General features: G+C 45.0%; 6 protein-coding genes and 2 long non-coding RNA genes across 17 annotated transcripts; 5 read left to right on the forward strand and 3 right to left on the reverse strand.

Annotated features, from left to right (window-relative positions):
• Positions 1-16324: 16324 nt before the first annotated feature.
• On the reverse strand, positions 16325-29102 carry LOC140687703 (uncharacterized). Its single transcript, XR_012062164.1, has 3 exons — positions 28965-29102; positions 25194-25336; positions 16325-16543 (listed from the first exon to the last, which is right to left on the reverse strand). It is a non-coding gene; the product is annotated as an uncharacterized lncRNA (long non-coding RNA).
• Positions 28985-322404, forward strand: KIF6 (kinesin family member 6). 6 transcript variants are annotated; one of them, XM_015237481.3, is made up of 22 exons: positions 28985-29110; positions 32869-32978; positions 37231-37305; positions 93337-93484; positions 97991-98100; positions 115854-115983; positions 132805-133011; positions 140514-140657; positions 141584-141670; positions 147574-147677; positions 178799-178904; positions 179764-179905; positions 184202-184417; positions 248489-248597; positions 256532-256587; positions 286978-287028; positions 302994-303078; positions 304265-304400; positions 306720-306817; positions 316654-316743; positions 318310-318416; positions 321460-322404. In XM_015237481.3, exons 1-22 carry the CDS (start codon positions 29045-29047, stop codon positions 321468-321470), a joined length of 2388 nt encoding a protein of 795 aa, XP_015092967.2. In that variant the 5' UTR covers positions 28985-29044; the 3' UTR covers positions 321471-322404. The 6 variants fall into 6 exon arrangements, with proteins under 6 accessions (XP_015092967.2, XP_072801166.1, XP_072801168.1 ...); XM_072945068.1 differs by lacking the exon at positions 28985-29110 and adding an exon at positions 29591-29665; XM_072945065.1 differs by lacking the exons at positions 306720-306817; positions 316654-316743; positions 318310-318416; positions 321460-322404 and adding an exon at positions 305972-306078.
• Positions 322405-328916: 6512 nt separating this feature from the next.
• On the forward strand, positions 328917-335581 carry KCNK16 (potassium two pore domain channel subfamily K member 16). The gene is made up of 5 exons (XM_006202037.4): positions 328917-329160; positions 332353-332467; positions 333448-333614; positions 334443-334608; positions 334918-335581. The coding sequence occupies exons 1-5, from the start codon at positions 328948-328950 to the stop codon at positions 335139-335141; spliced, it is 885 nt and encodes a 294-aa protein (XP_006202099.1). The 5' UTR covers positions 328917-328947; the 3' UTR covers positions 335142-335581.
• A 1414-nt stretch (positions 335582-336995) lies between these two features.
• On the forward strand, positions 336996-350672 carry KCNK17 (potassium two pore domain channel subfamily K member 17). The gene is made up of 6 exons (XM_031688497.2): positions 336996-337268; positions 340276-340390; positions 345261-345421; positions 345940-346114; positions 349935-350245; positions 350477-350672. The coding sequence occupies exons 1-5, from the start codon at positions 336996-336998 to the stop codon at positions 350243-350245; spliced, it is 1035 nt and encodes a 344-aa protein (XP_031544357.1). The 3' UTR covers positions 350477-350672.
• A 43986-nt stretch (positions 350673-394658) lies between these two features.
• On the forward strand, positions 394659-430972 carry KCNK5 (potassium two pore domain channel subfamily K member 5). 2 transcript variants are annotated; one of them, XM_006202039.4, is made up of 5 exons: positions 394659-395168; positions 424581-424692; positions 425698-425864; positions 426150-426318; positions 428454-430972. In XM_006202039.4, exons 1-5 carry the CDS (start codon positions 394983-394985, stop codon positions 429320-429322), a joined length of 1503 nt encoding a protein of 500 aa, XP_006202101.1. In that variant the 5' UTR covers positions 394659-394982; the 3' UTR covers positions 429323-430972. The 2 variants fall into 2 exon arrangements, with proteins under 2 accessions (XP_006202101.1, XP_072801179.1); XM_072945078.1 differs by lacking the exon at positions 394659-395168 and adding an exon at positions 408977-409028.
• On the reverse strand, positions 426693-471832 carry LOC107033360 (uncharacterized). Of its 4 annotated transcripts, XR_012062167.1 has the most exons (10): positions 471700-471832; positions 449921-450038; positions 447022-447417; positions 444322-444425; positions 436817-436867; positions 432938-433053; positions 430964-431102; positions 429457-429580; positions 428516-428698; positions 426693-427867 (listed from the first exon to the last, which is right to left on the reverse strand). It is a non-coding gene; the product is annotated as an uncharacterized lncRNA (long non-coding RNA). The 4 variants fall into 4 exon arrangements; XR_012062166.1 differs by having other exon boundaries at positions 426693-428698; XR_012062168.1 differs by having other exon boundaries at positions 426693-428698; positions 471696-471832.
• A 14381-nt stretch (positions 471833-486213) lies between these two features.
• SAYSD1 (SAYSVFN motif domain containing 1) lies at positions 486214-492449 on the forward strand. Its single transcript, XM_006202040.4, has 2 exons — positions 486214-486508; positions 491720-492449. Exons 1-2 carry the CDS (start codon positions 486302-486304, stop codon positions 492062-492064), a joined length of 552 nt encoding a protein of 183 aa, XP_006202102.1. The 5' UTR covers positions 486214-486301; the 3' UTR covers positions 492065-492449.
• An 11339-nt stretch (positions 492450-503788) lies between these two features.
• On the reverse strand, positions 503789-535735 carry GLP1R (glucagon like peptide 1 receptor). Its single transcript, XM_072944691.1, has 14 exons — positions 535638-535735; positions 528272-528368; positions 527431-527538; positions 521925-522043; positions 521486-521592; positions 517934-518087; positions 517262-517421; positions 512890-512950; positions 512281-512350; positions 512074-512162; positions 511642-511780; positions 510652-510693; positions 508989-509195; positions 503789-505710 (listed from the first exon to the last, which is right to left on the reverse strand). Exons 1-13 carry the CDS (start codon positions 535713-535715, stop codon positions 509028-509030), a joined length of 1392 nt encoding a protein of 463 aa, XP_072800792.1. The 5' UTR covers positions 535716-535735; the 3' UTR covers positions 503789-505710; positions 508989-509027.
• Between the last annotated feature and the right edge of the window lie 16465 nt (positions 535736-552200).

Below are 552200 nucleotides of genomic sequence, written 5' to 3' on the forward strand. Positions count from 1 at the left end.
TGCCCTGCAGATGGCAAGGAAGCCTCTAGAGCTACAGAGCAGGGGCGTGGCTGGGTCCGGAGGGTTTAGGAAAGGTACTCTGGGACAGGGTGGAGGATGGATTCAGTGACAGGAAAGACTGTGTGGGGAAGCCGATGGCAAGTTGTTGTAATCCTCCACAGAGACCAGGGAGACCTGAGCTGAGGCAGTGGCTGGGGGTGGGGTCTGGGCACCAGAGTGCTCAGCAGACTGTGAATTCTGCTTGGGAGACTTGGTCATGCGGGGAAAAAAGCAGCAGCATTTTTGGAGAGGAGAATGTGGTAATCTCAGCTTGAGATATTAAACTTGAGGTGCCTAGAGATCCCTGGGGAGATATGTTCAGTGGTTGCGTTGCTTAGGAGAGCAGTCCAGTCTGAGCACAGAAATCCCAGCGGATGGAGGGGATTTTCATCCAGCTGAAGCCTGAAGCCCTGAAAAGGGATGTAAGAGCTCAGGGAGGTCCCCCCAAGCATGAGAAGAGAGCATCTTGAGAATGCAGCTTGCATGGGTTCTGCTCTTCCCCCAGCACTCAAAGTGTCAGATGCCAACATTGGGAACCAAATCAGCTCCCAGATCTTCACAGGGTCCTGGTACCCACTGTAGCTTCCTCTGAACCAAGCCTAGGGCCTGTCGTCTAGTGCCTTGGCTCCCTTTCAAAGCCTTGCTAGTTCTGGACGGGACGACTGTTACCAACCACTGACCAGGCCGCCCAACCCTCCCTCTGATCTCTGTCCACAGCGGGCAGAACTCCCTCCGCCGAGTTCACATTCCCAGATGCGCCTGAGGCTCCTACAGAAGAGACCAGACACGGGGGAGACTCTGCTTTGATCTTCCAACCACACGAGAGGCGCCATTGAGCTACTCCCGTACTCAGCCAGGTGTGTCTCACAGCATCTGAGGGGCTGGGCAGGAGAGGTGGCCTCCCTGGTTCTCCTGGCTTTGATCGTCACAAGGGCATTTTACAGCAAAGATGTTTAATACGGCAATTGATGTTTATATCTAACACAATCCCCCCTAATCTCCAATTTCTGTCTCTCCCTATCTTTTAACTCAAGGATGATGGGGTTAGTAAACTGGGTGTGGGAGGGCGTAGTGGGAGGTGGGGGACAGTAGGGTGTGGAAAACATGGTTAAGAACCCTGAAGATTAACCCCAAGTTGAACTTTTAGTTGGGAGAAGCCAGGAAAGGTTAAAACCTATACTGAGTCCCTGCAGACGAGGTAGATTTTCTCTGGCTGCCCCGTTGTCTGGTCCAAGAGGATGAGTTCTTCCCCTCCACAGAGGGGAGAGGCTGGCGAGCAGCTGTTTCAGAATCCACAGGTCTACGAGGTGGCTTTCTGTGAAACGCTCTCCCTCTACAGTAAGAGCATAGCAAGAGGGAAGACTTCAAAGTACAGCAAGAAATATTCAGGCCAGACAGAAGAAGGAACTTCCGGGCAGTGAGAACCACTGGGAGAAAATTACAGAAATAGTATTTATCTGATGTCATTTGGATGCAGTTTTATTGGAAAGCAAAAGAATGGATGAGGCATTCCTGCCCCAGGAGGGCACACCCGAGAAGAAAGTTAAATATCCCTAAATTCTGGGGGAGAATTGGTTGATGTGGAAACCTGGTGAAATGGCTGATGCCTGGGGTCTGGAGCCAGATGGACATAATATTTTATCCCAACTTCAACACTTGTTAACTGGGTGGCCCGGCCCAAGTGAAAATAACCACACAGAACCTTGGTTTTCTCATCTATAACAGGTATCATATTAAACGTGCAGGATTATTTTTACCTACCAGAGAAATATATGTAAAACAACCTACACATAGTGGGGATTCAATTTTTAAAACTTGGATTGGGTTTTCCACGGACTTCTGTTTTTCTTTGCATGTAATAAAGCACTTAGTTCTGGTTTCTATTAGAGTTGAAAAGCATTCAGATCTGACCAGGAGCAAGAGTCTTGAGGCAAAAAACAAACTCCATTGTCTGCTTGTTTATAATTGGTGACATCTTACCCATTACGTCTAGGACTGGCGGTGACTGGGGAGGGAGACAAGGGCCCTGTGAAGTGTCTAGTTGATGCTCTGGTTTAAGCTGCAGAGTTTTTATGACACCAGCATCCATGGCTTATGGTCATGGAAGCACGGTCCAGGTCCCTGTGAAAATGCCCAACACCCAAAGGCCCCCTGGGGAAAATGAGGGGAAGATCACTTCCAAGTAACATGAAAGCCAACCCTTTGTCTTTTCATCATGTCTCCAGTGCTAAACGTATTGCTTCTCTAAAGCACAGACTCAGCTCCCTCGCATGGACCAGAAGCTGATTTTTAAAATGCTCTAGATTGGGAGCCTCTCAAAAGCCAAGGCAATGATGCTGTGTTGCATTTGTGAACAAGGACAGCAGGACAGCATCTTGTGATTAAGCATGTTTAGCAAATGGAAGATACCCACCACCTGCAGGCCTTTCGCTGGCAGCAGGGATCCACTTACACCCTCTCTTCTGGACCATCAGGGGAACCCTGTGTGAGACAGCTGGCAGGACTGGGTGTCCTGCATGCTCATGGAAGATGGGAACAAGCCGTCTACACTGGGATCGGATCCTTCAGTCTTAGTCTCTGTGCAGTGACCTGCCTAGCTGACCTTGGTACCCAGGTCTCTGAGTAGCTGAGTTCTTGAGAATATTTGGAGGCACCAGATATCATGTCTTTCTGATTTTTGTTCTCATCCTATTCCAGAAGGACCCCAGAAATCCCAGAGATAAGAGCGGCAAAATTCTTAGATCAGAGACCCCACCCATAAAATCTCCATTTGGTATTAAAATTCCCCATATCAGTTAGCATATATGCTGGGCTATCTGAGACACATGGCTTATATACAATGATGAAGCCTATTACCCTTTTTATTTCATGAACACATCATGACCGGGGTTAATATCCAAAATACATAAACAGCTCATACAGCAGGGTGGGGAGGGGAGGAAACACTCTGAGATCTCTGTCTGATCACCCTCTGAGGCCCTGCCACTACCCTTCCATTGCCTGAACCCAAATGGCACGGAGAGGGCAAGGGAGCCCAGGTGATGGAGTTTGTACAATTTAGCCTCCCTGAGCACAGATGGGTGTGGATAAGGGTAGAGGATGGTTTCTAGGGGCAAAAATAGAGTAGCCAGCAGATGAGACTGTCAAGTGAGTCTCAACTGAATTCCCCTTAGGATCCAGACATTTCTAGGCAGGTCTGGAAGAATAAATAACAGTGCAGCCCAACAGGGCACTGTTTACATGAGAAACCTGACTCCTGAGAAAGAACACTTCCCAAGGGAAGGATAAATGGAGGTGGAGAAGTTGGTTTAAGGACAAGGGGCTCATAAACCAAAGGGATGCCTGATTCTAAGATCAGTGCATTATCTGTCACTCACATTAAACTCTGACCCATTCCACTGCGCTCATGCCCAAGTCTTGGGCCAAGAGGGTTCTGCTAAAAAGCCAACAAAGATAAAGAGTATCATTTGCATGAGACACTGGGAATGTGAGGGGCAGAGCATGGCAAGGGCAGCCAGGATTCGTGATGGCAGTTGTAGTTTCAAATATTAACTCTAGAGGTGCTTTTAGTGTCCACACCGGGGACCTTGGCTCAGACAGTCTGCAGCAGCTGAACTAGGGAAGCCATCAGGGGCAAAGCTGGCACTGCTACCTTTTGAGATGGCTAGAGTTGTCTGCATACTGAGCTGGAGCAGAAGGGAGGAGGACTGTGCATCCAAAGGGTCAAATCAATGGGACTTGTCAGGGCAACAAGGAACTGAAATTTCTGCAGGGAACATGAGGGCAGGGGAACTAGAGAAATACTCTTTGGTGCCTGTTATTGTTATTCCATTCCTACCTGCAGCCTGGGACACATGAAGTCACATACAAAGAGAACCGGGCTAAGTCTGTGTGTTCTTCAGGGTTCCAGCAGGAAACAGGCCATCACACTCAAACAGGGTTACTTCAGGCCAGCTTAGTGAAGGGGCTACTTCCAAAGGTCTGGGTGGGAAAGAGAATCCACAAAAGGTAGTGCAACAACCTGGGGCTGGCCACAGCAAGGAGCTATGACAATTCCCAGGCCGGAAAGGATGAAGGGAGAGAGTGGCTACCAGAACCCACAAGGAGCAGTGGACTTCGGCGTAGGAAAGTGGCTTCCAGGGAGGTTAGGCACCAGGAGTGGGAGGGGTAAATCTCCTGATGTCCCTTTCTTTGAGTCTCCAAATGCTGGTGTCCCCCTCCCCACTGGGTAAGTCTAAGGTCAGCCTCCCTGGACACAGAGAAGGGTGGAAGGGAGTAGGAAATGAATTTGGAGGGGCAAATCGAAGACATCCAGACTAGTCGTTGGACAAAAATATATTCTACCACCAGCTGCCTGTCTACCTAATATATTAAATAAACTCAAAGAGTTTGGTCTGTTATAGAGTTCACTCCACTGGTCTTGGAAAATGGGTCAGAAAGAACCCCATCCACTGTGATATAATTAGCTTTACTACCATGGAGTTTCTTTATGTTTTGGTGAACTTCTTAGCAAGACCCAATTTAGGTATCTGGTTATCTGAGTCCAAGGCAAGTGATGGTATTAAAAGGCAGTGTCAGGTTAATGCATTCAGGGTAAAGGGTCATGGGACTTCCTGAACTGCATTTGAATTTGTTACAGAAAGATCAGATCTGATGTTCCACGTGCCACAGGAGGTCCACGGGGCCAGAATCAGTGCAATGAAGTAAAAAGCCACTAAACGGTTCCCTAGTGACCCAAGTTAATCAGATTTCACCAAATGCTTAACCACGGGAAAGAGTTTACATATGGAAGACACTGCTTCTTGCACCTACATTTGATTTCTTTCTCCTCTGAAGCAATGTACTTCCCACAGGGTAACTTTCTAAAACTCGGGCCATTTAATTTGGGGAAACAAATTTTGTTTTACAAAGGAAAGACTTAACTTCACGTGTTTCCCTCCAGATCCTCTGACTTTCTGAGATTATGTATTTTGCTGTTGGGGAGCTTTTTCCTCCTCAGTTATACAATAAACTCTTTGTTGTTGAACACTGTATTAACCACAACCCTCTAGTAACCAGCACATCTGTAAATCTCCAGTACAATAATTGTTGTTCATAACCTTGACCCTGGGGCTCTGCGTGGTCTCAGATGCCTTCCAAGTCATCAAAGGGAATGCACTAAAATGATTCTGCATTCCCAGGGCTCACATCAACCAACCACAGAGGGAAGGAGTCCAGATCAGTGCTAGGTAGAAGAAGAAATTAAGTGGGGATTTCACATTTGCCACAGGTAATTCACTGAATGGATAATAAAAATCTACACTACATCTGTGAGAGCTTGCCCCACTCAATGTCTTTCTTCATGGTGAACATGGACTCAAGCAAAATACTTGGGCACAGCTTTGAAAGTACACAGCTAATAAAAGCAGATGTCAATGTACCCAATTAAATCGCTGCTGTTTGTGCTGAATTTATATTATCCATTGACAAATTAGAGGTAGATAAAAAGCTTTTAAAATTTGAAACTTTCATCTAGGAGTGGATGAAACATATCCATCTGCTGACCACACAGCAGCAAACTCTTAGGTCATCTCCGGTAACCGGGATGGGCAGTACCAAGTGTCACAGGGAATGCTTTCCTCCCTTTGAGAAAATCTCTTTATTAGTCACAAATACAGAAAAGAATAAAAGCATTAAAAAAAAAAAAGAAAGAAACAAAGAAGGAGGAATAGAAGAAAAAGATTGATGTTGGGAGGGGCAGTTGTATGACCAGACTGATCAGGAGTCCCAAATTCAAGCTCACTTCTTAAATGCATCACGGCAAGAGAAAGGCTGCAGAGTATGCTTCTGCAACATGAGGTGAATTTCATTCTGGAGGAAAACCAATGCATTAGACCCCATGTAAGTTTCTGTGTAAGTCAGGTGCCACCGCCATCGAAGACTGGATTTGACAGACAACGTAAAACTGGTTGATTGGCATGTGGGGGGAAATCGGTTGGATTAGGGAAGAACAAAATCAGATTCTACCATAGTTAGCATAAACGTCTCTTCACAACAAACCTAAACATATTTGATTTTACACAAGAACACCAAGAACAGGATGCTGTAATTTCCACAGATAGAGATAAGCCAGTCCCTAGAAAGATGTTTTTAAAAGGTTATGGTATAATCTTATATCTATAAAAAAATTTATAACCTTTCTGGATTCTTCATTTAACATTTCAGAAAGGCCAAGATAAGTGAGGAACTACATGTTTCCAATGATGGCCTTTTTTTGACATGTGATCTAAAGAGTGTATTTTCTATACAGGCACTGAACTTCCTACAATTTAACATCATGCCTGACTCTGATCTTACCAGAAGACAGCAGCCTATAGTGGAAACCTGCATATTCCAAATTCCATATTGTCCACCCAAATAATCTGCATCACCCCAACTGTCTACCGTGTGTTTCTCAGCAGGGATGCTGCTCCTGGCACTTGGGCTGGAATAATTCTCCCCAGGTGTGTGGGGGTGTTTGGATGTTTAGCATCCCTGGCCCCTACCCACTAAATGCCAGCAGCACTCCCACCACTAAAAGTCTTTAGGATGATCACATCTACAAGCACTCCCCAGGAGAGCTCTTCCTTCTCCTATGAGAACACGGGCTACTTCATGTGAAGGCTCCAAAGCAGTGACGGAGAGGCCAGCTACAACCAGGACAGGTCAGGCAACTGATTGTGCTTTTCTGGTCCCATCTTTTCTGGACCACTTATCTTTCTGCTCTTTAGGTCACGAGCTTGGAGTCATCAATGACACAAAGATGATGCAAAAAGGCCTTGGTTTTGCATAGATATTTAACTTAAAAAAGAAAATCCATGGTATCATGGGAAACCTGATTCGTGTTGGTTTAATTTGCTCCAGCTTTCTTTTCTCCTTTCCCCCAGGATTCCTCAGGATCAACTTCCCCTTGCACTATCTCTGAACTTCTACCTGAAGTTTGGTGCCCAACTGCCTAAGCTTTAACGAGCTTCGCACACTAGCTTTGCCTCCAGATAGGGCTCTCCCCTGAGGAGCCTGATCTCATGCTCTCCTCCAAAGCCATTGGCCTCAGCCCCACCTTTTCAGACTGTGGTGGAGATTCTCCAGAGAGAGCAGCCATCAGTTCTTTTCCTCCTTGCATGTGATGCCACTCCATCAAGATGAGGATCTGTCTCTTCCCTTTCTTTTTTTTTTAATTTTGTTTTTTATTGAAGTGTAGTTGACTTACAATGTTTTTTCAGATTATGGGATTACAAGAAATTGAATACAGACCCTGTGTCATATAGTAGGTCCTTGTTGTATTTTATGTATAGTAATGTGTATCTGTTAATCCCCAACCCCTAATTTTCCCTTCCCTGCCCCTTCCCCTTTGGTAACCATAGTTTGTTTTCTATGTCCATGTGTCTTTTCCCTTTCAATCTGGTCTGGCCTCATGTCTTGCTTTGATCAACAGAATGCAGCAAAAGCTATGGATGGTAACTTCTGAGACCTGGACTGCCAGGTCTGCCTGGGCTGCCAACTTCTGGGCTGCCGTGTAGAAAGCCAGATTACCCTGAGACCGCCATGCCGTAAGGAAGCCCAAGCTAACCACGTGGGAAGGCAATGTGAAGAAGCACCAAGTCACAGACCTGTGAGCACAGCCTTCCTGGACCTGCCAGCCCAGCCACCTGCTGAATTCTTCCAAGTCCCCCAGCTGACACCACATGGAGAAGAAAACTGCTCAGAGGAGTGCAGAATCATGAAAAATAATAAATCATTGTTTCCAGCCATGAGTTTTGAGATGATTTGCTATGCAGCAGTAAATGCCGAAAACACAAGATAATGGCTATGGTTAAAAATAACTCTCTCTGCCAGGTTGCATTTGGGCTGTGCTTTAAATCTCTTAATTTGGGCAGGACTCTCTGAAGCATCTTAAACAGCCTGCCAGCTCACACCAGGAAAGGAGGAGAGACGTTGCCTGTTGGCATTTCAGCTATGGCACGAACCCTCATTCACTGGCATTTTTTAAACTCTTTTTTGGTAGGATTCAACTTGCTTGCTGCATTTGGCCAAAGAAAGGAGGTTCCTCATATCATCCCAGGTATAACATCTTCTTTTGGTTCAAAGGACACAAGGATCAGCAGTAGTGAAGCTTCCTAGGAACTGGCGTTCCGCTCTCATGTTACTCCATCCCAGTTTTAGCTAGTAGATACAATTTCTCTTCAAGGGATGTCTTGGCAACCACATCCAAAATTTCATTCTCTTCCTCAGAAATCATTTTTCCCTGAAGTATAGACTCACGTTTCAATAAATCAATTGCATCATTTGTAAGATTTATTTCACCTTTGAACATGATTTGCTTATCTAGCAAATTTTTAGAATATCCTGGCGTTTTCCTTCTCAGTGCCAGAAAGCTTTTGTTACATCTCTATTTCTATGTTTTATTAACTTGCGGGAGTTTACCATCACATGTGAAAAACAGCGAAAAGGTTATGAAGTGCCTGTTACTATCTTTGCATAATCCTACCCTTCACTTCAAAAAGCTTTCAAGTACTTTCAAATCCATTTTCGGGGGCCAACTTTCTCTTTAAGCTTGGAAACCTGTAAGAAGTCAATTTTGATTTGCAATCTCTGTTACATAACCTTACCCCATAGCAAATCCCTTACAAACCAAGACAGATAGAACAATTCTAAATTAGGTACCATTTTGGCAACTACTTTAAGAAATGTTCTAATTTTTTTAAACAAAAATTTATACCAACTAGTTTATACATTCCTCTGAAATTTGGACACATCACAGTCCAAAGCATATTAGCCTGCTTATAAAGATTATTTTACCAATGACTGTCCCATTCCACAGTTCATTTAGAAAACTTTGAAAACGCTTTGAAAGATGAGTTTTTTGAGGCCATACGCGCTCAGCATCAAGGCAGAGGGCAAGAATTCAAAATCACGTTGATGAAACCAAAGCCAAAGTTTGGGCAAAGAATTGGGTTTGTTGAGCTGAGATGTATTTCTATCTGTATTTTAAAATGACCCTGGAACTGCCATAGGAGTTTACTCCAGCCTGTAGGAGTAAATGACAAGAAAATACAAGTGTAAGGAGTGAAAAGTCCCATGAACCACAGAGACATCCAGAGTGAAGATGGATTGTTTGACTTCTAAGCCTGGCAATCTGGGGAGCCTTTTGGGTCTTGCAACTCTACCCTCACTGGGCTACAGCTGGGCTCATCCAGGCTCTGTGGGTAGGTTATCTCAGTGAACTAAAACAGTACTGATGAACTAAGGTAGGATGCCCATTTCTTCAGCCCCTACCATGTGCCACAGAGTTTACGTACGTCATCTCAGTTAAGCCTCACAAGAGCCCAGACAGGTAGAAAACACTCAAAACTTAAGGAAACAAAAGCTCAGAGAGATTAAATAATTTGCTTGAGGTCATTCACTATTCTAATGAGATACCCAGGGATCTGAACTCTGATCCGATGACTCAGAGACTCTTTCCTGTACATATCAGAGCCTCTCTGAACCCCAGATCAAAGACTTTTAGCTTGTCTGCACCAACCACAGACCCTACTGCTAATCCTGCCAGGAAGCTGCCTAATGAATTCCTGGGGTGATGGAGATTAGGTAGGAAAATATGCCTGGGTAAGGAAAAATTCACCACAGTAGGTCTTGCTCACTTCTCTAGTCTCACCCTATCCCTCAAAAACACACTCTCTCCATACCAGACCCTAGCATCGCACCTGGCAGGAGCTTATGATTTTGGTGCATTCAGTCTGTCACTAATGAGAATGATGCTGGTGGTGATAATAATAACAACAGCAACAACAATCAAAAGAGTTAAAATTTAATGAGCAATTTACTACACGAGAGACACTGTCCTGCACATACTATAACCATTAGCTCTTTGGGTGCTCATAGCGACCTGTGTGGGAAGTACTATTCATGACTGCATTCCACAGATGAGAAAATTAAGGCACAGAGATGTTAAGGCACTTGTCCAAGATTACACAGCTAGCAAAGGTCAGAATTAAGAGTCAGACTAAATTAGGCTGGCTTGAGTATTTGTATTCTTAATCACTCTGCCACTATTTCTCAAACACCTGAAGAATTACTTGGGGGTTCTTGTTCAAAATACTCTTCCCAGTGCCCTTCTCTGAAAAGTCTAGTCTAGGAGGTTTGGGTGGTGACCCAGAGCCCTGTAATTTTGAAGAGCCCCATGAGATTCCTATGATGATAAACACTTCGAGTCCCCCTGCTGTCTCTCACTACTGAAGAAACTTCCCCAACGGCACATTTGAGCACTGACAGAAACATCATTTTTGCAAAGAAGGGTGAATTAATTTATACGTACAGGTAGAGTAACTCCCTATGGGGAAAAAATGTTTTGCTCTTTCTTCCTCCAACACATATAGCTCAAAGGAAGGTATTGGGGGAATGGAGTTGGTTAATGGCTGAATTTTCTCTGGTGTTCCTGCTCTCCTTACTCATACAAGCCTTCCTCAGCACATTATTATAGCTTTTCTAATACGGCAGATGGATTTTTCTTCTTCTGCCTCGGAAGTTTGAACAAGAGAGAGGAAGCTTGGATAAGGCAGAAGAAGCCCTTGTTCCTGCAATAGTTGTGATATTGGAAAGGCAAGACACCAGCTCACTGACAATTGAGGGGTCAGCAAGATGGTGGTCAGGGTCAGAGCAAGGATGACCTGTTGTGTCAGATGGATCCTTTGAGGAGCAGATCCCAAGTTAGAATTAGACGTGCGAGAGATTTCTTGGGAAAAACACCTGTAAGGATAAAAGGAAAAGAAACAGGAGAAGCCAAGGAGAGCCTTCAGATTGTGATGTAGATTTGACACCAGGGAAAGAAGAAAGGAGGGGTTGGGTCAGAAAAACTTCAGACTGCAGCAAAACCCTGAGAAAGCATTGGCAAGGCTGGTTCGAAGCTCCTAAGCAAGAGCTGTCAGGAGGGTTTTACACTGTGCTGGGCTCCAGTTCGGCCACTGGGATCAGTCACGGTTGAGGTGCAGACTGGAGCAAGAGTGGCCTGGAAGAGGTGCCGTGGCAGATCCCCAGCTGTGGTAGCAGGAGGCTGTCAGTTAGCTCTGCTTTCTGCAGCAGGTAAGATGTGAGGGGCCTCCCTCCATGGGTGTCACATATGCGTGGCTACAAAACTTGTGTTTAGTCCTGAAAGCAAAAGGTCTTTTAGAAAATGCAATGGGAAGATAAAGAGACTAGTCGGTAAGCGACTGCAAAAATGCAGCCAAGAATGGAAAAGAACTAAACTCAAGGAAGTGGCTATGGGAAGCAAGGCATGAGTCAGATTCAGAAGAAAGAAAAAGTTTAAAATGTTGGCTCTGCCAAAGACACCATGAAGAAAATGAAAAGGCAAGTCCAGACTCAGCAAAAATATTGGCAAAATATATATCTGGTAAAGGATTTGTATCTAGAAAATATAGAGAACATTTACAACTCCATAATAAGAGACAGACAATGCAATAAAAAAAAAGAGCAAAAGATATTAATAGACACCTCACCAAAGGAGGCAAATGGATGGCAAATTTCATGCAAAGATGCTCAACATCATTAGCCATTAAGGAAATACAAAATAAATGATAATGAAATGCCCTGCTACGCCTATTAGAATGGCTACTATTAAAAGACAGATAGACAATCCAAGTGTCAATGAGGATGTGGAAAAATGGAAACTAAATCCACTGATAGTGAGAATGTAAAATAAATCATGCAGTTTGTAAAACTATGGCAGTTTCTTAAAAATTTAAACATGCACGTACCATATAAACCAGCAATTCCAGTACTAGATATCCACCCAAGAGAAACAAAAACCTATATCCACACTAAGACTTGTATGAGAATGTTCTTAGTAATCATAATACTGGAAAAGCAACCAAATGTCCATCAATAAGCAAAATGGAATATACAATGGAATAGTATATACACCTATACAATGGAATAGTATATACATCTATACAATGGAATAGTATCAACTATGAAACACAACAAACTAAAATTGGTACGTGCAACAGCATGGATGAGTCTCAAGATCACTTTCCAAACATCACAGTAAGTGAAAGAAGCCAGCTACAAAAGCCTTCAAAGGATGTGATTCCATTCATACGATATTTCTAGAAAAGGTGAAACTGTAGAAACAGATAGGTGGTTGGTTGAGGCCAGAGTGGGAGTGCAAAGAGGCCCAGGGAACTTTCTGGTATAAAGGGAGTGTTTTAAAACTGCATTGTGAAGATGGTTGCACAACTATACCCATGTATTAAGACACACTGAAGAACATGTTTAAAGTGAGTGAATGTTATGAAATGTCAACTGAATCCCAAGAAACTGTTAAGAATAAAAAGAGCTAAGAAGGCAAACAAGATGGGATATGGCAACTGATTGTATCTCTGGAGGGTAAGGTTGGAGGAGAAGTCAAGGAAGATGCCAGGGTTTCTGACTAGGGTCCTGTAAGGAGGATAATGCTATAAAATAATATTGGGCATATGAGGAAGAGCAGATTTAGAGTTTAGCTTTGGACATATTCATTTTGCGCTGGCTGTTGAGCACACAAGTGAAAATTTCCAATAAAGAGGTGGAATGAATGGTCTAGAGATCATGAAAGGGATGGGAGTTGGAAAGTGATTTGAGAATCATCCACTTTTAGGAGGGAGCTGAAGTTCTGTAAGAGTGGCTGAAGTCATTCAAAGAGAATGTTCAAGTGAGGCCTCCTACTGCAGTAGAAATACATTTTCAACTAATTATGAACAGCCTAATGAAGATCAGCTTCCCTCGGGAGTATTTCATTATTTGTGTGCGGATAGGAGGGAATTTCCCTATATTTCGTATATTTTTTCTGGTAGCTCAAGAGCTTAGAAATTATGCTTCTAAATGTCAGACCCATTATGTGGAGGTAATTTAATCCAGCTTGTGTTGTCAAATACTTATCTTATGTCACATGACGGGAAGCTGAACCACAGCCAAATGAACAATATCTGAGGACCTACCAGATGCATAACAATGTGCTGAACACTCTTAGGATGGCAAGGGAATTTAAGTCTCAGAAGCCGATTTCAAGAAGTTTACAATCTGGCCCTGTAGATTCTGTACCTCTTCAGCAGATGGATTCTGGGGTGGACAGAGAATGGTGGAAAAGAACTAGAGAATCTGTTACCCCACGAGGAGAAGAAACAGTCTACAAGGATCTGTTGTGTTATTTGTCTCTATAATAATACTTGACTGGAAATAGGTTGGAGGACATTGCTCAGGCCAAAAGGGCTTCTGTTTTGTTTCAAAAAGTGAGTTCCTGTGGGTTTCTTTTTTAAGCTCACATTGGTCATTTTCTTTGACGTGAACTTTATCCTGATTTTCTAAGAGACATGGTAAGCATTATTTTCAGAAGCCATTAATATGTTGGGTAATTCCTTGCAACAATGGGTGTGTTCCAGACAATGAGAAATGAAGCAGCCCCCTTGGCCTTTTGTAAATAACCTCCCTACATGGGAATATTGATGCAGGAGCTCAAGCTGGGTCTAGAAAGTGATTTGAAAGAGAAGGGCAACTCTATAAACTCTGTGGCCAGAGGGAAGGAGCTTATTGGCTGGGTTGGCAAATGGATAATGAGGCCTTTGAAAGCCATTGAGGAGAAGAAAAAGCAGCAGCTGTTAAGAAGTCAGAACACATGGGGTGGATATAGCTCAGTGGTAGAGCACAAGCTTAGTGTGTGAGGTCCTGTGTTCAATCCCCAGTACCTCCGTTAAAAATAAATAAATAAACCTAATTTCTGCGCCCTCCCCAAAAAAGAAGTAGGAACACAGAGAGACAACATATTCTGATGGTACTGGGCTGTGGGTGGCATCCCCCTGCAGAGTGTTAAGGAGACTACTGTGTGGACAGCTGCAGTCATGCTCCAAATGACCCAATATGGCTAAGTGGGAGAGGCCTGGAGTGGGCCATTGGTTCCACCATCCAACAAGGGAAGGAACCCACATGATGGGTTAGGTCCATGTTGACTATGAATAAGCTTGAAATAAAATGTTATTCTTCAAGTCTGCTCCCTAAAGAATAGCAAGCTCCTCTTTCCTCCAATAGAGGGTCAGCCAAGAGCTCCAGGATGATCTAGAGAAATGAGGGTACCATCACATCAGCACCTGTACCTTACACTGCAGCAGGATCCAGACTCCATGTCCCACGAAGCTGGCTATGTCTCCAAAGACACACAGTCAGAACTGTCTGGCAATTAAATACCACTACAAAACAGCAAAACGTGCAAGCATCCTTTGGAAAGTCTTTTTCCTTTTGCATGCTAAATGAGTATTTCCAACATTCAAGTCTTTCAGTTCAAGAGTATTTTTTTAAATTACTAAAATTAGTTCAAGAGGAAGAATTTTATATAGTCATCCTCTGTAGTTTTTTTTAACCTACATGTAAATTTGGATTTACTTCTGATTTCACAAGCTCTATTAAATTATATTTACAGTATTCCCTTACCACCTACAAATCTTAAATAGATTCCTGCCACTGTAAAAGAAAAACTTCAGAACTTCAAAAAACAGGCAAGTGATTTCTGCATAACCTTGCCAATTGTCAGGATAAATAACAGGCACACAAAGAGATTCTTATGTAGTTATTATAGTCAATCAACACATCTTGTTCAGAATTGTCCTTGTTGTTGTTTTTAAAGGTATTGTTCTTAAAGGATACAAGGGGCCAAAAACTTGGCATGAAGAAGAGATCATGCATTCCTGAGGACCTGAGTGGGCATAAGAAGAGGTCCAGCAAGAGGTCCCAGTTTTTCCTGGTCCTCCCTCCCACTGTCTTAGCTGCACATCTACTGAGGTTCCCATAAAGCATTTGGCCCAACCCATAGATCCATCTTCCCTGGATAGGACTGTGCATTCTTCCACCTGTGTCTGGCTTTGATGCTTCTAAATTCTGTAGTTATGATCATTTTCTTTAAGAAAAATCTTGCTAGTAACTCACAAGTGTTTTTGCTCATGTTAAGAATTTGGATTTGATTTTAATACATATTGATTTCCTTCCTGAAGAGGATTGTATTGAGCCTGTTTGGTTTGAAATTTGTCCCACCTCATCTGCTGCATACTGGGATAGAGATGATCTAGGGATGTCATGGCCCCCTGAGACATGGGGGAGATTCACAGCCAGTTTCTTCTAACCATTCAGGCTTTATATTTGACCTTAAAACCAGAGTTTTAGGTAAAACCAGTGAACACAGAACACTCTTTGATATATCAGGCTTTTTGATATTCAAAAAGGAACAATATGTTATAATTTGTTGGTTTGTTTTAGGTGTTAGTTCCACTTCATAGACAGAATGGGTCCAACCTGGTTTCATTGACCACGTTTGTTGAAAGATCATATTTATTTCTCTTAAAATTAATCTTTTGCTGTTACTGATTTACAGTGGCACCCAGAACCCATTTTACTTTCTCTGAAGTGTTTGCCTGTGTCATAATTTACACCTAAGAACTAAATTGCCACCCCAGAGAAGCCCTTACTATCAAAGACTCTGTCTTCTTGATGCCAAGTGTTGTCCCACAGCCATACTCTGTTTGGTCCTTGGATGTAAAGATCAGTCATTAGATGTAAAATCAGATTTTTCTCGACTGTCCTACTGTCAGAGGCAGTTTATAACTTATTCAAGGCCAATTTATAAAGATTGTTAGTTTTAAAGTCATTTGCATTTATGTAAATTAACACATCTGTTAATTTGCCATTACTTTGGGTGAAGATGCATGTTTTTCTGTTAGCTGTATTTTTAACTTAAAAAAATATTGTTCACATTTTATAGACTGCCTAAATCACCACTCTTCTTTCCGTTGGCTTCAGTGTAACCCAGAAGTGAACTTTGGTATACTCCTTCTGAGGCATATTATATTTGACACTATATATTCCATTTCATATTGTTTTCTTACAAGGTAACTGTCCCTCCTTTGAGCCTGGGTGGGGATTTATGGCTGCTTCAGCCAACAGAGTACGGTAAAAAAGATGCTATGTGATTTCCAGACTAGGTCATAAAAGTTTCACCTTTATTCTAGTTCTCTCTTTCTATCTCTCTCTCCATCTCCAGTTCTCTTTTTTCCCTTTCTCTGTAAGTGCTAACTCTGGATGATGCCTAGGGTTGGATGAGGATGCTCGAACTAGACTCTGAGGAAAGTCTCCTCTGGAGAGTGGCTGAAACTCTGATTCAAGGAAGAAGGAATGACAGGATGAGAAGTAGAAAAAGTCAAGGCAGAGAAGGGGAGGAAAGCTTTGAGAAAAGGAACTGAGCCAACACATGTTTTACAAGGTTAAGTATGACTTTTATGTACTTGGTGATTATTTTAAAAAATTCAGGACTACATTAAAAATAAGAAGACTCTTTGATCATGTTGTAAAGATACAAATCTGAGGTTCAAGGTGGCCTAGGAACTTTCTGCTGGTAAGATGATGGCATCTTATTCTGAGATATGCTTGGAAGGAAATATCCATCTATGTCCTTAGATTTTGAAACAGCACACTGTAAAAAAAAATTTCAATTAAAATTATCTAGCTAAAAATCTAGGTGTAAGGAAATATACTCGTGAGGTCTGGCCAACCCCAGTAATGTAACTGCACAATGCACCTATATTCATCCAGCAAGTGATGTAAAAAAATGTGTTCACTTGGGGAGATTGGTAAAACAGAGGACAGCCTGTCACTTCCTGCTGATACTCACTGAGCATTGCAATGGACATTAACTGCTAATGATCAGAGCTTGTTAATATTCTTGCGTAAAGGCTGAATTTTAATGGTTCTTTCTATTGCCAAGAAATGTGGCTCCTACAGCTTGGACCCTGTGTCATCATTCATGGATAAGTTAGAACATAACTTGATAGAGGCTTCAGTTGTTGGGATCCAACACTCACAAGGATAACTAGGAAAGGACCCTTCACAATCTAATTATCCGCAAACTGATCCTACTGAAAGGATACTCAGAAAATCTACCCAGAGCAGATTCTTGAAGAATGGGCTAGTCTGGGGAAAAAACCCACAAGAAGATGGTAACCTCTCTGATTCATGGCTTCAATATTCACTTGATGGGTTGTTTGTCCTAGCAAACAGCAATTTGAACTGGGTTTCCTATGCTCTTGACTGTCTGTGGGAAACAGGGCTGAAGACAGGTAAGTCTATCAGTCAGCTGTCACTGGAACAATGCTAAGTAACAAAACTCAGTGGCTTATCAGCAACAATCATTTTATTTCTCTTACTGGTCTGTGAATTGGCCAGGGTAGCTCTGCTTCAGGCCGCAGGTTGGCTAGTTTATGCCCAGGCTGTAGATCAGGTTTGGGTCAGCTCTTAGTGTGTCATTTTGGGCCCAAACTGAAGGGAGGGAAGCTCACTGGGCCACGCTCCTGTTATGGTGATCACAGGGAGCAAGAGGGCAAGCTGACCATGTAGGCCTACTCAAAGCTTCTGTTCGCATCATTCCTGCTTTATCCCATTGGCCAAGCCAACGAAGTGGAGTTTGGAGGGAAGTGAACACCTCCCACCGTCCCATTGTCCTGTGGGGGTACAGCACCCAGCTACGAGGGGAGGATGTAGATGTATAATCCTATTGCAGGGAAGTGAAGAGTTGAAACAAATAGTCTCATTTTTTACAGTAAGTATTCTATTTTCTAGTAAAGGCTAGCCTAGGTAACTACTTTTCTTTTTTAGTTCAAAGATAATATTTTAAGCCCAAAAGTGTTATAAAAAGTAAACCCATAAACACCGAAGAACTGACAACAGAGAAAGTCATTAATACTAAATTAAAGAAATGTGAAACGCTCCCTGCTCTGGTGAAGGTCTAACAGTATAAAGGGGTGATGGGGATGCCTCCGGCCTCAAGCTCGGTGGGCTTACTTAGCAAAGCAGCCACACTGCCATTTTGACTAATTCTGTGCAAGGCAAGGGCACTTAAGCGTCTGACATTGCCAATAGTGCCAAGGGGGTGTGCTGGTGGCCAGCCAAAGGGCCATGAAAACATGAAAATGAAGTAGAAAAAAAAATCAAAGTTGGAATAAAATGTCTAAGTGTGTTTATGGAAAAACCTATCCATTTCTAAATGATGTAATGGAAAATCCATCTTTGGTCTACCCAAGTCAAGGCCATTTTATAAACTGAAGCATGTGACAGTTTGTGACAAACTCTAAAGCCACTAACCAAAATCTCCTGACTCTGGGAAAAGGGTAGCTGGAATTTCTGAACAAGGAAAATTATGGCTTAAAGCTCTAGGGAGAGGCAGTAACTCAGAAATATTTAAGAGTCTATAGATGTAAGCGTGTGTGTGTGTGTGTGTTTGTGGTGTATGTGTGTGTATAAAGGAAATGATATATACATACAGATAAATATACACACTTTATGCTGATTTTCACCAACCAATACTTGTCAAAACAAGGACTAGATATTTCATTTCAGTATCTGCACTATTTATTATTAACACTCATAGCTGTCAGCTTGTCTGATTAAAATTAAGCCTTTCTCTAGTTCAAATCTGTCCAGTCTCAAAGATTCTCACTAGAGTTATAACCTTGATATAAGAAAATGGAGTAGCTTAGGGCTTGCAGTGGTTGAACTGGAATCAAGATGTTCTAGGGTAAAGGTAAAATGTTTCCAAAGACATTCAGTTCAATTCAATTCAATGTGCCTCACACCTTAAACAAAAATGAATTTAAAATGTATCAGAATGCATCATAAACCTACATGTAAGACTACTGCTGTCAAACTATAAAACTTTTAGGAAAAAAATAGGGAAAAATCTTCATAACCATGAATTAGACAGAGTCCTTAGATTTAACACCAAAAGCACAAGCTATAAAAGAAAAAAGTGATAAATTAGAATTTATTAACCTTTTTAAAAAACTTTTGATGTATGAAAGACACTGTTCAGAGAATGAAAAGATAACCTACAGACTTGGAGAAAATATTCACAAATCATCTAAATATATGTATAGACTCCACAAAAAGCAAATAAACAACTCAATTAAAAAGTGGCCCAAAAGTTTGCACTTCATCAGATGTATAGATGCCAAATAAGCCCATAAAGAGAGGTCCGCCACATTTGTCACTAGGAGAACGAAAATTATAACCACATGAGATACCAGTACTTATTAAACGTCTAGAAAGTGTTTTAAGAGTGTTAATACCAAGTGTTCACAAGGATATAGAGAAGTTAGAATTTTCAAATATTGCTGGCTGGAATGCAAAAGGGTATAGTCACTTTGGAAAACAGTTTTTAGGGGCTATTATTACTTTAATCCTACACTAATGCTATGATCCAAGAACCTTACTACTAGGTATTAGCCCTTGAGAAATGAAGACTTATGTCCCACCATGGGTGAATGCATAAACGGCAATTCATCTAATCTATGGATGACCTCTTAGCCAATCAAAAGAACAGACTACGTATGCATCCAACAAAGTGGCTGAATCTCAACTGTGGTGAGTAAGTAGTGTCTGTTAGAAGTAAGAATGACAATGGGGTGTAGGGACACAGTAGGGGCATTCAGGATGCTAAGGGTGCATGAAGCTGGAGCTCTGCGTGTAGTCTTAGACTGAGATGATCAGGAGTGGCCTCTCAGAAAAAGTGATATTTCACCTGTGCTTGAACATCGAGCAAGGGCTGGGTAAAGAGTGGGAAAAGGGCAACAGGTTGTACAATTTAGGAAACACTCCTTTAATGTTTGGGGGAATAAAAATCATGGAAGAGGAGGAAGAGCGGTTTACTCAAGTGCCCAAGGCTGCCTTGGACAAACTTTCACACAAACTCTTTTTAATGTAAAACAAAAGAAGGTGAATAAACATTTAAATGGTCATTTGTAACTAGGACCTTTCTTTTAAAATTAAAAACAAGTTTATTCCTAGAGCCATTCAATGCTTCCCAGAGGTCCTGGACGAAACTCACTAACTGAACAATGGAGCGACTTGGCCTCTATCCCTATCACTGCTTCTGTTATCTTCCCCTGACACAAGTGTTCATGTGCTCTCTTTATCACCCTGGGAAATTTGTAACCACCTTTTGGTGCCTGAAGAAAGAGGGTTCAGAAATTCAAACAGTGATGCTGTATTTGTTTCTAACTCTTTCTCCTGTTCAGCATCTGCTCAGTTTATAGGTTATCTTTGTTCTCTGGGGGAGAGAGGAGGAGAAAGTGATTTTTGCCATGGAAATATAGACCTCAGATAAAAAATTTAAATTGTAAGGGGCTTTATTTTATTGATTCCTTGCAATGAGTTATGCATGCACTCCTTCGTTCATCAGGCATGTAGAAATCTCCGGAATGTGCCTAAAGCCTTATTAGTCACTGTGAATACAGAGACAGCAACAGGAAACAGTTGAAGTTTTAAATAATCCCTGGTATGAAGGAGGGGACAGATACATACAAGCAATGTTGACAGGACCATTACAAAGGGACATATAAGATGTAGCTGCACAGAAAAGGGTCACTAACTTTGCTGGGGGCGAGATGCGGGTGATGGTTTTACAGAGCAGGTGACATTTGAGCTAAGTCTTGAAAGATGGGTTGAGTATTCCTAATAATCAAGGTGGGAAACAGTGGTAGAAACAGAAGGAACAGCACAGGCACAGGCAGAGGCATGGCAGGCATGTGTGGGAACTGCAGGAAATCGGCGGCTGGAGTCAAGGGGCAGGGAAGTCAGGGCAGAGAACCTGATAAGGGCTGTGAAACTGATGTAAAGACATTTAGGACCAGGTTATCAAGGCTCTTTGGAGTTGATTCCATTTGTAACGGGGAAGGATTGGTGGTTTTCAAACAAGGAGTGACATGAACTGATTTGCACTGTATAAAGATAATCAGCAGCCCGTGTAGATGGTGAAATAAAAGGCGAAGAGAATTAGGGGCAAGAAAAGCAATTGGGAGATCTCTGTTAATTCTGGCAAAAAGACTAAGAGTCACATAAAGGCAGTAAGTAGCAAGCATGGAGTTGACTGGAAAGAGGCAAAAGATACTTAAAGAGGCAGGAGCTTCAGGACTTGGAAACTGTCTGGATATAGCTATCAAAGAGAAAGAAAAGAGCAAGGAGCAACTCTGAGGTCAAGTCTGGGCGGCAGGGTCTATCATGATGTTATTCCAGGATGCACAGACAAGAAAGTATCCCTCTGGAGGTGCAAAGTTTAAACAGGTTCCCTGGAGTGTGGGAGATGAAAGCCAGACAGTAGAGGTTGAGAAGCACAAAGGAGATGGGGAAGATGTAGGCAGATTCGATGGCTAAATAGCTAGCTAGATTCTGGGTGGGTAAGATGTTGTTGGACTTTGCAGTAATAATAATGCAATAGATAAAGGAACTCTGCTAGGTGAGCCATTTTCTTTGATGTCTTAAGTTATGCTATTTGTTGGTAAGCATTTCTTGAAGTCTGCAATATGCAAGGAAACACATTAAAGTAAACACTCGGAGGAGATAGGACAGGGTGGATAATTTACTTAGAAGAGAGGCATGCTGGAGCTATTTTTTAACTCAGCCCATCCCTGGCTTCATTGGGATGTTGGTGAAACATTCAGGTTGTTTATGAGGAGCCTGTGTATAAATACACAAACTGTCATATTTTCCACTCAAAACTAGATGCTTTACCAGCCTTTCCCCTGTGCCATGGCACTGTCATTTGGTTCCTGTGCTACACTCTGTAATCCGGCGAGAGCCTGGGCTGTAATTCCATATGGCTGGCCACCAGCTTCCAGCCATAAATGACTTTGATGTTGCTGTTGAGGGGGAGCCCCAGGAGAGCTGCAGGAAGAGGATCAGACAAAGCAGGAGGAAAGGGGCCTCTGCGTCTCAGCCAGAGAGGGATGAACCCGAGAGAGATCTCAGCATAACGTCGAAAACCTGCATCCACTGTCTGATAGGAAAGGGAGGTAGTGCAAGTTTACCAAACCTAGTGGTTCCCACAGTGATCCTGTAAACCCCAGTGCTGGTAAAGTTTTATGAATTCCCCTCTGCTGTGTATGCAAAGATGGTTATGTTAATGGAATTATGCTTTAAATTAGCTGAACAGAGTCTCAAAGGAGAATTCTTTGCTGAAGTTATATATTACAGATTTTGTGGTACCCGCGCTCTGCAGTTTAACAGCACGTTGTTATTATTCAGCATTTAATGAGTACCAGAAAATGCTCTACGTATTCTCCACTTGATTCAGAAACAATGGTATGAGTGGCTTTTTCATTCTGCCAGGTATAAGGGGATTCCTCTGATAACTGACCCTTCATAAGACTGATGAACCAGAGCTCAGCTGACAAGGGGATTTCTAAGGAAAGCCCTGCCACAGAAAATATGCTCTTTCTTCCTCAGCTTTCATTTCGTTTCCATGGAATCCTTGACGAAGGACACTCAGGAATTCTGAGGAATCATGCCTGATGTCCTATCCGTTATCCCCAAGCATATTCTAGAACTCTTATTACGATAAAAGCAGCTTTCAAGAGAGTAGAGGGGCAATTTATATCAGCTGACTTTTATTCTATTAATAATGCGATTTACTCATAAGCAGCAAGATACTTGTTCCATGTCTTGCCCCTTGAAGTAAGTTAACAGGAGAAGACCTCAATTAAATGCTTTCTTTCCTATTTGTGGTGGGGGTCCCACCACTCCTGTCTGAACATGCTTGCTTCTCTGATAATAAGTGGGGATGCTGTGGCAGTGAAAGATTTTTGAACAGTCACAAATCTGCCAAAGCCACCGAATAAAACAGGGGAAGGGGAAGTCCACTCCAATTAGGTAATTTAATGTACATATCCTATAATATCAAAATTACCAGCCCATAAAATTTTAACTGGTCCCTCCTCAGACTTACAAAGAAAATGAATGCCTTTTACAGTTGCAGTATCAACAGCTAAAGAGCTAGTTGAAAACTAGTACCGGATCACAGTTTCCGTTTTTCTCAAAAAACATACAAACAAAAAAACCTCACGAACTTGCTTAGAGACTAATTCATTTCAGGCACAGCTTAATTTCTTTCAGATTTGAGGCTCATAAGCCCTGGCTACTTTGTCTGGTGCAGTCATATGTTATTTTGGCAACTGCAGAGCTCAAGAATCTTTTAAATGATTTGAAGGCATCTTAGGTCCCACATTTAAGCAAGTGGATAAGGTGCAAATAATAATACTGAACATCAATCTAGTTGTGGGAAAGACACTATAACTTACAGGTTTAATCTCAAAACTTATTTAATACCCATGAGGGCCTGCTGTTTGAGATTTTGGGAAACCTGTCTGAAGGCACTGCGTCTGGGAGTTACTGAATCGGCTACACCAGGAACAGAAACAGAGGCTGTAAGCTGGGGGTTCACCGTCATGCTTTATTTAGGCAGCCTTGTGCTTTAGCTATTTTGAATGTGAAGGCTTTTAGTTGGGGGCATGCAGTCTTCAGATCACACGACCACTGCCTACTGTCATATACCTGTCTGCCTGACATGTTTACACCATCAGTCTAGCTCCAGGAGATGTTTGAGTTTGTAATCCCTGGTATGTCTCCTATACATTAAAATGTTGTAGTTTCTGCTCCTTAGGGGGTGCCTACAATCAAAGGAGTCCATTCCAAAGGTCTGAGCATTCTCTATTCACCAGACAGTAATGTTATTACATGTGTGTCCAGACGTCATCCCCTCAACTCAATGACTTATATAGCTGTTGTTATTATCCATGCCCATTTATTGGAGGAGACAATTGAGACTTAAAAACATAAATAATTTTCTCAATGTCACCCTTAATTAAGTATGATAGGAGCAGGATTTTAACCCACACTTCCTGTCTATCAGTGAATTTGGTCGGGTGACCTGGAGCTCAAGACAAGAAGTATAAATTCCCATAAACTGGACCCATAGCTGTCCCTTCTGACCTCACAACACTCCTCCACATCAAAGGTCATGACCATCTCTAAGCAACCTAGACTCCATGATTCAACACTTAAAATGATTTTTTTTTTTAACATGCTTGGCTTCCTGGCCTCTTTCATTGCATCCTCTTGGTATAATGGCAACTAGTCACCTGGGGCAAACATAACTTGTCTTCTCTCTTTCCTGTATCTTCATCCTCTCCTTCTGTATTTGCTGTACCTACTTAGATATAAACAAAAGCCCCCTCCTCAATCTGGGTTCCTCCAGCTTTACCTCTGTGTTTTGCTTCTTGGCAATCCTTCACTAGCAAGCTTCCAGAAAGATCACCTCTGGGCTGCCTCCACTTCCTAGCCTCCACTTTCTCCTTGGCCTCCTGTAATCTGACTTCCGACACCATCCTTCCACTGAAGCCTCTGTCTAGGTTACCAAGGACCTTCTAGTTGCTAAACTGCATGGACATTTTTCAGTGCACCCTCGTTAGTATCCAACCCTGTTAAACACTTTCTTCTTCTTAAGTGTTTTCTGCATGATACAACCTTCCCCTTTCTCCCTCAGATCACTCCAGCTGCTCCTCCAGTCTCCTTTGCATCCCCTCCTATTCCACCAACCATTAGTGTTAGGATTGCAGCCTCAGTCCTTACTAGCAACTTGATCGTTTTCTGGAAAAAAAAAATATGGACTCCCAAATCCGTATTCTCAGCCATAGCTTTCTACTAAATGTTATCCAATGACCGGCTGAAGTCCCACAGGCACTTAAAATTTCACACGTCTCCACTCCTTATGCTTCTCTTTCCCTGCTCTAATCTATTTTACCTGTACAGGTGAACACCTGCACCAAACACCCACTTGTTCAAATCTCTTTTTTTTTTTCAGTTTTATTGAGGTATAATTGAAAAATAAAATTGTAGATATTTAAAGTGTCAATGTAATGATTTAATACAGGTAGACACTGTGGAATATTTACCACAATCAAATTAATTAATACATCCGTCACCCCACATGGTTACTTTTTATCTAAATTTTGTGTGTATGTGTGTTGAGATCACTTAAGAGCTACTCTCTCAGCAAATTTCAAGCATACAGTAGAGTATTATTAACTATAGTCATTCTGCTGTACCTTAGGTCCTCAGAACTCATTCATCTCCTAACTGAAACTTTCACCATCATCTCCCACCCCCTTTCCCCTCCCAAGTCCCTGGTAATGACCATTCTACTTTGTGTTTGTATAAATTTGACTTTTTTTTTTTAGATTCCACATAAGTGATACTATATAGTATTTGTCCCTCTCTGTGTGGCTTATTTCACTTACCTTTATCTAGGTTATCACAAATTGCAGGATTTCCTTCTTTTTTATGGCTGAATAACTTTCCATTGTGTATATATATACACACCACATCTTCTTTATCTATTCGTTCATAGATGGGCATGGTTCTCCCACTTCTGGGTTTATATCTGAAGGAAATGAGAGCAGTACGTTGAAGAGATACCTGCACTCCCATGTTCACTGCAGCACGATACACAAGAGTCAACAGATGGACACTACCCAACTGCCCAGTCTTGAGTCACTTCTTCCTTACCACCCAGCATCGGGCGAAAAAGCCTTTAAAATCTATTTCGTAAATATCCAGTTCTCTCCTTTTCTCCATCCCTGCTACTGCCACACCTGTTCACTTCTCATCCTCTATTTTTTTGCTTTTCTTATAATAGTATAATTTACATACAGTATAATTTACCCTTTTAAGTGTATACATAGTTCTCTAAGTTTTGACAAATGTACATACTCATGTAACCACAACTAAAATCAAGATATGAAACCATTCCATCACTCCCCAGAAAAGCTCTCCCATGCCCATTTGTAGTCAATCTCTTTCCCAACCCCCTGCCCTTGGCAACCACTGATCTGGTCAGTGGTTCTCTCCCTATAGTTTTGCTTTTTCCAGAATGCCATAAAAACGGTGCTTTAAAGTATGTAACTTTGAATCTGACATCTTTCACTCAGCATAATAAATCTGAGATTCAACTATGTTGTTACAGGCATAACAGTCCATTCCTTTTCCTTGTGTGGATGTACCAGTTTGTTTATCCATTACCAGTTGAGGAACATTTGCTTTGTTTCCAACTCTTGGCAATTGTGAATAAAACTACAATCATTCCTGTTTCCCTTTCTGTATGAACATCAGTTTTCAATTCACTTGGGTAAACACCCAGGATTGAGATTGCTGGGTCACATGGTTAAAAAATATATATGCATATATATATATACACACACACATATATATATATATATATATATATACACACACACACACACACACAGATACATACATACACATACATATATAGGTAAATACAATTTTATATGTAAGAAAGTAGAAAACCGTTTTGCAAAATGACTGGTCCATCTTGTGTTCTCTCCTGTCATGTTTGAAAGTTCCACATGCTCTACAGCTATGCCAATTTTATTTTCTTATTTTCAGCCATACTAAAAGGTGTGTAATAGTATCTGATTGTGGTTTTAACTTGCATTCCATTAATGACCAACTATATTGAACATCTTTTCACACGTTTGCCATCCTTATAGTGGAAAGTCCCTCTTTAAATCTTTGACACTCCTCTTTTAGAAAAAATTGGTTTGTTTTCATACTTATTATTAAGTTTTAAGAGTTTTAAAGTATTCTGGATGCAAGTCCTTTATCAGGTATGTGTTTTGCAAAAATGTTCTTCCAGTTTGTGGTTTGTCATTTCATTCTCCAAGAGGTTTTTAAAGACCTTTTTATTTTGAGATAATTGTAGATTCACATGCAATTCATGGTCAGAAATAATGCAGAGAGATTATGCATCCCCTTATCCCAGTTTCTCCCACTGGTAGCATCTTCCAAAACAATATCACAATCAGGAATGGGCATTGATACAATCTGTCCATCTTACTCAATCATATTAAACTTTCACCAGTTTTATATGCACTCATGTGTGTGTGTGTGTTTTCTTCCATGAAGTTCCATTCCATGTGTAGATTTCTGTGACCAGCACCACAATCAAGATATAGAACAGTCCATCACAAGATCCTTTTATAGCCATAGCCAACTCACCCCCTCCCTGCCTCCCTAACCCCTGGCAACCACTAATCTATTCTCCATCTCTATAATTTTGTCATTTCAAGAATGTTATATAAATGGAATCATACAGCATCTAACTTCTCTGTCTGTCTTCTTCCACTCAGCATAATTCCCTGGAAATTAATCCAAGTTGTTACGTGTATCAGTGGTTTCTTCATTTTTATTGCTGAATAGTATTCCACAATTTGTTCAACCATTCAGCAGTTGAAGGATATCTGGGTTGTTTCCAGTTTGGAGCTAATATGAATAAAGCTGCAATGAACACTCATGTATAGGTTTTTGTGTGAACACAAGTTTTCATTTCTCTGGGATAAATGCCCATAAGCATAATTCCTGGATTTTATAGTAGCTGCATCTTTAGTTTTGTGAGAAAACAACAAACTCTTTTGTGGAGTGCTGTATCATTATTCAGGATATATTTTACATTATACACTATACATTCCCACCAGTAATGTATGAGTGATTCAGTTTCTCTGTATCCTTGTCAGCATTTGGTTTTGTGGCTATTTTTAATTTCAGCCATTCTGATAGGTGTGTAGTGATATCTCAAGGAGGTTTTAATGTGTATTGCCCTGCCGGATAAGGATGTGGGACATCCTGTCAAGTGCTAACACTGTCTTTTGAGGAGCCCATCTTTTCCTTTTATTATTTACTTATTTTCTAGCTTTACTGAAATATAATTGACATATAAGCTTAAGGTATACAATGTGATAACTTGATAGATACACATACTGTGAAATGATTATCATAATAAGGCTAGTTAACAACTCTAACACCTCACATAATTACTTTTTTTTCTGATGAGAACATTCAAGATTTACTCTCTTAGCAAATACATAATACTATATTGTTAAGTATAGTCACTATGCTGTATGTTAGGTCCCCAGAACTTCTAACTGGAAGTTTTTACCCTTTGGCCAATATCTCCTCATTTCCCCAACCCTCAAACCCCTGGAAACCACCATTCTACTCTCTATTTCTATGAGTTCAATACTTTTAGATTCCATATGTGTGACATGATACAGTATTTGTCTTTTTAAACGTATTTCACTAAGCATAATGCCTTCTAGTTCCAGCTATGTTATTGCAAATGGCAGGATTTCTTTCCTTATTGGCAGAATAATATTCATATATATATGTAACCACATTATAGATATAAAAGATAACATAAATATATAAAATAACATTCATACGTATCTCTCATTTTTTTAAATCCACTAGTGGACTCTTAGGTTGGTTCTCTATCTTGGCTAACATTGCAGTGAATATGGGAGTGCAAATATTTCTCTGATTTTCATTCTTTTGGAGCTATACCCAGGAGTAAGATTGATGGATCACATGTTTTACTTTTAATTTTTTAAGGAACCTCCACGCTCTTTTCCATAGTGACTATACTAACTTACATTCCCATCAACAGCCCACAAGGGAGCTCATCCTTTCATAACTTGACCGTTGCACGGGAAAGTGCTAGATGAGGTGCCCTTCCTCAGAATCCCCTGCTTACCCTGACATAACCTGTAGTTTCCTATTAAAAAATCTGTCGCCTTCGTCAGACCCTAATCTCTGAGAGGGCACAGGCAGTTTCTCTCAGCTCAGGAGCCCAAGCCAGTATACTGCTGTCACAGATGAAGTGCCATTTCGTCAATGAATGAATAATAAAAACCAGAATGTCTTCTGTGCTAAAAAGAAGTGTTGGCAGAGAGAGCGAATGGATGTAGAACAGGGCGAGGCACAGTTGGTTGTCACCCTATTAACCACTCTCTAGGCCAGCTCAGGAACGAAACCAGAGGCCCAGACCTTAGCCATGCGCATGCGCAGCCCCCGCCTCTCGGCCCCGCCCCTCAGTCCTTCCCTTCGGGCCGCCCCTCCCCGTCAGCAACCAATTAGGGAGAAGAGGCGGTCCTGGTTGGCGCAGCGCTCCTTGGGTAGTGTCTCTAGTTACTGTTGCTAAGGCTGCGGCTCACCTGAGGCAGCAGGAGTCAGAAGTTTTGGGAGCCAGGGCCTGAGAGAAGTCAAGCGAGGGTCTATAGAAGAGCCCGGGGAGATGGTGAAGCAGACGATCCAAATTTTCGCCAGGGTGAAGCCCACTGTCCGGAAGCAGCAACAAGGGGTACGGTCCGAGCAGCGCGGGCGCCGGCGCGGCGGGGCCTCCCAGGCAGGGGGAGGGGCGGCACGCGAGGGGCCTGGGCCCCTGTGAGGGGTTCGGGCGCCTGGTGCCGGATGCGGCCCGGAATCCAGCGCACTCTGTTCTAGGCTCCCAGGCAGCCTCGCAGATGACAGTCAGCGCGCTGCTGTCAGGGACGCGGACCCACTGACGCCCAATCCACTGCCCCCCAGCACAGCCATGCCGGCGCAGACCACGCTGCACCGAGCCACTTACGTGCTCCCCGGCACTCGTGTTCACGCGGGGGCAGACACGTGCACGTATGTTTGCGTGCACACGCACGTAGACTGCGCCTCAACACGCACGTAGACTGCGCCTCAACACGTACGTAGACTGCGCGTCAACACGCACGTAGACTCCAGCTCGACCGTGCACCCTTATTGCGCCTTTCTGGAAAACAGCCACGCAACTCTCCACACCCAGATACACTCAAACCTACATTTCACACGGGTAAAACGTGCAAGCAAGAGATGCGTGTCCACCACGTCTGAGGTGATACAGGTAACAGATACAGATACAGAAACACAAAGCATACATGGTGGCTCTGTACACAGTGGGCCCTTAGAACTTGTTGACTAACTATATTGTCATTCTGAACAGAAGCATGAACGTTGACATACACTCATTGCAGATATGGATAGATAATTTATACATCCTGACACAAAGAATACACATATTGTATATTCAGAAAACATTAGCTGAACATTTTCTAAGTGCTTCCTCTAGGGTGCTAGGCTCAGAAAGGTACAAAGGAGGTTAAGACATTACCCTTCCTCTGAGCTGAGACACTTTGAATGCTTCTCAAGTGTATTTGGACATTGAGGATATTAATCAAATTTAAGGATTTTATATTTTATATTTTTATTTTTATATTATTTATTTTATATTTTTATTCCAAAGCTCATGGCTCTTTAGACAAAACCTTTTTGCCTCACAAAATGAAGATATAGGCACGGGCAATCTGAGTCATGATCATGAGTCTCTGAAATGGGTATATTATTAATAATATTTTTTCTCTATCCCATATCTACACTGTGTATGTATATATGTAACATCCTGGCATCTCATAACTTAGCATTTGCCTCATATGATTTAGATATTTAAAACAGGGAGACTATAGTGTCTTGTCATCATCATTACTGTCAGGCTTTTCACCTGTGGAATACATTTAGGAAAAGCATGAAAAGACTCGAAAGAGAATATTGGCTTTTTAATTTTATTTTAAGGAATAAAGAATGTAGAAAGAAACCGTGGATATCATCCCATTTTCTGTCCTCTTACATTCACTTACAAGAAGGTTTTTAAAAATTCATCACAAATAAAAGTTACATTGTACGTAACATTTCTCCCCCCACCTCCCCTCAGATTCTTAGCTGAAAATACTGAACTTGTCTGCATTGACCTAATAGTCAGAAACAGATGCTTGGAAATGGTAATGTGAGAGGATGGGTAGAGGTGGGACTGGGAGTGGTGGTGGGTTGATGGAGAATGTTGGGTTTAATATTGAATTTCCTCTTTCCTTAAAATGCAATATTTGAATATTTATATGTGCCTCCTTTTGCATTTCTTTGGTGAGATTCTGTGGAGTGGCTTGTTTGATACTCCAGGAAGTATTTATAGGTGTCATACTGTATTTTAACAATGTCAGATTCTTACCAAGAGGCAACATGATGCCACATACACAAAAATATGAGAACACAGATGAATGAATTTTGAATTAGTGTATCACTGCTCTTCCTTAGAAATCCCACTCTTAGCACCTTGTCCTTTTGCCTTCCAAAGATTGTGTGGTTGTTTCTCTGACTAGAAATAACCCTTATAGCATTAAACCAAGGGTGGTTCAAAGGTATTTTTTTTTCCATCTTCATTTTGTAGTTCCATTACTTCATTAACCTTATTCCATAAGGCACTATAAATTAAATTATAATAGTTTATAGGTTTATAAATTGAAAGACAGAGAAGATAAGTCTGTGATAATTTTAACAATGGCAACACTTTTCATTTGTATAGTGCTTTGTGTATTTTAAAATATTTTCATCATCCTGGCATTTGACCTAATTGTCTTGTATTCTTTTAAAAAAAGACCTATTCAATATTTTTATGACTGACAGTAGAAAGCCAGTCTATTAGACTAAACAAGTTTTCTGATTTGAGACTTTTCTTAATTCCTCGAAGAATGGCTTAAAGAGAGGGGTGGAGGGTCACTGTTCCTACTCTAGTCCATAGTCCTTTTAGTCTTGTGAGTACTGAGTGTTACAGATTTTTTTAAAAATGTGTAGCACCCCTCACACCTGTATGTTTTATGTCTTACACACCTCTTTCACTCACCTGTCTAGCCATTAACCTTTTAAAAAAATAAAATAATGTAGTGCCCTATAGGATATAATTTTTAAATGTCTCTTGAGAAAACCTAGCCTGAAAGCTGTGGACCTGATGCCATTCCTTTCTACAAATAATTCGATTTTACAGCATGACTTTTCTACATAAATTCTTCACATTTTTAATGAGAGGGCTCAATAAAAATCTGCTTAGGAAAATTATTCAGACTTTCTGAAGATTTAGGTAGGCTTTTACTTATTTAAGAATATGACTTTTCCCTCGTAATCAAGCATCTAAATGGGTCTTAAACAGGAAGTATTGCCTGTTAGAAAGAATTTTATTTCTTGGTGAAAGACAAGAAGTCTTTTTTAAAAACCTCTAAATCTAATGACTAACATTTTTTATAGTGCATTACAAAATGCTTCCATTTCCATGACATCATTTCATCCCTGCAGCCATCTTGTAGTGGAGGCAATTCTGTTTTCTTCATTTTCTGTCTAAGGTCCTGAGATTCTGAAAGTTGTGGCTGGTCACACAGCTGGTAAGTTGAAATCAGTGTTGGACCCAGGGCTTTGGACACCGAACCTCACACTTTTCTTTATTCCACATGACCTCTTTATAGGCCTGACTCTTGCTTTTCCTGGCCAATAAATAAAGAAGTAGGTAACCAAAGCAAGAATCAGAGAGTATTACATTTGTAAAGGGGGTTGGTAAAGACCCTTCATTTCCATATCAGCTTAAGAAGGTTAAGTGATTTCTCCCAGGTCATTTTCTAATTAGTGGCTGAGCTGGGAGGAGACCTTGAAAATGACATCAAAGACATGAATTACATGTGTCTTTTGAAACCATATGTCTTTTATCAAATGCTTGACTATGTCTCATGGAAACTTCGGCTTCTTTGAACATAACTTGAATTAAGACATTCTTGTGAACTCTCTGAGAAGGCTCAGACCCTGTCCTTTCATCTCTGTGTCTAGCATTTTATAAATGCTCAGAAGTACTTACTGGTTGTAGTAAAATGTTAACTTCTGGTGCATAATTTCAAAGCAATACTTAGATAATATATTGTTTTCAGGGCTATTAGTTTCTCAACAGCAAAGACAGACACTCAGATGCTAAAATTTGAATATTAGATCATTCAAACAGTATCTGAGCTTTGATTAGGCATTGATTTAGGTTTTACCTCTTGTTCTGTTCCATGTATTTGTTTGAATGTGCATACAGTTTAAAGCAGAAAATTATCCAAATTATGCTATGTTACGACTTTTTATTTTAAAAGTACAGGGTTTTTTTTATATCACTACAATGCATGTCATAATAACATGGTCATAGTTCAAATTGTAATTTTAGCATTTTACATTCATTTGTTGTCTTCATGTTTGCAGATTTATTCCATAGATGAAGATGAAAAATTAACGCCTAGTTTGGAAATCATCTTACCTCGTGATTTGGCAGATGGATTTGTGAATAACAAGCGAGAAAGCTACAAATTTAAGTGAGCTTTTCTTTCTCCTTCTTCATTCTGTTTTGTTTTGTTTTTTTAACTAACTCTTATACTGCATTAATATCCACTGTGAAATCACTGGCACCATTTCTTGGGGAGAATGTAGTACCATTCTCTATCTCATCTAGTAGATAGAATGCAAATTGTCTCTTCTATGCTATGCCCAAAGTTAAAAAGGGCATATTTTTGTATCCAACATGATATCCCAAGGTCCTACCCTTACTTGACTACATCTGTTTGTCAAGTGTTGTCTTTTTCCTACTTGGCCCATGATGGTTTAGCACCTACAGGAAGTTCAGTGCATAATTAACCTTTATTAAAGATGGCAACTTAAGGAACAAACTGTGTGCCGTGCAGATGAGCCTTGTTAATAACATAAATGATATACTGACCTTATATGAACACTCTTACCTGTACTGTCCAGTGTGCCAGCCACTAGCCACATGTAGCTCGTAAGCACTTGGAAGGTAGCTGGTCTGAATTGAGACGCGTTGTAGATGTGAGATATATTAAAGACTTTTGAAGGCTTAGTATGGAAAAGAAAAGAATATAAAATATCTCAATAAGTTTTTCATGTTGATCACATATTAAAATGATTTTAATCATCCCAAATTTTGGATATATTGGGCTAAAATACATTGTTGAAATTAATTTTACCTGTTTAATTTTACTTTTTTTAAAAAATGTGGCTATTAGGAAGTTTTAAATTACACATGTACTGATATTTATGAATTGCATTATATTTCTCTCACAGAGTGCTGCACTACATGGTACCAAATAGCCACCCTCAGGTTATCATCAGTGCCTTTGGTACAGATACTCTTCTGGTAGCCAGGCCTTGAATTTGGGGATTATGGCTATTTCATACTATCTTTATTCTTCAGTATCAGATGACATAATTTCCTTTAATCTCCACTTTTGATTTCTGAAGAAGTTTGAGCTCAAGTTAAACCCATATTTAATCTCTGGCCCAAACTTAGGTAATGGGCTTGTGGGTCCTGCTGAAGGACTGCTGATTGCCCTCATGCATTCCTCTCTAGGCTGTTTTACATAGGCCTTATTTTGAGACTATTCCTGCCCCTGCTCTTTGGATAAAACCATCTTAGATTTTTGTGTGTTTGTGTTTCTCTCTCTTTCTCTCTCTTCCTCTCCACTTCTTATTTCTCCCCTCCCCACCTCATCCTCCTCATTATTATTGTTATCATTTTATCTCATAAAGATTCTCTTTGGTCTTCACAACTCTACCCTTTGTCTCTCATATATAGTCTCTCCTCCCCCTCCACCCCATCTTCTTTTGGGGTCTCCTTTTACATTAAGTACAAGTGGGATGGCTAGCACATGGTGATCCTCACGTTGTCTTTTGGCTTCTCATTGCCTTTCATTCAATCCTTTAAGGAGCAGCCTTATAATACATGCCTTGCTTTTCTGAAGCAGGCAGTCTCCCCCTGATATAACCACAATACATACCTAGGTAGCTATGACTTAATGATAGCTGGCCTTGTCCTGTCTCCATGAAGCCAGAATTTGCTAAGACATTTTATTCAGCATGATTCTGTTTGATTGCTAAGAAACAGTTGACCATGCCTCTCTCTATTGGCCCTTTCCAAAGTAGCCTGTGTATTATGTAGCTACAAACAGTGCATTTCAGCATATGTTTATTGTAGATGTGTTATTTGCTTATTGTAAATATCTTGAGATTTCTTTCTGAATCTCTGAATTAAAAATTTTGGTTTTAGTGTTTTAAATAAAGAAGTTAAGTAAACATTTAACTTATACATATGTTCAGAGAGAAATATTTGAGCATTTTAAAGGTCATTTTCTCCCAAGAAAATTCATGCAATTAGTAAATCTTTTTTGACCATCCTCTGTGTGCCGTTTTGATGGCTAGGAATACAGCAGGGAGTGCCACCATGCTCTAGCTCTTAGGCGCTGACATTTTAGTGGGAGCAGATGGGTGGGCAAGCAGACCAATAAGTACAGCACGTGTCGGAAAGTGTGGAGTACTGTGGAGAAAAATAAGTCAGGGATGGGGATTGAGGAGACCCGGGATGAGGGCAGCAAAGTGGAAGGATGGCTGCAGTATTTCAAGGCTGACCAGGGGAGGTGTACATTTGAATGCAAATCTCAAGGAAGCAAGGAAACCAGACCTGCAAATATCCAAGGGATGAGAAATCCAGGCCATGGACAGAGCAAGAGCACAGTTCCTGGGATGGGTGCCTGCCTGGTGCATTGAAGAAGCATGAGGAATCTGTGTGGCTGGAGGAGGGTAAGCAAGGGGGCTGGAAGGGAAGAAAGTTAGAGGGGCAGCAGTGTGGCCTGAGCACATGCAGCCTTCCCTAAAGTGCCAGGGAAGGTCATGGAGTGTTGGGAGCAGAAGAATGGGATAATCTCACTTCTGTTTCAGCAGAATCATTCTTGCTACCATGTGGAAAATAGACTGTCAGAGGGTAGGGGAGACCAGGCAAGAAATTATGGCAGCTTGGGCCAGAGCAGTAGCAAGTGGAAATGCTGAGAAATAGTTGAGTCCTGGGTGTGTTCTGAAGGTCAGATCTGACAGTGTTCGCTGATGGGTTTAATGTAGAGTGTATTGGAAAGAGAGGAGTCAAGGATACTCTAAGGGTTTTGGACTGAATTTTTAAAAGGATGGAGTTGTCGTTTACTGGGAAGAGGAAGACCAGGAGGAACAGGTTTGACATGGGAAGAGATCAGCATGCACCAAATTTGAAATGGAGTGTAGAAAAAGCCTACCTAACTTCCTAATAAAGGAAAGGACCTGCCAGCAGTCAGGAAACCTGAGCAGTCGTGTTATCTCAGCATTCATATCTGAAGCTATCAATCACCTAGAGGGTTTTGAGGAGTGTCCTGGGCACACACTCAGTAAATACTGCTGTCTAGAATATAATTTTACCTGCTAAATGTCATAGTGCCCGCAGTGCCTTATGGTGTCTCTTTGTATACAGTTTCATTATTTGTTTCTTCAAAAGCGGGGTTGATAAGCCACAGGAATCTTTTGAAATTAATATTGATTGAAGATGAATTCATTCCATTCTATGTTTCCAGTCCAGCTCCTGACACCCTTCTGAACTCCTCCATAGTGAAAACAAACCTGCATTTCATGTAGTCTCTACTTTAGTTAAACCTGTGCCCAGTTCACTTGTGTGAGCTGACACCGACACCAAAGGTTCCTAAGCCACTGTGAAAGCTGCTCAGGATGCCCTCAATATGTTTGTTTCAAAGGTTTTTCTTTAAAGTCCCCCTCTCCCAATTTTTTTATTTTGAAAACTTTTAAATATGCAGAAGAGGTGAAAGAATGATGCAATCAAGTCTCTTCTACCTTTGTGGGAAAGTCACAAGTTATTAACATTTTGCCTTATGTGCTTATGCTCTCCTCTCTCTCTCTTTCTCCCCCTTCTCCGTGCCCTCTCCCTCTCTTTTCCTTTTCCTCCTCCTGTCTGTCTTGCTCCCTGTCTCTTTCTTCATGATTTAATGGCAAGTTAACACACTGTAAAGAATAGGTCGTGAGTCTCCCCCCAGGTATTCCGCTGTGCTCGTGAGCCTTTACTAAGCCAAGTCAGAGCACCATTGCGAGAAGGGTGAAATTGACACCACTTCCCATCCCCAGGCCCCCAGCCTTGCCAATCTGATCGAGATTTCCTTTACAGGACAGGTCTATCTTAATTTACTGTTTAACTTTTGCCTCATGATCAACAGAATGAAACAAACTGCCCTGAGAATTAAGGAGCTGATACCAGGATGCAGTACCTAATTAATGGAAAATAAACTTCAGCTCAAAACTTTAAAACTAAGTTCAATAATCACATATTTCACAGCTGCATTCTTTTCTTACAGGTCAGACATCAGAAGTTCTTTGGCTGTGTACATCCTGTTCCTGGGTTTCCATTTCATGCTCTTATCTAGATTTGAATATGATGCCAATTGCAGACACTGTCCCTCTTGAGAGCTAAAAAACACACAGTTTATTATTTGGTTCAAAGCTGCTGCAGTTTTTCAGAGGGATTTATTGTGCAGATCTTGTCAAAGCAATACTGTTTACCCACCATTTGGATCCATGGGTACAACAGCACAGTGTATTTGGGGCTACAGGGCAAACATTGTGTTAGGTTAGGTAAGCCCAGTGATGTAAATATGGGGTAATTTGCAGAGCTTTTAGGAAAAAAAAAAGTATTAATCCAATAGTGTTTGAAGCCTTGGCTTTTAAATAATTACTGTTTCACATTTGCAGATTTCAAAGGATTTTTGATCAGGATGCAAAGCAAGAGGCCATTTTTGAAAACATTGCCAAACCAGTTGCTGAGAGGTAGGATTTCCTATATTTTGTTCAGTGGCTTAGTGGTTTTTCATCACGCCTTCAATTCTCAGATAATTGTGGTAATATGCTTCAGTATATCAATTATATACTCAGGCTTCAGGGCTTGTGAAGAAATAGCATTAATAGCTTCTATTCATATAGCTTGTTTGCTTTAGATCTGGAGTCTCAACCTCAAAACAAACCAGTGAGATAGACAGAATAGCTCTTATTACTCCCATTAAAAAAAAAAAAAGTTCTTTAGTAGTCTCCATTTAATTGGTTTATTTGTTGTTAATAAATTGGCAACACAATGAGGGGCCCAGGGTGTGCTCCCAGGCAGGCTTCTGTGCTGGTGGGCTCAAATAGGAGATGCTGCCTTGAGGCGGGGGCACGGCAGGGCACAGACACCAGTGCCCCAAGGGATGAAAGGAAAAGGCCCCCCCACTTTTGGGGGAACCCTGTGGAATGAACATAGTGGCCAATGAACAAATAGAACCAGAGGAGCTAAAGGAAAACAAGAGGAGGGAGGGACAGACAGATGGGCAGGTTTGGGGGAAGGTAGCATTTTCTGGTATCCCCCCACCCCTGCCCAGGGGCTAAGAAGCCTTTGCCTGGGTCCAAAGGCCAGGGCAAACTTGGCTCACAGCTTCGGGGAGGGTCACCATATCTCCCTCCCCACTCTAGGACTGACAGCCAAGAGACTGGGCAGGAGCTCAGTCAGAGCTGTTTTTAAAAATCCGCTTACCACTGGGTGGGCCGACAGTAAATCTCAGGATTGGAGAGATTAAATGGCACTGCTCAGGGTTGGTGGCTAGTGGTGGCAGAGTCCTAGGTGGTGGTCTAACTGTTAAGTCTAGTGCTGTTTCTTTGGTACAGTATTTCAAACATATGGTTAGATGGATGGAGGACTGGGTACAGTGGTACCTGGGAGGCCTGATACTGGTCAACCCAAATCCACCTCAGTATAACAACCCTATTTAAAATCTTGACCCGTATTAGCTCAGGTCCCTTTTCTTTCTGTATACCCAAATAGGTCTGGGCTGCTGCCTACTAGAACCAAACTCAAGTGAGAATAAATCATCCTGAATCAGTTGGAGGGCCATTTTATCAATATGTATTGGCAAAGATTCCTTGGGATAGACTCTCAGCCCTTAGATAAGCATACTCTCATTTTGTAGGGAGTCTGTATGGGAAATTACTACTAATAAAGTTGCTGTCCAATCCTGCAGTCACTTGGTTGGTTTTAATGACTTCATTATCTCCAGATATATATCTCTCTACGATTAAAATGAACAATACATCTGCTAAATAAACCCATTTTTCAAGTCCACTGATCAGTACACCCTCAACCATGACATTGCTGAAAATATATTGACACCTAAGCCATGCCCTTCTCTCTTTTTTTCCTCAGTTTTACTGAGATATAATTGGCACATGACATTGTATAAGTTTAAGGTATATGTGTTGATACATTTATAAATTGCAAAATGATCATCACCATAGTATTAGCTGTCACATCCATCTCATCACATAGTTCCCATTTGGTTTTTTTTTGTGGTAGAACATTTAAGATCTCTCTTAGCAACACTCAAGTATATGGCACATATTATTATAAGTATTATTAGGTGCAGCCACCATGCTGTCCATTATTCACCTGAACTTGATAATCAAGCCCTTCTCTTTGTATACTGTCTTCTAGCGCAGAGGGTAAAATATAATTGAGTACTTAAACTATTCTAGTTGTAGTCACAATCCAATAGCATCCCTTTAGACTAAATTCAGGTCTCCTAGATTGGGTGTCACACATTTCTAAAATTCTCCTCTTTTTAGTAATGTTTTGGTGATGTCATTTTTCAGTTAGCTCATCTCGTGTTTTATTTTGAGGCTTCCTAAAATCATCTGGGGAGGGAATGTCAGTATGCGTTTCATGGATGTCTGCTTTTCCCTCCCATTGCTGATGACCTCTCCCATCTTACTCCCTCTTCCTCCTTCAGCTCCCTCCGTGCCCTCTGTCTGCAATTTTCTTCCTTCAGAAATCTGCAGAGTTGCTTCCTCAGCTCTTTTGAATTGTTTGCTCATGTAGCCCCTTTTCAGTAAGGGCTTCCTTTATTAGTACCTGACTTGAAATTGCATTCCCTTTCTGATTTTATTTTATTTGTTTTAGCACTTGTCACCATCTGACATACTCTATAGTTAACCTACTAGTTGTTTTGTTTGTCTACCTTCTGCTATAGCAAAAGCTCCATGAAGGCTGGAGATTTATTTGTTTTGTTCACTGACTTGACAAAGTTACCCAACTCTATGATGAAAAGATTTTAGAAATGACAGGCAGGAGCATTATTATCCAGGCTGCTCAAGTTTGTCCCAGTGGATCATAACTTTCAAAGGGAAACATTCCCCATTGTCCTTTTCAGTACTTTACTTCTTGTAGATCATTTTTCCTGAAACTGCTTTTGCTAATTTTTTTTCTGTTAGCTTTTATCTGGTTTATCTTTCTTGATCTCTTAACTCAACAGCCCTGAGCCATTTAATTTTTAAATATGGGTCTGGTGGATAAAACATAGCTGGCTTTTGTCTTTGTAGCCAGATGCAGAGTCCCTGATACTTAGTTGGCTTCTTTAACCTGTTTATATTTATTACAATTACTACAACAGTGTTTGGAGCTCTTCCTCCTCTCAACTTACTTCTTTCCATTTATCCTACTCTCTGTTTGTTTGGTTTTTTTCCTTTTTTGCTGTTTGTTGGTTGATTGTGTTCTTTGTTGTTGTTTTTGCCATTTTCTGTTTTCTCTAGCAAGGTGTACATTCTGCTTCAACACCTCTATGTGGTTTAAATTCAGGTATTTAAACTTCTTTGTATTTTTTTTTCAGCATCTAAACCTCCTCCCTCTTCCTGCTTGTCTGTCTCTCTTCTCCCCAGGTGGGGACCTTAGCACACTTTTACTTAGCCTCTTCTACTCCCCCAGCACTTTTAAGTATTGAGATCAACTGATCATTTCATTCTGGATTGTTTGTAATCATTTTCATTATCGGCATTTACTTAAACTTATCTCTAAGTTATGTTTGTTTCTTCAGTCATCACTATTTCTTATCCACATATCTGTTTCCTGGATTCCTTTTTAGTTTTGCTGGTAATCATCTTCTAGTAATTTTTTTAGAGCGAGTTCAAGACATGGGAGCATTCTGAAGCTCTTTATATCCCTTCCCAGTTAAGTAGCAGTTTGCCTGGGTATTGAATTGCAGGTTAACAATCCCTTCCTCTCATCACTGTGAAGCTATTGCTCCGTAGTCTTCTTCTGAAACTGTTGGCTCAGTCTTTCAGGGTGGTAATTTGCTTTCCAGCCTTGTATATTCTCTACCACCTACCTGTTGAATTTTTAATTTTTACAGTTTTATTTTTCACTTGTAGTAAGTGAAAAAAGTCTTCTTGTTTACTGATATAATACCCTTTTTCTTCTGAACAAAATGATTATCTTTTTGGAAACACTGGCTTTTTTTCCTATATACTTTTTCTTCATGTGAATGTTCTTCTGTTGAGTTTGGTGCCTGGCTTTCCTGGTACAGAGTTCCCTCAGATAGTTGGTGATTCTCGGTGGTGGGCTCACCTCTGTCATTTGAGAATGCCATTTCTATTCACTGTGCCTCCCCTCATGTCTGTGGGGAAGGAATGGTGTGGGCTGTGCACAGGTTATGCCCTGAACTCATCTGCTGGGTGTGAGAAGGCTCTTTCCTCCTGGGGGTTGCTCATCACCAGGGGCTCTGGTCACTGTCTCTAAGCCAGGCTCCTACTCTGTAGGAAAGTGGATAGGCAGATGGAGGCAGACTCACATTTCTCTCTGATTCATCTGCAAAGGAGAGGGTTATTAAGCAAATTAACACTACCTTAAGAGCCAGAGGAATCACCATTTTCATTGCCTTTAAATATGTCATATAGTACATTAACACTTTGTGTAAACTTGAAGTGTGTGACTTTGAAATGGTAAAATATAAAATATCAATAAAGGCTCACTAATACACAGCATTTGAAGTAATATTTATCCCCATATGTTGAAAAAAATTTTTTAAGAATTATATAATTTGGCAGGCGTGGTGAATGGAAACTGTGCCGCTTTAGATATTAAACAGAAATGCCTGCTATTCCTGGTGAAGATTTGTCTCCAGGAACATATTCCCAACATAAATCCAGCTACTCAGCACACTCTTTAATGCTGTTCTATTGGGTTAACCCACTGTAGCTTAACTCTGTTTACTGAGTACAATTAAAGCTAAATAAAATTAATTGTATTTCTTCCCCAAATTCTGTAATTCAGGAATCTTACAAATTTAGGCTCACCTTTTCCTACTTAATTCAAATCAGTTTTATGACTCCATGACTGCAGAATTGTGTGACTGGTGATGCGAATCTATAAAGCTAAAAATTTGTATCATTGAAAATTAAATAGAAGAGTCTTATTTATCGTTTGGTACATCTCCACTAGGACCTCTTCTAAACTTTGATTTTTCTGAAATATAGCCTATGTTATTTAGTAACAGGTAAAAACTGCCCTCTATCATATTAATTTTGCTCGTTGATTTTGGAATAACTTTTTGTAAAGATAGAATTTAGTAGGTCCACAAATATGCGTGGTGTACAGTGTTGCCCCATATAAAAGACTTTGTATCTTTATTTGTTGTTTCACCTAGTGTTACACTTCTCAAGCTGGAGTGTATTGATCTTGGGAGTACATAGTACTCTGTCAGGGATACCTGAAGCCACATGCTAAACACAGCACATCATTCTGGAGTATGAATTTTGCTTAAAGATTAAGGGAGAAAATTTTGAAGTCTAGACATTTTGGCGGTTTTATCACATGCACTTGTAAATCTGCAGAACCCCTGTTCTCCAGCCAATCTTATGTTTTACCTAAAAGCTTGGGGTGTAGGAAATTTTATTTTAGGTACAGTGAGTAGTTTTGGGAAAAATCTGTAAATTTAGTGTTATAGGAGAACATGGTTTGAGCAAAATGAATACAGTGCACACTGCCAGGAGGACTGGTTGTGCCAGAGATATAGGTCGCCATAGCTGGCGCTACTGGACAGCTAAAGCATCTGCACTGCAACAAGGCCAACCAGGTTGGTTTTTGAAATGCTGCTGTGAACCATTGCTTTTTAACCTTCGATTTCACAAATGATGAACATTATCGAGGGCAGTCTTTCAGTTTATGCTAAGAAGAGGGTGAAGGGAAAAAGAAAGCTCCCAGGCCACCACCTTGGACTTGGAGAATGACATAGGCCAGTGTCTGTACACTGGTGCTCTGGCTGGATGGCACACCAGGGCTTGGTAGAAGGATTTTTTTTGTAAGAGGGGCAGTCCTATAGTCCCAGCGGGGCTGGGGCCAAGCTCAGCAGGGGTCTCACCTGTGTTCTAGGAAACAGACTTTGCTAGTGATGCCCAGTCTTGCTGCACAAGCAGAGAACAGATCCTGCACCTTCAAGATAAGAGAACCAGAATGCAAGAGAAGGTGGGCTGCAGAAGAGTATTTTTTAAAAAATCTTATTGGTCAGTTATTCACCTGCATACACTCATGCTTCTACCTTACCTGGCTCAAAAAATTTGACACCAAGTAGAATAATTCTGGCTTCAGCCCTGGGACTAACTCACTATATAACTCTGGGTCAGACCTGTCACTTCTGAATCAATTATTCCATGTGAAAAAGGGAGATGCTAATAATACCAAATTTACAAGTTGTTTTAAGGATGAGAATAAATAATACATATAAAGGCACTTTGTGAACTTCAATGCCCTGTTCAGTCTAAGGGTTGAAAAGTTAGAAATCTTTATTCTTTTCGCCACTTTAAATATATACACAGTGACTTCTGCTCCAGACCAAGATGAAGTAGACACGCTTTTCTCTATTGCTCTCACTCAGTACAGCTAAAAACTCTGAGTGTTATATATAAAAGAAACATAGAAGACTCTGAAAAGTGGAGACAAGAAGGTAGAAGCCAGGGGACCCCAGGACCTAAAGGAACGATGCAACAGTGAGTTCCCGGTGTTGTTTTGTTTGCCTCATGCATCCCAGACTGGATGCTGGAGAAACTAGCAGCCCAGAAACACCAACAGACTCAGACCAAAGTGCCAAAAAAAAATTCTTCTCTCTATAGCCAGAGGACCAGGAAGGGGGCAACCCAGTGAGACAGAAACTTTTAGGTACTGGTTACCCTACTCCGTCCAAATACCATGGAGAACCCATGGCCCCACCCTTACCCAGACAGCAAAGGCCTGGCTGTAAAAAGGCACCCCATTCCCCTGCTGCCAGGGTGGTATCTGAGGACATGGTAGGACTTTCATCCCTACTTGGAGGTAACAGTTTCCCCTTGCCCCTCCCCCAAGTTGTCAGTGGAAGTCTTATGGGATCTGGGAGTTCACCACTATCCAGCAGTAACAAGGCCTCCCCATCCTGCTGTGGTGTCAGTGAGCATCAGCAAGGTGCCCCGCCTGTTATCCAGGGAGGTGTCAGTTGAGGCATAGAAGACAGCCTGAAGTCTCACCTCCATTGGCTGGAATGAGGCCCCTCCGTAGGTGCCAAGAGAGGCAAGTGGGGAAACTAGACCCTTATTCCCACCTGGCAGTAGTGAGGTGACGCCAGTAGCGCGTGTCAGAAGAGAAGTTTTATGATCTAGAATCTCATAAATAATACCTAAACTATCCAGGATACAATTGAAAAGTAGGCATTAAATAAGAAATATCAAGAACTTTGAAAGTATTAACTTCCGTAAGGAGAAACAGTTGCTAACACACAAATAAGACAGGTCTCAGAATGATCTGACAAGGATTTTAAAGCAGCCATCATAAAAATGCTTCAGTGAGCAATTATGAACATGTTTGAAACAAATGAAAAGATATGAAATCCCAGCCAAAAAAATGAAGATATAAAGAAAAACTAAATGGAAATATTGGACTGAAAAGTACAATAACTGAAATTAAAATTTTAGTGGATGGTTCAACAGTAGCATGGAGAAGTCAGATGAAAGAATCAATAAATAATAAATATGAAAATATAACAACAGAAATTACCCAACATGAACAACAGAAAGAAAACAGACTGAAAAAAAAAATGAGCAGACTCTCAGGTACCTGTGAGAACTACAGCAAAAGATCTAACATTCATGTCATCAGAGTGCTGAAGGATGGGAGAAAAAGAGTATGGGTGAAAAGTATTCTCAGAAATAATGACTGGAAATCCCCCAAATTTGGCAGAAGGCATAAAACTAGAACTTTCTGAAGCTGAGAAAGCTCCAAACAGGATAAACTCAAAGAAATCCACTCTAAGACAAATATTAGTTAAATTCAGAAAATGAAAAACAGAAAATCTGAAAACAATGAAGAAGGAATGATACCTTACCTACAGGGAAAAAATAATTTGAATTATAATGTATTTTTTATCAGAAGTCGTGGAGCTGGGAAGAAAGTAGCAGAATATTCTCAAGTGCTAAAGGAAGAGGACTGTCAGCCCAGAAACCGACACCCAGTATAATTATCCTTCAGGAATAAAGGGGAAATAAAGGCATTTTCAGACAAAGGGAAACTAAGAGAATTAGTTGTCAGCATATCTACCCTAAAAGAAGGGATAAAGAAGTTCTTTCAAAAAAAAAAGATGGGGGTGGAATGAAGAAAGAATGAATCTTAGAATGTTAGAACAGAAGGAGCAAGAAAAAGAACAAAAATATGCATTAACAGAAAAAGAATATGAAAACAAATATATGTATATATATGCATGACTGGGACATTGTGCTGTATACCAGAAATTGACATATTGTGAGTGTACTTCAATAAAAAATTTTAAATGAATTAATAAAATATACTTTTCTTCTTTTGAGTTTGAAAAGTTATGTTTGGTGAAGCAAAAAAACAAAGCATGACATGACGATTAGAAACAGGGGAGGGTGAAGAGGTTTAAAGGCAAGTAAAGTTTCTACATTTCATTCAAACTGTAAACTGTCAGCATCAGTAGATCTCTGTGGTGATGGAATAGTTCTGTATCTTGATTGCAGAGATGGTTTCTTGAATCTGTTCATGTGATAAAATGCCATAGAACGCTACTGTACCAATATCAGTTTCCTGGTCTTGATCATACACTATAGTTAAGCAAGCTATAACCACTGGGGGAAACTGGATGAAGGATACACAGAACCACTCGGTATTTCCTTTGCAACTTCCTGTAAGTGTATAATTATTTCTAGGTATAATATTAATATTCCCAGATATGAAAATTTTAGTGTCACTTGTCTTGTGATATTCTTCTATTCAGTAAATTCGGTAATCTGAATAATTAGACTAGAACTTCTCCCCCAAGGGCCTCAACAAAGCTAATTTCATTAGAATTCATCAAAATATGCCTGCCAGTAAACATTTTCTTTCTCAAAGTTGTCTTTCAAGTAGAAAACACTGGTCACCACCAAACTGTACAAAAACCCATTGGCTCCCACAGATCTACTCAACTTTAGGTCACAGTTCCACCTCACTAGAGGCATTGTTTATAACAAGGTACCTGTTACTGGCTGCACTTCCTACTATACTGAATTTCCTTGTGACATTACATTTATGACTTCTGTGATTTTACTAGTATTGTTAAATTTAAAATCTTAACACCTTTTAAATTTAACTGAAACATATACGTTTAACTGAAAACATGGCTTTGTGTTTAAAAACAGGAACTTGTAACCATGGAGTTACATAAGATCATGACCTTGAGGTGCTCCACTGAGCTCTTAGTAAGAAAGTGGATAATAATGCCTCCACCCACACCTAATGAACTTGCCGAGGGCAGCAGTGCAGTCCATCAAACAAGCCTAGGTTGTACTAAGGATGCACTTTAAAAATAGGGATTTTATTATTGCAGGTAAACAAATGAGGCTAAATCTGGATACCCTTCTTAGGAGTGACCAGTCAAGAAATTGCATGAGACCATCATTTCTGCAATGATAACAAGTTAAAACTATTTGTAATTCATTTGGTAAAATACCTCTGAACAACTAGCCTGAGAGTTGTATGAAGCCATTTGATTGTGGGCACTGTGAGTTCTCTGGCAGAGCACATTCATGTTCTGAAACATGAAAATCACTGGGTCACTGAGAAAATAAAAAAAAACATTGCTTGAATTAAAGACAGTAAGAGAGACTGACCAGTAGATCAGAGATGCCCTCACACAGCGATGTGACTCCTTAGCTAGAAAATACTTGTCTGAGGCTGGCCCCCCGCCTCCCACAAGCACATTCCAAGGTCAGGATTTGAGTGAAAGTAGCCCAGGAAGCACCAGTTGGGATGTGGAGAAATGAGACAGGGAAGGAAAGGAAGCCACTTCCCGGCCCATTAAAGAGCAGGCTACTGCCGTGGGCGACTGGGACTCAGTCCCACTAGAATCCTCTAGGGGGCTGTGAGGAGCCTGCCTCAGAGTTGTCCCACCCAAGGGTCAGCTGAGCACCTATGTAGTTAACCACCCCTGTCCATCATTGGTTAGAGGGCTGCTTCCAGCCTCACCTGTACATGAACTAAACAAGCACCTTAGGTGGGACCAGTGTGGGGGCAGAGAGCCACAGGCCCTGGCAGTGAGAAGCCATCAGGGTGAATAGGTGCAGGGAGTCTTGAGTAGACAGGGATGGGAGCACCGCTCGCTTCTGCTACAGTACACCCACATTTCTGCCAGTTGTAGCCTGAAAACTTCTGGGCTTCTCTCTTCAGCAAGTTCCCAACAGAAGAGCAGATTAAAACAAAGTCCAAAAGGAAACTCAGAAATAGTGTTCTTTGTATCTCCATTTTATGTGAGATTGGGGTCTTAATACATGCAATACCAGAATGAAGACAAGTTATCTGAAAAAAAAAAAAAAGACAAGTTATCTGCACATTGAGTGTGGGTGAGAGAGCTCGCCGCATTTCTTCCCAATATTCTGACATTCACATACTCAGGATTGTTCTGGGCATTCATCCTTGAGCATATGAGAAAACTTCCCTCATTCATAAATAGTTAAAAACATTATTTTTCGTATCGCTATTCCTCAAACACATCAAATGTGTTCCCAACTCAGGGCCTCTGCACTTGCTGTTATTCCCTTTGCCTAGAACCCCCCTGTTCCCAGGTTTGCTCCTGGCCTGTCCAGTCCTGTCCTCCAGTTCTCTGCTCACATGTCCTCTCCATGAGACCTCCCCTGACCACCCTCACTCCTTTGTGCTCTGGTCTTCTTTATAGCATCATCACCAACTGACATACTGCACGCAGTATTTTCTTGTTAAATTTGTTAATTGCCTGCCTCCGTCCCACTCAGACGTAAACTTGGTGAAAGTAAAAGCTCTCTACCTGTTCACTGCTGTATCCCCAGCTTGGGGAACGCTGTTAGGTACATGCTGGCTGGTCCGTGAATATTTGTTGAGTGAGAGAACTAGGACACAGAAGGGTAGCCTTTGGGAGCTGTAGCCTTCCCTTTCTTGCTGAATGCATAGTGATGGGTTTTATTTCTTGTCAAAGGAGTTTTCCTTTTGGTTACTTCCTGAGATATTTTTTGGAACGAGGCCTTTTCTGTGAATCGAAGATAAAACAACAGATAGCTGATTTTTTGGTCTAGTCTAATGGTTCTCGTAGTGTGGCCCCTGGACCAGCAGCATGAGTATCATAGAGGAACCTGTTAACAAACGCAAATTCTCGGGGCTCACCCAGACCTACTGAATCATAGCAGTCTATGTCTTAACAAGCCATCTAAGTGATTCTGATGCACTAAACTAGAACTAAAGTTTGAGATTCTCTGATCTTGGCATAAAGCTTAATATAGATTGGGAGGGGTTGGTGGGGGAAGGTAGGGACAGAGGGTACTCGTATTTTTCTTTAATGATCTCTTTCCCAGAGGTCTGAGATGTACTCTGTACAACTTTACAATTCCAAAATTAGTGTTTGTTTGTTGATAAGTTACATCGCACTTATTTCTAAAATAAATTGAAGCACTTATCCTAATGCTAGGACAGGCTTTTGGGGTGTGAGACCTACATAGCAGCAAAGGGCCCCATGTTCAGAAGGGCACCCCTCTTGGTTTAATACTCTGTTGTTAACATTTATAGAAGATTAAAAACTAACAGAGACATCAGAAACTATTTGGACTAAGTTAGGTAATTAATTATAATTACTTTTTATAAATAATTATGATTAATTATGATTAGGTAGGTAATTAAAGAAGTAATTGTGGGAGATTGTATTACACATTGATTACAGCCGTGGGCTTTGGAGCCATACAAGCACAGTTCAGATCCCAACTTTAATATGTAAAAGCTGCATGGCTTTGGGCAAGTGACTTAATCTCTCTGTGTTTCAGTTTTAAATCTGTAAATGGGGAAAGTGATACTGTAATAGCTGCTTCATTTGCCATGATGATCAAATGAACTATATATGAAAATATATGCTCCAGTACATAATATGTGCTCACTATTAGCCATCATCCATTTTTGGCTCCTCACCAACGTTTTTATAGAAAAAGATTCTTCATTCCAATTCAGAATTTTACCAAGTTATGAATGTTTTTCTTTATGGATTTTTTCCCCTTGACTGTTTTTAGATTTGGTTTCTCCTGAGGCACAAGTTTGCAATTTTACCATAGATCTTTATTTCAGGATTTGAAGATGCATTTACAGGTGATCCAAAGGTATTTCTAGTTATTTGTATTCACCTTCACATCCTCCCAAAGAGTGATATACAAAGAAAGCAAATAGAATGCAAAGCCTTCTGGAAAATCTTTCCTACCCAAATGTGTAGTGATTGATTACAACTGGCAAGATTTTTACTATAGTTATTTGAATTTATAATTGACTGTGGCAAAAAGCACAACCATAGTTAAAATATGTTGTCTAAATTTGGGGGGAAAATATAGCAGTAAATCTATCTAATGCTTTGTCACTTGTAGATCTAAATATCTTCCTCATTTGAAAGTTGCTTTACTTGGAGCAGAGCTCTTTTAGCAAAATTTCTGTCATTCTCAATGAATTTGGCTTTCCTATTCTTGGCCATGTGCTTTTGGTCAGATTTTTTGTGTACTTCTTGCTAAATAACATGAACAAATTTACTTACTGTTATTTGATAACAGTGAGGATATATTATACTTTATATAGGGCTTTTCCAGCCTTATAGCACTTTCACAGGTTTTATCTCACTTAATTTTTACCGTAGCACTATGGTAGATAGGTGTTTTTTTCCCATTTTAGATGAGAAAACCAGGACTCTGGGCATTTAGTGGACTTCTGCAGTGTCACACAGTCATTAGGTTGTGGAGCTGAGACTAGAATAGATCTTCCTTTCATAGTCCTGTGATCCTTAAATTGATGTATCACACAGCTGCATTTATGTATTTCCTTCCATTTCGCAAAAATTGCCCTGATTAAATTCACCAGTGATGTTCCTGTCATTGAATCAGTGGACATCTTTCAGTCTTCATCCTGTTTGACCTTTCAGCAGCATTCGACAGTGTTAACTCTTTCCTCCTGGCAAATAGGAAAATTGAGATGTTTGTTTTGTCTTGGCCAGTGTTGGGGGGTGCGGTTGGATGCAGGCGGTTGAGAGACAACCTCCCTTTCACCTCCCACACCCGAGTTTTGCCTGTTGTGCTCCAGACATCCATCATCTCTGTATGGTTTTCTAACTACCACACCCTTTTCCCTTGCTCTGTCAAATTTTCATGTGCTTCAAATAACATCTTCCTGCCCATAAAAATATCTTCATTCAATGTAGCTGTTCTCAGAGGAAAACAAGTAGATTAGATAAATTAAATGTTATTCATCACTCATTCAGCTAACATTTATGGAGTGCTACCTATATATCAGGCAGGGCAAGTAAGTCCTAACTTCCTTAGAGAAATTTTTGTTAAACAGGGTAAGGTCCTTGTTTACCAAAATTAGGCCAAGACTGGTAGAATTCCAGGCACAATGATATACAGAAATGAAAGATACTAAGCTGTGCATCAGAAGACATTTTGAGCAAAGGCTTCCATGCCTGTCATCCTCACAGATTCTGATAAGGGAGAACTGTCCCAGCCACAGTTTCCAGGGGAAGTGGTTGTGACTCTGTGACTTTGTCCCCGGCAGCATGGTCAGAAGAAGGAATCTGAGTCAAAGGCAGCAACGTAAAGGCTGCCTGTGACTTAGGAGGTGGATCTGGAGCTGATACTGTTGCCCAAATAGAAATGATCTGGGGCCATTAGAGTGGTGCCCTTGGAAGTACGAACTGGGGAGATTTGGACAAAGCAGACTTCTGGCTGCAGGAGCAGAGGCTGGAAGACGATCAGGTAGAGTGTGGAGGGATTGCGGTAGATAGAGGGGAGGACAGTTATGAATCAGCAGAAGCTATGACCTAGACAGAGGTATACAAGGAGAAGGTCCTCAGAGATAGAGGCTTAATGGGCTGTTTCCTCATGCTCTCATATTCTTATAATGACCTTCCTTTTCTTGGTTTTTGGTTATTACAACCAAATCCATTTAATTAAATCAGGATCACATTTTAGAAGTTGACTTGATCTGCTTTGTTTATACCTAATGTTAGCCTGAATAAAGCTTTAAATATTACTGTTTCCCCCAGTTTTGTTGAGGTATGATTGGCAGAATAAAACATACATATATTTAGATTGTACACCATGATTTTTTTAATAATTACTTTTGAGTGTATTGAATGTCTAGAAGCAAAATGATAGTTGTGCAAATCAAGTTTAATGCTTGAATCAGTTATCAAGTCTAGTTCTCCAGCATGAAATGCAAAACCTGTATTCTTCACTAGTGACTGTGGGTGAAGCATATCTTGTCATTTCTGTGCCCCAAGCCTTTCAGTTACTCCCTATTTCATTCAGAGAAAAAGCCCAGCTCTTCATGATGGCCCGGAAGCAGCTCTGGCTTCTTGGACGTGGGCTGTGTCGTCTTGTAGGGCTCTGCACTGAAAAGGGTCCCATGATTGGTTTAATCTTCTGCTGTTGCCATCTTGAAATTCTTAATAATTTTATTTTTCAAGTTGCATTTTAAAAGTCAAGCCCAGTGGAACAAAGGAGCATATTCATGAAGAAAGGAGATCCCTGGCTTAGGCAGAGGAGGTGGCATCCACTAATAGCATTTGGCCAGTTGCACAGCTAGGAACAGTCCAGGGTGCTGTGGGGCCCCTGAGGGGGCAGGCACACTGGGATCTGGACCAATAAGGGGGAGCCACCGCCACAGCATCAGCGGAAGTAGCCACGAGAGATGGTAGGGACTTCCCAAGGGAGCAGCACCAGGACAGCCCTGCAAGGCTGGCTGTCCCTTGTGTCCTGAGAGTGGGTCCTGGCAGCATCTGACATTTAACTCTCCAGCCCGAGCACTGGAACAGGAACTGCTGGTGCCCAGGCTGCGAGCTTTATCAGTAAGTTATTAACGAATAAAAGCGGACATGTGGACATTGCAGTAAAGCATATCAGAGAGGTGTTAAAATTCTTCAGAAAGCTTAGAATTTTCAGTTTTGAAAATTGCTGCAACATTGTAAAGAAAATATCTGCAGGCTTCGAAATAGAAATTAAATTTAAAGATCATCACATTCAATAGAAAAGACTATTTTTATATGAAGCTTCAGATGAACTAATTAATGAAGAAGACAATTTTAAAATTAAATTTTTCCTTAGAATCCTATAGGTACAGTGATTGAATGCTTAAACAGATGTTTTGAACAATGTAGAAGTTATAAAGCCACTTTCAGCTTCTTGTTCAACCTCCACAAGTTGCAGGAGGTATCAGAGGAAACATTAAAATACATTGTATATATTTGCATTTAAAATTAAATTCAAATTTACATGAAACTGATTTATATGAAGGGTTAAGTCTTTTTAGAGAAATTGTTTTATAAGATTCATCAGCTTAGTATATTAAAATTTATATTTTGAAATAATTTATAGGACATTTATCTCAATGCTGTCACAGCCTGTGAAATACTCTTAACAACTCCAGTAACAGTTGCATCAGCAGAAAGATGAGAAAGCTCAAAATTAAAAATTATCAAAAATTATTTGTACATTACATCCCCATGACTTACTTGTTTTATAACTGGAAGTTTGTACCCTTTGACCACCTCTGCCCACCATGGTGACTGTAGTTAGTAATATTGTATTGTATATTTCAAAGATGATAGATCCTACACTGCTAAGAGAGTAGATCCTAAGTCACCATCACAAGAAGGAAAACTTCTGAAAGAAGAGTTATTTGTGATCTTGCATTTGCTAAGTTTTCAGTTATATTAATTGAAAATGAAATTGCTAAAAATATAAAATTCGATGATCTTGTAAATGAATACGTAGAAAAACAAGTCAGGAAAATTATGTGATCCATCAAGATATATTACTAAAGTTTTATTTTTTAGTTTTATAAAATATAATACCGACTTCTTTTCAGTTTGAAAGTTTATCATTACTCATGTAATACTATTATTCATGTAATTGTAAGTAATTACTATATTATAGGTGCCAAATGTTTTTAAAGGAAAAAGCTTTATATTTTAATATCTTTGATAGCACTTTTTCCTTTTCGAACAAGGGGCCCTGCATTTTTGTAATGTATTTGGCCTCACCAATATTGTAACTAGCTCGACCAAAAAATCCCAAGGTCTGCCCAGGATCTGCTTCCTCCTTGTAAACAAAAAGACCCTTAACTTATGACTTTTTATAATCTTCTCATATTCTCCCCTTTGCTCACTGTGCTTCAGGTTGCAGCACTCCAAAAATCTTCAGCCTTAGGGCATCTGGCTATTTCCTCTGCCTGGAATGCTCTTCCCCCAGATAGGCACATAGCTCACACTGTCACCTGTTTAAACCCTCTGCTCAATGGCATCTTCTTAATGAGGCATGCCCTAACCACCCTAGTGAAAACTGCAGCCCACTCCCTCCCCAACTACTACTGACCCCCCTACTTAGTCTACATTTTTTTTTCCATAGCACTTTCCACCATCTGACATATATAATTTACCCATGTACTATGGCTGTTGTACATTATCTGTCTCCTCTGCTTGAATGTCAGCTTCACAAGGAATGGGGTCTTTTTCTATTCTGTTCACCGATGATTCCCAAGCCCCTATAACAGTGCGGCCCATAGTAGCTACCCAGTGAATATTTGTAAAATGAATGAAGTCTGAAATTATTAGATAAACATGCAGTTGCTGTGAAAGCCAGAATTATTCATGTAACTGCAATGTATTTTTCTTTGTTGTGCAGTAGGCAAATTAGATTCTTGATTCCTCAAATTGTTTACAGCTAATGCTTTTGTATTTCCATCCATTTTAATTAATGAAAATTCCTATTATGGAGCATACACTGAATGCATGCTAATTAAATTGTGTTGTTCATATAATTGTAGTCATAAAAGACTTTCAGAACACTAAAAACTTTGTTATAAAAGCTTAAACAGTTGAAATAAAAAGAAAACCCCAGTGGCTGAATTCTTTATTTGCTTGTTAAGAATATTTCTTCTCTTATGAGACGCTGTTTTGCCTCAATGTAAATGATGAAAGTAGTACAGTACGTTTTCACTTAGGAGTGTCTGTATTTTCAATCTTAATTTAGGTGCATAGCCAACTATGTTAGCAATTAGGAACTATTCTTTTTCACAGATAAAAATCTGGGGTTTGGTTACTAAAGAAAAAGGGGAGAAAGACTTTTGGGAGGCAATGAGAAGTCTGTGCCTCATGCTGTCTCCTAAAACACACACCAAGCATTGATCATGGAGCTGGAAGACCATGTGACCCAAGTTAGGAAAGCCTTAAAACCTCTGGATTTGTGCTAATTTGGTGCCTTTAAGAGCTCCCTTCCTTCTCTTGCCTAAGGTGTCAGACATGCTTTAAAGAGGTTCCTGGCTAATCTCAGAGCCCCACCGTATACTGACTTTCCCTGGGCATTATGTGTGTGTTGATCCGGGGCCGGGCTGCTATACGTACCGTACCATATATGACTATTGCTTTCTCATCTGCTGTTCCCTCACCACCACCATTCTTCCTTACGTGAATTGAGTTTATAGACGAGAGTTTATGACCATTATCCTTTTGATGCTGAAAGACTACTTCATGTCTATCCTAACTAGCTGGTGCATTATTGTATCCCTTTTTAAAGTGAGTTTTATATATATATATATATATATATATACACACACACACACATATATATATATACATATATATATATAATATAGCACACTCTTCTCTCATAAAAAAAATATTGAGTACAACTCTTCTGTTTCATCTCACATATTGCAAATCCTTTAAGGAACAGTAAGAGTACGATAGGGTTGTATATTAAGTAGCTTCCAGTAAATGCATTAAAGTGTAGGTATGCTAAAAATATCTCCCCTTAGAGATTACTTGACAAAATAAGTAATGAACAGAGGTGGAGCAATATCTCAGTGATAAAACCATCATTCTTCTTTGTTAGACACATATTTTATGTGAACTGTAAACATGTTCAAATATGTTTAAGGCCTCACTGTGATGAGTCATATATCATAACTTCAGTATATTGAAAAAACTGTTTGGCTATTTATCTGATGTTCTTAACTTCTGTAAGATTAGAAGATGAAAAAGCGAGTATGGAACTTCCTCAATAAAATTCTTTTTGAGCATGATTCTAAGTGACCTGTCACAGTGACCTTAAACTAAACCAAAGTCCACCATGTCCCCATATGGCCATCATGTCATGAAGAGAGTGGCAACCAGTTACTTTGGGGAAACTAGGTGGTTTTTCTTTTTTAAATGAGCATAGAAAGACTCATTTTCTTTAGTTTCAAGTTTGAGGGGTTTTGTTTGTTTTTTACTAAATTTACCACTTAAGCCTTTGTCTCCAGTTCAGTTCACCTCTTTCAGACATACATCTCCTAATTCACTTTCAGTTAGGGTTGCCAGATTTAGCAAATGAAAATGCAGGATACTCAGTTAAATTTGAATTTCAGATAAATAATGAATAAACTTTTAGTATAAGTATGTCCTAAATGTTGCATGGGTCATCCTTATAGTAAAAAATTATTCAGGGTTTATCTGAAATTTAAATTTAACTGGGCACCCTGTGTTTTATCTGGCAACCCTACCTCCAGCCCTTGTTGCTGTGACATTGTATGTTTTCTTCATTGACATTCACATCTCCATCAGTGGATTTTTTCTGACTGCATTTTCCCCTGCCTTTGGCTGTTTCCATCTGGATGGTGTTGTCTTCTCTGTTTGTTGCTTTATCAGATTAACACAGTCACCCACCTGTCCCTCCTCCTCCTGATTCTCCTGTGGATGACATGGCAGTGTTTATGCTTGAACTTTGAGGTTATTCTGAGTCCTCCTCTACCCTTGTCCTCTGCATTTAGTTAATAATCAGTCCTGTCCATTCTTCCTTCATTGTCCGTTTCTCCCTCCCTTCCTTCTCCTCTTTCCCTCCCCCTGGCTGTCTGTCTCTTTCTTGTCTGCACCTGTCTGTCCACTCCCCACACTATCCTCAGTTCAGGTCCCTGCTCACAAGTGGTCCCTGTGCTTCTGCTTTTCCAGCTGGCCTCCTGCTCTAGCCTGTTGCCACCCAGGTCATTTTGCAGTCCTGGTTCATCATTCTGAACTGTTGCACCCATCTTGTTTCTTCCCAGCTGAAAACCTTCAGTAACTTACCGTTGTGTACAGAATGAAGTTTAAGCCCCTAATTTGAGGCCTCACATGCAAGACTTAGCAGAACTGGCCTCTAAGAGAACTGCCAAGATGTCTCTTGTTGCATCATTACCTTATACTAATGTTTATCACCCTTTTGGATTCACTTGCTCTTTCACAATGATATAATACTGAAAACCCCTTTAGAGATGTTTTAAATTATGTAATCATTTGGCATATAGAGTAAAAGAAAGAATTATCTAAGTTTATATTACTATATTAGTAAATGTTACATTATAAAGTTTATTTCTAATAAAAACTTAATAAATACAAAGAAATGTTTTGACTTTTCCCCATTTGCCAAGTGATGCACAGTTTCTTGTGCTTTGAATTAATTAGATAATAAAAATGTGATTTACTACCAAATTTAAGATGAGACCTTGCATTATGTTTGACTTTGTGACCAAATATATTTGGAAATGTACATTATTATTAAACTATGATACAGCAGCATTTCATGACCTGATGTTTAATTCTTACATTTTACACTTAAAAATTACCTTTTCGTACTCTCAAAATTTTCATATCTTTCACAGAATGTTCAAAGTGATAAGAGAGTAGGTTTCCAGTTGCAGTTTCCAAGCATTTTCTACAATGAGTATATTTCAGAACTAGATGGTCTTTATTCACAATAAATAAAAAGTCAGATTGTGTACAGTTCTCCACCTCCCCTCGTGACTCTCCATTTGTTCTGTTGAGAAGCCCAGGGCTCAGGAGAGTATGCCCCAGACGTCTTTACCACACTTCTCTTATGGGTTTGTCTTGGTTACAAAATACTACAGCAACTTCTTGTTGGGCAATCTGAGAAAGGCTACGGCTAGTTTCTGTGATACTTCTTTTCTCCTAGATCATAATAAATTGAATAAATAAGGAATTCTTGGTGCCTGGTCTATATCAATCAAAATGAAAATAGGGGTATATTAATCCTGAACTGCAGTCGAGCTGAGCTAATCTTTACAACTGCTACCAATTGGTATGATGTAATTAATTGCAGCTAGTGTATATTTGTGGAAGTGAAGATGCTTAAAAGCATCAGGTGGTTTCAGTACATGGAAGTACTTGAGCTGGATCTCTTCGTTTGCCCCTGCAGACTTCTCATCTTCCCCTTTCCTGGTCTCTGTCCTGGTGGTTGGGCCTTGTGGGCTCATCTACCTGCTTCCTGACCTCTGGCTTCTGGGTGGTTTCAGCCAATGGAAAGCCAGCAGAAAATCAGAGGGGAAGGGACAGTGAGGTCAAACACCCCCTCCACCCAGCTCTCTCCCTGCAGGGTCACCTTGGATTGGCTGTTTTCTTCAGGCTGAAGATCAGTTACTTCTCAAGGCAGCCTGCTCTCTAATTCTCCTTCTGGATTCCAGTAACCTTTCTTCCCCATTGTACTTTTAAGACCTAGGGGTAATATCAAATCCACTACTAGTAGCCCTGGGTTTCAGCAGTATTCTTTGGGGCTCCCCTGTATGTCCTACATTTTTGTAAAAAGGCTCTCAATGAATAGAGTGTGCTGTCTGTCTCCTGTTGGGATCCTCATTGATACCATGCTTCACATGCTAACTTAATCCCTTCAGTTATACTGTGAAGTCTGTATAAATAATGCCATCGTTCTAAGGGAAAGGAAAGTGAAGCACGTAACCTGCAAAGGCCACAGGGCTCTGATGTGGTAGAGCCAGAATTCAGGTGTGCCTCCAGGCTACATAGTCCTAACCATCATGCCGTGTCCGGGTATGATGATATGAGTGACGTAGGATTTCATTGTTATTTGGGGAATATTCACAATAACAAAATATATTAACATTAATTATGTGGATGACAGATAAGGTTGATCAACCAAATTATCACCAGTGCTTTCAGCTAACCTAGTACTTTCATCTGAATACTTCAAAAGAGTGATTTTTTCCCCATGTTCCCCAGGAAAGATTGAAAGAATGATATTCTTTGAAGTTAAGGAATAAGAAGTTCAGATTTTACTTATTATCCTGAGCCTTGTTTGAAAAAAAAATCTTTGCCAACAACTAAGTATTCTCTTTAAAATATGAACTCATCAAAGGCTCAAATTTAGCTTCTTTCTTTTCTTAAGAGCCTGACATTCAGAGTTGGTATTCATTTCTCACAGTGCCCTAGTTCTTACATAATTTCGGTCCTGTCAGTTCGTTCCCAGAACTGACGTAGTCATCACTTGTTGTCTTTGTGTTGGGGGATGTCTTCTTTTGCCCGGCCCCTCACGTCCACCACTCATTATTCATTGTTCATTGTCCTCCATGTTCTTCTGTGGTGGAACCTGTCACATTTTCCATCCTCTTGGCCTTGCATTGTGGGGCTGCTATTGAACGCAGCTGCAGTGTGTTGTTTCTGGACTCCAGGTACCCTTGGTTGCTACAGTGTGCCGCTTCTGGATGACTTATTTGGCAGTTACAATTTTTTCCAACACAGCAGCTTTCTAAAGCTTCATTTCTTCATGCTGAAATACTGAAAATAAAGAAACAGCCCTGTAACAATCCCTTTGGGATCCTTGGATCATTAAAACTTCATAGAGGGATAGCCTATAATTTTTTTGTGTGTGTGGTCTCAGGTCTACACAAACTTTAAAAATGCAGATTTTTAGGGGCTCAAAGAAGAAAAACATACATTTATGATTCAGGTGTTCTTGTTGTTAAAAATAGTACATTTGAATGAGTGGCTGTTTATAGTTTGGGTTTTGGGTGGTTATTCTGTAGTGAAGGTCCTGTTCTTGACAAATGTGCTTCCCAGTCATTTTTTCTAACGTGGGCGGTTGGGTCATGGGAGAAGGCCAGAGTTTCTTGGCAGTTCTCTCTCCTCGTTGCCTGGAACCCCGTACTATATTATCTTGGGCTTAAACGGCCAAACTAGGGAATCTGACCAGAAGATTCCAATCTGTGAGCACAAGCAATCATTTATTTTTTTCTCAAACTGCTTACCTTGGTGTTGTATTTATTAAGAATTAAGATTTATTCTGAAATAAACTGTAGCTTTAAGACTGTGAAAGAAAGCTGCTGCTGAGAAGGTTTCAGTTTTGCCACATGATTGGTGTAAATACTAGCAGCTTTTTGGTTCAATGTTTTTGCTTCGAGAGAGTATCTAAGTGCATTTTTGAAGATTTGCTCAAATAAATGAGGAGATTCTGGTTGCACCTACTTTGGGCAAACTGCCAAAAAAAAAAAAAAAACCAATGGGGTGGTATCTTTTCTTTAAAAAAAATTACCATTTTATGTGCATTTGAGATCTAGACAGACCTATTAAGCTAAACACCTTCTGAATACAATTTACTCTATTGTCCTGGCAAAGACTTAAGAGGAAGATGTCATGTGGAGCTATTTTGTTTATTTTCATCAAAAGGCCCTTTCATCTGCCATCCAAATAAGGGATATTTAGATTCAGTGATGTTTCAAACACCCCAGTCCTCATTATAAAAGAAAACAAAATTTAAAAAAAGTCATTAAATTCGGTTAAAACAAAAATAAACTTATGCAGCAGATTTTGCATCATATTCATTATAAACTTCAATATTTGTGAATTTTAGTAGCAACAAAGGACAAGTAAGTACTGAGGTTGCCCGACCAGAGGAGAATAGGAGTGGAAGTTTCTCTGGGGGTTTGGAAAGTTGAAGTTGCTGTAGCCATTCAGCCACTGTAACTACCATCATGTGGGGCTGGACCCATGGCCAGGAAACGCCATTAATTCTTCCACCTCTTTTCCCCATTATGTACCCAGGAAAGTCCTTTCTCTTGTTAAACCTAATCATCCACCTACTCCCCGCCCACACTTAGGCCACTGAATATTGCTAGAGTAAAACATTAATTGTGTTTCTTGGTCTTACTCTAAACTCATGCCCAACATGCTTCAAATAGAGATGCAGCATAGCCTTACAGTCCAAACACACTTTCCTGGTGTTTGCTTTCTCACTCTTGGGGATGACTATTTCCCAATTTAATTCTTCTCAAACTTCCTATATTCCTTTCCCTTTCCCTTACTCTAAGCTGCTTCGTACTTCACTGAATAAATAGACCAATCAGACAAGTCCTACCTCATTCTCCCGCCACCAAATCTGCCAGCCTGCTTCTGTACCTAATTCTGTGGACACTTCCTCTTTCGGTAGTTAGAGCGCCCCTGTCCTCCACTTGTTTTCCGAGGCCTTTTCTTGCTTTCTCACATATGTTGCACTACAGTTTTCTTCTTTCTGCAATGTCACTGACTTTTCATATCTGAGGGGTTGTTCTCATCAGTATGTTCTAGTATCTCCTATCATAAAATTAAACAATGCACTTCATTTACCCATATCTCTTTCAGCGATTTCCCATTTCTATACTCCCTTTTCCCAGCAAAACTACCTGAAAAGAATTGTCTGTCTTTCTGTCTACACTTCTGTTTCTCTTCATTTCTTGACCCTCTCCAATTGGGCTTCTGTCTTCTCTGCCCTCCTGAGACTGCTCTTGTTGAGGTCTTTAGTGACCTCCATGTTGTCCAAAGCAATGGCCACACATCCATTCTTGTGTTACTTGATCTTTAAGCAACATTTGACAGGGCTAACTTCTTCTTCTTTGAAATACTCTTTTACTGCTGGTTTTCCTAGCATCACACAGTGGTGACTCTAGAGGTGTCCCACTCAGATGTCCCTTCATGAAAATATGCTTCAGGGTTATAGCTGAATGACAGCCTTCAGCTGTCATACCCTTAGATCCAACATACTGGAAACAGAGCTCAGGCTTCCTTGGAGTGTTCCCGGCCAATAACTGAGCATGAAGAGGGTACCAGATGGGACAGTCTTGCACTACATGAGATTGTTCTAATAGTTACATTGGATCAGTAAGTCCCCATTGGCCAGGCTGCATCTTTCTTAGAACTGAACTGTGGTCTGAAACTCTATTCAATCTTTCCCCTCTCCTCCTCTTTGATAGATGTCAGCCCTGCAAAACTTCTGAAAGTCTCTTCACCTACTATTTCTGATGCCTCCTCCTTTATATACCTCTTGTATGTCTAATCCCAGCATGGTGTCCCTTTGTAGAGGATCCAGGTGGACTCATACACCATCCTATTCCTGTACTCCCTCGTTTTCTTTGTCTCCTCTTCTCCATGAGCCCTTAACCCTGGTGGCTTCATCCTTCGACAGACTTTGTGATCTCATTCAGTCCCATGGTTTTAACTATGATCTTTGTGTCATTGACTATCAAATCTCTATCTCTAGCTCTGATCTCTCCCAGAACTCGACTCTATATCTAATCATGTTCTTGACATCTCCACTTGGATGTATAATCGTCACCTAAAAGGTAACATATTTTCAGGAACTCTTGATCCTTATCCATAACTGCCCTTCTTCAATTGCCATCATTTCTGTAAATGTCTCCATTCTTTTTTTTTTTTAATATTTTTATTTATTTTGTTTGTTTGTAGGGTTTTGGGGAGGAGGTAATTAGGTTTATTTCTTTATTTAATGGAGGTGCTGGGGATTGAACCCAGGACCTCCTACATGCTAGGCACACACTCTACCACTGAGCTATACCCTCCCCACTGCTCCAGTCAGTCTTGATTGCTCTTTTCTTCATCTCTCATTAGCAGTTCCTATCGACTGAATTCTTAAGTATTTCCCAGATTGATCCATTTCTTCTCCAGTTTCACAATTGTCACCCTAATCAGTGTTGTAGCACCTTCCAATCCACTGGTCTCTTGCCCACTCATGGTCCATTCACCATTTAGTAGCCAAATGAGCCTTTAAAAAGGTAGGTTAGATCTAATCATTCCCCTGGTTACAGTACTACAAAGGCTCTTCGTTGAATTTGAAATAAAGCCCGATTGCCCCTGATGATGTTGACAAAACCCTAGGTAATTGGCCTCTCCTGATCTCTCATTCTCACCTCTTCCTTCCTCTTGCCACAATCACAGTGGCCTTCTTTCTGTTCCTAGAATAAGAAGAGGTTATTCTTGCCTTTGAGCCTTATCCCTGAGTGTTCTTCCTTCTTGTCACTCAGATCTCAGCTTAACTGTTACCTCCTCAGAGAGCCTCTCTCTGACCTCCCTATCTGAAGCAAGGTATCCTAGTTACATTCTAATGCATCACCCTATTTTCATTCTCTTCATAGCATTTACATTTTCCTATCTTTTTCTTTTTTATTTGTTGTCTGTCTCCCCTCAACTAGAATGTAAGCCTCATGAGAAGAGTGTCCTTTTCTGTCTTGGTTATTGCTGCATTCTCAGCACCTCCATGAATACCTAGTATGTAGTAAGCATTCCTCTATATCTGTGAAATGCTTCCATTGACAGAACTCATTATTTCTCCTCCATGAACATTTTTCCTTGAAAGAAAAAAACATTGATTTTCCTAACTCTGCACTTCTGAACTTGTAGCTCTTATTATGTTCACCATTCCCTAAGATGTACTTTTCCTTAAATTTATATATAATGCCAGTAGAGTTAAAAATCCCACTGTAGTGAATTCCATGGGGTGTGCTGTTGGCTTTGTGTCAGTAGAATTTGTCACAAAGCAAGAAATTACATTTCCAGTCTACAGAAACTAGGGGTGAAACAGCTGATTTTCCATTTCTCTATAGAATTTGGAAGGGAAAAACTCTTGACTCCAAAATGGGAGGTGAGTGAGTTCTAGCAAATCTCCTGCCTCTGTTGCCCAGGCTCCCTGCTACTCTACATGGAATGTTGGCTTTGGAGTTGTTTTTGTTGTTGTTGTTTTGCTGAATGGTTTGAGTACTGAAAGAAGGGGTAGCTGAGGAAGAGAGAAAAATGATGAAAAGACAATTACTATTTCGTGACAAGAAAAGATTCTAGGGTAATTTTTTAAAAAGTTGAGCTAAACAGTGTTCTCTCTTACTTTTTATAGCATAAAAAGGTACATCATCAGGTGGTTTTTACACATAAAATATGCATGAATAAGGGCCAGAAAATGAAATAAGACAAAACAGAACACAGTTCCTAGTATGAAGTATTTGGTGCTGACAGTTTGTTGTAAACAGAGCAATGAAGGGTTTTGTTTTTGTTTTTAATTGTATATTATTCTGAAATGTAGAAACAGCTTTGATAAAAAGATCTTTCTTTCATTGTAGTGGTAATTGTGTTCAAATCGGGTTGTCAAATTTTTGTTTTAATGGCTCAAATGTTATGAGCCGTATAAATATTATGTAATATAAAAATGTCCTCCTCACACCAGTCAGAATGGCCATCATTAAAAAGTCTACAAATAATAAGTGCTGGAGAGAGTGTGGAGAAAAGGGACCCCTCCTACACTGTTGGTGGGAGTGTAAATTGGTGCAGCTACTAAGGAGAACAGTATGGAGGTTCCTTAAAAAACTAACAATAGAGTTACCTTATGGTCCAGCAATCCCACTTCTGGGCATTTATCCAGAGTATACTTTAATTCAAAAAGATACATGCAACTCAGTGTTCACAGCAGCACTATTTACAATAGCCAAGACATAGAAGCAACCTAAATGTCCATTGACAGATGAATGGATAATGATGTGGTGTGTGTGTGTGTGTATGTATATATATATACATGTATATATATATACATACACACACACAATGGAATACTACTCAGCCATAAAAAGCATGATATAATGCCATTTGCAGCAACACAGATGGACCTAGAGATTATCATAATAAGTAAAGTAAGTGAGACAGAGAAAGGCAAATATCATATGAAGTCATTTACATGTGGAATCTAAAAAAATGATACAAATAAACTTACTCACAAAACACAGGTAGACAAACAGACATAAAAACAAACTTATGGTTACCAAAAGGAAAAGTGGGGAGAGGGGTAAATTAGGAGTTTGGGATTAGCAGAAAAAAAATGTCCTTAGTTACTTCTAAAATTCATTTATTAAGAACTTTTCTGCTTCTCTCCGGTAGAACTGTTTATACCCTTTTCCTTGTATCCATGACACTTGATACAGGGCCCTTATCATGTTGTAATTGTACTTACCTGTCTGTATCCTACACAGTGAACATATTAAAGACAAGGACTGTGTTTATTCATTTTTGCATTTCCCACCGATACTGCCCCTTGAACTCCCCCTTGAACTCCCTATCTTACCTGATAAAGTGATGCCTGGGGGAGAAGGGTTTTAAATACATCTTTATGGAATGGTAGTGTCTGTTTTTATAGTTATCTTAATCTATTACTTAAATCATCCCTACATCTTATCCTTCTCTTGTTAACAAAGCTGCTTGCTAAATGGCCAGTTATTTCTAGTCTTTGTCCAGCTGTCAAAGTAGGGTGTGGTTTTAGCCGGTCCCCAGCCTGTTACATTGTATTCTTCCTCTTCTAGTTCTTAGATTAAGATCTTCAGTGATAAGCCTATCTTGTCTTAAAAACACCTGAGCCATTTCCTTTCTACAGTTATATATATGCTTCAGTGGATTTTGTATTGATGTTGTCTTATTTTTCCCCAGTTATTTATCTTATTAGACTATAAGTTATTGGAAGGCCAATCTAAACCAGTCAGTGCATGCTCACTGAAAGTGCTGGGATAGGTACGGTGGTACTGGTACTGATGGATACTAAGGCACCATACCTGCTCCCGAGGAGCTGAGAGTTCGCTTGGGGAATTAAAACTAACTGTACTTGCTTTATTTGAAATGCCAGACTTGTATGATATACCATTAAGTTATTAATAGCTTTCACGTAAGAAAAGAGACACTGCCATGCGGTATCTGTGCACTGATTATAAGGCTGATCTCAAATTCAGAAACATGGCATTCTGGATAGCATTCCAGAGGGATGGAATGACATGTACAAAACTCTAAAGGAATTTAAGAAGCCAAAGGATCTATCTAGAAGCTCAGGACAGATGATCCTTCTGTTATTTTTCTTCTGTCCTTCTTGCCCTCTCCCCACAGTTGCCCGCCGTCCAGGTGATAAGGTAAGCATCAGTGAAGATAATACCTCCCTAATGCTTCCATTAAAATGATATAAGGTAGACAAATTAATTGGACTCTCTAAAAAGGGACACTGAGAGATCGTAAATTTGCAAATGTAAATTCATATGTCAGTACACACAGCACTGTTTTCCACACAAGTAGTTATTCTATAAACCAATTAAATGATGGCTCCCTTTTGTCCTTATCTGTTTTTATAACAGTAGAACTGTAATTATATTTACAGACTGATGTTTGGGCCAAGTCTGCCTATAAATATGTTAGTTATAAATTTAGCCCATTTTATGATTTCAACATGTGCTTTGTTATTTATTTTTCCTTCTAGAATGCTGCTCTCATTTGTTTGTTGAACATCAGTGTATAAGTTCTTTTTCTTTTCCCCATGGTGAATGTCTGGGAGGAAATACTGCTGCCTGGCAGAGGGTACTGGGGCCTTGTATGATTTATTTATTCTAATTTTATTCCATTGTTAAGACTCCATAATGTTACAGAAACTTAAGTAGTTTTAAGTTAATTCTTTTGAAATCTAGCCTTCTGCTCATCTTTCAGACTGAACAGAGCCCTGACACGTCTGAGGTTTAGGAAAACTTGGCTCCAGTTGATGGGGTGGGGGGTCTAATATAGGTCTTTGTTGCTGAGTGAAATTCAGTGGTTTTGGCTCATGGGAATTTTGCAAAATTGTTGGTTTGTTTGATTTGGTTCCTTTTGGACTACACCCATGAAGTTTTCTTTGGGTTTAGCTTGGTGATCCCCACCCCACACCAAACTCAAAGTGGAACCCAGTGGGAATGTTGAGGTTTATACCTCAAGCTATAACTCATCCTAGAGCTTTACCCAGTTTTGAAAAAAGAGAGGAAAAAAAAGCCTGGATTTTAATCTTTGAGTGAAATATTTATTGGAACTAGACTAAACAATCCCGAGGTTAGTTGGGATCTTAGAGGTCATTAGACCAGACTCTCCACCTGATACATGATTCCAAGGAACAATTTCAGATTGTTTCAAGTCTTTTAGTAGCTAATTAACTTCTATGCAGGACTCCATGTTTGTCTTTTGGTTCAAGCTTGTTGACTTTGTGGTCCAAGTTTACTGTTTCTGTAGAATTTTGTTTTCCTTTTCCATCTATCAAGAACCAATGTAGATATTGACAGGCACATGTAGAATAGATAAACAGGATTATACTGTATAGCACAGGAAAATATATACAAGATCTTGTAGTAGCTCACAGCGAAAAAAAATGTGACAGTGAATGTATGTATATTCATGTATAACTGAAAAATTGTGCTCTACACTGGAAATTGACACAACGTTGTAAAATGACTATAATGCAATAAAAAAGAATGTTTAAAAAAAAAAGAACCAATGGAGATGTATAAAAACTTTCAGATATGTATACTTCTACTTGTAGTTCTATTTATTTCTTGGGTACTTGGAGGTTATGTTTTCATTTAGAATTGCTTCATCTTCATGTGGGATATATAAAAATATAATTTCCATCTTTTAATTTTTTAATTTTTATTTATTTTTTATTGAAATATCATTGATTTATAAATTTTCCATCTTTTTTTCTTTTTTTTAAACATTTTTTATTGATTTATAATCATTTTACAGTGTTGTGTCAAATTCCAGTGTTCAGCACAATTTTTCAGTCATTCATGGACATATACACACTCATTGTCACATTTTTTTCTCTGTGATTTATCATAACATTTTGTGTGTATTTCCCTGTGCTATACAGTGTAATCTTGTTTATCTATTCTACTATTTTGAAATCCCAGTCTATCCCTTCCCACCCTCTACCCCCCTGGTAACCACAAGTCTGTATTCTCTGTCCATGAGTCTATTTCTGTCCTGTATTTATGCTTTGGTTTTTTTTGTTTTTGTTTTTTAGATTCCACATATGAGCGATCTCATATGGTATTTTTCTTTCTCTTTCTGGCTTACTTCACTTAGAATGACATTCTCCAGGAGCATCCATGTTGCTGCAAATGGCATTATGTTGTCGGTTTTTATGGCTGAGTAGTATTCCATTGTATAAATATACCACTTCTTCTTTATCCAGTCACCTGTTGATGGACATTTAGGCTGTTTCCATGTCTTGGCTATTGTAAATAGTGCTGCTATGAACATTGGAGTGCAGGTATCATCCTGAAGTAGATTTCCTTCTGGGTACAAACCCAGGAGTGGGATTCCTGGGTCATATGGTAAATCTATTCCTAGTCTTTTGAGGAATCTCCACACTGTTTTCCATAGTGGCTGCATTCCCACCAGCAATGTAGGAGGGTTCCCCTTTCTCCACAGCCTCTCCAGCATTTGTCATTTTTGGATTTTTGAATGACGGCCATTCTGACTGGTGTGAGGTGATACCTCATTGTAGTTTTGATTTGCATTTCTCTGATAATTAGTGATATTGAACATTTTTTCATGTGCTTTTTGATCATTTGTATGTCTTCCTTGGAGAATTGCTTGTTTAGGTCTTCTGCCCATTTTTGGATTGGGTTGTTTATTTTTTTCTCATTGAGTCGTATGAGCTGCTTATATATTTTGGAGATCAAGCCTTTGTCGGTTTCACTTGCAAAAATTTTCTCCCATTCCGTAGGTTTTCTTCTTGTTTTATTTCTGGTTTCCTTTGCTCTGCAGAAGCTTGTAAGTTTCATTAGGTCCCATTTGTTTATTCTTGTTTATTTTATGTCTTCTAGGAGAAAATTTTTGGAATGTATGTCAGATAATGTTTTGCCTGTGTTTTCCTCTAGGAGGTTTATTGTATCTTGTCTTATGTTTAAGTCTTTAATCCATTTTGAGTTGATTTTTGTATATGGTGTAAGGGTTTGTTCTAGCTTCATTGTTTTACATGCTGCTGTCCAGTTTTCCCAACACCATTTGCTGAAGAGACTGTCTTTATTCCATTGTATATTCTTGCCTCCTTTGTCAAAGATGAGTTGACCAAAAGTTTGTGGGTTCATTTCTGGGCTCTCTATTCTGTTCCATTGGTCTATATGTCTGTTTTGGTACCAATACCATGGTGTCTTGATGACTGTAGCTCTCTTTATAATTTTAAACTTTACATGTTCTTGTGTCTTAGTTGTGTCTCTTTAGAAATGATGTATGGATGACTTTTACTTTTTTACCCAAGTTTTAGTCAATTTAGTGATTACTGATATTTGCAATTGTTTCTGTCATATTTACATTTTATTTATACTTTCTTGTTGCTTTTTTTTTCCCCCTCTTTATTCCTACCTTCAGTTTTGTTGACCTATGTTTTCTTATTTATTTTCTTCACTTCTTATATCTGGAAATTTTATATTATCTTTCTCTTTTTCTTAGTAGTAGTCATTAAAAATTTAGAAGCATACTTGACTTCATAAAGTCTAAAATTAACATTTCTAACTTCTGATCTTTATGATTAACTTTAGTCATATTTCTCCAGTTTTATCTTATTGTTACTTGTTTTAATTCCACTTTGTTTTATATGACTCAATTAATCATCATTATTGTTATTTTGTAAAAGAAACCAGTAAATGTTTAGATTTTCCCAGTTTCCTTGCTCAGTGTTGTCTTTTTTCACTACTTCTTTCTGTTCTCAATCTCCTGGTTCCTGAAGTACATCCTTTGGTAGCTCATTCAGAGAGAGAGGTCTATTGTTGATTAATTCTGTGAGCATTTATTTAATTTAATTTACGTATTAGCTGAGTTTGGAATTCTTGGTTGAGAGTTATGTTTTCTCAATGCTTTGAAGATATCATTCCATGCCCTTTTAACTTTTGCTTTTGAGAAGTCTGCTTTAGTCTAAATGGCTTTTTGTAGGCAACGTCTTTCCTTGCATTGTTTTTAAGAGTCTTACTTTGTGTGTGTGTTCTGTGGTTTCATAATGATGTGTCTCCATGTGGGTTTATTTTTATATATCCTACTTAGGACACATGCTTCCTAAATCTGAGGATTCACGTCTGTCATCAATTCTGAAAAATTCTCAGCTATTCTTTCTTTGAATAGTTTCTCTCCTCCGTTCTCTTTAGTGTCCACTTCTGTAACTCATGTTAAACATTCATTTTCCTTTGTATTCAATGGTATTTCTTGCATTTAAAAAATATGTATTTTCTATCTTTGTATTGGTCTTTGTTGCATTTTGTGTAATTTCCTCCACTACTCTCTCTTAGTTCACAAAGTCTTTCCTCACCTTTGCTTAATCTGTTTAACACTTACATTGAATTTTTAAAATTTCAATGTTTATATCCTCATTTTTAGAAGTTCTGTCTGATCATTTTTCTTCTATCTGTCCTTGCTTTCATTATGTATTGCTATTTTATTATTTTATTACTTATTTTAAGTATTTTAACACATTGATTGCATAGTCTTTATATCTAAAGCTCTTGTAGGTCTGAACTTGCTGTTTGTTACACCTATTGACTATTTTCTATAGATTGTGCCCTTGCAAGTTTTGTTATTTTGGATTGTGAGCTCATCTTCAGTGGAGCTTGGTCTGTTGGCATTCTATTCTATAGCATTTAAGGGCACGTCAATATAACTAGATTTATTTTTGCTTCTGCCTGCTGCCCTAGGGCTGTCATCAGCTTAAAACCACTTTTTATCTTAATTTCAGCAATTGATATTTGCATACCACTTGAGTAGAGAAAATTTATACCTCAGTTATACATATGAGTAGGTCAATGGTTACAAATGCTGAAAGAAGACTTCTTTTCCCATCCATAGTTCAGGCAGAGACAGACAAATTTCCTTGCCATTTCCTATGCTGATAGGTGGGTATGAGTTTTTTTTCTTGTTCATTACTTTAGTGGTGTCCCCAGGTTTATAAGGAATCTTGTTTCAAAATACCCAGTTCATATTGGTCTAAACTGTGGTTACTGATACCAGCATTCTTTTCCGACCCCTATACTCTTAGGATTGCTCTAGTGTTTGCTCATGCACTTTTACTTTTTCATTTACTTCGTTTTTGGTCTGTAGATGTTTTCCTTACTTTTTTGAGGGAGGGCACAAATTTAGCTATGCACATTGGAAGGTATACATTATATTTTGTCCAGAATTTCAAAGTAGATTTTAGAAAGAGCAATTTCATGCTTTCTGATCAGCCATAGGGGGAGAATTGGAACTCTTAGTTGTTTCACATTTCCCAATTCTGTACTAACGCAGTTGGTTTGTTTGTTGTTATTACTGAGCTGCAGGACTTTCTATTGGTCTTTGTTATGTTTGTGTTGTTGTTGTCACTAAGTCTGCAGCCTCATTCTAGCTTCTTTAAAAATCCTGACTCAGTTATCTAGTACTCTAGTTTTACCTCCTAGATCCTAATCATTTGTATGTTTGAGGTATGTACCATCTTGTTTTCCATAAGTGTTTGATAAAAATGTTAAAGCAGAGAAGTTCCTGTGCACAGCCTAGGGATGTGCCCTAAGTATCTCTCTGTCAGTGGACATTGATCAGAACTCTTTGAAATTACTTACAAATGTGTCCAACTCTGTTATTCATTTCAGCTTATGTTTCTATATTTGGTTCACAAGGCATATTCTTAGTGCACTTGCTTGGCTCAGTCCGATTCATTTCTGCCAATATTTCTGAGCATACTCCATGCACCATGTGTGTACTGTATGCACCAAAGACTTGAAGAAGGATAAGCCATAGCTCCTTCATTCATGACACTCATAGCCTGGTGGAGGAGAAATTCAGGTGAGCAAACAGACTGGCCATGTGATAATCTCTTCCTGTATTTTGCTCAGGATCAACTTCTGACTGATCTAGAGCTTATGGCTTCCATCCCCTTTGCTTTTTTTTGCTGTAGACATATCAATTGAGTTTATACAATTGATCTGTGGGGAAAGTTTCACAAGGCTAATTTCCATGTCTCTTCTCTCTATAATCGTCTGTGAATAAATTCATTTTGGTACTTTACACTCCTACCTTTCAGAGTATTTTTACATCAACAAAGAATAGTAAAAATATTGGACACAAGTTACTTTCAAATATTCTTTTCTTTTTATTCTTTTTCTATTTTCCCCCTTAGTTACAAATTTTCTCAAAATTCTCTTTTCTTCAAACTTCCTCTTTCCCAGAAATGCAGTACAATATAGATTGTCTGACATCAGTTTGATCTTTTTTGGTCTGATCCCTCATGTTGACTTTTTCATTCAGGTTTTCCTACTTGGTCCAAGACTTCTGCTCATTTTTTGTTGTTGGTCTTTGAAAATTTGTTAGGCAAACTAATGATGCAACCACATTTTCAGTGAAAGAACTTAATTTAGTTAAGAAATAAATCCTTATCTGGACTAGAAATTTTGAATTTGATCTTTATTCTTTTCTCTCTGTAACCCCAATGAAAATTCATAAATCAAGAAGTCCTGACAATATTTCCCCTTCAAAGCACTTCATATCTGCTCCCAGTATTTTATTCCCATATTTAGTGCCCTAGCCCACACCCTTACCCTTCCCACCTGATAACTGGATAATTTCCTAAATGTTTTTCTTATCTCCTGACTTTAATCTTAGTGTTGTGTTTTCCATATTGTAATTCAAAACCTAGGAGGTTGTGAAATCAATTTACTTCTTTGTGACCAGAAGTTTTTAATGATATAAAGTAGAAGAGAGACAATATTAGAGTTCATGGCTATAATAAGGGTGTTTTTTCATGAAATTTTTGAGATATAGATATAGATATACACATATATCTTTATCTCAACTGTTAACTTGTCACCTGTAATAGACGATGATAATTGTATGGGTTTTGTCATTTGGAGAGGCATCTACCTAGCTTTCAAACCTTTTCCTATGTTTAGAGAACTATGTATGGTTTGAGTCTTGGTAGGAGGTAGGGCCTGCCTTGCATTAGAGAACCTTAATAAAGCAGTCTAGCTTTTCCAGGACCACTTGCAGCTACGGTGCTGCTGGCAGTGGCCATGACACTGGCATTTGGCTTTCTAGGCAGCAGAGGTTGGCAGCCTGAGCTGTGGCATACAATGCGGTAGCACTGGGGTCCTCATCAGAATGGTTGTGGGCATAGTTTGGGAGTTTCTAGTGTCTAGCCTCCTTTTGCTCCTGCTTGTTTTCTGAGTCTAGTACTCTAAATGTCCTGGAGATTGTAAGAGCTACTCCATTTCCATTCCATCAGCGTCTTTCCTACTTACTATAGACTGAATTGTGCCCCTACCCTCAATTCATGTTGAAGCTCTAGCTTAGCCCTCGATGTGACTGTATCTGGAGACGGGGTCTTTAGGAGGTAATTCAGGTTAAATGAGGTTATAAGAGTGGGGCTATACTCAGATAGCACTATGGCCTTATGAAAAGAGGAAGAGAGGAAGATCTTTTTCTCTTAGCTGTGTGTGGACACAGGAGAAGGAGAGAGCCAGGAAGGGAGCTCTCACCTGAAACCACACCCTGCTGGACCTTCATAACTTGGGCTTTCTAGCCTCCAGAACTGTGAGAAATAAATTGTGTTATTTAAGCCCCCCAGTCCGTGGTGTTTTGTCATGGCAGCTGAGCTGACAAATGCAGATTGTGGTACAGAGAAGTGGAGAGTGGCAACACCCTTTCACGAAAAGAGGGAGGCTAAGCCCTGCGGACTTCTCAGAGCATCACTGTGGAGTGGGGACTCTCTCCCCTGTTGGAGCAGAGACCTGGGGTAGCTTTTCCACTACTGGACCCTTTCTCAGTGATTTCTAGGAGAGTAGGTCATCTGCTTTTCACTCCCTCCTGCCTGAGCTACTCAGAAAGGCAGTTTTAAAGGAAGAGAAGCAAACAACATATAGTTTGCCATCACTGGCAACATTTCCACGTGACTAAGTGAGCTAGAGTCCAGGCCGAAGACCCAGGAGCCTCACCTACAGCACCTACCACCTCTGCCCTGGCCTGGCCGCTGGCTGTGACTGTGGGCCCCATCCTGCATCACCAAGTACCAGCACACCTCTAGACATGTCTGCTCTAGTCCCGGGGACTGTCCCTCTTAAACTTTTGTTTGAGGTACAAAGCCCGAGTACCTCACATGGCAGAGATCAGTCAGGCGACAGAAAAAAGCCTGAGTTTATTATGACAAAGTTTTGAAAGTAGCTGGCTATGAATGAACAGTAATGTTTTCAGAAGAAAATAAACTGAGAATGGACCTGTGTGAGATGTGGAAAATATTTTAAAGCAAAGGAAATGATTCACCACCTCAAAGACGTGGCACTTAGATGAATTATGCAGGTCAGTTTTTAACTTCTGTGGACAGCCTCTATGTCTTAGAGAAATCCATATGTGTGTGCTTTGCATAATGCTCACAGAGGACTATTTAATATTAGGATTCAGAAAGAAAGGAACTGATTTTAGCCATTTCCTCTAAGAATCAGGGTGGTGGGCAAGGGATAGTATGCCTTGTGGAATTGAGCTTTGTTTACATAGTGGATGCTTTGTAAAGTAATTAAAAAGTGACCTTTGAAGCATTTAGCTTGGTTTGTTTTGTTAGATTTTCTCATCTATTTTTTTTCCTCTCAGGTCTGTTTTTGCAACTTCTCATAACATCTAAGCGAATGCTTTAAGAGAATATATTTTATCCTTTATTTCATGACTCAGATGTACAGGTATTAAGTAAAAATAAATAAATAATTTTGAAAAGTAAATATTTAGGTTACAGTCTAGCCATTACCTGAGTAAGGATTTTATGGTATAGTCAAAGTCCTCAATATTTAATTTTAGGAATAAGTGTTTCAGTGATTGTTTTTATAATTTTAGATATTTTTTCCAGATAAATTCATTCTCAGATTCTTCTTTCATTTCTGAAAAGAGGCCAAAATAATATATATTCACAGAATAGTTTTACTACATTGAAATTAACATTAAATATTACTTAAAATGATAATGGAGGAGGGTTTGAATTACATTTCTGTATCTCATTTGAGAGACTTAAAGAATAATTCATTTAATTTAGAAGACCCAAATGAACAGAACAGAAGCAGTCAGGGAAATGAGGTGTCCTAGAGTTCTGGGTACAGAAGGCCTGAGCAATTAAATTTGATGAAAAGTAAAATGGCTGCAATGTGAGGTAATGAGCTTCTCATCATAGGAAGTATTCAAGCTGAGGGCAAATGATCTTATATCAAGGATCCTGGCATGTATTTCTGTCTCTGCATTTTGTGGGGAGGTGTTCAGTAGGGAGAGACTTCTGAGAGTTCTGTGGATTCTGAGACAAAAGTTCTAAGTAGTTTTCAGTTTGTCATAACTGTACATTTTTTTTTTTGGATGAGTCAACGTTTGAACTCATCCTATGATCACTCTTCTTTTGCAAACAGAACCAGTAAAAGAAATTGCTCTTAGTTATTTAAGATGCAGTTGAATACTTAGCTTTTCTAATTTTCTAAGCCTGAAATAAACCACTAGGGGACAAAGGATTTCTTCAGATTTTGAAAGGCTCGCAAGAAGGTCTGTCTAACTTGTTATGCTCACAACTTTAACTCAGGCTAGAGATTCCCTCTCGATCTCCTATGCTGGTAATTGAATCTTGCTCAGGGCTGGCTCATGTTCCTTCTTTCCGTATCTAATTCACTGCCAAGCATGTTTCACATACTTTGATGCAAAGTCAACTGTTGTGAAAAACACTGTGTATTCTGAGGCCAGAGAAACTTGATTTACTTAGAAATACCGTGAGAGGAGCTATAATGACAGCTCCTTCCACATGCAGCCATCTGACAGTAAAATGTTAAGGGGTAAAAAAGCTTAATAGTTTTCTGTCTCAGAATCAAGGCTGCCATCATGTGGGGAAATTAGAGGTAATTGTCATGCCATTGTCTAAGGCTGACTGATATTTCCAGAGATGGTGATTCTCAGGATACCAAATTTCCTATCTCTGTCTCAGGTTTCTGTCTTCCACCCTCAAAATGCCAAGCTTGAACTCTCTGAGCTGCTCCTCCTTATTCTGACAATCCTATGAAATCCTTTCATTCTCTGTCTCCTTCCCCTCCTGCTTTATTATTTTTCTTCATAGCATTTACCACCACATGAAATTATATTATTATGTACAGCATTTATTTTTCTGAAGTGGTATTAGTTCTGATCCTAATCATTTACCCTCAAGCATTAAGTCCCATGTGGACAGGGAACCCGTATGTCTCGGTCACCACTATACCCCCCAGCTTGTAGAGTAGTACCTAGCGCTCATTAGGTACTAGGAATACATCTTTCACCATTTTTATTGGCTCACATGTCGGCTCGAGTGTCTAGTAGTGTCTAGACATTGTATTGATTTATATAACCTGACTTGAAACTACACTTTCTCATCTGACATGATTTTTTACCACCCCTCAATCCTCTCTTTTGCTGTCATTATAAGATATTCTCCTCAGTCTACAGTTTTAAGAGAAGTCAAACCTCATAGCTTAAAAAAAAAAAAATGAAAAGCACTTGCGTCCTCAAACTTGTCTCTGTCTTTTTACTCTCTGCTCCTGGTGATTACTTCCCTTCCCAGCGCAGGTCCTGGAAGTGACAGTCTGCTCTGGCTGCCTTGGTCTCATTCCCTCCAGAATCCTCGGGAGCTTGATTTGTGCTATACTCATATTTCCATAAGTTCCTCTCTTCAACATATGTTTTTCCTGGAGCTTCTCATAGTCAAATCTAGAAGTGCCCACATTTTGCTCATTCTGACTTTATCCACGTGATCCAACACCACACAACCAGCCATGCTTCTGCTTTGCTTTCAGTAGCACGTGAGACATCTTCCTGAGGGAACCCTGAGGCTGGTTAGTTTTATTTCTGACTCTGCAGTGTACCACCAACTCCCTGCCTTCTTTCTTCCTATGATCCATCTACAATCACTGACCAAGGAACAAATCCTTATACTCCCAACTTGAATTCTTGTTATCTGCAGTGTCCCTTGGCAATCTTGTTTCAAAATTTAGATTTCTTTAAATCTACAAATATGCTAGAACACAGGTTTTTCCATTAGTGTTGGTGTGACTGGTCATGTGAATCGGATCTTCAGAACGATACGAAGTTGAAATTGAAGAAACTGCTCCAAATGGATTCCCAGTTCAAAGCCTGACATGCATGTATTCATTTGCCAAGTGGTTTTGACTGCCTGCTATATGCAGGCGTTGTTTTAGGCTCTGAGGACACCAAAGCAGAGAAAGTTCCCACTTTCTTGGAGCTTACTTTCAGTTTGAGAATTTTATTGTCCAAGGGGAATTTTTAAAAGGATTTCTTACATTTAATTGGGTTTTAAATTAAAATTTAATCTATTAAAGCTGTGCATTCAGAAACTTACTTCAATATACAAATTTTATGATTCTATTTTTAAATCTAATCATTTTTATATAAAAATAAGAACAGTCTCATTTACTATTTCATTAACACTTGGTTAATTCAAGTTTTAAGAGTTGAAAGTTCTCTAAACAGTTCTGATTTCAGTTTAGGTGATCCAGTTCCCTTAAACATAAACCTCATATATTTGTTTAATGTACCTGGTTTCTCAAGCATGTCAACTGTTTGTTAAGGCAGACTTACAAACCTAACAAGCAAATCATTCTAAGAACATACGCAATTTAAAGAATAATAATAATCAAACATATATACATAGTAAATCAACCTCTCTTAAACATTTCCCGTCTATTTCCAAAATTAAATCAAATGTTCTTACACCTTTTTATTTAATATCACAAGTCTGAAATCAATTATGTTTCAAATTGAAATGATAATCTTTTAAGTATTTCAAACTCTTTAAATAAATATACCTAGAATAGCCCTGTGATATGTAAATTACTCTTAAATGTATTCCATACAAGTATTAACAGTATGGGTTTAATTTACTTTGTTATCTCTATTCTTACTCATTTAAACTTTCCTAGGGTGGCAAAGTTACCAGCACAGTGAAGATAAGTTACTGTACTGTTTTTGACTGGCTGAGGTTACTAGGTTGAAAATAAAAATATCCTTCTGCTGAATTATTGCTTAGAGATTGGCCTGATTTGTGTTTTTCAAAGATGGTTCCTAGTAGCTGGGGTGAAGAATGAGGGATGTCAGCAGACATCTAACCATCTTGTAGTGACTTCTTGGTCTTTTTAACTATTCATCGGCTTCTTTGTGGGAAGGGGCTTTATTTAGTTCTCTTAGGTTACTGTTCATTACGTTTCCAAGACTTTGTTACCTCTTGCACCCTTCTATTCTTGCCCATATCACATGCCTTTAAAAAAAATCCTTTTCTGCCCTTGATTTTCATTTCCCTCCAGTTCTGCTAGTAGAGGTAAGGTGGGATGCTTCACATTCTAAGGGTGGAAGAAAATCAAGCCCCACCAAGAAAATAGGATGGGGATTGGACTTAGCAGAGAAAAAGGAAAGCGAAAGAAGGAAGATATTCTTGCTTGACACATAGGTATAGACAAAAATCTAAAGGTATAAATAGCATATGTTAACCTGGGTTATCTTTGTGGGACAAGGTTATGAGGACTTTGACTCTCTGCTCTACACTGTGTTTTTGACAAAAACGTATACCATTTCTATAATCACAGAAATTTTATAAAAGAAATGCAAATCAAGGTGATTACTGTGGCAATAGAATCAAAAAGGCTTTAAGAGGATGGTGGAAGCAAATCAGACTACCCATTTAAAATTATTATTATTATTAAATCTTCTATCAATAGATAATTGTAGAGTAAGAATAGCTTTTGTAATAGCAGACTTTGATGTGTCTTCAGACTGTGAGTGATAGTCCCTGTGTGCAGGTTCCTACATATATAAGCCTTTAGCATGATTGATTTCATAGAACAATATTTGCAGTGAAAGTAGAACCCATTTGAACTTTGCAGCTCTCACTGGGAGACCAGCAGTACAATAAACAAATATGTAAGCACCAGTTTTTGTATGAAACGCTACAAGGTGCTGTCATGGGATTTACAGGGAGTGAAAAGGAAGCTATCACTTGCCTTAGAAAGCTTGATGTAATTATGGAATCATTCATAATGGCCTTGTTGACCAAAATAACTGTGTTTTAACTTTCTGCTTATTTAGAAAGAAAATGGAAGCTTCTGGATCATATTAGTCTACTTAGACAATGTTATTATCTCACGCTAACAGTATTTTGAAGTTGCTGTAAAGTTCTTTCACGAGGGTCCCAGTGCTGAGCATGTTTAGACTGATGACATTCATATCACTGAATAGAATAAACTGAATATTGAGGCTCCTCAGCTCAACAAAATTTGGCTCTATAAAGTGTGTTTTAGATGGCCTGGGGAAAAAGTGCAAGATTCTGGCTGTTGAAGCAAAGCCTCATTGACAAAATTGTCATTTTATATATCTGAACTAAGCAACCTGCCCTTCACAGCCTCCAAAGAGACATTAGCAACACAACTAGGCCTCTTACACACTCATAGGTGGCTGCTCCCACAATATCCTGATCCAATTTGATGATTCCCCTAAGTGACTGAGTAAGACTCTGTGGTTAGGACTTCCCCTCTAGGCGTAGACTAGGTTGTACCTTCCATGTGTGCTGCGATAGCACATGGATTTTGTTTGTTTATATTATATTGTACCTAGATCAGTGCCGTGGAAGGAGGGAAATCATAAATGTTTGTTGGAATAAATGGATGAATGAAGGGATAAATAATAGACTATCAACACATTTTTGATGCAATTTTGATGAAACATTTATTCTACATACATGAATTTATGAGTAAATATGATATGGCTTGTTTTCAGCATAGCCAAATTGAAGCCATTGCTTTGAGGCTAAGTAAATCATACAAAGTACAACTTTTCTGACTCATATCATGGCGTAATGAGCTGATCAGCCATGACTTGATCAAGCATGAACATGGTGAAAAAGCCAGTTTGACTGTTGACTGACCGGTGCAGTGGTAGCATAGAGAACAGGTCTTTCCCTGTAATCTGCTGCTTTGCCGGCCTTAGACTTGTGGCCACATTTAAGGAAAGAAACCCAGATTAATGAGATGATATTCTGAATACTGAAACAAAATAGGACATATATTTTCTGTATGTAGCACTTTCTTGGCCCAGATATTCTTAAGTAACTGTTGGAAAATTGCTGTAAAATACTTAGAGAATTGGTCCCATTGTATGAGCCTTTATGGTACAGTGTAACCTCTGGTTGGGAGACCACATGTTAGAGTCACATAGGGGCCAGTTTTCCGGTTTAAATTTCAGCACAAAGGATTTACTGGAGGTATTGGGAAGATTTCATGACAGAGCTATTTAATACTAGAGAAAGTTATTAGGAGCAATTGTGGATTCTCTTGGCAGGCTTTAAATATAGTTCAGTTTCTCCTCTGTCCAGGAGAGTTTGTGTGGACCTACCTGAGAGCAGAAGGACAAACCAGACTGGTCATTCTAGCCCAAAGTTTTTGTAATTCCTTACAACCCAAGTGGGAGCTCTGGTCCTTAAATGACTTAGTTGTTATTTCTCCTATATTCAAATAAGAGCCACACACCGTTGCTGGACTGCTGACTGCCCGCTGTGTGAAGACCTTCATTATTGAGTTTTGTTTTCATTCACACTAAACATTTTCACTTGAGTGGAAATACATGTGCTAAGCCTCAGATCACAGGGAAATTATTTAATGTATAACTCTAAACTTAATATGCTAAGTTAAGTAGTAGTAGAACAAAATAAGTTTTTTTCACCTTCATTTGTGAAACAAATTATGCACTTCAGGAGAGGTGGGTGCTCATTTCCAAGCTGACAAAATTCTTTCTAAAATTTTTGCATTGAAAGAATTTAGGGAGAAAATAAAATAGTAAATAGAATTTAAAAGATGTTGTAAGATGGTTAGGTATAATTATTCTGCTCTTTCAGCCATTACAGAATTTTCAAGATACCTAATAAGATCATGTACTTCCCTTATTTTGGAAATAGGTATTTTCTATATTTTTGTTTTAATTTTTGAACTAAGAATATACTGAAAATATATAGCAATTTTTTAATGCAGTACAGAGATGTTTTTAATGCAATGTGAATATTTGACTTTGAACTACCTGAATATTTAAATGAAACAGGCTCTGTTTCAGCTTCCCTCTGCATGTATCCATTATGTGTATGGAAAATAGATCATACTAGTGTGTAGTTCTTTAAAAATAAAAATAGGCATGCTAACCAAGATGAGCATTTGGACTGTTTATGTGTGTGTTCTTTTTGTGTTCCAGCTCAACTTAACCTTTTAGTATCTGAACTTAGCACATGTTAAGACTGTCTTAACTCTACAGACTGCCGAATGCCTGTGTGGAAAGCAAATATTTGTATACCTAATCACTTATTTCCATTAAATTCCTTTATTATTTTACAGATGAAATTTTAAAAATATATTGGTTTTAAGACAAAATAACCTTAAAGACTTTAAGTTAATAGAGAATTTGTGATATTGCACAACTCTTGTAAGTGTCAGAGCAATAATCATGTAATTGTATCCACTCTATTTGTTAAAATACAGGACAAAGTTAATTCCACTCTCTCCCTGGAGATTTAGTTGTTTGGTCATGCTGACTATGCTAATCTTTTAAATAATGAACAGATTTCTACATGGCTCCAAGCTTCCTAAGAATAGATGCAATGATTGATTCATCAAACCCTCCTCCCTTCCCTTCTTCTCTCCAAATTTCTCTTCCTTTGGCCCACTGGTTTTGTTGAATGCCCGTAGACTCCTAGTTACTGTGATCTAGTTGATTCTGGATTGATTAAGACAGAATTTCTGTCCACAAGGAGAACACAGTCTTATGGGTCAAGTGGACAAAAAAAAAAAACCAGTCACTTATTAATTGAGTGGAAGTGTAATGAGTGGAGGAAGGACGCAGAAGAGGAGCCTCAGTGCTTTTGTACAATGGTGATGGGAAGTTGAGAGTGACTGTGGAGAAGCAATAGTCAGAAAGAACTGTGACGAGCAGGGAGTAATGGAACTGAGTCTAAGACTTGGAGATTTAGGTGTTATACAAGCCAGTACTTGTGAGGAAAGAAGGAATTTGGTTGAGACAGATGGTTGGAGGGTGAGATTTCTGGGTAGTGGGGCAACTTGACTTTTCACACAAACAACTGAAATTAAGTATGGATGACTATGTGGGAAACTTATGGGGAACTGGAGACAGGTCAAAAGACTAGAGAGGGGATAATGTGGAGGTAAGGGGAGGTGACACATGAAAAGTATTCTGGGTCATGAAAAGCCGCATATGGCCTACAGAGAAAAGTAGGTCTTATCCTAAAAGCAATCAGAAACTACCAAATACTTTAAATCGGAGTGGTGGCTCAGTTATATGTGTTATATAAAAATCATTCTGGTGGCAGTGTAGGGAGAAGATGGATTGGAGGGACCCAAGATCATTTAGGATGCTATTAGTGTAAGGCAGGGTTTTTAGAGGCAAAGGCAGACTAAGGTCCAGGCAAATAGCACAAATAAATGAAACAGGCCAAGTTCAGAAACTGGAGAACGTGGACTTAGGGCCTAAGTAAATACCAGGAACAGTCACTACTTGGCTTCAACCAGTTATTGCTATTTGGGAAAGAAAAGACACCCCACCACACACATATACACACCCTATTGCACATTCATTATTTGCTTTTGGCTCTCAGATGAGTGTCAAACATTTTTAAAAACATGAACAGGTCAACACTATGCTGACCAAACAAAATAAATCTTTGGGCCAGATACAGCCTAAGCCAATATATCACTGAAGTGTGTTCTTTTGAACAATGATCTTTGAAAAATGAGTTCAGTGGTCAAATAAATTAGAAGCAATTGGAACTTGACAAAACTGATTTTGAAATTCACAAGAAAAGGAAAATGTGTAAGAATGAGCCAAGACAATTTCGCAGAAGCACAAAGATGAGGAAACTTACCCTACTACATATCAAACCGTAGTATAAATCTATGATAATTAAAATAATGCAGCTCTAGAACAGGAATGGACAAAGAAATTAATTAGATTAGAATAGATATTTCAGAAACAGTCTCATGTGTATGTGAAAATTTATGATAAAGTTAGCATTTTAAATGAATTGAGGGACCATGGATCATTCAATAAATGGTTCTGGGGAAATTAGCTATCAACTGAGCAAAAACAATGTTATATTCTAACATGCCATTAGCAAAAAAAAAGTAAGATGAATTAAATAACAAATTGTGAAGCAATAAAACAATAAATAGAGGAAATGAAGAAAACATATTTATGATGTTGGATAACAGAAAGCCCTCTTAATGACATAAAATACAAGAAACAAATTTGACTTAATCAAACTAAAAAGAAATTTGGACAACAAAAGCCACCATAAATAGTATTAAAAGATAAGCTACTCTCTGGAAGAAAATATGCAACATAGAACAGGATTAATATCTATAACATGGAAATAACTCTTGCCAGTTAATGAGAAAGATGAACAATCCATTACAAATTTGTCAAAGGACATGAACAAGCAGTTCTCTGAAGAGGAAATATAATTAGTCAATAAACATGAAAATATGCTTAATATGAATATGAAATATGAAAATATGCTTAATATGAATGTGAAATATGAAAATATGCTTAATCACATTGCAGTCAGATAAATGAAAATTAGAAATATGAGATACTTCTTCCTCTCACTAAATTGGCAAAATAAAACTTTGGTAATATAAGAGTAATTGAGAGAATGAGAAAACAGGAACTCTTCCACTACAGATGTGAGTGTACATTGGTGTGGCCACTTTGCAGGACATCACTGTCAGTATCTGTCACAACTGAAAGTATACCTGCTCCATGATACAGAAATTTCAGTTCGAAGCATCTACTTGTAGAGAAATAGGCTGTTGTCCCTCTAGCATCATCTGCAATGGCAAGAAACTGGAAAGAATCCAACTGTTCATCAGTGAGGGCTGGTTAAATGAGGTGTCCATTTATGCTGTGACATGCTATACAGACTTAGAGCATGAAAGAATGCTGTGTATCTACTGATGATATAAGACGCATTACTGAGTGAACAAAATACATCACCCAAGGATTCAGTGAGTACTAAACCAGTTATTTAAAAAAGGAAATAGACATAAAACAGTTCTGTATGTGAAAAAGTCTGAAAGTATGCCTGCAAAAGGGGTAACAGGAATTAACTATGGTGAAAGTTTGAGGTTGGGAGAGGGCAGTTTTGTTCAAGGGGGACTTACTTTTAGATATAGTTTAAATTTTAATAAGCTTGTATTCATACATTTATGAATTGTGTAAACAAAAATAAAAGTATTTTCAGTGATGAGAGAAACTTGAACTTGCTTATTTTCTAAGGAGGAAGCAGTCAACAGAAAGGAAGGAATCAAAAATACAGGAGAGGGTTATTTGATGGAGAAAGGTCCCCGGAGAGGTAGGAGAGAATACAATCTAGAATTTAGTTAGAAGAGATAAGCCTTGAATGGGAGGAGGACCAATCCTCTGGGATCACTGAGGAGGAGGAATGGATGAGGCTAATGGAGATGAATTTATATATGTGGGGGTGGAGGCTGGGAGGGGAGAGAGGAGCTGAGGAATTTCCTGTATGATGACCTCTATGTTCATTCTGAAGTAACAGCATGTCCCCCCACCACCACCCTCATGTCCTGTCTTCCTCACTGTGGATATCAGTAAACGTGACGAACTGGCTTCTCCACCTGTTCACCTCAAGCACATTTAATGTTAATATCTCATTACTCTTGGGCTCTTGCCTCTTGTTATCTTTGTAAAGAGTAACTCGTTACCGCTGCATGTGCTCCCAGAAGTCCTCCCATCATATGCTGAGAGCAGCAAGCTCAGAATAATGGGCCAAATCAGTGAACAGTTCCTCTTGTTGGAAGGAACCTGGGGGATTGCTTTCAAATGGCTTGCTTTAATTCTCCTGTACCCCATTTTATACTCAAGAGTATTTGTCTCCTGTGTATCCAGAGGTCCCATTTCCAGCTTTCTCCCGAGGGAAGTCTATGAATCCACCCCCCTCCCACCGGCATTCTCTGGAATGTTTTGGGGTTTTTTTGCTTGCAGTCTCACAAAGCCCTCTGTTGTTCCCCTTTAAAGTAGGGGAGAAGTGGCTCTGCCCATCGTCTTCTTTAGACTTTGAGAGCCTACTAGCCACCTGTTCTTACCTTTTATGTAAAATATATTTAGCCACTCATTACAAGTTATAATCCCTTTGTGATCCTTGGGTTCCAGATAGGGAATTGAAAAGAGTTTTTAGATATCAGACATCCAATGAAATTGAGAAAAGTATCTGAGTCCTTTCTTCTTCTGCTCTTTAACTTCTGACTTTCCTAGAGGCTGTCCCTGGATAGCTGCCTTCAGGAGAAAAACTCTAATAAGATGAGCCATTCTTTTCTGTTTTCTATGCTATTAATGCCATTACTAACATGTTGATGTTAAAGGCATGTCTTTTGTTCCTCTCTCTCAATGGATGACACAGATTTTATGTTATTATTTTTCTGTCCTAACTTTAGCCATCCTAGTTAGTGTTAAGTGCTACAAAACAGTGTTTCACAGGATTTTACTGTATAATTAATGAAAATCAAGGTACTCAAGATGAAAGGATTATAGATCTGTACTATATTCATGCCTTTAAGATGCTCTCTACATGCAGTGAGCAAAGGTGTGGTTTTAAGATGAGTACAAATGAAAAGTATTAGAACGGATAATTTAATTGTATATAACTTAATCTGTCGTCTTAATCTTTTTATTATGATTAGCCCTCACATTTTTTTTAAAAAAATGAAGGCAGTAAACTTAATCTCTAAGACTTTTATGTTTTTTTTTCCGATGAACTTCTGAACAAAGCAACTTTGAGATGAATATTTAACTGGATAGGATTCTAATGAACACACTAGATTATTAAGTTTAAAAAAAAGATGATCAGATTCATTTTATAACTTAATTAGATAGTAGGAAGAGTATTTTATTTGGAATTAGATAGACCTTAATGTTGGTCTTACCACTTACTAAGCGTCACCTTGATCTAGTTAACTTCCCTAAAGCTCAGTTTTTTCATCTTAAAGGGAAGATAATAGAGAGAAGTCTCAGGAGAAATTCTCTAGAGAATGAAGGAGAAAGAGTGTGTTTGAGAGAAAAAATAATGAGTTCAGTCTTTATCAGACTAAATTTGAAGTGCTACAGAAAAGTTTAGATGTGTAAATTTGCATTGATTAGTTTAAGACTAGAGATTTTTCAGTGTATTAAGACCAGGTTATTAACAAAACTTGATAAAATGGTATTTCAACTATACCATTCATAAACTAATAGCAGGATATGTTTCTCACAACATTTTGTGAACACTGTTCTCTTCCCACAGTGGCTCCTAGGAGTGCCCCTCCTAGGGTGTCTTCTCCACCAACACTGGCCTCCCCTGCTGCTCTCATGTCCCTCTAATGACCACTACTCACCCTTGGACCCCCACCCACCTGTGTCAACTCTTTTATGGCCTACAGGATGAACAGTCAGCTCAAAAATAGTCTGGCCCATACTTTCTGCCTGGTGTTCTGTTCCTTTCCCCTCATTCCTTTATGAGTGATTCCAGTCAGGTCACAACTTTATATCTCATTAGATCCTGTGTATGCATGATGTAACTAAAACTATAGTGAAGAGTAACTAGAAACTTCTTGAGATATATTTTTAGTTACCTTTCTGTTCCCAAGGACAAATTTTCCAAGAATGTGAAAGATGTCTTCCATTTCACACAAAATTTAAATCAAGTTAGAAGATCTTATTTAGCAAATAATCTTGAGACTGAAAGTTTAGAGAAGAAGGCTTGTAATTCAAATATAAACTAGAGCTCCATGTGGTCCAGTCTGTGTATAGTGTCATTTTGAAGATACACTCAAGTCAGGTTGTTTTCAGGCTCTCAAGCAAATGCAAGGGGTAGGAGAGTGAATTTTTAATATGTTGCAGATATCTTTAACATCCTTTCTCCACTGCTGCTTTTCTCAGCAAGCATCCCCCACACCAGCAGTAACTGCCTGCTGCCCTCCCCCGCCACTCTGCAGTTCTCTTTTTCCCCCTCTCCACTCTCTTTCAGAAGTCTTCAGATGACTAATCCCTGCAAGGTAGGCCCTTTGTCCACCTCTCAGCCTACATTCCTGGATTTCTGTTTCTACAGCTGGAGCAACCAAAAGCTCCATTCAGTCTTGAGAGGAAAAGAATGGAATCCCCAGAAAAATACAGTTTTCTCACTTTGCCTTTCTAGGCAGAAATCCTTGTAGAGGAATTTTTATAAATTCTCCATCTCTCTACAGACACAGTTATAAAGAAGCCATTTGGGCTTTTTTTTTTTACACATAGATTAATGTGTAAATTGGAAGATTATATAGGCATAATATATGCACATGAGTATATATTTGAAGATACTTGTCTTGCTAATTATTTTGCACTGTAAGTTTTTTTTCCCTATAAATTCACATATCACATGGTGCCAAGCTTTTAATATCATATAATGAATGCTTTAAAAATGTGGTTGGTCAATTTACTGACAGAGAACTCAGTGTTACAAGTTTAGGGAAAAGTGTTTTCTTTTCTTTTCTTTTCTTTTCTTTTCTTTTCTTTTTTTTTTTTTTTTTTTTTTGGTATCCTTTCAAAATATACACAGAGTAACCAGTCCAGACTTTATGCAAGATTCTGCCCAAATAAATTTCTATAGACAAAGAATTTTTCCACATCATTGTATAAAACTTTTGTTGTTTCATTTGAGTTGCCTCCTTAGATGGTCATCTGAAAATGATTATATATTTAATGACTCTTAAGTGTTTATTCTCAAGGGTCACAGAAAAAATATCTGTCATAAATGCTACAGTAAATGCATTTTTCATAATATAAATAAGATAAAAGTAAGTGTAGCCTTCACTTTTAAACACAGTATACTGGACTTAAAACTAAAACATATTTCAGCACTGGATTGTGTTCAGAAGGGATCATTTTCTTCTGTTGAAGTTTCATGCATTTCTGTTACATTTCCAGGGTTAAACTGCTTATTACTAATACTGAGACAAAATGGTTTCTTCAGAAACTTGGGAAATAATAAACAACCTCGTTTAGAGAGCACTTTGGCCTGGATTTGATCCATGAACTTATGGATATGAAGCCACTTGGTGTGTTTAAGATCTCGAGGATCCTTTCAAGGGAAATTGTTTGGATTATGTACACTATGGTGTGTTTGCCTCTTGCAAAGTTTGGTTTGAAGTAGTTGGGACAAGACTGTGAACAAATCCCTGAGAATCGTAGAGCTGGAAAGGAACTCAAAAGGTCCTTCTCCTCAGCCCTTGTATCCAAGGAGAAGAATTTGCGAATCATTCAAGGCAGATGGTTGCTGATCCTGTTTTTGTGACACATCCAAGCGTGGGAGTCCTGATTGTGCCAAAGTGACTGTTTAAGAAGAAAGCACCCAACATTCTTGTTTTCCTATCACATTTTAAAACTTAGAAAATGTGAGCTACTATGGGAGAGGGACCCAGTCTGGTTCTTGAGTGGTTGACATGCGAGGCGGTTGCCTACGACATTTCAAAATCTGGAAGATTTTTTTGTGCTCACATCATTCTTATATTTAGTTGAGTTTAGTTTTTTTTTTTAAATCATAGTGTTACTCTCTTAACATTATCTGAGTTACTTTATACCAGCAGTTGCAAAATTCAAAATTCCTTAGAGGGCAGGCAGCTAATCTGAAGTAAACCAATGAAGGCAATATGGGAGTGGTGGTTTCTGTGCCTGAACTGGGGAGCAGAGGTCCCAGAGGCTAAGATCATTCAGATTGACTTAAAAAAAAAAAAAGATAGCACTGTACAAACAAAATGCTCTGTTGGCTGAACTTGGCCTGTGAGTTTATTTGTGGCCCTGATCCAGTGTGCCCAGTGGACCCACAGGCACTTATAAAAAGCTTTAAATGATTATCCCAAGAGTATCAATTACCACTTAATCTACATTTGCTGTTTTATTTTTCTGACAAAAACATATTTTGAATGTATAAGTTAATTATATTTAATCTAGATACTCTTGCCTTGGACATTCCTTTCCAAAAAATAACTAATGATTTGTTTAGGTCAGCTAAGGTTAGTCATGTAACCCACTTTATTCCTGTATCAGGATTTACAGCTGAATCAATACATCATACAAGTGAATCTTTAAATCATCTTAGAATGATCTTGCCAGAACATGCTTTTACAAGGGATGTTGTCTGAACCAGGGGAACTAAACTTGCATGTCTTTAACCAGGACTTCCGTGACATACCTCAAGGGGGCGTGATTCACAGTATCCACATGCATGACGGAGCCCTCACTGTGCAGCTGTGGGGGAGCAGTGGCATTCGTGTGGACCACACTGCAAATGGTACCCTGTTACCATGCAGTGATGCAGCCCTGCCCTCAGGTCTCAGCTGGTATACATTTGAGAAGTTACTGAGTTTAAGACCATAGGGAGTTTGGGGATTGTGGCAAACTGGAGAAGACACGTCCCACATAAAGGCATTCACATTTAGATAAGTTTAAACATTCCTAAAGGCAGAATTCGCTGCTACCTTGAGACCGCTTGTCTAAACTGTGGTGCAAAAGATGTTTTTCAGATCACTCAAGGAATCTGCATTAGTTAGGACTCTTTTGGTTGCATACAATAGAATTCCAACTCAAATAGAAGAGAGGATTTCCTGACTCACGTAACTGGGTTAGCTAAGGGAACTGAAGAGAGGGGGACGGTGCTACAAAAATCAGAGTTGTCACTGTTTGAACTAGGTACATGACCAGGCCAAGATTCCTTCTCCACCTGTCTTACCCGTGCTTAGCCCTGCTTCCCTGTGCAGGAGGGCAGAGGACACAGCCTCTGGCAGCTATGGTTCAAGGATCCCTGCAAAAAGAAAGCTTTTTTCCTTTCAAAATTCATATGGAACAGACTTCTGTTTACTCTTCTTGAGGCATGTCATCAGCCTCTTAGAAGAGTAGCTGTTGCAGACTGGGCAGGCATTGTGGGGACCGTGGTGGAGTGTGGTGGTATGATCGGTCAGGCCTGAGTCTTGTGCCCCACACACTTGCCAGTTCCTCATGAGCTTGAAGACGGGAGTGGAGTGTGGGGAGGGGGTAAGGGTGGGGCTACCACCAGAAGAAGAGGTAACTAAGAAAGTTTGCTGGGCAGAAAAATTTAGCTCTCTAAGTGTACTGCCTTCTCAAGTTTCCCCAAAGGGTAGATCCCCTCACTTTTTTTCTCCCTCCTTCTCCTTTATAACAAAGGGATGCCCAATGACCAAAATTTGCTAGAAATTTTGCAAGTTGTTTGCTCATTTGGCTTAACAGATGGGAAGATTATTTTTATTTATGGCAAAACTGTTGTGTTAATTATGAGTTGCTACTGTTTTTGGTTCAAATTCTTCTTAAAAATTCAAGCTGCTGAATTACGCATCAGAAATATTCTGGAAGTGAAACAATTGAGTCACTTACTCTAGTTTCTGTAAAAGACAGTGGGCTGCCCCGGAAAGCTGCTTGAGGCTACTTCGGAGGGACTTTATTCTAGGAAGAGGGCAGCAGTGGACAGAAATGAACTGTTCTGAGAATAAAAAAACAAATTAAAATTAGGGAATTTCAGCTACTTGGGCTCTTAGAATTGCGTGAAAGGCAAGATGAAGTACTATATAGGGGCCTTAATTTTGATAATTCTGGTCCAGATTAGTCTTATTGACATAAAGATTTTTAGCCAAATTAAACATAAATATGGTACAATTTCTATTTGGTTAATAAATTCTGTTCTTAGTACTCACTGGTTTATATGTGTTTTCTTGTAAACTAATTTGATTTGTTCTTATAAAAGATTTTTTTAAATTATGAATATATATTTTCCTGGGATTATTAATTTTTTTCAGGTCCAACTGCATGGTCTTTTAAGGTCCCACCTCACTTGCCCCTCTGCCCTCAAAAATGAAGGCAGCCCCACCCAGAGTCTGAGTCCACCCTGCTCCTGGATCAAACAGCTGTTTAAGCAGAGTTCAGATATCTATTTTTCAGAAATACCTTAGAAGGGATTCTTCTGTTGGACAAAAAGTAGTTAGAAAATCTCTAACGACACCGATTTTCCAACTCTGGTTATCTCCTCAAATTTGAGGGACTATAGTACCATTTATTTGGTTCAGGGAACTAAATTATCATCACAGTGATAATTTGTTGTTGGTTACTTTGATGTAGATGCCGTATAAGGAGATTCTTACAGCCTCCTCATCTAGTTCAACAAAATGAAGTCTCACTTTATGCAGACACTTCTAGACAGTCATCTTCTATTTGGGGTCTAGTTAAACAAATAAAGAGTAATGAAAGTGAAAAACTAAAGTGGTTTGTATTTTTCTAGTGTGTGTGTGGAATAATATTCCAGTTTATAATCCGCAAGAGGGAGAAGCTGTCTTTCTGTTTCATTCATGCAAATATTAAAATGTAAGAAATGACAATATCTTAGCTTTGTAATTTAAATTTCTAGGCAAAATGCATTTTTCAAAAGGAAGGAAAAGATTTCTGCAATGGAGCTTTCATCTGATCATCAAACTCTGGTTTATAGAGCGTTGATTTATTTACATAAATCAGGACTGTCTCTAGCTCAGATGAATTAGGCAGTAGCCTGCATTTTTTGTTAGTTTAGGAAGCTCAGTAATATTTCTTACCAGAAATGTGTATACCATTGTTCATTGCTGAAATTTATCATTTGCTTTTCGTTACTTTTATTAATTACTATTTTCTTTTTCTGTGTTTTAAAAATACTACTACCAAGGTGTTAAAACACATCTAGTTACTAACAACTTGGAATAGATTCTTCCTTACTATTTTATTGTTACAAGAGCCTCATTGAGATATTATTCATATACCCCAAATTTCACTTTAAAGTATACAATTTAGTAGTTTTTAGTACAAATCTGCAACCACCAATCACCATTATCTAATTTTATAACATTTTCATCATTCCCAAAAAGAAGCCCCATACCACACCCATTAGCCGTCACTCCCCAGATGCCTTACTCCCAGCTCTGGCAACCACTAATCTGCTTTCTATCTCTTTGGATTTGCTCATGTTAGATATTTTATATAAATGGAATCCTACAATATATGACCTTTTATAACTGGCTTTATCACTTAATGTAATCATATCCCATGGTACGAATATGACACATTTTGTTTATCCACTCATCAGTTTGGGTTATTTTCACTTCTTGGCCATGTGAATAATTCTACTATAAACATTTTTACAAATTTTTTTGTGGATGTGTTTTCCATTCTGCTGGGCTATACCTAGGAGTGGAATTGCTGGGTCATATGGTAACTTTATGTTTATATTTTGAGGAACTGCAAAACTTTTTCAGAACACCTGCACCCTTAACATTGCCACCAGAAATGTATCAGGAATCCAACTTCTCCACATCCTCACAACACTTGTAATTATCTTAATTTTCAGCTCCAGAATTTCTATTTGGTTCCTTTTTAAGTTATTTCTATCTTTTTATTCATAGTCTTTTTTATGTGAGATACTATTCTCATGTATTTTAAAATTCTTTAAACATGCTTTACTTTTGTTTTTTGAACGTATTTGCAGTAACTCACTTAAATTCTTTATCTAGATAGTAAGCCATACTACCGCTTGAGGATTGGGCTTCCTCAAGGATGGTTTCTATGTAACATTTTATATCTTGTCTATGGGAAATATGTTCCTATTTCTTTGTGTGTCTCAAAAAATTTTATTGTAAAACTGGGCATTTTAAGTGATGTAATATGACAGCTCCGGAAATCAGATTCCCACCCTCCCCAGGGTCTGTTATTGTTACTTGTTACTGTTGTTGTTGCTGCTGCTTATTTTGTTGTTGTTGTTTAGTGAATTTTCTGGACTAATTCTGTAAAAGAGAATTACCGTATGATCTGGCAATCCCACTTGTGGGTATACAGTCAGCCTTCAGTATCCCTGGGGCATTCATTCCAGGATCCCTCGCATTTACCAAAGTCTGTAAATGCTCAAGTCCCATAGTTGGTTTCCTGTATCTGTTGGTTTCAAATCTGTCGCTTCAGCCAACCTCATGTGGAAATTTTGATCCACAGTTGGTTGAATCTGCAGGTGTGAAACCTGTGAATACAGAGGGCCAACTTTATTTATTGAAAAAAAAAACTACATAAAAGTGGACCTGCACAGTTCTAACCCAAGTTGTTCAAGGGTCAACTGTATATCCAAAGGAAATGAAATCACTATCTGCACTCCCAAGGCAATTGCCAAGACATAGGAAAACTTAAGTGTTCATGTATGGATGAATGGCTAAGGATGTGGTGTATATATGTATGTATGTATATATATATATATATATATATATATATATATATATACCACATATATATATGCAATGGACTATTATTCAGCTATAAAAAAGAAGGAAATCCTGCCTTTTGTGACAACATGGATGGACCTTGAGAGCATTGTGCTAGGTGAAATAAGTCAGAGAAAGACAAATACTGTATATTCTCACTTATATGTGGAAACTGAAAAAACAAACCCATAGAAATAGAGAGTAGAATAGTGGCTACCTGGGGCTGGGGGGTAGGAAAAATGAGATGTTGGCCAGAGTATAAACTTACAGTTATAAGATGAATAAGTTCTGGGGAATCTAATATACAGCACAATGACTATAGTTAACAGTACTATATTACATACTTTTAAGTTGTTAAGAGAGTAAATCTTAAATGTTATCACCACAAAAAAGTTAATCATTGGAGGCAAGGGATGTGTTGATGGATGTGTTAACTAAACTTATTGTAGTAATCATTTCACAATGTATACATGCATCAAATCATCACATTGTATGTTACATGTAATATTATATTACATTATATGTCAATTATATCTCAGGAAAGCTGGGGAAAAAGAGACATTAGGCAGAAACTAAGCAGTATTTGTATAGAGTTTGTAATAATATTTCAATATTGGTTCATAATTATGACCAATGTACAATACTGGTGTAAGATATTAACAATAGGGGAAGCTAGGTGTAGGGTATATGTGAACTATACTCTCTGTACTATCTTTGCAACTTTTCTGTAAATATAAAAAGATCAACTACATTGCCCCTTGAGCAATGTGGGGTTTGGGGCACCAATCCTCCTTGAAGCTGAAAATCGAAGTATAACTTTATAGTCAGCCCCCCAATCTGAGGTTCTGCATCTGAGGCGTCAACCGAGGATCGTGTAGTACTGTAGTACATATTTAGTGGAAAAATATCCACTCATGAGTGGACCATACTGTTCAAATACTTATTGTTCAAGGGTCAATTGTAGTCTAAAATAAAAAATTTATTGAAATAAAAAAAGAAAATATTTAAGTTGAGTGAATCCCATTTGAGTTATAGGTCCTTTCTTAAAGAAAAGGATTGATGTGCTGAGACTCCTGGGTAAAAAAGGTAATTTCTAGCTACATAGCCACATATATAGATATTTCTATAAATGTCTTTTCAGTAGTGTTGAATCAGATTGCTATTGGAATACCTGCCATTTAATACAAATGAATTTAGCCATTTTGGTATTAAAAGTGTGCCATTTCTTTATGCAGTGTTCTGGCAGGTTACAATGGTACCATCTTTGCATATGGACAAACAAGCAGTGGTAAGACATTCACCATCACAGGTGGGGCAGAACGCTACAGTGACAGAGGCATTATCCCAAGGACGCTGTCATACATTTTTGAGCAATTACAAAAGGTATGAAATCTGAAGTTCATTTTATGTTTAATATATTCAGCATAAATTTACTGTGGGTGGAAAATTCATTGTGACATTTTATTATATTGTATCTAAATGGGGAAATACTGTGTAATAACTCTGGCCTTTACATTTAAGGAAAGTTTGGGATTTTACTGAAGCGGTGGAAATCAAGAAGATGCTTCTCATTAAAGGCATTTTACTTCAGCAAAGGCTCAAAGGGAGTTCCTTCTGATACACTCATGGAGGTTAAAGAACAGATAATACATTTCACCAACTAATATCTGATATTACCCATTAAAAACTTGAAGAATGTCCTTTTGCCAAAATGGACCTTTATTTTAGCTACTAAGGCACTGAGTAGGATAATGTGGTTGTACCTTTTTCACACTTTTAATAGAAGCCCAGAGAAATTTACCATAGTAAAAATCCTATTGTAATTAATTTATTATAAGGAGAAATTCTCTATGTATATTATATACCTCATTTATTGTGTGGTTTCAAATACCCATTACCTTATCAGTATTTAACACAACTAACAATATAGGGATCTTTATCCCCATTTTATAATTGGGAAAACTGAGTCCTGAGTTAAATACCTTTCTCCGGGTCCTTATAAGTTGCTGACCTGGAAGTCCATTCCAGGCTGTGTAATGCCAAACTGCTTTTTTTTACCACTACATACCCTGCCTCTGTATCTCAGACTGGCTTTATTTTGTTGGTTGTGTTTGAACAAATTCTACATGAGTCACTTTGCTTCTCTGGATTTCAGTTCTCCCCTCTGTGAAAGTAGTGATTGAACTGTGCTAGAGGATTTCCAACATTCCTACTAGTTTCAACAATTCTTTGGTTGTATTACTTTTGTGTAACGAATGTCCTAACTAGGTCAGTATAACAGTCTTTCCAAAATTTCTTGACTGTATGCTGCTTGCATTTTGAGCTGCAAAGATGAGAAGAAATTGCTGAGATCTGCATAACTCTAATTTCCACCCATAAAGTAGCAATTACCCATTAGTTCAGCTCATCTCTCACTAGCCCAAACATGCCAGCTCTGCATGCCAGAAAATTTGGAAGAGAAAGGGTTGAGTATAGTGTATATGTTGGATCCGAATCCTTTCTTTTCATTTACTCATTTATTTCTGACATCAACTGTTTTGTTTTGTTCCCTGATTTTGCAAATAAAATTTCTAATAGTTTTTGTTGCTGTGAGATCATTAAGTTGGTGCAGGGCGACCTGGTTCTGAGAAAGTGCACTGCTTATGTCATGCGGCTTTGGGCAGTTACTTAATGTCTCAGGCTTGTGGAGTTGCTGTGAGAGTTAAATATACTGTATATAAAGATATTGCCCAGTTCCTGGCAGATAGTAGATGCTTGAAACATGATAGTTACCATAGCCATTTATATATATATCATGCATATATATATGCATGTGGCCAAATGATTCCTGACCAGTTTCAAAGAACCCTTTGAAACTCAGAACAAATGAAGCAAATTCCCCTGATTAAGTTAAACAGAATAAACACATTCTTTTTAATAGAAAATATATTTGTCTCTTAAAATTTTGTCTGTGGTTATCAAAATACAGTTTTAAAAGTCTAAATGTCTCCCAAGGACCTACCATCTGTTGGGTTCATTGTTTTGTATCTGTTATTGACATTACTTTAAACCCCATCTCATTCTGAATGATTCTAAATAACTTCCTGGACTAGGAGAGCCCATTGGACCAATTTATAGCCAGGACAACTCCTTGTAAACACGATGGGGTGCAACACGTGCATTATAATCTAACTGAATTGTGGTGCAGCAAGTTAGAGGCAACTTGCCATTCTTCATAAAGTTTGTCCTCATTATATAGCTGAAAAATGCAGACAGGTACTCAGATGCCCCCAGCTGATTGCTTTAGAATGCTGTGTGGTGTGCTCCAGAATCCTTCAAGGAAACATTTGACTTATGCAAAGTATTTATTTCAAGATAAACTAAGAGCTAGTGCCTACTGGGTCCTAAAAATGCCTGTGAGTGTGACAGAAGCACATTTGCAAAGATTTTAAAGGAGGAAAATTGATTCCATTTATTTTAGAAATCACTGCTCATTATTTTTGAGTATTGCGAGATTCATACTTGTTTGGGGGCAGGAGAGAAGGCTGTCTGCAGGAAACATGTGTGTTACATTACAGTCTGGCAATCCTGAACAGTAAAAATGGAGTAATAAGGAAAGGTAGCTGCCACATAGCTCAGTGAATTTTAAGTGTGTGTTCCAATAAAAGCCCAGAAAATGCAGAAGCTGGAGGAGCCAAAGGCATTATCCCTATCATCTCAGGGCAATGGACTTGCCATTTGCCTGACTTTTTATTATTTCTTTTCGTTTCTAAAAAAAGAGAGTTTCTCCACAGCAGATGAACGTACAAGTTAGCTGTTCTTTTTGCTTTGCTTTTCCTTTCCTTTTACATTCACATTGTCTATGTGGTGACTTTTAGAAGTAATAACAAAAATAATAACAACAGCAATAAAAAACATGCAGCAGTAGTAGCAGCAATGATTCATTGGTGCCTATTAGCAGGCCACACATTTTTAGTAGGATTTAAAATACAGAACCTATTTCTCTGTGACAACAGTTCTGCAAGATAAGAGTTATTATCCCCAGTTTCACGATTGAACAACTGAGGATAAGGATGCAGGATCACTCGGTTATAAAGGCAGATCCAGTATTCAAATCCAGTTTTGTCTGATGCTGAGATGAACTCATAAATGTATGCTAAAATCTCAAACCATCATCTATGGGATATTTCAGATAAATCTTAGAAATATGTTGTTTTAAACAGGATCTCAAGATGTTGCTGAATGGTCCACTGTGAGCTTTAACTTGCCTGGAGAATCTTTCAGACACGCATAGTGTGTATGTTGCTCATGGAACACTTTTTTTCCACAAATATCTTAAGTAATATTTTAGGAAACACTGGATTAGACTAGAGACCACTCAGAGCCTGTCTGGTATTTGTAGTCCCTGATACCTGCACTAATCCAAGCTGCAACCCACCAAATTATGTTGATACGATGCTTTTACTAAAGGAGGATATTAACATAATTGATAGACGGATTGTCAGCGTGAGCTACCAAAGTCACCCACATCAACAGGATTTCCAGCATTTGATTGGGAGAAACTGATTAGTAGAGATTCAGTCCATGCTGTCACGTTCACAGAACACCAGAACATGGAATTTCAGCTGTAGCTTCAGTGTTTTACTATAGTCATGTGCTGGCTGAGGGCTGCCTTAATTTTTCATGTGTTATTTCATTTTTATGAAATGATAGTATCTTTATTTGGATAGTCTGAGCCATTTTAGGACCAGAGAATCTTATTAATTTTGATTAATTTAAGGAGAATTAATTAATCTTAATCTGAAGAACACATAGGGACCCACTATGCAACTTTCTCACTTTTAAAGGTGTAGAAACTAAGGCCTGACATGGTAGAGGCTCAGAGCTAGTAGGACTAGGAGTTCAGCCTTAGATTTGCAGGCTGCTGTTCTCTCCCCATCTCTGTGACTTGGTCCTCTCGTTTTTTGAATTAACACCTGTCAAATGGATTGTCTTGGATATGGGTGAGAATCCTTTCTGTGAATATCCATTATGACAATCTGCCTCCTTTCTCTTATGAGAAGCAGGACTATAATTTTGCAGAAATGGAAGCATTGATATTTTGGGAGAAACAAGAAGTGTTATTATTTGATATTTTGTATTGAAAACTGAGCTTAGCATTTTCTCAAGGCTGGAAAAAAAATCCGTTTCATTCCATGTCAGAGGGAGTAGATCCTTTTTGTCTTTTATCCTAATTACCCTGATGCCTGTATCATTGCATTTCAGCAGTGACCCACAGAAAATACCTCTCCCTAACCAATAGCTGAATACCCCTAATTTGCCACTTGGGCTAGGAAAGTTGCTAAGGTATAGGTAGTGAACTGTTAATGTCCACTCTTATTATTACCTGATTGATCTAAACTATTTCTGTTCCCTGGAATTCACTTTTCATATCTATTTATTGTCTGTTATCTATTTGTTATTGGATATTTGAATGTTAGAAAAATTAAAAAGGAATTATGATTAAAGATGGACACTTTTTGCCACTGAAGTTTTTAAACTGAAGTAACAATTCTATGTTCTTTTTTTTCTTTCGGTCTGGAAAGTAAAAAATGGTGTGTTATACAGTTCTGCAACTAAGTTTGCTCATTTTAAGTGTATATTGATTTTTTATGTATAACGTGGAACCAATAAAAAATAACAGACTAAAGTTGCTTGAAATCATGGGTGTTGCCCTTTTTAAAAAAAAAAAAGTTCATGCATATGGTAACTGGCAACTTGAAAGTGTCACGAACTGAAAATGTAAACCATACAAAGTGAGAGAGTAAAGGAGAGAAACTGTAAGGAAAGTAGTGATAAATGAGTTCATCTTTCTCTAAGCTGAATCGTTATTTATAGCCATTTAATAGTGTCTTTCTCTTTTCCAATCAGGACAGCAGCAAAATATATACAACGCACATTTCCTATTTGGAAATCTACAATGAATGTGGTTATGATCTATTGGATCCAAGACATGAAGCCTCCACTTTGGAAGATTTGCCGTGAGTAGCAGAACAACAAAGAATAGGGGAAAATTACTTTCAGATGTTCCCTTCAATTGTTTTCTTTGAAACTTTGTATGTTTCTGGTCTCAATCATAATTAGCAAATTCTGGATAACAGAATCCTTTTGTAATATAATGGATTTTTTTTCAGTTATGACAAATAGACAGTAGTGATGGGAATGAAAATGCTTGAAACTCATTTCTTGAGACAGTCTCTTTTGGAGCTGGTACAAGAGAATGCAGTGGATGTCCTTGGAGAGTGGGTGCTGAGAGGATTGATGGGGTATGACAGTACGACTTACTCTCGCCACACAAAACCCTTCTGCTCCTCTAATTGTGGCCTTTCTCTGAAGAAGGTATTCAAATTAGGGTTCAAGCAGCAATAAGAGAATCTGAAAGAGAGAAAAATAAAACTTTGTTTCCCCCAAATTCTTCTCTACTATTTTTAAGACTAACATTGACACACACTTGGTCAGATTGGCACTGATTGTTTCATGACTGAACTATAAATAGAGCCTTCAGAGCTTATCTAGTAATGGGTAACTTACTCTGCAAGCATTTATATAACATTTCTCTCTGTTTGTTTGAATGTTTGCCTAAATTAGACATATATTAACTGGTAACAATTCATATACTTTTGTCTAGTCATCTTCAGAATGTTGGTAAAGCCAATAAAATGTATTTTAATATTTTTTATTAAATATTCTAAAATAATTTTAAAATACAGGTTAATCCTCTACCAAAAAGATCAACAACCAGTAGCTTATTTTAATTTGCAAAGGAAACAAGAAGAGATAATAAAGAAAATATGTGATACTCTTTACATGACCTTTATATGCATTCTTCCTTTAATGTTGATTAAAATTTTTACATATCACCTCATGGTAACAATACTTACTAGAGGGAGCTAGGAAAGGGAATTATTGTTAGCACCCTTAATATTTGTGTAAGAATTAGAAGAAAGGAAAGACTACTGACTCCTTGGAAGAAATTGGTTTTAACGAAACTATTGCAATTAGTTTTACAAAATGGTAAAGCTTTCCTCATAGAAAGGATAGAAACAACAACGCTAAAGACAGAAAGGCCATGTGTTGAGGAGTCATGTGAAGTAAAAGCAGAAAGGCCACCTGAAGCCAGCTTTTGAGGGATTTGAATGACAGGCTTTTGGTGTGAGATTGATTTTTATTCTAATAGATTTCTTAACTAGTTTTCTAGCCTCCAGTCTAATCTATATACCACTAGGCTAACTCTTACTTAAAATTATTTTTAACAAGTCACATCTACACCAAAGAGCTTGAAACCTGCTTAGTAATAATCCAGAAATGAAGGGCTTGGCTATGATGAACATGGAGGAGATAAATCAGAGATTTCTAGTGTCCTGTTAGGAAAGAGCCTTTAAGCCACTTGAGAACAAGGACAGTGTCTTACTTCACTCTGTGTCTCTGCATTTCCTAGCATGCCTGGCATTTAGTAGTGGTTCTCAATGCTGGTCAGATAGTCTGTATAGATGGTGCTAGTTTTCTGTCTTAAATTGTTTCTCCCTCTTTAGTAGCTTTGTCCTCTTGTTGGAGAATTTCACTGACTCAAGTCAGAAGTGCCCTCAGTCACGAAACAGATGTTTTCAATGAGCTACCACACACATACACATACAAAAGTGGTCTGAGAGATTTTCTTCACATTTTGGACTATAATTACATGACAACAAATCTCATCAAAATAAAAATGAGAAGATTCTCATTAAGAAAGAAGATTCCCATATCCCAGTACTGTAGTCTGTTTACTTCAAAATATATTCAATACTTTAAAATTCCAAAACATCTCAAGAGCTGCATAGTCTTTTGGTGTGTGGATAATGGGATTTGACTTGTATAGAATCTGCTAGTTTTCTGGGGATTTTAGAGGATTTGCCTTTTGCTAAGATTATAAAGTAATTCTTTATAATGGAATGTGACTTTGGCTGTACCTGGATTGGATTAAGGGCACTGGTAATCTGGTTTCACACACTCTTGAGCTGGGACAGGCTCTAACTCTGAAATCCTGTCTGTCTGATTGGCTGGTTTCATTGTTGTGAGTGGGAATGTCCCCAAACTCTCTGAATACCATCCAAAAATAGTAGGCAAAATGTCTGTTGACCTTGGTTCTCTCCTGCAGTCATCCATTTGAGAGATAATGACAGTGTACACTTTTGATCCCTTCCACATCCTTGTACTTGGCTTAACCACGTAAAATCGAATGCGAGGTCATTTTGATATTGCTCAGTATTAGCTGTCAGTAATAGGTTGCTAACCACTGAGCAACCCAGCTTCCCCCAAATGGTTTGGTGGATGCTCTTCTCACATGTATTCTGCCTTTTCTGTTTCTCTTCCTTTTACATTCTAATGAGTTCCATCTCTCTGCTCTTGCAGAAGCATTTGCCTGTAGACTACCTATGGACTTTGTATATATGCTGTCAGGGTACCAGACTAAAGTCAATAGCTTTTTGCAAATATTACTATAGTCACTTATTTGGCAATGAGGTTTTAGATATAATATCAAAAGCATGATCTGTGAAAGAAAAAAACAGATAAGTTGAATTCATGAAAATTAAAAACTTGTACTTTCTGAAAGACACTGTCAATAGAATAAAAGGACAAGCCAGAAACTCAGAGAAAACATTTACCAAACACATATCTGATAAAAGACTTGTATCCAAAACCAAAGAACTCTTACAAGTTAACAATAAGAAAACAGAAAACTCAGTTAAGAAATGAGAAAAAGTTCTGGGCAGACATCTTGCCAAAGAAGACATATAGAAGGTAAGTGAGCATGTGAAAAGATGCTCAGCATCATCTGTCATTGGTGAATTGCTAGTTAAAACAACAAGATGCAACTACACACCTATTAAAATGGCTAAAAAAAAAACACACACAAAAACTGGCAACACCAAATGCTGACAAGAATGTAGAGTGAATTCTCATTCATTGCTGGTGGGAATGCAAAATGGTGCAGCCCCTTTGGAAGACAGTTTCCAATTTCTTACAGAACTAAGCATAGTCTTACCATAAGATCCAACAATCACATTCCTAGATATTTAACCAAATGACTGGAAAAAACCTACCCACAAATGGATATAGCAGCCTATTCATAATTGCCAAAAACTGGAAGCAACCAAGATATCCCTCACCAGGCAATGGAAAACAAACTGTGGTACATCCATGCAGTGGAATATTATTTGGCAATAAAAAGAAATGAGCTAATAAACCACAAAAGTATATAGAGAAACCTTAAATATGTATGCTAAGTACAAAAGCCAGTATGAAAAGACTACATATTCTTTGATTCCAACTGTGTGACATTCTGGAAGAGGCAGAACTATAGGTACAGTGGAAAAATCAGTGGTTGCCAGTGGTTGCGGAAGGGTAAGGTAGATGGATGAATAGGTGAAGCACAGAGAATTTTTCTGAACAGTGAAACTGTTGTGTGTGATACTGTAGTGGTGGGTACATATCTTTATGCATTTGTTAAAACCTATAGAATTTACAACACACAGGGTGAACCCTAATGTAAACTATGGACCTTTAGTTGATAAAACAACAATAACAAAAAGGAATGAACTGTTGATACACTTAGCAACTCGGATGAATCTCTAAGGAATTATGCTGAGGGAAAAAAACCAATCCCAAAAGTTTATATGCTATGTGATTTCATTCCTGTAGTGTTCATTAAGTGGCATAATTATAGAAGTAGATGGCAGATGAGTGGTTGACAGCAGTTGGGCAGGGAAACGAGGATGGTTATATGAGGGATGCTCATGGTGATGGACTCTTCTTTATCTTGACTGTGGCTGTTGATAGACAACTCTCAAAATGCATCAGACTAAACTCACAAACACACACACACACACACACACACACGTGAATGTAAGTAAAACCAGGACATCTGAATAAGATCAGTGGATTGTATCAATGCCAATTTCCTGGTTGTGATATTTTAATATTGTTTTACAAGCTGTTACCATTGGGAAAAACTGGGTAATGGGTACATGGGATCTCTCTGCATCATTTCTTACAGCTGCATGTAAATCTACACTTAACACAAAATTAGAATTTTAATATAAAAAGTAAGTGGCCATATTCTTATATTTAGACATACATGCATATACACACATATGTGTGTTAGAGCTATTCTGTAATTAGTAATTTAAATGAAAATAGAACTTCTACTTTTGAAAGCCCCTTATGTCATATGATGTAAAGGGAATATAATTAGAATCTAAGTATGTCTTATGAAGTAAAACAGTATAACTGCTGGTCTTAACCATAGGGAAAATAGTCACCTACTTTAGTGTAATTTTAGTATTCCTAAATAGGGATGCATAGTCCATTTAAGGTTCCAAAGACAGTCATGGTTATTACTGTTAAAAAAAAAAAGTCAGTAAACTAGTGTCCAGTATTGAAATCTTGGCAATGTTGTGTTTTTTAAATAATTTGTCATCAAAGGAAAAAGTTGACAGACGTTAAATTTAATTCACCACATTTCTAGTATCTAGTGAATATAAAACACTGCTAAGTGCCACAGGAGTTAAAAAAAAAGTGTCTGACTTTATGGCTTACAGTCTTGTCATGTGGGATCACTCATGTATTCAGCAAACATTTGTTGAGATCCAACTTGGTTCCACACACTATGCTGGGCACCAAGTGTACTGACAGTCTTTGCTTTCCTGGAACTCACAGCACAGTGGATAAAAATAGTACAAAACAGTACAACGTGGAATATGAAAATTGTAAGAGAGGTGCAAAGAAGACAAGGGCTTAAAGGAGAAAGAAATCACAGCAGGTCAAGTGATCAGAAAAAGACTCATAGAGAAGGTGGTGCATGAAACAGTCCTTGAGGGAAGGGGTGGGAAGTGGGAAGGTGGAATGGGGCATTCATGTAGAAACAGAGATAGGGAAGTTGCAACGCATAGAGCTTGTTCTGTGACAGTTAATAGACTTGTTCATCTGGAACCCAGCAAGGGAGCAAGTGAGAACATTCAAGACTGGAAAGGGTGTGGCAGGCCCTTGGAGATTTTTATTCAAGGACGTAGCATGACTGGAACTACATTTTAGGAAGAAAAATCAGTCATGTAGTAAGACTGGAATGAGATGGGTGGATGTCAGAGAGAGCCCTGAGCATCGTGGGAAGTTACTTAGGGCCATTTATGTGGCAGTGGGAGTAAGGAGGGGCTAAATTGGAAGATGTCAAAATCCAGTGGCTGGAAATTTAACTATATATAAGAATCACCTAGATGATTGTTTGAAATGCAGGTTCCTGGCCTCCACCTCCAGAAAGTTCAAATATGATTGAATAAGCATCCCAGGTGCTTCTAATCCCTTCACTCACCCACCTAGGGAAAGTACATTTTAGAGATAACAGGAAAATCTCTAAGGGAGTGGGAGTCATAATCTGTGTTTTATGGGTGACTAAACTAAGGTTCACATAGACTGTGATATTTCCCCAAGATTCCATGTCTGCCGAGAGATAGACCAGGATATCAACTTTGGTCAGACATGAGAGCTGAGGGTGATGGTGCTCTTGCCTGGGCGAGTCCTGTTGTACCCTGGTTTTCCATCTAAGCTCTGAGCAGACTGTGGGTTTCTGGGCTTCTTCAGGTCCCCGGAGCCTTTTGTGTGAGTCAGAGCTTTTGAATCCAGTGCAGCTCTGTCTGTTGTGTGTCAGAAACTCTGCAAAGTTCTTTAAACTCACCTGGTCCTGACATCAAAGGGCTCTAGTCTAGTAGAACAGACTCATAAACTGATCATTTCAATCTTAATTAGTAAGTGATAAGATACCCTGGGTTGTTCAGGGCACAGGGAAGGACACTGATTTCAACCAGGGATTCAGAGGAGACTGGAGAAAAACGCCACCACGTTATGGACTCCAGCCTTAGCTGGGCCCTCAGTCTGCTAAGCAAGATCTTCATGTGCCCAGAGCTTTTTCTCTCATGCCTCACAACTATGACATCAAATGTCATTCTCTGTAGTCAAGTACTACATGCCCTAATTCTCTCCGAAGCCAGTTGTACCCTTACCTCAGAGAATATGGAAGCTGTCAAATGTGAATTCCCTTAGCTTCCTGTCTCCCATCCTTTTTTCCCTGTCACCAACTTTCCTCTAGTCTCAGGAAGCTGTTCTTTTGAAAGCCAATCCTTCCACTTATGCTCTGGACACTCCTTGCATCTGTACCAAATGCACTGGGATTGGCCTACACATTTTACTTTTCAAATTTTTGAACTTAGTGCCTTTAGATGAAGCATGCTCTCTTTGGTTCTTACACCTACCTATTGCGTTACACTTTTCATTTGTGTTATTTTTCTGGCCCCATTTAGCATTCAAGGAGATTCTTATAAGCACAGATCTCAAAGTTAAAACTAACTCCAGCCTTTTCTTCAACCAAGTCAATTACTGACACAGCTGGGAGGCAACCTCTTGAAAAGCTGGGGGTGCTGTCCTGCAGGATGAACAAGTGATCAGTGACCAGTGATGGTCAGTCATACTCTTTATCTTTCGTGGGTTGAGCAGGGACTATGTTCCTAGAAGAATGGTACATTGCCAGTGACCGTGGTAGGGGGAATAGAGAGCCTTTCCAGCCTGAAAATGACATACTTCTACCCAAAGCCTGTCCCACTAGAGTAATAACAAGGAGGAAGCTGGTTTCCTCTATTCTGAATGTCCAGTTGAAAGAGATCATTCTCAGTCTTAGAAATGTCTTAGATAGAAGGTTGTCTTGGTCAGCTTGGCTACCAGGACAAAATACCATAGCCTAGGTGGCTTGAACAACAGACACTTACTCATCACGGTTTTGGAGTCTGAGAAGCCCAAGATCAGGGTGCTGGCAGGTTTGATTCCTGATGAGAGCTTTCTTCCTAGCTGCCTTCTCTCTGTGCTCTCTCTTGATAGGGAGAGAGAGAGAGAGAGAGTGAGTTCTGATCTTTCTTCTTCTTCTTGTAAGGACACTAATCCCATCAAGGGAGCCCCACCCTCATGACCTTATCTAAACCCAGTTGTCTCCCAAAGGTCCACAATCCAAATGCCATCACACTGGGGATTCAGGTTTCAACATACGAATTTGTGGTGGCGGGGGGATGCAAACATTCATTCCATTACAGAGGTGTTAGCTTTCACAATCAGTTGCTAATATGTGATGAGTAGAAGGATGGGAAGAAACAGCTGCAGTATTTTCACTTACATATTTGGAATGTAAAATTATATCTGTGATATTTAGAGGTTACAGTCACATGAGATTAATTAATGACACGAAAAGCATTGTCACTTCAGTCTATTCCATTTTCCTCATACTTTGTATATAAATAAATGCATGCAATTTCTTTTCCTGAGATTCAGAGGTGAAATGCACTTTAAAAATTATGTATTATTGTGGATTTGGATTTTTTTCGCTTATTGTCCAGCTAGTCTTTATAATTGCTGTATGAATTGTTTGATTTATACTGTATTTTTACTACATCATGTTTTTGAAATCTGTTCTGAATTTTTAGCATATAAAGTAAAACCATAAGATAACCTAAAAGAGTTTTGAATAACTTAGGCTTGCCAGGGCACTTTACTGTGTCCTTTGGAAGAATACAGAAGATTTGGAAACACCTCTGACTATTACAGAAAAAAAGCATTACACTCTTTTGAGACTGTCAACATCATCTATATCAAGCATTCACTATGTTACAAGAATTTCAGTGAGCTCTTTTTGGGCATTATAAAGAATTTAAACTGTATTCTTATCTTCATTTTACTTACCATTTAGTTGGGACATGTAACATGTATGTGAAACACCTCATGAGACTTCTGCAAAACACAACTCCTCAATTATCCAGTTAATAATATCAATATATGCACAAAAAGGCACACAAATCATTTAGGGCTGCAGTAGTCTCATGAATGGAGCCCACATCAACCAATACTTCCCTGTCACAGCTCACTCGATCCTGTCACACCACTGTCTTAGCTCCCATGAGCCTCCATGATTTCCTAATCTCACTGGCATATGCCAAGACCTGTTCTGACTGAGCCACAAGCTGGCAGTGCTGCCAAGGTAGGAGGAGTGCTGAGTCTTCCTGGAGACAGTATATATGGGGAAGAGCCTTTAGAATTGTTAGCAGATGGAGGAACCCCTAAATTAGGAAGCCCACCAGTGTGGGTTCTTGCCACCAGCTGTGAAAGAGTTCACACAGCAGAAGCAGAAGGACAAAATGAACAGCCGCTTTATTACTCAGAAGAGGAAAGTGAAGGAAAGTGCTTGAGCAGGGAAAAGGGAAGAAAAACACTTGAGCGAGAAAAAGGCGCTAGAGTGGGGAGCTGTCAGCCAAGATGGGCGGTAGGGACAGCTCCCACCGGGGTCAGGCCATGTGGACTCTTATGAGAGGCTTCCACCATCACGTCCTCCTTCCTGGTGTGATGGGGCCAATCAGTCCTTGTCTGAGTTTTTCAGTCCTTGTATGGGCTTTTATGGTTGTTGTCATGGCAATTGCCAGCTGTCCTGGCGATGGTAGGCATGTCATTTAGCATGTTACTATATTACAATGAGCATATAATGAGACTCGAGTCCACTGGAAGTCAAATCCTCCACCATTTTGGACTGAATAGGTCCTAACTAGTTCTTATTTCTTCTCTGCAGCTACCTCCTAAGACTTAGAGTAATTGGTTTCTGTTTGAGGGAGCAGCAAGTATATGATCCTGGGGGCAACAGCCTTGGTAAGAAAAAGGAAATCAGAATGCCTGCAACCTAGTGGACCCAGCATCCTCCCCCAAAAACCCATCTCCACAGATTCTGTTCAGCCAAGAACGTTCTGTAGGGAAATGAAGGAATAATCTCAGCTAATCATTGAGATAGGTGGTTGGAGTTGTCGCCATCCCCCAGTCCTTGTCCTAATCAATTGCCTAAGCCTGCTCTTCTACAACTCAGGGAGGCCTGGGAGACTTAAGCTTTTCTATAAATAAGAGGCAGGGGTTGGGGGCAGGGTTCACAGGGTCCCGCTCCCTTTCAGAATGAAATCTAAGTGAGTGAGGGGAAAGGGTTCCATTAGATGGCTACAGGGATCATCTGGACTGGGTGATAAGGGTCACAGGTAGCATATTAATCTCCCTGCTCTGAAACTTCCATAGCAGTTAACCTATGTATTGTTTAGTAAATTACACTGGACCTTGTGTTTTCAGATTGAGTTCTAGGATAGTGAAGACATTTTACAAAATGAGAGCTAGTTATTATGAACCAGAGTGCAGCCTGATGTTATTCAGGCTGGCTGACCACCTATTATCTTTCAGTACATATCTAACTCAATTCAAGAGGCAAGCCCTAGGAATAACCCCATTAGATGGACTAATGGCAAAATAGATCTTTTACGATAGCAAAAAATAAATAAAATACTCAGGAAACGTTCAGAGACTTTGTAAAATCAATAGTAAAGTTTTTAGTGAGAAATAAAAGAAGACTTGAAGATGAATGGCGAGCTATTAATCTAAGTTTGAAAGAAAAGTGTGAACACTTTAAAGAGGTTAGTTATTCCCATACTGATGTTGAAGTTCAATGAAATTTCTAAGCAAAACTGGAAAGACTTAAAAAAAAAAATCTAGTTCCAGAGTGTATCTGAAAGGAAAAACAACCAAGAAGAGTAAAGAAGTGTTTGGAAAATAGAGAAATGAGGGAGGCCTTGTGACACCATACACTGAAATTAGGTAAAAACTCTAATTATGAAGTCACATTATAGCAGTCCAGTTTATGGCAGCTTAACCAAATAGTCCCTCCCTCCACTCCGCCCTCCACCCCACCCTACACAAAAAGGACCCTGGAGATTGCAGCCCAGGGCTGCTAAGGGATGCTCCAGGATGCCATCAGGGCTTCCTTTTGTCATTTTACAGAGCCATTCTCAGCAGATGGCTTCAGTTTTCTGCAAAATGACTGCCTTACCTTCAGCATCACATCCACATTCCTGGAAGAAAAAAGAAGGAAAAAGGTATGTGCTGGCTGAAGCTGCCCATTTAACAGTCTTCCCAGAAGCTCTGTCCATTGACTTTCACTTATCACTGATCAGAAGTGTGTCACATGGCCAGCTGTAGTTGCCCTAAGGGAGGCAGGGAAAGTCTAGTATTTTAAAATAATTCCCTGAAGAAAAGCAGAGCCTAATAGGGAGAAGAGGACATCAGATCCCATATAGGCAACATGCACTATGAGCCACAATTAGGTATTTAGGGGAAAAAAAAATCCATGTAGATCGCCCATTTCCTTCCCTTCACCTGTATCAGAATATAACAAAAGAAAGATAGTATCATTAATAGTAAAAGATATAATAATATGCATACATTCATAATTTTACCACAAATCTGCAAAATATGCATAAGAAAATTAATTTAAGGAAATATATCAACATATTATCATTGCCTTTGTGATGAGACTTTTTTTTAATTCTTTCTACTTTAAAATGTTTCAAATGTCTTCATAAGAAGTGTATATTACTTCTGTAGTTGGAAAAATAATAAAATTTATGTTAAAATGAAAATAAATAAAAATAAATAAACTTGGAACTTGAAAAATGCAATAGCATAAACTTAGAGGTGTATAAAGCTATTTACTTGGCAGAGGAGATGCTGTGTTTTTCCAAAATTACAAACCCATTGCATCTAGATCTATTTATTCCTATAATTTCCCCAAATGTGGAAAACTTGAGCACATAATTTGTGATACTGAAACTATAAAATCTGAACGAGAGAGCAAGTATTAGTAAAAATGGGAGGAAAATTATTTTCTTTGGAAAAAAAATGCTGTAGCACTAAAGAAGATAAATTTTATTGTTTGGGTCTATTTGGAATTAAGCCAAACAAGACATTTCATTAAATGATGGGTTATTTGTGAGCTTGAAGCACCAGAAGAAGCATGATGGCTGAATGTAGTTGGAAATTAGCAAAGGGTGTGAGTATAAGAGGGACAAAAGCAAGCACAGTTTTTTTAATGTTAAATATTTACTCCTGGAAAATGATGCAAATGGTGTTTGCCTGAAGGCAATAGGTAAGTCTATGATTTGGGAGCCGTTTGTCTGTTGGTGGCTGCAAAATGATGTTGTTTGGGGTGAGAGAGATTTGGTTAATTTAGTATAATAGAGGAAGGTGATCTTATCAAGTTATAAGCAATCTAAAAGTGTATCATATTTGTATATAATTTTGAGAAAAACAAAATAGAAATAAAAGAATGTTTCATATATATATTAAGTCTTAGTGAAATAATTAAATGATTGTAACCAGTAAATTAATCAATGTAACCATCTGTGAGAAAAGGTTCTCCTACCCATTAATTGTGCCTAATTCTATCTTTGCACATCATGGATAATTCTCATTTTGGTTTTGCATTTCCGTAGCAAAACAGCTTCCAGTTCTCTTTCTTGAGTCCTTTTGGTGATGTGTGTTTCCACAGCACATGAAAGCATAAGCACAGTAAGCAGCAGAAGCTTCTTGAAACTATGGAGATGTTGCCACGGTGACACCGGGCATTCTTGAGTCTTGTAGGGAATAAATCATATACAGGTTGCCAGCACCTCTGAAATGGCAGACTTGTGGTTAGTAGAATTACCTTAGGGTGTTGATTAAACTCTTTGGGAAATCAAATGGATCAGACATCAAGTCTAATAATATTATCATTTAGCAACATAGGTAAATTAGAAATAATATTGATAATATTTAGGAGAGGATATTTACCAATTGAAATGAAAGAAGTTAATGTGGATAACAAAATGAGAATTCATCACAACAATCACTGAGAATATTTTATAGCTTTGAGGATTAAGAGGCACAAACTACTATATACAAAATAAATAATCTACAAGCGTATATTGTACAGCACAGGGAATAGAGCCAATATTTCACAATAACTTTAAATTCATTATAAAAAATAATGAATCGCTATGTTGTACACCTGAAACTAATATACTATTGTAAATCAACTATACTTCAATTTTAAAGAAAAGAATAGTTTGCAACTTTGAGTTTGGACCTGTTTTTTTTTTTCCCTGATAAAGTAGTTTTAGGTTCACAACAAAATTGAGAGGAAGGTACAGAAATTTTCCATATGTCCCCTAACCTACACATGCACGCTTTTCCCGTTATCAGCACCACTCACCAAAATGATATATTTGTTACCAAGAATGAACCTACACTGACACATCAAAATCACCCTAAGTCCAGAGTTTACCAGAGATTTCACTCTTGGTATTGTACATTCTATAGGTTTGGACAAATGCATGATGACATATATCCATCAGGATAATATATAGAGTGTTTTCATTGCCTTAAGAATACTCTATACTCTGCCTTGTCATCACCACCCTCTACCACCACCCCCAGCAATCATTGATCTTTTTTTGTCTCCATGGTTTTGCCTTTTCCAGAATGTCATATAGTTGGAATCATATAGTATGTAGCTCTTTTCACACTGGCTTCTTTCCCTTAGTAATATGCATCTAAGGTTCTTCCATGTTTTTTCACAGCTCAACAGTTCATTTCTATTTTGTACTGAATAATATTCCATTGTCTGTATGTACTAAAGTTTATTTATCCATTTACCTACTGAAGGACATCTTGGTTGCTTCCCAGTTTTGGCAATTATGAATAAGGCTGCTCTAAATATTGTGAAGAGGTTTTTGTGTGAATGTAAATTTTCAGCTTCTTCGAATAAATACCAACGACCGTGATTGCTGGATTGTATGGTAGGAGTATGTTTAGTTTTATGAGAAACTACCAAATGGTCTTCCAAAGTGGCGGTACCATTTCTGCATTCCCACTAGCAGTGAATGAGAGTTCTTTTGCTCCACATCCTCCCCAGCTTTTGATATTGTCAATGTTCTGGCTTTTGGCCATTCTAATAGGTGTGTAATAGTATCTTATTATTGTTTTAACTTGCATTTCCCTTATTTGCCATCTGTATATCTTCTTTGGTGAGGTGTCTACTAAGATTTTTGGTCCATTTTTAAAAATTGGGTTGTTTGTTTTCCTATTGTTGAACTTTAGGAGTTCTTTGTATATCTTGGATAGCAATCGTTTATCAGATGTATCTTTTGCAAATGTTTTCTCCCAGTCTGTGGCTAATCTTCTAATTCTTTAGACATTATCTTTTGCAGAACAGAAGTTTTAATTTTAATGAAGTTCAGCTTGTCAGTTATTTCCTTCATGGATCATGTCTTAGGTGTTGTATCCAAAAAGGCATCACCACACCCAAGGCCTTCTAGGTTTTCTCCTACGTTATCTCCTAGGAATTTTATAGTTTTGCATTTTACACTTAGGTCTGTGATCCACTTTGAGTTAATTTTTATGAATCGTGGAAGATCAGTGTCTAAATTCATTTTTTTTTTTTGCATGTGGATGTTCAAATGAATAGTGGGGCTGTGTTTACAACATGTGAGGTATATTCAGTTATTTAGAAGAGCCTGACTGATACCCTCCCATTTTCATGAGGCCTGCTTGCTATGTTCCAGGTCAAGATAACTAGACAGGGCTACTTCTAGTCTATATGGCACCCTCATGTGTTTATTAAAAGGCACCCCTGCCATCTTTTGGAAAATTGTTATACTATGCTGGTTTGTTAGAAGACACTTAACTGCTCTCTGACAGACATATGTTATAATAAATCTACAAACTCATGGTGTGAATTGTACCATCTTGAACATGATTCCGTTGTGCAGTGCATGGCCTGCATCATCGCATGGGACATTTGCAGATAGGAAAAAATAATAGAAATCACCATAACAGTATTTGTCTATGACATGAAAACGAGAAACCAGATTCATTATAGTAACTCCTGGCAGGTTCCTGTTCAGCAAGTTGGTGGTACTGGAATGTTGTGGAGGTGGGGGTGTATGGTGGGGAGGGTTCTTTCATTGATGGCTTCCATTATTGAGAACAAGAACTTGGCTATTGCTCTTTATATGTCTTCCAGTCGGTTAGAAAGAGCCTAAAAATTCCAACTACTTAGCCAAATGGAAAAGATTCTCTGTTTACAGAGAAAACACAAAGCTTGCTTCTTCCCCATCATTAAGCAGGCTGAGTATACTTAGCAGAACTTTTCCACTTAGGGGTCCAAGTTAAGGCTATCAGTGACTTTTTGCTTGAAATCTAAACATTTTGTAGAGAAAACTATTCACAGGCCCTTTTTTCAAAAAGAATCAAATAAATAGTTTGGGGGGTTTCCATCTTGGAATTAGGATTTTTTTTAAGAAACTCTAATAAAGCCCTCTTTCAAGCCTATGAAAATTATAGTCAGAATCCAGTGGTGGACTAAGGATTCAGGAAATAGCTATTGATTTGTGAGAGAGCTTGAGGGGGTGGGGAAGGAGGGAGGGAGGGCCAGGGAAGGAAGCAACTCGATGAGAAACTTTTGCAAATGGTTCATATTTCCTCCTACTTTGAAAAGCATTCCACCAGCAGCAGTTTAAAACCTTCTCACTCTCAGATTAGCCCACCTAGGCAAGAGGTAGTACCCAGCTCAGGCAGAGCTTCTCTGAACAAAGGCACGAGAGTGGATGTGGCTGACAGATTGGTTGCAAGGTTGAGCGCAAAAGGGATTTTCAGTGAAGGCAGGCAGGGCAATAAGGGAAAGTCCAAAGCCTTATGCCCAAGGGACTGGGCAGAAACCAGGAAAGAATATGAAGAGAACTGGCAAGAAGGACCCTGATTGGAGAGAGAAAGTTATCCCGCAGAAGATTCCAGAAAGATGCCAGGGGGGGAGTCTTTTACAGGGTGCCCACAGATGAGCCAAACTAAACTGGACAGAAACCTGCCTTTTTATTTACTTTTCAAAACCTCCATGGGCAAGAAATCAGAAAATAGTGAGGGAAACAGTATCAGAAAAGAGTCAGAGAAATACATGATTATGGATTGCAAAAGACAGCTTAAAGTTCTATGCAGGAGAAACCGGGAGCGTGCACCAATTGTATTTTGATCACAGTGACAAAACCAGAGAAGCACCTGGAAGTCAATATAGAAGTGTAATAGTTCTGAAGTAGCCACATTGCAGATCAAAGGCTCTGAATGATTCTAGAAGGGAAAAAGTAGCTTAGCCAAATGCCGCTGATGACATCTCACATTTTCTACCTATTCTTTTCAGAATAATCCTCAATCAGTGACTTATTTAGGTTATTTAGAAAATGAACACTTTTAGAATTCCATGCTTGCTTGTTTTCTGCATTTTTAATTTTAGTGAAGCAATGATGAGATTATTATGACATATCACTTAGATTTTTTGCCTCAGCAATGATATAAACCCGGTGGATGTGTAGGTGGACCCACAATCCCCAGCTGAGTTTTAATTATTGTGGTTGACGGGTAGCTTAGTTTACCCATTAGCTGCATAGTCAGGGAGGTAGAGAAGAAACTTCCCGTGGAAAGACAAGCTTTTTAAAATTCACAGGAACCTGGCCTATTAGTAGATATGGCTCAAAGTGACTTCAGCTCCAACCAATAAGATGAGTAACTCTCTCCTTCAGGCTTGGGGTGGAGCTGGGTGGAAAAGTAAAGATAAAGAAACCAGAAACCTCCTCCCCACATGTCTCCCTTGCATAGTTATTAAAGATGAAGGCAATGGCTTTCAACCTTGGGTGTCCCCTAGAATCACCTGGAGCCTTTACAAATTCTGATACTCAGTCCACACCCCAGAGCAATCAAATCAGAATCTCTTAGGTGGGCACCGGGCAACTCCTAAGTGTTTTGTTCTGTTTAAGTTCCATAGGCTGTTGCTGTGCGCAGCCAACGTGAGAACAGTCGGTTAAAGAAAACAGTGCGGGTGCCTGGCATACTTCTGGTGCCCAACGAATGTGAACATCCTCCTCTTTGAATTGTTTCCTGCCCTCCTCCAACCTCTCCCTTTTCTAAACTTGCACAAGATGGCTTTGTATCTGACTTGGTCTTACATCATGTATCACAGGTGACTTGGCCTCAGAGTTGGAGAATTGTTTTCATCCTCATGTTGAAAAAGACAGAACTCTCTTCTTTTCTCACTTTAAATGTACTGTCTCATCACTTATTTTGTGCTCTTATCTTCCTTCCAATATTACTTAACTTCTTTCACTTTTAAGACCTAGAATCTGTGGATTTAAGAAGAATTCTAACTTCTGTGTCCCTAGGGATTGAACTTAGCCAAACCTCCTTGAGTACTTCAGAAGGATCAGGGTAGAAATAAAGCTTAAGGATGAAAGGAGGTTCCTAAAAATAGAGCATAATTCATCTATTTCACTTAAAAATTCCTTCATGGTTTCCAAGCATTTTTTAACTCTTAAGCATTTTTAATAACCTCACTTATGAGTCTTGTTGAAAAATAAATAAAATACACTTGTTTTCATTAAGGGAAGAGATCTTTTTCCATCTTAGTTCATATTGTTGAAGGAGACAAAAAGGAGTCCAAATCTTGGCAACAGGGGACATTATTAGTGACATATTGGTCACAGATGTGCTGGGAGAGCTGCATTTTCTTCCTGCAACTTATATTTTAAGTGCCCACAAATTACATATGAGAGTCAAGATAACCTCTTTACAAAAGAGAAGGCTGAAAAATTACGGTCTTTGCAAAATCTTCTTTTTCAAGGGATTCTAAGTGTCTTTTGTCAATAGGCAAGTGACACCTGCCCACTTGCTAGTGATCCTTTTAAGGGAGAAGTAGTGCTAGATGATGCCAGCTTTTACTTAGTATCATCAGTTCCAAATGTTCTCAGCAAGTGCAGATACCTGGAGATACTCTGGCAATATTTGGGGATTATGAATTTCCTTTCCTTAGCAATTTTTAAGAAAATCAAGAAGGCAAAACTCTAGGCAGAAAGGAACACTCCTTAATAACTTTATTGCTCGAATCTTAGGCCTTTGAAGCAAGACTATGAAGAGTTTAGCCAAATTGTGTTCAGTTGTAGAAAGTCCTAACAGGACTCTAAGGAGAGTATTGACAAGCCAACTCTGGAAACAGGGTTAGGATTCACCTGGGAGGAAGTGGTGTTGGCACCAGAATGCCCATTAAGGCAGTTGTAATAGGTGAACACTACTCCAGACCTAAAGCTTTTACTGTAAGGATGCAATGGAAGGAAAAGTTATGTTGTAAAAGAAAAAAGATAAAGAAATACATCTGATGGGCATAAAAGTAATAATGACAAACTAAAACTTTATCATAAGACTTCTTGAGAATTTTTAATTCACTTTGATAAGAAAACTAGACAAGGGACTAATTCCTGGAGATGCCAGATACCTCAGTTTTCATCACGTTTAAATTGATGAGCTAACCAGTATGAAATGTCATGCAAATTGAAAGTAAGATGAAATTGAGCAAAAGGGAAAAATTAGAAGGAGAAAAATTAGTGCATTACCTATGTAAGAAACTGAATTATGACATAGAAAAACAATGATATGGCCAAATTTCCTGACGTATAGGGAGAATATCTATTTGCATTTTTAATTCGATAAGAATATGCATTTTAAGATGATTTGGTGATCTGATGATTACAAAGACAGATGGCTTCAAATCAGGAGCTTATAATATACTTTTCAGCCCCAAAGCTATTTGATAGTACTGTCAAGGGAATACTCCTGTCAAGGAAATGTCAGTGTTTGATGTTAATCCAGTACTGTCTGGTGTCTTGTGTATTATTTGATTTTATAAATTCAAAACGTCACACATTCAGCTTTTTAAAAAGAAACCTGTAAGAAAGACTTGAAGTTCTTTTCATTCTTAAAGTGCCTTGTGTTTTTCTCCCCATTTCTCAAGGAAAGTGACAGTGTTGGAAGACCCTGATCAGAATATTCACCTGAAAAACCTGTCTCTTCACCAGGCCACCACAGAGGAAGAAGCTCTGAATCTGCTTTTCTTAGGAGACACCAACAGGATGATTGCAGAGGTAAAAAGCTTTTCTGTGAAAGCTGTTTTTGCATATTATAAGATAAACTAGAGTTTTAGGGGTGCCAATGACCTTAAAAATATTCTTGTCCAAATCTCACGTTGAGATAAGAAAACCTAGATCCGGAGAATCGAGGAGACTCCCAAGAAATGAGCAGCAACTGAAATCTAGACTGTTTAAATTTTATATTTTTCAATTTTATACAAGTTGGTTTGCAGCTAACCAGTGACAACTGGTCAAATATCTTAATTGTAGGAAATTTTGCACAATTTTTGAAATGTGAAAGTACCTAGTTCATTCTTCCTCATCTCCAGTCATTCATATATTGCATATGTTTACCTATCCATATATTTTCCTGTATTTAGTGAATTAATATTTATAAAGAATTTAGAATAAAGCATGGAACGTAGGAAGTGCTCTATGTATTTACAGCTATTATTGGCAGGTCTGGGAACAGCGCTATGGTGTGTGGTATATCTCAGCACAATATTTGTGATATACTTATACGAAAAACTATTTGTTGTTAATCTTACATTCATACCTAACTGGACACCTATATTTTACCTGGGAACCATAGGCAAGAACTAGGATTGACCCAGCTTGGTCATGGGCCCTAACCTCAACCAGTTACTGATTGGAGATGGAGGGTCACAAAGGTCTCATCCAGCGACACTGCAGTGAAAGTAATTAAGTGGTTGTGTGTGTGTGTGTTGAGGGGGACAGTTTCCAAATAAACAGCTTACTATTATCACAGGCACTTTCCTTTTTAAACCAGAGCTCTCCGAGTTCTGTGTTCTGTCTTTTCTCTGATAACAAACATTAGGTGAGGCTAGTAAGCTGGGAGAATAATTAGTCTGAGAAAGTCTCCATCAGGTGATTTTTTTTCTGCCCCATTTCTACCCCCTGGAATGCACCACCTTAGATACAAGATAGATAAATAGAAACCAAAGTCAGACAGTGACAGCATGGTGCTGACATCTGTCATTGTGTTGGGCCCTTGGTTTTGCTGTTGTTTTACTAGCTCTGCATCAGTACTTTTCAATAAACTAACTTAAATAGATTGAGCTTATGTCCCACATATAATATGGCTGTAATGACCCTCAAATTATTATTTTCATTTAAAGAAAGCAGTACATAGTTTTTAATTTCAGAATATCTTGTTTTGCTTTATAATGCTTTTGCATTGGTGTGTTGCTTCAACATTTTGCCCAGGTGATCATCTGTGATGCTCTTATTTGTCACAATAATTGAAGATTAAGGAATAAAGGCAGATTAAGAATTAGGGAGTACAATAATGAAAGATTTAACACGCCCCACTAAAAATCCTCCTCCTCCATACACAGTTGAATAAACAGCAGACCAAGAGGTACAGAATACAGATGAGCCCTGCCTACTGATGGAATGTGAAAGAGAAAAAGGTCGAGCCATAAATGATACTGGAATCAGGTGGGGAAACCTGCCCCTGCCTCAGTGCTAACCTCCTTCCCAAGGTGACTCATCCCCAGAGAAAGCTAAGCCTCATCCTCACAATTACATTCCCTCATCCTGAATGGTTGTGGAGGGCTCCTGGCCCTAGTTCACCATGACCTCTATTAGCTGAAAAGCTTGACCATTGCTGTCTCAAAGTTATGCCTTAACCTTAGCTGAATCCTTTCAGACTATCATTTTGTAAAGTTTTGAGGACTTTAAACTTCCTCTCTCCAAACTTACCTGTCATGTTCTACCACCTTACAAAATTCCAGCAGTCTTTTCCTATTATTTACTGATGAGTGTCTAACAATAGTGTCACAAATAGCTGAAACCTGAAGAAGTCCAATTCTAATAATGCTGGTTGTGAATTACTTTAAAAATGCATTCATTTTTTCCTACATGAAGCCTGATTTCTTTTAAACCACATCTAATAGGTTTTGGATGTTTCTGTGCCTGCTTTTATTTTTTCTTTGGTAATAATAGCTACCATGTCATCTCAAGAACCTGCTCAACAGATTTGGCAGTGTTGAAGACACTTTGTATATGCATATTTTATTTCTGATTCTTATTTATAGATGGTAACTAAGGCTCAAAGAGGTTGACTGCTTGCCCAGGGTCACACAGCTATCAGGTGGCAAAGCCAGGTTTCAGCTCTAAGTCTGACAGTTTCCAAAGCTTGTGTTCTTTCCTTACACCACATTTCACAAGTACAATAATCAAACTGACATAAGTCATATTTTTCAAGTGAGGATACATTCCTGAATTATTTAAAAAGTATAGCAAATATAGCAAGTATGTAGCACTTCGGTTTATCTCTTGAATTCACTGAAAGCAAATACATAAAGATATAAATGAAGAATAACTGTCTATCCCTAGAAATCCTTTATTATTTAGAGTCTCCATAAAAGGCATGTTTGGGATTACAACGGAGCTGTCAGAATGTAATTTGTCAGCACGGAATGAGCTTACCAGGATAAAAAGAACACACTAATCATTTTTTTTAAAAAAAGATGAGGTTCCCAGTTTCCCATTTGCACAGAGAAATCCAGGAGTTGCCATGGTAACCAGAAAACATTTGCAAAACAAAGTATGAATATGTGGGACCCAAAGTGGAGTGCTCTTCCCTTTCATGTTCTCTACCCATAGCCAGCATCTTAAGGAAAAGTTATTAAGAGTAGCTTCATCTTATTTTTAGAACTCACTCTTAAATAATTTCTGTAATCCTACTGATGTTTTGGATAAAACCTGATTATGTCCTTGAAGTAAGTTTTTTCAAAAGTTGATTTGCTGTGCCAAAGAGAATAAATATAAAAGCTGAACTGTGTGTTATCCAATGTTGAAGTAGCAAGTCTGACTTGGTACCTTTTTTGTCTTATCATTGAAACGTTGCTCTCAATTAATCAAATCTAATTGAACAAGACTTCCTGCATTTGATTGTCAGGCTCTGCACAGTCCCCTTGCTGCAACCATTTGCTCAGCACTGCCCATGCTCTAGAGCACTCTGTCCCCAAGTATGGCCCAAAGAGGACTTGTTTTAGAATACCCTGTGGGAGTCAAAAGGCACAGTTTCTTGGATCTCATATCTGATGGATGGATTCAGAGTCTCTGCAGTGGAGCCCAGGAAGATACATGTTAACACTTTAAATGTACTCAGGCTAAATCTGAGGGCACTTTGGGTTTTACCATTAAGAAGCTGGTTGAAACCCACTCCATATTCTGCACACCCATCAACACCACAGGATTTGAAAGTTCTGCCAATTTGGTAGGCAAAAAACCTTTGTTTTGACATGCATTTTTGATTACCAAATTCATTTATATCTTTATTTGCCATTTGCATTTCTATTTTTGTTCATGTGTTCTATTTGTTATTCTCTTGGAGTATTAGGGTAGGTCTGGTTGATTTGTTGATTCCACAAGGGCTTGGACTTGGTCTTGTTCACATCCGCCGCACCTAGAAACAAAGCCTCATATATAGTAGGAGCCAGTAAATGATTGTTGGATGAATGAATGAACATTAAAGATAATAACTTTTTGCCTTTGCCAAATATTTAGCAAATATTTTTCCTCATTTTCTACATTTTCTTTTAGTTCTCTTTTTTTTGAATAGTCAGTTTTCTTATTTTATGGTTTCTGCTTTGGACTCTGAGTTTAGAAATGCAGCAGCTCACTGATGAATAATTCTACTTATTAGAAAATGTTTTGTTGTTTTGAATTGAAATTTGATGCCCAGTCAGATCCACCCCATTGTTCCCATTTTGGCCTGCGACATGGAAAGAGACAGTCATCAGCAGGTTGGAGTGGATTTTATCGGAGGTTTCTGGAGCATGTGGATTTTACCTGAATTTTGTCAAAAGCTATCCTGAATTAACAAAGTCAGGTCCTCCCACTAGGAGCAGCCTCCACTGATAAAAGTCCCATTTAAATATTCATTTTAGGGAGTTATAATGTTGCTCAAAGTGAATCATTAGACTAACGTGGACTTCTTTTACAAGCTAGCTTGGAGAAGAGAATATGTGGGGTCCATCCTGCCAAAACTTCACAGTAGTGTCTGTTGTGGGTTAAATTGTCTTGCCCTGCCAATTCATATGTTGAAGTTCTAACCCCCAGTACCTCAGAATGTGATCTTATTGAGAGATAGGTTCTTTACAGAGGTAATCATGTTAAAATGAGGTCATTAGGGCAGGACCTAATCTAATATGACTGGTGACCCTATAAAATGGGGAAATTTGGAGACAGACACATATAGAGGGATTATGCTATATGAACATGAAAACAATCATCTGTCAGCCAAGGAGAGAGACCTGGAACGAATTCTTCCCTCAAAACCCTCAAAAGAATAACCAGCCCTGCCAGCACCTCCATATGGGACATCAAGCCCTCAGAACCATGAGACAATATATTTCTATTGTTTAAGACACTGAGTTTGTTGTACTTTGTTACATCGACCCTAGAAAACGCATATAGTGTCCAAATAACCTTGGCTATAATTTCGTATGTGATTGGTACCTGGTGTTGCTCTTGACCTTGGTGAATTCAGGAGGAATAATATGCTATACGTAGTATAACATTTCGGAAAGCCCTACAATTCTCAGCTAGCTACTATTTAAAGACAAGACTGTCATCCTGTTCAACTCTATTCTCTCAGCACCTGGCAACTACATAGTTGGTCAGTCGTTAATAGTTTTGTTGAACTGATGTGGAGAAAACCTGGCGATTTCAGGAGAAAAGACCTGTAGTCTCAGGCCCAGAATCGAGGGTGGTTTCATTGTACACTGTGCCTCTTGGTGAGCACAGAGTATACCACAGATGACTCTGACATTTTTAAGTTTAATTTGTATGCTTCAGGGCTTTTGGAGGCGGTTACTTTCTAAATAACCAGCCTACCAACAATGTCTATGGGATTTAGAAATCATTTTTCCAGGAGCTAGTAGAAGTCTCTCTGCCTAATTCTTTGCTTGAAATAAAAAAACATACTACATTTACCTAAGTTGTGCTAATGTGTTTTGTAAGCTCTCAGACTTTGCACATTATCAAACTTTTGGAGTTTTGTAACCTGATGGAAGTGCAGAGACAGTTAGGAGACAGGCTGTGAGTGGAGTTAATAGGTTTGTGCAGTTACTGGACCAGCTGTCATTGGACACATTGTCTGATAACATGAGGACAGCACAGGAAGGGAAGAGCAGCTTTACTGTGTGCTTGTGTTTGTTAACAGCTCTCTAAGCCTCGATCTCCTTGTGTGGGGTGTGTATGTGAAACAAGAGGATTTGGGATGCAGTTAGTGTTCCAGCATCATATTCCACTAGACCACAGAGAAACACTGAATAACACATCCTCACAGATTTTTGTTTGAAAGTTATGTTTGTTGTATATAGTTAGCAAATATATTCCAAGATTTGTGAGCCTAGGAAGAGCAAAATACTTAACATGCAAAATACATTTGGCCCTGCTCTTATTACAATAAGAATTGCATTCTTTTATTATTAGATCCCAATAGAACCTAGAAGCCTTAGCAAAAGATGTGTTGACAATCCTGACTTCTTCTCTTATATACTGTATATATATTACAAGCTATAGAAAGAAGGAAACTTGAATTCTGAGCACTTAATGTATCTCAGGCATTTCTCTTTCTTATATTTTATATATGAGAAATATACAGTGTTTTCTAACTAGCAATTATGTCTTATAACATAGTTTTCATTCTGCTCTCATCTAACCTGATTAGTGGTATTGCATGAACAATGAGTTTTGAGTCTAAAATGTTTAATAAAATAAATGAAGTGGTACAGTGTAGCCATTATTAGAATATTAAAATGTATTTACTCCATATACATAATTAGAGAAACCATCTTTTTGGCTGTAAAAATTTAGCTCCAGAGTTTCTTCTGGTCTTTTAAGATTCTGATTTCTGATTAAATAGCAGAAAAAAGTAATTTTTATTCTGCTCCCTATTATTGAAATTCACCACCACCGAAAACAAAAAATGAAAAATAGAGGGAGAAAAGCCATCTTCAGTGAAATAAGGAAATAGCCATAACCTCAAACCATGAGGAAATCTGCCAAATACTATGAAATTTGAATTATGGTGAGGGAGGGTGCTGAGAGCCAACACATATATCCTTCAACCTCAGGCAGGATATGGTTTCCCCTTAAAGAAAGGGTCATGATTCTTAAATGCAAATCCAATGATCTTTTAGTTAGAGTGATGAGATCTAAGAACATAAGCAAGTATGGTAGGGGAATATTATTTAGATATTCATTCTATACTATAAAGGTGAATCCAAAGCCGTTTTTATGGTCAGTGGTCTAAGCTCATTGCCAAGAAAGATGGCCCTTGTTGAGTGGGATTCAGGGACTTTGCAACTTAAAGGATTTTGCCATTCCAGACCTTTTCATGCAAAAAGCTAAGGAAATTGTGTGCTCTTAAGGGTAAGAACAAAACATGTGTAGAGTATATGTACTCAGGACACAAACTAAATTTGAGTATTCCCTTACCCATCCCCCAGACTACTCTCTAAGAAAAAAAGATGGACATGCTCGAAGTAAAATTATCAGAAGGAAAAGCACAAAAGACCTTTCCATATATATGAAATAGGAATATGGGACTAAGGAACATACATTTGAAGGCTGCTTACATCAGGGAGCAGGGCCGTATACTGCATAATCTTAAATACGTTACCTAAATGCAATCTTTGTTTTTAAAAATAGCTAAAAAGTATAGAAGGGTACAAAGAAAAGATGGCAAGATGAGAATAAAATAAAAGCACACTTGAAAAACTCAGAAAAGAAAGAGAAAAAAGGAAGTCATTATAGAGATGAAAGTGCCATTAGAAGCAAAAAAGAAGGAAGAAAAGATGGAGAAGAAGGAAGACAAGGAAAAAGAAGATGCTGAGGAAATGTGGCTGAAAAATAACCAGCAATATAAAAATAATAAGAGAAAATAATACCTAGAAAGATAGACAAAGGAGAAACCAATTGTGAATAATTAGAAATCCTGAGGGGGAAAAAAAAAGTGAAGGCAACAGGAAAAAGCATGGAGCAATAGAGAGAGAAAGAGAGTGTTTCCTGGAATTTGGAATTACTTGAATCTGCAAATGAAAAAGACATGCTGTGTCCAAGAAAAAAAATGGAAAGAGCTCAACTCCAAGATAAAATCTGTTGAAGTTACTAATTTCCAAAGCTAAATAAGGAGCCTTAAGGAAATCCAGTCAGAAAAATGCAAGCCAACTATGAGTGAAAATTTTAAAAGGTTGTTCTTGGACTTTTCCACAGCAACATTCAGTGCCAGAAGACAGTGGAACAAGTTCTGAAGCAAGGATATTGTGTCCCAATAATTTTATACCCAGCCAAATTGTCAAGTTGTCCTTAAAAAAACAAAAACATCTGACACATATTTTTAATCATGTGTGAATTCAGAAAGAAGCTGAACCCAGGGATCCTTTTAAAAAATTCCTTGACAATGAAGACTAAACAACTAAGAGATAAGCAAAATAGAGAACTTGGGAACCCAGAGGCACTACAAATGGACTAGTGAGAAATGTTGAATTTATTTAAATGGACCCATAAAACTAAGCAACTATGTAAAGTAAATATTATATACCTTAAAAATTTTAAATTCATAATAGATGTAACAAAAATTGGGAGTTAGAAAGTAGAGGAGAAAGTGGTGTTACAAGTGAGCTAATTTCCTTATATTTCGAAGTCGGAAATGAATAGAAGTGGGGAGGGTATAGCTCAGTGGTAGTGTGCATGCCTAGCATGCACAATGTCCTGGGTTTAATCCCCAGTACCTCTATTAAAAAACAAACAAACAAACAAACAAATAAGCCTTCATAGCCATAGAGAGAACTGTGGAATCTTCAAAACGTGGAGAAAATATCATAGGACTATAAAATGGAGTAAAGTAATATACACAATATTAGACATCTGTGCTTCTAGAAGTCTTCCTCCAGCATCTCTACCATGAGTGACATTGTCCTCGAGTCTGTGTCTGCTACAGATCTTGATGTCTGAACCCAAACATTGCACTAAGAGCTCTCACAATCAACTTGACAGGATATTCTTTCACAAGAATGAAATTATTCACATGTGTATCTGAGCTCTTCTTGGTGTGTAATTACCACCTGTTCCTAGTTGTCTATACACAGGATAGTGTAGGGTATTTTCAGCTTACTTGTAATCTCACACTATATAGTATGTATAAAAAAAGATTTTTCTCTAAAGACAGTTTAAATGAACTGTTGTAAATTCTTGAGAAGATGATTAGACTTTTTCCCATAATAGTATTTTTTTCCAGTTATGTGTATGGTCATACTAGGAAATTGTTAAGCCAGACTGAATTTTAAAGGGAGGAGAAGAGATTCTTTTAAAAAGTTAAACTCAATTTAAAAGATTAAAAAATGGATATGCTGGACAACAAGGATGCTGTTGAGGACCAAATTTAGCTATGATTCTTCTTGCAGTCAAGTAACAAAAAAGGTGGGAGAACATTTAGGATTATATATTTTCCATTGTTCAGAGAGCAAACCTTTACCCTGGTGTTCATATGATCATGCCCAGTTCAAGGATATTAAACAGGGATGATAACTGAACATAACTCTGATTGAAGATACAGTTAAAATTCTTTCTCAGTTTACCATATGTGCTGATTTTAGCATTGTTGGATTTTTATATAAATGTGTTTGATTTTGATTTGCCAAATTTTGGAGAAATGACCCATAGGGGAAGCAATCTTCTAAAGCCTGACATCTAACAGAAGAGGCATCACTAATTCTGACATTCAATTTTCCTAAAATTACGAAGACAGCTAATAGATCTTTGAAGACATGAAAGTCAAAAATCCATCAAATTGATTCCAGACTTGTTAGAAGGGATATATGATAAAACATGTTAGGGTATTCTTATCAGAAAGGTAAATGACAATTCCCAAGACATTCCTATCGTATGTTTCAGATTGCTCCAAAACTTACTTCTAAATTTTAAACAAAATTGGTGTGTCTAGTCTATTTTTCTCTTTTCCGAAGCTACTTTGATAATCAGCTGGACCTAGAAGTCCTGCAACTAGGAAAAATGATTTTGATTAATTTCTAAAAGCCAGGTATCTTATCAAAAGAACAGAAAGGAAATGAGCAGTTTAGGATCATTAATTCCAACAGAAGTTTATCTAATTGGGGATATTTTGCTGCTGAGCAGTATGTTCTCAGACAACTTCAGAAAAGGTCAAGGCAGGTGTTTACAGGGTCACGTGTGAAGCCAGTAGGTTTGGTCAGGCCTGACTCTTCCAGGCTGAGTTAGAGTACGTGACGTGTATGGTGGGCCTCCTGACCCAGCACATTTACTGTGGGAGGAATCAGATGAGGAATTATTTAACCAGTCAGGGGAGGGTTAGATAATCCTTGGTCAAGGGTGGGTTTTAACCTGAAAAGCTCTGCTATCAGTCTAGGAAACACATGGATGTATTTTCGATTGTCTTCAATTCAGATAGAGCAAACGAGTAATGGAACAGATCTCTTAAGATATCTGGTTAGAAAGTGCTATCAGGCGAGGAATGAAAGCTGGATTCTGGTTTCTGTGGCTACTGTTGTTCTTGGTTGTTTGCTTTAAAGAGTATGAAGCATATACATTATATACTCCTGCTCAACCTAAGAGAGATTTTCTTCACCTGATCTATTCCAAATTAGTGGCAATTCTTATTGAGATGCTTCACTCCAAAATAGAAGAGTGATTGGGGGAAAAAGAAAAGGTTTTGGTGCATAAGAATGAAGTGTAAGTTATAAGATACAACAAGAAGAAGCAAGTATTCAAAGGATCCGAGGGACTCTTATATGTAATATAAAGAAATTACTTGAATCATTGAAGACTGTATTTGCTAACTATAATCGTTTTTGAAGTGATTTAAAACATGAGCGTAACTAAAAGTAGGAAAATTGTTACAAAAACAATATACTGTAGTATGTAAACAAAAAATCGTATTTCACATATTAATTTTGGCCCCTAAAATCAAAATTTTCAATCTTGAAAATGGCCACACACACACACACAAAGTATTATGAAATAATGATAAGTGAAAGTTTGTGTTGCTCTACCAGTGAGAATGCACGTAAGAAAATCGTATAGCACCAGGATTAGTAGTTATACATCTGCAGATTCCAGAAGGGAAGATGAATTAAGAGCTTTTGAAAATGCTTATCAGTGTTACCCAGTTCTTGTTGCTGTACCATTTCTTTTCAGATTTCTCTTTTAGCATAGGAGTATTTCCTGCTCTGTAGAAAATGATTCTTGTTCAATGAAATTTGAGGTTTTCTACCATATGAAATAGCTTCTTAGTGTGGTAGCCCAACCAGTGCTAGAAAGTGGTTTAGAGGGCTGTAGACGGAGCTTTAGCCTTCAGTACAGACGTGTGGTGTTTTCTTGAGTTAATGCTATATTTTGTAAAGCTGCAAAAGCAGCTTCAAGTACCACTCCACAAGTACATTGCTACTCCAAGCCCCTTTGAGATAGACAGTTTGAAGCCACCATTGTCTGACAAGGTCATTTTTGAATCACCTTTTATAATCTGCACCACACTTAACACTGCATGAAATGGGCTGACCACCAAACACTCAACTGTAGCCTGGTGGATCACACCGTCATCTCTTCATTACCCTCTGGAGCAAAGTGTCCATTACAGTATCATAATTTTTTAAATGATGGACATTTAAAAATCCATTTGGAACAATGGATTTTTCCAGAGTTTGGATATTAATCATCTTTGACTATATATACAAATGTTTAAATGGACTTTCTGAACACAATGGCTAATGTCATTTGGGAATAGTTCAAGGGAATTCATGAAGATAAATGAATTTGGAGTAGGCTTATTTGGGGGGAGGAGAAGGGCATACTTCTTCCAGTAAGACATACTTGACTATCAAGAGGACATTTTAGGCAAGAGAAAATGCAGTTGAAGATGTATAGGGTAGTAGTTAGTGAGAGCTCTGGAATCCGACGCAAGGAATAACTGAAGCCCAAGATAAGTGGAGAGATTTGAGTCAATCTTGCTGTTACAAGTAATTCTTAGACTCAAATTATATTTCATGGATTTAAAGAGTTTGCAGATTTAGTCTCTGAATTATTTGGAGATTTTTAGAAAGTATGAAGCATGCCATATAGATCCCAGAAAATTAGAAATGAGCAAGAGTCAACAATTTAACAAACATTTTTGAACACTATTACGTTATGCTAGGGTTACAATGATGTATAAGACGCAGTCCCTGTCCCTCGGGAGCTCAGAATCTAGGTGGGAGGAAGTGGGAAGTGGAGAGCCTTTGTAGAGGAGGTAAACTTCTGTGAGATGTAAGCTTTCGCTATGCTGCAGATGAGAAAGAGAAAAAACTACCGATACAATGAATCTGTAAGGGACCCGGTGAGCCTGCATTTTAGACTTTTACTCTATAAAAAGAAAGTCATTTATTTTCAACCCTCCAAAAAAGAAAACATTTGGAAAATGACAGGTTAAAATTTTTGATACTGAGACCTGAAAAAGAATCCGAAAAGGGATTATTAGATGATAGTCAATAACCAATTAGGAAAGAGTCAGCTTCAACTATTGATTCACTTTAAACTAATTTCATTCACTTTTCTGATAGGGTTGTAAAAATTCATAAGTGAAGTGAATTCAATTTATTTAATAAAGTCTCTCAGAGTATCCTTGGGGATATAAAGAGACCTTGAAAGTACAGGAAAGTACTTGGATTGTAGCCAGTTAGAAAATACAACTGCTACCTAGTGGAGCAGAGTGTAAGGGTGTCTTTGTGAAATGCTATTGTTCTGCCCTACCCCATGTCTTACGGATTGTTTGGGTGAGGAGATACAAGATACTTTCTTTCTTAGATAGCAAGAAATTGCAAAAAAAAAAATCAAAATCCAGAATTATCTCAACAGAGTCATGTTGGGATAAAAACTACTAAAATGCAGTCATCAAATAAATAAGTGCGTATGTTTCCCAAAGAATTTCCATAACATGGGCCAAAGGCTGGAACAAATATGGTTTAACCCTTTGTGTGCTGTTTCCTGGCAGCACTAGATTTGAATGCTCAGAACTCAGTTTCCACTGCTGTGGTTAGGCTACATTCAAAAGAATAGATTCAGTTCAGTGTCAGAGTGCCCTATTTAAAGAAGAGTTTGGTAAAAAAATTGTATTAAGACATAAGTGAAGGAACTAGGGATATTTAGTCTTAGGGAGCATGCCAGTTTAATTCAGGGATATGGGTAGGACTGACATAATCAAATATGTGTTTTTAAAGTGTTACTCTGTTGGCAAGGTGGAGAACAGTTGGAGAAGACGAGTTAATACGAGGAGACTAATCAGGAAAGAATGTAGAATGTAGTGACAGGTAAGGTAAGTGAGAGGTAAAGGATATTTGGAGATGGAGAGACACAGGGGTAAATGTAACAGGAATAGGATGGATTGGTATCCATCTGTGAGACACAGAGTGAGGGAAAGTGATAAGGTTGTTTTGGGTAACATTGAACTTAATGATGCTGACAAGACATTTTTGTGACAATTATCAATCCAGCTCTTGGACAGTCTAATCTGGGGTACAGAGAGATTGCGGTTGGAAATAAGGATACGGGAGGTGTCTGAACAGAGTGAACATTTTTATGAACTTTTATAATTCATGCACCATTTCAGCACTTAAGCTGGAAATTAGTATGACTCTTTGCAGCAAAGCAAGCCTTGTTATGGCATTTCAAAGGCACAAAAACCCAAAATTACTTTATGTAAAATTGCTTAAGATTTCAACAGTAGCAAGTGATGGAAGCAGGGCTTGAAATCAGGTCATTTGATACCAAATTCTAAGATTTTGGGGGTGTGATTTTTAACTACAGTACAGTGCCAATCCAGTGAGAATCAGAACGAGAGAAGAGTTCCCCAAGAGGAAGAAATATGATGACCTTAGCTTGGGACATTCCTATTTTAGGAGCCAGAAAGAAAAGTGTCCAATAAAGGAACAGGAGACAGCAAGCAGAGAGAAGGTACCAGGAGAGGGACTCTAGAAACCTGGGAGTAGGAAGAGGGTGGAGAGCTTCCCGAACAAGGGAATGGTTAGCACTTTCAGGTTTTACCTAATAGGTCAGGGTGCTCAGTGCTGAGGACAGATCACTGTCTTTCCTGCACATAAGCCTTTTTCTCATTGTACACTCTCCTGTCACACATTTTGTCATTAGCTCCTGAACTAGATTATGAAATGCCTTTAGGGCAAGGTCCATGCCTTCTTTTCCTTCTCATCTCCATACTGCCTAACACAGGACTGTGTACACAGACCAATATGAAATGTGAAAGCTGTCTGCATGTGGATGATTAATCATCACTAGAATTTTTCCAAAGGCACTGTCTCTGGTGCCAAGAGCACATTTGTTTAAAATGTGCGCTTAAATTTGAATGAATCTGCCTAAATGGTGCCATCTGTTCTTAGGCAGTTTCAGAAACGTTTTAATACAATTTTACCTTTAAAAGGACAAATGCAGGGACATGCCTATGAGACATGAAGACGTCTTTAAATAAACACAGAGCAGACACCAGCACACTCAATCACACTTAAACAGCTACACACAAAGAATATTTTCTGAGGTTTAAGAAAATTTTAGCTAAGAGGATACCAACTACTGCTTCACACAGAAAATATTTATGAGAAGTTACAAAATTGTAGACATGGACTCCTATACATATTACTGCATTTTAATTACAGACTCCAGAAATACAATTTAATTTGATATACCCTTTGAAATGGATTCGTTCTTCCAATAGTTGCTAATGGCCCACATTTTACTGTGATTTCAGTGTATCAATTTAGAAGCTGAAGACAGCTGTGGCGGATAGTCTGTTATTCACTTATATCCATTGTCATTTGACTTTTGTTACAGTACTGTAGGATTTATTATTGTGCGAATATAACAGTGAAACAAAACCCATGTTTAAGTTCTGCAAATAACTTACAGTCACTTCCAAAACACCTCAACTTAGGTTCTAAATTTGAGTTTGCGGTTTTACATGCACGGTTATTTGCCGATCCACTTTAGCATGCAAAATCACACACTGGCTAGGTTTGGGTATAGTTATTGTGGCAACGAGTAATGGGTCAAATTTTCAGCCTATTTAACTCACTAGCTACATCATCATCACCAAAACTATGCCAGTATTTTGACATCTATGTATTTTGCTAGCTGGTGTAAGTCACCATGGTGTATATCAAGAATTTGTATTTACAGAAAGAATTTCTGGTTGAAACAGCATCCATGTATGTTACTCTATCTGAATACACGTGTATCCATTTGGAAATTCTTTCGTTAAATCCTGTTTTGCAGAGGTGGAGATCTGAACACGTTTACTCATATTAACACTCCTTGGGAATATTTTCGATATTTTTTTATTTTATGTATATTTTAGATATCTGATATCCATTTACTTCTAATAAATTTTAAATAAAAGAAATAGGATATTCGAGATAAAGCTGAAATCTCCTTGTTGGCCTTTCACGTCCATCCTCACGAAGGCAATCACTATCGTTAATTTGCTATGCCCTCCAGTCCATTTCTTACACTTTTAATGTCCTAAGTTACAGCACCATGATCTAATATTTTTAGATAATATTGCTTTTTAAATTATCTAAGTTCTATCATTGTGTTTATATCATTCTTTAACATGCTGCTTTTCTCAGTATTCTATTTTAGAAATCTATATCAATCTATATAAAACTTGTTTCATTTTAATTTTCTGTAGTTTGTTATCCCAGTTTATTCATCTTTTCAACCGCAGGTGTCCACTTAGGTTGTACACTTGCACCAGTTTCTTGCTGTCCCAAGCAATGTTGCAGTCAATGTCCATCCATCTGTCTGTCTGTCTCTGTTTCTCCCGTAATGCACCTGTCCCAGGTTTCTCTCTAGGAAATATACCTAGTGTTCAGTCTTTTGCTGGCTTGTGGGTCATAGGCATTTCGCTCAAAAAAGAGTCTTGGTTTGCATTCCCACCAGCAGTATATAAAAGTTCCTACTTCCTTATATCCTTACAAACACTTGTGTTGCTAGAGTTTGTTTTTAAAATTTTTGCAAGTCTGATAGAGGTGAATGAAATAGTTTATTGTTGGGTTCTAATTATTTGTCTTGATTATTTGTAAGTTTGAGCATTTTCTTCCAAAGACTAACTAACCATTTTCAGAGACTTATTGACCATTTTCAGGTTTCCTCTTTATGGGTTGTCTGTTCACATCCTTTGCTCATTATTTTCTGAGTTGTTTGTCTTTGTCTTACTGATTTGTGGAAATACTTTATTTCAAATATGAATCTTTTGTCAGCCAAGTGTATTGCAAATGTCATCTCCCAGTCTTTCAACTTATGTCATCACACAGAAGTTCTTTAATTTTGGATTATTTGGTCAAATATTTCAAATCAATTCATTTTTGTATTTTATGTCTTATCATAGATTATTACCACCTTGGGTTGATTATGGTATGCTTCCGTATTTTCTTTTACTAATGTTAAATCTGTGTTATTTTATACACAAGTCTTTAGTGCATTCTGGAATTAATTTGTGTATATAGTGTGACAAAGCAGTCTAAATTTATTTTTTCAAGATGGCTAGCCCGTTATTCCTACACTGTTTGTTAACGAGTCCATCCTTTCTCCACTGTGGTGTGACATCACCCGTTCCCTATACAGAGTTCCTTAAATGAGCACAGTGTGTTTCACTGACCTAGTTATCTTCTCCTGCACCAGTACCACACTGTTTTAATTACTGTGGCATTATGATTATTCCTTGACATAAAGCAGGACAAGACCCCTTTCCTTACGATTTTTTCACAGAATTGTTTTTGGTTATTTTTTGATATTTGCTCTTCCATCTGATGTTTAGAATTCATTTGTTTTGTTCTGCAAACAAAACCAGTGGCATTTTTATTTCCGTTGTACTGAATAGATAGTTTTATAAAGAGAGATTAATATAGAAATTAATTTTGAATTTTCCCATCCAAAAATGGTGTATTAATATCTGGCACACCACTTATTCAGGTTTTCATTTTGTATTCAATATTTTGTAATAATAAAATATTATTTTATCGTTTCCCTGAAAATTGTGCATCTTTTATAAGATTAATCTCTTATTATCTCATCATCTTTGTTGCTATTATGAATAATATTGTATTTCCTAATTAATTGTTGCTGGGTTATTAGAATGTTATTGATTTCTCATATTGATCTTGCAACTCTGCTAATCTTTTTAGTCCTTAACAGTTTGTTCATAGATGATCTTGCATTTTCTATGTAAACCACAATACTTTCTGTATATAATGACACTTTGATTTCTTCTTTTCCTGCCACTGTGCCTTGTATTTTTTCTTATTTATTACGTTGGCCAGGACCCCCAGTTCAGTGTTGGGTAATCGCAGTGATATTGGATATACTTGTCTGTGGATTGTGTGTACAAATGTGTAACGAATTCTCTCTATGCACCCATTCTCACCTCTTTTACCATGAAATTCACATAGAACATTTTCAATATGGCTAGCCAATGTGATAGATTGTGGTCAGGTAATGAAATAAAGATATATATTGGTTAAGAAGACTCAAGATTCACCTAATTCAAACTCTTTTCTCACTTTCGGAATGAACCCACTCACATTGGTCATCAGTCATTCAAGAGGTAATGCATTGAAAATAATTCACATGAAGGGTCTCAGCTACAAGTGTTTTTACTCCACTGGACAGTGTTTGCTTCCTAGGAAATGTCTTATCACTGGAAATGTAAATTTAAGTCTCTTGATATCCTTGAAAAATTCTCATTGTTCACATTACTTTTGTTTTACAATGTATTTTGCATAGACTCCTATGAACCAAGCTTCAACCCGTTCCCACTGCATTTTCACCATTCACTTATCAAGCAAGGAGCCAGGATCTGCAACTGTCCGACGTGCCAAACTTCATTTGGTTGACTTGGCTGGTTCAGAACGAGTTGCGAAGACAGGAGTAGGGGGCCAGCTTCTAACAGAGGCCAAGTACATCAACTTGTCACTGCATTACTTAGAACAGGTAAGCGGGTGGAGTGGGATGTATCTCTACCGGCCAGTTTTTGACCGCGTACTTCACATCAGGCATTCTACTAGCACTGTTGGGATTTTTTTTGGTTCTGTTTCACTTCTTTTATTGTGGCAAACTACATATGACATAAAATTTACCATTTCACTGATTTTTAAGTGTACAATTCAGTCACATTAAGTATCTTCAAAATGTTGTACAATCATCACCACCATCCATTTCCAGAGCTTCTCATAACCCCAGACAGAAACTCTGTGCCCGTTAAATAACTTCCCATCTCTTTATACTCCCAGCCCCCGACAGCCTCTGTTCTACTTCCTGTCTCTGTGAATTTGCCTATTCTAGATATGCAAATAAGTGGAATTATACAATATTTATGCTTTTGTGTTTGATTTATTTCATTTAGCATAATTCCACCCATGTTTTAGCCTGTATCAGAATTTCCTTCCTTTTTGAGGCTGAATAACATCCCCTTGTGTGTGTATAGATATGCTATAAATATATGATAGTTTGTGTATCGATTCATCTGTCCATGGACACGGTTGTTCCCACCTTTTGGCTATTGTGAATAATGCTGCTATAAACACTGGTGTTTATTTTGTATAAACCATTTCGTTTAAAGCTCACAACAGCTCTGCACTGTAGGTATTAGACATTACCCCCATCTTACAGTTTTTATAAGTCAGGTGTTCCCCAGGCTTCCCAAGTTTACACAGCTAGTAGGGAGATGAGGCTTTGAACCTGGAATTGCTTGGCTCCAAAGCCCGTGCTTTTTTTTCACTGTGCCTTATTGTTTTTATTATAAAATTAGTAATGGGTATGACTATAGATTAAAAATGGCCTCCATGGCCTATTTTTTTCAGTCTGGTAGATTAGCTATGAGAACATGTGAAGATGACCAGTATCTTCTCCGCTGGTAGTGACTTTATGTAGTTGGTGATTCTGTTCCCTGCAGTGGTTCTCTTTTCTTTAATTTCCCCTCCCTGTCCCAACCTCAAGTTTATCACAGTCCACCCCAGTATAAGCTCAATTTTTAATTTCCAAATTTTACTCCAAGGACAGAGAACACTCATCTGAATTTTGCTAAATAAATCTTCCAGAAGAAAATAATTCTCATCTCTAAAATGAGTGGATTGAATTAGATGGTTTCTTAAGTTTCTTTCAGCTCTGTGAGTATAAGTGCTGTGAGTTGAATGTTAAAGATAGCAACTACTTCCAAATTCTTAAAAAGAGAGAGAGAGAGAAACATGACCAGAAACTGGAGTGGAGGAGTACAGAGGATATTGGCGAGGCAGAAGGTGGAGACTGAAAGGTCTGAGAAAAACAAAAAAACTTTTTTTTTTTCAGCTGCCTAATGAACCCCTTTGCAAATGACGCTGTCCTGATGTTAAATGCTTTCTAATGGTCAAGTTGGCTGAAAAAGCATATTGGGAGAAACCTAAGGGAAATCCATGTGAACAAGGCACACACAGTTAGGCTCTGACCAAATGAATCCCAGTAATGCAGCAACCAGAGATTTAAGATCATTTTATGTTCATGATGTTTGGATCATTTTAGCACTTCTGATAATACTCACCCTTCCTGAGCTCTTTCTTGCTCAAATATTACACACCATTTTTACTTAACAGATCTTTTTACTTAATAGGACATTTATATAACATTGATATGAAAGTATAATGGACTCTATTCAAAGTGCTTTATTTCAAAATGTAACTACTTGTTTCAGATGGTAGCACTGTCTTTTAATTCCCATTATGTCCATCCATTCATACAAAATTATATTCATATTTGTTAGTTGAATCAAAATTTCCACCAATTAAAATCACTCAAGAAAAACATTCTGCTCCTAATCCTTTGTGTTTTTTCATTCTATGCAACCTTTTCAAGCCATTGCTTATCATTAAAACTATTCCTCTCCTTACATTACTTCTCTTCAAAATTCTTGTAACATTAGCCTCATGTGAGTCTCAGTGGCTATGTGGCATTTGATTTTTTATATAGCTAGTTTATTTATTTAACAAATACTTAGAAGGAACAGTTACATGCTGAGACCTGGGCTAGGCACTGGAGCATAGTGCTGAACAAAGCAGAAACAGTCCTTGCCCCGAAGGTCTCATGTCCAGGGTAGGGAGGCATTGAATAAGTAATCGTGAAGTATGTGGCTGTAATCCCGATGAGAGCTGTGCAGAGCAAGTCCAAGGGGTGAGGAGAGCTTGTCATGGGGGATTGGACTTAGTCAGAGGACGGGAGAGTTAATGAAAGTTCTCTCAGGGCTGATATTAAGCAGAGACCTGAGGAATGAGTAGGAGTGAGCCTGGCCAGAATGGGGTTGGAGCATGCCAGGCAGTGGGGACTGGAAGTCTGTCAGCCTGTAGCTCCAGTCTGGGGGATTGATATACCCAGGGTCATAGTGGCATTCACATGTTGTTGACCTTTGGCTCTCCGAATGTAACTTATCTGTTTCATAGGCCACCACTGCATCACTGCAGCTGTTAGCTATTTGCACTGATATACCAGGGTCTGCATTGAGGTTATGGCATAGAATAATGGAGAAAGGAGGAGAAGAAGATTAGTGTGAAAGCAAAGACGAACATCAATATGGAAGACCGCAGTGTGTGGACATGAATGTGTGGGGGTGTGGACATGAATGTGTGGGGCTGAGTAAATCTAGGAGCTGCTGCTCGACAGAAAGTAGGTGGATGGTTGAGAAATTTTGGAATTCTACACGGAAAGAGATAAGTGAGAGGGAACCAAAGAGGTCATAGGAATGAGAATACTAAAAAGACTGGGTAGATACTGTTGATGAAATAACAGAATTCAGGGACTTCTACAAACAAATTTTCATCATGAAGTGCTTTTTTATGAGGCTAATGAGACTGGAAGTATAACACAGTTTAGTTTAATTAGCTTCATTCACTTATTCACTCATTCATTCAACAGACAGTGATTGAGCATCCACCGGGTGCTACGAGCTATATTAGGCAATGGGGCTAGAGTATGACTGAGAAATAATCCGTGCAACCACTTCATCAGTGAAAGAGCAAAGCATGGAAACAAATACTCCCAATGAGTAAGATCAATGCCGTAACAAAAATGCAGACAGATATCAGTGATTGATTATATCGTCTCTGTGTCAGTTTCAATATATAAATGGAGATGGGCCAGGAAAAAGACAGTTTGGTCACCTCTCTTACGTTAACTAGCCCACATGGCTCATAGGAATTTCATGCAGAACTGCAACTGCCCTTCTGGCCATAATTGTCAGGCCTTACACCTGCTTGCAGGGTACAGCCTTTTTGAGTTAAATGCACCTTATTGTGCTCATAAGTAAATAAATTTCTGTCTGCCAGAGTACTGTTGGTTTTGGAGTTTTCCTTGTGTATGCAGTACTTTTTCCAAAAAGTCTCCTCGAAAACATTTTAAGCCACAATAACAGGGTACATCTTGGCCCTAGAAATCCAGTCTATGGAGAAAAAGGAAAGGGCCATGCATACTTGTCCTGACTATAAGCCTCACCAAGTGCTCCTCGTGTGACCCTGGGTCCGTCAGTCCAAACACCAAGTGAGAAACCACTGGAAACAGAATGTTTGCTCTCTGCTTCTTCAGAAATCAGAACCTGGGTCACCTTCAGCCAGTTATCCAATATGAGAGGGGCTTTTTTCAGAACGTCATGTAACACTTGGCTTCCACTGGATGTGCTGTGTTCAAGAGGAAAAGCTAATGGTGCTGGTGATAATTGTAACACTCAGATCTTTGTCCATTTTCAGGGGATGATCTTCCATGGCCTTCTGAGCTCTTTAAAAGAAATTCTCCTTAGTTCAGTAAATAGCAAGCTGAATTATTGATTTCAGGCGTAGTTTCTAGGTACTTGGAAATATCATTAAGTGTAATGTGAGGTTCCACTCTGTGTTGCTTAAAGAATGCCTTCTGGAACATGTTACTGCATTTATGCATGAAATCCAAAATGGAAGTAAATGTTAAAAAAAAAATCCAGGTTGTTTGAACACCTCCTTACCCCGTGCCATTCAGGTCATTTGGTTTCTGCCCAATTTAGAGAACACAAAGCAGCCTCACCAAAAATAATCTACTGCTGCCTCTCTCTCAAATAGTGGCCGTTTCTGGGTCACTATGAAGATCTGTATCTGTCCCAGGGGTCAGTTTTGTATATAGTGGTGTGCATCTGTTAATCCCATACTCCCAATTTATCCCTCCCCATCCCTTTCCCCACTGGTACCAGAAGTTTGTTTTCCATGTCTGGGCATCTGTTTCTGTTTGTCTTTTTTTTTAGATTCTACATATAAATGATATCATATAATATTTGTCTTTCTCTGTCTGACTTACTTTACCTAGTATGATAATCTCTAGGTCCATCCACGTTGCTGCAAATGGCATTATTTCATTCTTTTTTATGGCTGAGTAATAGTCCATCTAATGATCTTTAAATCATTTCTGTGAGATAGGCAAGCATTCTAATTCCACTTTTACAGGTGGAGAAACTGAGGGTAATAAGGGTTTTGCCTATGATCATATAAGTGGGACAGCTAGATTCTGACTTTAAGTCCTGGATTCTTTCTTTTTTCATTCACTGCCTTCATTTCCCCCATTTTTAAAGACTATATTTTCTAATCCATAATCTCATTTGAAATTTTTATTATTCTCTTTAACAATTTTATAACCCTTTCTGGAATGGACATTAGGATTGCCTCTACAGCATTTATTTCTGGGGTAGCAGCCAGAAGCTCATCCCAGCTCCAGAAGGACACCCTTACTGGTCTAAGCCGATTCGAGCCAGTCTTTCTCCAGGATATAGTAATTGATTCAGCAATGGCCCATGACCCAAGCTGGTCCCTAGTGAAGCTCAGGACTCACATTTAAGGATTAGAGAGCTTCCTCACGTCAGTTTTGAGGATGGAAGTATGTAACATCAGGGCATTTTGTAGGCATTCTATGGCCCCAAGGAGAGGCAGACTTCTACCACCTGGAAGATAGAGCAGAGAAACTGGCAAAAACCAAGACCTTGGCTAAAAGGTCCCTGACCTTTGGGTCAGTTCTAACCTAAAGCATTTCCTATTATACTTAACATAAGCCAGTACATTTCCCTATGTTTAAAGCCAGTTTGAGTTAAATGTTTCTGTTACTACAACCAAAAGCAAATTAACAAACACACCATTTAATTTAATACCAAAGGGAAGTTTAACAAGTATAGTCTCCTTTGTATCATCTAAGTTGTCAATAAAACTGTTGATTAGAAAAGACATCAATATTATTTCCTACAGCAGGAAAAAAAATAGTGACATTAGAAAAGTGTTGGTGATTGATAAACAATAATGCCACTCTCTCTGCATATCTATCAGACCAACCCGTGTTTGGTCTGGTGTCTGGTATTTGGGCCTTTCTTGCCTGTCTCAGATATCTGTCCTCTTGGCTCTTAGGACCTGGACCTCTGCTCAGTACCCCATGCTACCACCTTGCCACTCACACTTGGGTCCACCATATTCCTCACTTTCTTTCCAATTACATTGAAACCTAGTTGTCCCAAATGCCATTCAATACTAAGGCCCTCACACTGCTTTCCCAGGTAAAACTAATTAATCCACTCATTCATTCCTTCACAGTCGAAAAAAGTGTTGAACATATGTTGTGTTAGCCAGATTTCTCAGTTGCAGACTGGGAAAGTCACTCTAGCTAATTTAAGCCACATAGAGCTTATTAAACGTAAAGAATCTCAAGAAAAATTAGAAAACTGGGCTTGGATACTGCACAGCTCAGAGGAGAGCAACTGAGAGACACTTCTAACCACACCACTGAACCGCTCTGTAAAAGGCTACTGTTATCCCCACTTGGCACTTAGAACATTAGGTCCTAGATTCCAGAAACTTCCCTTAAGCTGCCTCAAAAGAACTTGATGCCTTTGCCACCACACTCTCCTACAAATCTGGACTCCCTTCTTGTGACTACCACCTCTCATTACTCCCCTCCAGACCCCACACAGGGGTGTCTGCCTGATGGAGCCAGGTCTCACACAAACTGTGAGCTGTGAGAGAGACTGGGAAGTGTAACTTCGTAGGAAGCAGAACTAGAATGGGGGCTGTCACAAGAGCTGAGAGAGACACTTAGTTTCCACCACACGTACTGGGTGCGGGGCACTATTCTTGGCAGTGGGGATAGAGCCATGAATAAGAGAAACAAAGTCCTTTGTTTCTGCCTTGTGGAGCAGAAAGTCTAGTGGGGAGGCAGATAACAAGCAAGTAAATAAATAAAATTTCAAATAGTGGTAAGTATCAGAAGAAAAATAAAACAGAGCAAAAGCCTGGATTTCAGGGTGTTAAATTTGATACAGGATTTAGGGAAAGCCCTTGTGAGGAAATAAAACTTGGACAAAGATTTGATTGATGAGAGGCAGGAAGCTGTAAGAAAATCTGGGGCAAGAGTATCCCAGGTAAAAAGTAACAGGTTCAAAGGCTGTGACGTGGGGCTACACTTGGTGTGGGAAAGCAACAGCAAGGCCAGTGTGGACCACGAGAGCTCCATGGGAGGTGCAGCGAGATAGGTAGACAGGAACCAGGTCACGCGGGGATTGGGTCATTATCTAAGTGCATTGGGAAGGTTGTAAGCAGTGACTTGGTGTAACAAACATTTTATAAAGATTCCTCTGGCTGCTGTGCAGAGAGGAGACCATGAGAGGACAAAAGGAAAAGCAAGGAGCCTGAAGTCACGTGTCACATCTGTGGGTGATCTATTCCTGATGCTTTGCAATAGGCATCTAAGCACTGGATTCATCCTCCCCAGAAAGCCCTGGACCCCCGGTGGCTCCCTTTGGGGACAGCCCATAGCAGCCTTTCATCCATCTTCCCACCCATCCATCTACTGCCTTCCTATTAAGTACCTAAGACACTGCTTAAACACTGCTACTACTCAAAGTAATTTGCACATTTTAACTCTTCTAATTATCCCAACTACTGACATGTAGATACTGTCTCTTCCCTGCTTTACAGATGAGGAGAATGAGGCAGAAATGTTGAGTGGCATGCCCTGGTAAGGCTAGAATCTGGACCTGGACAACCTGGCACCAGAATCCGGGGTCTCCACCTCTTACCCCTGTTGCTTCTTGTAGTTCTTATTTACTATTCTGCCTCTTTTACCTTGAAGATGAGGCATACAGACCAATTTTGGTAGGATTTTTTAAATCTGGCATGATTTACTCTCGAGTTTTTATACAAATTTCCCAGTGACTGAAAACATAATAATACTGTATCCAATTCTGTACAAGTTATATCATCTATCCAAAAATTACAGAGTTCATCATAGTATGTTTTTGCTACATTTGCTTCATTCCATATTCACCATTTTTATACTGAATATTATGAATATATGTATTCTGAGCCCAAGGTTTGGGGGGGGTCACTGCATTTTGTATTTTTATTGCAGGCACAGCTCAGTTGTCAGATGTGCATTTTCTGCTAAGTGAAAGCTCTTTTTTTCCTCCTCCCCCACAGGTTATCGTTGCCCTTTCAGAAAAACACCGTTCACATATTCCGTACAGGAACTCCATGATGACCAGTGTCCTGAGAGATAGTCTGGGAGGGAACTGCATGACAACCATGATTGCAACACTCTCTTTAGAGAAAAGGAATATCGATGTATGTTGGTCCTTCTTTCTGGAGCTCTCAGTCTGAGTTTTTATTGCTAGTTTGTGAGATGGAATCAAGGGTCCTGGGTGGGTTTCCATCTACTCAGCTGGGTTAGGGTGTGCCTTCAGTGGTTCAGAGTTCAGATAATTTGCCAGCATTATTATTACCCCATTTGAGAACTGACTTCACATAGCACAGCCTGGTTTGAAGAAAACCTTATACACAAATTTCGGAAGACCTGCTGATGGATTATTTACCTCAGCCAGAGGCATGAGAGAGGAGACCCACCAGCTTCTCCTGATCTGTTTTGCTCCTGATTGCTTAGATGCCTTGGACACATCTCCAAGATGTGTCCCGAGACGTGTCCCTAGGCACCTCACCCAGGATGCTTGTCAGGGGCTGGCTACCAGATGGCTTTCCTGGAATGCTTTAGAGTCAGCTGATGTTTCAGGCATTTCAGCTTAACATTTGGGATTCAGACTTTCTCTAAGAGAAGAAAACAGGAAGTGGTAGGCCACCTCCCAAAACAAGGCCAAGCCCCAGGAGCATCATAAGATGCCTTGAAAAGCCTCTCTTTTTGGCCATTACTAATATTTATTTTGTACCCTTTCATATTTATGGATTATGGTATCTGCTATGATTATGGTTTGTCTATTTGGTTCTGGTTTGACAGATCAGTAGTTGACAAGCATATACCAATGGTCATTTAGGACCTCAGGATCTCCCATACTTGGGGTATTACTCATTTTATTAAGCCCAAACAAAATTTTAATGCAAAATAATGTTCCAGAGCAAAGCTCCCTAATTTGAAAGCATGTTTTCTCATTGTGTTTTATGCACATCACTCGTTAGGTGTACATGTTTTTCCTGTGAACAAAAATAAAGTTTTATCTCTCTATGTCATAACATTTTAAGGACTTACCTTGTTTCCTTAGGAGTCTATATCTACCTGCAGATTTGCACAACGAGTGGCACTCATAAGGAATGAAGCTGTTCTTAATGAAGAAATCGATCCCAGATTGGTAAGCAACTTTTAACTGACTATGTTAAAAAAAAATCGAAGTATATCAAAGATGAAATAAAGCTTGTGGGGCATTCACTCTTCCAGCCAGGCAATCTTCTAAATACTGCAAACATGTTAACTCATTTAATTCTCACAACGACCTCATATGTAGATGCCATCTCTATCTCCACTTTACAGATGACAAAACTGAGGCAGAGAATCTCAGTAACTTGAGCTGGGTCATAGTGTCAGAAGTAGCAGAGCCAGGATTCAGACACAGACAGTCTGACTCCAGAGCCCCTGCTCTTATCTACAGTCACCCATCATTCCCTCAGTTAGATGCACAGTGAGTCCTAAGGACACAGACAGTAGAACCAGACACAGTTACATTTATATGCAGGTCGTAGCCTTTCAGAAAATCAGTTTAGCTTTCTAGAGACAATAATAATAGATTATCTTTTATAAAAGCTTATAGAGAAAAAGAAGTCCTAATGGTTATTGAGTAGAACCATATTTTACATAACTGTTTGGTGACTTATTCTAGAGATTTGAAAAAAAATTAATAATTGGCTTGAAAATCAATAATTGGCTTGGAAAAATGGCCAAGCTTCTAGTTTTATAACAATGATTCCTTCTTTATCAATGTGCTTGTTTTCAAGGAAGAATATTTGCAAGTTACATGATTCAGCTACTCGTCATAAATGCAGATTTTTTTTCTTTTCTCTATTTAGTCTTCTACAAATAAAATGCAACAAAGGATTAACTCATGCCAGCAATGAAAATGTTGAAGTAAAATATTTCGATTTTGTAAAACTCTCAAGTTCAAATCATTCTACTTAAAAAAAATTTTCCCTGGAAAATAAGCTCGTGTAAGCTTGGTGGCATGCATTATGAAAAAGATGGGAAATCGTACCAACGGTGCTTCACTTACAAATTTCTCAAATTCCCCCCACCCTCCAAAGATCTCAAATTCACTGTTACCCATATTAATTACTTCCTCTTGAGTGTTTGCCCTTCCTCCGTTGAAATTATGCCATTGAAGAGTAGAGGAAAAGGAGGACCCAGGAATAATGGGGTGACTGTTTCGTCAGTCCTGCCTGCCTCAGGGAGCCTGAGCTCCTCTGGTGGAATTCTCTTCTGGAGAAACTGCTGGGTGAGGCAGCATCCGTGTTCAGTCCAGGCCCTGGTCAGATCCCAGCATCACATGGTGCCCCCACTGGAAAAGGACACAATTCAAAGGCTGGAATCAAGTGGAATTGAACTCCTAGGATGAGTTTTTCTGCTGTCCTTACCCTGCCAGCAGCTTGGTGACACTGAGAAAGACAGGAATGGACTTACTAGCCTGAAGACAAAAATTACTTCATAATTGAAGGAAAATAAACATATTAGACATTGGAGGGTTTTTTCCCTTCAAATTTGGCTTAGAGAGACTTTTCTTTGAAGGAACTTGAAGAATGAAGAAAGACGAACATTATCATGTGTTTGATGTAGGTCTGTGAGAGATTTAAAGAAATGAGAAACCAGAAGTCAAAAGCTAATAGCTGATAATTGAACAAGTGTTGAGGTCTTCCTGCTGCAGAGTAATCTAGTAATTGACAAGTGTGGTTTTCCGATCTCCTTTATAATTGCTTCTAAAAACTGACACTACTGTTCATTATTTTATGTACAGAGCTTTTCTGAAGCACAAGTGACAATTGAAAAGTATTCTCAAAACCACTCAAAAATACAACTGGATGGGATATCCTGTATCTTACGCTTAAAATTTAATGGACAGTATGGAGCCAGCCCTGTAAGATCAGGATCACCAAGTATTTGACTTGCTTTCTTTACAAATATTGGTACCATAGAGAGACAAGATGATAAAAGAATGGCAAACAGGCCAGAGTCTGTGGTGACTTGAGTGTGGGCCAAAATCTTCTAAGGATGGCTCTCATCCCAAAGTTCCTACAGTAATTTGATGGGAGATGTGACTGTAATAATCTTAAAATCATGAAAAGTTGGCTTAGTTTCGCAGTTTCTGTTCAATAAGACAGAAGATAATTTGATTAGACTTCACCTTGAAAGCTTTAGTAGAAGTGGAAAACGTGGCATCAATATTAATTTGGTAGAAGGAGGGCAAAAATGAATGACTCCCATAGTTCCTGTCTAAGGATTTTCATTCTGCACAGCTCGATAATTCTAAGAATGTTTTGAAAAAAGCAAACAGCTAAAACTCACTTAATCCCTGAGTTTAAATGACATTCTTGGAGCACTGACATATTTCAAAATACTCAGTGTCATGCTTGTAACATCTGGTCCTATTGATGTAGCACAGATAATGTGTAACCCACATACATAAAATAGAACAAGCATCTTTTGAAATACATATCTGAGGTTGAAGGAAGTAAGGGAATTCTCCAGGGCCTGGAAACAAGGCTGAGGCTGCTGTTGTCCTGGAGTAGAGGGGTGAAGGGGGTTGTAACAAAGGTATAGAAGTCAAAGCCTGGGACCTTGGAAGGTAGATGATGAATCTAAGACATCCTCCCCACTCTCCAACATAAAACCAGCAGAAGTGTGAAGATGCCAGGGGTGTCTACGGGCATAGGAAGATGCTGGGCAAGCTTGTCTGCCTCGCCTGGACTCTAGTAGGACAAGATGTAGTTTTTCTCAAAATTTGAAATTCTAAGGCTCTGCCTCATATGGATTTGAAATTCAGATATTCATAGCTCCCTTAGTCTGGTAACCCCCAAGCCAAGAAGCTAGAAAATGAACAATAAAATAAATCCAAAAAAATAGAAAGACAGAAACTAAAAAGTATAAAGATGAGTGAAAACAAAAGAGAAAGTGAAGATAGAGTAAAGAGAACAAAACCTGAAGTTGATTTTTAATAATTAATAAGATGAACAGATCTCTGGAAAGATTCATGAAGAAACGAATAAAGAAGGCCGTATCAATACAATAATATTTAAAATGAAAAGAGGACTTAACAGTAAGTATGTACAGTCGATATCTTAAAATAATAACAAAGTGCTTGAATGGCAATAAATTTGAAAACTTAAACAAAATGGACAATTTCCTAGAAAAACATAACACTGAAACTAATGCAAAAAGAACTGAAAAACATGAATATATCTGCAACTAATACATAAATTGACTCAATAATAACAAAGCTACCAAAAGGAGAGAGAGAAATAGAGAAAAAGGAAAGGAGGGAAGGAAGGAGAGAAGGAAGGAAGGAAAGAAGGAAAGACAGACAGATCAACTTGATGGGGTTTTTTTGTTTACCAAATATTGGAAGAAGAATAAAAATTGGATTCAGCCTGCTAATTTCTGTTTTAGGAACTTTGCCTTATGACCATATGATCACTAATATAATATGTGGTATCATGACCTATCTGGATTTATTTCAGGAATTTAAGGATAATCTATCATTAGAAAATATACAAATTAATAGTAAAAGGAAAAAAATGGGAAAAATAAATACTAAATTTAGGGTAGTGGTAATGGGGAATTCACTTAGGGGAGGCTATCCAGGGGTGAGGGCTTAATGGGAGTCTAATATTTTATTTCTTAAGCTAAGTAGTAGGTACATTGGCATTCACTTACGCTAAGCAGTAGGAACAAGGTATTATTAATACCTTTTGTATATCTGAAGTAGTTCATACTAAAAAGTAAAATCACATGAATTAAGGTGCTTCATCACATTCACAGTTTAAAAGAGAAAAATTATATGATCACATCACCTCATGCAGAAAAAGTATTTGATAACATTAAACATTCATCTGTAGTTTGAAAAGACTCATCAAACTATGAATGTAAGTGAACATCCCTAAAAAGATTAAGGGTTATCAACCCAAAACTACAGCACACATTTTAAAGGTGAAATGTTAGAAGGAATAAGATAAGAATGTCTTAAGTACTGTACTCAGAGGTTCTAGCAAGGACAAAGGCAGGATTTTTTAAAACTTATGAGGATTGAAATTAAGAACATCTGTCATTACTTGCAGACAATGTGATTGCTCACATAGACCATCCAGGAGTGTTTTATAACAGATAAACAGATAACCAAATTAATGTTGAGAAAATTATTTGCTATGTAATCCACGCATAAAAGTAAACTGCTTTCCTATACATCAAAAGCCAATAATTAGAAAATGCAGTTTTACAAAAATTCCATTTATAATGGCAACAAAAACTTTAAAATTCTGGGAACAAAATCTAATTTAAAACATGTAATATATTTATAGAGAAAACCATAAATCTGCATTAAAAGGAATCAGTGGAAGCCGTAGCATGTTCATGGATGTGATGATTCAATATCATTACTTTCATGTCTTACCAAATTAACCTTTTAATCAAATTAATTTCCAGTTAAAACTTGAGGAGGACCTTTGGTAGAATTTTACAAGCCAGGTCTAAAATTTATATGAAAAAACAAGCCTATTTTGGAAGAGAACAAGATGGAAGGGGCTTGTTCTATCTAGATGCCAAAATTTCTTAAGATATAGTAATGAACGCAGTGTGGTATTGCCATGTGTATAGTCAAGAAGACAAATGTTTTTAACCAATAGCCCAGAAAAAGATTTTTTATATGAAAGTATATTATGTAATAGAATTTAACAGCAAATCTTGCATGGTTAGCCCTAAAAAAATTTAAATTATATCCACATCTCACACTTCCTGCAAAATAAAATCAACCTAAATGTGGAAGGCAAAGCTTGAAAACTTTTATAAGAACATACAGGCAACTATCCCTATGGCTTTAGGTAAAATAGATTTTCTTGAAGAAGACACAAAAATAAACTCATAACAAAAACAGTTGATAATGAAATATTGAAATTTAAAACTTTCATTTAACAAAAAGAACATCACAAAGTGAAAAACATGACCTAGGTTGGGAGAAAACCTGTGCATTGCATGTAGCTAACAAAGGGTTCACATCCAGAATATGCACAGAAGCCTGCAAATCAATAAGGAAAAGAAAAACAGCTCACCTGAAACATGGCAAGAATGTGAATAAATGATTCACAGAAGAGGAAAGCCCAACAGCCAATATACATGTACAAAGATGATCGACCTCACTAATAATCATGAAGATACAGGTGAAAACTGGATGAGATGCCGTGTTACACCTCCCAGATTGGCAAAATTAAAGTGTCTGGCAATACTACACGCATAGTGACAAAAATGTGTGGAAACAGGAACTTAGGTATGTAGCTAATGAGAATTTGTACAAGTACTGTAAAGAGCAGTTTAGCAACATATGAAAAAGGGAAGATGCACTTACTCGACAACCACCCAATGCTAAGTGCACACTACAGAGAAGCTCTCCCATATGTGCCCAGAGATTTATAATGTTCACAGTAAAAATCCTAAATGTCCATCAACAGAAGACGTAGATAACATAAATTGTGATATATTCCTTTACTGAAATACTATAAATATCTATGAAAATTGATGAGCTACAGCCACAAGAAGCAATATAAATAATCTCAAAAACATAGTGTGAAAAAAAAGACACGTTGCAGTTACGTGCAGCACGGTAATATTTACATAAAATGTAAGGCATGAGAAATGATATCATACATTACTTACAGTCACATCCATACATGTGGAGTAAATGTTTGAAAACATGCAGGGAAATGCTACCCACTAAATGCCAGATAGTTATCAGCCTAGGAAGCACAGAACGGGAACAGGAGTAAGGGGCTCCGGTTACATCAGTAATGTTTTATTAATTAAAAAAAAAAATCTAGGACTATTCTGACAAAATGTTAAGATTTGACAAAACTGGGTGGTAGGTACAAGAGTGCCTTTTATATCATTCTCTTTACATGTTTCTATCCTTGAAATAGTTTATAATTTTGAAAGATGTACATTCTCTGTCACATAATTCCCCTGAAGGAGGAGCTGACATTTACTCTCCTGCTTTGCCATTTGTAGATGATTCTGCGCCTACAAAAGGAAATCCAGGAGCTGAAGGATGAACTGGCCCTTGTTACAGGGGAGCAGAGGACAGAGGCGCTCACAGAAGCCGAGCTCCTTCAGTAAGCCTGCAGACTTTTTCTCTTTTCCTTTTCAACAGAGCAAGTTTGTGTTAACTTCTTTGTTGGCCCTCATGTTATGAATTCACCTCAAAGCACGAAGGTCTCCTGGGACGGTCTGAAATTGCATTTAGGCGCCAGTTAAGAGTGGCGGCTTTCCATGAAAAGCTGGATAAGGCTGGCAGTGTTTTTGCCGCCTCAGCTTTGAGGAAGCAAAGAACAGAGCGTAGAGAGGTTGGGAATATCCTTCTCATGCCGGCTGAAGAAAAGGGATTGTATAATGGTCGTGCAATTTTAAAACATATACACCGAACACTCTTAAGCTGTGGATCTCAGATCTGAAAGGAATTCAAGAAACGTCCTTTGTATTAAACAGCATCTTGCTGCAGGCACCAATTTATCCCATGCCAAAGTAAGCCCTCTCCTTTCATAAATAGGTGGCCCATATATTGCATTTCAGACACCCAAAATGGGAATGAAAGCAGGTATTCAGAGCTTTATACAACTGCGGCATCTTTCAGAGCCTTCAGATATGCAGCCTCATGGCATACCGGTGGCTCAGCCTGGACCTCGTGTTCTCTCTGGTCGTGAGTCACAGTGATGGGCTCTCTTGTTTCTGTGCTACTTGTTAAGCATTTGTGGAGTGGTAACAACAGAATAGGCTTAGAAGGCAGAGGTATTCTCTATTTCCAAATAAGAAATAGAGCTACACAAGATTTTTCTAAAGGTTTACTGTCATGTGACCTGACCCTCTCTCAACAGAGAAAATGGTAACTAATAGAGATGATAAAAAGTATTTTCTTTAAACTAGCTCATGGCTGCCCCTGGAGGTGGGTCTAAAGCTTGAGAAGCCTTAAGCAAGGTTTCTGTTATATTCAAAGCCTTCCTCCTCTAGGATAGCATTTCCTAATTCTAGAACGCTGTGTTTAACAATATGATAGGCCCCTCAGGCTTTCCTTACAGAACTGCTTTGTGGCGTATACGCGATTAAAGTGAAATATATTGCCAGAATTTACATGTCAAATAATTTCATGTCACCCCTTGGAATAACGTGGGATATCTTAGATATTGAGAAGCCCACGGTTAAAATTCCCTGTGGTGCCCTTTCCCCTCAAAGAAAGGAATTACCCATTATTATCTTTGAAGATGTCTCTTCAGAATTTTAATCTTCAAATCAGGATCCAGCCAGGAAAACAAAACCATTCTAGACCTCTCAACAAAAGGAACTTTAAGGAATTTATTGTACAGGAGATGGTATTGTGGGAATGCTGCAGCACCCCAGAAGCCAGGAATAGCAGCGCTCTGGCACCCCTCAAACTGGAGGAACTCTGGTAGAAGGCTGTGTTACAAAGCCGGAGTGTGGTGCTGGCGGCAGGAGCTGACTTATGATGAGGGCTCCCTGACAGAAGCCAGGGCCTCTGAGGAGCCGGATGTGCTCTGGAGGCATCATGCCGGTAGGGAGTGCTGGCTTCTCCCACAGCCCCTCTACCAGTCCCCAGTAGCGCCTCCCACTGGCTGAACTTACCCAGAAGCCATTTGTCAACAGAGTCAGGGAGTGTAGTTTCCTGTGATGCAGAGTCAAACAAGGGAAAAGTGGGAACTGGACCTAATAGCAAACTTAGGAAAATAACCAACATATCACTGGTACTTATCAGTGTTTCTCTAATTCCTGTATACTCTGTGTGTTGCTTAGAAGGCTCAGTTAAAGGATAAGATTCTAAATGTGGTGATTCAGGCTGTCAGACTGAGTAAGTAAATGCTGCAGTTTCCTTCCAAATCTGGGAGACTATAGAACTGATACAAAGAAACATTCTGATCTCTATCCATACCCAAGAATAAGAAGTAAACTTCCCAAGGGACTAGAGGCTTCAAGGAATTCCTGGGAGACTGAATGGTGGAGTTGAGTTAGGCAGGGGAAAATGATAGACCAAGTCATGTGCAGCACCAAGAAGGCCCCCTGTCTAGAAATGGTGACGCCTTGGAATAGGAGAGGGCTGAGAAGAGCCACTGAGGGTGTGATGACGCTGTGGTAGTGGGGACAGTTTGTTCCTGTGAACCTGTGCATCCTTCCCTTCTCCCCCCAGTGTTTAGGTCAGTGTTTAGGACAGAGAAATTGGAAAGGGCTCCAGGTAGCTGATGATGTCCAGGACAAAGAGGGACCATATAAGCTCAGGAGACCAGCTGCTGTCTCCTGTTCTGCATCTCCTGTTCTCACTGAAAACACAAAGGAGCACAGGCACCCACAGCTGCTTCAGTCCCTCATGCAAGACTGGCTGCCCAAGTTGAGAGCTGAGAGTGTAGGAAATGTGAGCTCACAATTGGGAATGACTAGAAATATGAGGACAGCCAACATCAAGAAAGACAAGAACAAGAAGTTTTCATAGCTTGGAGAGCTTCAGAACTAAGAAAGAAGACTGATTACTAGCTTGAGAGATATAAAATGTGGTACTCCATCCAAGAAACAACAACATGATCAAGAGGAGGTCTTGAAAGTGAGACAGTGTACATGCTGCCATTAAGAACTTAATGATGGCCAAGTAGAATGAAAACAGAGGGGCAAATTAGTGAGCTAGGAATATCAAGACTAAGAAATTCTTCCAGAATATAAGATAAAAGGAGAGAGAGATAGAAAGTTTAATGAAAAGAATCCTAGAGATTTACCAATATCTAACAAAAAGGAGATTATGGAGGAGAAATAGCGATAATGTGGGGGAGCCAATAGTTAAAAGAAATAATACCTAAGAACCTCTTAGACCTTAAAAAAAAAAGACATAAGACTTCAGAATGAAAGGGTAACCATGTAATAAGTAGTATAATATTGTATAAAAATTTTGGAACCTCCAAATACAGGAAATAATCCTAAAAGTCATCAGAGAATAGAAGTATTACCAACCAAGACTCTGATTTTGAGAAGACTTATTATCAACAACTCTGGAAACAAGAGCTTCTACTGCTAAAAAAAAAAAAAAGGACTGTGAATGGAGATTTCTGTATGTAGCCACATTAATATCCAAAGGTGAAGGTGAAACAAAGGCATTTTTCAGACTTACAGATTTTCAGATGGAAAGTTCACCACCCTACAGCCTCTCTTAAAGAGATCACCACAGGCTGTACTTTCACAAAGAGAAAAATGCGTTAAAGTATAAAAACAGTAATAAGTAAATTTTGTTATGTCTTCTTTATGATATTTGATATTATATTATTTTACTAACTTGCCATTTATTACATAAATATCTGTTTCTGTTTAGATTTATTGACATACAAATTGGCCATTCATAGGAGTTTGGAGGTAGAATGGAGAGAAATATAATGGTGACAATAGATTTAAAACACTGACGGGCTGTTAGATCTTGGATTAGTTTCATAGATAACATTTGATCCATAGATAACAAATATGTAAATGTCAGTCGGAACAGATTCTGCATAGACAGTATGTAGGATTGCCATTCGGTTTTCTGGGCAGTTGGTTCATTCATTCATTTAACATTTATTATTCATCTAGGATTCATAAAACTCTACCCTATGTCCTGAAAGGAACACAGATGAACAAAAACCTAGATCCAGCTCTCAGTGGGTTCACAATTTAGTGGCAGTGACAGGCACAGGGCACAAGTAATTATGATGCAATATATAAGTATTATGAGGAGATATGAATAAAACATGAGACTGCAGAGAGAATAATGATTAATTTTGAGCTCAGGAATCTTGTAAACTTTGTTCATGTTTTACTAATAAGTAAACTTCAACAATTCGCAATGAAATTGCTTCTCTGCTGTCAAGGTAAGTGTACTAGTAGCATTACATCTCATTAATGATTTCTGGTCAGCAGCTGAGGAGAACATGTGTCGCAAACAGCATCCATCCTGCCAAAGCAAAGCGTAGAGTTTCACAACAACCCAGTAACTGGTATTTCTTCATGCTGACAGTGGAGATTATTCCGATAGCTTGGGGGTTCTTTTGTTATTGTTTTTGTTATATTGTTGTTGCAGTTGTATTTTGCCATAATTTGCTAGATTGAATACTGGTACAGTATTCAAATTCATCAGGTTTAAGAGTCCTTTAGCATCTTACAGTAGAAGAGGTAAGTTAAAATTTGTGCCTAATATGGCTCTGCTGTTTAATATTATTTCATGCTTCTTTGTCTTCTGGCATCCCTGGACATTTACTTAGAAATGTGAATCAGCTTCAGTCCTCGCATTGCGCCCAGACTCCTGGGTAGTGAGGGTGGGAGGGGAATAGTGGTGTAGGAGAGAGACAGGGTTCCACAGCTCAGCAGGACAAAGTGGCAAGAGTGTTCTAGCCTGGTCTCCTTCTCTGTCCCTGACTCCTGGGCTTATGCTGACTGTCATGGCATGAGGACATTTCTATCAGGGATTCTGTGAAGGATGTCAGAGAGCAGATATTTAATAGATAATATATTCTATGCAGTATGCATTGGACAGTTCAGAGATGTCTGTTAATACCTAGCCCTATCAAATTTTTTGAACTGTTTCCCAGAATTTCAGTTCTTAATGTAAATATTTGTTGCATTGACTTGTATGCTTCGACTGAAGAGGATTTCAGATGTCAGCCTCCAGTTATTGGGATATTTTTAGTTTACATCTTTTTTTTTTTTTTTGCCTGTGTAAATTTGAAAAGAGACAGCTGGGTAAAGACTGTATAGCCAAGTTAATGTTTATACAGAAATTCTTGGGTGAAGATTTGATTCTGATTGATTCTGTAAACACATACCTCTTTTTCCCTCTGGTTTAAAAAAAAAAAAAAGCCTGTATGCCTCTGGCTAGGATGGGAGCATGATTTCCTGACCCAAGTCTAAATGAGTAGAATATTTTCTGCACAGCAACATTTTCTTTCTGAGATGGAACTGAATTGGATCTCATGGGCTCAAGTTTGCCCAAAGTAAATTTCCAAACATCTCGATCCTTTGTTTTTCTTTTTAATTTTTTTCTCCAGCTTTATTGAGATATAATTGACATATAGCACTGTTTAAGTTTAAAGAGCACAATGTGATGATTTAATATACGTATATATTGTGAAATGATTACTGCAGTAAGGTAAGAGAACACCTCCATCACCTCACATAGTTACCTTTCTGTTTGTGTGTGTGGTGACAACATTTAAGATCTACTCTGTACACAATTTTCAAGTAGATGATATTGTATTGTTAATTATTGTTACCATGCTGTACATTAGATCCTCAGAATTTATTGATCTTATGGCTGGAAGTTTGTACCCTTTTACCAACATCTTCCTATTTCCGCTACCCTCCAGCCCCTGGCAACCATCAATCTACTCTCTGAGTTCAACAACTTTTTTATTTTGCACATACAAGTGAGTTCATACAATATTTGCCTTTCTCTGACTTATTTCTTTTAGTTAATTTTTGCAAATCAGTTAATCCTTCAACCTGAATTTTTTGACTGCCTACTAGATGCTAACCATTTTAATAAGTGCTTTTGGGGATTCATGAATATAGGATACAGAAAATAATTCCAAAGACTTATAGTCTTATTGGGGAAATAATACATATGCACCCATGCACACTTTTATACATACAGACACAGACACACACACATATATATATATAAAACAGAGAATAAGAGTGTATTAGTGGAAAGAACAAATGGACACTGAGAATTATAAAAAATTATGCTTTTAATTATACTCATACTAGTTTTTTAATGGCTCTCTTATGTGTAAATGCTATCTATGCACACTTTCAGCTCCATATTTTAAAATCTAATATCAGTTTATTACATATGGTTTAATACATTATTTACTCATAATCTATAATAATGAAAAACTAAATCAATATGTAAGAATGCAAAAATGGGGGAAGTCATTGTAGATATCACCCATTTCACAAGATAAATAAGTTACCTCAAAAGATGTCAAGAGGAAGAAGGTACCATTCTAAGTTGAAGGAGACTACACAACAAAGGTGCCTACAGGGAATGAGCACAGTGTGAGGAGAAGGGAGAGAAATCATGAGACCAGAATGGGGTCTTGCATATACGAAGCACCAGCTAGCAAGGACCTGGATTAAAATTAGCCTAGCAGAAGCCTAGCGTTCTCATGGAAGAACAGAAGAACAGGATTAGATAGATGAATGGTGACCTCATGTTTAGCTGTGAATACCACATTCAGAGGAACCACTATTTTATTTAATTGTGACTAGGAAACATTGTGATTTGAGAGTATTGCAGTTTATTCATTCATTCAGTAATGTTCACTGTGCTCTTTCTTTATGTTAGGCACTGTTCTAGGTGCTAGAGATTCAGGAATAAACAAAGTCCTTGCCCTCATGGAGCTTACACTTTAGTGGGGATGGAGATAATGCACTGTATAAACAACTAAAATACAGAGCATTTCAGAGAGTAAAAAGTGCAAAGAGAAAAATAAAACAAGAGTTGTTATTTTAATACCGTGAAAGAACTTACATGGGGAAAACTTTTTTCTTGCTGTCACTCTGCAAGCAGTGAATAAATTAGCAGGAATGAGAAATCAGGAAAATGTTGTATCAGGTTTGGAGTGAAATTTAGGGAAAAGACTCAAGTAATGACAATGAAAATAGAAGAAGAGACAAATGTGAGAGGCTTTGTTGAAGAGGAATCAACAGAAGTGATGACTACAAATACAAAAGAGATAAAGAAGGGAGGATAATGAAAGCTGAAGACTTAAACCAGATTATCAGCACATGGAAAAGTTGGGAAAAGAAGTTGGTTGAGGATAAGAAATGTTCGGATCCTAACATGATGAAGGAATATATGATGTACTCATTGAATTCTGGAACATTAGAGGAAGGCTGAGGATGAAGATTTAAATTTTGGAGTGGCTGGTACTGAGTTGATACAAGGCTGAAGTCAAGACCAAAAGTTAGCCCAGAAATTCTCTGATCTGATTTGAGGTAGGTGATGATCCACAGGACCACATCCCCTGACATTCCAACTTACTGTAGGCAGCTTGCCAACTGAATTTATCTTTCTACTTAGCCACGTCACCCCTATTCCTTCCATTTATATCTATTTACATATAATTAAATATTCCATTCATTGGGTATTTTCCAATGGGGAAAAAATGTCCCTTCCTTTATGATTCAGGGTATTAATAGTAAACAGTGTAGAAAGATGAGACATTCATAGGATAACAAGGGAATGATATGAACAACTTACGACAATATATTTGCTTAGATAAATCTGACAAAGTATTAAAAGACACTGACTACCAAAGCTCACTCAAGAGACACAGAGAACCTGAGTTGTCCTTATATCTATATAAGAAAATGAATTCATTGGAAAAACCTTCCAACAAAGAATTCTACAGGCCCAGATAGCATCACTACAAATTCTGCCAGAAGTTTAAGGAGCAAAGAGTGCCAATTCTACACAGACTTTCCCAGGAAACACAGAAGAAGGGGACAGTTTCCAACTCATTTTACAAGACCAGGATTGCTCTAATGTCAAAATCAGACAAATATATTAGAAAAAAAGAAAGTTATGGACCAACATCCCATATGAATAAAAATATTTAATTAAACATTGGCAAATCAAGTGTCATAAAATATTAAAAAGGTAATAAATCATGATCAAAAGGGTAATTACCCCAGGAGTGCAAGGCTGGTTTAACATTTTAAAGAATCAATCAATCAATGTAATTCACCATATTAACAAACTAGAGAAAAAAATATTTGATTATCTCAATAAATGCAGACAAAGCATTTGAATCCACTTACTCATGGTCAGAACTCTGAGTACAACGGGAATAGTAGGGAACTTCCATACACTGATAAAGTGTATCTACAAAAAAAAACTAAATAGCTAATATAATAATTAACAATGAAACAAAGAATTCTTTCTTCCTAAAATTGGAAACAAGGCAAGTATATCCTTTCTCACTACTTCTATTCAACATCATATTAAAGGATCTAGTCAGTGCAATGAGGCAAGAAATATAAATAAAACACATGAAGAACTGGCAAGGAAATAATAAAACTGTCTTAATTCATTGACCATTTTGGCACTATGCTAAGTAGCAGAAGCTAGACACAGAAAGGTACATGCTAGTGATCTCATTTATATCACATTTTGTAAAAGGCAAAAGTATAGGAGAAGAAATCAGTTAGTGGTTGCCAAGGTTGCTGGCTGGGGAGGAAACTGATTGCAAAGGAACTAGAGGGAGGTGTTTAGGGTAATTGAAATATCCTATATCTTGATTTTAGTGGTCGTTGCAAAAGTATACACATTTGTTGGAAATCATAATACCATCTAGAAGGGGTAATTTTAAATTTTACTATCTATAAATTTAACTTCAACTAACCTGACTTTTTGAAAATTGGAAAAATCTGTATGACAAATATAATACAAAATTAAAAGACCAGTCATTAAACAACCAAAGCAGAATAAAACAAAACTGTACAGCCAGGAATTTTTCTTTAGGTAAAATTTCACTGTGGTTACTTTCATAACAGCAGCTTATCTTTGACAACAAGCACCTCAGAGCACACAGACATTTATTTTTACAGGTAATTATAACATATACAAATTGAGGAGAACCTCCTCAAATTCCCGCTCTGCTACACACCAACCTGCATCTGCACCCCCACCTCCTTCCTGCTACAGTAGAGAAGGTATCCCTTCTCTGGAACGGACCTCACTCCCAGTCCTTTCTGCCATCTCAAGAACCTCAACCTCCCTTCAACTTTTTCTTTATCTACAACTTCTCTCTTTTTACTGGACTCTTCTTATTAATATTTGAATGGGCTCAAGTGTTTCCAATATTAAAAATCAAAATGCTCTCCTGTGACCCAGCTGCCCTCTCTCCCTACTGCTCGCTTTTCCTCTCCTTTAAACCACTCCAAGAAATTGCCTTCACTCATGGTCTCCGTTCCCTTCCCTCTCACTCACTCCCGACATGCTCCAGTCGGGCTTTTGCCCAGTTGCACTGGTGATTGAAGGACCTCAGTGTAGCTCAATATAATGGACCTGTGCCAGCCCTCGTCTTTCTCGACCTCTCAGTGGCATTCAGCATTATTCACCACCCTCTCACTGACACTTCTCTTGTCTTCTTCCCATCTCCAGACTGCTCCTTGGCTTCTTGGGCCAGATTATCCACTTTCATGTCGGCATTCCTCACAGCATTGTCCTGGGACCTCCTCTTCTCTTTTCCTTTATACTTTTTTTCTAGATGATCTCATCAATACCCACACCTCAGTTGCCATCCCAGTGCTAATGACTTATATTTAATTTACTGGTCCATATTTATTCTTCCCTGAATGCCACACTCATGGATCACTCTGCCTACCTGACAGATGGCCCTGAACTCAGCATGCCCCAAACTAAATTCTTCTCCATCTTTCTCCAGACCGGGTCTCTGCCACTGTATCCCCATCAGTGTCTCTCCAAACCCTACGGTTGCCCAGGCCAGAAACTTAGGAGTTGCCTGTGATTCTATTCATTTTCTCATCCCCCAAATCCACCCCATTTGGAAGTCCTGTTGACTCTGTTCTCAAAGCCTGTCTTGAATTAGACCACTTCCTACCACCTCTTGTCCACACCTCTGTCACCTTTCCCTCCTGCTAAAATGGAATATAATAGGAGTTTTGCTCCCCTCTAAATCTTTTTCTGGGCAGCCAGAATATTCCTTCTTAAAAATACAGTTCTTACCATTTCACTCTTCTTCTTAAAACTCCTCAGTGACTTCTGACTTCCTGTTTTTCCTGGGAAAACACCAAAATCCTGCATGTGGCCTACAAGTGGCTGCTGCTGTCACCCTTTTCTGTGTTTTCAGCCACATTTCACATTCCTCTCCCCTTTGCTCCCTTGACTTCAACAACAGTGACCTTTCATTTCTTAAACGTTCCATCCTGTCTTCCACCCCGGGGCCATTGCACGTGCAGATACTTCTGACTTCTCCCTGGGGTGGCGTGTGCATGGGGACACGTACACACACACACACACACACACACACACACACACATACATACATACACACACACATCTTGTTTTGTTTGTTCTCCTCTTCCTTCAAACTTCAGTTTAAATTGTTCTTCCTCAAAGACATCTTTTCTGACCCCCAGCCTCAACTCAATCATGACTGTGCTGCACATTTTCATGTTTTCTGTACTTTTCCTTCGAGTACTCATCTGTTTATAATCGTGTACTTGTGATATTGTCAGGTTATCATCTGTGTCCCCCACCATACTGAAAGGCCTTTGAGGGCAGGAGCCGTGTCTGCTTTAACTGAATGAACACAGCACCTTTATTCATATCATTTTGCAGCACATAATCAGTGAATATTAATACAGCAAAGATTATGCATAAGCTGCATTAAATCCACAAAGGGAAAAACTGGAGAGATATTTGACTTGGCTCCTGAGCGTGTAATCACACAATTTAAGATACTGAGCTATGGAAATCCATCTGTGCAGGCAAGTGGTACCTTAAGAAAATGGATGCTCTAGTTTGATGTACGTTTTCCCAAACGGGAAATTACCTAGGGCACTGGCCAGGGTAGCCTCCACTCCTGCTCTTAAGGAGTCCCCAGATTCCTCTTGCTCTGTTTACTGCTTCTGTTTGGGAATAATCCCATCCTTAGGCTGAAACAGTCAGTGAAGCCGGGGGCTGTGCTGTAATTGACCCTCAAGCTCTTAAGTCACGGGTAAAATAGAGCGTAGGCCTTCACCTTTCATTCTTGGGATTTTGTTCTATATTTGGAAACTATTATCTGATGAGATTTCTTTTAATATAATTAAATAATTTAATACTAAATATAGTTTACATATAGCTTAAAACCAAACACATTGTGTTATCAAGCCCACAAGCACAAAATTTATTTCAAAAGTACCAGTCTGTACTAATAAAAGCTTCACTGATGTCCCAAACTTCTATTTAAATGCAAATAAACCTACCTAAAGGAAGAATCTTAAATCCCCATTTTTGCACCAAATAAATCTCACTTTATTCATTCTTTCTAGTGAATAAACACTGACTACTGTTGATACCATGTTAGACACTGTGTTAGGAGTGGGGAGCTCAGAGACAAAGGAAAGGATCCTGCAGGCGGCTGGCCACTGGGGACAGAGAGACAGATGGCCAGACATACGTGCTCACTGATGGTGCTGAGCTGCTATAATAGACACCCGGGGCCAAGATCGGGAGGGCGAGTGTTTTGCAAAGGGCAGCAGAACAGAGAGGAAAGACTTTATAGAGGAAGTGGCATACAGAAAACCCATCAGTGCTTTCATCCTTTTAAAGTAAGCATTTAAAGGTGACTTCAAGAGAAGTCATTTCCACCATGTTTAACTTGCAGTTCATTCTTTTTTATTAGAATAGTCTAATAAAAGTTTAATTGGGCTCAGTTTCTCAAAGTGTTTGAACTGGATTAGAACCATAAAACAAATTTCAACTACAGGTATAGTGGCTTTCTTGAGCCTAAAATTTGATAACTTGTTCCCAAAAAGTATGGGACAGAATAATGAAAATCAACACCACCTCATATAATTTGAGATATACCATCACTGTGATGATAAGTCTTGTCCTGTGACCCTCAAACTATTTTCAAAATGAGAAGAAGGAAACAAAAATATAAATGATACCCTACAATATTTGAGTTAGTATAGTCCTAGTAAGAATTAGACACCAAATCAATCTTTTGGGGAAAGTCTCTTGTCAGTACTTAACTCTGGATCAATAATATTTTATCCTTTTTATATTCAGTTTATTGTCACTGGCCTCCAAATTGATTTTATTTGTCAAACCACTATTAAAATATGTATTTTTTCTTTTTAAAAAAATAACTTTCAGGTGTACAGCATTATGATGCAATATCTGTATACACTACAAAGTGATCACCACCACAAGTCTATTTACTATTGGTCACCATACAGTTGACCCCTCTTCATGCACTTCACTCCCTGCAATGCCCTTTTCCTCTGGTAATCACTAATCTGATCTCTGTATCTATGAGGTTTTCTTTGTTTTATTTTGTTTGTTTTGTTTTTTTAAATTTCACATATGAGTGAAAGCATATGGTATTTGTCTTTCTCTATCTAACTTATTTTACTTGGCATAATACCTTCAAGGTCCATCAGTATTGTTGAAAATGGCAGCATTCCATTCCTTTTTATGGCTGAGTAGTATTCCGCTCTGTGTATATTTCATATCTTCTTTATCCAGTCATCCACTGATGGACATTTAGGTTGTTTGCTTATCTCGGCTGTTGTAAATAATGCTGCAGTGAACATAAGGTTGCATGTATTTTTTCCAACTAGCACTTTCATGTTCTTAAAATAAATACCCAGAAGTAGAATAGCTGGGTCATATGGTAGTTCTATTATTAACTTTTTAAGGAATCTCCATACTGTTTTTTATAGTGGCTGCACCAATGTACAGCCCCAGTAACGTTCTGTCCAACATTTTTTATTCTTTGTCTTTTCAATAATAGCCATTGTTAACAAGTGTGAGGTGATGTGTCTATTGTGGATTTGATATGCGTTTCCCGAATAATTAGTAATGTTGAACGTCTTTTCGTGTGCCTATTCACATCTGTATGTCTTCATTAGAAAAATATCTATTCATATCCTCTGCCCATTTTTTAATCAAGTTGTTTGGGTTTTTCTGTTGTTGAGTCAAATGGGTTCTTTATATATTTTGAATATTAACTCCTTATGGGATATATGATCTGCAAGTATCTTCTCCCATTCTTCATTTTTATGATGGTTTCCTTCACTGTACAGAAGCTTTTTAGTTTGATATAGTCCCATTTGTAATTTTTGCTTTTGTTTGCCTGGCCTTTAGAGTCAGATACACAAAAACATGACTAAGACTGATAACAATGAGGTTACCATCTGTGTTTTCTTTTAGGAGTTTTATGGTTTCAGGTCTTAACAAACTCTTTAGTCTGACTTGAGTTAATATTTGTGTGTGGTATAAGATAGTGGCCTAGTTTCATTCTTTTGCATGTGGCTGTCCAGTTTTCCCAACATCATTTACTGAAAAGACTTTCTCATTGTGTGTTCTTTCCTCCTTTGTCATAAATCAATTGTCCATATATGTGTTACTCTCAGTTCTGTTCCATTGATCTGTGTGTCTGTTTTTGTGCCAGTCTATGCTCTTTTGATTACTGTAGCTTTACAGTATGGTTTGAAATCCAAGTGGTTTTATTTGTCAAACCACTGTTAAAAATATGTTTCAAAATCATGGCTTATGCTTTGCAAGTTCTATGACACGATGAGCTCTCCTGATTATTCTCTGAAAGTATCTTTACTGTGGAGACAGGGAGGAGTGGCTTTCAGGAAACCATGTTCCTTAAGGATAAGAGAGAGAGAGAGATGGAGATAGGGATTGAGAGAGGGATAGAGACAGAGAGGAGGTTGGAGGGAGGTAGTGTGGGTGGAGGTGAGAGAGAAAGAAAAGTTATACCGGAGTCTGAACAATCTTTTGAAAATTGTTTGAAATATGAATGCTATCCTACACCAGATTACTCATTAAAAAATGAAAAATCTCAAGAAAGTTGATGTACAATCTCTTGTCATTATGGATGAAGTCATCCCAGTGACAGTGACAGTGGCTCCCTCTGACTGTCCAGAACTTCTTCCCAGGACCCGGTGGCCCCACATGGCCTGGCCTCTGGCAACCTCTTGGGCCTCATTCCCTCCCAGGCTTCCCCTCCTCATCAGCCCTCCCCTGAAACGCTCCTCCCTCACTTCATTACTCAAATGTCACATTATCAGAAAGGCTTCCCAGGCCACAGTATCTAAGATACACCTTCCCCTGTCCCTCTTTACTCCCTTTATGTGGAGTTATTTTCTTCATAGTAGCAACAGCATATCAGTGTTTCATTGTTTATTGTCTGTGTCTCCCTACTTCATGAGGGAGCTTCATGAGGACTGGGAACTTTGTGTGGTTTCCACTATATACCCGGCCCACCGTAGACCCTTCATAAATATTTGTTGAATGAATTGGTGAACACTCAGTCAGGGCCTTGAGTCTCTCTCTGGCTTCTTTCAGGAGCCATTCACTTTCCACCTCCAGGACCTCTACTTGGAGTGCCCAGGTGTTTGGTTGAAGGAGGGGCCTCAGGACCAGTCTCTGTGGACAGAAAGCACTTCCTGACATTTAGACCCCACAAGCGCTAGTTTGGTGTCCACTATCTGCTTGGCCTCATGAATCTCTCTTATCAGTGTGAATGACAGAGGAATTACCTGAGGTATTCAGAATTTTGGCCACAACCATTTTCTGAACTTTGTCCAGAGTCACTGAGATAAGGCAGAGGAAATTGATCTGAATGGAGTGAGAGTCAAGAGACTTGAATTCTAATCTTGACTCTCTTTCTATTCTGAGATGCATTATCTTAAATGATCCCTCTACTTCAGTTTTCTAATCTTACCTGTATGACCTTGGGCAAATTATATCATCTGTATGTGTGTCTCAGTTACTCCTTATTTGTTGTGTGAGAGTAATAATGGTATCCACTTGCAGTGCTGTTATGAGGATTGATGGAATAATTCATGCTTATGCACTAAACACAATTATTATTTCCCTGTGATCCCTTGATACAACTTTTATTGCTGCTGAGGAATCTGTTCCCTTCTGTTAGATATTTTGTCAGGCTTCTCCATTAGAAACAAAGGGGCAAACTGTTTTACTCTCTCTCTCTAGAATATACACACACGCATTTACCCACAAAGAAGGAGGTAGTATCAGAAGGAAAAAACATGAAAATGTTTTTAGAATTACTAGTGTTTTATTTGTTTGTTTGTTTTTTATTTTTTGTTTGTTAGTTCTTTTTACCTGGCTGTATTTCCCAAAATTTATACAGAAAATTAGAGGTCATATTAAAAAGAACTCATGTTGCTTGCTAATTTTACACCTCCAAGTGGCAAAATAAAAATGTTTTCACTTAATTAATGAAGAGCAGGGAAAAAAATGCCCTTCTTTGTTGACTCTACTTTTACACTAAATTTCACAGCAGAATTAAAAACAAATGTTCTCTCTTGGCATATAGCAAATTATTGCACAACACACATAGTTGGTTCTGAGATCTAAATTACATCTGCTTCTGGAATTTTAACTTTAAATTATTTTTATAATATTTGTCTTCTTTTTTTGTATATTTGGGCTATAATATTGTGTATTATTAATCAGTCACTTCAGAGTGGTGCTTTTCTTGTACAGTTGATATAAGACTGTATATCTAACTAGCTAAATAAAACAAGAACCATAAATTGCCAGAATGGAATGTTCATAAAATGCTTCCAAATTGGAGTTGTTTGCTTTGCATCTTACTGTCCACTTCCCTAACCATAACAAAGCTTCACACACTCCCCTAGAGAGGAAAGTATGCTGAGACCTTTAAGACATTTGAAAATTTAAAGATAGCAGGCTGCATCATAATTGGAACCAATACATGAAGTTTATATATGAATTTAAAATAAAATTATAAATTTTAACAAAATCTTTTTAAATGTGTGTATGTATGTTTACATGATAAAGTATATGTAAGTATATCAGTAATATGCACTCAAAGAAATTCTGAAAAATACAAACAGGCATAAAAAGGAAAACAACATGCATACGTAATGCCCACATCTGAGCTCATGAGAAACACACCAGAAGTAAAAGACAGATACCTTTTGCTCGAATGATGGTGAAGATTTTTTCCCCTAGATGACTCTGTAAGGAACTTAAAAGGATGTTACATCCAACATCAAGATGTGGACTCCAAACGCTTGTTCTCTCTTCCCCCTGTTCTTTGGGATTCCTGCCATTTGGAATTCTCTGCATCCCTCCCTCTGTGGAAGTTCGACACGAATAACTTTATGTTTATACTTTGTTACTTCTTTCAGGTACTTTCCACGTGTTTTTTATTTTGAAATAAATATCTCTGTTTCAAATGCTGGACATGTCAGCAAAACCTTCTGTTTTCCATTTTCTGAATTTAGCATTTCAACATCTGTATAATAGTTGTACTAAAAATACACAAAGATAAAATTGTTGGGGAACATCCTAAAATCTTAAAAATTGGCAAGATGAATTGAGTTGAGGTTTTCGGGGCTTTTTTTGTAATTATTGAGAAGAGTTTTGTTTTGATTACTTGTTTTGAGGGGGAGGGGGCTAACTTTTTGTATGATCTTAGGAACCTAACCTTTGGGTATATCTTCTAATTTATCTCATTTGCTTACAAATCTGTGGGCTAAAGAGAGTTCAGAGAGAACAGTTTGTCTTAGCTTCATCCTCTGAGGCTTGGGAGAGGAGGTGTTAAGATTTCTCCTTCTGTTTCATTCCCTGGCATTGCTGCCACTGAAACTGGAGATTCAGATCTATCCTGGGGCCTTAATTATCAGTCCCAGAGGATTATTAAGCACATCAGAGCCCTGTGCTAGAAGCTGCCAAAGAAGCAGAAGCAGAAAGCATGGTGCCTGGGCCGAAGGAGCTCTGTGAGGATGGGTGACACCTGCTTTTGGAAAAAAATAATAAAGACAAGTAAATGATCATGTACAAAATGGGCCATAAAGACCAGGAGTGTAAAGGACTTAATGAAAGGAAGATTAATTAATTGCCCAAACAACTGTCTGTATAAATCAGCCTTTTTAAATAAAATACCAAAAAGTGACCTGCTTCAAGAATTGTCCATATGCAGTATCAAAGCAAATTTAGGACCCTCAGAACTACCACCAAGTGACTGGGATCTAGAAATAGACACTTTGTTCTTATTTTTCAGCTATCTTTTCCATAAATTTGGATACCCATCCCCCTGACATTCAGGTAAAGATCTGAGAACTTGTGAGAAAATTCAGATTTTTTTGTATTAAAGAACCTCAACGCAGGACATCCTAGTGCCAGTAAAGTTAGCAATGCCCCCAAAGTGGAGCAAGGATAACATGTCATTCACTGGGCTTTGAAATGGTAATTATTTGTGTGTTCAGCTAGCACTGGGACAAATCCTACTTCTTTTTCATTTTACACCTATCAAAAAAAGAGTAGTTTGACAGGCCATTCTAGTTTGGCATAACACCATGGAGAATTATCTCCAAAACAGCATGTAAATCTGAGCTCACAGTACACAACTAACTCCCTTCAGAGGCACACCAGAGTGAAATGTAAGATGCCTCTTGCAAGCGCCACTGTTTCCTCCTCCAGCTGACCCTAGCCGAGCATCCAGAGCCCTCATTGTCTGGCATTCACAGGCTGTCTTATAGAGGCTCTGCTCTAGTGACTGACTGTCTTCACATTCTTAGAGGCAAAAGACAAACATCTCCCAGGACAACCCAAGGACAGGTTCTCAGGCTGCCCTGACTGGCCCAGCAAACAACCGGTCCCAGTTCTAGCCGCCTGCCTCTAAGGGGCTAAGCCCAGTGATGACTCAAGACTTTTTTTACTCTGTTCCTCAGAGTACTCTTCATTCTCACTACCATCCTCCCTGCCCAATTTCCCTGGTGGTTCCCTCTGTGTTTACCATTAACTGAGCATACTCATGACTATTGCCACAGCCTCAAAAATTTGTCACCATTAATGTCAAGGCAACTAGTTCCTGGTGTATAGTTTCTTCAGTTTACTGGAGAAATCAGATTCCCTCTTCTTATTCATAAGCCCACCTCCTACTATTAGTGCTTTTCAACGGCTTCCCTCATCAATTTGCTCTCCCATCAGTCAACTAGCATGTGCTGGGCAGAGCACAGTCCTGTATATTTACTTTTCTGTTTAATCTGAAGCCCCTCATTGAAATTTGCAGCCACGGGTTTCCTCTTCTTTCTGCATCTCGCTTTTTCTTATGTTCCCTGTCTGAGAGCCATAAGTTTCCTTCTAAGTTTGGAGGAAGAAAGCAACCGTCAGGAAACAAAGAAGTTGCTAATTATCGAAGAAATGCAAATGAAAATGAGATGCAATGTTTTTGCCAGTCATACTGATAAGAATGAAAAGATGATGATACGATGTCAGTGAGGGCGTGGATGAGCTCCTACCCTGCAAACAGAGCAGACAGGGCCAGGGGCAGACTGGGAAGCCTGGTCCTGAGGCCTGGGCGAATCCCATGTGAAGTTTTTAGCTTGTTCCCCTTGTTGGACAGACTTGTAGAGCATTTGTACTAAGTTTAAATGGATATGCTTTTTGGCTCAGCAATTTAACTTCTAGAAATTTGTCCTTAAGGACAAATGTACAAAGATACATATAGAAAGTTATTTATCATGACACCATTTATAATAGGGAATTGGGTTATGACACATTCATTTAATGAAACATAATGCAGCAGTTTTCAGTGTCAGGGAAGACCTGTGTATATACTGACCTGGGAATATTTTCAAGCTCTATATGTTGTTACTTTGTAATCAAAGCATGCATTTATATGCATACACTTAGACACATGTATGTATATTTGCTTACAAACAAGTCTGAAAGGATAAACGCCAAAATTTCACAGTGTTATCTCTGGGTTCCAGGAGTCATCGTTTCTATTCTTTATTTTCTAAACATTTTGTGTTAGACATACATCACTTTATGATCAGACAAAATAAAGGCATTTAAAAATATGTTAAAGATACAAAAGTGAAATGTTTGCTAACTCGTAACATTTTCTGTAAGTTACCTTCAAGTCACTCAGCAAACGTAGTAATAATTATGATAAAATTAAATGCTATCTATTGAGCATTTGCCAATAGGCATTCCATTCCATTTTTTATGTACATAGTCTAATAAAAACTCCACAGTAACTTCATGAGGCAGATAAATTCAGCTAGCAAGATGAGATGCAGAGTTGGAATCAGAGTCCTGTTTTGTCTGTCTCCAGGGCAGCTCTTTTGTGGCCCTTGAGCCAAAAAGATGTGAGGTTTACAGTGATGACTTAAACCTGAATCCTACTTCTAGGAGTTTAGGGGGACAAAATGCAAGCAGTATTCTAGAATTAGCTAGAGTTTTCTGTATTGTTCATCATCAGAAACTAAGCCCATCATTCTGGGCTTTTTTCACTGTTGTTCGTCCACTTTATCTATGCCATGTAGAAATGGTCTCATCTGGAAGGTCTGCTAAGAGACAAGGAGAGAACGTACATGTTTCCCTTCATAGGAAATTCGTCCCCCTTTCCATCCTAAGGAATTGGCTTCTGAAGTAAGACAGAGAACAGGGCCAGAAAGTAAATATCCACCCACTGCTGTTGGCTCGTTTTTGGTGTGATAGAAGTATATTAACCAGTGCTTGTTTTACTATGAGACAGTTTATGTAGAAGTGACCACAGCTGATAAAACTCAAGAGTTCATGCCAATAATTAAATTCCTTACAGTTCAAGTAATCAGGGGGCCACTAACCTATGAGGTAACTATTAAGAAACCCAGGGACAGATCCTAATTATCCTTATTAACCACCATTTGAGTCAAATGACTAACTTTTCCAAAGGTCATTTCTTATTCTTCATTGTTATCAGCCAAAGAGGAAGAGTGGAAATGTATGGGATTTTTTGTTCAATTCAGTCAGCATCACTAATTTCACAGAAACTTGTTCTCACGTGGCTTCCATTGAACATGTCACACGACTAGAAGCTCAGACAGCTGGGGAGAAACCCTCATGCTGGACCTCGTAAACACAGGACATGACTCATTCTTCGGGGTCTCCCTGGGTGACCCTGCCGTGCCCATGGCTTCCCCAGGCACCTCCCCATTGGCTGAGCAGATCCTTCTTCCTCTGCTGAGCTGGGCTTTGAACCTCCAGAGCATCATGTTTCCTCACTGGCTTAGGAAAACAAGGGTTGCACAATATCTGTTCCTAAAAAGTTACTTTGATGTTCACGTTTTGAGATTTCTTGGTGTTCTTTTCGTGAAAAATGCTTTATGACCTAAAGTCACTTTCATGAATGTTCTTTGTGGGTAATACATAGGTTTGTGATAACTTACTGTGTAGGTCTAGCTTTAGCTGTCTGTTCTCTTCTAGGGTAGGATGTCTTCTGGTTCGACTTAGGTACCCTTCTTTCACGGTTCTGGTTCTGCCTTGTCTTCTAACTTGGGTGAGCTGGCCCTCTGCACCCACACTGGCTGTGCTTCCTGGCTCGAATGCTGATCCGTACTTTTGTTGTAAAGGCCACTTACCCGCTCAGTCATAAGTGCCCTCAGTCAGCCTTTGAAAATGCAGAGGCTTCCGACTGCAATTACACAACCTCAGGGTGCATGCAGTAGGATTTTCATTGCTTTAGCTATTTCTATTCCTGTTTGCTCCAGCTCAGATCTGTACAGGGGCATTTTAGAAGGTCTGACTTGAATCAGAAAAGGCTCAGGCAATGACTTCTGCAAAATGACCCTAAAAAGTCTGCCCTCCTTAGAGACACGTAGGAAAGGCTGAATCCTCAGCCCACAGCAGGGCATTAAGCAAAATGAGGTGCTGGGTGCTGGGATGGCAGGGTGGGATTACAAAGATGAACGAGTGACAGATTCTGGCTTGAGAGGGCTTCAGTCTTGCAAGGGAGACAAGACAAGTACATGAATATCTATAAGGTAAAAAGTGATTCCTGACACAAGAGAAGTGCTGGGGTAACTGGAGGAGCAGAATTACTTTTGAGTGGGAGGACCAGGGACGACTTTTAGCAGACCTGTGTATTAAGACAGGATTTAGAAAAGCAAAGTTGGACAGGAAGAGCGTTTCGGATGGAGGAGGGATCGGTTGGAGCAAAGCTACAGCCTGGTTTTCCTACTTAATAGATTTGTAAACAGACCCAAAGAAGTGATGTGACTTACAGAAGATTTCTACTAAGTTGGATGTTTTCCTGCGAAAATGAGCCTTCACCAATTCTGGCTCCCGAAGGGCTCTAAATAGTTTTATAGCTCTCTGAATTTTTAGCTTTAAAATAAATTGAAAATGTCGTGTATTATTATTATTAGTGGGGAATCATTTAGACGCTGTGGGCAATGCTTGCAGTACTCTTTATTCTCCCAGAAAAGAACAGTGGCATTGGGCCTCTCTTGTCTTTATTACCAGGGCTATTAACCAGCAGCAGTTGTCAATGCCCCTCCGTGTGCCTGGGACCATGCGCCCCTGTATTGTGCACCCACAGGCCAGCTCGAAGCTGGAGTGCCTGCAGGCTCTCTGGTTGCCAGCTCAGGGTAGCCAGGTTTATCAAATAAAAATGCAGGACATCCAGTTAAATTTGAATTTCATAAAAGAATATTTTTTTAGTATGTGTTAGATGCAATATTTGTAACTCTATTTCAGCTTGGTTTTATATGATCATGGTTCTTACTTTCATTTGCATAATTTCCATGAAGAGTTTGCCTTAAAAACAACTGATGGATATTTCTGTTTATTATCTTTTTTAAAATTGCCATTGAACACAGCCTCAAAGATTTTTAAAGATTGAGATCCCAGGGGACTTCAAGTGACTAGACTTGGACGTGTCTTCCTGGTCTTTAACTATCCAACACCTGGGTCACGGTAGGTAGTAAAAGGTTTGCTTTCTGAATACATGTAAGAATGAAAGGAGTTAGCACATTCTTGATTTTTATTCCTTGTCTTCATAGACTATCTCCTTATGCGGTGACAAATTTAAGCCCCAAATATAGTTCTTTTCTAAAATGTCTCAGTGGGTAAAGAATTAAGAAACAGCTTGTATGTAGTCAGTATTTACCAAACAGTTAATTTACACCACCTGAATAGGAGAGGCCCACATAATCAGGCAATGTTTAAAAAAAAAAAGATTATCTGTTAACATGGTCCTGAATCCACATCTCTTGAATCCTAGTCATCCTTACCCCCACTTCTAATAAAGTCTAGCCGAGAAGCAATAACCTAAGCTTTGTAGATTAAATATCCCAGAAGGTCATTAATGGCTAATGCTCCCTCTCTTATTTTATAAGAAATCAGATCTCTGAAATCATTCATGAGAAATAATTCACTACAGATGAGGTTTCTCCACTTCGGTACAAAGTGTTTTTGGTCCTGACACCACATTTTGAAGATATTAAAACCAAAACTAAAAGCATGATCTACAGCTTGTGTTAATTATCCTTGGGTCGTTTATGGAAGCATTTGAGTTCTTCAGACATAGTTATCTAACATGATTAAAAAGGCCTGTCTCCATCTCAGGGCTGTTTCTTTACTTTAATGATTATTTTATTCTCCTAAAGTTTAAGTGCTTTGGGTTCTAATAGACCAAATGAATGAATATCAAAACCAGATAACAGAATAAGAACCAGGCATGAATGGCAATTCCATTTATTGGTCTACGGTTGACACGTTGGATTCTTCTGGCCTAGACAGCTCTTTCATCAGAAGCCCAAGTACCTGATTCTAAATTAGAAAGTCTTGAGTGTGAAAGTATGAACATACTGTTTCATTCTTTTCGTTATTTCATGCTTTCTCAATGTTAATGCCTTTGGTGCATTGGGTTTTGTGAGCTTCAGGGAATTCTTTTGAAAGAAGGAATGAGATCCTTCATCGCATCACACAGGAATATTTGTATTTCTCTCTTGCTTTCCCCCATAACCTTTTCACAGGAAAAGTTTGCATATACATGGAGCTGGATATTTTTAAAGACTTCCTGAAACAAATGTTTTTTCTAATTACAGTTTTATATGGTTTATACCACTTAAAGAAAACCCCCAGTGTGAAAATGTGCACTTCTGGAAGTAATAAATTACAGCAACGTCTAACACCTGGTTCCTGATAGCTTGCTCAAAGGATAGATAAACAAATGCAGGAATAGCCACCAACCACTGTAATCAGCACCATAAAATAAGTAATTAGATCATATCAACAAATCAAACCCGTCTGGAAGCAATGGAGGAACAGCTTTGGGGCTTAACTTTGGATTTCATTTCAAGGACCTCTTAGTAAATAATGTGCATCTCTTTCCCATAGCATTATCCACAAGGAAAGTTAACTTGAGATGTTATAAATAGGTTCTAGAATTTTACCTATTTTTAAAAATTTTGCTTTGAGCATTGTAGGGGTTTTGTAATTTTTTATTTTATGGACAATTCATGTTCATTGTGGAAAAGTGATAATGGACAGATAAAGAAAAAGAAAAAAGATAGAAATTACTTGTAATTCCACCACTCAAAGATAACAGTTGTTTTATTTGGTTGTAATCCTCCAAATTTTTCAATGAATACACATAAATATGTTATTTTAATGAAAATGAGCTCATGGCTTTTAAACTGTTTTTTAACCTATGTTTTTCACTTGATTATAATGTCTTCTTATATAAATATATATGTACATCTCCAACAGAAGTTCTTTCTGGTCCATGCACAGATTTGGGGGGATTTATAAACCCTTCACCCCAAAAATATATACAAAATTTTGTGGGTTTTGTGTGTATATGTTCTTTTTCTGGAAAAAAAATGCATTGGGACTTTTATTGGATTTACTTTAACTTTAATTGATAATTTAGAATGAGATTACAGTCCTGCATCTTCTCACTCAAGATTATAATGATTCCCAGTGTGTCCTTGTCCTCTTTTATCCCTCTCTAAATTTGTGTTTTTCTTTATATTGGTCCTGCATCTTTGTTTTAACAATTTAATGGTCATTACCCTTTAAACATTTCATTTATTAAGGTTTCAATATTCCTTATTGTGATTTCTTTCACCTTAGGGTCTCTGTCTTTACCTTTTAAACCCATCTTCAATTTAATACAGAACTCAATGATAATGTATGATTACATAAATTTGATTTAGATTTCATATTACATGAACAGATGTTTCCAAACAGCTGTAAACCATTTTCCATATGATAGAATAAAACAAATTATTTGTTATCAAATGGGAACATACCCACAAGGATTTACTTTGTATTTTTACATATCAAAATCTTTTAAAATCCGTCTTTTAAAACTCTTACAAGTTTTCTAATTAAAAAATATATATGTTCTGCATTTTCGTATACATACAGAGGCTTTTATTTAAAATTTTTGCTAAAGGAACCAGCTGAGAAATGTTTATCTCTAAACTTTAATGTTGTCTACAAATATAATTCCATATAAGACAGAATTACAGAAAGAGTTCAGAGAGTTGGAGCAAAGGGTAGATAAAGCTTTCACCACTCCTTCAAATTAATGAACTGTCAGGAAAGCCTGTAGTTGGGAAACTAACCATGGAGATATATGGCTACAGTAGAGCCCAGTCCATTTCCAGCTAGCCCTGTTTCTCCAAATTTCTCAGTTAACTTTGTTCCATAGGTGCACTCTGGTTTTATTCAGCTGAGGTCTGTCTTCCTCTCTTCCTCCTTTCCACCCCATCCTCTCCTTTCCCCACCTTCCTGTCCTTTTCCCCCACCTGTCTCTACCCCCACCTCTCCTCCTCCTCTCTTCTCCCCTCCCCTCCTCTCCCACTTTCCAGACTTGCCTCTTTACTGTCCCCAGTGTTCTCCTCAGAGGGGTTCTCCTGGTAGCTCCTCCATGTTCTCATCCAATTCGTCTTTTTTCCCAGTCCTTGCCCTATGAGTCTATTTCTCTACTGCACTCTTCTCTAAACTTAAGCCCAGTTTAGCTTCTCTGTCATGGCTCTTTCCATCTCTGCCATCATGAGAGGAAACATTTTCTACCTTGTTTCTCCTGTCATTGCCCCCTTCTTTTACATTTTCCTGCCCCCCCCAGCTGTTCTGCACCCTAACTATCTTCTCTGCCCCACCCTGTTACACCAAAATGGGGAGGGAAAAGACCCCAGTTCTTGTCTTACCCAAAAAAGAAGAATTCAGACGGGAGATGGAAGCATTGTGTAGTGAAAGATTTTAAGGGTTTTATTTAGCAAAGGGAAAGTACATCTCCAAGAACAGGATGTAGGCTGATCCAAGGGTGGATAGCAATGGTCTTTGTTTGCCCCTTCTCTTACACCCTCGCTTAGAGGTGGTCTCTTGATTGATTGACCACTCTTGTCCCTGGAGTGCTTAGTCATGCTTATCCCCTTTTGCACATGTCCTTACCCATGATACACACAGAAAAACCCGTGGGGAGGGGGAGGGGGAGGTGCAAAACCACAATGCTAATTATATTACAATGAGCGTTGGGTCATGTCCAGTTAGGTCTTTGTCATTACCGTGTAGTTGCAGCCATCAGATTCTAACTGGTTTCTTGCTGGCACTCATTTAGAGGAAGTTAAGCCCCTTTATGCTGAAGGTGGACATACCCCCATTTTCTGAATCACCCTCCCTCTCCTCTGTTATCTGCCTGGTGCTCCCACTTATCTAACTACCCAATAATCCTACCATACTACCATTCACTTTCCTGTAAGTCAATCTCTTATTTATTATGGATTTATGGAGATAGTTGTTCATGTTTACATTCAGCACAAATAACATAGTGTTTGCCTGCAGCAAACGAGGGATTCAAAAGATACATTTAGAATTTAAAGGGGTGGTTATTAATACCTATGGATTGATTAATTTATTTTATTTTCATTCATTACTTACATTTGTTCTAAACCAATGAGCCTTTTTATGTCTACCAAAGTTAAAATGTTTGATCATATCAAGATATATATGCCATTAACAAATTGGATATATGAAAGTCTGGATTGACAAAAACAAAATTAATTTTTATAATTTTTCAAAAGTCTTTGTCATTGCATTTTAAAATAATTTTTAATATCTTTAAAGTTGTTTTTAGTTTATTTTAAAATTTTTTAAAATAGTTTTTTAGAATTCCATAAACTGAAGTACATGGCCATGAGTGTATTTTCCTATAAATAGGCTGTATCTTCACTGTTCAAGAGGCAACCCAGGCTGAATGTTGATTTATATTTTTTTGCACTTGCTATTGCAGAACATTGTAAGTATCAAGCAGTTGTGCAACTCTGCATTTGAGGTGCAATATAACTACTTTTGTGGAGGTAAAGGGAATATGTATTACTAAGATAAATCTTGAAAGTAAACTCTGCATAGGAATTTCCTCTGTATCACCCAAACCGTGAACTTTCTGGCCCCTTACTGTTATTAAAAAGAGCTCATTCCAACAAAGTGGCTGACTTTGAACTCAATTTCTTGTGCAAGAGGGTCCATGTCTTTCACTTACTGGTTAAAGCTAGGGGAACGTATAATGTATATAATACTTGTGATAGACCAGAGAATTCTAAAAGAAAACCCTTGAAATAACCACCTTTAAGCCAGTTGGGAATAGTTCTTTCAGCAGAATCTAACAAAAAACAAACATGAAACTAATGACCCTGAAAAATATTTGTATAGTTTCCTTTGGTTGTAGTCCTGTTGGCACAATCTCAGCCTTCAGTTTTTCATGTCCTGTGGATTGTAGTTAATCATAAATTGTGAATTTATTGTTTTTACCTGAATTTTCCTTTTATAAATTATATGCTTTTCAAACACTGTATGTTTTAAAGGGTCATACCTCTTAAAAGAAGCTTGTCATGTTAGCAAAGTCAAAATAAGGCTTTCCTTTGCCCCCCATCTTTGGGTCTCGAGAACTCCTATTGTTGCATCCTGTTAAAAATTTTTTTCTTTAAAATGCAAGACACAAATTTTATGTGATGATCTCGTTGCCCTTGTTTGCTGCATCTTTTCTTATTTCTTAAAAGTCTGTAGAAAAGTTCCAAATTGAAAATACAATTTTAGTATATTAGGGTTGTAACAAGTGGAAGATATTTTTTTTGAGTTTGATTGAGAGGCTTTATGATACATGTGGGAAAAGGAGGGTTCCTGATGCAGAAGACCTGTTTTTAAATCCTAGTGTTTCAATTTCCTAAATTGGTAACAATATGTAAGTCACTTAGTTTCTATGAGCGTTCCTGTCCTCATCTATGAAAAAGGGAAGATAATTTTTAGGTTTATGGTTCAGATAAATAACAAAATACATGTGAGAGTGCCTGATGCATAATGGATGTTCAGTAAAAGTAATAATAAAATAATTAAGGGAAGGCAGTTATAAAGAGAACCGGACTGTGATATTCTCTTTCTTCTTTTCCCACTTAAATGAGAAAGCACATAAGGTCACTAGCTCCTCAGTGGCCAGGACATAGTTGACCATTAATTGTTACCCTTTCATTTAACGTTTCAAGTTACTTCTTTGTTTGGTTCCCAGGGCTGAAAAGATGTGTATATATTCTTGACTCAGCATTCAACAGCAGATTGCCTTGTTGTAATGGTTCTTAAACATTAGCATATACACGCATGACCCAGGAGTGTTGTTTAAATGCAGACGCAGCAGGTCTGGGATGGAGCTTGTCATCTGCATTTCTAAAAGGCTCCCAGGTAATGCCTATGAGGTTGTCCGACTAGTCACATTTTGAATAGCAAGGCATTAATTAGCTGGACAATAAATGCCCTCTCTTTGTTCCTTGTATTACCTTATTTCACAGAGTTTAAAGAGTTTAGAGATGATATTATCTCGTATATTTTACAGATGAGAAATTTGTGACCCACAGAGCTTGATGAATAAGTTAATAGTTGAGACCATTCAACCTAATTGTTCAGCCACATTTTTTTATCAGCAATGATCAATATTTTGTAATTGTGCAATTATTCTCCCATTCTTCCTATTTAGTTACATTCCTAGAAGTTAAGAGTTATCAAGTTTCCTCTTATCTGTATCATTGTTTTCCAGCTTTTTTTTTTTTTTGGAGATATTTGCTCATGTTAATATGTAACTGTAGTTTGTCAGCAGCCCCATTGCTTAACCCTGTCAGAGACAACCCGTCCTTGATGGTGCCATCTTTAGTGGCAAAATAATTGGTAGCGGTCAGGCAGATTTTGATATAATGAATAACACTTAGGTTCTTTGTTCAGAACTCCTTTCTAGCTCTTCAGAATGAGTCACCTGTTCCTCTCTCAGAATCAGTGAGAGGCCAGATGAGCTAAGAACCGTCAGCTCAGGGATATCAGGTTCCACCACAAAACAGCCCTGACCCACAACTGGCATATTTTTTATCCACCTCACTCTTTCCAGCTCAATATCAGAGAACAAGGTCCCGTTGCTTGGTACTCCCTAGCCTTGTTTTTAGTAAATGCCCTGGAGTACTGCTGTGCTGTAAGACACTTCTGTTATCTTTGTCCCCCCACTACTCCCTGGGGCGTACCTCCCACAGTGGTCCCAGTGGCTTAGAACAAGCCAGGGTGTCCATGCCCCAGTGTAGTATGCTCCTCCTACTGATTCCCTGTCCTTCTTCTCTCCCAGCTTTCCCACAGCCAGTGCCAGGGGTTGCTGGAGACATCCCCCAGTCACCACCTCCAGCCAGGTTATGTTATCTACCGTCTTTCCTGTCCATATGATCTGAATGGCATACATTTATTTTTACTTCTCCAGTAGGAGTCTTTTCCTTCTTTTCTTCTAGTGAATGTAGAGAATAAGTAGTTTCTTGTTTACTTGGGCTTTTCCTAAGAACAGACTTTATCATGCTTACTTGACCTCCTTAGAGAGTCTTTTCTGCAAACAGTTCTTCACTAGCCAGCAGGGTTCTGGCAGCTGGGAGACGCCTCTGTGGGAGCAGTGTCTAGGTATGAACTTGGGAACTATTTTAGGCGATAGGAAAATTCAGGGAATTTAGGGTCAGTCGTTCACTCTTAACTATGAGAGGAGTACATTGGAAGCATCTGAATTAGGCATTTTTCTGCATTTTAATTATTAGCCCAAGTCCTTGGTTGATAAGAAAATAAATTCAACAATAAATCATTTAATGTATGGAGGAAGGACCAGGCATTTCTTCTGTTATCTAAAGAGGCTCTGTTTCTCAAGCACCTAAGGAAAAATGGCACATGAAAAGGCCTGGTCTTCATTCTTACTTTTATACCACACTAATCGAGTCTCAGAGGGTTAAAGCAATCCAGTTCTTCATTTAAGCAGAAGTTCCTCGCCATTTCTTTGGATCATGTACATGGTCCTCCTTGTGTCCTATACTGTTATTGTGCAGGATGACAGTCTTGATGAAACGGCCAAAGCCCAGTGAGACTGAGTGATCTGAGAGGTCACCCAGCTAATCAGCAGGCTTGTACCTTACAATGCTTTCTTGTGAATGAGGAGTCCACTTCAGCCCTCCTTCATGTAATACTTCCCAGAATATATACTTTATGATAAAACTATACAAAAGAAATTATCTTCTAAAGGAAAAGGAAGACAGAGGAATTGATTAACCATTGTTTCTAACTTAATATTGTCTGTTTGAAATTTTTTGGACACTGGAAACCAAAAAGTGCTCTTACTCCAGAGAATGGATATATCCTTGTTGAAGCAGTGGTGATTTTTCAAAATTCCAGAATGTCTGCTAAGTATTCAGGGGAAGTACAAGCAGATAAACATGAATATTTTTGAAGCCTCATTAAGTAGCAGTTGTAGAGCCAAGCCTCCTCATGGGTTACAGAGGAAAACACCAGCTATGAGTATGTTGTCTCAGTGTCCATCAGGAGAGGTTTAGTACACCCACACTATGGAATATTATACAGTCATCAAAAATGAAATTGTTCTGTTATATATGTACTGGCATGAAAGATTTTTTTGTGATAAATTGTTTTGAAAAATAATAGTACAGAAGTCTCTTCAGAGTATGATCTCTCTCATTTTTGTATAAGCAAAATCTACAAATGCACATAAGAATATAGGTATCTGCTTCGTTAAAAGCTAGAGGAACATATCAACAGTGGATTCCCCAAAGTGCTGAGAGTGAATAAAGCAGATGAGAATGGTGGCAGGAGAAGGAGAAGAGAGGAGGGTTTACTTTTTAATTTAGTCACATCTGTATTGTTTGGAATTCTTTTCATAAGCGTGTATTGTATAATATTTTATGTAAAATCATTTAAAAATCTTTGTATCAGAAACTTATTTCTCTGTGTGTCAAAGAAACATTAGGTCATTCAGCAAACAGTGCAAGTAAGTATCCCTCCACCTGAAGAAGCTCCTTAAAAATGACAATATAAATTGTCTCATACATCTGTCACCTGTCACAGATTAGAGGAAGAGATAAAAGTAAAGTCTAAAGCTGCTATATGGAGGAAATCATTACATCTTATTTGAGTGGGCTAATAGTAATAGTGGAGGGGAAATGTGTACAGTCTAAAATGATGCTGAAAGTGTGCAGATATTTTGATAACAATGTGAGAAATATACACTGCTGTTGTATCATGATATTTAGCATCGTAGATACTCGTGGCCACCCCTTTCTAATCAAGAGTCTCATCTCAACATACACGGAATAATTTCCATTGATTCTCTATTGATGCTCTAGATACAGGGTCGGGGAGAGGGACCACAAAGATGAATAAGAGCAAAAAGCTGCCTCATGCTGCTGGGGGAGCTAATGGGGGAGCTAAGGTGGTGTGCAGACTCTAGAACACAGTGTGGACAGTGTAAGCACACATGATGCTACAAAATGAACCAGGACTTCAGAATGGAGGAGCCGGATGTTCCCTCCAAAGGGAGGTGTTTGTTTTCTATTTTTCTTAGTTTGGGAATAGGAAAAACATGAAAATAATTGTAAGCAGAAGGGAAAGAGTATGGAGAGGTGATAAAAAGGTAATTAATCAGGTAACTCTAGTAGGAGCCTGAAGAGAGCCTGGGGAAGAGGTTGGGCAGTGAGAAGGAGGAAGCATATTATCCAAAATACTTGAAACAAAAAAGGCCTGAGTGGTGAGACAGAGACACTGTGAGGTGAAGGGAAAGGAAAACACAGGAGCCCCCTCATAGCAGCCTTGATCTTCTCCGTCTGGTGAGAAGCTGCATCACTGATGGAGAGGGAAAGAGCAGTGGTAGGCTGGGGGGCTGTAGAAGGATTGCAACAGCCGCTGGGAAGAGTCTATGTCATCCAGGAATGAGTAAACGGATTTAGAGCATCACTGAGGTCCTGGCTTAGGTTGAGTAGCATGAATTTTTAATGAAACTAGTAAAAAAAAAATTTTTTTCATTACATTCTCTAGCAATGGTGCAGCTAGGCACGGGGGCATTGAAAGTCAGCTTGACTAGAATGCATTTTTGTAGAAGTCAAGTATTTGGAAGTTGCATATGAAAATTTATTGGAAATTAGTCAAATAATTGTATCATTTCAGATCTCACTTTGTCATTTTGCTTCTTCCCCCTTAATGTTTAGAGTCAAATCAGATAACTATATTATGGTAAGGAAATGTGACCAATACTTCAAACGTTAACCAACCAAGCAATTCTGTTAGAATGTCTAAAGTTTCAAGCTCATAGTTGCTTCTCATACATTATGTATTTTTTAGGCTGGAAAAACTAATAACATCCTTTTTGGAAGACCAGGATCCAGAGAGTAAACTAGAGGTTGGCGCTGATATGCGTAAAATTCATCACTGTTTCCATTATTTAAAGGTAAATTTAAATATTTCCACTAGTAGAAGCCATTATCTGCCATGTTCAAACTGCAATAAAGTTTTCCTGGTTGACCAACTCTTGAAAGGTTTAGGACCCAGCTTCACGTGTCCAGAAAAGTTTGATCTGCAAACCAGTGCTGAGATGATCGCTGAATTTCTTCAGAAGTTGTATCTTACTTCCCAGAGAATAAGCTCAGACCTTGGACTTCTAAATCTTTTTCCAGGCATCTCTACGTTCTATACAGAATAGTTCCATGTTCAAAACCCATTTATTTTCAGGCTATATCAAAAGAACTGTGTCCTTCATCTTTTTTCCCAGCAGCTTCAGCCTTAGGTTTTACTTTCATGGTGACGTAGGGGGAGTATCATTAACCTCTACTTCTACCTCACTTGTAATTTGGCATGCTTTATTAAGATGATAAACATTTGTTGTGAGTCTGCTCTGAGCCAGGTGTAGGGGAGGCAAAGTTGAATAAGTAAGTCATGGAGAAGACAGATACGTAAAGAATAATTTTAATACACGACAAGTGGTTTTTTAAAAGTGTGAATTAGTGGTATGGGGTTGTGGAGAAAGGGAAAGAAGTTCAAGAGGAGGTCATGTTTGAGCAGTGATTTCCCATTTTAGGGAAGGAGAGATAAGATAAGGAGGAGGGGAATGAGGAAGGAGGACAGAAAGAAGACAGGTGGGAGGAGGAAGACATACATTCAAGCAAAGGCAGCTGCATTGCAAAGACAGGGAGTCAGAGCAGGGTGCGCATGCCTGATTTGTGCAAGGAATCGTTAAAGGCGAAAAGAATCAAAGAAATGGAGACACTGGAGTGGAGGTGTGGATGCTAAGCTCTTGTTTCATCACACAGAAACTACTGACCGACAAGAAGATCCATGGACCGAGCAGAGCCCCCTCCTCCAAAGTCAAAGATCAAGTCAACCAAGGACCATCCACAGAGGAAGAATATAAGAAGCTACGAGAGATTCTCCAGCAGAGAGATAATGAAATCAGTATCCTTTCTAAAGTGATTAGAAACCCTTCTTCTCTTGACTTGACCCGGGAAACACTCAGACATCTTCCTGACGCTCCCTGCCACACCACCTGGCTCCCCACCCAGCTTCCGTTTAGAAGGAAACTATCCCTTCAGCAAACACATCGTAGCAACTAGTAAAAAACAGAGTTGCTACAAAAGAAAAAAAACTACTTCACTTTTAGTCACTTATAGTTACTATTACTGGGGACATTTCAGTTCATTGAAAAGTATGGGCTTTCTTACACCATCTCTTAACACTGAATTTTTTTAAATAGATGTTTTGACTACTCTTCAGTGCTCTTTCTGTTTTAGTCCTGAGCCAGTAAGTTAGCTGGTTATCTTTAGCTAGCTGACCGGACACGGGCTGACCACAGCCTCACCATGGCCCAGAATTTGTGGCTGGAGTGTGGGTGAAACTCAAATGGTGGCTGAGAAATGACAAATGGTATTTAGCTTATGAAGAGCAGAGATTGATTTAAATGTGACTCTATTTAAAAGCCAGATCTACTGCTTTGGGCTCCACTTACAAATGTTCCCAAATTTGGAAGTGAGTGTAGATGAGTGTTCAGGCTAGAATTCTCCTGGCTCTAGGAGGCAGTGTCTATGGGGTGTTGAAAACGGTAGCAGCCCATGGGAGCGGCCTCTCTTACAGACTAGGTGTTACTTCTGAAGAGCCCTATTGGGTGGTTAGACCTCAAGTCTCCCCAGTATTTCTTCAGTATTGTTTCTTTTTTTAATTGAAGTATAGTCAATTACAATATGTCAATTTCTGGTGTACAGCATAATATCCCAGTCTTGCATATATATACATATATTCGTTTTCATTTTTTTTCCATTAAAGGTTTGTTTCTTATTTTATCTTTCAAGTTTCTTACAAAAGATTTGACATTTTCATTACATTTGCAGGCTTTAAACATGCACAAGAAATTATTTTGGTCAGTTGTTTATGAACAAATATTTTGGTTCATTTTTTAAAAATTACTAAAAGGCATTTTTAGCTTCAGCTATTGTGCAAAATGCATAAAAATAACTGACCTGAAGGAAATCCAGTAATAAAGAGATAAAACCAAACCAAATATGAGGTAGGCACCCTGCCTGATTAACTTCAGTCTCTGATTTTAGTTGAGGATTAGCAGACGCCGTGTGTCTGATTCAAGTGAGTTTGAATTGCTTTATTATCAGACCAGTCCCAGTAGATTCGACTGAATTACACTCCCACGCAAGCCCTGGTCTGTGCACGCTGCCCACAGTGTTGTCACTCTTGCATTCCTTCTCCTCCCTCCTACCCGGTCCATCTCCAGCAGTGGTTCCAGCCGAGACCTCAGCGCTGGCCCCAGACCCAGTCTGAGCTCTGCTTCTTTTCCTGGCCTTGATCCTAGTTGAGAATCTTCTCCCCTAAATACTCCGACCAACTCCTTAATCCCCTTCGGAGCTTATGAGTGTCTGTGCACATAGGAGGGATGAAACGACACATGACAGAGAGGGAGCAGCCTCAGCTTATTCATATATGTTTATTTTAAAAAGGGAGTGAACCAGAGACATACATCATCTCCCCTCTGCATTGGTAAATCCAGGTACCACCATTCTTGTGAGGCTATGCTGGATCCTTTACTGACTGTGAATAACTCCAGTAGGGTCCCCTCCTTCTGAGACTCACATTTGCAATGAGGGTGTGTAGAAGGCATAGTGTAAAGTGTGCCGAACTTCAAGTTCACACCCACGTTGACGTGGTAGCTCTTCATCCATTATCTCTGCCACTGCTCAGTGAAGTCTCAGTGCCCAGCAAAGCCGGTGACAGACTGGACGGAAGGTGCTCCGAGCAGTGTGGAGTGTTATGTGACGGAAGATGCTACCCCATGGACAATGGTAGACTAGGAAGAAGGAAAAACAGCATCTGAGATGTCCTCATCACAAGTTTCCATTTATCAAGGGCTAATGATCAAGGAAGGCTCCTGAAATCCCATCATTTCTCACAGTCCAGTTGGAGAATTTTTTCATGTCTTTTTTGGTGGAACCAAGAAGGCCAAGACGGTGACAGGAGGAATGAGAAAGATAAGGCTCGTAATAAAAAGTGGTAATACTTGAGCTCCACAAAAGACACTACTGCAAACAAAACAGCAGGAAGCGGCACTGAACGTTCTTAGGAAGAGAGTGAAAATGGTGTCATTTCGGTGACATTATCAGTTTTAATCAAGCTCAGACACCCCATCACAAAACAGGTCACCGGATGTCATTTTGTCCCCAGCACAGTGCTGAACGAAGGCCCGAGTGAAACGGAAGTGGGAAGGGGTACAAGACCAAGGGAAGGTGAGAGGAAGGAGAGAAGCAGAGGAGATAAATCTGTGTCATGGGCTTCATGAAATGTAAAGTCAGAACAGGCCGTTTCTCTGATTGAAACCTTCTAGGGGCTTCCCACAGTACTGAGAGTAACCTTCAAACTCCTTCCTCCAGATTACTAGGCCCCACGTGGTCCTGTCCCCGCCCAGCCCCTGACTCCTTCTCTTACACCTCTGCCCCGTGTGTGTGAGGCAGTCACAGCGACCTTCCTGTGGCCCTTCTAACACATGGGTTCCCAGCCTCAGCCCTGCTGATGTCAGGGACTGTCCTGTGTGTCACAGGATGTTCCTCTACCAACTGGACTCCAGTAACAGCACCTACCCCCTACTCCAAAATAACAACCAGAATATCTCCAGACATGGCCAAATGAGGGTGGTGAGACAGCCCCAGTTGGGATCCGCCACCAGCCCATTTCTCCCTCAGTTTCAGCACCCACCCCTTCCTCTGCTTAGATACCCTCCTCTGTCTGGTTCTTCTGTCATTCAGATCTCAGCTTAAATGGCACTTTTAAAAAAGCCTTCCTTGAGTACCCAGTTGGAGTGGCCACTCAGTCACTCTTGACCTTTTAAAAACAAGCAGTCTGGCACTTTTACCCTCTAATGTTGTGTGTGTGTGTCTGAGAGAGACAGAGACAGCTATGTCTTTCTCCAGTAGGACTGACTCCACAAGGGCAAGAAAGCCGTCTGCGTTTTCACCTTTTGTCTCTGTGCCTGGAGAGCTGTGCTGCTCTGGGCTCAGGTCAGTATCGTTGACCAAGTGAAGGAAAGGGCATTGCCATCGCAGGGCCTGAGCCAGTGACAGTCGATGATGATTGTGACATCTGCTCCACACCAAGAGGAGCAAGCAGAGGAGGCGGACAGGGCCGGTGCCTAGACCTCACAGAAGTCGTCAATGCCTTTAGCAATTACCAGCTTTTCTGAGGTGAAGAATGGAGACTATTTCAGGGTTGTGAGAGAAAAATTGATTGTGCTTCCAGAAATTACCAAGAGGCTGGGGTCAAGGCTGAGGAGGAAGACAGAGTTCAAGTGCTTTCCCTGCTCCCTGCCCAGGAGTGAGCATCCTGGGTGCCTCCCCTCCTTTTTGCAGAGCAGTCTTCTCTTCGTGTTTCCTCGGACTCCTGTTTTAATGAAGCTACCTCCAGGGAGGGTGAAGACCTTGAGCTCATCTTCCTGCATATGCAGTTAGAGTTCTGAGATTTCTCAGGAGGGACTGTAGTCCTTTCTCTTCGTGATGCCAAAACCCCTCAGAGTTCTTGGCACCTTGAACCTGAAAGAACAGTGAAGTGGGGTAGAATGTATTGATTTTATCACTCATTGTCAGTGCTCCTAACATATCTAAATGGCCCACAAAAGTTGCATTTTTAAATGATGTATCTTTCCTAATAATTCAGTGCTCTTCAGTGAAATTAGAGGGATCAAAAATTAGAGACTTTTTTAAAAAGTGACTTTGAGCCCCATTGGAATGTACACTAAATAAGCATGTGTTGGACACAGGGGTCCCTGACCACCAAAACTGACTTGGCCGATCTCCCAGCTGGGTAGGGGTCCTCCCTCCCCACTCCCCCTGCTGCCTCCTGAGCAGCATCCTGCTTAAAATCTCATTTACTCACAGACGTAGATACAGCTCCGTTGTCTACCACTACTCAGTGTTCATTTTCCTTTTTATAAACCCTTTCATAAAACCTTTAAGTCCTGATTGCTTTAAACTCAGAAGATTTTAAAGACCTTTGGGTTTGCTTGTTTTTCAACTAATGGTAATGGTGCCATCTTGAAAGACCGGTAGCCTCCTAAACTGTCCATAGCTGTATCAATGACTTTTGGAAAGTGAAGTCATTCTTCATAGCACATATTATTGGGGCTGTTAATCTCATTTGACAATGAGTATTTTGATCAATATAATCTAGCATAAGTCACTAAATCCTTAAGTCAAGTTTCAGATATTCTGGTGAATATGTTAAAGAAGGAGAAGAAGAAAGCTCAGGATGCTCTCCATTCCTCCAGCATGGACAGAGGTGAGCCAAGACGCTCCCAGAGCTCACCCTTCCCACCTGGGAACCCGGAAGGTCTGAGGACATTGCCACTCTCAACTCCCACTCAGGCCCAGGACTCGAGCGTTATTCAGTACAGATCCAGTTTGCTCCACAGAAAAACAGGTCAGTTATATTTACTTATACACATAAATTTATATAACATTAAGTAGAAAACATAGACTATCAAATTACATATCCATATAGAAAGTAAATAAATATGTAAATGGTTGCAATTTTGTCATTCATCATCATAAATCTTACTGTTTTTAATATTACTAACATTTCTTGAAGTTTTGAAGTTGTAGTAGAAGCAGCCACAGCAGCAATAACAAAAATACCCCAAGTAAAGTTTATCCAACCTAAAAACTTTTTTGAAAAATTCATTCTCCATAATGGAACTTAGTGTAGCATCCTTTAGTTTTACATGTGCAAGGATAAAGGCTCTAGCCATGTATTTGTTAGAATTAATTTTTATAGCTATCAAATCTCTTAAATGCCAGTTTGCCTTAAAGGACAATAAACAAAACACAGTTTTGTCAGATAACAGGATTTGATAGGGTGGAACTATCTCAGAGGCACCCTTCCCGTCTGTCGCTCTGGGTAAGTGTGTTAGCACCACCCCTACAACTCCAGAACCGTGCTGGAAGCCCAGGTCAGTCTGTGCACGTTCCTCTATCAGCCCAGCAGACCATGATATATAGTTATGGGACTGATGCCTTTCTGCTGAAGACACCGAGGAATCTGAAGTATGGAATGAACTAGAACAAAGGGGTGAAGAGCTTCCCTTTTGGCCATATAGGTTGACCTTTTCCGCATTAACATTTGTGGGGATGGACAACCTGACGTGCAAGGTTTTCTAAAGGATTTAGCTTGAGAATAAAAAAGTATTGTTCTCATTAAGAAGCGCACATTTTAGTTACTAAAGACAAGATTGAGAAGCCTGGAAGTATAGTTTTTGGTATTATATCCCTTTATCTCTTAATTCCAGGTCTCCCTGCTGTGAATATTTCTTTAGCAACACAGTAGGATAAATTCAAAAAATGCCAGGAAACAAAAATGCTATTTTTTTTTACCATCTATCATGGAAGCAGTAGACAGGGAAAAGCAATCATTCCTCTCCGTGATTATTTTCCAGACAGCATTTCTATAGTCTCTGATAGATAATAGCCAGTTGGAGGAAAAAAAAAAAAGAAGAGGCCCTCTGGATTGGTGAATTCATTAGTTTAACCATCATTTTTTTCATTCCTTTATTCATTCAACATACATGTATTGAGTACACATTTTGTTCTAGGTACTGTGCCAACTACTATTCCTATGGCTAAAGCTTACACAGTCCTCATATACACCAGGTACCATTTAAAGTTTGCTACTTGAATGAACTCATCTAATTCTTATTCTATATGTTCTTGATAAACACAGCCCTTGACCTGAAAGCACTTACAGATAGACAGAGAAAAGAGCCTTGAACAATTAATTACAGAAGTTCACCTCTATGTGACTGAGGGAACACAAACCAGGGAAACTCTACCTTAAGTTAAAACCAGAGAGATCCGGAAGGGGCCTGGGGGAGGAGATGTGGCTGGAAGGAACATTACAAGCAGAAGGAATCACTTGAATAGCTTTCAAGGCCTTTGTAGTGGAAAGGAGCATTTTACAAAGTGCAAAAGCCAGGTATGGTGGGATCTGGGGAGACAGTGGCTGGGAAGACAGGTGGAGTGACATGTGCAGAACAGACAGACAGAGGACAAGACTGGATGACCTTCTGGGAGACCACTGTGTCCAATAGTGCAGGTCAGAGGATGGGGATGACCGGAGAGAGGCAGGGGGATCAGAAACATTCTAGGCAGTAATGTGAACAGGGCTTCGTGACTAAATGGAGATGAGGGGTAAGGGTGAGAATTGGTCCCTGCGTCCCTGGGTAGCTGGTGATGCTCTTTATGAAGGGGAGGAATGGTGCCTCCCCTGGCCTGGCAACAATTGGCATTATTGGCTACAGAGAACACAGCATTGGTGTGTCTTCTGAAATGGAAGGTCACAGTCAGTTCCCATGTTAGAACGCCATGCTCTTAATGGAAGGAATACTGTTACCTGGCCTTTTCCAAAGACACACACCATTGTATCTGTGCAGAAATGGCCTCAGATATAACTGTCCAGCCATTATAGATGCCAGACCTTTTCTATTTCTATTTTTTCTTGCCCACACCTTCTCCCGTCTCATAATTCTTCTTCCCCACAGCATCTCATAACCTCTCTCCTAACTCATCATTATACTCAACTTTTTCAGTAACTCTTCCGCTTGATATTGCTATCAAGACAGACTATGGTTTTGTTTAGAGGATGAATTAAGTTCACTTGAATAGAAAATCACTGAAAAAATACTGGAAATTGTTTGCAAAGTCCAAGTACAAATGAGGTAAAAGAGTTTTGGAGAAAAGCCTTATAGTTGAAAGGGTGGTTGAGTTGTTTTAACTGTCCTTGAATATAGTTCCAGTAATGAGTTTAAATAGAAATAGGCTCACAAATGGATTGATAATGATCTAACCATTTAGAGGAGGGGTTGGCGGGGGACTGGTTTTATTTTTTGGCAAAACTACAGATGGGATGAAAATTGCTGTGGCTGAACCAGTGCTGCAAAGCAACAGGTAATGGGAGAGTGTGTCGCAGTGTTTAAGATCCTAGGAGCTGATTAGGCTTTTATTCATGCGCTATTTTATATACAAGAGGCTGACGTAAACCAAACCAAATACAAAAAATTAAGAAGCATGTTGTTTGGAGGTATTACTGCCTTATGTAGGTGTTGTCAAATTCAATTAACCATCCCTGTTTTAATGCAGAAAGCAAGTTAATTTGACCATCTTCCACTCAGAGACTGTTGTGAAACTGTCCCCCCTTCGATAACTCTCCCGCTTCTTCCATTCATCCCCTCTTTACGCTGAAAATGATTCGTTTCAAGTTTATTATGTTAAAAGAAAATGAAACCCAGTTCATGGATCACCAGGGTGTCCCCCACCATCATTGCAAGAGCCACCCACCAAGACCGAGGGAGATTAGGAGCCTCAGGGTCTTGTCACTGTTTTGGAGATTACATGTCTGTTTAGTTTCACAGGAATAACGAGAGGGATTGTTCAGCTCCATGGTTCACAAAGAGTCATGAATATGAATATTGTTCTCTTTAAAACACCAAGAATTTTATAGTTTGAGGTTTGTTGTTGTTGTTTTGTTGTGGAGGTTTTTCTTTTCTATTTTAGTTCTCTGACTGCACTTTCCAAATAATCACCTGGAACCAGTCAGTATTCAAAAGCCTCAATGACTCACCACATCCTTTAACCGTTTGAGATGCTGATGGAACCCACTCATCACAGGTGATGTCATTGGCATTTTAAAAGGTGAACTGAAAGCCAAAGCCACAGCCTGGAGGCTCCAGATTCTTTCTCTTACTCACTCAGGGAGAATTTTTTGAATCCTCCATATACTCACGGAAGGGACTGGGAACTTGTTGAGGGGGGGCTGAGGTGAACTGAGGAATGCTCTCTGGCCATGGCAGCTCGATTTCAATATTGGGGCCTGGTTTCGTACCCAAAGAGCAGAGAATAAAATAACAAGTGCTGTAAGCAAGAGCTACAAGAAATGCTACAGGAATTCAAAAGAGAAGGGAAGAGTGTTAATAAGTAGATCAGGAGAAACATTACAGAGCAAGCAACATGGAAGTTAGGTCTCAAAGGACTGGTAGAGCTTGGACTTCCAAAGATGGAGGGAAGAACATTGTATAACATTCTCGGTTTAGAGAATAATATGAGCAAAGGCTTGAGAACAGGAAGGCAGGGAAGAACTATGTAGAGTTGGCAGGGATATTTGTTTAGCTGGGGCCTTGGACATTGTTTGAAAAAAAAAAGGCCCCAGCCGACCTGCCTGCCGAGGGGCTTTGCTGCTGAGTGGGCCTTTCAGGGTTGTCCCAAGTTGATACCAGGTCGGGCAGGCCCTTTCTACCCTCATGATGAAGAGTCATTAGATATGAGCCTGCCCCTGGAAGGAGGCATGGCTTTAAATGAGGCAGGTTTTTTTTCAGCTGAGAAAATTCCCAAATAGTGTTGACAACTCAGGGCTTTCTGCTAAGGTGCTCCCAGCAACTGGAGGAATGTCCTTCATTCTTGAAAGAGTATCTGGATGGGACATCACAGTATCCACCACAAATAGTGAGATTCCCGGGATATCCAGAATACCAATATTGACCTTAATTTAGCTGAATTATGTAATTTATAGCCCATAATCTAACTCGATAGCAGTGTGACCCAGAAAGCTGAAAATAAAGGAATTTTGCAATCTAATCACTATTTTTAGCATTGTTTTCAAGATAAAAGATATTCTTCTTGGGACACCAAGAACAGAGCCCTATCACTGTGCCAGCAGGGGAATAGAGGTCTTCTCCATCTCTTAGTCTGTCTTTCTGTCTGTCTCTGTCTCTCTCTCTCTCTCACACACACACACATGTGCACATGTGCACACGTGCATACATGTGTAGAGACTTGCTCAGGCTTTGGCAGTAAAACATTATTCTTTCACTGATTATATATTTACTCTCTAGAACATGTGAAGTACTATGCTATTCTAGGTGATGTGGAGAATATAAGACATTGTACTACAGAACTTCTGGGAAGCATGAAGGACTATCCCTAGCCACAGGAGCAGTGGCTCCTATTAATTCATTAAATACATGTTCAGTGAATTTAAGCAGTGTACCAGGTGGTGCTGGGTGTCGGAGGTTAAAAGGTGAATGAGATGCAGTGCCTGTTAAAGGGCTTACAATCTAGAAGAGGACTTGTGGTGAATATGCATGTATGGTGCCACGGGGCGTGGAAGAGGAAGGTCACCGCTTCCAAGGTTTAGGAAAACTGGTATGGAAGAGGTGCGACTTGAATAAAAGCTTCAAAGAGTCATCACATTTACATCCGGCAGAGTGAGCAGAGGAAGGAAGAAAGGAGTGAGCACTGAGTACTAGGAAACTTCTCAAGCAAAAGCATGGAGGGTGGAACACATGGTGTGTTTTTGACAGTGTAGGCATTTGATTTGGGTGGATTTTAGGGTTTGTATGGATAGGAAGGTGTTTAGCAGGAAGTAAAGCTGAAGAGGAACCAGCTCATGAAAAGCTTAAAAGCCTTGCTTCTGACTTTGGAACTTAATTTTGTTGGCAGTAGGGACCCATTATGGCTTTTTAATATGCGAGTGACATGGCCAGATTTCTGTTAAAGAAAGATCACTAATAGCAATGTGCTGAGTAAATTGGAAACTGGAGGGAAAGTGGATAGGATGTTGTAGTGGCCACCAAGGTAGGAAGTTAAAATGGCCTGAATCAAACCAGCCACAGTAGGGACTGGAAAGATGAGGAAAGTGTTTGCAGCACGTAAGAAGGAGAACTGATCTGTGACTGATCAGAATGGGGTTGAGATGACAAGTCCAGGATTTGTCCCAGGTTTCTGAGTAGACGTGGTGCCATTTACCAAGGCAGTGAATACGTGAAGAGAAGCAGGTTTGGAGGAAGAGTGTATTAAATTACGAATGTGTTGAGAGTGAGTATAAGATGGAAGTGTCTAAGCTAGCTTCATTGCTCAAGATGAGGGGTTAGAGATATGTGTCTGTCATTGACTTGTAGCTGTGAAAGTGGACAGAGTCAGCCAGCAAGATGAGCAGCAAAGGAACAAAAGCATAACACTTAGGAGCCCCACTATCGATGTAAACTGAGGCAGAAGAACCAGCATGGGAGAACTGTGAAAGGCAAGAGAGTCAAGAGAGGGAGGTCGCAGAATCTAGACTGGGCTCCAAGCAGGTGGGTGTGGTTGACAGCATGGAATGTTACAGAGCGGTCAAGTAAGATGAGAATCACAGAGTCCATTGGATTGGGTGGGAAGTGATCAGTGACCTTTGCCAAAGCAGTTTCAAAGAGGGTGGGGGCAGAAAGCTTGCTGTACCAGATTGAAAGTAGGAGGTGAGGAAGTGAGATGGAAATAGTCACATGGGTCATTGGAGGTTAAGGAATTTTGAGGTGAGGGTTGTTAAGTGGAGTTTCTTTGTGGGTGTTGAAGTCATTCCGTATATTGGTAGGAAATAGGGTAGAAAGGAAAGGAAAACTGTGAGCCAGAAGCCCAAGTCAGCTTGGGTTAGCTGGGTGGTTTGTTCACTATTGGAGTTATAGGTATATATATATACACACATATACATATATAGATACACACACACACACACATACACATATACATCTACTGCATATACATATACATATACATATACATATACATATACATATACATATACATATACTGAGTAGCTTTAAGTTACGGCATCAGAGAGTGGGTAGTGGACCCAAATGGCACAGATCTCAAAGGAGGAAAAGTTTTGGCTTTGGTGTTAGAAAGAAAGAAAGAAAAAAAACGATGATTTTGAAATGGTACCAGAGAGCCAGAAGACAGCCAGCGCTGCACTGCAGGAGAATGAACACCCTTCACTTGGGAGGGCTCCAGAGCAGGCATTGTCCTCGGGGGAAGGCAGATTTCAGAAAGAGCTGAAGGGTTTGTGTCATGAAAAAGTTAAGCATGTGAGAGAGTTGACTTAACAGTGGCATGTGGGGTCCAGAGAGCAGAAGAGGACAGGTTCTCTGGGAGGCCGTAGTGGAAGGAGGGTTGAGCAGATGAGAGGGAGGAAGAGCAGGGAAGAATCACCGGTGAGAGGACAGTTGCCTGGAGGAGGTTGCACTCTGTGGGTGGCAGATGACAGGGATAAAAGTCGTGGTGAGATTGATTATCCTTGAGGCTACAGGCCCAGTAAGTGTAGCAGATTCAGTCTCCCATTGGTTTTTAAATGCTATGCTTCTGAGAATTCTCTTTGAAACAAACGCTCCCTGAATGATGTGTTGGAATGGGGAGAGGAGACGAGATCAGCTGGCTTCTAGAATGTTCCACTCCCAGTGAAATCGCAGTCCCCTGTGGAGGTTAAGGCAAAGATACAGCATGGAGAAGCTTGGAAAGGAATTGAAAATTCTCAGGCGGAATTTGCCCCACACTGTGGGGAAGCAGTTGAAACGGCCCCCACATGCTTGTCTCTTGATGGAGTCCTGGTTGGTTGAAGCAGAAGCAGCATCGGCAGCTCTCCTGGGGTCGGGAACACCGACCTGGGGGCTGTTCTTGTATCAGTGGTAGTAGTTTTGTGGATATTTATCAATTTGGTGGTGTATGTCCTAAATTGTAAGCTCTTAAATCTGTCTTCACCATTCAGAGTCCTCCTCAGAGCCCCCTCTGGAGGTTACGTGGAGACACTGAAGCAAAAGAAATAGAATTGAATCAAGGAGCTTCTTTTTCTGGCCTGTTTGACTTGGGTCAGACTCTGAGCTGAGCATCCTTAAGTCTCCAGTCTGACAGTTTAAACTCTGTTACTTCCCTGTGGCCGTAATGTAATCAGACTTGGTCTCGTGACGGGAGACAATAACTACACTGAGCCACAGCATTTGCCTTCACCCTGGAGCTCAAGAATTCCATCAGCACTTCCTTTTTCAAGAATGATTTTCTGGGATTTATACCAACAAAGATAAAAATGGTTTCTGTCAGTGTGCTCAGGAGGGAATGTATTTTGGAAACATGATAGACGAATCCTAACTTTATTTGGAGCATAAGACATGATCTTTATAAAACATCTATCAATTGCTCTGACAGCCCAAGCCAGAATTTATCACTCTGCTCCTACTGCAGTTAGGTTTAGCTGGTTTTCATGTTTATGGTTACGTTATTAATATTTACTACAATCAGAATATATGTGGAGCAGCAAGTGGGTGTGACTGAAAAGGCCACTTTGGAAACAATGAGACTTTCTCCACTGTACACATGTGAAGTTTGTCTTTTTTTTTAACATTTTTTATTGAGTTATAATCATTTTACAATATTGTGTCAAATTCCAGTGTAGAGCACAAATTTTCAATTATACATGAATATATATATATATGTATATATATTCATTGTCACATTTTTTTCTCTGTGAGCTACCATAAGATTTTGTATATATTTCCCTGTGCTATACAGTATAATCTTGTTTATCTATTCTACATTTTGAAATCCCAGTCTGTCCCTTCCCACCCCTAACCCCTTTGGCAACCACAAGTTTGTATTCTATGTCTAAGAGTCTGTTTCTGTTTTGTATTTATGTTTTGTTTTGTTTAGATTCCACATATGAGCGATCTCGTATGGTATTTTTCTTTCTTTCTGGCTTACTTCAATTAGAATGACATTCTCCAGGAACATCCATGTTCAAATGGCATTATGTTGTCGGTTTTTATGGCTGAATAGTATTCCATTGTATAAATATACCACCTCTTCTTTATCCAGTCATCTGTTGATGGATATTTAGGCTGTTTCCATGTCTTTGCTACTGTAAATAGTGCTGCTATGAACATTGGGTTGCAGGTGTCATTTTGAAGTAGGGTTCCTTCTGGATATATGCCCAGGAGCGGGATTCCTGGGTCATATGGTAAGTCTATTCCTAGTCTTTTGAGGAATCTCCATATTGTTTTCCACAGTGGCTGCACCAAACTGCATTCCCACCAGCAGTGTAGGAGGGTTCCCTTTTTTCCACAGCCTCTCCAGCATTTGTCATTTGTGGACTTTTGAATGATGACCATTCTGACTGGTGTGAGGTGATACCTCATTGTAGTTTTGATTTGCATTTCTCTGATAATTAGTGATATTGAGCATTTTTTCATGTGCCTATTGATCATTTGTATTTCTTCCTCGGAGAATTGCTTGTTTAGGTCTTTGGCCCATTTTTGAATTGGGTTGTTTGTTTTCTTCTTATTAAGTTGTATGAGCTACTTATACATTCTGGAGATCAAGCCTTTGTCAGTTTCATTTGCAAAAATTTTCTCCCATTCTGTAGGATGTCTTTTTGTTTTACTTATGGCTTCCTTTCCTGTGCAGAAGCTTGTAAGTTTAATTAGGTCTCATTTGTTTATTCTTGCTTTTATTTCTATTGTTTGGGTAGACTGTCCGAGGAGAACATTTTTGAGATGTATGTCAGATAATGTTTTGCCTATATTTTCTTCTAGGAGGTTTGTATCTTGTCTTATGTTTGAAGTTTATCTTTTGATTAGAACCCAAGTCATTGTTTGAAAAGCCCTTTGTCACTTGTTAACCTGACTCAACCTCCCTCAGCCAGAAGGCTTTGCTCAGAAATGCTACTTCACCTCTAATTGCTGCATTTCAGGCTGATCTGTCTCCTCATCCTCTAATTGTTTAATACTGTGCTTCCCTGAATCTGCTAAGTTCTTTGCTTTTGGTTCCTACTTCATTTTGGTGAACAGAGATTTCTTGTAATCGTATAGCCATCTTTTCCCTGAATGGCTTGAGCCTCATAAAGTCAGGTTGCGTTGAGCACAGTTCCACAAACGATGGAAGAGGGGTGTATTCCTTCAGGCTGGGGCTACTAGGTTTAGAAAATAAAAATGGAGGCTAGTCAGTTAATTTTGAATTTTAGGTAAACAACTGGCTTTATTTTTAGTATAAGTGGATCCCATTCAACATTTGGGATGTACTTATACTAAAAGTTATTCATTGTTTATCTGAATTCAAATTTAACTGGGAAATCCTGTATTCTATCTAACAGCCCTACCCTGGCCCTTTTCTTTGTTGTGATGTTTCCTTGGTACAGGGAATCATAGGGAGCCTCTAAGGAAGTACTCCGGAAGAGGACTAGGGAGGTCTCTGAGGAATTGTTGGCACGCAGGACTGCAGCAGGGCTGATTTTATTTGGGGAAGTTGGGCAGGAGATGGGGTTGATCTTCCTGTCACATTAGCACCGTACATTGCAGCTTTCTACACTTTGCCCCTCATCTGTTTCTCCCTAGGCTGGTAGAATTCCAGGTTTCGGAACCTGGGAGGACAGGGGTGTTATAGTATATAGTATTTCTCAAACTTTGCCTTAAATGCTTGTCAACATCTCACAGGATGCTTGTGCCCCATAGAACTATTTGCAGCATCACCCATGAAAGTCTTTTGCTAGCTGTAGAGTTCACCTGGTCTAATGTATCCAACTGTTTATTCTTCATATTTATTGTCAGTGCCTTGTACTGGCTCAAACCATGGCCTGATATCATGACACCATGGCTGTATCTTGTTGTGAGTGTATTCCTAGAACCCAGCCATTTGTATAAGGTTATTTTCAGAAATTGGTTTGGTAACCAAAACTTCCATTAATAATGTGGCCTTTTCCCCTGAAAGTTTTTCAGGTGCCCAGAGAAACCCTGAACCTAGTTTTCTCAAGCTGACAAACCAAAATAGAACTATTACATTACATATTACAATGTACTTTCTTCCATTGGAGTACTCTCTGCTCTAACTTGACCAGCCATACAATCAGGAGAACCTACAGATGTTTATGAACTTCTCAAGGCATCCAGACTTGGAAGCTTCCAGAGCTCAGTTCTGTGCATAATGCCATATAGCTTTGTGAAGCTGACAAATATAGCAAAGAGATAGTATCACTTCACACTATAGTTTTCCCATCTTCACTGCATGATGAAAATCAGCTCAAGGCTACCCTGAGTTTTTAGATGATAGAGATCTGCTCTCCAGCTGCATTTTTTAGATGTATTTAAAGATCTCTTTTCAGGAGTTTAATTTCTCTAGAAGCTCAGCATTTACCATTTGGATGGTTTGAGTGACATTTTGCAGCACACAAGTGACCTTACCCACAAGGGTTTAATGGGTTCAGACAATGGTCCTTCCAAGAAGTGCCCCTTAGCAGCTGGCTCACTCTTTAGGCCTCATTACCAAACAGCGATCTAATTGAGGTGTGAGCACCACCTGGGCTTCGAATGTATACACAGAATCTTTTTCTTTTTCTTTCGGTAGAAATTTATATTAGTGATCACAAGGTAATGCCTGGCATATTCTTTTTACAAGACTATAGTGTAGTACTTTGTATTTCAAGTCCTGTGTTGCTTCATCATTCTCCCATACTGCAGTAAAACTCTCAGTGAGATATGTAACCTCAATATTTTACAATCCAATGATGTGACATGAGAAAGAGAAATGGAGTTTTTTTAAACCATTAGTCTGCAATGCTCATCACTTAACTCAGATAACACAGAGTGACTCTAAATTACTTCCATCAGTCCCAGCTGTGCAAACGGATGTGTGTACATAAACTTCATGCACACACACCACATTTACATGACACACACCACATTTACATGAAACACACAGCACATAACACACAGCACACACACACACACTACACACATGCCTGCACACCGACTCTCATCTTTTGGGCTTTTCCTGTACATCCTGTCCTAGTCCACTTAGTCTGTACTAAATTAAACGAATGTCCAGCCACACTTACTCATCCAGAACTATCTAAATGGTTGATTTACTGACTCATAGGTAAAATTTCCATTTTTTCCATTCCATTAAGTCTAGCAGCTACTGGGTCGCTCTCCTCTAGTATTTCTCTTACCTTTTATGATCTCAGTGAATTCCTTTGACCCACTTTAATCTATAGACACAAGCAGGATCAGAACAGCATTTGGTATGTATGAGATAATGGAAAAGTGATGTTCTGCCTAATGTGGGGTTTTTGGGTGATACTTCTCAGCAAGGCCCAAGATGGTTTTTTGTTAATGTCCTCCGGGGAGACCAGACAGGATTTAGCAGTCTGTTGTGCTCTCCGAACTCATCAAGGTCTGTTAAACGGATTATATTCATGTGGATTTACAATAGATAGACCCTTTTTAAAAAATGTAAGCAGAAGTAAAAACCTAATTGGTTATTGTATTCATTTCATAACTTCATTGCTCATTACCCCTTCCATTTGAATTACATATGCTGTGTGAGATCACCAATTCTTGCCATCAGCAAATAGAACCCACAGAACTTCGTAATCCCCAGACTCATTGCTTTCGTATTCAATGTCCCATTTTTGTGGAATAGTTTTGTTCGATAGAAGATTGACCCTGGGCTTTAAAACTCCATTTTTGACGAAGTGCGGGCAGGTGGAGGTGCCGTAGGTGGTGTCTAAGGAACTCTCTTGAGTCTGTGTCCTTCACTGTCACACACCCATCTGCCAAAGGTTAGGATGGAAGATAGTCAGCTGAGCCCACTGCAGCTGGATTCTCAGTATGACTCTTCCTTGCATCCTTTCCTGATCCCTAATGGTAAAGGCCTCTGGTGGTGGTTCTGGATGTTCTGCCCAAAATATCCTTCTCCCCTGAGCTGGAAATTGCCTTAGTTTCAGTTCCACTTGGGCAGATGATATAACAGCCTTAAAAAGGTTAAGCTAGAAACAGCCATTATTCTACTTTAGGGCATTTCATTTGGTCAGCTCCTTTCTCAGCTAAGATAAACAGAGGTAATCTGAGGAAATTACGCATGTGGGTAGGGTACCACAGTAAAGGAGACCTATTTTTTAGAGGTCTGGAGAGCATGCTCACTGACCAAAGGGAGAAAGACACTGCACAGTGAGGGACAAGGAGTATGAAGTTTGCTGGTCAGAAATATTGCTGCTCTTACCTTCCTGTCCTGCCAGGGCTCACCCCAAGTCCAGTACAGCTGTTGTTTCACTGGGAGTGAACTCGAGATTACAGAGGTCAGGCAGCTGATGCAGAAATCTGTGGGGTGTATTATCAAGACAGACCAGATTTGTTGTATGCAGCCTGTAGAAGGATTTTGTAAGGCTATTCTCTGTCATATGTGGCCACACATCCACATGGCTTAGCAAGAATGATACCATAAAACTTCTGATTGTTAATTTTACAAGTAATACTTGCACATGTCTTCCTTTTAAAACATTAAACCTTACAAATAACACTCTTTCCTTTGACAACCCATGCCTTTTCCCAGCCCCTACTCCCCAGTTAAAATTATATGTATGTTTACTTTTTCTTTAAATACACACATCTATATATTTATATATAGATGTATATGTGTATATATATGTAAATAACATAATTTAAAATATATAAATAATATACTTATTTATATTTATAATATATAACCTATATTGTATTATTTATATATTTACTTAATACATTCATATTTTTATATATAAATCCATAGAAAATACATAGCATTATTTAATGTGAATGTATTTGTGTATTTCTCCATAAATTCATTCATTCAATATTCAGCAAATGTTGAGTATGTACTCTGTACTGGAACTGTTCTAGGTGCTGGCAGTTGAATTCTGAGTAAAACAAGGATCTCTGCTCTCATGCAACTTACATTGTAGTAAATGCTATCATTTTGAAACTTCTTTTTTCACTCAATAGTGTGTTTTGGAAGTTTATCCATTTTCATACATATAGACCCACTTCAGTCATTTTACATGATGCATAAATGTGGTTATATCACAGGTGATTCAGACATTCCCACACTGATGGAATTAGCATCATGAATTTTGACCTAGCACTCTGGTCTGCTGGCTGGCAGTGGAGAGGGCCGCCTTGCAGCTTTTACTTCCATTTCTGTGGTGGGAGAGATGAAGTAACTGCATCTCCTACATCACTTTGTGGTGATTTTGTCAGGTGCATTCTGGACTGTCAGACCAGAGTCACAATGCAAGAGAAGTATTTGAGAGAGTTGGTAAGGAAAAATTTCTTTTCCTACTTAGCATAATGCACCAAAGGTTTAATGGTAAGAATCAAAATCAGAATGGTGACCAGGAGAGTAGAAATGGAAGTGAATCATGGGCAGGGAACTTGTGAAAGGATGGCAAGGGCAAGTGGGAGAAAGCTGGGAGGTATACACTTGCACCACAGCAGCAAGTGAACATGATTGCACCAAAGGAGAGGAGAGTGGGCCAGCATTTTTGTTTTTCTTTTTGTATTTTTTATGATTGTAGTATAGTCAGTTTACAATGTTGTGTCAATTTCTGGTGTACAGCATAATAGTTCAGTCATATACGAACATGCATAAATTCGTTTTCATATTCTTTTTCATTATAAGTCACTAAAAGATACTGAATGTAGTTCCTTGTGCAATACAGTATAAACTTGTTGTTTATCTATTTTATATATAGTAATTAGTATCTGCAATTCATCCCTTCCCACCCTTTTTCCCCCCTGGTAACCATAAGTTTGTTTTCTGTGTCTGTGAGTCTTTCTGTTTTGTAAATAAGTTCGTCTATTTTAAGATTCTACATATAAATGATATCATAGGGTATTTTTCTTTCTCTTTCTGGCTTACTTCACTTAGAATGACAATCTCCAGGTCCAACCATGTTGCTGCAAATGGCATTATTTTATTCTTTTTATGGCCAAGTAGTAGTCCATTGTGTATATATACCACAGCTTATTTATCCAGTCATCTGTCGATGGACATTTAGGTTGTTTTCATGTCTTGGCTATTGTAAATAGTGCTGCTATGAACATTGGGGTGCATGTATCTTTTCAAATTAAAGTTCCCTCTGGATATATTGGACCAGTTTTATCTGAGTTCAGATCAAACATTAGAGGAAGGTCTATTTTGGTATTAATCTCCTATTTTTCATCTTCCAGTATGGCTCCCACTAATAACATCACCTAGGTCTCTTTTTAAATATTTTAAAATCCTCCTGAACTATAAAAGCCTGTCTGTTTCTAGACATTCAGGTTTGATAAAGTTATGGAAAGCCCTTCTGTCTGAACAAACAGAATGAGGCTTACAAGAAGAGCCTCAAGTATAGAATGAAATCCCGTCCTCGTAATTAAAATATTTTCCTTACCACATTCCGACCCACATATATTTAATGTGCATTACATATAGAAGTTTTTTTCATATAGTTTAAAAAATCAGTAGGCTTCATAGTTTTCTCTTTTCTGTTGGGGTTTCAGAGCATTTATTTTATTGCAGATCTGCTTCATCACAATTTAACATAAAAACATTATTTAAGCTTTTCACTTTACTCATCAGTAAAAGCAGTGCTAATTTTTCTATCATTTATCAAATTTTGATGTTCAAATTAGCATTGTTATTTTCCATTTGTCCATTCATTCATTTAACCTAAAAATAATTAAACCAAGTAGTAGAGAAAATTATCTCCATAAAAAAAGTCTTAAGTTTGAGTGATTATTTTTGAAAACTTCTTCCAAGGAGCTTCATTAAGTGAGATAATTAAATGTGTTGCATTACATCTTTTTTTTTCTATGTGAATATTCCTATGTGAATATATATGGCTTCTCTATGTGTTGATTAACAAGGAAGATATTGGTGGACTTAACTGAAATTTGAATAATTTCATTTCTTTGTACTTCAGGGTCAGTCTAAGGAATGCAAATACTAAATCTTATGCATTTTATGTTTATAAATATATATAATTAATAGACATTTAGAGAACACACTTGCATTCTTTTCCACCTTTGTGCCCTACATGAAAGGTTTTTCTGACTCGAGTTACATCTCTAGATCTAGATCCATTATGACAGAATCCCAGTTTTTTGAGACCTGAAGCTTATGCAATTTTGAGGGGTCCTCTTTATGTAAAAGAATAAAAAAATTATTCAAAAGTAGATATGAAACTGAATATTTATTAAATGAGAAAATAACTTAATTATAGCCCATTACAAATTTTAGAAAGCTAACAAATAAAATCTAGAAAAAATGCAAAATTTCAATTAGTTAACTGCTTGACACACCTCTGTAATACTTTTCCTCTACATTTTTCACTGCATAACCTTCGATCATCACTTCATATAACCACTTGGTAATATTATTTTCCATAGAGAGAATAGAAAGATTACTCAGTTTTTCTTCTGCATACAGTTGCCTGAAACTTGTTTATCTGATTGGTAGTTTAGAAGAGATTTTTTCAGCTTTGCAACTTGTCATTGTTCATGTTGTGTAAATTGTTGGAATTGTCAAATTTGGGAAAACTCCATCATGTTTCTCTCTTACGTGAGCTATTAGATTTGAGGAATTTTCCACCTCCACAGACCCATCTCTGTGTTCATAATTCACACCTTGCTTCTGTTCCAGTACCCAAACCTGGGCACTGGGTGCCCCAGGGATGTTCCTATCATGGTGTAACTCCAAGCCTGTACCTTCATGCCACAGTGCCAGGTGAGATGGTAATGAGTGGACAGAGTATTGCTGGGGGCTATTTCTACACCAGGACCATGAGCAATAGCTTAAGCACAAACAGCAGCAACTAAAATCTGTGCAACTATATTACTCTAAAATCAGGTTAAATGTTCTCCTCAGTCAGATCCTAAAGCACCAGTGGTCACTCCAGCACTCCACACTTCCAGACTAGATGGGAAGTGCAATGGAGGGGAACTCCAAGTGGGAAGATCCAGGGGTCTTGACTGATTGCAGTTAAAACATCTCACTTTGGAAAATTTTACAACACCTCATGACCACATCCCCATACTGCTAAGATCCTGTCAGGGGCCCATGCAAGTGAGGGGCACCAAAACTCGAGCCTCATTAGTTTCATGGTAACGAGACCTCCACGTACAGTGGATCGTGGTGAGCGGGGATAGAAAGTGTAGGCATAATGACTTGGGCTGGTTCAGGCATGTGGGAGTCCTGCAGAGAGGAAGGGGAGGAAGCCTGATGCAGAGGCTACAGGCACTGGGGGAAGGAAATCCATACAATGAAGTCAGTTATTCTGGCCAGTTCTCCTTGTGAACTCAGGAGACTGCCCTTTCTTTTCCATTTAATCTTCTCTCACCTGTATTATTGCAGCTGGTTTCTTTTTCTCCATTCTTACTCTCCAGTCATATTCACGTCACTACCAGGTGAATCCCCCACAGGACCACATGGATGTCTCCCACCTGCTCAGCTACCTGCATGGTCTTCCAACCCCTGACATGTTAGAGCCCAGACCTAGAGCACAGCACAGCCCCAGGCTCGCTCTCTACCCTCATCTTCCGTTTCTTCCCACTCTGCCTTTCCCTGACTAAAGCCACCCAGATGGCATGCCCAATCCCAAACACATCCACACATCACCCCCTGTCTCCCTAGGTTTCTTAAGTGAGGTGAATGGCTCAGCTGCATCAGAATCATCTGAGGAGCTTTTGAAAATGTAGACCGTGCAAGTCCCAGGAACTGGAAAGAAGGGAAGGTCTTGGTCTGTGTCTAGAACAAGGTTTCTCGAAATATCAAATATTGAGCTCCGTGCAGGCAGTTGGTGAACATGGGCCCCAGTGCAGGAAAACTGCATTTTTACACTCCTTATATGATTCTAATGTACCCTAAAGTTTGAGAATCACAGAATCCTTCTCTCTGTAAGACATCCTAGATTCCTAGTTTATAGGTTAGAATTTCCTATAAAGACGAAGTTCCCAAAATAATTAAGTTGACTCTCTAGTCCCCAATCATTTATCATCTGTTTGTTAGATGTTCACTTACAGAAATGTGGAGAGGAACAGTACAGGGGGTGGGCTGAGTGGGAAAGAGGACGGGGAGAGGGAATGTGTAAGAACATTAAGAAAAGTCGGGAAGCATGAGTTTGGGGCGTGGGGGAGGGGAATGACAGGAGAGTAAAGAGTTGTCAAAAGTGGCTTCAGCGTGGCTGTATCTGGAGGTCTGGCCCCATAGGACCACATGGAAGTTGTCACTATGGTTGAAATTTCTCACTTTTCAATATTATAGTACAAGTTTGGTTCTGAGCCTGCCTTCGACTGAACACTGTGCTTTGTGCTAGAATTAGAATCTGGTTAAACAGATCAAGTAATCCCTTTCTCTCTACACAGACCCATCTGCCTAGGATATTGGGAGGTTGAAAGTAAGGTCTGGTCAGCCCAAGCCAGGGGTCTGTCAGAAGCCTGCAGTTCTTAAGGTCATCCTCTGACTTGGCTAATGACAGCGGACTCGAACAGCATTGACTTCTCTACTTGACAACTATACCAATTTTCATGCTGACAGATCTGGCTTTCTTGGAGCTGGAAAGTCGTCTTTGAGTAAGGAGTGGCGGGTGGCAGCAGAACTCCAACTCGGTGCGTTAGCCACACAGCGCCAGTGTTTGCTTTGGACCAGATCCTGATGCTGACATTTCAGCAGCCTGGCTCCTGTCCCTGAGGAACTTACTGAGATTGCAAAAGGGAGTTGATGCAGAAGGAGCAGTTTTCCATTTTTAGCGTCGTCCAGCTGCTGCCCCACAGAGGAGCTGGACATGGCCACGTGGGCTCTGCGTTCGTGCCTGCCCCTACGAAGCAGGCAAGGCACTGAAAACTCCAATTTGCAATCTTTATTTTGTGACCCTAATAGTTTAGCATGGTGACGGTTTTGGAAATCTGGTACAAAAGTTACACACTTGATTTAGCACCATAAATCAAAGTAGAATTCCTAAATTTGCTACTTTTCTGGAGGACCTTGAAAAAGTGGAGTTCCTGAAGCACAGGTCTGTATCAGCCCAGGCTTTGACTCATTTTAGTCACATAACAATTTAGCTAAATTTATACTCATCATCCTGGGGTCAATGTGAAAATGTTAATAATTGACCATTGTTAAGTGGCTTCTGTTGACTCTAGACATTGAGAGTAATGGGTAGTTTCTCCAGAAACAAGATTTTCGTATAGAAATAGATCAGCTTACCCTGTGACCATCTCAGTCTGAAAATGGGGGGCTCACCTTTTTCTAAACTTCATTACCTCAGACGACTGTGAGCAGGAAGAAGAATGGTGTAGGGGCCTGGACTCTGCCATTTACAAGGAAAGAGGGAGTTTCTGGACCCTCAGAGGGTCCCTGTGAGTCTTAAATATGTTTATGTGTGTGTGTGTGTGTGTGTGTGTGTGTATATATATATATATATATATATATGTATGTGCATAAAATCGTGGCTGAGCAGACTAAGTACTCCAGAAATGTTAGCAGTATAATCAGCATCACTATTATTGTGGGAGGCAATTAAGCCGTTTGAGCACGCAGTCTGGATGCAGAAGGCTCTGCCTCCCCGTTGATTTCCATCCATCCCGTGGTCATGTGGCAAATGAAGTGTGATGTGATGGCGAAATCCGAGGGACTTTAGGTGGATCGCCTTCCGTAGATGGTAGATATCGAAGCCAAAATGTAATGGGTTGCGGGTTGTGTGGGATTTGAAGGCGCAGAGCAGGCAGCTTAGGGGTTTAAAATTAAGGGAAAGAAGAAAAATGGACTGGCATGCTGAGAGGAAGGTAGAATTCAAGAAGTAATTTGTGATAGAGAAACTTTATGGCATGTCTAGCTCCAATTTTTCCCAGATCAGCGCAGCCCGAGGTGAAACAGCTCTCACTCCTACCTCTTATTCTGGGGTCCCCAGCTCCCTGAGCGTATCCCCCTCCGTTAATTGTAAGAGTCCACAGAGGGCATTTCACGTTTGCCTGGGATCAGGTCTCTCCCTAGCCTGTCTCGGCTGCAGTTCTCCTCTCTTGCTCGGCCTCTTTGGCGCCATCTGCTGCCCAGGCCAGGGGAGGAAGCCTCACCTCCTTCCCCTGGGGTCCATGTCCACAAGGCCCAGTGCCAGTGTCTGTGCCAGTGGAGTCTCCATTGCTCACTTTTTTCCCCCTCATTTTCTTTTTATTTATTTTGATTTATTCCCAAGCTTTATTGAGGTATAATTGACAAATAAAAATTGTGTATACTTAAGTTATCCAGTGTTATGTTTGATACATGTACATTGTGAAATGATTACAAATTAAAACATCCATCACCGCACATCGTCACCTTTTGTATGTGTAGTGAGAACACTTAAGATGTACTGTCTTTGCACATTTCAAAAATGCAATACAGTATTATTAGCTATAATCACCATGCTGTATGTTATATCTCTAGATATCCAGGCTTTGACTCATTTTAGTCACATAACAATTTAGCTAAATTTATACTCATCATCCTCGTTCCTTCTGCATAATTGAAATTTTGCACCCTTTGACCAGCATCTCCCCCACTCCCTAGCCCCTGGCAACCACATTCTAGTCTCTGCATTTGACTTTTTTAGGTTCCTTATTTGAGTGAGATCATGATGTATTTGTCTTTCTGTGACTGCATTATTTCACCTAGCATAATATCTACCAGGTTCATCAATGTTGTGGCAAATGACAATATTTCCCTGTTTTAAGGCTGAAAGATATTTCATTGTTTTCTCTCTCTCTCTTTCTCTCTCTCTCACTGTTGAAAGTATATATTTATATACTTTATATACCACATTTACTTTATCCATTTATCCCCTGATGGACACTTGGGTTGTATCTATATCTTAGCTATTGTGAATAATGTTGCAATGAATGTGGAGGGTTAGCTATCCCCTCAAAATACTGATTTCCTTTCCTTTGGATATATATCCAAGAGTGGGATTGCTGGGTTATATATGGTTCTGTTTTTAATTTTTTGAAGAACCTCCATACTCTTTCGTAATGGTTGTACACCCATTGCTTCTTGAGGCTGCCCTTTCTTGCCTTTGGTGTGGCCCCTTAAAACTGGGAAAGGACAGGTTCTGGGCACCACTACCAGCACTGTTGAAATCTTGAGACCCTAGAAATTTGATTGGCACCCGTGTTGTTTAACAATTGTATCAGCTGGATACACAGGATATAACTAGCTTACCGAAAATACAGATTCATACCACAATCTTAATTTTACAAACATTTACTGAGTGCAAAATACCAGACATTGTGCCAACTGCTGGAGATAAAGAGAAGAGGGAGCTGGTGGGGGTGTGTGGTGAGCCTGCCTGCCCTGCTCTTAGAGTGTAGAAGGCGGACAGGCAAATAATAAGAAAGTATGGTGATCATTCCAGACGAACAAAGTCTGAAGAGAGTATTTAACACAGGAAAGAAAAACCAAGGAGAACTATGCTGTTCTCAAGTATGTGGAAGGGTAACAAGTGAAAGGGTAACTCTTATTCCATGTCAGTTCAGCTCAAAAACTGTGGCGCGTCTACCACGGGGAAGGCAGCCTTCCATCCAGCGCAGTTCTAGGGAAAGTCCATAAACAAGGGGTTCTCATTTATGCTAAATAGTCCACCCTCCTCTTTAAAGAATCATACTTTGCATCCATTTAGTAAAGGTCTAGAACCCTCCCTTCCCAATACAACTGTTTGTTTTGTTTAACCCATCATTTTTCAGGCTTGTTTGATCACTGCACTGCCCCACCCCTCTTATATGCATAAAACCTTGAACAAAGTAGCCACTCACTGCTCTGTGTAGCAGGGAATGCTGGGACAAGGACTCATGGTGCCACTGAGGAAAGAGATACAAAGTACAAAGGTGACAGTCACTCTGCCCACTGTTAGAACGGTATCTCGGGTGGATCGGGAGAACAGGGTGTCTCTGAGTTCTGCTTCCTTGTTGGTACCAAGTGCTTCCCCGCCATCCATTGCTCTCTCTTGCTGCTGCAGCTGCTAAACTTTGCGTGCCTTCCCCATCCCAGCGTCACAGAGACATGGAGAGCAAAGCCCAGACCCAGTCCTCCCAGACATCCCTTCACTCATGCCTTAGAAGACCTAGGACTCTGTGGAAACTGTTTTAATTACAGTAATTTGTCCGTGTTGTGGCTGTTTGGGAATGCAGTTATCTCATCGGCCGAAAATGCTGGTGACTAGCTTTGGAGCCACCACGAACACGGGGCGTGGAGCTGCGGGTGCAGATTTTTTCCACCTTTATTTCCTTTCTCTAAGCAAATTTCTTCTTCTTTCCACTTCTTCTGAGAAGCTCTCCTGATACAAAAAGTATGTTTGGAAGCTAGTTAAAGAAGGTCCTGGCAGTTACCCCGCCTGTGTAGAAAGTTACTGTGAATTCATCTTGTTTGTGTAGATTTTCTTATCTTTTATTGTTTACAAAGTCATAAGAGGGATTTCTTATAGATTTTAACTCTTTGCCATTCAATCATGTTGATTTTTTCCCCCAAAAAAGGACCAGTGATTGAGAACAAGCAAATATCACAATATTTTTTTCTCTCCATCAATAAAATATCCCATTATTTTACATCTGGATAGTCTTTCTTTCAAAAATTCACAGTTCTGAAAGTATTGATTTGCTGTCAAATTTAATATATGCTTTTGTTTGAATGATGTACTTCTCCATATTTCTTTAACAAATTACTTTTTTAAGTGTCTGCCCTTCCCTAGTGCTACAAAAATGCCTGTGATTATTTAACGTTTAAAAAAAACCCCAATATTTTCTTATTTGGTATTGGGCATCAATTTCTGTTAATTTATCACTTACCTCACTGTAAACTTTTTATTTTAGAAATCTCTTAAGGAAGAGGCTGTATCTACTTCTTAATGTATAAGCATCCAAGTTTCTAAAACCGAGTAATGTCCCCAGGACTTAGTCAGTTGAGTGAGTGCGCACTCTTAAACTCACAAGGTAATATTAAATTCTTTTGAGTGCGTGGTGGTTACCAGGGACTACCCAGAGTCACTCACCAGCTATCATCCTTACCTTCTAAGCTATGTATCAAGTCAATAATAAGCAGTGAACAAGAAAGAAAGCAGTAAGGATGGAAGAATCCACATTCCACATTTACAGTCCCTAAAGGATTAAAGAGGAAGTGGGTTCTTTAGTGAGATTTTCCCAAGAATATCAAGAAAGTTCTTAATGTTCTTGGAAACGGACAATATTCTTCATGCAGAGAGTTATGCAACAAGAGGTTTGGTGCCAGGAGTAGGGAAGATTTTGATGAAAGGTGCCAGGGCCTCACCAAACTGTGTGTAGAAAGATGACAAGAAGTTTCTTCAAGCCAGAAGGAGCTCCAGGTTGAGCTCTTACTGTGAGGCTGTGATAGGTTTCAGGAAAGGCCAGGGAATAGGCCAAAACAGCTGGTAAGAAGGATTGCTGTAAAATTTTGTACTAAGTGTAGTTTGTATAATTTGAGGGTGGCCATATGAGCAGGAAATACATTCTGTTTGGAAAATAGCCGATTTATTTAGTCCCTGGCTATCAGGGGTAAAGTGGTACACAAGCTATGCAGCATAAATCATCCAAAATCACAGACAATACCATGCCAAAGTTTCAACATCTCCACCCGTCAAGTCTTTTCTAGACCTACTAAAAAGGGAATCGGTGGAGTGGCTTGAATGCCTCTCCACTTCCTGATTCTGGCTAACATCATCTCATGAGTATCAAAGGGAAACAGAGAAGGAAAGAATCTAACTCATGCCTTACAAATAAAAGGCCCTCAGAAAATTTTGTTGAATGCAGGAATGGAATGACAAGAAAAAATTCTAGTCTTGACTCTGTCGTTAATTACATGACCTTGAGCAGGTCACCTAACCACTGTAGGGTTAATCATTCCACTGACCAATAAAAGCTCAATGTCCTCATCTATAAAATGAAGGGGTTGAACTTTCGGACCTCTGAGATCCCTTCCAGCTCTAAAATTCCAGAATATACAAGATTCTCGGAGTCATTCAGGATTGATAGTGTTGGAACTAAGAATTCTACAGCCAGGAAAAGTATGTCCCCTGGGTTCTGTAGAAGCAAAAGAATGGGCACAAGGTTTTCATCACCACTTTTCATTATCATCAGGCATTTAATGTAGGCCTCATGAATGCAAGACCCTGAGCTGCATGCTAGGCAAATTTATGCCCTATTCCTGCTCTAAAGGAGCTTATTTTCATTCATGAAGCTGTCAGTGTCATAGAGGAAGTAAGACCTAAGTTAATGGTTCAGATGTCAAGGAAAAGAAGAAATTAAATAGGACATTAAATAGGACAGTTTCTGTGCATTGAGCTGTAATTTTTCCTATGAAAATCAAGATCCTGAAGAAAGCATTAAGTTTAAAGTCTAGGCTCTAAATCAGGTCTGGTGTGCTTCTTAGGACACTTCTTCCTGAGCACCAGACTTCTCCAGCTGAAGACCAATGGAAATAGATTACTTGCCCCCCAACAGATAATATACAACAGATATGCTGACCTTAACACCGAACTGAGATGCCGGCAGTAGATGCTCCCATTCACAGAGGGAGAGTAGGAGGCACACAACAGGCTCTGGGTCGTAGCAATTACAAAATTACCCAGGCACGTAGTTCCAGGTCCTTCATTAGAACCCAGTCTGACTTCCTGTGAGTTGTTTTCTGTGGCTTTTGGCACTGACCTTGGTTCTAGTCTCTGGGCCATCCTTTTTTTCTATAAGAAGCAGCTTGTATTCGCAACGGAGCAATTTCTCTGCTTACTTCCTACCCTCAAAGGGTTGGGAGTACAAAGATTTTTTTTTATATTTTTGTGCTGTGCTCCTTTCAGCCCAGACTGATACAATTTCCTTTAAAACTTTATGGACTGCCTGCATATCAATTTATAATCCACTCCATTAGACTAAATCCACACCCATGAATCTCTTCAAGGTAAGTCCTTATCTTCCTTGGGCTCCCTGAGACTGCTGTGGGACAATGGCCTTAAAACCATGAGAAGCCCTATTACTTGACTATAAGGTTCTGTGAGGCTTGCCCTTAAGACCGACCCTTAGGAGAACTTTTGTCTGTCTAAAAGGGTCAAAGAGATACCTCTCTATGTCTTTATGAGGTCTTAACAAAAGATCTTACGGTCCCTCCCTGGATATCTTTTCCAGGAAGCTATTAATTCAAGAACCTTTTGCTGGCTGAAAAGACTCTTTTGGATCCTTTAAAATTCTTCCATCTACTGCTTAAAAAGTGACTAGCTTGTTCCTTAATTCATTGCTTTCCTCTCACTGTAATATAGGCAGCTGGAAGAAACCAAGCAGCACCCTTAACATTATTCCTGGAGGTCTCCCTAGCTAAATCCTTGAGTTCATTAGGTACTCAGGAAAACCCACACTGAATGATAACGGTAATAACAACGGCATGAGTAATAATCACAGTGGTTTATTCAGCAGCTGCTACACAAACGTCAGGCTTTGTGCTGGCCACAGTACAGTCACCATCCCTAACCCTCACCACAGTCTGCACACCCAGTGTGGTAGGTGGTGTTTTCCAAAGACGGCTGTAATTGTATCTCCCATCCCTCACATTCTTCTAGATTTTGGTCCCTTCACCATCGAGAGGTGGAGTCTAATTTCCTTCTCCTCGAATCTGGGTGAACTTGTGATACATTTGTCACCAACGGAATGTGGCAGCAGTAATTCTGGATGGCTCCTGGGACTACATCGTAAAAGGTAATGCAGCTTCTGGCTTGTTAGCGGGAACGCTGGCCCCTGAAGACTCCAATTGTTAAATAAGCAATCTGGCTGCTTGTATGTTGGGAGCTGCTGCGTGGTGAGAAAGCCCACCCAGAGACCACACAAAGAGGTCTGAGACAGTGTGGAAAGAGATGCCCAGACAGCTCCCAACTTCTCCAGCACCGTCTCCCCACCATTCAAGCTCCTTCTACCATCTGCTGGAACTATGTGAGACTCCCTAAAGCAGAAAGACCCAGTCAAGCCTTCCCAAATCCCTGATCCAGAGAAACTGCCAGATAGTGAATTGATTGCTGATGTTTTAAGCCACTAAGTTTGAAATGATTTATTACTTAACAATAGCTGATGGTGTGTGTGGGTACCTTTGGTACCTGCAATTAGGGATTCGCTATAAACAAAACCTGTAACATGTGGCATTGCCTTTGCGGCCAGGCAGCAGTAGGAAGCCAGAGGAGATTTAAAGAGTCTGCTAGTGACAGCCTAAAGAATGTTACAGGGTGTGTTAGCAGAAACCTTCAGGAGGCTTCATGGAAAGTGATGGAAATATTTGAGCTGGAGAAAAGGACACTCTTGTTATGTAGTCATAGGAAGTTTAGCAAAATTGTCACCAACAATAATATGAAAAGTGGAGACTTTTATAATTAGAGTCCACCTCTTGATAGTGAGGGGATCAAATTCTAGAAAAGTTTGGGAGATGGGAAAGATTACTGCGGCTACCTTTGGAAGCTACCACCTACCATACTGGGTGTGCAGACTGTGGTGAGGGTTAGGAGTGGTGCCGTGCCCAGCACACAGCCTGACATTTGTGTAGCAGCTGCTGAATAAATCACTGTTCTATTACTCATGTCATTATTATTACCCTTGTTATTTAGTGTGGGCTTTTTTCCTGAATGTTGTCAGAATCTTCTCAGAGGAAGTGTTGTTTAAACCCTTTTTCTTGCCTCTTTATAGCTTTTATCATTGCCTTTAACTGCTAGTAGAGTACTTACGTGGATAATTTTATGTCTTTGGAAAATCACAGAATATTAGAACTAAGGATAGCTTATTTATCCTGTTAACCAGCCATTTTGCTTTAAAGATGACACACCCAAATCTTGGTGCAGCAAAGTCATGTTTTGCATTCACAGTCAGGCAAGCTATTGGTAACAGACATCAAACTCAAAAACCACTTGTTTGGATTCCCAAACCGGTACTCTTTCCCCCACAGCATTCGCACATCTCTCATCAGTAAAGGTGTGATAACTCATTTTCTCTCCTTTGGAATAAAAGTTTGTATGTTCCCTTATTTGATGTCTTCGCAACCCATTCGTGCTCATGTTGTCCCAGCGCCTCCTGTGCAGGGAATCAGAACGTTTCCTCGGAACAGACCAGGCTCCTGTGGACACGGTTGAGTGTTAGTGGGACTGCACCGCCATCAGGGAGGACAAAGAGGGAGCCCCTCCAAAGGAGAAAGTAATGTGGCGCTTCCCGTCCCTCTCGGCGTTTCTTGTCTGAAGCAAGAGTTCTGATGGCCAAACAGTCATTTTCACTGCTGTCGCTTTATTAGTATCTTTGGAAAGATAATTCAGACCAAATTTGTCCTTTGAGTGTTCACATTTAACTTCCATTGAATTCAGTAAGGACTTTTACATATATCCAAGGGTGAAATTTGGCCAGAGGATAAGAACAAAAATGTCATGGGGCAAATGCACCACCAGTGGTTCATTTCTGAATGTATTTTCCACCTTCTGCTTTGGGGACCGTTCCCTAGACTCTGTGCCGTGCTCTGGAACAGACCTTAAGTTTTCTTTTTGAAAGGACTGATAACAATATAGTCATAGTGCCTCTATGTTTGTATTAAGTAGTTTCGTAACAAGTCCAGTTTGCTCATTTATTAGACCTTTATCCTCCCATCCTCTTCTTGCATGACTGCCCCCAGCAGCTATGTTCTTGGTTCTATTACGCCAGCCACTGGGGGAAATACTCCATCCCAAAGCAGTGTTGGTATTTGAAGGCGCTGAAATACTGCTACTCTTGTCAGTTATCAGCCTTTTTGGTTCTTCAGATTTCCTATTTGAGATTTTTGCTCACATGCTAGTATTCTCCTTTTTCCACCCTAGCAACAAGTAAAAATTAAATAACCCACAGTTATTTTAAAGATAACATGAATTACATAGGTCCCTGAAGACCTCACAGTTCCAGCTGGGATATCTCTCAAGTCCATTGCCATGACCATCCCTAATTTTTTAAACAGATACATGCAGTGAGCACCAATTTACATGATTTGGGACAAAAACAATTTGGAAAATTGTTAATAGCTTTCCTTAAAAAAAAAAACAAACAAAAAAACCCTGAGCCTCAAAAAGGAAAAAAGTAAACCCACAAAAGAAATCCAAATAGTCAAAGGCAATTTAGAAAACAAAGATTTTATATGAAATTTTAAAAAGTGGAAAATACTTTAAATCTATTTCTAAAAATGTAACCACTTTAATTCAGATGAGGATATGGAAAATAGCTATATTTTAAAGAGCCTCAGATTTCAGATATTGGCCCTGCACTTATAATTGATGTCAGGGAGCAAGGTAGGGGCTGTCAGAGTCAGACATGAGGTGGCTGCTGTCAAGACTTTAGAAGGTAACATTGACTCAGTGAAATCATAAAGATCTGGTAGTCAGCTCTGCCATTCTAGGAACTTAATCTTATGATGCCTCCCAGAGTTAATGAAATTGATGGGGACTGATTCATGCAAACTAAACCCACAGAATACAGAGCTATAAATCACATAATGTCACTCAACAAGAATTAACAATATTGTTTATGTTTGCCAAGCAAGCTGGAATTCTAATGTTTGGTTGGGGAATGGCTATTCGGACAGTCTTTCTCTAGTAGGAATGTTCACATGGTTTTATATATATATATATATTTGCTTATTCAAATATATATATATATATATTTGCTTATTCAACAGGTATTTACCAAGTACCTACTCAGTGCCTAGCACTATGTAAGGCTCTAGGGAGTCATAGCCAAGTAAGACACAGTCCCTAAGCTCTTAGAGCCCACCACCTAGTAACAGGCAAGAGTAATACAGTCAGCTTTGAGCACATAGAGGGGAGACCTAACCCAGCCAACAGTGTCAAGGAAGGCTTCTGGGAGAAGTGGGCATCTTTGATGAGTCCTGCTGGGGGAATAGGAGTTGTTCATGAGGAGTGGTGGGGTTGGGCAAAGGGAACAAGTCCCAGGCAGAGGGAGCAGCATGTGCAGAAACCACAGGCCAAATATATAAGCTGATTATTGAGTGTGGAATCAGCAAGGCAGTCAGATGGGAGATCTTAACACCCGCGTCATGAAGCTGGGGTGTTGGGGGGGTCTCCGTCCTCCTCACTCTGTCTGCCAAGTAAACTGAACGTCAGAATTGGCTGATTTTGAGCACTGCCTCTCCTGGAGGACGCCCACCCTCTGACAGTCTCCTCCTCAGTGCCCGTCCCTCCTCAGCCCACTGGTGTTGACTCATTTGTGGGTCAGGAAAGTAACTTACTGGGTCATAATGAGCCATTTGAAAAGTTAAATAGAACAGAAACTATCAGTGTGTATTACACATATACGGACAGGTGTAGTTTTGTAAGATTTTATTTCAGACAGATGGATGGGTGGATGGAGGGACATTAACAATAAATCTGAATAACGCCTTGTTTTACTACTAACATTGCTGGGCGCATGCACCCTATGTGACCACATTGTCACTAATCACTCACAAGTTCAGAGATTCCAGAAGTGATGTTGTATTAGGCACAGCCCCTGGGACTTCCAAAGTCTGGAGTCAAAGCAAAACTTCAGGGATTCTCTAGTGCGTCTGTATGTGTGTTTTCCGGAAGATGTACTTTTTCCTCTGTGTCTCAGTCAGAAAGTGTGAAGACACTGTTCTGGTCAACATAATATAATTGCATAACAAACTATCCCAAAACTCAATGGTGTGAAGCAACAACCATATTATTATAGTTCATGGTTTTGTGACTCGGGAATTTAGACGGGTCAGCTGAGTGATGATCAGCTCCATGTGACACTGAAAGGAGTTACCTGGTGTTAGCCAGCCGGGTGGGGCTGGGGTCCAAGGCAGCTCATCCACACGCCTGGAGCCCCGGAAGCTGGGCCGGACCAAGCCACTCTCTCTCCATGTAGCCTCCGGGCCTCTCCACTTGGCCTTTCCAGCAGGGTAGTCAGACTGCTTATGTGGAAGTTCAGGGCTCCTGAGGAAAGAAATGGAAATTCTTCTTGAAAGCTAGCCCCAGAACTGGCCTAGTGTTACTTCTCTCATTCTTTATTGGTCAGGTCAGCTTTAGGCCAACCTGGGTGCAAGGGGAGGGTTGCAGAGTGCCCCCTCCATGGGAGGAATGTCAAAGTCTTTAATCTGCCACAAGCAGTGCTTTATATTGTCTGGAGCTTGACTGTCTGGATTTGAATCCCACTGCCTAGCTGTGCAACCTCAGGCAAGTTACTTAATTTCTCTGTGCCTCAATTTTCTTACCTACAAAATAGGAATTATATACACTATCTTCCTCATAGGATTGTTGTGAAGACTCAATGACTTGCAAAATATGAAGCACTTAGACTTTTCTGGGCCTGGAGTAAGTACTATGTACTTAGCAGCCCTTTCTTGTACCATTCCTTCTTGTGTTGGCACATTCTTTCTAAAAGTGTGTGAAAACCCTTGTTCAGGCTTGCTCCTTCGGAAGTTCTGCTCTGAATACGTGAATAGGGACAGTTGTTCTCTGCAGGCTCGTTATCCATGAGAGAGGTGGGGGTCAGATCTCTGGAGGGTGGGAGCTTTTGCAAGCTCCTGTAGCCTGCATTAATCTATTGTTTACTGTGTGCCGAGCCCTATTCTAAGTCTTGGGATCAGACTTTGGTTGACTTGAGACCCCCGCCTTCAAGGGCCTCATATTCAAGTGAGTGGGACAGTTACCAGTCAGGTACCCAGAGACATTATAATTGCTCTGAAGAAAACCAGACACAGTAAGAGTTGGGGACTAGGAGAGATGTTTTTAGATAAAGCATCAGGGATGAACTCTTTGATCTTTCTAAATTTCTAAAGCTTTCCTTTTCTTCCTTAACTTTGTGAGACATCCTATTCATAAAATGGCTCTGTAGGTGGTTAATCACATCCACCATATGCAGGTTGTGTTAGCATCACTCAGAAAGTAGCCCAGTGTCCAGGCCTGGAGGCACCACTGCAGATCCCCTTCTACTAAGTGCACTTACTAGGGAGTGACAAGGGGCAAATCTTAACCTCATTTCCTCATCTGTGAGATGGAGAAATCTTCAGGCCAAGGGTAGAGCCAGGGGTGAGGAGAGGGAACCTGATAAAGGAATGGTCAGAATGGGGAGAAGGGGGCAGAGAAAGGAGCCCAGAGGACACGCTGTGTAGACTTGGTAAGAAAGGCTTCCCTGGGGAAGGCAAACACCAGGTTGAGGAGGGGCAGGGACAGCGGCAGTCACAACGCAGGCTGACCTCCTGAGTGTCTGATGGCCCCATGGCCTGGCCTGTGAGTGAGGGAACAGCGATGCCTGTATATGTAAAGGCCAAGTCCTTAGCACAGGGAGTGTAGCGTAGTGCAGAGAAAACTGGCACCGAGTTTCACGGTCCAGGTGGCTCTCAGTAATTGCTTAACTATAGTAACGTTGCCAGAGTCCCACACATCTGGGACTCCTGGAATTAATCACTTCCATCAGTCAATCAACAATAAACTTCCTATTGCCTAGAAAATGAAGCTCAAGGTCCCCAGCATGGCACTGGCCCTTCTCTATTTCCCACTTCTGCTGCTGCTGCTCCCTCCACCTCGTTCTTCCCCCTGGTTCTCTTCCACGCTGCTCCGTGCTCTCCTCCACCTCATGCTTCCCTACTCCTCACGCAGAGCTGACCATCTCGGCCCTGCATTCCAGCACTTTTGTGTTGCTTTTACAACTCTTTATCAATATTGCTGTTCATTTTTTGCTGAACTGTAATCTTGAATGGAGGAATGAACTTATTCATTACAATAAGCCTCCTCTACTTTTTGTATTACACCAGGTACCAGCTGTTTGATAAATATTTGTGGATCTAATTATTTCGTAAGCATCTGCTATAGGACAGACCCTGTAAACAAAGCAAATATGTTGAAAATGTGGTCCCTACACATAATAGGGACGGAATGAGGTGGAAATGCACAGGTGCACGGTAGGGTGGCTTATAATAAGCACAAAAGAAATGTCAGCAGCAGTTAAGTCCCCTTAAGTCACTTTTGAAAGTGTTCCCACAGCTCCGTGCCCTCGTCATCATGGTCGTTTGTCACACTGGACCGAAATCCCCTGTTTACCTGCGTGTCGGCCCCCAACACACACACAGGGAACTGAACAGCGTGGACTGTAACTGATTCATACTTTTTAGTCCCTGGTTCCTAGCCCTCGGTCAGAATTCGGTAAACGTTTTGGAATGAATAGAGCAGCTAGTCACCAAGAAACGTCACTCGTAGTACCTTGTCTTCCGTCAGGGGCGTCTCGCATCATTTCTTGCTCCTGAGATGCTGCTAGGCTTTTCTCCACTTCCCTTGTCCCTAAGGGCTGATATCCTGATGTTACAGTAACAGTCCTGGAGTTTCCCCTTTGAATCCTGGATAAAGGCCTGGAAGAAAAGCGAAACAGTTAAGGGCCTGCTCCCTTAATGTTAGGGTCAAACCTTAGATCCCTTTCAGACACTTGAAATGCACTGGTTTAAAACCTGCTCTCTATCAATGGGTTTCAAATTGTTATCTTGAGTGAAAGACTGCTTTTTAAAACACTAGCAGAGAGACACTTGGCATGTCAGACAAAAGTAGACCCCAGTGTGATGACTCAGAGTGCGATGTGGCAGGTGGGAAATCTTAAAAGATCACTGTTTCCTCATGAACCCAGCTGCAGAAATCAGATGTGGAGCTGGGTGGGGGGTGCAGGTGGCTGAGAGCAGGGAGGAGCTTCAGGGAAGCAGCGGTTATGGAGGAGGAGAGATCTGAGTGCCTGTGGGGAAGGTTTGCAGGCGCCATCGATTCTGGATCATTGGCTCAGTGTGTGCACGAACCAGATCTTTTCCTGCTCACTTCTCCTTCACATGGCCTGTCTTCTGTCTGTTTGGTTCCCTTTAGTTTCTCCTCCCCACCTCCCACCCCACAAAGCACAGCAGAGAGCCAGAGAGAAAGAAGAAAAGTATCTCAAATCTGTTGACTGTCTTAGGCTTTGTGTGTGTGTGTGTGTGTGTGTGTGTGAAGAGGTTGATTCATGTTTATTAATCAGATTTATTTATTTACTTACTTTTTTAGAGGAGGCACTGGGGATTGAACCCAGGACCTTATGCATGCCAAGCATGTGCTCTACCACTTTGAGCTATACTCTCCCTACCACAAACAAATCTATTGACTATTTTATGAGGAATTCATAGGTTTGTATGTGTGTGTGTGTGTGTGTGTGTGGAGGCAGAGGGAAAGGATGGAAGAATAAAACTGTTAACTAAAATCAAAGTTTTGGGTGGATCATTTGTTATTTTGATTATTCTTACTTTTCCTCTTATCTAAAAAAAAACAAAACAAAACAAAGCAAAACCAAAACAAACCTTACAAGGTAATGGAGGAGCCATAGGTACTGGTTCTACCTTGGTAAGGAGACCTTGAACAAGCCGCTTCCCTTCTCCAGGGCTCAGTTTCCCTGTCTGTGATGTAGGCTCAAGGGTGGCAGGTCCACAAGGAGCATGCCCTCCCACTCTGAGCCTGTGGCAGACATCTCTAGTGGACCATGTGCTGTCTTCCACCGAGCTTCAAAGTCCTTCTCTCCAGGACTCCAGGGAGCCACTACCAGCTCACGAGAGGAAGACGGCCCTCAGGATGCAACCACCTGGCCATTCCTAACACTAGCTCTGAAATTCTGTCGCTCAAACCGCAGGTTCATTCCCAGTGAGGTCATGGGCCCACGCTGTGCGAGGAGCTAATGAACAAGTATCAAGTATAGGCTGAATGTCTCAAGGCGTCATCCACTTGGGGGTGTGGATGAGGTTACGCCCCACAGAAATCATCTACCTATCCCTGGCTCTTGCCACCATCCACTTCCATCCTCAGATGGAACCTGCAGAATCCCCTCACCACCCAGGGGTTTCCGACAGCTGCTGTGGTCATCTCACATTGCTCAAGAACTCGTATTTCTTGTGATTCTGTAGCGGTCTGCTCCCTGACATCCAGGGCTTAAGAAGTCACTTGTCCTGGCCTCGTCAGGCCACCTCACTCAGACTCCAGCTCCTGGTGCTCCTCCCCACAGCAAAGCACAAAAAATGTCAAAGCCACCTTGCATTCTGTCCATTTCTCACTGTGCCAGGGCCACACCGGCTTCAGCAGGTGGCTACCTCACAGACTCTGAGTCTTACCGTGTGTTTTCTGGCTCCTCGTGGAAGTGAGCCCTTCAGTCTGACCTGGAGTTTCATGCTCCAGAGTTCTCAGACACGGACTTCAAGGGACTGGGAATGGATGCTGCACCCTCTTCTCTCCTACCTCAACTGTCCTCTGTCTCTTCCCTCGTCTGGTGGTGATAGGGGTGGGCGGGGGTGGGCGCAGAGATCCAATGCAAAAGAGCTCCACGGGGTACCACCCTCCAGCTCACCAGACACAACCAGTGATATTTGGATTTCAGTTTGGTCTCAGCGTAGGGTGCCTGTTATGCAAGTAACATTTAACAGGAATCTGGAGAATTTGGCTCAGGGTCGGTCCCTAAAGCCCCATTTAAAGCAGCACGTCGGGGATGAGTTGAGGTTTAGCTAGTCCTTACAGCTGTGACTGGACAACCTCTTCTCAGTAGGATCCAGAAAGCTATAGATGTGTATGGTTGATGTTGCTGCTGTCCCGGGTGTGTGTGTGTGTGTGTGTGTAGGTCCCACTGGCTTTATCTCTAAGGACCTAACAATCTCTCGTGGAGTCAAAGTTAAGCATGGAGTACTGATGGTAAATATCACAGAGGTCACAGAAGGCATAGATCAGCATGGGCTCAAAGTGCAATCTTTAGGGGAAGGAGGGGGCTTGGAAGACAGTGAGGCTCAGGATTAACAAAATGGAAGGCATCGCCAGAGACAGGGGAAATAGCCCAAGCAAAAGCACAGGGATGGAAACGTCCAAGGACAGGAGCACAGGATGCTCATTGGGGATCCAGTAGAGGATGTCAGATTGCATCGGTTGTTTGGGAGGATCCAGTAGTGGACGTCAGATTGCGTCAGTTGTTTGGGGGATCCAGTAGTGGACGTCAGATTGGGTCGGTTGTTTGGAGGATCCAATAGTGGACATCAGATTGCATCAGTTGGGTGGGGTGAGTTTGCGGGGTTTGGAGAGAAACCTAAAAGTCAAACAGATGTCTGAATTTGATGTGGAGACCATAAGGAAACATTTCTGGCAATCTGTCTATAGGGGTATTTGGGAATATTAATCTGGCAAGGGTTTATAAGAGAAACTGGAGAGGGAGAAACTGTCTGAGAGATTAGTTTAAAAGGCTCTTATGTGATTCATCCCTCACAGAGTTTTAAATGTAATAAGAAAATAAGGCAGAACATATGTGTATCTTTGCCCCCCCCCAATTTTTAAAACATGTTATCTTTTGAAAAGGTAATACAGCCATGTCGCTCTTAAATACAAACAGTGTAGGGGTGCACAGCAAGGGGTTTTGCTTCCATCTCTGTCCCAACTCTGTCTCACTCCCACCGGGCGCCCTGTCTCCCCTCACCACACCACTACCCCTCTAAGCCACTTTCATTGCCTCCTTGTGCATTCCAGCATTGCTTTATGCAAACTCAAGCAAATATTAATGTATATTCTTAGCTTCCTTTTTTTTAACAAAAGAAAAAGAGATAACATGCAGATACAACAGAAGATACACACTTCTCTGGATTTCCCTTTTCTCACTTAATAATAGATCTTGAAGATTTTTCCGCACCATTCTTCTTGTCAGCTGCATGGTATTCCATTATATGTAGAACCAGACCTTTACTGATGGATGTGGTTTTTAAAAAAATAACCCTCTGCTATTATAGATGAAGCTGCAAAAAATAGCTTGCCCTTATATCATTTTGTCTGTGTGTGTGTATCTCTGTAGAATAAATTTCCACAAATGGGCTCACTGCATCAAAGTCTACATATATTTATCATTTTAATAGAGATTTGAGAACTGTCCTCTCTGGGGAGTTGTACTACTTTGCATTCTTACCAGCAATATCTGGGATCGCCTGCCTCCCGTGGCCTTGCCAGCACAGTGTGTTCTCACTTTGGGGGCTTTTCTAGTCTGTTGGGTGAAAGCTTCGTGCAGCTCTAATTTGCTTTTCTCTTATTATGAGTGAGGCTGAGCATCTTTTCACGTGTTCATAGACCCAATGGATTTTAAGCTCCTTCTTAAGGGACTGACTTCATCATTTCCGTATCCCTCCCGGAGCTTTCCCAAGTGCCTTGCTACCAAGTAGGTTTTCAGTCTAGATTTGTAAATCCAATAAATGCTTGTATGAATGAGTAGATAAATGGTTGTATAAATGCTTGTGCTATTGGAGTTGTAAATCTTCAATTAGATATGATTCTTCCCTCCAGCAGCATAAGATATGATAAGCTCACAGAGCAGATGTAAAAGCAACATGTGTATGTTCAAAGATTACATGCAGTATTCTGAGTGAATAATTGTTCACCTTAGGCTGAAAAGTGGAGAATCTTATGTGAAATACCTTGTTCTTCCCCAGAAAGGTGAAGGACTTGGGGAAGAAGGAATCCCATGGCTCTTTTCCAGGGGTTCTGGTTCATTTAAAGAGTGGTTTGGAGCTGGTGTGATTAAGTGGTTTTCATAGAACCAACTAGTAAATCAGAAGAGACAAAATAAGACCCTGGCATGTGAGTTTCTTGGGCCCCTTCCAGCTTCATTTTTTCCTCAGAATCCACCCAGAACTCAGCTCCTATGCCCATGAAGATGGTCATTAGCTGGAGTTTCAAGCCTGAGTTTCTTTGTTTCTCTGTTTTTTCTATGGGTTCCCACATCAGGATCCCATAAGCCACAAGCAGAACATGTTTGATTGTCTGTCTGTTAGTTTTGTGGACTGTATGGAATTCCGTTCCCCAGCAGCGCATTTGCCAACTGTTTGTTTTATGCTATCTTCAGTCAGAGGGAAGCCACGGCTAGACGGGCTGAGGGTGAGAGCAGTTGTCAGCAAGACCACAGCAGAACTTTCCATGGTTCCCTGTTACCTGAAGTGACTTTTCTAACAGCTGTGCCAGAAGGAAAGCCCACCCCAAAAGAAGCATCCACCTGCTTATGAAGCCTCCTTTCCTCTTTAGAGACTGAGGGTTGCCTCACAGTTACAGGGAGGTCTCTTAAAGCTGAGCCTGGCCCAGAGCATAAGATCACATCAAGCCAGGGACTGGGTCAGGAGTGACAGCCACACTAAGGACCAATGAGGCAGAAAGGGGACAGGAAAAGAAGAATGAGAAGGCTCTTCAGGGGAGCGCCTGATTCCAGCCTCTCTGGGACTGAAAATAATCTTAACAAATATTGCCAGGGACCTAAGAAAATAATGTGAATGGGAACCCTACTTGATGTTTTAAATAGTTCTGCTGGTAGAGATTAGCTGTTTAAAATAAGGACACTTGGGAAATTAGGATACCTGCAAACTTACCGTCACAGGTTCTTTTCCTTTCTGTTGTTACTTTTTCAGTGTATGTGTGTGGGTGTGTGTGAGTGTATGCATGTTTAAAAGATAGGTCAAGAAGAAACAATTTTAACATATGTTAGCATTTAAGAGTCTCTCTCATGCATCTGTGTTCATTATGTCACTTCCTCTCCTGAACACCCTTATATGTTATTTCTATCTCTACCACCCACACATTTTGTAGACAAGGAGGAGCCAGGAGATGCTGAGTGACTTGCCCAAGGTTACACATTTCATAAAGAGGAGCCAGGACTTTGACTTGCTTCTTCTGAAGCCAAAAGTAGAACTCTTTGCAGGATTCGGTTCTTAACACATTGCAAAATTAGTTTCAGTGAAGGAATTGTGGCACTGAGAAGTAAGTGCAGGGGAAGCAGCATTATCTCCACTTTCAGTGACAGAACCATTATAAGATTGTTTTGTGATTATCTGAAGCCATAGCAATTGTCCTGAATTGAAACACAGAGATAAACGAGCAATCCATACCTCTGAGTGGTCACCCTGGTGATTATGCCATGCAGCAGTGGGTCCACTGCAAGACTGTTTTCTGCCTCGAGCTGTTCCCCCAGATGTGCTGGGAACGGATATTTACTACTCTTTCACCCTCTCCTGGTGACATTCAGGGTCAGGACACCTGAGGACCTCTGAATAGCCTGCAGGCATCATGGGTACATATTTGTTGAGCACATGTGAATGGAGGACCTATAAAAATGATCACAGAAAAGTAAGTCTCAAGATGTGGAGTGATGAGTGTCCTTGCCCGAAAGAGTATGGTAAATCCGTGTGCTCAGCTGACACAGAGGAAAGGGAGTGCTCAATCTCATGGCCAGACAAGCAGGCAGTAAAAAGGCTGGGTGTGGACCACAGAGGCATAATGGAAAGAAAGTTCAGGGATTCAGAGAGGAGGAAGCAAAAATAGACAGCAGCAAATGCAGCCATTCTGCACACAGCAGGACCTTCCCTGGGAAGAGGTGAGTCCATGTGCTGGAGAGACTGCCTCAAGGAGGAAACATGGAGAATATAAAAGATACCAGGGAAAAAGAAGAACAGGATAAAAGGAAATGAAAACAGAAGAGAGGGTGTCACATTTCTTTTGGCATTTAAAACACTTCCAGATTGCATCCTGAAAACTTGCTGGACCAAGAACTGCACACTTCTGGAAAACTCAAGGCCTTAGCTTTGGCAACTCTGGCATTGTAATATCCAATCACAGCTCAGTGTTAAGTTTTATTATTCAACATTAATGAAAAGGTCAAGGGGAAAAAGAGCTTGGTGGTGTTCCATTAAAGGAAAAATCTGATCATCTTAAAGCAATGTGATCTTAAAGGAGCTCATGTTAAAAAGAGCAGCGTATAAAAGACTATGGGCAGTTAGTGCCCGCAACTCCCTGGGAAGCACAAATGCATGCTGGGAAGAGCATCCATAGATGGAGTTAATGCTTCTCTCCAAATGCTTCACTTACAGGGAGTAGTAGGAATATCTGTCAGCCCACATAGGTGAGAAAAGTGACATGTTACTCCTCTTTCCTTCCTCAGAATATGTTGTTATCTAAACTTGACCCTGTGAATGTGCAACATCTTCCACATCACCTAGGGAGCATGAAAAGAGATCCCTCCTAATCATGCTCCTGGGTGTCATAGGCATCATCCTCATAATCTCCAGGACAGACACCCGGTGGCTTCCAGCCTGAAGTGATTAGAGAGACGTTTTTTGGGATACACCACTGTATGTTCTGCTCTGACCGATCCAGATGCTCCTACAGAGAAGTCTGTGACCTCCTGTGTCATAGGCAGGAGCTACCAGATGGGCTTGTGGGCTGTACTTAGCCACATTGTACAACTCAGCCTCCTGTCACCCCATGAGCTACTGTTACTGCACTGATCTTTCATCCAGCAGTGTAAAACTGCGGTGAGACCTCTGAACTTCAAACCTCAAACCATGAAGTCCCCTCCTCTGCCTCCTTAACTGCTCCTTCCTTGGCCCTGCCACCAGTCTGAGGTCAGAGAACATACGTTGTATGATTTCAGTTCTTTGAAATTTATTGAGGCTTGTTTTATAGTCTGGAATATCATCTATCCTGGAGAATGCTGCACCTGAAAAGAATGAGTATTTTGCTCATTGTTGGAAAGAGTGTTCTACAAATGTCTGTTAGGTCTAACTGGTTTATAGTGTAGTTTAAGTCTTCTGTTTCCTTATTGATCTTCTCCTTAATGTTCTACCCATTACTGGATGTGGGATATTGAAATCTCCAAATACTATTTCTGAATTGCCTGTTTCTTCAATTCTGTCAGAGTTTGCTTCATCTTTCTTAGGGCTCTGTCGTTAGTTATATGCATGTAGTTGTCATATCTTCCTGATGGATTATTCCTTTTATTATCATAAAATATCCCTCTTTATGGCTAGTAACATTTTTTGTTTTAAAGTCTATTTTATATTAAATTGGTATAACCCCTTCAGCTTTGCTCTTTAGTTTGCAGTTTGCATGATATATCTTTTCTGTCCTCTTACTTTCAACCTATTTGTATCTTTGAATGTAAAGCATGTCTCTTACAGCATATAGTTGGATCTTGTTTTTTTTAATCCCATCCGAAAATCTCTGCTTTTTTGATTGGGTTGTTTAATCCATTCACATTTAATATTATTATTTCTCTAATTGGATTTGTATCTGCCATTTTACTTCTTCTTTTTTGTTTCTTTCTTCCTCATTAACTGCTGTATTTTGCATTAAGCAAACATTTCGTAGTGTAGTATTTTAATTCCTTTAATTTTTTTCACTATATATTTATTATTTATTTTCCTACTGGTTGTTTGGGCTTAAGTGTACATCTCAATTTTATTAAAATCTACTTAATTTTGTTAAAATCAAATTTTTAAAATTTTATTAAAATCAAATTAGTGTTTTCATTTCAAGGAGGGGAATTGCTGGATCATATGGTAGTTCTATTTTTAATCTTTTGAGCAAACTCCATGCTGTTTTCCATTGTGGCTGCACCAATTTACATTCCCACTAACAGTACATGAGGGTTTTCTTTTCTCCACATCTTTGCCAACACTTGTTATTTGTTGTCCTTTTGATAGCAGCCATTCTAATAGGTGTGAGGTGATATCTCATGTGATTTTGATTTGCATTGCCCTGATGATTAGTGATATTGAGCATCTTTTCATTTGTCTGCATGTCTTCTTTGGGAAAAATGTCTTTTCAAACCCTCTGTCTGTTTTTAATTGGGTTCTTTTTTTTTTTTTTTGATGTTCAGTTGTATGAGTTCTTTGTACGTTTTGAGTGTTGACCCCTTATTGGCTGTGTCATTTATAAATATCTTCTCCCTTTCAGTAGGTGGCCTTTTTGTTTTATTGATAATTTCCTTCACTGTATAAAAGCTTTTTAGTTTGAAGTAGTACCATTTGTTTATTTTTGCTTTGTTTCCCTTACCTGCAGAGACATATCCAAAAAAAAAAATTATTAAGACTGATGTCAAAGAGCTTACTGCCTGTGCTTTATTTTAGAAGTCTTATGGTCCCAAGTCTTATATTTAAGTGTTTAATCCAATTTGAGTTTATTTTTATATATGATGTGAGAAAGTAGTCCAGTTTGATTCTTTTGCATGTAGCTGTCCAATTTTTCCCAAAACCATTTATTAAAGAGGCAATCCTTTCCTCATTGTATATTCTTGCCTAATTTGTCATAGATTAATTGCCCATATAAGTGTGGGTTCATTTCTGAGCTCTGACCAATTAAATTTTACAGATGTATCCTAAAGCTGTTAATTCTCATCCACCTTTTTGCTCAAGTGGCTAACAAGCACAAAGTCTGGTTTGCCTACAGATTTCTTTTGCTGTGAACTGGGACAGTTGTACTTTCAGCAACCCAAAGTTTGTTGTATGTTAACAGGGGTGAAAATGATCAATTGAAAAAGGCAGTTTTTAAAAGGCCTTTAATCCATCATAGGTGTATCACTACACTGAATTCAACAGGCTGTAATGTTCTCCCACAGTCAGGAGATCAGTGGGTCCTTCAGGGTCTTGTTAGCACAAGTCCTGCTCCACTGAGTGGTGCTTGTAAACATTCCACCTGGCCTGGCCACCTCCACCTGCTGGCATCTAGGATGTGTCAAGGCAGGACTCCAAGTGATGGCCTGACTAGGCTAAGGAGGAAGAGGCTAGTGGCTCTTTTGTGTTCCAGATTCAACTTTTAACTAGATGCTCAGAATTTTCATTTATAAAAGGATAGCCATGTGAGATAAAGAAACATTAGATGCAAAAGTAAGGCCACTTCACTGGGACCTTTAAGTTAGTGCACAAGTTTATACTTAACACACTGGCTAATCTAAAGCAGATATTAGATTTAATTGAGGTCATTTTTTCCAAAAGAAGGATAAGACTCTCATATGCACAGAGGTTCCCTCATCCTCCAGATACTCAGCAGCCAAAATAAATATGTTTTCATTTAGCCTGGAAATGCAGATGATCTCCAAATGCCTGATAGTCTATCTCGTTAATCAAAGCTGGGCCAACATGAACCACTCCCTGCTGCTTGGCCCTCAGCATGAGAATAAGAGGTCTGGTCTCCCTTCCAGAGCCAACCAGAACTCATAAAGTGCAATGAGGGGTCGAGAAGAAGCAGCCCCCAACCTGCTAAACTGCTCCTTCTGCTCTTGCCACCTATCAGACCATAACTCGTGAGCTAGAAACATAAATATGACCAGCTACAAACTGTCAAAGTCATCAATGTGTATGTTAGCTAAACGGGGGTATAAGATATAAAGAAAGGGAGAGTGGGAGATCACTGGAATGACACCTGGGGTAAATTTTAAGGAGAGCAATGATTTGACAGAGACGTAAGAGGAGGAAAACGAAGGATGGCCCAGACGGAGAGAGGCAAGCCAGTGTATTTGGCTAGAACGTGAAACACCAGCTGGAGGGTCGGCGCAGATGTAGAGCGACAGCACCTGACAGAAGACAATTGGCAGTCACTGTAGGGAAGCAGAAAAGAGAAGTGATGATATAAAAACATAAGTAAGTAGGTTCACAATTGGCCATTTGATGGGATATCATGCAGTTGTTTTTTAATGCTTTTGAAGAATTTCTCATTATACAGGAATTGTTTCATGATGTGATGAGAAATGAAAAGGATGAATGCAAGCTTTGTTTCTAGTACAATTTTAACTATGTTGCATAGATCTAAACATGTATAGGAAAAGGTCAGAAGGAAAATACCTTAAAATATAGTTATTATCTCTTGGTAGTCAGATTAGAGATTTTTTTTTCTTTTTTAAAGTTCATTCCAGATACTCCATAAGGAATGTATTATTTTAAAATCTGAAAAAAAATCCATTGTTATTTAAAATATAATATCAGAGGAATTTGACTGAATTGTAGGTTGGGGTTGATGAGACTGGAGCAGATTGGCCAGTAGAGTTTTGCATAGTATTCAAGCTGTGTGTTGGAGGCCTCATCTCACACTGGAGTGGGATATGGAAGTGAGATAAAGGAGAGAAAATAGGGGAGCTTAGTTCAGAGGAATAAGGACAGAAAGGACACCATGGTTAAGTATTACATGTTCAAAGAGATGAAAATAGAAGCCAAATGTCAGAGGAAGGATGACGGTGTTAACTGGTAATCAAGTTGAAAGTGGAGAGGGTTAGGCAAAATTCAATTCAATGTTGTCCTTTTTGTCTTAGGTGTTTTGGGGATAGAAAAGTTAGGTCAAGGACTTTCTATTTGATGTATTAATGCAGGAACCTTTAATAGGGTTTCTCACGGAGGGCTTTAGTTTGCTGGGTTTTCTTTAATATTAAACATTTGATCTGTGATGAAGAGGCAGTCTTGATCCCGCCAGCTCTATATCTAATCATTCAGCTAATGAATATTTACTGAATACTTTCTCTGTAAAAAGTTCCCAGACTTTATAATCTAGTCACCAAAAAAATTACATATATATAAACTACTATAGAAAAGGCAAACATGACAAGGATGGTTACGTTACTCTGGGCTTCTCAGCTGAGGCATCTAGCGAGCCCTCCATCATCTGGCTCTACTCCATCCCTGCAGACTTATTACTGTTCTTTAGCCTATATCTTGACCATATTCAGGCTGCCTATTGTCTCTTTTCCCAGCATGTCATGCTCACTGTATAAATTAGGAATGCTTTCAGCTGCGAGTATTATCTGTCTATTAATAACTTAAGTTACAGGGACAGACACTATTTTCCTACCAAGAAGTTCAAAGGTAGGCAGTCTCAGAGCTGATCCAGCAGCTCAGTGATTTTCATCAGGGTCTCAAGTTATTGCATCATCATTCTTAGTGTATTGATTTTTCATCCTCATGTGAGTTGCCTCATGGTGACAGAATGTCTGCCAAAGTTCCAGGCATCACATAACATTCATATTCAAAACAAGAAGGAGGAGTGAATGGTGCTATCAAATTCTCTTCTTGAGTTTTGTCCCTTTAGCAGGAAAGCAAAAGACTTCCCAGAAGATCACCCCAAACTTTGTCGTACACTTTCTTTGGTCAAAAATGTATCCTGCAGCCATTCTAAGGTGCCAGGAAGGCTAGGAACATGGAGATATGTCTTTTCTAGCCTCTAGAGATGCGATGTCCACTAGCTACCTGTGACTATTGAATACTTGAAATGAGATTAGTGCAACTGAGGCTCTGAATTTCTAATTTTATTTAATTTTAATTTCTATATATTAATGTATAATAATTTTATTTTATATTTAATTTAAGTATAAAAATGAAAGCAGTAAAAAACATATCTTAATTAGCTACAACTTTATTGTTTTAGTAGGACTACATTTCCCTTTAATCATGCACTTTAATCATTGCATGGTACAAGATTTTAATATTATATTGTAGTACATGTGTCAGCAGGCACCTGCATTGTTTTGAGTATTACACATAAACATTTAACTGACCAGCTTTGTCAATGTGGATGCAAATATTAAAGGACAATACTTTTTTAGCCCTCATTTAAGGTTATTGGAAAACCTTTAAGAATGTTTGGAAAAATCATAAATGTTATGACACATAATTATAGATCATATTTCCAGTGTCAATTCAGTGTCTGAACTGAGATGTGCTATAAGTATAAAATATGCAAAGGAGTTCAAAGATTTATGATAAAAATCAAATGTAAATATCTTAATTTTATAAATGGTAATTACATATTGAAATTATAATGTTTTTGGATTTAATGGGTTAAAATATGTTATTAAAATTAATTTTACCATTTCTTTTACCTTATTAATGTATCTACCAGAAAACTTAAAATTACTTATATGACTTGCATTATAATTTTTATTGAAGAGTGTGCTTGCCTAGAGTGAGAGGAAGACAAAGGTGAAGGGGATTAGGGACGATTTTTCAGTTAGCCAAACAATAGGGTTGGCCTCCCTCATATTGCCTGTGTCATCTGCTCATGAAGAATACTTCTCTCCTCAGCTGTTTACTGGTACAGAGCAGTGTTCAGTAAATCTTAACTATGATTTATTGTTGAGGTTATTCCTATTACTATCAAGTTTGACCTTAACTGAGACCCAGCTGAGCTTTAGGCAAATTCTAGCTTAAGGGTGACGTCTTCCAAAAGTCTTCTTTGACCACCTAGTTTAGCACTTTTATTTATGCATGCATATTCACTTTCATATAAAGAAATAATTTTATATTGAAACAAATGTAAAAGAATGCAATAAGGAAGTTAGTAATTCTGCCAGGAGGAGTCATGAAAGCCAGAAGAGGTAGCACTTGAACTGGAATTAGAAAAATGAATTAGAGCCTATCCTATGGGAAAGGGCATTCCAAGCCAAGGAGACAGTATTGCAAAAGCATAAAAAGATGCAGTGTATTTGGATACTGGTGAAAATTTAGCTGGAATAAAGATTGCTTGGATTTGAAGGTAGAATTTGGGCTTTCTGTAAGGGTGGAGTGGGGAGTAAGTAGGCTATTTCTCTAAGCAGGGAAATGATATAACAGATGTGTTCCTTGTATATCCTTCTTTCTTGTAAGGGATTTATTCTGATGTTGTTTCTCTACCTTCTCAACTTCATTAACTTACAGTCTTCCTTATTTTTTAATATGATCCTAAAGCTATAAATTTGCCATTAATTACTGATTTAGCTGCATCCACAAGATTTGATATGGGAATATTAATATTGTTATAAATAGTGTCTACTTTCCTTTTTGATTTTTCTTTGATCCATGAGTAATTTTGAGATGTTCTATAAATGATCAAACATATGGACCTTTTAGAGGTGTCTTTCTGTTATTAATTTCTAATTTTATTGTACTATCATCAGTGAACATAGTTTCTATGACTAAATCTTTGTACTTGTTTAGACTTGCTTTGGGACCTAGTACATACTTGGCTTTTGTCAGTGTTCCATGTATGCTTAAAAAGTATGCATATTTTCCCATTTGGGGATATAGGATTTTTGTGTGCTTTTTGAATTAAGCTCACTAGCCATATTATTTCAGATCCTCAGCAATTTTACTCATTTTGTCTAGTTGATCTTCCAATTATTGAGATGGTATATTTAAATGTTCCATTAGGGTAATGGATTTCACCACTTTTTTGTAATTTGTTTATTTTGGTTCTTTCCATTTTGATGCTGTATCAGAGCTTTCAATTTATGAATTATTGTATCTGCTTTGTGATTTCTTTTTATCAATAAATGGTGAGCTTATTAGCCCCTAACAAAGTACGTTGCTTAAAATTTATTTTGCCTGATATTAATTTTGCTACACTGGCTTTCTTTTGGTTAGCATTTACTTTTAATATTTTTTTCCGTTCTTTTACTTTCTATCTTCCTAGGTCCTTGTATTTTTATATGAGTCTCTTATAAATAGCATATAGTTGGATTTTTAAAATCCAGTCTGACAATCTTTATTGTTATGATAATGAATTTGATCTATTTCCATTTTTTGTGATTCTGATATCTTGGATTTCATTTTTTTAACTTATCCTTTCTATTCAAATTTCAAATTTTAATTCAAGTTCAAAATTCATATTATAATTTGTCTTTGCTTCCTTTTTTTTTTCTTTCCTACTTTTAGTAGATTTATTGAAGGTTTTTTCCCCATCATTTTTCTGTTTTGGCTTGGACATCTTATATGTTAATTCTGTTATTCTCAAGTTTAACAAGCAACTTTTACTTTGTGAAATCTAAAGTTAGCTGATAGTTCTACCCCTTTCTAAACTAAAGAATCTTAGACAATTTTAATTCCAAGCAGTCTTCATCTTAAACATTATTGTCATCCAATATATGACCAGATTATTTTTATTCATCTTTTTTTCCAAATTAATAAATTGTATTAATGCTGTTATATACAGGCACTAGTTATTTAGATTTATCCTCCTTGTTTGTTTGTTTATTTAACTTTACTTGCCTTTACTATTTCTTCTTCTATTGCCCTTCTTACTTTTGGGTTCAGCATTTTTCTTCATGAAGTAAAATAGAAGAATGAGTTCCTACCATGTGGGAAAGGGCATTCCAAGCCAAGAAGGCAGTAATGCAAAAGCCCAGAGTCATGAAAAGATAAGATATAGTGTGTTTGGATACTGGCAAAAATTTTTTTGTAGCTGGGGTATAAAGATTGCTTGGAATGGATGCTAAAGTTTGGACTTTCTCTAAGGGTGGAGTGGGGAATAAGCATTCTGTCCCCCACATTTGAATGGCAGTTTAGCTGAGTGTAGAATTCTAGACTGATACATGTTTTCTCTCAATACTTTAAAGTTACTATCTTATTGTCTTTTTGTTTTCATTGTTACCATTGAGAAGTTTGCTATAAATCTAAGTGTCATTCTTTAGGAAGTTATATGTCTTTTAAAACCCCTGGATACTTCTAAGATCTCTTGTCTTTGGTGCTCTCAGCACCAATATTATGTTTGGGGAATGAGTTTTGTTTTATTTTTTCCTGCCCAGGATTTAATATGCTCCTGAATACCAAGATTCACATATTTATTATTTCTGGAGCCATTATCTCTTTTAATATTGATTCTCCCCAATTCTCTCTCTTCTTTGGAAACTCCTGTTAGACATCTGTTGGATCTTATTCTACCTTTCACATCTCAATCTCTCTTTCATATTATCCTTCTCTTTAGATATCTGTGCTGTGTTTTGAATGACTTCCTCAGATCAGTCTTTTCCCTTTTTCTTTCTGAGTCTTTGTAACAAAGATGCCTGAAGCCAGCATAGCCTTTGCATTTTTCAGTTACCTGAACTAATACAATCCATTTTTGAAGCCATCTTAATTTTAGGCTTCCATTATTTGCAACCCAAAAATTCTAATATATATTCACACAACTAGTTAGTCATCATTTTCCATCAGAAGTGTCTATAGAATTCAGTGCTCCTTTCTATCCCCACTGAATTCCTCATTGTCAGTTATGCCACTTAGATGGGCAGAAAGTGTGGCAGCTAGTAAACAAGGATCACGATGAACAGTCAGAAACATAGGAGGAGAGTAAGGAGGGAACTACACTACGATGCCAAAGAAGAAAATTTTAATAATTAAGGAATGTTTCAATACTATAGAGAATCCAAGAGGTATGAGAACTGAAAAATATGCAGTGGAATTGCCAATTAGGAGATGACTGCTGGTGTATTCTGTCTTTGTTTTTTATGCCTTATGCTGATTCTTTATCAATTGCTATAATTAGCGAAAAGCATAAAAGATGGATATTCCAAAAATATTAAGTGATTAATGGATTTTATTTTGGGGGTTTGGGAATATACAAAATAGCTTTTTGGTAAATGGTTTCTATGGAAGGAATGACAAATCCTGTTTTCAAAAAACAAAAAAGGCAGTTTTAAATTGAAAGTAATTTGGAAAGGATGTAAAATTTTCAAGTCAGACAGTTCAACTCAGAGCCAAGTTCCCCTATGAGCTTATGGAATCTTCCTACAGTGGTCTAGGTGAATGGGAAGCTATTTAAAGGGATTAATTAGAAATTTCAAACTATTTTTCAAAAAAGGCACACACTTTTGCCAATTCACACTGGGCCCATTTCCCCCTTATTGTGGTCCTGGGAAGTGTTAATCATACTCAAAGCATCAGAAATGAAAAATTTAAAAAAAAATTAAAAAAAAAAAGAAATGAAAAATTGTCTTTTCAGATCAGTTACTACTCTTGCAACTGACAAAGGGGCAATGATCATGTCAAATGTTTCTTCAGCCAAAGACCATTAACATAGCAGGTGTCCTTGGGAGAGGGCTCTGTAACAGAAGGCCTCAGAATTCTCCTTCCACCACAGACTCATCACTGCATCACATTTATTTTCTATGCTTGCTGTGTCTATAAGTCCATCTGTCTAAGTAACTAGCTTTGGGCAACTCAGAGGCATCTATCATCACTGACTCTTTAACAACACTGTGGGTTAAATCAACCCAAAGAGAGATATTTCTTCCTTGACCTCAATTCCAGGAGGTCTAAGTGAGTTGGAAGAGGGGTGGGGGAGGATGTCCAGGAATCATAGCATTATAGGAATTGTGTGCTGTGGCTGCAAGAGTTGCTTTTGCATCTGTTCTGAAATGTATTTTCCTGATCATTTGCTTTCTGTGCCATTTTTACTATTTATTTTGTTGCTTGGCTCACACTGGGCCTGAGCTTGACTTTGGCGCATACGTCTGGAAAGCTCATTCTCCTTCCACACATCCTGCTCTTTTAATAAAACGGTTCCTTTTTTTTTATATACAAACTGGCTGATTACAGCATTTGGTAACAGGAAAAACACTGATAATTCGCTTAAAATGAGTCACTTTTGCACCAGACTGGGAGCCCCGTGACTCATAATTACGAGTTCAAAGACTGGGTGTTTGTAACAAGAGGAAGCCCAGCCAGAGGGGCTTTCAGCCCCCTCACTCTCTGTATCCTTTAGATCCAGAGAGCAGATTACTGCCCAGGGCAACCCAAAGCTCATTAGTGAACCAGTGAAATGAAAGGCAGCTTCTTGGGCTTGGGCAGAGAGGACAGTCTTTCTCCCCAGCCATGTGAACTACAAACAGTTAACCAGGTCCTAGAGCATCTGCCAGTGAACATTTTCCACCACAGATGAATGCCAATCCAAGAAGCTTTTAAGTAAATCAAATGTGGATTCTTCTTCATCATGCTACTTAACTGTTAGCACCCTTTCCTTCCCCCTCCTCTTCCTGCCACGGGAGCAGATGGCCACCATCAGGGCCCCATGCTCTTGGCATCGTTTTCCACAATCCAGTTCTGCTTCTGGCTTAAAGGAAAGACAGGATAAAAAATTAAAAACAAAAAACAAAAAACTGAGCAGTGAGGCAAGAAGTCAGACAAAAGCTATTACTGCAAGTACTGAGTGAAAAGCTGCTCACGTGTTGCTACCATGTGAAGAGACGCGGCAAAGAGCAGAGGATAAACACTAGTAGGAGCCGCGAGGCCAGCAGGATGTGGAGCCAATCTGTGGTTTCCCTGGATACCTCAAAAGTGAGAAGCCCCCAACCCCCGCCTGCCCCAGACACCCCTGGAGTTCAGGAAAGGGAAAAACGATACTGGTGGGCACGTCTCGTGTGTGTACCACCCCATACAAATATACACCAGCCCCACAAGGTGTACCAGCATCACCAGCCCAGCACCCCTTACAAAGAGCCCCTGCCCGGATCAGGTCTGATGGAGGAGAGCATGGCACAGCAGAGAGATTACAGCCGCACCTGCGGAGGTGGAGGGACCTTCATCTGCAGGAGAAACTCTGCTGGAAAGACCCAGAGGACATAAGGAGATATGATTTGAGCTGTTTTCCAAATTCAGTTATCATTTAAATGAGGAGAGCATTTAAATCTGACACTAAAAGGCGTGCCTTTGAGAATTGTGCTTACCATCAGCCATCAGCCAAGGCCTTGAAATGCCTTCCTTGGAGTTTTTGTAACATCAGCACCCATTAATTATTTTACACGCAACAAAATGTTTTTATTACTACAGGTCTGAGAACTCAAATGCTGGTGCAAAAGCAAACTCTCCAGTCCCAGGGCGGGGGTTTACATGGAGCCTTCTCAGTGCGTTAGACCCCAGCCCACCTCTTACCACCCCAGGTCCTTTCCTACCTACTTGTACAAGTTGAGGGAGAGAAACAAGCATCTATAAAAGGCCTACTGTGAACGAGTCACAGTGTTGCATTCTTTCTGTATTTCAGTCCCTTTTAATCCTCCAAACAAGCCTAGGGAGTGGGCACAACTAGCCTCATTTTATGGCTAATAAACTGAGGCTACCACATCTTTGCAAGCTCCTGAATGAAAAGAGGCTTCCTTTGTACCGACTGTCAGACAAACCATGAGCCGCGTAGCACCGCTCGGTGACCAGTCACTTAATACCCTTCCTTCTCAGCTACCCACTGTCTGTCAGCTCATCTCAAGAGGTTAGGTTCTTCCTTTTTGACAGAATACTTTACTGACCACCTAATATGTGCCAGACACAGTTAAGTTCATGCCACACTTTCCAGAACCCTCTTTCAGTTACACTTTCATCAACTGGAATGTTCTGCACACATTTAACAACTTAATCCTTCCCTTTTCAGACACATGTTTGCTCCCTGACCCAGTCCTTCTGGGATGCAGGACCCTTAACATCCCATCCCCACAGCCACCTCCCACCTCCACCAAACACACGCACTGTGGACCTTACATGGATAATTATTTCCACCTCAAACAGGAAAACTAAGGAACAGAGGAATTAAGTAACTCATTCATCAAGATTGTACCCTAGTAGTGTCCCTTTTGACAGCTCTTGTTTCCTCAGGCACTGCTGAGAACTGCTGTCGGGGAGTAAACTGGCTTCCTAGAAAGCAAGAACTTTAATTCAGAAACTCCCTCGAGGAAGCTAGCCTACAGAAACAGTACAAAATGCCTTTGTGCAAATACCACGTCCTCAGAGAGACATTCCTCTCATCCCCATAAGGAAAATAGCCTTCCCCGTTGTTCTCTCTCTCTATCCCCTTACCTGGCAGTATTTCTCCTCATAGAGCTCATTAGCGGGATGGATTTATCTGCTCTCCTTGTCGATTTACCCTCAGGAGAATGTGCGCTCTCCAAGGAGATAGGCCTTTGTTCCCCAACTCCAAGAACAGTAACTGGGTATATACAGTGGGCAGTCAGTAAATACTTGTTATATTAAGTAAGTAAGTAATTCATTAAATGTAAAATAAAATTTATACACCAAGATGCTCACTGCAGCATTATTTACATAGTATATATAAGATAATGTACAAGTCCAATATTAGGGAATAGACTCTAATGGTGAAATATTATACAAGGGTAAAAGATAATATTCATGAAGAATTTAATGACTTAGAAAAAAAGGTTATGAGGTAATCTAAAGTGAAGTAAGCAGGCTACAAAACGATATATATACAGTATCAACTTAACTATGTAGTAAAACAAAGCATAGGAAAAACAGAGGTGGAGAAATTGTGAGTGACTTTTTTTCTGCTTCTTTATACCATTCTTTATTTCACACAGCTCTGGCCATGGGCAAGTGCTACCTTGATAATTAGGAAAGGTAATGTTCTTACCTCATTAGGCAAAGATACGGAGGTTTACATCTTTAGGACTTGCCTTCAGCATCAACTATATTCCTCTCTGAATCCCCACAGGATAATGCATCTATGAAAGAAAAATTCCTCAAAACCCTTCCTGAATGACTTAATTCCAATGGTTCATACTGGCAGATTACTTCTCCCTGTTGAGGGTGCACAAATGCCAGGCACAGACATTAACTCAGTGACCCTCTAGCAGTCTGCAGTGATGCTGGACATCCCTAAAGATTCTCATTTCTCTGCCTTAGAAATGGAAGGTCTTGCCAGGAGAGGGAATGGGAGCGGTTCCCTCAGCCCCCTGCCCCCCGCCCCCCGCCACTTACAGGTGGGGTGTAGTTTGGCTCCCTTTAGAAATAATGATTTCTAGGTTTAATATACAGAAAATAAAATTAAAAACCAAACTAACAACCGCAGAAGTGAAAACTAAGTGAGAGAGAGCCAGCAGAAGAGTGAGGTGATGAGGTTACCAGGGGATGGGTTAGCCATAGTTTGTGGGAGCTTCCCCAGGCAGGTCCCTGGTAAAGAAAGGTCATTTGAAGCACTGTGACTGTGGGTGCAAAGAGGAGACAGTGCCAACCTGGGAGTCATGGCCTTCACAGGAGGCAGGTTGGTCGGGCTCAACGTGGAAGGCAGTATGTGTGCGCAAAGCTGGTATCTGCTGGGGGACCTGTTTCCAATAGGACTGTGGCTTCTCTCTTCCTTCCTCCCTCCCACCCTCATCTGCTTCCTCCCTTCCTTCTTTTCTTCCTTCCTTTCCAGCACCAGAGAAGGAGCCATGAGCAAGACAGATACACCTATGTGGAGATTTCATTCTACACCGTATATGTAGTTTCAGATGGTGACATGCTAGGAAGGCTACAAAACAAAATGAATAGGGTAGGAAACAGTTGGGGTGGGTTGAGGACCAAAGTAAGTAACGTGTGAGTTAAGAAATGAATGAGGAGTTGACAGTCATAAAAGTTCAATGAAAGAATATTCCAGACCAAAGGAAGAAACAACAAACCCAGAGGCAGGAATACTGACATATCTGAGGAGAGAAGGCCAGTGAGCCCAGAAGGCAAAGGGGACATGAGTGAGGCGTGAGCAGGGAGACCTTCAGGCAGAGACCAGATGCTGTGAGGCCTGCCAGGCTGAGGAGTTTGGGGGTTGTTCAGGGGCCACGGGAAGCCACTAGAAACTCTAAAGCAGAGGAGTGACATGTTTATGTTCCTAGAAACCTACTCAGGTTGTTCTGTGGGGAAGATATTGCGGGAGAGCAAGATGGACACTAGCAAAGCAGTTAGGAGACTGTCCAGGTGCACAGGTGGTGCCTCAGGTCGGGATGAAGAGAGGCCAGGGGAAGCAAAGAGATGTGAGGCATATTTTGAAGAATAGCTGACAGGGCCTGCTGGTGGAGCTGGTATGGGAACTGAGGAAGCTTGGAAGAGTCCTAGGATTTTTGTTCCTCTTCCAGAGAAGAGGGACGAAGTTGCTCGGGCAAGAGAGAAGGGAAAAGATGCTAAGATGGTGGCTGCTTGTTCTGTTGTTACCAGTGGAAAAGCCTGGACTGCAGGCGAATCCACCAGCTCCAACTCCTCTGACCCATAACGTTCATGCAGTGCGAGCAAGAACCACCAGTAGATGTGGTGTCAGGATGGTGAGGAAGCCCCTATCCTGTGGCATTTATTTCCTCAGTGAGGTGAGGCTGTTACTGTGGAGCGAGCCTGGCTGGTGGGTTCAGGAGGCAGAGAACCCAGAAGCAGTGGAGCCAGCCTGACAGTTTAAACCATGCCCTCTCCCTCCGTCGCTAAACCATAATTTGCTACCACCTTAAGAATTCTCCTACTGGGTTAAAGTAATTCTTGCCCTCGAAACAGCTTGCTGTGCGTAGGTTTTTAGATGACTCACCATTACTTATGATGATAATAATGACCCATTTTTACACTTTCACTTTTTATAGGGTAGTCCATATTTCTTCATTCACTCTGGCAGAGACTCAAATAAATGATTCATAGCTGCCATATTCAGGGTTTTCTTTATTTTTATTGTAAAATTTAGACAGAGAAAACTGCACTGGAGGTGTATGTACAGTTTAACAAATAACGCTTATAAGAAAAGCAAGTTAACCAGAGATACCTCATCCTTCCTCACTCATTCAGTTGACACACGTTGTTTGGAGCATCTCCTGTGTTCCAGGCATGGAGCTTGGAGCTGGGGCTTCAGACGGCACACTCACTTGCCTTTCGGAACTCACGGCCTGAAGGGTCGGGGTGGTGGGCATGTGAAATAGCCATGGAAATGCATCACTGCAGAAGGTATTCAGTAGTTTTACCAGGGAGGTATGCAGCAAGTGCTACCCCCCCTTATTAATCCTTCACAGTAACATTGAGAGACCTGAGTTCTATTAGCTTCATCTTATAGATGAGAAGGCTGAGACTCAGAGCCATTTAAATGGCAGACCCAGTGAGGAGGGTACAGCTCAGTGGTAAAGCACATGCTTAGTTAGCATGCACGAGGTCCTGGGTTCAATCCCCAGCACATCCATTAAAAAATAATAATTAACTAATTAATTAATTGAATGGCAGGCCCCAAGTCAGACAGCTAGAGAAGGAAGCCGGCACTCAAACCCACGTCTTCTGACACCAGAGCCTGGTTCCTTTTTTCCAACCACTGGACCAGAGTAGCACTGAGGTTACACGCTAGAGCAGATAATACTTCCTCAGTCTTCTGAGGGAGCGAGGGTTGCCTGTCGAAGACCCCAGTGGCCCTCGGCCTGGGAATGCCCTGGGCAGGCAGGGAATTAGTTGAGAGTGTGGTGTCTGGCCCTAGAGGTCACTTGGGCCCAAATTTCCCCATAGCCGAAGGAAAGCCCCGGGGTGCTCCCAGTCAGTCTCCACCAGGCTCTTCAGCAGCTCCTCCCCACCCCTGTGCCTCGGCTCTTCTGTTCCCTACACAGGGAACGATGGTGACCTCCTTTCTTCCAGTTCCTGCTCCTCCATTCCTCTAAAACCTTCCCCAGGAAGGTTGTTCTTTGGGAAGTCCCTGTGCAGTCACGCCCCTCCTTTTGCTTCCTTGCGATCGTCCCACTGTCTATACCACATTATCTCACTGTCGGTGCACTGTCTCTGAGCGCTCTCCTGCTTTATAATGTAAGCTTTGACCTGGCCATTTCCCCAGAGCTTTATATCGTGAGGTCAAGGGAAGTGGTTCCTTTATTTCTCTGGAACTAGCCCTGGAAGAGGGCTGTCAATAGCGTCGACACTTAGGACTTGTGACCAGATGGTCTGCTTCACCAACTGACTCACTGCCTGAGTGAACAAACAGATGTTTCATTTCAACAATGAAATGCTTTCCAGAGAAGCAGCTGTTAAGAGCCAGAGAGGTCAAAGGGAAAATGATGGCCTCCCAGACCCTTTTCACCTCTTTTTCACAACTGTTGCTCGTTTGGGGTGGGAGGTTATTCTCTGCTGGAGTCCACACTCTGAGAACTGGGACCCTGACCCTTCCCTTCCCTGCACTGTCCTCCCTGCTTCAGGCCAACAGAACCATCTTAAGCATGTGCTCCTATGGTGGAGACCTTTCTGAGCACAAGCTCTGTAGAGAGTGGGGAGAGAGAACTGCTTAACTGGAGCTGCCACGGTGGGCTAACTGGCAAAGTCCTCATGGCCAGAGTCAAGGCTTCACTCCAAGTCGCCCAGGTCCCCCTTACCTCTTATCCTTTCCCCACCCCCCAGGTTCCCCTTCACCAAGATCTCCAGTTCATCCTGGCCAGTTAGCATAGTGGGCTAAAGATCTCCAGTTCTTCTGAGCTGCCATCTGCACTCATGGTTTCCAGTCCACATTCCAACTCACAGCCTTCCAAAACTGTCTTTTCCTCTTTACCATCTCTGACTCCTGAGCCCATAGGTCTGACCTCAGTGGTTTGCCGGTATTTATGAGATCATTTCTACTTGGCAAATGATTTACATTTAGGAACACAATATGCAAAAGGAAGGTTTTGGAGTCAGACAAACCTGCAATCAAGTTATGGCTTTGCCATTTTACTCACTGTTGTCTTGGGTCACTTTTAACTTCTTTCAACCTCAGTTGCCTTACCTGTAAAATGGGCCCAATATTTCCTAGCTGAGAGGGTCACTGTATGTAATCCCCCTAGCACAGAGTTCTCAGTAAGTATTAGCTCCCTCCCCAATAGAATTATTGTGAAGGCTGAGTTAATATTTATGAAATAAGAAAGGGGAACCCTCCTACACTGCTGGTGGGAATGCAGTTTGGTGCAGCCACTATGGAAAACAGTGTGGAGATTCCTCAAAAGACTAGGAATAGACTTACCATATGACCCAGGAATCCCACTCCTGGGCTTGTATCCAGAAGGAACCCTACTTCAGGATGACACCTGCACCCCAATGTTCATAGCAGCACTATTTACAATAGCCAAAACATGGAAACAGCCTAAATGTCTATCAACAGGTGACTGGATAAAGAAGATGTGGTATATTTATACAATGGAATACTACTCAGCCATAAAAACCGACAACATAATGCCATTTGCAGCAACATGGATGCTCCTGGAGAATGTCATTCTAAGTGAAATAAGCCAGAAAGAGAAAGAAAAATACCATATGAGATCGCACATATATGGACTCTAAAAAACAAAAACAACAAACAAACAAAAACAAAATGTAAATACAGGACAGAAATAGACTCATAGACAGAGAATACAGACTTGTGGTTGCCAGGGGGGTGGAGGGTGGGAAGAGATAGACTGGGATTTCAAAATTGTAGAATAGATAAACAAGATTACACTGTATAGCACAGGGAAATATACACAAAATGTTATGATAACTCACAGAGAAAAAAATGTGACAATGAGTGTGTCCATGAATGACTGAAAATTGTGCTGAACACTGGAATTTGACACAACATTGTAAAATGATTATAAATCAATAAAAAATGTAAAAAAAAATTTATGAAATATGAAACAGTGCCTGTCACATAGAAGACATACACAAAAAATAATTTTCCCCTTCCTTTTATCCACCAAAGAATGAACACTAGTGTATCTAAATTCAGTTTGCCTTATACTTACTTCCAAGCCAAGGAATTAAGAATTTTATCTAAATCCACATGCATTTCAAGGAAGGGGCATTTTTGCCACTAGGCTAGAATGTAATTCTTTACTTCTCTTTTTTAAATGTATCAAAAGAAAATTTGAGACTAGAGTGGAATTCGTTCCTAATTTAGGCATTGATAGAAAACTTACCTCATTTTCAGACAACAGGACCTAGAACACTGTTTCTGCCTCTGTCCCCAAAGCACAGGCTGATGTGAGAACCAGACTCACCAAGAACCCTGTTAACCCTGGCCCTTAGAAGTGTTCAAGACATGTCAAACTCAGGGAATCCAGTATTTTTCAGATTCCACAGAATGTGGAATCTCTTTCTAAGTTGAAGAAGAATGCTACATTTCTATTCAGTGAGCCTTGCAGTCAACTGCCCTTAAACCCACAAAGGGCTAGAACACACATGTCCTTCCACTCAGATTCCTAGGATTGGTCCCAGTATCAGGCATGGAATTAGACACGAGGACCCTTTTAGAGCTGCCACATCCATGGACTGAAATCGACGGAAAAGACCCCCCAGGTCCAGGTCAGCCTGGCAGCAGGACCACAGTGTGCTGTCTTATTTAATGGAAATATTGCTGGTCTCCAGATTCCTGAGCGAACTCCAAAATGCAGAAATGCCAACATGACCCAGACTGCTCTCCAGGCTCCATGCCTGTATCTGCCCATGGGTTTCTGTAAGCAACCCACATGGGCACTTTGTCCCGAATGAGAACACTCACAAAATAAAGACCCCAGAGGTGCTGGGTTAGGAAAATAACCATTTTCTACAGATGACCTTCAGGACCCTTGTCTGAAGGCTTTTGTTCCTACTGGAAATGGGCAGCGACCCTCAAGTAGCTGCTACTCTTTCAGGGGCTCCAAGCCTGTCCGCCGGGTTGGCACGTGGGGCCTGCTTCACCTGCTCAGGCTCACATCCCGGGCACAGCTGCATCAGGAGGGCAAATCAGACACAGTTACCAAGACAAAAAGGAAACACAGCCCCTGCTGAGCACTGCCCCTTCATTCCATCCAGCCTGCCTATTCTGTGCTGCTGGGCCTGGCAGAGTTGCCTGCCGGTAGGATGTGTGATTTCTGGCACCAGAAGTCAGGAACCCATTTGATTTATTTAGATGTGGTGCCACCGTTGGGTGGGTCTCCTAAGGTTTCTGTGGCTTTCCACTTTGGATTTTCCCTTCACTCCACTCCCTAGAGCCCCTGCCAAGCCTGCCATGCTTCAGCCTGGCCCAAGCCAGCCCTAAGAATCAACTAATTAAAGGTTCTCCTTTGACATCTTTCATGTGGCAATTTATGAAACTCTAAGGCAGGTCCTAATCTGAGAACTTTAGCCCAGGTGTTATGATCTGGTTTGAAAATAGGCTTTTGACCCCAAAGCTTTGGGGCACCAATCTATTCCAGAAGTTATCAATCAAAACAGAGAAGCAGGTTGGGCAAGTGCCCTTGGTCACCCCAAAAGATCGACTCTTTGGGCTTCACATCTGCAGTCACTTTGGCCGTGGCTAAGTGGTTTTGTCTTCCCCTCATCCTCAGATTCCATCCCCGGCTGTACCCGCCCAGCAACCCCTCAAATTGTAGATGAGCTGCTCCTGGCCCTTAAAGTAAACAGAGCCATGGCACATGGCACTGCTTCCTGTGGTGACCTCCATCCCCCTGGCGCTGAGGAGACATGGACAGAGGGCTCCTTGGCATCTCCCCACAAGATGCTGCTCCCTGGGGAAGAGCACCTGCCGCTCAGCCCCTCAGGTGATGGAACTAGGCAGCTATTTTCCCCCAAAGCCCGGGAATGATGAAAGTAACAGCGGCTGTCATTTAATTAGGTAGTAATCTGGGAGCCATCCATTGCAGGACGAGCTTCTCTGCCAGGGATGATTGACTGGGAGAGGCTGCCTGAAAAACCAGGCTGAAAACCCAGTTCTATAATTAGTTTCCCCAGCAAGGGATGCTGTGATTGGTTAGCTATGTCTTCCATGGGTGTGAGGAAGGAAGTTCGGAACACAGGGGCTACCTCTGTGCCATCCCTGTCTTTTATGTACCTTCCAAAACCTCCTCCCTAAATGGCAGCATCCTCCCCACAGTGTGGGGGAGGACAGTAATGACAGTATCTCTGATGTCCTTTCTAATCTTTCCAGGAAATGGTCCGTCATTTGGCACCTCCCCATCTCATGAATTCATTCAGCCTGGCATCAAAGGACCCTTTGCTGCCCATGCTAGAAGCTGCTGACTTGTCCTTCACCCTAGAGTTTCTGGCTATAGCCATCATTTCCTCTCCATGGGACATCCTTGTTCCAGGCATCATTCCCAGGAATGCTGGAGCACTGACCTTTCCCTTGGTCCTCATATCTTTGCTGACCTTTATGTTTCATGCTACCTTGAGAGGTGATCCCTTCCTCTCATCTAAATTTTTCATTCCTTTCCCTCCCATTGGTCCATTCATTTTAACTTCTGCACACACTAAGGGATAGAATTCTCTTCTGGTTATTTATGGGAGGATATTTTTGTGTATTTCACCTAAGTCAACATTTACTGAGAAATTTCGGTGCACATAAAACTTACATCAGATACCGTACAAAAACACACTCTATCCCCACCTGTTGCTTCTCATTACTGTGTGCACTTCCATGTTCTGCATACCATAGTCATCATACCACGATATCAAAGCCATTACCTCACCTTCAGTTTCAAAAGCTTCTGCTACCAAGCCACGGACAGTGTAATCATCCCCCGGCGTCCAGCTTCCTCCCTGCCTCAGCCCCGAGCATCCCCTCCCAGCTCTGAGTCTTCTCATGTCTTTAGTCCCAAACTCTCTCTTCCCTTGGAATCCACCCCATCTCTCGTTTGTCCTCATTCCTTTTTGGTCTTTTTTTCTCTCCTTCCTTCTTCAGTTAGAGGGAACTGAGGCACCACATAAATAAATGTCTTTCCCAAAGAAAATATATTATTGGCTCTGACTAGAAAATCATTTTTCAGCATGAATAACACAACTCTCCATCATTTTACCCTGTCAATTTTTAAGCAATAGCTTAAGCAGCAGTAGGTTGTTCGGGGGCAGCCAGGAAAATGGGCCCTGGCCCAGGAGCCTCAGACTAGCGGAAATCAGACAGCAGGCCCAAAGGCAGCGGCATAAACTCTCCACTTCCTCTGTTTTTCCTTTCCATTTGGTTTCCATGGGACCCTGTGTTGGGGGCGGGGAGGGCTTCCAAAAGTACTGATTTTTAGGAAAATAAGGAACCAAATTTCAGGATGGCAAAAAAAAAAAAAAAAGCATTAAGAAATGCATAAGGGACCAGTCCCTAAGAACTCCAGATGCCTGGCATTGTCAGAAACCCAACTCCAAGGCTGTTTTTGAGGGCACCTCGTTGACTACCATTTTTTCTACCTAAGTGCTCTTTACTAGGCATCAAAACCCAGAAGAGGTTGCACCTTCAGGACTTGGAAATATTTTCCATCCAACTCACAACCCAGAATTGCAATGTCGTGTTTCAGGAACAGAGATTGAGAAACTCCTCTCCTTTAGGGGGTTTGGAGGTTTTGTTTTTTGCCTTGTTTTGTTTGAAATTGTATACTACCCTGTGATGTTTTATTTGCTGTCCTTTAGGTTTTAAGCAGTCCTGTGATTCAGCAAGCCAACAGGCTTCTCTGAGTCATCTGCATTTTCTGGGTTTCAATGCTGGTACTTATGATTGAAATTCACTAGAAGGAAACAAGCAAGGGCTAGAAACGGGCATGGCAAGTAGGAATGGCTGAAGCTGATGGGCAATTGAGTCTGACAGACTAAACAAAGTTGGGAAGAAGGCACAGTTGATCTTCCCTTTCAAGCTCAGATCCCCCCGATTCTGGCACCAGCCTGAGACACCATCCTATGTCTCATCTTTGCAGGACCTTTTAGCTAATTGTCAGCAAATCACCAAATTTTTCTTTGCTAGCCCTAAAGTGGATGCTTTCAGAGTATTTGCATTTTTATAAAAGCTTCTTGGAGTTGGAATTCATCTCTGTTGGTAACATGTAGCGGGGAGAAGACGGTGTTGGATTTCTAAAATCACACCGTCCAGTGGACAGGCCCAGCCAACAGCATGATGGTGGGGGGCGGAGGTGCAATGGGTTCACGCATCTCCTCCCCCATCGCATCACATGTGCTGTAGCAAAAGGAACAACGTTCATCTCATGGGTAAATCTGTTCCCACAGGTCATTGGGAGGCCCACCCCCTGCCATCTCCATCAGGTATACTTTTCCCAGGCAAAACTGATCTAAGAGCAGGTCTACCTTCCTCTAAAACCTGCCCAATTTTTACCCCTTTATAACCATTTCTTTAACTGAGTCTCCGTTTCCTCCCCTGCAAAATGAAATTATGACCAGGGATCATGGAGAAGTTTAACTGGAATAATATGTAACAAAGCACTTGGTAGAGCACTTAGCATAGGGTCTGCAAGAAATTCGTTTCTGAGTCACAAAAAGGTCATTCCTATCAGGTAGCAGAACCATGCATATTAATCCAGTTGCCCTTTTAATCCACTCTCCTCTGGCCCCTCCACCTAATATCTTCCACTTCTCCACCTGGCAAATGCTGCTTCATCCTCAGAATCCTTCCCCATCTCCCAATGGAGCTGGCCCTCCCCCTGTTTCCCAGAGCTGGACACATGCCTCCCTTACAACAACCAGCAACTGCTTTGTAATTATCTGTTTACTTTTCCTTCTCCCTCACCTAGATTTTGAACTCTTTAAGGGCAAGGATCAACGCCATGATCTTCTTGTTCAAGTTTATATCTCTGTCACATGCCCAACACAGTACCTAAGATGAATAAATACTTGTCGAGAGAATAAATATATCGATGATAATCTCATTAGCAAGATGAGCGTTTGTTCAGTCACTGGTGCTTCGTGGCTCCTGCTCTTTTCAGTGCACGTGACCTGTGCTCAGAGGCAGGAGCTCGACGGACAAGAAAGCTGTTTTCTAAATCCTGAGAGGGAAAAGGAAGTGGAGATATCTCTTCAGGAAGTAAAAAGGTGCTCGTTAACTTTGTGGCTGGGCCCAAGCTGGAGTGAGAACGGTATGTCAGCACAGTCCCCAAGGGGCTGGACGTGGGCTGAAGCAGCAGAGTGGTGATGGCCGAGAGTGGGACTGAGATGGAGTCTGGGGTCACACACTGCTGCTGCCTGTGGAGTCCTTTCTGTGTGCCCCTCTCAGGGGACCCACGGCCTCACCCACCCTGTGGCAGCCCTGCAGCCCCACGAGGCTTCCAGGCCTGGCTTTGCCTCTTTGCCATCAGTCTGTGAGCATCATGGCCACCTCACCTGGGCCTCCCTGAGCAGACACTTAGGCATACATGATGGCTGCCGAGACTACAGCCATCACGCTAATGTCCATCCATCTGAGGTCATCACCATCAAAGAGCTCCAGTTCTAGAATCTTTCTCCACTGTGGCCGGAAGAAGAGCAATCCCATGTTCCTGATGATGAGCCTGTGGCACTGTAGGACCCACGTGCCTTTTAAATCACTAAGAACATGAAATACTTCCAGTATGACTACCCCATAACGTGTACTTTACTAAACTTCAAGTCTCTGAAAATCAGTGATTTGTGCAGAGTATGTGGCAGCACTGGCCCCCAATCTCTTAGCAAGACCTTCAAAATTCTCTGCAGAATTACCCCATACTACCCTCCTGGGCTTATATCTCCTCTGGGCAGGTGCCCCATGTCCCTTCTCTCCCACCACCCAGGCCCCTCCTCGGCTCAGAGACCCAGTGGGGTTTCCAACCGATGATAAGTTCTTCCAGGACCTACACTGCATCAATGCTACTGGCACAGAAAACCTCCACGGGGCCTCTCCACCCAGCTGTCCGCTTGGGCTGTCAGCTCTAAAGGAAAGCAGAGCCTGGGAGAGAAAACCCTTCTCCTTCACTGCAGCTTTTTGGACAACACTTCACCCTGCCCCTCCCCCTGTTGGCCCTGGGTGGTGGAAGCCCTCTCATCACCTCCTCTGTGGGAGGCAATCTGGGGATCCCACAGGCAGGCAGGTCCAGTGTAGTCTCTGTGGACCCTCCGTCTCCCCCAGCCTTAGTCCAGAGGGACTCATTCCTCTGCCCCCGTGGTTAAAATAAGTCATAAATATGATCAATTATAAAAATGATGCAGTAGAAGGCATACATGGTCAGAGCTGGAGGGGAAAGGTGGGGGAAAGGTGTGGAATGTGTCCTTTGGTTCCTGGCGGGCTCTGCTGGACGAAGTGCACTATGCTTAACGTCTCTCTTGCATCAGGGCTCGTCTTTCCGAGCATCGCCCAAACCCACTCCCAGGCCCACTCGACTCGAGAGTGTGCGGGGCAGATGTGGAAACAACTGAGACCTGCCCATTTGCTTCTGATTGGAAAAGGGTGGGGTGTCTTGGTGTGCCTCACCATTCAGACATTCTTCATGATGCTATTTTTATCAACAGTAATCATTAAATTGGTATCAGATGGGCTGGTCGTGTTCCTCAGCCCGGGGTTGCATGATGGGACCCAGTGAGTTTTTTCCAGGCAAAAGGGGATATGGTGTGAGCCTCACTGAATGCATCTCTGGAACCCCAGGCCTCATCATGAACCCCTCTAGCCCTGGACTGTGTTCCTATGGCAATGAGAGCAAGGCTCCTCATTACTCCTGTTTCATTCCTGACCTGCTTCATTTAATAGACAGACATTGAGCACCTTCTAAATGCCAGACATTGAACAGGACACTGGGGACTCTCAAAAAATATTATCTCTACCTCCTGAGAAACATGCATTTCATGACAAGTTGTCGTCGTGTGAAGTGACAGGATCTCTTGGGCTGTGCGTGGTACAGAGGTGTTGATCCAAACCTAGTGGAGGGAGGAGTCGTTTAAGTCTGGGCCTCACAGAAAGCTCCATGGAGGTGGTAACACTCAGCCAGGGCTTCAAAGATAGAGTTAAGTGGCTGAAAACATAGGAAAGGGCACCAAGGGCAGAGGCATAAAAAAATGGCTCCATGGATCATCCAAAATCCATCTGTGAATTCAGTTCTCACCAAGGGAGCCCCGGGCCACCCCTGCACAGAGCCTCCCCCTGGGAGGCAGCCAGGAAGAGGACCTCAGTGCAGGAGTGCCACCAGCTGACTCTGGAGCCCTGGCCGTTCTGAGTCTGGTGTCAGAGTTTGGCCCCTGAGCAGGACCCAGCAGCGAGGGTTGGCCTGTCATGGGTTCAGGGATTCAGGATGTTGAAGTTAGATGTGGGTGCTGTGATTGAGAACCTAACTCCTGAGTGAGAACTGAGGCCTCTCACTAGACACAGGAAACCAGGATGAGTCATTACATGGAGACTAAGAGCAGAGTTTTCTAGATTCAGAATCTTTCAGTCAGGATTATACTTCTTTTAACTGAACACATGGAAATTCAGGGTGAAATTGAACAGAAAACCAAAGTGGGCATAACAGGAAAACGGGGAGAGATGTGGCACGGAATGATGGCAGAAAGTGCTTTTGCAGATGTTGCCAGCAATCCAGGGCTTGGCGCTCTGGTTTTCATTTCCTCTGCCCAGACCTTCCAAACCCCGCCCCCACCAGTCACATGGAGGCCCCAGCACAAGCCCGCAGGCTGCCAAGGTGTCCCGGAAGGGCCTCCTCCCCTGGCTGGTGGCCAGCTGGAGGAGCCTGGGGCCACCTGTCTGGTCAGGAGGCTCTCTGCTGTGGGCCTCTGGAGCCAGGGCTGGCTTTCTTTGTGGTCTGACTAAAGTGACAATGAAATTAATGGGATCCTGATGCTATGACTGAGGCCATTTCCCTGTGTCTCCAAACAGGAGTGAGAGAGGAAATGTCGTTAGGACGCCAGGAAGCTTTTGAAATTTTCAAGAGAGACCACGCTGACAGCGTTACCATTGAAGACAACAAACAGATTCTGAAGCAGAGGTAAGGCTGGCTCAGAGAGTAGCTGGTCCTCCATGGCTTAGCCGGGCCAGCCTGGAGAGGACTTGCTACTCTGTCCTCTCTAATCTGCCCAACCTGATCTCTGAAAGAAAGGCACAGCGGATATGCAGTCTCATGGAGTTACGTCCTGCCTGGTCCAGTTCTCCTCCATATGTTAAGCCCCATCACCCTAGTCGGGTGAGCCACGTTAGAACAGGGGCTGTTACTGACAGCCCTGTGTGTGCAGTTCTCACATCTTACATTCATATGTTCATTCTCATTAGCCTGTGACTCTCTTGCTATTTCACTGCTCCAGAGGCAAGGGGAAAAAGTCTACAAACCAAATGACAAGTCTTAGAACTCGGGGCCTTCTGGCTGCTCTGGAGAGCAGTCCTGCTCTTCTGGGTCAAAGGAAGTGTACGCACGCATGTCCTGCGACCCAGAGGCCATTGGGGTGTCCTCCAGGCTGAAGGCAGAACAGGCAGCACTGCCTGCTGACCAGCTGTCAAGCAAGCCCGTGTCCCAGACCCTCTAGAAAAACAGTAGTGGTACATCATTTGTTCCAGCTAAACCGTGAATTCAATGCATGTCCTCAAACAGTAGCAAACAGAAAGACTGCTGGATGTGTGTGCCTAGAGTTCACGAGAGAGAGTTCTAGACTATAAATGCCCAGATGTCATCCATGACTCCAGAGCTTACACAGTACATATTCAAAAACTCTTTGTTGAACCAAAATGAGATGCAGGTTCGAGAGTCATATGTTTATAAATGCTTCAAGGAAGCACGAGAGGGGACGAGCTCCATCAGGAGAACACATGGGAGTACAAGGGCTGGGAGGCCTGAACCACAGGGGAAGCTTTAAAGGAAAGTAGGGGGCAGGGAGAAGGGTGGCCGTGAGCGAGACCGAGAAGGAGAGACAGAAGAGCGGGAGAAGCCGAACGCGGGCTATGAGTGAGCAGATGAGTAAAACAAGGAGCGGGGAGCAAATCAAGTGAACCTAGTGGAAGCTGAGGACTCTGTCCCTGGGAGAATGGACTATACACCTCTACACAAATTTTAGCCTATGAATCCAGGGGATTCACAGACCTCATGCTTCTCTGTGTATAAGCCATGGGTTTTCAGTAGAGTTTGGTGGACGTGTTGGAGCAGGACACCTTGTCTGTCTGAAGATAAGCATATCAAGTCAGATGACAGCTGCCTCACCCAGCGGCTTCCGAAGAGCCCTCAGCTGTGTCCATACCTGAGGCTTCGTAGCTTAGACCAGCGCCTCATAACCCTGGCTTCATATTAAAATAACCCACGGAGCTTCTAGAAGCTACCAAAGCCTGGGTCTGACTCCCCAGATATTCTAATTGAATGAGGTGGAGCCTGAGCTTCCATTTGTTTCAATATTCCAACATGCAGCTAGGTTTGAAAACCACTGGCTTAAAGAGACAGCTTGCCCAGAGACCCTGAGATCCAGAACCTCGAGGGAAGAGCCTCAAAACTCCACAGGTTAGGGTGACTCTCTTGCACACTCAAGTTTAAGAACCACTGGCTTAGAAAGAACATAATACTTAATCTTCCTTATTCTTGAATTGGTGTGGCTCCTGGTTCAGGTTTGTACCCTTGAGTTTAGGTGCGTTTCCAGCCAGGATGGGTGGCAGGGATGAGGATGCTGTGGTCTTTGGAAGCCTTCTAATACAGAGCTCACTTCAGGCAGTAGAGTTCTGACAGCCCGTAGAACAAATGGGCTTCTGGGTTTAAACATATCTGAGCCACACAGGATGGGCTGGTAATCATGGAGGTCTCATCTTCCTTATGGCCATAAAGCCAGGGAATTAATGAAACTTGCACAAAGCTTCCCTCTAGAAAGAGGTTTTCCCAGCAGTAAATCAGTCTTTTCAAATCAAATGAAAAGTCGGGAGACCAGCCCACATTTTAAAAATGTCTACATCTGTTTAATGTTACCAAATATTAAAGGAATATTTGGTACTGGGAAGCGTAAGCCAGAACCTACTCTTCTCAGGATTAGAACCTTTGTTTGCATTCAGGGAGAGTATTCAGTTATCAGATATTACATGCTCATAACTGCTTATGGCAGAAGACAAAGAGAAATGTTTTTATATGAAAACAAATAACTACAAGTGCTCCTATAGTGACATCAAAATAAAGCCTGACTTCCATGCCTCCATCACTTTAGGAAACAGTCTGCAGTGACCCTGCTCCTAGCACACATCTGTTCCCACTCCCTCTAGAGACCAGGAGCACCATGTGGACCATCTGTGGGAAGACTGGCCCGTCTTAGGAATACAGACACGCACCAGAGGGGTGACATTGAATCACTGTTTCCTAACTCTGCTTCTTCTTAGAAAGTCTCACCTTTCTAATAGCCCTCAGCCACCAGGACCCACTGGCCTGGACTCACATTTTATTTCCTACTTCTCACATCAAGTAACTAACTCTGCTGTCTGATGGCTCTGATGTTGAGTCATCATGCTAGAAAAGTCCACGAAAGAGGGGCTGAGGATTAATTACCTCCACACTTGAGCCTTGGGCCAGCTCAGCTTCTCAGCCCAAATATAGGGATTCCTGGCAGCCCAGATCCCTCCTAATTCCCTCAGCTCCCCCAGAGTGCAGGAGATGATTTAGAGTTGCAGGAGGGGCGATCAACGGCTCATACATCAGTGCTACTTAAGAGAAGGGATTCCTTCCCCTTTTCGCCTGCATCCTTTGCTGCCCCACAGGGATTTCCAGCATCTCTCAGCTCTGGCCCCCAGTCTGGGGAAAGTTGTGCTGCCTGCCTGTGACAACAGAAACAAGATGTTGGCACATTAAGAGAATATTTGCCCTTCGGTGAACTAGGGCACATGAGCCAATTCTTAAGCCGGATTTTTCAATAGAAGACAATTCAAGTAGAAATACAATTCAGAATCACTGCATTTTTCAGACATGACTCGTCCTCATAGTACATAATAATGTGAAGAGAGGCTGGAAGTGCCACGCTTGGCAAATTCCAGGGCCCTGGCACCACACAGCTAACTTTCTTTTGTGGCAGCTCTTTCCTACAAACTGAATCCCCTGTCACAGAGTCCCATTAAATAACAAAAGAATAAATAAATGGGGAGATTAGCTGCAATTGGAAATGAAGGCTTTGATAATGTGAACTAAACCACGCAAAGCCCCCTTCCACTCAGCTGGATCCTTCAGACAGAGAATAGAGCAACAATCTAACACCAACGGGAAAACTGGAGCGGGAGTGGCAAGAAATCTTGTGGCACCATCTGGAAATAACGACCATGCCCTGGTTCCTATTAGATTGCAATTTTAACCTTTATTATTTTTCTCTTCTGTTTTTTGGTATTTACATCTTGTCTCCTGAACTAGAATTATGAACTCTGAGAGCAGAGATTAGGTTAGAATCTTCTCAACCTCCCCACGGTTTTTAAAACAGTGCTGGCCACAAAAATGCTACTCAAAAAACACCTCTTTTTTTTTTTTGCTTGAGAATGACAATTTGAAATTGACTTTAAGAAATCTTAGCAACCAAGCAGACTGCGTGAGAACACACCCTAGAAGTAGGAAGACGTGGGGAAGCAACCGCTCAGGAGGAGATGAGAGCGGGCAGGCATCTTGATGGGGGAGCCAATACAGAAGGGATGTCGACATTTTTAAAAAGTGTAAAGGAAAATGAAAGATGGGTCTTCATCACAATGTGACAGAGGCAGCCAAGGTACCCTGTCAGGGGCCAGGTCTTTCTGATGCGGAAGGGTATTGGATGTCCACTCTATGAATAATCAACATATTGAGTTAATTGTCCAAGACAAGAAGACCAGGAAAGACTGAAATGTGGGGAAGAGCCCAAAGGCAGGTAGCATGAATGCAGGGGACCAGGTAGGCAGTCTCTGAAGTGGTCTGAGGGAGAGACAGCAACTCCTTCTCAGGGCAGAGTAGGGTGAAGCTCGGTGGGGGATTAGGGTGGGTACTGAGGACACAGAATGGGCGAGGTCCCAGGACTGAGTGCAGGGGCTAAGGGAGAGGGGCAGGGGATAGTGTGCAGGTTACTGGCGTGAGCACATGGGTGAATCGGCGCCTTGAAGTGAGAGGAGGAAGGATGGGAGGAAGGTAGGGAGATCTTCAGGGGAGGTCATCAACTCTGCTCTGGACACAATGGATTAGTAATCTGCAGAGCATCAAATAGGCAGCTGGATAGTGCGGGGAAGGAAATAAAGCAGGACCAAGATGGAGATGTGGGAGGTGTCCGTGGAGATGGCAGATAAAGGCACTGGCATGAATGGAATGTGTGGAGAGAACAGGTGAGGTGAGGGGAGAGCCTAAAACAAGACCCTGGCAATGACCACCATCTGAGGAACAGGGAGCCTGAGAAGCAGCAGCTGAGAAGAGAGAGCTGAAACAAGGAGGCAGGTGATGTGCCGTGGGAGGCAGTGGAAGAGAACTGGCAGGGTGGGGAGAGGATGGGAAGAGACGAGAGTTAAAATCAAATTGGCCAAGTGTTGACAATTAATGAAATACAATGGTGTGTATGTGAGAGTTCATTCTATTATTCTCTCTATTTTGTTTTCCCTGTGCGGACAGAGCCACGCACGGTGCCTGGCGCATGGTGGGTGCTGTTGGATGGGTGAAGGTTGGATGTCCCAGGAGCCAGGCTTGTGAAGGGACAGCCAGGACACTTCTCCCTTCCAAACCCAGGACTTGCCCCAAGGTGGAGATTTCTCTGTGCAGGTGAACAGAGCAGCCGGTCAGCCCCCACACTGGGACTGCCCTCAGCCCTGCCGCACTCCCTAGATTGAGCCATGCAGTGCGAGTCCCCAATAGAAATGCATGGGCACCAGGAGTAGTAGACCCTCACAAGGGGGCTCACAAGGGTCCTGATTGAGTCTTGGAGCCTTCCCCCATCCCTCCTCCAGGTGCAGCCTCCTCCACAGCCAGCAGTGGCCTAGGAGGCTGTCCAGGAGGGCAGTGCGGCTTCAATCACCTGGGACACCAGTTGTTCCTCTGAGCCATGTCCCTAATTGGAATGTGCCCCTTTTCAAGCTCAGGACTCAGGAGGCTCCCCATCCAGAAGATCAGAACTTAGGCTGGGGCAGGAGGAAGGGGAGGGCATGGGCTGAGGGAGATGGGCTGGGAGGTGTGGAGCTGCGGACGGGCAGGGAAGAGGGGCAGAGGTGCGGGGCTTCTCTCTCATCTCTCCCGCGCCCTCTACCCGCCACCCTTTCTCCCTCAGGGCTAGGCTTCCTTAGGCAAGAGTTTGTCTTGACAACCAGAGATCAGGAAAACACGTGGGTGGGGTGGCCTGGAGTGGTGACAGCCGCAGAGTGAAGGGAAAATGGTCTCACTGAGACGGGACAGCTCTCAGCCCACACCTCTTCAGTGGGAAAGCCCTTTTTAGCTCAGCCTTGGCTGCAGAGGAGAGACTGGAACAGCTCGTGGCTTCCCCCGCAGTGTCTGCCAGCCCTGGGGTAGGGCAGCTCTTGAGAGCGTGTTGACCACAGCACTGGGCAGCTCCCCTGCCATTTTTCTGCCTTCCCCAGCACATCTGGGCACTGCTGCGCCGCGGGAGGGGCTCCATCGCAGGCCTGTCGGGCTTCTCTGAGCAGTGGAGACGGCCCACCCTGCCGGCAGGATCTCCCCTCTCTAGCTCTGCTCTAGTTTCCTCTAGCATTGACATGAATTTCAGCAGCTTTGCAGCCTTGCTCTTGTATTTTCCGTATTCCCAAGAATCTAAAGCTTCCAGAACTCTGTGGAGCAGGCAGTGAAAGGGGTCATTCACTGAGCAATGAAGGACTATCAAACCCTTTGAAATCCTAGGTACTGGGGATGGACAGTGACCATCAAACAATTAGAGTCCCCCACTTGGCAGAACCTAAAGTATGAAGAAGGCATGAAGCCACTCATCTGAGTGGCCTGGATCAACCTCAGATTCTGTCTACTGAGTAGACAAAGGTCAGCATGAGCCCCCAGAGCCCAGCACTGTGACCTGCGTGTGATAGGAATGTTTGCTGAACTGAATTCAGTCTGAGTGGCATCCGAAGGGATTGCACTGCTCTCTGCAAGGTGACAAGCCCCAGCTGAAGAGAGGGTATGCATGATCTGCCATGAGCCTGAACACCCTTAATAAGGAGCCAGGGATGGAGTCCCAAGAAATCTAAAACTGAGAGAAAATTTAGCCCCCTTCCCTGGAAACTTCCTGTCTGCAGTCACACGCCAAGCAGACACATTCGGAAAATAGCAGTGACATAATTCACACTTCTTTTCCACCAAGCCCAGAGCATTCATGGCACTCTGGCCTTTGCTTATGTTGTTCCCCTGCCTAGAATGCCTTCTTCTCCCTACTTCTTCTAACAAAACCCTATGCAACTGAGGCATTTATGAAGGAAACAATATAAACATCTGGGTTGTGACAATGAATGTATGTATGTTCATGTATAACTGAAAAAGTGTGCTCTACACTGGAATTTAACACAGCATTGTAAAATGACTGTAAGTCGATAAAAAGAAATGTTTTAAAACAGTATATATAACATCTGGGATTTACTGGGACCAAGAAAGATTTGGGGGTTTGGGAGAGGGGAAGAGAGGAGATAGTTAAAATCAAATTGGCCAAGTGTTGACAATTAATGAAATAGCATGGTGGGTTCATCCTATTATTCTATTTTGTGAATTGTGGGGAATTACCATAATAAAAAGCTTTCTAAAAGCTCTATGCATCCATAAAACCAGCTCAATCCCACCTTGTGCGTGGAGCTTTCCCAAGGACTCCCCACTCGTGGACAGGCCCCTCCCAGGTCAAACTCTACTCACATGGGCAGTGTTCTCCACAATAGCACAGTGATTTACTGTAACTGTATATTATGTATTCGTTTCATAGCTTTTCATGTGCCTCTTAAATTTTGTGGCAAAAAGAAGAAAAAACAACTAACACTTCCTAAGGGCCCACTGTGCGTCGGGGACAGGACTGTGTGTTTTTCATAGAGGCCACTTCCTACATCTCTTCTCCAGCACAAGGCTGGGTCTCAAGGGTGTCACGAATACCTTTTGGAAAATACAGAGTACTCATTAAGTAAACATCAGCACAACCATCTGCTGGACTAGTAGGCAGCCAGCTAAGATAATGGAGAAGTTTTTAATAATGTAGGAAAAGGACTTAAAATGCTAAGTGAAAAAAAAAATCAAAGCACAAAATCAGATATACGGTCTGATCTTAACCCTATACGAACTGGATAGAAAAAAGACTGGATGGATCTCAAAATGTGCTTACTTCTGGATAGAGGATAATTAGCGACTCTTTTTCTTGTTTTTGTATTTTCAAACTGTGGTTTAACATCAGATATAACATGAGTAAGAAAACTTTTTCTGGAAAAAGCCACATAGTAAATGTGTTCGGCTTTGCAGGCCATATCGTCTCTGTCCCATCCACACAGCTCCGCCCATAGCTGTGTGAAAGCGGCTGCACACAGTCAGCAGATGAGTGCGGCTGTGTCCCAGATACGACTTCCTTTATAGAGTCTGTCTCATGACCAGCCACAGTTTACTGATCGAAAAATAAAAAATCAGAAAAAAAAAAGGTCCTTTAAGGATTCTCTAACTATAAGATCTTGGTACTATGATTAACAGCACAGTACAGAAGGCTTACAGCCGTGCTGTATTCCAGAACGACTGTATCATAAAACGCTAAAAATCAAACGTCACAAGTCAGAGAATATGAGAAAGATATTCTCTGCTAGAGAGACAAGCGGAAGTTCACGATACCAGTAATTAATGCAAATTTATCTCTACTTTTAAGCCTAATATATTTCATTTATTTACATTTTCTTTTACGTCTTTCAGTGAAGTTTTATAATGTTTTAGAGACCTCTTGGAAATCTCTTATTTTTAAAGCATAATATAGAGTAAACAGAGAAGTTAAGCCCTCACTTCTCTTTTTTTACCCCCTCTAGATTTTCTGAAGCAAAGGCCCTGGGAGAAAGCATAAATGAAGCAAGAAGTAAAATTGGTAAGCAGGTGATATTCTGTGAGCCTCTTTCACAGGCCATTTTCCTGGTGAAAATCAGGTCATGATGTGCCTCCAAATAGCCGGGAGGGCGAACTTTAGGAGCGCTCTGCCCAGGATGCTGCTTTGAGAGCACCTCTCCTTGGAAGTCTGTCATCTCTCCTACCATCCATCAGAAAAAGCACTTTCTTTTGTCTAGAACTTGAACTTTTCCTCTTCATGCAGGCCTGTGTCCTAGCATCCCAATGAGGAAGCTTTGCTTTTCCCGGGCTGTTTTCCAGCAATAGCTCAACCGGTCGTTAACTGCGATTACAGAGACATTTCACATGTTCAAGTGCGGGGGGGACGCTTCTACACCTCCCAGAGATTATACTTCGCATTTTTGGCCCAGATGCACATTTTTCAGCACCTCAGTAAGCCAGTAAGAGGATGAGAAGCAAAAAGGAGTCCTTGTGCCTTCCCAGGGCATGGGCTGCCCAGCAGGGCGCTCCCACTTAGGTGAGCATCCCTGGAAAGGTGAGGTTAAGGCAAGAGGCAAACTCTATAAAAGTATTTCTCAGATCTTTGTTAAAGTGAGAGGAAAATGTTTCTTTCCCCCTAAGCTAGAGGACACACAGAAACCTGTCTCCCAGGCTGAGGCAGCTTCACAGAGGTGCCCCTTGTGGCTTTGTCTCTGTGCTGGGGAAGGCAGGAGTTACCTGGTCACAGCTGTGTCCCTCTTGTCCTCACCTTTCTCCCCTCATAAGTGAGGGCAGGACAGAAGCCACTATGAATGTCTCTTCTGGCTCTTCCTAGAGTATAGAAGCTCACAGCAGCCTCAGGTAATTTTGCTTGGGGAAACGGGAGCCCCACGTTCTCTCCCGTGGCCTGAACAAAAAGAACTGAGGCCGCCAGGCCCTGAGCCATGCCCAGCACCAGGTCAAGAATCTCTAGAGTCTCAGAGGTTCTTGACCTAAGGTCTGGGATCTTGGATGGGGGGAAAAAAATGCACCTTTATTTTCACTAACCTCTAAGTGCCGTTTAGCACTACCGCCAACGATGAATGTCGGCAGCAGACCGCAGGAGAAGTAGCAGCACCTGTCACCAGTGGAAATTACAGACATTTTCATTTCACAGCGCAGTTGGCAGACATCATAAAATATCTTTTATACTCATCAGTACTTCAAAATTACAGTAGTTATTAGACTCACCAGTAGATCTTATTATTTAATGCATTTATATAAAAGCACAGAAATATTACTATATCACAAAAAATTTTTAGAATTTTGATAACTATTTCAGTATAGTTGGTTTCTCTTAAAATCCTGTGTAAAACTCCTTTCTTGGCCTGAATTCCCAAGCCCCCTAAAATACATGAAAAGAAATTAGGGGTCAGGAGTGTGTGTATTTTTCCAGAGATTAATATCCATAGGTGATTTGATTCTCAGAAAGGTCAAGTGACCCAAACCAATAAGGAGGGAAGGGGAAGCAGGTTTCCATGGGTCCAGAGCTGACAGGTCAGAGTCTTCTGACTTGAAGGATCTAATGGTCTGTTTTCATCCTTGGGGAGAAAAGAGGGTAACACCTTTTCTGAACTGTTTCTCCCTAGAAAGTGACATAAAGTTTTTGCTCTTGAAAAATAACTCTCTAAACCAAAACAAAACTGTTCCCACACTAATGAAATAGATTAATGGTGGAAGGCACCAATGGCTTATACAAATAGACTTAGTTTTTCACTCTGAGTACAATGGATTGTTGTCACAAATAATACTAAATTCGCCGTCATTTTGGTGCATACGTTGGTGCATAGTTTTGGATCCATATGTTGATGGATCGAATTTGCCACATTCTTGGGATTGTGCCACTCGGAGGCTGCACTCCAGCTGCTCAGGTTGTGCCCTGCCCAGAGCAGGGGTGGGGGTTGTGGGGACTGGAATGTTCTCCCAGAGAGGATGTCTATAATTCACGCACCAAGGGTCTGGATAGACTAGAAGAGGCCCTGGGCAAGCAGACCTTTGTTTTTTTCTGAATAATAATAAGTAGGGTTCATACCAACGTTGAGATTCAAACATTTATTGGTAACTAGAAAGTGGCTGCTAGTTCAGTGGTGCAAATAAAACCAATGTCACTCTTAACTTCACTTTATGCAAATAGTAAACAAAGACCCATCTCCTGGCCACCCATCGTTCAAATGTGCTGTCCATTCAGGGGTACCCAGGTGAGGGGATCGCTGAGGCCCAGCCCCACTACTCAGCCAGCCACTCAGTGGTGCTTGGCCATGGGGAGTAGACATCCCATCACTGCATCTCAGGCAGGAGGTTAAGATTAAGGAGGTACAAGGTGGAACACATATTTAAAATTTCTGAGGCAACCTTGAAGGAAACTGGTTTCAAGAGTTTTGTGACATTACTGAGTGTGTTTTTCCTGGGGAGAAATTAAATCAAGTGGAATTTTTGTTCCCCAACAAGTACTTTAGTGAATCTAAGAGTCAGGAGGTGGGAGCATGGCACAGATATACCATGCTATGCGTGGGATGGTGACTCAGCTCCGTTCCCAGACTGAGCCACATCGCGCCTCCGGACCCCAGGGCGGGAGGGAGATGCTATGGCACGCACGTGTGCTTGCCCAGCAGAGAGGAAGTAGAAGCTGTATTTGTGAATTACACATCAACCAGTCCATATGCTTTGAGTTCAGGCTGCCACTGTCTTCTCAGGCAATTTGATTTTTCTCTGGTAATTGTGATCTAGAGCTGTCACTTGAATTTCATTTTTTAAACCCCTCAAGGCTATTTATTCGGGAGTGACCAGATAATATCTAATTTTTACATGGCATCTTCAGTCAACCAAATCTTTTATATTATTTCCTTTTCTTACAACAAGCCAGCCCAAACTAGGTAGATGAAATTCTTGCCACAGTCTCCTTTTTTGTTCTCTGTACATTGTTTACATCAATCCTGATGTTGAAACAAGTTGAAATCAGGAAGAACTAAGCAATTCAGGATCTATGTGAAAAACAATGAAGTCTTTGTTTTGGAAGAGAGAATCATGTTCATTGCATTTGCTTGTCCTGTACACAATAGCATTTAGGCTGTCTTCCATCACATGGGGTATGTTTTAGACATGTTCACAGATCCCCCTACCTCCATTCATCTTACCTCTAAAAGTGCCACTGAGCCCAAGCTGTGGGAAAAGAAATAGACTGCCTCAGGGGCAGTGGCAGAAACCGAGCCATTTTTTACTTATGGGAATCCTGACGTTGGTTTTCCTACATCAGTGTTCTACCCCGGCAGCATTGTCTTTTGCAACAAAGGACGATGAATGGCCGTTCTTTGGCACAAAGCCCCCTCAACCAGTCCAGGAACCAGATGCTTGGGAGGCAGGTGAAAGACTCTGATGAACACATCCTGGCAGCTCTTCATCCTCCGCAGACCCCTCCAGGCGTCAGCAAAAACACAGGACACAGGACGCCACACAGAAGGCTTTTCACCACAGAGCCCGGCAGTGACCACTTCAGAACTCACAGGAAATGTAATAGAAGTGGCTGTTAATGAGCGGTAAAGAAAAAAACCCAAACACTAGAAAAGCTAACAGAGCATTCTGGAAGTCTTATTTCTCCTACTCCATATTCAAAGAAGGACACACCCACCCCCCACAACCCACCATTTGAACTGTACTCTTTTAAAAGATGTTTCTCTCGTACATTTGGGATTTGAGAAAATCATGACTCGGATCTGGGTCTCTATCAGAAGAATACATGGGGCCATTTTTCAGTTTTGTGCTTCTTCTGTACTTTAATCTTCTGCTGAGGCTTACTTCCGGACCTACTTCGTGCACGTTGGCTTCTAGTATCTTACCCTGCATAAGGGAAAGACCACACCCAGATCATCTTGCTAGGCTGTGGAGACAGGAATCAGTATATCCGTTTGTTACTCTGCTGTCGCCCACACCAGCTTCATTGAGCACTGACTGTGCCGCCCTGAGAACTTGACACACATTCTGTCACTTAACCCTCGCAGAGAAGAGCCGTTACCTCGAAAGGGGTGTGGCCATATGTCATAGATTTTAACATACACAAACTTTACAGTCTCAACACCTCTGAAATCAGGAAACATTTGACCATCCACTTGGCCATGTTTTTGCATTTTAAAAATCTCTGTAATGAGAATGAGTCTTATAACTGATGTAGTCTAGATTCTATGATATATAGTATTATTGTTATTTTGCAGATTTTTTAAAAAATGAAGTTTCAAGGAGGTTGCCAAGTTGGAATCAAAATCCATTTCTGTCCAACTCCATGGCTTTTAAATACAATATACTGCCTCCATAAATTCAGGTTTATCTGACTCTGCTATTTTATTCTGAGTTTAATATTTCTCTAGGCTGTTACTTGGTTTTCCCTTTATCTCATGTGCCCAACAAAAGGCTCAAACTAGACCCTAGCTCACGGAGACGTAGCCCAAGAAGATGAAAAGGGTCTTTGTAACACAACTCATGGTAGGTCACCTTTGCACAGCAGGGCTCAGTTGCGGGGGCGAGTGGGGTCTGACACCCAGCCTGCCCTGGTTCTCACTCCTTGTGCCCTGGCCTGAGGGAGGGGCGCCTGTTTCTAATTTGCAGAAAGGTGCACCATGGGCTTGCAGCAGCCCTGGTAGGATTCAGCTTCCCACGTGGGTTTCAACTATCATTTTCAGTGGTTTGGAAAATAGAATAGAAGTGTTGTATTTTCAGGCTCTATACAGTTCCAGCTGAGTGGGTTTACTGATGCTTCAGAAAACATGCGAGAATTCAAAGCAGAAGCTCAGATGAGGTTTAGTAGTAATGGGTGTAATGAAGTACTTCTGCTTAAGGACCAAAACCAGCACTGGTAAATTGGTCAGAGAATGCCCGATTAAGGGCAGGCATAGAAATCATCAAGGACCACAAAATAAAAATATGTTACCATAAAGTGAAAGAATGCTGTGTTCTCGAAAGTAAAAAATGCAAAAGTCAAGACCTCTGCCTTTCACTCTGCCCAGCATTCCCGTGTGTGCGCTGCATGTCCTTGGTAACTCTGCCTCTCTACAGGAAGAGAGGTGGCTCAGAGAAAAGCAGCTAAAGTCGTGGTGGGAAAGTTACCAGGCAGATCTCTTGCTTTATTAAGTAATTCACCACATTTATTTGAAATAATAAGCTTTGCTTGTGCATTAGATTATTTAGTTTGATTTTTCTTAATTACACTTATCCCCCCCAAATCAGTTAATTTGTGTTGGTTGTATTGGCCAGGATGTTTGGCTGTAAGCATGAAAGGCATTTATTGTCTCATGTAACCAGGAAATCCAAGGAATACAGGTGACTTCAAATTCACCCTCTTCCCCGTCCTCCGGTCCCCCTCCTCTGGTCCCCCTCCTTCCCCCTCTTCCCCTCTCTCAGTGCTCCCTGACTAGGTTCTCTGATAACTTCTCCACATTTAGTGGGAAGGTGCCTCTGGAAGCTCTAAGTTTACGTGTGGATTCATGATCCCAGGAAACAGGGTCTTTCCCAGCAACATTGGAAGAGTCCCTGGAGGGAGGAATGACCAGCCTGGCTCAAGTCACATGCCCCTCCCTGAAGCAGTCCCTGCATCCAGGGGAGTGACACGCTCTAAGTGACTGGTCTTGGATCCTGTGCCCACTCTGCATGGTTTAGCCCATCTGTTCCATGTAAGCTGAACAAGATTTTTAGGAAATTGAAGGTGTATCTTTCTCCAAAGGAAGAAATGCTGGGCAGACAATTATATTCACTACATGCCTTTCAGAAATTGATCTGTGGCTTGAAACAAGATCAAGATACATCTATAAAGGAATGGATAATAGTTCCTGTGAGAGAGCATAATGGTTAGACTAATTTGTTCTGGAAAAAAAGAAAGCTGTGAATGAGGAACTCAAAAACTGGTTTTTAAGTACCGGTGCTCCTGCTGTAATGGAATAAATGGGAAATTGCATACTAAAAAGATAGCAGGGACTGTAGGAAAATTAAAGACTAGGAAGACCTCTCAAAATCCATACAATTTTATAACTAGTACTCTAACAAAGCCAATTACAATCCTAATAAAAAATAATGATATAAATAAAAAGGCATGTTAAATTCCTAATGCATAAGGAAACCCTGTGTAAAACATCCATTTTTTTTTCCAAAATGAGGCTATCATGATGGAAGAGAGTTAAGGAAGCGCTGAGGGCTGGTTATAGAGATGTGAACAACACATACCATGATGGGAAGGGCCCCACAACAAGGAAGAAGTGCTTTCTTCCAGGAAAGAGCCCTGGCCACACAGGACCAGGAGAAGGCAGTTGGGGACGGGGGACTGTGTACTGTCCTGAGCTTCTCCACAGCCTGCCAGGCCCAGCTCTGCCAGCTGATTTTGTATTGAATGACCTTTTCTTAGGGATACAAAACTTTAATTTACTAGGGAAAAAAATCCTATGTGAAACAGGTGAGTCTGCTATATGACACTGACATCAGCTCCCTGCTAACCAAATGGGCATGAGTGATGCCTCTCAAAGAAACAGTTGTATGAGAACTGACTTGCTCCTATACAGAAGGACCAATAAGCTGTAATTCATCTTTAAAGAGACTCAAAAAGGAAGAACTAATTTTCAATTGTATTGAAACTATAGTCGATCATGTGAAAAAGACATTTTGTCAGAAAAGGTAATTAGATGGATATAGACTCTGGGAATCGTTAAGAGCAGGACAGATGGGCATCTTTCTGGGACGACTCAGTGTATCTGGAGACGACAAGAGAAAGCAGATTTCTTACAGTCCTTCCTGCAACGATTCAGAACGTTGAAATTCCCAGGCATGCAGTTATCTGAGTGACAGCTCATAACCTGTACAACTGATGTCTTCATAAAATTGATTGAATGCTTTGCTGTCATCGTCTGGAGATCTAACGACAACCAGAAAATGATTTGAGCAAGCTGGAGGGCTGTGGAGGATATTAGCTGACAAGAGGCAACACTAATAATTGTCGCCTATAAAGAAGGAAGCGATGATTTGGTGGGAATGTCAGCCAAAAAAAAAAGATGGATGGCTGCCTCCCAAGAGTCCTGACCAGGTGGTCTTACCTTAGTGAGTGCAACAACGTCTAGGACCTGGCCTGTGCTGGGTGGACTCAGGAAGGCTGTCCCCTGCCAGTCACTATGACTCTGGTTAGTTTATTAATTTACCATGGAGGATGTTCTTTTATAGACAGGAAATCAAACTGCTGCAATCCAGGGCCTCTTCTGCCAGGGAACAAAGTAGATGAGCTACTGGAAGGTTAATGAGTAGGCATCCCCCAAACACAAAGGGAATCAAAACAGAGAAGAGTTTTGAGAGCTAGGTTTTCATGGTCATGGTGAAGCCCCAGCAGGTGTCCAAGACCCACAGGAGCAAGTATCCCTGCAGCAAGACCACCACTCTTCTGTGCACATACCCTTTTCTCCCTAAAAGACAGAATGCCATTTATTAGGTTTCTGCTTACTAAACTGTAACTATATCCCCCTCCCGCCTCCCAAGGATGAACCCCAAGTCACTTTGTTTTGGTTCATAGAAATAATCAGTTTTAGTTTGGGTCTCTTGATTTTCAGGAATAGAAATCCAGTTGAGCTGGCTCAGGCTCAGGATGCATGTGTGGTGATGACAAGAACCTCACCAAGATATAGCAGTATGATCTGAGAGCCCTCTGTGCTGGAAGGGGAGCCAGAGCCAGAACCTGGGGGCCCCCAGGAACCAGCAGGGCTCCAGAGCCCAGCACACTCCCTGGGCCTCCCTTGGTGCCTCCTGCTCCCTCTGTGCATGTGACCTGCTGGCCCTGCTGACCACCCGCCCCTCTTCCTCATGGCTTTGGTCTGCTCTGGCCCCAGCATCTGAAAGCATCTTTTAACATTGTGTCCCCCAGGCTAATGAGCTAGTTATTTGCTTGTTTCTTAGCTCAGAATTATAAGAAAGAGAACTTGACTGGCCCAATTTCTCCTTTCTAGGCCTTCAGTTCAACACCTGCTGGCCAACTTAAGAATGTGCTGTCTCTGGATTAGAAACACATCTCTGGTCCAGGCAGATGTGGCCAGGGAGGAAGAGAGGTCTTGTGTTTCAGAAAGTGGCCACCTGGGCAGCAGAGGGTGTGACAAGGGAGGCTTGTCTTGTATAAACAGGATGGGTAGAGCAGGCGCAGTGATGGACACCCCGTATCCTCTCGGTTCTCTCTCACGGGTGTGCAGTTTTTGCCAGTTCAACTCTTACAGGGGGACTTGGTCTCCTTTATTTCTAGGTTCTCCAAGCCACACCTTGCCCTTGCTTCTTTGTTTTACCAACAGTAATAGTGACTCGTCTTTATAAAGTGCATTATGATATATAGGGGTTTTATTTATTTTTATCTAGTCAAATTCATTGATCTTTTCTTTTATGACTTCCTCCGTAGCTTTTGTATTAGAAAGGGTCATTGCAATAGTAATAATGATGGGTTGTTCATTGCCTGGAATTTGTTTAATGCTTTCCTGAGTTTTCTTATAGTTTTTTTTTTGTTGTTGTTCTATTTTTCACACTCGATTCATTTGGGATTTATTGTGGAGTGGGGTATAAGCTGAGACTCTGAGTTGAATCTTTTTCAAAGAACCAATTTCCCCAACACCTATTTCATTTAATGAAATGCCTTAAAATAAAATTTCTTCTCCTCATAGGAGAGTCATTTCAGATGTTCAGAAGGCAGCCGATGCATTCTAATCTCATCGTAGCAGTAATGTACATTCTTGACACGATAATTTTCATACAAATATTTCAAAAATAACTTCACCAGCAGATACTGTTATCTAGATATCAGAATAACCCTGCAGAAAAGTGCCAACTGTTATGTAAACCGGGAAGCTGACCGGTAGGGATGGCAGGCACGCCTCTCTGCAGGTGGGTGGTCCCCGCAGACTGAGGGCTTTCTCAGCACTCTCTAAAGGGAAGGGGCTGTCTTTATTTTTTCTATAATTGAAAATTTTATTTTAAAAAATTCAATTTTTTATCTACCAAATACATGTTTTTGCTGCCACTGCTTCTCCCAACATTTTTTTTAATTGAAGTATAGTCAGCTTACAATGTGTCAATTTCTGGTGTACAGCATATTGCTTCGAGACTGTCTTTAAAGCAGCACAAGTGGGGCTCACCTTGCTCACTTGCCAGGGAAAGACAGGTGGTGCCATGTTTTTTCACTTCTAAGGAGGAAAAGTGTATTCCATTGTCTTATACTGATGGAAAAGGGGAATAATGGTAGAGATAATGGTAGAGATAGGCGTAGGGGCTTTGTCAGGGATGCCGAACAGGGAAGAGCTGAAAATAGCAGAGGGTTTGCTGTGTCCCCTGTCGACCACCCTGAAATCACTGATGAGTCCCTGGATGAAAACTGCTGATTGCTTTCAAAAACAGAACACGCAAGAGTGGGGAATCTCCCCTCCCTCAAGTGGCTGTTCTGCTCAGAGTGGAGATGGCCATGGTTTGGTGTGGGCTTCATGTAATAACATGACCCCGAGGATCAGCCCCACTCTTTAATGCACAGTCTGCACCACAGTTTACTTAAGCCTAAAATATGCACGCGCGGCTCCACAGCAGACGTGCTAGTTCAAGCCCAGACCTTCAGAGGAGGCCGTGAAACACCACACAGTGGCATACGTGCAGCCACCGGGCCCCTGTGCTCCCCTTCCGGCAGGTAGATGTCTGCTGTTAGGCAACATTTAAAAAGCAGAGAAGGTGCCGAGCACACCTGGGCTGCACCACTAATCAGGCATCTCTTGAACAAAAGCACAGTCCAGGCAGTTTGTGTAGAGAAAACAGTAAGAGCAGGAGCCTGGGTGGCTGCTTGAGCAAAGCTGAAGGGGGGCCCAGGGGCGGGGCAGCCAGAGGGAGGGCCCTGGGGACTCCACCACGTCTGGCATCAGTGTCTGCTCAGAGCTGGTGCTGCCCCAAAAGGACTGGGAGTAAACAGAGATGCTCTGGACCAGCCAAACTCTGTGCGTCTAAGCGCAGACTGTAGGTCACTAAGAGTCAAAGAGGTGAAGTCCCCACCACAGTAACAATAGCTAACTTTGATAGAGGCACTATTTATTATCCTCTTATTATAGATAAAGAAGCTGAGGTCTAGGAAGGCTAATAGACATGCCCCCAAAACATACAGCTAGTAAGGGGGAGAGCCACACCCGGAACCTGGTTTCTATTGGGCTCCAAGCTCAGTGCCCTTAGATGCCAGGGAAATTCACAAACCAGCTAAGAAGGAGGCCTTAGGCCCTGGTTGTTAGCTGTAGGAAGGTCACATGTCCTCTCTAAGTTCAAGTTGATGATAAGCCTGAAGAGGAGCCAGGGAAGGAAGCCTTTCCCCATCGTTACTCCCAGGAAAATAATATAGGAAGGAGGTAGAGAGGTTGGCGGGTATTGGAGAAGGGCTAAGTCAGTTAAGGGAGGGCCAGCCTGCCTTCCTAGGGTCTTTCTAGAGTTTAAAAAGTTATGGATTCTTTTGAGGATTATTTCTGTTTCTTTTTAATTGCACAAGTGGTTCGTGGGTGCAGGTTGCTGCAGAATGTTCAAATGCTACAGTGATACACATATCAAAATGTAAGAGCTCCCCCTTGATTTCCTCTCCACTGGAACCAACCATGTCCCCTCCGCAGAGGAGTAACCACTTCCAGCAATTTGGTACATGTCCTTCCATCCCCTTCTGTGCATTTGTATGTAGATAGATGATAGATAGATAGCCAGACAGCAGACATGTACAAATACCTTGTTCTGTTGCATAAATAGGACCCTAATGTACATGTTCTTCTGCACCTTGCTTTTCTCCCTTAACAGTGAGTAAGGGTCTACTGCTCACCATTTTTGATGGGGCTGTTTTTAAGTATAAGTAAACCATGATCTATTTAACTACTCCCTTGTAACAGACATTTCATTTTTCTCCAGTTTTTCCCTATCACAACGAATGCATTTTTGTGCACAAATATGAGCATATCTGAGATGGATGCCTGGAAACAGAACTGGGGAGAAGAGCAGTAGATATGTATTTTCAGTTTTCATGAGGACTTCCCAGTTGCCTTTCCAAAAGGGTTTCATTGGTTTATATTCCCTTCTGTGTGTGACAGTACCCATTCCTCTGCATCCTTGTTTCTACGTGATAATATCAGTCATTTTTGGTTTTGCCAGTTGGAGAGCAAAGAATTGGTATTACTGTCTTAATTTGCATTTCTCTGACAGCTGGTAGAAGTGAGTGCTTTTTCATGTGTCTCAGATCCTTTGTCCATTGGTTGCTTGAATTGCTCTTTTTTGATTTGTAGGAGCTCTTTGCATCTTCTGGATAGTGGGCCTTTCTCTGTGGAAAATGAGGCAGATGTTTTCTTCCAGCCTGTCACTTGTTATAACTTTCTCTTAAGATTTTTGGAACAGTTGCTTCTCTCTAATTTTTAAAAATTGCCTTGGAGAAGACTGATTTGTCTGCTCTTCTTTTGTTGAAGTTGTCCACAGTTGGGAATTATCAACCCTGTCTCACCATAAGTAACACTGCCCCAAAGAAGATGTCCAAGATAAAACCTTGGTCTTCGGCACAGATCTCACTGAAACATATATGGGTCAGAACCAGACATGATGACGGCAGATTATTTGGTCTTTGGCCAGTAACCACTACATGTCTCCTGCCTGTGTACAGATGGTTGAACCTCTTACCAGACCACAAGTCTGGTGATTTTATTGCTGAAAACGTAAGCTTTATAAAGAGGTAAAAACTGATTTTATTAACTTAATCTTTTTTGAAGACATCTTTAATGATGCCTGAATATTTTAAAAACTTAATTGTGTTTTGCAAAACAACTTATTAACACATGTTGAGATGGTGCTAAAATCTAGAAAACCTGCTAATAAATAATTGGAATGTCGCAGTACCTAGCAATTCATTAGCAAGTACTAGGATCCTTGGGTACTCCCTTTGGTTGGAAGACAAAACCAAATAATTAAGGAATGACTACAGAAATGGGTAATATGCCAAGTAAACTTAATAGACAAGGGACAACAAAGACATAACATTTATTATTTGCCTGCACCCTGTAATCCACAGCAAGGCCAAATCTGTGTTTGAAGGTTGTGAAACAATGTATTCCTGCAGAAGTATCTTGTAAAAAGGAAAAACTATGTCATGGAGAGGCATCATGAAAGGTTTAGTTTCACATCACCCCCAGTGAGATACCTGGAACAAAACCTTTATTAGCTCCCGTTACAGAGGTGATGTCGCATGTAAAAGGCGGTCTGATAACCTGGAAGGCCAGCTACCATATCGACAGGGGGCAGAGCTGAACTGGGAAAACCTCTGGCCCAACAGCCACTAGGGTGTGATGGTGACTTTCTAGTCAGCCCTCAATGGGACAATAATGACAATTCTTCTCTGCTGTTGTTACTGGGAGCAGAGAATGAACTGCAGAGGGAGGAGGTCAGAGTCAGGGTTAACTCAAGCTGCTGCCAAAGTCAAAAAGTTGTTCAACTGCTAAAGTAGAATCCAAGGACACTGATTCCAAAAGAGAGAAGTGCATTGAATAGAAGGGTCTGGTGGTGAGGGAAACAGCAGATTTGGCAGGAGTCTCCCAGTGGGAAGTTGGCCACCTTTAAATTGGAATTCTAGGTAATAAGTAGTAAAGATTGCATTCTAAAGATTAATATTCTCAAGCCACAGCTCCAGTCAACCTCTCTTCTCCCACTCGGAAACCTCTACGACCTATGCATCACCAAACAGAAGTGTTCATGCCCCTTTAGCCTTTCCAAATTCTACCTCCTTGTTGATATAATTATACTAAATTCATATACTTATATGAGGATTGGGTTGCTTGTCTTACCAAAAAAAGAGATAAAAATCATATTATGTACATTTCTCTGCATCCTACTTTTCACTGCATCCTGAATTTCATATGTATATGAACATATGTATTTCATATATATGTAAAATTCCTCCAGATCAAATGATGTGACTGTATTTCATTCCTTTTAATGGCTGCGTAATATTTTATAAAGCAGTTGCATTACAGCATTTTCCTGTCATTTTCCAGTTGACAAATATTCACTTTATTCCATTTTTCTGCCGTGTAAAATGTGCTGTGATAAATACTCATGCACATATATCCTTATATACTGCTGCTTTTACTTCTATGGAAACTTTTCCCGTAAAGGACCAGATAGAAAATATTTTAGGCTTTCTGGGCTTCATATGGTCTCTGTTGCATATTTTTCTTCTTCTTCTTCTTTTTTTACAACTCTATAAAAATGTAAAAACCATTCTTAGCTCACAGTCCAAAGCCATACAAAAACAGACCGCAGGACAGATTGGCTTGCCAGCCCCAGTTTGCCAACCCTTGGAATAGAGTCTTAGGAGTAGGATTTCTTCCTAAGAGTATTATAATTTTTGCTGCTTTAGTGATGGAATATTGTTCCATTTCCTGGGATAGAAAAAAATCTATTTAAAAAAACATATTTTTCTTGTACCCTGTCATCTTACCAAATTCTCTTTTCAGTTTTAGTGGGCTTTTTCTTGCTGTAGTTTCTTGCATTTTCTAGAAATGAAATCATATTTATCATAAAAGAAATATCTTTTTCTGGTATTTACACTTGTATTTTATTTTCTTGTCTTATTGCATTCACAAGAGCCTCTGAATCACTATTAGCTAATCACAGTAACAGCTTCTATCTTGTTCCCAAGTTTAATGAAAATGGCTTAAGATTACATCATTTAGAATGATAAAAGACATCACATGAATATGATAAGTATTGCCATAGATCACTCAAGTCCAGGCTGTTAGAATTTCTGTAATGTGAATTTGATGTGAGGCAAATCCACAGTGGTCTAGACACAAGACCAGAAAGGCAGATAAGGGAGAGATTCAGTGTTTGAGAACTGGGCTGATTGGTGGGTCTGAGGATCAAGTAGGCACAGATGTCTGAGGTTTGGTAAGAAATTAAATACAGCATATTAAATGCAGCATAAAGTCAGCTAATGAGCAGGGTGAAGGAGGAAGATGAGTCTGCCCATATGATGGGAAAGGAAAATACTATGGATGCGATTTGTAAGCCCTAACTGGACAGGTGGCCAGTGAAAGGGTATATTCTTGTAATTAAAAACAAAGTAGTGTGAGTTTCCAGTTCTGGACAAGGTAACCACACTCCATCCTGTCCACCCTACTGAACTATACCTATAAACTGTAAACCGCAGACAGAATGCATGGAGCAGCTATCTGAGAACTCCAAAAAGTAAGTGGTCACAAGGAAGGGAAGGAGAAGGAGGAAAGGCGACCAGAATTCAAGATGCCATCAAACTGGCATCTCTAGAAAATCTTCTGGTAGCAGCCACAGCCAAACAGAAGCCTAAAACTCTGATGGAGGTGACACCTGCCTTCTGCCCAGAGGAACCATGGTACCAAACACATGGGAAGACTTCCCGTTGCTCTTTTTCTCTGACCTCCCACTACTTGGTCCCAGATGCAGACACAGTCTTGGGAGTTGCCTGGCAGCGTGGAGGGGACCAGGAGCCAGGCCTCATAGCGACATATTGCTGCCTTTCCACCACACCCAGAGAAAGCTGGTCTCCAGGAAGAAGAGCTAATGAGCTTCTGATGTCAGCTTCATTTCCAAGGTGTCACCCCAAAGAGTAGGAAAGAGAGTAGTTCACCTCAACATGCGGATTATGAGCCCAGATCTGGGAAATCTGCTTTCCATTGAAATATGGGCAGTAGAAAACTAGGGGCTGTTAGACCAGAAAATAAACCTGGCCCCCCTAATACTAGCCAAGCCTGTAAGAAATCCATCAGTGGACCGGCTGGAGTATTTGGTTTCCTCTGCCTCTCTCCTTGCTGGCGTGGCTACCAGAGGGTTAGCTCTGCTTGTCAGAGGCTTTGTTACCTGTAGACAGTAGTGGTCTTTTTCAGACAAGGAGGATGAGGAACAGGAGGTAAAGTCTAGAGTAGGTGCTGTCAGAGCCCCACCACACCCCGGGTGCACACTGTGTGTGAGCAGGAGCACCACCTCATCTGCTAGCACCTTCCAGCCTGTCCGAGGGCCTTCTCTGACCATCCGAGAGAGGCACGTGGGGCAGGCTAGTGCTAGGGAACCAACACGCCCTGCCAAGAGGCCTCAGCCCTCGACTGTTAGACATTAGTGTGTACACATCCACCCCCCTCGCCCCCCGGAGGGACAGCTCGGCAGTCTGTGTCCTGCACTGTCCCCCAGAGGCCCCCAGTGGGATTGAGCTGCACTTGCCCACAGGGGGAACTGGCTTGCTCTTGCCTCTTTTACTGGCTACTTTCTCTCTCTGTCTCATCTTCCCACTTTCTTATCAGTTTGTCGAGGAATTAGTTCCCAACTAAGCTACTTGTACTAGGGTCTGCTTCTGGAAGATACCACACTAAGGCAGGAGCCATCATAACTCAAATGGTGAAGGGAAGGCAGGGGAACTGGCAGTGGGATTATGCAGGCTGGATCTGAGAGAATTAAAGTGAGTGGAAAAACCGTAGGAAGGCCTCGGGCCCCTTCGACAGCTTCCTAGAAGTCACTGTCAATCTTGATAACGTCACAGTTAGGAATCAGGGGTGCTCTGCCTGCCGTCCAGATACTTAGTTGTTCCTTTCCTGCATACATGCAAGATCGCAGCTCACCCGTCATTCATCCACTGTACTGGCACAGTCGGTGAGTTCCTAAGATCCAGGTAAAAACCACCAGTCCCACTAAACACCCCCTCATTGCAAAAATAACAACCACAGAGGATCGTTGGCACGAGTCTGCTGACACGTAGTCCATGGAAAACAGATTTCTGTGATTCTGCGGTATAGAAAGTCATTACCTCAAGCACGTTGTCTCCAGCACACAACATCCTAAGGCCCAGAGGAAAGTTCTCAGCAGAAACTGCATGTCACACATAGTCACTCTTCCCCCATACCCTTGACTATGAAGAGTAAAGATAATATTCATCACCACAGAGAAGGAGTCAGGTCTGTTTCCAGCGACAGGTCAGCATCACAGTCCTTTCACATGAGTCTGAATGGATTCAGAAGCTTCTTCCCACATCCCCACTCCCCCTCCCTGCCACACACCCACTGAACCCCTCAAAGCCAGAGCTGCTTCAGGTTGAGGCCTTTCAGGACGAAGTACAGTCCTCGGATTCCTCTCCTAATTCCTTGGCCGCTTCTTGGGTCTCCTGATGCTGACCAAATCTAGATCAGGTGTGTTTGTTTTGGACCCCATGAGGCCAGGCCAGCGTGGCTAGCATAGCGCTGTCTGCAAAATATTAGCTTTTGATACTTTTAAGGAGGGTGAAAAGAACAAACTCAACCAAATTTCATTTCTTCAGCAGTTTGTGAGCTCAGATCAGCATCAGTTAGGAATCTGATCAGCCAGGCTGTGTTGGGGAAAAAGCCACCCTTTTCCAGTTTGCACGGCCTCTCGCCTGCCCTGATAAACCACGGTCCTCTTCCTGGAGGAGGGGCAGCATTAGAGGAGACTTCTCCCCAGGAGTCTCACAGATCCCAGGCTCAGCAGCCTGGGACAGCCAAACAGCACCACGCTTCCTTTTCATTTCCAGATTATGATGGCCAGAGTCCCTGCTGGCTTTACTGCTGAAAATCCATCCACTGGTCTCAAAGCAAACCCCCAGTCTGTTCCCAAGAGGCTCTCTAAGAACGGGCCTCCTGAACGCTGGAGCACATGCCTGGGGTTCCTCCCCCGGCCTCCTCTTCCTCTGAACCGCAGAGGCTGCCATTTGCTGGGCCCACTGCCATCTGATGGTGGCATTGCCGGTGGCCACCGCTCCAGCCTCAGGGACCCTGCTCCCCAGTTACTGCATCTGACAAGGCCAGGAAGACTTCTACAGGACTTTACCAAGGGCTTGAGGCTCATGGAAATGCTCCCTGGAGAGCAGCTTTTCTAGAAACTACACCTGGCAGCAGGGCTCTTGGCGGGCCCTGACCCAGTGGCCCTGGGGCCTTGTTCTTAGAGGCCTCCGTCCTCCCTTACCCAGGCGCTCCAAGGAGCAACCTGCCTTGAACCCCAGGCCAAGCTGCCGCTTTTCCTGTTCACGCTCTCCAGGCCACTGTCTGGACTCCTAACCATGACAAATAGTTCATAGCAGTCTGTTTTCCCAAACTGAGCTATTCAGTCTTAAGTGACACAAATGTGTTACTAGTCCAGGTGGGCTGCACCCAGTGACCAGCTCCTTGTCAGATCTTTCCTCAAAAGCAGTGTTTCTCAGTGGGGACGCCCTTGGCCTGTTGAGATAGGCAGTTCTTTATTGTGCAGGTCCAGGCCCAGCTTGCTGAACACCCGTAGTGTATTTCTCGTCATTGCAGTCACTATTCAGGACCTGGATGAGAGCCTCCGTTAATATGCAAGATGAGGACAAGATTAAATCCCACCACAGTCTGTCCTCTGCTCCCAAAGAGCTGGAGCCAGTGCTCAGACAAGAACACATGGCTACACCATATATATTAGTCGAGGTTCTTCAGAGAAACAGAACCAATAGGAAATGTGTGTGTGGAGAGAGAGAGAGAGAGAGAGAGAGAGAGAAACCAAGGAGAGATTGGCTTGTTTTAAGGAATTTACTCATGAGATGGTGGAGGCTGGCACGCTCAAATTCTGCAGGACAAGTCTGCAGGCTGGAGACCCAGGGAAGAGTTGATGTTGCAGTTCAAGTCCCAGTGAAGTCTGGAATTCCTTCTTCCCCAGGGAACCTCAGTCTTTTTTTTTCTTAAAGCCTTCAACTGATTGGGCAAGGCCCATCCACAGTCAGGAGGAACGGAATCTGCTGATGTATATGTTAATCACACCTAAAAGCTGCATCCTGTTGTTTGGCCAAATATCTGGACACCAGATCATAGCCAAGTTGACCACAAAATTAACCATCACATTGTCCAAGCACAAGCACTACTTTTTAGACCTGGGATAATCTACATGCAGACTTGGGGTGGGGGGGTGGAATTCTCTAGCTGTACAGGCACATAGTTCTGCTAAAGATACACCCAGTCTTCATTTGTGAACGCAGAACACCAAACAGAACACCTGGCTCTTACCCTGAAGCACCTGAATTGGGGTTATTTCATCTGTAGAGCTTCCCCAAGAATGATGGAGCTTAACCTTACAGGTGGAGACTCAAATGGTCCATCACAGTGATTAGATTATCTCAAACAGAGCTGTGTTTGCCTCAAAGATAATATCCAGACTCTCCCAGAGAAGACAGAAGCCACTTTTAATTCTGAAAATTTTCATCTTCCCCAGTTGAAAGAATGTGAAGGTCTGTTCTCCTCCCACACCTGTTGGGCATTGAGGCCACTGATTATTAACATACTCCACTAGCTGAAGGGAGAGTGGCTTCTACCAAAATGAGGACTCTCAGCAATGGGTGTGCCCTGAGATATGCACTGTCATGTCTTCTAATATAGAGGGTCCAGTTGTCCATCCATCCCCAGCCATGGGGGATTTGAATGTCCTGTGATGGGAAAACTCCTAATTAAGGGTTAAGCCCTTTATGAAAAACAAGATTCAGTTTGTGAGTAAACCCATGAAAGGCCCCACAAATATTTTTATATTCATCAAAACAAAACACTAAAGCCAACACACTAAAGAACATATCATGACACCTAACTCATCTTCAGTCTGTCATCATGGGCTCTGTATATTTTACTTCCAATATACACTGAAAGAAACTTCCATCTCTCTCCTTACAGTTTCAACATTAAGCTTGTAAATTATCTCTATTTTTGTGTGTGATGGCCACGCCGTCTCTGTGTCTGTTTTCCTTCTGTCTGAGAGCTCCCTGCCTTTCTGACGTTATCACTTGGGAGTTGTTGACTCCCCTGAGATGCACCACCAAACCAGGGTTCCAATCCCCGTCCCCCTCCTCACCCTCCTGATGAATGAGGAAGCGCAGCTCTCAGGCTGTGAGGACTTCCTCCTTCGGCTTCCTTCATCTCTCCCAAAGCTTCGCTGCAGAGGCCTCTGTTCTGGGTTGGTGATCTGCTTTGCCTCCTTTTTCTGGTCCTGACTCCCTGGGTTCCACTTACCTCCCAACTAACCAGCTTATATCTGCTGGGACTTATATCTCTACAGAATTAGAGCCACATCTGCTAGCCCTTCATGAAGGCAGAGCTCAAGGTCAGGGAGGGGAGACGACATTCCCCCTGAACCAGGTCATTCCTGAAGAGCATCCTCTGCAAAACGAGCAAGCACGTCTCCACCTCTCTCCTTCCGTCTCCTCTCTGGTAACAGTTAGCCACTGCAGAACCATCAGGAGACAGAGCTCTAGTGCTGTTTTCTGGAGACAAAAATAAAAGGATGAGCAAAAATAAAAGGATGAGTTTTCTAGGCTCTGAAAACAAGGCCATTACCGCCAGCATTTCAAGCAAGCTTATTAAAAAGGCATTTACTTCCACTTACAGAAATCAATCATGTTTGCCTATGTAAAGGACTATGAAAAACCCCATTACTAATGAACGTAGTGGTGAACGTGAGGGTAAGTAACCAATCCAAAGGCAGGGGTTTAGTACGTGGGGTCCTGAGCTGGGACTGTTGAAAGGACATTGACTGCACCCACTGCGGGGTTAAGCACCTTCTGTTCAGTCCATGGGGCCCGAGGTAACATGTTAATTTAGACCTTCAATACTGCTTTCAGGAAAGGGAATGGGAAAATGCACATCATACGTGAACATAATCAAGGCCTTGGAAACAGTTGCAGTGGGTTTGCTTTCTTCTGTCCTCTGTTCAGTATGATTTGTGATTCAAACTCCCCCCACGATAATTCCTTTTACTGTTACCACCACCATGGCTGCCCCACCTTTGTGCACCTGCAGTGTGCTGAGCGGTCGACGTGTATTTTGTCTCATTCTTGCAGCAGCCTTACCACAAGGGTGTTATCACCCTATTTTAGTGAAGAAACTGAAGCTCAAAGGGGTGAAGTGGCCCCAGGTCACAGGTAGCAATTGGCAATCCCAGCTCGCCTGCTCCCAAAGCCTGTGTTCTCTCCACTGTTCTAGGATTCCCGCTGCCACTTCTCCTGCCATTTCCCATTGTCCTCCTGAGTGAGCCTTCACTGCTGTCTGGTGGTTTCGGAAGGCCAACTGCCCTTCTTTGGCTTCTCCTGTTCCCAGTCTTCCCACTGGCTCCTTCCCTTAAGCTCAGCTCCCGTGGGCTCCCCTGGATGAGTCTCCTGAGTGGCACTAATACCTTGCAGCCCCTGCCCCAAGCCCTGCAGCAGGTGACTGCAGAGACAGAGCACAGGAACCCTCACTGATTGGACGGAGGGCCTGGCCCATGCATGAGAAACAGGCAGCATGTACACGCGGCATAGAGAAAAATGACTTTTGAACCTGGAAGCTGAAACCTTTTTCGTTGCATTTTGTCTTTATTTACAAACTCATTGATGCTTTTTCCCTAATCTCCAGCCTCTTTAGATAGAGAATAGTGCCCACAGCAGGAAACGCTAACTGTGTAAGGCAGTTATTTCACAGGCTGGCTGGCCGGCTGACCAGCCGTGAGCCTTAACTCGGGCTTGTTTCTTTCCATCAACTTTTTTAAACCACTTGCTGATTTAAAATTAAGTGAACAGAACCAAGCTTTATCTTGGAGTGAGAGAGTTTATTATTGGTATCAAAGAGCAGTGTAGAACTTGTTGTTTTCATGTTTTAATCCATTTAAAAACTACATATATTGCCACATCAAACATCTTAGTGCTTGGGGTTTATTTCATAGCCCATGGGTGAGCCCTGCTCTCTACCTCCACGATCAATGAGGGGCCCAAACAAACTAGCCTCCAGTGTGAGTAGCGGACATTGGGACTAAGTGGGATATCCCTGACCCCATCCTGGAGCAGGGAAGCCTTGAATGCACCCAGGCACCTCTGAGAGCGTCCCCATGCTACCTCTGGGGCTGCAGGGATGGAAGGCAGAGGCCACATTGCACAGGCCTCCCCTCCCCACAAACAGCATCCCTGGCAACCAGAGCTATGTCTTCAGATGTAAAGAAGGATTAAGATCTTCAGCTGCTCCTCCAGGGCAGGTCTGGGAGGCTGGTTATATCCCTCCCTTGCTGAGATGAGAACTTACAAGCATCTAAAATAACATCTTTTGAATGGGTGCCAACACAATCATGAACCCTCAGCTCCCTGAGATGTTTAGTATTTAACAATTCATGCTGGTTGCTGAGCTAAAATTTTTCCTTACGCTTACGTACACGCACATTTGTTTGAGCTTCTAACAAATGCATGTATTGACTTAATTCTCTGAATATGTTTATGGCATATTACCACATACTGGAGTGGTGATATCAATAAGCTCCTTAGTCTAATTGAGTGTATCCAGTAGCCAAATGCCTAAGCTCCAGACAGAACGTGCTGATCTTGTATGGTTATTGTGATTACTTGGGTGACCAGAATGAATATCCCACAGGAAAAGAATCGGGTCTCTCAGACATGATATAATTTGATCATTTTTAAAAATGAGAACATTCCCTAAAATGTGATCATAATGTACCGTTCTAGTGATTTTTTTAAAAAAGGCACTTTCTTGAAAGCCCAGGCTGCTGTCCGGTGTTTTCATCCTGAGCTGAAATGCACATCAGTTAAGGGGCCCATCATCCTCTACAAGAGAGGGCGAAGGTGATGAGGTGCTCTGGAGAAAATCCCCGAGGTGGGAAGCAAGGCGAGTTACAATGTGTGTGTTTTTTTAAATAATTGATATGTTTCAGAATGAGCTGCTTTTTTCCTCTCTCTGTGACTTAGTAATTTTACCAGATATGATATTCAGCATATTGAATGGAAGCAGAATCTTGAATTCTGGAGAACTGAAATGTCATTTTGGAATGAGAAAACTTAAAAATACTTGCCCATCATTTAGACCATTTCTGGTCTCCCACTCTGTGCTCCTTCAGTGGATTTTTGTCTTTAGGGGACCCAGAGAAGGACCTACCTTCTTCTGCTCCCAAGGAGGGTAGAAGGCTTCTCAGAGCACCCCCCACCCCAGCTCAGGCCAGTGGAAATCTCTTGGGTTGCCACTGCTGTTCTGGGCCCCCTCTGACTCTTCATCCTCCACCCTCACCCCTTCTCAGTCAGGTTCCTGAGCAATAACAGAGGTCTGACAAATGAGTGGAGACACTCCTCGTCACCCCCAGCCCAGTCGCTGAGACTCAGGTCCATGAATCTTTGCAGCCATCACATGTGTGGCAGGTGTCCAAGAGCAGTGCTCAGCATACTACAGTAACATCCCAGTTCCCTCTCCAGGAAGCATGCTTCAGTGGGTCTTTAGATTTTAATTTCTTTTTATAAATATATACAAATATACTTTGCATCAACCATAAGTCATACGTACTTATTGATGTATGATTTTGTTTTCATCTTGCATGGTTCTCACCTCCTTACCCAAATCATCCTCCATCCCACTTCTACCCGCAGGTAACCTATCATAACAGCTTTGTAGATACCCATTCACGTCCCCTCCATGCACATATGATCATGTGTATATGCACACGTGTGCACACACACACACTCAATTACATACATACACATGTATGGAAGGCTCTTGCCACTGTTTGACCAAACACCAGATCATTTATACCCTTTTTCCCCCATTGTCTTCATTGCTTCCTTTCTTCTCCTGTCCTACTCTGTTGAATAGTTAAAATTTTGGTATTCCCTCTCTGCAACTGTCTCCTCTGCCTGTTTTCTGATTTTTGATTTGCTAGACATATTTTTAATCTTCTAAAGTTAAAAAGTAGCTATAACAGTGTCTGTAGTTATTCCACATCCATCCTCTTCCACCCACATCCAGGGCTGTGGCTTAACTCCCCACTGGACATCCTCTCACCTGGTCTCCACTGTTAGTATTGCTTAAAGTTTTAGTTTTCACACACACACACACACACACACACACACACACACACACACACATACAGGGTTCCTGTGGTAGCTAATTAAATATTTTTACATGAATATTCTTTTTTACACTCATCCTTGTTTCTTTTATCTACATATTTCTCTGTGTTGATTTTTCTTCTCAATGGTTATAATGATAGTTTTGACACTCTTATCATTCTTATTATATGCCAGGCACTCTTCCAAGCACTTCACATATGTGACCTCATTCAGTCCTCACAACAGGTGCTGTTATTATCCCTGTCTTGCAGATGAGGAAACTGAAGCACACTGACATTCATGGCTTACCCAGAGCTGCTCAGCAGGTGGCCCAGCTGGTCTGCAAACTAGGGAGCCTGGCTCCAAGGTCCAGGCACTCTTGCTTGGCTGCCTCTCTGTGAATCCTTCTGGAGAGAGGGGTCTGTGGGAAGTAAATACTCTTAGTTCTCTTAGGATGGAAGATGACTCTTTTGTGTCCTCTATGGATGACAGTTGGACTGTGTATAAAATTTAGGTTGACAGTTACTTCCCTCCATCATCTCCTGGAACTCCTGTTGTCATGGGGGTGGGGAGCTGCTGTCTTTGTTGCTCCTTAGCAGGTCCCCTGGAAGCTGGTAATACTGACTCTTTTTCCCTGAAGTTCACTGTGATCTGTCTAGGGGTAGATTTATTTCTATGTTTCCTGCTCACTGCTCAGAGTGCACTGTCAACCCACGGGCTCGTGTCTTTCTTCAATTCTGGAAAATCCTAACTGCTATCTCTTCAAATATTGCTTCTTCACTATTGCCTCCATTCCCTTCTACTAGGACTCTTATCAGACACGTGATGAAGCCTCTCAGTCTCTTCTCTGTGACTCTTAAGTGCTTTTTCCATTTTTATCCCTTTTGTTTTCTGTGCTATGTCTGGAATGGGTTTTTCTATACTCTCTTCCAATTCACTAATTCACCTTTAAAGCATGTCCTGTCTGGAGTTTGGTCCCTTATTCCTTCTATTTTTTTTTATTTCAATGACTATTTTTCATTTCAAAATTTCTTTCCTATCCACCTATTCTTATTTCATTGATGCTTGTTTCCTGCATGATTTCTTTTTCCTTTTATTTTTTATGGAGGTACTGGGGATTGAACCCAGGACCTCATGCATGCTAAGCATGCACTCTACCACTGAGCTATACCCTCCTCCTACCATTCCTTTTAAAGAAAATGTATGCCTTCTCTCTTAATCTCTTTCAGTATTCTCAACATACTTATTTTGAAGTCTGTCTTGGGAGTATAGACTGGCACAGTCATGATGGAGAACAGCACCTCAAATTAAATATACAGAACTGCTGAGACCCAACAAAGGAATTTTCTTGCAGACTTACAAGACTGCATGTTCAAGGATGGTTATCACAGCGCTATTTCTGTTAGTGAAGGGGGTTAGCAATCTAATTGTTCCAGCCTCAGAAAAGGGAAGTAAAACTGGTGGGTACACAGTATGGAATGTATGTAGCTGTTAGAAACCGTGAACTGGACACACATATAGCAAAATGGGTAGCTGTCAAAAACACAGTACTGATAAACCGGTAGGAAACAGAATGAGAACTGCAGTACAATGTTACTTTCATAGCTTAAAAACTGTGCAGAAAACTCATGACACAAATTGCAAGAATGTATACAAAAAGGATATGCATCAAACTACTTAGAATGTCTGCCTTTTGGAGGAAGAGGAATGGGACATGGGGCATAAGGCACAGGGATAAAAATGCACACACGCTTACACACACACACACACACACACACACACACACACACATTCACAGTTGGGGCTTTGCCCAGACTCAGAGGAGTGGTGTGTAGTGTACTGAGGAGTAAAACTGACTCAATCCTCTGTGTTTCTGCATCAGTAAATGTCTTTTTTTGCCTGAAAATAATGAAAAATTATTTTCATCTGTAGCAAACTCCTATCCCAACTATTGATCTTGCTATCTTTTTTTAGCGTTAGATTTATTCCTATGTTTTGGCCTTTTGGTGGGCAGGTCTGTTTTTAATCAAATACATTTTATTTCTTTCTCTTTCTCCCTGTCCCTTTGTCTGACAGACCCTCCAGACCCCCAGTCCAGAAACAACTCTAAGAAGGCCAGTTTGGAGCGACGGCTCCACGGCAGTCTTGGGACAGGGATGTCGCCCATCTGGGCAGAGAGTCGGTGGGCAGCTTGGCTTAGCAAACAGAGAGGCTGAGTTTGCTCCTTTCTTCTGTCTTGGGCTCGCAGTGGCGTGAACCACAGCTCTAGGCGACGTCGGGCAGCCCTTGCTTTTCCTCTGTCTCCTTTCACTCACAGGCTGGGTGGCGGGGAGTCTCACCCGAGACCTGCAGCTTCAAACCATGTCCTGCATGGTGCACTTTTAGTCTCCTTCCTGCTTCTGCACCGGAGCTCTGAAGGTTGAAGGCTTAAGCTCCACTTACCATTTTGTATTTCTGGCCCACTTCCGGTCTTCAGAAATATGTGTTGTAACCCAACCAGCAAGGTGGTCTTGATAATCTCTTTTTTTAAATTTTACCCACCATTGCTATGGTGGGAAAGAGTTGATTCCTGCCTCAATAGATTTTTCACATTATACGAATGAGTTTAGATAAAGCCTGATGAAATACTCATTAGCAAGGAGAAGATGAATATGCCTGATTTTAAGGCTTCAAATGATGTGCATCCTCCTGTTTACTGGAAATTCATCTAGGGATTGCACACTTAATTTATGCTAGGCCCATGCTTTTTACAAACAGCCTTCTAGGCAGCTTAGGGAATCCAGCCTTTGGTAATCACGATCCTCTGTTTAGAGTACAGAGAAATCACATCACAGCCAGAATCCACGCTCCAAATTGAGAATCACGAACTAGACCTTCCCTTTCAAAGGGGCCCCTCCCCCTCAGGCAGGAAACACTCTGTGTGTTCTTCCCACACCCAGTCCTGCTACTGAAGTTTATTTTAATTTGCTTGTCCTGGGATACAATAGCAGTGCAGTCAAACAGAAGAAGAGATTTTTCCCTGGGTCCAGAGCCGTTGGTAATTATCTAGGACCCTGGAATCGAGTATAAATAGAACTCCATCTCCCCCCAAGCCCTGCTCCTCCATTCAAGCCGTCCCTTCCAGCCCCTGTCCCAAACCAACGTGTACCTTCCTCACCCTCTTGCTCCAACAGTTCTCTTTGACTGGAATGCGTTTCCCAACCCCACCTTAACCCCTCTGCTCTTCTCAGAATGCACTCAGTTCTCAGCCTTAGTGATGATGCCTTTCCTGATGCCACTAACCCACCCTTCCCTCCTGATTGACGTGTAGGCACTTGCCCTTCAGGACCTGTCACCTTGTGAATACAGCATCCTTTCAGTATGTCTGCAAGTGGCTTGCTGCCTAAAACTAGTGCCATGTGTCATATATGCTAGTGTGTTACCTCTTGATCCACCCAAGAGTATTGAGATATAGTAAAGCCGATATTCTGAGTTATATTATGATTCCCATTTTTTTCAAATGACAAAATTGAGGCTTAGAGATGTTAAGTAACTTGCCCTACTAGGAACTAGCAGAGTTGGGATTTGAACTTTATCTACTGACACATTTGTAATTACTTTCTAGTACAACCAAAATGGCCAAGAGGTTTACCTCATCTCAGATCCAGCTCCAAGTGACTGGTTAGAGCTGCCAAAGTGCTGGGTTGAAGAGCCAGACTCAGGCTCAGCAGGAAAGCAAACCTTCCATGACAGAGGACCAAGGTCAGCCGTGGGTTCAGCTTTTCAAACGAAGAGCACGTGGGCCACCTATGTGCCGTCCCCCACCCCAGGCTAACTTTCTTGAGCTAGGACAGAGTCTTCCACCAGTCTGTGTATTCCACCGCACTTAGAACACAGAGCTTCACACAGAGTGGAGGAGCAGTGATCAGGTACTGCTTGATAGTAGCATCAGCACCACATCACACAGAAGCTGCACGAGCAGCTCCAGCAGCTGTCCTAGAGGAGTCATCAATGGTGGGCTCTGCTCTGAACCCTCTAAGTAGCTTTTGCTTGGTGAGGAATCTCAAACTAACATGCATGCAAAATAGTGTGACACTTAAGGAAACTTGTTTCATCCAGAAAACAGAGTATCAGTGTAAAAAAATGAGTTTTGCTTCTGCATGATGATAATACCTTTCATATGAACTACCACTTTGTACAAAGAAACTATACACCACGCAGTGCACCGCCTCCACATACCCTGCACGTGGCTGTCCTTAAGGTCATGCATCTCTTCTGGAGGGGGCTCCCTATGGGTCGATGCAGGCTCTGCGTACCCATGTCCCCTGCTGCTGCCCCCAGTCTGTCAGCTAATGAATCCGGAAGGGAGAGGTGTCTGTAGCCTGCACTGTTGTAAATTACTGGAGACAGAATTACTAATTACCACCGTTCTCCTACAAGCAGAGCTCTCCTCCCCTTCCCGGCTTCCCTCCCAGACCATCTCTGCCTTGGGCTGGGAGTTCTTTTTCCGTTTCATCTCTTTTCCATACCTCAGGACAGGGATGGGTCCAGGAACCCAGGCCAAAACCAGCAAATTTATCACCGTGCTAATGACAGCGAGCTGCATGCTGAGTGAGTTCTGCAGTCCCCCCTCAACTCCTTCTTCTGCCAAAACCTGTGGAGCTGCAAGATCCAGTGACTGCAGAGGCGGTTATCTTCACATGAAGAATGGCTCTGTTGGAAGACGCAGTTAGGGATCAGCCACAAGGCTATTTGTAGAAGCTTGTTTGGGAAGATCTCAAAAACAAAAATGGCCATGTGGTGGGAGATGTTGGCCAACTGGCCAAAACTGAGCATCAACTAAACGTATTTTAAACCTACCTTTATCAATATGCAGCATTATAATGACCCATCTTTTGTCCCCTGGGATGGCTCGATGTTCTGGGAGTAGGTATCTATGTTTGCATAGTTTACAGAATGTTCAGTCTTAGTGGCAAAACTCCCCTGTTTATTTACATGAGCAGCATTTCCCAGTCTGGAGTTACGGAGAATGCTTAACCCTGTCATTCCCAAATAGCTTCCCCAAGATTTGGGAAGGGGAGCCTGGGCATTCCGCCAGGAGCAGAGGAAGCTGTGACATCCTAGGCTGAGACCCTACTGAGAGGCACGTTGCTGGGGAGGCATGTGGTCAGGGAGGCCAGCTGTCGAGGATGCTCTTCGGTGGGGAGGCTTGTTATCAGGAAGGTAGTTTTCCAGGGAAGAAGGCAGCCCAGGGTGTGCTCTAAAGGAGCTGTCACTGTCCAGTCTCATTAGGAAGCAGGGACCAGGCACATAAGAGGCTCACGGTGCAAGACACCTGTGCCAGATACCCAGGAAGCCAGCCAGGCACCAAGGCAGCAGTAGCGCTCCCTACAGTGGGCGTGAGAAAGCCCTTGATGACCTCCTGGAAATGAAGAGGTGTGTCCAAATGGTGTGCTGTATTTGTCACAGCACTATTTCCTATTTGAAGAATGTGCATGCCGTGCCTCTTTAAAAATCAAGTCAGCGGTGTTTGCCACAGACTGGAGTTTCAGCCCAGCACCACCCCTGGGCCCCAAACCTCTTCACTCTGCGTGTACAGACAGTAGGGTCCTGTGGCTCAGAGTTGGGAAGACAGGCCCGGCTTTCCAGTCTCATTGGCTGCAGGCTCAGCCAATACTCATCCTTAGGCTGAGTTTCCACCTCCCCGCCTTCCTCCCATCACTTTCCCTAAGTTGTCTCTCTCCCCTCCTTGGAATTATGGTGTGACTATTGCTTCTGCCCAATTCTTAGCTTCCTCTCTGTGCATGGTCCTCTCCAGTGGGGACATGTGGAAGGCAAGGCAGACTTGCACTATGATGCACCTGGAGACAGCGGCCTCCCAGGGGAGCTGAGGAACTGGTGATTCTTAGCCCAGAGAGGACAAGTCTAAGCGGAGAAACCATAGCATCCTCCGACGTGTGAGGGGGGTCTCACTGCTAGTGAGAGAGGATCCTTTCTCTGTGCTGTTCCAGAGAACAGGCCAGGTCCAAATCGGAGAGTTACAGGGAAGCAGGCATCAGTACAGATCAGTAATTCCTTCCATACTATTTAATCAGTGGAGCAGAGATGAAATGACCATTTCATTTTGTAGAAGGGATTCCTAAATCAGGTGGGAAGTTAAACTGAATGGCCTCTGCCATCCCTCTCAGTGAGAATGTTCTAGGAGTGCCCTGGACTTTCAGGGAGTGAGGTTTCGTGTGACTGCTTCACTGTCTGCTCATCTTCTGAAAACTCAGTTCAGCTGTAGCCTTTGAGGCATAGAATGTACTTTATACAAGGAAAGAAATATACTAGCAAGGGAGCAATGAAGTTCCCAGGCTTTCTCAGCATCCCTCATGGCCTGATCTCATCTCCCAAGTGGGACATGCGGTACAGACCGCGCTGACATCATGACAAGTGTGCGGAGCCCTTGGACATAAACAAACCCCCGGGCTGCTGTGTCACCCACCCCTCAAGCACGACATCACAGAGTTTTAGAGACAGAGGAAGCCTGGAGAGTGTGTCATCCCAGCTGCTGCCCAGGGCAGGAGTTCTGCATCCAACAGCCCAACAGAGGGCTGCCCAGCTTCTGCTCGAGCACTTTCCCAAAGGGGCTCACTGCTTTGCCAGGAGGGTTACTCCATTCAGAGACAATTTAATCCACATTGAGACAGTCCTCATGGTGAGCTGTTTCTTCCTCATTGAGCCCCAGGTCTGCCTCCATTTGTCTTGACTCTTACCCTCAGCTGTAGGACAAGAAAAATCTGTTTTCTCATCCACATGACAACGTTTAGATTTTTAAAGATGGCTGCTATCTCTATACCTCCAAGTAATTACTCCCTGTCTAAACGTCTCAAGTCACTATTTCTCATTTGGCGTGGTTTCAGACCCCTCACCATCCCAGTTGCCATCTCCTAAATATTTGCAATTTTACTAATGTTCCTTACAAAAAGTAGCTCCTAGAACAAATAGCAACTGTGGTCTGACCACTGTGAAGCCCCGTGGAGCTCTCACCTCCCTTGATCTACACACTGCATCTTCGTTAACGCAACATGGAATTACAGGTGTTTCATACCAGATCAACTGCTGTGTTCATAGGAAGGTTATCGTCAACTAAAACCACCATCTTCTTTGTTTGACACAGTTTCTTACAGCTTAAAATAAAGAAGTGGATTTAAAGGTGGCCCTATAAATTATTAAAAGATCAAATCTTGCCTCCTCCTTCATTAATAATGGACAGAATGATTTAAGAGACTAGAGCTCTAGCAGAGATTGTGAGTGACAGACTAAGACAATTGAAGGCAAGTTGATTGAATCCAGACATGAAGTGTGTATCTGCCTTGATGTGCCAGGACCCCAGGCTTTGCAGGCCCTTCTTCCAGCACAATCCAGGGCATGGAAGGGCTCTTCTTGGAAGCTATGCCCACCTTTGTCTTTTTCACTCTACCTAATTTTTTTAGCTCGCCTCATGCTTCTGAGGCCGTCTTCCTCCAGCCCACTGAAAACTCACTAGGGTTTCCTTTGTGTCTTTGGCAGGTCGCCTGAAGGAAGAAATCACCCAGAGGCACGTGCAGCAGGTAGCTCTAGGTGGGTACCACATGGAGCCTGCAGGAGGAAGGGGAAGGTAACGCAAGCCGATCTGTTCTGGGGAACCCACACGCAGCTGGAGGACGCCCATCCCAAGCCCCCGGGAAGGTTACGGGGTGGGGTGGGAAGGTTTGCTGTCAGGGCAGCTTTCTTTGGAAGCCCCTCCTCTCTGGGACCAGGCTCCCCAACCTGTGTGCTTGATTCCGGCTGTCAGCACCTGGCCCCCCATCCTCCCCACTGCTGCCTCATCCTCCTGACCTCTTCCACCCCACACCCCTACCTAAATTCACCCCCTCTGTCCCAGCTCCTCAGGGTCCTACTCTGAGCTTTCTAGAACCATGACTAGTGATGAAAACAGCCACCAGTGGCTGGACTACCTCTAAGCACTGACTGCTTTATGCGCATGGCTCCGTTTACCCCCAGCAATCCTAAGAGATAAGTGCATTTTCCAGATGAAGGCCATTCAATGACTTGCTCAAGGTCACAAGGTTAGTAAGTGTTGAAACTAGGACGTGAACCCAGGTCTCTGAGTCCAAACTGGGTGCTGTTAGTCACCATGCTGTTTACTGCCCACAGCAATGATGGACCTACTTAATACATTCATAATACAAACATTCAGCCAACGGAGTGATAGTCTAAGAGGCCCTTGGCACCTGGCAGGCAGTGGGCACTTGCAGAAAATGTCTCCTTTTGATTCGTGACCCCAGGAAATCACCTCGGAGGAGTGTGCAGCTCCTGGAAGGCTGGTGGAGCTGGTCTCCTGGGCGGGACAGCACGTGTTCTCTCCAGCTAGCCTGGGATCTAGCAGTCCATGTATTCTCAACAGCGGGGCTCCCCTCGAGATGGCCTGGCCCCTTGAATGACATGCAGTTGGAGAAATGCTGCATCCAGGATCTCAAGGGGGAAATGGATTTGAGCCCCACTGTCAGGAGGAGACTCCATTCCACCCTAGTAACTTGGATTACTGGGAAGGTGGGTTTTTGGTTTCAGTCGTAACAATAATAATATCTGACTAACTACTGATTGTGTGAGAAACCTAGAACCAGGAAGCCTAAGACACGCTGACGGAGCTTGAGCTGTCCCCTGTAGGCCCCGGGACTGCGGGGTCAGGCAACCGCGCCAGGCCTGCCATCCCAACTCCAGAGACCTGGGCTGGGCTGTGAGCTGAGGCCTGCCGCGCGCCTTCTCCAACATGCAGCGAGGGCTCCCCAGGGCCCTGACACGTAGGGCCGGGCATGGGAAGGGCACCGTGGCCTCTGTTGGGAAGCCTGACACGTAGGTCACTGATGGGGAGGTGCCCCTGAGGGTTGCCTTCTGGCCTCTTCTCTTGTTGAATGGAAACAATTAGGTGCAAAACAGCACTCAAATAATTCCAAGGGCGGTCCTGCTCTAGGGCCTGGGGAGCCATTTCCACGGCTTTGGGGCCAAGAGGGGCTCCATCCTCTCTGACCCCGTCCTGACCCTGCTTCATGGCTTCAGCTGCAGACTCCTCCTTAATTCACTCTGGCCACCTCTCTGGGAGCCTTCTTCTGAAGCATGGCGGGTGTCAGATTCAGCAGGGCCAGCTTCACCTAAGTAATTGGCAAACTTCAAACAGAAAGCACTTTGGCTGAAAGTCTAATTAAGAGCATTTGAAATACCTATTTCTTTTAAAAGCATACTAGCCCAATTAGAGAAGTGTTACCGTCTCCCAGCTGCCACTTGGAGATCAGATGCCATGCTGCTATCCAAATACCTTAGCAGCTTGTGTGACGGGGACCCGCCGGGGCGCATGTGTCCCAGACGACCGCGTTTCGGGAGGGACTTCTTCCTGTGGAGAGAAAGCTCCCACTGCAGCCCTCTTACAGAGCCCTTTCCTGCCTTTACCCTGCCCCTTCAGACTAGCCCTGGGGCTGTGCCGGGACCCACGGCTCTGTGAGACCAAAAACGACTCACTCAGTGTGTCTGGCTTCCTGGTGTTCTGTTCACAGTGTGGGCTCCAGTGAGGAGTGAGGCAGTGACCACACCTGCCCAGTCCATCCATCTCTGGGGTTTTTGTCTGTGTGGTAGCCCTTCCCCTCTGTGTTCTGTTCCTTTGCTTCTCCTCCTCCCCTCACCCTCCCTTTGAAGCATTCCCTTTGGTACCATTTCTTTCTTTTGCCTCCATGTTCCTAAGTTTCCATGAAAATGTAGGTGGGGTTGGTTGGTTGGGTTTGGGTTTTTTGGGGGGCAAGGAGGGTGGCAGTGGGGAGGGCAGGACTAATGAGCAGGTCTGAGCAGGAGAGGGTTTCTCAGGGATTTTGCATAAGAAGGTGTCTCAGTATGAGTAGGCATACGCCCAAGAAAATGTGCAGAAAGGTAATCTCGTATGTCTGAGGAGCAAGGATTTACTGGTGAGGTGAGAGGTGCCATGTGGAAGAGGCGGTATATCGCTGTAGGGGGACCAGATCCAGGGACATGCAGGCGCCGGCTCGGCCCACAGCAGGACAGCGAGCGAGACCATTTCAGGAGGCTGGGGAGCCACGGGCAAATAAAAGTTAAGTTATATAAGCTTACAATGAATTATACTTAAAAACAATGGTAACAAATACTTAAATTGTATCACTTCCTTATGAATTTACCACATTTTATATTATCTCTCCCCGTGACGTTCCTTACAACTCCTGCGTCTCTCTCTTGGAAACCAGGTCTCAGGCTGTCTTCTGTGCCTCTCTTCCCAAATCCATACTCAGGGACATCACACCAGCCTCTTGCAATCAGTCAGAGGGGGAGTATTTACACCAGGGAAATTGGCAAATATGATTATAAACTGGGGCTTTTTTCCTAGGTGTTGCGTTGACCACCACCACTGGCATACAGATAAGCAACCGTTGAAAGACCATTTCTATGCCTGTATGTGTGCTTTTTTTTTTTTTTGCTTTTTTTTTTTTTCATTGAAGTGTAGTCCGTTTACAAACGTATGTGCTCTTATGCAGACTTCCATTCCCCTTCCTGGCTGAAAATCCAGATTACATGCAGCAGGCTCTCTCTTAATTCACTGCCTACCTGAGGAAGCTCTGTCTTTTTGAAAGTCAATGAACAGAGAAACCAACAGAGACAGAGTGATGCAGAAGAAGCACTGGGCCCAGTAGGCCCCCTCGATGTGACAGCCAGAGTGGGCAGGGGTGGGGGGTCCTTTAAGAAAAACATCAGTGACCAGTCCTAAGAATATCATCAAGAAATAAAAGTGGCTGGTGGACTTAGAGTAGGGCTTAACCCCACACACTGTTTCAGGCAACAACGAAACGATATTATTTCTCAATCAGGAATCATTTGGAGATGGTTCTAATTGAACTAGATCCAGCTAGCTGAGTTGAGAGTGCTTTGCTGAATTCAGTTCTGGGTTTTTCCCTCTTTATTGTACTGGCTACCCTAAATAGTAAAGTGCTGTTGGTAATACAGATGGGACCAACCAGCAAATGTTGCTTGAGTACCTCACCGTGTGCCAGGCATGATTCTAAGCTCTTTACGTGTGTTTTCTTCTTTAATGCTCTTGAAATCCCCTTTTGGGAGAGACTACTAGTACCCTGACTTTACATTTAATGCCCAGAGGGATTACGTGACCTACCCACCTTTGTCCCACTAAGGCTGCAGACGCAGACGCAGCTCCTAGCCCGTGCTATAGCTGCTTCCCTGTACTGCCCTCCGCCCCGGGCTCAGGGCCCATGGAGGGACAGGGAGCCAGTGCCTGCCCTCAGAGGGAACGTAGCCCAAGGGGATGTATACATTAAAAAGCTAACTCTTTAAGTTCAGGTTTAGGCACATATATTACTCTATCCACTGTCTTCTTCCCGCCAAGCCCCAAACCAAGTCAACCTTGACGTCTCCCATGAGGCCTGGCTTACCCCCTCCTCCCCAGCCTGATTTGTTCTCCGCCTCACACACCTCTGTTGAAGCACCAACCCTGTTTGGTAATTATTGCTTTCCATAGTTCTTCTCCACACTAAGATGTGAGCTCCTGGAAAGCTGGGCGCCGCCAAATTCATCTCTGTACCCCGAGCAGCCAGCACGGGCAGTAAACAGGCTAAATCCATGCTTCCCCCGATGATTCCCAGACTCACACATCTTGCAAAAGTGTGATGAGACATTTGCACATAAAATAAAATAAGTCCATTTAAAAGAAGTGGAAGCAGTAAGTGCCTTCGGACCCCACAGCGGAGCAGATTACTGGCAATAAATCTGACTGTTTCTCATCTAGCCACTAGGCAGAAAGAGGAGCGCCCAGAGTTACACGGTTTTCATTTTCTGACAACAGGAAGCATAGTCATTAATTTATCTGCAGAAATAGAATTTCTTCTGGAACAAAACACAAACCAGAATTTATTGCGAGGACCTTCATATAAAGGACACGGAGTGACGTAGTGAAGGATGTTGTCAACTGCAGTTTTACAAAAGATGCGAAATGTTGCTCAACAAGATGATTCTCATATCCACCGTCTGCAGGAGTGAGAGGCCTGGCACCAAGCACGAGTCATTGAAAGTGTTTCTGTGCGTGGACGAAGCCATGTGCTCCGCATTGAAACCAGGGGAAGGCGCCCCAGGAACGTGGGCTTTGCCCCTTCTCTGGTGTCTCTTCTGAGCAACGTTTGACCAGGGGCAGGCTCTCCTTCAGCTCACAGCCAAAATTCTACCAAGTACCCATGATTAAAATTCAAAAGGCATGTGGCAGGTGAGAGGGACAGGCCATCAGAGCTTCAGGAAGTTAACAGAGAGAGTGGCCCCTGGGGGTTGTCACCAAGGCCATGGGCTTGAGCTGGAAGACCGGGCAGGATTCAGAACCTCTGGGAAGAAGGTGGGGATGGAGGGAATTTGTGTGTGTGTGTGTGATATGTAAGTATATGTATGTGGGGAATGTGTGTGTATGTGGTGTGTGTGTGCTATGTGTGGTGTGTGTTTATGTACAGAGTGTGTGTATGTGGGGGTTATGTGTGTGTGTGTGTGTGTGTGGTGTGTGTTGGGTTTTGTGTGTAGAGGGGCAGGGGGAGGGTGACTTTCCTGAGGAGTTGATTTGAAGTAGTTGAGGGAGAGGTTAAAATGGTGAGGTGAGCCCGTTCCCTGAGAGCCTTGAATCTGATCATTCATCTCATAGGCAGTTGAGCCACTGCACATTTTTGAGCAGGGAAATCTTGGTCAAAGAGGCCTTGTAGGAAGAGAAAGCCCCAGGCAGTCACTGGATTCCTCAGCATTTGCTGAATGACTGATGAGTAAATAGTCAGCAGCGCCCTGGGGGTCCCCCCTGCCCCAAGCCTTCTCTTGGCCCCATGCTGGCCGGAGGCCTCCAGCCATCTCTGAATGAGCTGCTGCAGACACTGCCCAGCGAGACCTGAGGGCCTGGCCCCTCGCAGGTGGATTACTTTATTCTGATGGAGGTGGGAGGTCACCGCCTCGAGGAGCTCGCAGTTGTGCCCGACGCAGGCTGTCCACGTTGGATGACACATCTTTCTCTGCGTTTCTCCCTTGACCCAACTTCTGTGAAAACATAACCTACCAGAATATTCCACTGCCTCTACTTGTAGGCGTGTTTTTCACACACTGTTCAGATGAGAGCAATAATAATAATGATTAATAAATCAAAAGCAAAAATCCAAGAACATGACATTGGCAGGTTCCAAATGGCATCTGAGATTCCCCTGCAAATACCAGCCTCCTCCTCCCCCATCCTCCCTCACCACCCAGGAGCAAAGATCCCTGGAACAGAAGCAGCCCCTGGGAGCAGCCGTTGTGGCTGCACTGCCCCGTGGGGCCCTCAGGTGTGGTGTGCCCCCCCGACCTGAAAACCAGGCAGTGGCAGCGCTGAAGCCCAGCAGGGGCCTCGGGGAGGGTTGGGAGAAGTCCTGAGCCCAAAGGCTCCCTTTTCACCTCGTTGTTCCAGCTTGAAGTGCTCCAGGGAGCATTTCCTCCCAAACAGAATTCCTGCAGCGACCTCTTGTGGCACCCCTGCTGTTCTCCAAGAGAAGCCTCTGCTGTTGTCACTTCTCCCATTTGGTATAAAATTGTTTAAGACCAAGTCTTGAAATACTTTCTGGAATTCTGCACCTGGGGACCACAAATTTGAGAGAAAGCGAAAGGCTGGACTGTCATTCACTTATTCACCAGATTTCACTGAGCACCTATAATGACTCAGAAAGCATGTGGGACCAGGAATTCCAGGATGTGGAGAGGAGCCGCTGCTTAAGACGGACCTGGAGGGGACCTCCCGGCATCATGCAGCCCAGTGGTGTTCGGAATGGGCTCTGTGGGACCCCGTGTTCTGCACAGCCACTATGGGACTCCAAGGTGAGGGTGAGGGAGGCCAGTGTGCAAGCAGCAAGACCCCAGGATGTTCCCCTGATTCAACCAAAGCTGTTCCTCCGCTTGCCATTAAGCCTTTGTTTGAAGAAAGGGTTCTGCAGTTCTCAATACGTTTTCCTCCCTTTGGAACTGGTGGCTCTTTTTAAGACATTTCCAAAGTCAGACAGTCCCAGCTTCCCTTCCCCAGAGCCGTCTCAGTTTTCCTTGGGCTCACACAGAACTCGGCATACACTTCTCTATTCTGTCTTTTATCCATCCTCCCAACCCCGGGCACCGGGCCTGGCACATTCTACGTCCTCCATAAGTGTTTGTTGAATAGATCAATGATATCTAAGACATCAGATTTTTGCCTTAAAGATTCACCAGCTAAGGGCTCTGTACCTTGGTTCCAACATCTGTACAATGGGTTGGTTGGACCAAATGATATCCTGTGCCCAGCACAGTCCCTAAGACTTAGCTGGCGTCTACTGATGCCTCATTGAATAAAAAAAATGAATCTAAGATTCCTTAGCCCTCAAGTGCTGTGACTTTACCTCTCTGTGAATGCAAAGTTCCTTAGGACGTACAGAAAACTCTCACAGCCTTGGTGAGGAGGTATGTCAGGGTTCGGATGGATTTGAGATGTTTTCATTCTCTCTGAAATGAATGATCAGAATGCTGACCCCTTGGGGTGAGGCAGAAAGCAAAGGGAGCAGCTGCCCCAGAGGCTGAAGTGGCCTCTCAGTTGGTTCCAAAAGGACTCAGGTGGCTCTATAAGACCAGTGACAATGTCTCACTACCTGGGTCGGTTCTAATCCATAGGTGCTTGTGAATATAGGGCCAGCTTCAGTGATACGAGGTCCTCAGCCGAATTTCCAGGCTCAGGACGGAAGCTGGGAGTGAGAAGGAGTCCCCGCCCCGTTTCCCCGCCCAGCTCCCAAGTGCCAGGGCTCCAGACCCTTTGAGTAGTTCCAGACTCCTTCGGCTGCCCTTCTGGGGAACGGAAGTAAGCTCTGGGCATCAGCCTTGGGCCCAGTCTTGAAATGCACCCAGGTTTAGTGAAAAGAGCACTCCCTGTAGACGCAGAACCCTGCTTGATCGCATCTCTCCCATTTGCCGGTCATGTGACGTTGGTCCGTTAACCTTCCTGCAGCTGTTTCCTTGTCCACAAGAGAAGAACGTCCACTCCCTAGGGCTGATTGCAGTGCTGCAACAGGTGTGTATGTGATGGAGCCAAGGACAAAGCAGATGCTCAATGAATAGATAGACTCTGACTCTGGGAGCCAGGAAACCAAATATGCCAAATGCCTGGGCAGTGGGCACAGCCCCCAGTCACAGTTGGCATAACTGGTGGAGGTCACCATGGTCCCACAGTCACATCTTTCTACCCATGTTTGCTCACAGCCCTTATTAATCACTCTTTCTTGCAAAACACAGTCAAGCCCCAGGAATGGGCTGTCTATTCCTTTGAGCACTTAGTCACTGATGATCCTATTGCCAGTCACCAAAGCCGTTTTTTCCATCGTGCAAATGTATAGGAACCGTGTATGCTACTCTGACTGAATTAGGCATTTGACCAATGTCTTCGTCAGGTGGGGCTGCTATAACAAATTACCATAGACTGGGTGGCTGATGGACTACAGAAATTTATTCTGCCAGTTCTGGAGGCTGGAAGCCTGAGACCAGGGTGCCAGCATGGTCAGGTTGTAGTGAGGCTCTCTTCGGGGTGCAGACTGCCAGCTTCTCCCTGCATCCTCACACGGTGGAAAGAGTGAGCTAGCTCACTGGCCTTTCACTATAAATGCTCGAATCCCATTCAGTAGGGCTCCACCCTCATGACCGAATTACCTCCGGCAGGCCCCACCTGCAGATACCATCACATTAGTGATTCGATTTCAGCATGTGAATTTTAGGGGACACATGCAGTCTGTAACAATTCTAGACAAGACAAAATTCCAACCTCTGGATGTCAACTGCTAGACCAAGATGAATCATGGCTGGCTCCTCCATCCGTCCTCTCTCTCCCTTTTACATGAGAAAATCACCCCTGGTGCTTGGCCAGTCTCAGCCCAGGAAAGGTCTTGGGGCTTTGTAGGACTGATCCTGTTGTGCTTGTAATGGAGCTGGGTAAGACCCTCCCATTTCCCTAAAGAACAGATAATGAATTTGGAGAAGACCTTCTGACAGGAAGCTAGGGTCGTGTGTGCTCAGAGACAGATGATGGGTCCTGTGTGTTCCAAACAACCAACAAAAACCAACAAAAGTGGTGCTTCGAAAATACTATTGTCTGTTCAGGAAACCATGAGGGCACTGTTGTACAGGGGACACGCAGAGAGCAGAGCAGAGTGATTTCCACCACATGAAAAAAAGGAAAAGAGAAGCAGAGAGAAGTGAGTTGTGTAGGTAGATAGCACAGCATACCCACACACACACACACACACAATACACCACACACAACACACCATGCATACACACACACGCCACATACACAACACACACACACACACACACATTCCCAAGGATTCTTACCGAGCTTTCTGAGCGGTCTCCTTCAAGCCCTCTCCCTACCTTGGACCTCTGCACACATCACCCCCAGGGAAGAGGATGAGGTGGACTGAAGGCAAACTGCTAATTCTCTTTAAAGAAATTCTCCTCAGAGACTTGTTTTGGCCCTTTTCTAACGTTGATGTGGGTATTTTGGTTGTCCGGCTGCTCTTGCCATCTTACTTTGAAAATGTGCCATTTCTACTGTGTGGTCTGTCTCCGAACTCATTTTTGACTCTGATATGTAATAAATTTTGCCAAATGAACAGATTGGTTTACAAATTGGGTAGTAGCAGACAAGTTTTCCAAAAGTGGAGGGAGAGAGTTTTATTAAGGATTCTCAATTCAACTTCTGAAAGTCCTCAAATTTCTCTTATAAGCCACTCAAGAGAATCAACCAAACCCCCTTAACCATCATCATTAGAGGTTTTCACGGGAGGAAGGCCCGTGCTCTCCCTTACAGGCCTGGGGAAGACTGCCCTCCCCAGAAGGTCATATGTGTCCCGAGAACACTCCAGACTCACGAGTCTGGTGTGACAAAGATGTGACTGGGTTTTTCAGGGATGCCAAACTTCCTGCTAATGTCTTTCTGAAAAGTCACTGAGATTAAGACATGTGGTCACCACCGGTCAGTGAGGCTAAAGTGACAGAGGGTAGAATTGCCAAGGGGCTCGGTCTTTGAGAGAAACCCCGAGATCAGAAATGTAAGCATACTTCTGAGGAGTGAGGAGGCCTTAGTGGACTGGGAAGCAGGGAGTTGGGGGTAGGCACCAGGAGCCTCGGAAAGAGTAGCTGCAACCAGGGAATGCTGTTGGAAGCCAAAAATGCAGCTGGGGTCCCAGCAGAAGGAACTGTAGAGAGATGGGAGAAGGAAAGAGCAGAGGTGACTGTGGATGGGAAGCAAGTAAGGAGACTAGAAGTGAATATAGTGTGCTCCTGAGGTCTCCCTTGTATTGCTTGCAAGTCCACACTGACCCTCTGTGTGGTCCACGCCCTCTGCCGGGAACACAGTGCGGGAAAAGCAAATGCGGGATGAAAGAGGCCAGCATCCTGGGGCATGAGCATAGGCAGAGCAGCCCCCAGTGGCAGCAGACGAGGTTACTCGGGCAGGAAGAGACGTGGCCGGCCTTCTATTAGCAGAGTCCAGGCCTGTATTTTGCTCCAAACAGGCATATGGAAGATTTTGATTGTACTAAAGCGCGGCCATCTGTGCTCTGGGAGGCACCCCGTTCTCGCCGTGGCTGTGGTGTGAGTGTGCCCGAGAAATTATCAGCCACAGCCATGTGTCCGCAGGGCATTCATCATGCCCTGAAGTCTGAGCCTGCCCTGGGCAGCAGTGGTGGTACACGAAATCAACACCAAGACGGATGGTGGCACCGGCGCCCGTCAGTGTGTGATTACTCCAGCTGGCAGTAAATTTGAGCCATTAGACAGGAAATGATCTGATTGGGGAGCCAGAATCTTTGCATCTAGGCTGCTGACCATTGTGGTAATTGAGCTACTGACATCATCAGTCTTCAGAAGAATAGACACTACGACTTCTGAAACCAGGTGAGGCTGAGTGACTTGGGTTCTGTGGGACAGTTTAGCCCAAGGAGGCCCAGAGTGGGTGTTCAGGAAGTGAATCCTTAGCTGGATAGCTGAGGCCACCCGCTGGAATGCCTCCGTGGCTCTGCTGTCTTGTCTGCCACAGGACAGCCATGTGACACTCGGCCTCCTCCCACACGTGGCACCGGCCTTCACTCTACAGAAGCCCATGGGGCCCCTTTTGGCTGACGCCTGGTTGGAAACTTCAACACTGCCTCCCTTCAGACTCCTGGCACACAGTTAAGGAGACAGGCAGGCTGGCTCTGAGGGTTCTGGAGGCTGAACTTGGAGAGGGGCAGACTCCAGTGGGTAGTATTGAAATCCTCACACCCAGGGGCCAGCTGCAAATGCCAAGTGGGCTCAGGGTGCCAGCGGTGGTTTTAGTGAGTAAAGGGCAGTCTGCCTAGGCCAGCCCTTGGGAGAGACTGAGGCTGTCCATCAGCCCCAGCCCCACAGCTGAAAAGCATTCATGGAAAAGAGTATCACCTTCAAATACCAAGGACAAGTCGATACTGACTTCAGTGATCTGCCCCGTGGCTTCCCTCATTATGGGAATCACTGACAGAGGGAAAAAGTACCAGCTTTGAAGTCAGACGGAGCTGGATCCTGACTCTAGCTCTTTTTACCAGTGGTGTGACCCCAGGCAGGTTACTTCCCCCATCAGAACTCAGTTTCCCTGCCTACAGTGGGGGTTGTGAGGATTATGTAAGAGCGATGGAGTGGCTACATGGTGGATATCATTCCTGCAAGGGCCAAGTGCAGGCAGCTCCAGCCGTACAGAGAGTGTGTCTTCCTGAATGCAAACCCCTGAGTCCCTTTTCCCGCTGTGGCTTCCAAAGATCTGGAAGGCGGGCAGGGGGCAAAGGGCCATGCCAGGACCCATATAGCATCCTTTCTGAACCCCTGCAGGTCCCCCATCCTCAGAGACTCCTGTGAGGAGTACTTGCATTGAAACTGAGCTCAGAGCCTGGAGTGTTTCTTGACAAGGCGTGAGCATTGGAATCAAGGGGACCCTACTGCCAACTTCTAACTCAGTACGTCCAGAGTAGGGTCCAGCGGTCTCCATGCTTTTACAAGCTCCTTAGGTGATTCTCATGGGCACTTCAGCAGAGAGCCACTGAATGAAAGAAAGGAAATTCTGCACATTTCAAACACTCACTGGCTGTGGTGGGGGGGGGGCGGAGAGAGAGTGTGTGTGTGTGTGTGTATGTGTGTATGTAGGGTATGGGGAGATGGGAAGAGTTACAGCCATCTTTCCAGTGTCCCTGAAATCATGCCAGGTATCAGGGGTCCCACAGGAGTGGCCTTCCCAGCAAGTGCCCTTGTTGTCTTTGTGCTGCTGGTTCCCAAATGCCTGGCACTTCAGAGTAGGGTCAGCCTGGGATTGTGCATGGCCTGCTTGAAGTTTCAGTTACTCTTTGACTGCTCAGAGCTTTGCGCATGTGTGACATTCAGATCTAGGGCCTGGAATGAAGCCCTTTTTTGCTTCTGTATTGTTCTGGAGCTGGCTGCCTGCACACTGTGACCTCATAGACCACTCAGGGCTGTGACCTCCTGTGCTCCAGTCCCAGCCAGAATCCTGTGCTTAAAAGGAGGGTTCCCTGTGTCTCCTGTCAGGTGACTAGAAGTTGTGTCCCTGGCCACAGTCCCAGTGAGCACGGAGACGTACAAAGCCCAAATGCCCTTTAGTTCTTCCCTCTGCCTCTGTTCCTGCCCAGCCGCTATTGTTTGGTTCCCTTTGAGTTCCCAGCCCCTCTGTCTCTTGAGAGAGGACGGATAACCCGAGCCTCAGGAAGTAGCAGAAGCAGCCAGGGGCTGTCTCCTGGTGGCCTCACGATACATTTCACAAAGCAAAGATCACTTTGCCAAGAGGCCCCTTTGGTTGTCATGGCAACGTGGATAGCTTGTGTCTGGGGGGATGCTGGCCATCCTCCTGGCTGCCCCAGTTCCCTGGTCCCAGCTTTCTTTCCCAGATCCTTTCCACAGGCCCCCACCATGCTGGCGCCACCTCACATGAACTGCTCTTCAGTGTGGAGCAGCTTTGTCTTGACCAGCAAAACAACTACTTGGCTTTGCTATCAAAGGAGTCAGTCACGCCGTCCCTCTCCTCTAAACCCTCCAGCTTCTCAGTTCTCTCAAGGCTAAAGTTCCAGCCAGGCCCTCTAGGTCGCACATAACCTGGCCTCAGTTTCCTCACTGGCCTCATCTCCCACCGTTCTTTCCCTTACCAACTGCCCCAGGCACACTGACCCCTCCTCATCACTCTTCCTCAGACATGCCAGGGAGGCACACCTCAGGCCCTTTGCACTCGCTGTTGTACTCTCTGCCCTGAGTTCCCATGCTGGTTCTCTCCCTTTACTGAGGTCTCTACTCACACATCCCCTGGTCAGAGAGGCCCCCCCGATCACCCTACCTAACATGGCAGCCCTTCTCCCTTCACCGAGCTTTCCCTCTCCTTCAACCCCTGGCATCGTATCATAGACTCGATTTTCTGTTGGCTTAATATTCACCTTCCCCAGGAGACTGCCCCAGAAGGCGCCACCCAGAGTCCACACTCATAAATATTTGTTACCCAAGTGGATGAATTCAAAGCCTGACTCTGCTATTTGGTAGCTCTATGGAAGTGAGCAAGCCACCTGGTCACCCTGAGCCTCAGTCTCCTGGTCTGGAACATGGTGACGACAATATCTGCTAGGTACAGTGGCAAGAATAAATGAAGCAGCACAGTGAGTAGGACCAGCACGTGCCCCGCAGACGGCAGCTGACCTCACCTCCCCTTCTTGTGTCAGTGATGTTCAGAATGCTCTCCTTGCCCTAGGCTCCGGGACACCCACACACTTCCAGTGGTGGCTCTGTGATCTGCCAGGGGGACCTGCAGGAGGCCCAAGGAAAAGACAGCCAGCGATGGGGTGGGGCTCCTACAGAAGGGTTCCACACTCGGGCTGGGGCAGCACAGCTTCTGTGTAGAAGACCAGGCCATCTCGCCCTCCCTGCTACCTTCCCTCCTCTCCCGAGGCCTCAGAGAGACCGCCTCTGCCGGGCTGGGTGAGATGTCTCCTTCAGCCTCCCCTTGGCTACAGGAGGCCCAGCCAGTCACCCCAGAGCACAGTCTTCACTGCTTTCCTCAGGAGGGGTCCTTGGTGTAGGGTCAAAAGTATTGAAGGGAGGAAGGCAATTCACAGCTCTTTTTTAATAGACTGGGAGATACATTTGCCCGTTTCTGAAGCTGTTAGGAAAGGAAATACTCTGTCCACTTCAAGTTCCACCTATTCAGTTTGAGGTTGAGATTCTTCCTTCAGTCTTTTGGGTCTGACATTTCCCAGAGAGGACCAGGGCCAGTGAACGTGGACAGCATTGAGTGTGCCCTGTGCGTGGAGTCTGAACAAAGCACTGGGGAGATACAAAGAGCAGGGGGTCCAGTGCCTGCCTTCGAGGGGCTGGCCTATGCCTGAGGGACCATGGGCTACAAGGACCGCAGGCCAGCTCATTAGGGCCACTAAATGCACCAGCACTGGGGACAGTGTAGTCTTCAACTGGGAAGTCTACAGTGTCTACATCTCTTGTGTTTAGATAATGGAGTAAGACACTTGCTTAGTCGGTTGACAAGTGACAGTTGTCACTTGACACAAGGGACAGAGAGTAACAGGTGCCTGGCAGATAAACGATGGAATCCAATGTAAAGGCTGCCGAAAGGGAAAGAATAAGGTCATGCCATAATAAGGACCTCTCAGCAGGCTAAACTCCCAGGGAGATACTGCATTTGGGATCAAAAGGATGATCACTGAAATAGGATGCACCTTGACAACCATTCATAAAAATAGGAAAGGGTTTAAACTGACCACAAGTGTCACAGAGGACAGTGAGAAACCAAAACAGTGCTGCTGGAAAACCAGAACAGCGCTAGGGAGGCTGTCTGGTCTAAACATTTATCTCTTTGGAACCAGAAAAAAATGGGCTCGAATCCCAGCCCTGCCACCTATTGGCTGTGTGACCTTGGGTTATTCACCACCCTCTCTGAGCCTCAGAATATTACTGAAATGAGATAGTAATACCTGCCCTGCTGGATTATTTTGAGAATTAGCAATAAGGGAGTAGAGCACCTAGGTGAGCGTCTAGGAGAACTGGGCAGAACCTGGCATATAGAAGGCACTCGATAAACGGTGATTGTTGGTAATTCACCTCCTGTAGAAATAAAGCATGTAAAATTTTAAAAGCTAGGAGAACTCTTCTCTATCCTGCCCTTCTCAGTCCTGTCTGGAGTATTACGTCTGGATTTAGGCTCTGTACTCTAATTGAAAAGTCACTATGTCATTGAGCCCTTAGATGAGGGAACTGGACAGAGTCAGCCTGAAACTAAAGCTCCAGGTGCATGTGATATTTCGTTGTTGTTGTTAAAGTATTTAAAGAACCATCAAATTATGAAGGAGGATGTTGTGCTCCAAAGATCCAAAGTAGAAGTGAAAAGTTAATGGGGTAGATCTCAGCTCTGAGTAAGAGAAAACAGAGCTGCCCACAATGAAGTGTGCTCTCAGGCAAAGTAGTGAGCCCCCCGCCCCGGCATTATTGGGGCAGAAAGCAGATGACCATCGTCAGAGATGTTAGAAAAGGAATTTCTGAATCCAGAGCCCTTGCAACCAAACAAACCTGGATTTGGACCCAGGTTCCTGAAGTTAGCTGTGTGGCCTTGGCCAGATTAACTTTTTTGAACCTCCATGCCCTTATCTGTAAAATGGGGGCAATAATACCTCCAATGAGTATTAGAAGGATTAAATCTGATTGCATCGAGAAAGCACCTGGCCCATAGTAGATTTTCCCCTCCATGGAGTGAAATGCAGGGCTGCGTGACTTCTAAGATGGCTTCTGTGAGGCTAAGAAATGCTGTACCATCACAGAGAGCCTCTGAGGGATGAGCAGACCCCACCACCAGGCTGGGAAAGGACAGGCTCCACACAGCACACGAGCAAGCAGCGTGCAGCCAACAGTGGCAGTCGGCATGCCTGGGGACACAGCCCTCACTTAGCTCTTGCCGGGGTCCTGTCGCCCGTCTTGTGGGCAGGGCATTTGAGCATGGTTCTCAGCCCTGGGTGCACATGGAGTTAATCAGGCTTGGGAGGGAAGCCGAAAATAGGAGACATGATTTGAGGCTCGAGAATTTGGCATCTCATCTTGTGCAAAGTAAGATGTGAGCCAGGTTAGTAATGTCTTCTTGGTTTGTGAAGGGCTATGTATCAGAGAAGGGGGAATTGCCATTTTGCATTTTCCATGGGGACTCAACAGGCAATGCGTGAACTCCACTGTAAAAGAATCAGTAGCGATATGAGGAAGGATTCTCTGCCAGTGACGGATGTTGGCCGTGGGAGGGACAGTGACCTTGGGGGCTTTCAGCTGAGCAGAGACTGCCGTCCAAAGGAGGCGGATGAAGCGAACGCCTTTCCAAAAGCCTCAGGAGGACTCCCAGGGGCCCCTTTCATCTGCTCTAAACATCACACTTTTCTCTTTACCTTTCTTCCTCACTGGAGTAAACCATCAGCATCTCCCTCCTCCAGGTATCTCAGAAAACACAACTGTGCCCTCAGCTCCAGACCCGATGGAAGAGAAGCTGCGATTACAGCTGGAGGAGGAAAAGAGAAGGTGCCCTTTCTTTTTGCCGCACACACCCTGACCCCAGCCACAGAGGGTGCTGGGGACGACCTGGAGCTATTGGGGCAGAGCAGGGTGGCCACGCGCACCACCCCTCTCCAGGCCTGGAGCTACTCTGGGAAGCCAATCCGAAAATAACTGGAGGAAGGCAGATGTAAAATGCAGGAGGCCGAGGCAGTGTGAGGTTGGAATGGGGAGCAGAAGGCCGGGCCAGGCTCCGGAGCCAGGATCCAGGAGTCTGGCAGGGAGAGCTGGTTGCCCTGGGCCCCTCCCCAGCCCGGGTCCCAGGCTGCAGCTCGGGAAGCCGCTGGTCTTGTCTGCTGCTGCCATCTAGGGGAGCCAAGAAGTATGACCATAGAGGGCTTCCCCCCCAACCCCCGCCAGCCTGCAGCTTCGCCCCTCTTCTCTCCTGAGTCTCCTCATGGGCAAGGTATCCTGAGAACATCAGACCCTCCTGCAGCCATTTAGGGTCCCCAAATGGTTTAACCTGCAGAGGGAGGCACCTCAAGCATAAACAGACATGTGGCTGTTCCTGATGCAAGTTTCGCAGTTCATTCGTTCCTTGAGCCATTCAACAAACAAATGCTGGCTCTCTCCTCCGCCATGGAGGGCTTTGGGGGAGACCAGACAGGAAACCTTCCTTGCTCTCAAGGTGCCGATACTGTCACTGCAACACACGCCACCCCTGGGCTGGCTGGGCAAGCACCATGAGCAAACCCTGTCACCCTGCCCGCCCCCCACCCCCAGGTGGCCTGGATTCACATCCTGACTCCTGTCTTTATTAGCTCTGTGCTACAGAGCAGGTTCCTTAACCTCTCCATGCCTCAGGTGCCTGATCTTTAAGGGGAGGGGATAATAATAGCATCTTCCACACAGGGCTGTGAAGAGGATTCATGGGTTTGTATTGTCAGTGCCTAGAGCGATGCCTGCCCCTTCAGAGCCCAGCAGTGGGGGTTATCATCCTTGGAGAGGGTTGTTCCTCCCACACACACAGCCCCGCGGGCCCATGGACAGAAACACCACACCCTGGTCTCGGTGGGCCACTCTAAGGTCCCAGTCCCCAGCACCAGGGCTGCCCTGCCAGGCTTCTGTGGCTCAGGCCCTGCAGCTGACAGTCCATTTGGAGCCGTCCTTCCCTGCCAGTGACTCTGAGGACTCTCCTCTGATTCCACCTTAGGTATAAAACCATGTTCACACGCCTGAAGGCCCTGAAGGTGGAGATCGAGCACTTGCAGTTACTCATGGACAAGGCCAAGGTGAAGCTGCAGAAAGAGTTTGATGCCTGGTGGGCAGAGGAGGCCACCAGCCTGCAGGTACTGGCAGCCGTGCCCCTCGCTGCCCCAGAGCCCGCCCTCCTCCCATGGCCTGGGGAATGTCAGCGCAGCTAGGGAGGGGCCAGACACACAGCCCCAGGGGTAGGGGCGGGGGGGGGGGGGCTTCGACACAGACTCACATGCTCTCAGCCCCTGGCTTGTGAGGCAGCTACTTGTGTTAGTAACAAGGAATGGCAGTGGTCAGGGCACACTAACACGTTGAGAGGTGGCAGGGGGAGCTGAACTCCCCAAGCCGGTGGATTGGCTGCCACTGCCTTGTGTGACATCGATTGTTTTTTATTACAGTCATGAACACATGGTATAAATGCTAGAAAATACAGAAAAACACAAAGTAAAATCACTGTACTCTCACCACTTAAGGATAACCAATGATAACATGTTGGATTTTATTTTTTGTATTTTCATGCATATACATCCATATACCTTTATAAAAATGGAATCATATTGGTCTTCAAGAATCACAAACGGCTTTTATTTTTACTTCATTGTACACATGCCAACTCTTCCATGTCATTATTCCATGACATCATTCCAATGGCTGTCACTGTTCAAGCACATGGATTTATTTTAATGTATTTAATCTCCTATTGTTTAATGTTTAGGTTGTTTTGGGGTTGTGTCACTGGAAACATTTCTGAATATACATGTTTGCATATTTCCTAAACAGATTCCTAGAAGTTCTCTATAATATTATGAAGCCTAAAATAGCCTATTAAGAGGTGTTAGTATGAACCCCCAGTTCTGACCTCACGTGACCCTCGCTGTGTACAATAAAGATGAAATACACATAATCGGATCACTTGTGTGGCTGGCAGACCCCTCAGGGGTTACCTTACAGGCTGATCGCTTCATTGTAAGGACAGGGAAACTGAGAGCCAGAGGACAAATTTTCCAAGGACACAGCCAAGCAGTAACCCACACGTTACCAAGAGGCCTTGTGACTAGACAAGGGAAAAGCATATTTGGATAAAGTTAAATGCACAAGATGGAAATACAGTTATCATGATATTTTAATAACAAAGTTACGGTATAGTAATATGTATGTCATTTTACAAATGCATTAATTAATAAGATCTAGGGGCTCGACAGTTACCATAATTTCAAAGCAGTGATGAACACAATATTGCAAGGTTTCTGCAACAGCTGTAATGTAATCTGAAAACATCTGTAATTTCTCCTGATGGCAGAGCCTCTCGTACCACCACAGACTACTGTGGTTCGTTGTCTACATTCAGTTGTTGGAAAAATGCTAAATTGCAGGTAGAAATTAGGAAAAATGAAGACGTCATTGGTTCAGTCACGTTCACAGCGCCCCCGGGTTCTGTCTGTTCTCCAGCTAGGAACCCTTCCTCATGGCGTGGTCAGTGAGTGAGGCGTCAGCCACTGCCGGTGCCCACGGGCATCCAGCCACTGGACGGTGATGAGGGCCATCCCATGTGACTCAGGAAGAGTCCAGGCAGGGCTGACAGATTCAGACAGTTTGTTACTCACGTAGACAGTGATGGCCAGAGCAGTCAAGGTGTCAGCTCCGCGTGTCCTCCGCCCCACAGGATGCCACTGAAACAGAAGGGACCAGGTCACTGCAGCAGGGATGGTGGGGCACCCTGTAGCTGAGGAGCCAATTCTCTGCGGCTACTAAGGCATTTTATAACCTGTGGACGTACCTGAGTTGGGTGAAGCAGAAAGCCTTCGACCTCATCAGAACATGGGAGGTAATGAGAACCTGTCAAGGGAGACGGGGAGGCCAGTGGGAAATGGCCTTGCAGCAGCTTCCCACAAGCCTCCCAGGCTCCCATCTTCTGGGAGAATCACAGGCGTCTGCCAAGACTCAGATCAGCTGCAGTTTAATCCCCGCTCAGGAGCCTGTGTGGGGACACGCACAGTTCCAGCACCCACCATGGCGGAGCTGCCCCTACATGAATTGCTCAGTGCATCTCTCCTGACTCTGCTAGCATCTCCTCAGGACAGGGGAAAGCAAAACCAGAAAGGACTTCTGGAGAACTTTCAGGTCACATTTTAAACTTTTCCCCCCAACTACAAAAGTAATACCTGCTTAATTTGGAGAACTTAGAAAACACAGGAACACACAAAGAATAAATCAAGCATTACCCATTTTCCTGCCATCCAAAGGTAATGTTTTGATATCCATCACTATGGTCATGACTACGTCTAGATTTTTTTCCTGCACGTGTTGTATCTACCAACTTTTATAGCCGGATTTTTCCCCTTACATCAGAGATGTTTTCCCGTGTCATTAGATTCACACTAACACTATGAAACTTTTTCTTGGACCAACAGGTAAACTCCCCACCAGTGAATTCATTCAGTCACATGAAGCCCTTTCCCCAGACGCCAGAATCCCAGCACGAGAGGTCCCAGCTTCTCTCTAACCAGAGGTAAGGAGGGAACCCTGCGGCAGGGTTAGGTTGCCCAGAAAAGTCCCTACCTCTCCTCAACCTGCTCTCACTGCTCTGAATGTCTCTCTATAGGCTGCACGACCCGGAAGGATGAATGGCTTTTTACTGTTAAATTAGTTGAGGATACTCAGGCCAGTGGCCTGCAGTCCTCCAGCCCTGTCCCCCTGGCACTGACCGCCAGTGGACCCACTGCCCCGGTAACAGGAGACAAGAGGTTTAACCAAATCATGCAAGCCTGGTCCTGCCCCTGGGTCAGAAGAAGGTTGGCAGTAGTGGGGTGGGGGGGGCGGTAATGTTGGTGTAAGGCAGAGGGGAGTTGGCCTGCCCAGACCCAGAGGAGCTCTGGTAAATGACTCCACCCTGGCACAGACTCAGGAGAGACGTGGGCACCTCCCCTGAGGACGGCCCAGAGCCAGAGTCCCTGAGTGATGGCACGATCCAGCACCGACCCCACTTCCCCACACACCACCTTCTGAAGGCAGGTTCCTTCTCCTGCCACCCACGTTGTTTTCTCTTTCCAACCGCACATCTCGGGTGCTAAAGCCAGTGGCACACGCCTCATCCACCCTCCATCCCTCAGGCAGACCCTGTAGCGTCATGACAGGGGCCAGGCCAGCATGAGTGGGACCTTGGCCTCCACCACCATTGACAGAGTTTGAACAGAAGCTGAGCTCTTATGTCAGAAATGTGAAATAGAGCTTTTCAAAAGGGGGTTGATAGGGTTGCCAGGTAGTATCTCTGATGCGATGTGATGAGGCTGGCACTTTACCTCCGTGGTCTCCTCAAAAACCCATATCCCGGTTGAATCATGAGGAAGACCTCAGACAAGTCCCCGTTGAGGGACGTTCTACAAAATACCTGACCAGTACTCCCCCAAACTATCAGATCGTCAAAAAACAGAAGAGTCTGAGAAACTGTCACAGATGAGGCGCCTCAGGAGATATGATGACAAAGCGTAACTCTGGGATGGGAGCCCAGATCAGAAAAAGCACATTAGGTAAAAACTAAGAAAATCCAAATAACTTATGGACTCTAGTTAACAATCACGTATCAGCGCTGGTTCATGAGCTGTGACAAAGGCGCCGCACAAACGTAGATTGTGTAATAAGGGATACTGCGTATGGGTACACGGGAACTCTTTGAACCATCTCTGCAACTTTTCTGTAAATCAGAAACTATTATTTGTAAAAAACAAAAACAAAAACTGCCAGTGAGCCGTCCACCCCCGGCTGTCGCTTTCCCTGGACCTCTCCGCCTCCCCCAACCTGGCCCTCAGGGCCAGCACTTCGCTTGTATCCTGCTTTTAGGGAACAGCTTCTGTGTGAGCCCCTAAGCCCCCGATCAGCAGCTGGCAAGTATGTTTTGTTTGGCTGCCCTCGTGTTTTAAAGGGCAGTGTAGACCCATAAAGGAAAGAATTGATAAGTCTGACTTTAATAATATGATGTATGTAAGTCACCATTATGCTATACATCTTAAACTTACACAGTGCTGTATGTCAATTGCATCTCAATAAAACTAGGGAAAAAAAAAAAAAGAGGAGAGGGTGGAGGAGTGCCAGGCAAAAGTGCTGCGCTGTGAAAGATACTGTTAAGAGAATGAAAAGATAAACCACCGACTGGGAGAAAATACTTGAAAAACATATATCTGATAAAGGACTTATATCCGCAATACAAAAACACTCAAAATTCAGCAATAAGAAAAACAACCCAATTTAAAAATGGACAAAAGATCGGAACGGCCTCCTCCCCAAAGATGAGCTGCAGATGGCAAATGAGTGTGTAACAGGATGCTCAATGTCACATGTCACTGTGGAACTGCAAATGACTGCAACGAGACACCACGATGCACCTATGACAAAAGCTAAAATTAAAAAAAAAAAAAAAACAGATACCACCAAATCCTCTTGAGGATGTGGAGCAACAGGAACTCTCATTCATTGCTGGTAGGAAAGCAAAATGGTACAGCCTCTTGGGGAAAGAGTTTGGTGGTTTCTTACTAAACTCAGCCTACTCTTACCCCATACAGCTCAGCAGTCGTGCTCTTTTGTGTTTGCCCAAGTGAGCTGAGAACTTACATCCACAAAAAACCTTCATATGGTTACTTACAGCAACTTTATTCATAATTGCCTAAAATCAGAAGCAACCAAGATGTCCTTCAAAAGGTGAATGGATTAAACCAACTGTGGTGCATCTGTGCCGTGGAATATTATTCAGGGATAAAAAAGAGTGAGCTATTGAGCCATGAAAATGCCAGGAGGAACCTTAAATGCGTATCACTAAATGATGAAGCCAGTCTGAAAAGGCTACATACTGTAGGCTTCCTGGAAAAGTAGACATGTAAACATTCTGGAAAAGGCAGAACTGTGGACACAGGTAGAAAGATCAGCAGTTGCCAGAAGGAGGGGAGAGGGGAGAGTGGAAAGGATGAATGAGAGGGACACGGGATTTTTAAGGCAGTGAAATGATGCTGGGTGGTACTGCAATGGTAGATAAATGATATGCATTTGTCAAAATCCATATAGAGCTGTACAAAAGGAAGAGTGAACCCTGATGTAAGCTGTGGACATTAGTTAATAATAACGGATCGATATTGGCATATCAGTTGTAACAAATGCACATCACTAATGCAAGGTGTCAGTAATAGGAGAAAGTACAAGGGGGGAGAGAGGTTATATGAGAGTTCAGTGTACTCTCTGCTCAGTTTTCTGTAAACCTAAAACTTCTCTAAAAAACAGTCCATTTGTTAAAAAATAAAATAAAAGGCAGTGTACATAGGCAGCTGCCCTGCTCCAGGGCCGTACAGGCAGCTCAGCATTCGTATCCACACAGGCCCTCTCTGCATTCACTTGGGGACCTGCCAGCCTCCAGGGTACTTGAGTTTGCAACCCCTGGACATGCCTCCTGCCCCACATAGGGCCCCCTCGCTGAAGCCCCAGGACTCCGCGAAGCATGTTTGAAAAACACTAGTCCAGCCAGCCTAGAGGACAGAGCTTCCCCCAGTCACTGGTCTGGCGAGTTCTGAGCCTCCCATGTGTCTGCCTCTGGAGAATGGCCCTCCTCCCAACTGAGGGGCTTCTCTGAACCCCTGGTTACTTCCCCTGCCTCTTCTTTGACCTCTTTCATACCTCCTACCGGTAGGAATATATTCCCTATTCCTACCAGTAAATAGGGAGCTCCAACTCTCATTTTTCTTTTGTTTCAAGACAATGAATGTGTGTGTGTGTCTCAGGAGAGGCCTAGTAAACCCGCTCCAGGGCTGTAAGGTGGAAATAGACTGTGCCTGCCAAGTGAAGTTCAGAACCTTGGATTTCAAAGGTGTGTATCAAGATTACCCATGGGAGCTTCTCCAGAAACCTTGCTCACAGAGCTCTACCCCACACTCCTTTGATGAGGCTGGAAGAGGGTCTTTGGGGAGAGGGCTCTCAGGCGGGCCCTGGCGTGCTGCTCAGACTCTGCCTCCGGTGCTCTGGTGGGGTATCTGACTCTCGGCGGAGATAACCAAGTGTCCTGAAAAGTGTTTGTTAAGACACCTTGACTGTGAGCGGTTGGCACCCCTAGATTCCCTCCCACACAGTAGTGTTTAGATACCAAAAATCATGGGCGGAAAGGTTGCAGGAGACTGGTGAGAGGGAAGGGTCCCTGCTAGAGACTGCAAAGGGAGAGGTCTAGGGCTCCACCTCTGATGAAGAAATCACCTGCCCCTGCTTTAGAAAGCTGGCAGAGAAGAGCTGACAGAAGCTCACGGGTCTACCAAGGGTGAGGCGGGGAGGACACCCTGTCCCTGGTCATTGTGGCTTTGCAGACTTTCTCTGTGAACAGCCAACAGTGGAAGATTAGTTGTTAATGTCTTAAATTCTCCAAGGAGACAGCAGTGTCTTTCTTCTCTTATGGTAATAATATCCCTGTCATTTATCGAGGGCCCTACAGGCCAGGCATTGAACAAATGTGTGATGTATGTGCTGTTGTTGTGCCCATTTTACAGATGAGAACACTTAGGCTCCAAGAGATCAACTAATCTGCTAGGGTCATCCAGCTAATAAGGGGTGAGACCAGGATTGGAACCCAAGCCTGTCCGCATCTGGCCACCCCTCCCCTCACTCCTCACGTCAGCTTCCTTTAACCTTAATGGCTGTCCTTTAGGGGCACGTGCATATCCTGTTGTTTAGTAAAGGGTGGCATTTTCCGAACTATATTCTGTGCTATTTCATTACAAATGAGTTTTCTTCATATTCTCCCAAACACCAGGTCCTCCTGCTTGGGGTCCACACTCTTTCAATGTGTCCATGGTCTGATTGTCCCAAGAGGCCAGGACTTTCAAAGAGCAAAATGATGGCTCCTTAGAAGACCAACCTTGGTCTAGAAAACCAGAGCTCCCAGTTATTGGCCTCATCATCTCAGCTGAGAAACCCTGAAATGAGGTCCCCACCCCCCCCATTTCACGAATGAGAAAACTAAGTCCCAGGAAGGGACTGAGATGTTCTGAACTCTGTCATTAATAAGAGAATAGCTGTGGCCTCAGCCCAAACTTCAGAGTCCACACTGAGTAGCATTTTCCCCTTCCTTCCCGCCACCCTGCTCCCCTGCCCCATCCTCTCTTGGCTTCACCCCTCACTCCCTTGTCTCCCCCACCTCCACTTTCTTGCTCTACCTAATTAGCCCCGCCTACATTCTTTTTCTCCCTCTTTCTCATCTTCCTCCCTATGCTCCTCCCCTCTTCTTCCGTACTCCCTCTCAGCCAAGGTCACTCTCTGTTGCTTATCCATCTGTCCATCCCACTGTCAGCTTCTCTGAGTGTCCACCCCGGAATGGGCCTAAGAACTGGCCACTGGGCACGCCTCCTGGGATCTCCCTGGGACAGAAACCACTGATGGAACCCTCCCCCAACTTCCACCTTCTCTGAGAAGCAGCGCCTATCCTGGCCCCAGCCTCCCTGGATACTCTTCAGGTATCCCAAGTTAAGGTGATCGCTGGATATGTCTGCCAAGAGATCCTTAACCTTGAATCTCAAATATGCCCATCAGCTCACCATGGGTCACCAGCAAGGAGCCCCTCAATTTAGACTTTCCCAAAGGGTGTATCAAGCAAACTTTCATCACAGCTCTTCCAAGCAGCAGGCCCTTGGGCAAGCCAGCTACCCCTCGGGGGGTTCCCTCATCTCATCTGTCAGATGCATCAAGGCCCCTGTGACACTCGTTCCATGATCAGGGCGGGGTCCCGGGGCCAATGAAGAGCTGCAGGAGTCAGGGAGTGAGAGTCCAGCTGGCTGTTTCGGGCTGAGCCCCGGAGAGGATGATAGCCCCTCTGCAGGTGGGGCCGATCCTCTTCTCCTCAGGTTCTGACAGAAACCTGACTCCATCACTTCCCCAGGGATGCTCAGGGCCTGGGGACTGATCACACTCAACTCACAACACTCTGATGGGCAACCCAGGAAACCTAATTATTATTAATATTACTTACTAACTCTTGTTAAGAAAGAGATAATTAATTCTGATGGCTGGTGTGCTCTCTCTCCAGAAGGAATGTCAATGTGAGAAATGAGTTCACTGTCAAGGGCTAGTGGGTCAGGAGATAGGGCAAAAGTAATTTGTGGTGTGAGCCTGAGGGTTCAGACCTGGAGCTGTGGCATCTGAGGATGCTCGAGCAGCTTCGGGGCCGGAGGAGTCGCTCCCCTCCAGAGCCCCGAGCCTTCACACTGTGCCCTCCTCCTGCATGAGCTGGTCGGGGCAACAGGCCGGGCAGCTGGGCCTCTGCAGAGGGTGCCGGATGCCCTCATGTGCCCTGGTGAGATCACGCCTCTGCCCTATCACATCCATCTCTGCCCTCTTCCACCCACTCCCAACCCTCCACAGGTGGTGCCTGTGGGCGCTCCCTGCAATCTTAGATAAGGCTCAGCTGGGAATCCATTGAGGTCATGAGCCATTTGTGTGCCAATTACTTGATCATGCGAGACTTGCTACAGCTTCCACACTGACCTTGACCTGGTGTCTTTGAAGCACCTGCCGGTTGGAAAGCCCTTTCTCCTCCCCTTGTTGAGGCCAGCTCCAGGAACCATTCTGAAGGGGCCCTGGTAACTGGTCACTGTTCTCCAAAGGAAAGCTCTCAAAGCCTGCCACCTTGTGGCTGCCTGTGGTCCTACAGCTCACCGGACAGCACAGATCCTCAACTCCCCCAAACTCAGTGGAGAGTCTCTGGAATATTGGGAAATAGATATCTGAAAAAAAAAAAAATCCCAAGCTCTGATTTCCTTTCCTATTTGTAGGACCCACAATCCTGAACCTGTGGAGTCCCGCCCAGAGTAAGAGGTCCTGCCGCCGACTGAGATGGAAGAGGGCAGAAAGCTGGAGCTGGCGAAGCAGCTGTGTTCATGGCTGGGCCAGCAGGTTGTCGGGCTGGTGGAGTGCCTTGGGCTGATGATGCAGGCTGGGCAAGGCTGGAGCACCTGTCTCTAACCCTGGCCCACCTCTTAGCCCTAGAATCCCCATCTGTAAAAGGAGGGTTCAGACCGGGTGACTTTTTAGGCCTTTCCCAGCTCTGACGTTGGGTCTAGGCAGGACCAGGGCAAAGCAAAGGAGAGGATCCCATCATGTCACTGGCATCCCAGGACAGCTTGCCTCCTCACCTCCCAAGGAGGGGCTGCTGGGTTCCACTGTTTGCAACCACGAATCCAAGGCAAGGAGCCCACATCGGGAAGCCTAATGAAATGGGCAAAACTGCATCTGCAAGAGCTATTGGATCTGACTTGTCACTCAGGGAGCACAGAGCTGATCAGCCAGGGCCACCCAGGGTCAGTCTGTGTGGTAAGCCATGTTTCTCCAGCATGTGTTTCCTCAGAACACCACAGAGTCAAGTCTGGTTAGTAAAGCATGAGTTCTGAAGCCTCACAGAGTTGTGATTAGATCCAGATACTGCCACCTACCAGCTGGCAGAATGTCTTTAGCCTTGCTCAGCCTCAGCTTTCTCATCTATATAATGGGGATGATGAGGCTATTGAGAGAATCCAGTGGTGTGATTGCAGAGCATCTTCCCAGGACCTGATATGTAGACAGTGTCTATAAATGACAGTTGTGATCATTATTTTTGTTCAACTTCCACAGCCAGTATATGCAATGTTCTAACAATGGAAATTAATGTATAAACCATCTGCTATAGATTGAATGTTTGCATCTCTCAAAATTCATATGTTGAAATTTAATCCCCATTGTGACATCATTAAGGGGTGGAGCCTTTGGGTTAATTTGGTCATGAGGATGGTGCCCTCAAGAATGGGAAGTACCCTTAAAAGAAGAGGCAGAGAGAGCTCGCTCCCCCTCTTTCTATCTGCCACCCAGCAGGTGGCTCTCTCCAGAACACAATCAAGCTAGCACCCTAGTCTCAGATGTCCAGCCTCCAGAACTGTGAGAAGTGAATTTCCAACATTTAAAAGCCACTCAGCCTATGTGCTTCATTACAGCAGTCCAAAGTGACTAAGCCAGAAATTAGTGCCAGAAGTGGGGTGTTACTGTAACAAATGCTTAAAAATGTAGATGAGGCTTTGGAACCAGGTAGTAGGTAGAGGCTGGAAGAATTTTGAAGTGCATGCTAGAAGACTCAGAGATTGTCATGAATGGACTTTTAAAAGCAGTTCTGGAGAGGGCTCAGAAAGACAAGAGAACAGTGTAGAGAAAGCTTCCATCTTCTTAGAGAATACATGAGTAATCATGTAGAGAATGTTGGTAGAACTATGGACAGTAAAGGCTATTCTGATGATGTCTCAGACAAAAATGAGGAACATGTTATTGGATGATGAAGAAAAGGTGATCTTGAGGGGGAGGGTGTAGCTCAGTTGTGGAGTGTGCGCTTAACATGCACAAGGTCCTAGGTTCAATCTCCCGACCTCTGTTAAAAGATAAACAAATAAACGAACGAACAAACCTAATTCCCTCTCCCCAGAATTAATTAAGTAATTAATTTTTAAAAAGAAACAGTGACCTTATTGTAAAGTGACAAAGAACTCAGCTGAGTTGTGCTCATGTTCTAGCGTTCGGTGGAAGGAAGTACTTGCATGCGAGTGATAAAATTGGACATTTAGCTGAGGAGATTTCTAAGCAAAGTGCTGAAGGAGTGGCTTGGCTCCTCCTGACTATTGACAGTAAAACAGAAGAGAGAAATGACTTGAAGACGGAATTACTAAGCCAAAAGGAACAAGAACGTAGAGATTTGAAAATTCTCGGCCTATCCATATTGCAAAACAAATGAGAAAACATCTTAGAAGAGAACGCTAGGAGATTAGTGTGGATGTGCATCCCGAATTTCACCAGCTACCCCAGCAGGACAACTGCCAGACTGAACTGAAGGGAAGGAGATGGGAAAGGATAAAGGAAGGCCAGCGGATTTCTTGGATCTCTCAGCACAGGAGTCTCGAGCTGTTCTGTGAACTTGCACTATTCTTCAGGACAAGAGAAGAATGACCCCAAAGGCAATTCAGAGATGATTACAACTGCCTGCTCCTTTTCAAAAGTGGGGACTGTAGCCTTGCTTTCAACAGGCCAGACCGCCTCTGCCCAACTGTGGGGGCAGCGTTGTTCAGGAGAACCATGCGGGCAGGACCTGGGCCTCTAACCCAGGGGGTCCAGAAGACTGGACCTTCATCCCAGCAAGTCCTGAGTGTTTGCAAGCCTTAAGACTTCACAGAGTCTACATTGTGAAGTTTTGGATTTGCTTGGGACCTGTCACTCCCTCCTTCTTTCCTGTTTCTCCCTTTTGGAATGGAAATGTCTATCCTATGCTTGTCCCATCATTGTATTTTGGAGACACCTAACGTGTCTTGTTTTACAGATTCACAGCTGCCTTAGAATGAATCGTACCTCAAGCCTCACTCATATTGGATTTAGATGAAATTTTGGACTTTATAGAGTTGAGGCTGGCACAAGTTAGGGGCAGGTGGAATGGAATGAATGTGCTTTAAAGGAGAAGGGTATGAATTTGGTGGCAGGGTTTTTGTGGGAAACAGTAAGGTCAGGGCAGAATGTTATGAACTGAATGTGTCCTCCAAAAATTCATATGTTGAAATCTAACCTCCAATGTGATGGTATTAAGAGGTGGGCCTTTGGAGGAGGTGAGCCTTTAGGTCATGAGTGTGCGGCCCTCATGAATGGGGTTAGTGCCCTGATACGAAGAGGCCAGAGAGCTGGCTCACCCTCCTTCTACCATAAGAGAACACTATGACAATTTGGGGGTCTTGACCATGCTGACACCCTATCTCAGACTTCCAGCCTCTAGAACAGTGAGAAATAAATTCCTCTTGTTGAAGCCATCCAACCTATGGTATTCTGTTATGGCAGCTTGAACTAACTAATCACCATCCACAACAGAGGATTCTTGTCATAGTCAGCTTCAGCTGCCATAACAAAATACTGTGAACTAAGCAGCTTAAACAACAGGAATGTACTTATTTCTCACAGTTCTGGAGGCTGAGATGTCCCACATCAAAGTCCAGCAGGATCAGTTTCTGGTAAGAACCCTTTTTCTGGTTTCCAGACAGCCACCTCCTCACTGTGATCTTACATGGTAGAAACACAGCTCTGATGGCTCATCCTCTTCTTATAAGGGCATCAGTCCTATTATGCGGGCCCCACCTCATGACCTCATCAAAACTAATTCCCTACCATAAGGCCCCATCTCCAAGTACCATCATCACATTGGGGATTAGATTTCAACATAGGATTTTTGGGGAGACACAAACTTTCAGTCCACACAGCTCCTAAATAGAAACCCTAAATTTCTCTTTTGTCCACCTCCTCCCATACCTTCTCCTTTCGTTGGTTTGTCTTTCACAGTGATGTGTATACCAGGAAGATCCTGCCCTCGCCTGGCCCACTCCTGCACAGCCAGGAGCAGAGCAGCACAGGCACCCACCTGGAAGACAGGTCTGTGCTCTTCTCCCTCTGACGCCGGTGATGCCCCTGCAGTGGGTACGATGGGCTGACATCGCCACAGCCCAGGGAGCCCCTTGTGCAGTGGCCTCACAGACAGAGCCCAGGGTGACCCCCGCCCTGGTACCCCAGGAATTCCCTGGAATCTCTCCCAGAGCCAGGGAATTTTCTTCTGGGGTCGCTGGGCCCTCAGGCTGGCAGACTTGCTTCACATATCCTTGTAAATAGACAGACGTGGGGCCATTAAAGCAGAGAAGAGCCGGCCCAGGGCGGGGTCCACCACAGCCCAGAGTCCCCACGCAGGGAAGGGCGCAGAGTTGACAAGCTGGCCTCAGGCCTGTGAGCCCATCGCTCCAGGCTGTGCAAAGCTGACGAGGCCCCTCCCCGGCGTGCCCTCTCTGTGCCCCTGACTAGGATGCCTGCATACCCTTCTTCATCTGCAGACCCTGATCTTCTCCCCAGGCCATCCAAGGGTGAATTCCAACCTCCATCCCTCCACAACCCCAGACAGAATGTACAGCTCCCACCCAGCTCCCTGGCCCCCCTGCCACACCCCTGCTCTGGCACTTCTCACTGAGTGCGGCTAGAATGGCAGAACTGCGTGTGCCCCTTCATTATATGCAATCCCCGCTGCCTTCCAAGGGACTGGATGCTGTCGCCTGCTGTGGGGAGTGATGGGTGTGAGGACGGACACTTTGCCGAGCCAGGAGGGTGCCTTGCTTTAAATTTTCTTTTAAGGGGGATTTTCACATAGGAGTTGGATGAGAAAGAGGAGGGAGAAGGAGACATGTATCCCTCCCTTTGTAAGGGGATTTCCCTCTTAAGAGGATTTCACTTCTTACAGATTTTATTGGCCAGAACCTGGTCACCTGGCCACACACAGCTGCAAAGAAGGAAATGGAGTTTTTTTTTAAGTTGCTACAACTTAATCAGCTAAGAATTATGGTTCTGTTTTTAAGGAGAGAGAGGAGAAGAGTTATCTCTGCCTCAGGAGCGATAAGCTAAGCTACGGCCGGGGGGCTGGGGGGGATGGGGACACAGTGGGTACACATCCTAAAGGATATGACATCTAAAGAGATAGTCAGGCCCCGGGTAGAATGGGCTTGGTTTGGGTAAGTTGGGGGTCGGGGTGGAAAAGGTGCTGAGAGAAAGCACATTCAGCCATGGAAAGTTCTTGGGGGAGGGCAACCCAGGAAGAGGAGACAGCAAGCCGAAGGGCCTGAGGCCAGAAGGAACTTGGTGTATTCTAGTGACAGGAAGAAGGTCAGGATGGCCGGAGCACAGTGAACCGGCCCAGGTCACACAGAGACAGAGTTTGAATTTCATTCCAAGAATGATGAGAAGCCACTAAGGGTTTGAGCCAAAAGACCAGGGGGCACATGCCACATTTGCATGTAGAAGGATTGCCATGGGGGCTGCAGAGGAGAAGGGGGCTGAGGAGGCGGCAGAGGGCAGTTGCTGGATGAGATCCAGTCACTGAACACAGAAAAGCAGTTTGGAAAGGTAAGCACAGGGGCCGAACATAAGGCATAGTAATGTGTGACCTGTGGTTGTCCTCAGCATCGCCAAGAGGCCAGTGTCATCCGTCCCTCTGACTGGGGACAGCCAGACAGACTCTGATATCCTGGCATTCATCAAGGCCAGACAGAGCATTCTGCAGAGGACAGGTAAGTGCCCCTTTCCCCAGAAGGCAGCATCAGAAACACCAAGACAGGCCAAGCGGGTGGCCGGCCCAGGTGCCCCCGCCCTGCTGGGCAAAGCCCCTGTCCCTTCTCCACAAGGGGCTGGCTGGCCCGGGTGCCCCTGCCCCTCCTCCGAATCTTCAGCTCCTTTTGTTGCCGGCTCCCCTCTGCTCAGCCCTCTCCAAGCAGGAAGGGGCTGAGTGATGGTTTGATAACTTGTTTAACCCCGGCCAATGATAGGTATGGACACAGAACAATACTAAACAGACAGTCAGTGAATCAACACTGTATTTATTAGGCACCTTCTGTATGCCAGGCATGAGGCTGAAGGGCCCACAAGTACAGCCCACTTCTCAGGCCTCCCCATCAGGCAAACACACAGGCGGGGGCACAGGCACCTTCCCCAGCCAAAGCAAACACTCCCTCTGCCCGGCCCTGGGCCCCTGTGCTCTTAATTTGGCAGCTGTCTGACTGGGCTTCCTCAGAAGTGCTCGTTACGGGGAATTTGTGACTGTCAGCCTGGGAGCAGGAGCCCAGAAGGGATGATTTAACACAAACCTCACCCGCCAGCTCTTAGGCTTCACTGGTGGCCGGGATGAATCTACTTGATTTAGGATTCATGGAAAAGCCGTGGAACGTTCAAGTCCCTTGCTAGGGGCACCTGTGGACAGGTATATCTCCCCCTTATGGGGCGTTAGTCATCCTTGGTGTCGAGTCTGCTGCTTCTAACTGCCAACAATGGGTTGAAAATCTGAGAAAATGAGATTAACCCCTTTTTAGAGTGCTTTTTTTTTAATCTTCCTTAATCCCTGTGTTTGGAAGTATTTGCATCTGGACAGGAACCTTGGTGTGACCCCTGTGACCACAGCGCCCTCTTCTCTAGCTGGTGTCAGGAAGAGTTTCTATCCGAGGGCCCTAAACCCCCTGTCCCCCCACCTCACCACCTCCACTCTGAGAAACCCTCTGGCTCTCCCCTTCGGTCAGGAACCCTCTCAGCGAAACAGAAAGAACACAGATCTGGGAGGGAGGACTCCCAGACACCAGGGCTCTCTCTGCCCTGGGTGACTTTGGGCAGGTCACCTCCTCCAGCCTCCCTCTCACGTCTGTCAAGTTCAGATTCCAGGGTGGTCAGCCTCTCCTGACCTGAGATAACGTCCATAAAAGTCCCTCGTGCACTGCCGAGCACCAGGGAGCCGTCAGCAGGAAAGTCGGCCTCTGCGGTGAGAGTTTGTCCAATACGGTGAGGTGCGATTTTTTTTAAATGGTGTGGCAGTAACCTCCACTCTGGGAATCTACAGTCCCAAAACCCCAATACAGACTGACAGCTCCATCACTTAACTAAGGTTCGTAAAATAAAGAATATTTTGGGTGGAGGTCTGTGTCTGTGAGGAGCTGTGTCTTGGGGTATGGTGCCCTCTGAGCCCAGCCCTGCGCCATTTCTTTTCAGCCCCACCCCTACCCTAGTCATCTCCGCAGGCAAGTTGCGGGGGCAGTGACGGTCCGAGGGTGGGAGCTGGCTCAGACACCATGCTCCTCACCACTTATCCTGGCCCAGGATGCTTGCCATGGTGCAGAGGAGGCATCAGACCTGTGACTTAAGCAGCTACCACATGCCTGGTGGTCCCCAGCACCCACCCTCGCCAGTGTTCAGAATAGAGAGATAAAAGCAATGGAGTTCAGCCCTGGCTATTCATTGGAAACACCTGGGCCCACTGACGAGCTCCTGATTTAATCCTTCCTGGGAGTGGCTGGATATGAGGATTCCTTACAGCTCCCCAGGGGTTCCAGTGTGCAGCAGAGCTGGGAACCATGGGTCCAGGCTGACTGGAACACATCGCCTTCTCATATGCCACTGTGTGATGTTCTTTCTTCCTGTCCTAGGCTTCAATTAGGACAGCTAGGAATGGCTTAAAACTAGGACCCCCTCCACTTAATTAAACAGTGAGGCCAGCCTGAGGTCTTGCGCACAGAACTTGACCTGAAGGACCAAGGACCTTGAATTGTTTTCTACCTCCTCCCCGTTTCCTCCCACATTCAACATGTCACAGGGGAAGGTAGAGCTCAGTGGTAGAGTGTGTTCAATTAGCATGCCCGAGGTCCTGGGTTTAATTCCCCAGTACCACAGTTTAAAATAAACCTAATTACTTCCCTGCCCCCCAAACAAGTGTCACAGAGAATTACCGATTGTCCCTCAGCAACAGCAAGCAGACCAGGCCCACACTCCTGCACAGCCAGGTTCCAGACGGCTGCAGCTTTCTCACCCCTCAGTCTCGCTGCAGTTTTTTTAAACAGTGTTCTTTACACAAGAATCTTCAGAAATTCCCTTTTGCTCTTATTATAACAGCCAGGCTTTAAGCAAATGAACTGTATGTCACTTATTCCAGTCCTCACACTTTTCTGGTCCAGTAAGTCTGGGTGGGACCCAGGATTCTGCATTTCTTAACAAGCTCCCAGGGGATGCCAGTACTGCTGGCCCATGGACCACAAAGCATGAAGCCACTCTAGGGGCCTTGCTTTTTCCAGGTACCTCATCTGCTTCAGTGATTTGGAAATGAGGAAAATAAGGCCCAGAGAATGAACATGATTTGCCCAAAGTCACACCACTGGTTGGGGACCATCCTACCTAGAACCCAGGGGCCCTGGATCTTAGTCCAGAGAACCCTTCTCCACAAGACAACAGGATGGGGTCACATGGTCAGGAGGAACCATCCCATAATATGATGAATATCTGGAGCAAAATGCCAGGAGAGACTCTCTTGGAGAATTAAGCAGGAGTGTCAGTGACAGCAGTGAAAACTGTGGGGTTGGGGGATGACTTGGTCCTGGCTCAGGGAGATGAAACTTTTGCAGACGGCAAAGGAGGCACTTAGGGAGTGAATGCAGCCCCTGGGAGTCAGGCCCTGAGAGGTGCACGGGGCAGGCGGCCAAGACCCAGGGGGAGTGGCCTGCAGCCCCCTCCCCTAGCCCTCCGTGGGGAGAAGTCCGTGCCCCACACACAACCTAACCAAGAGCACCTGTCTCCTTTCAGGCTGCCAGTAAGCATCCGCCCGCCGTGCATTCCAGCAGCAAGAACTGAGTACAGACGAAGGCGCCTCCTCTCACTCACCCTGGCTTCAGAAGCGACCTGTGGGCCACTGGGAGCAGCTGGTGACTTTGATGCCAGTGGAGGGCAATATGTTTCTCTAAAGATGGTGTCTGGAGGCTGCCAGGGAGGCTGGGGCCGGGCTTAGAGTACCATCCTCTCTGTGGCTGCTGGAGCTGTTGGCCAGGCAGGCCAGGCTGCTAGGGGTGGGACAAGGGCTTCAGCTGACTCTCGTGCTGTTTCACATAGATGACTATAAACCTTTGAGATTATGAAATAATCTGTAGTGGCGGGGGAAGCTCGCATGGGTAGAATGAGGGGGGGATAATAATGGGTTATTTTTAGCTATTTGCCAGCCCACTCCCTTGCCCCACCCCCTGGTTTAAAAGCCCAGGAATGACTGGGGCAGGCCAGGCAGCAGGTCAGAGCCAAAGACAAGGCAGTGGAACGCTGGGCGTCATGATGGTCAGTCCCAGTCTCCCAGACCAGACCCTCCAGCACCACCTCATGGACCGATACCTGAATTAGCTGCATCTCCAGAGAGCCACCCACACTGCAGGGTCTCAGGGCTTGGCAGCACTCACAGAGCAGGGACAGAGAGCTGAGGGGGCAGTTGTGGGTGCCTCGGGCCTCACCCTCAGCCCCTTGGGGCTCTGGAGGATGGGGGCTGAAACTCCCCACTCCCTTGGGGGGAAACACAGCTGAGGGGGGTCTTGTCTCACTGAGCCCTCTCAGTACCCCAGGCACACGCCAGTGGAGGGTGGGTAGCCCCCAGGAGGCCCTTGGGGCCCTGCCACCCGCCTCAGGGCGCTGGCAGCCAGGCTCCAAGCTGGAGGGCAGGGGCATGGCACCTGGAAATGAAGCTAACTGAATAAAAGAGCTTGTCCACTGCTCCTGCTATCTCTGTCCCATTAAGTACAGGCCCTCACTGCCCTAGAGAGAGAGCAGAGACAGGAAACAGTGTAATGCGCCTCGGCCTCCACCCCTTTTCAGGACTGGGTATTAAGTCATGTGGGAGAAGCGAGATCAATTCATTTCAAAGCTAGACTCACTCAAAGAGCTCCTTTAACCCACACCCTCATCTATATCATTAGAAAACTGATGCGAAGGGAGGACCTGGTTGTTAATATACAGCCAGTTAGTGGCAAATGTCCCCTCCTCAGGGGGCTTTCCCTGATCACCCCAACTAGAGTGGTCATGGTCACTCTCTATCCCATCACTCTGTTCTAGCTTTTCTCATCACTACCTGACATATCTTTCTTTATTTGCTTATTTTGTAATGGCCTGCAAACTAGCCCCCCACCAAGACTAAAAGCCCCGTGACAACAGGGACCTGTCTGCCCTGCTCCTCACTGTGTCCCCAGCGTGAGTTGGTCCTCAGTTAATGAATGGCAGAGTCAGAACCTGGACTTCCTGTCTCTTAGGCTCCCGTAACTTCACTCTGGCTCTGTGTCTGAGGCCCGTGGGGCATTCCGGCCCTCACAGCTCTGTGGCACACAATCCTCAGGAAATCCTATAGAACCAGGGGGAGGCCAAATAGCCTGATTCTAGAAGCCTTCCCAAGGGTCCACGGAGCACACAGATACACGCACTCCCAAGAACCCTGATGGTGGTGTGAAATCAGCCAGAGACCCCCCGAAGCAGCCTCAGCGTCCTAGCGCACCGCAGTGCTCCGGTGGTCTGGAGCTGGTTAAGGGTCCATCGACTGCGGCTCTCCTACGGAGGAGTTATCTCCCAGATCCAAAGGCCTTGTTGACAGGGATATGTGGTGTGGCCCCATGCAGGGTGCGAACAGCCTCCCGGAGAGATCACTAAGGCGGGAGAGGAAGTGAGGAAGAGAAACAGACAGCTCCCAAAGTTAGCCTCACACGTGGACACGTGCTCCTCTACAGTGTGTCTTCCCCACAGCTCTTTGGCCCCTACCAGTGAGAGAAATGGATGAAATGTTCTGAAAAGATACTCAGCAATCTACCTGGGCTCTGCCATGAGGTCCAGAGTATCTGAGTTCACTCCAGGCCAAAAGGTGGAGCTTTCCCAAAAAGTCTTCCAGAAAGCAGCCTGGCCAGTGACCCCAGCGCCGTCCCTACTAGAATTCAGTCGGCTCCGCCGTTCGCGTGACAGGGAAGGGTTAGGAGAAGGGTAGTTCGGGATGTGGCTTTCTCAGACCTTGAAAAGGGGAACTTGTAGAAACAGAGAAACTGTGGTAGCTTGAATAACTAGTCTTAATTCTTCACCCCCTGTGATAGAATTATACGTCCAAAGTTTGCCATGGGGGCAGAATATACTTCCTTACCCCTTAAATTTGGGCTTGGCCCTGTGGCTTGCTTTGGTCAGTGGGATGTTGGCAGATATGGGACATCTTGAAATGTGCTTGCACGGTTGGGCTTGCCTCTTGCATCTGCTTGAGCAGATATTCCCTGGGCAGGTGCTGCCCCTTCAGCCCATATCCCAGAACATACAGCAAGCAGACCTGAGCCCAGCCTGCAGCCTGGAGCCAAGCCCAGGAGACCTGGAGCAGAGTTTCCCCATCAAGGCCAGGCCAGATCAGCGGAGCCCCAGCTGACCCAAAGACCCACTCCCGTGTGAATACATGGTTTGTCATCATTAGCCACTGAGACTCGGGGTGGTTGGTTATGAGGCATTACTTGTAGCAATAGCTAACTGTTACAGAGATTTAAATCCAGAGACAGTACATGACTAGACCCAGCATTCCTCAGTGTTCGTCCCATCCCTCCATGCTGCCTATTGTAAGGCAGTATATGAAAAAGTGGGATTGTCACTTATGACCATGATAGAGCAACAGGGACCTGATTTACCCTCCTGCTCTAAACAACTGAAGACTAGACACATGGGTAAAATAATGGTTTTCAGACACTGGAGCAAAGGCAGGACAGGACATTGATCCCCAGGAGAAGAGAAACGAGTGAGCCCTGTAATTGCCCGTGTGCAGGGCCAGCCGGCAGTCACGGCCATAGCTTCCTGTCTGGAGCACCTGTGTGTCTCTACCTGAAGGTTCTCTGTGCCCCCAGGGGCTCTCAGCCTGTATGCAGGGCCAGCCGGCAGGCACGGCCATAGCTTCCTGTCCGTAGCATCTATGTGTCTTTACCTGAAGGTTCTCTGTGCCCCCAGGAGCTCTCAGCCCGTGTGCGGGGCAGGCCAGCAGCGCGGTTCACCTACCCTGGAGCAATCCTCAACCCCTGAGGGACCGGAGTTGATGGGTGAACACCTGCGCCTGCCCTGTGGGACAAGACTGAAGTGAGCCCTTCAGTGTCCCTGAGGGTCCCCGCAGGGTCAAGCCCCAGTTGCCCACAGTGGTCACCTGCTCAATAGCCACCCTGTGTTGGCTGCCTTCCCCTCCACCTTGCTTCCCCACTTTCCTGGGATCAGTTCCTGGCATCACTTTCCAGGTGAATTACACCCCAGTTTTGCCTCAGAATCTGCTCTGCAGTAAATCCAATTTGGGCAAGGACTTCTACTTCAGAGTCACAGTGGGGGACTCTTGCATCAAGCTCTCTGGGCTAGTGAAAATGGGAGTCCCCTGCCCCAACTTCAACCAGAGCCCAACTCCCAACTGCGCTACATACTAGGCCTCAGGGAAAGATTTCACTGAGAAAGGAATCCTGCTACTCCAATAACCAGTGGAAATTTCTAAACAAGATCAATAACAGGTGCCTGTGTTTGATTGTCTGTTGGTCTTGAGTCTCTCCCTCCGAATCACCCCTCAGCTTTCTCCACCCTCTCTGCTGGTCGCACAGTCGGGCTGGACCTCCCTCTCTGGCCAGGAGGGCAGACAAGGCCCCCCCACACCTGCACTACCCCACCTCCACACAGAAGACCGTCCCCCCCACTTCACCGCAGGGAGACCCACAGAGCTGTCATCCTGGCCCCGTCTTCGTCCCTGCCTTTTATCTGGGCTCAGTTAGGCGGCAGGATCCTAAAACAGAGCTCCCTCTCTCCACCTGCCCTTCCGCTACGGGAGACGTACCGGGGGCAGGTGGGCCTTATCTTCTCCCCTTAGTTCCAGGTCGGAACATGTCCCTTTACGTTTGTGCGGGTGGGTGCCTACTGAGTGACTCTGTAAGTGGATGCCGATGTTGGACAGTGGGTGGGTGGCCTATCCTCGCCCTCATCTCCAGGCTCGTTCAGATGGAAAGAGCCCATGCCCAGCTGCTCTGTTTGCTCTCTAGTCTCTGCCCACTGTACACGGAATCGATTGGGGGGAGGGTTGTTTTTCTTCTTTTCCCTCCAATCTCCTTATTAGTTCAGCCTCAGAAGGTCCCTTATCACTGCCGGATGTCAGGCCACACTCTGCCATCAGGCCTGGCCATGTGAGACTCTCCATTAATTGATTTTGCCCTCCCCTCTTGGGAAGCACAAATTGGCTCTCCCCATTAGCAGCAATAATTCCCTGGAAGGGATTATAAATCATGCCCCGTGTCCGTCCATCACTCTCAGCGGAGTGGTGCCCACGTGGGGAGGTGTCAGGCGGGGAGATGGAACATCTGATGGGCAGGGGAGGTCCCCATGGTCCTGCAGGTTCCTTCCTAAACCTGACCAAGTGAGTCCACAGCCAACCGGGGGAGTAGCTAAAACAGGTCCCAGCACACAGAGGGCACGCAACTAGTGGGTACTGAGTGAGGGGAGGGAGAGGAAGGGAGCTTCCTCTGTGGTGCAGAGTGCTTTGAGGACCTCAAGCTGACCTCCCACCAAGTCTACCATTGCATTACCATTCTTTGGCTCTGTGCCTTTGGGGGTGTCAGTAGTCCCCCATTAAACTGGAAGAGCTCCTGGGAAAGATTGTCTTCAACTCCAGTCAGGTGATGCCTGGCCCATCTGTGAGACGGGTGTGGGTGTGAGAGGAGGAGAGGAGAGCTGGCACCGGAGGCAAGCAGGGAGTACCGGCTACTGGGGAGGTGGCAGGGAGAGGAGGGGAAGCCAGCACATAGCCGGTGCTCAGGAGATGTCTGAGAAGGAGTAGGGTACTTGGCCCTCTGTGAGCCTGACACCCTTCCTGCCCAGGACCCCAGGGAGCGAGGGCTCCAAGGATGGCTGCTCGACCCACCCCCCCAACAGATTGCAGCCTTGCCTCTGCCCACTGAGTTCACTCCTCTCTCCTGCACAGATCGGCCCTCCTCTGCCTTCCTTCCCTTCCACCTGAGGTCAAGCACAACTACCTGCGGACGGTGTCCAGACCCACCGAAGATACTCAGGCTAAAGAGGTTGCAAGACCTGCCTGAGATCCCCGGACAGCGGTGGATGGGCTTCCTAAACGGTAAAGAGAGAACTCTTCACATATTGAGCTCCTCCAGGGCAATAAAATAGGATTCAATTATCGCACGGCCTGTCAGGTGTAAGTGCAGCCCCAGCTTAGGGCCAAGAATGGGCGAGTCAGCAGTGACAAGAGGACTGCCAGCACTCTTGCCCAATCTCTGCAACACACCAGGAGAAAACAGTCAAGGGCAAGACTTGTGACTCCAGACGCTGCTTCTGCCCCAAGACAAGCCGGCCTCCCAGCACTGTGGGGTCTGACAAAGCTCTGGGGGTGAGGAGGGCCTTATAGAAGATGGCTTTAGACCCCCAGGTGGCCTCAGGGACCCAGAACCAGCAGGACTACAGAGAAGGTGGCTGCCACCCCCAGACAGGGGACCAACTGGGTGTGCTTCACCCACCAGGGCTCCCCAGGAACCAGGAGGAGACCAAGACTACAGTGTCCCATAGTCTTTATCTCATACCCCTATCGGTCTTCACTTCTTCCACTGCTCAGACACAAACCCCCCCTCTCGGGGCTTTTTCTCAGACACATCATCATGATGGGTGAGACCAGTCGTGCTCCTGCCTGCTGACATGTATAAATGTGGGCTTCTGTTAGCCGGAAGGAGGGAAAGGATATCGAGCCAGCAGCTCCTATCTGTTGTGCAGCTCATGACAGGAAACGTCAGAAAACACAAGCAAAGAACTTGCAACGCTCACACACTGCTGGTAGGGATGTAAAATGTGCAGCCACTTCGGAAAAGTCTGGCAGTTCCTCAAAAAGTTAAACATAGAGTGACCGTGTGACCCAGCAGTTCTACCCCTAAGCAGATGAGAGGTACATGAGAGGAATGAAAATATACAGATGTACAAAAAACTTGCACATGAATATTCATAGCAGCATTATTCATTTAGTAGCCAAAGTGGAAGCAACCCAAATATCTTTCAACTGATAAATGGAGAAATGAAATGTTGGTATATCCATGCCATGAAAAGTTATTCAGCCATAAAGAATGAAGTACTGATATATGCCACATTATGGACGAACCTTAAAAACATTATACTGATTAAAGAAGCCAAGCACAAAAGGCCATGTATTGTATGATTACATTTATATGAAATTTCCAGAATAGGGAAATCCAGAGACAGCAAGTTAAAGGTTGCCAGAGGCTGAGGGAGCAGGCTGGGTGGCAGAGGGTGTTAGCTAAAGAGTACAGGCTTCTCTCTGAGGTGATGACAATGTTCTTAAATCGATTGTGGGGATGGTTGCAGGACTCTGAATATACTTGAAACAAAAACCATTCATTTGTATGCTTTAAATGTGTGAATGGTAGTATGGGAATTACATCTCAATAAAGCTGTTGCAAACACACACACACACACACACACACACACAAGCAGAGAAGAGAGAGGAGACTACCCTCGATTCCACCCACCCAGAGCCACAAAGTACTTTTGGCCTTTTTTTATTTGCATATATGTCTCACCAACATAGCTTCCCAAAGGGACCTGCTAAAGGATTTCAGAAAGGAAAATTAGCAAAAGCTCCGAAGCAAATGCATCCAATTTATTAGGAGCATCAACCCTGATACCATTCCCGATTGAGACTCATTTGTCTGTTTGCTTTGCCCTGATTTGTCACTCAGTTCCCTCATCCTCGGGTTCCCTCAGTAGGCGGGCCAATCCTTTCAGCCCCATTCTGTAGTCAAGGCAACTGAGTACAAGGTTTATTCACAGCCATTCTGATTTCTTCCCAGCCCCTAAGCTTGGGGGCTTAAAGCCATCATGGGTGAGAATCTGGGGGCTGCTAACGGGGCCCATTTGGACCTGGACAGAATGAAGGGGCACATCCAGTTTGGCCTAGTGATGCCCACCCGACTCAGAGGCAGAAGGTGAGACACGTGGCCTCAGGATGACCTGGTAGGTCCCTCTGAGGGGTCCCTGCCCCTTACTTGCTGCTCTCCGTGGAAAAAAAAAGGCCAGGCGGCGGGTGGCAGGCCTGTTTGCTCTCCCAGCACTTAGTGCAGCCAGGCTGAGCTGCGCTGTTCAAACAGACTCCCCAACCTCTACACACCTGTGCCGAAGAGGGCGAGACAGGCAGGGGGCTGGGCGCAGCTCCCTGGGTGCTTCCCACCTCTCTTCGCACAGCCAGCCCCACGGCCCTGGAAGAGTCCTGGGCACGCTATGCCCCGCACTGGGCTCTGCAGCTGCTGGGGCGGCTGGGTGCTGCCCCTGCTGCTGGTCTATGTCTGCTACCTGCTGCTCGGCGCCACCATCTTCCAGCTGCTGGAAAAGCAAGCGGAGGCTCAGTCTAGGGACCAGTTTCAGTTTGAGAAGCTGCGCTTCCTGGAGAACTACACCTGCTTGGACCAGCAAGCCCTGGAGCAGTTTTTGCAGGTGAAGGGGGGATGTTGGTGTGGAATGGTGGGCAGAATAGAGGGTCTCATAGCAAGTCCAGGTCCAGCACCCTGGGGCCAAGGCCCTATTTGGAAGCAGAATGTGGTGGCAACAGAGAGCCAGGTGTGACCTAGTGCTGGATTCTGGCCCCAGGTCTACAACTGGATGGCTGTGCAACATTGGGCAAGTCACTTAACCTCTCTGGTCTTCTAGATGAGGAGAATAACCTATGAGCTGCAGGCATTTGACGGCTGATTAAAAGCCCTTCATAAGCTGCCACTTGCTACATAAACGTGAAGTGTGTGTCAGTGTTATTAACGCTGTGCACATTTCCTCCCTCACACTTCTGCACTCCGCCTACCCCAACTCCAGGGCTGCTGCTGCTCCTGCCCTCTTCCCAGCTGACCACATTCGAGGGCTCCAGGTGGGAGACACAGATAGAGGTCAGGAGCAGCCACCATGCTGGTAGTGGAGCTCGGCTTGGGGAGCAGTGGCCAAGGAGACTGAACTCCGCTGCTCCTGTGCCCATGGGGAGCTCTCCCTGCTGGCAGAGCAGGTCACCCCTGCTTGGGCCCTTTCTGCTTCCCTGAACAAACTCTGGGGCCCAGCACCCTCTTGCTCAGAAATCAGGCAAAACCCAGGTGTTCTGGGCGAAGGTGAGTGCATTCAAGACTAGGGAGTCAAGTTGAGCAGCAACACCCACCATAAAGGAACAAGCCAAGTGCAGAATCGTCACAATGATAACTGGTATTTATAATGTGCCCAAAACCGTAGTGAGCAGGGTCATTACGATGGGGTCAGACCAGTCCTGATCCATCGCCTGGGGCCCAGTGTTTTACATGTATTTCCTCATCACTACCCATGGCTATCACTGTATCCAGTTTGGAGGTGGGAACTGGGGTTCGGAGAGGTGGAGTATGTTGGCCAAAGCTGCGCAGTCAGTGGTAGAGGCAGAACTCGCACCCAGGCCAGCTGCTCTTCCCACACAAGTTAGCATAAGTGCTCGGGGCAGGATACGGCAGAGAGAGCAGTTCTCCAAGTGTGGCCCCTGGACCAGCAGCATCAGCACCACCTGGAAGCTGGTTAGAAAAGCCAACGATCATGCCCCACCCCAGACCCACCGAATCAGAAACTCCGGGGGTGGGGCCGCGGGCTGCGTGTTAACAGGCCTCCAGATGAGGCTGACGGAGAACAGCTGGTCTAGAAGATGACAAGTGTGCTGGCTGGTCAGAGAACTTTCCAGCGCTGTAAGAGGCCTATCCAGGCCCCGTCTCCCAGGAAATGAGGCTTCTGGCCTTAGGGCTGAGAAGGGTTCAGGAGCCTCCCAAAAAAAAGGGTGGGGCAGAGGGGACAGCAGCCCTGGGGGTCCTGGAACTGGCTCCTCTCTCAGCCTCGGTTTAGAGAGGAAATCGAGGAACCAGAGGGTGAGGGAAGGATTCGTAGTTGGGATCTAGTTGGTAGCTGGGGGCGGGGGCAACAGGCTCTACTGCAGCCCCGAGGGAGATACCACTGAGTAACACCCCCCAGGGGTCCTCAGTCTCTTTGGGAGAGACCCTCACTTGCCAGGGGACATCTGGCTGAGAGGCAGAATAATGCTGGTATGACTCCCGAAGAACACAGATTACAGGCGTCCCTCGGTGTCCGCGCGGAATTGGTTCCAGGAGGCCCCACCCCCACCCCGTGCAGATACCAAAATCCCCGGATGCTCAAGTTCCTTACAGAAGCCCTTTGCATCCGCGGATGTGTAATCCGCGGGTGTTGTGCAGGGTCTACTGTACATTCAAAACACACGGGCTACAAGGGGCTATGAACAATTCTAAAAGCAGCACTGAAGACTGACCCCATCAGGAAACAGGGCCTTGCCCAGGGTCCCAGGACTCGCGTCCAACTGTCTCACCATGCGCGGATTCCAAGAGGAGAATGGGAGGTCTGCACTGGGCATCTACGCCCTGTGCCTTTGCGGACATCACCGCCGCTCCTCGGCGGGATGCAGACCCTCAGGCTGGTGTGGGGGACAGCTGAGTCTAGGGCAAATGCTGCTCCCACGGAGTGAGGGTCTCCGGGGAGCAAGTGTGTTCCGGAATGTGCGGTCCTGGCCTCTCTGGGTGTGTGGGAAAGAGAGGGAGGCCAGAGTTCATATGCGAAGAGGCCAGTTCTGCCAAAGTGAAGAAAAGCAGACAGCCTGTGTCCGGAGGCCCAGACCGGCCTGGTCCTCAGGGGCCACCCCCACCCCTACCCCCGCCCAGCTCGCTCCCCCAGCCAGTGGGGAAAAGATTCCCACAGGAACTGGAGGCCCAGAGCGTTCCCTTCCCCGACTGCCCCGCTTCTGCCTTTGGACCTCTACCCGGTGGCAAGTCAGCACTGCTGCCCCAGGATAATTCACGCTACAGGGAAGGGGGAGGGGGAGAGGGTGGGGAGGGAGCCCTGCCCACCTCCAAGAGGGCTGGGCCCAGGGACGGAGGCATTTAGGCTTGAGCCTGAGGGCTCAGGCTTTGTAAACACACATTCTGCAGCATGAACAGACATGCAACATACAGCACCCATGCACACGTCACATGTACACAACACATCACACCACACATATATATCACCCCCACTATACACACACACACACGACCTTTGCCCTGGCCTCTGATGGAATTCACCTGTAGGCCGGGGCTGGGACTCACTAGGGGGCAGCAAAGAGCAAGGCTGCCAGCTTACCTGGAAGCTCAGAGAACACAGGGTTCTCTGTCCCCCACCATCAGCCCCATGGGAGGGCAGCCCCAGGGCCTTCCTGTGGTCCCCAAACCTCATGTTCCCAAGTAAACCCTTCTGGGAACATCCAACCTGAAATCTTCCCATTGTCCTGACAACCCACGGGGTCTCACCCGCTTGGCCATAGGCAGCATCTCTCACCTGGACCAGTCTGTAAGCACCCTCTGTCTCCTTAGGCCCATTTTCCCTCTACCAGCCACACTTCCAGCAAATACCTCAGTCAACTCTGGCCAGTGGAACTGGAAGTGGGTTTGGAATCCAGTGACCTTGAGCAAGCCAGCCACTCTGAGCCTTAGTTTCCTTTTCCATAAAATGGGAATGGGACTATCTAAGAACATCATTAGGTGAGACGACATGAAAGCACCCTGCAGAGAGCTTGGCCACCAGCCAGTGCCGTCAGCTCCCTCTCCCTCCCACCCTCTGCCACCCCCACAGGTCATCATGGAAGCCTGGGTGAAGGGCGTGAACCCCAAAGGCAACTCCACCAACCCGAGCAACTGGGACTTTGGCAGCAGTTTCTTCTTTGCAGGCACAGTCGTCACCACCATAGGTAAAGGGTCAGGGTGGAGAAGGGCTTCCCTAAAGCCCATGCTGAAGTTTGGGTTTCCCAAAAGCAGATGCTAAAACAAGGATGTGGTTTGTCTAGGACATGACCCCAGGAAGCGTGAGTAGAGAAGTGGGAAAGTGAGACAGGGAAAGGAGAAAAGGCAACGAAGTTTGCAAAGATGAGCAGGGGACTGGTTAGGGCAACTGGGCTCACCCGTGCTGGGGACCCTCTGAAAAGCTGGGGTGAGAGAGTAGGAGTATTTGTCTGCTAACTCCTGCCCCTGCTGGCTGAGAACTGATCTGGACCTGCACACAGGCCAAGCACACTCCTACAGACAGAAGAATCTCTCAGGTGGAGAGAGATGCAGGGACTTGGGGAAGGAAGTCATCTGTGTGTGCCAAGCTGCAGGTGCTGTCCCAGGTGTTCTGAGGGGACAGGGCACAACAGCACCTGCTATGCCCCCTCAGCCAGAGAGCCCACCCACCTCCCATGGGAAACCCCCAGACCCCTGCTAACCCTGGTCTCCCCACCCATTTAGTTCAGTCCAATTCCATACACTTTCCTTGAGCTCAAGTGACATTCAGAGCAGGTGGGGTGGGGTAAGGGAGTATGAACTTGGATCAGCCCTGGGCTTGGCCCTCGAGGAGCTTCTAATCCAATGAAGAGGGATCAGATAGAGCATACCAACAGCAAGAATACAAGGCAAAGTAAATAATTAGATAGGAATAACACAAAGCGCTATGGGAAATCACACCTAGTACGGAGGAAGAGGGTAGCAGTCAGGAGGGCTTCCTGGAGGCAGTGTTGGAGATAGGCCTTTAAAGACAAGCAGGATTCTTACAAATAGAGATCATTCTAGAAGAGGTTGAGAAGAGTGTTCATGGGAAAAGGGGAGCTTCCCCTTCCTCTCCCCAGAGGCGGTAGAAAACCAACCTCTGCTAGAGTCCCTTCCCCTTTTTTGCACACCCCTCCTCCCCCTGCAGGATATGGGAACTTGGCGCCCAGCACGGAGGCAGGACAGGTCTTCTGTGTCTTCTACGCCCTGGTGGGCATCCCACTCAATGTAGTCTTCCTCAACCACCTGGGCACAGGGCTGCGCGCCCACCTGACCACGCTGGAGAGGTGGGAGGACCAGCCCAGGCGCTCCCAGGTAGGGCCCCTTCCTCCCTGCAGCCCCGCTGGGACAGAGTCTGTGGCAGGTAGGGTCCTCCAGAAGCTGACACTGAGCTGGAGTTTGGCAAGCAGGGTATTAGGGGTAGACCCCTGTGGAAGAAGAGGACTAGGCAGAGGGAGGAGCTGAATTGTGGTGCAGTCTGGACAAGGACTTGGCCCGCCCCTTGTCCCTCAGTGGGCTGACGTGGCCAGGACTCTGCCCCTGCCTCAATCAGGTACAGGGAAGGTGTGCCCTTGGGCCAGGCTGTTCTCTAACTGCCATACATTCTGAGGGAGCTGAGAGCTGGAGGCTGCTGCCTGCCAATGGCTTGTCAAGATCTTCTCTGAAGGGGGATCTGGGTGGCACATCTCCCTGGTCATTACAGAACTCCAGCATCCTTCCCTGTGGTCAAAAACAAACTCCCCACCACCTTGAACCCCCCCAGTGCCCACCCTGTCGTCTGGCCCCTTGCAAAGCCAGACATGCTAGGAGGGCAGGGGTACAGAGGAATCTGGGACAGTTCAATGACTGTCCTCCATCCCATATCAGAGTCCCTAAGTGGGAGAGAGAGGCTGTACATACAGACCCCAAGCTGGAAAGAGTCTCCAAATTCTAGCCTGATCCACTAACACAATCCCTTTGACCAAACCTTTCTCTGGCCTGGGCAAGATCACACAAACACAGATCCAACCCCCACCCCAAAGGTCGGCAGGGCAGGGCAGGGACCTGGCTACGGCCCGGCCCCACTTCCTAATTTGCCCCAGGCCCCCTCCCACCCTGGGGGGGCCTTCAAGTGGACTCAGAGACAGCCTCCTCCCCTTCCAGCTGCTGCGGACCCTGGGCCTGGCTCTGTTCCTGAGCCTGGGGACAGTGGTTGTTCTCATCTTCCCGCCCATGGTCTTCTCCCACGTGGAGGGCTGGAGCTTCAGCGAGGGCTTCTACTTTGCCTTCATCACCCTCAGCACCATCGGCTTCGGGGACTATGTCGTCGGTGAGAACAAGGCAGTCATGGATCCTGGGGTGGGGGCCACCAGGATTCAGGGGATGGAGAGATGTCAGCAGGGGTAATTACTGAGGACCAGAGAGCCCCTGGTTATTCGAGGGAGAGACAAGTACTTCATGAGGCTGCCATGAATTCTCACATCCTCAGAAATCACTGGTCTAGGATCCATCCCCTTTCCCCCAGGGACCTCCATTGCTGATGCTTGTTATGGGGAGGCTGATGGGGTCCCCTATGGAACCTGGAGGGTGGCTGTGCCCTCAGACCTCTGGCATTTATCACATCCCCCTTCCCTGCCAGGCACGGACCCCAGCAAGCATTACATCTCAGTGTACCGGAGCCTGGCGGCCATCTGGATCCTCCTGGGCCTGGCGTGGCTGGCGCTGATTCTTCCACTGGGCCCCCTGCTTCTGCACAGGTGCTCCCACCTCTGGCTGCTCAGCAGAGGCCTCATCCTCAAGGATGGGGGAGCCCCCGAGACAGACGGACTCCCCAGACTCCAGAAGATCCCCATCTCTGCATGAGGCCCTCCAGTGGCTGCAGGAGCCCCTCCCAGCTTCCCCAACCCCCCCCCATATGCCCTCTGGATTTACTGCCTCCCCTCCTCCTCTGCCAACCCACTCACCTCCCAGCCAGACCTGGTCTCAGAAGGGTTCTCCAGAGAAAGGAGACAGGGGTGTCCAAGAAAGTAACGGAAAGGAGATAGAGACACAGGATGGGAGACAGGTGAGGATGGAGCAAGATGTGTGCTGTTATTCCAGAGCCCCTACCTCAAAAGTGATGCTGAAAAGTTGAATCTAGACGTGGATCACTGTGGCCAAATCTCCATTGCCCTCCCTGCACCCCCCGCCCCAGGAGACCTTATAGAGGATGGCAAACAAAGGGCGGCTTTTTTCTTGCCTCATTTGATACGCGCACATTGTGTTGTCAGGCCCCTGCTGTGTGTCCAGCACTGTGCAGGGCTCTGGGGAAAGAACAGTGACGATTCCTGCCCTCCAAGAGCATCTAGTCGACTGCAAGGAATAGACAGGCAGAGGCAGCCCCCACCCAATGCCCAAAATGGAATGACAGCGACAGACCATGGTTTGACGAGTGCCCATGTGACTGGCTGGCAGGGAGAGTCAAGGAGAGGGCTGAGCAGGGACTTTGGAGCCATTCAGATAGAACATCTGTCTTCAGGAAGCTCCCAGCCAGAGGGGTAGGCAAGCTGCCTCTAAGCCTGCCAGTTCCCCTGGCCTAGATGTCGAGAGCTGTCTGTGAACAAGGCTTAGGCACTCGTGGGTGTCCCACCCATGTTCCTGAGCATGGCCTCCCTTGACCGCCTAAGGGCACCCCATGACCTCATCATCCTTTCTGGGCTCTTAAGAGCCTTTTCAAATCCTCCCTGGGAAAATGGACACCCAGGAGACTTCTAGGAAATGAACTTTGTGGAGGCCTGGACTCCCCTGGGAATGCCCTCTGCAGCCTGGCCTCTGTCCTGCCAGATTGTGGCATCTCTGACCAGAAGTTGAGGAGAGAGTTACACCAGTCCATCCCCAGGCCCAACCTCACCAAGGACTGTAAGCCTCGACCCCTACCTCTCCCAGCAAGGCAGGCCCATAAGTGGCCGGGGACCTCCGAACAGGACTGAGGCAAGGCTGTGAAGCAGACGAGGTGCCAGGTGGGACACCCAGGGAAGGATCTACAGGAGCAAGAGACCCAGGTTCCACCCAGCTTTCCAATAATGGAGGAGAGGCCTGAGAACCTGAGGACCTCCAGGGGCTCTTTACATACCCTGGACCCTTCCTCCATTCCGGATGGGAATAAAGGGGCATCTTCAGAAGCAGGAAATGGACAAGCCCACTGGTCAAGCCTCCTCTTGCTTCCGAAGTTCATGGAACAGTGGTGATCAGGTGGGGTCCCTCATCTTGGGATACACAAAGGAAAGGATGGTGGTGAGAGAGATCCAGAGAGGACTCAACAGGCAGCAGGTCCTTGGCGACAGTCCCAGGGTCCAAAGACTTAGGCAATAAAATTGGCTGCCACTTTCTCTTCCCCCTGAGTGCGGTCTCCAAGAGTCTCTCCCACTGTTTGCTACGGGACAGGCTGGGAACCTCGGCCCCTTCCTTCTGAACCTGCGGTAACCCAGCAGCCCTCCCCTTCTCCCTGAGTTAGGCCTAGGGGTGGGCACTCCACACACATTCGAGGCGGCGCCAGATGCTCATAGCTCCGGCCTCTTTTTGTCCCTGGAATTGGATCCCAGTGCAGGGTGGGGCAGGGCTGTTCCATTCCCCAGCACGCCTCCTCCGCTGAGAAAACTGGACACAAGCAGGCGTTGGCTAGAGAAGGGACCAGCTGGGCTCTTTCCTAGCCCTTCCTTTCCGCCTCAGTCCAGGCCCATGGCTCCTGGGTCCAGCCCCCCTGCTTCCCCTTCTAGGTACAGACAGAGAGCCCAAGACGCGCCCGAGGGCAGGGTTTCGGGCCGCGCGGCGCCGAGCACATTGCTCCTGCTGCTCGCGTACCTGGCTTACCTGATACTGGGCACGGGCGTGTTCTGGATGCTGGAGAGCCCAGCGGCTCACGATTCCAGCGAGAGATTCCAGCGCGACAAGTGGGCACTGCTGCGGAACTTCACGTGCCTGGATGGCCCGGCGCTGGACTCGCTGATCCGGGTCAGGGGCGAACGGGGCGGCCTGGGCGCGGGGGTGCTGGCGTAAGGGAGTGAGGGCACGCCCTGGCTCCGGGTCAGGGCAAAGCCGGGAGCACGTCTCCAAAAGAAAGTGGTGGAGTTAGACGCAGGGAGCGCGCGTTGCCGTTTGGGGACCAGGGGCTTGGACTGGACCGCGAAAGAAAGAGCTCCAGCGAGAGGAATGTGCAGCTCGGCGCCGTGGGTCCCGGGGTTGGGGGCGAGAGGGCATGACCCGCCCTGTCCAGAGAGTTGCGTGGCGCACGCATCCGAATTTGGGGATGCGGACGACAGGGGGAGCGCTAACCGCGTCCAGAGCTGGCAGGGCCGACCGGGTCGGGCAGCGTAGGGACAGCGCGCGCTGGCCGGCTTGGGAGGTGGCGGGAAAGGATCGACCTGGGACAACGAGGCGCTGTATCCGGGTCGGACCACAGGCGAAGGGCGAAAGGGCACTCCCGGTGCAAATTTGCGGAGTGGAGGTGAGGACGGCAGAGGGCGCTGGGCGGTGTCTAAGGATGAGCAAGACCTACAGCACGTCCGTTGGAGTCTGGGGGGAAAGGAGGTGCGGGGCGAGCCTGTCCCCGCTGGCCGAGTGGAATGGGTCCGGGGGGCTCGAAGGGCGCAAACCCGGGTCCGAGAGAAGGGCCACAGACACAGGGGCGCTCCATGGCTGAACCCGGTTTACTCCAAGTCTTAGAGCAGAGGGACTGGATGCGCCGCCCTGACCGCAGAGGCCCAGAAAGGCTGAAGGGAGCGGTGGGTGGGAGGATACAGACATCATGGAGGACAGAGGCTGCTGAGGAGGGTGCGGGGAGACCTAGCGGGGAGTGGGGAGGAGGACAGGCAGGGGAGGGTTCTTCTGGGTGGGGCCTTGCAGATACAAGGAGGATGTGCTTCTGGACAGGAGATGCTCTACTGGGAGCCCCTCAGATTTGGCGGGTGCATCAACCTCCCGGGCCCTGGCTTGGTCCGCGGGCCCAGACAGCTGCGCTCCTAGCCTGAAATCACCACCCTGCATTCCCAGTCTCTCTTCTGGGGGGAGGCAGCGGGGGGCCAGTGTCCCAGGGTCGCCAATCCAAAGCTAGTCCCCAGAAGGTAGCAGGGAATTGTGTCGGGTGGGAAGGAACAGGTCACTGGAGAGGAAGTGGAGTCCTGAGCTCTGGGACTGGGCTGATGTGGCCTGACCTGGAGCTGAGCAGAAGAAGGTCTATCTCTAAAAACCTAATGTGATGCCTTAACCACCCACCACCTGCTAAACTTCTACAAATACAGCCTGACTGCCTAGTCCTGGAGGCTGTGTGACACGCCTCTTGACAATGTGGTGAACTTCAATTATCAGCAGCCTAGGCCCAGGGAAGGTGACAATGATGACAATGAGAATAATAGGAAAAGCTTCTGCACAGCATTCCTGGTGTATTTTTTGTTTCATCCTCACCTACCTCAGAAGCAGTACCATTATTATCCCTATTTTAGAGATGGAGAAACTAAGACTCAGGGAAGTTAAATACAAACATACCATGGCATAGCCAGGGCACTGGGGCTGTCAACTGCCATGAGTACTGCCTCTGTGTAGATCTGTGTATGTGGGTGATTCCCAAGATTCCCATCTGAGCTCTCATCTCTGTACACTTCCCCTCCACCCCCTCCTGCTACATCTCCACTTAACCCCCTTCCTCAACATCCCTGAGGCTTCAAACATCTCCAGGAATGAGGATATGGGGTCTCCAACCCAGATCTTCCCACTGGGTGCAGACATGTACATGCAAATTCCCAGGGGTCCTCAAATCCCCCCAGGGTCAGGAACTAGCAGCCCTCCTCCTCCCAGCCCTGCTCCTCCACATGTTCTAAATCTCTGTCATTGGCCTCACACCCACACCTCTTCACAGTGGTCCTAGGTGCTTCCCTCACTACCCACACCAAGTAGGGCCAGAGGCCAGGGCTTCTGAATATCTCCTCTCTGTGCCTCCTGGACCACTCTGTGCCAGGATGCAAGCCAGGCCCTCTCCATCACTCACCCCTGCAGGACTCTCCCTTTCTGGCAACTGCCAGCTGTCACAGGGCACGCAAACCTGAGCCTGCCTCCCCTTTTCTCAGTGACCTTAGGAGAGGCCTGCCACTCCATCCCTGGAATGGCAGACCCAAGCATGGCTTAGCTGTCAGATACCTTTCAGTCTCCCTGTTCTATATCCCAGGCACAGTCCTCCCTCCCAGCCTCCGCTCCTGCAGTCCCACTTACCTAAATGGAACACTCCTATCTGACCCTCAAGGGAGGCCCAACTGAAAATCACTCCCTCCGTGTAGCCATCTGCCCCTACCCCCATCAGATGAACACCATGCCTCTCTGTATTCCTACAGCATTATATTCGTAATAATCCTGGTGATAGCAGCTGCTGACATTTACCATGTTCCAGGTACTGTTCTAAGCCTTTACACCTAATGCCTCATTTAACCCTCACAACTCTTTGAAGTGGGTGCTTTTAGTATGCCCATTTTACAGAGAAGAAGACTGAGAGAGAAGTCCAGTTTCTTGCCCAGGATCGTACAGCTGCATGGCCTTCATGCCAGGCTGCATGGACAGCACCGTATCACAGTTAGTTATGTTTGTCTGTCCCACTGAGAACTGAGATCATGTCTCTTTCATCTTCAGGTCCCCTAATACATCCCATGCCGGGCTTGCCCAGTGCTTGTTGTAAGAATGGGAGTGAGCAGGAGAGAGAATAAATGGGGTTCTTCCAGCCAGTGAGATCTCCTGCGCTGACCTGGGCTCCAGGGCAAAGAGAGGGGAAGGAGCTGTCCCCATGGTCCCTACCCCTGGGGAGCCCCTGGTTGGAGGGGAAGGACCTCCTTGCTCCGGACAGGCTGTGATCAGTGGTTATGAGGACTGTCTGAGTGTATGTGTGCGTGTGTGCACTCAAGTGCCCATGTGTATGTGTCTGAGTGCAGGGACCCAACCGCCCCACAGATCCTGATGGTCACCACTACCTCTCCCCCAGGGCATCATCCAAGCCTACCAAAATGGGGACGTCGTCCTCGGCAACACCACCAGCATGGGGCGCTGGGAGTTCGTGGGTTCCTTCTTCTTCTCTGTGTCCACCATCACCACCATTGGTAAGAGCAGATGGGGCCAGGGAGGGTGGGCTGGGCAATGTGGCCTCCCCTGAGGGACAGGGGACCAGTTGCCTTTTGGAGGGGTTACTAGGGCCTCATGACTCTAGTGTAGGGAGGCCCAGCAGCATGGGCACCCCTGGGAGCAGAATCCGGGGCTCACCAACGATGTGCCAAATCAGCTTCTGCATTCCCCCAGGTCCCCAGGAGGTTTAAGAAGTGCTGCTCTGGAGACCTCCACCTCACACAGCCTTTCAGGAAGCAGAGGGTCTCCCATGTAGCAGTAAAGATGCTTCTGGGCACTACAAGTGTGCAGTCTCCTCAGCCAAGCCCATCCAACACTGAGCCTGGGAGGTGGGAGGGAGGTAAGGGAAAGTTGAGAAGGAAGGAGGTACAGAAATCTAAAAGGAGCCTTGACCCCCCTGGCCTCAGCTTCGGGTAGAAGTGGTCATTCCCAGAGGCCTCTCTTCCGCTCACTAAGGCCCCCCTCACCCCCCAGCACCATCCTCTCAAATCCTCCTTCCTCCTTCACACACAGGGAACCCTAGGCCAGATTTCTCTAGCCCTATCCTCAGGAGGGGAGGTGGGATTTGTCCTGGGAGGGTGCCTGGGGGCTGTTGTGAGGGGAAGAAGAGTGGCCTAGACCCCTTAGCTCTGAAACCCAGAAAGTGGGGCTGCCCCCAGCTGCGGCCAGACACCCGGCCCCAGCGCCTGCATGACATAGGGCTCACCACCAGGTGGCAGGCTGACACCACTGGTGGCTACCACTACCTCCTCCAGACAGGATCCTCTCCCCAGGAAACCAGTACCCCAGCTGCTGTCCTCCCCGGAGTGGAGCCAAGCAGATGCAGCCGGAGGATTCTCCACCTGGCTTTAAATCAGCCAATAATTCTTGGAAGCAGGTCTCAAACTACCTGGAAGCTTTGGCAGGCCTCCACCTTGAGGCAAGCTTGTTTGGGAGATCCCTTGACTCCATGGACCGTGCACCCCAGAAGGCCAGGACAGGATGGTGTTTACTCATCTTTACACCCCAGGATTCTAGTACAAGGCACGGTATACAGTCAGTGCTCAACACCACTGATGCATTAATGAATTCCTAAAATACCCATTCCACCAGCATGTATTGAGTTTCAGGGCAGGAGAGGATGCTGATGTGCAGTCACTGTGGGCCAGGCCTCCCAGATGTGGGGGGATCTTTAGCCTCTGAACCCCACACTTCCTCCACCCCTGACCCAGGCCTGTGACTTCAGCCCTTCAAATCCAGAGTTTTGCAGCCTGTCTTTTCTCAGCGCTGCTATTTCTAACATGGGCTAGTCCTTGTCCCTTCTCTCCACTGGGTTCTGCCCTGAAGCTGTCTGGGCACACTCTGGGGAGGAGGAGGAGGGCCGAGGAGCGGGGACCCCGCCCCACCCCCTACGCCCGGTCTGCTGCCCCAGGTGCTGTAAGGAGCATTTTTACATTTGAGATCTCATTCTGTCCAGATGGTCCAACTTCCAAGGATAAGACCTCTTGGTTTCATGTCACAGATGAGGAGAGTGAGGCCCAGAGAAGTTACATAGCTTGTAAGCAACAGAGTTGGAATTTGAAACCCAGCTGGGGGCCTGCATTGCCCTTTCCAACAGTGTCTGCCCTTAGAGGTTTACAAGATAAGGTGGGAATTCCAAACAAGTGGAAGAAAGAGCTAGCCATTCTGGGGTAAACAATAGGGAAGCTCGTGACTGTGATTCTGACCAAACACACACACACACACAGAGGATGTGCAGAGAGTTGGGGGGAGATGGGAGATGGGGTACATGTGGGACAGTCCATGAGGGAAGGAAGGGGGTTCTAAGAGGCACAGCAAAGGGCTGCCTCCTTGACACCCCTGTTACCCTGGGACCAGCACCCTGGAAGGGCTATACTTTCCACGCCCTAGAATGAAACAGCGTGTGACAGGCACACGGATGCTTCTGGGCCAGCAGGATGGGCCTGAGCCCCCAAATCATTCGTTATCTATAAAATCCACCCCTGAATCACTCATTTATTCTCTCATCTACCCATTCATCCATTCAACAAAAAGACTGGGTACTTAGTGTGGGCCCAATAGTTCTAGGTGCTGGAGATACACTGGTGAGCAAACCTGGCAAGTCCCTGCCCATAGGGGGCTGACACCCTACTGGGAGGAAACATGCAATAAATTAACAGAGCCATAGACAATATCCAGGTTGTGGGTGATGCTTAGAGCAAAGTAAAGACAAGTAAGGAGTCTGATAGTGACAGAGGGGTTCTATTGTAGATGGATGGGTACTGTTGTAGATGGATGGGCACTATTGTAGATGGGGTGGCCATCAAAGGCCTCACTGAAGCTGTAACACTGAAGCAGAGACATGGACAAAATAAGGAAGTGAGACATGCTGATATCTGAGGAAAGAACCATCTACCAGCAAGTGCAAAGGCCCTAGGTAGGGGTGTGGCTGGTGCGTCTAAGGAACAATAAAGAGGACAGGGTCGCTGGAGAAGGTTGCAAATGAGGTCTGAGGGAGAAGATGCAGGGGAGCCCAGCCACAGAGGACCTTGTAGGCCCTCGGGGTGTGTCCTAGGGCTGGACTAGCAAAGTGAAAGAGGTGATGTGGGTGAGGGGGTGGTGGGAAAGGGACACACTGAAGTGAGAGGTAGCCTAGATGGAGCTGAGGCCTCGAGCATTCAAGGGGCAGGTAAGGGTTCATTGAATCTCCCGATTCTGCTGAGGTCTGGCTGAGGAGAAAACCCTTTATTGTCAGCCTTAGAAAGGCAGAGACCTCCTTGAGGGTCCTCTCAGATATGGACTGTGAGTACCTCCACCCCATGGGCTAGAACTGGTTAAAAAGACCCCCTGGGACAAAGGATGACATGTTAGGGGATCCCACAGCTGGAGAAGGAAGGGTCAGTGAGGAGGTTTACCAAGGGAGTTACCCCTTCCTGGATGCCAACAGAAGGGAGAGGATGGCTCCAGAGGAGGCCTCTGATGTCCTCACACCAGGAGCTGATTCAGTAGAGTTTGATCATTCATTCAACAAACATTTATTTAGTACCTTCTGTATACCAGCTGCTTATGGGTTCACATTCCCATCTACAGCACACCTCCATTGCCTCCTTTCATCGCCACACTACACTGGCAGGTGGGTGTCAACAGCCCCATTTTACAGACAAGGAAACAGGCTCAGAAAGATCAAGCCATTTGCACAAGGTTGCACAGCCTGCAAGGGGCTGATCTGGGATTCAAATCCAGGCAGTGCCTCTGACTCCAAAGCCTTTGTTCTAGACTAATATGGGCTTTGGCCTCTCCTGGGTCTGTGCTCTCTGAGTCCCCTCAGTAAGGCGGGGTGAGTGTAAAACACTCATTTCAATAGAGTACAAGTGAGTGGGCATGTGCTCCCGGTCTCCAGGGCGGGGACGTCAGGCAGCGATACGGGGCGGGAGCAGAGTGTCCATTCATCCATGCCTGTTCACTCCTGTAGTTCCCTTCATTCATTCAACACACATATGGCAAGTAGTGAGCACCTATTAAGGGTCAGGTCCTGTGCCCATTGCTGCAACTGCAAAGATAATTAAGACCCAGCCCCTGCTCTTGAGGGATTCATGACCCCTGGGGGAGACAAACATGGAAACAAATTATTCTTATACAGCGGGTTACCCTCCAAGACTGGCAGAGCGCTGGAGGACCCGCCCCACAGGAGAGTCAGGACTTGAGGGCCATTTCCAGGAGCTCCAGGATGGGAAACACATGTTCAAAGGCACCGAGGGTTCAGAGGGGCAGGAGCGTGGCCAGAACTGGGAATGCAGGAGACCAGACAAGCTCGGAGGTGGGCTGGGTCAGAGTTTGGACTTTCCCCAGCAGACTTGAGGAATAATGAAGGGTGATGACCTGGGTGATGATATAATCAGGTTTGCATCCTAGAAAGACCAGACAGTGATGGCGACCAAGGATGAGAAAGGTGGAGGAGATGAAGGAGGAAAGAATGTCCAGGCTAATAGAATCCTTCCAAGAACACCTCATCCTCCCCTAGCTTCCCTCTTTCATTTCCTTCATGACAAAGGCCCCAACTTCCACCTCCCCGGGGTCACCTGATGGTCCATCATGGTCTGCCCCTCTCTCCCGAGGGGTTTTGGAGGAAGCCTAGGTGTGTGTGTGTTAGGGCCCTCTGGGAATTGGATTTCAAGATGGAATCAGACGTGCACAAGATTTATTGGGGAGGAGTAGGGGAAGCCTTTGATAAAGAAGGAGCAGGAGAGATGGTTAAGAGCCTCAGATGGCAAGACAGGTCTGTTACCTGTGAAAGGAGAGAAGAGAGGAAAGGGCCTTGAGAGGGGAGAACCTCAGGCTGCAGTGCAGCTCTGAGACAGGCTGGGCCAGGTGCTGGGAGCCCCTGAGCAGGACCGCCTGTTAGAGGAGTTGTCATGCGTCTGGCATGGATGGCCCAGCCTTGGTGGCCCCACCACTAGCAGAGAGACATGTCTGGAGACGGCAGAGCCTTGGCTTAAATGGTGCAGCAGATCCTGGAGGTGCAGTGGCTGGAGGCTCTGTACCTCCTGTGGCCTCTCCCATACCCCTCTGCCCACCCAGGGAGGGAGGGAATGAGGAGAGAACAGCAGGATTCTCACACTTCGTGGACATGAGCTCACACCCGCTGCCCCTCCTAGAGCTTCGTTCTCCAGTCTGTAATATGGGGCACAATCTCCATCTGGGAGGGTGGCTGTGGGGCTGGACTGCGGGAGTGAAGGCACAGGGCCCCTGCACAGCACCCTCACGGGAAAGGAAGGCTGGGATACACACCCCCTGCCAGGTCTGTAGCCGGTTAGGAAGAGGGTTCCTGGGGGTGGAAAGGCCTCCTGAGGTGTCCCCCTCTCGCTTCAGGCTACGGCAACCTGAGCCCCAGCACAATGGCCGCCCGCCTCTTCTGCATCTTCTTTGCTCTCGTGGGGATCCCGCTCAACCTCGTGGTGCTGAACCGACTGGGGCATCTCATGCAGCAGGGGGTGCACCGCTGCGCCCACAAGCTGGGGGGCACCTGGAAGGTGAGGGGGTTGCGGGAGTTGGAGAGTCAGGGGAGGGACAGGTCATTTCTAGAATGAGTGGGTGAGGTGGGAATCAGGGCCATGAGTCACTGACCCGGGGGAGAGTCTCTGGTAGAAAAGAATGGCTGTGACGGGTTAAGGGGGTCTGACGGGGTGGGTCGCTGATGGGAGCAGGGTTACTGGGGGAGTAACCCTTCTGGGAATCGGGGTTACTGGTAGAATGTGGTGGGATTGGGGATCTCTGCCCAGAACGGGGGTCTTCAGTAACACCAGGGCATCAGCCGGAGAGACATGGTGGAACCTGATGGACCACAAGGGCACAAGGCAGCTAAGCCCTTGGCCTGGAGCCTGGAGAACATACACCAGATGGAAAGACCATGAGGATAGCCTCCTTCTCACTGGGGGGAGCACTTGCCCTGCCTCCAACTCAGAACCCCTAGGCTGTCTGCTCCCCGGCCCCAGGACCCCATGCGCTGGGCAGAGGCCACATGGGGGCCGGGCGTCATGTGCACCCACAGGACCCGGCCAAGGCCCGGTGGCTGGCAGGCTCCAGCGCCCTCCTGACCGGCCTCCTGCTTTTCCTGCTGCTGCCCCCGCTGCTCTTCTGCCACATGGAGGGCTGGAGCTACGTGGAGGGCATCTACTTCGCCTTCATCACCCTCAGCACCGTGGGCTTCGGCGACTATGTGATTGGTGAGAGTCCCCTGCCCATGTCCCCTGGGCACCTGCTGCATGCCAGGCCCTAGGGTTAGGGACCCAAAGTCCAGAGGACACATGTATTGGCAGGTTCAACCTGCCTTTATGGTGTAATGGGGCCAAGGTCACCCAGCTAAAAAGTGACAACTGGCATTTGAACCCACCACTTTGCGCCGTAAGCCATACTTCTGACACCCTGACAAGCACAGAGAATTCCACAGGCTCACTGCTATCCTTAGAGCTCACCAGACACAGGGGGGCCCCTAAGTCTCCTCCCCGTCCATCTTTGTCCCAGGCTCTCTCCTGCCCCATGAAAAACCAGCTTTTTACTGTCCCTGGGCTGAGGGCCAAGTGACCCACGTTACAGCCCCCGGGGGTTGAGCCAGAGAGTCAGGGAGACTAGGGAATCTCCAGCCTTCCCCAGTCCTCATTGGAAAATAAATGGCCACCAGACTCTGAGTGTCAGTGAGAAAGGGCTGCATGGTCCGGAGGGTCCAAAGAGGGGTTAAATCAGTGGTCACCACCCAATGTGGTCAAGGGCCCCAGAAGCAACTGTCCTTGCATAATAAAGCTGAGGCACATGCCCAGCAGGTGGCAGCAGAGGGACATTCTGTGGGGTGCAGGGGTGGCTGGGCCCCTCAGCCTCATCCCCCTCTGCTCCCCACCGCTGAAGCGCCACCAGATGAGCCATGGTCACTGGCACCACCACCATGCTGGCCTCAAGGGGCTCTCCCTCCAATCCCTGCCCTTAAACTGGGGAGGAGGCCCTGCCCTTCTCTCCTTCAGAGACAGAACCCAGCTTGGAATATTGAAATGAGGTCCAACCAAAGTAAGGAACAGCTAGCACATCAAGCAACCAAGAGTGATGATTGTCACATTTTACTGAGGAGGAAGCTGAAGCTCAGAGAGGCCAAGCCATATGCCTGAGATTGCACAGGTAGTGAGATGTGAAGTCTGATCTGTTTGACTCCAAAACTCTTAGTCTTCAGACGACCTCACATATCCCCTCTGGGCCTCTGTGTTCCTGTCTATAAAATGAGGGGCCCAGGCTAGATGATAACCAAGACCCCCAGTGCCTCTGGCCTGTGTGCAAAGTCCCCTTCCCTGAGCCTCTCCTTCCCCAGGAAGAAAGGTACCATGTCAGGGGCCTTGTGCTGCCGCTTCCTGATACCCTCCATCCTGGAAGGGAGGTTGTTGCTCTGAAAGGAAATCTTTGGGATGGTTTCCCCCAAGTGGGTTATGCTTCACTCCTACCTTCAGAGAGGAGAATGTGTCTGAGGCAAGCTGAGCCCAGAGTCCCCAAGGGCCACATTTGCCCCCTCACAGCTCAGAGAATGATTTTTGGGTCTATCCTCTCCTTTCTGTTCCCACTGCCATTTCCCTGGTACAGGCAGGGCTGTTGCATATGGCTGGTTGTACAGGTTGGGCACTGTACAACACTAAGGGGTTGCCATTCACCCAGAGCACAGTGAGGATGGTCCCCATGGATTGGAGCAGCCTCTGTCCTTGTTCCCCCTTGGCTTTTATCACCTTTAGAAATGACAACTGCTATCATGTCACCCGCCCAGCTCCTCTGAAAACCTTCAATGTTTTCCTTTAGTTTTAGGACAGAGTCTAAGTTCATGACTCACCCTACGAGGGCCCTCTCCATATGACCAGGCCCTGCCTCCCTCCTTCTTCCACGCTGTACTCAGGCAGGTGAAATACTCTTCTGACCAGTCCAGCCGGAACAGCCTCAACCCAGTGCTATGATCTGTCAGGTCCGGCAACATTCCCTGTCCCCCCAACCAAACCTCCCCGCAACTAGGGCTCAAAGGATGAAACTCAGGAATTACCCCCAGTGATCATCCTAAACTCACAAAGCCTGGTTCTCTGAGAGCACCCAGTGAGAGGAGAGGGGAGGAGGAGTGGGAACAGGACCCCCAGCCACAGTATCTTAGTGTCCACTGATCACCAGGGTTCCCAGTTTGATGCTGCGTGGGAATAGCTGACAGCAGGCTCCCTCTGCTTGCCTGGAGAAACTGCTATGGGGCTAATAAGGATGATCTGTGAGGGTGTCCTGAGGCCCCACAGTCCCCTGAGGCAGGCATGGCGGGGAGGAGGGGGCAGCCCCTTTCTAGACACGGGCACCCTGGAAATAGGAGGCAAGGCCTCCTCCACCCTTGAGGGAGGGGCAGCGACGTCCACAGAATCATCTCTGCAGGAGTGAGGAGACTGCTCAGGGTCCCAGTTACCCTGTGAGCCACGCTGTGGGAGCCGCAGGGCGAGGGAGCTGGCATATGGGGCCCAGCCCTCCCAGAGTCCGCTTCCATTCCACACTGACTGAGACCTGGGCCAAACCCACAAGGGCCCTTGAAGTCCAGAGGGGCTCCGGGGCAGGCCACTCCGGCTGGGTGGTGGCTGGCGGCGCTGTCCCCTTCATATCAGCAGAGATTTGCTCCCCCACTTCTCCTTCTCCATGGAGCAGCCATCTCAGTGCCCTCACTTGCCCTCTGTGCCGGATCACACAGCACTGGGTTGGGGCTGCTCCGGCTGGGCTGGTCAGAAGAGCATTTCACCTGCCCGAGTACAGCGTGGAAGCGGGAGAGCCCAGAGTGAAGAGAGAGGCAGGGCCCGCTCACATGGCAAGGGCCCTCATAGGCCAAGACACGATTCTGTCCTAAGACTAAAGGGAAACACTGAAGGTTTTCAGAGGAGCTGGACAGGTGACAAGATAGTTGTAATTTCTGAAGGTGATAAAAACCAAGGAAGGACAAGGACAGAAGCTGCACTGATCCATGGGAGCCATCCTCACTGTGCTCTGGGTGAATGGCAACCCCTTAGGGTTGTGCAGTACCCAGCCTGAACAACCAAGCTTTGACTGCCTCATCTACAGACCCAGGGAGGGGAAGGAAGCTGATTAAGGTCACAGAGCAGGCAAGCCAAGGACAGATCTAGGATAGACTTCCATGCCAGGGATCCTCATATACATATGTTTTAGAATCTTCCATGCGAAGAGGGAACAACCCCCCCTCACCTCTTCCACATGTCTCTCAGCCTTCCTTGTCCTCCAGGGGCTTGACCCCTTTCTTGGATGGGAATGCTGAGGTCCACCACCTGGACTCTGAGCATCCACTGTCTTGCATCAGCAGTCACAAAGGGTGTTGTCGTCACAGCTGCTCCTATTGGCACAAAGGCTGTGGCCAGAGCAGCCCCCAGTTCCCAGCCGCCTGCTCCTCCCTGGCCTCCCAGCCCCCACATTCCTCAATTGCATTTGCAACTCAGTTGAGCGCCTTGCCAGCTGCCAGGTGTCCTGCCACTTATGATTTTGCTTAAAAAATGAAATAAGAGGGAAGAAGAATGCCTCCTCCTCTCCGTGGCCAGGAGCAAGCAGAGCTGAGGGGGTGGCCAGGGCCGAGAGCTGGCTCACAGCTGATCTCATTTGGGACCGCCAGCGGAATCGTGGCCCCATGATCCAATCAGCCTAATCCAATCCCGACTCCTGCCAGGCAGTGATGTTGGGTCCAGGGCTGTGGGCTCATCCCCGAGCTGGGGCCGAGGGAAGAAAGGTTGTTTTGGAGTCAGCAGGACAGGATGAGGGGTGGACAGAGGGGCGTGTGGTATGGAGATCTAAGACAGAAGCTTCTGAACCCTAGGAGTCAATCTAGGGAGGCTTCCTAGAATCCCAGGGAGGTGACCACAAGACCAGCAATCTCAAAGCGGTTTGGACTTCCCGCATTCTGCTTGCACACATCAAGCCATGTCTGTCTGTTTCTGTTTTGGAAATGTGCCTCTGACTTGCCCAGGCCTCCATCCTCTGACCTTGCTTCTCCCCCAGGGATGGACCCCTCCCGGAAATACCCGCTGTGGTACAAGAACACAGTGTCCCTGTGGATCCTCTTTGGGATGGCATGGCTGGCCTTGATCATCAAACTGATCCTCTCCCTGCTGGAGGCCCCACAGGACTCCTATTCCTGCTACAGCCACAGCTCCAAGGGAAACTTCAAGCAGCGAAGCGGGAGGCAGGACCCAGATGGAGAGGCAGATCCCCACTCCTCACAGCCAGACTGCTATCCAGAGGGGCCTATGGGAATTGTGCAGCACCCAGAACCCTCTACTCCAGTCTCATGCTGTGGAAAGGACAGCTAGGTATACTCCAGTATTTGCCCCACCTTATTCCTCAGCAGCAAGATCCCTGATTTTATGCTTGGCATATGACCACTCAGACTAAAGTCTACATTTTTTTTTGTCTTCCCTTAAAGCTAGGTGTAGCAATATGATTAAATTTTGCACAGCAAGATACACAGAGAAGTATTCTGTGTGATTTACCGATGTGACTTTCAGTGGTGGGGGTTCCTCTTTACCACTTCCTTCTTCTAGCTGGCTGCAATACTGATATGGTGGCTGGAGCTCTGGCATCCATGTTGCACCATGAAGCAGAGGCCATGTTTGAGACTGGTGACATGATAAGACAGAAGGAGCCTGGATTCCTGACGTTTGCAGAGCCACCATAACAAACCTGGACTGAATACCACCAGACTTCATTTATGTAAGTGAGAAATAAATGTCAATCTTATTTTTCAAAGTATTCATTTTTCTGTCACTCATAACCAAATCTAATTCGAATTCTGGGTGGCACACACACCCAGAGACAACGGCAGCATCTGAGACTGGAGCATTCGTAAAGAGAAACCACTCCCTCCCCAAGTGAGTTTGCCCAGGACCAGCAGAGAATGGACGGAGGGTTGAATTTCGGGCCCCCTGCCCCTCCAGAGACCTTCCAGGTAGACTCACTAAAGATTGGCTGAGAACTCTCAGGGCTGATACAGCCAGAAGGCAGCTGGTCCCAGTTTGGCTGCTGAATCCTAGCTCCAGCACTCACTCACACCGCAGAGAAGCCCAGACCAGGCCAGCGGGCTCCTCCTGCCTCAGCCTGCCCCACTGCATTTGAAGGCTCCGAACAGTTTGCAAAGCCAGGTAGGGTTTGCAAAGGTCACTTCTATTTGCGGAGCATCTTACTCTGAGCATTTCTGTCTCTTACTCAGGGTTGTTACTAAGGCAGTGCATAGCCGTGTGGTCCCCAGCACACCCAGATTCCCCAGCCAGGACCTGAAGGTCACCTGGGACAGCGGGGTTCTCGGCCTCAGTGGGCACCTGCAACTCCACTCCCCTTCACCATCCTACAGGTAGCATCACAGGGACATAGGGGGCTCCATGCGGCCCTCTCTGTGGACAAGTCCCTCAGCCTCAGGGCCCTCCTGGAACTGGGTCTGGGTCAGCCTCTTGGCCAAGGAAGAAGGGTTACACCATCCAGCTTGCGCCATCTGGCCTGGCCCTAAGTGGAGCAAGGCCAGACCAGGAGCAAACACCAGTGAGTAAACAGCAGGGCCATGCTCACTCCTTAAGGCCCACAGCCCTGACAGAGGAAAGAGAAGGGGAGGAAGAGATGCTGGAGGTCTAGACGTGGCATCCCTATACTTAGCACACTCCAGAAGGAGGACCTAGCGATTTAAAACTGGGAGAAGGGGAGAAGCCAGAGTGTTGGGGTGGCTTCTGTGGTCCCAACTCTGTCTTGCCTTGAGCCCCTTTCTCCTCATGCCTGGCCTCTCTAGACAGAGACCCTCTCTTCCCACCAAGCCCTTTACTGGGGCACAGCCCTGTTCCCGCTCAGAATGCCTGCTCCAGAGGGAACCTGCGACCTGTGGTGCTGGGGGCAGGGCAGAAAAAGGCTTCTGATTGGCCGGTTCCTTACAGATGTCTGCTCCACAGCCAATGAGAAGAGTCGCTGAACTCTGAAGTGCTAATCCAGAAGTGTGAAGGGGTATTGGGGAAGGAACATGAGGGGTTGTGGAGTGAGGGGAGAAATTGTAAGAGCCTAGCTGGGAGCCACCTGGAGAGGTCGGGGTCTGGGGAAGGCAAGAAAACAGAAAGGCAGACCTCAGGACAGAAATCACAGAGCAGAACAGGCAGTGAGGTCTTTCCCACATAGACAACAGGGAGGGGAAGTGGAGCGACGATGCCATGACAGGGGCGGCCAGAGAGCTGTCCGCAGTGTGCGAGCATGGAACCAAGTCATTCATTCACTCACACAACCTTGGCCCCTGAGGCCTGGAGGAGGAGGGAAAGGGACCCCTCAGAGCAGTTTAGTGCGGTGAAGGGTACAGAATTTGGAGCCAGCCTGCCTGGCTCACTCACCAGCTCTATGATCCTGGACAAATCACTTCAAGTTTCTTTGCATCAGTTTTCTCCTCTGCAAAACACAGATAAGAGCAGAACTGATCTCCTGGGATTAGAAGAGTGACTGTGCAAAGTACCGGAAGAGTGAGTGTCAGCCAGAGGAAGCATGATGTGCATGCGTGTCAGCTGCTGGCGGTCCACAGCAGGCCCAGTGGATGAGGGTGGACGGGGCAGGAGGCAGATGCTGTGCAGGCCAGCAGCTTCGTGGCAGGCAGCGCCTCTGCTGACCCCTCAGAGCTGGGGGCAGGCCAAGCGGGTTGGGCTGAGCAAGGGGTGATGCAGGACTGAGTCCTGCCCTTGGGGGTTCCCAGGCTGATACCATGGTGCTGCTGGCCAGGAAAAGGGGTCTGGATCAGAGTGAGTCACAGGGAAGCCTCCTGGCAGAAACCAGAAAACGCGCGCCAAGTGTACAAACTCAGGGCCGAGGACCATGATGCGGAGAGGCAGGCAGACCCCTCACACCAGCTAGCTGCTGCCTCTGCCTCCCCTCCCAGGTGGTCTGCCCAGTTCCGTGGCTTCAGCACAGCCAGGGCAAGATCAGACTCAGTGTCACATGGTGGTTACCTTTAAAACAGTGGCATCTTTTATCATTATCATCATTGTTACTATTTCCTAACATTTATTGGGTGCTTATTACGAGTCAGACACTGTTCCAAGCTCTTTACTTGTATCTGGTCATTTACTTCTCTCATAAAATCTGTAAGAAAGGAGCTTTTATTTTAATGCTGTTTTAAGATAAGGAAATTGAAATTTTCAATGGATATTAAGACCAAAGGTAGCCACCAGTCCCCATGGACGGGTGATCATGACGGGCGCTGCCAGCCCTCTGGGGAGTGAGGAGGGCCTGGCCTGGGGGGCAGGGAGACTTCCTTTGAGGCCCTTGTGATCTAGACCAGCCACTCCCCTTCTATGCCTCAGGTTCCTCACCTGTGAAAGCAGAGGCTGGCTTCAAGGGGACTGAGTCTTATACTTGTCCCTCAGCTTTTGTCTGGATTGCTCTAACTGACCACGTTTCAGGGCAGGAGTTCCTGACCCCACCCATCTCCCAAGGGCCACCCTGAGGGTTTGGATCCAAGAAGTCTCTCTCTCTCTCTCTCTAGCTCAAGAGCACCGGGGCACATACACACACACACACACACAAACACACACACACACACACACACACACACACACACCCCACCCATCTCCCAAGGGCCACCCTGAGAGTTTGGATCCAAGAAGTCTCTCTCTCTCTCTCTCTAGCTCAAGAGCACTGGGGCACATACACACACACACACACACACACACACACACACACACACACACACACACGAGTTCCCCAGGCCCTTGCTCATGGCCTTTCTAATGCTGACCTCCATCCACTTTAGCAGCCAGGACAAAGAAGGACTTGACTAGTAAGGGCTGGAGAACTCAGTCTGGAGCAAAAGCTATGCTGAGACATCCCCATTCCCAGTTCCTTCAGCCCTTACCTCACCAGGTCCCCACCCCTGGGCTCCAGGCCCAGAGAGCACTGCCCTGAAGTTGGCCCCACTGACTGCCCACCAACCCTCCCTAAACCACCCACACTGCTGGCACTAGGACCTCTCAGCCCACGATCCACCCACCCACCCACCCACATGGCTGGTCTGGGGCCTCCCACCCTAGTCCATCCCAACCCCCCCATATACATACAGTGCTGGTCCCTGGGCCTCTGACTTCACTGGCCCTCCTTCCCCCCACCCCAATACACAGTGCTGGACTCCCTTATCTCCTGCCCCTCCCTTTACTGGGCGAAACTCATCTCCGTTAAAATTGTTCATTGGAACCAAGGAGACAGACATTCCCCATCCACCAAGGCCTTCTCAGATCATCCCTAGGGTTTTTGCCTAAGATTCCCAGCCCCCACCTCCACTCCAATCACAAAATTCTCTCGCAACCCCTCCAGGACCCATGTTAGCCCATGGCCTGGAGGCAGGAACAGCAACCAGAGCTGGATATGGCTCTTGTGGGGAACCGGGGATGCTCACCCCACCCCATTCCCCAGAAGCGTGAAAGCAAAACTGTGCAGACTTTCTCCCCTTCCCTCACTGACCCTGCTCCCTGCCCCTTACCTGGCCCTGGGCCTCAGTTTCCTCATACTTGAGATGGAAATGATAATAGCAGTATCTGCCTTGTGAGGAAGCCTGTTGCACAGCTGAAGCGAGTTCCTGCAAATCCAGAACTTAGGAAGGTCCGGCACAGAGTGAGTGCTATACGATTTGCCATCCGTGTCTGAGTTCCTTGGAAGTAGATCACGGGACGAGATTTGGCTGCTAGTCGTTTACTTGGGAAGTGGATCCAAGAAGCACCAGTGAGGAAGTAAGACAAGGAAACAGAGGGAAACCAAGGCAGAGGCTGTTGGTGAGCAGGTGACTGCTGTGGGCAGCCGGGGCTTCACCCCACGCAGAACCCTGGAAGCCTGGGTGGAGCGTGCCTGAGAATTGCCCCCCTGCAGGGCAAGGAAGCTGGGGTATATAGTCCTCAAATTCCATTTCTCACCGCTCGAGGGCTGCTGCCTGAGTATGGAGGTGCTAGCTCCCCAGCACATGTGCCACGCAAGCCTGCAGAGTCCGTGGGAGTGGTGAGTGCAGGGCAGACAGGGCACTGTCAGCAGCTGCCACATAGATGCTAACCACACGTGTGATGTGCAGAAGACATGGGAGCAGAGGGGACACTGCCCAGCTATGGGAAAGAGGATCCAGATAGGAGGAGACAATATCTGGGAAAGCTCTGAAGTATGAGTATGAGTTTTCCAGGCAAAGAAAAAGGCAAGCATTGCACGTGGTGGGTGCACAATAAATGTTTAAGTGATGCCAAGTAAATTGAGAGTGATTCAAATGATGAAACTTGTGGGGCTGACTAGATACCAGAAAGTCTGAGGCAGGCAGAGGAGGAGGTGATGGAGTCAGGTCTGTGGGCATCAGGAAAGGCTGGATCAAGGCGTGAGGCCCTGAGCTGGTCCCTGGTTGACAGGTGAAGAGTAGGGAGAGTAGACCAAGTGGGAGAATCTCAAGAACCAAGGCAGAGAAGTAGGAATGGTCAAGGGTAGAAAAGAGTATTAAAGAAAGGGAGGCGAGTACAGAGGAGGGAAGGGAAAGGGAAGAGAAGGGAAGAAAGGGAAAGGCAAGGAAAGGGAAAAAAGGTAAGGACAGAAGAAAGAGAAGGGAAGAAGCAAACTTGAGAGAGGAGTAAAAGAGACATAGAAAGTCCAGTCACAGGAGTCGAGGGAGAACCATGGAGCCCTGCATCACAGAGGTTCTCAAGAGCTGATTCCCACCCAGAGTGAAGGCATGAGCCATCCGAAAGGCTTCTCAGAGGAGGCGAGCCCTGAACCTGCCCAAGGAGCCGCTGCCAGCCCAAGAACATAAGCTTCCGGGAAAGAAGGCTGTAGGGCTCCTGGGAGTGAGAGTGAGCTGAGGGCAAGGCACTGCCGACAAGCCGGGAGGGAGGGCAGTGCCAGCGGTTATTACCGGGGCTGCACAAATATTGTTGTTTTGACTGGTGGTGGGGACTGGTTTATTTTCCCCTAGAAGCCACAAGTGTGATGCGCAGGTTCATTTTAGAACATGACACCATGGGAAGAGCAACGGTCTCTGGCCTCGCCTCTCCCACTTTTCCAGGGGAGACACTCACGTGCACACACACACTCAGTCCTAAAAAATAATCTGAACCACAAAAGTTTAATCCACCAACACCAAGGGTCTGCTGGAAATACCTCGCTTGATGCAATGGTAAGAATGTCACACTTTTTAAATATGTAAAGCACCTACAACAGTGCCTGAAATATTAAAAAAAAAACTCCATAAATGTCTTTACTATTATTTGCAAGCAGAATAGCTCAGCAGCTAAGAGCATGGACACTGCAGCCACATCATCTGTTGTCAGAGGTCAGCTCCACTGCTTACTGGCTGTGTGACAGTGGGCAACTAGCTTAACCTCTCTGTGCTTCAGTTTCTCCATCGAACACTGAAATAATAATAGTACCTCCCTCATAGGGTTGTGGGGATTAAATGAACTTGATGCATATAAAGAGCCTGGAAAATGGCGTGGCTCAGAGTAAATGCTGTACATGTGATCATCTATCATCATCACCTCCTGCCCGTGGAGGGAACCAGAAATGACCAAAGTCCCTGAAGCCTGCACCATAAACTCCCATCCCCCTCCTTCCTGCTGAAAACCAACTATACCTTGAACAATAGTGCTTGGGATTCTGAGGGAGGGAGGGAAGAGGGGAGAGAGAGAGAGGTATGATCTTGTACATTCAACAGGAGACATCAGATGCCCAAAGACTTGATTCCAAGATACTGTGAACCTCCCCTTTTCACCCCAAAACTACGTCCGGGGTTTGAGGCGCAGCTACATCCCTCTTCGCCACCCCTTCTCCTGCGGAGAAGGCAGAGGCATCTCCCCACCCAGAGCAAACTCTGCCTGTACTGATTAAGCCAGCCTCCAGGGCTGAGGCTGGTAGGCGAACCAAAGCTTGGATCTGGTCAGGTTTAAATCTCCTTTGTGGCTGAGTTTGTCTGGAGAGAGAGATGAGGGGCCCATGTGCACCATTTTCAGGTTTGCCTTGGAGCAACCTGCAACCTGCCACCTGGAAACCTCTCACTCTTGAGTGTGCTTCACATCCCCTGGAGAGCTTGTTCAAACACAGGTTGCTGGCCGTACCCCAAGAGCGTGTGACTTCTAGGACAGTTTGCTTTTCTAACAAGTCCTTACGCTGAGGCTGCTGGTCCAGGGAGCACACTTGGAGAGCCAGGTTTAGGTTTAGGAGCTCAAGCCTAGACAGACCTTCGTCTGAATCCCAGTTCTGCTCCTAGGACCTGTGCGACCTTGCAAGTCACAACCTCTTGGGCCTCAGACCTCTCACCTCCAAAGCTGGGACTCTAATAACTGTTCTCAGGTGGCTGTGAGGATTCCACGGGGACGTGGAGGCAAAGCCTCCAGCACAGTGTCTGGCCACACTGAGTAGACGCTGTGCCTGTTGCTCTCATTCCTCCAGTGGCTGGGACTGGGAGCTTCCTCCAGTATCTTCTCTTCCTCAGTGATGCATCCCCCATCATTAGGTGGGCACATGGCTGCCCAGAATAAAGACCATATTTTCCAGGCTCCCTTGAGACAGTGTGACTTTTTCAGAGAATTACTAATGGGTTGTACATTAAAGAGGATATTGGTTTGCTACTGAAACAGAGATACACAAAATAGTAGTGACCTAAGTAATGGAGAAATGTATTTATTTCTCATATAAAGGCCTGGAAGGTGCCCTATGGCCCTTCCATCTTGTTGCTCTGTCATTCTCAATATAAGACCTTCATCTCATCACATAGGATGGCTGCTTCAGCTCCTGCTATCACATCTACAACCCAGCAAGTAGGAAAGGGAGAGAGGGAAAAGGGAGGTCAAACTTCTTCCCTTTGAGGTCACAGCTAGTAGCTGTATCATTTTCACTCACAGTCTATTGGCCAGAAGTTAGTCTTATACCCACTTGTAGCTGCATGGGAGGCTGAGAAATGTAGTCTTCAGCTGAGCAGATATATGACCAGTTGAAAATGCTATTACTGTGTAAGAAGGGGAGAGTGACCGCAGTGTTTGCAATAGGATAGAGTCAGAAGCTGTGTGTACCACCTCTGGGAATTGTCCTTAGAGAAAGGGAGTCCCTTTTTCAGCCTTCCTTCTTCCTGTTTTGGAATGTAGGTGTGATGGTTGGAGCTTAAATGGCCCTCTTGAACTCTGAGGTAAAAGCTGTGTTAAGGAAGGAGGTAAACTATCTAGGAGGGCCTTGGTCCCTGTCCACTGTGGTGCTGCCATACCAGCCCTGAGCTGCTTTGCTCTGGATTTTGCTTACATGACAGAGGAGTGTTTGCCTCATTAGCCCACTGTTATTTGGGATTTTCTATCCCTGGCAGCTAAACCTAATCGTAACTGATAGTCTCCTTCCAAGCTGACTGAACTTCTCGTCTCCCTGGCTCAGAGTCCCAAAGTGACCACTTGTCACCTGTTTTGGGAAATGAGAGGGAAGGGGGCACTCATGGGGAGTTCTAATATTTACTGGGCTTTTAGCTGTGTACCCTTGACTCTGTGATGCTTTCTATAGTAGCCAGAAGAAAATGGCCACAACCCAATTCTTTATCCCTCTCTGGAGCGCTGCCCTTTGTCATGTGACTTTGCAATGCCCTCTGTGGACCACGAACCACAAAATGCAAGAGTCTAAAATGGAGCCGGGAGGCCACTAAGGAAGTAGAACTTGCACACATTCGCCCCAAATGCAAACTTTTGGCTGTTATCCTGAGACCACCTGGAGCTTGTCTTCTTTACTCCCTAGAGAACACAGCTTAGCAACCAATCTGCTGCCAGTAAGTGACCAAATGCCTTCCAGCACCAACCCAGGGTTCTGTAAATATAATGTAGACAAGTTCTCTAGAATGTCCTTAACTGTTGCCTTTATAACCCTCGCCATTTTCTATTCCCCTCACAGCACATTTGAGTTGCTATTTCAATCGATGGCTCCCAAATTTCAATTCTGAAGGCCCCACATCAACTCTTCTTCTTATTTGCCGCCTTCTGTATTTCTTGATCAACACTTCTCACTCTGACCGTACAGGATTGGTCATGTGGCCTGCTTTGTCCAATGGGTGTTCGCAAATGAGATGCCAACCAAGGCTCAAGAAGTGCTTCTGAGTTTGCTGTTTCTTTCTTTCTCTCTCTCTCCCTCTCTCCCACAGCCATGAGAAGATTTCCGGACTAACCCGCTGGAGGAAGAGAGATACACGAGCCAGGCATTTCATTTCAGAGACAGTCGCTGAGGCTCAGAGACTATTAACTGCCGATGGCATCCTTAGTAGAAAATGGAGAAAGAAATGAAACTGCAACTTCCTCAACACCCACTGTGCGCCTAGACCTGTTGATTCATCTCAGTGAGGTGGTGGTGCTCGGGCCAGGGTTCAAATGAGCCTCCAGCTGACTTCACAGCACCCACGGTACCTCCAAAGACAGACCCTGACCCTGTTTCCTCAGCTGACCACACCCTTCTCTCCCCTCCAGCGAGGAACCTGACTCAAAAGTGTCTCTCTGTGATGACGAACACCATGTTGTTATGTACAAGTGTCTTAGTCAGCTGGAGCAGCCATAACCAAATGCCACAGATGGGATGATGGGATGACTTACAAACAACGGAAATTCACTTCTCATAGTTCTGGAGGCTGGGGAGTCTGAGCTCAAGGTGCCAGTGTCTGGTGAGTGCCCAGAAATAGCCCTCTTCTCACCGTGTCCTCACATGGTGGAAGGGGAGAGGAAGCTTTCTTGCGCCTCTTTGATAAGGGCACTAATCCCATTCATGTGGGCTCCACCCTCAAGACTAAGCACCTCCCAAAGCCCTCCCCACCTAATACCATTTCCTTGGTGGGTGGAATTTCAACATATGAATTTTGAGGGGACACAGACTTGCAGACCGTAGCACCAGTGTAGTGCCCTTCCCGGCCTCGTGTTACGTGCCCCTCTCAGCAGCTTGGCATCTGCGTGCCTGTACGCTCCTGGATTTCCTCCTGCCCATTTGGCCACACCTTTCAGGTAGAGCAAGATTCTCTGTCTTTTATTTTTTCTCTTCTCTTATTCTCTCCTTCCTCCCTGCCTTCTTTTCCGAAATGGAGGACATCTGACCTTTGTCAGACAGAGGGTCACCTCTGGGGAGCACTTAGTTACTCAAAAGTAGAGCAACTAGGCATCCATTGTTCTCAGTTTAGGGAAGGAGTTGGGTCAAATTCTTAGAGAGATTCAGGGAGAGGAATGTGTTGCACCAGTTTACATTAGTGACCTGTGTCTGTGAGATTTGAGGGCAGATTTGACTAAAAGGCCCTAGTTTTCTCTCCCACAATTCTTAGCCTCAGGACTTGGCCCTTTGGGACCTGGTAAACCCCTGTCAGCTGCAGATAAGGGTGTTCCAGAGGAAGACATTGCAGGTCCTGTGGTAGCTCCTTTAACTGGAATCGTATCTGCCATCCCAGACACCATGACCATCTGTAAATCTGAAACTTTATATCCATGAAACAATAACTCTATTTTCTCCTCCCAGCAGCCCCCAGAAACCACTATTTCACTTTCTGCCTCCACTCTACTTCATCTAAGTGGAATCATACAGTATTCGTCTCTTTGTGACTGGCTTATTTCACTTAGCATGATGTCCTCAAGTTCCATCTATGTTGTAGCATATTGCAGAATTTCCTTCCTTTTTAAGGTTGAATGTTGTTCTATTGAGTGTATTTACTCCATCTTGCGTATTCATTCATCTGACAATGGACACTTGGGTTGCTTCCACGTTTTAGCTATCGTGAATAATGCCATTATGCACACGGGCGTACAAATAACTTTTTGAGAACCTACCGTCAATTATGTTGGGTATATACCCAGAAGTGAAATTGCCAGATCACTTGGTAATTCAGTTTTTCATTTTCAAAGGGACCATCATATTGTTTTCTGTACCATTTTATATTCACAGTGACTGTTACCAACAGGGCACTAGAGTTCCAATCTCTTCACGTGCTCATCAACACTGTTGTTTTCTGGGTTTTTGATAGTAGCCATCCTAATGGGTATGAGGTGGTATCTCACTGTTGTTTTGATTTGCATTTCCCTAATGACTAGTGATGGTGAGCATCTTTCCACGTGCTTTCTTTTTTTTTTAATGTTTCTCTCATTTTTTTTAATGCTCTCATTCTTGCAGTTCCCCAAGAGCTTGGGCTTTAGAACACAAAGGCCAGAGACTTTCTTGCTTTCTGCTTTGTCATGGCCCACCCCTGAGGAAACAGGACACCAGTTAACATCTCACAAATATCATCCAGCAGCTGTGAGGAAAAGTGCTCTGAGAGCATCTCTCCCAGGCCTGGGACACAGGAAGCCAGTGGAGGAAGTAAGAATGTGCAGGATGAGAAAGAGTCAGATGGGTGGGGAAGGGATGTGGGGCACAGGATTGGGTCTGCAGGGATAAGTGTCCTACACTGAGATGGAACAGCATGTGCCAAGTCTCTGAAGAAAGAGAGAAAAGAGATGTCAAAGGTGAAAGAGAGGAGGATGGAGAGATAAGCAGAGCAGTTGGACTTCACCTGGAATCCAGCAAGAAGTCTCTGAAGAGTTTTAAGGCAAAGAATGAAATAAGGTTTTGACATAGGATTCAAAGATTACTCTGAAGAAAGTGTCAATGAAATGAAAATTACAACCTATGGAATGGGAAACGTATTTGCAAACCATATATCTGATAAGGGGTTAATATCCAAAATACATAACACCTGTGGGTGGTCCCGAGAACAGGCTCTGCAAACAGGAGCTGCTGCTGCTGCCAAGAACTGCTGTGTGTAAAGAGGCTGCCGGGTCCCGCAGAAGTCACCATGATGAGCTGCTGCTAGGGCCAGCCACGTCAGGGATGGTGGAAACATGGACTGATGTTCGCCCCTCCTGCGCCAGCCAATGATCAGCAAGCCAATCCTGTTGTCTCTCCCTCTGAGCTGCAACACGAGCCAGTTCTCTCTGGCCTGCAGCTCCCACTGATGATGGAGCCAGAGGAGCCCGGCCAGACTTCGGTCGGCCAGCCCGGCCAGCCGTCAGCAGGAGCGAGGCAGCCAGCCCTTGCCCCGCCCGTTTGGATTCTGGTTTCACCACAATGTCCAATTCTGCCACCTTTGCTCCCTAGTCAATGAGTAGCAAGTAGTTCGAGGGTAGAACCGGGGACCAAAGGGCAGGGCAGGAATGGCTATGTTCTGGGATGGGTGGGGGAAGATGAGGAAAGGGCTGCAGGCGCTTTTGGTGTGACTGGGAGAGGAGAAAGGAAAGAGGAAGAACGAGCACAGGAGAGAAATGAGAGACATCATGTCTGGGCATCTTGCTCTGATGTGAGAGGAACCCCAGGAGGGGACACCAGGCCACCTAGTCTGCTCCCGATAGTGGGTCCAACAGTACCTCTGAAGTGCCCCATGGCTACAAGGGCTTGGTACAGAAAGCGAGAGCTGGCCGTACCTCTCAGGGAGCCCCTGACAGGAGGGGGAGACACAACCCCACCCTCAGGGACCCCAGGCTGAGGGGAGACACAGCCCTGCCCTCTGGGAGCCCCAGGCTGAGGGGAGAAGGGGCCCTGCCCCCAGGAAGTCCTGGGTCTGACAGGGAGACCCCAGCTGTGCCCTAAGAGAGCCCCCAGGCTGAGAGGGGTATCTGCAGAGGCTCGCGCCCATCTCACCACAGGTGCTTCTGTGGCATTCATTTGAATTCCTGTAAACAGAATTGGGAAATCCCAGGAACTAAAACACGTTTAATCACCCTGGTTTACTGCCCTTCCCTGGGTGACTCAGCAGTAGGAAAATCACAGCTGAGTGACCCCGGAATGAAATCCGAAAGGGAGAGTGAGGCTAGAGGCTGCTGTCCGCGGCTGGTCTCCTCCACACCAGTGGCTGCTCTCAGCCGGTCACGGGCAGCCCCTGAAGCCGCTGACAGGGCCGCTGGAGCCCCCGGGGGTAGGAGGACGCCCAGCCCCCGGGGAGCCCCCACCTCAAGGCTGGGCCTTAGATCCAGGCAGGATCTAAGGGGCCAGGGCACAGAAGTGGAAGTCTGGGTGGTCTGAGGGGAGTCACCGGCTGCCCAGGGCTTCTGACTTCTGCCCTTTCAGACACACAGCAGTCCCCTCAGCTGGAGGCCCTCCCTCTCCTTCCAGGGTGCCACGTCCTGCTCTCCTTCAGCCCCGTCTGGCCCCTCAGAGCTGCCACCACACCCTCTGTCTGAGCCCCCTTGCTGACACCTCACTGATGTGGGGTAGGTGGGGGCTTGTGTCCTTTATTCTCATCTTAGACCCTCAAGCCTCCAGAATAGGTGTTTTAACTGCAGCAGAATGGGCCCAGTCCTTAGGAAAACATGAAAGAGGAAGGGAGGGAGGGAGGGGGGAAGCAGGGAAGGAGAAACTAGAACCCAGACTCTGTTTTCTTGGCAGAAGTAAGAGTTCAGGGAACGTCCAGCCCCACTCCCTTTCCCTGGGAAGGTGGAGGGGACATACCTCCCTGAGCTGAAGGAGCCTTAGAAATTTCCTAAAAGTGAGGCCCAGCAAGGGAAAGGGGCCTGTACCAGGATCCACTGTCTCCCTTCCTCTGCCTGACTCTCCAACCTTGTCCCCAGACCCTGGGTTCTGGGCCAGCCTGTTCTGTTCTCACTCCAGAGGGTAGGGCAGTGTGGCTGTGGCAGTGGCCGACTAGCTCCACCCAGGGTCGGCTCATTTCATCACCTGGAAAGCCTGGCCAAGGCTTGCAGCTTCTGAGGCCCAGGGAAAGCTGTGCTTGGCAAACGCAAAGCCACTTGATCCCCATCCCAAATTTTATGCAAGCACCCAGGACACTGTAGCCCCAGCCGGCAGCAAGGGCTGGACTGCCTGGGTACCCTTCCCCTGCTGAGGCAGCTTCTGGGCTCAGTCTAGGCTAGGGAGGGGGTCCTGGCATAGGCTGTTCTGGAGGGGTCCCGCCAAGTTTTTCTTACTGCCCCCCCCAATGGCAACAATATTTGGAGATGATTATAAAAATTACTATTCTAATATTGAATCACTATGTTGTATAATAGGTACTAACATAGTGTTGTGGGTTAATTATACTTCAAAACCAAACAAATTTACAGAAAAAGCGATCAGATTTGTGGTTATCAGAGGCGGGGGTGGAAGGGGGAGGACAGGGAGGAATTGGTTGAAGGCAGTTGAAAGGTACAAACTTCCAGTTATAAGATAAAGAAGTACTAGGGGCGTGATGTACAACACAATGAATGTAATTAACACTGCTGTATGTCATATATGAAAGTGGTTAAGAGAATAAATCCTGAGTTCTCATCACAAGGAAAAAACTTTTTTTCTAGTTCTTTAATTTAGTATCTATGGGAGATGATGGATGTTCACTAAACTTATTGTGATAAGTATGTAAGTCAAATCAGTCTGCTGTACACCTTAAACTTATACAGTGCTGGGTGTCAATTATATCCCAATAAAACTGGGAGGAAAAAAAGCTGCTATTCTAACTTCACCTGTCACTTCACATCGATTTCCTCACCTGAGTCTCTTACCAACTCAGTGAGGTAGTACTGTTACTTATTACCCCTACTTTATAGTATGAGGACCCTGGGGCCCTGAGAGGCCGAGTGACTTGTCCAGGTGACCCAGCTGGTAAGTGGTGGAGCTGGGACTGCTCGGCTCCAAATCCTTGCTCTTTGTCACCACACTGCCTCCTGACCTCTCAAACTCCTCCTTAGGAGAAGAGTACCCAGAACCCTGAGAGTGGGAAACAGACTCTCTGGGTAAATTACAAAGTGGTTGCAGGTGCTGAGGGAGTGGGCCGTGGTGGGACTCCCTGGCTCTGCTGTTACACAGGTGTATATCGGAAACCCACTTGGACTGTCCCCTTTGCCCACCTTCACCTACTGGGGAAGGGAGGGGGCAGGAATTAGCATTTGACATCAGAGAAGCACCTCCTGGGTGCTAGCGCTGGGTTGGACATTTATAAGATATTTGGCCCAGGGTAGGTCAGATAATTTCAGAGTTCTTTGGTATTAGAACCAGCTGGATTTGCAGGACTAGTGCCCTGAGGGTGGCAGCCTCTAAAGAGAGGATGTCCAGAGCTCTGCCCTTAGATCTTTCTTGCTCAATACTGTCATTAGAGACCGCCTACCGTCCACTGCCCAACATGAGTTTCTAGAGAGGGCCATGCAGGGTGGCGCTAGCAAACAATGCAGAAGATGGGATCCAGGTGGCAGTCTACCTAACCAATGATGATGAGTTTGTGTCAGTCAATGTTCTTGAAACAGTTGTTGAGGCCCTACTGTGTGCCAGGCCCTAGGGAACCACAGGGAAAAGGAGGGGTCGCTGCATCTGATACAAGGTTGGGGGTTGAGTGGCCCCGCAGGAACCAATGCCAGGTTCAGAGGCCGCCCTGCCCCCAGGATGGACTGATTCACCCAGGAGTAGGGGGTGGGGAGAAGGGCATCCTAGGGAAGGTCTTATCTGAGCTAAGCTTTGAAAGGCAAATCAGAATAATTTCAGAATAATCAGAAAGGCAGGAAGCCCAATAACCACAGATTTAGTGTGAAAATCAAATGAGACCATAGAGGGGGAAAGTATCTTGTGGCCTGATTTAAAAAAAAAAAAAAGACAATTTTGAGGGCCTGTTATGCTTCCACAGGCGAGGAAACTGAAGCTCAGAGAGAGGGCGTGACTTGCCCAAGGTGAGCCAACGATTTAGAGGCAAACACAAGGCTTGAAACCAGACCTTCTGATCCCAGCACTGGGTTCTGGCTCCTCTACTCTGACTTCTCCAGAAAGTGAATTCAACAGTAAAACTGCTTTTCTTAGTATCTTAGTTCACAAATGGTAATACAGAGTAGGGGTCTTTTACCCTATCATGTGAATTAGAGGTCAGCATGCTTTGCAAAGGGACAGCAAAGAATAGGGCAGTGAGGGAAATGGAGAGGGAGGTTGGGGATGAAAAGGGACAATTTGGGATGTAAGGTTTGGGTTGAGGAGGATTATTAAAGTACCCAGACAATGAGGGACAAGAAGGTTTGTCTGGAACTGAAGAGAGAGCTCAGAAAAGAGAGAAGAGTGGGCCAAACACAAACTTTACCGGATTATCAAAGGGCTCAGGTGAGAAGCCGCCTGGGATGAGGTTGGAGAGACCCCTCTCCTTGGCCCTCTCTGAGCCTCTGACACATCTGAGCCCTGCCCTGGGGGCTGACAGGACCACCATCTCCATTTTCCTTCCTTGTGCGGAAGGGAAGAATAAAAGAGACTCTCAGACAATCATTCAAGATTCCGGGCCACCCTTACTCCCATCCTGAATGGCGTGTAAGGAGCCTTGGTGGATTTCTTTCACCTGTCTGCTAGAAGCCACAAGCTGGCAGTGGGTTCTTGTTCATTGTGTGAAAATGCCAAGCCTAGAAACTCATCCCCAAGTTAAATGGACTCTAAGGATAAGACACAGTTGATGACAATAGCAGCTGCCAGTCTAGGCAGGCCCAAAAGCTACAGTGGGCTCTTTACACTAAAATCTCATCTCATCCTCACAGCTGCTGTCACAGGACATGCCTAGATCCCACTTTACCGAACTGGAGAAACTGAGGCTCAGAGATATTTGGTGGTTTGCCTGAGGATACCTGGTACAACAGTCCAGAGCCTTGGACCTTCCCACTGCTCTCCTCTGCCTCTATCACACCCAATGCAAAGTACGCATACATACAGGTGCCAAAGGGAACTACTGCTTCTCCAAGATAAATCCGTGCTGCCACCCGGCTCTGCTAGCTTTTTCACCAAAAGCAAAAGTTCAGGCCTTTCTTTTTTTAACTGAGTGGCCTAATCTCATCTAAAAGCGTAAATTCAATGAGACCATTTGAACCGTGGTAACAGCTCTGTCACCCCCATTATTGCCTGTTACAAGGGTGCTTGGGGACCCCAGTCTGGGGACACCTAGCAAAGTCAGCCTATCCAGTCACTGGAGTCCCACCAGGTGTTCAGACACTTGGGGATCTCCTCTCCACTCAGTCAGTCTTTGGTGCTTTATTGAGCACCTATTTATGCCAGGCACCAGGACGTCCAGGACTGGGCGTGAGGCTGCATTCCTTTGTAATCTGGAGGCGCCAGTTCATCAGGTCAGGTTCTCTAGGAAGCAGTGCTGAGATGAAGACAGGCATGGGAAAGGGTCCCTGGAGAGCCACTTCCGTGAAGGGAAGCAGGATTGGGCAGATCTGGCAATCCTCTACCAGCCCGACAGGGAACTCCCAAGCAAAGATTGCCTGTTGGAGGAGCCTAGACTGAACTTGGCCAATATGACCAGGCCCTGGGGCCACTGCTGTGCTCAGCTTCTGCCCTCAAGGCCAGGACTGGAGGGAGGTGAATGAGGTGCCTCATGCACAAAATGAAAGAAGAGCCCGTGACCCTGAGGGCCAGTACATCCTTACATTTTGTGTCCCAGGTGCCTCGCTCTCCTCACCCTACTCCCAGCCCTGGGGATAAGGAAGAGACTAAGAACTGGAACCATCAGCTCACCACACTCCTTGCAAGGGGCCGCAAGTCCTTTCTTGAAGGGATGTGTGCACGGCACACCTCTGTGTCTGCTACATTCTTCATTTCAACAAATATTTACTGAGCACCTCCGGGTGCCAAGCTTGAGGGATGTGCAATGAAGAAATCAGACCAGGCTCTGCCCTGGGGAACTTTCAAGTACATCTCCCTGCATGTACCTGGGTGTGTGTCTAGATCTCCTGTGTCGGGGTCAAGGTGGCCACCTGCCAGGGTTGGAGCAGACCTACAGCTCTGGCTGTGCCCACTTCTGTGCGTGCACGCAGGAGGCACACACACACGCAGAATCAAGGGGCTCTGGAAGGGTTGGGATGATTTTAAAGAAGCTGCAGCTCCAGAAGAAAGATGGGACGTGCAAAGAGAAGGAAGGGGCTGCCAGGCAAGTGGCCTGACAGGTGAGCAGAAAACTCCAGGCAAGAGTAAGGGAAATCGGGTGAGGGCGGTGGGTGGGGGAGGCAGCGAGCCCATGTCTGGTCGGGCAGGAATGAGTAAGGAGCAGGTGACAGTGAGGGGGACTCAAGCAATCCTTGGCTGACAGCTGGGCTCATAGCCAGGAAGGAAATTTTTCTACTTCCTTAAGAGCTGGGGAGTGGAGGCAGGAGAAAGGAGCATGAAGGAAACCTGCAGGCCAGGAACCAGGGCTAGGGGAGCCCTTGAGAAGGAGCAGGCAAGCAAGTGGAGGGCAGGGCCACGAGAACCAGCTGAACCCCTGGGCAGGCCGCCTGTCATATCTGTCAGTCATCAGATTGTGAGCCACATGGAAGCAGTGTATTTGAATAATTAGGAGAAGTGGCAGTAACATTATATAGTGTTTACATAATGTCTCCAGGACTCCTCACCCGCAGATTGAGTCCGTTTTCCAGGCCGGAAACCTGGGAGTCATGCTAGGCTCCTTTCTCCTTCACTCCCGCAGTCCTCAGTCCCAAAACCAGTTGACTTTTAGAAGACTCCGTGAGTCCTGCTCTCTCCTGTCCCCATGGCCTCTTCCCTTGCCTGGACCAGCCTCCCCTCCTCCCCCTGGAGTTAACAGTCTCTTGCCCGCCTGTCTCCCATCCCCCTGCCCCCCATAACTATTCCCTTTGCCATGAAATGTAACACCACCCTTTCTTGCCTAAACCCCACTGTCCTCAATGCAAAGCCCCACATTCTGACTTTGGCCTTCAAGATATGACCCCTACTCTGCTTTGCAGCCACCTCTGCTCCCCTTCTGCAACTCTACCCTGCAGCTCTGTTATCAAACTCACTCCCCCTACACAAGCCCCCTCAGGGCTTTCTTGCCCCTTGGCCTCCCCAGTGCTGTTCCCTCCTCCTCCTAGAACATGCTCACTGACTAGTTTCTGCCGTGACCTTCAGGTCTCAGCTTCTGCACTGCTCACCCCCGGAAGCCCTCCCTGGATTCCACACCCCAACTCCAAGGTTAGGTATTTTGGCGCCAGTTCCCTGGCATGGCGTCTGCCAGGGTTACTGGTTAATTATAGTGACTCCAAGAGGATCAATTCCCTGTGTTGCCGCAGGTGCAGCCCAGTACCTGTGTCATCAATACACACTTTTTGAGCATCTACATAATGTCAGCTACCACGATGAAACCCTGGGGAAACGGTAGGGACTTAGCAAATTTCCTGTCTTCACCGAGCTTCACTGAGCTCTTGGTTTTTGCATATCCCACAGTTACTATAGGGAGTGTGGAAATGGGAATTTACAATGGGAAAAGAAAAATGAAAAAACAAAGGAAGGAGGGGAGAAAGGGGGTAAAGACAGAGACAGGGACACAGAGAGAGGGGAAGGGAGGAAGGAAGAAAACGAAGGGAGGAAGAGAGGAAGGGGGGAAGGGAAGGAGGGAAAGATTGATTCCTGTCCATACTCCTGAGTGAGGCAACCCAAGCTCTTCACAATCAGGGCCCTGCCCTGCCCAAGTTTCTTGTCTTACTTCTTTCCACTTCCCCGCACAAACTTTTTTTCCAGAGGAAATGCGGTTCCCCAAAGCGCACGCTTTCTCCCACCTCTGAGCCTTTGACCACGCTGGGCCCCTGCCTGGACAGACTCCGCTGGCCCTGGGGTTCCTGCCCCCTCCAGACTCAACTCTCCCAGGTCTGCTCCCCAGCTCTGAGAGATGCTTCCTCCTCAGGGCTCCCATGACAGGGGCTCGTACCTCACCAGTGGTTCTCACTCCATCGCATGTTATCGTCCAGATACCACATTCTTCTCCCACCAGCCTGAGCTCGGTGAGAGTTGAGACTCGCTCTTCTCAGATCCTAGAGAACCTCGGTCTGGGCCTGGCCCGCAGCAGGCACTTCAGTGTCTGTTGAACTGAATGAAAAGGCTTTTGACTTAAATCCTGCCCTTTACTCACCACCAAGTTAGTCTCCTGGCCCTAGTCAGGCCAAGGTGCCAAGAAGGCCAAGAGGAGGGCTGATTTTCCAGCCCACTCGGCCCTCACAGGGCAGGGCTCACTGCACGGCTCAGACACCTTTGCCATGGTGTGCCCCCATCCCAATTTTCTCGTGGGTCCTTAAACCTAGTGCACTATAGGCCTGTAGGCACAGGGACTTCAGGGTCCTGAGCTCAGAAGGACACAGACCACACCTCAGAAACCCCTCTCCGATGGCTCCGTCCCTCCCCTGACACCTAACACTGTAACAGGTACATTGTTGCTGTGTTAAATCTACATAAACGGAGTCACACATATGCCCCCTTGTGACTCTGGCTTCAACGCTCAACAGTACATTTGTAGGAGATGCCCAGTCATGTGTTCATTTTTTATCCCATTAAAAGGAGATTTCGTAACTTATTTATCCATTCTACCTTCCATGGGTATGTTGGCTATTTCCAGTGTTTGACTCTTATGTATAATGCTGTTACAGACATTTCTGAACAGTCTCATAGCGAGTAGACATGTGCATCTCTGTTGGAAAAAAAACCTAGAAAAGAAATTATTTGGTCATGCGACATGCAGGTGGTCAGCTTTAAAGACACTGCCAAACAGTTTTCTGCAGTGGTTGCACACCATTTATTTTTTAAATACAAGAGAAAGTCTAAGCATACATAAACATCTACATTCTCCTCCCCTTCTTAGAAGGAGGGGAACTGGGTGTTTAGAGGACAGGGCTGGGGGATACTTAGCTGTCACTCAGCAATCCTTATACCTTTGGAATTTTGACCTATGTTAAACTGTAAACTAGTAACCTTTTTTTTTTAAATTAAAAAGAAGGGGAAGCTTATGTGCTATTCAGGCACCTTCTGGATGTCTTTGTAACTACCTCTTATTTCTGCCCATCCCCAGGTCCCGGTCTGAGAGTGACACTCCCTCCCCTCAGGACACTCCGCTCTTAACTTTGACCTAAATGCCGACAGTTATCAGGGAACAGAGAGCCCCTGGGCTGAGGAGGGAGGCACCGTCCCCACCTGGAAAGAGCCCCCCCGCAGGGCAGGAGAGCCGGGATTACACGGCCTTGGAGGGAATGGAGGAGACAGAACAGTGGGAGTGAAGGAACAAACCCAGATGGACTCACATTCCAGATTCTTTGGAGATTATCTGCAAAGACTTGTTAGTTAGGAAGGGTTGGAAGGGCAAGGTGACAGAAGGGAAGGGAAGAAGGGGAACACCACCAGGAGTGTGGGGAGGGAGGCAGCGTGGGGAGCTGGACAGTGGGGTGCTACCCCCCTTCTCCTTCCCCTTTAGACACTTCCACCCACCCCCACCTCCCCAACCTCAAGAACGCTGGACATTTCTCATTCAAGGACACCCCCCACCACCTAGTCACTCAGGCCTGGGGGAATAAACAGAGCGGGTCCCACCCCACCCACTCCTGCCCCTTGACCAGGGGGGCACCTGCCCCTCTAACTGCAGCCAAGAGGAAGTGGCTGCCTAGCTGGGCCTGGAGGAGGGAACAAGCACCTTCCAGCTGCGTCTGCTTCTCTCCAGCCTGCATCCTCTAAGACTGCATCCTCTGAGAGGGAGAAGAAGCAGTGAGAGGTGTTGCCGTGACACCTGCAGAGTTAGGACGGCACTCACCCACTCTTTCATTCATCCCAGCAGTGAAGTGCGTGCTGTGGGCCAGGCTCGGCTCGGTGTGTGGAGCCGGTGGCAACAGGCTAATGTGGCTCTGCTGAGCCTATGACTGAGGTGGTTTCCTGGCTTGATATGATTTTAGAGAGAGCAGGAAGATCCCCCTCCCCAGTGAGGCTTCCCCTCTAGCTGGCCTGCAATACCACCATTATAGCCACTTAAATGTAGATCAGCTAATCCTAACCTTGAAGCCCCCATCTAGGAGGAGGCAGTCCTAGAAAAATAATTCAAAATTGCAATTTTTACAAAAATATATGACCCAGGGAACATACTGCAGGGGCTCATTGCAGCCTGGGAAGGACTCGTGTCGGTGAGGTGGATGCTAAAGCTGGAGCTTTGTGAGTTTTGCAGTGAAGCCAGCTCACTGCTTCTTGGAAGTGCAGAGATTAACAGAAGGAACTGATCATAGGGATAAGGTTCCTGGGAAGGTGCTGGATGCTGAGGGCCGGCATTCTGACCAGGCAGGAAGGGCTCCAGGGCGGGTGATGTCCAGAGGAGATGGTGGGAAGGGGTGGTGGCTAAGGCTCCTCCCCAACCTGATAGATGCCCGCCCCCACCACCTCAGTGGGCTCAGAGCTCAGTCTGAGCCTCCCTACTTGCAGCCAATAGGAGCCTCTGGTGCCCCCTTCGCAGCACAGTCAGGGAGGAGGTGCTGGATGCAGCAGGGTGGCGCAGTCTGAGCTTCCACTCACTGTGGGGGTGCCTTGAGAAGAGAAAGCAATGCCCCCTGAGGGAAGGCAGGCGGCTGGTTCCTCACCAGCTGAGTGGACTGTTCCTCTCTGGGTCCCAGTCTTCACTCTGGTTCAATAAAGTGGTTGAGATAAAGCAGCTTGTACCAACCAAAGGTTTATGAAAGACCAGGGTCTCCCAGAGTCCTCCTGGCCGGGGGCTTTTCAAGGAGGTGATGATGTCTACTCCATCTCCGTTTCTTACAATTTTAATAAAGTTTATTTTTCTCACCATGAAGGCCTTTCTGATTATGGCACAAACCCTAGAAGTCATAAACTAGAAGCTTGATAAATTCAACTCCAAAAAAATTATACTTATAAATGCCTGCATGAAACTGTCATAAACAAAATGAAAGGACAAACAACAAACTTGGAAACATACTTGGGGTTAATGTCGTAAACGTACAGCTAATTTCCCTCATATAAAAAGAGCTTCTAAAAATCTATAAGTGAAAAAACCCTACAATCCTCGATACAAAAAAAGTGAGCAAAGGACATCAACAGACAATCCAAGGGGGGGTTGGATTCAAATGACTCTGAAGCGTTTGAAAAGATGCCAACCTCACTTGCAAGAAGAGAATTGCATATTTAAGCTAGCACTAACATACCACTTCCACCTATAAGATTGGCAAGATCAAACATTTGTTAGCACCCTGAGTTGGCAAAGATGTGTAGAAACAGCACTGGGATCTTTCTGTTGAGCGTGTAATTGGAACAAGCCCTCTGGAGAACAGCTTGGCTATAGCTATTGAGACTATAGATGCAGGTTGAATTTGACCTAGCAATTCCACTTTGCTGTTCTAGTTTTTTGCATTTAAAACCACCTAACCATCTTAGCTACTTAAAAATAAATTAAAACAAATTAAAATCTTCCCCCTAGAGCGATGTGTTTACTGAGTGAGCCAGCAGTTTCTGCCACACATCTCTCCAGGGCTCAGCTTCTTCCTCAACTACACGTGAGAGTTGGTGTGTATTTTCTGATCATTAAGCAATTTTAAATAGCTTTTAAATACTGTCATTTATTCTTTTATGTCTGTCCATAATGGCTGGTTGGTTAGGAAGGGGAAATAGAAAAAATACTGACATGAGGCATAGCAACTTAACAGGAAGGCTCACAATTTGCCTCAAATTGCTCAGCACCTTGCAGTCGGGTTTATAATTTGTATTCATCTGATCAAAATTATTTTAAAGCATAACAGGACATATCAGTTCTTCAAAAATAATACGAAAGCAAAAACAGAAAAGAGCTGATTCTTTCCATCTGGCTTTGCATTTACTGGAGATGGAGACTACGTAGGGCAGCCATGTGCTAGGCGTGGAGACGTCCTTAGACAAACTGTCCTGAAACCTCCTCTCCTGCTGAGTAGAGACCAAGCTTGAACGGTATGGCAGGGAACCAGTTGGTTTTTCATGATATGAAATGCAAGAATTCCCCACATTTCATGTCCTGAAATTGTCGATGTTCTAACATATAAAATAGTGTGAACCCACTCTTTTTTTTTTTAATTTTACCTTTTTTTAATGGAGGTACTGGGGATTGAACCAGGAGCTCGTGCATGCTAAGTATGCACTCTACCTCTGAGCTATATACCCACTAACCCACTTTTAAATACATTCAATCCCTAATTGAAATATGATATCATTTGTCATTTTTAATTTGCCCCAAGTCATGTTTTTCCTTAGATAGGCAGTTACTTTGGAACAACTCAAAAAACACTTGTCATATAAAAAAGGCACTAAGATGCCCTTAAAAAAATTTTTTTGGCAATTCTCAATATTACATATTAGTGTTGAAAGTATCAGAAACTTTTGAATAATTGAGAAATGCGATCAAGCTATGATATTCTTGGTTTCTAAGACTTAACAGGCGGACACGTGGTCCCTCAGCATCTGGGACCACAGCTGCATAAATGCTAACAAAAGAAGCCAGGTGACAGGTAAACATTTTCTTGTAGATAGTACATATCTTCAGCAATTTAAAAATACTCATGATCTTACTTGAACCTTGCAAAATTTCTACTATCTATCTATCCATCCATCCATCCATCCGGTTATTCCCATTTTATAGATGAGGACGCTGAGGCCGGAGGGATTTACATCACTTGCTTCAGATCACAGGGATGTGAAAGCCAGGTCTCGAACTCCCTGATCTGTCGGTTGGAAGTGGCTGTAACAACTACCAGCTTCCTCTCCTCCACCTCCCCATTCCCCTTATATTCTGAGGACAAACCTGGTGCTTTTGTGGTAAGATAGCTCAGAGCAATGGAGCCTGGAGTCTAGAAGGTAGGCCAAGGCTGAAGGGTTGTTGAATAGTGAGGCCCTTAGAGGGGACCTTTGTGGGGGGTGCCAGGGCAGAGGGCACTGAAGTCAGCGTCAGCAATTCTGCTCGCTGGACCGCTGAGAGACGCTCAGCGGTCATCAGTGCCTGACGGGGCCAAGGCCCCTGGAAAACCGCCTGACCAGGCTCTGTAAATGTTTAAGCACTGGGGGTGGTGGTAAGGAGTAAGTCTTGGGGTGGGGAGGGGTGTGTTCAAGCACAAGAAACACAGAAACAGAGACTTTAACCCCAGCAGTGAGCAGTCGCCCCCACCTCCATCGTGTCCTCAGAGGCCTAGAAGGGGCTGCTGGCTCAGGCCGGCAAGGCCCGGCTCAGGAGTCCTGCTCTGAGTCATTCCAAGCAAGGGGGCGGGGTGAGACCCTAGAGTCCAGGAACTGCTTTCCCCTCCCTCATCCTAATCAAGATCAGTTAAGTTGGGACTGGGCATTGAACAGGGGCGTGTGTGTGTGTGTGTGTGTGTGTCTCCTTTTTGGGTCCAGTCCCTGCGGGGTGTGCAGCTGTCTGGCCTTCCTACCCCCACCCCTTTGCTATCAGCTGATAGGGCCCCTCCATGGGCATCTGCCCTCCCAGTCCCCCTCAGATTCCTCCCGGGCACGGAGCCAGTGATCCTGAAAGTCCGAAAGTCCCCCGGCCCAGGCAGGTGGAAAATAGAGTTAGTGTGGCTGAGTCACGGGAGAGAGAATGCAGGCGGGACCTGTGTCCGAGGCCTGCTCCTCCCTCGTGGGAGGCCCCGGGCTCCCCGCGCTAGGACCGCTTGTCTTAAACCGCCAGCGCCCCTTCCTCACTGGCAGATTCACCACCACTACCGTTTGACGGCTGGGCAGGGTGTGTATTGCAGAGCTGGAATCTCATTTATCCTGTCTGCCCTGGATTTGAACTGGTTACTCTGGGCCCAGGAGATCTCTTAGCCATAGTCTGCGACTGTTGGTAGCCATTTCACATTCTCCCTCTCCTTATTCCTTGTTGTACTCTCATTGGAGGTGGCCAAGTATCCAGCTTAAAACAAACAAACGTACATTTCCCAGACTCCCTCTCAGAGTGGGGTGGTTGATGCTGTATTGTTGGGGGCCGGGGGAGGTTTTCAGGGGAAATTCATGGAAGGATACTGACTGAGCTAACACGTGCCCTTTTTTGCCCTAACTCCTGTACTCCTTCCTCCCTCAAACTTGGGTGTGCTGGCTGGAGCTTCAGCTGCTATCTTGGACTATGAAGTAACCACAGAGAGAAAAACCCATGTAAATGATGGAAAGACAGAAAGCTGGGAGGAGCCTGGGACATCATGACATCACAGAACAGTCACATAAACACTGGTCTGGCTTATCTATGGATGCCTTTCACTTGAGAGAAAAAGAGGAACTGCTGGATCATGCAGTAGCTCTATTTATACCTTTTGGAAGAAGCTTCATACTGTTTTCCATAGTAGCTGCGTAACTTTTATTTCCACCAACAGTGCACAAGGGCTCGCTTTTCTCCACATCCTCATCAACACTAGTTATTTCTTGTCTTTTGGATAATAGCCATCCAGACAGATGTGAGATGACATCTCATTGTGGTTTTGATTTGCATTTCCCTGATGATTAGTGATGCTGAGGGCCTTTTCGCGTACCTGTCGGCCACCTGTATGTCTTCTTTGGAAAAATGGCTATTCAGATCCTCTGCTCATTTTTTCATCAGATTCTTTATTTTTTTGCTATTGAGTTATCTGAGTTTTGATCCTCATTATTTACAGATTCCATATTTGCAAGTTGGCCAACTTGCTAAAATGTATTTGCACCCCTAAAATTAACACTCGTGGCACTTTCAAGGTCATTCACAGATATGCACAGAGGGGTGAAAAATGTAGTTGTCCAGTGGGCATGTTCCAGCTGAGGTCAAACAAGCCATGCTCTGACTTCTCATTTCAGCACTCATACTGCAAACAGGTGTCCTTCCCACAGTCTATTTAGTGCCACATTTTCCCCATTTTTTTAGTTTTAGTTGATGATTTTGCTGTTTAAAATTGACCCCAAGTGTAGGGCTGAAGTGCTGTCTAGTGTTCCTAAGGGCAGGAAAGCTGTGATGTGCTTTACAGAGAAAACACATGTTCAGTTAGCTTTGTTCAGGCATGAGTCATGATGCCGTTGACTGTGGGCTCAATGTTAATGAGTCAACAATACATATTAAATAAAATGTCTCTAAACTGAAACACACATAAAACAAGGTTATGCATTGATCAGTTGGTGAAAATGTGACCGCAGGCTCACTGGAACCTAACCTTGTATTTCCCCTAAGAGCAAATGGTTCAGTGTTCACTAATTTGGTATTTGTAGCAATTTTATAAAACATAGCCACTGCAAATAATGGTGTGGCTGTGTATACATATATGCCCCAGCTGTCTTTTCAGGGGGCCTAGAAGTAATGACACCCCAGTAACAATAGCCCAGTAAGCACCCAGATCTGTTTCTAGATACTATCCTTAGAAACTAGGGCTCTTTGTAGAAATGGCTGATTCCAGGGCTGGAGCAGAGAAAGCACATATGAACCTGGCACATTTTCTTGTGCCAGAAAGTAAGGAAACGCTCAAAGAATAATGGGGCTTCGTCAAAGGACACAGGAGCCAGCCTCAAAGGAGTTTGTCTGGCCCTGTCTGGGACAATCTGAACACCAAGTGCTGGGTTCAGTTTCTAGCACCTCCATTAAAAAAACAGAGAGAGAGAGAATGTATGATGATCTGTGTCTGGTCAGAGGAAAACATCAGATGACCCCAAGTTGAGGGCCATGGAGCAGAATAGAAAGCCTGAACTCTTTTTTTACTGGTGTATCTTATTTTATTTTATTTGTGAGTTTTATTGAGATATAGTTGAAATATAATATCGTATTATATTAAGGTGTACAACATAATGACTTGATATGTGGCTGTATTGTGAAATGATCACCATGATAAGTTTGATTAACATCTATCTCCTCACAATTACAATGTTTCTCTTGGGGTTCTTTGGGGGGGGGACGGCAGGTAATTAGGTTTATTTATTTATTTTAATGGAGGTCCTGGGGATTGAACCCGGGACCTCCTGCATGCTAAGCATGCACTCTGCCCTCCAATTTTTCTTGTAATGAAAGCTCAAGATCTACTTTCTTAGCAACTTTCAAAAATACAATATGGTATTGTTAACTATAGTCACGTGCTGTACATTACATCCCCAGACTTATTTATCTTATAACTGGAAATTTGTACCCGAACTCTTTTGCAATGGTAAGGATGCAAAAGGCAGAAAATGACAGAGAAATCTTTAGATTATAGAAGATGGATGCACCATGACAACTAAATGCAATGCATGGTCCTGGATTCCATCCTGAACTACAAGAGGAAAAAGACATTGTTGGGTCAGTGGACAACATTGGAGCAGGGTTTGTAGATTGAATGGTAGCATCTTACTAATGCCAGTTCCCTACGCTGGAGACCCATAGAATGATTCATACAGGAGATTATTCTCGTTTTTAGGAGTGATGGGTAGCATGTCTGCAGCTTGCTCTTAAATTCAGAAGAAGATTAATGGATGTTCATTAAAAGAGAGAGGGTGACAAAGCAAATGTAGAGAAATGTTAAAGAATTTGGGTGAAAGGAACAAGGGAGTTCTTAGTACTGTTCTTGCAAAGTTTCTGTAAAGTTGAAATGATCTCAAAGTAAATTATTTAAAAATTTTTCAAAAGAAGTTCACCCAAGTGCTTTGCAAACTGCATGGAAGGTTAGGAGGGGACTGTTGTTATAGGATGTGTTAGAATGTGGGATTATTCCCAGAGGGTATGCTGTGGGGAGGGTGGCTGGTGTTGCCATGAAGTGTGTTCTTATTTATTTTCCATCCCCCAGATTAACCCCTTCTCCCCGGGGGCAACAGGTGATGCAACCCTCACTGTGGTGAGGGAAGGGCCACACCTGAGCAAACACTGAGCCAGGGCTCAGCTGGGATGAAGGCTGCGCCGAAGTGTTTGTGACTCTCCATGCCTTATCATCCCTTCCTGTCACAACTGAGTGTTTGCCTGCCATCTGTTTATACAGACACTTATAAAACAACACGGCCTCATGCCTGGCTTGCTCAGAACCTTGGGAATATCGATACAGAGATGCTCACTGAAACAACTTGCTTCCTGCTTCCCTGGCTGGGTTTTCCCACCCTGTGTGGTCCTCTGTCTCAGAGTGGAGAGGGGCCTCAGAACAAAGAGTAGAGAACTTCCAACATAAAGTCATCCAGCAAGGTCGTGACAGGGTGGAGCTGACTGCAATTCAATGCTATAGGTATTTACTATGGGCCTAAAATGGGCAAGGGCTGACCCAGGGCAATGAACAGGCATTTCTTTAAGCTCTGCTGTGCAAGGAGCCTGCAGTCAGGCATGGAGAGGCAAGATAAAGGAAGCCGTCAAGCCACCACCATTGCCGCCATGATCATCATCATCACCACCACGGCCACCACCATCAGCGTCATCATCACTGCGATGGGCTGAGTTGCATCCTCCCCCAAAATGCTGACGTCCTAACTCCCAGTACTCAAACGGTGACCTTATTTGAAAACAGGGTCTTTACAGATGATCAGATAAGATGAGGTCATTAGGGGGGCCCTAATCCAATGTGGCTGGTGTCCTTATAAAAAGGGGGAACTTGGACACAGAAAGAGAGACAATACCATGGGGGAATACCATGTGAAAGCAGAGATTGGGTTCATGAGTCTACAAGCCAAAGAACAGCAGACATTGCCATCAACCCTAAGAGAGAGGAATGGAACAGATTCTCCCTCCTACTCTCAGAAGGAGCCAGCCTTGCCAACACTTGAGCTGAGACTTACATGTCCTGTGAGACAATAAAGAACAGTGAGACACTAAATTTCTGTTCTTTGAACCTCCCAGTTCATGGTACCTTGTTATAGCAGCTCTGGGGAACAAATACAGTCCACATCACCATCAGCAGCAGCGTTACCACCACCACTACCACCCTCAACACCATTATCATCATCATCACCACCACCATCATCACCATTGTCAACTAACTACTCTAGATGGAGCTGAGCATACGCCATCCTTGTTCTGGGCACTTGATTTAATAAGCTCATCTGACCCTTTCCACAGCACTATGAGGTAGGAACCATTAATATCCCCATTTTGCCTAGACAACAAAACTGAAGCTCAGAAAGCTTAAATCATTTTCCCAAGGCCACACAGCCAGAAAGTGTCTGTTCATTGGCCTCAACGCTCCCCTGGGACTGCTCCCTTCCTCTCACATCAACAGCCACCTTTCTCCTCAGTCGTCAGCTGCTGTGCCTAGGTCCTATGCCCATCACCTGCTGTAAGTCTGCTTTAATTAAGCAAATGCTTCAGCATCACTCCCCTGCTTCTCAGGCCCTTAGGGACACATAGGAGCTCACGGGGCTCGTGTGCTGGGGTGGTGCCATGCATGGAGTCCTGCCCTTGGTCCTGGTCCACTCTTTGCCCTTAGACTGCCTGTGTCCCCACAGACAAGACTGTCCCAGCCCTGACACCAGCAACCTTCAGCAGGGGTGTCAATCACCTTCGGATGCAGTATTCAGGTGGACAGTGATATGTTTTTATCGCTCCTGTTGATAACCAGTGGCATTAGTCAGGTACACAGTAATCATGACTCAGAAGGAAATTGATCTGGGCTGCGCGCAGGGATTCCCAGCGGCTATCAGAAAGGGTCTGGGGGAGTTTGAATCTCCATGATTGATGACAGCACATGGTGCCCTGCATTTCTCATTGTCCCTGGCACCATTCTTAGCACATCAAAATGCTTTCCTCAGTGTTTATTGAATTATTTTGACATATTTTCAACCCAACTAGAGCCCCTAACCTTTTTCATTTATCAAACTTACTTGTCCTTCTGCCATCCTTTCCCATCTTTATCCTAATGTTTCTTTCTGGTGGATCAGTTTCAAAAGTTCCAGTGGTGTTCTCAGGTTTGGGCCCGTCGCTGATAATTTTATAGCCTATTGCCCCACTGTTTGCAGAACCTGTGGCTGTTTGCAGGACTTGCAGGCACTTGCAGGCACTTGCAGTCTGAGGGTGTTCACAGAGCTTGTCTCCTTTTGCAAAGCCTATAGCTGTTCACACTTCCCACAGCTATTTGCAGAGCCTATCCCTGTTTCAGAGTCCCTAGTTTGGAAATGTCTTTAAAATTTTAAATCACAATTTAAAATTGTCATTGTTTTAAAGTATATAGCTGTTTGCAGAACTTGAAAGTGTTTACAGAGCCTGCAGCTGCTTGTGGGACACTCTGTTATTTGCAGATGCTGTCGGTGTGTGCAAGACATGTTGAGGTTGATCCCTATGCCTGCTGAATGCTTGGTTTCTGGCTGGGCTCTTCTCCTTGAGCTAATATTGGGCACATCTTATCAAAGCAGGGACTGCGTGTCCAGTGTCAGGTGCCAAGGGATTCAAAGTTACTGAAGTATAAGGAAAGACCCCTGGGAGAAGAGGCTTTCTATATAGTTGTGGAACAATCATGGAACATACATGAAGCGCCTTGAGAACAACCCACACACATACACACACACACACACAAACACACACATACACACAAAAAGTGGGAGGGTGTCAGTTACTTACAGGATCAGCCCAAATGGTCCCCACATACATCTGGAGCAGCGCAGCTACACTTCAAGCAGACCCCTCACGTGCCGTACACCATTCCCACCCCTGCCTGTGGATTTCAAGCTGCACCTCCCAGTCCCCCCTCATCAGACCAAATTGCACAACTATCTCTGTCCTTTCTTTTCCTCATTAAAACTCCTTTATCTTAGGGTCCTGATCCTAGCTAACAATCAAGGAGAAAAGAAACCTGAAAAATGAATTTGCAACAAGTTCTTAGCTGCTGGGACGTGCCACCATGATGGGACATTTACATTTTGAAGTACGATCCTTGTAGGCTGCTATGCCTTCTCCCAATGGCAACCACCCCTCCACCCCCGCCGATGGTGAGATCTGGGCACAGTGGCAGGCAGCGGGCATGAACGGGGTGCATGGCAACCTGGTTGCCCAAGAAGGCTCACCCCACAGGCACGCCCCACTTTTGGGCCACAGCTGTAGTCCAACTGAATCTTTGTTAATCGAATCCTCTTTTTCCAGTGACTCATATGCCCATTTCAGAGCAAGGATGCAGCCGGAATAAGAAGTGGTTCCAGTCTAGGTATGAGCTGAAGGAGGATTCAGCTGGTCCAAGGCAGTGCTTGTTACTGAATAGAAAGATCTGCCTCTCTATGTGTTCCTGTGCACTTGCTTCCTTAAACATCGACTTGGACTCTGACTCAGTACATGTAATTGATGGCTGTTTGGTTCTAGTCCACAATTCAGAGGCTGGACCAGTTCTCTCCAGTTTCTGTCTCACCCCTAGGATCAGTTTGCCTCCTTGTCTCCACGAAACTTCCTGCTCCTCTCCAAGAGCCCTGAAGCAAGGCACAGCTGCCAACATTTTGGTTTTACAGCCTGGGAACAGGAGCAGGGCAGTTTGATGCATTTGGGAGAAGACAGCAGACATCTGGGAACTCTGACCCCTGAATATGGCTCTTCAGATTCCTGAATTTCTGGTCCTTTGTCCTCACTGCCTTCTGGGCTTGTTCATCCAGGTGTGCCAAGACCATCTTCTTACACATAAAAAACCCAAGGTGGGGAGGGTATAGCTTAGTGATAGAGTGCATGTCTAGCATGCACAAGGTCCTGGGTTCAATCCTCAGTAACTCCACTAAAAATAAATAAATAAATAAACCTAATTACCCTCCCCCCCCAAAAAATAAAAAAAGCCCAAGGTGAGCTCATTATCTCTCCCCGTCCACCGTACACGTGCCACCTTACTCCCTACTTTGCAATCTACCCAGTTGCCTAGGCAAAATGAATTCTTTCTCTCTGGGACCTGGTAACCAACCTTTGAAAGGTCCTTTACTCTCCACCTTCTGCTCTCTGTGCAGCATCCCCATCTCATCCTTATCAGGGCAAGATAGCAGCATCCTTCCCGCTGTCACCAGCTCCCATCCAGACGCCAAGGATCAGCATTCAGTCAGTCAACAGTATTGACTGAGCACCGTAACGTGCCCATCATGAGGGATGCCACAGAGAACAAGAGAGACACAGCCACGCTTCAAGGAGCTTGTAGGCAGTGGAGTTTTTCTTTTGAGTACTTGCCTGGAAAGAATGCGTCTCTGCTGTTTGGTTTTTAATGTTTTTAATACACAAGCAACAGGTGGTCACTGAGAAAGAACTTGAAAATGCACTTAAGTATAACCAAGAAAATAAAAATCACTCTTTTTTTACTGAGACATAGTTGACATATAAATTGAGTGAGTTTAAAATGTACAGTGTGTTGATCTGATACATTTATATATTGCAATATGATTACTACCAGAGCATTAGCTTACCTCCATCATGTCACATATTTCGTGGTGAAAACATTTAAGATCTCTTAGCAACTTGTAAAATTCACTCTTTTAAACCTACCAACCTTTCCAGCACCTACTACCTCCTCCTACTCCCCCCCCAAAAAACATTGTTCATCTTTTGGTGTATTTCTTTCCAGACATTTTTCTTGTTCCTACTTGAATATTTTAAAGCACCACTAATGTCCTTTCCCAGCTCGAATATATTTCTTTATTCAGCAAATATTGATTCTTAAGCATATGCCAGGCACTGGGCTGGGTGCTGAGATGGACAATCTAGTGGAGAAGACAGATATCAAAAGAAGAATCACAGAGAAGAATATATGATTCTCAACTGTGACGCTTCCCAGGAAGCCAGGGTGTAGGGAAGCACGAGTGCATGTGATGGGGCCATCAGCTGGTCACGGGGACTTGGAGAGGTCAGAGAAGTCGTCTCCAAAAAAGAGTAGGCTCGCCACGATGGAGGTAGAGGGGAGAGTGTTTGGGGAGGTAGAGACTGAATTCGTGAATAGGCTGATTTCTTCATTTGCTAAGCTGTACAGTGTCCAGGGCCCACCATACTAAAAGAAACCCATGCAAAGGTTTTAATTTCTTTCAAAATCAGAAGGGAAAAAATGGACTTTTAAGTTGAAGAAAATCTTTTAAATATAATATTCATACATTGGTATTTATATTAATACATTCATAAAATATAATTTATCTAAGAAGGGACCCCACAAAGGCAAAAGAGCCCTTGAAAATCACCGTGTGGTCTTGGTGTGAAGGCCCACGTGGCTGAAGCAGAGAGAGTAGACTGAGAATGTGGTGGCCGGTTAAGGTGGTGGGAGATGTGACCCGAGGGGCGGGCAGGGGCTGGGTCTGGAGGCCATGGGAGGAATGCAGGACTTTATCCTCAACAAGAAAACAGAAATGACAAGACACTTTCAACATTTTATTTAGTCTCTAAAAAGAAAGTGTCTTTTTTTAAACCACAATACCATAAAAATATGAATATCTGGGAATGAATAATGGTAGTGGTTGCACGATATTGTATATGTACTTAATGCCACTGTACTGTACATTTAAAAAGTTAGAGTGGTAAATTTTATATTATGTCTATTTTACCACAAGAAAAAAAAAAAACTAGAGGCAGCAGATAGCCAGCAGTCTGGGAAAAATTAACTAAAACTCCTTAATATCATCAAATGTCCATTTGATGTTCACATTTCCAATTGTCTCATAAATTGAGAGAGCTGTTTTGTTTATCACTGTTTGAATCAAGAACCAAATAAAGTCTGCACATGCAATTGATTGCTCTCTTTCAAGTCTCTTGCAATCCATAGGTGTCTGCTCAATTTTTCTCCCTCCTTCCCAATTTTTTTTTCTTGTTACTCATTTGTCAAAACAACCAGGCAATTACATCCCTGTGGTGTAGTTTAACACATTCCTTGGTCCCCTGTATTTCCTAGGAATGGTGGTTGGATCTAGAGAATTGATCAGATTCAAGTTCAGTTTTTGGCAAGTCTGCTTCAGGGTGGTGTTGGGTACTTCCCATGGGGGCAATGCTGTGTCTCTCTTCCAGGGAGGTTGACAGCCACTGATGGTCACTGTGTAGGATAGGAGTCCCTCAGGGGGTCATGGCCTTCTGCCAACAGGTGAAGAGGGGGACAGCAGGTTGGTGGTGGGCCCAGTGTCTCCCTGTCCATCAGGGAGGGACTTGCTGATAAAGGAAGTGGCAGTCGTGGTCCCCGGGCTTTTTTCTCTCCACCACGTCTGAGCACCAGCAGTCCTCTCCTGTGGTAGGGAGCCTCTCCTGTAGGAACCTGCTCCTGGCAACTGGAGACCACCTCAGTGGGGCTTTCTCTATGCCTCAGGTTTTCAGTTTGGAACTCAGCAGCAGGGCCAGCACAGCTGTGCCCCAGCAGACTTTGGAGGGAAATGGGTGCTAGAGGAGCCAAGCTTACGTGGGCCCCAATCTGTGTAAGGGCTGAGGCCTCTGCTGTTAGACCAGCCTGGGTCCCAGTCCTGGCTTCCCCATGTACCAGATTGGGCAAGTTACTTCTCCTCCCTGAGCCTCAGTTCCCTCCTGGGCAAAATGGGGAGAATGACCAGGCTTACCTTAGAAGGTCCTTGTGAGGTTAAACGCAGTGCTGTGTTTACATGCTAAAAGCAGTGCCTGGCCCGTGAGTACAGAGTATCTGTGACTCACGTCATGGCATCGCTTAGGACTAGTCCCCTCCTTGCTCTCCAGTAAGGTAGTAAGAGGGAAGGGGCTAGGATCGTTCACCTTCAGTAAGTTCCTTGAACTGGACCCCAATCAGTGGCTTTTCCAGACCAGGCCAGCTTGGGTCCCTCACACAAGGTTAGGAAGATTTGGGTGGCTGGTTTGGGGAGGGGGTGCTTTGTGACCAGGGACAGGGATTCCGGTCCCTTACGATAGTAAATGAATAGTCACTTACCTGCTACAAGCTCCCTTGTAATAATAAGGTATAGGGTCCAGAGGCTTGGAGCCCCAGGGCCTGGTAAGCCATCGACCAGAAATGCACTTCTCAGAACTCAAAGGCCAAAGTCCTGTGAGTTCTGTTCATGGCCCAGCTCGCTCCTGGGCGTTGGCTCAGGAGGCAGAAATTCCAAGAATCCCAGTTCCTCCTTCCCTTTGGCATCCTCCTCATCCTTCTCCCTTCACCGCCCCCTTATCCACCAATCCTCCTGCCCTCCTCCCCACCCTGTCCCTGGACAAGTGGCCAGTTGTCTCTGGGATCTGATGTATCTCGGGGGCGGCCACGTTGGGGCCAGATGGTGCTGTCATGAGCATGAAACAGTGGGTCTGAACAAGGCTTTCTGGGGCAGCCGAGAGCAGCCAGAGGGTGAGGGAGGTTAGGAAGGCAGATTGAGGGGAAGGCTCAGGTGTCAGCCCAGGACTCAGGCAGTGGGGGGTGGGAGGCAGATCATCCTGGGTGCCAAATTCCAGAACGCAGCAAGTCTTGCTTATGGCAGGATGAAGCAGCGGAGCTCCTCCGAAAACAGTGACAAACCCCCAGATCACAAAACTGCTAGCTTCTTCACATCTCCCGAGTCGTCCCTGCCTCTCACCACCCCTGCTCCTGCATTTCTTCTGGTCCCCACCATCTCACCTCTGGACTTTTGCCGTCACCTCCTAAAGGACACAGCTGCCAGGGTGAGCTCTTGCTACAGTGATCAGGACACCTACTTTCTTAAAACCTTTCCAGGCAGAGTGCTTAAACTTATTTTTTGTTTCAAGCACTCCTCTGGCTGTCTGTTGAAGTCTGTGGACTTCTTCCTAGTAAAATGTTTTTAAATGCCTAAAATAAAATGTGCTATGTTACAAAGGCAACCGATTACATCAAAACACAAGTATCGAGATATTTCTTAAAAATAACATTTGTAGGAATAGCTGTGGTTTTTAATTAACTGTTATATTACAACTTATAGCAGTGGGTCTAATAACTGACACTTTTGTTGTAACAATATTTTGAGATACTTGCCACCATTTTCTTGTGATAGTAGAAAAAACACGACATCCGTGGGTGATGAAATCTCAGGTGCTGCTCATGCCACTGTGAATTGTTATTGAAGAGGATGCTAAATTTCAGATAGAGGTTAGCACAAATAAAGCTGTACGATGATTTTGTATGCAAGTTCAAGGAGTTCAACTCACCTCCTTTCTTTCTGCCTTCATGATTTATTTCACACTGCTGTCTCCACCCAGTGCGCCTGGTGAACTCTTACCTAGTTTTCAAAATGAATGTCAAGGTCAGCCTATCTTTGAAGTCACTCTGCCAGAGAGAAGAGACCCATTACCTCTGTGGTCCCTGCTCCCAACCCTGGATAGACGTTTACTTCTGTTTTGTCTCCTGGTCACTCAAAGGAACTTTGGGACAAGGACAGTGCCATACTATGTTATAACCTCAGTGCTTGCACGGAGTCTGGCATATAGTAGCTCACGAAAAAAAAAAATTGAATGAATGAATGAATACATAAATGTATGAACATGAGGCATTGTAAGCAGTCACCCAAAGACGCTGGCAGGGTCAGTGTGGTACTGTCATCCCACATGCCATGCAAAGAGCAGTTCTTCCACTGACCATCCACTTTTCTTATCTCTAAAGCCCCGACCTGTGTTAGGGGTGACCAGCAAAGGGAGCAGGCTGGAAGAGACTGGTGGGGACAGACCACAGTCTCCAAAAGAGGCCCCCAAGCTACAGGGGAACTTGTTCACTGAAGGGCAGAGGGACAAAAGAGTCATCCCCACAGAGCTGCTGAGCACCCCCAGTCACCCCAACAGCGAGTGGGGAGGGCCCGGGCCAACAGGGCGAGGATTCTCAGCACAGAAGGAAACCAGGAGGCTGCAGGGGAGCCTGAGGAGGTCGTGAGAAAGGGGGAAGTGACAGCACGTGCCCAGGTCAATAAGGAGAGCACAGACTCTGGGCTTAGGTCACCCGGAGCAAGTTCCTCTGCCTCCCCAAGCCTCAGCTTCCTCACACGTCAGTTGGGCTAATCATCCCCCATGGTGTCACTGTAACCGTTAAGTGAGAAAATAATAACGACTAAATGCTTTCTTTACCTGCATTATCTCATGTAGTGTTTATCACATTTCTGGCACCTAGTGAACACTTACTGATATTGCTACAGGCAAACTTGAAAGGACAGATTAGCTCCCTGGGCCGGCCACCCTCTCCACTCACCTTTTTCCTCTTCTACTCATCTCATCAACCAGCTCCGCCCAATCACCCCAAACCTCCCTGCCCAAGGTGCTTATAGAATCACCCAGGCAGGAACAGCTTTGGTCGGGGTGGTGGGGGTGGGGTGTTCCTGTGGACCATTAGAACTTGTAAAACTTTTCGTGGGTTTGTACATGGGTACATTTTTCTGAGAAAATGCTCGTAAATACTCAAAGTTGTAACCAAAACAACAAACGAAAAAAGGTTAAGATCCACAGAAGTAAAGTGATAAGGTCTTAATGCCGTATTCCTTCCCTGTGTTGGAAAAGAGGTCTTAGGTAGGTGGAGGGTATAGCTCAAGTGATAGAGCACATGTTTAGCATGCACGAGGTCCTGGGTTAAATGCCCCCAAAAATAAATGAATAAACCTAATTACTTTCCTCCTCAAAAATAAAAAAAGAAAGAGAAAACAACACATACCAAAAAAAAAAAAAAAAGAAGAAGAAGAAGAAAAGAGGTCTGAGGGAGATGGCAATGTTTAACACAAAGGAATGACTCTCAAATGGTAGAATTTCAAGGATCAATGGTAGAATTTCAAGGATCAATGATAGCTGGAGAGAAAGATTTGGGATAGGTTCCATAACTCACGCCCTGCTGTGTTACTCTGAAACTGACCCCATCTAAGGAATAGCTTCAGGTGATCTCTGAACTGGTTGGAGTGGAGGCCCCTCTTGTTAGTAAGCCATTTGGGGAGCAGTAGAAATTTTAGATAGTGCTACACCGCAGTGAAATTCTAATACCATCGTGTTCCCTTTTAAAGGAAAAGACATTGAAATGGCAATAGAGGCTTATCTGAAATCTTCAAATACAAATAATTCAGAATCAGTGCTCAAGCTCTAACTTACAAGGATACATTTCTGCATAGCTTAACTGGCTCTCTCAGAGTGAAGGACATGTAGCTTCAGTGTTAAGAGTAACTGAAACCCTGCAAGGCAACACTTACCTGACTTAATTATTGCCACTTAGCCACATCTTTCTCCTCAATGCCTGGCTAATTCTTGTAATTTCAAGTATCTTCCATTGGATTTACAAGTTCAATTTTCACTACTTTTTTTAAAAATGTGTTTTTACCTTAAACCTTATACATAGCAGAAAATTTACCGTCTTAATCATTTTTAAGTGGGCAGCACAGTAGTATTAAATACATGGATCTAGTTGTGCCCCAGAACTCTAGAACTTTTTTATCTTGCAAAACCGGAACGCTATGCCGAGTGAATAATTCTTTCTTTCCCCTCTCCCTAGCCCTGGAAATTACTATTTCACTTTCTGTTTCCAAGAGTTTGATCACTTTAGATGCCTCATATAAGTGGAAGCATACAGTATTTGTCTTTTTTGTGACTGGCTTGTTTCACTTGGCTTTATGTCCTTAAGGTTCATCCATGTTGCAGCATATGACAGACTTTCCTTCTATCTTAAGGCTGAATAATATTCCATCATATGTGTATACAACTTTTACTACTTTTTTTTTTTTAACTGCAACTCTGTTGCTCTGAGATTTCATTTTGTGCTGTGATTTTATTTTGTTTTTCCTGGTATAAAACATGAAGATTGTCCTTATCATGTACCTTGAATTTACCACTCAGAAAGCCTTCGTAACTGAATAAGCAGAGGATTTGTAGACATGAACATTTAACAGATACTTTCTCTAGGTTTCCAAATGACATTAGAAACAGAGCAAGTTTATAAAGTAACTGATAATCTTGGATAATCTTTCATACTGCAAGCTATTTTATAAGACATTTAAAACTGTCTCTCTTCCAAGAAATATGACAAGAACGAAAATGAAAATGAAACCTTTTGACCTTCTAAGTTGAGAGTGATAAAGTTTTTTTGTTTGTTTGTTTTAAGGAAACAAGGTTTTCAAGTGATGGCGAACCACTTCACTCTTTTAATGGCTTTTTATGTGCCTCCCTAGACCAGCCATGAATTTCAGAAGGGGATTATTCCCCTTGAAATTCCTATACAGAACATCAACAGAAATAGTTATAAACAGAAATGAAACAGTAAATGTCTTAACATTATGAAAGGATCATCAAATGTTCATTCACCAAGAGGATAAGCCATTTACCTAGTTGAACCGAGGAAGAAATGAAGATGAGTAAGAATCCTTCGGTGGCCAAAGCTTGGGAGCGTGGCCTTGGGGAAAATAACTAATCTGCTTTGCCAATTTCTCTGCCTGGGACCCAGGTGAGAACTCTATTTTCAAAGCTGATTGCCTTTCAAAAGGTGGCACTCTGAAGTGATTACCATCCATAAGCATAATAGTAAAGCCATCAGAATGTATTTATTAGCAGTGTAAGAAAATACCCACCCCCCACCCCCCATATGCCTATTTTTCTCTTTTCCATGCCTGGGGTTCAAGTTATCCAGACATTCATTGGTTTCAGAACAATTTGTATTTCCCAAAGTCCCCACTGGCTGCTGTGCTGAGAATGGCCATAGCTCCTGATCTCCTTTGGATGTTATTGGTGTAAATGTGTGGATGGGGCTGGGGAGTCAGGGGAGGGACAGGGCGGGGGAAGGCAGGAGAACATTCAGTGTAGAAGGAGCCAAAGGAAAGAGGAAGAGGCAGGAGCAGGGGAAAGGAGAGCTGGGGTAAGAGATTTGGGGAAATGTGGGAAGGTAAGGAATGGGGCCCCAGAAGGAGAGGGTGAGGAGAGAGTGAGCGTGACTTTGAGGGAGCAAGAAAAGGGAAGTGGTCAGAAAATGGAGAAATAGGCAATGTGGAAAGATAGAGAAAGTAGAAATTATTTTTTAAAAACTTCGAATAAAAACCAATTCATCCCAAAGTACTCTGCAGTGCTTCTGTGAGACAGTGAAACTGAAATAGGAAGAGGCCCTTTATTTTCTTAGGAAGAGAACGCAGACCGAAGGTGGGAGAGGAATGGTAGAGAATTTTCCAAACAAAGAGAGAGACTGTGGCCTCTCAAACTGCCCCCATCCCACGCTGGATGAACTGTTCACACCACAGCCCCTGACTTTCTCTATCCAGCAAGGGGGATCTGGGACAGAGCCTGGTCTTCCCACAGGCTGAGGGCTGGAAAGTGGGACTTCGGACTTGGGTACAGAGAGATAGGAGGTGGGCAGAGTTTTAAGGAAGTGGGGAGCTATCTGGGTGGGTAAGGGGCTCTGGCTGGGGAGTGGGTGGCCTCCAGAGGGAGCCACCTCAAGGCCTTGATGGGGGGACTCGGTTCCGGAAGGCTTCGGGGACGCAGAATCAAGAAACCTGGGGCTTCCCAGCTTCCGGCTCCAGCCCCCAGAGGACACACTTCTGGTGCCATAAAGGAGACAGAAACAACTACAAAGCCAGATCGTTCCTTCAAACCTGCACTCCTAGTCCCTCTGCTTCAGCCTGATTTGGAGATACCAGAGATGCCACCCTCAAGGAAAAACTACCCTAACTTTTGATCCCCTCAGCAAACACCCCCTCTCTTCCCCCACAGGAAAGAAGGCCTTGGCCAGGGGTCAGCGCACAGGGACTTAGCTCACTGCTCCACCTGCCCCCACAGATGCCCCCGAGGGTCAGGGCCAGCCCCTGATACAGAGTGCTGGAGGGAGCGTGCCCCCGCCTGCAACTTCTGGCTGTTGCTGATTGAGAGACTTTGAACAAACTAATCCACTCAATCTTCAGTTTCCTCACTGCAAAGTGGTTGAAATGACAGGGCCTGCTTAAGATGCATGGAAAAGATGCAATGCTGCCTGAAGTCTACGAACCTTTGGTAAATGGCAGCCAAGTGAGTGAGAAATATCCTGGGTGTGTTTTTGGTTTAGTTTTATTGCTTGTTTTTGTTTTTGTTTTTAATTTGGTTAATTTTTTTATTCAGGTATAATTGACATAATTATATTAGTTTCAGGTGTACAACCATAATGATTCAATATCTGTATATATTGCAAAATGATCACCATAGTAAGTCTAGTTAACATGTGTCATCATACACAGTTACATTTTTTTTCTTTCTTGTGATGAGGACTTTTAAGATTTACTCTCTCAGCAACTTTCAAATCTGCAATGCAGTATTATTTACCTATAGTCACCATGCTGTCTGTAATTACATCCTGATGACTTACTTAGCTTATAGTTGGAAGTTTGTACTTTCTAACCACTTATACCCATTTCATCCACCCTCTTACCCCCAACTCTGGCAACCAGCAACCTGTTCTCTGTATTTATGAGTCTGTTGGGTGTTTTGTTTTTTTTTTTTAATTCTACATATAAGTGAGATCATATGATATGTGTGTTCTCTGTCTGACTTATTTCATTTGGCATAAGGCCCTCAAGATCTATCCATATGGTCACAAATGGCAAGATTTCTTTCTTTTTTATGGCTGAATAGTATTCTATTTATACATACACCACAATTTCTTCCTCCATTCATCCATCAGTAGACACTTAGGTTGTTTCCATGTCTTGGCTGTTATCAGCAATGCTTCAGTGAACATCGTGGTGCATATAACTTTTCAAGTTAGTATTTTTATTTTCTTTGGATGAATACTCATAAGTGGAATTGCTGGATCATATAGTAGTTGTATTTTTAACTTTTTGAGGAACATTCATACTGTTTTCCATAGTGGCTACGTCAGTTTACATTCCAACCAACAGTGCACAAGAGTTCCCTTTTCTCCATATCCAGGCCCATGCTTGTTATTTGCCTTTTTGATAACTTGTTGTATGAGGCGATATCTCATTGTGGTTTTGATTTGCATTTCTCTAATGATTAGTGATGTTGAGCATCTTTTCATGTACCTGTTGGCCATCTGTGTGTCTTCTTTGGGAAAATGCCTATTCAGATCCTCTGTCCACTTTTTAATTAAGTTGTTTGTTTTTGACAATATGGAGGTGTATGAGTTCTTTTTATAGTTTGGATATTAACCCCTTATCAGATATATGATTTGCAAATATTTGCTCCCATTCAGAAGGTTGCCTTTTCATTATTGATGATCTCCTTTGTTGTTCAGAAACATTTTAGTTTAATGTAGTCCCACTTGTTTATTTTTACTTTTGTTGCCATGGCTTTTAGAGTCAGATTTTAAAAATTATGGCCAAGGCTGGTGTCACGGAGCTTACCAACCTAATGTTTTCTCCTGGGAGTTTTATGGTTTCAGGTCTTACATTAAAATTTCTAATCCGTTTTGAGTTAATTTTTGTGTATGGTATAAAATGCAGTCTAGTTTCACTCTTTTTTGCATGTGGCTGTCTAGTTTCCTCAACACCATTTATTGAAGAGACTATCCTTTCTCCATTGTATATTCTTGACTCCTTTGTGGTAAATTAATTGACCATATGTGTGTGTTTATTTCTGGGCCCTCTTTTCTTTTCCATTGGTCTATGAGTTGTTTTTATGCCAATGCTTTACTGTTTTGATTACTGTAGCTTCAGAATATAGTCTGAAACCAGAAAGTGTGTTGCCTCTGGCTTTGTTCTTCTTTCTTGAGATTGCTTTGGCTGTTCAGGGTCTTCTGTGGTTACATACAAATTTTAGGATTGTTTGTTCTATTTCTGTGAAAAATACCAGAATTAGAATTTTGATAGGAATTACACTAAATCTACAGATTGCTTGGGTACTACAGACATTTTAACAATAGTAATTCTTCCAATCCTTGTGTACAGGACATCTTTTTATTTATTTACATCTTCTTCAATTTCTTTCATCACTTACACTTACACTTTTCAGTGTACAAATCTTGCACCCCCTTAGTTAAATTTATTTCTAGGTATTTTATTCTTTCTGATGCAATTATAAATAGAATTTTTTTTAATTTCTCTTTCTGATAGTACGTTATTAGTGTATGGAAACACAATAGATGTTTGTGTATTCATTTTGAATCCTGCCCCTTACTAAATTCATTGATTAGTCCTAGCAGTTTTTTGGTGGAGTCTTCAGGGTTTTCTATACATAATATCATGTCATCTGCAAATAGTGACAGTTTTACTTCTCCCCCTTACCCCCCTAGTTTGTATCCCTTTTCTTTCTTTTTCTTGCCTAATTGCTCTAGCTAGGACTTCCATTGGGTGTGTGCTTTTGACAAATTCATAAATTCATTTACTCCATTGCACAAGTGTTTACTATGTAACATGCACTGGAGGTACATCATCCAACAATCCAGACTTTGCCCCCAGCTGGTCATCATTTCAGTGTTATATAGTATATTAGAATTACATAGGATATCCGAAGGAATTTAGTGCTAGGAAGAAAATAAGGCCAATAAGGGGGATAAGGAGTGTGTGTGTGTGTGTGGTGGTGGTGGTGGTGGTGGTGGTGGGTGTTTGCAATTTTAAATAAGCTTGGGAGTATGAAAGAGGTCAAGTGTTTCCTGTAGAGTCGAAGTTGCTTGTGGTTGTGGGGAGGTGTATGAACAGTGAGTGCTGCTTCTGACTGCTGTTTCCCCGATGTGTGTGTGTGTTGCGGGGGTGGGGGGTGGTCTCACCAGCGCCAGTGAGAATGGGGTGAGAGGGTGGAGTTAAGGCCTTGTGGCTGGTTTAGTTCCTGATAACCTCTGATTCTCTACAGCCTCTCCAGTCCCTTTCTAATGTCCTTTCCCCAGTCTTACAAGAAGGTGTGTGAGACAGAAAGAGACTGAGAATCAAGCTTTCTGGGCAGAAACATCAGTATGAAAATTGACTTGCAATGAAAGTAACAATATTGATAACTTCCTGACCCCAGTCATTAGGTACACATTCATTTTCGTTAATACACCAGCACTAGTAAAAACTCAAGTCTCGGCGACCACAACCCCTGGGACAGGCGGGGCGCGCAGCCTACCCTGGCTGCGGCCGTGGGGAGCGCAGCGAGCCCTGGGCTAGTTCCAGCGCACACCTAGCGGTGACTCTGGGGCCCGCGGCGGGGTCTGGGTGGGGCGGGGCCTGCACAGGGGCGGGCCCCCAACGGGCCCCTCCTCCGCCAGCAGAGCGCGCAGGGCTCGGGTTAAAGAGGCGCGCGGAGGCGGGCGCCGCTCATACTGCTGTGGCGCGCGGAGCACTGTCCCACGTGTCTGTCCTTGAGTGCGGCTCCGTGTTCCTCCAGCTCCTTTCGCCTCTGCGATCCAGGGTGCCCCTTCGGCCCCCTTGGTGTCTTCCCACCCCTGGCCCACGTGAGAAGGGTCCGCACAGTTCCCCGCACTCAGTGGGCCAACTTGGAGGAGCAACTTTGTCAGTGCAGCGGCGCCGGAGGGTACTGGGCACTGCGCATGCGGAGCTCCAAATTCAAACAGCTGTTTCCAGAGGCTGCAGGGCGCGTGGACCGGGCTCTGCTGGGGTTAAGGGAGGTTTTCTACAGGAGGCGGCCTCTCGAGAACCATGGTGGACCGGGGCCCTCTGCTTACCTCGGCCATTATCTTCTACCTGGCTATCGGGGCGGCGATCTTCGAGGTGCTGGAGGAGCCGCACTGGAAAGAGGCCAAGAAAAACTACTACACACAGAGACTGCATCTGCTCAAGGAGTTCCCGTGCCTGGGCCAGGAGGGCCTAGACAAGATCCTGCAGGTGAGTCTCCGCCACCACCTCTGCATACACCTGAAGCTGGCTGGAGGTTTAGGAGTGCTGAAGGGGAGCCCCTCACAGCTTTGGATGACCCTAAATCCCTGTGGGTGGTCCTGGAGGGTGACGGGAGAGGATGTCTCACCATGAGTATGACTGGTGAAAATCTGTCCTTCAACGCGTGGACACAGGAGTCACCAGTGAGCACGGAGACTCTTTGGCATCCAATTTGTCCGGAGGGAAGAATTTAATTTAGCTTTGACCCTCGGTGAACCAAGCCCCATGGCTCGGTGTGGGTGTGCGGGTACCTCTCTGGTTGGAGGAGGCTGTGGGGCTGATAAAGGCGTTATCTTTCCTTGGAGACGGTCTTAGAGTTTGGAAGCCCTGCGGGGTGCCAACCCCTCGCGTCTCCACCTTCCTTCTCCGGGGCACCCGGCCGGCTTCTTTCTCGTTTTCTTCACCAGCCCCGAGGACTTGCGCGAGGCTCCCCCTACCCCGCAGGGCTCAGAATCTGGGTCCCGGACTCTGTCTGGCCTGAGACCCTGGGATGGGGGCTGGTGGCTGGAATGCTGGGGACGCGCGCAGACTTCCGGGAAGGCTTATCTCGCGGAGACATCCCCGAAGGGCTTGGAGTTAAACTGTGAAAATAACAGGCTGAACAAAAGAACAAAACCCGAGGAGTCCCTTTTCGGGGGATAGGGGCGTGGGGAAGGAGAGGTTGTGCAGAATGGAAGGTGGGTGCATGTTGGCATTGGTTCATATACCCTATGGGTGGCTTTGGCTTCACTTGGATAAACTGTGGGGCTGACCTTGGGCCAGTTTAGCGACCGAGGTCCTCTACCTCAGTTTCTAGGAGGCTCTTGGCCTCAGCCATCCTCCCTTCTTGGCTTGCACTAACGGCCTCTCTCCAGGAGAACGACCAGACCCCAGGTAAGAGCAGTTGAAGGCTCTAGCTTGTGAGGTGGAGTAGCAGTAAATTGTCCAAGGTATTACATTTCTCTTGGGGTAAAAGATGCCAGAAAGGAGGTTTAAATGAGGAACAATATTTAATCTACAGCAGTTCCCCAATACCTTATGGCTGGGTAGTTGTCTCTAATTTTCCTGGCCTCAATTTTCCTATGTGTAAAATGGGAATGAACCCGTCTTCGTCTTCATCTCTCTTTCTTGCCCTGGACTGTTAGAAGCATTGGAAAACGTGAAGGCATCTTATCTGTGGTATTCCCTTTCTGCCCCCAAATTGATATATATTCCAACAGGTGAGCATATAGGTGTCTATTGGCAGCCAAGCAAATAAAGACTTGTTCTCTCTGGGGCCAGTGGAAGGGGAGATTTAGGCCCACAGGTAGGGTGTTAGTGGGGAGTCTCCCGTCTGGGAGCAGTTCCCAGGATACAGGCCTGTGGGAGGTGAGGTTGATGGGAGCTGGGTGGTGTAGCTCCTGATTATCTGGAGTTCTGGGCTGCTGCTCCTTCCTTGGGATGGGTATCTGCCCTGTATGTGTGTGTGTTGGGGAGGGGGGATCATTTTATAATTTCCCTTGAGGAAACAATTCCTCTGGAGAACGAGCTGTTGTTTAGTTTGCTCCAGGGCTTTGTTTAGAGGGGAAGAAGGCAGGTGGCGATGATAAAGAATCTGAGCTGCCCTCGAAGTGTTTCCCTCTCTGCTGCTCCTCCGCCACTGCAGGGGAAGGAAGGAAAGAATTCAAGGCTGAATGTGGGAAAATAAACTTCAAAACATGAGGAGAAGGGAAAAGGAGGGGGGTTGGGGAGAGGCAGCCGGGTGCAGCTGGTGGTTATAGCTTTGGAGATTAGACAGCTTTCTTAAGGTGTTGGAGTATGCAAGACACTTGGTATTTTGAGGTCCTGTTAAACCCGCCAATGATTACCAACCCCCTCACCTCTGAGCCGGCAGGTAACTTTAGGAAAAGGATTTGGGCATCAGGCCAGTCTGATTTGGAGATGTTTATGGACAGGCCTGTCCCCATCTCCGGCCAAAAAAACTCTCAAGCCATCTCCAACGTGGTGAGTCCCCTCCTTTCATAAGAAAAACCCCCAGAAATGAAAACAGACCAGTGGAGGCATTTTGCTAGCATCATTTTCAGTCTGCAGAAACCTGCCTTGCTCTGCTTTTTGATCTGCGACTTGGAGGCGCTCAGGAAATTGGTTTAAGGAAAAACAAAAACTCAAAAATCTTCTTTCCCATCTGGCTACTCTGGCATTTTCCACCTGAGGTTCTGTGTTTTATCAGGTTCTAAATCACCTTTGTAATTCTAAAAGGGTCCTTATTAGGAATTCCTGGGGCGGGAGCCAGTTCCTGGGAAGGGCTGTTGGAACGGAGGAGGGTGCAGTATGGTTTGGGGTTTTTCTTAGAGTGGAAATTATGTGCCTGCTCTCAAAGGCATGAGAAAGGGAGTTAAGACACCTTTCTTTCGCTCTTTGGAAATAGTCCCTGAGTTGTCAGGTGCTTCCTTCTTGTTCTTGCTGTGGTTGATCAGAGACAGAGGCTAATTTTCAAGCGCTCAGTGCTCCACCGTCCTCGGACCACATAGTCACCCTCCTTCCTGCCTTCAGAACCATCTTGAACCCTTGCTCTCAAGGCTGCTTCTCCCGGTTCAGTTCCCTGCTCCCCTAGTCTCTTCCTAAATAGCAGAGGCTCCCCTGAGGAGAGTTGGCATTGACTGAGTGCCTGGCGAGTTGGGCGGGCGGTAATCTGCATTTTATGACAGAGGCCACAGGCTGCTTTTGCCATTTACGGATCAAGCCATCAACTTTGCTTCTTTTTCCTCATCAGCAAAATGAGGGTCTGTAAATGAGGGTCAAGTAAAGTGGAAGCACTGGGCAGGTGTGACTGAGGAGGGCCAGCGCATCTCCCCTGGTGCACACACTGAGGACACGTTGACCAGGACAACTTGCTAAGTGTTGCACCTGCATTCATCAGGTCCTCTTTACAGCAACCCTCAGTGTTCAGATGAGGAAACTGAAGCTCAGGGAAGTTAACAGGAGGGTACAGTCTGGTTGGGACCTGGACAGTCTGCCTCCAGAGCCTGTTCCTTGTACACCCTTGCCCTCCTCCTTGGCCATGTGAAATCATTGAATGGTTGGTCTGTCAGTGAACTTAGTAAATTGGTTCAGCTGGACTCTGGTCTGCTGGGAAATTCTGTTTTCTATTTCCCCTGGAACAGGCACGGGCATGCAGGCGTCTCCTGTGTTGTGCCTGGCTGAGCCAGCGCCTCCTCCCTTCCAGAAGTCCACCCCACCCTGCTTCTCATTTGGAAGTACAAAAAAGCAGAGGGTTGGGATGGAGGGGAACTATGAACCTTTCTCAACCTTCACCTCTGGTGTGCCGGGATCAGAAATGGGAAGGATTTGAGGGCTCCAGGTCTGCCAGAACTTTGAATAAGCACTTTCCATACATTCTTTAATTTAGCCTTGCTTACAACTCCCTTTTATAGATGAGGACAGTGAGGCTCGGAAAGGTAATATAATTTGCCCAGGATCTTACAGGGCAGGGTCAGGTTTCAAACTGAAGTGTGTTATATTCCAAAGTAGATGGGAATTCGCCAACAAGCATTTATTTAGCACCTGCTGTGTGCTGGACAGTGGGCAAGGCATTGCAAAGCTGAATTAGTGGAAGAAAGGAAAGGGGAGAGGATCCTAGCAGAGGGTGGGGAGGGACACTGCAGGCTTCATGCTGCGTCTCTTCAGTCCTTTGTCTCCTGGGGTGCAGTAGGGGTCACCCTAGGCCCTGCCTTTCCCTGGGGTACCTTATCCCTAACTGAGTTTTCTTAGACTGCTCACATAGCTGACCAGTTCCCAGAAGGCTCTTGGATCCCGCAGGCCTTCTTCACCTAAGCCCCAAACTGCGTTATCCTACAGGTTTTCCGTGTGTGCCAAATCTCTCTCCTTTTATTTTCTGGACCCTTTGTACTACCCCACACATACTCCAGTCTATAGTAGTAAGGCTAATCACAATTTTGAGGTTCTGACATTCTGTTATTAACACCAATCCTCCTCCTAAAATTAAAAAATACGACTGTGGGTCATATAGTAGAATTACCTCCGACCAGAATGCTCAGAACAGGCACGTGACTTGACTGTTTTGGAGAACTGAGGGTTAACGTGAGAACCCCTTTTGTTTCCAGCCTTGTTGGAAATTGTAAAGCCCACTGGTCCGCTTAACAGCCTTTGTAAGTAAAAGGAACACAATAGATCTTTTGATTATCCAGGATCATGGAGGCCTCTGGGTCATTCGTTAGAAACTGAACTCTCACTGTCAAGGACTGCAGAAGTGGAAAGTGGAGAAGTTGGGTTTTTGAGAGGGAATGGAAGAAAGAGCTTCCTTCCTAAAGGCTTATTTTCTTACTTAAGTTTCGCTCAAAGTTGAAAGCAGCCAACTGAAAAAAAAAATTTCAAATTAATATATCTGCTTTAGTTAACTACTCTGGTTAGAGGTTTAACAGTGAAGGTGAATTTTTATTGAATCGTTTTGAGAGTTTTACTGGGGCCCTTAGGACGGTTACAGATGGCATGGTAATAGAGACTTACTGGGGGTAGAGATTAGCTAGTGTTGAAAGGTTCTAGTGAGGGTGGGGGAGTCCTATAGGAGGGGTGCAAGGGAGGTGATGACGGCTGCTTCTAAGTATTTTCCTGGGGGTTTGCCCTATTTACAGTCAGGCGTTTAAAAGAAACACAGCCCTCTGGTTTTGGATGCTGTGCTTGGCTGGCTCTGACCTCAGGCCAAGCTTTCATCTTGAACTTAGTTGTTTGCTGTTAGATTGGCCTCAGCCTCTGAACTCTGTGTGTGTGGTGGGGGAAGATGTGGGGGGGGGGCGGGTGTTGTGGAGGGCAGGGGGCAGGGAAGTACAAGGCTTTGGGGAGCAAGAAAGCTGGGTTCCTGAGATAAGCCCCCAAGAGAGTCTTTGTACAGGTTGGGATGCTTGATCCAAGTGGTTGACAAGAACTGAGTGGCCTGATCTGGGGTGATAGTGAGGTAGGTGAATCTAGGAATGCATGTGAAATAGGTTCACGTCCTGATGTTCCTTTTGGGGAGTGGAGAAGTTGGAGGAGAAGTTCCCTGGAGATTTCACAAAAGTCCCCTGGTCCCTGGTCATAAGATGCAAGAGTCCTGGTCTGTCTGTCCTCCCCAAGGATGAGTTGACATGGATAAGAGGACATTCCTGCCTCAGCAGGGATCTTTCTCCAAGTGCCACTTGACTCACCACTGCAGGCCCCTTGCTGTTGCTGAGTTACCATCGAGCAGTATATCGGATGGCCTTTATGGGTGGCCTCTGAAGACATGCCGTAATATCACCCTCATAGGTTGCTTGGAATAGTGCCTGGCATATAGTAAGTGCTCATGAAGCATTAGCTGCTGCTGCCACTGACCTCTTCTTAGATGGCCTACTATGTGATGGGGCCATCCATGCCCAAGTGTAGTGGGCATAGAATCGGGGAGACCTTCTGAGAGCAGAAGAAATGACATTCCTTTTTTTATTATAGGAAAAACTAATAACAAAGTTTACCATCTTCACCTTTTCTGAGTGCTGTTCGGTAGCATTAAGTATATTCATCTTATTGTGAAACAGATCTCCAGAATTTTTTCATCTTGCCAAACTGCAACTCTACTAGACTCATTAAACAGCCCCCCCACCCCCACCCCCTCATCCCTGGTAGCTACCATTCTTTCTGTTCCTGTGAATTTGACTACTTTAGATACCTTACAGTATTTGTCTTTTTGTGTAAAGTGGTGCAGTCACCACGGAAAACACTATAGAGTTCCCTCAAAAAATCAAAATGAGAACGACCATAGGATCCAGCAGTCCCGCTCCTGGGTCTGTGTCATGCAGATTTGTAAAAAGCTAGACAAAGAAGGGAGGGTGGTGGATCTTTCTTGGTCACAGCCCTCAGGGAGGTGTAAAACTGCCTGATGGTCCTGAGCTGCAGCCACAGAGCAGACGGTGAGGGTCAGACGATGAAGCTCTCTGGGTTTAGCCAAAGAATTTGAACTCACCAGATTTTTGCAATTTTCATGTAGGGGAGTGAACACATTTCATAACATTTTCTCTTATTTCACAGCTGTTTGCAACTTAAAAGAAGTGGAATATTCTACTCTAAATTAACGGCATTTCTGTGGGCTGATCCTGTTACCCCTGGGTGTTTTGATAAGGGTGCCTCCTCCCTTTCTCCTTCCGATGTGATGGAGGGGGGTTTTTCCGCCAAAGCTCACACATCTCACAGCCCCCCGAAAAGCCCATCCACGCTCCCTCACACCCATCTTCCAGTCAGGGCACCTCTCTTCCTTCCATGAGCCCCATTTGGAGGTCCAGGTATGGGTCCCCTCCATTTGATGACCTTCCCAGATTGTACCTTAGTTGCCCCTTTAGGTAACTGTGGGGACGGTGTACTCCAGCTCTGCACAGCTGCCTGAGGCTTCTCCACTTGTTGTGAGCAGTTAATCTGGTTCCCGAATCTCAGAGACCTGGGCAAAGTTAGGGGCTCAGAGAGGGTCCTTCTCTGTCAGCTGTCATTTCTGTGTGTGCTGAAGCCTCAGAAACCAGACGGGGTTTTAGTCCTGGGGAGCTCAGTCTAGCTGGGGAGAGAAACGGGGCCATGGTGGTGAAATGAGGGGAAATACAGTCCTGGTGCTGAGTGCTGAGTTGCAGATGGTGAGGCTGGTGAGACAGACGAGGGTCAGAGGGCCTCAGAGGATTCAGTTCCTGTTTGCTGAGGCTTGTGGAACTCCTTGGCCTGTAGGGGATCTGGCTCTGAACAAAACATAGCCCCTGCCCTCAGGGAGCCCCTAACCTCAGGAAAGGTAAGGAGCTTGCTACCTGAGTGATGTTGGTGGGTACACCTGGAGGTTCCAAGCGAGTACCACTGAGAGATTAATTTCTGCTCTTGAACTTAAAGAAGCGGGGATCTGAGCCAGGCTGGAGGGACAAGCGGCCTGAACAGCAGTCCCTGTGAGCTCTCTGCTCATACCTCCTATGTGCCAGGCATTGGGCTAGTTCTTGATCTGCATCTCATTGAACCAGTCCTGTGTGTTAGGTGTTATAGCTCTGCCTGTTGTCTAGGAAACTGGAGGCCAGGGGCCTGGGGCTACATGGCTTTCTAGAGGCTCAGATCCCCTCCCCTAAACACACACACTCCCCACCGCCTTGCTGACTTTAGAGCTTGGAGCCTGATCATGAATGGAGATAGAGCCAGGAGGTGGATGTGATGGGAGTGGGCTGGGATTGGGGGCCAGGGTGGGGGTGACTCCAGCTACAGTTACTGAGCACTTGCTCAGCCACAGGCAGAGGGAACCAATTACGTGTATCATCTCATCGTCCTCACAGCAACCCTCTGCTTCAGGGACTCTTAGCGGCACTGCACTGCTGGCCGGGGAGCAACAGAGTAGACCATACAAGTTCAGTCATTTGCCCAAGGCTGTAGAGTAGAAGAATGGGGGCTTGAACATTCTGCTGTAAGTGAGGTGGAAAGATGGAAAAAACAAGGAGCAAGGGCCTAGAGATGGGAAATTACAGGGCACATGTGGTATCTTCAGAAACTTGGGGTACATAGGGTGGATCTTGGGATGATTAATTAGCTGTTATGACCTTGAGCAAGTCAGTCTCCTTGTCTGTGAAGTGGGACAGTAGCACAGTATTGCCCTCCTGCCTGCAGAATCTATATAAACACAGTTGACTGAATGCCTAGCACATGCAGCTGGTGATCTGCTGTGTGTTAGCTACTGTCCCAGTACCCTGTCTCTGGGGGGGGGGGGCGGGCTGTTCCTGACACCCACTTCAGGCCTCACCACACATTGAGCTCCCAATCTGGAGATGGAGACTCAGATGATAAAACCCACCAGAGTCACCCACCATTTTCCATATCCTGCAAGTTCACCCATCACCCCCCACCTCAAAAGAGTTAATGGTCAGCACCAGAAAGCTGGGAAAGTGTACTTCCTCTTCTCTTCCAGCAGAGCCCTGCTCCCTCCCCCTGGAGAAGAGAGCAAGGCTTTGTGTGCTCTGTCCTGCTTGGCCTTGGTTAAACCTTTTCCCTTCTGGAAGATTCTTGGGTCTGGATGGTCTCACGGGTGTGTCCTCCCTGGAGGGTGGTCACGCAGGATGTGGGGTCAGAGTTGTGCCCTCCTTGGGGGCAGACACCCCCATCTCCCCTTTCAGCGGGCCCTTGGTAGCCAGGTCACTTTGATTGGCTTTGAAGTGTCCATTCTGTTTTTCCCCTCCTCTATCTAAATATTTGGGTTTCCTGCTGTAATATTTAGGCAGGATTGTGTACTTCTGGCTGTTGTCACCTCCCATGGTGCACTGTAATCTGGCCACAGCTGCCTCGCCGGCCCCTCCCATTAGGGAGAGGCTTGCCCCCAGGCTAGATGAGAAACTGTGGAGGGGGTAACCTAGGGGGCAGGGCCAGCTTGGCTGTTCCTGTAGCCTGGTGGCTGGCCCTGTGGGGCCCAGGTAGGGAGGACACAGTGGAGTCCCTCCCTTTGTGTGACCGCTGCTTGGGGCTGGAGCTGGGGCCGGGACCCCCTTCTGTCAACCGCTGTGGGGGGAATAGCTGACTCTAACTGGGCTCTGATTGTCCCCACAGTCTGGTTTGTGCTGTGTGACCCTGGTCACATTTCACCTCTTCATACACCACTTCCTTGGAGTAAATTCATCCATTCATTCCAGAAGGCTTGGAGGACCTGTTAAATTAGGCCCAGCCAGACAGCGGGAGCTCTGCGTGGGCGAGGCCCATCTCCCCAGCCTTGGCCCTGCACTCCCAGTTCTTAGCTCAGTAAGTGGCTTGCCCAGAATATGTCAGTTGGCCTCCGGTGCCCAGTGGTGTGCCTGGCTCTGGGCGGGGATGCCAAGAGCCACATGGACCTTTGGGTTGGAAGTCTATTCAGGAGGGGCCAAGCAAGGCCAAGGTGGTTACCTGGGTGAACTGAGCCAGGTCAGGCTCTGGCCCCAGAGAGCAGAACACCTTAGCAAAATTTACTCCTACCTCCCCTTCCAGCGGTGGGGGGTTGGGGGGGTGGGGAGCCAAGTTGCCAGGTGGTCAAGGACAGGTTTTCAAGTCACACTGCCTTAGTAAGCTGTGCAACCCAGAGCATGTGGCTTCATCAGCAAGTTGGAGCAATGATGCCCATCTCACTGGGCATGGAGACGGCAGGAGAACATGCGTGGAGGGCACATTCGCCATGGCTTCCAGCTCTTGAGTTACTCTTTAAGACCAGTTCACTGTTATCTTCTCCTTTTGGAGTGACTTTACAAAACAAGCAGCTTCCTCTCTGGGTCTGTTTATCTCCAGGAATCCCCTTTCCTCCTTTCCCCTGGGAATAACATGTAGCAGGCCTGTCTTTCCCCAGAGTAGGTGGTTTCTGCTTCCAAGGAACTTGAGACATAGCAGAGGTCCAGTCCTTCTCTAGATATTTTCCAAGCACATCCTATATTCCAAGGCCTGTGTGAAACCTGCTGCAGAGAGAATGAGCCATCCCTGCCTTTGAGGGAATGTCTTCAGACCACACAGTGCGGAAACCACCAGGGCATGGGGATGTGCTGGGGGAGGGAAGCAACACCCCGCCTGCCCCTTCCTTGTGGGAACTGTTGTTTGATCTTCAGAGCATTCTGAGGAGGGGGAGGAGGAAGGCTGGGCTGTTTGCAGGGGATTAGGGCATGTCCCTAGCCCTTTGGCATGACCAGAGCCTGCCTTGGGCCTTGTTGGCCTCAGGGGATGGAGTTGGGGTGTTGCACAGTGTTGCCTGCAGCACCTGGGTGATCTCTAAGAAGCTTGCAGATTCACAGGCTTTGCACCCTCCCCAAATCCCCACCCTTGGCCTTGCCATGGGTTTCTGCAGACCCATTCATCTGGGGCACCTTCATATGACCTCTGTGAGGTCTGGTATTGAAATGTCATCCCATTTGCTAGATGGGAAAACTGAGGCCTGATGAGAAGCTGGGAAGGACTATATCTAGAAACAAGCTCAGGTTAAACTAGTTCTGCTTGCCCAGGCACAGAGCCTTTCTTCACCACACCATTTGTCACCCCACCTCTAATTCCCTTTTGAGTGGCCTTTAAATCAAAACCTTGATGTGCACAGCGCTTACTCTATACTTAACGCTAACCTGGCCTGCCTGATTTCTGCAACACCCAGCTCACCCTTTCCTTGAGACCTGACTTCCCCACCCACTGGTGAGTTTTTCTGGGAAAAGAAGCAAAGATTGAAATTGTGGTGAATGCCAGGCTCAGAAAGGAGGGTTTTTTCGGGGCCATCCAGAGCCTGGGGCAGAAGTGAGCTGATGGTTCCCCAGGGAGTTTCTCCATCACAGGACCCTGCTCCCAGGTGTTTGAGCCCAAGGAGCTGTTGTTGGCTGGTTTCTTGGGAGCCCAGAGCCCAGCCACATTGGAGGCTGGCAGGGGTGGCTGATGGGGGAGGAGGGTCAGGCTCTGGGCACCACTCCTGGCAGCAAATCATAAAATGTGAGGCTGGAGGGAGCTTAGTGGTTATCTAACTGGCCTCCCTTTACAGCTCTGGAGCCAAGGCCCAGACCTTGGGAGGTTATATAACTTTTCCAAGGTTACTCTGCTCACCAGGATGGGGAAATACAATAAAGGAGTAGGTAGAGCTAATTGGGGCAAGTAGGGGAGGCTTCTTGGAAGCAGTGGCCACAGGAGGTGGAAGGTGTTCACTGCCGCAGCAGTCAGGGATCCCAGTGGAGTCAGATTAGGACCCCCGACTCAGAAATCCCTCCATGGCTTCTCCCCCAGACAGAGCCAGTCCTTGCAGTGGCCCAAGTGATTTGGACTCTGCTCCCTGTGCAGTCTCGGCTCTTTCTGAAGCCCTACCCTTGACCCCAGTCAGCTACTGTACAGACTGCGGGCCCTCCCCTGAGGGTAAGGAGGCATTTTAAACCCCTGCATGCTCATAGCAAGTTTCAACTTTTACCAAGACTCAGGGCTAGGTCCACTGATAAATTACCCTGCGAGTGGTGGCAGAGGGAGGCGTTCCAGCAGTCACACAACAGCAGTGACCCTGGCTGGCACCTGGTGAAGGGGAGGCAGACAGGAATCATTGCCACACCATGTGGACTCCCAACAGTGGGAAGATAGGCATTGAAGGGAAACTCGTTTTGCAGATAAAGCAACTGAGGCCGAGAGATTAAATAAATTATTCACGGTCACACCTATGCTTCGTGGCCTGAACCCAGGCCTTCCGAGTCCGGCAGTAGAGCCCTGCAGAGTTGCCCCATGTAGACTCCCTGGTGTCCTCAATCAGCGCCTGTTTGCCTGACAGTACTAGGCCACCAGCCCCTCCTTGAGATTTGATCTTCTCCTTGGGCCCCCTTGGCCCCAGCTCCTCGGAAGTGCTCCGTGCATGCTTGCTGGCTGAGCCCTGCTCTCTTCAGCCTTTGTGGGTTCTAGCACTATTTCCTGACCATATTGACCATATATAGGTTGGTTTGCCATTTTCAGCATGAAAAGTTTTAAAGCAGGAAAATCTGGGTTAGGTAAGTAGGTGGCACAGCTCAGAGTAGGGGCTGTCACCTCCATCCCTGTCCCCCAGACCCGCTCCCCTGTCATCCTTACAGACCTATCATACCCTGGGCCTTCACTGCAGGATTTGTGAGTCAGGGAACTGAGGGACCAAGCCCTCAAGAAAGAATCAGGGAGCTGGAGGGGGAGGCTCAATTTGCCCCTTGGCTATGGGGTTCCTGTCTGAGTCCCCACATTACCTGCCGCCTCCCTGGCAGCTAAGCCTACACTTGTGACACTTCCTCACTTGGCTTACCCAGGGCTAACCCCTAGTAGGACTGTGGTCTGCACCTTGGTAGGAAACCACTTTCATCTCGCCTTGCTCCTGACGTGTAAGCACCACTCAGGTTGGCCCGCAGGACTGGGGACAGAGAGACTGGCTCTTTTGCAGCATGCCGGACCCCGGGGACCCTGGGGCATGCCCTTCTTGGAATTGAACGTTTATTTTGGCTTGGGTGCCCCTGGTATCAAATGCAAGGTTCTTGTTCCTCCCATGCCCCTAGGTTCAGGATGGCACCTGTTCATAGAACCTCTGGAGGAGAAGGAACGGCAGCCCCATTCCCTCCCCATAGCTCCTGTTCAAATAAAGCTCTCGCCTCCTGGGTCATGGAATGCATCCTGACAGTGTTAGCTTTGGAAGGGTGCCATCCCGCCCCCTTTGGAATAGTGGTGGAAGGGCTGCCTTTGGCCCAGGGAGAGTGCTGAGTGCGCTAAGCTGATGCAGGCTGATTCAGTCATGTCTTGTCAGCACCCCCTGGGGAGCAGGAAAAGGGAGGGTGTCCTGATTATCAGCTTTTCAACACCCCACCTCCACCTCCCAGACTCTAGCCGCAGTCCTGAGATCTACTGATGAGTGGTCCAGTGACTGGGGACTAGAAGACAGCCCAGGTCTTGGGCCTGGCTCAGCTGACTTGCTGTGTGACTAGGACAGGTCACTGTCCTTCTCTGAGCCAAGGACTTGCTCACTAAGGCCAATTAAGATTCTTCCTGAGCTCCAGCTGTGTGCCCAGTGCTGGATGAAGGGTTGTGGGGATTGTGAGAAGAAGTTGACATTTTCCTTGTCTTTGAGGTTGGGGTGGGTCCCTGCAGAGCATATTAAGGATTAGTATTAAGTAGGGCTGCGGCATGTTGTAGGGGCTTAGGTGCTAAAAGGTAGAAATGTCATAAGCTGGGGCTATCAGGGAAGGCTCCCCTGACCCTAGGGGTTGCTTTGCTTTGAGCCCCATCATTCTCTGGGCACTTCCTTCCCCCTAGTGTTGCACTGGGGGTTTTTCCTTGTCTGCACTCCTCCTCCCTCCCTCCCACCGGGCCCTCAGCTGTGCCCCACTGGATCCCAAACCTAGCACTGTGTAAGAGGGTAATGATTAATAAACGTCCCAAACCATGAAGCTGTCTCTCTCTCCTCTGGCCTCTATCCCACCAGCCCCCAAAACCCAAAGGTAGGACTATCACAGTTCACCTCCAGTCTGGATAACTCCTGTCCCTAACTCTTCCAGTGGGGGCCATGCCCTCACCCTGCTGCCCACCATGTGCCCAGTGCCCCGTTCCCTGGGGATACTCTGTCCTCTGTTGGGACAGATCGATGGGTTCTCTGGGGAGGCGCACCTGCTTGGACCCAGGGCTGTCTCCTAGCCGCCACGTCAGGGCAACCTCTGAGTCATGGGTTGGGGTGGGGGCACTTTTGGGTCCTGTTCTAGAAAGTTCCGTCTCCACCGAGCCAGGGTTTCAGAGTTCACAGGTCTCAGTTTTGGCACGCCCTCTCTTTTTGGAATGCCTCGGGGCTCAGAGCTGCCTGTGGTCAGATCCACTGTCTGTTTCACCTGCTCTGTTGGGGTCGTTGTGTACATGTCTTTAAATCTCCCCTTCCCTAAGCCAGTTTCCGTCTTGGTACGTGCACTTCACTCCCTCCACTACCCCCCGCTGCTCTGCACACAGTTTAATCCCCGTTTATTGACTGATCTGGTTGGTGGGCTGTGTCTGGCCTGTGGAATGGGAGACCCGCAGACAGACCAGCAGGGCACCTGCTGCCAGGCCCTGGGGTGAGGGTGGGTTCTCAGTGCTTCAGTTGGGAGCTTCTCTTTGGAGTTTCTCGGTGGGGCTGAGCCATGAGCCAGACAGACGGCAAGTGAGACAAAAACAAGACGGGGGCTGGGGCAGTGGGAGACTCCGGTTTCACGGGTGGTGCTGCGTTAGCGTTGAATCATAGAAACGCGATGTAAAAACAGAAGGCAGGCAGCACTGAGTTGGAGGCAGAGTTATTGATGCCTTTTTCTTTCTCTGCTTCCCCAGTTTTCTGAAATGCTGTTATATTGCCTTCAAAACAAAGAAATCGAGCTTTCTGAAAGGGTAAGATATACGCGTATAGCACCAGCCATAAAATATTGGGTATTTTTAATGTTTGAGGCACACAAAGCACAAATAAATGTGGTTTTAACGGAGCATACTCTGAAAACTGGAGTCGTTTCTGGAAAACTGGAATTATTATTTTTCAACTTAACTGCAGGAGAGGTGACTCCCTGGGCAGCAGTGCTGTTGAACACTTTGAGGGGAAGGGTCTCCAAGACTGGGGAAACCAGGCGGGCTTTCAGTCTGCAGACCAAGAAGTCGGAGATTGGACGTGGTATGACAGTCACCAGGAAGAGAGTGTGGTTCCCCAGGAGAGGCCTGGCAGAGCTGGGGGAGCCCCAGGGCTGCCCCTAGTGTTGGGGTCAGTGTCCCCTACAAGGGAGGGGGTCCTTCAGAGACCCACGGACAAGTATCGTCTTGGCCTCTGTGTGCATTCAGCTCTTCCAGTTCCCACGGGGGCCCAAGAAGACATGCTTTGTCTCTTGGCTTAACAAAAAATGCAAACACACGTAAGATTTGGGATAGCCCAGGACTGTGCATGCAATTCAGAGTCAAGAGGCTGCTGCTGACCCCGGCCCAAGGCCTGGGTGAAGCCGAGGGTCAGAGGTGGGGTGGGGACAGGGAGGCAGACCCTGCCTAGGTAGGATGTGTTGTGTTTGACTGCATCAGTATGGTACTTACCACCCACGGGTCGCTAATTTGTTTTATTTTAACATGATGTTACTGTTGTGGTTGTTTAATTTTTAATTAAAATTAATAAAATTAGAGTTTAGTTCCTCAGTCACACTAGCCACACTCCAAGGGCTCAGAAGCCACATGGGACTGTTCCGTTATAGAACATTCCATCAGCACAGAGAGTTCTATTCTGCAGCGCTGGATTGGTGATGCGATCTGTTGTGGCTTCTGACGCTACAGCAGCTTCTCCGGCTGTCTAGTCAAGTTCCATTCCTGCTCTGGAGTGGGTGAGGGTAGAGCTGGCTGGCAGCCTTGGAGCAGGGAGGGTGGTGCGCTAAGAACCTAAAGGAGGGGTTTCCCCGTCCCACCCAGTCCCGCCCACTGGGAAGCTTGCAGGCTCCTGAGGGAGCATCCCCACGTGTCTGGTTCATAGGAAGCATGGGTCCGCTGGGGTCTATTGACTGCCCTGCCCGCTCAGTCCCATCAGACGAGGATGAGTGTGTATTTATTTGATGGGAGTTGATTCTTAGTGTCCCATGTCCTGCAGCACTGGTCAGCCTTGCCTTTCTTGGAGCTGGGGCCAGGCTGTAGAAAGTGGGACATTTTTGGTGCATCTCCGATTGTCGGTCAGAGTCTCAGGTCCTTATAAGTGCCTGTTCTGACTCCAGCCCCTCAGCCCACCCCAATCCCCTGGAGGAAAGCCTGTTCCTTAAGGTTCAGGGTCACCGATCTGATGAATCTGTGGACCGCATGGGCACATCTCTCCTTTGGGGTGAAAACTGAACATACCATCCTGCCATAAATCGAGAAACAGTGGGAGGAGGGGTGACTGATGAAATCTGTGGGTTACTTCTAGGGTTACATGGTGGGGGTCCCAGGCCAGAGAAGGTGGAAGACGCAGGAGTCGGGGTAGGGAGGAGGGGCAGGCAGTTTTCAGAGCAGGGGAGCATCTGACTGGGAGGTTGCTCTGGTCTAGTGTGTTAGTGTCTTTGAGCCTCCATTTCTCCAACCTGTGTTTGGGTTTCTTGTCCTGCTTCGTGCCCAGTTACCTGAACTTGAAAGGGGGCATGGCACAGACCCCGAGACTGTCCTGGCCTCACCATTGGCTTTTCTGCTGCTTTCTTGTGCTGTCTTCCTCTGTCGTGTAACTCCTCCCACCTGCCTGCATATCGCTTGTTAGGTCCTTCTGGACGGGGCCTGTGCCTTGCCCTCCCTTTGCTTTGCCCACAGCGTCAGGGTACCTGGCCGGTGCCTGGCAAATACTTAAGGAGTCAATCTCCCTGACTGAGTAGTGGGAGGAAGGCTTGTCCAGGACGCTGGTCCCATCTTTCCTTGGGCTAACTTGGTCGGGTGGGTGGTTCTGTATGAGGGTTGGTGGCTGGTGCCTGGCTGGACCCAAAGAGGGGAGTGTCCCAAGGCCCTGAGGTGGGAGTGAGGGTGACAGAGCCCTGTTCCCATCTTGTCCTTCTCACCCTGCTCTTCCTGGGAGGTGATGCATGGGGAAGAGGGCAGGCTGTGTCCTGGAAGCCCACTGCCAGGTCTCTGGTTTAGCCCTCAGCAGCCCAGATCTGAGGCCATCGCCAGCAGATGTGAGGGTAAATGAACCTCCCTTGACCAGCCTGAGAAGCGGCCACCCCAGCTGCTACTCAGTGTTTCTTGGGAAACGGGGTTCCGTGAGGGGACAGGATGCAGCCACTTGAGGAGTGGGTCTCGCTCCCCTGCTGACCCTTGTGTGACTTGGAAATCTGGTGGCATTTGCTTTCCTGTATTTGAGCCTCCCCTGGCCACACACAGTGCAGTTTTAAGCAAGAAAATGCTCTTGCTTGAAATCCCACCCTGGTGAATGAGAGCAAGAGAGGACGTGTGTGGAAGGCATGGTCCCGGTTCTGCCTCTAGAGTGTCACCACAGGGCTGTCTCAGAGTCTAGTGTCTCCCGCTGCACCATCAGGAGAGTTTCCATTTCCTGTGGCCCCGCCTGCCCTGGTCCTGGGCCCCAGGCTGAAGGACAGGAGGTTTTTCTAACCCCCACACCCTCCTTCACTTCAGCCCAGCCTGTCTGTGCGAGGAGGTCTGGCGGTACTTTTCCATACCTTCAGCACAGACAGCTCTGTGTTTCCTCACCCTGGTCATGCCCCAGGCAGCCAGGGATGGGAGCTGGGTGGGGAACTGCCCCGCAGGGTGGAAAAGGCAGAGGTGGCTGTGTCTTGGTGCTTTTGTGACAATCTGGGCAGCAAAGGCTGGAGGGGGGCACACATCGCACATACCAGGCTCCCTTCCATTTCCCACACTATTGGGGACTCCTTTATGTCTCACCTGTATGATCTCCAAATGTGGGCCTTGGCGACCAGAGCCCCTGGTGCAACTGGTATAGTGAAAGATCAGTGTCCAGGAGTCTGGGGCATGGGGAGTCTGCCCTTTAGGGCAAAACCCCTCCTTGCATCTGGCTCAGTGATTTTCCACAGTTGTCAGCATCGTGGTCTTGGCTGTTGTCTCTAATTGTGACTCAGTCTTCCGACAGGATTTGATCTGGGATTGAGGGCCATAGAGGCAGAAGGCTCCCCACTCTGCAAAAAGTACCATCCATCCCAAAATGCCCAGGCCAGTTCACTGGTGGTTTCTTGTACAATTTATTCCAGAGGCGATGGAGACCAGCTGTTGTCCGTCCCCAGCTGGAGACTGAACCAAAGGAAATGGGCTTGGACTGTAGCCGGAGGGATTTAGGTTAGAGTCAGACAATAAGGAAGGGTTTTGTGACAGGTGGTTGGCCCTCAGGAGGACCCTGCAGGGGGCTTTGTAGAGAGATGGGGGTCAGATCACACTTGGAGGCAGCGGGGCCACGTTTGAGTGGGAATGAGGTGGGTTGTAATAAACAGGCAGGGAGTGGAGAGACTCAGCTGCCACCCCCTCGTGCAGGAGAATTACCACCACCTAGTACCCTTCTGGGTTTGTTTTTAGGGTTTTTTTTTTTTTCATTAGTGAAGAGGTTTACAATTTAACCATCTGGTCATCTTAAACAAATTATAATAAATGAGTAGGCTTAATAATCCCTTATCATTGGAACCCTAGCCTTCAAGGATGGGCAGTTACTTATTACCCGGAGCTGCCAGCCACAGGTGAAGGAAGCGGGAAAGGAGGAAGGAGCAGATGAAGAGGCCACTTTCTTGGGGCCCCTGGGTGGGGAGAGTTTGCTGGTGGTCTGGGGTGCAAGTCCTCTGCAGGGTGAGGTGAGGATATCGGCCACAACCTTCTCTCAAGCGCACAGGTGTACCTGGGAGGGATGAATGTGGCACAGTCAGGGGCAGGTTTCGTCCCATAGGTGGGGAGCCTAGGGGTGTCGGTTGAGGGAAGCCTTGTCCTCAGGATCCCAGCAAGGGAGCCCAGGGCAGGCAGCTGTGTCTGGAGGAACAGAGCTGTGGCAGCCCCGAGGGCTCAAGAGAACTTCGTGGAACAGAGCATTCTTCCTTCCCACTGCTGGAGGAGCTGCAAAGCAGGGGCATGCCCAGGAGGACCTGTGGCCCTCGACCCTGACATCCCTCCTGGGCCCCCACCCCTCGCCACTCACCTGCCTCCTTCCTCCAGAACTGTGATGGTTCCAAAGTCTGCCATGCAGCTGACTCACCATGTCTAGGACCTCTAGGGGCTCTGGCCTTGCAGACAGATGGGTGGTGTGAGGTGAATAAAAGACATTGGGGCAGAGAAACACAAAGCCATCAAGCCAGGCTGCCGGCACCTGCCAGGACTGCCCACCTTGTCCAGCCAGAACCCACATTAAATGTAACACCAGTGCCCACCTTCGTGCCCTAGAAGGCATGGTTGTAGACGGCATACATCTCAGAGACTTGGTTCTTCATTTGGCAAATACTGAGTACCTGCTAGTGTCAGGTTCTGTGCTGGGGATGAGGGATGAGTGAAATCTCTGCCTTGAGAGCTCCTAGTCTGGGGGAGGTAAGTAGTCAGCCAGATAACAGATACCTAATGGCATGTCACAGGGTGGTAAGCACTGTCCCAAGCCCTGATCTTGCTGGTGACAACTAGCCAGTTCTGTGTCCACAGCCCTGGAGGCCCTGTGCCTCCAGCACAAACCTTCAGAACAGAGGTGGCCTCCTCTTCCTGCTCTTCTTCCCAGTTCACTTTTCCGCCCAGTGTACACCCTGTTCGCACAGCACTGAGCCGTGCGTCGTTTCACGTAATCTGCACCCCAACCCGAGAAAGTCTTGGTACCTTCCACTTTGCAGAGACAGAAAGTGAAGCTCAGAGAGGTGAGAGGACATGTCCCAGGTGACCTGCTGGTGGATGGTGGAGCCAGGAGTTGAACTCCCCTGTGAGAGCTCCAAAGCCAGGGCCTTTTCCCCTCTTCCCCTGTGCTGTCCAAGGAGGGTCCCAAACTTGACGTTTGTGATTTTGCAGTGGATTAGCCATCCCAGGTTTGTTGTCCAGGCTAATGTGTGGACGAGGGCTCTGGAGGACAGAAAGCAAGCTGGTGCAGCGTGGGGCCGCTGAGCTGCTGATGAACCAGATCTCGCCCAGGTCATCAGCTGGGATGGAGAGATGACAAGTCAGCAGGCGGCCTCCTTTGTGGCCTGCTTGAGGGCTGTTTGTAGAAATCTTGAGGGGCTGGTGACTTCCCATGTTTGCTCCTTCCACGCCACTGCCAGGTTGGGGTAAACCTAAGGCTTCTCCAGGGGAGGGGGGTTGGCAGGGTTTACAAGCACATGCTCATTCTAAATCCTAAATAATCTCAAGATTGGATCCATGGGTATGACTGCACACCTGTTTATAGCCTGCATCACCTCACCCGTGTCTGCCTGTCTGCTGTCACCCTCCCTGCTCCACTTCAGTTGGCATTTCTTAGCAAGGTCCCTGGAGGGGGGATGAATGGTCTGTTTGGTGAAAAGAGCCCTCAACTGTGAGTCTGGCTAATTCTTCTCTGTGCTTTGTCATCAGCTTGCTGTGTGACTCTACCGTATCACTAGCCCTCTCTGATCAGCTTCCTCATCTACAAAATGGCAATAATAATATCCATTTTACCTGCCTTGCCTACAGGGTGTCAAATGAGATTAGGGCCAGAGGAGTTGTAGGTATGAGAGGTGCCTATGGATGAGGTTTTGGCAGGGAGGAGGGAGAGGCTGACTCTGTCATCCTTAGCCTTGTTACAGAGGAGTTGAAGGGGGCCCAGAGAGGTTTGCTGGCTTGCCTGGAAAGGAAAAACCGGGAGGCGAATCCTCTGTAGGGACCTCTCACTCCCTAGTGACCCACCCCCTGTGGGGAACATGCACACCTGGCATGTTCGTGGGGATCCAGGCTGATGACTTTCCTGCCCTTGAGTTGTTGACTCCCTAGTTGGGAGATGTCTCTTGGCATCAGTCAAATCAGAAAGATGTGAGACACTCCAGGACCTGGATTCTGGGGGCAGCTCATGATTCCAGGCCCCAGGCCGAGCATCCCAGACAGGAAAGAGATACCAGCACAGGGCTGTGGGCCGGGCCGCAGCCATCCCAGAGCAGGGCAGTGGCTGTGAATTGAGGGTAGAGAAATTGCAGGTGGTTGAAGGGTGGCCCTCTTGTCATTTTAGCCTCACTGGACGTTCTACCTGTCCCAAGTCCTTCAGAAGATGAGGCAGGGGGTGAATTTTGTGTGTGTTTGCTGGGGAAGGGTCTCTAGCCTGCTCCCCGGGGCCAGCTCTCAGGCAGCAGCGCTGTAGGGCCCTTGACATCCCCTGCATCTGCACACAGAGGGATTTCCAGTCTAACTCATGGGTTCAGCCCTCCAGGTGCCTGAGAACTGACATCCCATCCTGAGCTCAGACCCCACCAGCCCTTCTCTGTTTGCTTTAGCCAAACCCGCAGCCCTCCCAGGTCAGTCAGTCCCTGCAGGGCGCTGCCCTGGCCTCAGCTCTCATGGGAGGGACTCCCGCTGCCCCGGGGGTTGGGGGGATGTTACCGTCCCAGCTGAGAACAATGGGGGCAGGGTCACCTGCCTTGTTTTCATTGTCCCTCCTGAGTGCAGACAGGGCTCCCGGGCCTGAGAAAGTCGGAAACCCAGAGGTTTCTGCTGAAAAGGCGCTCACCTCTGGCACGGGCTTTCCCCATGAGCGTGAGACCTCGCAGTGCCTCTGAGCTCTGCAAAGACTGCTGAGAGATGGCCCAGGAGGGCCTGCAAGGGGAAGCCCAAGGGTGGACGGGAGGACAGTCGTGTCCACGGCTGCCGTGCTGGCTCCAGTGGCTGGGCTGGGCTAGACTTTCCCCATGACCAGAAGGGAGGGCGGTTTGGATCTAGGAAAGTGGTTTTGAAATTGGCTGTACACGGTATTAGTCACCTGGGGCAGCTTAAAAGCATCTTAGTTCTCAGTCCACACCCCAGGCCATTTCTGTCTGAATCCCTGGGGGTAGGACCCAGGCATGATGATTTCCTCCAGCCGCCCCAGATGATCTGCATGTGCAGCCCAGGTTAAGCAGCAGTGGTGTAGTGACCCCTGACGTGTGTGTTGGCGGTGGGGATGGGATACCACTTTCCACCTTGCCTGATGAGGGTGCGTGTGTTTCTGGGGTTGGGGGTTTAATCTAGGTGTGACCGACACTGCAAGGGTCTGCATTTACACTCAGGTAGCCTGGCTTGCTGGGGACTCAGGAGGAGCTGGAGCTGGTTGGCCAGTGAGCTGAGTCCTGAGAATGAAAATACATTTTCTCGAATGTGCTGTGGATTCCCCAGGAACTTGGGAGGTGCTGAACTGGGCCCAGAAGCATGGTCTGGGCAGAGGGAAATGTGAATTGTAGAGAAGTGTCACCTGCCCAGGCAGGAGCCCCGTAGTCATGGGCCAACCTCCTCATTTTACAGAGAAGGCAAGTGGGCAGGGGGGCAGGGGTTCCTGGAGAGTCTTAGCAAATTGGCCGAGCTGAGCTGAACCCAGGTCTTCAGTCCCTACATTGACATCCTAGCATACCAACCAGGTCTCCAACAATTTGTCCGTCTTTCTTCTAAAAACATTATAAATATCCGGGTAGGCACTGGCGCCTATCTGAAAATGCAGATAAGCAAAACAGGTTAACAAAGTCCATATGGCAAGAGCCGAGAGGTCTGGTCTTAGCTGAGACGCGGTGAGGCCCTGCCCCTCTGGTCCCTGCACCTGCCCCGCAGACACCTGCTCCCTGCCTGGGAGAGACGGGGCCCGGGTGAGCCGGGCTGCAGCTGGCACAGGTGTCAGGGTGGTACCATTGGGCCCTTGCCAGTGCCGGCTCATAAACTGGGCCTGCCCTCCAAGCCACACCTGGTTACCTGGGCTGCGGGGAGGGGGCGGGGGAATACCGAGGATGCCTTCTCCTTGCCGGTGCATCCTCCCTCCTGGGCGGATGGGGAGCTGGAAGGCCGAGCCCAACGCCCACACTGGGCAGTGGGTGGCTGAATCACCTGCGGACCTTGTTAAGGAGCTTGTTAACTGCGCGGCGCTCAGCTCACCTGCACGGAACACCTGTGAGTGGGGCACAGGCAGCGTATTTATTTAAACTCAGGGTGGTTCCACTGGGCAACTGGGACTGAGAGCCCCTGCCTCAGGGGCTAGGTGGTTTCTGAGGTCTCTGAGCCTCAGTTTCCTCAATCTGAAAACAATCCCAACTTCCCTTCCCCACCCCCAATTAAGGAAGGTTTGAGAAGCTGAGTCAGCCTGAGAGGGAGAGTGAGAGGTAGTGAAGATGACTGAGGGCTTGGCCAATCGCCTCTGTCCTCTAATTTGTCTTGGGAATAGAGAGGTGACAGGTGCTTGCCTTCTCTCCAAGATAAATTTGGATCTGCCAACAGTTCCCCAAAGACGACCAGGGGGAGGGCCAGCCACTAGCCCCCGGGCTCCCTGCTTCCCCCGTCAAACCGCTGCAGGGAGCCCCGGTACCTGGGATCTGGGGTCCTCCCCTCCCCTCTTTATCTGTTCATCAGCTCGTGGTGTTAAAGAATTTGAAAAAGATGGGTCTAAACACGCCCCAACTCTAAGTGTATATGCTTGAGAAGTGCCTGTGGTATGTTACTAATCTCCACTTCTGTCTGTTCTGGTCAGAACCACCCCTCTAACTCCCCGTGGGGCCTTGACCCCACCCTGGGCCCCCTGCCCTGAGCGGGTTCTTTCTTAGAGACTAGGTAAACATAGACCGACTAGACACACGGGGAGAGCCCAGCCCGGAGACCAAGGGCGGGTGGGCCTGGACTGCATTGTGGGAAGCTGGGGGCAGCGTGGCCAGGGCTTTAGGACTGGAGTTCAGAGACGCTACCATGCCAGGCCTCAGCCTCACTGGCCAGCACAGTGAGGGGACCAGTGTGTGGCATCCTGCTTTGCGTGGCTCTGTGGAAAACCTGCCAGGGTGGCTGGGAGCCTCTGGCAGGCAGAGATCAGGGGAGATAGGCCTTCTGAGGGATGGAGTGCCACGTCCTGGGTGTGCCTGTTTCCCTGTCCTCTGCTGCCTCAGAGAGAGCCTTAACACACACCCCGACCCCCAGGCCCCCTGACTCCAACTTTTGGGGCCCGGGAACTCCTGCCTGCTGAGCCCCAGTTCCCCTGTACCCCCCGTGAATTTTTTTGGTCCTCTCCGTGTGGAGAAGTCACCCCCATGCCCTGAGGGAGCAGACCTGATGGTTCAGACTGAGAAGGAGTTGTCCTTGTTAGAATAGGAACAGGTGGGAAGAGGTGAGGAAGCCCCGGGACAGAGTCCCTGTCCTCACCCAGCCTGTCCTCCGGGTGCAGAGCAGTAAACCCTCTGCCCTTTGATTTACCTCTGGGGACAAGTGATTTCCCCCAGGGTCTCAGATTGCTGCTGGGTCTGGTTTCCTGAAGGACACACACAAAGCAGTCATAACACTGGTTGTAGGTACATTTATTCAGTGTTTACAGCATCCTAGGTACTCTTCATGTGTTTGGAGTAGGGGTTATTTTTGGCAGATGGAGAAACTGAAGCTGATAGGCTATTTATCCAGAGACTCGATACCAGCAATTGAGAGAGGATCCCCCGCAAGTCTCACCCAGGTCAGCCCCACATTTCCATGAGCCTCCACCTGGAAGAGGGACCAGTTTGGTTTGAGAGAGAGCCCTGCCGCTCCTCTTCATATTCCTTTTCCTGCTCTCTGAACATCCACTGGCCCCTAGGAGAGGACCAGAGGGGACAGGCCCCCCCTTCCTGCAGGAAGGACAGCCCCTCCAGTCACCCCAGGGACTCTTCCAGCCCCACTGCCACTCACTCTTGGACGAGGGGGCTTTCACCTTCCTCCCTCACCTCGCCCCTTTCCAGCCCCTAACCCCCAGGACTTTCAGCCCCCTGCCCTCTGTTCATCTCAGCCTGGTGGACCACCCCCTCCCTCTCCATACCAGTAGGATGCTGGTGGTTCCAGCAGCCCTGCATCCATCCCCTGACCTTGCCAGCTCCACTCTTGCTGGGGTCTGACTCTGCCTCCCACCCTCTTGCTGGATAAAGGCTCGCCCCTTGTTGCTGATGAATTTAAGTTAAACCCACCTGCAGAATAATGCCGGGAAGGTCTTGAAGGAAGGACGTGAGAAGGTGAGTCAGTCGAGGTCAGAGTATTCCCTCATTCATTCAAGTTCATTTACTCACTTATGTGACAAATGTTTTTTGAGCACCTACTATGTGCCAGGCAGTGATCTAGGCTCTGGGAATGCCGCAGATAAACGTCCAGCCCTTGTGGAACTTACCTTCTCGGGCAGTCTGCATTCCTGCAGATCTTTTTCTTGCATTTGCCTGGGAAGTTGTGTTCTAGAGACCTGACTTCACTCCTGTAGCTGAGAAGCCCACCCTGCAGCGCCCACCTCTCCCCAACTATGGACAGCACAGGGGTTAAGAGCCAGACTACCTGGGTTCACTGCCGAGCAGTTTACTTCATGAGTCTCTGTGCCTCATTTTCCTCAGCTGTAAATGGGCTAATAGAACCTACACTACAAGGTTGTAAAGACTCAACAAGCTGAGCGATTTAAATGCTCTGACGAGTGCCTGTTGTAAAATAAATGCTCAAATATCAGCTCCAATCCAAATATGAGCTGTCACCAGCTATGACATGAGGAGTAATAAACCATGCCCCACCCACTGTCAAGGTGGCTGGGAAGGTCAGGTGAGGAAGGATAAAGGTTTTTCCTAGGCTGCCTCGCACCGTGCACACTCCACGATTGGCCTCGTTTCCCTTCAAGACCAGAGGGACCAAGTGAGCAGAGGTGGGATGTGTAAGGGGTGGATGCAGCCGGGATGGTGAGGAATGTCCCTAACACCAGGGGTCCAGTGAAGACTGGCATCCCAGAGCATCCTTGAGGCCGCATCCTACGTAGCAAGAAGGGGCTCTGTGATCCAAGTGTGAGGTCTGACCCAGGAGCTGGAGGCAGGGCAGGGAGTGGCCCTGTGCGTGCCACTCAGCTGCAGTCCCCAGGCAAGGCCACCACCCTGACTGGTTTGCCCCACCCAACCTGATGAAGGAAAAGGCTGGACCTCAGCCCCACTGCCCGTGTCTGCAGGTGGGCACCAGGTCCTGGATGTGCCCTCTCTGGAACAGCCCACTGGGTGGGATGAACCTTCAGGGAGGGGAGGCCTGGCAGCTATCTCTGCACAGGAAACCCCGGGTCCCCAGGGGATGAGGCGCTCTGGTCAGGGCAGCCCCTGAAGCCAAGGCAGGGGCATGAATGTTGCCTCCTGGAGGGCTCGAGTCCTAGTGGATGGACTGGTTTTAGGGCACTGTGTTTCTAGCTGGCGCAAGGGGGTGGAGGTGTGAACTGGCCTCCTTCCTGTGGCCTGTGTGGGGCGGCGGTAGGGTAATAGCTGCCAGGACCCAGATGGGCCCGGGCTCCGCTCCTGGCTTCCTCACTTAATGTCCTGACCGATAGCTACTTACTTAACCTTCCAGCCTTAAATCCTTGTTTGCAAAGTGGAAAAAATTATGGTGTCTTCCCAGCATTAAATGAGCTGAAGGCATATAAAGTGCTCAGCACATCTGGTGCATAGTAAGCCCTCAGTGAATCACAGCTGCTTTTTTATGAGAGTGAAAGGCGGGGAGCTCTGTTCCATCCCCAAACAAGAGCCGGGCAGTGTGTGGGATCCCCCTCTCCCATCACTCTCCAGGGTTGTGTGGAAAGTGAAAATACTGTCATGTGTGAATTGGGGAGCCAAGGTAAAGAACCCTGTGAGTGAACAGGGCCACCTCCTCCTGAGAAAGCTGTTTCCCTAACCCCCGGGGGAAGACAGGATGCTGTGTCTAATGGTTCTCCATGACTGTTCCCCTCACCCACGGTGACCTCAGTCCTGGATTACCCCTCTATTCTGGAAGACCTTCTCGACTGGCGGGACCCTGCACCTGACCATAATCCATGCGGCGTCCTAACCAGGGCCACAAGCTACATGGGGTGGGAGCAGGGAGCAGGCAGCCCAAGTTCATTCACTTGCAGACCTCTGCTCCCCAAGCCTTGCTTTCTTCATCTGTCAAGTGACTTCTGCCAGCATCGCAGGAAGAGCCAGTTAGAAGATACGTGCAAAAGCCCTGGCAAGAAATGTCTGACTTACAGCGGCCCTGAAATCCTGCATCTCTCCCCAGCACTGGGATGGAGCCAAGCCGATTCCCAGGCCAGCTGTTTGGGACCCATAGGTAGTGAGAAGGGTCCTGGGGGCATCCGGGGCAAGGAAAGCAGTGGAGGGAGGGAGGTGGAGAACTGTGCTGACTTGCAAGGAACAGTCTAGAACCCAACCCAGTTCTCCTACTTAACCTCTCAGCCTCAGTCTCCTGACCCGACTGGACGCGACTACAGCCACTGGACTGCTGTCAGGGCAAGTGGTGCTTCTGGTCTGGGGGGCTTGGGGCTCTTCAGAATGCCCCCTTCGCCTGCCTCTCTCTGCGTGACCACAGAGAGATGATGGAGATCAAGAGGACAGTGCACGACAAGTCACAGATTGCCCTTGGCAAGCCAGTGTGTGTCGGTGGGAGCAGTGCGGCATGGCGGATGGGGCTGCCCTGTGAAGTACAGGGCATTTCGCCTCTCTGGTCCCGCCCACTTAATGCCAGAGGCACCGCCATCAACCACCAGAGGCGATGTGTGGGAGGACAGGGATTTCGTCACTTCACTGCTCTATCCCTGGTGCCTGGAACAGTGCCCGGCACTATGAGGCTCCCCATCAGGAGAGCATTTCAAAACACTTCCGGAGGGAGCTGCCACCCTAGTTGAGAACCCCTGTTCTCTCACCTTCCACAGCCCTGATGAGTGCTGTTCACCTTGGGCCTAAACACTCTGCATTATCGGGAACAGATGCCTGCCAAGGGCAGTCCATTCAGAGGTAGCTTGATACCAAAAAAGCCAGCCGGTCCCCTCTTGGATCTTGGCCCACTGGTTAAATATCACGAAGCCGACACCCAGAGTGAACACACTGCCTCATGTGTGCCGACCTGCAGAGGACAATGAGCTCCTTGCCTCCCGGCCCTGAACAGATAAGGTTTTGACACTGAGATTGTATTTACTTTTCTTTCGGCAGCAACCCTAATGTTTGTCGTTTTGTGGTCAGCTGAAACCCAAGGACTTCCCCTTTGACCCTGTACTGGTCGATCTCTTCTGACCCAAAGTGTAAGACATGAAAAATGTAAAAGACCTTAGCCATATCTGGTTAGTTTGGGCCCATTTTTCCAGTCCAAATGAGTCCCAAACTGCCATTGCAGTGTGTTTGCTATCGCCCCATCCCAGCCTTGTCCCAATTTTAAGTCCTCTGCAGATCAGATTGGTCATCCATCTGCATCCATTAAAACGAGGCCTAGGCTGTGGCATGATAACGGAGACCTCAGGCCAGGCAGATAATGACCAGTACTTCTTGGGGTTGTTTATTTGTCTTTCTGCAGACCAAGCTCCACCCAGCGTTTCTCTGTCTGGTCATGTGAATATCTTTAAGCCCATCTGCTCGGCCTCCTTGCTGCTATCCAGATTGACTGCATTCCACCAAACTTCAAGGCTTTGCAGCCTCTTTGGAGGGGGAGATGCACTTCGCTGAGCATGACTCTCTCTGGTGAACCTGTGCTAGTAGCTTCCAGTGCCCTCCACTTCCTTTTGGGATGAGCCAGACGTTCTGCTGTCTCCAAAGGGGAGTCAGCAAGAGTTCAGGTTTGAGCTCCCTTTGTAGGAGAAGGAGGGCAACCTGCCTTCCAACATCTTTCTGTTCCCCGAGATTCCACAGGGACGATCAGGGTGGTGCCCTGGTCATATCATTCCTCTGTCTGGGGCCACACACCCTGACGACCCTTCTCTACCCTTTTCCCCTCGAAGATGGATGTCCGAAATAACAAAGGCGGAGGCCAAAGGGAGCTGAGCAGGCCTGCTTTCCCTGCCATCTGTTTAACATTAACACCCGGGGCCCTGGGACTTTTCATTCTCCTCCTTTGAACATAAATTTCATGTTGTAGAAAACCTTGGGGGTGGACCTTCAGCAGCAGACCTGTAGGCCTCTTCGTAGCTGAACGTCCTGGTGCTTTGGCCAGCTCGACGGCCGCGCTCTGAGGGCAGGTGGAGGCAGGGCAGTGAGCCGTGTGGTCTGACGGCCTGTCAGAGGAGCATGTCATCATGGAAAATTCTTGACAGTCGAGTCTGCAGATCCGTTTACACGGGCCTGCTGCTGCCGCTGCGAACTGCACATTCCTTCACAGCAACCCCCCTTCCCTCTTTTCCCACCAAACTTCAGTCAGGCCACAAGGAGTTCAGAACTGTTTTTTCCTTCTCCCTCCTGCTTCCATCCATCACTCTTTCCTTGGGCCTAGGCTTGAGATTTAGAGGGAATTTGGCCGAGTTCCTGGTTTCTGGGCTGGATGGCCCATCCTGGGCTCTCCTTGGGGGCAGGGGGACCCCCGATTTAGAGTCCCTTCTGGTCCCTCTTTGGGAGCCTTCTTCTGAGGTCTGGGCCCTGCCGTTAGTGGGTGGGTTGAACAGAGGCAGCACCAAAGGATAGGGTAGAGGCAGGGTCTGGCCAGGTGCAAACAGGTTTGGCAGCTGTCAAGTGTTCCTGGAACAGATAAGGAAGGCCTCCCCAGGGCCGCCTTGGTGACCTCTCACCTGCTGCCCACAGTTGCTGGGAGCTCTGTGGGGACCAACAGCACGGTTTTGAGTCACTCTGAGAAGTACACACCACCTTCTGATGATCTGTCCTGGCCCAGGCGTGAAGTTGCTCAGCCCAGGGCAGAGAGAAAGAGTGCCAGAGAAGGGAGGGAAGGGGGAGCCTGTAGAGGGAGAGGATAGAGTCCCAGGCATGGGAGCAAGGAGTCCAGCTGATGTGCCTGCCCTGGGACGGCAGATCCAAGAGCTCACTGAGCTGACCTTAGCAGGCATCCTGGCTGAGAGTGAAAGGCATGTGGGGGTCCCTTCTACACCGACCGTGCAGTAGAACACTTCTCTATGGAGGTCCTCCTGGGTGTGTGCCTTCACATCTGCCTTCTTTCAAAGGCAGAATAGTCTAGTGCAGCGGTTCTCAAAGTGTGGTCCCTGGACCGTAACATCAGTGTCACCTGGAAACTCATTAGAAATGCACATTCTCTGATCCTTCCCAGACCTACTGAATCAAATTCTGGAGGGGTTGGGGTGGGCAGCAGGCTGTATTTAATAAGCTCTCCAGGCGATTCTAGTAAGTTTGAGAAGCACTGGCTCAGTAAGAGAAGGGACTTTGGAGCCAGGTTGCCAGGGTTCATATTCTTATCAGCTGTGTGACCTCAGGCCAATCAGTTAATCCCTCTGATCCTCTATAAAATGTTTCATCGCCTATACATCAGAGACAGTAACTGCAGCCTTGTTATTGTAACGATTAAATAAGAATGTTTATGAGGAGGCTCATAAGGTGCTGCCGGTTAGAAAGCATCTGTAAGTCTGACCTTCACTGTGTCTCCTTTTAGATAGTATCTGATGCTGCAGGACAGGGCGTGGCCATCACAGGGAACCAGACCTTCAACAACTGGAACTGGCCCAATGCCATGATTTTTGCAGCCACGGTCATCACCACCATCGGTAAGTCTTCTGGGACCTTCAGCACACCCACTTCCATGCCCTAGCTCCCCAGAACCTTGTAAGAGTCCGGCTCTGGTCACATGGCCTTGCTGAGATGAAAATCAGGCCAGTTGCACTCTGTCCTTTTGACACTTCCTTGGGGATTTAGTAAGTCCTTGGTAACTGGCCATCCTTGGGAGGCTGTTCCAGAAGTCCTGACCTGGGCTCTTGGAGTAGAAACAACACAGCTTGACAGCCAGAGCCGTGCAGGTAGCTGAACAGGCTGCTCACTGCACAAACCCAGCCAATGCTTGCTCACCAATCTAGGTGTCTGTATTCTGGTTACCTATGGCCGCATAACTAACCACCCCAGAAGGTAGGGGCTGAAAACACAACTTACAGTCATTCGCCACTGTGTGGGTTGACTGGGTTCAGCCAGCTGGTTCTTGTTTAAGGTCTCTAATGTGGCCATCAGGGTGGCTGGGGTTGTGGGCATCCAAAAGCCCAGTTGGCTGGACGTCCAGGATGGCCTCTTCTATGTTTGACAGTTGATGCTGGCAGTTGGCTGGGAGCTTAGCTGGGGATGGAAACACAGTGGCTTGGGCACCTCACAGTATGGCAGCTGGGCTCCCAGAGGCCACAATCCCCAAAGTAAGCATCTCACAAGATCAGTTAGGACTTAGCAAGCATTGACTTGGCATTCTAAATTGCACAGTGGTTCCATGTGGACTCATGGAGAACTTGCTAACGGTGGAGGCTTAGTCCACTTCAGGGAGCTCCCAGTCTGATAGAGGACATAGCCCACACCATCATAATTGCTACTAATGATCATGATCATACTGCGGTCAAGGGAAATTTCATTTATTGTGTTGATACTAGATCAATGTCAAATGATCTCAGAGAATGGGCTCTTCTCAAGCTGGGTGTCTGTGTGCGTGTGCGTGTGTGTGGTGAGGCAGGGGCCACTCCAAGTCTGGGTCCATCACCCCTGCCGTGGCCTGTTGGCCTCACACTTCTTCTCCTCAGGGTATGGCAACGTGGCCCCCAAGACCCCCGCTGGGCGCCTCTTCTGTGTCTTCTATGGGCTCTTTGGGGTGCCGCTCTGTCTGACATGGATCAGTGCCTTGGGCAAGTTCTTCGGGGGACGTGCCAAGCGGCTGGGCCAGTTCCTCACCAAGAGAGGCGTGAGCCTGGTATGTCTCTAAGCACAGGTGCTGGGCAGGGAGGGGGAACCCTGGCAGGTAATGGGAGGGTGGGAGGAATCCAGGAATTGGACAGAGGTGTCAGAACAGAGGGCGAGAGGGCAGCCTGTTTCAGAGCGCCCTGCCCTCCTGGGCGAGGCTGGGAACATCGCTCACTCCCTGGGCATTGAGCCTCCTCCCAGTCTCGGTGCCCGGCCAGCCTTCCCTCTGGGTGCCTCTGCTGGGTTTCCCTGGTCTCCCCCGCCGTCTGATTGGTCTCCCCACCCACCCCTGCAGCGCAAGGCGCAGATCACGTGCACGGCCATCTTCATCTTGTGGGGCGTGCTGGTCCACCTGGTGATCCCACCCTTCGTGTTCATGGTAACGGAGGAGTGGAACTACATCGAGGGCCTCTACTACTCCTTCATCACCATCTCCACCATCGGCTTTGGCGACTTTGTGGCCGGTGAGTCCTGCGCCTTGCCTCTGCCCACCCTCTCTTCCTCTGCTTCTCCTGCTGTTTTAGGTCAGCTGACCTTCACTGGGGGCCCTGCTAGGCATTCAGGATTCTGGGACTCCACCCAGCAGGGTCCTTACCCAGCCCTGCCAGTTGTAAGAGGAAGCCAAGGCACAGAGCAATTGCAGAAGTTGTCTATTTTCCTTTCTTGGAACTTGGCTTTTTCCTCCTCCTCCTTCATGTTTGGTATACGCTCTCTTCCTCTCTTCTCCTGTCTCCCGAGCTTAGTGCTTAGGTGCACTGGGGGCTGGGGGCGAGGCCTTCTGCCTGCAGGGTTTGTGCCTGTTGCCCCGAGAGCCCCTGGGCCGAGCCAGGCCCGCACCCACCCCCGCGTCCCCACTGCCTGCCTTCCATCACTCACAGTCGCTGAGAGAGCCACCATGGACGCTTGGCTCAGAGGCCCGAAACTGCTCTTGCCACAGGCAGCTTAAGGACAGGAGAGGCCTGCTCCCAAGCTCCTCCCTCCCACTCTTCCCCTACTTAATCCAGGAGGGTGATAAGATTCTTTGGGCCCTTTGTACTCACGCACTTGGGCCTTTTGTCTGTACTCACGTGCCCGTGGCCTGCACAATGTCTTGGTTCTTAATCTTCTCAACACCCCATTTGGTTGCATTGACACAGTGTTTGCTCTCTCATGCCTGCTGCCCTGCCCAGCTGACCTCAACCTCTGCTCCAGGACCTCTGCTCTCTCCCCCTCCCCCTTCGTAGGGGGCAGAGCCAGGTCACTACCCTCCTGCTCCAATGTAAGTGCAGACTCAGAACACTGGGATGGGGCAGCCAACTGGGTGGGAGGAGCAGGAAAGAGAGGCCTGAACACTTTACTGACCCTGGCCGATCTGAGCCTGCTGTCCTGGGAGATAAATTTAGACGGAGGCACAACCCTGCCATTGTCTAGCCACTGGGGCCTAGAGCAGGCTAAAGAGAAGCCTTTGTGTAGGAGAAGCACAGAAGCATGTTTAATCATACTTTCTCAGCTCCAGGAAGACACCAAAGTGCTGCCTCAGTTTCCTCATCTGTAAAATTGGTTTAAAAAAAAAGTGATGGTGCCTTCCTCCGAGGGTGGTGGACCATCAAATGAGTTGCTGTTCATGAGTGTTAAGAGCAGGGCCAGGCTAGACGAGTGTGCACCCTGATTGTCATGGTAACCTGCTTATGAACAGACTGACAGCAGGATGGCCTTCGGGGAACCTCCAATCTGATGAGGGAGGTATAGTCCTTGCCCTAAGGGAGCCCCATTCTGGAAGTGGCTCCCTTCCTCCAGTTCCTTTTCCAAGTTGCTCCCAGTCTTAGGCAGGAGGGGGGACACAGGATACATAATAATACAGGTCAACAGGACTGGAAGCGTCAAGTTAAATCTCAGTGATCCTGGAGGGTAGGGGAGCGGCCAGAGCTGTGCAGGGTGACCCAGGATGGCTCCCTGGAGCAGGTGTCAGAAGCCTGGCTGCGGAGGAAGGGGGCGAGCAGAGGGCAGAGCTCTCCGGACCGTGGGAGGAACCAGCTGGAGGAAGGCAGGAACACGAAGTCAGGAGGCAGGTCAGATGTTACCAGAAGGAGAATCAAGGCTGCCCAGGATATTTCTTGCCAGGAGCAGTGCTCTCAGACACCTCGGCCCCACCACCTGCCTCATTTATATTAAATCAGTGAGACCCAGCAGTGAGGATGCCAGCCGCCCCCTCACTTAACTGAACTGTAACATGTACACCCCAAAAGTACACAAAGCAGCCAGGTGTTGGGGTCAGTAAATAATTGAAAGGCCAATATTTATGGCTTAGTTCCTGGCCTGAGTGCTGGCTCTGTTACCAGCCTCCCCAGAGGAGCCTCCCTCACCCTGGGGAGCCACTCTCCTGACCTTTGACAGTTGAGGGTCTGGGACAGGCACACGAATGACAGAGCCAAGGTCCTTCAGGATAAAGGGGTGTCCGGGTTCTAGCATAGGCCTCCTGTCTTTCTTGGTACGTCCCCGTTGCTGCTTTGTGTTCCAATGCTGTGCCCACTCTCGGGTGACACAGCTTTGGCCTTTGTGTGTTTCTGGGTCCCCGCTGACCCCTGTTCCTGATCCTCTGGGCTTCCTGACCTGCCCTCAGGTGTGAACCCCAGCGCCAACTACCACGCTCTGTACCGCTACTTCGTGGAGCTCTGGATCTACCTGGGGCTGGCCTGGCTGTCCCTCTTTGTCAACTGGAAGGTGAGCATGTTTGTGGAGGTGCACAAGGCCATTAAGAAGCGGCGGCGGCGGCGGAAAGAGTCCTTTGAGAGCTCCCCACACTCCAGGAAGGCCCTGCAGGTGGCGGGGAGCGCGGGGTCCAAGGACGTCAACATCTTCAGCTTTCTGTCCAAAAAGGAGGAGACTTACAATGACCTCATCAAGCAGATCGGGAAGAAGGCGATGAAGACCGGCGGGGGTGGGGAGCGGGTCCCGGGACCGGGGCTGGGGCCCCGGGGGGGTGGGCTGCCAGCCCTGCCCACCTCCCTGGCCCCCCTAGTGGTCTACTCCAAAAGCCGGGTGCCCAGCTTGGAAGAGGTGTCCCAGACACTGAGGAGCAAAGGCCACATGGCGCGGCCCCCTGATGAGGAGGCCGAGGCGGGGCCCACCGAGCAGGGCTCTCCCACCTCTGAGGTGTTCATTAACCAGCTGGACCGCATCAGCGAGGAGGGCGAGCTGTGGAATGCCCAGGACTACCACCCGCTCATCTTCCAGGACGCCAACATCACCTTTGTGAACGAGGAGGCTGGCGTCTCGGACGAGGAGACGTCCAAGTCCTCACTTGAGGACAACCTGGCTGGGGAGGAGAGGCCCCAGGAGGGGGCCACGGCCGAGGCGCCCCTGAACCTGGGCGAGTTCCCCTCGTCGGACGAGTCCACCTTCACCACCAGCACCGAGTCGGAGCTGTCTGTGCCTTATGAACAGCTCATGAACGAGTACAATAAGGCAAACGGCCCCAAAGGCACATGAGGCAGGGCTGGCTCCCCACCCCACCTTCGATGGCTTCTGTTCTCAACCTGGGCGTCCTGCTGTGGCTGGGATGCCTGGCCCCTGGTGGGGGGCAGCCCTGGAACTGGGAGTGGGGGGCTAGGGGCCTTCCTCACCTCCATCCCCTGCAGCTAGACGCTACCAGTCAGACATGGCGTGCCCAGGACAGGGCTCTGTTCTCCAGCTGTGAACGGGCATCCTGGCAGTTGGGGGCGTCTGTCCTGAGCATGGCTGGTGTATCTGATGGTTCAAAGACACACATGGGTTGGCAGGACTGATCCCGGGGGGGCCTGCACCTGTGCGGGTCTCCACCCTGTCATTCGGTTAAGAATGGCACACGGTTCTCTGAGGCTGAGGGACTTCAGTCATTTGTGTTCACCAGTATTAATGCAGTCCTTCCGTGTGCCTGGCACTGAAGGCAGCATTTTGGAGGGAAGGTGGAGGCGATATAAGACCCCAAGGACAGTGGTGATGTGAGGAGCTGGGCACATCAGTGCCTCAGCAGTTGCAGGGTCCTCCTGGGGCATGAATTTAACCATCTCCCAGTCCCACCTCATCTGCCTGTCACCCCTACTGCAAACCTCAGTAGGGAAGAGGCCATCAAGGGGGAGGGGAGGGGAGCTGATGGGCAGGTGCTGAAACACTCCTGATATGAGAGACCCCAAGCAATTTCCATGTGTGGTCCAGGGTCGCAGTCCTTCCTGTGGACTCACTGGGGCGGAGCCCAGCCCAGAGCCCAGTTCCCTGTCCCAGACACCCTTTGGCCAAGCAATGGCAGGTGCCTTTCTGCCTTCAAGGAAGTGGTGGGAGAGAGGCTGGCAGGCCGGGGCCGTGGAGGCTGGGGCTCCTGGAGCTGGCAGCTGGGGGGCTGCAGGAGTGGGGTCAGCTCCAGCTCATTCAGCCTCCCCTCCCGGCCCGCTGTCTTCTCACTCCCTGGGCCCAGAATAAGGACCTCACCACTCCCCAGCTCTCTCTTGGCTCACAAGCAGGGAATGGCCAAATATGTGAATCACGCTCCTCCCTCTTGTTTGCTGCTGTTCGTTTGTGTGTGTGTGTGAGTGTCTGTCTGTCTGTCTCTGTCTAAGAAAGGAAAGGATTTGCCATGGGGGGAGCAAAAGATAATGTGAAACTGTACACAGACCGTTTCCGGTGAGGGGCTGGCAGGGTTCCTGGGTTCTCCGTGGTGCGCAGCCCAGGGCCGGCCCACTCTGCCCTGCATGTTTTGTCTTGTTCTTTTTTAAATGAACTGCTGTTTTTAATAGACCTGGCTTCTGTTATTAGCTTCAGATCTGCAGGGGAGGACAGGTGAAAGAGCAGCGTCCCAAGGATCGGGATGTCTCGTGTTCACTCTCCTACCCGCCCCCACAGCCCAACTGGGCCTTTCTCGGTGACCTTGGCCAAGGTCACGGTGTCAGAGAGGGGCAGGGGGCGCGGATCAGCAGGCGAGCACAGTCCAGGAGGGGCCTCCGTTGCAGGCTACTGGATGCTGGGCAGGTGAGCGATTACCTCGACCCAAACACCTCTCTGCCTGTCAGCCCCCTCCTCAGTACTGTGGGGCCCAAGAAGGCCAGAACCCCACTCACCCCCAGCAGTGAAGATGGCAATGGGCGCGGGTATCCATACCTCTGCTCATCCTGTGACCCAGAGGTCCGCTGGTCCGGCAGTGGGCTGGGAAGGACTGGCCTTCTGTTTTTCTGTGACATATTTCAAGGAGCTCGTCTTAGCTTCCTCATCCCACCTGGCTGGGGTGTGTCTGGCTGTCCTGGAATCACAAACACTGTATGAACATACTGGCAATGATGCCAAATGTAATTTATTTTCACATTTTTTACAATAAAACATGAGATAGACAAGCCAGTCTGATGTGTGCTGGAAGTGAGGGGAGGGAGATAAGGTGGTGGGGGGGCAGCCTGGGAGGATCTGAGGACAGCCCGAGGGTCAAGGGGAGACCTGGAGTGGTCTGGAAGGGAGAAAAAAATGAAAGAGGTAAGGTGGAGAAGGGGCAGGCTACTAAAGATGTGGTCATTGCGGGCCCTTTAAGGGCCTCCCTTTAAGGGGAGGATTTGTCAGGCTTCATGGTCTCCACACTTTTGAGATTAACCTCTTCCATGGCAGTGTCAGGGTCCCCTTCCCATACCACACAGGACATTGGTTCAAATTTTGAGTCCACGAGGGAAAAAGTAATTTTCTGTGATTTCAGAAATGAAGCGTATTTTTCATGAGGGTGTGGCTGTGTTTACAAGGGATCACTAACTGATTAAAATACTAACTGATTCTGTAATGACTTGGTCCCATCCCTTGCTTTGCTAAAACATCCCCGCACACACTGGTCCAAGCTTCTGGTTTTACTCTGGCCCCTTCCAGCTCCCCAGGTAGCCCATTCCATTCACTATCTTTGTTTAGCACTTGACTGTCTCACAAAGCCCTCTGACAGGCATGGCTCGGAGCACTGGGTGGCCCAGGGCGCTTGTCCCCCTGTGACGGCTGGGAGGGCATGACTTTCCCACGCACAGCATCTTGGGGCTGTGCTCCTGGATGACAAGGCACCACCCAGAGGCCCGGGGTAGAGGAGCTTTGGTCCTGGGCCACTGTGGTTGAGATGAGTCAGGAGCTTTGGAGTGAAAGTTCTGGAAAGGGAAGGGTGGGACAGCAGCTGGAGCAGAGGAAGGGGTGCCATAGAGAGGGGCATGGTGAGCCCTCATGTCACTGTCACTGCCCATCACTCACTGTGCCCGTGAGCTCTTGTGGGATGGCAGGTGGATGAGGTGGTTTGGAAGTCCAGGGAGAGGGCCCTGGCAGGGAATCCCTGCTGTTGAGCCGGGTCAGAGAGACCTGCGGGGGTTGCACTGTTGAACCTCAGAGTTCCATGGCTTCTGAGGTGGACACGCCCACTCAGGCGGGCTGCTCCCCGCAGCCCTCCAGCCCCACATCCTTCCCAGCTACCTCCTAGAAGCCTTCCTGCCCTAGCAGTGAACTGGCACCTGCTCTCCAGTGTCGCCATTCAGTCTCTCCATTTATTCCTTCAACTGATGATCACTGAGCACCCACTGTGGACCAGGTCCTAGGCCCTTGGAAAACTACAGCGTGTAAAATGGACAAAAGTCCCATTGGTGGCGCCTACAGCTTGCTCTCATTTCTGACTGTTTCATGGTCTGCTCGGTATTTATGTCCTGTCCATGTCCCCAAGGCTCTTTTAATTTTGTCTCTCCTAGCTTACGTCTTTCAATCCTCACAACAGATAATGTTATTATTAACCCCACTTAACAGATGAAGAGACTTGAGGCAAATACAGGATTTTCACAAATTCAAACAGGTATTAAGTAACAGCAAAACAGCTTCCCTGACTCACATTTCCATCCCTCATTCTACCCTCCAGAAGTTCCTAGTCTGATGGGGGAGACATCCTGAGAAAAGCCAGTCTGATGGAGGAGACAGTTCCTACCCTCAGAGTCTGCAGTCTGAGGGGCAGAGGAGCACAAGAATAGAAAATAAGGGGGCTGAGCCAAGATGGCAGAGTAGAGAGACTCACAGCTTGCCCTCCCACAAATACACCAAGAATTATATCTACAAACCCATTAAATCGCACAGAACACCTACTGAACTCTGGCAGGGTAACTCGCTTCGCAGTACAGAAGGATTCTCACGAAATCTGATAAACAGCAAGTTCATACCGTATAGCACAGAGAACTATATTCAATATCTTGCAGTAGCTCCTTGCGAAAAATAATATGAAAATGAATATATACATATAGATGTTCCTATATGACTGAAACATTATGCTGTACGCCAGAAATTGACACAACATTGTAGACTGACTACACTTCAACAACAACAAAAAAGAAATAGAAAATAAGCACGAACTCTGGGTACCAGCTGGGCCTCTGCCTCCTCCATGCCAGGGCTGATTAAAAGAAACTGGGATGTTTGGGTCTCACTCCCTAACTGGAAAGGTTATCCTCATCATCATCTAAACATGGGGCAGAGGCAATGGGAGGAAGGCAGCAGGCTGGGCTGCACTGCTCTGGGTGGGGGTCCCCAGGAATGGCCGCCCCTCTGTGGGGGCCCCTGAGGCTTGGACTCAGCCCTGCCAGTCAGCTGTCCACCCCTGAAATAACAAGTCCCCAATTTCCAAATCCATGCACAACTGATCCAGGATCCAGATGCCGGTTTGTGAACTGCCAGGATGTGTTTAACTAATACGAGAGCGCCTCCCCAAATCTCTGCCCCTTCTCTCCACCCTGGCTACCAGCCAGGGCACCACAGCCCCTCCCCTGGATCCCCACAACGGCACAGGGCCTGGCACCTGGCAGGGCTCCACAGAGCCCTCGTCTGTTGAATGAATGAATGAATGAGCTCCCCTTAGCTGGTCTCCTTCCACCTGGCCATCACTGCAAGCAGCAGGCTGAAGCCCAGACTCAGATGTGACCCCCTTTTTCTCCTGCTTTAAACTCCTCCCAGGGCTCACACTGCTCCTCCTGGTGTAGCCTCTCTCTCCAGCCTCATCTGCCACCCCGCCCCCCACCTCTCTGGGCTCCAGACACAGCGAAGCTTCCTAAATGAGCCAGGACACCCCATCTTTGCCCATGCCGTTTCCTCTGCTCGGGATGCCCTTCCTCTCTTCCGGCTAGTCTCAAGATCTGGTGAGATTTTTTTTTTTCTTTTTGGTGGGGGGAGGTAATTAGGTTTATTTATTTATTTCTGGAGGAGGTACTGGGGATTGAACCCAGGACCTGCATGCTATGCACGCACTCTACCACTTGAGCAATACCCTCCCCGCTAAGACCTGGTGGGATTAAAGATAGACATCCACTTCTCCAGGAAGAGTTCCATAGTTACTGGCCCCCCTCCTGGATTTGGGTCAGATGTCCCTCCCCTGGGCTGGGAGCCCCTCCCTCAGCCAGCTGGCTGCTTCCACGCTGTTCAAGTTGCCTGTCTCCTGGTCTGGAGCCTCCAAGAGAGCAGGGAGTGGCTTGTTCACCTTGGATCCAAACCAGGGGGCCCAGGCCAGCGTGGAGAAGGGCCCGCTTTTCAGTGATTATTGACTGGAGGGTGGGCAAACCAGAGTCCTGTTCCCTCCCATTGTAATTCAGCCCCTCTCTTCCCCAGGCAGAGGCCAAATTAGGAGGCGGGCTTACTCCACGAGGGCAAGTCCCTGCAAAGCTGGGCGGATGATCTTGAGGGGCCTTGTCCCAGGCTGCATTGGCCTGGTGAGTCACCTAATTGTGCCATCATCTGAATCTGGGAGGCCGGTCAGGGACACAGCGCTCCTTACTTCTTCGCACTCCAGGAATCCTCTCTGTCTAAATCCTCTTTCCCCTTTCCAGACACCTTTCTGTCCTCACCTCTCATTGTCCCCAGAGCAGCAGCGTCCCTTCTGGTCACCACTCCCTGATGATAGGGGGGTGGGGTGGGGCCAGGCACACCCCCTCCGCAGCCCCCAAGTCCCTGTGCTTCCCTGGGGACTACCTGTGCTTACAGTGACCCCTCACCTCGGTTCTGGGCAGCCCAGTTTACAAAGCCCTTTCACATCCATTCTTGTGGGATTACTCAACTACCTGGGAACCACGTGCAATATTTTATTGGCCGATTTAAGGGTTTTTTTCCAAATGAGGAAACTGAGTGTTTGGGTTTGGTTTCCTAGGAGAGCAAGGCCAAAGCCCAGAACTGGGAGATGATTGGAGGAAGCAGCAGAAAGGGAGAGGAAAATACAGGTGGGGACAGAGCATGCGGTAATTAAGGGAGAACCAGTGAGCTAGTTCCATTGTAGGCAACTGGGGCTCACTCCTGCTGGTACCCCCCCGAAGAGCCTGTTGAATACACCTCAGAGAGGCAGGAAACCTGCATCTGTCCACCAGTTTCCCCCTCGGTGGTGAAGGATGGCCCCAGGGACACGAATCCCCACCCACCTCCCATACAGGCTGGATGTGGTGGACTGTATCGTCCAAAGATGGCCGTGACAACACTCCCATCCCACAATCTCCTTGGCAAAGTGAGCTTGCCACTCCCCGAGCAGTCCAGGGAGCCTGTTCCCCTTGCACGTGGGCTGCTGGCCCTGGGACTGTTCAGATCAACAGAATACTGTGCAAGTAAGCTTCTGTGATTTCTGAAGCCATGTGTTAAGAGGCCTGGCAGCTTCCCATTTTGTGCTCTTGGAGAACCTTGCTGCAAGGTAAGAAATCCACGTCCCCGGAGCCCCACGCTACGGAGGGAATCTGCCCAGCCAAGGAGTCGTCTCGGGCGCTCCAGCCCCAGCTGAGGCTACGTGAAGAGCCCAGCTACCCCCCAGATCGCAGAATTGTGAGCCAATAAATGGTTGGTGTTGTTCTAAGCCTCTAAGTTTTGGAGTGGATGGTTACACAGCAACAGCTCATGGGAACACTGGCTGGGTTTACCCTGAGCTAAGTGACCTTCCGCTAGATTCCAGAGAAAGATCGGGGGCCAGAAAATCAGCGAGGCAGTAAGGTGCTCTGAAGAGGGGCTTGGGTAGGATGCACAGGACGGTCCACTGCAGCCACACTGACATCTGAAGCTGCCCGAGGGCTTGGGACATGGAGCCCAACAGCACCTACTGCCCTGAGACTAAACCCCTTTGAAGGGGCAGATTGAGGCCACAGGCCATCAGACCTTCCAACTCCTTACCAGAACTCCTTTCCTCAAAGATCAGAGGTTTTTTGTTTGTTCGTTCGTTTGCTTGCTTCAAGATATCAAAGTCCCTTCTACTTTGGGCTCTCTAGTCCTCTCTGCTGTGTTTGAACAGTACCGGGAGGCTGGGGTCTGCTACCATCCAGCCATGTGCCCTACGCAGCCATCTCTGCCATTTACGGGATCCTTGCCGCATGCTGCCTGCAGGCTACGTCATGCCCGTGATCACAAACCTTATTTAATCCCCACCACACTGGAGTAGTATTATTATCCCCCTTTGGAATCTGAGGCACAGAGTGGTTATGTAACTTGCCCGAAGTCACACAGCTAGAAGCGGAGCCTAGGTTCAAACCTGAGAACCTGGAGCCTATGCTAGTAACACCACAGAAGCCTAAGGGAGCAGAGCTGTCCTGCTCCAGGGCCAGGGGCCTAGCCAGGGCGCCCTGGCTGCAACTCCCAGCTAACTCTCCTCTGCAGGACCAGTGAGGTGAACCAGTCAGTACATCCAGCCCTGCGGTGACTACGCAGGAGTCACCAGGGGATTCCTGAGCTCTTTCTCAAGAGATTCTGATTCAGCAGGTCTAGGGTAAAGCCCAGAAATAACCAGGTTCTCGAAATGCCTGGCTGGAGCTCTCAGAGGGCCAGTCTGATCTGGGTTTCTGGCATCTCCTGCCAATCCATCCTTGCCTGTGTTTTCATTCTGCATTGAAATTTGTGTTTACTTGCAATTATGTTAACTTCCTCCTCGTTCTTAGATTCCTTCACCTGCAGCTCTGGCCAGCTGAGCTGCTCCATCTGGGGTGTTGACATCACGATCCATTCAATTCAAATTACCTGTCTTTGCTGAGTCTCTCGTAGGCTGCCTGGAACACCTGATGTTGGTGACTGAGGAGGAAGGGAAAGGAGGAACAAACAATTACCAACCAGGCGGTCAGGCCCTCTTTCTATCTCTCTATCTGCTCACATTCCCACCCCCAGTGGTTCACTTCAGGGGAAAGGTTCTGACCCAGTTCATGCCAGCTCATGAAAGCCACTGGTTAAAGTTTCAGACATTTTACAAGCTGACTGTATTAAAAATTAAATTATATGACCATACAGTTAAATTGTTTTCAGAGCAAAGGTAATGAATACTCCAAACATCACTTCCTAGTTACTTTACGTGCCACTATTCACGCTTCTGAGGTTATTGACATCTGTTGGAGGTACATGGTGGAAATATCACGCCACAGCGTTCCTCTTCCCAGCTTCACGTTTTGTGACATCACGTTGTAGCTTGAAATAGCCCTAGTGGGAGTATTTACACCACAAAAATGAGCAAACACTAGAGAGCCAGATGTTAAACATTTACCAGCACATCACTGCACTGACCTCCTTCTGGATGGGATGTGGGGACTGGGTGGGTGGGAGACAGTGAGGTTTTGCCCACCTTGAAAAGGAGCAAAGCAATGCCTGTGTTTCAGGGGGAACATAATTCATAGTGTTCCCTGCGATCCTGTGGGCCCCTCAGACCATTGCTGAGTAGGGGTGAGGATTCAAGGCCATGGGAGCTAAGGGTAGTGGGTGGGCAGGTTACTCAGGTACCTGCCCCACATATGTACACGGAAGCTCTTGGGTCACGCTCCGAACTGGAGGCAGAAAGGGGAACACAAACCTTGTGCATAGCCATTTCTGCCTTCAGCTGGAGTTCTCAGACTGCCCAGAGCCCAGTCCGGGGGGTGCATTATACTCTCCCAACTGCACTGTGGTTTCCGCCAAGTCCCCATCCCCTGGGCATCCTTAAAATTAAAGGGGAGACCCTCTTGGCAAACACTAGGTCTGGTAACTGGCCTAGGGCTATTAGGTGGGTTGGGATCCAGCCTAAGGCTGCAAGAGTCGTACTGCTGAGCAAAAACACCACTGACATACAGGATCCTGCGCCTTTTTTAAGCCAACACAGGAAGGAGTCTAAGGCCTTTCAGAAATTCCCCGTCCCCAGTGCAGGGGAGGAGGTGACTCCACGCAGGATGTCCAGGGCCCCAGTCAGAAGTGGATGCTGCAGAAGTCCAGTGCCCCCAGCCCCACCCCAGAATCCTCCCAGCAGCTGTCCTCGGTGAGCCAGCCATGGTCCAGTCCCCGCTCAGGGCAGGCATTGTCCGTGGCCCCCGGGCATGCTCAGGCTTGTGAGCCATGAGTGGTTCTGTCCCTCTAACCACCACCACTTTTTATTGACTGCTTACTTTGGGACAGGCTCTGTGCTGGGACTTGACAAGAGGGCCCAGGGAAAAGGTTCCTCTTCCTTTGTTTTATTCCACGTCCATCCTCAGCGGGTGTGTTGGTGACAGGAGGTAAAAGGAGAGGTCAGTAGGGTTGGAATGGGGGGATCCACACAGAACAGCAGTCTGTGAGTCCACCTTCTCCAAGAAGCAGATACCACAGCTGGGTTAAACCAGAAAGGATGGTGTTAGGGGAGGCGCCTGTGAGAGGCTAACTCAGATGCAAGTCCCATTCCAAGGGACCAAGAGGGAGGGGAGGTTGGGTGGGAGTGGCCTCAACTGCCACGCAGGCTAAGGGAGGTTAGGCTAGGTTTAGCCGACTCCTAGGTCTCTGGAGAACGGACCCACCTTGGTACCCTGCTCAGTTCAGTCACTGGTTGGAACAGTGCATGGCCTGGGCACAAACTTTAGGTCTTTGGTCAATTACCTCCCTGTAGTTAGAGGTCTGCAGGGTGTACTTTCATGGTCACCACCACAATTATGGGGGAGCAGAAAGTATGCTCACATAGAAGTCAGGCAGCAGAGAGAGGAGAATGGAGCAGACACACAGAGAAAGGCAGAGGGGCATATGTGTGTGTGTGTGTGTGGGGTGTGTACATGCACAGTATGAAGCCAGACAGAGGCAGAGAAAGAAGGACTGAGGGAAACAGGAAGACAGAGAAAGAGAGAAGAACGAACACTACAGAGAAGACAGCTGTCTAGCTCCAGCTCTGGACTCTGTAAGGAGACGCTGGTCCCTCCTCTGGTCCCTTTGAGATGGCCTGTTGAATCCTGACCATGAACTCCTCTTTCCGTGGACTAGCTAACGTGGTCTCTGGTTCTCACCATGAAAAGAGCCCTCTCTGTAACACCCTCAATGCTCAACCCGAAGACCTTGGCCTGTCGTCCCAGGAGAAGCACCCAAGATGTTAGTTAGTGAGAAGTTACCGCTCCACTCCCCTCCACAACTGGCTGGCCTGGTTCTACACTAACCTTCCAGGAGGATTCTCTTCGCAGTCTCTGCCTGTCCCAGGTTTTCTGCTCTGCTCTTTTCCACCTGGCAGGCCGCTTCATGTTTGTGGCTGCTGACTTGTTTCCTAGATGTTTCTCAGGCGTCTGTCCCCTCTCCCCAACGAGAGGGCAGGGCAGGGACTGTTCTTGGGCTGCTTCAAATCCGAGGCCCAGCCCTCCCCTAGCTGCCTGACGTTGAGCAAGTCACCTAACCTGTCTGGGCCTCTCTGTTAGTTCTTAGGAAACCTGGGAAGTATGACCGACTTCAGACTTCAGCATGTGAGGCCCGCGGCCTTTCTCCACGTTACCGTTCATAGTGGTAGCAGGGACATCCCTATTCACTTGGTCACCCTAGGAAATGCTTAACAATAACCCACTGAAGTTCCAGGGATATGAGAGACTGGACACCTCTCATTTTCCAGGTCAGATCTGACTATTTAGTGCCCTCTATTTACTGCTCCCTCGGGGAGATTTCAGGCAGTGACAACCTGAGTTTTACCTGAGATTAGGGCTCATATAAAAAATTATCTACATTCCAATTCTTTGTCTTCCTTAATCCCCTCTCATCAGCCTAATGAAAGAAAACTCTGTGTTGCTGTTTTACATGTGAAAATCTGATGGTTCATTGACTTGCTTGAGGTCACAGGGCTGATGAGGGGAGGATCCCTACCTCAGGGCAGCCCCCCAGCCTCTGGGCCCCCACAGCAGCAGTACCAAGTGAGTCAGAGAACCCAGCTCAGTCTGCCTCCAAAGGACCATTCCTGAGATTCCTCCTTAACTGGCAGTGCCCCTTCCACCAGGGTCTTTCTGCCCCTGGTTCTGAGCAAATTCTTTAGTTTGGTTCCACTAGAGCTCTCCAGTACCCCAAAACCTACCTCTCAACTCAGAACAGAATGTTACAGCCGACGGGAATTCATTCCTTCAAGGATCTATTGAGCACCTACTGTAAGCCAAGTACCATTTTAGCCACTGAATATTAGTGACAGCCTAATGATTAGATTTTAATCCAACGGCTCTCAACCCTGGTTGCTTTCAGAATCACTGGGGCCTTTTTGAAGTGTTACCCAGATCTTACTCCAAACAGTGAAGTCAGAATCTTTGCGGAGGGTGGGGGATGAGGCCAGCACTCAGAATTTTATTTAAAAACTCCCTAAACGATTCTAATGTTCTCTCAGGGTTAAGAACCTCCGATCTAGGTGAAACATAGCCTCCCTCACATTACAGAAGAGGGAACTTAGACCCATACATGAGCAGTGCTTTGCCCAAAGTCACAGATCTGAGCCTGGTTCCTCCACCTTCAAACTCCTAGTAACTTGGTCTGAAGTTAACTAGTAAGTATTTGCTGAAGGCGCCCATGGATGAATGTGGGGTGAGAGGCAGAGGAAGGTGGTGAGTGCAGTGAATACATATGAGATGCTTTCATTATCCACTGTTCTTCCTGAAGACAAACAGCCCAGGCAGCCAACCACATGACTTGCCTCCGTAAATCTGATTGGACGAGGAGAGGAAACCCGAACCAAGATCAACCAATGAGATGACCTGGCTTGGCATCTAAACTCAGGACATCAAGGGACTGAGACAGGGAGCTGCTGGGAGCTGACCCCAGAGGTCATGGGGGCTTGGGTGTGGTGGCAGGCATTTGGGGTCATATGTGAGCCAGTGGGCAGGGAGAGGGAAAAAGGTGTGCAGAGAGAAGTAGGACAGAGCAGACACAAACCGAGAGAGGCAGAGACAGGGACTGGGCAGGTCTTGTTTCCCCTGAGAGCTGTACCCTTTCATTGAACCTCATCTTTCATAACTACTGGGCTCCTTGAAACTCAAAGGGCCTTGACCAATATAAGCACGGGGGATGGTTCACACAAAAGCCTATAGGAACCAAAGACGCTTATGTGCCCTTGACTTTGCCCTCAACCCCTAACTGTGTCCCTCTGAAGCACTGAGTTCCCTGTCATTCAAAGCGCTCAGGCAAAGGGTTGGCGTTCACCTCTTGGAGACATTGGTAAGTTGATCTCATAGGTCCTGCTTAACCACATGATTTTGAATTTCCACAATGGGCAGGCAGAGAGGTATTTTAAGATTGTTTATTCTCCTTTTCGGCACCCAGTGCCCTGTGCCTGACACCTGGTCCCTGGCAAGGAAGCCTGTACCCCTGGGGATGGGAGTGGGGCACCCAGTAAACAAAGAACACAGAAAGTTCCTCCAGTCCCTGCCCCCCACATCACACACACATCCCTGTAGTGGGACAGTGGCAGGGGTGTGGAGACAATGGGAACCTATGAGTCACGGGGGTAGGCAGGATAATGTTTCTCCAAAAAGGCTCCCTCTGGCCATGTCCGGAGTTGCTGACGTAGGCAGCTGCCAGGCAGTGACACCTGGAATGACCCTTAGTTCTGGGCAGTTGCTCGCCCTGCCCTGGATGACCTGGGTTTTCTTTTTATCTTTTAATTCAACTTTTATTTTTAGCAAAGTGATATATGCATATAAATACTTTTAAAAAGCCAAATAATACTACACAGACTGTAAAGGAAAACAGCAATTGCCTGCCTCACCCTTCCCCATCCCCAGTCCCCAGAGGCAACTTCTTTTAGACTTTCCAGCCCTTTCTTCCTATTTTTCTTCTACTTCTTTAAATAACATATAACTGATTTTTAATCCCATGAGTATTTTTTATTATCCTACTTTAGCTGGTAGATCATCTTTCCACTACAAAAGGTGAAGATTAGCTCCATTCCATCCCCAGCACTCATACTTTTCCCCCATCCCCCCAATATAGTTAGATCTCAATTCAATGTTAACATTTTAACTACGTGAATAGTCATAATGTACCTGGGTATACCTTTTTTTCTTGTGTAACATTTTGTTTTTCATGCTTTTTGTTTGTTTGCTTAATTTTGTATGTTCCTGTCACTAATTAACTCCCAAGCCCCCTGCTATAATTGTAAAACTTCTTTCAGAAGAATCATCTATCAGTCCCATTTGTTTTTTCTTGGTGAATTGCCTTTAGAGCCAAACATCTTTCTGTTCCTGGCTGGATGGGTACTCTCTGAGAGTATCCTGAAGTGTCCCTTTACCGTTGATTGGGAATTCCTTTTGCCGTCTTCCTACATCAGATTCCCTGCTTTCTGAATCCAGTGCCTTCTATCTTTATTTCTTCTTTTGCTGGTGCACTTCCTTCAATAGCTTTCTGAGAAATGGTGCAAGGGAGGTAAAATTTTTGAGAACTTGTATGTCTAAAAATGTCTTTATCCTACCTTCATCTTGATTGATAGCTTGGCTGGGTATCTGATTCTAGGTTGGAAATTTTTTCCTTCAGAGTTTCAAGAGTTATTTCCCTTTGTCTTCTAGTTTCTGGCTGGTTATGGAGTAGTTCAGTGACAGTCTAATTCCTAGGTCTTTATATGTGATCTGTATTTTTTTTTCTCTCTGGAAACTTTTTAGAATTTCTTTATTTTCCAGTGCATTGGTTGGTGTGTTTTTTCATTCACAGAGCTGAGTCCTCGGGCTCCCCTTTAATCTGGAAGCTCATGCCCTTTGGTACCTTTCTGTGTTTATTATGTTCTGTCTTTTTGACGTGGGCCTCTTAGCTTGGTTCTCTGATTTTCTAATCTTTACTTTTTGTCACCTTTCTTTCAAGAGGATTTCCATCTCTAACCCTTCTACTGATTGAAAAGAAAGTCTTCTACTTTATTTTTATTTTGTTTCTTTTTCTTCCTTTTTATTCAGAGAATTGCAAATATACAGAAAAGTTGGAAAAACAGTATACCTAACACTCTTTTCCCTACCATCTAGGTCAGTGCTAGAAGTACAATGTGAGCCACATACCTAATTTTAAGCTTTCCAGTAGCCACATTAAAAAGGTTAAAAGAAACAGATAAAATGAACTTTAATGTTTTACTTATTTTAAAATATCATTTCTATATGCAGTCAATATAAAAATTATTAATAAGATATATTTCCTTCCTTTTTTTGGTGCTAAGTCTTTGGAATTCGGTGTGTGCTTGTTCACACCCCGAATTCACAGCATATCTCAATCTGGATGATGTCAAGTGCTTAGAAGCTACATGTGACAATTAGCTACTGTATTAGATAGTGCAGGACTACACTGAACAATTGTTATTATATGTCTATCTATGAACTGCCTGTATATTTTGGCAGAATCATTTGAAAGAAATTTGTAGACCATGTTAATGGTTGATTTTTAAGTACTTTCACCTGCGGATCCTAAAATCAAGGCTATTCTGCTACATAACCACATCACCACTTTCACATCTAAGAAAGTTAACAATAATTCCCTAATATCTTTAATGTCTTGTCCATGTTCAAATTTCCCCAACTGTGCTCAAATTTTCTTTTATACTGAGATCCCATCTAGAGTCATTTGGTTGCTGGGTCTCCTTAGGCTTTTTTAACATCTATAATAGTTTTCCCTACATGGCCATTTTCAGTATCTAGGCAAGTTGTCCTGTAGAATGGCCTGCATTCTGGGTTTGTCTGATTGGTTCTTCATGATGTCATTCAATTTTATTCCTCTACCTCTTGCATTTACTGGAGCCTGGAAGTCAGATCATGGTAAAATTCAGATTAAATATTTTTAGCAAGGATACTACATAGCTTGCTATCATGTTTTTAATTTTCAAGAGCTATTGCTTATTCTGTGACCATCACTTCCTTACAGCATCCTACTCTTGTTTCAAAGGTCACAGTATTTCTCTAGTCTCTGAGAATATTAATTATCTCAAAGAGGCAGAAAGGATTCTGCTTTCTGCATCATCTCTGAGTTAAGGTTGTTGTTGTTTTTTTTCCTTATTTGCTTACTCTGGGTTCTCTTTTTATAATGACGCCTCTCTTGTAATGCCCAGTGATTGTTGGTTGTCTGTGCATACTTAAGACTAAGGCTCTGATTATGTGAACAGGGCTTGTGCCTAGAAGATTTGGTGACAAGCTAACTTTTTCATTGAGAAATCTTTAAACGTCAATATCTGTAGGACTCTTCTCTTGGGACAATTTCCCTAGAGAGAATCCCTGGAATTTGCTGGGGGATATAAACCTGTTTCCAATGTTCTGATGCTGAATGGGGAAGAGCTCATGGAAACTTACCGTTCAGTGTTCAGACTTGCACTTAATCCCCTGCCTCAGCTGTGTAATCCTCTCTGTTGGTAAGCCAGCCCATTCTCTGCCAGGGTGGAGAAGGCAGTGTCCAGCTGCGCAAGAAGTGGAGGGGGCGGATCTGGGGTTATCACAGCTCCTTAATCCACTTCCAACCAGTCCTCTTCAGTTCTCACCCCCAGCACCACCCCTCCCCCCTTTTAGAGAGCTCTGGCATTTCCAGGTGCTGAGACGTTTGAGATACCCACAGCCTGAAGCTTCTTTCTGTTATCCTGCCCATCCTCTCACCCCCACCCACAACCCCAGGCAGTTAAGGTGCAGTTTCTGCCAGGCTAAGTGATTGTCCATCCCTTTTGAGCTTCCAGAATCTTGCTGACTACTCCACACCTTCACTCTTCTTGTCCTTGTGGGCTATGCCTCATCAGGATCATCTCGGTAGGGTTTAGGAGATTGCAAAGATAAAAAGTGCTCAGTCCTACAGGCTTTCTGTTCAGCAGTGGCCCATTGTCTAGAGGTAAAAATTGAGTCCCAGAGAAATCTGAGGAGGTCCCACACCCAAATTCCAGCCACACTAAGACAGCAGCATGGCCAGAGACCTGGCAGAAGCTTCACCCCTGAAAATCTCTGCTCCGTGGCCTGGCTTCTGCGACGCAGGGAAGCCAGGACCTTGGTTTTGACCATGATATTAGCATTCTGAAGTGGTTCCTCTACCCCAGTTACATCTCCAGACTCCAAACCTTGGGTCTGCCTACCTGCGTGCTCCCCACTGCCTTCCAGGGCCTGGCCCTCACTCTGTGTCTCTAAACTTCTCTCTTTTACTGCTTTTATTTCTTTTCTTGTTTTATCTCACTTTCTTATTCTCGGTATCTTTTTTTCCTTCGTTTTTTCTCTCTCTCCTGTTTCTCTCTTTTCCTCCCCCCCTCAACTCTCTCTCTCCCTCTCTCTCTCTCCACCCATCCCTGACTTCTTCCTTTGGTAAATAAGGACTTTTCAATCTACACCAGCAGTTCTCAGTCAGGGCTGAGTTTCCCAGCTCCCCCAGGAAACACCTGCAGCTGTGGAGGGGGCTGGTGCTGACACCTGGTGGGTAGAGGCCAGGGGTGCTGCCAAACATCCTACGATGCACAGGGCGGCCCAAACGACAAAGGATCATCCAGCCCAAAATGTCAGTAGTGCTGAGGATGAGAAAGCCTGGTCCCCTGTAACCTCTACTGCACACACCATCTCTAGTTCCTCTCAGAGAAAACAGCAGTGGAGAACAGAGGCCCGAGGGGGAACCACCGCCAGCAGCCGGCTGTGATGAGCAGCCCAGGCTGTGGGCGGGATGCAGCCTTGGGAATCTGGTGTCGGTTTTGGCCTTGTCAGGGTCAGTCTGGTGGGAGAGCTCTCCTTAGTCCCTTCAGGTGCTGCCGCCAGGTGTTTACCTGACTGCGGGACCACCCTGGTCCCGGCTCAGGAGCAAGTAATGAAAACACAGTCGGCCCACTGCCCACTCCAGACTGGCCCCTCACCACCGCTGTGAAGGGGGGGTAGCTCCTTCTCCTTCTCCTTCCTCCTGGGCCTGTTCCACAGGCATGCCAGAAACCCTCCGAGAATCAGCGTGCCATGTGATGGAGGGGGCAGGGGGACAGGCAAGGGCCGGCTGCCTTCCCTGCCTGTAAGCCTACCCTACCAGAGCCTCCACAGGCCGTGTCTATTCCCTGAAGGTGGCAGAAATAGGGAGGGTTGTGGGGCAGGATGGGGGGATCCTGAGAGTCTGCATTTCTGAGAAGTTCCCATGTCGTGCTGCTGTCCGTGAACCGCACTGAGTGGCTCTGAGGCCCTCGGGGGCCTCAGAGTCCCTCTAGGAGCCCATCTGTCCATCTGTCCACTCTCCTGTTCTGTCTGCATGCGGCCCCAGAGCCTGGCTCCTTAATCCAGGGAGGCAGCTCCTTTATTCTTGCAGCCTCCCAGGACAGCATCCAAGATCAAGGCCCAGTCTGTTCACCCCAGAGGCGCCACATTACAAACCTGGCAACTGTGCCCTGTATGCCCTGTCCCTGCCGCCAGCCACCACCTCCTTCCGTCCTGGGCCGATTCTCCATCTTGGCACTGGCGGCTGCTGTGACGCCCTTGGACTAGAGCCACCCCTTGAACTCTGTGTTTTGCCAGAGTTAACTGACTTTAAAACACAAAAGCTGTGTGTGTATAGGGGGTGCTTCCTGGGCGGGTGTGTTTAGGAAGGTTATGTCAAAAAAGTGAACACAGCCTTGTCTGCAGGGGTCTCCTTGTTGTATGGTGTGTGTATATGTGTGTGTGTATCTGTCCATCCACGGGTCCTTTGGTGTTGATGCTCGGGTGTGCATGGCAGGGCCTCCAACAGCTGCGCGATGCTGTGTGTGTGTGTGTGTGTGTGTGTGTGTGTGGAGTGGGGATGGAAAGGCAGGAAGGAAAGGCCAAGGCACCGGCAGCTTCATCCCTGGGCCTCCCCTTTCTCCTCCACTGAATAAACATCTTGTTTGTCCACCAGATAGTAGCCCTGAGGCTTACACTCCTCCTCCTGCCCCACCCCCTACCCCCAGGGCTCAGGACTGGCTAGACCTGCACAGGAAGTCTGGCTGAACCGTAATCCAGCATGGAAAATGCCAAGAAGGAAGGCACCATGCCAGGCCTGTTGACGGACCGGGCGGGCAGCACCGAGACCAGATGTACCTTCATCACTCTGGGACTCAGACCGCAGCCTCCTCACCGCGCCGCTCCCACCTCCGTGGCGCCACCCGGAGCACAATGGGGCCATTTCAGAGTAAAATCTCAGTGAAATCCGTCTGCCCAGGAGGAGTTCCCAAACTCAGCCGGGAAGGCTCTGGGGCTCCTAGTAAAGTGGAACTCCAGTGCCCCATCTTCTTCTTTGCCAGGGTCTGTGGTGACCAGGTGGAGGGCGGGGGACACAGCAGCCTCACAGTCCAAATCCCCTCCCATCAGAGGCATCTAGCAAAGGCAGGGGCAAAAGAGAGTGAGCTCCGTCGCTGGAGATGTGACCTGTACACTTCGAGCTGCTGAGGTTACATGTGTCAAACTCTTCATTCCTCTGCCTCCAGGCTGTCTGAACTGCGAAGAAAACAAATGCTCCTAGTTTAAAGAGTCCTAGAAAAGTCAACTTTGCAGCTTCTCCACATCCCCAGCTCAGTCAGGACTTCCCTTCCTCCATCTCTCATTTGGACAGTGATAATTCCTGGGCATAGCTTCTAGTTTCCATGTTTATGAACGAATAGGAGGTGGCTTTTGTCTCTTCCTGGAACAGACAGTGACTAAGGTCATGCAAGTGACAGAAGGGTACTTTCCAAATGTTATTGGAATTGAACCCCATTCAGGGTCCCTTCCTGCCCACCCCTTGGCCCTCCCCAGCATGGAGGCCCCTAGGGCTCAAACAGGGGCCATGGGACACATCCAGGAAGATGCCAAAGCCTGTTCTCTCTCCCCTGGGCCCCGGGAGTCAAGACAGGTGTGTGTGTTGGCCGGTGAGGGGCAGTGATCCTCTGCTTCTTGGCCTGTGGGCTGGAACATCTGGCAGGCAGCCCCAATTCTCCCCTCTCCCTTGGCCTTCTGGTGTCTTCAGTCACTGTATGCATTCCTAGTCCTGCCAGTTCCTGCTTCCTTGGTAGCCAGACACGGATCAGGGCCTGTGAGGCTGAGAAGAAACAGTGCCAAGGGGGTGGGGCTCCCTCCCTGTCCTGGTTACCAAAGAGGACACAACCCCCCAGTGAGGCTGTCACCCCAAGAGCCTCAGAGGGCACAGCAGGACCAAGCCTCTGAGTCAGGTGAAGTCTGGAGCCCAACCAGACCTCACCTGGCAGCTCAACCTCAAGGTCTTTCCTGACTCATCGCTGAGTCTGGGTCTCCATGGTCCTTGGAGTTTGGACTGTGTTTTTGGCATTTATTGAGATTTGGTCTTGAATGTTTTTAAGACTTCTTCTGAATGCACGTGGATGTCTCCCTGCGTGTGTTTCTGCACGTGCACACACATGAGAGAGAGAGAGAAATGCAGAGAGGGAGAGAAAGGAATAGAGGCAGCAAGACAGTGGCAGGGAGACAGGGATACCCTAGCAGAGATCCCCGGAGAAGAAAAGCTGTTTTTCCCCCTCAGACTGTATCTCTCCCCTCAGCAGGGCTGTGTCTCCCCTCAGACTGGGGTCCCTGAGGACGGGGCTGTGTCTCCTCTCAGACTGGGGTCCCTGAGGACGGGGCTGTGTCTCCCCCTCAGACTGGGGTCCCTGAGGACGGGGCTGTGTCTCCCCCTCAGACTGGGGTCCCTGAGGACGGGGCTGTGTCTCCCCCTCAGACTGGGGTCCCTGAGGACGGGGCTGTGTCTCCTCTCAGACTGGGGTCCCTGAAGACGGGGCTGTGTCTCCTCTCAGACTGGGGTCCCTGAAGACGGGGCTGTGTCTCCCCCTCAGACTGGGGTCCCTGAGGACGGGGCTGTGTCTCCTCTCAGACTGGGGTCCCTGAGGACGGGGCTGTGTCTCCTCTCAGACTGGGGTCCCTGAAGACGGGGCTGTGTCTCCCCCTCAGACTGGGGTCCCTGAGGACGGGGCTGTGTCTCCCCCTCAGACTGGGGTCCCTGAGGACGGGGCTGTGTCTCCCCCTCAGACTGGGGTCCCTGAGGACGGGGCTGTGTCTCCCCCTCAGGCAGGGCCTCCCTGAGAAGCTGGCCCACTCAGGAATGAGGAACCACAAGCACTCCCTGTGCGGATACCATGAGTGTGTGGTGAGCCTACTTCCCCTAAGTCTTCAGAGGCTTCTGCAGTAACGCCCAGGGAATGCTCCTTGTTTCTAGGCCGGAGTTCAGGGAAGTCCAGTCCGGGTCTCCTCATTAACAGAGACAATTTGGATGGACTCGAGGCCTGGGACTCCCCACAGGCCCGCCTGGACTGGCTAACTCCTGCCCTTCCTCCTTTTCCCTCCCTCTTCCCCCGCCTCTGCTTCGGGCAGAGAGGGTTGGAATCTGAGGTCTGCAGCCCAAGGCAGCCCCCAGCAGAGCAGTCCTCCTCCTGGGGTGTCAGCAAACCCAGCTCCCAGGCACCAGCGACGGGCGCGAGGGGTGGCCCGCCTGGCCTCCCAGGCAAGCAGCCTCCCTGTGCTCACTGGACCTGTGTGGATGCAGAAGGGCAGGTCCCTTCTTGCCTGTCCGTGATGCCTCCCTGGAGGAGGATGAGGAAGACGGATCCAGGAATGAGGAAAGATATGGATGAGAAAGACAAGGCGTATGAAGGAAACAGAGGACAAATCACGAGAAGGATGGTGCATCGGCACAGCAACTGTAACATTGGATGAAGTGGGCTTTTAATCATCTGTCTTGCCATTTTTGCTTTATCACAGGATGAACAGAACGCCCACTAGAATTTCAGTTTCTTGAAGGCTGGGCGCTAAGCTTTGTTGGCTGTTGCATCCTGTGTATCTAGATGCCTGGCACATAGTAGGTGCTCAATTAATATTTGTCGATTGAGTGACAGATCCTCAGCTGGTGTGGTTTCATGGACTTTGGCCCCTTGTATCGTGTTGCTGACAGTTACCGGAGCTTCCTCTGCTCTCCACCCCCACCCGACTCACTCACCCCAGGCGCTGTGTAGGGTGGGCCTGGCGGCCATGAGACCTGCATTCCAGAGCTGACTCTGCTTCTCTCGAGGTGTGTGATTATGTGAGTCTCTGCTCCTCCGTCTCAGTTTTTCCATCTGTGAAATGAGGAGAATGGATTAGTGTAGTGTCTTTCAAGACCTTTCCTCTTGCCGCTCAAGCAGTGGAGCCCTTTCTTCAAAAGAAATCTTAAGAGAGAGGATTAGCAGACACTAACTACTACACATAAAATAGATAAACAGCAGTGCCCCACTGTACAGCACAGGGAACTATATTCAGTATCTTGTAATGGCCTAGAATAAAAAAGAATATGAGAAGGAATATGTGTGTATGTATGTATGTGTATAACTGAATCACTGTGCTGTACACTAGAAATTAACACATTGTTCAATTAAAAAAATTTTTTTTTTAAAGAAAAAGCTCAAAATATAGAAGAGCTGATTCTAGAAGGTCTCTAAAGGAGGAGGGGAGAGAGGAGCTGGATGCCAGTCCCCTCCCTTCGCACCCTTCTCCTCACAGGTTCCCTGGAGCCCCCTCTAGGGACCCAATAAGCCCTGCTGAGCCCAGTCTGAGAAAAGCCCAAAAGGATGGGGCTGACCGTGTCTGCCCACAGGGCCCAGGGGAGTCAGGGTGGATTTCATCGTAACTCAGTCCCCAGGGAGGCCAGAGTGGGGGCTCCAGTGATTCTGAGGTGGGGCCAAATGTGGGTGTTTGTGGTGGGAGATGGGGGGGCTCCTCCAGCATCAAGCCCAGCCCCAGCTCAGGAAACCCAGAAACAACCAGTTTCAGCCAAAGTTACATACCCTGAAAGCAGACAAACCTCTCTGTGGAGGAGGGAGTCTGGGAGGGTCCTGGCAGCCGGGAGCTCTGAGAAGTCCGGGGAGGTGGACCCCCTCCCCCCCTCTGCAGACCTCAAGCTCCAACCTGCCAGCAGATCATCACATGGGTGCCACCGCCCCCTTGTGGTCATGCCCACAGCTGCGCTGAAACATCTGTCCCTCAGGGATGCTCTAAGTGCCTTGGAGATGAACACCCCCAAAAGGCCAGATTCTCTCAGGCTGGGGTCTGGCCTGGGGAACTCCAGGTATCTCTGCCTCTGGCTTCACTTTTTCCCTCAGGCTGAGCTTCCCAGAAAACGAAACACCAAAAACCAAAGCCATGTGGTATGTTGTACCCACCTCGGGGCTGGGAATCTAGAGATGAGACTGGGGCTTGAATACTGTAGCCTCCAAAATGCTGTGTGACCTGGGGGAGTCAGATAACCTCTCTGAGCCTCTGCATACTTGTCTATAAAATGAGAATAGTAGTTCCTGCCCTGCGAGCCTAGGAGCTATTGTGAGGGTTTGCGAAACACCCTTTGCATAAAGCTCTGGGCACATACAAAGGGTCCAAAACATAGAGTCCTGGTCAAGACGGGAGCAGAAAGGGGCGGGGCTGGGAGGGACTAGTCTAGAGAAAGCGGTGCTGGGAGGTTAGCAGGAGACAACTGTGAAAAGAAGAGCAGGAAGGAGAAACGCAACCCCGGGTGCCCAGAGAGAGGCCCCAGGATTCCCTACCCCTTTGCCTTGAACAAACTCATCTTGTCTGCAGAGCTCCTTATAGCCCTCAATTCCCCCAGGAGCCTCAGCCTGTGCCTCCAGTCCTTCCTGGGGAGCCTCACACTGACCCCACAGCAGGACACTGTCATGGAGCCTCCGAGCCCTCACGTTTGCTGAACAATTGATGCACAGGTGCCATTGCGTTTATCCTTCCCAGCCCTGAGGTACATAGAATGAAGATGGCCTTTCCATCTAGTTTCCAATGACAGGTTCCTCATTTCCATCGGACACCACACCTTGAACATTTATATTTCTAGCAACAGTCTCTTCCATGGCAATCTAGGCTCTCTTCAAACTCTCCCAGCCACTACCATTCATTACCCAATTCCAAAGTCATGTCCACATTTTTGGGTACCTGTTGCAGCAGCACCCCAGGACCACCAGAAGCGAGGGGAGGGGCACAGATTCTCCCTCACAGCCCTCGACCCTGCCCATGCCCACTCTCAGACTCATTTCTGTGGTTTTAAGCCACTAGTTCGTGGTTATCATGTTACAGAAGCCCTAGCAAACGAATACACACCATTGCATCCTCTCCCTGGTTCTGCTCTGGCCCCAGGACAGCCCCTCCGCGCAGGCTCTGCCCCAACCCTCTTCTTCCATCTCTCCAGCTGCCTCCATTTCCTCCTGTGACCTCCCTCCTTGCATCTCTGCAGTGGTCCTAAATAGATTCTCAGTCCCCTCAAGGCTGCATGAGTCGGGTCCCCATTGGTCTCTTGACAGTAACGATCATAGCTCGCATGTCCCGCCCTTATCATGTGGCAGGCTGGGGGTTAGACGCTTTACGTGTACGCTCTCATTGAATCCCCACGTGAGGTAAGTACCAACATTATCCTACTTTTCCAGGGGGAACTGACCTTCAGAGAGGCTAAGTAACCTGCCAAAGTCACACAGCAGGAACACTGGACCCGGGCAGGTCTCAGTGGAAAGTCCATGCTGGTAACTCCTGTACTTCCCGGCTTCCCACACTTCCTGCTTCTCTCAGAGTCATCATTTCCACTTGAATAGCCTGAGGTCTCTTCAAGTTCACAGTATCTAGAACAAGCTTGACATCCCCACCCCAGCAACCCTCCCCTTTTACCCCACCTGCCAACACACATAGCAGTTCTTCCTGCCACTTCCTGTAATGGGCTCAGAATCCCCTGGGCTGGAGATGTGGCTTCTCCTCAGCCTTGCTCCAAGGTCTCCTAGGGTTTGGAAAAGACAAGGGTGATTTTTCCTCTAGGGGACCCCTGTACTTTTTTAATTTTTAAATTTTACTTACTGATTGATTTTTTAAATTTTAAAACAGTAGTATTCACTTTTTTGGTGTACAGTTTTATGAATTTTAACACATGCCTAGATTCTTAATTTTTTATTGAGGTGTAATTGACATATAACATTATATAAGCTTCATGTGTACATGATAATTTAGTATGTGTGTAAATTGCAAAATGATCATCATAGTAAGTCTAGTTAACATCTGTCACCGTACATAGTTACAAAATTTTTTTTCTTATGAGAACTTGTAAGATCTACTCTCTTAGCAACTTTCACATATGCAACACAGTTTTATTAACAATAGTCACCATGCTATACATTACATCCCCAGGACTTTATTTTATAACTGAAAGCTTGTACCTTTTGACCCCTTCACCCATGTCACCCACTCTCCACCCCCTGCCTCTGGCAACCACCAGTCTGTTCTCTGTATCTATGAGCCTGGTTTGTTTTTTGAAAAAAAATTTCCTTTTTTCGTTTTGTTTTGTTTTTAGATTCCACATATAAATGATATCATCCTTTTTTTTTTCCTTCTGTAACTTATCTCACTTAGCACGATGTCCTCAAGGTCCATCTATATTGTCATAAATGGAAATTTTCCTTTTCTTAATAGTTGAATAATATTCTTTGTGTATATACCACATTTTCTTTATCCATTCATCCATCAATAGACACTTAAGTTGTTTCCATATCTTGGTTATTTAAATAATACTTCAATGAACATGGGGATACATATATCTTTTCAAGTTAGTGTTTTTGTTTCCTTCAGAAAAGACGTGGTCTTGCAGGGTCTTTTTTAAGTTTTTTTTTTTTTTTTTTTTTTACATTTTTTATTGATTCATAATCATTTTACAGTGTTGTGTCAAATTCCAGTGTTCAGGACAATTTTTCACTCATTCATGGACATATACACACTCATTGTCACATTTTTTTCTCTGTGATTTATCATAACATTTTGTGTATATTTCCCTGTGCTATACAGTGTAATCTTGTTTATCTATTCTACAATTTTGAAATTTTTTTAAGTTTTTTGAAAAACATCCACACTGCTTACTATAGTGGCTGCACCAATTTACATTCCTACCAACAGGGCATAAGGGCTCCCTTTTCACATCTTTGCCAGCACTTGTTGCTTCTTGTCTTTTTGACAATAGCTATTCTGACAGGTGTGAGGTGATATATCACTGTGGCTTTGATTTGCATTTCCCTGCTGATTAGTGATGTTGAGCTTTTTCTTGTTTCAACCTTTTCATGTTGGCCATCTGTCTGTTTTCTTTGGAATAATGTCTACTGAGATCTTCTGCTCATTTTTTAGTTGGATTGCTAGTTTGTTCATTTTTTGCTATTGAGTTGTATGAATTCTTTATATGTTTTTGGATATTGATGTCTTATGAGGTATAAGATTTGCAAATATCTTCTCCCATTCAGTAGGCTGCCTTTTCATTTTGTTGATGGTTTCCTTTGCTGTGTGGAAGCTTTTTAGTTTGATGTAGTCCCACTTTATTTTTGCTTTTATTGCCTTGGCTTTTGGTGTCAAATCCAAAAAACCCCATTATATTAATGCCAGGGAGCTTACCATTTATGATTTTCTTCTAGGAATTTTATGGTTTCAGGTCTCCCATTCAAGTCTTTAACCCATTTTGAGATAATGTTTGTGTGTGGTATGAGATACAGTCCAGCTTTATTCTTTTCCATGTGGTTCTCCAGCTTTCCCAACACCTTTCATTGAAGAGATTGTGTTTCTTGTATATTCTTGGCCCCTTTGTTGTAAATTAATTGACCATACATAAGTGGGTTTATTTCTGGGCTCTCTGCTCTGTTCTGTTGATTTTGCTCTAGGATTCTGTTTCATGATTTTATGCCAATACCGTATTATTTTGGTTACTTTAGTACTTTATTTTGATAGCTTCATAATACAGTTTGAAATCAAGGAGTATGATGCCTCTAATCTTTCTCAAGATTGCTTGGCCCATTTGGGGTCTTTTATGGGTCCATACAAATTTTAGGATTGTTTGTTCTATTTCTACGAAAAAATGCTGTTGGCATTTTTGATAGGGATTGCACTGAATCTGTAAATTGCTTTAGGTAGTATGGACATTTCAATATTAATTCTTTCAACCCATGAACATGAAATATCTTTCCATTTGCTTGTGTCTTCTTCAGTTTCTTTCATCAGTGTCTTATGGTTTTCAGCGTACAGGTCTTTCACTTCCTTGGTTAAAATTTTTTCCCAGGTATTTTATTCTTTTCGATACAATTGTAAATGGAGTTTTTCCTTAATTTCTCTTTCTGACAGTTTGTTATTAGTGTATAGAAACACTACTGTTTATTGATTTTGTATCCTGCAACTATACTGAATTTGCTTATTAGATCTAACAGTTTTTTTTGGGTGGAGTCTTAAGGGTTTTCTGTGTATATTATCACATCATCTGCAAACAGGGACAGTTTTACTTCTCCCTTTCCAATTTGAATGCCTTTTTTTGCTTGCTTAATGCTCCAGCTAGGACTTTCAATACTATGTTGAATGAAAGTAGTGGGAGTGAGCATTCTTGTCTTGTTCCTGATCTTAAAGGAAAAGCTTTCAGCTTTTCACGGCTGTATATGATGTTAGCGATAGGCTTGTCATATACGGCCTTTATTATGTTGAGATGCATTCCCTCTACACCCACTTTGTTGGAAGTCTTTATCATAAATGGATATCTAATTTTGTCAAATGCTTTTCCTGCATCTATTGAGATGATCATATGAATGCCTACGTTTTGTAATCATCACCTTAAACAAGATACAGAACAATTTCAATGTCCTAAAGAACGCTCACCTCTGGAAACCACTGATCTGTTTTCAGTCCTTCATTTGTTCCCTGCGGCTGCTATAACAAATCACCGCAAACTTGGTGGCTTAATGCAACAGAAACCTATTCTCTCCCAGTGCTAGAGGCCAGAAGTCCATAATCAGTATCACTGGGCTGAAATCAAGGTGCTAGCAGGGCTGCTTTCCTTCTGGAGGCTCTAGGGGATACTCTCTGCTTCTTGTTTCTTCAAGCTTCTGATGGCTGCCAGCATCCCTTGGCTGCGGCTAACCCAGTCTTCAAGGCCAGCATCATCTAATCTCCCTCTGTTCCACCTTCATATAGCGTTTTAGTCTATGTGAAACCTCCTTCTGCCTCTCTTTGATTGCATTTAGGGCTCACTTGGATAATCCAGGATCATCACCCCATATCAGGAACTTTAACTTAATCACATCTGCAAAATACTTTTTTGCTGGGTGAGTTAACATTCACAGGTGCCAGGGATCAGGCGGTGGCTGGCTACCTTTTAGGAGTGCCACAGCCTAGCCTACCACATATCCCTACCATCCATTCCAGAAGGTCGTATACAGTCGTGTAACCTTTTGAGACTAGCTTCTGTCACTCGGCATAATGCCTTTGAGATCCAGCCAAATTGTTGCATTCATCAATAGTTCATTCTTTTTTATTGGTGAGTAGCATTCCATTCTATGGATAGATCAGAGTTTGTTTATCCGTTCACCAACTGAAGAACATTTGGATTATTTCCAATCTGGGTGATTATGATTGTGCTACTATAAATATCTGTGGATAGGCTTTTTTATAGAAACACACATTTTCATTTCTCTAGAGAATATCTCTAGGAGTAGGATTGCTAGGTTATGTGGTAAATGTATGTGTAACTAAGAGAAAGTGACAAACCATTTTCTGGAGGAACTGTACCATCTGGCATTCCCATCAGCAATGCAGGAGAGTTCCAGTTGCTCCACATCCTTGCCAGCACTTGGTATTTCTAGTATTAACATTTTTAAACCATTTTAATATATAATGATATGTCATTGTGGTTTTAATTTTGTATTTTCCTAATGACTAAGAATGTTGAGCATCTTTTCGTGTGTGTGTGTTTCCTATCTGTGTATTTTCTTTGGTGAAGTGTCTGCTTAAACTATTTTGTCTGTTTTTAAAATTAGGTTGTTGTCTAAATGTTGAGTTTTGAGGATTCTTTATATATTCTTGATACAAGTCCTTTGTCAGATATATGGTTACCATATATTTTCTCTCATTCTGTGGCTTAAATTTTCATTCTTCTTACTGTGTCCTTACCAGAGCAAAAGTTTTAAATTTCACTGAAGGTAAATTTATCTTTTTCTTTTTGAATTATGCTTTTGGTATCATACCTAAGAACTCTTGCCAAACTCAAAATCACAAAGATTGTCTCTTTTCTTATAATAATTTTGTTGCTCTACATTTTATATTTGGGCCCATGGGTCATTCTAGGTTAATTTTTATATACAGTATGAGCATACAGATTGAGTTTTTTTAAAAAAATAAAATGGAGATCCAGTTGTCCCAGCACCATTTGTTGAAAATATACCACTGAATTGCTCTTACACATTTGTCAAAAATCAATTGACCATATTTGTGTGAGTTTGTTCTGGACTCTCTGTTTTGCTCCACTGAGCTGTATGTCTGTTCTTTCCCCAGTACCGCACTATCTTGATTAATTTAGTTTATAGTATGTCTTAAAATAATGTAATGCAAATCCTGTGATTTTGATTTTTCATTTCAAAATTGTTTTGGCAATTCAAATTTCTTTACCTTCCCGTATAAGTTTTGGAATCAACTTGTCTGTATCTACAAAGAATCTTGTTTGTATGTGTCTTTGCAACTGTATATTCAAATTCATCTGGAGATAACATCAGTAGTTAACATCAGAAGTTTACAACTTGATATTCTTTTGAATAAGAGTCTTGGCCCTAAATCCAGCACTACATCTCCTTATGGCCCCATGTCACTGTCTTTGGCAACACCTTGTGCAGTCACCAGGTCCTATTAATTCATTCTTCCATTAACCATCTCTTGAGTGGACTTGAGTCACCCTTCACGGTCACTGTCAAGGGTTTGCACACCAGGATCCAGACCCTTCATGATCTCACCCCAGAATGGGTGTAGTGGGTTCCTGCTGTTCCTTCCTTAGCCCACACCGCCCCTTCTGCATCTTCCTGAAAACTTCTTTACCTGGAATGCTTCGCTGGCTCCACTTTGCCTACTGAACCAAGTCCAGAATCTTTAGGTTGATATTCAAGTTCCCTTTGGTCTGTCTGCTCCCTGCCTCCCAGTCTTCTCTCTTTCTCCACTTTTGAGACACCTTCTTCCTGGTCGCACTGGGAGGAGTCGCCCTTCCCTGTGAGGGCCTTAAGGTTTCCCACCTGGGTCTTCTTCTACGTGCTCAGCACGACCCCCTCCCTCACAACCCTTCTCTGACTGTTCACATCCTGCCAACTGGTATATCCAACCAATGTTTCTTCCTGAGCATTTCACTAAAGATGCCCTGGCAGATGGAAACACGTCCTGCAGGACATGATAGGTACACAAGTAGCTGAAATGCTAGGTAATTTATGATAAATGCCAGATCATAAGGACTTGAGAATTCAGAGAGGGAAAGACAAATACTTTAAGACATAATCAGAGAAAGCTTCCTTCAAGGCTTAAACTGAACTCAGCTTCTGCACAGAAGCAGACCTACCTTCCAGTGGCCTAAAGAATGGGGTGTGTGCGTGTGTGTGTGTGTGTTACAGATGGGTGGGCAGGGAGCATCTAGGAACAACACTTCTAGGCTATGAAGAAAGCGTAGTGAACTCCTTGGTGACTAGTAATACTTCATCTGTATAATAGGTAGCTGGCTTAATAAATAATTCTTGCTTTGTTATTCAGAGAATAGAGACTACATCCTCTCAGAATTCAAGAAATTCAGAGAAAGAAAAAAAAAAGCCAGGCATAGCCCCCCCCAAATTTTGTGAAATTAAAAGGAAAGGTATACAGGTAATCACTATTTGATTCTGAAAGGGAAAATGGTTGAAAGAGTTTCAGGAATGAAAATCTAGCCACACAATGGCCAATTACTGCTGCAGGAAGTAAAAAGAGTAAAATGTAAAGACCCTGATGTATCTCCCTTATCTTTGCACCCCCAATACCTAAAGAAGCAGTAGAGGCGAGTATTTGACTCTCTGTATTTGCTCTTGAGTGATCAAATAAGTCAAATGGAAAATTGATTTGATTTTGGAACCCAGAAATATGCCCACGCAGGCTTATTTGGAAGAAGAGCCATACGACTTCAGCACCGCCACCTTGTGGCAACATGGATATATTACAAGCTAAACTTCCACAAAGACCTAACTTCCTGAATGTTGAAGTGTCCCTTTACAAAGACTATGCTAGCACTTCCCTGCCAGGTTCTCCCCTTCTCCCCAGGATCTCAGCTAGCAGGGCCCCGATTAAAGCTTCTAAGATGGTTCATTTCCCAGCTGCCACTCCTAACGTTGTTGAGGCCTTCAAACTCATTCAAATGCAAAATGGCTTTATCATTTAAGTCTCTAGAGCCCTCTCCAAAATGATTTGCCTTCCAGGCTCTAAACAAGTGTTTTTAACTTGGGATCCAAGAATGGGCTTTAGGGGATGCGTGAATTCTTTGAAATTGCCTCTCAAAGTGTGTAGACATATGCATATGTCTTTTCTTGGGGCAGGGCAGGGTGGTGTCCATATCCTCTGACCAGATTTTCAGCGGGATCTGTGACTCTGAAAAGATGACAAAATCCTTGCTCTGGGGTGACCCAGGCCAAGCTGACTCTTAAAAAGAAGACAGGGACTTGCTGTCTAAATAAATGAGACAGAGAGACAAGACATTATTGAACTACTGAACATAATGAAAGATTTGATCTCTCTCCCTCTTCTCCACCTCTCTGCTCTTTACACCCCCGCCCCACCCCTCCTCTCTACCCCTACCATGGGGAGTAAGGAGGGATTCAAACTTCACTTGCAGATGAGTGATCATCTGTCCTTCCAAAGGTTTATGGAGGAAAGGAAGAATTTTATAGCCTCCTGAGGAGATACATTAATCCAAGTTAGCTTAAGGCAACAGAATCAGGCTATTCAAGATAACAGCATTAAAAACAAACCAAACACCCTCCTCCCCCTTATTAGTCTCCAGATCAGGTGTCTGAGCCCTGCACAGGAAGCTGACAAATGATCTAGCTATGTTTTCTGTTTGGGGAAAGCGCCTGCTTTTCTCTCTCTGATTGCTTTTTTATTTGGCAACTCACAAACTTGTCTTTTCCCTAATATAACTGCCTGGCCCCTCTCAGCAGTGCACGGCAATGTCAGCAGGGCTATCTTTCCATTTTCCTCTGGAGTTTAATATTGTTTAACCAGACTAATTGGACTCGATTTCACTTTGCTGCATTTTCATGTGCTGGATAGACCTAGCAATCCGCCTTTTGGGTTCTGCTTGTTTTGTTCCTTCACAAAGTTTCACTTGTGAAGTTCCCAAGGATACGCTATTGCTCCTTCTCCCCCCTCCCTTCTTTCCTTATGTAAACATTTCTCTTCCTCCTGTACTGGGACAGCACAGCTCTCAATGAGGCGGGATTTATGGAGGTAAATAAGGCTCAGGTCACGTCCTCAGGGACAAATTTTGCACTTCCCTAGCCAGAGCTGCCAGTGAAAGTCATGAAGGTTGTTCACTGTACAAGGGTGCCTGGCCAAGCAGCCAGTGGGGGCTGAAATTCAGCTGCCACTCTGCTTGCCAAGCCACGCACCCTGGAGCAGAGCTGTGACCGTGGGGAGGAAGGGAGGCCTTTCCTTACATGCAAAAAGGCACCATATGGCCTACAAGCAGCCCTTCTTCTAGTATATAGTTGTTCCGTACTAGAATAAAATATATCGACATCCTGGATACCCAAGTAGAAGTCTAGAAACCCAGGCTTGGTCCTGAATATTCAGGACCTTCTCTCTGAGCCTCAGTCCTCGTCTGTATAATGAGGGTGTTGGACTCAAAGATCTGTGGGGGCCCTTTCACTTCGAACACTCTAACACTATTACCCGCCAAATTTAACTAAAGTGATTCCGTCCATCCATCCAGCTATCCATCCATCCATCTATCCACGCCATCTATTTCAAGCATATGGACATCCAAGGGGAGGAATGGGGTTAAGGCATTGTAGGAAAGAGATGTGATCTGGTGAGACTTTTCCAGTGTAAGATAAAATTCATATCTTATGGCAAGACAAGAAAAATTTAAACATAAAAAAAAATATTCTCTGCTCTTTGGCCTCCTCTCTCCCCCCACTGTGCATTGTGTATCTGCATCATACGTCAACCAGACCTCCCCTATTGGCAGAAATACCTGCTCAACCGTAAAGAGCAACATTCTCCAAGCATCAACAAGACAACTCCTTAAAGATAACATTCCTTCTTGATCTAGTAAGGGATCACGATGGTGCTTAAATCTGGATTTTGTACACTGTCAACAACACGTCATTTAATGTACAGCCCTCTTTCTCAAAAAACTGATACAGCTGTGCCTTGACTTCTAATGGGCGGAACAGTTCTCAGAGCTTTCTGAATTGCTGCTCCTGAGTTAGAGTCCTCAAATTTGGCTCAAATCAAAGTTTCCATTTCTTTCATAGATTGACTATTGATTAATTTCATCGACACCACCAAAGTGTACTCTCATGATCTCGAGGGCACATTTCTGCCTGTGATAATGATCCTTTTCCTCCCATCTGAGTCAAGGTATGTCCCACTCCAGGGAGTAGCCATCCTGCCATTAGAGATGCAGTCAATACAGTCAGCACTTGCAGCGGGGAAAGCCTGGAACGTGCGTGGGCTGATCCACCCTCTGGGCCGACAGCTGTGAGGACTAATGAACTTCTCCCTCCCAACCCCTGACCCCATAAGGGTGGGTGGGTGATTTTACAATCAAAGCACCAGCAGCCCAAATGAGAGGCAACACACGATTATAAATATTGGATTGATTTGACCTTGGGCACCTGGGGAGAGCACAGAGCCACAGCCAAGCATTAAAGGAGGAGGGTATAGGTGGGGTGCTGAGACAGGAAGTGAGACATGGCTCTGCCAGGGGTTGGGGTAGGGAGGCCCCATCCTGGATACTATAGCAGGCTGGCCAGGGGTTTTCTGCTCCATTGGAACTCCCTGCTTCCATCTGCCTGATTGATTTTCTCTTTTAAACCCAGCTCTCTGCCAAAGAGGATTTGCAATGGCTGGCAACAAAGACACCTAAAAGTAAACTTAAAATAAGCTGGAAAGCTTTACAGCCTCACTGTAGGGAGTCACCATTCATTCATTCATTCATTCGGCAGTCTACCTGAGGAAATACCAGTTCTCTACATCACACCCTGCACTGTGCTGGACACTCAGTTTGGCTCTTATGGTCCGGGTCATGTAGGAGTTTACAAGGTGATTGATGCTCAAGATTGTATACTAAGAAATTGCAGGAACAAGGCTTCCTGGTGTAGGGACTGAGGAAGGCCTAAGAGAGAAAAGGTCTGGCTTTTAGTCCCCACTCCCCTGCTCCTGACCTAGGTAACCTTCACTTCCTCAGCTGTAAAATGGGTGGTAGAACTAGGTCAGTGGCTTTTCAAATTTCAGTGGGCATTAGAATTCTCTAGGGAGCTTGCTCACACTGCAGGTGCCTGAGATTCGCAGAGATTCAGCTCTCAAATACTTGCTCAGGAGGCTAACGTCAGTACTTTAATAGTTCCCAGACCCCCATTCTTGGGGCGGGGTTCTGATGTCGGGGGTCTCTGGACATATTTTGAAAAACTCTGGGCCAAATATTCTAAATAAAGGTTATTCTCTGGGGGTTTTATTATTTACTTAATATTTAATATTTATCATTATAAATATTAGTGTTTATTTAATATTTATTATTAAATTAAAACTCTAATAGCCCAGTGGTAGGCAGGGGTAATCAGACGGAAAAATAAAAGAGCCAAAGGAGATCAGGCAACTTCAGTGTGTGGGGGCTCCTTAGAGTTGCTGAGACTCAAACCATCTTCTTCAAGGTGTGTGAGGCTTGGCTATCGTGGTGGTTCCACCCTCCTTTTACTCCCCGGGGAGAGGAGATGTGCTTTTTAGCTACTGGTGCCACTTTGAAGAGCAGGAATACAGCAAGCAGGACACAGACGTTTGGGGATTATTATTTGGATTCACCAGGAGAGTCATCTTTTACCGTTAGGATGGGACCAGTTTTTTGGAATTTGGAAAAGAACAAGTATTTAAACATATTATATTTTCATAACACTTAGAAGCATGTATCGATTACCCAAACTACAGGAACTAAAACTAAAACAGGTATGTAGTAGGATAATGCTTAAGAGGTGATCTTTAGTTGAATACACACACTTTTTTGTTTCCCAACTGGAAAACTCAAGGTTGAATTGCTTGATGAAGTTAAGGCAGAAAAGAATTTTAAAAATGGAAAGCACGAGTCTAATATTCAAAGGAAATGCATATTTCATGTTGAAGCATATGAAATGTTCCAAAAATTCCATTCAGTGACTCAGGCTGGAAGTCCTAGACAAGCCCCTGGATCGTTCTGTGTATGACACTTGTGAAGGCAAGTGTATATGCGAGGCAGTGCCTTTGCAGAGCCTGGAGACCACTCCTTGGATGGCAGTGGGACTGTGAGTGGTAGAAGAGAGCCAGAAGGCATGTATGATTTTACACCAAAAACTAAGGATCCAGAAGATGGATATCTATGAACTACTTGAAGGACCTTTATTCCTGATGACAGTCTAGGGAATCCTCTCCTGGTCTGCAATCTGACAAGCAACATGGATGCAGGCCCCCTAGGTGGCTGGCTGCAGGTTAGGAGGTGGTCCAATCCCCCAGGGCGAGATTGTGCTGGCACTCCTGGGACAGCATCAGCTATGTCATCATGGTTGAGGGAAAGAGGACTCTAGAACTGGGTAGAGGCAATCGACAGTCACAAGTTCCCTTCTAGATCCAGATCTTCAAGAGAGAAGGATTCACTCAGGAAGCAAATCATGATTTGGGAGACAGAGTATGGACTGGCTTTGTGGGCAGGCCAGTTGTGCAGTTGCACAGAACCTGACGTTCAGACAGGCCCCAGGCTTGGTTTTATGTTCTGCTGCTGCCATCTTGAAATTCTTAATACTGTTCTCTTGGAACTTGTGTTTTGGCTTCATGAGCCCAGGACTCCAGGGGATCCATGATGTGTGGGAGTTGAGTGAGATAAGGTATAAAGCAAGGTACAAGGTACAAGGTATTCTCCAAGAGAACAAGAACAAGAACTTGCTTCGAATGCAGAAAGCAAGCAGTGATGTTCTAAGAACCATGAACGACCAAGGAACTCCAACATACCCCTTCTTACTCATGCTACTTCCCTGTAGTCACCAACTTACATCAAATTCAGTGACACAGAATGAAGGGAAGATAGGGTAACTCAATAGTTCCTTTTCCCATCAGTCCTTCCTTACTCATCAGTAAGGCAAAGGCAGAGAGTGTTTTAGAATGTGCATGAATCAAGAAGCAAAAAATTTACAAAACCATAATGAGGTATCATCTCTCACTAGTCAGAATGGTCATCATCAAAAAGACTATAAATAATAAATGCTGGAGAGGGTGTGGGGAAAAGGGACTTCTCTTACACTGTTGGTGGGACTATAAATTGGTGCAGCCATTATGGAGAACACTATGAAGGTTCCTTAAAAAACTAAAAATAGAGTTATCATATGATCCAGCAATCCCATTCCTGGGCATATATCCAGAAAAGACAAAAGCTCTAATTTGGAAAGATAGCAAGCACCAATGTTCATAGCAGCACTATTTCCAATAGCCAAGACATAGAAGCAACCTAAATGTCCATCGACAGATGAACAGATCAAGAAGATGTGGTATTATACACAATTGAATATTACTCAGCCATAAAAAAGAATGAAATAATGCCATCTGCAGCAACATGGATGTACCTTAGATTATCATACTAAGTAAAGTAAGTCAGATAGAGAAAGACAAATATCATATGATATTATTTATATGTGGAATCTAAAAAAATGATACAAATGAACTTATTTACAAAACAGAAACAGACTCACAGACAGAAAACAAACTTACAGTTACCAAAGTGAAAGGGGTAGGGAGGGATAAATTGACTACGGAAAGGAAAAAAAGAAGCAAAAAATTTAAGGAATGTAGTTAGTTTTGTGCGGCATTCCCACTGTTCTATGCATAAGCTACAAAATGAGAATTGTGTAATTTTGGTGATTCTGCATATGAGATAAATGCTCTTATTTTTGCTTTTAAAACTGCCATAGGATAAAGTAAAGATGAATGGTTAAATTCATGCTAATGATGAAAAAAGTTAATTTTTCTTTGCCTAGATTGACATTAAATAACAAATAAAATACATCATGCCATGTCAAGATATCCCAGAAGGAAAAGGTACGTATTTTAGTAACTTTGATGGCATTTTTTTCCTGGCTGTTTTTTTTTTTAATTGAAGTATAGTCAGTTTACAATGTTGTGTCAATTTCTGGTGTACAGCATAATAGTTCAGTCATACATATACATTCATATATTGGTTTTCATATTCTTTTTCATTATAGGTTACTACAAGATATTGAATATAGTTCCCTGTGCTTTAGAATATAACTCTGCTTTTTGATCAAGGGAACTGTATTTTCATTTTGCACTGAACCCAGACAATTACGTAGTTGGCCCTGGGTAGAGGAGACTGCCAGGTCCGGGTGGGCCAGAAGAGCAGTCTGGGCTCGGAGGACCTCTCTGTAGTAAGACTTGATGAGCGTGTCTTCCTGGAGTTATCGTCCCTGGTGGTTGAAACATCGGTGTCTTGGTTTTACTTACATTAATTTCTTTCCCCAGCTGGCAGTTTGCCCCTTCTCTCCAACAAGAGCTCTTTCTGCAGCACCCACGATGTACTGGCTGTCACAGACTTTTTGATCAAAAAGAGCAGTTCTGGTTTTATTACATCTTATTCCCCCCACCTCACCCCCATAATTCATGTTCTTAAATTCTCTGCTTATAAGCTTTCACTTCCTCTGCACTGAAGGCCCTCCCTCTCCTGCTCCCAATTTATCCTTCTGCAGAGCCGTGCCTCTCTGCCTGTCCAGGTCATTAAGAACTTGGGCTTCGGCTGCAAGGCTGTGCTTGCATTTTCCACTTGAGCCCTGATGGAACGCTGTGTCCAAGCGTCAGTGTCCAGCTTTTTGGTGCTTCCAGTTTGGGCCTAGCTGACACCTCGTCACGCAGTCTGGATTGGAAATGGGCTCGCTGTTTTCCAGCCACGCTTCATTTTGTCCAGGAGGTAGGTGCTGGCTGTCCTCTCTGACTTTTTATCATCTCACTCTGGTCATCAGGTGTTCCAGCAGCCCAGTGCAATTATTCCCAATGAGAGTTTCATCCACTCTGTACACTAGAGCTTCTTCTGAGGGCTTGGTGAGATTTCTGATAGGCTTTGATTCATTGACTGAACTCAGTATTTCATACCCTCCAGTCTTCTCTTGCTCAAGCAATAATAGTTCCCTGCCAAGTGAAGTCTGGAATTCTTTTTCTAGAACATTACAGTGTACAAGCGCCATCTTCACTTTATTTAGACGATCTTTATTAGGGATTCTTTCCCAACTCTGGAAGTTTATAAAATTAGTAGTGAAAATGTGTGACCTTTCCACAGAGTCCCAGCTTTCCAATGAATTCTTCATATTCTTTCTCAGTTCCCAAAACAGCACATTTCCTGTGCATTTGAATTATTTCTTCAAGTCATCTGATTGTATCTTTAAGGCCAGATACTTCCTTAGGGATGTGGGGTTTTTTTGGGGGGAGGGGGTCTTGATTCCTCTAAAAGATAATCTTTACTGCCTTGATGTTCTGTTCTTAACTGGATAACTTTTTATTTTGGAAATTTCATAGCTACCGAAAAATTGAGAGATCAGTGCACAAAACACCCCACGTACTCCTCACCAAGATTCACTAATTGTTAACATTTTACCATGTTTTCTTTATGTATGATATATGCTTTTTCCCTCAATAATTTGGAAGCAAATCACAGATATGGCACTCTACCCATAAATATTTCAGAATAAATCTCCTGTAAATAATATTTTCCTACATTAACCATAATACCATTCTCACATCTCAGAAAATTAACAATAATTCCCAAATCTAAAATACAACTCATATTAAAGTCTCCTTATTTCTCCCAAAAATGAATCTGACAACTTTTAAATCATTTCTTTTAATTCTACCAAGATCATTTGAAACTACTGTGCAATCTGTTATTCCATCACTTGACATCTACTCTTCATGGAAAAGAGTGTTTCCCCTAGAAGAAACTGGCAAATGCACCACCCCCAAGAAGACAGTAAAAATTTCATGTTCCCAGGGCACGTTATAAAAACCCAGACTGGCCTAAGTCCCTCAGGCAGAGTGGCCAGTAGCGTCTTGGCATATCAATCAACTCAGGAATTCTTCAACTTCTCGGCCATTAGACAAGGCTGCTTTCCTGCATTTATTTTTCAGTCATATTCTGAAGCATCGATACTTCCAAGCTCATTTACCATTAAGCTCCCCGACTCTTTCAACAAATTTAAGTCCTTTTCAGGCATTTCCTTTCTAACAATGGACTCAATTTCTCTATCAGAGATGTCCCTTGTGTAATCTCTCACTATCTTCCATTCTGAGTGTCATTCGGGTTTCTTCAGGAAGAGTTCATAAGGATAATCTTTCCTAAATTCTTGCATGTTCAAAAATGTTTGATCTTATATTTTGCAAGCTGATAGCTGGGCATAACAATGGTAGATCATACTTGCTTTCCTTTTGAGGAATTTTAGGGTTTGTGCCCCTGTCTTCTAGCATTGAATGTTGACTTAAGTAAGTCTGAAGTCATCAAGTCACCCATCTTGGTCTTTTTGCCTGATTGCCCAAAAGAATCTTTATCTCTGAAGTCCAGTAATTTTGCTAGGATATGTCTTAGTGATGAGAATCCTTATTAATTTTTTTTCTGGACTCAGCTGTCCCGTTTTGATAGCTAGACTCAAGACTTCCTGGGTTTTTGAAAGTTTTGATAAATTGTATCTTTAAATATTTGTTCAATTAATTGTCCAATTTGTTCAAGATTTAAAATTTGATCAGTTTCCTTGGTTTTTCTTACTCTTTTTTGGTAGTACTTTCATATTTTTATTGAGGTATAACTATATACAAGGAGTGGCACAGATTTAAGGGTACAATTTGACGGCTAAGTTTTAACACATGTATATACCCATGAAACCATTGCCACAGTCAAACAGTGAACACATTCATCTCCCCAAAGAGCTTCCCTGTACCCTTTTTAATCCATCCCTGTGTCCCTTCTCATTGCCTTCTCCATTCCTATGTACCACTGATCTGCTTTCTGCCACTTTAGATTAGTCTGCATTTTCTAAAATTTTATATAAGTGGTATCATACAGGGCATACTTTCTCTTCTTCTTCTTCTTCTTCTTCTTTGGGGGGTGGGTCTGGCCTTTAACTCAGTATGCCTATTGAAACTCATCCACGTTGCGGCATGGATCAGCAGGAGTGGCAAGCAGGGGGTTCTTTCCCCATCTCCCAACCCCTCCCCCGTCTCCTCTGGTGGTTTCCTCACGTGCGTGCATTTCTCAGAATTCAGCTGAAGACTCAAGAGGGCCCTCAACACATCCCTGGCTCTCTCTCCCTCTGAAGTTCCTTTCTCTCTGAAAGCTTTCCCTGGAAACTCTAGTCCCCTTAGCTTCTCAGGTCTTCCAGCATCTTCTACTGAAACCAGTTAGGAAAATAACAAGTTTAAAATATTCTCGGTTGAATGTTTCGTCTGTTTGTTTTTACTGTAGGACTTATGGGAGCCTTTAACATGCTGTTATAACTGGTGGAGAGATAAGACTACTGAGAGATGGCCAGGGAGGAAGAAGAGTCTCGTTTTCACACACGATTCATAGATAGATCGATACAATTGCAATTACCTAAAAAGTGTTCTACATCCAACCTCAGACAAAATACCAACTGGAATGGAGAGAAATTTGTGTGTCCAACGGTGGATAGCTTATTTGAGTGCAGGCAAGAATAAATACGTGCATACAGTGAACAGACCACACACTGGGGAGAGACATCTCGACTAAAGTAGTTATCATTAGGTGGAGTTACGCCAAAGTGCTTGTAATTTGTGTTTATTTTTATTTTCTATCCTTATGATAGAAACATCTGGTTTTTATACTGCTGCAGACAGAGCTGGCTACATAATTTGCAAGGCCCAAAGCAAAATGAAAATGCAGGGCTCCTTATAAAAAGCAGGAAAACTGGCTGTTAAATGTACAAAAATAGAGAGTTTTTTTCTTTCTTCTTTGGTTTCTCAACTAATCATGCTTGGTTTTTATCTGCTATTTAAAGGTCATTCTAAGTAAAGAAAAAAATAAAGTTTTAAATTATGAGCATGAATTTTACTGTTCTTCACATTGTGCAATGCCAGTTTTAAATGCAGACTATGAAACCAAGAGCCGGGTCCTCTGAGCACAGGGCTCTGGGTAACTATGCAGGTCGTGTGCCCACAAAGCCAGTTTTGGCTGCTCAAAAGGAAGAAACACGTCTGTTCTACAATTTTCAGGCCGCTGATTTTATGCACTTCAGACAGCACTATCAGGTTTCTGACATTTACAGTGTTTCTCCTGTGGGAAGTTAAGGCACATTTTTGACTGACGGAATCTACCTTTTAAAGACGATAATGACCACTTCATTAGAGAGAGAGAGGAGTCAGCAAGAAAAATGTTTCCCTTGCACTTCTCGAAGCTGTAAATGTCACTGCTCATTGTAAGGAAATGCTCCTGGGTCCAGGGCTGATAAACCAATCAGGCCGCCTCAGGTTAAGGCATTTCAGAAACGTGTTTGAAACTTGCCTGGCAGCTTCAGGGCTGAATGGACAGCATGAGAGGCTGAGAAATGGTTTCCCTGGAAAGGAACAAAGACACTCTGCCAGCTAGCGGGGCAGGGGAACTGGACATCACCTGGGAGAGCCTGGTCCTTGTAGATGCCACCCTGGGACAGAGTTAAGGTTGCTTGTCCATCACATCTTGGACAGATGAGATGCTGGGCTATGTTTAATAAATCTGTGGGTTTCAGGCACTCAAGCCCAGCTCCTATCTCTTGTTAGTTGGGAGCACCAGGGTGGCTAACCTGTGGTATCCGAGCACCCACAGAGGGTGCTATGGGTCTGCTGAGGGCAGGACTTGTTTCTTCCAGTTTGGTGTTCTCTGCTGATGGCTCTTTCTGCTGCCTCTACTCAGACCTGTTTCTTATGTGAAGGCCCCAGCTGCCCCCTGGGGCCATCTGCCAACACTTGCTCTCCCAAAATCTTTAATTTTTTCCAGCTGCATCTGTGGCAGGGGTGGAAGTGCTGAGGCCCATCTACCTGGTGAAGGATCTCTTACTGTTTCTGAATCTTTGTTTCTATCCCTCCCTGGCTGATGACCCTGGGCCCTCCTTTTAAAAAAACAGTAAAATATCTTATTAAAATGCCCCCTGGGAACCAGAGAGCCCCAAAAGGGCTCATATGGCTAAAAACCCCATGTGGGAAACTCAGACCTTAGCCTTTCGTTCGTTTGAGCTTTTCTAAGTGCCTCTGCAGAAGCTTCTGGCTCGAGTCTCTGGAGGTGGAGCTGACCAGGTTCTGGATGTCTACATCACACTGCTTCACCAGGTGGTTGCCATGGGCTTTCGTATCATATTCTTGGGCAGCTGTTGAACATGGTCCAGAGTGGCTGTCCACCAGGCCACCACTGAGAGGGCTGTGCTCTGAACCTGGTCCTCAGGCATCACCCGATCCCCCACACCCACCTAGAGGATCTCCACTGATGGGAAGAGCACCCCCATGTTTCCTGGCCACATAGGACATGGTCCAAGTGTGTCGATGTCTGACGCCTTACACAGACCTAACTTCCCCCCCACTGGTGCTTCCTTTTTGCTCATGCACAAAACTAGCACTTTCGACCCTCATAACATCTTGTTGATGAAAAAAAGTAATCATGGCTACAAAGCAATGAGATGATTTTCTAATTTGGCTTCAAGAACTAGCTCTGCAGACAATTTTAAACCAATGAATCTGAAAACATTTGGGAAATGGCAGCATCATTATAATAAAACCAAAGTTCTCAAGAAGACCAGTATTATGGGAACAAACACCGCACTTGCCTGCCTCGGCATGATTTTTAAGTCAGAGAATTTACTAGTCACACCTCAGATACAGTTCTTTAGAATCCAGGATCTTGGCACTAGAATGAACCTGGGAGACCTCCATCAGCACCCTTGTTCCGGGCTGGTGAAGCTCAGCTCCACAGACGGGAGTTACCTGTTCGCATTCATGTGGTGAATTTAGGCCAGAGCCTTGATGAACACCCAGGTGCTTGACATGTAGACCTGTTTCCCCACAGCTCACTGCTTCCTCCCGTCCCCACCCCTCACTGATACACCTCTCTAACAACAATAGTTAACGTTAAAAGACAAACAAACTTTCTGTGTCAGATAGTAAAAGTGCATTATCTTAATAAGCCTTCAAAGAAACCTAATGGTGAGAAGTATCATTCCCAATTCACAGACAGCAAACGAAGGCCCAGAGAAGTTAAATAATAGGGCTAAGCTACAGAATTAGGAAATAGAGGCCCCAGGATCTGAACCCAGGACTGCCCATCTCTGGGCCCCATGCGTTTTAACAACACTGCCTCCTTTTGTCCCAGTTCCTTCTCCCTCTTCCTCTAGTGTCCCTTAGGAGCTAGGATAAGGCACATTCCACTAAAGATCACCCTCCCTCCAGCCAGTCACTTCCCTTCTTTTTGTGTTTATCAACACAAATAGCTGGTCCTCTCGCATGTTTGTTTTGTTGGAGGCCTGCCTTATTCCCTGGGAACCCTGGGAACAATGAGCTGCTGCCCCAGCCCTCCGGGGCCCGCCCCCATCCTGGACGGCTTCCTCAGCTTCCCCCACTCATGCTCGCCCCCAGCAGAGACTGCATGGCGGCCCCTCCAGCTTGTCTACAAAGTGCGTCAATCACTTGTTTACTTGCTTTTCCTGCCTGGCCCTGGGGGATCCGCTGGCTATTTCTTCCTTCTGGAGGTTCTCCCGAGGTGAGCTTTGATCTTCAGAGGGGAAGAGGCAACAGGAAGATGGTGAGAGATCCTAGGAGTCTGTCAGCAACTGACTCATTCTGTGAAAAAAGAAAAAATAAATGCTCTCTTAAAGCAACGTGAGGATGCTGGTGAGAACTGGGCATCCCTGCCAGTGCCTGGATGGAGGTCCTCCTTCTCTCTGGGACACAGTTTGAAAAGAACTAAAAAATTCCACAAGTCAGAAGCAAATCCCCCCAGGCTGGTCTATACTTAGCTAGCAGTATAATTCATTGAATAATAAACCAGTGTACAATCTTTCCACAAAAAGCCACAGCTGCAGACCCCTCACTGGAGGGAGATGTTTTTAGATGCGTATCTTCCCTTGGACAAGGCTGCTTGTAAAAACAACCTGCGACACAGTCTGATCTGAGAGCTGACATGGGAACTCCTCTGGAATACCGCCTGGAATTCCACCCCATTAGACAGCTACTTGTTTGGGCTTCTGAGGACTTTTTGGTCCTCAAAATCCATATTAATATGAAAATGTACCACTGGGCAGGGACACTGAAATATTTAAATAGTCAGGGTTCCAGCTGGAAACAGAAGGGACACTCAAAAATGTTCTCTGACGGTTACCAGTTAGTTCAAGCTACACAATTTCATTGCTTCACAGGATGGCTTTGCTTGCTAGGTATATTTTTACTATGAAGTATATTATATGTATCAAAGAATATTTTAAATAGAGTTGAAAATATAGTACATTTAACACCTATGTACTTCCCACAAAAATTGAGAAATAGAACATTAACTGGTAACTTACAAGTTCTCCAAATGCTCCTCTCTAAGTAAAACCTCCAACCTCTTCTTCAGAAATAACCACCATGTTGATTTTTGTGTTAATCATTCTCTTGATTTTTTCATAGTTTTACTATCTAGGTATATATTCCTAAACAATGTTTATTGAGTAGAAGCAAAAATCTAAATGAGGATGAAAAGGCAATGTTGCCCCTGTTTGACAAAGGTGTCTGGGAGAGAGATACACTGAGCAGAGTCTCTGGGTCAGTCCAGTTTCAGTTTCCCCAAGAGTTCACAAGAGCCCCTTCTGGGGAAGTAGGTGGACAAGGTCATGAGTGGGTCTTGAGAAACCAAAGTTGGACATGTGGTAGGGCTGCAGCGGGGGCCAGGCACTGGGTAGCCAGAAGAAATGTGGTCCAGAGCGTGGGCTGCTCTGGGTGTTCTGCTTCACTGGGGTCTACCTGCAGCTCCTGAAGGACACCAAAACAGAACACTTCCGTGGGGTGAAATGAGCATCCGCAGTTGACCCAGAAAACAGGCTATGCTGTAGGAAAAGCACCAACCTCCTCAGAAATAATTAAGGCAAGTCAAAAACAGATCATCTCAGTTAGACTCACCCAGGAATTCTATCCTCAATTAAAAAAAAAAAAAAAGAACCCACAGCAGTGGGGATGTTGGTGATGACAACTCTCTACAGACCTATCTTTTGAGGCATTCTGTTCTAATCTGAACTGGTTGTCCTCCATGCCTGGTACACAACTGTCAATCTGAGGCCACTGCTTACCATCCTTTTGGGTATTTCTTTCACTCTTCTCCAGTGTTGGAGTTCATGCTTCCTGTATTCAATGTCTTTCTCTTTCCTGGCTTACTATCTATTTTGTGTGTGTGTGTGTGGTGTCTATACTCTAGTAATTCCCCAAGGAAGGATGCATGGGAAGAGAAATTTGTGAAGACTGTACAAGTCTAGAAACGTTTTTATTCTATAGTGCTTTATTCATAGTTGGGCTGAGTATAGAATTCCAGATGGGGGATAATTTCCTTCAGTATTTTGAGGGTGTTTCTCCATTGTTCTCTTGCTTTACATATTGCTATTGAGAAATCTAAAGCCATTCTGACTCCAGAACTTTGGTATGTATATATACCAAATATATAAATATATATTATATATATGTATAAAATATATATATATATAAATGTATATATATATATATGTATATTTCCTCTGGTAATTTGTAGATTTTCTTCTTTGTCCCCTCTGATCTGAAATTTTACAATGATGTTATGTGCCTTGTGTGCTGCTTCTTTCATTAATTAGACTGCACGATTAGTGGCTCCTTTCCATCTGTTTTGGGAAATTTCCTGCATTATTTCTAAGAGAATAGCCTACTTTTCCCCATTTTCTCTGTTCTTTGTTTTTAGAACTGACATAATTCTCATGTTGGACATTCATGATGGTCCTCCTTCTTTTTAGTCTGTTTTCTCTTATTTTCCTTCTGTGTATGTTTGCTCTTTTGGGGCGGGGGGAGTGAGAGATGAAATTTCCTCAATATTACCTTAATACCCAGTTATAGTTTTTCATTTTTGCCACCAGGTTTCTCATTTCCAAGAGCTCTTTAAGTGGTCCTTGGATTTTTTAAAAAATAGCATCCTGTTCTTGTTTCATGGAAGTTCTTTTATTTCTCAAAGTACATTAATTATTGAACTTATTTGCGTTATTTCCCTGTATAGTTTTTATTTCCTCCAAATTGCTTTTTTTATTTGTTTGTTTTTTTCTGTTTGTTTTTCTTTTTTATCTTTATCTTCCATATTAGAGCCTTAGATGTAAAACTTCTTCTAAGCTCATGATAGAGTGGGAAGGTTAAAACAAGTCTAATTGGAAGTTCTGAGTAGCAGGGGGACATGAGAACTTTGAGCTTTGGAGTAGGGTGATCTGGCTCAGCTGTTTGTTGGAAGAACACCAAATTCTTTAGGCATTTACTTTTCAGACAGTCACATTACCCAGGGAATAGTCTTCTAGAATCCTGCCATGAGGGTGAGGGTCTAGATGCTAATGTACTGAGAGCCAGGTGTGGAAATAACACATAATTATGCTCAGAGTTAGTCCCATTTCAGAGTTCTGTTGTAATGAAGGCCTCAAGAATGGGAAGAATGTCCATACCTACAAAACCTGTTGCCACCTTGTTACACACCAGGCTTCCTCTTGCTGTAGCAGAAAACTGAGCAGCAAGTGGTGGGGTAGGAAATAAACAAGCACTTGCTAAATGTTTCTCTTATTTAAGCAACATGGTAGGTAGTAGGTACATGTGCTTGAGCTCATTTAAGACCCATAAGAAATCTGCGTTGTAGGCATTGGGGAATTACTGAAGGTTTGGCCCTTGTTTTCCTTCTTCTTGCAGCTGAGTTAACAATAACTACTGAGGATTAAATTACTTGACCTGAGGTCAGACAGCTGTTAAGTGACAGAGTTAGGATTCACATCCCAATCCTTTGATTCCAAATCTCTTTTTTATTTTAGTTTAAATGATATTTTTCAGGGAAATGCATGTTGTCATAGATATCTTAAAAATATATAAAATTCCAAATAAATAATAAAAAAATAAGGCCACCAAAGCACTGTGCAATACTCATACGGACACACCATAATTTACCATTTATAATAATAATTTATCATTTTTTTGTCTGTTTCTTAATTTGAATCATTTGGGTTGGTAAACCTATTCTGTTTCCACTACATGACATCAGCCAAGGGCAGCAGGCATGGGCAGGAGTCAGGGTCTGAAAGGAGCAGGGTTCTATACAGACAGTTGCTGTTCAGATTGATATGGTTCAGTACCTTGGAGAGCTCCAAAGCAGTAACATTCTATTGGAGACTCAGCAGAACAGTGGCTGGGAGTTCTTTATAGAGCTTTGAACTCCTTCCCAAGAATAGAATGTTAAAAGAGGCCATACACAGCTGGGATGGTCTCTGTTGGATTCATCCTCATGTCTCCCCAATTCAATGCTTTTTGTGAGAGTAGGTCATTATTCTTACCACTATGCCTTTTCTCAGGCTGTCTCCCCAGCTAGGAATGCCTGGCTAATTTCTACTCATCCTTTAATGTTCCATTTAATCATTAATTTCTCCAAAAAGCTTCCTGAGCTCCCTCTGCCTCCCCCCTCAACCACACCCTCTCCCCTCGCTTTCTTCCTCTCAATCTCTCTTGATCGTTACATATGCCACACTAGATTATAATTGTCTGTCCTCCTAACTAGACTGTTTCTTGAGGACAGGGGCTGTGTCTCAGTTAGCTTTGGTCTTAATAAATACTCAATAAATATTACATATGTAATAAATTAGTGCATTTTCTATTTGATAATAGGGAGTTATTGAAGATTCTCAACAACTTTGCCCCTCAAAGGATATTTGCAATGTCTGGAAATAATTTTTGTTGTTGCAGCTCAGGGTGGGGTGCTACTGGCATATAATTGGTAAAGATCATGGACACTTCCTGACATCCTAGGTGCACAGGACAGCCCCCACATCAAAGAATAATCTGGCCCAAAATGTTATTCGTGCTGAGGTTGGGAAGTCCTAGTTTTAGAATAATGAAATGGATTTAATCAAACTCTTCTTTAATCAATTTAAGAGTCTCCAGAGAGCAGTGAGTCCAACTGGTTCACTTTACAGACAAAAAACCAAGCTAGTTGGTTGTAGGGCCAGGGCAAGAACTTGTACTGTGGCACCCTTTCCACACAGTTGCACTTGGCTTAATGTTATTTTTTAGCCATCCAGTACTCTGAGTGGGGAAGGGACAGAATGGTTTTCTTAATGCCCACTGTCCTGGGCTCATCGATAGGTTTGGGGGACAAGGATGAGACTGTTAAGACTGGAGAAAAATTTTTGGAGTCACAAAACAGGCCCAGCTAGTTTCATCCCACCCAATCCCCACATCAGCCTTTTTTCTAGAAATATGTGCCACAAATCTAGGGCTGAATGAGAAGAGTTCTTTCAATGGCTCATTTCTGAACAATTCAATCTGCTCCGGGAAATGAGAGATTAGCCTGTGGAAGAGTGAATTATTTTAAGCCACTCTACATTAGAACCAATTAAAGCTCTGGAGGGCTCAGCCTGGCCCAGGAGAATTCACTCTAATTGCTACAAACCAAGGGGATCCAGTATAATTTTTCTCCCATCAGCAAATAGTAGCATTTGGGGAGATGAACTCAATCTCCAAGGGAAGCTTTGAACCAAATGGGATGGTTATCTCCCTCTTCAAGTGCCTCAGATTTAGAAAGCTCTTGATCCCAAAGAGTGCTCCAACCATACTTCTCATGAGGCAAATCTGCCATTTTCCCAGCAGTAATCTGCATTTCTTCCATTCAGCTCTGTTGAGTTATAAAAGCCAAATGATTCAGACACAATACACAGTGAATCAGCAAAGGAAGGAAATGTAGAAAGAAGAATCCACGTGTCATCTTGAATAGAAGTGATTTCCAATAAATTTTGTGAATTGTCTTCAAGGGAATCAGCTGAATGCGTTAATCATTTATTGTATATCATAACTGTCTGGCGCATATGTGATTAGCTGGAAATGATATTTGTGGGTCCACTGAGGCTCTGAAATGATGCAGAAGGGTAGCTTGTTTCTGCAGAAACAGCTCAATTTACTTTGCTGAAGTTTGCCTTGGAGCATCAAAGGCTGTTCCTGTGTTGGCTGCTACTGGCATGAGAACACGATGGTGGGCAGGGACAGAAAAGCGTAACAGGCAGCAGGTCCCAACAAGAAAAAGCTGTCTTTCCACCTCGATTCCTCATCCTCTTCCTCCCCCCTGCTCCCCACCACACATGAACACCATGGGGAAGAGTAGTTCAGTAACTCAGAATTTGGATTCAAGTAGATCTAGGTTTGAATGACAGCTCTGCTTCTTTTCTAAGCCTCAGATTCTTTACCTATAAATTGGAACTAATAATGCTAATATCCCCAGCTTGTCAAGGGGGCTTACTTGAGATGATGTATATAAAACATACGACTCATGAAGGCACTAAAGAAGGGTTCTATTATCATCACTGGGCTTAGTCTCTGTCTAGGTAATTTTCTAAAGACAGATAGCTGGGTCCGGGGGATTAGTGAGATGGGAATCATGGGATATGGACTGTCAAATGTAAGAAAAAATATCTGCATCAGGGGTCCACTTTAAGTTTTGAGGTCTAGGGATTTTCCAAAACTCTTTACAAGATGTAAAATGGTTGGAGTTGTGGTTAATCAAATGTTTGAATTACTCAGCTCTGTATTTAAGTTTTTAGAGAACAGGTTTGTCACTAAGCAGGCCTGCACAAAGTCCAAAACTTGCAGTAACCTAGAGTTACAGTTCAGAGAGAACATCAAACAAGAATCACCCTGCTATGGGTCCAAAGAGAGATCATTGCTTCTGCCATGAAAGAAAAAGGGGTTCAGCTGGTGAATCTTCAGTTAGAGTAAATATAGGGTTGGTGATGGGTGTCCTAAGTGCAAAGGTGCCCAAAGGCAGCTCACCACCAGAATCTCTGGGAGAACATTACAAAAATTATACGGGTTGCTATAGGGGATGCACTTGGTGTTACGAGAGCATACCTGAGGGAACCAAACCCTACCTGAGAGGCAAAGCCTAAGAAGCTTCCTAGAGGAGATACTTAAGTCAGGTTCGTGAGATGAGTGGCACTTAGGTAGGTGAAGAAGGGAGGAAAGGATGCCCCAGATAAAAAGTGTGAGCAAAGTTACAGAGGCAGGAAACGACATGGGATGTTTGAGAAATTGTAGTTTAGCATAGCTAGAGAGTAGGTTTGAATGGGCAGTGGGGAGTAATGAAGCTGGGTCTTGGGAGTGGATTTTGCATAGGAAAAGAAGATGATGCGGTGACATGATGAAAACTCCAATCAGAGAATCACTCACCATGGAAACTCTCTGTCTTTGGCAGCTCCTGGTGGGAAAGGAGACCGAAAGCCAAGGATAAGTACTGTATGGTTTCCCCTATTATTTGCTTCCTCATGGAGATTCCAGATTCATAGAGGGGCTCAGTCCATTGTCCCTAGCAGCTGGATTTCTTGTGAGGCAGACTAGAATCCCCGATGGCTCCTACAAACAGACTATGGGAGGCTGGCTAATTGATAGGCCTATCCATACTGCATCACAGCGACCTCACAGTGAGGTCAATGGCTGCATAAATTTAACCAAAGCCTATCAAGGCAATGGGAGAAAGAGTTTACTTTGGTATAAATAAGCTCTGGAGAGTGACTGGAATCAGGAAGAACCTAGGAGAAAAACTTACATGTCAGTTTTTCTGACATGGGAACAATTTTTTGTTTGAATGACATGGAAACAATTTCAATTCAACCATCTCTGATGAATAGTATCTTCCTTAGTGCAAAAACCTACCAAGGTACCAATTCTTCACATGCATTCCAATCTGTCTGGGTTAAGAAGGTCTTCTTTTGCTCCATCTGTTTCTTTCCAGGCCTTTGCTTGCCCACCAAATATGGGCCATGCCGGTTTCATACTCTTATTTGCCCATGTTGACTAAGGATCCACACTGAACCAGGTACTGGTAGGCACTCCCTATCAGCTCACCTTATCCTGTTATCTGCCTGTGAGATATTATTCCCATTTACAGACGAAGAAACAGAGGTACAAGTGCCTTGTCCAAGGCAAAATAAAAATTAGAAGCTACGTGGTTTTGATTTACTTCTACAGCTCAATGGATTATCACAGAAATTACTCATGGAACCACCACTTAAGTCAAGAGAGAATTTGTCGACATCCCTTTCCCCTCAAATCTCTACCTTCCCTCTACTTCTCTGAAGCCTTTTCTGGTTCCAAACTTCTGCTTTCTCCCTGAGTCCACACCACCTCCCTTAGCCTCTCTTTATAGTAAAAGAAATGGGGCAATAAAGAGAATGAGGGACTTTCCTATGACTGCATAAATGTCAGAACTGGGACTTGAACCCATGTGTTTGAAGTCCTTTGTATCTTGGTCAATACCCTCCTCTCAGCTTACCTAAGTACGTTCCATCTCTCAAGGCCGGTCAAATGCTGTGCTCCTCAATGGAGCCTTCTGGAGCACCCCTGTCCTCAAGGGTCTTTTCCTCTTCCTGGTCAGTTCCTACCTATCTGTCCCACAGATAAGACACTTAGCAGATAGTATTCGGCATTATTTAGCATTTCACATTCTTGTTTCATCTTCCCTATGAGTTTGTAAGTTTTTTGGAGGCCAGGTATCACAACTTACACCTGTTTGTATTCATAGAACCCTGAAAGTGGCCTGCAGAACAAGTGGATTCCTGGGCTCTGGAGTCAGACTCAGGTTCAAATCCTGGTCCTGCTAGTGGTGTGACACTGAATTCTTAATCTCTGTCCAAATGCCTTCCTGAAGGGTTGTTGAGAAAATTAAAGTACGTAATGATTTTCAGGGTGTAGCATAGTGCCTGGCACACATTAATCATTCCACAAAGGTCAACCATTTTTGGAATCCAACAAGTATTTACTGTTGACAGTGAATTAGTCAACCGGTCCTCAAGGTTAAAAAAAAATTTTTTTTTAAAGAAAGAACTAAGATAGAAAGTCTCCTTTCCATAGGATACAAGTCTAGAAAAGCAACACACAAGTTAGAAGGAGGCCAGATATTGAGTGGGAATAGCCTCACTCCCCCTCTATCATGTCCATCTTACTACAGAAGCACTAATGGCTCCCCAGCGTGCAGAGCACTGGAATGACTAACAGCTGAGCAGGCGACGACCCAGCAGAGTCAGGGGCCCTGGCCGTGTTCCTGCTGCTAAGTCATGCAGAAGAGGCACTCTGAGCCTTGGCAGCACCTAATGCTGTTAGAATGAAAGATGAGTCCATTTGGGCCCCAAACTTTGGTGTTCAGGCACTCTAGAAGGTCAATGGCTGGAGAGAAATGCAAGGGCTAAAGCAGGAGTTTCCAGGGAAGAGGCTGAGCAGCTGTCAAGAATCAGGAAATATACCACTCTGGGTGCATGTGCATATTTTAACCAAACGGTCCATTTCTTAAAAGGACTTTAAAGGGCAAAAGCTTGTCTTCCTTCCAACTTTCCTTCCATACATAACCACACAGGAGCAAGCTCCTTTGAAACACACAACCTATTGCCTTCTTCGTGCCCATTCTCAACTTGCAAAGAGATTCTTCTCCAAATACTTTCAGAAAAAAATTAAGGAGAGTTTTGGGATGGGATTTACATACTGATTATCTTCCGCTGTCATTCTGTGGGCTTTGTCTGATTATCTGCCCTGCAAGGTGCAGGAGGCATTTCTCTGAGCATCAGTGCTAAGCACAAAAGAACTCAAAACAAAATAATGTGAGGCACATCAGGTGGGTGGGAAACTGTCATAACAGATTTTGGAAGCTGAAGGGCATTAAGGAGAAGCAGAAGAGGGTAATGAGGAAGCTTTCAGATAATGGGACCAGGAAGGACTGACTAGGAAAACAGTAGACACTGCTGGGCTCTTCCAAACCACAAGATCCCTATAGTTGGGTGGGGGTTGGGAGGGCACAAAAAAGCAAAACTCAAACCAGCGGTAGCTGTCAGGTAAAAGCAAGTTGTGATCATCAAGCCAAGAGCAGGTGGGGGCAAGAGAGTCACGTGGCAACACTTTCCAATGCAAATACAAAAGATAGTGCTATAAAAAAATGGACTATCACCAGAAATATTTATTGTCCACGGCAATGTCCAGGAATTATACAATCTTATTAGCTTTTCTTCTCTGGCCTCAGTTTCCCCACATTTAATCCGAAGAAGTCATACTACTCCCCAGTCTGAGTTAGAGACCCTCCTCTTCTCCCTCAGACCTTCGTGTGTAACTGTCTATTAATGAGTCTGTCTCCCTAGCTAGACCTTAAACTCCAAGGGCTGGGATCGTATTTTATTCCTATCTGCATTGTCAAAGCCTGGCACAGGGCCTGGCTTATAGCAGGTGTTCAATCAACATTTACTGACTGAATGGTCCCTAAAGTTCTTGGAGGATAGACTCATGGAATGACTGGATCAGTTGTTCTGATTCTGTCCTCCACAGAGCTCAACATGAAGTGTGGTCCAGATCACCCTCCCCACCCCCCTGGGAGCTGTCCTGCTCAGGCTGCTTCTGTGGAAACACTGTGGCCCTCCCCGAGCCTTCTTCTTTTCTTAACTTCTATATTCCCATCTTCAAATATCATTCTCCTTGGTCTGTGCCAGTCTAAAGCTGTTTCACTTGCTTCAAACTTCAGGACAGGCGTCTCTCATTTACTCCCCTTTCTGCAACCAAATCCACACAGCCTGCTTAGGTCTTTCACAGGTCTTACCTTAGATTCTCTTGGAGGAAGAACCTGATAACGATTTGAATGGGAGAAGTTTACTAGGGAAGTGATTCCAGGGATCATGGATGGTGGAGCAGGGAAGTGAGACAGGAAATGGAAGCAAGGTGACACAGGATGCTCTAATGAGTAGGTACTGCTGTGGGCAACTGAGGCTCATTCCTCCTGAAGACCCCTTGGAGACTCTGTGGAACATACCTCAGAGTCATCCTGATGAGGAGTGCGGGAGCTGGGGGATTTATCCACCAACTCCCATCCAAAACTGGTTCAAAGTTAATGCCCCACCACTGCTAGTCTGCCTCATGCATTAGCTAAACACAGTCTTACAGCCGGAGAAGGTGTCCAGGGGCTTGTATAAACAAGCCATCAGCACGTATAGCAACAGTGAGATCTGAGCGGATCCCGGCAGCAGCACCAACACCTTATGTGACAACTTCTGGCCTGACGCCTAAAGGCTTCCACTTTCTCCTCCCAGTTTGCTCTGCTTGGATTAAAACATAAAGTTCTCCAGTTGGAAGAGACTTTGCAATCATCTACATTAACCAAATCCCTCTTCAGTTCAGAACCCCCTCCACAACATTCCTGACAAGCAGTTAGCCTCTACTTGAATGCTGCTAGTGTCGGGGAACTCACGGCACCCAAATTATTTCAAGTAACTCGCTATTTCTGGAATAGCTGAGTTGCTGAAAAATTTTTTTTCAAAGATTCCACATGTCACCTTGTAATTTCCAACTGTTGGCCTTAATTCTGCCTTTTGAAACCCCACAAAATGATTCTCCTCCCCTATTTGCAATAGCTCTTTTAATAGTTTCTACAACTAACCAAAGACTATGTTTTCACTATGACTGTCCTTCTCCAGCCCAAATCATCCACTGCCTTTCCCACTCTTACTAAAATATGGTCTTTAGACTAGTCATTCTCAACCGGGGACAAATTTTCCTCCAGAGGGGACAGTTGGCACTGTCCGGAGACATTTTTGGCTGTTACAACCACCAGGGGGTGCTACTGGCAAGTATGGGCTGTGGCCAGGGATGTTGCTAAGAATCATAGAAGACACAGGACTGCCCCCACAACAAAGAATTATCTGGCCCTAAATGTCTGAAGTACCAAGGCCGAGAAACCCTGCTCTAGAAACACCATTATCCAGGTCACTCTCCTCTGGATATACCTAGGGCTTGTCATACACAGCACAGTGCTCAGAACATGACATGTAGTACCTGCAGGAATAGGACCAAAGAGAGCATGACAGCATGGTGGGGGGCCTCTTACTCTGACAATGGGATTGACTACAGCAGCCAAAGCACCCGCCACATACGACCCTCCTTCCGAGTCTGGGGTCAGGGAAAAGCTCCAAGTACTACTGAGACAAACTGCTCTCAAACCAATGATTAGGAAATAAAAACAAAGATGTAAAAACATACATGCAAATCTAGGAGGCAGAGTTCCTGCTGAGCATCACCACAACTCTTTAATTATGATAAACTGAATCAAATTCGTTTCAGTTTATTTTTTTACCATAAAGATGTAATTGTAGATCTTTCTATCAAATTTTTGTCACCTGAAATACGATAAATTGTCTTTTATATTTTCATCCATGCCACTCCTAAAAAAATCAAATAGGACACACTGATGTTGATCCATTTCTTACTTTTTGGATAAGGCTGGGTTGACCAGCTATGAATCCACTTAATTGTAGCTTACATTTATTTATCAGATCTAAGAAAACACCAGGTCTAGATGGTTTTACTACTAATTCTTATCAAATATTCAAGAATCAGTTAATTCCTATTTTATTCAAACTGTTCTAGGAAATGCAGGAGGTGAGGGTGAGATGGAGACTTAAGCTTATTTCAAAAGCTAGTATAATCCTAAAACCAAAACCTTTCAAGAACAGTACATGAAAAAAAATTACAGGAAAATCTCATTAATGAACATAGTTACAAAATTCCTTAAAAATTACCAAATTGGATCTAGATTTGAATTCTATATTTTATAAAGTGGCTGAGTTTTGTTTATTCCAGGAATGTAGGATGGTTTAACAGAAAGTCTATTAATAAAACTCACTACATTAATAGACTGAAGAGGTAGGAAGGAGTCAGGGATGGACCACAGGCACACAGAGAAATGTCTTTTTTTTTCTTTTTTGAGTAGCTTTTTCTGAGTAACAAAACCCACAAAATTTCTGTGATATAAAATAGCACTCATTTTTCATACATCTTGGGTAAGCCAGGGGCAGCTATTTTAGGCTGGGCTCAGCTGGTTAGTGGATCAGCTGGGTGACCATATCCACAAAACTCTCATTATTCTTGGACCAGCTGGCTAGCTGTTGCAAGTTCACCTCATGGCAGTGCAGAGTACTAAGACGGCACACTCAACAGGACAAACACACTTCAAGCCCCACTACTTGTATAATGTCTGCCATCAGCCATTTGGCAAAAACAACTTGCATGATTGAGTTCAAAGCAAAGAATGGGAAAGCATACTCTCCATGGCATGGATACTAGGAGTGAAGAATTCAGGCCAAATACTTAATATATCACAGGGCACATGAGTATTTTATTACTTAAAATTTACAGATTATGATATATACATACACATTACAGAAATGTTTATTATGTGTGTGTGTGTGTATATATATGAAATTTGGTATGTGCAACATATTTTTAAAGTTTGGGGGGGGTTGGGGGTATTTATTTATTTTAATGAAGGTACTGGGGATTGAACCCAGGTCCTCATGCATGCTAAGCACATACTCTACCACTGAGCTATACCCTTCCCCCACAAATATTTCATAATAAAACTTAAATTCACACAATAAGTACACTTTGGAATACTTCTTATGTACTAGTCTGATACTCTTATCCAAAAAGGAAATGAAGCCAGTTTGGCAGGATGTATTCTTCACGATCATCTCATTCATCTTTACTTTATCCCATTTTTTCAACCTCTTCAAAAAAGAATTTGAAGAGGTTTACAAAGCACTGAGACAAAAATAAATTGATACTAAATCAGAAAACAAAGCAAAGGGAAAATAAGGTCAACAAAACAAGATGGAGCCATACATGCCATTAGCACTTGGCATTAGATATTCTCCGTTTTCTCCTCTCATCCTCGTCCCACTCTTCTCTACCTGTTTAAGGGCCCCTGGTCTCGGGCTTCTCCTGTAGGGCCCCACCTCCAGCAGTCAGTGTGATCCTTTAAAGATATGTCATATCATGTCATCTCCTACCTAAAATCCTCCAGTTGCTAACTATCACACACAGAACAGGGTATAAAGGCACTTGCTGTTTCCTATGATGGAAACACTCTTCTCCAGATATCTACTTGCCTCCACCGGTCATTTCATTTACATTTAGGCCTCTGCTCAAATGACAACGTGTCAGAGAAGTCTTGCCTGGTTTTTAGCTGTAAATAGCCCCACCAACCCTATTCCTTATTTTACTTTTCTTCATAGCACTGATCAGTACCCGGCATTACATTAAATATAAACATGTAATTATACATTTCTCTCTCTCTAGAATGTTAAGTGCTACGAAACAAGGGTTTTTTTCACCCCAGTGTCCCTGGTACCATACATGACACATAGCAGGCTCTTGATAAATATTTGCCACATGAATGAAAGACTCCATTCTAGTTCATCTAGTTTCTTGACTCAAACTCAGCAAGATCCAAGAAGTAGTTGCATCTCAATTATGTGAGTGGCATTTAGCTAGATGCTTAGAGTTTTAAAATCTTACAGTCCCTGACCTGAATTATGACCTTTGGGTGAGTAGTGACTGGAAGAGAGCACAAGGGAGCCCCCAGCGTACTAGAAACGTTATCTGGGTAGTAGGTATGTAGGTGTACGCATAAATACAAACCTATTGAGCCAAACACTTAAGATACGTATATTTTAAGTTGCACCCCAATAAAAGTTTTGTCTTAAGTTTCTGGCCTATCTAGACACATCAACAGGTAGTTTCCAATGTGACAGAGCAATGAGAGGTCTGCACAGCCTGCCTGCCATGTTATCCGTTAGAATGCCACCCTCCAAAGGGCAAAGACTGGCGCACCGTTAAAAGGAAAAGGGTAGGCTGTATCCTGCCTTCCTTTTGACGCCAGAACCTCCCACAGATCATGGGCCTTCTTCAAGGTCTGGATCACGGCAGAGCTTCCCTCAGAGAAGCCTGGGCCGAGAGGGGAACAATGAGACAACCTTTATGCTTTAGATCCTTAACCACGTAGCTTGAGGAGATGGACACAGCGTCCACACGTTTGTAGGGGACAACTCGCTGTACACACAGCCTACGGAACGTCACAAACTCACCGCACGCAGGGCCGCGGGCCCTCAGTGCGCACGCGCAGCAGAAAGGGGCAGCTACGCAGGCGCACTGCAGCCTGGCGCCGGGCAAACCGGGTACCGGCGCCCCTTGGGCGAGCGCGCCCTCCCCGGCGCGTGCCATGGAGCAGCGGTTAGCTGAGTTCCGGGCGTCCCGGAAACGAGCGGGGCTGGCAGCCGAACCTAGCACTTCGAGCCAGAGAGCACCAACCTCGGGAGAGAAGGCGGAAGCAACTGCGACTCCAAAAGCAGCCCCAGGCTGGCTAAAACGGTTCCTGGTGTGGATACCGAGGCCTGCGAGTGGCCAGGCCCGGCCCAGCCTTACTCAGGTGAGAAGAGGGAGGTCTCGCCTCCGAGAAACTTGCTTCAGGGCCGCCGACGTGGCCTCTCACGTAACTCCGGCCGAGGCCCCGCCTCCGCCAGCAGGTGGTGGCCTACAGGCCCCGCCCCCTTGGGGGAGCGGCCCGGCCCGCAGGCCGCGCCCCCTCCGCTGGTTCCCGGCCCGGTCTTCGCTGGCGGGGCGGAACTGTTGGCACCGTCCTTCAGCTCTGTGGCGGGGCCTCGCGTCTCCTGCCGCAAGTCTGGGCTCTGATAAATGGCTTTGACGTTTTCTTTCCAGCCCGCGACCCACGCAGCTCCTGACTCCAGGCGGGAAGCGAGGGTCTGGGGTCCTGGAAGAAAGCTCCTCTGCCCTTGAGTTATTCACAGCGAGTTGAGTTATCGTTGTGCCTCTCCGTGGCTTTGGGAAATCTCTCCACAACCGTGTTGAGCCACAAGCCTCTGCTAATGGCGGGTAAAAGGTCTAATTGTGTACTGATAAAACGTGGCAGTAATTAAGGCGTCTTTTGATTCGCACCTGGGCCACACTGCATCTAGTCACCCAAATAGCCTGCGCGATTGTATAAAAATGGTATTTGAATACCAAACTCGCGGAAGTGTGGTAACGAACTGCCAGTGGTGGCATGTACTTGTGCATCGCTATTAAACTGGGGAAGTCTGTTCAAGTTCAACAATGAATGTTCAAGGCAAAAACAGTATGTAGATTAGCATGATAGCTTTTCGATAATCTCTTATTCACATCTCTTTGTATCTTCATTGCTTTTGCTCATGAGTAAAGTGGCAAGGTGGGTTGCATGTGAAATTGGAGTATCTCTATGGGAATACAGGACAAATCATCAAGGGGAAATCTGTAAGGCAATCTGTGACAAGGCCTTTGTACCTCCTAAATGCAAGAAGAGCCAAAAATTCCTTTTGAAAATTAAATGTGCTGGAGCAGAAGTGTACCTTACTCCTCTTAAGATCATTTCTCTTAAGTTCATTTATCATTTCGCCTGCCACATCTGTTTTTAAGGAAATTTTATTTATTTATTTATTTGTTTGTTTGTTGGTTGGTTGGTTGGTTGGTTGGTTGGTTTTGTTTTTGTTTGGGGGGGTAGTAATTAGATTTATTTACTTATTTTAATGGAGGTACTGGGATTGAACCCAGGACCTCATATATGCTAAGCTACACTCTACCACTGAGCTATACCCTTCCCCTCCCCGATTTTTTTTCTTTTTTAATCAAGGAGAACTTACTGTTACTCAGTTTGGATTAGATACTATTCTCCATGACACATAGAAAAGAGAGTGCAGCAGAGTTCAAACAATCCATTTCCTTGCATGTAGTTTGTCCCAGGATGACTTTATCGTTAGTTAAAATTCACTGAGCACAATTGCTTAGGATTTTAGAATCCATTTCCTCTACCTTTTTCCTCCCCACAGTTAAAAATAGCACCTAACCCACACAATGAGATTTTAACTGTATGTCTCATTTCCAAAGGTATATGAGATCATTGAATTGGACCCAAAGAAACTGAACTTTGAGAAAGTTTCCAAAAAAAAGCTGACGGCTTGACAAAAGCATGAGAGGAAGTTCTGGACCTCCAGTGCTTCTTATTAATTACTCTGTTTTTCATAAGGGACTCTGTGTTAAGCTCCTTTTCATTGACTCGGTTATCATTCCTGGGTTTGCTCTGGTGTGAAATTCTCATTAAATTTTTTTCTCTAATCTACCGCCTATCTCTACCTAATAATTTTGGCGGCTCACAGTGTTTTGTCAGAGATTTCTTTAGCCTTCTATTTGTAATTGCTTCTTTTTGCTAGCTATTGATAAGGAAGCACCCACCTCCTCCTTCCCTCACTCTCGAATTTAGCCTGGGGAGAAGCAGTCTCTCCAAATAAAATAGTTCAGTCTGACGTGATTCTGCCACATTAGGACAAAAATACCTATGTGTGTATATATATATTTAAATATATATATGTATTTAAATCCTGCTGAAACCCCCATCTCCCTCCCCAGGCATATCCCATGCCAGCCCCCAGTGCTAGTGTCTAGCCTCAAGGTCCATTGCCCACACTCACCCTGCAGTGCCTCCCCTCCAAGCCTTGGCTCAGGTGGGCCCACTGCTCAAATGCTCTCCTTCTTTGGCGTCACCTGCCCAAGCGCAGCCTTTGCATCACCTCCTCAAATCCAGGAGTCATCTTTTCATTTCTCCCTTTTCCTCACCATTATTCGTTCATCCAGTAAAATCCTAGCATGTGCTTACTGTGTCCCAGCTACTGTCCTGTATCCTGGGAGCCAGTGTGGCAAAGATGAAGCCCCACTCTCAAAGAGCTGGCCTCTGAGTTGGGGAGCCTGGGGATGGCATGCCATAAAGGAAAAAACAGAATGAAGAATGCTATAGAAGGGGAAAGAAACCCAAGGTGCTGTGATAGTGAATTGGAGGTGAGGGTGTAGAGTGCTACTTTAAATTGGTTGGGCAGGGAGGACCTCAGTGAGAAGGTGATCTCACCATTTTCATGAGAAGGAACCACTCTTGCAGATACCTGGAGACAAGGCCAAGAGCACACGTGGTGATGTTTCTGCTGAGGTTTGTAGAAGAGGGGAAGAGGCTTTCCTCTCAGAGGGAACTACAAGTGCAAAGGCCCTGAGGTGGGAAGCAGCTTGGTATTTGAGGCATGAAGTACCTTCCCTAAAATGCGCCATATGTGCTGTGATGACCACAAATGCTTCCACACACAACTTTTACAGCAGCAGGTGCACTGGTATTAAAACAAATGCCAAACGAGGCAGAAGGATTTCCCTGTGCCACCTCTCCCTTGTTTGTTCCCTTTGCCAGTTTGTATAACACCCCCACCCTACCCCATCTCCTTCTAGCTGTCTAACCCTTCCCCTTATCATCCCCCTTAAAGGTCCCTAATTAAGTAAAGGGCTTTGGAGGGAGACCATCCTAGGATCCTAGACCAGCTTCATTTCTGCTCATCACTAGCTGTGTGACTTTAGGGGAGTTACTTAACATCTTAGCGTTTCTTTATCAGTAAATTGGGAATAATAATGCCTGCCTCCTGGATTATAGGAGATCAGGCATCTTGAAGGCACTCAATAAATGGTGGCATAGGCATTATTCTTGTTATACTCCCTCAATAATAAAGTAAATTCAGCTTACTGTGAATTTCAAGTCATATACTTTCCAAATGTATTCTGTAGCCATCAATCCATCATTTCTCTCTGACTTCTGTGTCACCAGCCTAATCTCTGCGTGCTTTCTTGTTGGGCCTCCTGCATGAGCTACTAACAATTTCCCTGCTTCTACTCTTGCAGCACATTCTCTGCCTGGCAACCAGAGTAGTCTGAAATATTAATCGGATTATGTTAGTTCCCTGCTAAGACCTTCAGTGATTTCCCTATTGTGCACACTAGTCAAATCTGAAAAGGACATTTATTTAATAAATGTGCGTGTGTGTGGTGGGGGTTGTTGCTGATGATATGTTAAGGGCCTTTCCAATCTAATTTAAAAGATAATCATTACAATGTTGGTGCCAATAAATATGTAGTTTCTGACAGTATAGTTTCTAGACAATATAGAATTTCTGAAGCAACAGAAATCAGGTGACCTGTATTTTTTATCAAGACTAAATAATATTTGTGGTCCCTTTTAAGTTGCCATGTGAAGAATAAAGGATATAACTGAATAAATGAACTAGAAGTTCTGCTGTGAACTGAGAACCTGTGTGTGGGGTGCTGTATTTGGCTCTGGAGACACCAAAAGATAATCAGTGGCAGCACGTGGCCTCGTAGTAACAACCTAGGGAAACGTGTGACCTATATGAAAAGAGACACCCTTGAATGACAAACAGTTTGGTGCTCCATGAGAAAGAGAGCTGGTTAGAGCTCTGGGAGGCAGAGGAAGTCCCCCTCCATGATGGCCCAGGAAGTCAGGCATGCATGGTTCGCCCAGCGTGCTTGCTTGGAGGAGGCCAGGAGCTGAGGAATGGTGAGGAAGCAGAGGCATTCCGGGCCACAGAGGGGCAGTGTCTCCGGCAGTAAGACCAGTTGAACTGGAGCAGAGGGTTCACTTATGGAGCAATTGATTATGGGATCATGTTGCACAGGAAACTTTTTAGACTACTGTTTTAAAAACTGCAAGTCATGACTCACTAGTGGGTGGTGATGTCAATTTAGAGGATCTAGTCCTCTGTTAAAACTAAATTTAAAAAATAGAATAGAAAAGTAGAACTTCATATGTAATGAAGGTATTTGTTGATTTGTGAAAGTTTTTTTCCTTTTATTTATATATATGTGTGTGTGTATATATTTTTATATACATATATATGCTGTGTTGCAGTATAAAATGTATTTCTTATTGGGTCATACCCAAAAAAGTTTGGAAAATAACTGGACTGGAGATCAAGCTCCCTAAAACTCCCTGAATACCTGTGTCTCCCATTAGCACCCAGAGCAGGGGCCTGTGTTCTGGCATTTCTGTCTGCTGAGTGAAAGCAAGGCCTTGGACTCCAGCCCAAGGAGTTTAAAATTTAACTAGCAGGCAATAAAAATTTGCCTAAGGTTTATGAGCAGGAGGTTGATGGGTGTTTTAGGAGATCCACTTAGCAACTGTAGGTAGGATGGTTTGGAGAGGAAAGAGTTAGGAGGTGGGGAGTCCAGTTAGGAGACCCTGCCTTGGTCTGGGGGTGGGTGTAGGATGGTCACAGGGGATGGAAATGTTGTGGCTGTAACAGTGATTTTTTTTTTTGTCAATATGTGGAAGGGGGTTTTGTTTCCTGTTTCTGGTATAGCCCTCATTTTAGAATCATGTCACTCACAAAAATTTAGCTCATCTAATCAGATCAACAAGCATGGATTCTGTATACCGGATCCCCATCGACTGCATTGTCAATTACCCGGGCGTTTCCTTATAGGGCTCATATTAGCTCCTGTTAGCAGCAGGCTAATCTTAGGAAATGTCTCCCTCAGATGGGAGGGAATCCATCTGAACGCTGTAAGGTTTTCTTCGGATCACATCTTACCAAGTGCTGATCAGTTTTGAATCAGTCAGAGCACACGAGCTCTTTGGAGACAGTTGTTTTAGAGAGTAGGGCAAGAAAACAGAAACCCACAAGCCGGAAGCCTTCCTGAGCGAGGACAGCTGCCTCTACAGATCGCTTTTGCCTGTCTGGCCCCATTATCTTGATTCTCACCTTGGTTTGTTTGTGTGTCCTAGGGAGCGGCTGAGCCCGGGAACCGAGCATCCCAGCCACGGCGGAATGCAGTCGCGCCTCCCCCGCCCCCGCGGGACCAGTCTTTCCGGACTAACATCACCTTCCTGAAGGTGCTCCTCTGGTTGGTCCTGCTGGGACTGTTTGTGGAATTGGAATTTGGCCTGGCCTATTTTGTCCTGTCCCTGTTCTACTGGATGTATGTGGGGACACGAGGCCCCGAGGAGAAGACGGAGGGGGAGAAGAGCGCCTACTCGGTGTTCAACCCAGGCTGCGAGGCCATCCAGGGCACCCTGACTGCAGAGCAGCTGGAGCGCGAGCTGCAGTTCAGACCCCTGGTTGGAAGATAGGACCCAGCCGTGCTGTCAGCTAGCCTCCCAGGGCCCTCTTCCCCCCGCGGGGTGTGGACTTGTAGGTTTGATTTCAGGTTCCCAAGACTAAGGAAAACAAAGGACCCTGCAATTCTCCATTCTTTCCCTGGTCTCCTGCTGCAGTTTTATATCAGAACTTCTTTTCGCTTTTGGTGAAACTCCCGGAAAGATACTCACAGTGGGTCTGATGCAGTTTATAAAAATTTACATACTGGAGAAGGGAGACCTGTCTGTCTCTTTATTTGAGAGAGGTGGCTTTCAGAGCACTAGAAGTATGTTGGGGAGATAACTGTTTAAAATATCCACCTCTTTGAAGTAATGGCTTGGTGTATCAGGACTATATATTAAATGTTCTCTGTAAGTATTTTCATATCATATTTATAGCATTTTTTTCCTGGAAAGTGTAAGTTGCAAATTTTTGGTAGTAATTTGGGTTTGTGTGTGTGTGTGTGTGTGTGTGTGTGTGTGTGTGTTTTCCTGCCTTATGTCTTGCTTTTAATGGTTGTGGAAACATCTACTTCTCAGAAACAGATCCCCATTGCCCATCACCATATCCCACACACCTCGGTTATCCTGCCTCCACTCAGTGAGGGCAGATAAGAGAAGACAAAGTTCTAAGTGCCAGGTGCAGGGAGAAGATTACACAAAGTCAATATTGGTAGATTTGATAAGTGGTTATTAATGATGAATTCATCAAGAAAAAATTCTTCAGTACGTATAAAGGTGTTCTGGAGGTGGAATGCTAGACTGACTTACTGGCTGCTTGGGTTATTTCTTATGTTCTGATGGCTTTAGGGTAAGCAGTGCCTTTGACCAGGGGCCTCTGGGGAGAAATTATGTAAATAGTGGTAATCGGCCACACTTTGTGTTCCTTCCTCTTCCAGCACAAAGTTAGAGTGTGGGCTCATTAAAATTGGGCAAAGCAAACCATTAAATACTTTTTATTTTTTTACAAATCAAACTGATTAGTTAGAGTTTTTTAGTTTTTAAAGCAATAGTTTTTTCCAAACTTCAGATTCTAAGACATGAATGATTCTTCAGTAGTTTTTCAACTTCAGAATTCAGTTATTAATTCTTACATGGTGAAAGTAACTTTAATATTTATGAGACAGGACTAAACAATGGAGATCTATTATTAATTCTTTTTCCATTCTTGCATGATTTACTTACAAAAATCTTAATTTAAATTTAACTTTCATTCCTTGAATGTCAACACTCTACTAGGTACTTGAGATATGATGATGAAAAAAGTAGGCATTTTCCCAGTTCTCGGAGCATATAATGTAACTGGGAATGGGGTGGTGGACAGAATAAAACAAGCAGTGCCAGCAATAGAGTGAGAGAAGTTTTAGTTGTTGCAGGAGCACAGAAGGGATGTGCTCATGAGTCATGCTTTGTGGCCCTTGTTGAAAGTTCCTCTGACTTGCATTGCTCCTCTCTCCAGCCCTTTGCTGATTGGGAGTTTGCTGTCCCTGAGAGTCATCCGTTGAGCAGAAGTTCCCTTTAGTTCATAAAGAAGTCTTTTCTTCCATGAGTCCTGTCTGAGCTGGACTGGTGGAAAGTACGGAAAACAGGAATCCCTACTAAACTTGCAGGTTTCGATTGTATTTAAGATACATGATTTTGTTTCCTGATTTATTTTCTTAAGGCTTTCTTCATCTCCTTGATACTTTACTTGGTCTGTTCCATTTCACAAAAGCCAAATACAAAGAAGAAATATCCCTCCCTGATCAAGGATTCACTGCGGTGCCCAGGGCAGTAAGTGAGCATTGTTTTAGGAAAGAATTCATTAGCATTTTAAAAATGTATAATTCAAACTTTTACCTAAAACAAATTACCTGTAACTGTGAATTAGGAATATTTGGTCCAGTTAGCAATCCCAGCAAAGTAGAGACTTCTCTTAAGCATGGAAGAGACTTAACTTTAGAGTGGACCGCACTAGCATTGTTTGAAAATATAGCCGTTTATAATGACGTGGAGCCTGGAGTGCCTTAAACCCACCTTTCGTGGGATTTGCTGTGAGCATTTTGCCACTTTCCCTTGCTCCCTTCTTCCCAAAGCTTGCAGGTGATGACAGCATTAACTTCTAGGAAAAGTGGGACGTGAGCCAATTAAATGCCTAGCAGGGAAGACAAGAAAGGATGGTATGTATTTGCTGTTCTTATTAGCCATTAAGCTCTAGGCGCAGTCTTGATTTCCTGAATTTGAAAGGCCTATTGATCTCAGAATTTCCACTCAGGGCCTGACCATTAGCCCAGCAAGCAGCTTCCATTAAAGGCTGCTTCTGTCATCAGGGAACTTGAAATCTCAGGGATGTGTTCAGACCCTATGATAGCCGTGTGCAAGAATGAGGTCGTTTTTGTCCGAGTCTTACAAGCAATTTGGTTTTTGCTTTTATTCACATTATCGCGTCTTGCCTGTTCACAGGGACTGTTAAAGGAGCCTCTACTTGCAGGGCTGGAAGAGACCCCAGAATGCCATCAAATGTATCCCCCTGCCTTGGGCTGGGCCGCATTTATTCCTGACTAAAATTTTTTTCATAGTGATCCAGAAAGGAGAATAATCCAGGTACAAGATTCAGGCACATCTTAGGAAGTCCTTTACAAAAGAACTTGAGCCACCCCAGGGTATTTCTTCTTATTCTAATCTCAGTGGACACAGAGCATCGTCCAGACTGGTAAACCATTGGTCAGTCCTCTTAGTCTTCTCTGTTATTTGGGCTAAATCATCCGAACTGTACCTCTGGGACAGTCACTTTCACACGAGCCCTGACCCATTCTGAGGGCACAAGGTCTGGACAGTGGTGAATGTCCAGTTGGCGGGCTGGGATGCCACGGAGCATCTTGCCACCAGGGGGTAGCATAGAGCTGCCACTATAAATCCTGGGTCCCTTCACATCACAGTTTATGTAATGTGGAAAAGCCACTGGGATGTTTATCTGAACCACTTGTGCTGCTTTTTCAGGCATTCTTTTCACTTTAAGATTTAGAGAGGAAAGGGCTCATCAGAGGTCCTGGGAAAGGCACAGAAAGCTACGAGAGTGATTTATACACATATTTTAAAATAAAACAGTCCCTTCTCTAGACTTAGCAGGCAGTCCTGCTGTCGAGGGGTTAGCTCTGAGCTCCGTAGGGGGAAAAAGACTAGGAACTTACACAGCTGGCAGAGAAACTTGATCCCTAAGCCAAAGAAAGTAAAATTTGAACTGTATGCTTTGGTTTCTGTCACACATACTTTTATTTCACAACATTGGGGCATTGGGCTGGATAAAGACTTGGACCTCACTCTCAGAAAGCTAGAGAGAAGACAAGGTGAGTGCACAAAGAACCATACTATAAGACATATAGCAAAATACAGAGGTCTGTAAAGGTATAAGTAGCGTGTGTGTATGTGTGTGTGTGTGTATTGGGGGAACAGTCATCAGGAGAGACCATTTTCAAATCTGACCGTTATGCTATGTAGAATTGTCACTTTCCTATGAAAAGCACTGTTTCTTCATGCCATGAATTAATATTTTAAAAGGTGTGGTCTAGGACCACCTGCATTAGAATCTCCTGAGATAATATTAAAATGCAGATTCCACCCAGACTCATGACTCAGAATGTCTGTGGGCAGGACCATGAGAATTTGCATTTTAATAACTAAAGATCAAGAACCAATGATATAAATCATAAATGTTAAAATAGGAAGAAAACTTAGTGATTATTAGAAACAAGCAAAGACAGATTGGTGTGTATTTTTAAAGGAGGCAACAAGGTTGCTGTTTTTCAAACTGTTTTTTAGAAAGCAAAGCTAGAGAAAAACACACATACGGCTTTTTTTTTTTTCACACATATAGCTTTTAAATAATTAGGAATTAACTCCAAAGACTGTACAATAGTTAAAGATGCTTTATTTTTTGAAGTCTTAAGAACAGTTATTACAAAAAGAAGCACATGCTCATTTTAGAACATTTTGGGAATGTAAGAAAGAATAAAGTATTTTATTTTTATAGTGTTTTGAGGGTGAGGTAATTAGGTTTCCTCATTGATTTCCACTTGGAAGATTTACTGGGGATTAAACCCAGGACCTCACTGCATCCTGAGCATGCACTCTACCACTTGAGCTATACCCTTCCCCCTTTATTTTTATAGTTGATGCATATATTCTAGAGTTCAAGAGGTCCATAGGATATACACTGAGAAAGTCTCCTTCCCACCGTCCTGTTTGTTCTTCCTCAAGTCCACACATGACAGCATGCTATACAAATCCCTTTGCTTTCTTTTTTAGGAATTTAGGCTTTATTAACGTGCATTTGAAGTTTTCATGAGAGAATACCATGATCCAATTTCCATTTTTAAAAGGTCGCATGTGGAGACAGGCATTCTCTGTGTCATCCATTCATCCATCCATTCATTTATGGAGCAGTTAATCTTTTTCTCCCCCATTGGTGAAAATGTTTACATATTTTTTATTCAGCTATCTTTTAAGATTTTGTTAACACATACTGACATTATGGCAAAATTGTTGGCTTATGAAGTATGTTCATACATTCTACTTTTTATATTAAAGTAGAAGGTTTTCATTGGGGTAAACCAATAATATTAACGATCATGATAATTAAAAACTAAAGGATAATAATATCCTAAAAGTCAACACAACAAAATTTACCAATATTTTAGAAAAGGAACCCAGTAAACTCTGTATCCATTTGTTTTTAGAACGAATACATTTATGCATTCATCAACAGTTTTGGATAGCACTTTACCAAATACATTTTTTATACCAAATTCATTCTTTCATCAATGAAAGAATTACAGTCCGTAAAGGTCACAAATGAGGCCTAGTAAACTACTAACCAGCACCTACTTTTTCAACTTATTTAACTCTATCATGCCTCTCCCAATCTATTTATCCATCTGTCCTTCTATTATCCTTTTAGCTGTCTTCGTGTCATGATTTCTTACGAAAAGAACCAAAAGCCTAACATAGTATCTGCTGTGGACTTTGACGGAACACCTCATCTTTGCCAGGCCTGGTGCTGGCCTCTGAGCGTGCAGAGATAATGCAGACAAAGTTTCTTTTCTCAAGGAGCTTACAGTCAGATTGGGGAAGGCAGCTAATTATCTGACAGTGACAGTACCATGTAGTGAACCTTTTGACAAACAAGGGCCAGAGCACAGAAAGGGGATATCAAAACACTTATGGAGTCAGGGAGGGCTTCCTGGAGGTGGTGACAGGTCAGTGAATTTGAAGGCACATCAGGTACTTCCCAGGAAAGAAGGCAGGGCAAAGGAGGTAGCATTTCACTCATAGGAAACCACTTGGGGAAAAGGCGATAATCATGAAAGGGAATAGCATGCATGGGGGAAACAGCTGAGGACTTCCATTATTTCTTCCAACTAGTTGTGACATACATATGAAGACTGTTGATTTTGGTGTATTGATTTTGTACCAGCTCTTGCTCTTAACTGAATTTTCTTACTAATTATAATGGTTTTCTGTTGATTCTCCTGGACTTTCCATATAGGCAATTATTTTCTCTTCAGATAGTGTGAAATTTAGCACCTCTTTCTCCAATTTTTACACTTCTTGTTTTTTTCTCTTTGTTGAATGACATTGGCTAGAACATCCAGAAAAATGTTAAATCAGAATAATAGTGAATAATATCTTTTTCGTGTTCTTGACTTTAATGAGTATGCTGTAGTATTTTCCCCTTACACATGGCTTTAGGGTAAATAGATGGATGGACATATATCTCAAGGAATTATTCATCTGTACTTATTAAATGGTGTTTTTTCCTCTTAAGAATGGATGTTGAATTTCAGGAAATTCAGTGCAGTGGAGATTTGATTATGTGATTTTTTTCCTCTTTGATCAATTAATGTAATCAATTATGTTGCAGATTTACTCATACTGAACCATCCTTTTACTCCTGGAATAAAAGATCCTTGATTGAAATGAACTATTCTTTTAATATACTTATAGGATTGTTTGCTAATATTTTACTTATATTTTTGTGAGATGTTCAGTAATTTTCATGAGATTATAGTATTTTTGAGCAGTTTCTGAGATTTTTAAGCCGTTTTCCAAAATTCAGATTTTGGAATACATAAAAGCTTATTTGTATGTTTTTATTATAGATTGTCCCCTTTTGTCATTATAAAAAAAATCTTATTTTTTTATTGCTTTTTGCCTTGAATTTCTCCTTATCTGATATTAAGATTTGGTCACCTGCTTTTTTGTTTGCATTTGCCAAGTATGTCTCTGTCCACACTTGGTTTTTCAGCCTGAGTTATTTTTAGTAGGTGTGTTGCTTGTATATATGGAATAATTGGGTTTTGCTTTATCATCCATTATGAGAATTTTTTTTAATAATTGAGTTTAGCTCATTTATATTTATTGAAATCTTATTTATATCCTCACATTTTATGTTATGTTTTCTGTTTATATTGCGTCTTTTACTGTCTGATTTCCCTGTTTTGTTTCCTGTTACATGCGTGTTTCTCTTGATAATTTGGAAAGTTTCATCACTTTCAATGTATCGTGCCACTCTTTTCTGGCCTGTAGAGTTTCTGCTGAAAAATCAGCTGATAACTTATGAGAGTTCCCTTGGATGTTATTTGTTGATTTTCTCTTGCTGATTTTAATATTTTCTCCTTATCCTTAATTTTTGTCAGTTTGATTACTATGTGCCTCAGTGTGTTCCTCTTTGTGTTGATACTGTGTAGAACTCTCTGCTTCCTGGACTTGGGTGACTGTTTCCTTTACCAAGTTAGGGAAGTTTTCAGTTATTAACTCTTTAAAATTTTTCTTGGGTTCTTTCTCTCTCTCTTTTCTCTTTCTGGGACCCCTATAATGTAAATATTAGTGTCCTTTGTGTTGTCCCAGAGTTCTCTTAAACTATCCTCATTTCTTTTCATTCTTGTTCCTTCTTTTCTGTTCTACAGTAGTGATTTCCACTAATCTGTCTTCTAGCTCACTGATTCATTCTTCTGCCTCATTTAGTCTATTCTTTGATCCTTCTAGTGTGTTATTCATTTCAGTATATTCTTCAACTCTGTTTGGGTATTCTTTATAATTTCCAGCTCCTTGCTAAAAACTTCCTCCTGTGCATCTGTACTCCTTCTGAGTTTTCTGAGCATCTTCACCATCATTGCTCTAAACTCTTTCTTGGATAGATTGCCTTGTGGTTCCCTCTTTATATTTACAGTTGAAGAAGATCTTTTTTGCTAGATTCCAGTTTTTTTTTTTTTATAGTTGTGTAGCAGTCAGTTGTGGTTTTGTTATAGTTGCGAGGAGAGGTGAGCTCATGGTCCTACTACTCTGCCATCTTGACCGGAAATCCTGAATACATTTTATATCAGTGGAATTTTGTTGAATGAAAAATAATGCTAGAAAACATAATCTGTAGCAGTCATTCTAATTTTGTCTTGTCACATACTCTAAAATATTAGGTTTGTATCAAAGTAATTTGTAACAAATCATTATTTGTGAATGTTCCTTTTGCAATTTTATTAGTGCACCTGCAAGGTTACCCTTGTGCTGTAAATCTCCTCACTTGCCTGGGTCTATCATGGATGTGTTCACAGGAGCCTTTCAGGTGTGCACATCAATGTCACAAGGGAAAAGTCTGAGAACCTGGGGACTGGCAATAAAGCAGAGGTCAGATGGCCACCCTGGAGCATGTCCGTGAAGAGGAGCCTTTGAACCCCAATTTGTAAATGATATCTGCACTCCTAAACCTTGAAGACATGTCTTTGTTTGGTCAGTGGTGGTTTAGGTGGTTTTACCCTACCAGGCCGTAAGTGGTCTGGCCCCTGCCTGCCTCTCCCAGTTACATTCACCTCATTCATGTTCATTCGACATGGGGGTTTGGCATACTTTTTCTGTAAAGGACTAGACAGTAAATAGCCTTCGTTGGCATACTGCCTTTATCATGACTACTCAGCTTGCCATTGTAGAGCAAAAGCAGCCATAGAACATATGTGAACAAATAAGTGTGTCAATAAAACTTTATTTATAAAACCAGGTGGTGGGCCATGGTTTGCTGACTCCTGTTCTAACACCCCAAATAAGCTTTTGCTTTAGGGTCTTTGCTTAGAACTCACTTTCCCAGATAATCCTAGGACTTGGTCCCTTACTCTGTTCAGGTGTCTCAGATGTCTTGTCATCAGAAAGACTCTGTGACCACCCAATCTAAAATAGAACCGTACTCCCATATCTCCATATTTTTTTCCCTTCTCTCCTGTCATAAATGCTTCATTTAGTCGCTTTATTAATAATATTGATCATGTTTTGGTAAATTCTAGAGAAAAGCATGCATGTTTATAGACAGAATATTTTTTATACATGTAGTAGTCCATTTACAGTGGACTTTACCGTAGCTTTGTTATGCAGAGTTTGTTTTTTTATCGTATTCCTCTAATGACTGAGATTTAGACTGAGTTTGGCAGTGCCAAACATATCATATGGTGAATTGGCATGGGGTGATAGGAAAGAATTGCTTTGTTTAGATCCTCATCAATGAAAACAAATGTTTTTGGCTATTTTGGCTCTTCTTATAGATTATAAGTTCTGCCCCATATGTAATTTTCAAAGAACTATTTATGGAAAGAGGAGAATTTTCTAGACAATTTTTGCATGTTTCCCAGAAGCAGAGGAAGCCGTCAGGTTGGTCCATGCAAGATGACTAGGGGAACTGGGAGATGATCAGATAGGAAATTCATGTCAGGACCTGATAGCTTTGGAGGATGCAGCTCCAAGGAGGAGAGAGAGATCAGATCCTGAAGAGTCCACACAAGGTGTCCGTGACCTTGCTGCTGCAGACTTAGGAGGTCTACGTCAGTACACCGCTTGGAGCTGAGCAGAGTCTCTCCATGTGGGTGGCTGACGCAGAGGGGGTGTGTGCTGCATGTTATGGAGGCAACTCCAGTACTGGAGTCGGGGTGGCCTGGCATGTTCTCAAGGGGTCTGCACCATGGCCGCAAAGCATCTTAAGAGCTGTTGCATTTCTAATGTGAGGAGTGACACTAAAACTAACCCATGAAGGAGCCTGAGAGGCAAAGGACCCCTCCTACTAGAAGAGGGGCTGTATCTGAGAAGCACACAGGGTTCAAGGCCAGGAGAATGTGGGAGAACTGTGTTTGCAGCTAATGCTAAGACTCAATGGGTGTGGCATCTTTTCTGGACTTGTGGCCCCATCATGCTTTGATTGGCAGGTTGATGGTCTTTACTAGTTTCTAAAAGAAGGTGTAAGTACCCTGTGTAAAGTGTGGTGTTATGGATGTTTTTCTTGTTTACTAATAAATTGTACTGAAGAATTATATTGAGTTCTTAATGTAACATGATTCTATCATGTAATATGAATGCACATAAGATGTCCTTTCATCTGTATTTTTAACTGTAACTTTCCAAAGGATGCTGTTGGAAAGACATTGGTTTAGCTTAGCCAGAGTGAGATGTCTTTACTTGGGTGTATGTCTCCTGCAGTTTGGTTCTCTACTTTCTGCTTCCCATACCAGGATTTGAAAGTAAAACACTTGTCTCTTTAAGCCAGAAATGTACATAAATGTTTATAGATTGTTGAACACAGAACCTAAAAGGTAAAGTAACCATGGCCTTTTTGTTGTAGCTATTAAATGTGTGTAGTTATGTTCCCCAGTCCTGAACCGTGTTTCTAATTGCACCTTAGGTCATTGGAACTGAAAAGGCTTCTGTAAACATTTATTATTTCAAGTCCTTGCTCTTTCCCCCTAGAGATATGGAAAGTTTTTTAAAAAAATTGCTTGCCAATCCCCTCCATGTATTACCAGCCTGCTTCAGCCCCAAAGAGCTTCCCATCTCTTGGCATGGGACTGCTCAGTGTTTATTATTCTCAGCTATTGATTTTATTCTTGGAGGTTGTAACACCAATAAATTCTGAAGTCTACTGGTCGTACATGAGGGAGAACCACAGTAATTCATTCTAACACTGGTGCCCTGTATCAGTGGGGGGGAAAATTGTTGAATTTACTCTAGGCTGTGGGTCTTTTTCTCTTTCTAAAATCATTATGTTAGTTAAAATGAGCCTCTGTACCAAAGAAAATAATCTATCACAGCTTGGGATTAGGGAACTCTACAGGGAAAGAGCTCGGATTTATGGAAGGAGGAGTTAATAACATCGGCTAGAGATGGTGCTCCTAGCTTGGCTCGCTGTAGCTTGCCTCTTGTAATTCTCATTCTTTTTTCTACCTCTGCAATTTCCTCCTCGCTTTTACTGCGGCTCTTTTTCACATTTAAACAGCCTGCTGTTTTTCATTATTTACTTTCTTATGTTCTGGCCTCTTCATCATCTCTTTCCCACCTAACCTTCCCACCTTTGGGGGACACTCAATTTCTACTTCCCTGTCCCAGTATTGAATCTATTTTCCTATCTTCTCCAACAATCTGGCTAAATTTGTTATCCATTCCCGTTTGTACTGCTGGACTCCCCCCACTATTTCTGAAAGAGAAAGAAAGGCTTTAGAGAGGATAGTGACAGAAGATTTTGGGTTGTGGGGAGATTCCCACCCCTTGGGAACGTCGACACACATGGCACATGAGCTAGATCCTTCACTGATTCTCTGTGGAACTCAGTTCTCCCCACCCGTGGGGCATTGGTCACTGGAATGAGGCTTTGTGCTGCATGTGAACGTGGGTGACGCTGGAAGCCAGAAATTCTCATTGATTTCCACCGTGGCTGGGCCTCAGCAGAGCAGGCTGCTCCCCTTACCCTTTCTTCAGGCTGGGGTTAAGCCCTGTGAAGCCACAGTGCACCCTTTTCCCTGAGGCTGACTCTGTCTGACTCATACCTCCTACCAATGGGGCGGTCATGATGGGTTTGGGCAGATGTTTTCCTGGGGGTTGAGATGGGAGGAAAACCTCCTGGTTCCATCTTGCTCTGACCAAGTGGCAAAGTGAAGACCCAGAAAAGTGAGACTATCAACAGGGGCGTGAATGAAGTTGCAGGCAGGATTGGGGCAGACAAACCGAAGTGCAGATGGTCTGTCTGCAGGTCTCAGGAACTGGCTGTATTTGTAGTTTGCTCTCTGAGTAAGAATTATGAACATTATGTCTGAAAGGGACAATTCCCACAGCTTGTCTAAAAAAAGAGGTTTAAGGAGACCTTCAGATGAGTACACTGATCTTCAAACAAGGGTTACTGAAATGGTGGACGGATTAGGGAAAATCTACCATTCCTCTGCTCTTCTGTAAGAGTGAGTTGCAAATCTGGAGAGCAAGCGATTATTAAAATTAGACAAAAGTTCATTTTTCCAAAGATGAATCTCTTAACAGCAGCTCCATTCAAATTCTGCAGCTGCTTTGCAAACAAGACTCATGCTTTTATGGCTTTTTTTTTTTTTTAGAAATGGATTTAATGGACTGAGTTCATTTAGACAGGAGATGAAATGAATGAGTGGAATTAGAATACACATCCATTTGGCTGCCAGTCATTGTGTAAGCCACTCGACCACCCAACTTCTCTAATTAAATGACATCGCAGTCCCTGCATAAAGGCTGCAATGGATAAATTAGTACTTGGTAAGTACTATGAAGATGAAAATCATGAGATGAGTAATGAGCAAAGATTTTTTTTCTCGTGGGCTGGAAACAGCATCTTTTGTGTTTTCCCACTGCACCATGGGTCACCTAGGTCGACATTGCAGAAAAACTCCTCCCCGTCAAGGAAGAATGAGAGAGAGACACAGTAAGGACAGGCTTTATTTGACTTACAAGGCAAATTAGGAAGGAGCCTCAATCCATTCACATCTGTACAAGGAATTATATACACCATGCACGTTGGCTACCTGTTGACGTAGGTCATATTTTACATGAATTTATGCATTAAGAAATCACATGAAAATTGTCTTGTTTAAACATTCATGAAGCACAAACATCCCCCGAGTGCACTGAAGAGAGAAATTCAGCTTTGCCCCTCAGGAGAGCTCAGCTCACCTCTCTCTTGGTGCTTCTAAGCTCTGCATCAAACCCCCTCCAAAGCTAATATTGAGGTTTATCTGTGTTGAGGGTGTGATTATTTTTAGTGGGAGGAGGAGGAGCTTAGAAGAACTGTAGATTTGGAAGTAAAGCATGAACTTTTGGCAAGATCCGGCCCTGTCTGCTTTGAACTTTGCCCCTTCCTGACCCCACTGGCTCCCCTGCAGAGAAGCCTAGAACCTAACTTGTTATATGTTCCAAACTTTGCTGGGAGCTCTTTTTCCACCACTTCCAAACATTCTCATTTATATACGTTTTTCTTCTCCCAAGTTGCTTGACATAGAGATAATTAGTCATGCTAGATTGTCCGGGTTGACTAATTACTGATGGTTTTGACAGGCCTGGTTAGAAAGGTTGCATAACCCCAGTGTAAGTTAGGATCCAAGCTGCTGGCTGCAGCACTCCTCCCGTGCCAGAGTGTGGTACTTGGTACATCACTGCCAGCTGCACCCCTAAATTGATCACGGCTGAGAGAACAGCACCCCCAGCACAACTAGAAGGGTCACCTCTTACTGAGGCGGCAGGGGGAGAAGTGCAGGATGCTCCCTGCAGGGATGGGGGGTGGGTACACGTGGGACTGGGGAGGAGGCTGGATGCATCAAGGGGAAAAGGCCCGCTGCCAGATGGGGTCCTGAAAAACTGGCTCAAGTGGCAGAAGGGGAAGAGAAAACTCTGCTCCGATACATTCAGATGTAGGCGAAGTCCAAGGGACTTCGGGGAGTTCACTGGAAAACAGGTTTGCTTATCTGCTTCCTGCCAATCTGTGTCCACCAACAGAGCAGGAGTAATTACAGATACCGTGGACACAGTGTGGCATTAAGTGTTTGAAATTATACTGCTTAGCAGCGCTTCCAGATTTGGCCCTGGGCATGGGGCCAGAGAGCTGGTTCGAGCTGGCAGGTAACACTGTAGGGCATGGTGGTGTTGCCTGCAGAAGTGTCCCACATTGCGCCATTTTCCCCCCTCAAGAAGACTCATTTCAGCCATGAAAAGGAAAAAAAAAAGTTGATACTAATTTGGTTTCTGTTGAATATTTATCATGACATTCACATAGCTGTCTTAGCAGAGTAAGCTGACATATTTTATTTGCTAGTTTTTATAGCGTTTGGCTCCTCGTAGGAGCCAAAAGCAGGGTCAGCACGGTAGATTAGAATCAATTCAGTGGAGGGAAAATAAACCTTTGGAGTATATTTTGCCTTCCCTGAGCACGTCGCAGGCATTAGCTATAATGGGAGCCCTGTCTGTGCATGGAGAGGAAGCATCTATCGCTCAGGCTCCCACCCATCCTTGCCCTGGGCTGTGCGGTCCCCTGACCTTCACAGTGGGTGGGATGCTTCCAGATTCATCATCTCCTAACTTTATGCTGCTACACACAGGACAAACACACCACACACACACACACACACACACACACACACACACACAGAGTGTTCTATGCTTCTAGAGAAGAAAGAGATGGAGGAGGGAATGGGGACAAGAGCTGCTGAAACATGGCCCACACCGATGAGGTGACCAAGCCTTTTGGGACGTGGATGTGAACTGACTCTGTCTGCCCTCAGTGGTGGCTGTGCCATCTTCGCTAGGCTGAAGTTGCCCAGTTTGCTAGTCTTCTCCAACTTCAGACAGTGCTAGAGAGGCAAAACGGAGGGTCAGATTTTTTAGGTTTTTTTATTCCACTCTGTGTGGCTATCAGTACAACTTCTTAAACAAGCACAGCTGCATCAGAGAAACGTTAAGCCAACCCACTAAAAGAGCACTGGACCTGCTATCCGAAATGGCTCACTTGCTGTTTCTATGTATTCACGTGCTCTGATACATTCCATTTCTTAAAGACAAGGATGAATGTGGTACTACAGTAGATAGTAGAGCATGCCCCCCTCTTCATCTCGCCAGTATAAATCATTGAGGAGGTGGCACCTGTACCATCCGGTGTGTCTATTTTTGCTGCTGTGTATCTCTTTAACAGAAACTCCAGATAACACTGCCAACTTTCACTTAGCATATCCTGAATGGCCATTTATGTTTTTCATCTGTCCTCTCCAGAGGCTTCACTGGACTGGGAGGTGGGAGTTGGCCAGGGTCCTAGCCCATTTCAGCCATCATCTAGCACTGTGACCTTGGGCAAATCACCTCTGCAAGCTTCCCTCCTCAAGACTCTTGATCAGGGCAGAGAGATCTCCAAGGTCTTTCCCTGCTCTGAGTCTCTGAGATCTTCACTGCATAAATTGCATTGAGGCAATCAGCAAATCATGCCTACCATCTGGAAAGTTGTTTTAAAGGGAAGGCAGCTTTGCAATGTAAGAGGTTTGTTTCAGTTCTGTGATTTAGCTACTCCAAAGATTCAAGTGAAAAGATGAGTTCTCATGATTTAAGCCCCTCACAAGTTCGGGGGGAGCTGGCCAGAGTGCTGAACTCAGCTTCTGTTCATGACAGTCATCCGACCTGGCTGTACAACTCACACACACAGCACCTAACCCTGCTGGTGAGCGATAGTACCTCCAGGACAGAGGCAGGCAAGAGTGTTCTCGGCAAGCTCCAGACTTAGGGCATCAGGCATGTAAACAGCTGGTGGAATTTCGGAGTACATCGCATTCAATAGTTCCCAGATCTGTTAGAACTATATTTAGCTTAGGAGAGTTTGGGAATAGCTTTGGACGGAGTGCACTGCCACTCAAATGAATATTAATAGTGTGGGTTGTGGAGCAGAGAAAATATTTCTTCAATTCAGCATCTGGTATGTATCTGAGAAGGAAAAAATTCCTCAGTATTAAAAGGCTTGGGGTATGGCGGTGTGATGAGCATTCTGAAATCAGGAATCAGGAGTGCTAGTTGGGAAAAGAACTCTGCTTAAAGTGTAAGCCAAACTGTCTGAGCTTCCCAAGTGCCTAATTAAACACTTTCTCCCCACAGTTCTTCCCCTCAACAATTTACTTCTTGAAGATAATATCAATCTGACTCTTCCTTTGTTGCTACATAGTGTATTAATAAATCTCAAAAATCTTCGTTTATCCAAAATGGAAAAACTCGCACCAGAGCTTTATCCCCCCAATCAGTCTACCAGCACTCGCCCCCAACCCACTCCAAAAAAGAAACCACATGCATGATGCCTATGGGGAAGTTTGCCCTTATTCTGAGGAGGCAGGAATGTCCCCCCCACCTCCCTACATTTTCTCAGGCAAGGAGGCAGTCTGCACAATTTCTTTCTTTAGCCTGAGGTTCAACTTCCCTATTAACATAGACACAACACTTCACTGACACTGAAGTGTAAGAAATTTTCTGCTTGATGTGTTTTATGTCCCATTATTATTTTCCCCGCACATCACAATCCTCTGTGAGGGGCAGAGGAGAAATATGTCTGGTACAAGACTTTGGGGGAGGGTACCCCATCACTCATAAAGGAGGAGGGAAAGATCACTTCATAAAGGAATTCATCCGAACACTCCCTCTGCCCTCCCAGGAGGCCTAGACTCCCAAGAGTTCTCTTCTGCTCTGGAAACTTCTTTCACATCCGTGAACTCAACTGCCAACCTCTGTGGAATGGCTGTTCCCCTTTTGTCTAGGTCTTTGCATTGGTGCTACGTGCCTTTTCACCATGGATGGGGCAGGATTGATAGGTTTTCCCAGTTCTAGCCTCTCTGCCACTCATTATTTATGGGATGAGACTGGAGGCAGGGCAAACATTAAATAGCTCTAAGCATGGATGGATCAAATTAATAACTACCCCACTCCCCCAAACCACATCACAACCACCACAGTGATCTTGTTTCCATCAGGTGGGAGAAATCAGAACTGCACATTGGCAGTATAGACTATTCACAGCAATAGAAAAAAGTGAATAAAGTATATACAAGCTCCCAAGTGGGGGAATTTGAAAGGGAAGAAACGAAGGGCAGGGGAAGCCTGTCTCCATGGTAACAGCGGGGACCAGTGGTTTCCCCAGGAGAGTTTCTTCTCAGTCACATGACCTAAAGTTAGTGGGCACACCCAAACCCATGCAGGGTACATAATCTGGTCACAAATAGAAAGTATTTCTATGGAGAGGTGGAGGCAGCCTCTCTCGGCCCTCTGGGTTCCCAGCAGTAGCAGGTAATCTACAACTCCAGTGTGGACCTTCCTCAAGTTCCCCAGATGAACCCCAGCACATTCTTGAGCATCTCTAGAATAGAATTCAGAGCGCATACCAAGGGCTGGACCCCTCGGCAGTGGGCCGGCAATAAAACAACTCAAACACCCAGGGGAGAAGAGGGGACCAGAAAAGGAAACCTTTGGGTACCTTCTCAGTGTTCATCCTCAACACCACCCACAGCCATTTCTAGAAATTGCTGCCAGGAGTGGCCCAAACAAAGCATCCTAAAGAGAAACTAGGTGGTGATATTGGGGGGGGGCGTGGTAGATGAGGGAAACTAGCAACGCTGACATGTGTCCAGTGTCCCTTAATGAGGCAGCAGATAGGGGTGGTGACCCCGACTGGAGGTGGCTCACGTTACCCAAGCTCTGTGTTCAGCTGAGGTTATATCCGCCTCTTTCAGAACCATGTCCTCTTGCAAGCCCCAATCCCACTAATAAGCCATTGACCTTGAGTTTGAGTCTGGGGCTGATCTACCGCTGTCTGGGGGAACCCCAGGGGCCTTGTGGCTTAACAAGAAGAAATCCTCCTTGTTTTAGCAGCAATTGTTTTTTCCTCTCCTCCCGCCACAGTGATCAAATTAACAGGCTGCTTCTCCTCGGAGAAAATGTGTCCACGGGTCCCAGGAGGCACTGCCCATTTGCCTGTCTGATGGGTTTGGGAAGGGAAAGCATGGAAGCATGTGTGTGTGTGTGTGTGTGTGTGTGTGTGTGTGCGCGCGCGCGCGCACCTGTGTCACTCCCTCACCCCACCCTGGTCCCCGGGGACAGTCTCTCCCACCTGGGATGGCCACCCAGCCAGCAGGGAGATCACGTCGAGTCAGCTGCAGGAGGCCTGGCAGGAGGCTGCGTACACACTGCTCCCCACAGTGCCCCCACAGCTCAGGCTGCTGGTGGGACACTTGAAGGGCTTCATGCTGCTGTCCCTCTGGGTATGCAGGTGCTCAAGCCGCCAACGCTCCCAGCTCTTCCGAAACTCCATCTGGACCTTCCATGGGAAAAGGAGGGGAGCAAAATCATCATGCAAAGCAACTGCCCACAGAATGGCCCCATTATTACATTAGTAGGGAAGGGAAAAAATCCACTGCATTACATTAAGAGATACAAGGCAAGGCCTTTAGGCACCTAAATTAATATCCCAATAAAATTGTTTATTGTTGTCTCCTATTTTCTGCCTCTTCTCGGGAGAGACTCTGGCTTGATGATCTAATTGGTCTCTTCCATCTCTAAACTCTGTGACGCAGCTGAGTACCTTCCACAGTCCATCACTTTCTTATTTAATGGAAGAGAAGGAGTGACAGAGAGATGCGGGGAGATGGAAGATGGGTGAGAGAAGAAAAGAAGAGAGCCTTGACTTTAGAGAACTCCCAATTTCAGCTTGGACCACTGAGAAGAGGGACAGCACACCCCTCATAGTGTCCACACCAGACCCTTCTAAAGTCCCCAAGGGCTTTCGCCCAGACCCCAGTGCCTCGTGTGGGAAGAAGAGGGGAAGGGGAGAATGAAGCTGAACTAGTAGCAGCAGTGAGGAGGGGACTGCAGACCAAGGCTTCTCAGCCTGGATTTGAACTAATCCCATCCAGGAACTGGTCCCAGCCCACAATGGGTATGGCCCTAGTGAGTTCAGCCATCCAGAATCCCGGCTGTGATGGGCTCAGCCCTCCCCAGCAGGAAAAGCCCTCTCAAGAGGGCTGATGCTTGGGGACCAGTTTGCTGTGGCAGAAAGATGCAAATCCAAGTAACACTGCAGAGCCCCAGTCACTTGAGGGTTTGTGGCAGTGCTGTGTGAGCTGGCCTGTGATTCTGGTCCCCTAGATGGGCTGCTAGAACCTGCACAGCCGGCCTAGGGTGTTGGGAGTGCTCTTCCAGGAGGTGTTACCACACACTTGCTTCCCAGAGCTTATCTGATGCCCCCAACCCCTGCCCCCAGGCCTCTCCATGCCAGAGTGTCTGGGGCCTGGGCTCTCACTCCCGAGACTGCCAGCTGCTGTAGGTAGTCGGCTCACTGCCAATGCCCCATCCATCCCTGTGCAAACACCCCTCTTCTCCTGCAGAGCTGTCATCCATCCAGCTAAGCCCAGCAAGACGCCTGGCATGGCCGCATGCCATCCCTTAAAAGAACTTTCTCTGCACTGAGTGAAGCTGAGATGGCCTGGAGCCTGCCTGCCAGGATGGCCCCCAAGCTCATATATGGTTAGAGCGTGCCTGCACACGTGTGTGTGTGTGTGTGTGTGTGTGTGTGTGTGTGTGTATGAGAGAGACAGAGATGGAGAGACCCACACACAGGAAACAATACATGGATAAGATGCCTTCTCAACTCTAGTGTGTCAGTGGGTGGGTTGGGGTTTCAGCCGAAAAGACTGCTGGGAGTCCCCATTGCACAATTCCAGAATGGCCAATGGTAGTGGCCCACCAGGGCCCCCACGTCCCTCCTCAGGCCTTACCTCATTGTTGACAAAGCAGTACAGGATGGCCACCATCAGCCCCTGGAAACAAGAGACACGTCAGCAGGAGGAAGCGGGAGGCAGGTGCTCTGCAGGCAGGCCCTAGTCTGAAGCCCCTACAGACTCTAACGCCAACATCCCTTTCCTTAGACTGAGCAGCCTAGGCAGACCCAGAAATGCGGGTGGTGGGTTTTTTCTCCTTTCCTTTCTAGAGGAACAAGAAGGCACCTAGCTCAGAAACTGCAGAAGCTCTTCAACCACCCTCTCCTGACCCGAGAAAGGACACCACCTCTGATCACAGGGAATTTTCCCTGCCCAACCCTACTGGTTCACTCAGCAGCCCGGTGCTCCAGAACTGGGATGGTGTGTGTGTGTGTGCGCGCGTGCGCACGCGCGCATGTGTGTCCACGTCCATGTGTGTAAGTCACACACATGGGCTCACATGCTTGTGGCCATTCCATAAGCCTCTCCAGGAGCTGGGGCCAGTTTCTCACATTTCACACCTCCACTGATACTTGCCCTGCTCAGCATCATCTAACACTAGTGGAGAGACTCAGTCTTGGCTTTGGAAACAATGTGACCTGGCCAGTCTCATTTTTCCATCTCATAGCCTCAGTTTCCCCCTCTGTATAATGGGGTAACCTTGCACACCTCATGGGATTCTAAGAGGATTAACTACACAATGGGTGTAAAGCATCTGGCAGGGTACCCATCACCCGGTAGCAGCCCAGTGGACGGCAGTTGCAATGCCACGCTGGGTGCCCATGGTGACATGCAGGAAGGCTTCTTGTCCAAGATGTCTACAGAGAAGACTGGCTTGGGTGTCGGGACACCTGGGACTCTAGCTCTGGCTGTTCTCCCACCACATAACTTACCCCCAGCCCTCAGGCTGCCCATCCACCTGGTACAGGCTGGTCTCTGCCCAACCCCAACTCTGGGACTTCTTTGTCCCAGAGGGACAAGGGAGAGAGGCCCCAGCAGCAAGGTTACCTGGAAGGAGGTGAAGGAGAGCTCTGTGAACAGCTTGACGAAGCGCAGCATCCCCCGGGCGTGCTCGTCCATCACGAAGGCAAAGATGACCTCATGGGTCCCCAGCAGGGGGATAAGCGTCAGCGTGGACTTGGCAAGCCTAGGGGTGGGGTAGAGATGTCATTCTGGACTCCTCCCACGGACTTTTCTCCTTTCTGTGCTGCCAACCCCTGCCAAGGCCTGGCATCTGGGTCACAGACCCCCACCCCCAGCAAGTACCCTGGCACAGGCTGCCCAGAGAGGAGGAGGTAGACATGGAGGCCCCAGAAGCCCAGGAGTTGCTCAGGTCTGGGGCTGAGGGGAGGGCTTGGGGTCCAAGGCCAGCACCCAGGACCTGTCTCTGCTAGAGAGAGGAACTGGGGGTGTCCAGCAAAGGCAGCTCAGTTACATCACCTGCACTTGGTATCCGTCTTGCACATGAGATTGGCCTTCAGTTTAGACACCACAATGCAGATGACCCGGACAAAGATGAGGAAGTTCACCTGTGGGGCAGATGCGGGAGGGTGGCTGGGGGCCCTCTTAAGATACTCACTTTCCCCCGCCCTTTCCCCAGCGCCATTCGGGGCCCACCGTAAGTCCCACCCCCACCGCGTCACTCACCCCGATGGCAAAGAGAATGGGTAGCCGGATGATGAGCCAGTAGTTCATGTTTGAGTTCCTGGTCCAGCAGCTGGAGCGGGACGAGAGACATACATAGGTGCCTGGTTGGACCCTCAGAGCCCCCAGTTCCCAGTATAGGCACAGGGACACACAGGTACATATGGGCACACAGAGTGACACACACAGAGCCGCACAAACACTGCCACCAGGAGCTACCCAACAACCAGTCCCAGGAGTCTCACACACACAGTCCTAAATATACAAACACACTCAGAGTGATGCACACAGCCCCTCCGTGAACCTACAGTCACAGTCACTGGTTGTGTGTGCTCAGCATCATACACAAAGTAACAAGCATTTCACTCACAGTTACTATAGAAAAACCCACAGGAGCTCACCACGTACCCCACAGACCCAGCACCCTTGTCATCATACCATCCAGCAAGGGAGGAGGATTAGAGAACTAAATTTGTAAATTAAGCTCCCGGTCCCTCGGTTTATTTTCTCAACAGGTGGTAGCTGCACAGCCTAGGGGCCCAGGAATCGGCATGGGGTTTGAGGATGGGGCCCTCAGCACATCCCCTCAGCCCCTTAGAGCAGGACACTCACCCCTCATCCTCGTAGAGGTACTTGACAATTCCCCAGGGGATGACAAACAGCAGGGGGACACCTGAGAGGAGAGAGGGAAATGGAGAGAGGGGAGGGGCTGGCAGGCCAGAGACACTGCACGCACACCTAGAGGCTTCCTTACCTGGGGACTCTCCCGCCTCCAGCCCCTCTCCTTCCCTGGCTCAAACCACCCTTTCTAAGAGGTAAAGTGCTAGGCTGGTCTAGGTGCTTGGGAGAATGAGGCAGGAACACCCATCCCAGTCCCCAGCCTCATCCTCAGAGAGGGATGCCCACCGCACTGGGGCTGCGGGACAGCCCTCACAGCCCCCTCTCCTGTGGGCTGGGCACTCTGCCAGGGCTGGCCCCCATGCCGGATGAGGCTGGCTCTCTGATGCCACCCACCTGGCCGAGATCCACATGCCCCTCTCAGTCAGCGCCTTCAGGCCCTAGAAGCCCCTTCAGGCACCTTTCCCTAACCCCCACACCGGCACGCAGCTGGGCGGAAGCCTGGAGCAGGGACAAGGGCCCTGTCCTGACACTGACTGCCCAGCTAACTGCACAGTAACAACGGCTACAGTAACACTTCCCGCTTGGCTGAGGCTTGGTGGTGTGGTCGGCAGCCTCCAGGACGGCCTCCCACCATCCCCACCCCTGGTATTCACACCCTGGTGAGGTCCACGTTCTATCCAGATTGGTCTGTGTGACCAGTAAGGCACAGTGGAAGTGATGGCGTGTCACTTTGGAGATTAGGTTATAAAAGGCTTGTCTTCGGTGCTCTCTCAATCTGATCACTTGCTCTGGGGGGACACCAGCTGTGACATGAGAGCACTCAGAGCACCCACAGAGAGACCCCAGTGGCGAGGAATGGAGGCCCCTGGCCGACAGCCAGCCTGGACCTGAGCTTCCCGTCAATAACCTCGAGAGTGAGTTTGGAAGTGGCCTCTCCAACCCATTACGCCCTGAGATGACAGCAACCCTGGTCGACAGCTGGACTGCCCCCTCTCTCAGAGGTCCTGAGCCCGAGGCATGCCACTCAGCTGAACTCAGAATCCTGACCACAGAAACTGAGAGAGATAATTGTTGTTTTAAGCCACTATGTGTGGGATCGTTTGATATGAAACAGCAATGGTTTCCAGTTCCAGAGCCTCATTTGTCTTCAGAGCCTCAGCGCCCAGCCCTCCCCGAGAGCTCAGTGCATGTTGGCTGACTTAGCATTGGATCGTCCATCCTCACATGACAGACGAGGAGACGGATCAGCAGCTCAGGAGGACATAGGTGGGACTAGAATGCAGGACCACAACCCCAAACCCATGCACACCGCCCTCAATGGCTTTCTGCACCAGCTCTTTCCCTGCCTGTCTCTATCGGTGCCTCTCTTAGGGTTAGAGACACATGTGTCTGAGAACGGTCGAGAGTGTGCACATTAAGGGGTGTGGACACAATGTGTGTGTGGTAGTGGTGGTGGGGTCCACGTGTATGCATGTGCAGCTTTGGGGGTCTCCCCAAGGAGCACATTTCCAGGGCAGAACCCACTTCATTGCCTTTCCTGTCACCATCGTCCACATCCTCAACACATGGATGTCCACCCACTATCAGATACTGAGCAGCTCGGATGCCTGAGCTACTGTGCCTGACGGTGCAGACAGGCATGGAGGAGGCCGAGCAGCTCACAGCTGACCAGCGTTTATTATCAGACCTCTCTCACCTCGGCCACTGAATTGACACCAACCTGACCTCTCAGCATCTATGACGCTTTAGTAACAGACTTTCATGAGACTGGACAAGGGGACAAGTGGCCTCTAAAAGCCCCAGCACATAGCACAGAGCCTGCCACAGAGAAGATGCCCAGTGAGAACGGAACAAATGAATGAATAAGTCAATGTGAGAGTGAGAGAAGGCAAGCTGTCCAGGCAAGAACATGCCATTCCCTGAGCCACACACGTGGCTAGAAATCTCTGTCTTGGACATCCCCAGCCAGCTGCTGTCCTTTCTCTGAGGCCCCGCTCCAGGACAGGGGAGCTCACTCATGTTATTGGCTGGACTTGGCAAACTTCATCCTTTCATCAGCATCTCCTTAACAAAGTCTTTAAAAATGCAGGCACAGCTCTGCTGCATGCAAACATTACACACTCCCTGCTGGCTTCATCTTTCTCCCATTTAGAAAATCAACAAGACAGGCTGGAGGGAAAAAGCTTCCAATAAGACACACAGAACTGGCTCCAAGAAGTAATGATTCCCTCGTCCATCACTTGCCTCCCTCCTGTGCAAGGGAGGTTGTGGTGGGTTACGGGGGCACCCGCTGCCCGTGGGCTGCAGCAGAAGCTGACTTGCTTTTGGGGACTCCCTCATGTGTCAGAGTTCTAATTTTAATTCTTATGTTTGCATATGAAGTTGAAAGGTTTTTTCCCAAGCGTCCCAACTTGGGCTAAGCCTCCTGGCATCACAACAGAGTCCTGGGCTCTCTGTGAATCTCTCTCTCTCTGTCCTTCTGTCTCTCTCAATTCCTCAAGAAAAGGATGTTCAGATTGCGAAGGGGGCAGTCCCCCAGGTCCTGCCCTTCTGCCCCCTCAGATTCTGAGCCCTGAGTTGAGGCATGAGGTGGTGGGAAAGGGCTGGCATCCCCTTCCCCATTTCCCACTCGGAGACCTCCAGGACACTGGGTGACCCACCCCCACAACCCTCCACTAACTACCGACGCTCCTCTGTACACACCACACCATGTCTTTGATTGTTCCTGCCCTCAGGTCACTATGGTGACAACACTAAAGCGCTGATGCTATTTCCCAGAATGGACAGACAGAGTCCCCCGCCCTGATGACCGCATTCCCAGAGCTCCCCTTAAGGGCCTATCTCCACCCCAACCCCTAGTTAGCTGCAGGGCTCTCCAGCTGCCCACAGCCGGTTTGACAGCCCCTAGCAGGATGAAGAGGCCTGGGAGGGGGAGGAAGGCCAAGCAGGGAGGGGTTGGGCCCTGGGGGAGGAGGGAGGAAGGGTGGGAGCGGGGAGCTGTGTGCAGAGGCCAGGCCCACCTGCCTACCTGTGCAGAGGCCTGAACTTGCTTGGCGGGCCCTCGGGGACTAAAGAGACACAGTGCAGGCCTGAGAACTGTGCAGGGTGGGCAACGGGGCCCAGAGCCTGGGGTCAGGAGGGCTCATTCCAGTGTCTGCTCTCTCTGTAAGGCCCTGCCCTCTCTGGGCCTCAGTGCCCTCGAGACACTGATCTGACTGAAGCCCCTTTAAAGGTACTTTTCCACAATGGGGCTACGTGGAAGGAAGTAGCTGAGGAGCACCAACAAAAAGGGATGAAGTGTGAGGACAGGGACAGGGAGGCTGAGGGGGCAGGACAGAGCACAGAGCCAGGGGCCAGGCAACCCGAGGCCACTTCCGGAGCAGGCGGGCAGGCCCAGGACAGCCTTGCAAAGGCTCAGGGGCGGGAGCCAGCAGGGGAAGGGGCGCCTCAAGGGAGGAGCATAGCGTGATTGGGGCAGGAAGTCCCCCTAGGTCAGGGGCAGCCCGAGGCAGGGGAATGTAGGTATGAGAGGAGTGAATGAGTGAGCAGGAGGCCGAGGCAGGGCCTGCTCCTCCACCCCCGGGGACACCTCTGTGGGCCCCTCTAGAGGCAGCGCTGTTGCCTCAGTTTCCGGAGTAGCCGGGTGGATTCGAGGGCTGCTGGGGGGGGGGTCCTCTGACCCTGCCCCATCCCACCCCTGTTCTCATTAGAATCCCTTGTGGCGAAAGGCAGAAGTACAACCAGAAGTGTTCCAGCAAAAAAAAAAAGACACATGGTTCTTGGCAAACTTTTTTGGCTAGAACATTTCCAGCTGGGCTCCAGGCACATCCGGGGTCCACCCTTTCCTCAGCTGGCTTCCCGGCAACTGCCTCCCCACCCCACTCCGCTCTCCTCTGAGCCCCCCTCTTCATCATCACGTGACAGAGCTACAGGTCCTTAACCCCCATGCCCAGGGATTCCCTCGCCCCCAACCTGGGGCCCGGGACCCTCCATTTCCAGGTGTGGGGCTCTATCTCCAAAGGGTCTTAGGAGCAGGGGTCTTTGAGGACAGTGTCATGATGGCCAATGGTGTGCGTGGTGTATTTGGCCAGATAGAGTGAAGGCCTCTGCTTCTATTAAGGGAGGAGAGTGATGCAAAGGTAGGGGGTTGGACAATGACCTGACAGCCCCAAGGGCAGTGAGGCCTGTGCCCAGGAGGGGGTTCCCTGGTGGGCTCGCCCCTTGGCTCAGCAGTGGGCTCTGAGTACCAAGTTGGACCCCTGGGGGTAGCCTGAAGGCTGCAGTTCCAAGGGAGGGGGTTAGGGTCCCATCCCCCATGCCACAGGTCGGGGTGCTGGGAGAGAGGAAGGACAGTGGGCCTTACCCCAGCCTATGCTCAGGTAGAGCCTGAAGACACGCTGCTCGGAGAAGACGGACAGGGCCAGCAGCGTGTACAGGTACACGCCCTCCACCAGCAGCCAGAAGTAATTGGCGGCCACGCAGTACTGCATGAGCAGGAAGACCAGGCGGCAGCCCAGAGAGTCCTGGGGGCAGAGGAAAGGTCTCCAGGGGACAACGGCTCTCTGCTTCTGCCTCTCTCCACTCCCCTCCTGGCCCTGCCTCAGCTGCTAGCCTGCCGTGGTGCATATAGGATGAGAGAGCTAACACCACCCAGCTGGGGCCAGGGCCAAGAATTTGACCTGCTTTAGCTCGTTGAATCCTCACTATCCTGGGTGGAAAAAAACTAACATCATCACCTTAGAGGTGGGAAACCTGAAGCCCAGAGAAGTTAAACGATTCGCCCAAAACTTAGCTAGTAAGTGGCAGAGCTGGGATTCAAACCAGGTCTGTTTGCGAAAACCACTCCCCTGAGTCAGACTGAGATCTCCCTAAAGGTAGGGCAGTGTCTCTCTCTTAGACTGGGGGCTCCCTGGAGTGGGCTGCCTCTCCCATCAGCCGGGGGGCTCCCTGAGAACCAGCCAGGCATGGGTGGGGTGAGGGAGCCCGGCCTTCACCATCCATCCCTCCACGGGCCCTCCCTGGACACACCACACACCTGGTAGGAGAGGAGACCATCCCACTGGTGCTGCTGGGCGGCTGTGCTGTACATCCACTTGAGGGCTGCGTCCTTGATGAAGACGGACAATGCTCGGAGGATGAAGGAGGCAAACAGGTTCAGGTGGATGTAGTTCCGGGTACAGTGCAGGTGTCTGGGGAGAGAGCAGGACCTTCCCTGGCACCATGGCCCACGGTTCTGCTCCACCACCCCTGGTTCTCAGGCGAAAGCACACCTCAGGCATGTGTCCAGCTCTGGGACTGGGCTCCTGTCTTTTTTCCTCTGAGAGTACACTTCTTCCCCATAGTCTTGAAAATCCTTTGGGGCCAGCTCAAGTCCTGCCTGTCCATGAAGCCGTCAGCTGTGCGGTTACTGCCACCCCCACCCCCACCCACATTCTGTCCTTTTCTCTGCTGCATCTTCTTTTCTACAAAGTCATGTGCAACCCAAGGGATTTGTGTGAGGACTGCTTTCCCCGCTGGGGACTTGTTCGGTTTCTTGATGACAGGCCACATCTAACATGCCTCTGGGCTGCCTTACAGGGGCAGACTATGGTTAAGCGCATGGTAGGAATTCAAAGTATTGGATTCAACTTCAGTATCCTCTCATGCAAAAACATGTAGCAAACTGGAAACATGAGGGCTTTTCTTAACCCAATAAGGGCTATCTACCCAAACGAGGAGCAAACATCATTCTTAATTGAGAAATTTTAGAAGGATTCCCTTTAAAACCAGGAACAAAATAAGGATTATCTAGCCTTAAAGGCTATCATCACATCTGTTCAACACTGTACTACAGATCTTAGCCACTGTAAGAAGGCAAAGGAAAAATGAATATGAATGAATTGGAAATAAAGACACAAAATTGTCATTATTTGTAGATGATCTTCACAGGAAATCCAACAGAAACAACACAAATTATTAGAACTAATCAGAGTTCATTCAACAAGGTTGATGATGTATATATTTATGTACATCAGCAATAAACAATCAAACAGTAAATTTCAAATGTGCACTGTTTTCAACAGGCTACCTAGAAATAAGTCTAACAGAAGATGGGCATGATTTCTATGGTGAATATAGTAAAACTTGCTTAAAATTATTAAAGAAGACTCAAATGACTCAAATTAATGGAATTCACACCAGATTCATGGATAGAAAGACTCACTATCTTGAAACTGTCAATTATCCTCACATTAATTGATACATTCAATATAGCTATAATAAAAATTCCAACAGTGTTGGGTCTTTTTTTTTTTTTGATGGAACTTTAAAAAACTTATAAAGAAGAGCCAAGGGCCAAGAATAATCCAGATACTCCTAAAGAACCACAATGTAGGGGCCCTGGCTATAAGAGAACCAAGATTTTTAAAGAATCTAGAGTAATCAAGGCACCATGGTATTGGCAAAGGGACAGATAACTAGACCAATGGAAAAAAACCCAGATGACAGAAACGCACCCAGGTACAGATGACCCTTGCCGCACAGCAGAGTAGGCACTGCAAACCAAGGGAGAAAGAAAGGGTGGGCCGTCAATTAACGGTCCTGATGCAATTAACTGTATGTATATATGGAAAAAGGAAATTAAATCTCTTGTTTCCACTAGAGACAAAAATAAATTCCAGGTTCACCAAAAAGCCATAAGGGATGTGCAAAACTTACGACCTTCGGATAAGGAGAGTTTTCTTAAACAAGACCATAAAGAAATTTGGCCTTTGGAAAAGAAATTGATAAATTTTTTAATCAATTGATAACAATGAATTTTTATCAACTGATAACACCTATTGGTAAATTTTATCAATAAAGTCAGACACATTGATGTATTTTATTCCATTAAAATTAAGGACGTCTGTGCATAAAAGACACCATAAGGTGGAAAAAATAAACCACAGACTGGGAGGCTATATCCTGAGTTACTATCCAGAATATATAAGGAATGCCTAAAGCAAAAAAGAAAAAGCCAAAAAGCCAATAAAAAAGTGAGCAAAGGTTACAAAGAAGCACTTCACAAAATGACACATAAAAAAGCACTAGATCTCTGTAGAAATTGGAGAGATGCAAGTTAAAATCGTAATGAGTTATTTTACACACTTCAGATTAGCAACAGTTAGGTCTGAAAATATGAAATATTGGTGAGGATGTTAAGCGAAGGGAACGCTCATGTATTAATGATGAAAAGGCAAACTGGTATGACCACTTTGGAGAGCAACTTCACAACACCTAATACATTTGCAATAGCACGTGGTGTTCAGACCAGGCAATTCTACTCAGGGGCACGCGCCCCTGGAGAAATGCACAAGGGGTCATGGGTAAGAATGTTCTTCGTGGCAAAGTTTATAATTCAGAGAAGAAAAAAAAAAGAGAAACACTTCAAATGTCCATTTAAAGGATAACAAGTAAATAAATTGTAATATATCATACAACATAAACATAAAATCATACAGCATACAACTAAAATGGCCAGGAAAGGGAGGGTACTAGCTTAGTGATAGAGCACATGCTTAGCACTCACGATGTCCTTGCAGGACCTCCATTAAAAAAAATTATATGTGTGTGTGTATATATATATATATAGAGAGAGAGAGAGAGAGAGAGGGAGGCTTTTTTTAAATGAATGAAACAGAACCACCTATACCAACATGAATGAACCTCACAAAAGCAACATGGGGCCAAAAATAACATTGTGGAAAAACACGTCCAACTCACCAATAAAAACACGCAAAACCCACACTACATACTTTGATAGATATAAATGTGGTAGAAGTATAGAGAGAAGCATGGGAATTATAAGCAGCCCTCAGGGTTCTCTCTGGTGGGTGGGCAGGGAGGGCTACCCAGGGAAGCTTAACCATGTGGTAGGCTTTAGTTTGTGCACACAGGTGATTGCAGGCACTGGATTTTCAGATCTCTGAATGCTTCCTAATAAAAGGGGAGAATGTTCATCGAGTGAATACGTTTACTGAGCACTGACTGTGTGCCCAGCCCTGACTGTGCCAGGAGCTATGGGGACCGCAGGAGGAATGTCACCTCTGCTGTTCCTGCTGGCTGGTGTCCTGAGCTCCCTGCCTTCAGAATCCCTCCTGCCCTTAAACCCAGCCCTCCTGGACCACGGTGCAGAGGGAGTGGGGAGAGCCTGGTACTCTGGAAAGAATGTCTCATCTAGGCTAGACTTAGGGAAGAACTTGCCCATGGGGGCTGACAAGCTCCAAAGAGGGCAGATTCTCTAAACCCTTGAGGTCTTGTCTAAAACCAGACTGAATTCCCAATTAAGTTACACATGCACACTGGAGAGGATGTTCCCTACTCCTACCATCCATTGTTAAGGTGTGGGGCATGTGCTGTGTGTGGGGGGGTATGGTGTTTGCTTTTCCTTTTTTGCAGGATTATACACACACATTTAGACAGTAGAGATTAGACTAAGTACACAGTGCCACGGCCTGTGTTTTCAGTCTCACAGCCTACGGTATGGGCTCCCTGGACATCTCTTAGGAGAGGAACCTGCTGCATTGTTGCCTTGGTTTGCTGCCCCCTCCTCTAAAAGCAGCCCCCTTACCTGAAGCCCAGGAGGATGGCCGAGGCGATGACCAGTGCGGAGAAGGAGAGCGCGTAGCCCACTGTGTAGATGACGTAAAGGGACAGAAGATGCTCCTCCGGAGAGCTCTGTGTGCACACGGGGGAGACACTGTCCAGGGGCACCAGGGGCGGCCCACAACCCTCCTCTCCCACATCCTTCTTTCCCATGGGGCAGGGGCAGAGGTGGGGCCCCAGCTCAGCCCCACTGGGGATCCCAGAACTAAGAAAGAGAATAACCTATGGCTATGGTCCTTGGATTTCCAGGGCCCTGTTCTAAGGCCGGAGAAGTGAATACATGCCACCTCTGTCCAGAAAGCATGGTTTGCAAAGCCCCCAGAGGCAGGGTGATGGGCAGATGGCCACAAGCCAACTCGCCAGATACCCGGGTCCCTGCTCTCCCTGAGAACCCCTCAACTCACTCGGTCCCCTCGCTTGGACTCCTCGCACTCGGACAGGTCCCTCCAGGGCCGGCTAGAGTTGTCCTTGTGCAGCCACAGGCCATCAGCAGTGCAGAACCGGTATACATGACCCTGCAGCACTGGGGCAGAGGGACCAGGAGCTGAGCCAAGGCCACCTGCCCCTCATTCCTCTCCACCCAACAGGTCACCCTGCTGCCCTAAAATGGACCCCTCAGAGTTAGCAACACCTGCTCCCCTACACACACTCTCTCTCTCTCTCTCTCTCTCTCTCTCTCTCTCTCTCTCTCTCTCTCTCTCTCTCTCGGGCCTCCCTCCCTTGCCAGATGCCTGTTTGGCCCAGGGACAGGGTCACAAAGGTGACCTGCCAGGCCCACCCTCAGCCTTTTCTCTTTGCCACCCTGGGATGCAGTTTGATGAATTCCTGCTTTGAGGTGAGAACATGAGCCCATTTCCATAAAGCTCCTGAGAGAGACACAGCCCTGCCCTCAGGGACCCCAGTCTGAGGGAGACAGCCCCGCCCTGGCTGGCAGTGTCTGCTCACAAGCTTCCGGGTGGAGAGGCAGCTGTAAGGGCAGGTCTGTGGAAGAAGCTCAGTAACATGGGTGCCTGAGGGGAGAATTGCCAGCCCCAGGGCTTACCCCCCAGGGCCGAGGAGGGACGTGCCATCTGAGATGGGCTGTATTTTACAGTTCACAGACTGTCAACTCAACCACTGCTGTTATGTCCCTTAACTTCAGGGACCCGTGACAGCCCTCTGCCCTCAGGGTCAGGCATCGGCAGGACCTGGCAGTGGGACCCTGGTCCTTCCTGAGCCGGCCCCCGTATCCCAACACAGCCTCCCTGCTTACTCTCTCCTTTCTCCGGCTCCCTGTCACAAACCCTGACCCAGGTCCCGCTTTGGGAGATAGAAGTTATCTGGTAATACCATGGGATAAATCAGCTTGCAGCATCACTGCTTCTAGAAGAAACTGCATTTTAAGAGACTTCTCCAGGAAGAGAAACAAAAACCTGAAAATCTAATGGCGGGATTTCCGGCAGTGGGAGGAGCAGTGTCCCAATAGCCCCCGATATGTTTACGAACATGATCAGGAAAAGACAGAGGCAGAGAAGGGGAGGCACAGGGTCTGATTTTAGCAACCCGAAGGGCCCCCGAATGCCTCTCATCTGCTGCATTGGTGCCTGGAATTCTTCACCGGGGGCTGGGTCCTCTGAAAGGAGGCCAAGACCAGTTTTCAGAGATAGATGACCCCAGAGCAGTAATGGGGACCTGGGCTGACTCCATGGGGAGTGAGACAGATGTCAGAACCTTCTCTGGCAGCCTGTTTGGATGTGAGGAAGCGGGAAGACAAGAGGAGGCAGAGGGGCCAGGGGAGGGGAGAGGACACACAGATGGGGCCCAAACCTTCAAAGTGCCATTTCTCCAGGACTCAGCCCGCAGAGCATGACCTTAATAATAGCCACCTGCCACAGCTGGCTCAGGGCCTGGCAAAGAGGAAGCATTCAAACTGCTGATTCCCTTCCCACATGCCCCTTACATACCCTCTTTGCAAGCTGCAGACTCACAGAATTGGGCTTTGAACACCTGTTGTATGCCTGACATCACAACCATCTTACAAGGTGGGCACGGTTAATCCCATTCTACAGATGAAGAAACTGAGCCTCTGAGAGACCAAGTGACTTGCCCAAGATCATCTAGCCAGGAAGTGGCAGAATCAGGATTCAATCCCCCAGCTCTCTGCCTCCAGAGGTCAAAAGTTAGCAGCCAAACTCCCTGCTAACAGTCACCAATGACAAAGTGCCATTTCTCTGCCCTTCCTCTAGGCTTGGATTTGCCAACAACCAGTGTCCTCCTAGCAGTTCCTCTTGCCAGTGTGGACCCTAGCAGTGCGTGCCAGTCTCAGGCTCTCCGTTCAGGGCCAGCTGTGAGGCCAGGGAGGCAGTGTGTGCACAGATGTGTGTGTTACTGGCACAGTGTCAAGGGATCATTGCGTCCCTGAGCTCAGTGAGCCTATGTGAGTGTGTCTGTCAATTATGCTTCATTAGCAGCAAATAGTAAAAGTCAAGGCTGGTTCCTGACCGGGCCTGTGGTCCCCAGATGCCCATCTTGGCTGGACGTGGGGTGGGCCTGGGCACAGCCCAGCTTATCAGCCCAGCTTTATCTGGCCCAGGAGCTGCTTAGTAAATCACAGCCAGGGGCTTGGCTCCAGTCTTGTCAACACCAGGAGGCAGCAGGCCACATGCCAGGAGGCCCGGGGATATTTCATAAAGTCAGACCCTGGTGCTGGAAATAAAACCCCCAATTAAACACTTCCCCTCCCGGAAACTGCAGCGGCGTCTGTAATCAAGCTAACAGCCGCCCTTCCACGTGGATGCGGGCACTCAGGGCTGTGGAGAGCCGCTCATGAATCCATTAACTCCTGCACCCTGGCAACAGCAAAGGCCGGCAAGGACTCCTGGGCCCACATCTCCCAGACCAGGAAGCTGAGATTTGGAGAGGGTGGTCCCAGGCCCTCCCCAGAGTGCTGGAATGAGGGTCAAAGGCAGGGCTCCAACTGAAGGCATCAGCTGGGGGTGGGAGTGAGGGGTAGTGCATCACGTCACAAACCAGAAGGAGCTCGGGTTCTGAACTACAGACTTGAGTTCAAATCCTGGTTCTGCCCTCAACCAGCTATGGGACCTCCCCAGGTCTCAGTTTTCTCATCTGTAAAATGAGAACCGTGATAACTTCCTAGGTCTGTGGTGTGATGATTAGGAGATAAGACAGGTGTTAGTTAGGTCTTCAAAACAGGATCACAATGGAAGCCCTGCGGCTGCCCCACCCCGATTCCTCCAAAGGGCACCCCGTCACTGGGCTGGGGCTGGAGCTTAGGACCCCACCTCAGCTGGAACTCCTATGGGGCCACCCCGGCCTCCTGTGAAAGCTTCCAGGCTCAACAGTACTCAAAGGAGGCACCTGTCTGAGTTTCTAAGAATTGTGAGTTATAGGCTATTTTAAAAAACATTTTATGGCTCTCCTATAATTAGAACCAAGCTAACAAACAAGTTGGAATCAGGAGGAGGTGCAGCTAATGAGACTGGAATGATTTGTAATAAACAGATCAGTTGTTTGTGGGCAAACGAGGCTGTTGGAGGGCCCGCAGGCAGCAGCAAGCTCTCTGAAGTCACTTCAGCCTTCTGGTTTACACAGAAAATCTTGTGGATGAGAGGCATCTCCTTGGAACACCTTCCTTCCTTGACTCATCAGCTCTCACCCTCTCCGTGCAATCCCCAAATCTGAATCAGAGGGGTCAGAATTTAAGGACTTGGCCAGTTTCCCTGGGACATTGTACAGCTCTGAGGCCTGAGGCCTGACCCCATCTCCAAGGTGGTGCCTGGATGTCCTCCCTCCTTGGAGGGCCCTCCTTCCTCCTCTCCATCTGCCTGCTCTCCCAGGCCTGGCTCCCATGTCACCTCCTTTTGGTAGCCTTCCCGATGCCACACCCCAGGCAGAAGAGGGGACTCTGACCTCCCTTAGCACCCCCTGGGGCCCCGAGCTGACCTCTTCAGCCCCATGGTGAGGGTCACCCCTTCTCCTCAGTGCACACACACTCACACACCCCTAAGGTCTTACTGACAACCCTCGCTCCTGACACAATCCAAGCCAGGTGTCTGGTAACTGCTTCGAATTCAATTATTTAATTAATTAGTCCCGCACTCCTCCGCCCTGCTCTGCAAACCCAGGAGGCTGACCCCTGTGGACAGCATCGCTTGGGCTCCCTGCCCTCTGCTGGGTTTGGCCAATGGGAGACACCGGCAGAGGGTAGGAGGGCGGAAGGAGAGAGAGGCCAGGGTATTTCTCTCTTGCTCCCTTCTTGCTTTGATTCTGAGGTTCTGGCAGTGGCTTTGCCCCTCTGTGGCCACAGTCCTGCCCTGCTGGTGGCCTTTCTACCACCATGACCTCCGGCGTCATGAGGGCTCCATAACCCCATTCCCGCCCCACTCGGGTCTGGGGATGTTAAAGCTCCCCACTGTTGCAGTCCTTGGTGCTTTACCTACATTACTGGCCCCTTAACCCCACCCAGCCTCTGTAAGTGGCCCCTCCATCAAAGCCTTTTCAAATTCCCAGCTGAGTGTGTTTTCTGCCGTGACCCTGCCTGAGATCCGTCCTCCTCTTCCTTCTCCCCAATCCTAACTCCCACTGTGTGGTTCTTCCACAGGCTACTCCCTTGATCAGGCCAAGGCAGTTCCAAAACTGCCCCCTCCCTGCTCCCCATGCTGAGAGGGGATGAGGGAAGCCCCCGGTGCCAGCCTCAGCCAGGATATGCCAGAAACAGCAGTTATGCTGCAGGAGTCCGGGGTGGTTGTCTCTGCAGGGAGAGGGGGGAGGGAGGCAGAGTCTGTGATCTTGAGTGTCAAAAAAAGGGAGTGAATTAGCTTGGTGAATCCAGGGAGGGGGCGGAGGCTGGCAGGGGGCCTGCGCAGTGGCCGTTATCTTCATGGAGAAAGCAATAAAACCATGTTCACTCATAAACGGGCACCACCAGGACCTATTTCCTGCTCAAATAAAATTAAAGGTGATGGATGGAGCCACAAGCGGCAGGCAAGCTGGGGGCGGCTTAGTGCTGAGTGATGGGCCCTGTCCTGCGCCTGGCTCCCTGGGGTCTAGAGGCCCAGCCCAGGCTGGCCAGGCAACCAGTCCCAAACCTTTGAGGGGCGGGGAAAGTGTGTGTATCGGGAAAGTGGGGGAGGTAAGTCAGGTGGGTGAAAGAAATTAACAGCAACCAATCCTGACACCCCCAATCACCTGGCTTTATCCCATCTCCCACATGGCCAGCAAAGGCAGAGGAACGTCTAGAAATTCACTCAAGCTCACACAGCCACTTAGAACACCAGCAAGCAAAACTATGACTGTAGGACTCGACTTTTTCATCTACAGGGAGAGGGCAGGCAGCTCAGACAGGAGCAAGCTGGGGAGGGCCTGGGGGACAACCCCACCAAGGCTCTGATCACTACTCCCATCTGGGTTCACTGGAGCAGTGAACCCCTGAAGAGTCTGGAGGGGCTCTGTGCCACCACCAGGTAGTGGCACCTACAGACACACACATCACACATACACACACACACACACACACACACGTGCGTGCGGGCGCATCAGAGCAACGACACCTCAGGGTAACCCCACCTCCACCCCAAGGCCCCGGGATCTGTTCCTTCCTGACTCCTTTCCTGACTACTAGATGCAGGAGTGCTCACAATTCTCTCTTAAGTCAGACCCCACACTTTCCACACAGACCCCACATGCCAGCACAGGCCTCAGGCTCAGGTTATACCTAATCCCACCTCCCCGCTCCCCACCGCAAGGACAGACAGACAGACCACCATTAGGAGGCCTAAAGACCCTCTGGGGTGGGGAGGGCTAAGTCTCAGCAGAAAGCAAGCAGCGAGCAGCCCGCCCCAACTCCACCCCAGCTCTCTGGTCTCCTAGACACAGGGGAGGGGAGGTCCATATGTGGGAAAGGGAACTCACCGCTGCTGGCCCAGGGCAGGTACCAGGGGCAGCTGACATTCACGAAGGAGCCCGGTGGCCCATCTGGCCAGCAGGCATAGTCGTCAAAGGTCCGGTTGCAGAACAGTCCTGTTGTGGGGCGATGGTGTCTGAGTCCCAGCCTGGCTGGGGCGCTTTCCCCTACTTTGCCCATTCCCCACCTGGGAGGCTGGTGAGCAGACCTGGGCCAGGCCAGCCTCAGCAGAGGCTTCCTACCTGCCCAGCTACGCAAGGGGACTGGGCCACTTAGCAGCAGTGGAACTTTGAGCAAAGTACTTAAGGTCTCTGTTTCCTTACCTGTAAAATGGGGGTGATCTCTGAACCATAGCGCTTTGTAGGGACAAATGGTATGTGCAGTGTAGATTTCCGAGCATAGGAGGTGCTCAGTAAACCATCCCCATGGGCCAGGTCTTAAATTACAGACCACAGATGAGGGGGATGTTAGCTCACCAGGCCAAGAGAACCTTCATCAGGTCACTGGTGACTGCAGGTCAGAACTGGACCCCAAGCCTAGCTGGCTCCATCCTCTCCTCTTTAAGCCACCCCACAAACTCCCCCAAACATATATTCCTATACCTAGGAATAAGTGGGTTAGGCCTCCCGCCCCTGCACAGGCCGGGAAGTACAGAGGAGGATCCAGAACGGCAGGCCAGGGCCCGGCCTGGAGGGCTGGCTCCAGCCAAGGGCGAGGGGGAATACGGCAGCAACCAGACGGCACCCCAAGGCACAGAGCAGATGTGGCATCCTAGGAAGGCAAACGCTGCCCAGCCAGGCTTGGGGGCCTCCCGGGAGCAGGCTGGGCAAGGGCCCCACCTGGACTCACCTGTGGCTGGGAGCGGAGCCTCACTCAGGAAGCGCTGGCACTGGCGCCGGTATTCTCGCCATTTCTGCACTGTCTCTGAGAGGGACACAGTGGCACCCTGGGGAGAAGAAAGAAATGGGGGCCCCTTGGGTCCAGCCAACCTCCCTTTTACCCCCTATCCCCACGCACACTTGCTTTCTTGATCTCCAGGGGACCTCTGGGGCCCAAACTCCACCAGGCACTGGCCATCTCTGAAAGGGGGTGACAACCTGAACAGGGGCTCCAGGTGGGTGTTTTCCATCTCCATCCTGAAGGGCACCAGTGCATAGCTTGATGTGTAGTAAGTGGCAGCGAGTGACTACGGAAAGGATGCTGTGGGGGTGAGTGGGTGGAGGGGGAGGGAGAGTGTTTGTCTCACTCAGTGTCCCATCTGCCCTCACCCACGAGAGAGAGCTCCTGAGGGCCCTGGGTTCGTGACTGCCATGGGCTCCTTTCCAGCGCCCAGTCAGCCTGCCTGTGAGGTTCTCACACTTTCATCCACCATTCTAGAAGGGGACATGTAGGCCCAGAGTGGGAGAGAGGCTCAGGCAAGGTCACACAGGGCCCCAGGAGCAGAGCTAAGGCCAGGACCCGGAGTGCCCCAGATAGGTGGCTTGGTGGAGTACTGGAGGGTGCAGGCCGCGGTGGGATTCAGTGCTGCAGAGCCTGGTAACACTTCCCTCCAGCCTCCATCCTACAGAATGCAATCACGTTATCTGGGAGGCAAACACGACCTCCGTCGGTCTCCCCCTCACATAACAAACACAGATCAAATATTCACTCCAGCTTCTATCAACAAGAAGTTCTGAGGACATGAGGTGAAGGGGTCAGAAAAATCCCAGAACACGGAGATCATTTTCCTGCAATGGGAGGGGTCCCGCTATCTCTGAGTAGGGGGATATGAACCTCAATGTTCATATAAGGTAACAGAATAGGCTTTTTAGCAGAGACCCAGACAGACCCACCCAAATGAGAATTCTTCATTTCCACACATTTTAGTGCACTTCCTTTACATATGTCTTGGGACAGTGTTTCTTTTTCATTTGTATTTTTTCCTGAACAGGCTTAAGATTATAAATATTCCTCATTTAGAGGCTGCAGATACTAAAATGACCAGGCAGCCCCTTGTATAAAATTTAAGACTTATTCATAATTTAAAACAAAATTTCACTTTTTGAAATTACAATAATATACGCGTGTGCTGAAATCAAAGTAGCTTCTTTTTGGAAGCCTGCATCCTTGACGGGTGGTGCCCTAAGCACACACTGGATCTGGTTTCTGGAAAATCCTGCCCGGATTTGAGCTGAGTCGTGGCTATGAGACACTTCCCATAAAGACACAGGTTGTCATGTGCCCATCCCTGGCCGCACAGGAAGCCCCAGTAAGTGTGCGGAGGCCAAGGCAGGAATGCCCGAAGGACAGCGGTCTTCTGAGAGCAAAGGTCAACTGTATTTGTTTTTAAACAAATGAACAAACAAACAAGGAATCAAACAAGCAGCGAAGGCAGGGTCCTGATTTTTGCTACAGCTGAGGGGCTGCCACAGTTTTCATCAGGGCCAGTCCTGGTGGATCACCTCCCTGCCACCACCATACCCCCTTCCCTCCTCCTCCTGAATGCAGCAGCTGCTGGTGGTCAGAGCAGGACTGGGGAGAAACCCTCCCTGATCTCTCTTTCTAGGAAGAAAGTAGACAGGAAGCAAGGTCACCGCTGGGAATTGGGGCAGAAGGTGTGTCTGGGGCAGGGAGTGAGGACAAGGAAGCATGGAAACTAGAAGTCTCGATGGGGTTGGGGATGGGGGTGGGGGAGTGGGGCTCAAGGCTAAGGACAGCACCGTGAAGGCCAATCTGGCCGCCAACACCCCAGGGAGCTTCCAGATACAGGCAGCCCTGACACCTGCTCTGAGCAGAGCTTCCAACATGAAACCATATGCAGACTGGGGCTCCCCGAGGGCAGGGCTGCGTCTCCCTCAGAGAGAGAGCTTCCTGACACAGGGGTCCTCTGTCTTCTTCCTGTACCAGCACAAGTTCTCTAAACACTGCTCACCACACCCCCCTCCAGACACACATAACACCAACTACCAGGACCTCTGGCCTCTCCCCACTTGGTGTTTATGGAAGTTATATTGTGCCAGGCTCTGGGTGGTGGGGAGGGATGGGGGGACACAGGGAACATAAAGATGAATGGCAGAGCCCTGGCCTAAGACAGCACCATGTCCTCAGGTGGGGTGGGGTCAAATGCTCTGCAGGACCCAGCAGAGAAGGCAGGGGATGAAAGTGCTCAGGGAGTGGTTGGGGCAGGGCTCAGCGAAGACTCGGGAGCCCCAGGGGACTCCGGGGACTGTGAGCTGGGGGTTAAACAGGGGTGTGTCGGGGAGAGACTGAGCTAGCAAGGGCGGAGGGTGGGCATTTCATCAGGGCAGGGCCAGCAGGAACAGAGATGCAGAGACGGGGACATCAGTGCTCCAGCAAGCAGAGGAAAGCCTTGCACTGAGGTTCAGGAGGATTTTCTGGGTCAGGGAGAGAGCAGTGAACAGAGGCAAGGCTCTGGTCTGGGACAAGGCTGGGGCCACCTGGTACAGCAGGGCTCAGGAGCTCAGGAGAACACAGTTATACAGAGAAGGGTGAATAGCTCTGGCTTTGGGCTCAGAGCCAGGCCTGATCCTGGCTCTCCCATAAATTAAGTTTGTGACCTTGTGCAAGAGTTTAAACTTCTAGCCCCAGCTTACCCCTGTGCAAATTGGGGATAATAATAGTCCCCACCTGCCCCAGATTGCTGTGAGCATTAAGTGAGCTGATGCTTAGAACGTCCCCTGGTACATGGAAAACTCGCAGTCATGGGGGCAGCCATCCCATGTATGGGGAAAGGGCAGAGTGGAATGGGCAGCTGGGTTTCCCGGGAGTCAGGGTCCCATCCCTCTCTCATTTCAGGATCAACAAACTCCTAATAGGAGGAAACGAACATATTTTCACGCCAAGGACTGATCGATCATTTTGCTTAATTTGAAACATCCTCCAGCAGCAAACATAGCCAGTAGCAAAGCCCAGTGAGGATGCCCAGGCCTCCAGGCCCACAGGCAGGAAACTGAGGCGGGCACAGCCTCCCACCACCCCACTTCCCCCGCCCCATTTTATCCTCCTATGATGTGAGTCCCTGTCCAGGCCTGGTGAGGAGGCGCTGGGGGTGCTGCATGGAGGAGAGGACGTGGTTGTGGATGCCCCTGCCCTTCAGAGGCAGCAGAGCTGGCCTGGAAAACAGAGCAGCAGTTGGGGGCTGTGGGGCCAGGGTGAGGGCAGGATGGCAGTTTTTAGAATCAGGATTTGCCACGCTTCATGGGGTCTCTCTGACGGGGGCATGGGAAGGCAACTGGGATGATGCTCAGAGGGGAGGTTACAGTAAGGAAGGGGCATCTCTCAGATTCAGGAGTTTGGGGAGGAAGCAGGAGATGAGAAAGAGGACCCCAGGAAGGAGTGGTGTGCAGGACAGAGCACTGGACAGAGTCACAAGTTCTCGGTTTAAATTCCAGCTCTTGTCTGTTAATGTGGGACGGATGGGCCACACATTAGTCTTTTGGGGCCTCAGGTTCCTCATCTGTGAAATGGGCATATCATTCTTCTCAAAGACTTTCTGTACAGACCAGCAAGATAAAGTAAGTGAAAGCCTTTAGGAAATATCCACCCCGGTACAAGTGGGTGGTGTTTGGAGGAAGAAGAGTAGGAAGGCAAGGATGTGGAAAGAGTGGTCACTGTCGAGGGGAAGGGCTTCCCAACACCCTGGGAAAGCACTCCTCCGAACGCTGGCTGCTACCCTGAAAAATCCCTCCTCCAGTTTCATTTCTCGGTGTGAAGAAGAAATCAGATTCTTTCCTTTTTGGGGAACCTTTTTGATTGAGGGGAAGGAGGAATAAGAGGCCACCGAGGTGGGAAAAATGGGAGAGGGCCTCCCCAAAAGAGAAAGAGGGCTCCAACGACACCTCTGAGGCCTCCCGACTGATGCAGCCCTGCACCTTCTCCAGATCCCAGCCTCCTTCCTCTCTGCCCGCCTCCCAGAGCCCAACCATCCCTGATGGCCTCGGGGACCTGGAGGGGTGGCTCTTGGCCTCATTTTTTTTTTCTCAAAGTCTCCCTGAGCAGAAGGGCAGGGAAAGAAAACCACACATATATTCTCACATGCACCAGACCCCTCACATGTTTACACTGTCACGCACATGTTTACACACTGAGACATGATACAGAGTCTCTAACACGAACACACAGACTGTCAGGCACACGCTGGCATGCGGAGACACTGCTCCCCAACACACACACACCTTGACTGATATACACTCAGTCACACTGTTACACACAGCCACCACTTCTGTCACAAGCATTCTCTCACACACACACACACACTGGCAGACACCCATTCACACACTAAGATGTCTCTCTCTCTCTCTCACACACACACACACACACACACACACACACATCTTCCAACAGACAGTATCACACTTTGGGGTCACAAACACATAGACACATACTGTCAGGCACACGACGACATGCTGAGACATTTCACACACCGGCAGACTGTCACACACAGGGTCACGTACAAATACAGAGCCCACACCGCTCTCCCAGGGCCATCTCTCTCTCTGTGTCTCTCTCTTGCTATGTATCTTTGTATCTCTATATCTCTGTATCTCTCTATCGCACGTGCACACATACACACACAAAGGAATCTGCCCAGGGGCAGGCTGCAGCTAAGGAAGGGCCTGTTTTTCCTCAGAGCAAGGCACCCGAGGGCAGGATGTGGTTTCTTGGTTGCTCCTGCCCCGGCCCCTACTGGAGTCCATGCCTAGGAGGGAGCCCAGCTCAGAACAAAGTCCATGCTGACCACCGCACACTCTGAACGCCATCCACCCGTCACTAGGGCGCAGAGGCACGGGGCCTCCAACAGCCCCCCTCCAAGCCCTGTTCTGCTGCCCTGGAAAAGTCTTCCAGATTCCCGAGGACAAATGGGTCAGTCTGTCTGACTGACTAAAGCTGCCATTTCAGGGTGCCAGTGTCTCAATCCTCTCTATAACCCCATGAGGAGAGCTTGTGACCCCTATTCAAGATGAGGAAAAAGGTCCAGGATGGTCAAGTGTCCACCCAAGATCACCAGCTAACTTCAGAGCTGATATTTGAACCCCGTTCTGTCTGGTTCTAATTTTGGATGTCAAGGCTTGCCTGTCTCCTCCAGTAGACCAGCTACCTCACAAGGGTCTTAGTAGGGGAGGGGGTGGTCCTTCCCAGAGACAATAAAGGAGTGGCCTAGGTCCCCTTCTTCAGAGGTCAGTTCAGTTACCCCACCCCCGCTGCCTGCACCCCCAGCCCACCAGCCTGACAGCAGGCAGCTCACCCCTCATCCTCCCTTCAGCCCACCTGGGTGGGCAGGTATTAGGCACCAGCCCAGCCCAGCACCCCTTTCTCCCCTCTGTGCTGCAACCACTGGGTCACCTTACACAGAAAACCTTCCCTTTCTGAGATTTGCCCTCCCGTCAGTGACACGGAGGGAGTAAACCTAGTCTTGCTGATCTCATGAACAGAAAATAAAACACAACATTCACCATTGTTTAGAGTCTTATACTCGGGCATGAGGTTGTGTCGCAATCACTGCAGTCTGACCTCAACACCCGTTCACTCAGATCTCCACGCGCCAGGGATGCTCAGGCCCCCCGATGGGGCACTGCCCAAAGCTCCCCATCTCTGCTCAGAGGCTGGCTCATCTTGCCCATCTCTGCCACCCCAGGACTGTTACAGCCCCAGGATATTCGACTTTTGCCCTGGCCCAGGGCTGAGGAATGAGGGGTCAGAAGAAAGGGCAGGTTCAAGGAGCCAGACTCCTCTGGGCAAAGGAAATTTGGAGAGAAGACAGGCAGCCTCCAGAACCTCTCCTCTTCCCTTAATCCAAACCAGGTCTGCAAACTCGGCCTGGAGCAGGATGGAACCAGGCAGCAGGGCCCTCCACCCTCACCCTGTCCCAGCCAGAGGAAGAGGTAAAGGTGAGAGAGAAGCAGGTACTGGGTCTGCAGCCCTGGCTCCCCAAAGATCCCAAGTACACCAGGGAAGCCAAGGCCTGGCTGAGGGGGTGGGGGAAAGTGCCGGGGAGGGCGGTGTCTCCTGAAGCAGAGGCAGCAGTTGGACTGGGGGACAGGGAGAGGGAGGGAAGGAGTCCGGAGGGGGGAAAATATGTAGGCTGAAGAAGGGCTGGCACTTTAGCCAGGAGGCACATCTGTCTACTTCAGGGTTCTCAGGCAGGGGTGGAGTCGGCCCTCACCAGAGACCCCTCCTCCTGCTTCCCACCTGTGCTGGGACAAATTTCAAGCCCACTTCCCAAAGCTCTTGGTTCTTTATGTCTGGGGGTAAGAGTAGGAGGTCACGGGAAGAGACAGATCCCTGGCACAGGACAGGCCACCCAAGCCTGTGCCTCCTCGTTACTCAGGCAACTCACAGCATTTTTGGACAACCCTCCTCTCCCAAAGCAGGCTGACCACAGCCCCCAGCCAAGGAACCTGGAGGCAGGGAAGGCAGAGAGGGGGTGGCAGGGGTCCACCTGTGGTCAGCTCTCCAAGGGCATCCGGGAGACCAAGGTGTCTCCGCATGTCCCAGTATGAGCTCTGGTGTATGTTGACAACCAAGGGGGTCAAAATGGGGGCGTCAGGTGATTGTGTGAGGGGGCCCTGCCTGCTTCCAGAGGAGCAAGGTGCCTTCTACGTGTTTGCTGCAGGGGCAGGGGGGCGGGGCACTCAAGTTCCATCTGGGAGGTCAGGAGGAAGGACAAGCTGCCACCGCAGGGTCTCTGGGGCGATGAGTCAAAGGCTGTGGTGGGGGGCTGGTGAGAGGGTAAATGGAGCTGGGTGTCCACACCCTGGCCTCTCTGCCTTCCCTGAGGGTCTCTGACAGGTAGCGGGGCGGGTGAGGGGCAGGAACGGAGGGGAGGGGTCCGGGTCATGGTGGGAGAGGGGAGTCGGGGTGCTCGGGCTGTAGCCGGGCCGCCAGCACGGTCTGGGGGAGATGGAGTTGGGAAAGTGCTCTGGGGAGATGCGGCGCAGAAGTCAGCGCAGGGCGGCCGCGGGGCAGCTGGCGGCCGGGCGGAGGGGCCGGGGCGGCCAGGAAAGAGGCGCCTCGCCAGGGCTGGGGGAGTCGTCAGCTGTCTAAGCCGCCACCTCGGCCACCCAGCCCAGGGCGCCCAACTCTCCAGGCCCTACTCCCCCGAGGCTTGGGTTCCCGCCGCCCGCGGTCGCGGAGTTTCGCTCAAGTCGCGGCTGCCGCTGCCCCGACTCCGCGCCCGCAGCCCGCCCGCCGCCTCCCGGGGCCCCGCGGGTCTCACCTGGGGGCGGGGGCCGGCCCTGCCCACCGCCCCGAGCAGCAGCAGCGCCAGGCGGAGCGGCCCGGGGGCGCCGGCCATGGCGGGGTGCTCAGGACTGGGCCATCGCTGCCACCTGCGGCGCGGCGCGGTCACTGAGCCCGGGCGGCGCGGGCGCCGGGGGAGGAGCCGCCGCGGGGCCGCCCCGCCCGCAGGAGGGGCCGCGCGGGTCCCTGGCTTGCCGCCCCCGCCGTCCGAGGCCCCTGGGCCAGCCCGTCCGGGGCCGGGCAGGAGGTCCCGGACACTGCGCTCCCGGCGGGCGCCGCTCGGGCTCGGGAAGCTCCGGAGCCGGGCCGCCGGCTTCCAGAGCCGCCCCGACCCCGCACTCGGACCTCCTCTCGGTTTCCCGGTAAGGGAAGCCAAACCACCCCCACCTGTCCAGGGTACCCCAAAGGAAGCAGGCCAGAGGGGCGCACGGGACTTGGCCAAGGTCACACCGCCCGTCAGACCCCTTCTGGAAAGTGTAAATCCAAGAGCTGCGAGTGACTAGTCAGAAAGATCCACCGGCGGGGTTACCCTGTCCCCAAGTCCTCTCCTCTTTCCCAGGCTGTGTCCTGAACGCAGTCCTGGGACAGCCAAGGTTGAGGGGACAACGACAAATGGGTCAATGGAGCCCTACCGGCGGGTGTGTGTGTGTGTGTGTGTGTGTGTGTCTAGAGGTTTCCCCCCACTCCCGCAGCCCCCATGGCCCCGGCTCTGAATCTCTGGGCTCTTATAACCTCTGCATCTGTCTGCCCAAGGCTGTCCTATGTGCCTGCTGCATCTTTTGTCTCTCTGCTTCGTGGGGACGCTGTATTTTACCTGCCTTCGTATCCACCCCCACCCCAACACAGTGCAGACCAGGGAGCAGGTATGGTTGGGACACAGATTCATCCTCAACCAGGCTGTGGGAAACAGTGCTAAGAAGGCACTGACTTTGTGTTCCCTAAAGGATTGAGGAGTCCCAATAGGAAAAGGGAATTACCACTGTCCCCCCGTCCCCCCCCCCAAAAAACCAAAGTTTGATGTCACTGTTGGGAAGGAGGATGGCAGCAGTACTCAGGCCTGGACCTACCATGGGGCATGTCTGAACCATTCCAAAGGGAAAGGGAGTCTGTTGGAGCAGCTGCTCCTCAGGGAGAGAACAGAACTTTTCAGAACCCAGAGAGAGGTGGGATGTCTACAGGGAGGGGAGGAGGGGGAGGTGGGACAAGGCCTCTAGTGGGAGGAACCAGGGGCTCCCACTCAGCAAGAGAGATCTTCCTCTTCAGCAGCTCTACCTCCACTACGTAAGAGTCATTTATTTCCTCCTCTAACCAGAAGCCAGCCTACCAGTCACCTTATGTACCACTTAGGATTAGCCTGTTCAGCTGCGAGTGACAGAAAATCCCTAATAACAGTGGCATAACCAAGGGCTCTGTCATGTAAAGCAAGGCTGGAGGTTCATCCCAGGGCTAGAGCAGAGGCTCCCTGACCATCAGGGGGCTCTGGCTCTTCCAGCTTCCACTATTCTCATAGTTCAAGGATTCTACCTAATGATCCAAGGTAGCTGTTCCTGCTACGGCCGTGATTTTCAAATTCCACCTAGCAGGAAGGAGGAAAGGGAAGATGAGTGCACCTCCACCCAATGGACGCATCCTGAGAAAGGCACTTGTCAGTTCCACATCCAATGGTCAGCACTCAGACACATAGGTACACTTAGCTTTGAAGGAGATTGGGAGAGTATACTTTATTCCAAACAGTCACTGGCAAGGTTAAATATTAGGGCTTTTATTACTCTAGCAGAAGGCAAGCTACGATGGATAGATGATTGATAGATAGATAGATAGATAGATAGATAGATAGATAGATAGATAGATAGATAGATGTATGTATGTATGTCAGGCAAACAAATTGCAGGCTCTGCTACATCAGGGTTGAAGGTTGCAGAGAGGAAAATAAGGGGCTAGAGAAAGTATCCAGACAGAACTGACCCTTTACCATGAACTTATCAACCTCCAAATTACATTTACTCTATAAAAAATCTATAAAAAAATTGAACACCTGCCGTGAGCCACACACTGAACTAGGTCCTGGGGATAAAGTGATGATGCAGTCTCTGTCGTCGGAGGGATTACATTCTAATGCAGGAAGGAGACATTAAACAAGTAATTATTGGAGCCATTCATATTACAATTACAGTTGTGATCAGCACTCTTGGGATAAGCAGGTGCTGTTGAGGTCCTGCCTCAGTACTTGAAAGGCCACTTTCTCTCTGCTGGAGGCAGGGGCAGGAGGGTGGCCTTCTCTGGCTGGGGGGAGATTTTTGTGTTCAGTTAGTGCAGGGTGGGTACCTTTTGCATGGATGGGTAGGAGTGGATGGATAAATACCCTAGCTTCTCACCCCTTGGGTGGGACAACTCAGAGGCATGTACCACAGTCTCCCAAAGGTGCCAGTGCAGTGGAGCCCCAGTTTTCCAGAGCAGTGACCTGCTCAATAATGCACCCACTTCCCTGGCCTGTCTCACTTTCCAACAGTAGGGGACTAGTGCCTCCCCGGGGGCACCTCCCAAATAAAAACAAACTACTCGTGCTTAAACCCTTGCTGGGAGAGCACAGCTGAAGACAGTGGACAGATGAGAGTACTCAGGGATGGGGCCAGCCCCCTGAGCCCAGAGGCATTTGGGTGGCAGATTACTTACCTCCCCTTTGAATACGGGGTCCAAAACCTCTGGGTTTGCTCTGATTCTACAACTCACCTCAGCATGTACCGTCGTGGATTCTGTCTCCTCATCAGGTGTTCAGCTTTGGCAGATGCCTCCCCCACCCCCCAAGTACTGTCTCTGGGTGTGATGGATGACATTGGGTGCAGTGCTCTGGTGCTTCCATGCATGTGCCCTGCAGCTGCTGGAAGGTTGTGTATTAGACGAGGGGAGGATTTGTCTCCTCATCTTGTGAGGTACGTTAAGTTTCAGAGTAGGTCCAAAGTCCGATTCCCTTTTTTTTTTTTTTTCAAACAACTTAACTTCTCTCCCTCCTGCCTTATCCAGTCCCCTAGAGGATTAGCTTTCTCAAACCCTTATCTGACCTCATCCCTGAGCCCATCCATTGGTTGCCCATCACCCAGGACCAAGTCCTCCAAACTTGTTAGCATCTAAGAAAGCTGTTTGGACTGCCTTCAGCTTACCTCCCAACAGGACCTCTTGCAAGTGCTTCCTTCCACCTCTTTGCTTTTGCACAAGCAGTCCCCTCAGTCTGAAGTGTCCTCACCCACCTCACCTGCGTGAGATCCTACTCATGCTGCAGGACCCAGCTCAGGCAGCCTCGTCTTAGAAAACTCCCTGCGTCACCCCGGCCCCTCAACATCCCTTCAAGGCAGCATAGATCCTCTTATCAGCAGTAAGAGCCTTGGAAGTCCCCCCTAAACACGGCTGTCCTCCAGGATTCCCCAATTTCTGCCCACCCTTAGAGCCTCAGTCAAGAAGTCACCCCACCTGGAAACTTTCTATGATTGCCACCCCCACCCCAGTTCCTCAGTCCCTCAGTCGCTTTTGCCATCTGGGCACTTGGGAACCCTCTTGAAAGTTGCTGGTTAATTTCTCGGTTTCTCCATGGACTCTGAGCCCCTTGAGGACAGGGGTCTCGTTCCACTCATCTCTATACCCACAGCACCCTGTGTAGTGCTTGGCTCATACTAGGTGCTCAGTGACTCTGGCTTAAAATAACAAATGAAATGTATTGTAGCACTCACCATGTTCTGTCACTGTCTTTATGACTTTCCCTCATTAGACTGTGAGCTAGCTCCCTGAGGGAAGGGAGGTTTCCTCATTCATCTCTGGACATCCAGTGGCAGCACAGTACCCGGCACATAGTAGGTAAAATAAAATGTTTATTGCAATTGAAACACATCAGTCCAAGTGCCCATACATTGTAGGTGCTCAAAACCTTATCATAAGAAGGATGGGCTGGGAGAGAGGACAGATGATGTCCGAGGAGTACCATCCTCTCCTCTCCCCACACTGTTATGAGGGTCCCCTCGCTCAGGCCCTGCAACGGTCTGAATGTCTGTGTTCCTTCAAATTCATATGTTGAAATCCTGCCCCTCAAGGTGACGATATTTAGAGGGGGGCCTTTGGGAACTGATTAGGTGATGATAGCAGAGCCCTAGTGATTGGCATCGATGCCCTTATAAAAGAGACCCCAGAGGACTCCCTCCTCCCTTCTACCATGTGGGGACACACAGAAAAAAATTGTCATCGATGAACGGGGAAGCAGGCTCCCACCAGACACCAAATCTACTGGTGTCAGGATCTTGGACTTTAAGCCTTCAGAACTGTGAGAAATAAATGTTTGTTTATAAGCCACCATGTCTCTGATACTTTGTTACAGCAGCCCAGTGGACCAAGACAAGTCCCCTAGATCAGAGGGCAGGAAGAGCTCCCTAGGAACCAGGAGCTGAGGAGATGGAACACTGCTTGCTAGACTAACACTAACCATGAACCAAAAAAAAAAAAGCTACCCCGTACTGAGCTCCCACTCTGGGCCAGGTGCTGGCATTCATCCCAGGTCCACCGGCCCCCAAGGCTGGTGCAGGAGAGGGTACAGGCTTCCTCCGCAGCCCAGAGTTCTGGGTCCGGCTCCTTACCCTCATGCCCAAAGCTTTTCCTGTGGCCGTAAAGTGGGGTACCCTCAGCTTCCACTAAGAAAACTTGGCTTTCAGATCATCTTCAGAAATGGGACTGGGAGTAACTGATGTAAGCACTGGAGGAAACGATGCTGCAAGGCCCCGAACCTATGGAGACAGACCCCAGAGCAGGCCACCCTACTCCTTTGTCCCTGGCTGCGGGGAACCTCTCCTTGGTAGGAAGACCTGCCAATGGGCAGAACAGAGTCTTTCATGTGGAAGAGGGGGAGGAGGAGAGGAGTGGGGGGGGAGAAAAGAGGAGAGGTGGGGAGAGGAGAAAGAGCTGCTAAAAAGGACAGGTATCTCTTGTCTATATAGTTCAGGTTCCTTCCCAAGCTCCAAGATCCTAAGAAGCTCAAGACCATATCCCTCTTATGAGGGACCAGCTGAGGAAAGAGCCAATGTCTTCTAGCCTAGTATAAATACATGTGTACACACACACACACATACGCACGCACACAGCTACGCCCAGATCTTAGGCTCTGTCAGTCTTGGGTTCAGATCCAGCTCAGTCACTCACGGAACATTTCTGAACCTTGGTCTCACAATCTGTAAAATGGGGATAATAATAAAGGCCAACATTTACTATGCACTTGCCTTGAGCCGGGCAGTGTTCCAGGAGCCATGTGAGTGTTTTTCCATTTAATGCTCACCATTGCTCTTGCCTGGTCGTCGCCAGGAGAGTCTGAAGACCTGCTGCTGGGGTAAGGCAGAGAACGCAGGAGTGGGCCCCGGAATCCCTCTTCCGCCTGGAGCCGGGGGAACGTGGCTGCCAGCAGTTCTCAGTGGTGGAGGAGTGTGGTGGGGGGATGTCCCTGGGGCCAAGGGCTCCACCCCTCTGCCTCCTGCCTCTCTTCTCAGACCCTGCCCTCTGCCCCCTGACCCAGCACTTCTGGGAGCAACCCTGGGTTGTGAAGTGGGATCATTTTTATCTCTATTTTATAAATGAAGATCCCAAAGAGTAAAGCAGTGAAGGAACTAGCACAAGATAGGTCTAGAGAGCCCAAGAGAGCTTGGATGTGACCCACCCAGACCCGCACACTGATGGCAGGACTGCTGGACAATCAGAAGCAGCACTCACCCAGAATCTGGCACTAAGTCCTCGGTAGGTGGCAGCGTTAACACCACTGTTATTCTCCAGGGCCCTCCATCTTCCTGGTTGTCACTGCATCAGCTGTGCCAGGTCTCAGCAAGGCAGCAGGTACAGCTGCTAATTCCCAGGGGCTCCAGCTCAGTCCATCTCTTCCTGGTCCAGGTGGCTCCAGCCCAATCCCCCAGGTCTGGGGGAGGGAGGAGGCTGGCTGGACAAAAGAGACCCTTCCCCCTGTGCAGTGCCATGATCTCTGCCCACACCTCCCCACCTCCAATCCAGCTAGTTTCCCAGGTGCTGGGTCCTGTTCAGCTCCGGGCAGTCAGCTGGGGAGGATTTATAGCCTCTTGAGCTACAGTGATTATTGCTCTCTTGGGCGGATGCAGCTCCAAGTGTCACAGCATCGTTCTCGTAACTGACTCCTCTGTTGAAAGAGAAGTCAATGGGGATCACTCCCACTTTACAGGGAGGGGAACTGAATCCCAACCAGAGTCAGAGGATTTGCTTGAGGTCACTTAGCAAAGTGCTGGCAGGTTCTGTGCACCCGTGGAGCAAGAAAGAGAAAACAGTGAGGTGAAAACAGCAAAATCGGTCTCTCTTCTCCACTGGGGGATTCTGGCCAGAAATGACTGGGCCTCCCTCCACCTCCCCTGGGAGGGATTAGTGTCAGCAGTGGGGACGAGGTGAGAGAAAACCCCGGGGAGGGAGAGAGCCGTTGGGAGAGGTGCTTGGTCCGAGAGGTAGGTAGAATCAGCGAGGGGGCAGGCGTTGCCCTAAGAGCCATCTGCTCTCTTTCTTTTAACAAGAAGATTGTGTGGCAGAGCTGGCTGAATGCTCCCCAAATCCGAGCACAGCGTGTGTTAGCTCCTGGGGCTGCTGTAACAAAGCACCACAAACTATAGGCTTCAACAACAGAAATATATTATCTCACAGTTCTGGAGGGGAGAAGTCTGAAATCAAGGTGTCGGCAGTGTTGGTACCTTCTGAGGGTTCCACGACTCTCTCCGAGCTTCTGGTAGCCTCAGGCGTCCTTGGCTTGTAGATAGATTGCATTGTCCCTGTGTCTTCACATCCCCTTCCCTCTGTGCCTGTCTCTCTGTGTCCAAGTTTCCCTTTTGTATAAGGATGTCAGTCATACTGGATTAGGGCCCACCCTTATGACCTCATTTTCACTTGATTACCTCTGTAAAGACCCTATTTCCAAACAAGGTCACATTCTAGGGTACTGAGAGTTAGGACTTGAAGATATCTTTTGTGGGGGGGGGGCACAATTCAACCCGTAACACACAGAGACCACATTTCCCAGCCTCCCTTGATGTTTAGTTTGGCCGGTGGATCATGGAGGAAAGTGGTATAGGCCCCTTCCGGGCTTGGTCCATAAGACCTCCTACACAATCCTCGACACCCTCCCCTCCTCCACTTACCAGTCAGACACAGATGATCCAGTGGAGAACTCCCGGCCCTGCGACTGGAACCACAGGACAGAAGGAGCCTGGATCCCTGAATGACTGTGGGGAGCAGAGTTTCCTGCTGACCTACACTGGACTGTCTCGTGTTAAGCCACTGAGATTCAGGAGCTACCTGTCCCTGCAGTTAGTCTACCCTGCCAGACACAGCTGGTGTGTGCCCCTGGGGGAAGAGGCTTCTGAAGGTCCCCTCTGTCGCTGCCTGAGAGTAAGTGACTGAGACCCCTCCCTCTGGGCCCGTCTCCTCCTCCCCTTTGTCGGGGTGGTGATCCCCTTCACCCCTGGCTGTTCCAACCTGTTTGCCTTTTCTCTGGAGAGAAGATGGTTAGGACCGAACCCACACTGCCCCTTCACAGAATTAAAGCTCTGCAGTCAAAGAGGAAACGTGCCACATTTCACACGTTTGGAAACCAGGTAAAAAGGAGACATCATGCAGGTCTTCTCATTGTGGTCTTTCAGTGCCTCAAGGTGGCTGAGAAACCCACTGTGACCAAGATGAAAAATGAAACCATCAACCAACGTCTAAAATAAAAGGTGTCCCCAGAGTGACATGCTGACAGCCCACCTACAACAGCCTCTGTCTTAGAAAATCTCCCCAGCCGCACCCCCACCCTTCCCCCCAGCTGTAGCATCCTTCAGACAGGCCAGGGCAGGAAATGCTCTGCCGAGGAGCCTGCAGGACCCCAGAAGTTCTCTCCAAATAGAATGGCTCTGAGCCGGGGTGGGGAAGCTGTCCCTGGCTTTCAGGAGTCAGGATCACCTCCATGGCTGAGTCAAGGTCACTGTAAAACCTGTCAGAGTCCCCCAAGGCAGGGAAGGACAGATGGGATCCTGGCAATGGCCTGACTCTTGCCTGGAGCCTTCTAAATTGCACTCTCTCTGACACACACAGGCTGGACAAAACCATCTCCGTAGGGTCCTCATAAAAGGAATGTGGGACCCACTCACTCCCTTCTCTTGAATAACAGAAAACAAATGCAAAATGGAAAATCTGAAAGTTTCTGGGCCAGCTCCTTCCAGCAACCTGCACCACCACGCCCCACTCTTGGAATGCAGACTCAAGGGTAAGCTGCATCCACCCTGGACCTCACTGGTCACACGTGGTGTCCAGCCATCGAGGCCTGCAGGACTGTGAGTTGTCTCCTCCATCTCCACCGGATCATAGCCTAGCAGTTTCCACTCCCTTCTCTGGTCATTTCTCTCAGCCCCATCTGACTAGTGATGTGGTAACATTTCAGAATTCAAGACTGGCCTGTGGCTGGGGGGAGCTCAGGGTCTCTCTCTGTTGTTGTGGCCTGACCTCTAGCCCTGATCTCAAGTGGACCCGCAGCTGTGCCCAGCAGGGGACATTTTCCAGGGACCCAGTCTATTTCATTATTTCCCCTCCCAAGGCCAACCAAGAGTCACTTCCTTCCCTGTCCTGAAAGCTCTCACTCTCTATGCACTCAGTGATGCTCTGGTTTCTGGCTCATTTGCCAAACGGGATGGCAAACAAAGCTGATGAACTGACTGGGCACCTGATGGCACAGCTCTCCAGCCCCCAGCTGGCCAGGTGCTCTCAGGGGGAGCTCCTCAGGGGAGCGGGCTCACAGAGTTGATTTCAAGAATGGCCGTTTTGCCATATAAAAAGGCACAAACACTTCTCGGAGACAAAAGCTGATGCTGGTGCTGCGAGAGGGGCTGGAGGCCCCAGGGGTCCTGGAACAGGAGGACGTGGAGGCTCTGGCAGCAGCTGGGCTGAGCTCTCAGCTATGGTCAATACCAGGGCTAAGGCCCCAGAACTCGTGGAGGCAAACTGAGGACAGGAGTGTGTCCCCATCATCAAGCCAAGTTGCTCGGGTCCAGGACAAGAAGATCAAGTCTCTCCTCTCTGCCCATCAAGGGGATAGAGATCATTAACAGTTTTCTAGGGATGTCCCCCTCAAGGACGAGGTTCTGAAGATCATGCCTGTGCAAAAGCAGACCTAGGCGGGCCAGCAGACCAGGTCCAAGGCGATTGTAGCCATCAGGGACTGCAACAGTTGTGTCGGCCTGGATGTCAAACGGCACAAGAAGGCACCCATCATCATCCGCAGAGTCTTCACCCTGCCTGCAGTCTTGGTAATCCTGGTGCGGTGGGACTTGCAGTGGGACCCCCGGTGGAACGAGATCAGCAAGCCCTGCATGGTTGACACAACGCTGAGGCTCGGTGCTAATGTGCCTCATCCCTGCCTGCCTGCCAGCCCGGGCACTGTATCCACCCCTGTCTGCCAGCTCTGCCAGCTCTGCCGAGGCCACTTCCAAGACCCACCATAGCTCTGACCTCTGGAAGGACACTGTTCCCCACGTCTCCCCATCCGGAACTCACTGACCCACACCAGAGTATCCAAGGGTGGCCACCGCAGGGTGCTTTGATACAAGAAAAAAAAAATCAGTGAATTAAACATGAAAGCAAATCAACAAAGAGAAATTTCACAGATATACAGGATGGTCCTAAGGAGCAAGTTCTCTTGCAGGCTCCCCACTGCTACCTGGTTGAGGAGAAAGGCCCCGCTCAGGTGTGGGAAGACCCGGGCTCTCCCCCTGGTTCTTCGGCTATTTCCCTTTGCCCCTCAAAGCAGATCGCCTCAACATTCTGAGCCACAGTTTCCTCACCTGTGTAATAATCCCTACCATTGCCTGACTACAGGACTGCTGGGAAAACCACGTGAGAGGGTGCATGTGGAAGAGCTCTGGAAACGGCCAAGTCCGGATGTGAGGAGACTTCAAGTTCATTCCGACAACATTCCTGATGCTCCCCGGTCCTCCCAGCTCTCCTCAAGTGTCCTGTGCTGCAGTCAATCCAGATATGTTGTCATGGTGGCTGCTGTCATGCTGTCGGCCTGCCTTCGTGCACATCTGGCCTTTGCTCCTGCTGTGCCCTCCTCCTGAAATGCTCTTCTCCTCTATTTCCTTGGGTCAAATCCCATCCATCCTTCATGGCTCGACCGGAATCCTACTTCCTCCAAGGGTGTTGCCCAACCCTCCCTAAGAAGAGTCAAGTCTCTCTCCTCTGTGCTCCTACACCCACTTCATCTTCAACAATGGTCACTCTCCAACTTGCATTGTGGCTATCCGGTGCAGTCTGTGTTCTCTGCTACAGCACTCGCCTGAGGGTGGGGTCCCTCTTGCCTCTCACCTGAGAGTTAGCCCGGAGCTTGTGCACAAAAGGTGCTCAAAGCCATCAGACTGATTTGCAATGAGTTGGAAAGGACCTCAAGAGGTAATCAATGTCTTTGGGGCCTGGAGGCAGAAGACGAGAGGCCAGGCTCCAGGGAGCAGGTCCATAAACATCTTTTGACAGAAAAGCCTGACTTCCAAGCCTAGCAGTTTTAGAGTATATTTACATGGGAGGCTTTTAAAATAGCAAAACTTTAGATTTATATCTCTGTGAACAGATGTGGAAGGAAAAATCAATTCCTCATAGGATTGGCTTATTTGTTTTTTTATCGCAGTGCTAAATATTATGCACCAAAGTGACAAATTAATACATAAATTGACCTAGAGACACATACTCCAACAACCCAGGACGAGAGTGGAGTGAGGACCTGCAGGACCTGCTCACGGCTGGATGTGGCAGATGCCTGCACGTGATGTGTCCATCAAGCTATAGAGTTTCCTAAAAGATGCTGGAGACCAAGACAACTCTAATCAAGACAACTCTAAAAAAGCCCAGCCTTTTCCCCAGGAGAGGGGAAACATTCACATCCTTTGTTTCAGGGGATACAGGGTATGGAAGGCTGGTGCCACCTTGCCATTGGCTCTGGCGCCTTTCCGGGGCTGTTAGAAGAGGTCAGGAGAAAGGCCTGGCAGCACCCTGGCCCCTTCCTACCCAGGCCCCTTCCAGGACAGAGAACACCACAGACTGGCCCAGAGAGCGGTGCCCTCTGGGGCTGGCGGGGCCCCAGAGCAGGTAACTTTGAGCAAACAGAGTGTGAGCACCACCTCCCTCCTGCAAGAGTCAGGCCCTGTCTTCCAAGGAGCACGTGAAAGGCCAGGGCAGGGCCAGACAAGGAAATGCATCTGCTCATCCCTCAGGCCAGCCATCCCACAGGTTCAGAGGGCCAGGGAGGGACCTGAAGGTGGTGCGGGGTGTGGGATCCACCAGGGAACACCACAGCTGACTGCCCGTGGCCAGGCAGAAAGAGCAAGCCTATTCTAAAAGAATTCCATAAACGTGGAAAAAAACTGAAAGTGATTGCTTTCCCCAGGAGAGGGGATGACACATAACCACAAAACTTCTGATGTGGTCCAGTTAACCGCAGTTGGTTCTTAGCTCTGGGGAGAGAGAGGACTACAGAGTATTTCCTATTCGCCTGGCAACCTCTCATTCAGTTTCTCTCCGTAATGGAAACTGGATGTCCTTTGGGGGGACAATAGAAGAGGAACAACAGGAAGGGGGAGGATTTGCATAACCAGTAAGGAAGATGAGAACCTGCACCTGACAGATGGGCGTCCTTATCCCCTCAGACACAGGTTGAAGTCCCCAGTCACACGCCTGGGGAGCCTGGGGTCCCAGTGACAGAAACACTCATGACTCTGTCAGCTGGGAGACAGGAAGAGAGCCCCATAAACACCATCTTGAAGAGGCTGTGAAGGTGCCAGGAAATTACAGGCTTGTGTGTTGAACACCTGCACCGGGTCATATGAGGGTTTTGCCTGGAAATGGAGAGGAGGTGCTTTAATTAATCAGCCCCGGCCTGAGAGAAAAGAAGAGGAGAGGCTGCTGCTGTGAGGAAAGGCAGGGAGCGGCCAGCGAGCACAGCACGGGTGTGATGCGAAGAGACCGCCCCCTGCTCCCTGAAGACACCTATTCGGTTAACACTGCTTATAAAGAAACAACCGTTAACACAGTCAGCCAAGGAGGGCAGCTGTGAGGGCTCCCTGGCTCCTTTTGGGGAGAATGGAACAGATTAGGAGAATCTGCTATAAAACAACAGCTTCTAAGGAACTGGTATGGATTCAGGGCAGATGAAGAACATTTTCATCTCTTGAGCATGATTCCAAAGTATTTATATGCATCTCAGAAGGTTGTATGTAAATCAAGACTTGAGTGTTCAAAGAATGCGGTTCCTTTTCTGCAGTCAAAGCCAGATGCTGGGAGACAGAAACAACCAAGTGGACTCACTTTTCCCCTGGTGCTGAAAGTACAAAAGTAGTTTCTTTCCTAAGACTAAATACAGCTCTCTCTTTCAAAACTTCTTAGGAATCTGAGGCTGTGAGAAAAATAATCATTAAGAATGGATGCTTTCAGATTTCAGTTGCTTTTGTGTTTTGAGGGCTTTTCAATATCTGTCCTGTGGCTCCACACAGCCCCAGGAGGCTCCCTCCCCTCCGGCAGGGACCCTCCTCTTCCCCAGTCACTCGGAATGGACAGGAATCATACCCTCTCGGGTCTTTCCCATCACTTGGGGCACTGGAGAAGCTCCCTGCATTTCAAGGATGTGGAGTCTGCGTGCAGATGTCAGAATACTCTCACTGAAGTTGTTAAGGTCCTCGAAGGAGACCATAAAGAGGAAGCAAGAGAAAACATGTTCATGATTTGTTTTCACATCAAAGCAGTTGGAGAAAGAGGACAAGAGGAGAAAAGGAGGTGTGTGGAGGAGGGAAGGTACTCCGTGGACGCCGTGTGCTGCCCAGGCTCCCCCTCAGGCCCGTGGCTCTCCTCCCAGTATTGGCTGCAATGCTCACATCTGCCCAGCCCCTTGGCCCCTCGGCTCAGGTGGGGCGGCCTGCAGGGCCACCCCTGCTCCACAGCTCCCATGGGGTGGCTGGGGCCTTTGCTGCCACTGCGTCGCCAACCCTGCCTCCTCCACTCCCCTGCAGGTGCTGTTCCCGAGAGCTCATCCCAGGACACCTGCACTCAGAGCTCCAGCTCAGTCTGTTTTCAGAGAATCTGACCTAAGATCAGGGAGGGAGCAACACGTTCAGTGTTTTTAATGCGTGGATAACTTTTTATCAAATACAGAAAAAGCTCATAGGTCGAAGTCTCTCCAGCCCCGGATAACCCTTGGTGGATTCCTTATCCATTCAGTATGAGGCATGTTTTTGGATGTATGCTGGAGGTCCTAACTCTCCCCCAAGTGCTGTCCTGTGATATGTTTTTATATCTAAAGCAGGATCATTTTTTAAAACCTTAAAAAAAAAACCCTGGAGATTCTATTAGACACCTAGGATTAAGTCACTGAGTCACTTTAACTGCAAGTGGCTTTTTGGCTCTTATTTTTCACACTTTTGCTCCTTTTTACCTTTTGCTGAAGTGTGTTCTGTAAGATAACATCTTAGTTACTTTTCCTCCTTTTTGCATGTGGAGAAGGAAGCCACCCGACAGGCCAGGGCCAGACCTCGTGTCTTCTCCCTTGGAGCCTAGAGCTAATTCCTCCAGCTCCTTCCTGTTAACAAGGCACCTGCTGGTCTAGAATGTTCCAGAAAGCCCAGAAGGAGCATGTTAAATGAACCTACGAATTTCCTTCAAAATTCCTGAATTTTAAATGTACATTTGTCTGCATGCTATACAAATGCTGTCATTTGCCTGACAGTGTCTCTTCTACGCATGCTTTACTTTTTAAAACAAAATTTTTTTAAGCCAGCATTTTAATTCATTCGGGTTTTTTCTGTTTGTTTTTGGTGTGTGTGGGAGGAGGTAATTAGATTTACTTATTTTTAAAGGAGGTACTGAGGATTGAACCCAGAATCTTGTGCATGCTAAACACACACTCTACTGCTTGAGCTATACCCTCCCCTCTGTGTTTTCCTTTCCATCCAGATAACAAAAGCTCCTCAAATTAACGAGTCAGAGAAACATGGACGCACTATTTTCTGTGCACAATTATGAATTTTAGAGGTTTATGCCATTAGATTCTGGCTTTAAAAAAAAATCCAAAATTGCCTTGCAAAATTCATCAGAGCACAGACTGGAACCATTCAGCGTGGGTTCAAATCCCAGCTCTATCACTTACTAGCTGGGAAAACTTGGGTGAAATATTTAGCTGCTCTGGGCCTCAGTTTCCTCATCTGTGAAATGGAGATTATATCAGACCTCACAGGCTTGGTATAAAGGTTGCAAAAGTCAATTCATCTCACGTGTTTAGACCAGTGCCTGGCACATCTTATGATTGCAAAAAACTTATACTTTTAATTCAATAAAAGACTTTAAAATTTTTTTTAAAAAAGCAAGTAACATGGTGTTTTTAAGTCACAGACCTCACTGCGAGCAATGCTGAGCACACAGATCTTTGAGTCTTTCTTCAGAGACCCTGGCAGTTATTTATAAACATTTGGCTAACAACACAGCTCTTTCTCCCAAATTGTAATGACAGAAGAAACATCCAACTAGACTCACCAGGCTGTAAACTGCTGTATGTTTCAACTCCTCCTGCTTATTAGTCACCGCATCAAGGTTGTGTCTGAATCCCCCAGCTTTGCCTCCATACCATCTTTCACACGACTTGTTTTACTTCCAGTCTAGTGGTCTTCTCTCTCACTCCAGCACCCACTTCAGCCTTGCTGGGTGTAGAGCAATAGCCTCCTTGCTGACCGGCTCACTTCCATTCCTGTATCCACCCAGAACCATCAGCGGTTCCCCACCGTCCTTCCATCATGTTCGCAACACGGCCCCTGCCTGACACACCCTCCTTCCCCATCACTAGTCTACACTTACTAGTCAAACAGACTTACTTGCTGTTCATTCCTTCTTGTTGGGGTGTCAAAAAGCCAGACTCTGCTTTCAATAAGCTGGCTATAGAGTGAGCAGACAGACACATGTTATTAATTCCTAGGATGAAAATTGCTAAATTCAGTTGCACCCAAGAAGCAGGAGGAGCAATGAATCCTACCTAGGGGTGGGGTGGAGGTCACGGAAGTCCTCACTGAGGGTTAAAAACGGATCAGGTGCTGTAGGGAGAACGTTTCTTTACAGCTTCATTGAGGTATAACTGAAGTACAAGAAGCTACGCACGTTCAATGTGTACAATTCGGCATTTTTAGACACTTGTGAAACCATCACCACAATTAAGAGAATGAACACATCTGCCACCCCCTAAAGTTTCCTCCTGCTCCTCTGCAATCTCTTTCTCTTGCCTGCTCCCCGCCCCCCGGCCCCAGGCAACCACAGATCTGTTGTCATTGTAGGTTAGTTTGCATTTTCTAGAATTTTGTATATAAATGGAACTATACATTATGCACTCTTTTGTCTGGCTTCTTTCACTCCGCATAATTATTTTGAGATTCATCCATGTCCATCCATGTCTGTTCATTCACAGTTTGTTTCATTTTACTGCTAATCAGTATTCTATAGAATGGGTATATACCACAGTTAATCCACCCAGCTGTAGGTGGACACCTGAGTGGTTTCCAGTTGTTGGCTATTACAAACAAAGTTTCTATGAACCTTCAGTGGGTAAGTCTTTGCAGGCACAATGTTTTTGTTTCTCTTGGGTAAACGTCTCTTGGGTAAATGTCTAGGGTCATATAGAAGGTATATTTTCAACTTTTAAGAAATCGTCCAGCTGTTTTCCAGAATGGTTGTACCATTTTACATCTGCCTCCAGCAGTGTATGAAAATTCCAGTTATTCTATATGGGAAAGTTTTCCTTGATAAGGGAACAATGTAAGGATGAAAATATGTGTGACGTTCAGGGAACATCACATAGTCCTAACAGCAGAAGAAACTGAGCAAGTTGAGTGATAGGATGGGCAAAAAGGCAGGTCAGCTCATGGCATGGCTTGGTACCTGGAGTAGATGTTCCAGGAGATGCAAATTCACTGAAGGCTCTTGTAGAGGGGTTTACACGGTCTGGTCTCTGTCTCTGAATGTTCCATGTAGTTTCTCATTTTCATACTGGTCTTTCCCTCACACTGTTCATTTCCTTGGAATATATACATCTATTGTCTTGGCACCATCTATGGAAAGGCCAAGAATGCAACAGAAATGCTACCTTGTGTTCAAGTCCATCCCCCACACTGAGCTTCTTTAACCATTGTACTTCACCCATGGCCCAGAGTCACATTCACATGATAGGTGAGCCCCCTATTCACCTGAAGTCTCCTTGACAGAAGACAGTGGGGCTTGTTCATGTGACATTACCCTCAAGACCAGCCCCTTTTACAAGACGTATCTTTAGACACTTCTCTTTTGGTCTTATTTTTATGCAAAGTCCAAACTAAAATAACATTTTAAATCAACAAAGGTATAAATCTTGTTGCTTATTTTGCCGAGACCAAAATGAGAGTATGTGGACTGATTCCAAGGAGGAAAAAAAATTACCTTTTCTCTCTCCCAGCTTCAGTTGGCTTAACCATCTAGTCCCTGA

Source organism: Vicugna pacos, chromosome 20 (genome assembly GCF_048564905.1).
Source record: "Vicugna pacos chromosome 20, VicPac4, whole genome shotgun sequence".
NCBI classification, from domain to species: domain Eukaryota; kingdom Metazoa; phylum Chordata; class Mammalia; order Artiodactyla; family Camelidae; genus Vicugna; species Vicugna pacos.

Bases quoted from the DNA above. Each gene is read 5' to 3' on its own strand.
- KCNK17 (XM_031688497.2), top strand. From the start codon at position 336,996: ATGGCTCCTGGGTCCAGCCCCCCTGCTTCCCCTTCTAGGTACAGACAG. The intron at 340,391-345,260 runs GTAAGAGCAGAT...CTCTCGCTTCAG, and splicing joins GTCCACCATCACCACCATTG to GCTACGGCAACCTGAGCCCC. The intron at 346,115-349,934 runs GTGAGAGTCCCC...CTTCTCCCCCAG, and splicing joins CTTCGGCGACTATGTGATTG to GGATGGACCCCTCCCGGAAA.
- GLP1R (XM_072944691.1), bottom strand. From the start codon at position 535,715: ATGGCCGGCGCCCCCGGGCCGCTCCGCCTGGCGCTGCTGCTGCTCGGG. The intron at 517,422-517,933 runs GTGTGTGGTGTG...CTCTGCCCCCAG, and splicing joins ATGGTCTCCTCTCCTACCAG to GACTCTCTGGGCTGCCGCCT. The intron at 512,163-512,280 runs GTGAGTGACGCG...TCTGCCCCACAG, and splicing joins CCATTCTCTTTGCCATCGGG to GTGAACTTCCTCATCTTTGT.
- KCNK5 (XM_006202039.4), top strand. From the start codon at position 394,983: ATGGTGGACCGGGGCCCTCTGCTTACCTCGGCCATTATCTTCTACCTG. The intron at 395,169-424,580 runs GTGAGTCTCCGC...GTCTCCTTTTAG, and splicing joins GCCTAGACAAGATCCTGCAG to ATAGTATCTGATGCTGCAGG. The intron at 425,865-426,149 runs GTATGTCTCTAA...CCACCCCTGCAG, and splicing joins CCAAGAGAGGCGTGAGCCTG to CGCAAGGCGCAGATCACGTG.
- SAYSD1 (XM_006202040.4), top strand. From the start codon at position 486,302: ATGGAGCAGCGGTTAGCTGAGTTCCGGGCGTCCCGGAAACGAGCGGGG. The intron at 486,509-491,719 runs GTGAGAAGAGGG...TGTGTGTCCTAG, and splicing joins CCCGGCCCAGCCTTACTCAG to GGAGCGGCTGAGCCCGGGAA.
- KIF6 (XM_015237481.3), top strand. From the start codon at position 29,045: ATGGTGAAGCAGACGATCCAAATTTTCGCCAGGGTGAAGCCCACTGTC. The intron at 184,418-248,488 runs GTCAGTTATATT...GTCTCCAAACAG, and splicing joins TTTGCTCCACAGAAAAACAG to GAGTGAGAGAGGAAATGTCG. The intron at 306,818-316,653 runs GTAAGGAGGGAA...TGTCTTTCACAG, and splicing joins CAGCTTCTCTCTAACCAGAG to TGATGTGTATACCAGGAAGA.
- KCNK16 (XM_006202037.4), top strand. From the start codon at position 328,948: ATGCCCCGCACTGGGCTCTGCAGCTGCTGGGGCGGCTGGGTGCTGCCC. The intron at 329,161-332,352 runs GTGAAGGGGGGA...CCACCCCCACAG, and splicing joins CCCTGGAGCAGTTTTTGCAG to GTCATCATGGAAGCCTGGGT. The intron at 332,468-333,447 runs GTAAAGGGTCAG...CTCCCCCTGCAG, and splicing joins CACAGTCGTCACCACCATAG to GATATGGGAACTTGGCGCCC.